The sequence below is a fragment of the Dermochelys coriacea genome, chromosome 2 (genome assembly GCF_009764565.3).
Source record: "Dermochelys coriacea isolate rDerCor1 chromosome 2, rDerCor1.pri.v4, whole genome shotgun sequence".
Taxonomy (NCBI): Eukaryota; Metazoa; Chordata; order Testudines; family Dermochelyidae; genus Dermochelys; species Dermochelys coriacea.
Window position 1 is genome coordinate 137,349,472 of NC_050069.1, and position 576,716 is coordinate 137,926,187.

The 576,716-nt window shown below is 41.8% G+C and overlaps 1 protein-coding gene and 4 long non-coding RNA genes across 8 annotated transcripts; 1 reads left to right on the forward strand and 4 right to left on the reverse strand.

The window, feature by feature from the left end:
- Positions 1-36,195: 36,195 nt before the first annotated feature.
- FBXL7 (F-box and leucine rich repeat protein 7) lies at positions 36,196-376,422 on the reverse strand. 4 transcript variants are annotated; one of them, XM_038393326.2, is made up of 5 exons: positions 375,916-376,422; positions 288,635-288,724; positions 77,799-77,880; positions 50,188-50,799; positions 36,196-39,710 (listed from the first exon to the last, which is right to left on the reverse strand). In XM_038393326.2, exons 2-5 carry the CDS (start codon positions 288,650-288,652, stop codon positions 38,974-38,976), a joined length of 1,449 nt encoding a protein of 482 aa, XP_038249254.1. In that variant the 5' UTR covers positions 288,653-288,724; positions 375,916-376,422; the 3' UTR covers positions 36,196-38,973. The 4 variants fall into 4 exon arrangements, with proteins under 4 accessions (XP_038249254.1, XP_043364387.1, XP_038249253.1 ...); XM_043508452.1 differs by lacking the exon at positions 375,916-376,422 and adding an exon at positions 328,087-328,172; XM_038393325.2 differs by lacking the exon at positions 77,799-77,880 and having other exon boundaries at positions 375,916-376,420.
- On the forward strand, positions 63,630-69,526 carry LOC122458813. The gene is made up of 3 exons (XR_006279091.1): positions 63,630-63,640; positions 66,599-66,605; positions 69,245-69,526. It is a non-coding gene; the product is annotated as an uncharacterized LOC122458813 (long non-coding RNA).
- A 62,480-nt stretch (positions 376,423-438,902) lies between the features above and the next one.
- LOC122458509 lies at positions 438,903-458,821 on the reverse strand. The gene is made up of 3 exons (XR_006278550.1): positions 458,751-458,821; positions 458,186-458,324; positions 438,903-439,287 (listed from the first exon to the last, which is right to left on the reverse strand). It is a non-coding gene; the product is annotated as an uncharacterized LOC122458509 (long non-coding RNA).
- A 54,485-nt stretch (positions 458,822-513,306) lies between these two features.
- LOC122458814 lies at positions 513,307-521,935 on the reverse strand. Its single transcript, XR_006279092.1, has 3 exons — positions 521,923-521,935; positions 517,651-517,654; positions 513,307-513,432 (listed from the first exon to the last, which is right to left on the reverse strand). It is a non-coding gene; the product is annotated as an uncharacterized LOC122458814 (long non-coding RNA).
- Positions 521,936-549,407: 27,472 nt separating this feature from the next.
- LOC119852114 lies at positions 549,408-555,047 on the reverse strand. Its single transcript, XR_005291526.2, has 3 exons — positions 554,987-555,047; positions 552,185-552,274; positions 549,408-550,319 (listed from the first exon to the last, which is right to left on the reverse strand). It is a non-coding gene; the product is annotated as an uncharacterized LOC119852114 (long non-coding RNA).
- Positions 555,048-576,716: the final 21,669 nt, after the last annotated feature.

The following is a 576,716-nucleotide window of genomic DNA, read 5'->3' on the forward strand; positions in this document are numbered from 1 at the left end:
GCTAACACATGTCAAGGGACTGTTCAAGGTGAAGTGGCCTATTAACGCCCTTCCAGTCATAACTCATCTCCAGGCTCATCTTTTGAAAGTGTTGTGCAGGTTTCCTTTGAGGATGAAGACTGATAGGTCAGACACTTTGTGAAAAGTGTTCATTCACAGGAGACAGGGTGTTTTTGTCTTATCATTTTTCCTGAGTGAGTTTATTTGAGAGCATAGTGATTATCTGTTTCACCCACACAGTTATTACTGGATGAGGTACACCACATGATGTGATAGGCATGTGTAGGACCCACAGATCTTGAAAGATGTGTTGTGGAGGGTGCTGATCTTTGCAGAAGTGGAGATATGTCTCTGGGTTTTGCAGCTGTTCTAGCAGGGTCTGGTGATGCTTTGAGTTGGTGTGTCCTTGTCTGTGGGGAGCTTGCTTCTGATGATGAACTTGAAAAGTTTAGGGGTTTGGAGACCAGAAGAGGGGGTTCAGGAAAGATTTCTTTCGGGATGGGGGTCCCTCTTGAGTATGGGTTGTAGTTGTTTGATGATAACCCATATGGGTTTCTAGTGTGTACAAATGCTTCCCCACCCCCACTCCCTTCCTTTCCTCCCTATGACTGGAGGGGTATTAATGGATTATTTCACCTTGAACCCTCCCTTGAAATGTGTTAACTACTTACACAAAAAAATCTGTTCCACCTTTTATTTAGCCATGATATTCTGAGGCCTAATTTTATGCCATCATCAGAAAATTATAAATCAATCAAATATATTGTGAACTATAAAGGGATCTAAAAGAATACAATATCAATCATAATACGCTTATTGTAAATTTATTTCTCATAAGGAGTATCACATTGTCTTGACTTCTTTGGTCTCCTTGGTCCACAATTCTCTCATGCTCCTGTTCTTCTGAGGCTTCAGAAGAGGTGCTTCAATTGGGCCAGTTCCATTGCAGTGGTCTCTTTGTCACCTGGGGCAGGAGAGTGCTTGGACACCTGGTCAGAACTTATGAGCAAAGCTCTCCGTTCCTGATCTGAGGCTTTTTTTTAAAAATGGGATAGTCCCCTTTCCTTACATAATTTTTTAAGGTCTTTTGTCTCAAGATCTTTATATGACTTTGGGCTCGTCTACATTACCCATTGGATCGATGGGCAGCGATCGATCCAGCGGGGGGTCGATTTATCGCATCTAGTCTAGACACGATAAATCGACTGTCGAGCACTCTCCCGTTGACTCCAGTACTCCACAGGAGCGAGAGGCACATGCAGAGTCAATGGGGGATCATCAGCCCTTAACTTACTGCAGTGAAGACACCGTGGTAAGTAGATCTAAGTACGTCAACTTCAGCTACATTATTCACATAGCTGAAGTTGCGTAACTTAGATTGATCCCCTCCCACCCGCCCAGTGTAGACCAGGCCTTTGATTCACAGATTGTGTCTATTCTTTAACCCTTAAAAATGTTTAACAGTATTGGGTTATGATCAGAGGTGAAAGTAAGCTGGTGTGTCCTAGTACGGCGTTCCGGTAAGAGACGGTGCTCCGTACCAGGACCAGCTTTCAGAGAGGGCAATTTAAAGCCCTGGGGTAGCGGTGGTGGGGCTGTGGTGGGAATTTAAAGGGCCCCGGAGATCCAGCCGCTGCTACCCTCCTCCCTCCCAGGGTCCTTTAAATCCCAGCCTGAGCCCTGCTGCCCAAGCCCTGGGGTAGTGGCGGCGGGGCTCTGGTGGGGATTTAAAGGGCCGGGGCGGTAGCGGCGTCTGGAGCCCCAAGCCCTTTAAATCTCTGCCTGAGCCCTGCTGCCCGAGCCCTGGGGTGCGGGGTCGGGGGGGCTCTGGCAGAGATTTAAAGAGCCCCGGAGCTCCAGCCTCCCCTACTGCCCCGGCCCTTTAAATCCCCACCAGAACCCTGCTGCCAAAGCCCTGGGGTAATGGCGGTGGGGCTCTGGCGGGCTTTTAAAGGGCCAGGGCAGTAGCAGCGGCTGAGTCCCGGGGCCCTTTAAATCCCCTATGGAGCCCAGCCACCGCTACCCCAGGGCTTGGGCAGCAGGGCTCAGGCAGGGATTTAAAGGGCTCAGGACACCGGCAGCTGCTACCACAGCAGAGCCCAGACCCCCGGGGTAGCAGTGGCAGCCAGGAGCCCCCAGGGCTCCTCAGTGATTTAAGGGGCCCAGGGCTTCACTGCCACTCCACTAGTGGCAGCTGGAGCCTTGGGCCCTTTAAATTGCCCCTGAACCCCAGGGCTCCCAGCTGCCTCTGCAGCTGGTAGCTCGGGGATGATTTAAAGGGCCCCGGGCTCCCAGCTGCCACTACCGCAGCTGGAGCCCTGGCCCTTTAAATCAAGATTTAAAGGGCCTGGGGATTTAAGGTCACACCTCTTCCAGTTGAGGCCATGCCCCCTTCTCAGGTCTCTGGCGTACTGGTAAATCCTCTAACTTACTTTCATCCCTGGTTATGATCTATAAATCCAATTGGCCTGTGACATGTGAATCCTGCCAAGACTATGCCAATTGCCATGCTGTCTGAAGTGGCTCATGACCGTGAGTGCCAATCTCAGGGTACGTTTCAGAGTGGTAGCTGGCAGAGTGTGAAGAAGCAGGGCAGAGTCCCCCAAACTGGTTGCGTGTTCTATGGTTAGATTTCACTAATGCAGTAACACATGAACTCCTAAAATACCATAACAGTCTTACCATGGAGTTACAGGCAGTCCCCTTTGGCATTCCAGTCTCTCTTGCCGCCCAGGCAAGCTGGACTATGTAATAGCTGATTGCTATACACCAAAGATCACAAAAGATTTAGGTTGCTTCTGTCCCGAGAGACTGGTCACTTACCCCAGGTCAATTGTACCTTAGCTCTCCTACCAAAGACAATGTTTGTAGCCAATCCTGTAATAAACTAATGAAAGATTTATTAACTAGGAAAAGAGTTATTTACAGGTTAAAGCAGGCAACATATATACACAAATGAGTTACAGTCTGTGGTTCCAAAAGATGACAACGTTGTAGTAATCTACCAGCCCTAAAAGATACTCAGTTATTTGTATTTCTTTCTTCCAGAATTCAAGCTGATGGGATGAGCCTTTTTTGCACATAGCCTCTTCATGGGTGTTAAGGGGCAATGAACAAAATCTCTATATTGTGATGTCCCACAATCACCCACTGAGTTGTGATAACCTTCTTGATGACCAGGAGACAATCCCTCCTGACTGGTTCACAGCTCCAGAACAAACTTTTTCTACAGTTACAGAGCAAAAACTGAAATATTTTAGAGTGTGATAAAGATACTATAAGTGAGATTAATGCATACAGCAATTTACAAGTATTTCACATAGACTAAACACTAAACATAGTGTTATAAATTCATTAGCCATACTAACACAGTGGTGAAACAGACTGGTTTCCAGCAATGAATTTGTCAGTGCTTGGCTGAGGCCTAAACCCTGAGCAAGAGCTGGCACCTGGTTTGCCAGTGTCACAATGAGCTCCAGGAATTGGCCCTTCCAGCTATTTTTACCTCTAAAATGTAATCCTGATATACTGTACCACACTTACTTTTCTAGTTTTGGACACTTTTTTAGCTGGGAAATAAAGCATAGTTATGGAAGAATTCACCACTAGCAGGTAATGGAGCCCACCAATCTCACTTCATTTGACACTTATCAAACCAGCTGTGAAACAACATTGTTAGTGACCACCAAATGCATCCGATGAAGTGAGCTGTAGCTCACCAAAGCTTATGCTCTAATAAATTTGTTAGTCTCTAAGGTGCCACAAGTACTCCTTTTCTTTTTGCAAATACAGACTAACACGGCTGCTACTCTGAAACCTAACATTGTTAGTGGTGACAACCAGGCTAAAATGACTGACCAAGTATTATTTTATCAACTACAATTGGTTAATAACATAGTAAAAGCATCCTGATTGGTTAATGACTTCAATTGGGTAATAATTAAATCACACAGTGTTTTAATAACATGTGCTACAAAGAGCTGCAGGAGACACATTAAAGAGCCACTTGCAGCTAACCTCAGTCTGAAGATTATTGCTGTAGGATATACTAAGAAATGGAGCTGCCTGGCAATTGCTGATTTTTCACCTACACAGAATGTTAGTTTGTTTTTTGCATGCAAAATGCTTTATGTTTTGGCCTTAGTAGATCTTGCTGATTAAAGCTCACTAATGTCTATGATACTCACCCTTTTTTATGTTTGCTTTTTGTGTTTCTCACTTGCCCATTTGGTTTCCTTCTGTTTTTTTTTCGCTGTCTAATTTTTTTCTTCTATACCCCTCTTCAGCATCCAGATGAACTCTTTTTTTATGTTTCTATTTCTTTCATGTTTACTTCTGATCTGCCTGAAAGAGAAATACGTACTAGCTGCAAACATACTACATGTCTTTCCACTGGCTCTCAAAATAACTAAGTTGTTGTTGTTTTTAGCTATTTATGAAAGTTATTGTAAAGAGACTGCAAATGAATATAACACAGAGAGAGCAAGAGAAAAACGACACCAAGATAACCACAAAAAGTAGGAGTCTGCCATTCAAAGACAGTCGGTGAATTAAAATATGTTTAGACTATCACACATACAATATCAGAAAATGTATTGTTCAGTGACTGGAATGAGATTAGTGACTATGCATCTTCTAATGTACCCCCTAAGTGATATCTTATCTTCTCTGAATATTCCATTGCATAGAAAAACAAATAAAAAACAAGGCAGTTATCAAGGGAAATGTCCCTTTAAAAATGCAACATCAATTTATAACCACTTCCCTCAAAATGAACAATGGCTCTTGAGGCAACTTATAGAGTGTTTACTGTGTGTTGCACTGCTCAATGTCTCCAAGATATGATGCAACAGAAAAGGGTAGCATGACTTCTAAGTTACCGAAAGGGCACATCACCAGGTTTCTATCCATCCGCAAGCTCCCTCATTTCCAAAATGAGCCAATTAAAGTTAGTTGCTTGTCCACCATCTATCCTGAACTCAGAAAAACCCTCCATTGCAAATCTGGAGTAACTGCGAGTCAGAAGTAAATGGATTTCTTTTCTTCTTCTTTTTCTTGCCACTTTCATGCTTTGGAAAATTACACGTTAATTAGCTTGTGCCATTTTGATTACTCTTGAGTATAATTCTTTAAGGATTGAGTATGAGTTAAGGATATAATCTCCATTAATATTTTATACTATTCTGATGCCTATCATCTAGGAATCTTTCTGCTTTTAAAAACGCCAGTTCAGCCTTACAGCACCCTGTGAGGCAGGTAATTATACACATTTTTTAAATGGGCAAAATGATACAGATCTGGCTTGAATCTTTAGCAGTCTGGAAATTCACAATTAAAACTAAAACTCCACCCACCACTCAGCTGAGCTGTTACGTGACCAACATAACAGAGCAACTCAATAGCAATAGAGAAAATGGATGGGACACTGGACTGGGACTCAGCAGATGGAGGGTTTAGGCCTGGTTCTTCCACTGACTTGGGCAAGTCATATCATTTCACTTCTCTGTGCCTGTTTTCCCTCCCACCCTTTGGCAGCTTGTTCTGTTAAGATTTCATGCTGAGCAGGGCAGGGACTCTCACTAAGGGCAGGTCTACACTACAGGGCTCAGTCGACCTAAGTTACGCAACTCCAGCTACATGAATAATGACGCTGGAGTCGATGTACCTTAAGTCAACCTTTTGCAGTGTCTACAACATGCTGGGTCGACGGGAGAAACTCTCCCATCAACTTACCCTATGCTTCTTGTTCTGTTGGAGTACTGGAGTCAACGGGAGAGTGATCGGCAGTCGATTTAGTGGGTCTTCACTACCACCCGCTAAATCGACTCCCGGTGCATCGATCGCTGTGCATCAATCTCCTGGTAAGTGGAGACAAGCCCTGTGTGTGAACTGTGGGGCTAGCAGTATGGGGCTTCAATGGCAGTTCAGGTCTCAAGGCACTACAGCAAAGCAAATAACCCCCCTCGCAGTAATTTCTGATGAAAATATGACTCTAATATTAAATGTTTGAAACCAGCTAAGCTAGCTTTTCATGATATGCATGGTAAGAAACACGTACTTGCTTTGATTGGAAAAAAAAAGTAGTTTAAATATATAGATTCAATAAACATCCCTCGTGTTCCATCACTACAAATGCAAACACTTCTCTGTATTGCAATATGGATTCCAAACTATGTGCATCTCCCAGCAGACTACTGAATAACTTACACCATATTCAAACTGAACAAATCTCATATGCTTGCAAGAAATATTTATACTAGTTTCTTTAGTTTTGTGAGTATTTTCTGCTGTCTCAATGCCTACCAGTAAAAAAACAAACACCATACAGTGATAAGGGCAGAAATTCACATATGACAACAAGATTACATTAGAATAAAGTTAAAAGGCCAGATTCTGGCCTCTGAAAAGCCTGAGTTGGCTGGTCTGGTATAGCGGGCTATTTTGAGAGGAGGCCTGTAGCCAGTGCACACTGTACTCTTCTGATCTGCAGCTTGTGTAATAGCCCTGAGGAGGCTCCAGTTTGTGCTGTGGAAGTGCAAACGTGGTATACAGTCCCTTTTACCTCCCATTTTTCCACTGGCCCTGCCCCACAGGGAACATGGCTAGACTTGGGGCAAAAAATCTGACTGAGGCTTATTGGCTCCTCTGCTGAGTGTCTCAGAAGGGCGGTTAGTGAACTGACAGCACAAAACCATATGACTGGAGTGCTTTGGCACAATAGGGTGAGTTGTGGATGGAGTTTTTGGCTTGGACTGTGAATTTCCAGACAGTGGAAGATTCAAGCCAAACCCTTAGCTTTAGTTTAATGTGGTTTTATGTTTGAATATATCGCACTGTTGCAGTACAGCTATGGTTACGGTTAATATACATGTTTTTTAAGAAAAGAAAAAAGTAAACTGAGTTATTATGATTCTGAGGGTGGCTTTGGAATGAAATTAGAAATTTTATCCAACTGTTTTTTCCTTAATTGAAAATGAGGATTAAAAAAGAAGAAACACCTCCATGCTATATTGAAAGAGAGGATTTACATTATTTATTTTTGTGCCCCTCAAGTCGCTTTCTGCCTGAGCTGGCATTTGCCGTCTTGAATTTTGATTTTTCCATTTGGTCTTTTGAAATCCCACGAGGATACAAATTACAAAACAATCCCACGTAGGCAAAGTGGTTGGAGAACCACCAAAATAAACAGCCAAATGGTTTCCCAGATGAGTATGAAGAGATTCCCCATGCTGAAGGGCTATCACTAGAGTTCAGTCAAATAGAGCTGACTTGTGTTAGGTCAGGTGTTCACAAACAGGGGTTTTCAGGGGGTCATGAGGTTATTACATGGGGGGTCATGAGCTGTCAACCTCCACCCAAACTCCTCTTTGCCTCTAGTATTTATAATGGTGTTAAATACATAAACAAGTGGTTTTAATTTATAAGGGGAGTGGTCGCACTCAGAGGCTAGCTATGTGAAAGGCATCACCAGTACAAAACTTTGACAACCACTATGTTAGGTGATTACAGATCACAAAACAAAACAATCTTAACATGCTGTCACTATGGAAGGTCAATACAGCCTTCGACCCTTGACGCTAGCACTTCATTTTTTGCAACCATGCTTCTCCTAAGGATTTATGTCTAGAAATAGACCTGTACTTAGCCACCCCTGCAGTTATGGTGAAGATGGACCCTCATTGTGAAAGACAACAGGCATAGCAAAAATAAAAAGTCTGGAATGCTGCTGAAGATGAAGGACTGTATTAAATAGTGAAATTAGGATTTACAGCAATGAAACATGATGGAGAAAATAATAGGGACAAGAAAATTAAATATATTTCCAGTTCTATTAAATGACTCCCCATTATATATTATTTGTATTAATATGAATAATGGAAGTATTAATAACCAATACTAGCAATAATTATACATTTTGAGGAGAGTGGGTTATGGCATGTAGGAAGAGAGGATTTGCACTATTGCAGTTGCAGAAGTTCTCTGCTGCAATGAATGGAAACTATGGATTTGATGATTATTTCTGCAGGGTCACATTAACAGCCTTATGGTGCAGTGCTGTATTTCAATAAACAGATGAGCTGATTTATAAAAGCCCTCTGCTCCTGAGAGTGTGCCTGATTCAAACTGCTTTTGTCTCTGTTTGTAGTTTAACTTGATCTGGGTGTGTTCCGGCTGGAGAAAGAGAGGGAATATTGCCAATCCCAAATATTTACCACACGAGTCAGGCTCCCCAAAATTATGAGATTTTAAAATACACATATTGTGTTTGTCTGTTCCTTCAGTTTTCTGAGACTTTAGGGGACACTTAGATCAGGTTTTCAAGATTTTTTTCCACAAGCATGAGGGCTGGAAAATACTTTTGAAAAATGAAAGCTGAGATCCACACACAATCATTTGGGAGCTGGGGCTTTAAGTAAAACATCAAATATTGTCAGAGTCAGGATAAGATCATGAGAGCTAGCAATACTGCATACTATACCAAACATACCAACAGCCAGCCCGCATTGGCTTAACCTGAATAACAGAGACAGAGACTATAAAAACATACAGAATCAAGGTGTTTAGAACTGCAGACTTTTCCTCTGCTTTGAAAATATGGTTTGTTGATTTAGCATCTGTTCTAGTAGTGCATACGCAGGCAAACTCCCAGTGACGCCAAAGGGAGATTTTCCCCACCGTCTTGTAAGGTTTCCTATTTTTTATGATCTTTCTGTTCAGTATACCATGACTTATGATAAAGAATAGATTTTTTGTTCATATTCATACATGGTAGGTCAGGGAAATATTTTTTCTCTTTTAAATCTTACAGGTACAAAGCTTAACTGCATTGAACCTGCACTTTAAGCAGGGATTTATAGTATCAAAGAGAAATTTGCATAGATGTTTCACTTTTTTTTTGGATGGGCTTTATAAAATACTCCTGGGAAAATTCTGCACCAAAAAATTAAAAATTCTGTGAGCAATATTTTAAAATTCTTTAAAATTCTGTATATTTTATTTGTCAAAATAACACAATATTATCAGGCCAGTTTCAATTATTTTGATACTTTATTTCAAAATACCTTTCAGCAAATATGTCTGCAACAATACAAACAACAAAAAAATCAGGACAAATTTTTGACAAATAGATTCCTGACTAGGCATATTAATACAGAACTTTGAGTAATAATTCATTTAAACTACAATACAGAAACATTTCCCACAACTCTCAGAAGCAGTGGGTGAGTCAGGGGTGTTGGAGGTGCTGAAGGAGAGGGAAGTAATTGCTGGGAAGGAGCCGGTGTGTGAACTTGGAGGATTGTTGGGTGTGGGTGGGAGAAGTATGAAAAAGGGTTTTTTTTGCAGGGGGAGGGATTATTTGGGAATTGAGGAGCCTCCACCATGCAGACCCTGGCTGACCCCAGTCTCTCTCGGTCAGGCACATCTGCCATGTTACTCCTGCACCCAACCATCCCAATATGTCCCTACACACCCACTCAGCCACCCCCTCCCGCCATGTGTCTCTGCACCTCCACTCAGTTACCCCTCCTTTCTGTCCCCATGTCCCTGCATCCCCACTCCCATTCAGCTCCTGTCCCACTCTGTTCCCCCAACTAGCCCTTTTGAATCCATCTGTCACACTCCCCAGCAGCTCCATCCTTTCCACACTGTCCATCTCCCCATATTCTGTGCCTCCTGATCTGGCCTCATGGGCAGGGCACTGTGAGGAATGTAGCCCCTTCTCTTCCCTATCCACAGCTGGGGCTGCTCCTGCCCAGGAGCAGCTGCCCTCTGTTCTGGTTCCACAGCAGCCCCTGGTGGGGGGGAAAAAGGTTTAACTGCAGCACCTCTCCAGCAGAATGCATTTTCTGTGAAGAAAAAAAATTCTGTGCAGCAGATGAATTCTGCACATGCACAGTGGTGCAGAATTCCCCCAGGAGTAATAAAACCACAATACACTTAAAAGCAGAGTTTACTTGAAAGCGGGGGAGGAGGAGGCAAATAATACAGAAATTCACCTGTAGAGATATGAATTCAAATCCCAACTCTAAGCACAAGTGAAGTTGTAGTGGAGCATTCTCATCCAAGTTTTCATGTGTACACACCACAAAACCACAAATTAATAGTGGAAATTACTGTTGGTGAGAAAACCAATAATAAAATAACAGGAGTATTACAGTTCATGGTGGTGGTATTAAACAGGACAATAGTAGCTTCTCGCTGTGACAAACACAACACAGGTTCCACTGATTGGGCCTAGAGGAGGTTCCCATTTGGCTCAACTGGTAAAGCTGTTGCCAACAACCTAGCAGGGCCCAGTTCAACGGCCAGGTGTGCCTGATATAATATTGTCCACAAGCTTCTACTACCTAAGTTGAAAGAGAATCTTGTTTATCTAGCAGTAGTAGTAAGGATTTTATCCTCTGTAGCCCAGCCACAGTGTCTTATGCTTTATACACTGTCCAGTACATTCCACTATCTAGTCCATTTTAACCTTATTGCTCTCAAAGCCAACATTATTGGTCCTAAATTTTAATTATTTTAGTGCCACCTGTCTATTTTTCTGTATTGTAAAGTTCTAAGTAGACTGTTTTCCTGAAAGCTGACAGTCTAAATGACAGAGAGAGATTGACAGAAAAGACCAGACATAATCTAGTGGTGAAGGATAGTTTAGACTTGGGGATGATTTCATCCTCACTTTCGTAACCCAGTTGGTTATGTTTTATAAGATGTGTATGATTGAACCACAAAAGACAATCCCCACGGATACCTAGCTAAATATCAGACTGTATATAGACCACACAAGGGGGAATGGGAACATTCTCAAAAAGATGACTCTCTTTGCCAATAAATGCTTTCTAAGCCAAGGCTGCACCTTTGCCATCTTCAAGCAAATCCATTGATCTGATGTATTCCATGACTGATGTATTCCAGATGGAAACCACATTCAATTTCCAATGTGTACACACTCAATGAATCTCACTGTTCTGTGGTCTGAATTGGTTCTGATTGTGATAAACTGTGACATCCCCCCCCCAGAATTCTCCAGTCATCATTTTCTTTGTAAGGCATAAAAAAAAAGTCAGAATGACAACAACAACGGAAATATCACAGTGACAACAAAATGAGTCAGTGCCAGTTTAGCTAGTCAGTATGCCGTGGTACACAAAGATGGTATGCAAGGAAATGCTCTTTGTGCAGAAAAGGTCTGCAGTATAACTGCTGGAGGGAATAGCTTTGTGTCCTCCATATCAGATTTAGAACAGCTAGAATCATAGCAGTGTTGACTAAAAAAGCTGCATAGAACTCAGGTTGTTTACTTTAAAAGAATGAAAGCCTACATAGAGGGAGCCTTTTTTCAGGAGACCCTAAAAATTGTGGTCCTGTCTACACTTTTTCCCTATTAAGAATCCCATGGCACTGTTAATTAGAACGAGTATTTATGCTAGCTTCCTTAGAGAAAGTCTTCCCACACACCATATAAGTAGCTTGTTTTTGTAGCCTGCCAATATTGTAGCTTGCATGTCAGACTGGATTGCATTTCAGAGATGGGTGAAGTGATAGGTAGTCTGCCTGAAAGCGGTCCTTCATCCCAGAGATGGGTGCATTTCAGTTTTGGGCAAGCTTAAGTGATCCTTCTCTGTATGTACTGTGGTTTAGAAAGGGTTCAATTCTGCTATCCTTGCTGTTGTTGAGATTCATATATACTAAGGTCAGAAGGGACCATTCTGATCATCTAGTCCGACCTCCTGCACAACGCAGGCCACAGAATCTCACCCACCCACTCCTATGAAGTAGGAGTAGTGCTTTCCTCCGAAGTCAGGTCAGTTGAAGTCAGTGAACTACTTGGAGTTCACGTCTCAACATAAATAAGGCAGGCAGAATTGGCCCCAAATACTTTTTTGGGATGAAAAAAGATCTACTGTAAATGTAAGACAGCATTAGGACATAAACATTGTCACAAAGGGAGTAGTGTTTATCTACTTGGACTGATTTTAGTTTGACTGCTAGTTGGATCTAATGGCAAATGTGCTAATCATGACAAAAGCAGAGTAATTAATTTGAACACTGGTAGACATAATGTTGGCATTGCTGACTACAAGCAAAGGAAATCTTCCCCTATTACAACTTACATTTTTCTTCCCCAGAGAGCTTTTATGATAGCTATTAGAGAATTGTTCATTTCAATTACGCCAGGGGAATGGTGCAGTGACATGTAACTGAGAATTTAATTAAGCCGCTAATGATTATGATGTGTGAGGGGAGTCTTTGTTTACTTGCTTGTGTACTCTAAGTTAGAGTTCTGTACAAGCTTCAGGTTTTTCCTTGCTGCGTAGACATTCCCTGTGTGACCTGACATAAGTCACTTAACCTGTCTTTATCAGATCCCGCTCTGTATAAGGGGGATAATAATATTGCCCTTCTTGGGGGGTGTTGTATTTTCATTAGTGTTTTTGAGGCTCTTAAATATGATAGTGATGGTGGCCATATAAATATTGAAATGGAACCATAAAGAATACTCTTTGTTGAATCCTCAACAGCAAAGGGCTTTTTGCTGGGTCATCTACAGGAGGACCCACCTTGGGGATGTGGTGGGAAATCTTTGGCAACAGAAAGTCTCTCTATCCAAGTCAACCCCTCCTCCAGCATTCCTTTGGATCCAAAACTGTGCGGGGGACCTCCCCAAGCTCTGGAGATGCTAGGACCTGGATAGTGCCTCCCCTCCTCCCCCATGCACATCCTGTGACCTTAGGGGATAACCGCAGAGAGGAACCAGCCAGAGACTCCAGGTGGTAGGACCAGGAGCCGCCAGAACAAGAGCCACTAGACATTCCAGACAAAAATGTAGAATGTTCTCAGACCGTCTGTGATTGGCTGTTTGCTCCAACCCTCTTCTCCCACTCAGTCTCTTCAGCTCAGTTTCACTTCATATCTGCCCCTCCTATCTTCTTCTCCTCACCCCTGCTGTCCTTCCCTTTTATTTCTATGTCATGGATCCCCTCTTACCATCCCAGCCCAGCCCCCCAAAAACTGTGTAACAAACATGCCATCTGCCACCATCACATTGTTCCTTCTGCTTGTGTGTTCTATCCCTTTGCCTATGTGGATTATAAACTCTTTGGCACAGGAGCGTCTACTATTCTGTATTTGTGCAATGCCTAGCACAATGGGGCCCCATTCTTGGCTGGCTCTTAGGAACTAGGTAATAAACACAATAATCATCCTATATTTCAAGAACCACACTGATTTCACCTTGCAGGATTTTATTACCTCATGGTTGCAAGTAGAATAAGCCAGAGTGGCTTAGTTTAGTACTCCAAGCAGCAAAGATGAAAATAAATGTAGGAATATATGTTTCCCAATATGTTCTTCCCCATTAAAGTGAGACAAAGCCATGCTGCTGCAATCCACTTACAGATGACAGGTGGTTTCTTTCTCCACAAAACATTGAATAACCAGGGGACAAATACCTCCAATATGCAGTTTTACAGCTGGGGTCTTGTTTTGTCTAGAGCCACTGTAATTCAGGTTTACATTCAGCTGTTTGCCAAGGTTATGAACTCTGATAAACAAAGAGTCTCACGTGAAAATGGTCTCAAACATAGATTTATATGTTTTAAGGCTAGAAGGGACAATTATTATAATCTCATCTGACCTCTTGCAGTTGAGAAAAAGGCTAATATCATTCTGGGGTGTATTAACAGGAGTTTCATACGTAAGACAAGGGAGGTAAATTGTCCTGCTCTACTCAGCACAAGTTAAGCCTCAGCTGGAGGATTGCATCCAGTTCTGGGCACCACACTGAGAAACAAAAATGCCAAAAGGGTTAGAAAACTTGACCTATGAGGAAAGTTAAAAAACTAGCCATGTTTAGTCTTGAGAAAAGAAGACTAGAAGGGGACCTAATAACAGTATTCAAATATGTTAAGGGCTGTCATAAAAGAGGATGGTGATCAGTTGTTCTCCATGTCCACTGAAGATAGAACAAGAAGTAATGGGCTTAACCTGCAGCAAGGGAGATTTAGGTTAGATATTAGGGAAAGTTTTCAAACTGTAAGGGTAGTTAAGCTCTGGAAAAGATTTCCAGAGGAGGTTGTGGAATCCCCATCATTGGAAGTTTTTAAGAACAGGTTGGACAAACTTCTTTCAGGGATGGTCTAGCATGGGTTGCGCATAATGGAGGCTTGGGGAGGCTAAGCCGCCCCAAACCTCCACTAATGCTCCCTGCCATGGCCCAGGGCTGGGCCGTAGCAGGGCTCAGAGCTCCTCCAACTGGCCAGGCCTGGGGTGGGCAGACGTGCAGGCCAGCACTTGGAGCAGCTTAAGCGGGTGGGCTGGGGCTCCTTCAGCCGTGGTGCGGGGCTCAGGGCTCCTCTGGCCCCAGCAGGTGAGAGCAGGGGAGGTGGGGGCAGAGTGGGGGTAGGGACTTAGGCAAAAGGGATGGGGTAGGGGATAGGCCTCAGGCAGAAGGGATGGGACAGGGGGCTAGCCTCCCTGAAAGGAGGGTTCCTGTGCTGCCCATGTGGTCTAGAATTACTGGGTTCTGCCTTAGTGCAGGGGGCTGGATTTGATGACTTCTTGAGCTCTGTTCCAGCCCTGCATTCCTATGATAACACAGGCCACAAACCAGAGCTCTATGAACAGAAGATCTTGAAGAAGAATCTGCTGTCTCTCTCTCTCTTGCTAACATGTACGGGAACTCGGATATCAGTGAAAAAGAAGTTTTGCATTGAGGAGATACTTTTGTCAGAATTGATATGTAAAGAATGAACACACAGACTCTATGCTGGCTGAGGGAATTTTAGAGGCATCGTATGGTGTGGAGGCCTCTATCCATAGGAATGATACACCACAGACTTTAGGTTGACAGCACAAGGGAACCCAGGTGTCTGTAAAACTGATACATTTTCCCTTGTAAAACAGACAGATACACAATCAAAATAAGACAGTTCCTTGATAAATTACAGAAGGTCTCACAAACAGGGTTAAAGAAATTACAGAGTCTCACAAACAAGGGTTGAAGAAAATGATTTCCCCCCTAGATTTTTCCAGCAGGATTAGAAAATGGAATTAAATTGACATCCTAACAGATAATGGCTGCTGTTCATCTGAGCTGATGACATGGGATTGACTCAGCCAAAGTGGAGACACGTAAGAAATACTCATTGGGATAGGTGACGTAGTGAAAATGACAAAGGCTTGAATTCAAAATACACCATGAACACCAGGAGGATAAATTTTCCAGAAAAAGGGAAGGGAGAGAAAAGCACTAAAATACACAAATGAAGGATTATCCCCATTTATAACAAAAGCAGATACATAATTTTCAGATAGAAATATGACTGGTTTTTTTCCATTACTCCTAAAATTACCGTAAGTGAAAGAGACTAGAGAAAACATTATTGAATTTTGTGTATAGTCAGCTCCACTATTTGAATGATGCATGCCCTTCACAGGCCCTGCAGAAGAATGACTGCCAGCGATACCAGCTGCAGAGCTGAAGCCAAACAGGCTGGTGTGCCCATAAGGTGATGAGGAAGCCAGTCTGAGCCTGTTTGATGGTGTTGCTCTCAAGTCTTCACAAAAGACCAATCTACACCTTAAACAGGGATGCAGAACCAATCCTATAACATTCTAATGTAATTTTAAAAATGTTTCAAAATCTCCTATTTCAAGGATGCTCTAGCATAAGTTTTATTAGTTAATTTCCCCAAAACTTCAAATGGGTAGTGTTCCCTTTAAGCAATCCATTGTGTTTTTGCCGATGCGGTTGGAACTTGAAATCACCCCTTGTTCAAGTTCTTTTGTTAAAAAACGGTGAACAGCAGGAAAGCATGTAGGGTGTTTAACAAAACATGTAAAGAGAGCATGTTATGATCTAACAGACAAAAGCTATACACAGGACAACAATGCAAACCCAACGACTTCTAGTAACATTTTTGCTGCAATTAACCTAGGAAGGCTTCATAAAAATGGGTTATTAAGGAGGGGTTTGAAGGAAAGTGTTTATTTGGGAACTGGGAGTATGTGCTCCTTGTGTGTGGCAGCATAAAAAAAGATTCACAGCAGAGAATGAGAGAAGTAGCCAAAGGAAACAGGCCAGGAATGAAAAGGAGTGTAGGAAGAAGTAATGTAATACAGGAATTTAAGCCACAGATGGACATAACCTTAGAACAGACATTTTCATGACAGGAAGGAACCTTAAGCTTTACTTAGAGCTGCAAGATCTTAAAATCAGCTTCTGCAGGGTTACAGCTGTTTCTAAATATATAAGGTAGTTAGGAACCAACTTCCAGTTTTGGAAGAAGAGTTCATATGGTTTATTTTTTCTTGCTGGCTTTTTCAGATGGCATAATTTTAGCAAAGTAGAAATGCACACTTCATTCCGATGATGAGGAACCCTAGACATTTTTTCCTTAATACAAGAAAATGAAATTTCCTGTGTAAGGATTTTCAGACTTTCCCCTTAGATGGAGCTCTTGTTCAACAAAGAAGCCCATTGTGATGTAGATTAAAATCACACTAAAGGGCAACACAGCTCCTGTATAAGAACTTCAGTTTTAAATAGCTTGTTTGTGCAATAATTGCGGCTCCCCAGTTCATGAGATTTATGTTAACCGAGTTGTTCTTGGTACTAGTTCCCACAGGATAGGTATCCGTGTCACAAACCAGGATTTTTAGAGGGCTTGGAACAAGAGAAGACAACACTTCCCAGGCCTAATGGGAGTACAGGGATGCAATGGGGGAGTTGGTAACATATGAAGTTGGGCAAAACTGACAAGGGAAGGTGTACTTAGCCAGTGTGTAGGGTAAAGTCCACACTTAGTTTTAGAGGGTGCTGTACAGTCCTACAGTAGCCTATACCTAATTTCCTATTTATGTTTAATAACAAAAAAATCCTAAGAGTTGACACTTATATAACGCTCGTCATTCATAGCTCTCCAAGTATTTCACAAAGGAGGGCAAATATTTATTTCTCTATCTGAAAAATAGGGATAATTAGTGGCTGTGCAACTAAAGTAAGGCAACTGGCTTTTCAATGCTGAGCAGAGCAATGCCTAAATACCTTTACAAATCTGGGCCTTAGTGCCTATGTCACTTTTGAAAGCGGGGAAGAGCTGAGAAAGAAAACAAAGGAAATTAGCTGTGCTACCAGCTAATCAAACAACATGCACAAACCTCTTAGTACACCAAAAATCCAATCCTGTTTTTAAAAAAGGTACAATTAATTAAAAACAAAAAGGAAAAAAATACATCTGGAACTTAGGCTCTTGCTAGATTTTAAAACAATTACAAAAAATTAAGCACCCAAAAGAGCTAAGGTTTCAGCTTAAAGATTACACGCAAACAAAAGCATCAGGGGTTAGCACAGAGGAGTTCCACAAGCCAAAATAAGAAATAAACCTGACAGCATTTAACTAAATATTCCCTATCCAAATTATTTCTTCTAGCTATGGAAGATACATTTTCATACCTGGTTCAAACCTTACACAGCATTTCTGCTTATACCATTGCTGCTCCATGTCCCTGCAGAGAACAACAGACAAAGGGAAAGTTTCTTTCCCCATTTTAAAAGTTCTACCTTCCCATTGGCTCTTTTGGTCAGGTGCCCACTCCTTTTCTTTACCTGGGGGACTTTTAACCCTGTACAGGTAAAGCAAGCAGAGAACAGCTACCAAGAGGGATTTTACAGCTAACTGGCTGGTTGGGTGTTCATAAAAGGGAGCTATCCCACACTTCATTTATCACAAGTGCCTAGGACAAATTACAAAAATAATAATATAAAAAATAACAGTGCTTATTAAGAAGCACTTCTTAAAAAGCTGGGAAATTCTCTGTGCAGCAAAGACCAGTTCAGACCATCTCTCTTTGAACTAAACTTGGAGAAATCTTTAGCAAGGCTATAAACATACAAGCAGCCATTTTTTAAAAACTGGTCAATCAGTGATCCTGAAGCCAGCAAATTGTTACTTAGCACTACCCAGAGCTGATTAACCCTTCAGTGAGTATCATGTATATGCCACATAATTAAAAAGAATGAAATACAGAATTTCAGAAATATCAGACCACTCTTTGTAATGATCTGGATGAAGCATGAATTATGACTCTTAGGCCTTGTCTATACAGGGTAAGTCAACCTAAGTTAGGCTACTCCAGCTATGTGAATAACATAATTGGAGTCAACGTAACTTAGATCGACTTACTGCAGTGTCTACACCATGCTGCATCGATGGGAGATGCTCTCTGGTCGACTTCCCTTACTCCTCTTGTTCCAGTGGAGGACCAGAGTCAACCGGAGAGTGCTCTGCGGTCAATTTAGCAGGTCATCACTAGACCCGCTAAATTGACCCCTGCTGCATCGATCGCAACAGCATCGATCCCCAGTAAATGTAGATATGGCCTTACTGTAGAAGAGTATGGCAAGACAGAAGTAAATTAATTTAGTGCTGTCATCAGCAGTCAGATTTTTCCCAGTGAGTCAGCCTTTGTCAGAAAAGGATCAATAGATGCGCCAAAGCTCCTAGTGAAAAGGAATTAGAATTCATTTGCTGGCAGCGTTCAGCATTTACTCACATCCAGGAGGACCATTATTTCTATTTTACACGCACACTCAGGGATTTATGATATAAGCCTTCTAATTTAGCTTTTTCAGTAAAAAAGGAAAAGTGTCAAGTGTTTCTGAAGAGTGCAGCTGTTGTGACACCTGTTATGGGGGCAGAGGGGAAGGGAATGTTGATTTTAAAACAAAAGTGCCAGGCAGAAAGTAGGGGGCCATTGCATAGCAGCGAGAAGGGTGGGTTAGAGTGGATGGGCTAGGAAAGCTGAATAAGACAAAGCAAAAATGTGTGGAGGACAAATGGTAACAGGAGAGGAACACCAGATAAACCGTGCTGGAAGAATTGGAAACACGGTGTATTTTGCCATTGTTTTGTAGGAATTATTTGAGGAAGACTAGAACCCCTGGCTATATTTATATACTGCAATACACAGCTGAGGGCCCATTCCCAAAGACGTGTTCATGAGTAATCTAGATTTCATCGTTGGGAACAGAGGTTCCTAAACACTGGTACCTCTGCACTAGGTACTGTAAATATTTAATAGCAAATTGGCCCCAATTCTTAGTTACACCATTCCTGTGCTTGGGACAGGAACATGGTGTCTGTGTGTGTTGAAGTGGAGGAGGGAGAGGCAATGATGGCTTTAAGCCATTGAGCTACCTATATCTGTGCTCCCTAGAGTCTGGGACAGACTGAGGGCTGCTCTAATTCTATGACAGGTTTCAGAGTAGCAGCCGTGTTAGTCTGTATCCGCAAAAAGAAAAGGAGTACTTGTGGCACCTTAGAGACTAACACATTTATTTGAGCATAAGCTTTCATGAGCTACAGCTCACTTCATCGGATGCATTTGGTGGAAAATACCGTGGGGAGATTTATATACACACACAGAGAACATGAAACAATGGGTTTTATCATACACACTGTAAGGAGAGTGATAAAACCCATTGTTTCATGTTTTCTGTGTGTGTATATAAATCTCCCCACTGTATTTTCCACCGAATGCATCCGATGAAGTGAGCTGTAGCTCACGAAAGCTTATGCTCAAATAAATGTGTTAGTCTCTAAGGTGCCACAAGTCCTCCTTTTCTTTTTTCTAATTCTATGCTCTGCCACCCTGAGCCCCTGGAAAACAAAGAACAGCAGAGTGCTCTGGCCCTGCCCCTTCTTTGTTACATATCTCATTCACCCCACTCCTGTCACATCTCTGATCTGGAAGGTTGAGAGCAGGGCTGGAGTAATAAATGGTAAACCAGCTCTTCTTCAGCCAAAAAGGCAAGGATAAAGCTTCCAGAGGAGCCTTAATGTAACTGAGAATTGAGCCCATTAGTTCTCCAATTAACTACCAGGATCTGATTTCAAGATTCTATTTCTTTTTCAATTGTTAATGTTACCACTGAAAGCAGAGCAGGGAACGGTATTCTCTGAACTATTTTAGGTGTTAAGCTATCCTATGTGATTCTTGGACTATGCTTCAGCATCACCTCCCATTCGACCAGGGAGGAAGCACTACAGTCTCAAATGACTTCATTATTCAAATCCTGCAAAGATGTCTCCTTTAGCACAGGCCGGGAAAAAGAGAGCCCAATATGGTTGTCCTGATCAGCTTTTACATGCTAAATATTGTATTCTTTCAAAGAAAGGTTGAAGCCATCATTCATCATCAAAAGCAGGAAAGGGCAAAAGATTAACTATAAAGATTGTTTTTTTTTAATTTAATCTTTAAAAATCTGTCAGTTTCACATCTAGGCCTTCACATGTTGAGTCTGGTTTTTTTTGGTTATTTATTGCTTCTTTTCTTTTTTGCCAGTTAGATACCACAGCGAAAGGCACCATAGAATCTTGAGATATAATATTCATGGCAAAGGAGAGTATGGTTTAAGTTTTTCTAAGGCTCAGGTTATCCTAATGGATCAATACAGGTGTAGGAGTTTGCCCTCTGGATTTCCGTGCAGGATCAGACCCTAAGGTTGCAACAGCACTTCTGTATAAGCCACTGTTTTAAGAGGCTCGTAGCTTTCCATATATGTGATTTTATATTTGTGTATAGCGTTTTTTGAATGATGCCATATAAAATGACAATCAGTAACCAAAGTAGCCCTAAATGGAAGGCAGAATAAATTTAAGCAGGGCTGACATTTTGTCTCTAGCATTGCTTCACTGCACTCCTTAGAATAGGTAAATTCTGCAAGAAATTAAAGAGATTGATTGTAAGCTCATTTGGACAGGAAGCATTTTTAGTGACTGTACAACACTATGTATACTTACAGCCACTCATTAATAATATAAATATTATTTTACTTTTGCATGGGGGTTAACTGCAGCACGGACCCAATCCCACAAAGTGATGAGGGTCCTTGACTCTGACTGAAGCTTCATTGGGAGTTGCAGATGCTCTGTACATTGTAGGATGATGCTTTAAGTCACAAAGCAAGTCTGTGTCCGAGCTAAGAAGCAAACTAAGGAACTTTGACACCAAATCCCCTGTCCTAACCGCTAGATGATATCCCCTTCATTTTAAGTTGATATTGGTGTATGTAGGTGACAAGTGTTCCTTCTACCGACCTAAAATTTATTTAATAAAAAGTTAAATCTTATGGCATGGTCCATCCTATCCTTCTTCCCCTCCCCCAACCAAAACCATAGTCATATCATTTCTTTAAATTAGAACATAATGGGCATGCATCTAGATGCACAGGTGTCGCTTTACATTCAGCCATATAGAGAAGCAGGTCGTTCTTTTTCCAATCTTGGCAAAAGGCCATTCTTAAATCCAAACAATTTTGTTATCTTATGAAAACTGAGGCCCTTGCAAGAATACATTCCTTGCTATGTTTGGGCATTTTTATGGGTCTGGGGCCAATAGAAGGCAAGAGAGTTCAAGAAGGAGAAAGATTCAGGTCTTACAGTTCTGAACATTATGACTGTATTTGGGCAATACATGTCACAATCTTACTACAGGAATCTAGCTTCTGTTGCTTAACAACATGGAGACTTTAGAGAGGTAAGAAGAGTACAAAGGCATCGACATATTAAGATGTAGTTATAGTAATCAGAATGAACACACTGTGGACAGCAATCCTACTGAGACAGGATTTCTGCCCACTTGAGGTGAATATTGGTATAAATTACACAGTGGCAAATTCAGACTGTTCATGGGTAATTGACATCAATGCTACACGCACTCCTGGCTGCATAACAGGCAACGTGCACAGGACTCACTTCTAATGCCATGGGCCAAACTGAAGTCACCTGCTTTTTCCATATTAAGGGAGCCAATTGTTTAGCTACTAGTAAATTCATCATTAAACAACACATTGCCACTCCCACCCAAGGCTGTTAAAGCAATTTACAAGCATTAATTGAAGATCCATTTGAAAATGGATGAAGGGAAGTACAGACAGATTAAGGTGACTATTTCCTCCCTCGCTTCCAGCCCAGGTAGATTAGCTGGGCACAGGAGTTCTCTGCAGGCAAATTCTGGGATTGCCTACACTGTGAAGTGGCAGCAGAGCCCATACGAGGAAGCTATGCCATCCTACAGGCTTATGTAGTTTTCATGACCCAACTCCTCCTCTCTCCCTTTACAAACACGGGGTGGTGGTGGTGGTAGTGGTAAGGAAGACTGGAGGAACCACTGAGCGGCAATTCTTTGGGCCAAACTCTCCACACTGCCCTCCAACTAGGGTTGCCAGGTGTCTGGTTTTCGACCAGAATGTGTGGTTAAAAAGGGACCCTGGCAGCTCCAGTCAGAACAGCTGGTGTGGTTGGCCACATTATCTCCAACTCCAGTGATTGCAACAGCACAAAGAGCCCTCTCCCCCTTCTCCATAGTTGCACTCTGCCTTGGCTGGGGAGAGAGGATCTCTTGAGTGGCAACCCCACACTGCACCTGCAGCAAGAGAAACCTTCTGCACCTATGGAGAAGAGGCTCCATTTGGTGTTAGGAGACTTATTCAGGGCCATATGGGGAACCAATGGCAAAGCCAGGACTAGAAGCTCCAGCATCCAGATCCCAGGCCCAATCTCTAAACACGAGACTGTATCCCTACAACAAATTTAAACCAACACAAAGAATTTAAAGAATTCAGAGCATTGATGAATGTGCTCATGTACTTTTAAGGCATCAATATCTTCATACTAATGCAGGGGTGGGCAAACTACAGCCTGGCCTATCAGGGCTTTGGATCTGGTCTGTGGGATTGCCACCCCCATGGCACCATGTGCCCTGCGCGGCTCCTGGAAGCGGCCGGCACCATGTCCCTGCGGGAGTGCGGGGGGGGGGGGAGAAGCAGAGGGCTCTATGCACTGCCCTCACCTCCAGGCACTGCCCCCGGCAGCTCCCCTTGGCTGGGAATGGGGAACTGTGGCCACTGGGAGCTTTGGGGGAGGTACCTGCAGGCAAGGACAGTGCACGGAGTCCCCAGGGGCCGCAGGGACGTGGTGCCAGCCGCTTCTGGGAGTGGCGTGGGGTGGGACCAGGACAGGTAGAGAGCCTGTCTTAGGCCTGCTGCATGCCGCTGCCATCCTGGAACTACTCCAGGTAAGCGGTGCAGGGCTGGAGCTTGCACCCCAACCCCCTCCTGCACCCTGCAACCCAACCCCCTGCCCTGAGCCCCCTTGTATACCCTGCACCCCTCCTGCACCCCAATTCTCTGCCCTGAGCCCCCAGCTGCACCCGCCACCCCTCCTGCACCCCAACCTCCTGCCCTGAACCCTTTCCTGCATTCTGCACCCCTCCTGCACCCCTGCCCTGAGCTCCTTCCTGCATACTGCACCCCACCACCCCACACCTTGCACTCCCTCCCGCATCCCAACCCCAGCCCCAGCCCTAGCCCCAGCTCTAATCCTTGCCCTAACCCTACATTCTTGGCTCTGCATGCAATTTCCCCACCCAGATGTGGCCCTTGGGCCAAAAAGTTTGCCCACCCCTGTACTAATGCATGTGCCCCATGGGTTCCCCTATTTCACTCATCACCTCCATATTGGTGCACATAACAAAATTAATTCCGCACATGGATGTAAAAAAAAAATAGAGGGAATAGGTGCTATTCCCATTTCTCCCACTGATTTTTTCATAGATACCAAGGTCAGAAGGGACCATTATGATCATCTAGTCCGACCTACTGCACAACGCAGGCCACAGAATCTCACCCACCCACTCCTGCAAAAAACCTCTCACTTATGTCTGAGCTATTAAAGTCCTCAAATCATGGTTTAAAGACTTCAAGGAGCAGAGAATCCTCCAGCAAGTGACCCATGCCCCAGGCTACAGAGGAAGGCGAAAAACCCCCAGGTCTCTTCTAATCTGCCCTGGAGGAAAATTCCTTCCCAACCCCAAATATGGCCATCAGCTGAACCCTGAGCATGAGGGCAAGATTCACCAGCCAGATACTACAGAGAATTCTTTCCTGGATAACTCAGATCCCACCCTATCTAACATCTCATCACAGGCCATTGGGCCTATTTACCATGAATATTTAAAGATCAATTAATTGCCAAAATCATGTTATCCCATCATACCATCTCCTCCATTGTCAAAGGATCAAAGAAATGTAGGGCTGGTAGAGACCTTGAGAGATCATCAAGTCCAGCCCCCTGCTCTGAGGCAGGACCAAGCAAATCTAGACCATTGCTGACAAGTGTTTGTCCAACATGTTCTTAAAAACCTCCAGTGATGGAGATTTCACAACCTCCCTTAGAAGCATATTCCAAAAGTTAGCTATGCTCTTTACCTACCCTTGGAGTGTCTGGTATAGGTGGTGTTCAACTGTAATCCATGGAGCACTTGCTGGTGGTCCTTGGCCAGAGGGTCATTAAGTTATAGTCAGAAAGTTTTTCCTAATATCTAACCTAAATCTCCTTTGCTGCAGATTAAGGCCATTATTTCTTTTCCTACCTGCAATGGATATGGAGAACAACTGATCACTGTCCTCTTTATAATAGCCCTTAACATATTTGAAGACTTATCAGGTCCACCCTCAGTCTTCTGTTCTCAAGACTAAACATGGCCAGGTTTTTTTAACCTTGCCTCATTGGTCAGGTTTTCTATCCTTTTTATCATTTTTTGTTGCTCTCCTCTGGACTCTGTCCAATTTGTCCATGTCTTTCTTAAAGTGTGGTGCCCAGAATTGGATGCAGTTCTCCAGCTGTGATGTTACCATTGCCAAGTAGAACAGGACAATTACCTCCCATGTCAATAAATCCCAGAATATTAGTCTTTTTTTTGCATTTGAATCAAATTGTTAACTCGTATACATTTTGTGATCCGCTAGAACTCCCAGTTCCTTGTCAGCAGTACTACCACCTGGCCAGTTGTTCCCAGTTGTGTAGTTATGCATTTGATTTTTTCTTTCCTAAGTGAAGTACTTTGTCAAACCATGTCTCTCTGCCTGTTTCCCCTCCCGCTCTGACTTGTCTTGTAAGATTGTAAGATCTATGGGCCAAGGAGTGTCTCTTGTGTTTGTACAGCACCGGATTCCACTGGGATTCTGATTACAGTTGGGGTTTCCATGAACTACAGTAACATAAAATAATAATTCTTATTCCTAATGGCATACCACTTTTTTCAACATTGGAAAATTGCCTCTAAAATGACTTTGGATCTTTGGAGTTTGGATCTAACTACAATCTCTAAAAATACAGGATTCTGTTCCACTACTGTGGTGATTTTAGTATCCAAAAAGCTACTGTGGTAGCAGCTCTCTACCTACCTTTGTAGTGTCTGGTGTAAGTGGTGTTCAGTTCAACTGTAGCCCATGGAGCACTTGCTGGTGGTCCTTGGCCAAAGGGTCATATGCTGCTGACTCCTTCTCCTTGCTATTTATTACAGTCATATTAAAGACAGCTAAAATCCTGGTTAGCTTCCTAATAGTACTTTTTCCATGTAAGCAATTGTTAAAAATGCAACAGGGATGTTGATCCTTTGGGAATGTGAGGGGTGTTGACAAAGAGAAACCTTTAAGCTGCAATCCATACTCTGCGAAAGCTTGAGAATTCCTCTTGTATAGTGCATACCTAATGGCACAATTCTGTATCATTTCTTGGATTTTTTTTTTTGGTGAGGTCTAGTGATCAGTTTATGCTCTGAAGAAACTATTAAATACTCAAAAGTCAGGACATGATGTTATGATTGCACACACAACCTTAACTCTGCTATTGTGCTATTGCAGATTTAACAGTACAACTTTGATTTCTCATAAGGCAGTTATTCAAAATGTAGTTATCTATATCACAGGGCTGCAGCTGTCCCCATCCATTGATACTAACTAAAGACTTGATGAGACTAATTACATGCTTAAAGTTAGAAATGTGATTATATATATATTATATATATGTAAAATGGTTGCAGCTGTCTCCTTTCCATTGATACTAACTGAAGCCTTGATGAGACTAATTACATGCTTAAAGTTAAGCATGTGCCTAAGTGCTTTGCTGGATCAGGGCCAGAGTGCTCAATATCTTGTTGGATCAAACTTTAACTACTTACTGTAGTCAGTACTTGGGGGTATCTTAGCTATGACAAGGTCTGCACCTCTCATTCTTATGGTTTGTAAACTCTGCAACGTGTGCTATAACTAATAATGATCATCATGTTTTCAAACTCTTGAGGTCTCCTTGCTCAAGGAAGGATGCTAACAGTGTGAGTAAGCCGGGACTTTGGCATTTTTCAAAGTTTCTCTGTAAAGTGCGCACTTGCCTTCCCCCCGAACAATGAAGGAACATAGTTCCATAGACTCAGATGACAGCAGTATTGTCAAAGGAAGCTCATGTCACTGATTCCCCATATGTCGTCAGTATACCCCACAATCCAGCACATCACTCTGAAAAGTAATAAGCTATACATGCAGAAAGCTCCCTTTAAAGACAATCCAGGACCTTAATTAAACTTCCTCTTGATTTAGTGACTGGCAGATAATAGCTGTAATGGAGATTATGTGCAGGAGGCCTTGGGAAAGCAGTACAGAAGTGTAGCATTAAGCCATAATTACCGGTGAAATATAGAACCTGTTGCCTTCTTGACTTCTTTCCTGTAACATTAGTTGCAGACTTGTAATCGGGGTCCCATTGTATTAGGGCCCTATTGCGTGAGGTACAGACCTCTCCAGGGAAGAGCTGAATACCTTCTGTCATTGAAAAGAATGGCATATGAGGGCATTTGGCCCGGGCCACATTAGACCCTTAGACTGTGAAGCAGTCAGATTTCAGCAGAGATGGCTTCTAAAGAAGAAAATCCTTACTCCTGGGGATCTTCCGTGTCACAGAGTTACAATCCAGGGTTGTTATCTTTTTCAATTTATTTCTATGTCAGGGGATGAATGGCACAGCCAGGGTCAGAACCCAGGAGTCCAGGTTCCTAATCCCCTGCCCTGGTTCACGTTGTAAAATTAGTGTGATAACTAAAGTGCCTTTCTCAAGGTCAGACTGTGCCTCACTTTACCAGATAATTCATTCTAAAATACCCCGGCAATTTAAAAATAAATTAGTCCAATCAGATTTTGAACAGCAAGAGAGGTTTTCAGCCAGAATGGGGAAGGGCAGTAGGTGTGAAGTGTTCTGAGTGTAACCTATGGAGTTGGTGGGTATGTTGTGTAGTTATCTAACAAGAAGCAGGCTAGTGAAGGTGAGAGAGGCAGGCAGAGTTTAGGGGTTCTCCGAGTCAAACACTGAGACCTTGTGTTTCATCCATTGGATTGATGAGATGAGACTGCCCACAGTACATCTCTATTCTGCAAGAGTGCAGCTACTGCAATATAAAATCAGAGGGAGCCAGAAGTAGAGCAAAGTTGAACCTTTGGAGTTTCTTTGATAATCAGGCCCATTTTACAAAAAATGTATTAGTGGCTATAGCTTACATTGAAGCCAATGGGAACTGGAGGGGCTGAGATGTGGGTAGGACATGATTTTCTTGCTACCAGTAGGAATTATCTAATTTTCAAATGAGGAATAACTGAATAGCTAATAACAAATAGCTGAATTTGGCTTGTAATTTTATAAAGGACTTAAACGTTGTACCTAAGTTAAATGGGGAAAGAGCAGGAATACATTCACTCAGGTCAATGCAGGTACTTCTGATTGACATTGGCATACATCTGAGCGGAATTTGGCCCTCTGGACAGGTACAGGAAATCCACTTGCAGTCAATCACTGTAGTCAGGTGATTTGACTGCCTGCCACCTAAATGGTCTTATTGAAGTTGTAGTAAACAGTCATTAATCATATGCAACATCCGTGCCCAAGTAGGCAGAATACCACAGAATCTGTCAGTAGCATGAAAATAACTCTCCAAAGGCTGGAAGGGAAAAAGAAAGGACAATATGGAGAAAAAATCATTAATCTACTGGGACAAGAACCAAAGGAGGTGTTGAAATACAAGTTTCAGGCCTACAATCTGTGGTTAACGAAACATAAGGACAAGATATAACGGCCCCCAGCCAAGGCTCCAGGTGCCCACATGTGGCTAACTGTAAACACAATGAAATAGGTAAAAGCCCTCTATAGGCCTGACATTATTCACAATTGTGAAGGTATTTGCAATTGTGCACATATGCCCTGCTGAAAGGTCTAGGAGAGTTAACTTCTTTCCTTAGTGAACTTCCCCTCATTTTGACCTCTTTTCTACATGTGAGAGGGATCCCTTACCAGTGATCAACTAGTTCTGATTTTCTGGGCAGTGGATTTGATCCATGAGCTATAGATATATATATCGCCTTCCTCTGTAGCATGCAGCACGGGTCACTTGCTGGAGGATTCTCTGCACCTTGAAGTCTAAACCATGATTTGAGGACTTCAATAGCTCAGACATAGGTGAGAGGGTTATGGCAGGTATGGGTGGGTGGGATTCTGTGGCCTGCATTGTGCAGGAGGTCAGACTAGATGATCATAATGGTCCCTTCTGACCTTAATATCTATGAGTCTATGAGAGGATAGAAGCAATGGGCTTAAAGGCAGCAAGGGAGGTTTAGGTTGCACATTAGGAAAAGCCTCCTCTCAGGGTGGTTAAGCACTTGGAACAAATTACCTCAGGAGGTTGTGGAATCTTCATCATTGGAGATTTTTTTAAGAGCAGGTTAGACAAACACCTGTCAGGCTCAGGAATGGTCTAGATAATTAGTCCTGCCATGAGTGCAGGGGACTGGACTAGATGACCTCTCAAGGTACCTTCCAGTTCTATGATTCTATAAGATGCTGTGTCTATATTAGGGCTCTATGGCTGTAAACATTTTGAAGAGGGTAAACCACAAAAAATGTAATTTCAACTCAGAAAAGCTTTGAGTTTTGTATTGTCCTCAGTGGCTTGATATCTACTAATAGGTGACTGAGGCAGGTTTCTGACTTCAGGGACAGGTAGAATGATTCCAGATAAATGCTGGAAGTGCAGCTAGCCATCATACACCCTCCAGGTACATGGGGTACACCATTTCTTACTACTGGGGTTTTCTGCATCACAAATCTGTTGCTGGTATAACAAGGTTCAGTATTATAGTAAAAGGGAATGCTAATGTTCATGCCAATAGTACTCTCCAAGATTTCAGATAAACTTCCCATTCCCACCCTAGATGCAACAACAGGCAGTAGAAAGTTTTCATAGTTTTTCAGTAAAATCTCAATATTTCCTATCATATCTAGTGATGGATGAAATAGGAAAACTTAGATTAGAGTAGCTCGACCACATTCTATATTTTGTTTTCAATTCTGCGATAATCACAAAACCAGTGCGTCTTCAGGAGAGTAATGCAGAGGGGTTATGGTAAGAGGCGTATTGTTACGGCAATACAAACATGGAATGTCACTCTTAATAGGGTAATGCAAAAAAAAACTCATTTAAAAACTGAAAGTTGAAAGGAAACCATTGATAGTACTTGTTAATTTTCCTTCTGGTGTTTCATAAATAAAACAAGATTTGAGATCACATGTTGCCTGCATGTGGGCCTCTCTTATGTGTTGAGAAATCAATTCGAACTACACTACTAAAGCACAGCCTTTCTACTGATTTTCATCATTGCAGAATTGTTTAGTATAAGATGATCTAAAAATAAAAATAAATAAGGAGAAACAAGAAACACTAAAATCATGGTAAAAATAACCAATCTCATCCTTTTATTCATTTTCAGTGAGGTTAGTACTCAAGAAGGAACTGGCGAGAAAACTTCACTGCTAGAGCAGTCACTATCTGAACTGGTACAGCATCGGGGACTGATTATACCAGCTTCAACACACAGGCTCCATGTGTCTGTCCAGCAGGGTAATTTAGTCCCATGCCTATTCAACCGTTAATTTATATGGCAAATCTGAGGGGTAGTTCTATGGGAGGTGCCTTCAGTCCAGTTCTCAGTAGAGCACGCTACACGTAACTGAAAAGAAGCTCTTATCTGCTTGGCAAATGTGCAAATCAGGAGACTAAATTAAACAGCCCCCCCGCCCCCCGTGTGCTCTTACACAATAAATACAACAACAAACAGTGGGACAGCTCAGCCCCCTCACAAATCAACTGCCCCCCAACTTATCCACCACATAATAAACAACTATAATTTCAGAGTAGCATCACCCTGCCTGCCCTCAGCATTCCAGCTCCGCAAATACCTGGGAAAAAAGACTGGCTCTTCAGCCTCTCCAGAGATCTAACTGATCTGGGCTCTGCGAGGCCAAGAGAAGGCATGGTGCAGAGTTGAGGACCCTCACAGAGAACACTCTGCTGGCAGCTTCCTCCTCTTGTCTAGAGTAAAGGAACTATAGCTTGTGCCCCATCACCTACTGCAACGGTGATACAGGGAAAGAGGCAGCCTCAGGGATAGGTACGTACCAATCCATGTAGGGCTTCAAAAGTAAAAACTAACACTCTGAATTGCATGCTGTTTAATGCAGCTGGATAGTCTCATTATCCACATAAATGGCCTAAGATTCTCAGCTGGTGTACATTGGCATTTCTCCGGTGTAGCAATGGAGCTATGCTGATTGACCTAACGGACCAAATCCTCAACCTTTTGCTACATTGAAAATCTACAGCAACTAACAGAGAGATGTGTGTGGGAGGGTGTCTGTGTGTGTGTGTGCGCGTGCACCTGTGTGTGTGCACGCTCACCAGAGGAATTCTGGGCAAGGAGTGTTTAAAGACATGGCTCCTCCCAGCTGATTAAAATATGAATCACCATAAAAGACAGATGCATGTTGTTTAGGTTAATGACAACTGAAAAAATTTGGCCACCTCATTGCTCATCTCCCTTTTCAGGTTCAACTGGGTTAAAGTAAAAAGTTACTTTACAAATAGCCCTTTGTAAAGGTAGAATGATGTGTTTGCCTCAGCACAGAAGTTAACGGTGTACTGTAGATGTACCCAGGATGAGTAACCTCATCAAGATAATCAAAAAGAACTGAAATGTTATCAGACTAATGCTTAAAAAAGTGAGAAAATTAAGTTGAGCAGCATATCTCAAAATGATGCTTGTTTCATTGCACTATGGGAATACACACATCCAGTGAAACAACCCAATCCATAGGAAAGGAAAGTACCATTTAAAATTCTGTAAAAATTCTATTTTTCTTTGTAAATTTTACCACTTACCTTTCACATTAGAGTGCCTATAGATGCTTTCAGCAGCACAGCCTCTGTCTAACTGACTATGGCCCCATCATCCATCTATTTCTATAGAGTGGAGAGGATGGAAGGCATGCACATTGATATGCTCACAGGGTATCAATGCCTGGGGGCACCTGGATGATGGGGAGGGGAGAGGTGGTTTGTGACAACTCATTTTTTTTAAGTAACAAGTTTACAAAACAAAATATTAAGTTATAATAAACTAACAAGACACGAACAGCTTACGATTTGTTCAAGTCAAGACAGATCTGTATTTCTCTATATGTTTCCACACTGCTGAGTGTTGTGTGATTCTGTTTGAAGCTCCTAGGTGCTAACATAATATAAATGTTAATAATCAGAAAACAACTAAATGTACTGTTATTGTAACAACAGTCCTCCAGTGAAGGGTCTCAATTATGCTATAGATGAAAAGGGGGCATAACATCTGAAAACACAGTAAAGGGAAGAAATTAAAAGTCACTAATTAGCTAGCTCTGCTTCTCAACTGGTAATTTATCTAGCCAAAAATTCGATCTTTATCATTTAACTGCAGAAGCAATTGTATTAACAGGTACATACATGAAATAATGAACCTAGAACAAAGAAAAACAGTCAAGCACAGCAATATTTACTTTCCATTAAACATTTGACTTTTTTGGGATGGGATGAGGGGAGTGGAACCAGACTATGCAAGAAAAGCTTGTTAAATATATACATTTCCCTTTGGCACTAGTGCTTTTGCTTGTCTTTCTATTGTTTATGTTTCCCATCACATCTGTTTGTATCAGTTTGAGTCTTCAGTATGTAGTTTCTTTCAGAAACTGAAGGAAAATGAATCATTGCCAACACAGTGCACATAAATACCATATTAGAAATAATGGCTATCATTACTGTTCTTCATTATGAGGAAGGGGGTTATTTTTAATAGCTTTGTTTTTATTTATTTTTTAGAAAAAAAAAACAACTTTCTGGTCTCCAAACCTCTGCTGTGGCTGTTTGGTAACTTGTATTTTTAATGGCTTAATCTGGAGAAACTGTGGCCAACTGGATTGTTACAATCATAATATTTTTAAAATCTGTATTAGCGGAGTCCATTTGGGAAAAAAATTCCAGTAACAGTATAAATCAAAAACGACAAGCATCCAGAGGACAGGGGAAATGACCCAACACTACTGAAGACAAAAAAACATGCAGGAGAAAATTGCTCCAGAGAATACAGCTACTATACCGCAGGGGAGCATGAAAACAAATATCTTTGCTATTTTATAGGGAAAATTTTATTTAATGGCTATAGTGCTATTATTCAGTCAAATAAATATTTTTCTTTAGTTTAAGTTGGAATTCAGATGCGTATTATCTGGCAGTAATTTGAACCTGCCTTTGATTATTCCTTCAAAAATGGCCTCTGATTTTCTTCAGCCAGTCAGAGTCAAAATTGAAGCGGTGTTGATCCTGGCCCCATTGCAAAATGTTTAAGTTGATATTGCTGAAATGAGCTGCAAAAAGAAATATGCTCCTTTATGGGCCTGATTTTACGGTCACGTTTTCCTTGTAGCATCTCATTTACACAAGTGCAAATCAGTAGTAACGTCACTGAAGTCAACAAAGAGAATCAGGCTCCAAAGGTATATTGACTGTTGAAGACAAAGAGAAATAATTCAGAAAAAAACCCCTCTTTTTACTGGCAGTAAATGTATCTATTAAATGCAAGATGGGCCCTTTTCTTCTTAGGAATATAACATTATATTGCTGAGAGTGCCAGGAGGAATACATTTGCCCACCATAATTCCAGAACTTCATATGTTATCCTAGCAACTGTTTAAGGAGATTTTTTACACCTTGGTCATCCCCAATTTAAAACATGGCTTACTTCTGTGGAGACTAATGACTTTTGGTCAGCCTCCTATGATGGCTAGACAGCAGCTTTTGGGGGTTTGGGGATGTGGCGAGCTGTGAGCTGGGCTGGGACCTCTGGCAACGATTGTCAGATTTATGATTGTCAACTGGGTTAATCTGAACAGAGAAGGCAGGAGCTGAACAGACTCATAGTGTCTCTCCCTCCATCATAACTTGGCAGAACTGCTAGGACTAACATAGGCAAGGCATTTGTGGACAGTTGTGTTGCTGCTGACCATTGCTGTAGTTGTTTTGGAGTTACTAATATAGAACACAAAAAAGCCGTGTTAAAAGAACATTCAGGTTCCATAGTCCAGCACCCCAAAGCCAGGAAGTGTCCGAAGTAAGGCTGGCTGTACAACCTGAATTCATCCCCCTTGGGGGTTGCAATTTATTTCAAGAAAGTTTCAGTGTAATTTAAGGCATGTAATTTATATATTCATTTGGATACAGCCCTTAATTTCATGATCACATACCATTTTTCCCCACAGGAATCTCCACCATTCTCCCCTAAGCCAATTGGCTCCCAGTCCCAGTCTCCTTGCCCAACCAGTCCTCCCTCCCCTGGCTCCCAATCCCATTCTCCTTTCCCAGCAAGCCCCAGTTTTCCCCTCCAACTTCCAGTCACAATTTGTCCACCCTACTGTCAGGGTTCCCTCCCCACTCTGAACTCTAGGGTACAGATGTGGGGACCCACATGAAAGACCCCCTAAGCTTATTACTACCAGCTTAGGTTAAAATTTCCTCAAGGGACAAATTCTTTGCCCTTGGAGGGTAACACCAAGTGATTTAACAAAGAATCAGGGAAAAGACCACTTGGAGTTCCTATTCCCCCAAAATGTCCCCCAAGCCCTTACACCCCCTTTCCTGGGGAGGCTTGAGAATAATATCCTAACCAATTGGTTAGAAAGTGATTACAGACCCAAACCCCTGGGTCTTAGGACAATAGAGAAATCAGTCAGGTTCTTAAAAGAAAGATTTTCTTTAAAAAAAAAAAAAGGTAAAAATCACCTCTGTGAAATGAGGATGGAAAATAACTTTACAGGGTAACAAAAGATTCAAAAACACAGAGGATTTCCCTCTGGGCCAAACTTTAAAGTTACAACCCCTCCCCTCCCCAGGAATACACCTTCGTCTCAGCACAGAGAAAATCACAAGCCAAAACAAAAATAAGCTAACGCCTTCCCTTGCCAGTACTTACTAATTCTAATGGAGCTGGATTGCTTGCTTCCTTGATCTGTGTCCGGCAAGTACACACAACAGACAGACCAAAACCTCCCCCCAACCCCAGATTTGAAAATATCTTGTCCCCTTATTGGTCCTTTTGGTCAGGTGCCAGCCAGGTTACCGTAGCTTCTTAACCCTTTACTGGTAAAAGGATTTTGTGCCTTTGGCCAGGACGGATTTTATAGTACTGTATACAGGAAAGTTGTTACCCTTCCCTTGATATTTATGACACTACTCTCTCAGTCCCAGTCTCACCAGACTCCTTGTCCCAATCTACTCCCTTCCCTCCCGTGCTCTGGCTTTTGTCCCCTCTGCATTCAAATCAGATGGTTTCTTCCTCCATGCTGCTTGAGTTCTTGGGGGACAAGGGGGTGCGGTCATTGAGTGCCCAACCCCACTCCAGCACACACAGCAGCTAGGAGCAGCAATTACAGGGGAAGTCCAACTTTGCCCCATAGCCCTGCATAGGAATATGCCCACTCACTCTGTGGGAATGGCACATGTACAGTCTGGTCAACACTAAGAGCTGTGAGAGGGCTGAGCATGCCTAGGGAAGCAAAATATGTTCTTTCCTAGCCTTGTTCTGGGATATGGCTGAATTGTTTAGATTGAAATTTTCCCCCAAAAAATCAGCCTGAGGCAGACATCTAGCATGGAAAATTTCAGCCCAAATAGTTTGGCAAAGCTATAACCACTGAAAATAGGGTCTTATAATGGGAAATATCAGGCAAATTTCATAGGCGGCACTACTAGCTCTACCAATGTTTTTTAATTACACTTTGGTCTGCAGCGTTGACCAACCTGTACTTTTCATAACTGACTGACATGTTCCTTTTCATATGAGTTTTGATATATTGCAAACACGATGTTGGCAAAATTAACTCCTTTTTATTAACTTTTTGATTCTCCAGTATAAAGACAAAATTCAGAATTTTTCAAAAGCCACTGTTGAAAGGTTGAAATCTTGGATCCCGATCCTGCTTCAAGATCCCCACTGGAAGCTGTTTTACATTTTGTAGTAGGCCAAGTGAGTATAACCTGCAAAGACAAAAATGTTGAACTTCATACCAATTCCCCATTCCGACTGAGGGAAATAATTTTGGTTTTACTTAATTCTAGAGATAGGAAAAGTGCATCTAAATGCAGATCATTGGTTTGAACCAGAATATGTGGTTTGTAGGAAGCCGCTGTCTAACATGGGGTTAGCTGAAAAAAGGTTACACACATCCTCAATAAGCATAAGAAGATGGAAGAAACTTTCCTACAGGTAGGTTGTTTCACAACTGACCATTATGGAGTTTCTTGCCCTTTCTTCTGAACCATCTGGTGGCCATTGTCAGAAATGGGAGCTGCCATACTGAATCAGATCAGTGGTCCACCTAGTTAGGTATCTTGTGTTCAACATCTGGATCTGAACTTTATGACTAAAGAATCTTTTATCTTACTTCATTTCAAAATGTATAATCCCCATCAAATCTGAATCTGGAGCAAAGACAGCATGCACACACAAACACACACTCCTCCTCCACACCCAAATTCACTCCCTCGCATATACTGATCAAGTGCTTTTGGTGCACATGTTTGCAGCAGGACCATTACACCTGTGAGGGGGATTAGATAATAAGGCAACAAACAGTATCAACAAATTACACTGAAATTTTCTTGAAATCAACTGTAGCTTCACAATGAAATAGCACTTCAGAGCAGGGCCACTTGAGATTGATTATTTTAAAATGCGAGACTAAGGATGCAAGTCTTCATTCATCTTCCATACACTTCCAGAACAATGGACTTCTCAGAACATCCGTGGCTTTGTAAAGCGTGAAGAATAATAGTTATTATGTATCTGTATTGAGCCTGATCCTTGGTAGAACTGTACAATCAATAGAAAACAGTTACTCATATCATATAACTGCTCTATATTCTTATTCTCTTTATTTTTTAAGATCAAGTGAACATTAAGCTGGGTTTTAAACTAATGAAGGTACCTTCAAGAATTTCTTGTTAATGTAATGATATATTGGCATTTGTTTCAAATACTTTACCAATCACCAGCTACATTTTGAGATCAAGTCAGATCAAGTGAGCGAAGACAAATTATGAACAGATATGCGAGGCCATTACCATGGTTTCTTGTAATATTTTCTGGAGGAAATCCTGAATTATAATTGACAGTGAGCTATTAGTGAAACGTCCACTCACATACTAATGAACTGAAGAAAACTAAACTTTGGGAATATCTTAAGTCTCTCTCCCCATGCTCAGCCAGAAGTTAACTGATTAGCTCAAATGACCATCCATATTTGTCAGTTACCAATATATTGCTTTATTTCTTGGTAGTAAATTAAGGCTTTATAGTGAAATTCACACAGTACAGGCCAATTGAAGACATCAGAACCTTTAAAAACCATGTAGCAGTATTCATTCAATTTAGCATAGTCAGAAAGGTAGTAACTTTTTATAAACACTTAAATGTCACTAATGAGACCTCGAGTGCCAATGGTTCAGCCAAATTCACACCAACCTTGAGAATGGATTCAACAGCTTAACTCTCCCTGGGCACAGTGAAGAGAATAGCTAGCTGGGATAAAATCCACTCTGCAACCTCCTGAGAAATCAGCTTTGTGAAAAAAGGAAGCTAAACTGATGTTAGTTGACATAAAATGGCACCACTCCCTAACATATACCGATTAGTGACAGAGTGGTAATCAGGAGCTATAAGAGCTTTTCCCCACAATTATTTTGGCTCCTACCCCTTGTCTCTTTTGGACAGTGTTATTTAATTCAGAGGGAACTGAAGGATGCTTAATGAGTTCGCCCATGAGACCACAATATCCCACAAGTGAAAAAATACACAAACTGACAAACGGAGAAGCAATATGTACAGGCTAAAGATCTTTTCTCAGCAGTTGGACACATCCTGCCAGCTTTGCCTTTTATACATTGTGTGAGTGTGGTTACAGATTATTTCCTCAGTGATTATGTATGTTCTTAAACACATGGATTTTCACTTCATCTCAGTGACATTGTTAATGTTGTCTGGAGACGATGCAGCTACTGTTCTTTGAAAACCAGACAGAGCATTTTCCTTCCCACATCTCTCTAGCAGAGACATTTACAGTGATTGAGTCTAACATATGCACCAGTTGTCAATCATGTGTAGGGGGCCTGCCTGAAAATATCATCACTTCTAATGAGTCTGGCTTTCAGATCTAAGGACTGGAAGGGACTTGCCAGAAATAAGTGGGAAAGTAGTTGCCAGAAGACTGTGATGGAAGTTACCATGAAATGATCACATGCTCAGGGAAAGAAGGGGACAATGAGCAGGGAGCAGCCTCAACACTGATTGCATTGGCAAGAGAGAGCAGCTATAACAGTAACACCTGTTAGAGTAACAGTCTTCAACCGTATGGGGCAGTACTGATATGCAATTCTTTGCTCAACAACGGCCATTTCTTCAGTTGAGAGGAACGCGCTGTCATGGCTGCACAGAGTCCAATTCTAATATGGATACCATTCCAAATCCCCCTTTCCCAAAGATGTGATCTGATATCAGGGTAATGAATTCCAAGCCTTGAAATCTACTATCCATCCTTTAAATAAGAAGGCCCTAGAAAATGTGTGTGCTTCTGTGTATAAATGCCTAAACATTCCTTTTACTTAAAAGGAGTCTCAGTTACAAAGGCTCCTTTTACCTATAAAGGAATGAAAACAGGCTCTGCGGCAACAACGAGGGTTACTTTGAGACAGCCCAACTATTGGGACTTTCATAGGTTTGCCCTTGGATGACCCACTCTGAGATACTTCACTAATCCCCGGAGTGCTGCTGCAGTATCTTAATTCACAGTAGTAACAAAATAGGATTTCTCAGACCAATTTGCAGCTAAGTAAAATGTTGAATTTTCTCCTTAGTGGCCTGGAAAGGAGTATCTGCTGCTTCCTACATTTCTTAAAAATGTTCCTTCCGCTCAAGTGCTAGTGACACTGCTAAGTGGACCCAAAAGTCCCTAGTACTAGCAAAGGATGCTTCCAAGCAAACAGAAAAGGCCCATGCTGGATTAGTGGGAGTAGTAGGTTAACACATTAGTGATCCACATATAAGCTCTTGAAGAGATATCCCAATATGGGTAGGATTTTCAAATGCCCTTGGTGCTCACTAACTCTGCTCCCATTGACTTTAAGTCAATGGGAGCAGAGCTAGGCCAACATCGAACATATTTGAAAATCCCACCCAATACTGCCCTGGGGATTGCTGGAACATGGTTAAGAGACTGCCAAGAAGATGCTACTTAGACAAGGTGGTGTTGCATCAGCCAGGTTGGAGGAATTTGGGGGGTGGGTGTCGAGAAACATAGTGCCTCTGCAGCTTCATGAACACAGCTGGAGCTCAGATTTAATGCTGCTCAAGTTGCACCTCAAAGGGAGTGATTATGTGCTATTCCCTTTGGAGAGCTAGTTCAGGCTAGGAAAGGGTCAGGGTTACCAGGGGCATAGCACTGCCATGGTGCTGTGGAGTGCTCACTGCTTTTAGGTTAAGGAAGCATCTCCGCAGAGACACAATCAAATAACAAAGTGATAGTTTAAAACAAAAAATATTCTTTTTAAAAAACAAACCTCACCAGCACCATACAAGAAAGCTGACTCCCACGACCATAGAGAGAAGAGCTAGGTACTGTATGTAGGAGTGTGTGTTTATACATCAATGTTTTTAATCAGCAGGTGCAGAGTGTCCTTTCAGAAAAAAGCGGGGTTGGTGTGCTCAATAATACAGCGCTTGCAATGGCGTTTAACAAAACGCAGAGCGTCCACGGAAACCTCACAGTCCTGCACGTTCAGCATCTGCAGGTCAAAGCAGTTCGCAGCTACAATCTGTAGGCCCTGGCCTGTGATGCTCTCACATGACTTCAGGCTCAGGCGCTTCAAGTTGAAGCAGTTCAGGGCCAGAAACTCCAGGCCGGTGTCTGAGACCAGTGGGCACTTGCCAATATCCAGCGATTTGAGTTTTGTGCAATTTTTGGCGAGGTACTCCACGCCGTGGTCCGTGATGCCCTCGCAGCCCCGCGCATTGAGGTAGCGCAGTTTGCTGCAGTACTTGGCAATGTAACGGATGCCCACGTCTGTGATGCGACCGCAGTGTGCGATGCTGAGGTACCGCAGGCGCGACTCCAACTTGGCGATCTCCCGCATGCCGAAGTCGCTGACGAAACGGCAGTCGCTCACGCTCAGCTCCTTGATGGATGTGCAGTAAATCATTAGGTAACGGAGGCCTTCATCGGTGAGGCGGACACAGCGGCGCAGGTACAGATGAGTCAGCTGAGTGCAGTGTGAGGCGATGGTGTGCAGGCCTTCGTCCTCAAGCACAAAACAGTCTGTCATGTCCAGGTAGCGGATAGAGATCTGTTTGCCATGTAACGGGGACAGCTTGATGGAGGCTTCGCGGGTCAAACTAATGCATGTCACTTTGGAACAGCCTACATGGAAAAACACAATGTTAATAAGTTGCAAAGCAGCTCCTCTGGCAGGATGGGGGAGGTTGTTGTGTAACTGCAGAGCTCAACACACGGGTAGTTATGCAGGTATCTCAGTGCTGCCAGGCCCCAGAAAGTACTCTGATGAAAAAGACACTAGTCCAGGTTCTGCCACAGCAGCCTTTCATCTTAAATAACTCCACTGAAGTCAGTAAAGTTACTCCAGTAATCTAAACAACATCAGAACCACTGAAGTGTGGTTTTTCCATGTCCCAAATTAGGTCAGATCATGGCCCTCAATTTCTTTATGAAGGGACAGATTCTGATCTCTGTTACCCCAGCACAAATCCAGTAATGGTTTTGGACAACATGGGGACCACAAGTACATCAGCGCACACTGTTCTCTGGGCTGTGGCAATGTCATTATTGATTTACTTAGGGCATGTCTATGCTGCCCCGCAGTTCAAACTACAAACATGAATACCAGTGTGCACTGAAGTGCTGCACTGTATCGCTCCCCTGTGGATGCTGCAGGTTACATTAATGTAGCCCTTTTCTGACAGGGAGATGTTAACACAAGCTAGGAACCTCTTAGTTTGCGCCACAGTGCAACATGGGGGAGCGAGAGCACAGCACTTTGGTGCAGACGGCTATTTACACCCCCAGAGTCCAAACTGTGGGGCAGTGCAGACATGCCCTCAATTGGTGTTCCAGTGTCAGAAGCCATTTTACTGTCAAGCACCGCAAGAAACAAAAGGGAAACCCCCAGGTCCAGATGGGCTAATGTTTGGGGAACAGAAATGTATGGTCTGCCCTATTGATGCCAATCGGGCTAGTAACCAAGTGACACCTATCTAGCAACTGGATGACAATTGTAGTGTATGTCATGGCATCTTACATTCAAGCAACACAACCAGCCTGACCCTTGAATGTGCAGAAAATCTGGAAAATCACATGCAGCACTCAAATCCTAATCTCTCTCCTCTCCATTGTGATTCCCTTTCAAAGTACGTTATATTAAGCAAAGGACCTTTTATTTTTTATTTTCCATAATAATAATAATAACAATAATAATAATCATAATGCAGAGCACTAACCACCAGGCCAGCCAGCCACAGGACCAAATAGAGAGTTACCAGGAATTCAAACCAGGGACCAGTTTCAGCCCTGCCATGAACAGGTGCATTTCTCCCATTTCCTTCTTCTCGGGGTCATAGGGAACTAAGGAGTGCAGCAGAGGCAGCAGGGTCCTTCCCTGAGAGAGGGATGGGGTAGAGGAAGAAAGCACCAAGTGTCACTCTGAAACCCATTAACTCTGTAGCGACACATCTGGCCTGTTCCATCCTACGGTTTTTAGCCAAGGAAGGCAGGACAATGTAGCACAGGCCCTTTGGGGTGTGACGAAAAGTAAAGCAAGAAAATTAGTGTAGATGCCAGGATGAAACAAGCAGGGAAATTAGAGGTGGCATTAGAGCTGTAGGAACCTGAAAAATTGCATGTTTGATTTATGCACTCATCATACTAGGTTTACTGTAGGCGTTTTGATTTAGACTTTTGCTTTGGTCAAACAGATGCAAAGTTTAGCTGAAATCGCATACTAAGTGCAAGTGGCAAGTACTGCACAGCACCTGGGGAAGCTCTAAGATCTTGAGACAGGGAGAACCATTTTGATTAGTCAACAGTGCACACACACGACGGCTGCAAGGAGAGTTCCAAAGGGAGGCAATGCAACTGGAGTTCAGCCATGTAAACCTTCCTTAGACTAGACAACAGAAGATGGCACAAGGGCCTACTCCTCCAGTTGGGTCTGCACAAGTGGATGCTGGCAACCTGGCAGAGCCCCACTTATGTCAGTGTAGTTTGGCGTGAGCACGAGGGTCTGTCTGTACGGATCTGACTGCAGGACAGTGGTATAAATGTGGACTCTTTATACGAACAGATTAGGATTTATTTTTAATATTAAGATAGTGAGAATGAAGGTCTGCAGATAGAGAGAAGAAGAAGAAAATTCTGCTTGTTGAATATTCGAGAAAGAGGGAAATATGAATGACTAATGCATTTCTGAAATGAAAATGAAAAGTTGAAAGTCTCCCCGCAGGGCTGGATTTACTGTACATGGCCATGTGATCACTGTTTTGACAGGCTCAGCATCTCCTTGTTGTCTAGTTACTTTGGCTACAGCATATGATATTTGATGGGAAGGGTGTTCAGAATGGTTTCACCAGAAGAAAAGAATGCACATTGATGATAGGACTTTTTTTTTTTTTTTTTTTTTAAAGTGAAGTGACATTTTTCTGGGTCTGTAACAATTTTTCTGTCCCAAATAATAAAGATGTAAAAACAAACCCTCATACAGCAAGATTTTTCCATAGAGGAAATGTAACTAATTTCAAATGCAGGAGAAACTTCCAAGTGGAATGAAAGAACCTTGGCCAGCATATGTTGGATAATAGTTTGCAGTCAAGCTCAAACAGCTCCTGGAGTTATCTGAGGCCTGCTAAAGGAGTGGATGTTGAGAGTTACAGAATTTATGTTGTGGAAAACTCTGATAGTTAATAGGGATGCCTGTTTTTGACATTAAAATATTGATATCTTATCAGTGCCAAAGAATAGCCCTTAAGAACAAAGAGACAGCTGAACTAAACATATGGAAGTTAAATTCTTTGAATTAATTAGGTTTTCTTTTGGTCAAAGAGATGCAGGCTTTCATAGTTATATTGATAGACCATTTAACTGTGACCAAAACTGCCACAGTCTCCATTATGTCACACAGCTCACCCACCCAAGCTTTCATGCTTGTTACTACACCATATGTCATGTGTAGGCCCAAGCCTTTTTGTTTCAACTACCCCTAGCATGTAATCACAGAGGAATCTCAATATTTTGGGCTAGATTTTGGCCAAGAGTCCATCAGAGTCCAGCTAGACACATTAGGTTCAGAGAGAGACTGCAGCTGTCGGAGTTGCCAGGAGAACATTCTAACCAGAATTCCTCCAGGGGGTGGGGGGGCTCCCAGGCAGCACACTCTGGTGTGTGTCCTGCACCAGCCTTGAAGAAGGCACATTCTCACATCTCTATGCTCTACTAGTGCCTCCCTCACTCTTGTTCCCTTACAGGTACTTAGGTCCCACAGGGACTCTAGGAGAGAAAAGCATTGAAGCTCCCCATTAGGATCCCACCAATCCCTGTGTGCAGGCTAAAGAGGGATGGGAACCTCTTTGTGCCCTCACCCGCTTGTGCACTTGCACAGAGGCTGATCAGAATTTGACCCCAGCTTTTAAACACTGCTCATGCAGAGCTGCACATTTGCAGAGAGCTTCTCCTATTTAGGCTGCAAGCTCCTTGGAGCAGAGATCCGCTCTTACTCTGCTTGAAAAGATAAAAACATGAGAAAAGGGAGAAAGGTGGTGTGTGGATTATTGATGAGAAGAAGAAGGTAGGAATTGTGGCTTGAATAGGAGTTGTCCACAGAGCTATTGTTTGTAAAGCCCAATCTCCCCCTCCAGTCTCTGGGGTGTCACCTACAAACCCTAAACATGGCTAATCCCCTTCTCTTCCCCTCATCTCCCACATGACCTTTTTGGATCAGGTGCCTCTTCCTGGTAATCCCCCAGAAACTCACAAGGGAGAAGCAGTTTCCTGATGGCCCAGATATTCAGGTAGCGGGCTACCTGTCCCCCAGATGATAGGGGGCAGACCCAGTCCCACTTGAAATGGATGTAAAGAGAAATGGGAAACAGCAACTGGAAGAACTAGGCTGGTTTCTATGGGTGATAAGAGATTTTTAAGGGTGCTTGCATAGTACATGAACCTGAACCTCTGTATGATCCAGATTTGGATCCGACCTGCAAGGCCCCGGCAGCCCTGGAGACACACATTACAGCAGATCTGACATTCTCTCCCGTAGAAGGCAGTGCTGTGCATTCACTAGATCACACACAGTTAAAAACACCTGAGATAATTGCTGGCTCTATCGTGTTGCATTTGGTTTGTTTAGATAGATGCATTTCACCTCCCTTTGCATGTGCCAGCAAGTACAGCATAGTGTGCAAAGCATTTGAACAGTGAAGTTACTCAGTGAGATCATTACACAGCCTAGCATACTGCCAAGCAGCCCTTCAAACACCATAGGCTGACAGCGAAGAGGAGGTAAAAATAATACTCAGCCATCAAGAGGAAGGAGAAATAATGGGATCCTGTTTTCAAAGCACTTTCGCAAGTACCCTATGTAACAAATGCTTTGAAAATTAATTTAGAAGTGGGCTCCTCAGCTCCAAAAACAAAGGCTAGCTGAAGATGCAAAACTTAGGTCTGGATTTTAAGCACCTCCAAAGTTCAAGAGCATTGGTTTAGCCTTCTATAGAGGTTAGGGCTATTCTGAAACGTTTGACATTCAAACGTACGAATGTTATAACTAGTCAGTTTAATATTATAACCCTCCATTTCACACCTGGGTAATTTAAACCAAAGAGGCTAAAGGTTTTGTGTTAAACAACACAATTACATCTTAGCTATTACGCTGACAATTAGTCAGACAGCTCCCTCTCACCTCCCTTTATTAAACCTCTTGCAGTTACCACAAACAGCCTTGTTTACTTACACAATTTCTCCTGTTTGTCTGGATGTTTCATGCAGCAACACAGCAAAGAATAACATCTTAAAAATAGGAAGATGTGACTGGAAGGCCACAAAAATTGGTAGGGGAACTCGGGCTTCTTTGGAAACCCCAGTGTTTGTCAGTTTTCCAAAATGAGTTCCAAGTAGCTCCCTGTTCTGCTCCTGTCTCTAAAGAAGTTGGGCACCTAGCTCCTAAAGGCTCCTTTGTGTCCTTTTAAGGGACCTTCCAGTCAACTGGGATTTGCATCTGGGATTCTCCAAGATTACAGTGGGAGTCACTACTGGAGCCAGGAACTCTAGCATTCTAATCTCTGCTCTCAGTTCACTGGGCCAGGAGACATGAATGGTCTGAGCACAGGACTGCACATCCAATTCATTACATGCTTTTCCTTTGGTCTTTGGACTAATCTTGCACCACTGAATTTAACTGGAATTTTCCTCTTGATTCAGTGATGATAGGATCAGGCCAATGTGTTATGAAGGCTTCACCATGGAGTCTGATGAATGGCATTTAAAAAAAATTATTAAAGAAAAGTTGCAATAAAACATTAATCTACTACGTCGTACATTACTTATTCAGGATCAGGTTAATACTCAAAGAACCTGGCTCAAGATTCTGGCTTGCTGGCTGGGGAGCCCCCCTCTCCTGACTACACTAAACAGGGGGGACTAAATTTCTTAATACCTATCCTCTTTTTGGTGCTTCTCCTCTTGTGCACATACTTGGTATGAAAGCTTTTCCATTACAAGAACAATCCATATTTTACTCTCCCACCATTCCATCGGAGGAGGCAGGAGAGGGTCACATTTTTCCAATAATGTGTAATACAATGTCTAGCTGCTAACAATAAAAAAGAAATTAATTTTACTGGCTCCTTTGCTGGAGCATTAAGTAAGCAGGTCCAGGGATCTGTAGGAAGCTGGCATTTTGTCATAAGAATCTCTTTCATTTCCTCGCAAGTGGTCATAGGGTCACAACCGCCACACGTGCAAGTATGTTTCCCTTTCCCCACATCCCCTCACAGAGTGCCTCTTAGAAGCACAAATATGATTGCTCTCAACTGGAGTCAAATGCCATCTATACAATAATTTATACAAATTTTCTTTAGGAGCTACACAACTTGAAGAAAGTATATCCCCTTTCCGACATAGGGCCCCATTAATCCAGATCAATTAATTTTTGTCCATATCTGTCTCCCATCTTTTCAAATTTGGGGTTTATTCCTATCAATGCATTTTTCAATCAAAATAGTATGCACCTTAAAAATTAAACATTTTGTTCCATCTTGCTCCAGGGTTAACTCCTTAAATGTGGTTACGAGCTATATAAAGTTGCCTCATTTCCAGATTTCACAATAAAATGTTTGACTTGTAAATATTGAAAATACAGGATATTTATATTATCTATCTCTTGGTCTGATTTCAAACCAGGACTCAGGAACAGCTGTCCGAACTGAGCATTCTCAGCTCTTATCTGCAACAAAGAGTAACTTTGAAATTTCCTAGGGATAAATTCCTGATTATTAATGCAAGTAAATAAGGGAGAAGGCCACTGTGACAGAAATGTAGAAAATGTGTCCAAAGTTGCTAAGGTGGTCTGGATGAAAAGGGGATTTTTTATTTCTGATCACCTACATTTCTTTTTAACCCAACAATTACTATGAATAGCTATATTTGAGCTCCAGTCTTATTTGGTTATACCCAGTGTTTGGATGGTCTATTGTTAATCCAATTGATGTAACATTTTAATTGTCACGTGCTGAGTGCTATTTTTATGTCAGAGTGGGAGCATGCCCTGCAGTAACAATCCGTACAAAAATAAATACAGAGAAACTAGTGGTTAACAACATTTATATTTGTATCATGCTTTTTCTCCCAAGGCATTTCAAATACACACATATTTGATCACTGAAGTGCAGACACTTATGGTGCACACCTCTAGAAACTAAGGCACCCTACGTCACTTCCCATAAATTGTAGAGATTTAACTTGATCTCTAATGTCCATACAGAGCAGACAGGGCCTGCTCTTTTAAGGTCAACCCATAAGATTCCCCCTGGCTAAACTGCATGGCATTTGGTTTATCAACCTAATGAATATGAAGGGCTGAGTTCACAATGAAGAGATTTGAATCAGTGGTATAAAAGGGCCTTTTGTGTGGCTCCAGTGACTTCAGTTGAATACAGGACTTTGTAGCCAGAGTTGATGGCTTAGTGGTCTAAGCATCAAGTTCAAAATTCCCATAGTTGCTCATTTACTGTGCTTGCACACACATGCACAATAGCAGATGTCCCATAAGAGCCAATGAAGGGTGTGTTGAAAGGTAGAAAAATGGGAGCATGTGGGCCTGAGAGAGCCCGTCTGGCTTCAGTGTTGCCAACTCTTGTTATTTTATCGTGAGTTCCACAAACTTTTCTTTCTGGAGCAATGTCCGGTTGAGCGTAGGCTCACACAGGCAATTGCTTCGTCACCAATACAGATAAGGTTTGTACTGGATGGAAATCAAGTATAACTGATTATTGATGTAATCTTACCAGGAGCTTTCAAGCAAGTTGATAAACTGTCACCTGTTTGTAATTTGATCTAGTCACCATCAAAAACATATGGAGGCATTTTTTAAAATGCCTGAGTGGTGAGGTTTGTAGGATATTTGCAAAGTTAATGTAAATCTCTTAAACATAAGATTTCCTGACATTTTCATTTTATGGATGTTCCCATGATAGTGTGTGAGTTTTATGATTAAAATAAGCATTTAATAATAGAATGGCCACCTGATATAATCTTCAGAGAGAATGCCAAGATAAAATCAATTTTTAAAAAAAAGTTATTACCCATATTTATCTGTGTACTTGCCTGTAACTATGTCTAGGCATCAGAGAATTAAAAAACTCTGACCTGTGTTGCTATTAAATTATTACAATTCTTCATGTACTTATTTCAGCTGAACTCCTAGAACTTGGTCTGAATTCTACTCTTAGTTGCACCAGTGTAAATTCATGTACATCAGTGATACTACTCCAGTTTTATGCTGATGTAACTAAAGAGAGAGAAGAGACCAAATTCTGCTGTCAATCTTTTCCCCATATCTTGGGCTGATTTAATATCAGCCTCTTCCTGCTCCTTTGGCAATTTCACTTCTTTGGATACAAGAAAATCTTCATCTGTAACTCTGGGCACTTGGAACAGTCCACCTGTTTTTAAATTTTGTATGAAAGTGTCCTCTCGTATTTGCATAGACTCTAGTTTTCCTTTCCTTCTGCTTTCATTTTTAACTGTAATTCTATTTAAATATGCAAGGTATGGTACACAGTATGTAAGAAGATGCTATAAAAATATAGTTGCACTGTATTGTTCAGAAAGAATTTTAAAATCCAGTTTATTTTTCAGTACCTATGGCATTCAGGCCAAATCCTAAAGTCATTCCTCTAGTAAAAGATCCATCAGGTCTGATTCTGAACTCAGACTGATGTGATTTCATTGGCTTTAATTAGTTTATGTGAGTTAAAATCCCACTGAAATCAATGGTCCTAATTCTGCTCTGAATAAAGGTTGATGGCTTTCAGCTTCCACTGAAGTTAGGTGCAGGTGAAGTACTTAGGACCTCATGGGTCCAGTCCCCAGGGCATGGCCTGTGTTTACTTTTGTGGATCACTCAGTTTGGACACTGGGGGAAAAGAGACATTTTTGTTTCTAGATACTTCCATTTCCGGCATTACACACACTAGTCCAGTGCTGAGTGTTAAGGACTTTAGCTTTGCAGATGAATGTTTAAATGAAATACATGTGACTGACACATTTTATATTTCTAGTTCTGTTTTTGTAGGGGATCTTAGCCACATTTTTCACTGGTGGACTTTGTGGAGAGACAGTGTGGGTGCGGTAATATTTTTTATAGGACCAACTTCTGTTGGTGAGAGAGACAAGAATTCCAGCTTGCACAGAGCTCTTCAGGTCTGTGAAAGTTACTCAGAGTATCACAGCTAAATACAAGGTTTGAACAGATTGTTTAGCATAAGTAGTTAAGACATATTTCAAGGGACCAATCAAGGTGAAGTGGCCCATTAACACGCTTCCATTCATAAAGAGGAAGGGGGGGAAAGGGAGAGCTGCTGGGGGGTTGTTAGTGGGTTATAGGTTGCTATAAGTAGCCATAAATCCAGTTTCTCTATTCAGTACATAATTTTTAGCATCTAGCCAAGTTATGAATTTAAGCTCCTGTCGACACAGCTACTACCTCTCATGGGGGTGGATTAACTACACTGACAGGAGAAGCTCTCCCACTGACATAATCGCATCTTCAGTGAAGCGCTGCAGCAGTACAGCTGCACCAGTGCGATGTTTTAAGCGTAGACCTGCCCTCAGACACTTCTAACCACCATACACAAAGTTCCTCTGGCTAGTCGCTAGCGTTATGTGGATTAAAAATATACACGAGCCTTAGCAAAATTGAGCTCCAAATCCAAATTACACAACAGGCTTTCATCTATATAATGGACCGAACCCAAATTTTGGGATCCAGACACCCCAAACGTTGGAATAGCTTTTATCTGGATTTTTATTTTGCAGCTCAGATCTTGAGCCTGCAGATTGCGTGGGGGAGCATTCACCAGCCCTAGACAACTCCTGTGCTGGGGAAATTTTCCCCTGGATTGTTGCTACCCCTGTGTGTCACTGGAGTAGTGACTGAGGATGGGGTGGGGAACAGATTCTTTGTTACCATTTCTTAGTTAGTTTTAATATTTTCCTCTTTATAATTAAAAGTTTTCTCTGTTCCAGCACATTATGAGACTGCAGTTCAGTATCTGCAAAGGATGCATGGCTTTCAGCAAGACCATTGCCAATAGGCTGTGTGGGTCTGATTCTTTGTTGTCCTGAACCTCTTGCAAACTGAGCCCAACACGCTACTATTCTGATCCACTAGCAGCAATGTAAATAACTGCACAATGCGCAGGGCAACAGGGAGTCAAGTCTTGTGCTCGTCCACAAGTCAAAAGAATGCCATCCAAGACACCCTGCTACCCTGGAGACAGATTTCATATGGGAGAAGGGCAGTAACATTTAAATCACCAGTTATAACTCAGAACCCCAGAGTTGCATAAGCAGAACCAGTTAACTTAATTCAGCACTGAACTACACCCAGTGCAGTTGTGGGATCATGCAAAGGGTCTAACTCAGTGCCGAATTTCATCCCAGTGCCTCCACTGAGGCCCATCCTCCAACTCAAGCTCTGATCCATCTATATAATCATTATATAAGGGGGGCAAAATTCCCTATGGTTGACCTCTAATGAGAACCTCCTGCCTTCAGACAGCACATCTGGGGACCATCAACAAGGCACCTCTGCTACTCTAAATCATTGCAACACCACATAGAAGCTAAGAAGGTCCCTAATGTACATTAGTCAAGTCCCAAACAAAATTAGGCAGTGGCTAGATGTCAAAACATATCCCTAGCTGTGGGTCTTGGCCCTTCCAAACTTCACTGTCCTTAACTCAGGGCTATATAGCTTTTGTGTTCCCAGAAAGCCCAGTTGCTGTGCTACCCACCGTTAAAGAGGGTGTAGTGTGCACTCCCCACTCTAGAGGGCCAGCTGTGCTGGCTGTTTCAGAGGGAGGGTTGCAGAAACAACTCCTGCAGTACAAAGACTGCCACTACACCCTATGCACTGACACAATGTGATGAGGAGTATTAACACCTAGATAGGTAAGACAGAAGGGGAAGGAGGAGGGGCTTGTCTTCTCAGTGCAGCTATAGGGGCCAGATTATGCCCTTCCCCTCTGTGCCTTATCTCCCCCTTTTCACTTCTTCACAGGATTGTCCTGTGTCTCAACCCAGATTGTATTATTTAAATACTTTCACTTACCTGACACATCCAGGTGCTCCAGGTTTGGACACAGTGACACTACATCAAAGACTGCTTCATTGGAGATGTTGTAACAGCCTGACACCTCTAGCCTCCTCAGCTCTGGACAGCACTGGGCAATGGTGTAGAGTCCTCTGTCTGTGAGCCGCCTGCAGCCACTAACAATTACCGTCTCCAACATGAGACATACATTTGGCGTGTCCTGACAAAGCCTCCGGGTCAGCACTTTAAGAGCTCTGTCTACGTTGATTGTCTCGCCTGTCAGGCGAATAGTCCTCCAAAGCCGTGGATCCCAGGCTAGGTTATACCAGCGGCGACACACTCGTGCACAACGGCACAACTGGTTGGTAGGCAGGAAAGAGAAAATTTGGATCATGGAGTGGTCTGGGAGACGGTCTATGTTGGCCTGTTCTTTCTGCGGTCTGGACGCCAGCCGGATGAGGGGATGAGTAAGGCGGGTTGGAGGAGGTGAATGGACCATAGCAACTGTCTCTCCAGTGACTGAGGATGAAGAAGTGGAAGATCCTCGGCCATTCTGGAAGCCATGAGAATTCTGCGGACATATTAGCGCTGGGCTGGGTGTGCTGAGTGTCCGCATGCTCAGGTCGGAATCTGAAAGATAACAAAGCACAGAACAGTGTTCATTTATAGCATTCAATTGCAATTACAGTGTTTCTTTTGAAAAATAAATTGACTCTGATTTTTAGGCAGGGTTGTCCCATCTACCAATACCAAGAAATTGTGAGCATGATTAATGGCTTTCTGAGACACACTGTGATTTGCAGGTACAGCCAGGGTCAGTAGTTAGACATCTAAATGCAATACATCAGCAACACTGGATGCCATTTAAATGTAGCCCATGGTGTATGATTCCTCCTGTCCCACACAACAATAAAACTCACATTCTGGTGTTTTGAACTGTAAAAAATAATTGAACACACACACACTTGCCCATCTTTCACTGCTGGCTGGAGCTGTGTGGCACTTGGTAGTTTCAATTCACAGGGATTAATTTCCTTCAGTATTGGTTCATGTAGTTTCACATCTCCTGAGCATTGCTTTACATTTCCATTTGGTTCAAAACTTGAAAATCAGAGCTGGCAAGTTTCACTGTGCTGGGGGCCAGAAACCAGGAATTTTGACTGCAAGTTCTTTTCTTCCTTTATGTTGTTGCATGGAAGGAGAGCACCGTGTCCCAAGTGAAGTGCATTGGGTGACAGCACTGGCCCACCTGCATGCTCTGATAGGGTTGTAGGTGCCCTGCAGGCAAGTAAATGGTACTTGAGAGCATTGATTACATCACTGTTTCACTTCTCTGAGCTCTAAGGATTTCAGTAAGTCTCAGACTCTGCTCCGCCTGCCTGTTATCAACACATCCTGAAGAGAGTCTTCAATTCTTCAAAGGTTTGTTTAAAAAATGTAATTTACTCCCCTCCAGAACTGGCGGCTAGAATTTTCAAGCTTGCATGTGTAAAATTTGGTGCCTAATTTCATGTTTAGGCATCTACATGAAACAGTCAAAAATGCTGATCATCCTGCTTAAGTCAATGGGAGTTTTGACTGCTCAACACCTTTGAAAATCCAGTCACTTAATTAAGTGCCAAAGTATGAATGGGGAGGGGCTAACTTTGGCCTCTGAGTTTGAAAATTTTGTCCTTTCATTTTATGGGTGCCCTTTCTGCTTGCTATGCCCTCTTAAATCATTTGCAATAATGGAAGTTCCAGATGTGCCTCCTGAATAGAGTATATCCCCTACACCTAAACTTGATATTCTTCATCTTCAGATCTGTTCCCCACTGCTGGTGCGGAAGCCTCCACATACACACCTACATCCCCAAGAGTAGTTCAGAATGAGATCACAGGATTGTGTTCTCGCTCAGACATGAGAGCCAGGAGAGCTATTATCATGCTATTGAACCTATAATGAAATTTTCTACTAGACTGGAATTCTTCCGGCAGCTTAGTGGCACATTTTACAGCAGTATTTCAGGTCCACTGTTCATTGCATATCGATGATGAGGAAGAAAAAACAGGTGAGTCCCAGAGCTTTTTGCCAGTAAAAACTTGGAGAACCTTGATGAAGTGAGCTGTAGCTCACGAAAGCTTATGCTCAAATAAATTTATTAGACTCTAAGATGCCACAAGTACTCCTTTTCTTTTCACTCGAGTGTAATCTCTAATGAAGCACTTCACTGGAATCACATACCCTCCACTCTTTACAGTATTCTAGGGAGGGACTTAAAGAATTATCTAAACCCACAGCAACTTTCTAAAACGTCTGCTCTCCAATATTTACTAAGTGCTGGCCTACAGTTTGAGTCACTCTGAGATAGGATTTAATGACAGTGTGACATCCGTAAATACAATTCCAAAAGGGCAATTTAATGCCCACATGGCAATTTTCAACAGTTTCTCTCCAACTAGATAATTGGCTGTTTTATACAGGCATTTTTTTCAATGCACTGTTCTTTACAGCCCTGGAATACATATTTACATTTTGGTGACCTTAGAAAGTCAAAATTTACAAAGCAGCCCTGCACTTTTCCCCTTTGATTACCAATGCTTTTGAGCAAGATGCTTTTTATTATTGCCTTGTTCAGAGCTTAAGGATTGTTTGCTGCCATAAGAAAAATGAAGTTTCTTAATGGTCATAAAAAATCTCAGAGGAAGGCTGGGCCAGCAGCAGAGCTATAAAAGCTGACATGAAGTGGTGGGAGAAGCGGGTGTGCACTTTGGGGGAATTTTCTTTGTCCATTAGGAAGCTCTGTTTTATTTCAAAAGTTTTTGTTTTTTATTTCCTTCCTAATTAATTTATAAGTTGTAGGGAAAATATGTAAATAGAGATTAACCAAATCAAAATCTAGTGTCTGAACACCCACACGTTAGTGAGGATGTGTGATCCCTGAATTTTAGTCAGTTAGACACAGAGGATCCATTTGGGATCTAACCAAAGCATGACATCCCCAAATATGCGATCACTGAAATCTAGCTTCTCTCTCTACATTTACAACGTGCCCCTACTCTGATAAGATGACTTAGCCAAGATGGTCAGGGACACAACATCATACTCCGTGGGTATCCCTAACCCTTCAACTGCCAGAAGCTGGGACTGAATGACAAGGGATGGATTGCTTGAAATTGCCCTGTTCTGTTCACTCCTTCTGAAGCACCTGACACTGGCCACTGTCTAGAAGACTAGTGGCTGGCTAGATGGACCATTGGGTCTGCCCCAGGATGAACACCACCAACGGCCTTGAATTGTTTCTTTCTATGTCCCACAGCAATCTAGTCTCCAAGGAATTGTCATGTTCCCTTCGGCTCCTCTTGCGGCTCTGCGAATACTGCAGGATCAGGTGCTCCGTGCTTGCAATGCTCATAGCAATAGTGCAAGGCTGTGCAGACTCCGGGCTTCTGTCAGAGATGGCATGCGAGTTTACAGGGATTTTGAAAAGAGGTGTGAAATATTATGGGATGCACATGAAGTTATGGGATGGAGAAAACTGAATTAAGGCAGGTTGACCCCCATGTTCTCAATCCCCCCTGTGCGACTCACTTTGGTCCCATGAAACATTGAAAAAACTTCCCAAAACACACTGTGCTGGATGATGACGAGTTGCACAATGGGATACATACCCACAGTGCATTACCCTCTGCACTCTGATACAAGCACTCCTGGTGAGGACACGCACCTCTGACAGAAGAAGAATAGTGTTCACACGCACAAGCGATGTAATAACTCCAGCGGCTGCATGCTGACGTAACTTAGACCAACATAATGTTGTACTGTAGACATGGCTTAAGTTTCAGAGTTTCAACTGCCAGACAAATGAGGATGCTCAATGTTACTTTGAGCTAGCTCAATGTTACTTTAGGTGCAGTTACTGCATGACATCTTTAGTTCTCTTTATGGGGAGTTTCATCCTAGGTGCTTATATATATAATGGGCAAGCCATTAGCTACTTTTTCCATAACAATAACAATACAACCTCTATTTTAAGGGCTTGTCTACATGGGAAAGTTTTACCATTTATACCAGTATAATTAAAATAGATATGCACTACCTCTGATTGAATTCCAGAATAAGAATTGCTTTTTTTTGCTTTAGTTTAAACCCCTTTCCAAGTGACATAAACTAAATTGAAAAAAGCACTCTTATACTGGAATAAAAGTGTCCACATTAGGAGTCACCCTGCTATAACTCTCTGGGTTAAAATTCACACCTTAGGGTTCATCTAAGATAAATTGGTATAAGGCAAGATTTTTTCATTCATAAACTGCTCTAAATATATTAATTGTTGTTTGCACTTTCTTTCACCAACAGCAGTTGGTCCAACAAAAGATCTTATCTCACTCACCTTGTCTCTCTAAATATATTAAGAACTGATCCAGCATTCCTTGCACAACCAGAATCAGATAGTTAATGTCAAATGGCACTGAAAGTAAAGTAATTGCTATAGTTTTTATTAAGCAAATACATTTTTCCTTCTGAGAATGCATTTGTGAAAAGCTGGAACTAATTCTCCCCCCCCCCCAACTTTGTCCCTTGCCACTTGGCAAGCTTGATTTTTATTCCCATATTTTGAACAGAGCTAAAAATACCATGGCTGTTGTTGGTTAAAACACAACAGTAATCTACATAAAAATCTACATGAAAAAACATCTTCAGCAGCTCTAGGAGTGAGTTTGTTAGTTTGTCATTGCTTCAAAGCCACTTAGATAAGATTTGTGTGGCATCTAGCTATCTAGGGCCAATGCTGCATTCCTTGCATACTTAAAGCTCTCACTAACATCAGTAGGAGTTTGGGGTTTGCAGAGAAAGCTGGATCAGGTCCTTAGTGGCTACCATTGTGTTTCTGACTCTTGTTCTTTTGGGAGATGAAGTAGTGGATTAAAAAACAAATCTAAGAATTTGGAATAAGGATTCACCTTTTAAGATTGTAACAGATGAGCACTTCTGGACATAAAATTATGGGAGGGATGCATTTTCAAAGTATCTTCAGTTTGTTCATGTGGATCATACCCAAAACTTTAAGCGAACCTGCAGGCTCATGCAAATTAACATAAGCCGGATGCAGTCCAGAAGGAAGAGGAATGTTTGTGTCTTAGCAATATTGAACGATGGAAAGATGTGATCACATGGTTGTGCAACTGAGATGAATTTTATCCCAGTTGGCTGCAAACAGTATTCTGCAGCAAACATTCAGCTTCCCCAAGAACTGATCCTCCAGCATATTTTCCACTTTTCCTCATCAGAAAATCATACTGTGTGAAATGTAGTGTTTTCTTCCAGGATCAAATCCTGCCTGCTTAAAATACAAAACACTCAGTGAAGTTATGGGGACTGCTGAATAATGTGGCCCTTAAAACTTTAATACTGAGAGAGGAGATTAGTGGAAAGGAGTAAGCTAAACAGTGGAAGATGGAAAGGCTGAAGGAGGCTTAAAGCTAAGGGTCAAGCCACAGTTAAAATTGTTGTGCTCCACCCTAAACACTGTGATATTTAGATGCAAATAATTATTTTAGTTGACTTTGGCTTAGTCTAAATGCCTTCCTTGAAATAGGCCTAGGGTTTAGTAAACATAGGATTAACCTCTAATTCTGGAAAAAAAGAGCCCTCCAGATTTGGGTATGGTAATGCAGATGCCCAGGGCAAGAATCTCTAAATAAAGGTAGAGGAAGGTATGAAAGTGAGTTCCATGTGAGACAAACAGCCCAACTTCTTGTGGTCTGACTGGAGGAAAACTATTTTGGCTTATTTGGTCCAGCTGCTTCCGGTAGCCCACAGGTGACCTGGGTGGTTTTGCAGCGGCGGTGACATACAGAACAGAAATGTTGACCTGTGTAATATCTGTATTTTAATGCGGTAATTGAGTGGATTGGTTTAATCTCCAGACACCATCTTTCCTATTATTCACATAAACGTATGTGCCAGGCCTGTAATGCAGACGATAAAGGGGAATGAGGAACAATACAGGAGAAATAATACCTACAATGGAAAAAATATATACATCCTTATTCTGCAAAGCAGCTCTTCAGGTTTTTATATTATGCTCATCACCATGGTAGCTGAGCACCTGAACCACAACTATAAGAGACTACATCTGAGGCCACTGACCAAGTAAGGTTTTTCCAAGCTTCTAACTAAAGGTATTCACCTCCTGCCTGACACTACTACATACACCTGCAATTTGTGAGGCGTAGCTGTAACTGAAAGCTAAATCGGGGCACATGCTCTATATCAGATCAGATCTATTTATATTGCAGTTTCCTGAGTTTATTTTCCTTTTCAGTTCTGAAAAAGTGATCCATCACACCTGCTCATAGGCTGCAAAGTATTCTTCTTTTAGCTAGCAAACACCATATTTTTCTGGTTGTTGTTTCTTTCCCCCTTCCTTCTGAAATGTGGCAAAATTGCAAAAGCCTTTCAGAATAGAGATTTTTTTCTGATTGCAGAGCAGTCTAGAGACTTTGTACAAGCTATGAGACACCATAATTTTTCCAAATTTTAACTCTTTGTCTCCAGCCTCAAAACCATGTAATACCACCCCTACCCCTTCTAGCCAAAGAATTATATAGGACTGTCTTAAGAGTCTTTAAAGCCACCCTTAATGAGATGAAGGAGTCATGGCTAATGTTAAAAGTTCCTTCTTCACGAGAGAAGCAAGCTACCTCCTAAATTTCCAACACAGGGATTAAGAGATCATAATAAAATTTGACTCTCCAGTAGGGCAGGTCAAGGTATCACTCGAGTCAGACTGGTACACAAGAGCCAAGAGCAAATTGCAGCTTAAGCATTATAATTCAGAGATGTAGCACCCTGAAACTCTAGAAAAGACCCTCCATCTTTAAACCCTCAGCCAGGCCACAGGATCTGGTTTACTAGGCTGAGGGTTTGAAGATGGAGCTCCTTTTCTAGAGTTCTGCTTCTCTCTCAAAAACTGCTCAAAGTGCTGAGAACCTCCTGTGAGGCACCCTCTGGCCATGTCTGCCTTTGGGAGTAGCACCAGTTCAGCACTGGTGGCCAGCAATTGATGTAGCTCATCAAGTGCTAAGTGTAGACAAGGACAAGCTGTGGCTTGGACCAACTGAGTGTGAGCAGAGGAAAGTCTCTGCTAGTTCAGCTGATCCATGTGTGTCATCATATATATTTAGCAGACAGCACTGGTGCAGTGTCATTGATTGCTGACAACAGAATACTGAATTGGGGTTATTACTGCACCTAGAGCAGAACTTTGGGGGTACTCAGCACCTTTCATGATATATTCTGAATCTTGTGGAATCGGGCCCTTAGTCCTCAACTCACCCTCTTCATTATGAAAAGGAGTACTTGTGGCACCTTAGAGATGCTCCAATAAATTTGCCAGTCTCCAAGGCGCCACAAGCACTCCCCCTCTCCCCGCGAACACAGACCAACATGGCTGCCACCCCGAAAACTGTAAGGAGAGTTTCAGAGTAGCAGCCGTGCCAGTCTGCACTCGCAAAAAGAAAAGGAGCACCCGTGGCACCCCAGAGACCAACAAATCTACCAGAGCACAAGCCCTCGTGAGCTACAGCTCACTTCATCGGATGCATATGGTGGAAAAAACAGAGGAGAGATTTATATACACACACACAGAGAACATGAAACAATGGGTTTATCATACACACTGTAAGGAGAGTACTTGTGGCACCCCAGAGACCAACAAATCTACCAGAGCACAAGCCCTCGTGAGCCACAGCTCACTCGATGAAGTGAGCTGTAGCCCACGAAAGACTACAGAAAGACTAAAGACTAAAAGACTAAAGAATACAGACTAACACGGCTGCTACTCTGAAACCTGTGATTATGCAAGGCACTGAATTTAGCCATATAGAGTGGAAATCTGTCAACTTCATGAAAAAACTCGCACAGATACAGACAGACATCATCTTCCTCTCCAAATGCAAACAGATGGACATCATACCGAAAGGACTGAAGGTAAAAAATCCATTACAATCTACATACCACACAGACTATGCTGACAGCTTGTGCCACACACTCTCAAAGAAACTGCGGAACCACCTGATCAACATCCTCTACAGCAAACAGGGAAAGATTAAGAATGAGCTCTCAAAACTGGATACTCTCATAAAGAACCAACCTTCCACACAAACTTCCTCGTTGCTGGACTTTATAAAAACTAGACAAGCCATTTACAAAACACACTTTGCTTCTCTACAAAAGAAAAAGGACATTAAGCTATCTAAACTACTATATGCCACAAGGGGCCACAACAATGGTTCCCATAACCCACCCAGCAATATTGTTAATCTATCCAACTATACTCTTAGCCCAGCAGAAGAATCTGTCCTATCTCGGGGCCTCTCCTTTTGCCCCTCCACCCCCACGAACATAATACAGTTCTGTGGTGACCTAGAATCCTATTTTCGACGTCTCAGACTCAAGGAATATTTCCAACACACCTCTGACCAACATATTAACCCACAGAGACCTTCCTGCCAACACTACAAAAAGAAGGATTCTGGGTGGACTCCTCCTGAAGGTCGAAACAGCAGCCTGGATTTCTACATAGACTGCTTCCGCCGACGTGCACGAGCTGAAATCGTGGAAAAGCAGCATCGCTTACCCCATAACCTCAGCCATGCAGAACACAGTGCCATCCACAGCCTCAGAAACAACTCTGACATCATAATCAAAAAGGCTGACAAAGGAGGTGCTGTCGTCATCATGAATAGGTCGGAGTATGAACAAGAGGCTACTAGGCAGCTCTCCAACACCACTTTCTACAAGCCATTACCCTCTGATCCCACTGAGAGTTACCAAAAGAAACTACAGCATTTGCTCAAGAAACTCCCTGAAAAAGCACAAGAACAAATCCGCACAGACACACCCCTGGAGCCCCGACCTGGGGTATTCTATCTGCTACCCAAGATCCATAAACCTGGAAATCCTGGACGCCCCATCATCTCAGGCATTGGCACCCTGACAGCAGGATTGTCTGGCTATGTAGACTCCCTCCTCAGGCCCTTCGTTACCAGCACTCCCAGCTATCTTCGAGACACCACTGACTTCCTGAGGAAACTACAGTCCATTGGTGATCTTCCTAAAAACACCATCCTAGCCACTATGGATGTAGAAGCCCTCTAAACCAACATTCCACACAAAGATGGACTACAAGCCGTCAGGAACAGTATCCCCGATACTGTCACGGCTAACCTGGTGGCTGAACTTTGTGACTTTGTCCTGACCCATAACTATTTCACATTTGGTGACTATGTATACCTTCAAATCAGCGGCACTGCGATGGGTACCCGCATGGCTCCACAGTATGCCAACATTTTTATGGCTGACTTAGAACAACGCTTCCTCAGCTCTCGTCCCCTAATGCCCCTACTCTACTTGCGCTACATTGATGACATCTTCATCATCTGGACCCATGGAAAAGAAGCTCTTGAGGAATTCCACCATGATTTCAACAATTTCCATCCCACCATCAACCTCAGCCTGGACCAGTCCACACAAGAGATCCACTTCCTGGACACTACGGTGCTAATAAGCGATGGTAACATAAACACCACCCTGTATCGGAAACCTACTGACCGCTATTCCTACCTACATGCCTCTAGCTTTCATCCAGATCATACCACTCGATCCATTGTCTACAGCCAAGCGCTACGATATAACCGCATTTGCTCCAACCCCTCAGACAGAGACAAACACCTACAAGATCTCTATCATGCATTCCTACAACTACAATACCCACCTGCTGAAGTGAAGAAACAGATTGACAGAGCCAGAAGAGTACCCAGAAGTCACCTACTACAGAACAGGCCCAACAAAGAAAACAACAGAACGCCACTAGCCATCACCTTCAGCCCCCAACTAAAACCTCTCCAACGCATCATCAAGGATCTACAACCTATCCTGAAGGACGAGCCTTCACTCTCACTGATCTTGGGAGACAGACCAGTCCTTGCTTACAGACAGCCCCCCAATCTGAAGCAAATACTCACCAGCAACCACACACCACACAACAGAACCACTAACCCAGGAACCTATCCTTGCAACAAAGCCCGTTGCCAACTCTGTCCACATATCTATTCAGGGGATACCATCATAGGGCCTAATCACATCAGCCACACTATCAGAGGCTCGTTCACCTGCGCATCTACCAATGTGATATATGCCATCATGTGCCAGCAATGCCCCTCTGCCATGTACATTGGCCAAACTGGACAGTCTCTACGTAAAAGAATGAATGGACACAAATCAGACGTCAAGAATTATAACATTCAAAAACCAGTTGGAGAACACTTCAATCTCTCTGGTCACTCGATCACAGACCTAAGAGTGGCTATACTTCAACAAAAAAGCTTCAAAAACAGACTCCAACGAGAGACTGCTGAATTGGAATTAATTTGCAAACTGGATACAATTAACTTAGGCTTGAATAGAGACTGGGAATGGATGAGTCATTACACAAAGTAAAACTATTTCCCCATGGTATTTCTCCCTCCCACCCCACCCCCCACTGTTCCTCTGATATTCTTGTTAACTGCTGGAATTAGCCTACCTTGCTTGTCACCATGAAAGGTTTTCCTCCTTTCCCCCCCCTGCTGCTGGTGATGGCTTATCTTAAGTGATCACTCTCCTTACGGGTTTCGGAGTGGCAGCCGTGTTGGTCTGTGTTCGCAGGGGGAGGGGGAGTGCTTGTGGCGCCTTGGAGACTGGCAGATTTGTTGGAGCGTGGGCTTTCGTGGGCTACAGCTCACTTCATCGAGTGAGCTGTGGCTCACGAGGGCTTGTGCTCTGGTAGATTTGTTGGCCTCTTCATTATGTGTATTTGGCAATTACAACATACAAAGAAGCCCACAAAGATGTACATATCAGTGATCCTCCTTTTTAACATAAGGGCTAAAGTATCTCTTGTTAAAGCCCCTCAGGTTGAAGGCATGTGTTGTCCTGACCAATGAACTCAACTACTAGAAATCTGCTTGGTTCAACAAGTTAACTTTTTTTTGTTAAAAGACAGAAATCTCCAATATATCCTAGCTCATTCAGATGTATTTGTCTCTGAATTTCATTTTTTATATACAAACTGCACAATGGTGGGTTCAAAAATGAAAAGAAAGTGAAGGGAACTTAATGCTTTGACAAAGGGCTGTATTGACAACCATGGAGATAGATGTGTTCATTCGTCAACCCACCCCCCAAAAAAGGTGTAGGTGCAAGCAGTCTGAATGCCAGTTTCCTAACATGCCACATTAGACTAACAGTATCCTGTATTTGTGTGGATTTCAGCAGCTCCCCAACCTTCTAGAAGCTATGACATGTAACTTCAAGTTTATTTACTTTATGTTACATCAAATATTAAATGAGTGCAATTAAAAATAACTCATTGTGATGTTAATTTATCAAAACTGTATAGATTTTTCTTCTATTCTTGTCTTAACTGATTTTTGCTATTGCGATGTCATTCAATAAAAATTAATATTAGAAACAAAGGAACGTTTCCACAAACAGGATGCATATCACTTAAAAAAATTGAAAAAACATTGTTATCTAAATATCCTTGAGCATATATCTCAGCCTATTATTTTTCATTTCAATTTTAATCCACACTGGAGCTACAACTGTATCAAACCCCACCACAGATGTTTGCTGGAATATGTAGATGTTGCATATGTCCTGAGGTTTAGTATTACCAACCCATGGAATCATCTTAACAAGTAGATGTAAACAGCTGGCATGCGGCATCAGCCTTTGAAATAAAGACAAGTTTGGGGATCCCAATAAAATAAAAAGCAGAGGGTTTTTTTCCTTACTGAGCCAGAGACAGGGGAAAAGATCCTCCATACAGAATAACTTTACTCACCAATATCCCCAGCCTGCCAGAAATTAGAAGCAAAGTAATTACCCTCTTCGAACAGCATGCATATGACAGCATTTGGAACCACTGCACTATAGTTCTGAGTCTGATTGTAAAAGGTGCTAAGCACCTCTACGGATGACTTTCATTCCGTTCCCATTGACCGCAGTGGGAAATGAAGACTCTTAGTGCTGCTTTACAAGATTAGTCTTCACTGCAAAGTTAACTCAAGTTAAAACTTGAGTGTTGCACCTAACTTGCATCCTGTTCGCACACAGAACTCCTTAACTTCAGTGTGATGGTGCTGGTAATCAAGTTAGCTGACTCATCTGAAGGAATAGGTTAAAACTCAAGTGAGCACAACCGAGCTGTTAACAAAACAACTCTGCAGTGTGGATGCAGGCTAGTGCACTTGAGTGCTGCTACTCCTCAAATGGCTTCACATTATTCCTACCATGTGGCCAAACAAGTTCTCCCACAATCCATAGTATACATTCATAATGCATCTCAGGTTACTACAGTGCAAAGAATTATGGGATTTGCCCTTATACGTCTTACTGCCACACACGAGTGAGTGCAGCTCCAGAGAGGACACAGCAACTCAAGTATTATTTCACAGTGTACACAATTCCAGTTAACTCAGCAGTGAAGGCCTACCCTCAGCAGCTGTTCAGGATTGTACATTTGAAAATGTAGGAGACACAAAAATTAAAGCTTGTGAAAGGTGCCAAGATGACAACCTTCATGATTACTTAACAGAACGGGCCCAACACCACCCACAGTAGTACAAGCTTCCCCAAACAACCCTGGCAAAATGTTTTAGCTGAGTTCTGGACGGGATACTTCCTGGGGTAAAAGGGTGGTTCAAGTCTCTGGTCTTTTGGCTACTGTTTGGGCCTTGGATGCTCTGCTGTGAATGACAATTGTGGCATTTTATTTTATTTGTAGCAACCAGTCTACTAGAAATTTCAGCCTAATCACTATTTTATAGGCTCTCACTGCTATAGTATTTGAGCATTTAACGATCATCAAAATTTTTCATGGAGGCCATTGAACAGTCTTCAGATGGTACTGGCTTTTAGTCAGCATTCACTTGCTCTGGATTTAAACCAGTGACCCGAAGAGGAAAGGCTCTGTAGCCATTAATAATCCAATGAGCCATCCAATCTCTTCTCTTGGGAACCTTGCAGAAAAGAATGCTTTCAGAGTAGCAGCCGTGTTAGTTTGTATCTGCAAAAAGAAAAGGAGGACTTGTGGCACCTTAAAGACTAACAAATTTATTTGAGCATAAGCTTTTGTGAGCTACAGCTCTGTCATAAATATAAAGGGAAGGGTAAACACCTTTAAAATCCCTCCTGGCCAGAGGAAAAACCCTTTCACCTGTAAAGGGCTAAGAAGCTAGGATAACCTCGCTGGCACCTGACCACAATGACCAATTAGGAGACAAGATACTTTCAAAGCTGGGGGGGGGAAACAAAATGTCTGTCTGTCTGTGTGATGCTTTTGCCGGGGACAGAACAGGAATGGAGTCTTAGAACTTAGTAAGTAATCTAGCTAGATATGCGTTAATTATGATTTCTTTTAATGTCTGAGAAAATTAAGCTGTGCTGAATAGAATGGATATTCCTGTCTTTGTGTCTTTTTGTAACTTAAGGTTGTGCCTAGAGGGATTCTCTATGTTTTGAATCTAATTACCCTGTAAGGTATTTACCATCCTGATTTTACAGAGGTGATTCTTTTTACTCTTTCTTTCATTAAAATTCTTCTGGTAAGAAACTGAATGTTTTTTCATTGTTCTTAAGATCCAAGGATTTGGGTCTGTGGTCACCTATGCAAATTGGTGAGGATTTTTATCAAGCCCTCCCCAGGCAGGGGGGTGCAAGGTTTTGGTGAGGATTTTGGGGGGAAAGACGTTTCCAAACAACTCTTTCCCAGTAACCAGCTAAATGTTTGGTGGTGGCAGTGGAAGTCCAAGGCAAAGGGTAAAATAGTTTGTACTTTGGGGAAGTTTTAACCTAAGCTGGTAAAAGTAAGCTTAGGAGGTTTTCATGCAGGTCCCTACATCTGTACCCTAGAGTTCAGAGTGGGGAAGGAACCATGACAAGCTCACTTCATTGGATGCATGGGTGCCACAAGTACTCCTTTTCTTTTTGCAGAAAAGAATACACTGTAGATAAATTTGAGACAATCCAGAGAGGGAGGATAAAGGAATGATAAAAAGATTAGGGTACATGAACCAAGTTGAAAGGCTAAGGAAAAGTACCATGCGCAGCTTGATGGAAAGGTGATTAAAAAGGACTGTGCTAACTCACATTATTGCTTCAAATATTTGTAGATATGAAGTAGGGGAGGGATTATTTACAATGCTTGAAAATGGAGATAACAAGCAGCAACAAGTTTCAAATTAAAAGTTACATTTTAAAATTATCAGCAGTATGAGCAACTTGGCAAAGGCATGATCTATCTAAAGAGGGAATGGGGGCAGGGGATGTTTAGAGCTGTTTAGTAGGCAGCTTGATAAAACAAATGAGGAACCAGTCTAGGAGGAAAATCCTGCTTTATGTTGCTGTTTAGACAAGATGACCCAAGAAGTCTTTTCCATGCTCTATCATCAACAAAAGACTACTATTTTTCTGCCAGCCTAGCTGTTCTGTCAGACAGTACACAAAAGCTTTAATTATTATTTTTTTAAATGCAACTCTTTGTTGAAAAATGTTGGCACATAAAGGTAGGATGTAGGAAAAGCAAGGGGCAGGGATAAACTAATCAAACTATGTACCCAAAGGAACACTGATATCGTGAACCAGATTCTCCCCCAATGGTGCTATGCCAGTGTACACCTGCTCAAGATCTGGTCCATTGTTTCCCCATCTAGTTTGCATAAATATTTATTTTAAGCTAGAAAGTGATACATTGGTTATAGCTTTCCAAGATCAGTAGAGTACCTTTCAGAATGGACTTCTATAACCTCTGTAATCAGATCATATTTCAAAGATGTCTAAATGATTCCCCTCCAGAGTAGACAGAAGGTGAAATTCACTCCAGAGCACAAGGCTCACACAAGGTCACACACACTGAAAGACCCAAGTAAAATGGTACAAGATGACCTCTGCACTTGTGTGAATTTTACCTAATTTGCCTCCCCAACTTTGGCTGGAGTGTGCTGAACACTTTGATAATTCTTGTATAAATAACAATGATAAAACTATGGCTGGGAGATCATTTATCGAATGGTTCTATGTTTGACCAATTCTAAACTGGTTCACAGAAACTTTTGAATGACACATTCTGTTGCATTGTTCTTCGGGCTGTGGGGCCATTTCATTGCTGTGTAGACTTCCAGCCTGGAGCCTGAGCTCTGGGACCCTCACACCTCACAGGGTCCTAGAACCAGACTCTAGCTAGTGCTGGAGCTTTCTGGTTATACAAGAACAGACCATTGCTCCTGACTCTTTGGTGATCACAATCATAGAGCAAGGTCAGCCAAGGAGTACAACAAAGGGGACTTTCTATACAATTCAACAAGGTTCACTATATAAAGCATGGAGAAAATGGGTTTTAAGGAGGGACTTAAAAGTGAAGGAGACAGGGGCCTAGTACAGGAACTCTCACTCTTTCTTCGCGTGGACTCTAGAGGGACACTAGAGGGATGTGGACCCCCTCTACGCTCTCTCTCTCTCTCATTCACAATTGCACAACCCACCTCCCCTCCAACTCAAAATCACATAACATCCCTGTGGCAACTAAAGTGATAGTTTACAGAGAAAAGTAACATAAGAAAATAGTGTATTTTTAGCAGCTTTTAATGTATTTGGAAACAAGGAGGAGAGCCAGTACCACGTGACCATAAAGTAAAAGAGTCATAATTTTAGTTCATCCAATGAGGAGATTAAAAATAGTTTATATTAGGAAATATTTCAGAGACACACAGTGACTTCATATTTTCCAAACTCCTGATTTACAAGTTGAGAGTCCAATCCTGCAGAGTGCTAAGTACTTTGTGAGAGGTACAGAGCAACTTTCACTGCCATTGGCCAATGGAAGTTGAGCACCCTCAGCATCCAGCAGGATCAGAACTTCTGAGTCTATGTTAAGTCTGCAATTTTTACTCTGTTGGTACAGTCTCATTGCTATATTCTAAGAGTCATATTTTGCTAACATTATCGATAATTGCCTGTAAAGTATATCTCATTTTACACTGCTGAATTAGATTCCACAAATGCCAAGTTTGTGTCTATTTATAGCATAGGCCAAGTTCCCAGGAAGCATGTAGCATATACAGTAACATAACACAGAAAAAGCACCAGTAAGTGAACTCCTGTGTTAAGTTTCAGAGTAGCAGCCCTGTCAGTCTGTATCTGCTAAAAGAACAGGAGTACTTGTGGCTCTCCTTAGTCTCTTAGAGACTAACAAATTTATTAAAGCATAAGCTTTCGTGGGCTATAGTCCACTTCATCGAAAGCATAGAATGAAACATACAGTAAGAAGATATATATATATACACATACAGAGAAGGTGGAAGTTACCATACAAACCGTAAGAGGCTAATTAATTAAGATGAGCTATTATGTCAAGGAAAGAAAAGAGGCTCCTAAATCTGGTCCATTATTATTAAAAGTGGTTTCAGTTGCATTTACTCATTCCCTCATCTTTAATTCAGTTTAGATAACATCCAGTTCAAATGCCAGTTGCTGACAATGCTACTCTGAAACCTATCTTTTTGTGTATTAGACACCATTTTGGAAATTATTATTGCAGTCTGGAGGGTACTGGGCAATTTTGGGAGGAGGGTTGATAGAGAAATGTGGAATCTTTCACCATTTAAAATCACATCTAACTTGAAAGTAACACCTTTCACTTGCTTCCTCCTGGCTGTTCCTTAGCCTATGTGAACAGGTATCTGCATCACAATCCACCATCACTAATTGGAACGCCGGTTGACAGTCTCAGCAAAAACCAAGGAAAGAGTAACCAGACCAAAGCATCACCCTTCCACTGTTGGTGAGGAAATGCACCGAAGCTTACATGCTACAGAGAACCTTGCAGCTCCATGGTGTTGAATTTCTTGGGCCTGATTCTAATCTCACACCATGTAATTCAGAGGCTTTCTAATTTTAAGATGATTCAACTCCATGGACTTAGTGAAAGAACAGACTTGGGTCTTTTGTGAATCTTTACCTATTCATCTGCACATTACAGTATGGTAAAATGGAACACTTTAAAATGAATTGGAAGCTGAAAAATGAGGTGTCAAAGAGCTGCCAAAGAAATCTTTGGACTTGTCTACATTACAATACTGGTTTAGAAACACAGTTAAAGTGGTACAACACCTTTGTATGGACACAGTTATACCAGTATTAAGGTTTTCATACCAGTATAGTTTATTCCTGTCCATGCTGGTCTTGCATAGGCTGGTGCAGAATACTAATGGAAGGGCAGACTGGGATAAGTACCTCCACAGAGGCAGATTATTTGAGCTTTATGTTGGTGAAATGGCTTTTGCACTTATTGAATAATATTTTCCCCTTAAGGAAAATGGCTATTTGTGCGTAGTTAGCCTCGGCACCTTTTTGTAGTTGTAGTTAAAATCAACCAGGCTTTAATATTGCATTGCCTCTCTGTTTATTTCTACAGTTGTCTCTATTGCCTCACTACTTTTAAAGAACATAAGCTTGTATTCCCAAATGATCTCATTTTCTACAAGCCAGCTAGACACCATCTGAAAAGCATGTGATAAGAAAATGCTTCAGGAGGCAGGATGGATAAAATTGATAAAAAGACTAAGTTAAATACAGATTTTAATAAACCTATTTAAAATTAATTTTGAAACTGGCAACCTAAACTTACTATAATATACTAAAATCATTTAAATTAAAAACAAAAATTAATATTAAGCAGTACATATTTGCTGCCAAGGTTTAAAGTAAGTCAAACCCCTGAACTGGTGGAACTCACTGGCTAAGGATCTGGCTAAGCAGAGTTTGCAGAAGTACTAAACCCAGCTTTTGAGACCAGTAGCTGCTTTTGCAGGAGCAGAAATTTTTTTTCTTCATTTTAGTTAAGAACATAACATAAGAATGGCCATACTGAGTCAGACTAATGGTCCATCTAGCTCAGTATTCTGTCTTCTGACAGTGGCCAATGCCAGATGCTTGAGAGGGAATGAACAGAACAGGGCAATGATTGAGTGACCTGTCCTCTGTTGTCCACTCCCAGCTTCTGGCAGTTAGAGGCAAGGGACACCCAGAGCATGGGATTGCAACCCTGACCATTGTGGCTAATAGCCATTGATGGACCTATCCTCTATGAACTTATCTAATTCTTTCTTGAACCTCATTATAGTTTTGGTCTTCACACCATAACCTGGTAATGCTCCACAGGTTGACTGAGTGTTGTGTGAAGAAGTACTTCCTTTTGTTTGTTTTAAACCTGCTACCTATTAATTTCATTGGATGATCTTTGGTTCTTGTGTTATGAGTAAATAGCACTTCCTTATTCACTTTCTCCACACCAGTCATGATTTTATAGAGCTCTATCATATTCCCCCTCTTTTCCAAGCTCAAAGTCCCAGTCTTTAATCTCTCCTTATATGGAAGCTATTCCATACCCTTAATAATTTTTGTTGCCCTTTTCTGTACCTTTTCCAGTTCTAATATTTGTTTTTGAGGTGGGGGTGACCAAAACTTCAGTATTCAAAGTGGAGGTGCACCATGGATTTATATAGTGACATTACATTTTCTGTCTAGTTTAGTTCAATGACTAGTTCATTCAAAGTTTAGAAACCAATTAGGAGTTGAAAAAGTAGAAAAGCTTGTTTTCCTCTTCCAATCTATGACTAAAACTAGGTGTGAGAGAATGAGATCTGCTAGTTTTAAAATTCTGAAGGACACGGTGACCAGAAATCATCAGTTCAATTCACTAACTACAGATAATATTTCTTTAATGAATCAGAGAGTTTTAAATGCAAAACATGTTTTGGTAAACTTGGATACATTTTTCTTTATATTTTCAGCACAGTAAGGTAAAGTACTATTTTTGTGCGTTTAATTGGATTTGAATTTCCATCCAAATAGAGCTTGACACAAATCACATGTAAAAAAATGAATAATCTAGTAAATGAGAAATTCATCCATCACCATTTTCTAAAATAAAAAAACATCTATGAATCTGAATAAGTAAGCTAATTAAGTACTAATTAAGCTAGCAAGTACTTAAATAAATGCATATAGAAACTGTCTATCCTTCTGGTTAGCAAAAAGAAGCACCAAATTGGTGTAAAGGCTGTATTTAGTTGCAAATCAACATATTTTAATGGTTACCAACCAAAGAGAAGCAACTTTTCTGTATGAAGATAATTAAAAAGTACAAACGCAAACACAATTAAAATCCATTATTTAAATCAATATTTCCTGGTTGCTGATTTAAATTATTATTCAAATTGGTGATTTAAATCGCTTTGATTTAAATGAATCCACCTTGTTCAGAAGTACCCAGAAAGTGAATTCTGCCTCAGTATACCTGACCTCATATTTAGAACTAGCCCTGCCCAGACATGACCCTTGATACATACTTGAGCAGTTGATACCCATGAGCCTCAGCTGTACTGCTATTATTACTGGACCTAGCATTGATCTAGCTAGAACAAAGCTAGCTCAGGATTATTTAAAGCTTTACATTTTTTAGATTACTTTGGGTTGGTTATATTTAAATCCAGAGGGATGAAGATCCTTGTGTCACCAGCACTGATTTTAGTAACCTGGGTAGCGTGCACACACATTGGGGATGCATGTGTGCCTTCTGTTCATCACCTAAATATCATAAAATCATTGCGAGCACTGGTACCAAGGCAGGCAAATCTAAGCCAGTGCTTCTCAACCAAGGATAAACGTACTTCTGGGGGGTACTCAGAGGTCTTCCAGGGGGTACATCAATTCATCTAGATCAGTGGTTTTCAAACTTTTTTTCTGGAGACCTAACTGAAGAAAATTGTTGATGCCCTTACCCAGTGGAGATGGGAATGAGGGGTTTGGGGTGTAGGAGGGGGCTCAGGGCTGAGGCAGAGGGTTGCGGTGCAGGGGTGAGGGCTGTGGGGTGGGGCTGGGAATGAGGAGTTCAGAGTGTGGAAGGGGGCTCAAGGCTGGGGAAGGGGGTTGGGGTGCAGAAGGGGGTCAGGGCTCTGGGCTGGGGGTGTGGGCTCTGGGGTGGGGCTGGGGATCGGGGCACAGACTTACCTCCAGTGGCTCCCGGTGAGCAGTGCAGCGGGGGTGCTAAGGCAGGCCTCCCACCTGTCCTGGCACCACAGACCGTGCTGTGCCCCAGAAGCGGCCAGCAGGACTAGCTCCTAGGCGGAGGTGTGCAAGCAGCTCCGCGTGGCTCTTTCCTGCAGGCACCGCCACCCCCCAGCTCCTACTGGCTGGTTTCCAGCCAATTGGAATGCATGTGGAGCCCTGTGACCCCCCTGCCTATGAACCGGACCTGCTGCTGACTGCTGCTGGGGTACAGCGCGGTGTCAGAACAGGTAGGGACTACTAGATTTTACTGGCCAGCCATCAGGGTCCCTGGGTGCTGAGCAAGACAACCCAGTGCCTTGCATTCCCCGACCCAGTACTGGGTCGTGACCTGAACTTTGAAAAGCACTAATCTAGATATTTGCCTAGTTTTACAACAGGCTACATGAAAAGCACCAGCGAAGTCAGTACAAACTAAAATGTCATACATACAATGACTGATTTATACTGCTCTATAGACTATACACTGAAATGTAAGTACAATATTTATATTCCAATTATTTATTTTATAATTATATGGTAAAAATGGAAAGTAAGCAACTTTTCAGTAGTAATGTGCTGAGACACTTTTGTATTTTTATGTCTGATTTTGTAAGCAAACAGTTTTTAAATGTTGTCTAATTTGGGGGTACGCAAGACAAATCAGAGGCCTGAAAGTGGGACATCAATCTGGAAAGGCTGAGAGCCACTGATCTAAGCAAGCATGGTTACTATGATTCCGGCACTAGAATACAACAAAGAGGAGGTATAATACAACTATTGATATCCAAGAAAAGCCTTTACTGATATGGCTCCCATTTCCAATTACAAATGAGTGTAGACATTCAAGCCCTAGGTTAACAAACCCAGGGTCTGCTAACTCGAGTTTTACTACTCCTGGAATTACATTGCAGTATAGACATACCCACAGAGAACACATAGTTCTACCAAGGCCAATACCAAGACTTAAAACTGCATCTGGGGCTCGATATCCTGCAGTGTTGACAATGTTGCAATTGACTTCAGTTGCTCAGTGCTCTAAAATCAGGGACTTTGTGCTCAGATACCATGCAGGTTGATGGAATACATATACCGACAGAATACTGTTATTAAAGACAGCCAAAAATGACTCAGCAGCATTGTCAGCTTTTAGAATTTTATGATAAGTCTCATGACATTTCATGTTGTTCCTAAATCCCTGGTGCCTAGAATCACATGAATGCATGAAAATCTCAGCTTTCATTTATAGCAATTCTCCTAGCCCAGAGGGCATGTAGAAAGAACCCAAAATAGGCTTAAAAAATGTCATGTGTCTGGGAGGCAGGAGCAGCATTTAGGGGTGTGTGTGTGTGTGGGGGGGGGTCCCCTGCCACACTCCAGGCTTCATACTGCATGTTAAAACTAAAACTAAAACTTACCTATTTGCCCTATGCTGGTAATTTGATTGTAGTAAACCTATATGAATTATTACTGAATATATAGAAAATAATCACAATAAATGTTCTCTAAATAGCCTGAGTTTTATATTTTATCCTTCAAAAAAATCCAAGAACCTCCAGGGCCCTAAGTGACACCAGATCCCTGCTGAAAGTTGCCACCCCACACTGAAATCTGTAACAGCACCTCTGTTGGGAGATTCTTAGTCATCATTTTTGAACGCTTGGAGTTTATGATAGTGAATTAGCATCTACATCATTTCATAAAAAATTAGGGTAACCACATGTCCCGTTTTTAAAGGGACAGTCCTATATTTAAGCCCTCCTGCAGGTGTCCCGACTTTTTCTTAAAAACAGGCATATTGTCCCATATTATCTGTCCCTCCTCATCAGTACTGGTGGGTCTGGATCCCAGCTTGCTAGCTGCCTGCCCACCAGTGCAGCCCCCTGGTCCCTCAGTGCAGCCCCCGCTGCGTGCCAGATCTCAGCCATCAGGGCCCCGTACCCCCGTCCTGTTTCTGGCCGGCACTGGCTGCATGCTGCGAGCTGTGGTGACTGGTGCCCACCCATCGGCCCTTTACGTGGTCCCCCTCTCACTGTCCTCTTCTTGCTTTGTCCTTCCCCCCCAGCTCCTCCACACCCCTCTAGGCGGGGCATGTCCCGTTCCCAGCACTGTGCAGAGAACCAGCCCCTAGTTGGAGTGCTCAGCTCACTAACAGCCTGGCTTCCTTCCCCCACTGCCTCTGGCTGGGCCAGCGCTCCAGGAAAGCCCAAGATCCTCTGGTCCAGGGCACTGGTCAGGAGGAGCCAACCCCTGCACATGCCAAAGCCCTATGCAGCGTTGGCATGGGGCAGCCTCTCCCCCCCCAGCTAAGCTCTGAAGTGGCAGGGAGGAAGGGATTTCCAGCCTGTTCAGGCCCCGACCCTGCAGGCTCCACAGCAGCCCCCTGGGCAGGGGCTTAGCACCCTCTTCACCTGCCCCCCACACCCTTCCTCCAGGGAGTGCGGGGCTGCTCTGTCCCCTAGGCCCCCCTCCTGAGCCACCTCTCTGGCTGTTTGCTGAGGCACCTGCGGTAGGGTTCCCTGGGCCATGGTGCACAATGCTACCTTATGGCTTCACCGTTTCCGGACTGTGCTCAGTAGCTGGCCGCTCAGTTATGTCGGTGGCCAGCAGAAGCCTATAGGTGTTGGCTGCCTTTCGACACTGTGCAGGCAGGAAGGGAAAAGCTGCTTCTAGCCACAGGGGAGTGGGGAAGGGATAAGCTCTGGAAAGACATGGGCCAGGTCATCCCTTCCCCCTGCCCTCCTCCCCTGTAGCTGGAAGCAGCTCCCATCCTTTCTCTCCTGCATAGCGCCGAAAGGCTGTTCCAGGCCACATTAAGAACATAAGAACGGCCATACTGGGTCAGACCAAAGCTCCATCTAGCCCAATATCCTGTCTTCCAACAGCGACCAATGCAAGGTGCCCCAGACGGAATGCACAGAACAGACAATCATCAAGTGATCCATTCCTTGTTGCTCATTCCAAGCTTCTGGGAAACAGGCTACGGACACCATCCCTGACCATCCTGGCTAATAGCCATTGATGGACCTATCCTCCATGAATTTATCTAGTCCTTTTTTGAATCCTATTATAGTCTTGGCCTTCACAACATCCTTCACAAAGGTTGACTGTGCGTTGTGAGAAGAAATACTTTTTTATTTGTTTTAAACCTGCTGCCTATTAATTTCTTTTGGTGACCTCTAGTTCATGTGTTATGAGGAGTAAATAGCACATCCTTATTTACTTTCTCCACACGAGTCATGATTTTATAGACCTCTATCATAATCATCTCTTCCAAGTTGAAAAGTCCCAATCTTATTAATCTCTCATAGGGAAGCCATTCCATACCCCTAATCATTTTTGTTGTCCTTTTCCAATTCAAATGTATCTTTTTTGAGATAGGGTGACCAGATCTGCATGCAGTATTCAAAATGTGGATGTCCCATGGATTTATATAGCAGCAATATGATATTTTCTGTCTTACTATCTATCCCTTTCTTAATGATTCCCAACATTCTGTTCACTTTTTTGACTGCTGCTGCACATTGAGTGGATGTTTTCAGAGACTTATCCCTAATGACTCCAAGATCTCTTTCTTGAGTGGTAACAGCTAATTTAGGCCCCATCATTTTATATGAATAGTTGGGATTATATTTTCCAATGTGCATTACTTTGCATTTATCAACTTGAATTTCATCTGCCATTTTGTTGCCCAGTCACCCAGTTTTGAGAGATCCTTTTGAAACTCTTCACAGTCTGCCTGGATCTTAACTATCTTTAGTTATTTTGAATCATCTGCAAATTTTGCCACCTCACTGTTTACCCCTTTTTCCAGATCATTTATGAATATGTTGAATAGGACTGGTCCCAGAACAGATCCCTGGGGGACATCACTATTTACCTCTCTCCATTCTGAAAACTGACCATTTATACCTATCTTTTGTTCCCTGTTCATGAGAGGACCTTCCTTCTTATCCCATGGCAGCTTACTTTGTGTAAGAGCCTTTGGGTAGGGACCTTGTCAAAGGCTTTCTGAAAATCTAAGTACAATATATCCACTGGATCCCCTTGGTCCACATGCTTGATGACCCCCTCAAAGAATTCTAGTAGACTGGTGAGGCATGATTTTCCTTTACAAAACCATATTGACTCTTCCCCAACAAATTATGTTCATCTATGTGTCTGACAATTTTGTTCTTTACTATTGTTTCAACCAGTTTGCCAGGTACTGAAGTCAAGTTTCCTGGCCTGTAATTGCTGGGATTACCTCTGGAGGCCTTTTTAAAAATTGGGGTCACATTAGCTATCCTCCAGTCATTTGGTACAGAAGCTGATTTAAATGGTAGGTTACAGACTACAATTAGTAGTTCTGCAATTTCACATTTGAGTTCCTTCAGAACTCTTGGGTGAATACCATCTGGTCCTGATGACTTATTACTGTATAGTTTATCAATTTGTTCCAAAACCTCCTTTAATGACACCTCAATCTGAGACAGTTCCATTCTGGTGAGAACCCTGGCAGAAATCTGGGAAGGGGAGGCATGTGACCCTACGTGCCTCTCTGACATGTGTTGCCTTGGGAAGACACGGTGCCCGGTACCAGACCTAGAGCATGGAGAACGCTGGGCAGGGAAGGTTGATCGGTCACCCCTCGTGTGAGAGAGGTGTACCAGAATGTGTGTATGTCATCTCTCCCTGTGTGAGCCCTAATCCAACTACACAGTATTTCTTTTTAACAGGGGCTCAGTCAACTTGTTAATTTGAACATTTGTACTGCATAGTTCTGCCTGATTTAGGGTTGCCAACTCTCTAATCACACACAACCCAAACACCCTTGCCCCGCCCCTTCCCTGAGGCCCTGCCCCGCCACATTCACTCCATCCCCCCTCCCTCCATTGCTTGCTCACTCTCCCCGACACTCATTCACTTTCACCAGGCTGGGGCAGGAGGTTGGGGTGCGGGAGGAGGTGTGAGGTCTGGGCTTGGGCTGAGAGGTTCGGCGTACGAGAGAGAGCTCTGGGTTGAGCCTGGGGCAGGAGGTTTGGGTGCAAGCTCTGAGAGGAAGGTTGAGGTGCAGGAGCGGGCTTCAAAATGAGGTAAGGGATTGTGGTTCAGGAGGGGTTGTGGGGTACAGGCTCCAGGGAGGTGGCTCAGATGTGGGGCAGGGGACTGGAATGGAGGGGCAGAGCCGGCCCCTGACCGGGAGCCACCCGAGATAAGCAGGGCCAAGGGGCTCTGTGCACTGCGCTGCTCCCGGAAGTGGGCAATACATCCCTGAGGCCCTAGGGGTGTGCAGGGGGCTCCGCGTGCTGCCTGCCCCCTCTCCTCCCCAGCAGCCACAGGGATGTGCTGGACGCTTCCATAAGTGACATGGGGCCAGGGCAGGCACGGAGCCTGCCTTAGCTGTGCTGTGCCACCAGACTTTTAGCAGCCTAAAATCTTCCAGTTTGGCTTCAGTAGCCTCCGGAAGATGGGGCCTGATTCCAGGAGACTCTCAGCAAAACCTAGAGGGTTGGCAACCCTAGATTGATTGCCGTTGAACTCACTTGACCACAAGTAATTTTATGATGTGTCCTGTATTCAGCATAGGGAAATATGGTCACCCTATATAAAATACACAAAGCATTTTAGCAAATCAGCTTTACCCCTTTCACTGTTTCATTGTAAAGTTACCTAAAATGTTTCTGAGCAACAATTTGCCTTTAGCAATACACTGCCTTGTAGAGTTCCCAAAACTCAGTCTGAGTCAGAGGCATTTTTCCTGGGGTCAGGCCATTTTAAGCTCAGTTACTGTGAAGTCCTAAAAACTATCACAGACTAACCCAGCCCACATTTTTTTTTAAACAAGCATTAGACATATTTACAATGAAGAAGCACTTATACAGTTTTCGTTGCAGCACTCCTCAATACTGCTCTGCTCATTGGTGCAATACAAAATTAGGGCAGGTTTCAGAGTAGCAGCCGTGTTAGTCTGTATCCGCAAAAAGAACAGGAGTACTTGTGGCACCTTAGAGACTAACACATTTATTTGAGCATCACATTTCGTGAGCTACAGTTCACTCCACTGGATGCATTCAGTAGAAAATACAGTGGGGAGATTTATAAACACAGAGAACATGAAACAATGGGTGTTACCATACATACTGTAATGAGAGTAATCAGGTAAGGCGAGCTATTACCAGCAGGAGAGGGGGGGGGGGGACCTTTTGTAGCAATAATCAAGGTGGGCCATTTCCAGCAGTTGACAAGAATCTGAGGAACAGTGGGGGTGGGGGGGGGGGAATAAACATGAGGAAATAGTTTTACTTTGTGTAATGACACATTCACTCCCACTCTTTATTCAAGCCTAAATTAATTGTATCCAGTTTGCAAATTAATTCCAATTCAGCACTCTCTCGTTGGAGGCTGTTTTTGAAGTTTTGTTGTTGAAAAATTGCCATTTTTAGGTCTGTAATCTAGTGACCAAAGAGATTGAAGTGTTCTCCGACTGGTTTTTGAATGTTATAATTCTTGACATCTGATTTGTGTCCATTTCTTCTTTTACGTAGAGACTGTCCAGTTTGGCCAATGTACATGGCAGGGGGGCATTGCTGGCACATGATGGCATATATCACATTGGTAGATGTGCAGGTGAACGAGCCTCTGACAGCTTCTGTAGCTGATGTGATTAGGCCCTATGATGGTGTCCCCTGAATAGATATGTGGGCACAGTTGGCAACGGGCTTTGTTGCAAAGATAGGTTCCTGGGTTAGTGGTTCTGTTGTGTGGTGCATGGTTGCTGGTGAGTATTTGCTTCAGGTTGGGGGGCTGTCTGTAAGCAAGGACTGGCCTGTCTCCCAAGATCTGTAAAATTAGGTTTACTATGGTATGGTACATTAATCAGAGATGATACGCTGCTAAATAATAAAACTTCTGATGGATTCCAAAATACTTATACCTTGTTCAACTAAATCCAAGCTACATAAAGAACCACTTCTAGCTGAGCCACAGATCCTCTGACCCACAATCAGGTGAAAGCTCCCTAATTCAGACACCTGGTAACGATGCTCTTTATGCTTCCAAGGGCCTTGCTTGGGGCCTCAGCTGCAGTAATTTGTGTAATGCATACACAACAAGTTCAGCCACTACATGGGCTCTGCTAATTGGTCAATATCACTTTTCTTCTTCAAAAGGCTTTCCAAACATTCACTAATTAATTCTCCCAATACTCTAGTGAAGCAGGTGGCTTAACCTTTATATCACAGATGAAAAAAAACAATGCAGCTTCATGAATTGACCTGTCCTAAACCACAGAGATAGTGTGTCCAGACCACTAAATTACATCTCTTTGGCAACTGGCCATCAGTTAGCAGATACAACACTAATTTATATTAAAAAAAATGACATGAACAAAGTATTGTTATTTATTATACATAATTTTAGGGATGACCCTTAAGTGTGAACAACATGCACAGAAGATCAGACGTTACACATAATAGCAACACCCACATTTGCCCTTCCATAAGCCAGTTTGTACCTTTTGCTTTTTGTCTCTCCGTAACTACGCCTGCCACTATGACTTCCTCTTGAGAAATTCCCAGAGCCAGCTCCTTTGTCTGCTATAAACACAAGGAGCGAAACGTCAGCTAGAATGTAAACTTGGTGGAGGCTCACAAAATACATAACCAAACAATTCAAGGCCTTGTTGTGTCCAGCCCTTTTATTGCACGCAACCATAACCCTGACCAGACCGCCCTATTTATATGGCTTCCCAAGTATATAAACTATTGCTGTTAAATTATGAGTATCCTATGTTTATGAGAGCAATTAGTCTGTTTGTTTAGAAAAGCTATTTGTCTGTCTCCTGTATTTTAAATGCTTCCCCTCCTTCTTTTGCCCAAAGCAAAACAAAATAATGTTTGGATTTTTAATTGAGGGTGGGCTACATCCAAAGTTCACTTAATGCAAGGAAATCTCTATTACATTCAAAATTATTGGGGGATGATAAACTTTCATTAGAACTGGAATGTCCCTTTATGATGAAAGACTATAATAAAGCATGTGTGTTTCAGGCATACATAAGGGTTTTATTTTTAAACCTCTTTATCCAAGTTCATTAAGAGAGGAGATTGTTTTGTTCGGAAACATTGTATTAAAAACCATGCAAAATGAATGACAGAAACCAGAATGCTTTTTATTTGAGGGGTTGGGTTGGTGACGATAGCTGGAAGTAGAGTTGTATGACTGGAAATGTATCCCTTTAAATTGAATTTTGCAGTGGGTTGGAGGAAGGGATGGAATAAAGGGGGCACAAGATTTTTGGTGGGATGGATTAAAACCCATTTTCAAAAGGAGAAATTAGCCTCTCTAATGTTGCTCTACTGTATGTTATTGCTCATGGTGGCAAATGCATCTGAAGGCTATTACTGAGATATGTACCACCCACTCTGCCTGTCTTTTTGGCTAGTCTTCGCAGCCAGGAATAAAAATATGCAAATCCTGTGTAACAGACACAGACTTCCACTACATATTGCAAAAACAAGATCCTAGATACCAGCAGTATTATTTCTACAACTAAGAGCCTCAAGCACTTGTTTGAAGAGTTGTGTGGCTGGCAGCCAACAGGCTATTTACTTCTATGAGTGCAGTTCATTCTCCCTTAGAGGGACTAGCATCCCAAGCCCTCTGCTTTAGGGGACCCCCAGATTAAGTCTTACATCTTCAATTTCATGAAAAAGAAAACTTGCAAGGCAAATTCAGCAGCCGGGAAAGTTAAGAGAATAAAGTTACCCTTCTCAGCACCTTTGCTTTGCTATTCTGTGTGATCTAGTCTCTCCTCTTTCATATGCATGTAGCTCTGGTTAGTGTGGATGAAAGTTCTACATTCTCATCACTATATATGCCCTTGTAGGGGAGACCCATTGCAACACTTACAAGCATATGATCCTGCAGAGGGTCTCAGAAGGGAAAAATTAGGAGTAGTGGAGCGGCCATCTTGGAAAAAGGAAAAGCTAGAGGGGAGTTTTTAAAACCAGAATTGCATAGTTCAATCAATAAATACAAGGAAATACATAGATAGCTGGCATTATGAGAGCTGTGATACAGACAGAGACTCTCTAGTCAGTATTGGGACACAGAATGTAAACACAGCATGACGGATGATTTAAAGGAAAACTGTGCCCGATTTGCTCAGCATGATGAGAACACACTTGGTTAAAGGCACTTCTCATGTGTTACTCCTGGGGCAATTCTGTGCCACTGCATCGTGCATATTTTTTTCTGCCGAAAATAACTTCTGCTGGAAAGTTGCTGCAGTTATGCTTTTTGCCCACCAGAGGCCACGGTGGCGCTAGAATAGAGCAGTCGCTTCCGGGCCCTCCACAACTGTGATAGGCAAGAGAAGAGGCTGCTTTGCAGGTAGGGATATGGAGGGACAGACAGCGTGGGGCACATGGGGCTGCTGGCGGTCAAAGACTGGGATTCATAAGGTCTAGTGGGGTAAGACAGACTGGGGCAGAGGCTGAATGGGAGTGGAGGCGCAGGGCCACATGGGGGAAAGGGATGGCTTTGTGGGGCATGGAGACACATGGGGACGGGGAGGGGTGTAGTGCCACATGGGGATGGGTGGAGGGGGCTGGCTGAGGGGTCCACAAGGACAAATGGGGACAGAGGGAGGGGCACAGGGATACATGGAGATAGGGAGGGGTGCAGAGACACATGGGGGAGTCTGAGTGGAGGAACACATGGGGATGGGGGGGGGGATTCAAGGACACATGGGGGTGCTAGGACACATGAGGATGGGGCAGATGTGCCTGACCGAGAGAGGCTGGGGTCAGCCAGGGTCTGCTGGGGGAAGCTCCCTAACAATTCCTCCCTGCCCCCACAAAACACCTGTTCCATATTTCTCCCACCCACACCCAACAACCCTCCAGGTTCACTCCCAGGCTTCTTCCCTCTCCCTCAGCTCCTCTATTACCCCTGATTCCCCTAAGTGTTTGCACTGCTTCTGAGGGGGCAGAAAATACAGTTGTGCATTGTAGTTTAAATTAATTATTACTCAAAACTCTGAATTTATACGCCTAGTAAAAAATCTATTTGCCAATAAACATATCCTGAAACTTTTTTAATTGTCTGTCTTGTTACAGACATACTTGCTGATAGGCATTTTGAAATAAATTACCAATATTATATTGTTATTTTGACAAATAAAATATGCAGAATTTTAAAATGTGCAAATAATGTGGTTTTTTTGGTGCAGAATTTGTAATTTTTTGGCACAGAATTCCCCGAAGAGTAATGTGTAAACTCTGAAATCTATTTCAGAATTAGGGTGTAGTGAGACATAATAATGTCAGGAAATCCAATGTCTTTGCACAAGAGTCAGTATTCATTTTAGTCTTAATGTGGTGGCAGCCTGTCACCCAGGAGACACTCACTCTGTGGTCTTAAGTGAAGACTATACTTTTTTAGTTTAAAGGAAATCAAGAATGAGTGCTCATTTTTAAGCTGAAAGTATTTGATGTCCTTTGTAAATTAAAACCTATTGCACTTATGTATACGACCATAATTCCTGAGTTTACAGGAGATCGGTAACATCTTGTAAAGGGGATGTTTGTGACACTTGTCATGGGACAGGCACATCACATCGAAACACATAAACTCATTTTCAGAGGTGCTCAGCACCTCAGTCTGAAAATCATACTACCAGTTCCCATTTTGCTTTTTGTTGTTTGTACTTTCAAATCACAGAGCAAAGCTAAACGGGTGCAGCTTTGTTTTAACGGAAAAGAGGCGAGAATAACCCTGAAAAATATGAGATCCCAGCAGTATTAAATACCATTCTGCTTTCCAGAAGCAGTCTATCTATTCCCTGTTCCTCCATTTATTTATGTACCTTTTACCGTCAACAACTGTTTTTATGAAGTAACTTTATGCCAGGCCCTAAACATGGATTTTATAGAAAGTTCTTGCTGTAAAAATAGTTGTTTGGTTTGATTAATGGTCATCTTGAACAGGAAATACTTGCATAATGTGAATACATCTTGAACACAGATCAGGCTCACAGTAGGTCTTTTGTGCTGCTAAAGGCTAACCTGGAACTGTTCCCACTGATATCAGTTTGAATAGTTCTGCTGGACTGCAAAGTGTGGATACTGATACGCAGCTCCGGAGTTTTTAGGCTATGTGGTTTCAGAAGATGATTTATAAAATGCAAACTGTACTAGCTAGCCTGGTGGGGGTAAGAATCCAACAACAAGCTGTACCAACGAGCCTTGTATGCATTCACTAAGGATCCCTTTATACATACAGTGCAGGATGCAGATCTACAGTCTGACTCTAGAGAATTCAGAAAGTAAGAGTCCAAAGTCTGGGAAGTTGAAGAGCATTCAAGGAATTCTTCATAATCTGACAAACAGATTTTACAAAACCCTGGCAGGAAGGCGCTTTAAACAAAAAATCTTTCAAAAATTACCAAAAGAACATTTTTAAAAAACAGATCTGGAGTAGACTCAGGACAAAAAAGAAATCATCAGAAAGAAAGACCCACAAGATAGGGGAGTGTTGCTGTCAAGTAAGGCAACTGGCATCCTTGTTCATTTTCAGCACGGTGTGATTGATATGCAACAAATGCAAAAGGGTCAGGCTCCGTTAGGTGCAAGGGGACGTTAGATCTGTAAATCATTTTAGTGTTTACGTTCTGGTCTCTTGCAGTTTCACAGTTTTACTATTGAAAGCCAGCTGCTTTTCTATTGCTCTTTGTTCTTTGGCCCAATATTGGGAACTGACAATTCCTAGGTGAACAAATAATCTTTGGGGATGGCTACTGCAGCTGACTGGTACAGACAAGTATAGCACTCGATTTATTGAGCACCTGGAAACTGAGACTTTTGCAGATTGTACGGAAATGCTTGAGAAAGCGATAGGCTTTCCTGAACCATGCTGAACTAGTACTGGGGCGGGGGGGGGGGGGAGAGGTATAGATGGGGGGAAGGGACAAGGATAGGCCTTGGGAAGGGCACAGTGGCTTCACTGCAATCCTGCACTTGTGTTAAGGATACACTTTAGGATTCTCTTGCTGCCACCTTGAAGTGTTGCTTTACCATCTTATACTGACCTCAGGAGACCAGCTTCTGTAAGATTTCCACACAGCTCCTATTGGTTCATCCATGGGAATCAGACAGGGCATCACCAGGTGCAAAGGAGTTTATATGCTTCATTAAAAGGCTAATGCACCGTCTCCTACACAGATTTCTTTTTGCTACTGCAATGAGGCTGTTTTCAGAGTAGCTGCACGGCCCAGTTGAGCTTCCTCTTGCTTTGCTCCAGGTGCTACTGTTTGGTAGTGAGAGCAGCCACACAGCTACTTACCCGACCTCTCTATGTAAGACCATTGCCTAGAGCAGGGGTGGCCAACCTGTAGCGCTGGAGCCACATGCGGCTCTTCAGAAGTTAATATGCGCCTCCTTGTATAGGCACCGACTCTGGGGCTGGAGCTACAGGTGCCAACTTTTCAGTGTGCCGGGGGGTGCTCACTGCTCAACCCCTGGCTCTGCCACAGGCCCTGCCCCCACTCCACTCCTTCCTGCCCCCTCCCCTGAGCCTGCCATGCCCTTACTCCTCTCTCCCAGAGCCTCCTGCATGCCACAAAACAGCTGATCAGGAGGTGTGGGGAGGGAGGGGGAGGCACTGATCGGCTACCACTGGACAGGAGGCGCTGGGAGCTGGGGGAGCTGATGGGGGGCTACTGATGTATTACTGTGGCTCTTTGGCAATGAACATTGGTAAATTCTGAATCCTTCTCAGGCTCAGGTTGGCCACCCTTGGCCTAGAGGCTTCTGTGTGCCTAACTGCCCTGGGTGCGTTTAACTGCTTGTTCTGTGCAGTTAACTAACCGGCACAATGGGGCTCTGATCTCAATTGGGCCCTTTAGGCAAAACTAATACAAATAATAAATACCTAGGGAAACTTCTAGTACTTATGCTCTAGGGTGCTCCAGAAAGATCTTATGACCCGATATTGTTTGCAAATAAGTCTAAGACACACTAAATATTTTGCCCAGAAAAAAAATCTTGCCTAAATGCACTTATTTTAATAGGTCTTCCAATACATATGTACTAACATTATCAACTGGCCACACATCTTGCATTCCTGAAAGAAGGTGGGGAATGTAACACTTGCTGTTTTCCTGTGAGTGAGAGTACTTCTTTGGAACTGAGTTCTTTAGAACTTATTACTGATGAAGTCATCTAAGAACAGACTGACGTGTCTAGATTCAAGGGAACACAGTTCAGTCAGCTGTTTTAATCCCAGGAAGGGAGCAGTCTGTTTTTGTGCAGTGTACTTGGCAGTAGGCATTCAGTGAATTGTTCATGCTAACCTTCAAGGCAGTTCTGATTTACCAGTGCAGAAAGGTCACCTTTTCAATTATGTGCAACTTACTCTCAACAAAAACAACAACATTTTAAGAGTGGTATTGAAGATACAAATTACATAAAACTGAAAAAAACCAAGAAAACTCTTTTAGAGTGTTTTCACGGGCACAGTCAGAGGAGGGCAGAGTAAAACTGATTTCTGATGCAAAAACATGGAGGGAAAGGAAGTAATATTTTGAGCTGTAAATGACAGGTTTAAAAAAAAGGTTCCTTTTCATGCATAGTTTATTTCAGTATTTCTGCTGTTTCTCCCAGGGGTCTGATGTGCTCTGGAAAGAATCAGGACATTGGAAAGAGCCCAGAGAAATAAGGCTCACTAAAATGTGGATGATAGCATCTCTATGACTTACTTTACACCTTTTGAAATACAGAGCATAACAATACTGCAGATAAAGACTCACTGATGTACCTCACTGGCCACAACAAGAAAATAATTACTTAAAGTGGTCTTAAATTATATCTCTGTATGTTTCCATTAGAATAAAACATGCCCACAGTCCTGCCTCAAAGAGTTTACAACCCGGAGTACAAGAAATGCATTACCATTGGCTGTATATTCATAGATGTCAAAGCATTTTACAAAAGGTACATGTTACTTCCATTTTACAGACAGGGAAACGGACGCTCAGAAAGTTTATGTGAATTGTCCTAGGACAGGGTCATTCATTGAATCAGAAGCAGAACAAGGAACAAAAATCCCATGTCCTGACTTTCAGAACAGGCCAACAGGAATAACCGGTCTGCAATTCAAAGATCAAACACAAACACACTGGAAGACTCAGATGAAGAGTAAAACATACATTTTGAAGTCAATTGAGACAGCAAGGTGAGATAACCAACAACCCTGAATTAGGTGAAAAAACCTTTCTTGCTATTAGCAGAAAGGTGTTTTGAAGGCTAGTGAAAGACTAGAGGTTACTTGTTGTAACTGACAGGTTTCAGAGTAGCAGCCGTGTTAGTCTGTATTCGCAAAAAGAAAAGGAGTACTTGTGGCACCTTAGAGACTAACAAATTTATTAGAGCATAAGCTTTCGTGAGCTACAGCTCACTTCATCGGATGCATTTGGTGGAAAAAACAGAGGAGAGATTTATATACACATACACAGAGAACATGAAACAATGGGTTTATCATACACACTGTAAGGAGAGTGATCACTTAAGATAAGCCATCACCCACAGCAGGGGGGGGAAAGGAGGAAAACCTTCCATGGTGACAAGCAGGTAGGCTAATTCCAGCAGTTAACAAGAATATCAGAGGAACAGTGGGGGGTGGGGTGGGGGGGAGAAATACCATGGGGAAATAGTTTTACTTTGTGTAATGACTCATCCATTCCCAGTCTCTATTCAAGCCTAAGTTAATTGTATCCAGTTTGCAAATTAATTCCAATTCAGCAGTCTCTCGTTGGAGTCTGTTTTTGAAGCTTTTTTGTTGAAGGATAGCCACTCTTAGGTCTGTGATCGAGTGACCAGAGAGATTGAAGTGTTCTCCAACTGGTTTTTGAATGTTATAATTCTTGACATCTGATTTGTGTCCATTCATTCTTTTACGTAGAGACTGTCCAGTTTGGCCAATGTACATGGCAGAGGGGCATTGCTGGCACATGATGGCATATATCACATTGGTAGATGCGCAGGTGAACGAGCCTCTGATAGTGTGGCTGATGTGATTAGGCCCTATGATGGTATCCCCTGAATAGATATGAATAGGTCGGAGTATGAACAAGAGGCTACTAGGCAGCTCTCCAACACCACTTTCTACAAGCCATTACCCTCTGATCCCACTGAGAGTTACCAAAAGAAACTACAGCATTTGCTCAAGAAATTCCCTGAAAAAGCACAAGAACAAATCCGCACAGACACACCCCTGGAGCCCCGACCTGGGGTATTCTATCTGCTACCCAAGATCCATAAACCTGGAAATCCTGGACGCCCCATCATCTCAGGCATTGGCACCCTGACAGCAGGATTGTCTGGCTATGTAGACTCCCTCCTCAGGCCCTTCGTTACCAGCACTCCCAGCTATCTTCGAGACACCACCGATTTCCTGAGGAAACTACAGTCCATTGGTGATCTTCCTAAAAACACCATCCTAGCCACTATGGATGTAGAAGCCCTCTACACCAACATTCCACACAAAGATGGACTACAAGCCGTCAGGAACAGTATCCCCGATACTGTCACGGCTAACCTGGTGGCAGAACTTTGTGACTTTGTCCTGACCCATAACTATTTCACATTTGGTGACAATGTATACCTTCAAATCAGCGGCACTGCGATGGGTACCCGCATGGCCCCACAGTATGCCAACATTTTTATGGCTGACTTAGAACAACGCTTCCTCAGCTCTCGTCCCCTAATGCCCCTACTCTACTTGCGCTACATTGATGACATCTTCATCATCTGGACCCATGGAAAAGAAGCTCTTGAGGAATTCCACCATGATTTCAACAATTTCCATCCCACCATCAACCTCAGCCTGGACCAGTCCACACAAGAGATCCACTTCCTGGACACTACGGTGCTAATAAGCGATGGTCACATAAACACCACCCTATATCGGAAACCTACTGACCGCTATTCCTACCTACATGCCTCTAGCTTTCATCCAGATCATACCACTCGATCCATTGTCTACAGCCAAGCGCTACGATATAACCGCATTTGCTCCAACCCCTCAGACAGAGACAAACACCTACAAGATCTCTATCATGCATTCCTACAACTACAATACCCACCTGCTGAAGTGAAGAAACAGATTGACAGAGCCAGAAGAGTACCCAGAAGTCACCTACTACAGGACAGGCCCAACAAAGAAAACAACAGAACGCCACTAGCCATCACCTTCAGCCCCCAACTAAAACCTCTCCAACGCATCATCAAGGATCTACAACCTATCCTGAAGGACGAGCCATCGCTCTCTCAGATCTTGGGAGATAGACCAGTCCTTGCTTACAGACAGCCCCCCAATCTGAAGCAAATACTCACCAGCAACCACACACCACACAACAGAACCACTAACCCAGGAACCTATCCTTGCAACAAAGCCCGTTGCCAACTCTGTCCACATATCTATTCAGGGGATACCATCATAGGGCCTAATCACATCAGCCACACTATCAGAGGCTCGTTCACCTGCGCATCTACCAATGTGATATATGCCATCATGTGCCAGCAATGCCCCTCTGCCATGTACATTGGCCAAACTGGACAGTCTCTACGTAAAAGAATGAATGGACACAAATCAGACGTCAAGAATTATAACATTCAAAAACCAGTTGGAGAACACTTCAATCTCTCTGGTCACTCGATCACAGACCTAAGAGTGGCTATCCTTCAACAAAAAAGCTTCAAAAACAGACTCCAACGAGAGACTGCTGAATTGGAATTAATTTGCAAACTGGATACAATTAACTTAGGCTTGAATAGAGACTGGGAATGGATGAGTCATTACACAAAGTAAAACTATTTCCCCATGAAGAAAAGGAGTACTTGTGGCACCTTAGAGACTAACAAATTTATTAGAGCATAAGCTTTCGTGAGCTACAGCTCACTTCATACGAAAGCTTATGCTCTAATAAATTTGTTAGTCTCTAAGGTGCCACAAGTACTCCTTTTCTTTTTACAATTAATATTAACAACCAGGGGGAAGAAATGGAAGCCAAAATAGGGAAAGAACAGGTTAAAGAATATTTAGGTAAGTTAGATATATTCAAATCAGCACGGCCTGATGAAATTCATCTGAGGGTACTTAAGGAACTAGCTGAAGCAATCTTGGAGCCTTTAGTAATTACCTTTGAGAACAAACTCCTGTAGGATAGGAGAGGTCCCAGAAGACAAGAAAAGGGCAAACATGGTATCTATCTTTTAAAAGAAAAAGGGAACAAGCAGGACCCAGGGAATTACAGACCAGTCAGCCTAACTTATATACCTGGAAAGATACTGGAGAAAATTATTAAACAATCAATTTGTGAGCACCTGGAAGACAATAGGATTATAAAGAATAGTCAACATGATTTGTCAAGAACAAATCATGCCAAACCAACTTAATTTCCTTCTTTGATAATGGATATGGGGGAAGCCGTAGATGTGATATACCTTGATTTTTAAGACTTTTGACACAGTTCCATATGACATTCTCATTAGCAAACTAGGGAAAACCAGTCTAGATTAAATTACTATAAATTGGTGAACACATGGTGGAAAGACCGTACTCAAAGGGTAGTTATCAATGGTTTGCTTATAAATTGAGTGAGTGTATCTAGTGGGATCTCAAAGGGGTCATTCCTGTAACCATTACTATTCAATATTTTCATTAATTACTTGGATAATTGAGTAGAGAGTATTCTTATAAAATTTGCAGATGACACCAAGCTTGGACGGGTTACAAGCACTTGGGAGGACTGGTTTAAAATTCAAAATAACCAAGACAAATTGGAGAATTGGTCTGAATTCAACAAGATGAAATTCTATACAGACAAGAGGACAAGGGTTGGGGGGGGTCGGGGGGTTTGGATGGGTCGGGTTCTGAGGGGGGCATTCAGGGGGCGGGAAGTGGGAGGGGTTGGGGGCCAAGCTGTTTGGGGAGGCACAGTCTTCCCTACCTGGCCCTCCATATAGTTTCACACCCTGATGTGGACCTTGGGCCAAAAAGTTTGCCCACCCCTGGTCTAGGTGGTAGTACTGCTGGAAAGGATCTGGGGGATATAGTGGACTACAAATTGAATATGAGTCATCAATGTGATGCAGCTGCAAAAAAGGCTAATATGATTCCAGGGTGTATTAACAAGAGTGTTGTATGTAAGACACAGGAGGCAATAGCCCCATTCTACTCGACACTGTTGAGGCCCCAGCTGGAGTGCTTTGTCCAATTCCGGGCACCACAATTTAGGAAGGACATGGACAAATTGGAAACAGTCCAAAGGAGAGCCACAAAAATGATAAAAGTTTTAGAAAACCTGATCTATGGAGAAAACTGGGCATGTTTAGTGCTGAGAAAAGAAGGACTGAGAGGTGATCTGATAACAGGTTTCCAGTATGTTAAGGGCTGTTATACAGAGGATGGTGATCAATTGTTTTCCATGTCCACTGGAGGTAGGACAAGAAGTAATGAACTTAATCTGCAGCAAAGTAGATTTAGATTATATATTAGAAAAACCTAACTATAAGGGTAGGAAAGCCCCAGAATAGGCTTCCAAGGGAGGTCATGGAATCTCCATCATTGCCAGATTTTAAGAACAAGTTGGAAAACACCTGTCAGGGATGGTTTAGGTTTACTTGGCCCTACCACAGCACAGAGGCCTGAACTTGATGACTTCTCGAGGTCCCTTCCAATCCTACATTTCAATGATTCTATGATTAATTATGCCTCTATTGTCCTTCAGAGGCAAGCTTCTTATTTAGTAGATACTTATTTCTCCTTCCTCAGCCATAATGTTCCTTGCACATTTAACAGCAATTCTACATTCTCACAAGCTATTCTTATATATCAGTTCATTTAGTAATCAACAGGGTTGCACCAGTGGCAGCTATTTACCCTTTCCTCCTCCCTCATCGCGCACATGTAGATACTCTGCCTGCTCATGATCTCTGTACAATGGATTTTCAAAAGTAGCCTTTTATTTGGGGTGTCTCCATTTTTGGGTGCTCATCTTGAGACACCAAGGCCCTGATTTTCAGAGACACTGAGCACTCACAGCGCCGCTGATTTCAAGAGGAGCACTGAAATGCTTAGCAACTCTGAAAAGTCGGACCCAAAGTGTCTCAGATTGGGAAAACAAAAATTAAGGCACCCAAAAACCAAAGGGTGCGTCAGAACATTTTGGTTAATGCCTCTGGCTACCACTGCTGGTGTGGTATTGCCCACAAGTAGCTATAAATTTGAAAAACTACAGGGGCCCAAAGCTTCTGGCAAATTGAGGGCAATTATGGAAGAATTTGGTGTACATTTATAATCACAGTTACCTTATTGCAACATTTTGGATTTAATAGTTCTAAAACAAAAATTAAGTTAGTTATGCCATCTCTCCTTGCTCTGTTTGGCTCCGTTGAATAAACACTAGATTTGCAGCCATACAAAGAAATTTGTCTACCCAATTTGTAACCACAAATGCAATTTGCAGATACAAGTCTGAGTTATGTGTGCACACAAAAACTTTAAAATAGAAAATTTTAGTCACAATTTTTGGATCCCAGGTTAAACATTTGATCCTTAGTGCTAGATATGCTGAACAAACTGGCCAATCTTTAATTTTGTGTTCTTTATTTTTTTAAAGTAATGTTTAGTACAACATAAAATGTTTACCACAAAAGGGAAACAAATGTATTGGCTATCAGGATACAGACTCTGCATTCGTAAGGCCAACCACTAACTGATGAAGGGTTAGGAAGAAATTTTCCTGTGGACATAAACTGTCCATGATGGGGCCTTCCTGCATCTTCCACTTAAATATCTGGTAATGGTCACTATTGAGAAAAAGATTTTGGACTAGATGAACTTGTTGTCTCTTGTGTTGTGACTATTGTTATGTTCTATGAACTATTCCTAAACTCAGTATTTAGAAATTTTAGAGAATTTTCTATTAAAAAAATCTAATTTATTTGCTGAGATTTTTGGTGGGTGTAAAGTGTGGTAGAATTTTTAATAAGGGTAAAATTAGTCTTCTATATAAGAAGTTCAGTTAATTATAACAGATGTTAATGACTGGATGAATATTGTACTCAAGAAGGAAATAAAGGAAGAAGAAAAGTAAGGTAGAAAAGAAAAACAGGCTGATATGAAAGAAACCCACCTATACAATCCCTTTGCAACTGTTGTAATTTTTTGAAATGTGTTGTTTTATTAAGTCTTAATAGCTTCAGTGGAATTAAAAAGGGACTGAATTAAGTGGGGATTACTCATATGCTTAAAAGATAAGCATATCTTTAAATTAATCCCAGCAAAGCACATGCTTATAATCGGATGCTTAAAGCTCAGCATGTGCATTGCTGGATTGGAGCCAGAGAGACGCTTCATGCTACTTACAGTGAATATTTACACGACTATAAGTGAGTCCCATTGTGCTAATGCATTTGAAATGCAGCTCTTCACAACGGGGTTTAAAATCCTTCTTCCATTCACAAGAGATGGGGAAGAAAAATTATTGTTTTCTCCCCCCGGCCCACCCCACAGCTTTCTCCTCAACCCCCCTGTCCTCCCAAGGGTAGAGGAAACTGACTTCCAAGCCTGTAGCATTGGTTCCCCACATATTTTGTGTGCCCTAAGTGACTAATCCCAAGCTTTTGGTCTGAGTTTCAATCAGATTTAGGGAAGATTTCTCAGGCACTCTGGACTATTTCAGAAAGCTTTTTATTTTAATGGTGCTATGGGCAATAGCACTATGAAAATACTATTGAACAGAATTCCAAAAAAGGAAGCCATTCCAGCCAGGTTGCGTAAGGAGCCAGCTATAGATGTCTTGAGCCCTATTAACTGAGCTGATTGACTTCAAGTAGGTTATATATCATCTTTCCATTTAAACTTTTCCAAAATTCATGCCAATTTTCTTTTCATGTGTGGCCTGGGGTCGGCATATGGCAGCAGAGATGAAAATGTTAGCATTTTCAATGTCCCATTGTAGGCAGCTTTGGCATATGGCCATATGCACGTGCAGGAGTAGCACATTAGTTACTGATTAAAGGGACTAAGGTTTGTCACATTAATTAGATTCTGTTCAAAGTGATTTCAGTGTAGTCACAGTGTATAAAATAACAAGATACCACAAGAGTAACATGGCGATCATATAGCTGTTATGAGAATTGTGTGTCACAGTTGCTAAGTTCAAGCTTACCTAACTTATCTGCAGAGTTACATACTTGTATGGGATGAAGGAAAAGGAACAGAGTCTAATACCTATTGCACAGGACAAGGAGTCAGGACAGCTGGATTTTGTTCTCATCTCCACTATGTTTGCTCTGTGACACCGGGTAAGTCACTTCACCTTTGAGTGCCTCAGAATCCCTATGTGCAATATGGAGATAATGTGTGCCTGACAGGGTTGTTGTGAGACTTAATTCATTACTCTTTGTAAAGTGTTTTGAGAGCCTCTGATGGAAGGCATCATACAAGTGTAAAATAGATTATCTAGAGCCACCTGTAGTAATTTTTCCTTAAAAAAGATGTGTACTGAATATAAACACAATAAAAATAATCAATTTCAGGACCAAATTGTGGTCACCCCTTACATAAGTGCACAGAGGGGGAGAAAGTGAGGGTGTAGAGACTCTCTCCCCATGCCCCCTGCACAGGGGCATGCCACTGTTACAGTCCTTATGCATCCTACTAGACACCCCCACCCCAAATGTGATAATGGGCCGAGACCTAACCTAGCTTCCCACTCAGGACTAGCAGAAGGGCACACAGGCAGCCCACCCTTAGGAGATGGAGAAGTGACTGTACTCACTGTGTGTGCCTGAGAGATCAGGGAGGTATTGCCGCTTTCAAAGCACGAGGCCTCCCACAGTACCAATGGGGTGGGGCATCCCCGCTCTGCTTCCAAGGCTGTAGTTAAACTCAGTCTGAAATGTTCAGAGTTAGGCAAGCAGTCTGCTAGCAGTCCTCTTTTAAATAGTTTTCTACCTCCAAGTCAAGCTCCTTATACTGTCGGCCAGGCCCTTCTCAATTCCATGTGATTTACTGTCCACACAGAAGCCCATGATTGTGATTCATCCCCAAAGTCTTTAAGAACTGGAGGCTATTTTCTGTGTCTATATTTACATTGAAAACTTCTCTATTGTTTATATGTCCTCCCACAGCCGCCAGACTGTTTATTAAGGCATCAAATAACGTCCTCGCTATCAGTGATGTCCTCCAGGCTGGTGGTACTCTATGCTTACCACACAGATCAGACTGTGCCCCAAACTGACTGAACTGTCAAATAAGACCATAGTCAGAATGATTTCAGATCCCTTAGGGAGACATCGCTTATCCCAAAGTATGCTCTACACTCCTAAACATCCAGTAAATATTTTGAGAAATGCTGTATTGTGTGGCTGCTTGGTTTCTTTAACCCTTTTAAAAAGGCAATTTGGTGGATTAAATGCAGATTTCACTACATGTGAAAAATGAATATATTGTGCAAGCTTCTTTTTCTGTAGTTGTTAACAAGAGAAAGGATACAGAAGGCAGATAAACTGAGGGACCCAAAATGAGATGGTGGCATTGTGCTAAGCTTTACATGATTCGTAAATCTAGTAGTTATTACTTTGTAAAGTTTATGTAACCCACTGGGATGTGTGCGCACGTGCGCGCGTGTGCATGACAGGTACTCCTCTGTGTCTGATCCACAAAGTTTGTGAGTCCATTACAGTCCCAGCTAGAGAGCATTACTTTCCCCTTCATGCTGTAACAGCCCATGATTTTAGTTATGGAGGTCCCAAGTTCAATCCAAAATGTGCTTGTCAACATGGTAGCCCTCACATTTCAATCTAAATAGACAAAACGCACTAAGTGGGAACAAGGAATCCATGCTTGTCCAGATGGGAAACTGAGGCATAGGAGTGTGAGGGACTTGCTTCAAATTGCACCGAAGTCTGCGGCAGAGCAGACTGGAACTCAGACAGAGGAGAGAGTCTATTACAAACCCCAAAACCCTGGTGTCACACAAGATGATGGCTGCCAGACTACTTTCTTTTCTACATAGGCTATGTGGAAAGAGTGTTTCAGTCTCCAAACCTGTCAGAAGAGCCACAAGAGTGATCCAGTTGATATACTGTACTTGGAGATTCAGAAAGCCTTTGACGGGGTCCCTCACCAATGGCTCTTAAGTAGACTAGTATTCTCACACTGTCTCAAATGGGCCATCTTGATTATCACTACAAAAGTTTTTTTTCTCCTGCTAGAAAAGGAGTACTTGTGGCACCTTAGAGACTAACAAATTTATTTGAGCATAAGCTTACGTGAGCTACAGCTCACTTTATCGGATGCATCCGATGAAGTGAGCTGTAGGTCACGAAAGCTTATGCTCAAATAAATTTGTTAGTCTCTAAGGTGCCACAAGTATTCCTTTTCTTTTTGCGAATACAGACTAACATGGCTGCTACTCTGAAACCTTTCTCCTGCTAGTAATAGCTCATCTTAATTAATTAGCCTCTTAGAGTTGGTATGGCAACTTCCACCTTTTCATGTTCTCTGTATGTATATATATCGTCTTACTATATGTTCCATTCTATGCATCTGATGAAGTGGGCTGTAGCCCATGAAAGCTTATGCTCAAATAAATTTGTTAGTCTCTAAGGTGCCACAAAGTACTCCTGTTCTTTTTATGGAATAGGAGAGAAGGTCCTCTCATGGATCAGTAACTGGTTAAAAGAAAGGAAACAGAGGGTAGTAATAGATGGTCAGTTCTCTCAGTGGAGAAAGGTAAATAGCAGAGTCCCCTGGGGATCTGTACTGGCAACAGTGCTGTTCAATATATTGGTAAATGATTTGGAGAAAGGGGTGAACAGTGAGGTGACAAAGTTTGCAGATACAAAATTATTTGATAGATAAGTCCAACACTGACTGCAAAGAGTTACGAAGAGATCACTAAACTGAGTGACTGGGTGACAAAATGTCAGCTGAAATTCAGTGTTGGCAAGTGGAAAGTAATGCACATTGGAAAGTATAATGCCAACTATGCATACAAAATGATGGGGTCTAAATTAGCTGTTACTACTGAAGAAAGATGTTGGAGTCATTGTTGATAGTTCCCTGAAAACATCCGGTGTGCAGCAGCAGTCAAAAAAGCTAACAAAATATTAGGAACCGTTAGGAAAGAGATAGATAATAAAACTGAAAATATCATAATGCCACTATATAAATCCATGGTATGGCCACTCCTTGAATATGGCATGGAGTTCTTGTCACCTCATCTCAAAAAAGATTATATTATATGTGTAAAAAGAAAAGGAGTACTTGTGGCACCTTAGAGACTAACAAATTTATTAGAGCATAAGCTTTCGTGAGCTACAGCTCACTTCATCGGATGCATCCGATGAAGTGAGCTGTAGCTCACGAAAGCTTATGCTCTAATAAATTTGTTAGTCTCTAAGGTGCCACAAGTACTCCTTTTCTTTTTGCGAATACAGACTAACACGGCTGCTACTCTGAAACCTGTTATTATATGTGTGTGTGTATATATATATAAATAAATATTTATATATATATATATATATATACAAACATAGGAAAAGTTGCAGAGAATGGCAGGAAAAAATGATTAGGGATACGGAACAGCTTCCACAGGAGGAGAGATTAAAAGCACTGAGATTTTTCAGTTTAGGAAAGAGACGACTAAGGGGAGACATGATAGATTAGATCTATAAAATCATGAATGGTATGGAGAAAGTGAATAGGGAAAATGTTATTTACTCCATCACATAATACAAGAACTAGGGGTCATCCGATGAAATTAATAGGCAGCAGAATTAAAAGAAACAAAAAAGAATGTACTTCTTCGCACAATGCACAGTCAACCCGTGGAATTCATTGGCATGGGATGTTATGAAGGCCAAAAGTATAACAGGGTTCAATAAAGAATTAGATAAACTCCTGGAGGACAGGTCCATCAATTGCTATTAGCTAATATGGTCAGGGACGCAACCCCATGCTCTGGGTATTGCTAAACTCTGATCGCTGAAAGTTGGGACTGGGCGATAGATGGATCACTAAATAATTGTCTTGTTCTGTTTATTCCCTCTGAAGCATTGTGTACCAACCATTGTCAGACACAAGATACTGGGCTAGATGGACCATTGGTCTGACCCAGTATGGCCGTCCTTATGTTCATAAGAATGATCAGTAGATTAGAAATCGTGCCTTATAGTGGTGGACTCAAGGAGCTGAATCTATTTAGCTTATCAAAGAGAAGATTAAGGGGAACTTGATCATAATCAATATACCTAGATGGGGAACAGAAGTTTGTTCAGAGGGCTCTTCAGTGTAGCAGACAGAGGTATAACAAGATTCAGTGACTGGAAGCTCACACTAGACAAATTCAGATTAGAAATAAGGCATACATTTTTAACACTGGTTTCAGAGTTGCAGCCGTATTAGTCTGTATCTGCAAAAAGAAAAGGAGTATTGTGGCACCTTAGAGACTAACAAATTTGTTACTCTCTAAGGTGCCACAATACTCCTTTTATTTTTAACACTGAGGGTAATTAACTGTTGGAACAATTTACCAAGTATTGTGATGGAATTTCCATCACTGCAAATATTTAAATCAAGATTGGATGTTTTTCTAGAAGACATACTCTAGTTAAAGCAGGAATTAATTCAGAGAAGCTTATGACCTATGTTAAACAGGAAGTAAGACTAGGATGATCACAATAGTACCTTACAACCTATGTATAAATTCGCAGAAATATTTTAATGAACATCATCTTTGTGGACCTTTTCTTAATTTGGAAAAATTTCGCTGAGTCTGGAAATTGTTACCTTTAGGAGTTAATCTGGTGGATGAATTGGTTTATTGGTGTGACACTGGCAGACCAGCTAACCCTGTATAACACAAAAGAATTTAACAAGAGGCATTGCAATTGTAATCAAGACAATCCACTTATGTAGGATTAACTAATAAATTTGTTAGTCTCTAAGGTGCCACAAGTACTCCTTTTCTTTTCACTTATGTAGGGTTATCAACAAAATGTTAATTAGGCTAGCAACCCCCAACTCATTCACTTTGTATTGATAAGACTCAACCAATAGTTGCTAAGTGTATTTGTCTGTATCTTGTTAGAAGTTTACTAATGTAAACCAATAAGCTTTTAGATGTTAATTCCCTTTCATGTCTTAATTGCCTTATGTTATGTATGTGTCTGTGTTCAGTTAACCTTAAGATGAAAAATGTGAGATTCTGTGGGAAACTAATAATATTATCTACAGGTTTCAGAGTAGCAGCCGTGTTAGTCTGTATTCGCAAAAAGAAAAGGAGTACTTGTGGCACCTTAGAGACTAACAAATTTATTTGAGCATAAGCTTTCGTGAGCTACAGCTCACTTCATCGGATGCATTTGGTGGAAAAAACAGAGGAGAGATTTATATACACACACACAGAGAACATGAAACAATGGGTTTATCATACACACTGTAAGGAGAGTGATCACTTAAGATAAGCCATCACCAGCAGCAGGGGGGGGAAAGGAGGAAAACCTTTCATGGTGACAAGCAAGGTAGGCTAATTCCAGCAGTTAACAAGAATATCAGAGGAACAGTGGGGGGTGGGGTGGGAGGGAGAAAACCCATGGGGAAATAGTTTTACTTTGTGTAATGACTCATCCAGTCCCAGTCTCTATTCAAGCCTAAATTAATTGTATCCAGTTTGCAAATTAATTCCAATTCATCAGTCTCTCGTTGGAGTCTGTTTTTGAAGCTTTTTTGTTGAAGTATAGCCACTCTTAGGTCTCAGAGTAGCAGCCGTGTTAGTCTGTATTCGCAAAAAGAAAAGGAGTACTTGTGGCATCTTAGAGACTAACAAATTTATTAGAGCATAAGCTTTCGTGAGCTACAGCTCACTTCATCGGATGCATATTTTCTTTGTTTTCTTTGTTGGGCCTGTCCTGTATTTCCATCCCACCATCAACCTCAGCCTGGACCAGTCCACACAAGAGATCCACTTCCTGGACACTATGGTGCTAATAAGCGATGGTCACATAAACACCACCCTATATCGGAAACCTACTGACCGCTATTCCTACCTACATGCCTCTAGCTTTCATCCAGATCATACCACTCGATCCATTGTCTACAGCCAAGCGCTACGATATAACCGCATTTGCTCCAACCCCTCAGACAGAGACAAACACCTACAAGATCTCTATCATGCATTCCTACAACTACAATACCCACCTGCTGAAGTGAAGAAACAGATTGACAGAGCCAGACAAGTACCCAGAAGTCACCTACTACAGGACAGGCCCAACAAAGAAAACAACAGAATGCCACTAGCCATCACCTTCAGCCCCCAACTAAAACCTCTCCAACGCATCATCAAGGATCTACAACCTATCCTGAAGGACGAGCCATCACTCTCACAGATCTTGGGAGACAGACCAGTCCTTGCTTACAGACAGCCGCCCAATCTGAAGCAAATACTCACCAGCAACCACACACCACACAACAGAAGCACTAACCCAGGAACCTATCCTTGCAACAAAGCCCGTTGCCAACTCTGTCCACATATCTATTCAGGGGATACCATCATAGGGCCTAATCACATCAGCCACACTATCAGAGGCTCGTTCACCTGCGCATCTACCAATGTGATATATGCCATCATGTGCCAGCAATGCCCCTCTGCCATGTACATTGGCCAAACTGGACAGTCTCTACGTAAAAGAATGAATGGACACAAATCAGACGTCAAGAATTATAACATTCAAAAACCAGTTGGAGAACACTTCAATCTCTCTGGTCACTCGATCACAGACCTAAGAGTGGCTATACTTCAACAAAAAAGCTTCAAAAACAGACTCCAACGAGAGACTGCTGAATTGGAATTAATTTGCAAACTGGATACAATTAACTTAGGCTTGAATAGAGACTGGGAATGGATGAGTCATTACACAAAGTAAAACCATTTCCCCATGAAGAAAAGGAGTACTTGTGGCACCTTAGAGACTAACAAATTTATTAGAGCATAAGCTTTCGTGAGCTACAGCTCACTTCACGAAAGCTTATGCTCTAATAAATTTGTTAGTCTCTAAGGTGCCACAAGTACTCCTTTTCTTTTTGCGAATACAGACTAACACGGCTGCTACTCTGAAACCTATTTCCCCATGGTATTTCTCCCTCCCACCCCACCCCCCATTGTTCCTCTGATATTCTTGTTAACTGCTGGAATTAGCCTACCTTGCTTGTCACCATGAAAGGTTTTCCTCCTTTCCCCCCCTGCTGCTGGTGATGGCTTATCTTAAGTGATCACTCTCCTTACAGTGTGTATGATAAACCCATTGTTTCATGTTCTCTGTGTGTGTGTATATAAATCTCTCCTCTGTTTTTTCCACCAAATGCATCCGATGAAGTGAGCTGTAGCTCACGAAAGCTTATGCTCTAATAAATTTGTTAGTCTCTAAGGTGCCACAAGTACTCCTTTTCTTTTTGCGAATATTATCTACATTATCTTAACTGTCTCTTGTTATAATGGAGGACTGATTAATTGCCTTATGTAAATAAGTGTAACTAGTTTACCTGTATATGCATAGGAAATAGAGGATTACCTTCAAAGCAAAAAGTCCATAAGCTATCTGCATTGCCTATTCTTCCTCAGAAGAAAGCCCTGCTGTGACAATTTCTGTGAGGAGGCTTATCAGAGAGTTACAAAAGTGAAACCTTGGGCCAGATCTGCTTAAAATTTAACAGGAAAGGTCTAAGCCACAGGACAGAGATCTCCAGGTAGTTACTTAGATTATCCTGGAATTCTCAAGGAAAAACTCTAACAGGCCCTGCACCTCAATGGTCTATTGGACTTAAATTAAATTTAACAGAAAAGGTCTAAGCCACAGGACAGAGATCTCCAGGTAGTTACTTAGATTATCCTGGAATTCTCAAGGAAAAACTCTAACAGGCCCTGCACCTCAATGGTCTATTGGACTTAAATTAAATTTAACAGGAAAGGTCTAAGCCACAGGACAGAGATCTCCAGGTAGGTACTTAGATTATCCTGGAATTCTCAAGGAAAAACTCTAACAGGCTCTGCACCTCAATGGTCTATTGAACTATAATCCTTTGAATTGATTCCAGAGAGACTTTTCCAAACCAGCAGATAGAACATCACTGCTCTGATCCTGATCTATGAACACTGAAAATCACTTGTATGTACATGATTCCTTAACCATTAATTACTCTCCTTTTCTTTTCTTAATAAATCTTAGATTTAGTTATTAAGGATTGGCTCTTTGCATGTATTTGGGAGAGATCTGAGATTCATAGTGACCTGAGGTTTCAGAGTAGCAGCCGTGTTAGTCTGTATTTGCAAAAAGAAAAGGAGTACTTGTGGCACCTTAGAGACTAACAAATTTATTTGAGCATAAGCTTTCGTGAGCTACAGCTCACTTCTGATCCTTTGGGATTGGTAGAATTAAGTATGGTGAATAGGGTTTTCAGTAACCCCTCACTAAATTAGACTTGATTGTCTAGATGGGAGCCAAGGGCTGGAATGCCTAAAGGGGACTGTGTTTGGCTTCCTGTTAATCAGTGGGGTGCTACAGAAGCTCTTTTGTTACTGGCTCATTGAATCTAATTATAGAACAAACCAACACTTGGGGGATTATCTGCACTATTTCTTGCAGCCTGCTCTGAATGTGGCATTCTCAGTGTGGCCCATCCAGGCACCCAGTCACAATTGGTTTCTAATTTTAGGAAATATTATTGTGCTGCTATCATCACTGTAACTAGTAAAATCAATGTTTCTGAATTAATATGAAGAATTATAATGAAACATTGGAAACAGTAATTTATGATCTTTTGAGTCAAAAGCCTAATGCAAGATTTAGCACACAAGGAGGGCATCCTCCACAGTACTAAAATAATTTCATTTGCTGAAAATTTCAGGAACAGAAAGCAACTGCCACTTTCTGTGCCTGTAATTTAAAAAAAATTAATAAAAGATTAGAACATTCACATTTTTTCTTGTCTCCTAATCTCCTTAATGACTGACTGTGCAGCCAATGAACAACTACATGCACGTTTACAAGTGTCCCCTTGTTCCCTGATGTGGCTGCCAGGCTGTTCCACGTAGCACTGGCATCATCTCAGAAAGGCTGCTGCTGCATTTATACAGCATCTTAGTATTCATGTACTCAGTGTAATGCACTCACTTTTTCATTTGTGCACACACGTAAATGTCACTTTTTAGTGACTAGCACACCAGGAGGGTCATCCATTTATGAAACCAATATGGGATCTAATAGGGGCCAGTGACCTGGAATAGTATGATTGGTGCACTGCGTTCATGAGTGTTTTAACTGTCACTTGTGTATGTTGACAGCCTCTCCCTGTCCTATTTTCCTGCTTCAAATACTATCCATCCAATACCATCCACAGGGGAGGGGTGACTGCTGGCTGTTATTAGTGTAACGTTGACAGACCGTGGTCATCAGGATCGAACCTGGGACCTTTGAAGCTTAGTGCATGACCCTTTACCGCATGAGCTAAAAGCCAACTGGCTGTTAGCTAAGGCTGTAGAGCAGACTCATTTTATTTCTCTCTCTTTAAGTGGTCTCGGTGCCACTAGATGGGACAGAACACCACACCCAGAAGGTTTGTGGGTTACATTAGCATAAACAGAGGCAAACAGCACAGTGGCAGCAGCAACAGCTGAAGTCTGTTTAAAGTTCATCAATGTAAAAATGACCCTTGACGAATGGAAACACAAGGGAATCTCCCAAAGTCTCAAACCCTCCTGCTACGGCAAACAACTTCTGAAGTGAAGTTGTTTTCACACAGAACCTCACCAGTTTCTCGAGTCTTAATATAGTACACTGGCATGAAGCAAAGAGGTCAGCGACACTCTGGAGAGGACTTTGATTAACTTTGTGACAATGGAAAGTGAAAGAGCAATGGTATCCTGCCTGAGCTCTTTAAATGTCAGTTAAGTTTAATTACTGACTTCCTTTTCCCTGCACTTCTTTAAAATAGAGAATTTACTAATACTATATCCAGGATACCAGACTAACCAAAAGAAAAAAAAATCACGTCTACATACAATAGATAAGAAAACCAGAAAGAGAAAATCAATATTATACTTTGTAAAGCTCTTTGAGGTCTTTGGATGGAAGATGTTATTTCATCACAAACACTTATGATCTAGTAATACCCAGTGACCCCAGTGACTTAACACGCATGTAAGGTAGGAATTTTACTGGTAAGGAAGTTGACAAGATGTTAAGCAATTGTCCAAAGGTGAAAAGAGTGCGTATCACAGGTGGGTATAGAATTCTGACTTCCAGTCATGTACGTTAGACAATTTTTCCATTCATGACATTAGATTCGGGAAGGGGGATCTTTCTCTGAAGACATGCAATGATATAATTTTAGCTATTGAGCACCAAGCTAAGAAATATGTATCCATGAGAACCAACACTGAGAATTATACAAAGTCAGTCTAAGTCTAGGATACACAACAAAGTACACTTAAAACTACCTTCACTAAATGATGACACTCCCCCACAGAAGTAGACTGCATCATAGAATGGGCCATCCAGATACCCTGAGAGAACCTGCTTCAATACAGGGGGAAAACAACTCCCTGTTGACCGCACACCCCTACTCATCACCTACCACCTCACACTGGAACCCATATGTGGTATCATTAAACAATTACAATGCATACTTGATGGGGATCCACATCCAGAATGAAATCTTTCATAAACCACCTCTTTTGGTCTTCAAGCAACCTGCCAAATTCATCATCAGAAGCAAGCTCCCTGGAGACCCGAACACACCAACTCTAAGTGGCACCAGACCCTCCAGAAAAACAGGTGCAAAACCTGCAGACATACCTCCACTGCTATGGATTATCAACATCCCCCAAAACACACCTTTCAAGATCCAAGACTACACATGCCTATCACAACATGTGGTGTACCTCATCCAGTGTATCAAATGCCCCAACACAACTATGTGGGTGAAATGAGACAGTCACTATGCTCTCAAATGAACTCACATTGAAAAATTATAAAAGACAAAAACATCCTGTCACTCGTGGGTGAAGATTTTTTTCAGTCCTCATCTTCAAAGGAAACCTTCAAAAGGTGAGCCTGGGAACTTAAATTCCTAACTCTGCTAGACACTAAAAATCATTGACTTAAAGACATTGGTTTTATGACTCATTACAACAATTTGTAACACACTCTACTGCCTGTTAACCCTTAATTACCCATTTCATATTAAGTGGTCTCCTACAGGACATGTGAACCCCTTACGCTTAACAATCTGACCCAACTTGTTATTTAGCTTAGACATTCCAATTAGCTTCCCCAGATCTGAAGAGCTCTATGGAGCTCAAAATTTTGCCCTTTCCACCAACAGAAGTTGGTCCAATAAAAGATATCACCTCAGCCACCTTGTCTCTAGTATGATGCAGAACAGACTGTGATGCAACTTTCAGAACAAAGCAGCATAAATTTGGAGAATGTGAGGATTTAGTAAGATATTGGCTGGTTATTCGCTACCAATATTGTTTCTTAAAATTACTTATAAAAGTCCAAGACAAAAATGGTTTATTTATGAATCTACAAACCATCTGCAACTGGAAATTACTTCACGGACTGAAAAATCTTATGGATAGTTAAAAACATACATATAGCTGAAGAATATAAAACAAAAAGGAGCGACTATGCAATAACCTGCCAACTTTGTCCTCAGGAAATAGCTGCGGAATGTGTATCCCTGCTGATTATGTGTATAATCGCTCCAAAAGCCATGTTCTATATCAAACAAAGCTGTACAGGACAACCTTGTTTTCTTTTTTCTTTTGCAAATAGCTTCTAATTAAGCACTTTTGGAATGATGCATGTCTGTTTTTACAAAGGAGGAAAAGAAGTCAAGACCTGATTTAGAGAAGTAAGACATATGCACTGCTACATGAAATACGGCCAATACACACATACAATAAGCTTTATTAAAAAACAGACTTTTTTTTTTACCATGGCATCTACTTGTTCCAAAGTCTTTTTGGTATTCTCTACACCTGTAGAGTCAGAAATACTGCAGTACACAGTTTTACTGAATTTACCTACTGTGTCTATCAAATGGGATCCAACTTATTGTATAAACCCAAACTATAAAAATACGGTACACAAACATTTCAACTATTACTGCTCAACAATAAACAGATATTAAGTACAGCTGAGGTGAACACAGACACATTGACATGGAACAAAACAAACCATCAACTGAGCTGAAGGAGGTCCTCTGATTGGGGTGAAGTCGAACTGTTTGAAGCCAAGAGCCAAGAACTGTATTCTAATCCCAGCTATGACACAGACACCCCTTTGTAACCTCAGCCAACTCATTTAGATAAGTCAAGCCAGTATTTCACTGAAATAAAAGGGAGATAACAGTACAGAATTTACCTACCTCAGGAGAAATGGGGGTATTGTGAGGCATAAATTATTCTTTGAAGATTAAACATTACATAATACTAACTACTTAATTTTCCACTGAATGCATCCAATGAAGTGACCTGTAGCTCACGAAAGCTTATGCTCAAATAAATTTGTTAGTCTCTAAGGTGCCACAAGTACTCCTTTTCTTTTTGCGAATACAGACTAACACAGCTGCTACTCTGATACTTAATCACAGTGACCTGAAAGACCTCATTCACTGCAGACATCATTGATTACTATTCAGTGCTTTGAGTAGAGCTGTGCAGAAGACAGAAGTATCATTTCATTAAGGACTTTATCATTTAAAAATGTGGCTCCATTTCAAATCAGAACAAAACCCTCAAATTTAAAATTTATCTGAAGGAAAATTCTGAAAAAAATTCATTTTGAATTTTTTAAAATTTTTTTTTTGATTTAGATTTTTTATTTTATAACTCAATTTCAAAAATTTCAAAACAAAAAGCATTTCAAAACCAGAAATCAAAATGTTCCTTTCCAAAAATGTCAAAATGGGATGTTTCAATGGTATTTGAACTTTTTCCCTTTTTGACTTCAAAATGAAATTTTGGAAAAAACAGGATTCTGTGTAGCAGTGTGGTTTAGCCAGAATTTCATTTTCCATCAGAAAATGGTTCTGTGAAAGTTTTCCCAACCAGCTCTACTTTTGAGCTGCTCGTGATTTGCTCCCTCCCACAAAGCAGAAACCTGATGGCACACAGCGTTGAGTACTGCTGTTCAGTTCTGTATGCCAGGTCACATTTTGAAAGAGGTACTTCTGAATAGATGCAGAAGCTTGAAAACATCTCCTATTGGTATGGATTTCTAGAAAATAACTGATCAAATGTTCATCAATGAAAGCATATCCAAACTTCTTTAAAATCCTTTCACTGTTCTCTGCTGATTGCTATTGGAAAACCAAAAGCTTCAGAAACTAGACAATTAATAGATCTGTTGCTCTGTTCCAAAAGGATGCTGGCCAAATGAAACCAGTTGAAGATTTTCAACTGGATTGTTATTAGGGCTGGCAGTTTAAGGACAGCGGAGAAGGTGTTTAAAAAACAGGTAACATTCTTCCTGCCCTTGGCACTAGAACTGCGCTAAAGCAAGAAAATCAAAATAAAAGCATTCTTCATGTAATTAAAAGCTTCTACTCACAACTGGCCATCCTGCTGCCTAAACAGCAGAGTCTTTTATGCTGATATATATGAGGATGTTCCTGTGACTATCCAGAGCCTGTACTGAACTGCCACAGCTGGAAGCAGCAAAACAATGAAGCTGATTTGCCAAAGGGATGATTTTGATTGATTGTTTTGTTTTGGATGAGTGACATTCTTCTGACAATTACCAATCCCAAGGGAGAGAGGTAAGTAGTGGGGTCCCCCAAGGATCTGTACTGGGCCTTGTGCTGTTCAGCATATTCATAAATGATCTGGAAAAAGGAGTGAATAATGTGTTGGCAAAATTTGCAGACAATACAAAATCACTCAAGTTGGTTAAGTCCAAAGCTGGCTGTGAAGAGTTACAAAAAAGATCTCACAAAACTGGGTGACTGGGCAACAAAATGGCAATATTGCCAAGTACAAAGAAAATAAAATCCCAACTATACATACAAATTGATGGGTTTTAAACTAGCTGTTACCACTCAAGAAAGCTATTAGACTCACTGTGAATAGTTCTCTGAAAACATCCACTCAATGTGTAGTGGCAGTCAAAAAAACGAACAGAATGTTAGGATATCATTATGAAAGGGATAGATACGACAGAAAATATCATACTGCCCCTTTATAAATCCATGGTACGTTCACATCTTTAATACTGTGTGCAGTTCTGCTCTCCCCTCCCAGAAAATATATATTAGAATTGGATAAAGTGACCAATGCCAAATTAAAAATGAAAAAGAAAAGCCACTACCCATGCCACCCAAGGAAAAGTAATTTCTATTTGTAATGGCTCTGCTTTCAAATGTTAACAAACAGTTCTAGCAATACTCATTTTCTGTATTTAAAAAAACCACACGTTTGAACATTGTATTTGTTCTGTTCATGCTTTGATAGCAATATAAAATTAATTGACAAATGAATAGAGGAGCCAAAAAGCCATTAATATTAAGTAGTGGTATTATTTACATGACAGTTTTTTCTAAATACAGAAATTCTAAAATTTGTTAGTCTCTAAGGTGCCACAAGTACTCCTTTTCTTTTGAGAAATTCTATAATTATTCTAATGACTATTTTGCTCACATTTCAAAGCAGATGAATAAAATTGGAGTCCTAATCCTTCTTAAATTTAAGAACAACAAAAGAATTTGTTTTTTATGCCTGTGGAAAAACTGACTCAGAACAGCTTGGGAACATGTGGCAACAATGGCAGAGGCTCTGATGTTTGTGGAAAAAATGAAGCAGTGCCAGGCCAATAGGAGCCATCAAATGTCATATCTTTAGAAATAGTATTATTAATGCCTAGCTCTTCTATAGTGCTTTTTATTGTTAAATCTCAAATCACATTGCAAAGGTGGTCAATATCTCCATTTTACAGATGGGGAAGACTGAGGCACAAAGCAAGGAAATGACTTGCCCAAAATCATGCTGCTGGCTTGGGTCAGAGACAGGAATGTAACCCATGTTTCCTGGGTCCCAGTCCAGTGTTCTACCCACTAGGCCGCACTGCTTCCTATGGTGTGTAATGTTGTAATGTTTTAAGTTACATAATATCTTACATTATATTAGAACTATCTACGAGCTAAGTTCTGCAACCCTCACTTATGCTGAGTAGTACCATTAAAATAAATTGGATTAGTTGTGTAGTAAGGTGGTATACAATATAACTCAAGGAGGCAGAAGTGGGCAATATGAGCTATGTGTAACCTCCAAAAAGATCTGCAGAGTATCTCTAACTGCCAAACAGAGAAGATCTATGCATTCTACTGTAATTTGAGGTATTAACTGCTTGTTATAATGGACCAGTTTCTATACATTCTGCTGATTTCCAAAAGATGCTAAAGCATAGCGGAACACATTGGTGAACAGAAGAGAGAGGAGACCCTAACCATGTATTCTTCTGAGTGGCTCTTTCCTCATCTCCCTTCCCCAATAGCCTATAGAACTATTGTATTCTGAGGATCCTTATGCAGATTATAATTGCAGCCTTGATTCAGAATTAAAAAACCCATAATAGAATGCTTTCTGAGACCTTGCCTCTCTTGTCGACTAAGTGGCTAAAATTGCACACATTAATTTGACAGATGTAACCTGGTTTGCGTGCTCAGATACCACTGACACATGCAAATTTGTTCTTTGGCAAGTCCAAGTTTAGAGGCCATTTTGGAAAATTTGGCCCTAAATAGCCATATTTAATCAGGCAATTACAGCAGCACTGAGACCTCCCATATGTGAAAGCCAGATGTTAAAGTGGCCAGATTTTCACTACCTAAGCAAGATTTAACCAGATCATTGAATAGTAACCTGTCTTCTGAGGAAGTTGAGTATCTCTGTTGCATACCTTTATGTGGCTAAACTTTTTCCTAACAACATTTTTTGTACTTGTGAAATGTTTTAGATCCTATCATTTTGTGCTTAGGAAAAAATGATAATTTATTCTTCCATACAAAAAGCAAAATTGGTATAGTTATAACAACAGTTATAATTAACATTTTTTTAAATTCAAACTGCTCATACCCACAAATCTTCCTATACAAATCAATTGCACAAATTCATCCCTGATGTGAATAGGCACACTTTCTAGGGCTGAGTTTGAGTTTCAATGTTAATCACCCAGCTGCATAAAAATCCAATGCAAAGTTAGAACTTTGACATTAATTATTTTGCCAGCATAAATATATTTCTGGACACCATCAAATGGTTAATTGCTTGGCTGCTGCTGCACTAGACCAAATCCACACACTGTTTATACCTCTCTACATGCCTATAGTTATAAGCTGACATAAAACTAATTACAGAAAAAAGTGTCAAAACACCACAGTAATACAGAAACACATAGAAGATAGGAAGGAAGGCAAAAGGAGCGAGGAAAGACAAGGGATAAACCAACAGCAAGGAGTTAGAGAATGCACTTTGAACTCTTAACATTTAAATCTACCTGTAACCACAATTTTATCAAATTGAAGTACTGATTATGATATACTGCTTCTTTATTAGGAGGCTTTTTTTTTTTACATTTCTTGTTAGAAGCATTTACAGGGCACTGATGCATGATATCCTGTGTTTGGAAATGTGTATTGCTTTTAGATTTAGAAAAATAGTCACCACTTGATTTAAAAAAAATAGATGCTTTATACCAGTTTTGCTAACAAAAATAAACAAGGTTTCAGTTGAAAACACTACACGATTTTTAGTTATCAATTCTGGGAATTTGCATTTCTTAATTTAGCCAGCAGGCGGAGCCCATACTACTCTGTAAATGAAAAAACAAATTACAAAGAACTATTAAGCTACAATTTTTTAAAAAGGGATAGGAGAATTCAAACATGCATTTTTGCATTCATAATGGGATTTTCCAACATAAATTAATCTTAGTTTTCATTAAATGTTTAACTAAAAGTGTGATGCTGGAATGATTAAATAGGTGCAAACAAAAGTCTAGCAGTCTGGTAACAGAGCAATACCCCAAACTCTCCATCAGGTTAGTTCTATAGTAGCCCTATTTGTAGTTTGGCTTTGACTGTGACTCTCCATACAAGAATAAAGCTCTTAGGAAGCAATTAAATCACAGATTAGCTTGAGAGGCTGAATGACAATCAGCCCTATTATTTTTTCCAAAAGTAATGTCAGGACTCTAGTATTTGGCTGGGTTTATCTTCTCTGCTGCCTTTTTTTCCAGCATGCTTGCCTTAAATGTCAATCCCAATTAGGTAAAAATGGCCTTGTTAAAACCATTTTAATCCTTGCGAAACAGAACTGAATTCTGAGGTTAGCTGCTTTAAACTGTGAATTGGAATGCAAGCGAAGCAGATGCAAGTTATTTTCCTGTAATATTTGCCTGCAGAGACTAGACAGAAATGTATATCTTCCGAATTTTCTTGTATTCATTCTTCAGTTACAGATGAGTTCCTACAGTACTGAGAACTACGTAAGAGAATCAGAAAGTAATTTAAAATATTTCATTATTATCTATAGGTAGGGAGAAAAAACTTGAAATATTATGTTTACAATATGTATCTCTATGTCTGCTAAAATATACATATCTATTTGTCAGTGTTTTAAACAAGTATATTTTTATTTTTACTTTCTTTTATTTACATTTCTAACTGTCATTTTTTTGCCATTTTTCATTTTGCAAACAATAATTCTACCCATAATGCCTAAACCAGTCTCAGTTTGGAATGAAGCTAAAGTTAAACATGATTCATGGGAATCAGATGGCTTAGGAAACTGAGTACTTACAACTCTAGGATGCTAGCGTAAAAATAGTTCTGCACATTAATGGAAGTAGGGTTTTTTTTATTTTTATTTTTACTTTCTGCTGGCTATTTGGTGACATATAGGATATGTGTTAGTGGTCTCAGTCCAGAGCCTTCCGGACAAGTACCTTTGTAACATGATTGGCAGCCTAGTTAAAAATCTCATTTTGACCAAGGAGACAATAGTCTACAAAAGAAGCCATTAAGAATTTAGCATTTGCCAACTGTCACTAGATAGTTACCATAGATTTATCTGATTAACTCAACCCTAGAGATCATCTTTCCAAGTCAGAGGACAATGTGGAGAAGCTTAAAACACCACATTGTAATCTGTTCCATGGATAAAGAAAAGCTTTCCATATGCAGCACCTTTCACCTTTACACCAGATCCAGTAACAGTTTCACAGCATTCAGATCTAAATGCAAAATTCACCTCTTCAATAAGCTCCTCCCTTACTAGTGATATTCCCCCATCACCAGTTCATGAAAGAAAGGATGGGGAAAGGGGAAGAAAAGCAGCACCATGACAAGGATGAAGAGAAAAAAAATTAACATGACAGATTAGACCCCTGGGTCAAGTACAATGCTACTTTTAATTGTACTCCTGGACCCAGATAACACAGTGGCCAGTGTCTTAGACATAGTATTTGGTGGGTTGTGCATGTATGATGTAGTCATATCATAGGATAACAATCCTTCCATTCCACAAGAGGATGTTAAATTAGACCTTTTAAAATTAGCAGGTCCTGTGTCAAATTAACTTTATTTTTTTTGGTTGAGATTACACATTTGGTTGATAAAAGTAATAGTGTTGATGCAATACGCTTAGATTTCTGTAAGGCATTTGGCTTGGTACCACATGACATTTTGGTTGAAAAGCTAGAACAATACAAAATTAACAATGAACACCTGAAATAGATTAAAAACTGGCTAAATGATAGCTCTCAAAATCTAACTGTAAACTGGGAATCATTCTATGGCTTGTGTTACACAGGAGATCAGACTTGAAACTAGGTGATCAGAGTAGTTCCTTCTGGCCTTGGAATCTATGAAAGATTGTGGATGCAAATGTGGAGGTACATCAATCATGATAGCAGACTTGGCTCATGAGAGGGAGATGCAACCCAAACTGTGCTTTACAAAAAAAATTAACTAAAATTCCTAGTATTAAAAGTATCTACTAGAAAACACACCTGTCTGAAACATTTTTAACCTACTGTTGTTACAAGTAACACCAAAGATGATTCTACATGAAGACATAGGGATTTCTCTCTCTCTGATCTCAATTTATATTTTGTGCACTTGACAGCATTTTCCATATAGCTAGTCTCACCAATTCTCCTGTATTGTCTGTTAGTTATTGTCCCTGTTCGTGTGGGGCTTTCATATAGCCACAGAGGAGAGAAAAATGTTTAAAAACAGGAAAATATGACTGAAATTTGCAAATTTCACCTCTTCCACATGCAAGGTTGGCTTGCAGCCATCATTTGTTTCTTGACTACTGTCCTACCATACCTGGGACCCCATGTAAGACACTCCAAAGGTCCAGAATCCACAAATGAGCGAGGGAGAGGATTGGGTGGGTGAGGTGTAAGGGACAGAAAGCCTCAGTTTGGCTTCATTACCAGCTTTAGGTTAAATTTTGCCTGGATTCAACATCATGACAAAAATCTAATTTTGTGTGCTTTCCGTCCATAACAATGAACAAATCTAGATTCACTGCAATGATGCTGCCAAAGTTAGGAAGCCTCTGAAAATGTGGTCCAAGTTAGGATTTATAATGAAATTCTAAAATCAAAAGTATTTTTGAAATTATTTTGGCTTTTATTATGAATGTTTTCGATAACTAGTGTTAAAGTGAAGTCTAAAATATAGAGCACTGCAAATCTGTGGATATCCACTTTATATCCATGGACCATGTTTGCAGATCACAGATTGAATACAATCTGGACCTGATTCAACACTACATTATTCCAGTTTCACATCCATGTAAATCCACTGAAAGCAATAGAGTTCCACTGTCTTAATTATGACCAGAATTACACAGTGGTGGTGAAAGACCTTTATTTTTATTTATTTATTTATTTATTTTGCCCTCCAGCTCCCACCACAGCAGTTGGCATTTACACCCTAAGTAATGACCGTTAAAAACAGCACAAGTGATACCACCCCTTTAAAACTTCAACAATCCAGAGTGAAAGAAAAGATAAAGGGGGATGGAAAAGGTAAAATACAGGGGCAAGAGTGGCCAAGCTAAAAAGTTTGCAAATTAAGAGCATTTTTTTAAAGAAGTGGGAAGAGATTAAATGAAAGGTTTCAAAGTGGATTAACTTCAATTTAAGACCCATTGCTTACTACCTCACGGCCACATTGGGTGACCAGATATGCCAATCTTATAAGGACAGTCCCAATATTCGGGGCTTTTACTTATATTGGCACCTATTACCCTCCACCCCATCTTGATTTTTCACACTTGCTATGTGGTCACTCTATGGCCACATGATGGGACTCACCACCTTGGAAGGTATCTGAGGCCCATGGAGGTGGTTTCTGACGTAGGCAGGAGCTGCACCAACAAGGGCTTTAAATAGCAATAGAGCCATCTTAACAACCAATCCTCCACTTCAGAGGCAGCCAATGGAAAGAAGTCTTACTGTGATCACAGCAGTGAGAGCCAGCCTCTACATTTTGAATGTGTTGTACATGATAGAGCAGCGATGGGTAGAGGAAGTTACAGTAATTGAACTTTGACTATGAGGACATGTGTTGATGTTGCAAGTACATGGCATAAAGAAATGGAGAGGAAAGTGAGGAAAGCATGGATTCACCAAGGGCAAGTCATGCCTGACTAACCTAACTGCCTTCTGTGATGAGATAACTGGCTCTGTGGATGAGGGGAAAGCAGTGGACTTGTTATTCCTGGACTTCAGCAAAAGCTTTTGATACAGTCTCCCACAGAAGTCTTGCCAGCAAGTTAAAGAAGTACGGGCTGGATGAATAGACTATAAGTGAATAGAAAGCTGGCTAAATCATTGGGCTCAACGGGTAGTGATCAATGGCTCCATGTCTATTTGGCAGCCGGTATCAAGCAGAGTGCCCCAAGGGTTGGTCCTGGGGCCGGTTTTGTTCAATATCTTCATTAATGATCTGGAGGATGGCGTGGATTGCACCCTCAGCAAGTTTGCAGATGACACTAAACTGGGAGGAGAGATAGATACGCTGGAAGGTAGGGATTGGATACAGAGGGACCTAGACAAGTTAGAGGATTGGGCCAAAAAAAATCTGATGAGGTTCAGCAAGGACAAGTGCAGAGTCCTGCACTTAGGATGGAAGAATCTCATGCACTGCTACAGACTAGGGACCGAGCAGGTAGGCAGCAGTTCTGCAGAAAAGGACCTAGGGGTTACAGTGGTTGAGAAGCTGGATATGAGTCAACGGTGTGCTCTTCTTGCCAAGAAGGCTAACAGCATTTTAGGCTGTACAAGTAGGAGCATTGCCAGCAGATCGAGGGACGTGATCAATCCCCTCTATTTGGCATTGGTGAGGCCTCATCTGGAGTACTGTGTCCAGTTTTGGGCCCCACACTACAAGAAGGATGTGAAAAAATTGGAAAGAGTCCAGCGAAGGGTGACAAAAATGATTAGGGGGCAGGAGCACATGATTTATGAGAGAGGCTGAGGGAACTGGGATTATTTAGTCTGCAGAAGAGGAGAATGAGGGGGGATTTGATAGCTGCTTTCAACTACCTGAAAGGGGGTTTCAAAGAGGATGGATCTAGACTGTTCTCAGTGGTAGCAGATGACAGAACAAGGACTAACGGTCTCAAGTTGCAGTGGGGGAGGTTTAGGTTGGATATTAGGAAAAACTTTTTCATTAGGAGGGTGGTGAAACACTGGAATGCGTTACCTAGGGAGGTGGTTGAGTCTCCTTCCTTAGAAGTTATTAAGGTCAGGCTTGACAAAGCCCTGGCTGGGATGATTTAGTTGGGGATTGGTCCTGTTTTGAGCAGGGGGTTGGACTAGATGACCTCCAGAGGTCCCTTCCAACCCTGATATTCTGTGATTCTAAGTGTGCAGTCTATGCACACTGTGGAACTGAATGACACTTGTGTAACATGTTTAACTTATTTCCATATTTAATACAATACCCTGTCAGGTTCTATCTTTATGTAATACAATCTGTCTTTTGCCCATTGGTTAGAACTCACACACAAAACTAAGGAGGTGTTCAGATATTTTTATGATAGGGGCCATGAAAATACCTCGAAAGATAGGCAGGAAGAAAATCAAAAACCCAGAGTAATACCACCACTGCCAGAAAAAAAACCAAACAAATCACCCTGAGACACATCACCAAGCTAATACTGTTTGCATACCTTAACAGCAGCCACAGTGTTCACAGAGGCTTGTTTTCAACTAGTGCCAGTGATGCACAAGCAAATTAGTTTCTAGTTAATGCAGCCTGCTCTTTATCAAAGCAACTGAGGGGGAAAAACAGCTTCTCACACATAGCCCGTGTCTACAAACAAAACAAGGAGCAGTAGGACTTTGTTTTCACTTACTTTTAATTATTCTGTATATATTAAGAAAGAGTATAATTTAGAACTGCTCTGGTTTCAAATCCATGTGTGTGACAAAAAGAGCGCCTCCCCCCACACTTTTGGAAGTGGAATTTGCCATTACTTTCCAATTTAATATGCATTTTTTTATGTTTTAAACAACTCTCTTCTTCCCAAAATACAAGTAACCTTATCAGTAAACATACTAAACAGACCTGAACCAAAAACCCAATCCAGACATCTGTGAACTCTTGGAGTGGTCACAACTGGCTGTACATTAGAGGTGAATCTGATACACAATGATAATTGAACTTGGAGAAAAGCAAAGGCTCACAGCATCAATCCAGAGTAGAAAAAACAGAATTGAGACTTGGTTGTTTCAGACATATCAAACTCTGAAAATAAATTTGTGCAGCCAGGAGTCCCAGTTAATGAACACTGCTGCATCTGCAAGCTTTCTGTCCCTTTGTGCTACTTGTGTATTTTAGCATCCGAGTCAAGTCCTTTAGATTTGTGTTGTGGCCTACTGTGTTCCATTGATTCATATAACACACATGGCTGTCTGCAGAAGAAAATGATTAAATTAAACAACATATTGTTATTCTTAATTTCTCAAGAGATGCAAACAACTCCCAGCCAAAATGTGACAACATGGATAAATTAGTTGCCTAAGGCGGCAGTTCTCAACCAGTCTCTGAGGCCCCCTGAGGGGGAGCAAGCAGGTTTCAGGGAGTCTGCCAAGCAGGGCTAGCATTAAGACTTATTGGGCCCAGGGTAGAAAGCCAAAGGCCTACCAGCCCAAGCCCTGCCAACTGGGCCTCAAGCTGAAGCCTAAGCAGCTTAGTTTCGCAGGGCCCCATGTGGCATGAGGCCCTGGGTAGTTGCCCTGCTAGCTACCTCCTACTGCCAGCCTGACTTTTACATGCAGAAAAACAGTTGTGGCACATGTGGGCCATGGCGTTTTTATAGCACGTTGGGGGGGGGCCTCAGAAAGAAAAAGGTTGAGGACCCCTGGCCTAAGGAACTTTGCAGGCTTTGAAGTGACAGTGAGTGCACTACTGACTGGAGGAAGGGCTAACCTTCAAAGAGTCAACTCTTCAGTGAGAGCTATTGATGCCCAGTCCCCCACTGCAAGCCCTCAGCACCTTAAAGAGGCAGGCTCAATGGGAACGGGTGTCATTCGCAATCGCTGGGTAACACAGATTTGACTTCACTTCTTACTATGAAGAATGCATGTTCAATCATTACATCATTTTTGTACTGCCTGCCTTATTAACATACAAATTCCAACCTTTCATTACCCAGTGGAGGGGATTTATGAACAAAGAAAGTGCAAGAGCAATTAGATCAGCAATTAGAGCGTTACATCAGAGGCCAAAATATGGCAGCTGGATGCCTGTCATTTTGAGCAGAAAAAACAGAAAAGCCCCTAGAGGTAACTTCTGGGTGCTGTATGTTAACAGGGACTAAAGATCTCTTTGAAAGAGTAAAGCTGGAAGCCTTTGTGAGGCACTCACGATTTCATGGATTTTCATCAGGGAATCAGAGAATTGATTATAATGATTTATAACTGAAGGTTCTGAAGTGGTATTTCTGTCAGCATTTTGGGAAGTCCTGTGTGACTGTGGCATTATCTAACATTTGTGTATGCCTCTTTTTCCCTCCAGTTTAGCCAGCAAGCATACTTTCTTAGAGCACTCTCCAAGTTCTGGCTGCCTGTGTTTCTACCAAAAAACAGACAGGATAGAGACAAGCCAACATATATGATACACAACACATTGGACACAAGCTATCACACAGACAGCAACAACTTTCGTTCCAAAGTAGGGGTGAATTTTAACTCAGAATTTAGAGATGAAAGGCTCTGTAGCTCATTAGCACTCCCCGAGCCATCCGGTTCACGTCTGATTGATTAGCTTTTAAAAAAACAACAACAACCAAAAAAAAAAACCTCCCCAGCAACACTAATCTTAGAATGAAAAAAAAACCAACCCAAAACTTTTTTCACAGGCACAGTGCCCACAAAGCTTCAACCGCAGGCACGCTTTGAAAGAGTGCCCAAGAAAAATAAAAATACTTTGCATCTCCAACAGCTCTGTTGTGTTTCAACCAGCAATTTGTTCTGCAAGAACTGCTATGCAAGGGCAACCACTACAGTTTCAAACTGCTGCCATCATCTAGCTCATTATTTTTATTTAATAAAAGTGGTTTTCTTTAATCTGTTTCCAATACACATTACTGTCCATAAGAATACTGTGAAGTAGTAAGTAACTGATAAAGGAAGTTGGAAATTGCCATACTGGAACAGACAATAGGTCTAGCAAACTCTCTCCGAGACTGGCCACTAAAGGGATCTGACAAATTGTTCAATGCTGCATGGAGGGGAAGTGAGATTCTCTCACGACCCCTGTGAACGGGGATGTGCAATGAATGCAATGATAGTAAGATAGCAATGGAAGGAAATGGTATTTGACCCTCAAATTTGTTATACTTCTAGGGAATGCTCATCCCCAGTACTCCTAGATAAAAGCCCAGATCCAATGCCCCTGACAGTCTTTCCACTGATTTCAGTGAGCTTTGAATCAGGTCCCAGATGGACTACTTTGCTGAATTATAGAACAGCATTACCCTGTAAGATAGGAAACCGAGGTACAAGTCCACTCAATTTAGCTTAATAAATTTTTCACCGTTATTTATATATTTTCCAGACAGTATCATTGTCACTATGTATGACACACAATAAGATAAATAAGGTAGGGGGCCCAGGTTACCAAGTTCCAGAGTCCCAGGACACATCATCGTCGGCTACCCCTCAATACAAGGATGATATCTGCCAGAGGGAAAAGTAATTGATGAGACTTAAGATGGCTGAGGAGTCCAATTTGTGCTTTACAGGTTTCTCCACATATGTAACAAGTGGTTGTTTGGAGAGAGCACAACTGCTGCCCAAGATGCTGTACCCTTTTCCTCCTCTTCTGCCATTTCTCAGCCTCTTGAGCAAGGCGATTCTCTTCAAAACTGGCTCAGGCTTGATGTATGATGTGACGCCATTGCAGTCTATTGCCAGCTAACTCTTCCCAATTTGTGGGGTCAATGCCTCCCGGTGACATTATCTGATTAAAATATGACCATATAGATTATTGTTGCAACCACTGTTTTATATTTGCAGCAAATATTGTACAAAGTGATGCCCTATGGATCCCAAGAAAGGTCGTATCTTGATTGCCAGTATGGCTGAGTACCTGGAATGGATGCCACATATGTGGAAAATGCAGAATTTGTTCGGTCAAATAACAAAACACAATTGTGGGCAGAGGATAATGTTCCCAGTTAATCAGTCTACTTGATGTTTTATCCTTAAATTTGAAATAATAATTGGATCAGTCAAAATAATACCTACACCCAAATTTGTTGAACCAGTACTAATAAAAAGTCAACCAAGCTCTTGTTTTGAGGCTATGCAGTTGCTCCCCAACCCCAACCCATGCCTAGTACTAAATTAAACCTACACCTAAAGTCTTTATTAAAACAAAATACAAATCACCCAGCTCATATCTGAGAAAAATTGAATATAGTAAATAATCAAATGGAACAAGTATAAAACCAGTCAGCTGGTGGGATCAAATAAATACAGTTGGGTAACATCTAATTGTAGCATTCCAGTTTTAAGATATTGTTATGGATACAAGTATGAATAGTTATAGCAATGCTTATAAATATGATGTAAAATATGGTGTATACTAAAGGATTGGCAAGAGGCAGAAAGAAAACAGGCATTGGAATATGCCATCATACTTTGTCATGCAAAATGATGACTACGCCCTTGAAAATATTTTATTCCCAAGACTGTTGAGTTGGGGAACTGCGAAAGCACCTATGTCCTAACTGACTCAGCACTTCAAAATGCAACAGGCAAAATTGCTGACAAAACTTTCTAATGATTTTTAAACACCGATGCTAAGCTTTGAGCAAAAGTTCCTTGAAAACCCAGATAAGAATATGCTGACATTAGGACATGGTATTTCCCATAAGTTTCCTACTCTAATAAGAAAAATAAAGTTTACGTTAATGATTATTTTAAGATGCTTTACGTGTGTTGAACTATGTGCTAAAAGGTGGAAAACTGATCATGCTAAATACAAAGGCTACATTTTATTGGTTTAATGTTAGTAGTTCATGACAGTGAATGGTGAAAGGAGAACTGAGTTGTGCTGATGTAATATTAATTATTTGTAATATAGAATGGAGAATGAAAAACAAGTTATGAAAGTTCAGGTAAATATATAACTGGGTATGTGGAATGACAGATGACACAGAAGGACAAATTAATATATAAAAAACAAGTGACCCATGGCCCAAATTGGAGACCACTGATCCAGAGACTAAGATGAGCATTATGTGCTCACTCTAGATCTCTTCTCAGGTGCCTATCATAGCCTGGGACTTTCCCTCAACATTGGGAAAACTAAGATGCTCCACCATCACAAGTTGCCCCTGTTCTCCCACAAATTGTCATCGGCAGTGAAATTTCCCTTATCTTGGTAGCCACCACTTTGTCAAGCCAGGCCTTAAAAATCTCCATAGGTAACCCATTCCAGTGTTTCACCACACTCCTAATGAAATAGTGTTTCCTAATGTCCAACCTAGATCTCCCCCACTGCAACTTGAGACCATTGCTTCTTGTTGTGTCATCTGCCACCACAGAGAACAGCCTAACTCCATCCTCTTTCAAACCTCCCTTCAGGTAGTTGAAGGCTGCTATCAAATCCCCCCTCACTCTTCTCTTCTGTAGACTAAATAACCCCAGTTCCCTCAGCTGCTCCTCATAAGTCATGTGCCCCACCCCCTAATCATTTTCGTTGTCCTCCACTGGACTCTCTCCAATTTGTCCACATCTCTTCTGTAGTGGGGAGGGGAGCAAAACTGGGTGCAATACTCCAGGTGTGGCCTCACCAGTGCCAAATAGAAGGGAATAATCACTTTCCTAGATCTGCTAGCCATGCTCCTACTAATACAGTCCAATATACCATTGGCCTTCTTGGCAACAAGGGCACACTGCTCACTCATATCCAGCTTCTCGTCCACTGTAATCCCCAGGTCCTTTTCTGCAGAACTGCTGCTTGGCCAGTTGGTCTCCAGCCAGTAGTGATGCATGGGATTCTTCCTTCCTAAGTGAACAACTCTGCACTTGTGCTTATTGAACCTCATCAGATTTCCTTTGGCCCAATCCTCCAATTTGTGTAGGTCACTCTGGACCCTATCCCTACCCTCCATCGTATATACCTCTCCCCCCAGTTTAGTGTCATCTGCGAACTTGCTGAGGATGCAATTAATCCCATCATCCAGATCATTAATAAAGATGTTGAACAAAAATCTATGGAGTAACTCAAAATTGCCCAAAACTTTCACCAACTTTTCCAGAGATGGATGTGAACCTAGGGAAGGCAAGAGAAAATAGGGCTTATAAAAGACTACTTGGAGTGAGAAGGGAATCTGATGAAACTGATCTAGACTCTCTGATATTCAGAATAAGATTTAAGAAGAAAGAAGAAACAATGATTGCAATAAAAGTGATTTAAGTTATAAATAAGAATTTTAACAAAGAACGTCACGGTAAGGACAAATTCTGGCAATGCTCTGTAGGTGGCAGTTACAGCATTACAGACAAAGGAAACAAAATCTGTGGGGGGAAAGGAATTAATTTACAATCCTCCCAGTTCATTTTTATCTTTGAATATAAGAGTGGTTTTCATCCACAAAAAGCTGAGACTGCAATAGTTGGAATAATGGCAGAAAGACAGACATTTGTCTTCAGACCAGTGGGTTAAAGCTAAACGGTTTTAAAAATAGATTCTCTGATTAATTTCAAACACACTAAAGGTAACTGTACTCACAGTTTTCTCTGCAGTCATTAATGTCCTTGACTGAAGGAGAGTCTAGATGTGATCAGGAAAACTGATTCCCAGTCCTCTGCTCTGAGTTCTCTTCCTGAACAACTGAATTACTGTGCGACTTTGAGCAAATGTGATTTGATTTACCCATCATAGTATAATAATCAGTATTTATTTTTACCTAGTCTTTCAGGGAAATTGTGAAGCATAGTTAATATTTGTACATTATGTGGAGACCCTTTCATTTTATAGATGAAAGATTCTATAAGAGTCCTAAGTGTTATTAACGGGATACACTGGAACATAACAGACTAGCAGTTTATCTCTTTGGAAACTGAGTTACTGGCTCATGAAGCTGAGAGACTATCAACATTCCTCCTCTTTTTTTCTGCATCCTCAGCTCATTTAGCATTGGACTCCTCTCTACCCACATCTATATGACTTCATGGACACTGGATTAGAGACTAAGAACATAGAAGAGAGTTCCTGCCTTTAGAGTTTGATATGCTTGTATAATGCCTAGCACATTTGGGACAGTACGGTTATATAATTATTAATCAAGCCTATTATTTATTTAACAACAACCCCAACACCATGAACCACCTCCACTCACCACAATAATAATACAGAGATTTCCAGAACAAGGTAAAAGAAAATGGCAAGTCACTGTAAACGTGGCAACAAAATTTGTAGATTCCTGCTTTAAATTTGAGGTGACCTCAGCAATTTCAGCCAGACCCTTACCTCTAAATTATTTCCTTACTTTTGTGGGTTTATATCAAGTTTGACCCATAAAGTTCAGTAAGTTTGATTAATTTACAGCTTGACCCACTACTCTAATATTTTCATTCCCTCCTTTGCTACCATTAGTTTTTCCTCTTGTTTCTTCTGTTAGAAATGGATCCTTTCCCCAGCAACATCACAGCTACTTGGTGTCCTGTGTCCAGGGGTGCTGGAACAATTTGTATAGTGGAGCTGCTAAGAGCCATTGAACAAACTGTAAACCCTGTAATATCCCCTGGGGACACTGCTATAGCACAGTGAAAGTCCCAGAGTGCAGCTTGGCTTACTCCAGGATTTTCACTGTGCTGTAGATTCACTCTTTGGCTTGCTGCACAATAACATGCAATGTAGACAAGCTCTAATAAGGGTAAGTGAAAAGCACAGGAAAATACCAGTCAGTGGACGAGGAAACAATTGGAACCGTTTTCTCCTGTCTCAAACTAAGTACACATTCCCCTAAAACATAGGGCATTTTGAAGGGAAAGTCTCTCCATTGAAACCCAGGTAGATTTGGCAGTCATAGTAAACGTGTCACACAAAATGCAGGTCTGGCACAAACTGTTTTTTCTTGAGTAAATAAGAGGTTGCCAGTGAGAGTGCATCAGTATGCCATAAATCTTGATGCAGGCTCTTCTCTTTGATCCCATGGAATTACAAACTAATTAAATGTGTGCAGTCTGAAATAGGTTAATGTAATGGCTCTAATTCATCCAGTAAATCTAATTATTCACATAAATCACCTTTAATCCTTGTTTCAACAATAATTTGTAGCCCCTGAATTATTTAGAGCCTGGCATAGGAGATGCAGGTAAACATATCTTAGACAGTTATAATCTATTTTCTTTCCCTAATTGCAGATTAAGGGTCTGATTCAAAGCCCTCTTGTCAATTAAATGGAAGTCAGTGGAAAGACTCAATGAAAGTCTTTCCACTGACTTTAATGGGCTTTGGATAATGCCCATCACCAGTGTCTTGGCCAAATAGGAGAAGCGCTTCAGAAAGAAATAGTCCTAAAATTTCTTGCCCTGAACAATATAAATTGAGGGGGTTTTTTTATTGTAAATGTCATGACAACCACCCGACTGTGTGAGGCTCATTTTACATTGTCATAAATATAAAGGGAAGGGTAACCACCTTTCTGTATACAGAACTATAAAATCCCTCCTGGCCAGAGGCAAAACCCTTTCAGCTGTAAAGGGTTAAGAAGCTAAGATAACCTCACTGGCACCTGACCAAAATGACCAATGAGGAGACAAGATACTTTCAAAGCTGGGGGGGAACAAAGGGTTTGTCTGGCTGTGTGATGCTTTTGCCGGGAACAGATCAGGAATGCTCTTCATAACTCCTTAAATTAGTAAGTAATCTAGCTAGAAATGGGTTAGATTTCCTTTTGTTTAATGGCTGTTAAAATAGCTGTGCTAAATGGAATGTATATTCCTGTTTTTGTATCTTTTTGTAACTTAAGGTTTTGCCTAGAGGGATTCTCTATGTTTTGAATCTGATTACCCTGTAAGGTATTTACCATTCTGATTTTACAGAGGTGATTCTTTTACTTTTTCTTTAATTAAAATTCTTCTTTTAAGAACCTGATTGCTTTTTCATTGTTCTGGATCCAAGGGTTTGGGTCTGTGTTCACCTATGCAAATTGGTGAGGATTTTTATCAAGCCTTCCACAGGAAAAGGAGTGTAGGGCTTGGGGGGATATTTTGCGGGGGAGATGTCTCCAAGTGGGCTCTTTCCCTGTTCTTTGTTTAATACACTTGGTGGTGGCAGCATAGGGTTCAAGGACAAGGCAAAGTTTGTACCCTGAGGAAGTTTTTAACCTAAGCTGGTAAGAATAAGCTTAGGGTGGCTTTCATGCAGGTCCCCACATCTGTACCCTAGAGTTCAGAGTGGGGAAGGAACCTTGACATACATATTCTTCTATAAATTAATTAAACTGGTTGATGTAACATTTACTTTCACCCTTTCCATGGTCAAATCAATTTGCATAAATAAAACAGAACAATTAATTGCAAACACTGCCAAATTACATATAAATGCAATAATGTTACAAAATAATTTAGTGAGTAACTATTTTTTCCAAATATGAAATTTAAAATAAAGAGAATATTAATACAGGAGCCTTGGTCTTATTGTTCTAGACTGGAAGACAGAATCCTCCTCAATCTAATGTTCTTAACAGAGGTCCAGATTCAGTCCTCATGCTGAGTAGAACTCTGCTTTGTGAGATGCCCCACTAACATAACTGTGGTGTCTTTCAGAGTAAAATACTATACAATTCAAGTAAGTGTGACAGTTTGCCCTCGTTTAGTTATAAGAACATAAGAACAGCCATACTGGGTCAGACCAAAGCTCCATTTAGCCCAGTATCTGGTCTTCCAGCAGTGGCCAATGCCAGGTACCCCAGAGGGAAAGAACAGAACAGATAATCATCAAGTGATCCATCCCGCTGTTGCCAATTCCCAGCTTCTGGCAAATAGAGGCTAGGGACACCATCCATGTCCATCCTGGCTAATAGCCATTGATGGACCGATTATCCTCCATGAACTTATCTAGTTTTTTTTTTTAACCCTGTTATAGTCTTGGCCATCATAACATCCTCTGGTAACGAGTTCCACAGGTTGACTGTATATTGTGTGAAGAAATACTTCCTTTTGTTTGTTTTAAACCTGCTACCTATTAATTTCATTTGATGACTTTATAAGGAGTAAACAACACTTCCTTATTTACTTTCTCCACACCAGTCATGATTTTATAGACCTCTATCTTATCTCCCCTTAGTCATCTCTTTTCCAAGCTGAAAAGTCCCAGCCTTATTAACCTCCCGTCGTATGGAAGCCATTCCGTACTCCTAATAATTTTTGTTGCCCTTCTCTGAACTATTTCCAATTCCAATATACCTTTTTTGAGATGCATGCAGTATTCAAGATGTGGGCATACCATGGACTTGTACAGAAGCAATGTGATATTTTTATTATCTAGCCCCTTCTTAATGATTTCCAGCATTCTGTTTGCTTTTTTTGACTGCCGCTGCACATTGAGTGGATGTTGTCAGAGAACTATCCGCAATGACTCCAAGATCTCTTTCTTGTGTGGTAACACCTAATTTACACCTCATCATGTATATATATGTATAGCTGCGATTATGTTTTCCAATGTGCATTACTTTGCATTTATCCACATTGAATTTCATCTGCCATTTGTTGCCCAGTCACCCAGTTTTGTGAAAAGAAAAGGAGTACTTGTGGCACCTAAGAGACTAACAAATTTATTTGAGCATAAGCTTTCGTGAGCTACAGCTCACTTCATCAGATGCTATAGCTCACAAAGGCTTATGCTCAAATAAATTTGTTAGTCTCTAAGGTGCCACAAGTACTCCTTTTCTTTTTGCGAATACAGACTAACACTGCTGCTACTCTGAAACCAGTTTTGTGAGATCCCTTTGTAGCTCTTCGCAGTATGCTTGGGACTTAACTATCTTGAGTAGTTTTGAATCATCTGCAAATTTTGCCGCCTCACTGTTTACCCCTTTTCCCAGATCATTTATGAATATGTTGAATAGAATTGGTCTCAGTACAGACCCCTGGGAGACACCACTATTTACCTCTCTCCATTCTGAAAACAGGGCCCCCATTCTAGTCATAAAGAGCCCCATGGTACCACCCTACCTATTGTTATTTGTAAAATTATCTTACATGTAGTCCCATTAATTTCAAGAGGATCATTCAATGACCTCTTCAACATGACCAAGGATAACAGAATATGCCCAAATGTGACTATTAAAGATGCCAACATTTGGACAAAAAGGACTGGCTGACAAAGAACCTGATCCTGGTCTCACAATGGCGAAACTCCATTTAAAGAAATGAAGTTAATCTTGATTTATGCGTACATGAGATCATAATTAAGCCCAAATATCTGACACATTCATGATCAGCAGGTACAGTAATATTGGTTTATTTTATCATTTTTTTAATTTCCCTTGCATTGCAAAATGTACTTGAAATATTTATTAAAATAAAAGCTGCTGCCAATCAAGCTCATAATACATCTTTGAAAAAATGTCTTCAAATATCTCTCTAAACAACGGCTTGGCATTTACAATGATCTTGAATTCCAACTTCAAGTAGCCTCCTGTAAAACTGTACTGTGTTACAGCCAGGCCCGCTGAAAAAAATTCAGGGCCAGGGCCATCCCTGCGGGGGGGATGGGGGCGGAGGCCAGGGCCCAGGACGGAAGTGATGAATACGTCACTTCTGGGACCGCCTGCGCTGGCCAATCACGCTGGCCTGCGAGGCCCCCACAAAGCGCCGGGCCCAGAGCAGTCTCACATGCCTAGGAACCCTGCAGCCCGCCCAGACGATTGACAAGGTCCTGGGGTTCCTGGCCGCCGCCACCACTACTATGGCAGCAGCTGGGGGCCCCTGGGCCCTTTTAAATCACCCAAGCCCCTGGGCAATTTCCCCCTTTGCCCCCCCCCCCCACTGTCGGCAGGCCTGCTTACAGCAACCATTTCATCTAGTATGCACTGGATACTCTTTGCTTAAAGAATCATTTACACCAAGAGCTATGCAAAACTATCAAAGTGGTAAGCTTGGGTCAGGTTCATCCAAAGCTTTGAGAAAGTGTGCCAGGGCTTCAATATCGGAGAAGGATTTATGGTTTCAGAAGAAAACCATGGCACCCTATGACAGGTTTCTGCCTGCAGCAGATCTTAATGGGTATATTAAAAACAGTCTTATCATTGAGGTTTATAATGGAAATGTCAACAATTCCTAATTCTAGATATACCCAGAGGGTGCCCATGTCTATTTGAAAACATCTCTAGCTTCCACTGTAGAGTTGATGCTAGCCATTACAAAAAGCATTTATTCAGTTGAATTTTGTAACTCAGACAGACACATGCAGTGATTTACCTGCATAGACCTAGACCATATTTTGGGGATATAACAATTTCCATAAAACAAACCACATCACCATTACATTATAGTCCACAGTAAAACAAATACAACCCCAGATTTGCATCTTCATTTGCATCTTTCATGACTGAGAAACATAAACCTGACAGTATTTTATCATTCCAGGTTTCAAAAAATTAGCAACCCTTACTCTTTTCACTCTGACTATGTTTACACAGTGTACCTGATTGCCATGGCTTTATTCCTAGTTTAGTAGAATATTTTGCCTATCTTGGCAGTCATGTCTCACAGAGGGCAGATGTAGACGTCGAGATTCAGCACAGAATCCGCTGTGCCAGCCTTGCCTTTGGCAGACTGTCTTCCCAGGTGTTCAACAATCACAACATCAGAACACACACTAGACTTTTAGTTCATAAAGCGGTGGTAATCCCAACTCTCCTCTAAGGCTGTGAGACTTGGGTGACCTATAGAAAACACCTGAAAAACCTGGAACATCAGCACCAGCACTTGCTTCGGAAGATCTTCAATATAAAGTGGGAGGATTGCCGCATTAATGGCAGTCGTCGTCACAGAGGCCAAAATCTTCATCTGATTATCCAGCACCAGCTGAGGTGAAGCAGACACTGTATCCGCATGCCTGATGTACGCTTACCAAAACAACTGCTGTATGCTCTACTCACCAAAGGAGAAAGGAAATGGGGAGCCCAAAAGAAACACTTTAAAGACATCCTCAAAATACACAGCAAGAGATGTGACATTGACACCACACCACTAGGAGTCAGTAGCCCAGGATAGGGATAACTGGTGAAGGCTTGTCAGGGAAGGAACATCCACTCACTTTTGAAGAAAATTGCCTACTCTGTTTGCAGAAAAACAAGAAAGGACAGACGACTGTCACACAGCAATTGTGGCCCAACTTTGACTTCCAAAACCACCTGCAACATCTACCAATGAGCCTGTGGCTCAAGGATTGAACTCCTCAGTCAAAGGACCCATAAAAAATAAAACCTGTGAAAGTGATCATCCTCGGCCTTGAGAAATTGCTGCCGCTGCTGATTCCACTGTAAGTGAGAGAATAATTAGACCCATTAACTCTGGTTTAATTTATTAGTGAGACGGTATTGCATTCTTCACATTACTAGTGCTTTACCCTTTAGGTTGGATACTCACCTAAATAACATGCATCACCCCAAACAATACAGTTTGTCATAAAATCATTGATCTCCACGTGATGAACACTGAATCCCATAGGCAATTTTCTTAGGGAAAAATCCTCATTTAATACTGAGAAAACTGCCAATGCTCTTCAAACACAATTGTGTCCCACAGTGTGCAACAACTCAAAACTGGGGCACAGTACAACTGCATCTGGCCCTCAAGTTTCTTTATCAAGGTAGTAAGCCTGTTGCAGGGAAGGAGGAATTAGGATATAGTGGCTAGAATGGCAACAAGTGGTCAGGTGAAGTGGTACAAGTTACAAGCAGTCACCCATTCCTGGTTTCAAGTACACCCCCAATTCCCCAGATATCAAAACCATCTGTACTTCTGCCCATTGCCAATATGACAAGTGCTTCTATTTTACAAGGGTTTTGATTTTCTATTTCAAAACTTTGGTCACCCTATCAGAGTGCTACTAGTGCCCAGGATCATATTATTTTTTCAAAGGGTGGAAAAGCAGCTTTATTCTGTAAACACTAACATACACCCACATTATGTGATGCAAATTTGATTTTGAGAACAGAATAGGTTCCTCTCCTCTCACACTGGTTTAAACTGGGGTAATTCCAATTAACATAATACTATCACATTTGTGCAAATCCAGTTTGAGTGAGTGGAGAATCAGGGCCTGAATTTTTAGTGGCAAAGAAAAGAAGCTGAAACCATAATCTTGTCTCATTACATTTAATTGTGATCTTTTATGTGAACCACTCACTTATCCAACTCCTCAGTATTTTTTTTTTAAGGAAGAAAAACTCCCAAAGAGGTTCTGTAAAACATCTGCAATAAAAAAGTCCTTTGTTGCATTATTGTTCAAATTGAACCTCTTATTAATTACTCATTTAACAACAACAACCTGACAGTCATTCTATTCCCTCACTTTTGTTAACAACAATGAAAAATAGAGTGATCATGTATTACTTTCCACTTGTCTTTCTGCCATCTATGACAACTTTTTGAAACTGTGATATTGCATCCATTTTCTTATGCTGGTATAGTGACTTTAACAAAGTTATTCCTGATTTATCTCAGAGCAAATTAAATCAGAATCAGGACCATGGTCTTCAAAACTCGCTGGTGCAATATTCATGAGACTCACAAATATCCATCATCAAGGTAAGCACTATTAAACTCGTCTCCCACCCTCTATTGGTGGGTGGGCAGACTATTCACACCCCACACTCAATTCTCTTTGAAATCAAAGTAAAGCTTAAGTGAAATAATTATTCTAGTACCACCTGTATATGGGGCATAACATTTTTAGTGTTCTACGCATACACCCAGTTCATCCCCACTTCAAGTGGTGACACTCCAGTGGAACACTAATGATTTGAAGTATGTTACTCCAAATAACTACTGCGGAAGGGCTACAGAAGGTATCAATAAAATTGTCCCAATTTATGATTACAGTTAACTGCTCACCACATCCACAAACACTGTTTTTGTTTTACTTCAAAATCTATTACTGTGCAAATTCCAAGAAGCAGAGTTCCACCAACCCATTTTCAGCTCACCACTGTTCATGAACACAATACTTTACTATAATGTATAATAAGGCTAATATCCCATTGAGAAAATCCCATTATTTACAATATTTACATGTTTAATCACTCCAAGAATTGACCCCTGCAGCCTGGAAAGAGGATCAAAAATAAAACTTGCATATTTATCTGGAGAAAACACACAAAAGCCTTTCCAGTTTAGAAATAAATTAATTTTCTAATGCAGTCTTCCATGCAGCTATCCTGCTGAATATATCTGGATACGTCAAAAAAAAGGCAATTAACTTTGATTATCACCTGCAAGTGGATAATTCTATAGAAATATGCCACTGCTATGCACAAAGCAAGCATTACGTTTAGAATGTGTGCCATTAGTCAATACTCCTTTTGAATTAAGAAGAAATAGGTCAAAGGCCCGTATCACATTGCTCTGAGCAAATGGAAGGCACGTGATCTGTTGGTGCTCTGCTTTAAGATTTAAACAGCAGGAATATACAATGCACATGGCATCCCTGTAGAGCATAAACTCTAAACTATTAGCAAACAGTGAGGTGGTGACTTGTTCAAGCTGTGAAATGGCTACCAAAAGTATTTAGAACTCCTTACCAGGTTCTGGATCATGCCAACAGTTAACTGGAACATCACATTCTGATATCTGGTGCGATGTTGACAGAAATTAGCTTCCTGTATGTTGTGACATATTTTGCTCATTAACTTCACTGCATCTATTAATGTGAACAGTAATTCTGTTCAGTACAACAGAATTACTGTGCGAAGCATCACCACACTGTATTGCACGATAACAAAGAAGTTAGCTAGTGTTCCCATTGTGGTGTCATGAACTCTTCTTTCTACGCTAGTCACTGTAAAGAATGCCAGAGGGGTGGTCTCCCTGATTTTCATTTTGAGGGATTCTTTAACAGCTCTTTGCTTCCCGTCATAATGGGAATACTCTTGATTACACAATATACTCTGCTGTCACTTCCCAAACAGAAAGTAGAAAACTGGAAGAGTGAGGTATTCTTTATTCCCAGTGATTGTAGAGAAAAACCCAAACTCTCAGCACTGCAAGCCCACAACTTCCTGCTTAAGACAACATGTTCCACCCATCTTCAATGGACTGTTATTGATTGATAGCAGCAGCTTTGTTATCTACTTCAATGGTGCATTTAAAAGTTTTACAGCAGTTTGCTACTCCTTGCCAAACTTTAGCTGCTTAGTGTGCCATTTTCTGAGATCTCAATGCAAACAGCTAGGGTAGAAGAAAGATTTTTGTTTTGCTTGCAGAAGCCAAGTTGTCTAGATCATTGCAAATCTTCCTGGTGGTCTGAATTATAAACAAAGCTTCTTCATTCAACTCCTTTTTTGCTATTACAGCTCTGAACAATCAGTGGAAACTAAAATCCTCCTCCATCTCATTCTTTAAAGGAATTCCTCATCCTTGGAGTTAGGGGATGCATACTGTAGTGTCTAATTTTCTCACCCTAAAATTTTGACCACAATTTTCAAAAGTGACTAGGGACTTTGGATATCTAACCTGACACACTTTATCAGACTCTGATTCTCAGAAAGTGCTGACCACTCACCCTTGGAAACCAGGCCCATTTCGGTATGTCAAGTTAGTCACATAAAAAACCTCTAGCCACTTTTGAAAACCTTGGACTTTGCGCATGTGATGCACCATCCCGGACAGAAAGATCCCTGTCTCTGTCAACCACATACAGCTACCATTGAGAGACTAAACTTTTGTGCTCCCTGGTGTTTTCTCCTTGTTCCCTGCCATTTGCTCCTCAGTTAGCTTGTTACTAATGGCAAGGTAGAGAAAAATATTTATTGTAATAGGACCTACCTGGCTTAGGTGCTCAACATTTCCCTCCATGTTCACAAAGAGGCTGGGGAACAAAAAGAGTACTCCGGAATCTCCTTATTCAAGCCACTAAGATACAAAGTGTAAGTTAATATAGTGTGAGACTGTGTGAAGCTACACAAAGTTTTGCCTTCATGCTTTCTGAGGGGGCGCTCCAGGTGGATCTTCTGCGAAATCATGGTTTCTGAAAAAGCCACTTACAAAACAGGATAGCAGGACAGAGGAGCACCCACAGGGATGTTTCTTGACTTCTGTGAAATCTGACAGGTTTCAGAGTACCAGCCGTGTTAGTCTGTATTCGCAAAAAGAAAAGGAGTACTTGTGGCACCTTAGAGACTAACAAATTTATTAGAGCATAAGCTTTCGTGAGCTACAGCTCACTTCATCCGATGAAGTGAGCTGTAGCTCACGAAAGCTTATGCTCTAATAAATTTGTTAGTCTCTAAGGTGCCACAAGTACTCCTTTTCTTTTTGCGAAATCTGAGTGAATCATGTTCTCTGTGAATATAAATCTCCCCACTGTATTTTCCACTGAATGCATCCAATGAAGTGAGCTGTAGCTCACAAAAGCTGACGCTCAAATAAATTTGCAAAAAGAAAAGGAGTACTTGTGGCACCTTAAAGACTAACAAATTTATTAGAGCATAAGCTTTCGTGAGCTACAGCTCACTTCATCGGATGCATTTGGTGGAAAAAACAGAGGAGAGATTTATATACACACACACAGAGAACATGAAACAATGGGTTTATCATACACACTGTAAGGAGAGTGATCACTTAAGATAAGCCATCACCAACAGCAGGGGGGGAAGGAGGAAAACCTTTCATGGTGACAAGCAGGTAGGCTAATTCCAGCAGTTAACAAGAATATCAGAGGAACAGTGGGGGGTGGGGTGGGAGGGAGAAATACCATGGGGAAATAGTTTTACTTTGTGTAATGACTCATCCATTCCCAGTCTCTATTCAAGCCTAAGTTAATTGTATCCAGTTTGCAAATTAATTCCAATTCAGCAGTCTCTCGTTGGAGTCTGTTTTTGAAGCTTTTTTGTTGAAGTATAGCCACTCTTAGGTCTGTGATCGAGTGACCAGAGAGATTGAAGTGTTCTTCAACTGGTTTTTGAATGTTATAATTCTTGACGTCTGATTTGTGTCCATTCATTCTTTTACGTAGAGACTGTCCAGTTTGGCCAATGTACATGGCAGAGGGGCATTGCTGGCACATGATGGCATATATCACATTGGTAGATGCACAGGTGAACGAGCCTCTGATGGTGTGGCTGATGTGATTAGGCCCTATGATGGTATCCCCTGAATAGATATGTGGACAGAGTTGGCAACGGGCTTTGTTGCAAGGATAGGTTCCTGGGTTAGTGGTTCTGTTGTGTGGTGTGTGGTTGCTGGTGAGTATTTGCTTCAGATTGGGGGGCTGTCTGTAAGCAAGGACTGGTCTGTCTCCCAAGATCTGAGAGAGCGATGGCTCGTCCTTCAGGATAGGTTGTAGATCCTTGATGATGCGTTGGAGGGGTTTTAGTTGGGGGCTGAAGGTGATGGCTAGTGGCGTTCTGTTGTTTTCTTTGTTGGGCCTGTCCTGTAGTAGGTGACTTCTGGGTACTCTTCTGGCTCTGTCAATCTGTTTCTTCTATAACCGCATTTGCTCCAACCCCTCAGACAGAGACAAACACCTACAAGATCTCTATCATGCATTCCTACAACTACAGTACCCACCTGCTGAAGTGAAGAAACAGATTGACAGAGCCAGAAGAGTACCCAGAAGTCACCTACTACAGGACAGGCCCAACAAAGAAAACAACAGAACGCCACTAGCCATCACCTTCAGCCCCCAACCAAAACCCCTCCAACGCATCATCAAGGATCTACAACCTATCCTGAAGGACGAGCCATCGCTCTCTCAGATCTTGGGAGACAGACCAGTCCTTGCTTACAGACAGCCCCCCAATCTGAAGCAAATACTCACCAGCAACCACACACCACACAACAGAACCACTAACCCAGGAACCTATCCTTGCAACAAAGCCCGTTGCCAACTCTGTCCACATATCTATTCAGGGGATACCATCATAGGGCCTAATCACATCAGCCACACTATCAAAGGCTCGTTCACCTGCGCATCTACCAATGTGATATATGCCATCATGTGCCAGCAATGCCCCTCTGCCATGTACATTGGCCAAACTGGACAGTCTCTACGTAAAAGAATGAATGGACACAAATCAGACGTCAAGAATTATAACATTCAAAAACCAGTTGGAGAACACTTCAATCTCTCTGGTCACTCGATCACAGACCTAAGAGTGGCTATACTTCAACAAAAAAGCTTCAAAAACAGACTCCAACGAGAGACTGCTGAATTGGAATTAATTTGCAAACTGGATACAATTAACTTAGGCTTGAATAGAGACTGGGAATGGATGAGTCATTACACAAAGTAAAACTGTTTCCCCATGGTATTTCTCCCTCCCACCCCACCCCCCACTGTTCCTCTGATATTCTTGTTAACTGCTGGAATTAGCCTACCTGCTTGTCACCATGAAAGGTTTTCCTCCTTCCCCCCCCTGCTGTTGGTGATGGCTTATCTTAAGTGATCACTCTCCTTACAGTGTGTATGATAAACCCATTGTTTCATGTTCTCTGTGTGTGTGTATATAAATCTCTCCTCTGTTTTTTCCACCAAATGCATCCGATGAAGTGAGCTGTAGCTCACGAAAGCTTATGCTCTAATAAATTTGTTAGTCTTTAAGGTGCCACAAGTACTCCTTTTCTTTTTGCGAATACAGACTAACACGGCTGCTACTCTGAATCAAATAAATTTGTTAGTCTCTAAGGTGCTACAAGTATTTCTTTTCTTTTTGAGGGACCTGTGGTTTAAGAAAAAGACTGCTTCTCCCACAGAAGGCAGAAGGGGAAGGGTAGAGAGGACAGGGGTAAAGATTCAGAAAATGAGAAAGTAAACCCTTGAGGAATCTGGAAAGTATTGATGAAACCAAAATTTCCCTTCTAGTGAGCATTCCAGTACAGAGCAAAAAGTGGTCCTTGGTGTTTCTTGCCCCATTAGACATGCTCAGCATCTCATGTAGTAGGGTCACCAATCTCTGACTGGGGCCTCTGGGCAGCAGCACTATCACTGTAAGTCACCACAAAAAAAGTAACAAGGGCTGCTTATCAGCTGGGTGGATACATTTCAGCAATCTAATTTTGTGTTCAAAATACTGTTTGCATTCTCAGATCTACTATCCCAGTTCTGAATAGCAGCTAACTTAATGAAGATGGAGGCCAAAAAAAAAATAAATCATCTGTTAGTCATTTAATTATGATGAGTATTCATGCAATTTAGAGCATAAGGTCTCTGGCAGATGTAAAAGAAGCTAAGTAAATAGACCCTACCAAGACTGCCTCTCTCTGTTTACCCTTGATATTGATTGAGCCTTAGTGGATTATGCTCTAGTTTTAAAAGGATTTAAGATACAGCGCTTGAGACATTTGCAATGAAGTGGCTTGTTACCTCTTTTCTGAACCCCTCTAAGAATATTTAATTGTTATGGTGTTTAAAAAATAACAAGCTGGTCCCAAATCAGGAAGAACTTTTTCACTTCAAGGGTCTTGATTTGCAACATTTTTTGCTATAGATGAACAACAACTGTTGTGTGGAAAAAGAATGCTGCATAGCTAGTAAAACAGATCAGCAAAATTCCCAATCCTTTCAAATCAAAGTACTATAATGAATTCTCAAAGGAAAGAAAACGAGGTAGAATTTACAACCTAGCCCCAAATATTTCAGCTGTACATGTCCACTCCAAGATCAGGCAGGATGAATCAAAATCTGAGTTGTGATGTTAGTGATCACAACTCACTCTCTTACACTTGTCAAATTTTTCTTGCAAGCAAATCAAGATTTAGGTCATTTACACCATCAACACAGTTACCTAGAAAAAACTCAATACGTGGACAAAATTCTTCAACGCCTGAGAACATCATGCTGGACTGTGTCTCTTAGTTATTTGCCAGAAAGAATATTCAGCTTTTTAAAGCTCTTGCTACCAGACTGGTTCAGGAGCAGTTTCATTCTAGTGATACGTATTAACAGTAAATCAGGACTTATAAATTGAAATTCCAGTTTCTACTGATGATGGGATTTAATAGAGAAAACCTCCTCCTGTTAAAATAGATCAGTGAATGGTTTTAATTCTTCTTCTTTAAAAGGCTCAGTTCCACTTTTGCCATCTGTCAAGAAAGTCTTCCTTAACTTTCTAAGCGCCCACAAGTCTCACTGAAAACACCAGGCTCTGTGGCTGCTCAACAGCTTTGATAATCCAGGCCAGTTAACTTTATCTGTTTTAGGGTTTTAAAATGCCACCAATCACCATAGTATCTGCTATTGCCATCACTCAAATTCCCTATACTTCAGAGTCTCTGGCTCCCTTACCTTTTCAGGTTGAAATCTCTTCCTGGGGCATTTGTATGGTTTTGATTGTTTTCTTGGTCACACAGGTTTTATGATGAGGGTTTGGATATCTGAGGATTTCACTTTATCACCCATAAATTATAAACATTTTATGTCTTCCTTAATTCCATCTGCCATACTGAAGGGGTAGTAAGAAAGCAAAACTGCACCTGATCGCACATAAACTTGCTCTGGATCTGACTATAGATGTTTGATATTGGGAAAGGAGATGCATGGGGAAAAAAGACAATATTTTGAATCCACCCTTACTTTCTCTTCTCACTGGTAGGTGAGAGGTGACATGCATTAGCCTGTCCATCACCTTAGATATATTGGTTGTCATACCTCCAAACCCAATTAAATTCCCCATTTTTTCCCATTATTTGCCAGCAGTTGTTTCAAAAATGCCTTTGGTCAACACACTCATTTACTACACATTTGACTAACACAGCAATCAAGCTTTCAGAAAAATTGAAAAATGAAATAATTTTTTCAAAAAATGAGGAGGACGTGCAGTTTATCCTGTGGTAGTGAAAATCTAGGATTTCCAGTCTGTTTCCTTCTGATCAAATATTTAATTGTTCCTTCCATTATCTGAATGAATAAATTGCCTTGATATTTTTAATAGAAACTTATGCTAATGAAATATCATGTTAGTCAATGGACAGACAAAAACTTCTACTTGCCACTCTCACCTCCTGCATTTCTAATTAAAGAGAGATTAATGCAACAGTCTCCTGCTTTGCTAAAAACTCACATGTAGTGTGTAACTGTTAAATGGAAGTTGTTAACCACTTTAATAAAAACACCAATGCCTGATGGTCTGATCCTGTGAGAGCCTGAATGCCTCCTGAAAACCCTTAACTTCCTATGGCTTCAGTAGCAGTTAATTGAACTAAGCATCTTCCAGGATTGGGGCCCTTAAAGAGCTTAGCAAGTTTGCATGTATAATATGTTAGTAAAGAACTTTGTTTCCATGGAGGGAGCAGAGCTATTCTCCATCTGAGTCCTGCTTAGTGCTGTTAATTAATGTTTTCTTCTCTCTAAGGGGCATCTCATCATTTAGTTCTATTCATTCACACACTGAGATAAGTAGCTGCAATAATGTTATCAGATGCCAATTAGGACAGGGTGGCTATTGAGCAAGTTTCTCCAACAACAACAACCCGGAAGAAGAAGGACAAGTTTAGCACCAAAGTGTCAAAAGGATGTTGTAACTAAAAATAAAAGCTCTCTCTATATATAAGTAATTATATATTTTATGTTAGTATCAACAATTTACGTTTCTAGCGATGTTGAAGATGAAATGGTTGTGAAAGGCAGCAGACTACTGTACTGTGTATATATTCACAGATGGCTTTTTTGATGATGTTTTTTCCATCAGAAATTGCCAATTCATAAGAAGTTTTCTCAGGTATAGGATAGAATCTGGTCAGAGTGAAAGAGAGCGCTCAGTGGTTAGAGCACTCACCTGGGATGAGGGTGAACCAGGTTTAAATCCAAGAATTGCCTGATTTACTGGACTGCTAGCTATCCTTGGGTTGTTTCTTTCTGAAAAATTTCCATAGGTCTGTTTTGTCCCACTGTGAAATGGGAAAAATTCTGAAATCTCAGAAGTTTAATTTTTTTTTTTCAGGACAGGAAAACTATTTCCTGCCCAGCTCTACTCTCAGTAGAGAAAATACACATGGGCCCAGCCACAAAGAATTTATCATCTGATGTCAACAGAACGCCACTAGGCATCACCTTCAGCCCCCAACTAAAACCTCTCCAGCACATCATCAAGGATCTACAACCTATCTTGAAGGACTATCCCTCACTCTCACAGATCTTGGGAGACAGGCCAGTCCTCATTTACAGACAGCCCGCCAACCTGAAGCAAATACTCACCAGCAACCACATACCACACAACAAAAACACTAACCCAGGAACCTATCCTTGCAACAAAGCCCGTTGCCAACTCTGCCCACATATCTATTCAGGGGACACCATCATAGGGCCTAATCACATCAGCCACACCATCAGAGGCTCGTTCACTTGCACATCTACCAATGTGATATATGCCATCATGTGCCAGCAATGTCCCTCTGCCATGTACATTGGCCAAACCAGACAGTCTTTATACAAAAGAATAAATAGACACAAATCAGACGACAAGAATTATAACATTCAAAAACCAGTTGGAGAACACTTCAACCTCTCTGGTCACTCAATTACAGAACTAAAAGTTGCAATTCTTCAACAAAAAACCTTCAAAAACAGACTCCAACGAGAAACTGCAGAACTGGAATTAAATTTGCAAACTGGACACCATTAAATTAGGCTTGAATAAAGACTGGGAGTAGATGGGTCATTACACAAAGTAAAAACTATTTCCCCATGCTAATTTTTTCCCCTACTGTTATTCACACTTTCTTGTCAACTGTTTGAAATGGGCCATCCTGATTATCACTGCAAAAGTTTTTTTTTCCTCCTGCAGATAATAGCCCACCTTAATTGATTGGTCTCATTAGAGTTGGTATGGCAACACCCATTTTTTCATGTTCTCTGTGTATATATATCTTCCTACTGTATTTTCCACTGCATGCATCCGATGAAGTGGGTGTTAGCCCATGAAAGCTTATGCCCAAATAAATTTGTTAGTCTCTAAGATGCCACAAGTACTCCTTGTTCTTTTTACACAATGAAGGGAGGCAACAAAACAATAGGATGGATATGGGGAAGAATGACTGTGATTGCAGCAGTGAGATTATATGGCTACTTAACAACAGGATCTGCTGCTGTATTATATGGACACAGGTACACTTGCTTACTTGCCGTTTGAACAAAAAACCTTCCAGTAACATATGGAACAGCGTGACCCACATTGCTGTGGTCTTTGATCATGACAACTACATGAAATGACAACAGTGACTTTAATTCAACCATAGCTTCTCCATAAAATAAGTAAGATGACTGAGGTGCTCAAAGGGCTGAAAATGGGATGCAGATCTTTTAACAACTGGCAAACTAGAGAAAACTCAGCTGATGTGAAAAGTGTCTAAATCACTAGCAGCTGATATTTGTTTGGTGATGAATGAAAAGTGAGTTGGGGGATCTCAGTCCAGTTTTCTACAGATGTCACTGCATCACAAAATCTGAAATTAAGCATGTCACTCATTGCATTCTCTGCAGAAAGAGATGGATGAATCATTGGAAGTGGAGGAGTGAACTAACCATGCACATTTGGGGCTCGTCTTTACAGAAAATGATAAATTTGCTGAGAACTTTGGGAGCGATAAAATTCTTTAGACAGCAAGTAACTTGTTAGTTCAGTTTTGTCTCTAGAAAGCATATTATTATTTTGTTTTATATGTAACCATTTGTTTCCAAGATTCTGACTTGCTATCTCTCGAATCTCTGTTCTTTGATAATAAATTTATTCTTGTTTTCACTATAAATATAGGTAAGTGCTGTGGTGTTAAGCAAAGTGGTGGTCCTAAATTTAATCTTACATGCTGGTGTGTTCTGTTCCTTTGAGAACAGCAGGCCTGGTAATTCTCTCAGTGTTCAGTGGATAAAAGGCTGGACACTAAAGGGAATGCTTCAAGAACTATGGAATTGATATGTGCCTATTGCTACCTGTACAGAAAGAGCAAGGCCTGGAAGGTAGTGCTTTTGTTTCCAGAGGCTAGTGGTTTCAGGGAGCTGCTCCACAGCAGGCACAAGACTTCCTCATGCTAAGAGCACATAGTGATGAGATACCTCACAACCCTGGGTAGTGTCACACTATCTGAAGTTCTGAGCTTTGACCTACTTTGCTCCCATTGAAGTCAATATAGGTTCTGCCATTGACTTTAATGGGAGCAGAATTAGGTCAATGTTGAACAGGGTTTGAACATCCCACACTTCATCCGGATGCAAATTTACATAAACTTGATGCTGATACCAATGAGGAGTGCAATCAAAAACAAATTATATACATTGTGAAGCTAATGTTTCTTTTTCAGATGAAGTGAAGGTTGATTTTTAGCATTTTTATGAGCACTAAGATGAAGACAAAGATGTAGCTTATTCAAGGGCTGGGCTATGACTAAACCAGTGCCAGACAAGCTGGTGTGTGCAGCTACAGTGAACTGTCGAGGGACTAGATGAATAGAAGTTTAATGCAGTGCAATTTGCCTGGGGAGCCAAGACTAGCCAGATTTTTTTTTAAATATGACCACTTTCCATGATCTTAAACATGTGGTTACTCAGCACCAGAACACTTTTCTCAGTTCTTTCAGGTTGCATACTTCTATTTAGAGTTTTATTTTTCTTCCCCTCTCTTCTAGAATACAAAGGTTTCAATGCATACTGTTCCAAAGAACTAATCAAATAGAGTTTAGATGTGTCTCTTGTTCATAGAGGTAACCCTCTCCCTTGCTATGACGAGCTTGTAATTATGCTTGCTATGGTGAACTTGTAATCATTCCGGAACTTCTTGGTTTTTTTCCACTTCACCAGTGTACATGTACCCAGCACTACTTAGAGCTGTGTGAAACTTGGTGGCATTTCTCTGAGTATATTTCCCACCCCCCAGCAAATCATTTTACATTTCTGATCTGAATTAAACTACAAAGTAAAATACAGCTGAAAATTCCTCAGCCTGGTTTAAGAGTCAAAATGAGATGAAAACCATGGAGTTTCATTTAGTTTCCATCTTTACCATGTATCACCCAAGTGAACTCTAAAGTTGGCCTAGGCTCACCTGAATGTTGACCCTGGCTGAAGAAGTTTGGTGAATGTTCTGAGACCTTAAGCAGAGTTTAGAACTTCCTAAGGGGCCAGCCTCTGATACCCCTTAATCATGTGCAATAATGCTTTATTCCACATAAATTATTCCACTGAAGTCAATAGAATACCTATAGAGTCGGGTGCTACCTGAGATGAGTCAGAGGGCACCAGAATCTGGTCCTTTATTTGGGTCTTCAGATACAGTTAGAACTGCAAAATCTTTTCTTCATTTCATATCAAACTCAGTATTGTCTCAGGAAAATAAAACAGGAGGATTTCAGTTGTGAAACATGGGATTTTTCATTGCATTTGATTTGACCCTGAAGACTCCTACTACTTCAGAAATAACAAAGGTGCAGTCCTGTTACTGTGCTATAGAGCTGCTGCTGCTACTATTACAATGTCACTAATTTCAGAGTAGCAGCCGTGTTAGTCTGTATTCGCAAAAAGAAAAGGAGTACTTGTGGCACCTTAGAGACTAACAAATTTATTAGAGCATAAGCTTTCGTGAGCTACAGCTCACGTCATCGGATGCATTTGGTGGAAAAAAAAGTTTTTTTTCCACCAAATGCATCCGATGAAGTGAGCTGTAGCTCACGAAAGCTTATGCTCTAATAAATTTGTTAGCCTCTAAGGTGCCACAAGTACTCCTTTTCTTTTTGCGAATGTCACTAATGGCTCTTAAAATATTTTATTCTAAAGGGGCAGAGATGCTGAGAAATATTTAAAGTTAACACATCTGGCAAAAAACAAAAGTAACAGCAGTACTTCATTAAGACTTGAACCCTGCAGAGACTCCAGGATCTGTCAACAGTTGAACCAAGTTCAGGGGATTTTTTTCCCCCCCATAGAAACGGGAGAGCATGTGATACGGGAAAGAGAAGCCTAAGATGAACTGTTTCTTTTCTAAACTGTCCTTATGCAAAAAAATGAGATAGTTTGAAGGGAGAAGTGTGTGTGAAGTTTGGCTAGTCAACTGCTGTGTGTGCTGCAGCACAGATGTTTTGGTTATCTGCCATCACAAATAGCAAAATCCTTCCAGCAATATATAGAACAGTGGTCTCAGTAATGTTGCTACAGCTCATGATAGCTATGCCATGTGATAGCAGTTGTTTTTAATTGAGCCACTGCTTTTTCATATATTCTCTCTGGGACAATAGATTATTTTTATTATTTTTTTAAATAGGTAAATAAACAGAAGAGGAATGGATAGCTCAAGCCATTAGTATTGAACTATTCAGCCTTTAACCTCTAGGTCATCTATCAAAATTCAACTCATGTCAATAGTGATCAAAATAGTCACTACTTTCCAATCTGTGGTGACGTAGTGAAACATAGTATGTGTCTGTACACGTCCCAGCAGAGGCATACAATGCCACCATCAGGGTTGGATATTTTAATTTGAATGGTTAAGGAGTCAATGGACATAGACCAGTGAGTCTCAAACTTTATTAGTTCAAGTATGTGATGGCTTCTGGAGGTGCCCAAGTTGGTGAGGCACCTTGCTATCACCTGCCCTTAGCAAGAGGAAGCCTTGTCTGTGTCTGCCATGGGTCTGCTCCTCCACAAGAACTGCCCTCTAGGCCACCTAGGCCCTGTCGTCACGCTGCAGGTTAGCAATAGGCACACCCCATCCATGATTCCTCCAAGAGTCTCCCTGGAGTGTCCAATTTCTGGTTCACTGGACCCTGAGAGTATTCACCAATCCACAGCTTCCAAAAAAGCATTACACCCCAGTTTACCAGATCACCTCTCCATTTAACTCTCACCACTTGATTTTACTGTAAACAAATCTAAGCATAAGTTTATTTAACAAAGCATAGAGACTCAAGTAGAAGCAAGCAGAAATATTGGAAACAAATGGTTACATATAAAATAAAATCACAATATGTAATCTAAAGCCTAGACTTAATTAACAAGATACTCTCACTCTCATGTCTATAAAGTATTGCTCACCCAAAATCCCATCAGTGCTTTACAGCCAGGCAGGCTGAGACCCTTCGTTTATGAGACATGCAAGCTGTTACACCAAATACTTCACTTAGGAGGCACTTTATCTCTTAGCACTCCAAGATATACCAGATCAATCCTTTGTCTTTATTCATAAATAGGACACCCCACTGTTTGTTTCCTCCTATAGATTTCCTTTCTAGTAGATTTTGCAATTTCTTACTTTGCACTTGGCTCAATATGCAAAGAGGCCCATAAGACACAATACACAAATGGCCAGACAAGGTGATAGGTGTCAGTTATCTCGCAAATGTTCCTTTCAGGCAGAAGGTATGTCATCTTTTGGTGACCTGCCTTAACTCAAAGACCTTAAGAACATAATTTTTAATATAGATACGTAACTCTGTAAATATTATCTGTACATACATTTGCAATGATCATGATGGGCTACTGGCTCTCAATAGAGACCTTACATGTCACCCTTCAGTGAACTATTATGCAGATATCCGATCCAGGGGATGGGAAGGTTACTCACTTTGTGCAGTAACTGAGGTTCTTCAAGATGCGTGTCGCTGTGGGTGCTCCACTTCAGGTGATTCTGAGCCCCTGTGCCTCTAATCGAAGAATTTCAACAGCATATGTGCTCTCTCCATCTCGTGCCTGTAGCGGCACTTAACTAGTGCTATGCGACCAACCCTCCCCTCAGTTCCTTCTGTACTGCAAAGGAGCTTACTAGAACTCCGAAGGAGAGGGGAGGGAGGGAAGGAGGTAGTGGAGCACCCACAGGGACGCATATCTTGAAGAACCTCAGTTACTGCACAAAGTGAGTAACCTTTTCTTCTGTGGGTGCTCCACTTCAGGTGACTGTAAAGCAGTTCCCCTCAGTGGAAAGGAGGGGCTTCAGAGTTGGGTCTGTGATTGATAAGACCGTGAGTCCTAATAAAGTATCGGAAGTTGAGTCCTGCTCAATTGTGGAATGGTGAATGAATTTATGAGCTGATGCCCAAGTGACTGCTTTACATATGTCCATAATAGGTACATTATTAAGGAAGGCTACTGATGTGGAGAGTGACCTGGTAGGATGTGTTCTAACCCATGACAGTTGTAGTTCATGTTGACGGCAGCAAAGATAAATGCACTCTGAAATCCATTTGGAGAGTTTCTGCTCAGATATAGCTTCTCCTTTAGATATCTCCAAATTTGAAAGAAACAGCTTTAATGCCTTCCTGAATGGTTTAGTCCATTTAAAATAAATAACTAGTGCCCTTCTGACTCCAGAATATAGAATGACACCTTTTGCCTGTTCCTATGAGATTTAGGGAAGAATGCGGGAAGATGGAAGGGTTGGTTTAGGTGGAATGAAGAGGGCACTTAGGTAGAAACTTAGGATGTGATCTTAGAGTGACCTTGTTCTTGAAGAAGATTGTGTATGGGGAGTATGCCCCAAGCTCTCCTACACATCTTGCGGACATGATGGCAACAAGGAAGGATACTTTCATTGAAAGGTGTAATAGAGAATGTGTAGCCAAGGGTTTGAGTGGAGGTCCAGTAAGGGAACAAAGTCTTGGGACACTGAGTTCGGGATAGATGTTCTGGATACAGTTTTATAACTGGGTGGGCAAAGACTGACCTATCTACTTCATGGTGAAAGGTTGTGATCACTGCAATGTGTCCTCTGAGGGAGCTCAGTGAAAGATCTTATGTTTTTAGTTGAAGTATACAGTCCAGGACTAGTGATAGAATAGAAGTGGTGGCTCTGATTTGTTTGTTCTGGCACCATCTGTGGAATCTATTCCATTTCTAGAAATAGGTCAAAACTGTGTGATTATCCATCTGTTGTTTAGCAAGATATCCTTCATCTCTTCTGAACAAGTCATCTCTTCATCTTTGTATCATGTAGGAGCCATGCTCTCAGGTAGAGTATCTCCAGATTTGGGTACAAGATCTGGCCTGTATCTTGTGACAGGAGGTGTGGAAGAAGTGGTAGGATGTGTGCTAGATATGCCAACATCTGTTGTAGGTATGGAAACAAATTTTGCCAGGGCTATGTGGGAGCTATCAGGATGACCCTGGATTCAGAGGGTGCTGGAACAATTTTTATAGCAGAGGATGCTGAGGCACATTGAACCAAACTGTAAACCCTGTATATAATGGAAACCACTTCAAGTCAGGGGGTGCTGCAGCACCCCCTGCACCCCTAGTTCCAGCACCTATGCCTTGATTGGTCAGTCTCGATCTTTTGTACGACCCTGGACAACAACAAGGTAGGAGGGAAAGCATAAAGAAGAGGTGTGTCCCATCTCGATGAGGAAGGCGCTGCCTCTGAATTTCTGTCCCAAGCCTGCTCTGCAGCAAAATCTTGGACATTTGCTATTCTGATGCATGGAAAATAGATGTATTGGGTTTATTTGACATTTGTGATTGTGGCAGAATTTTCTGCTTAATATGTCCGGTGTGGTGTTCTGAGATCCTGGTAGATAGGCGACTGATACGGTGATGTTTTGTTGGATGCACCAGTTCCACAATCTTGAGGCCCCGATGCAAAGGGAGTGTGACTTCGCTCCCGTTTGTTTGGAATATGCAGCTGATGTTGTCCGTCAGGATCTGTATGGATTTGTTTTTGATCACAGACAGGAAGTGTGCACATGTTGTGCAAATTGCTCGCAGTTCCAGAATGTTTATGTGCAGTGTTGATTCAGAAGGAGGCCACCTGCTCTGTATTGTTAGGTTGTTTAAATTGGTACCCCAGCTCACTAGGGAAGTGTCCATTGTGATTGTCATTGTGTGGGGAATCTATACAAAGGGGACCCCTACATACAAATTGTGTGAATGGGTCCACCACTGTAGTGAGTCCTTGACCTTTTGTGGCACGTTGAGAGGCTTACTAGACTGTTTGTGTGGGATGTACACTGTCATGAACCACACTTGCAGGCACTGCATGCATAATCGGGCATGTTTTACAATGTAGGTGGTTGCCCCCACACAGTCTAATAGTCGGAAGCAAGTCCTGACAGGACTGTTTGTGGACTTTTCACTGTACTATTGATCAGGTTACTTAGGGCAGAGAATCTATGTAGCGGTAGTGGGGCTTTTTGCCTCCAATAAGTTTAGGTGAATCCCAATGAATTCTAGTTCTTGCACTGGGGTCACCATTGACTTTTGAATGTTTATTTGGAGGCCGAGTTTTGTAAAGAGTATCATTGTCTTGTGTGGTTTCGACAGCTTCTTCCCGAGAGGAGGTCTTGAGTAGACTGTCATCTAAATATGGATATAGCATGACCCCTGGTTTGCATATGTGGGCTGCTGCCACTGCTGGAACTTCAGAAATAACTTTGGGAGCCATGGAGACACCGAAGGGCAGTACCATGTATTGGTAATGATCTTGTCCCAAAACAAAATGGGAGAAACTGCCTCTGTGATGGACGTATGGCAACGTGAAAGTATGCATCTTCCAAGTCAAGAGCTGAAAACCAGTCTCCTTGTTCCAGTGCTGGAATTACTGTTGCTAAAGTGACCATCCTGAACCGTTGTGTTTTCATGAATTTGTTTAGGTTTCTCAGACTGAGAATGGGCCTCCAACCCCCAGTCTTTTTCTGGATTACAAAACAATGGAAATAAAACCACTTCCCTCTGTGTTGTACCAGTACCGGTTCTACTGCTCTCATTTGCAGGAGATGTTCTTCCTGTCTCAGAAGGTGCTCGTGAGAGGAGTCCCTGAAGAGGGATGGGGCGGGAGGGTGGTTGGAGGAATGGAGGTGAACTGGATAGAATAATCGGTGTAGATAATTTCCAGTATCCATTTTTCCAAAAGTAAAAATTCACCAGGCTGGGTAGAATGGTGTTAAATGATCTGTAAATGGATAGTTCATAGAAAGTGGTTTCAGCAACTGGAATTGGGAGAGGTCTGTTGAGCCCTCAACCAAACCTTCAAATTTGATGTTCTGATGCTGGTTGTTGCAATGTGGGAGGTTGAGATGGTGTTGTCCTGCATCTTGTGAGTCTTAGTCTCTGCCTCTGGGTATCATACTGCCTCTGTGGCGGTGTGTATAGCATCGGTCTTGAGCATTGCACTGAGTAATATCTGCCTTGTTTTCATTTTTGTGCAGATGTGTAGATGCCTAAAGAGCGAAAGGTCACTCTAGAGTCCTTCAATGTATGGAGGAACTCGTCAGTCTTACCTGCTATCAATTTTGGACATTCAAAAGGGGAGATCCTCTACAGTGGATTGCACCTCCCTTGAGAATCCAGAGAGGTGGAGCCAAGAGGCCCATTGCATCATTACGGAGGTTGCAATGGATATTGCTGCCATGTCTGCAGAGTCTAAGGATGCCTGAAGAGTCGTTCGTGCCAGGAGGTGACCTTCAGAGATGACTGACTTAAATTGCTCCTTCTTGTCTTCCAGGATAAAGTCAATAAATTGAGACAGTTTGGAGTAATTGGTTTGGTTGTATTTTGCCATCACGGCGTCATAGTTGGCAATTCTGAACTGTAATGTCGCTGACGAAAGGCCCTTGCGACCAAAGAGATTCAATCTTTTCCACTCTATCATATGGGGTGGTCATTGAATAGTGTTGCCTCCCCCATTCGTTGATCACCTCTACCACCAATGAGTTTGGCTGGGGGTGTGAAAATAAAAATTCTAGTCCCTTCGATGGGACATAATACTTTTTATCTGCCCATTTACAGGTATGGGGAATTGTAGTGGGGGTCTGCCAGAAGTTCTTGGCAGGCTCCAGGAGTGCTTCATTTATGGGAAGAGCAATTCTGGATGAAGCTGATGCGTGCAGTATGTCCAACAACTGGTGTTGGGACTCAACCTCTTCCAGGGGGATTTGGTGCATATTTGCAATTCATTTAAACAGCTCCTGAAATTGCTTAAAATCATCTCCTCTTGTAGGCAGTGGAGTCATGATGGTCTTACCTTGAGGAAGAAGAGGTGTTAGTTGCAGGGATGGCCTCCTGATCTAGAGCTTCCTCTGTTTCTTCAAAAGTCTCTTTAGGAGGCTCATGGGGTTCTGCCTCCGACATTGATGGGAAGCATCTCTGTCTTTCCCTGGAGGTACTGGGGGGCTTGGAATAATGTTGTCTATATACTGACCATAGGTCCCAATATGGCCATTGTAGCAGGAATGGCATTGGTATCCATCCATCCATGGATGTTCATACCACCCCTGGGTGCCAGCTCTGGAACGGTGTCCTGGCTGTTCCTGTAGCTCTGATTTGATGCTCCCCTGTATGAGCAAAGAGTGTTTTGATAAAAATCTCACTGTCCTCATCGTCTTTCTCCTTGCTAGAAAAAGGAGGGACAGATCTGTTTGTCGGTGTGTGAAGTGGTGCCATGCTATATCGGTGACTCTGGTGCCACAGCAACTGTTAAGTCTTTATGCCAGAGGAACTGTTGCATTCCAAGTAGTCTTGGTACCAATGGTGGCATCTGTAGTCGTTGCTGTACTGGGAATTGTTGTGGTACTGGGAGGTGTTGCAGTGCCAGGAGAATTAGTGCCGAGGATATCTGTTCTGAAGGAGGTAAAGAAGACTTCAATATTGATGTCTGCACTATGCGCCAGAGGGCAACAAGATGGTACCATCAGCTGAGGCGCTGCAGAGGTGCTTGGTATCGAATGTTTTGCTGCTGCAGTCAGTGCCATGGTAGCAGGGGAAGTCTTGTCTCTGCCGTCCTTCTGAGAGCCTGCTTAGGGTCTTTGGCTTTAGTGGTACCAGAAGATCCTGCTGACTCATACGTACCCAGCTGTCGTGCAGTCGGTACCAATGCTGTGGAACGAGTTAGAGAACGCTTCTTTTTTGAGGCTATCTTCTTCAACCCTTTTTTAAGTGACAAGCCCCTCCCATGCAGAGTCAGTGAAGGAGGTCTGTCCGATGAGCAGAAGGAGTTTGTGGTCCCGGGTCTAAGGCCGAGCAGAGAGTTTTCTCCATAAGCATAAGTTCGATTTTAAGGTCCCTCACTTTCCTGGTGTGGGCCTTAAGGTGGTGGCAATGGGAGCATTTCTGGGTATGTGCATTTCCCCCAAGCAGAAGACACACTGGGAATGTCCATCTGAAACTGGAACTGCCTCTTGGCAGGAGAGGCAACATTTAAAACCCGGAGCCTTGGGCATTCTCAGGTGAAGTTATTCCCAAAAGGGATGAATGAAACATAAGGTAAAATAACATATGTTTTTTTCTAATGGGGAGAAAGAAAAAGGATAATACAAGTTCTAATTAACTATTCTGTCTATGATTATACAGTTAATTCTAAATCTAGATCTGAGGTAAGTCATGTAGATGCACTGACAGAGCTCCAACTTGGACCAAGAGTGGTTGAAAAGGAACTGAGGGGCGGTTGGTCGTACAGCACTAGTTAACCACCACTACAGACGTGAGACAGGGAGAGCACATGTGTGGCCCAACTGGGTACTGCTGTTTAAATTCTCCACCTAGAGGTGCAGGGGTGCACAATCACCTGAAGTGGAGCACCCACAGGGACATCACTTGAAGAAGAACCCTGTAAAACCCTATGCACCCAAGTGCCCTCTCCCAGTTGGCTCCAGGGGGTCGTTGGGTCCACAATACTTACTTAAAGACATTTTCTGAAGAGAACTGATGGAACATCAAATGTATATACCACCAGTGATAAATGTACCACAGTTGGGGAACCATTGACAGTAGATGAACTACCCAACCCTACACACCATCTCTCAAGTTCATAAATGAAACCATATAAGAAGAGTTGGGGCAGTTGGGAAGGTACGAGCCACCATAAGGGACATTCAAATATTGCGGTGCTAAGAACTACATCTATTGAAATCAGCTGGTGAGCAGAAAGTTGGTATATGTCCCGGGTTGTTCCACAGATAAAGAGACAAAGATTTCAGTCAGGTCATCACATCCCAAACAATATTGAATTCAGGTTATATACAGAAGGTTAACACATGGCTACTCTTATGATTAAAATCTGAGAACCAGTTAATTCCTGTTTAATAAATTTTCACATATACTCTGCATGGTTCAGATGGTAGACACATACAGAATCAGTTTCGGAAAGATGAAAAACTAGAAATGACTAGAAGACCTGGGACTGGTGATAGTCTCCTCAAGAAAAATTTTCGTGCAGTGCCATGCACAGGTGAAAAATGGCAAAGAGTTTTCCATTAAAGAGCATTCTGGATTCTACAATGAAGCATGATCGGGAGATGGAGAGCCTGCAAAATATCCTACCGCTGTGAGCTAAAGCATGTTTAGACCCTAACAGAACTAGAGCAGAACAAAAAGAGTGAACAGCCTGCCAGTAGCAATATAGCAAGTGGTCAGTATCAATATGCAGTGGTTCTCTCACACACTGCCCAAAGTGCCTCCTGAAAGCCAGCATGAAAGGAAACCCAGGGGCAGCATTACTGCACCCGTACAGATGAGGTTAATTAGGCCACATTCAGGCTTCAATTATGCTGGAAAAAAAGCCTGGTAAGGCTCAAATTGGATCCTACTGAATTTTGAATGGCACCTTTGAGAAGAAGGATACTTACAAAAGAGGTGCTTTGTACTCTAAATACTTCATTGATTTGTCAACTTTAAACAAAATTCTGCAAAAGCAAAATACAACTCCTGTTTAAAAAAACCAACACTGAAATTAGTTGTGGGTATAACTTTGCTTTACAAGTTTTGTCACGAATTGGCACTAATTCTTTCTAATCAAATATTGTATAGCAGTACTAACCTACCTACCAACCTTTCACATACATTACTGGAAAACGTGTATCTTGGAGAGACACGTTTAGGTCCACTCTTCATGCTTCCAATGACAGCATAAAGCAACTAGCTTTTACTAATATGTAAACAGCAGAAGAACAGTGGAATGTTCTGAAAGGTTATTCCAAAAATCCTCTCCTGGTTTTTATCATTGCCACACATCAACATCCCGGCTTCCAAAAGTGGAGCTTGGCTGAGAGAAATTGCACATTGATTTGCTCCAGCTATAAGCCAGCACAAGCAGTTGATTTCAATTACCTGATTTTTCAAATGTCACTTTACTGTGGATGGTAGTATTCTGTTGAAAATGCTTTCAAAATTATCCTTGCCTGCTAGAACTTGCACCAAACAAGGGAAGAGAAATTAAGATGGCAATTACAGTGTTATCTTCAAATTAATTAATTAATTATGAAGAGATACCAATAGCAATTCACCAATAATTTTAAGTTAGTTTCCCAGCATTAACAAGTTCACCCTTATATCACTGAATGTGAATCTTCTTGCTGTTTTACAGGTAACTCTTGCCAGGCCCCTACCACTCTGTTTAAATTCTTTTAATCATGAAACATTGGGAGCATGTCTAGAATATTAAACAACTGCCAAAGAGAGCAGAGTACCAACACCACCTGCACACAATAGATGTAGATTATTAAATACATTATGCGGAGATGCAAAAAGACTTGACTCAATCTTTAACATAGTAAAATGGAGAATAAACCTAACAGAGCAACTGTTTGCAGGTAATAAATACACAGTCAGAAGTTAGAACTCAAGCCTAACCCTCTTCCCACCTACACACAAATTGCACAAACCCAGGATCCCAGGACCCCACGGGGAAGGAGGGTCCAAGCCTGTATCAAGCTGGGCCCGAGGGTTGATGCCCTATTTCTTTGCAGCAAAGATGCAGCCCCATTGGAGTTGTGCTCTCGGAGTCTGCCAAAAGTTTCCCACAATTCAATGAGCTGACTTTCTTTGTCCTCTGGACAGCCACATTTTCCCACATTGCACCATGACCAAAGGGCTAGAACTGTCACATTTTGGGAGGACTCTATGAAGTCTTTGATATGGGTGGTTGGACTCAGGCCCGCATAATGCAGTGTAGACACTGGAGCCCCAGTGTAGACACTGGTCCCCAAGTTGGGACCCAGAGTTCAACAATTCCTAAACTGGGGTTAAAAATGAGTGTAGATACATAATCTCTAGGTTAACAAACCCAGGGTCTGCTAATTTGAGTTCTACTAACCCTGGGCTTGCACTGCAGTATAGAGTTACTCTGGGCTTGCTGTGGCTCCTGTCACTGCTGCTGTTATTGGAGTGCAGTCTAGGCTTGAAGATCCTTCATAAAATTTCAGCAAAAGCTGTACTACTACTGCTGTTCCAGCACAATTTCAGGAGAGCTTTCATTTTCTCTTTTTTATACCTCCATAGAAGCAGGGATTAATAACCTACGTCAGCACCACTGCGGAGCTGGTGCCTTTCCAAATCTGCTCTCAAACAGTTCACTCACTATAAGGAGTCCAAACTCACCCCCTTTGTTGAGTTCAGTTACAGTAACACAGAAATGTACAATGATCTAATGTAAATTTCAGCTCCAACCTTCTCCCCAAGGCTTGGCTGCTCCTAGTTTCCTTCTTCTGGGTAGCTCAGCGTGGGCCCAAATCAGAGATTCTCAACTTTTTTCTTTCTGAGACCTCTCCAACATGCTATAAAGATTCCACGGCCCAGCTGTGTCACAACTGTTTTTCTGCATATAAAAGCCAGGGCTAGCATTAGGGAATAGCAAGCAGGGCAATCGCCTGGGGCCCATGCCACAGGGGGCCCTGTGAAGCTAAGTTGCTCAGGCTTTGGCTTCAGCCCCAGATGGCAGGACTTGGAGTCCTGGGCTTCAGCCCCAAGCAGTGAGGCTTTGGCTTTCTGCCCTGGGCCCCAGCAAGTCTCATGCCGGCCCTGTTTGGCGGACCCCCTGAAGCCTGCTTGTGGCCCCCCAGTGGGCCCCGGACCCTGGTTGAGAACCACTGCCCTAGATCCTCTCTCTTGAAAACCAAACCCACCTCCATTTGTACAGTATTGTATTATGTCCAGTTTAGGAAATGAGTCACCTGTTTCATTGTGTCAACATAATCCATTTAATATTCCTCCAGCAAGATCAATGCCTGTTAGAAGGGTGGAGTTTCAGCCTGTTAAATAATCATTCCTCTGAATATTCTGATATTGGACACTATTTAAGAGAGGATAGTAGATTAGGACCATTGCTGGTCTGATCTGGTGAAAAAATTGTATGCATTTCTAACATATATAAGGTTGTCCAGATACTACTACAAAGCTGGATGATATCAAAATGTGTAATGATAATTTCTGGGGAATTTTCACAGAGACTTTAGCCTTGGCATGATTTTGCAGGTACAAATTAATGTGGACAAATTAAATTTATACATGCAAATACTATTTGTGCACAATTTGCAAGTACAAACACTGGGCCAACAAATGGGTAGTAAAATATGCCATACTAGCTTGAAGCCCATACTGTTGTGTTTAAAAAAAAAGTGTAAAAAAGAGGAAAATGTTTGAGAACTTAAAACTTGGATGGTAACAAACTGTGGATTCCAGTGATGATTGAACTTGGTGATATTCTGAACAAAAAAAAAACAAAAAAACCTCATCACTTCACTGTCTAAAACATTCTAGGCTTCAGAGTGATAATCTTGGACTCTTTCTATGGGCTAAGCCCCTGATTATGGGACAAGCCCCTGATTGTAGAATAACCATAGCATCTCTTGGGTCCCAGAAAGTGTTAAGCAATCCAAAATGAAGTTAGGATTCCAGAGCTCTGGGGGTAGAGCCAAGCAGCAACTTTCCCTGCTTTCAGGGAATCAGAGAATTTCCAAGAGGAAATCCACGCACAAGTAATGTTGGTTAAACCCTTTGTGAGGGGACAGGATTGGGTGCAGCCAACCTAAGTGGAGAAATATTCATGACAGTACAGCTCCTGAGAGACCCATTTTTGGGACTTCAAATTAGATTTGGGATTGGAGCCACTTGTGCTATCACAATCATCTTCAGGGCTAGATTTCTGCCACTAGGCCTTATGTCCTGGTTTACTGCAGCAGAAGCTGATGCATCCCAGAGATGAATATGGATCAAGGTATTTATTGTGTTTTTGGGCACACTAGTAAGCACTCTCTTATTGAGATATACTCTTAAAGATGTCTATTGTACCCCTTGATCCACTGATCTTAATACTTTTGTGTGTGCATATCAAGGGCAGGATAGGGTTTTTTCCTTTTAAAAACAGCACTGTAGCACAGCCAAATGGTTTCAGATTTCCAGTGCCAATGCTGACGTCACTGGTTCAGAAAGATTTATCCACCTTGCTTGATTTTGCAATCACATTTTTAAATGTCTTTGCTAGCAATCACTGGGACTGTATGCTGAAGAGAAAATACAAAACAGAAAAGCTTTCCCCAGAGATTAATCCCTCTGTTAGTTCTTGCCTGTTGCTAAGCCAAATCTCTATCTATAGAGGAAAGACCTTTGTGATTTTTTTCCTGCATTATTATGATGTTGAAAACAATAGACGTTTTGTTCTGGGGCAGGAGTACAGGAGCCGAACCTCAGCACACAATGGTGTGATCATCACTCAGGCCTGCATCCCAACCTTGTAGAAATGCTTCAGCCACAAAGCCAAGTGACTGACTTCTGAAAAGATAAAGGACAGTCCCAGGGAAACAATAACAAGATTGTCACTTTGTACAATGCAGAAGGCCACTTCTGTATTCCCACAAATGCTTGCCAATTTTTCCTTTCCCCGTTCATGCTCTCCTCTCTATTAAATAGGTGATATTAGTTTTGACCTCTGCATGTTTAAGCGATTTATTATTCTGAATATAAATACTCTTGGGAGGGATGAAAATACAGGCCTTGTAGAGCTCTGACAGGGCCCAGAAGAAACATCTGCTGCTTTTTTTTTTGATAAATATTATAATAATTGTGCTAACTTCATGCCTCTGCATGTGTAACAATAAAGGGAGCCTGATTACATGAGATGAGCCACACTTGAGAAATGCCAAGAACCAGATGATGCTCGGCACCTCAGAAATAATGCTCAAAGTCTCACAGGTTCAAGCCCTTAGTCATGATTTCTCCCAGTCACTGTGGATGATGCTTAAATACGGGCGGCGGGGAAGGGGCAGAATCTAATAGAACTGTAAAAACATGGAGAAAGCATCATTCTAGGAAGGAATCTAATTTCTAAGATCCAGTGGTTGACATGTTATAATATATTTAGAGCTTTAATGGTGTAGATTAGAAGAATCCTGGACTAGTGACTGTGGTTCAGAACCTCAACCTGTATAAATTATTTAGCTCCACTGAATCCAATGGAGCCACACTGATTTACACCAGATGAGGATGTAGCCCAATGTCTTTATCTTTGTTCCATATAGAACTGAAGACACTGCTGGTCTTCCTTTGTTAGAAGTTAATTGCTTCACCCAAGTTTTACTAGCATAAAATCTGCAAATTTACACCAGTGTAGTGCATCTACTTTGGGTGTTTCCTACGTGCAAAAATCCTTAATGTAGATAAGCCCTTAAGACCTGAATCTCCAGCGACCTGCACCTTGTATTGTCATTAACATTTGTTTAAATCAGAACATTAACATTTTTACACCCACTTTGCACAAGTGTAAGCCAATGGTGAATCAGGCTCCACTCATATTAGATATATTTGAACTGGTATAACTACATTGATGTACTCAGATAAATTACCAAATTTAGCTGCACTGCTGTATAGTCTGCTTTGCACTGGTGCGACACACATACGTTTGTGGATTGCATGTGTATAACTCAACTACACCGATATAGTTATAGAGGTGCAAGTTTTAACAGGTAAGCCTTTACTCACCCTGGATTTGTTAGTCCTTGTTTTAGTAAAGTTTCCAGGTTGCTCTGTGCACAGACACAAATTATGCCTAGCATAAAATGATCAAGTTTTAAGCCATCTCATACATTCAGTGCAGCAAAGCAAGATTAAATAGAAATCTCACGGTATTCAATATTGGCTACTTCCTGAGACTATGGGCTTGTATATTTCTGTAAAATAGAATTCACTAAAATCAAAAACGCTGGAATAACCCTACTCTCAACTAGTGATATTGGACCATTATTGTAGAAACTACTGCAAAACTTCATGTAATGTCATTATCCTTGGTATAAAGAAAAACTTGAGAGCAGATAGGATCCTAATAAATACCTTCCAGAAATGGCACCCTTGGTACCCAAGTAGTTAGTAAAAAGGTAGAAATAGTTCTGGAATAAACCGTTGGATTAACGTTTCTTTAACAAACATCAGCCTGAATGAATTACTACCAGTCTTGCAAATTAAGCTTTATATTTTTTAACTTATATGGGACACACAAAAACAGACCTAAATACAGTGTATAAATACAACAACAGGCGCTTCTGGTAGGTTAATAAAACAGATCAGGTGTTTTGTGTGCTGTGTTCTAACCTTTAAATCATTTACTGTCAGCTGTCCTAGAACCATAAACATGGAAGTTACAGATGAACTATTCTTATCGTATCTTTAAGTCCATCCCGCTACAAATACAGCATTTCCTACAGTATATTTTCAAGTACTTTGTCCATACTAGTTTTAAGGGACACTATTATTGAGGTTTCCACACTCTACATTGGAAGAGATCAGTGTTATGAAATAATTTCTGGTATCCAGCCAAAGTTTCCATTTGGTTCAGTTTTGTAAGGTCTTATTCTCCATTTTCACTCACACTCATGTAGATCCAAATGAATTTTATTTGAATCAATGGTTATACTGATATTAAAGTGGTGTAAATATAAGAAAAAAGGAAGTTCATAATTCCTAATAGCAAAGTAGAATCTTGTTAAATTAAGACATCCTAATGGACTGTCTACCATTCAAAGAGAATAAAGGGGGAAAAGGACCAGAGACACTATGCTAAAAAATATTAACAACATTATTCAAATCATCTCCCTTCCCCTTTAATGTTTATTTTGAATTATTTCAAGGCTGTAGTTGAGATATTCAAACACAATTAACATCCGGCTAATCACCATCTCACCCTTTGACACAGGGCAACATGTTGAATTTTCACGAGTTCTGTGGCAGTCACTGTCATTCATTATTATGCTAAACTGATGCCCTGGGAAATTGAAAGGGGAGAGAAAGACCTGTATAGGAGAAGAAACTGCTAATTGTCAAGAAAAAAGTATTATTTGCAGACCCCTATATTTTCTACAAATTAACTGGATGCATGGGAATGATTATTTTAGGAAAATGGCCTAGTGAGATTGGCAAGGAGCAATCATGGAATGAATCATGAATTTGTGAAAGTTTTTACAGCTATTTAGTCATTGTAAGTCATGGCTCCCAAACAGCTGAAGGCAAGTAGATGACTTCACTGCATAAGAAAAAGGAGCCTAGTATCACCCCTCCCCTGTGCTGGAGATAGTGCTTTCTGTATCTTGCTGGTATGAACACTAACAACATCCAGAGAAATGTAAACAAAAAAGACAAGAATTTACACATGCACACACACAGAGCCCCATCAAAACCTAACAACTGTCCACTGTAAGCCTGATTATCCACTGCATTGCTCCGTGTGTAGTCATGCATACTTGTGCAAAGACCAAAATAATTGTAATGGTAACATTCTGCTCTCATTCTGCAGTGCCTGTTACTTGATGCACTACAGCAAGACAGGTCACAGGTCTTAAAGACCTGATGTTTTAAGACAACAGAGGACAGGAAACAAGTGTAGAATCAAGTATTTGCTGGAATTACTTCTCTCTCTTTCAAATGGAAAATGTATACAGTAATTGTGACTGGTTGGAAAGAGAAAAAAAGGAGCACTATTTTAGAGGTTGGTAGGAACCACAGGCCTGACTGTCCTCAATCTTGCATCTTGTGTGTGTACCTCTGCGCAAAGTGCATGCAAAATGGGTATAAAAATCATGGTAGGATGGTACAATTTTACACTGATTTTGAACCAATGTAAATGACTGCATGCAAGGTAGAGGGCCAGGGAAGATGAGGCCCCAGGCTCAGACACTCTCTAGGCTCAGGCACCCTCACAACACAATGAGCAGAGCTGGGCCCAATAAACCCTCGATTGGTCAGAAGAGCCGACAGCTCACTATGTAAGCCCTGTAGCAACAACAGCATAGTGGCTGCTCAATGCATTCCACACCTGCATCTGCATAGACCTGTTTTGTGCTGCCTGTCCAGCCCTTGCTCCAACCCTTGCCTGCTCTATTCCAGACCTAGTCCCTGCCTACCTCTGAACTCCTAATGCTTGACTCCAGGCTCTGACCCATTGGCTTGGCTCCTGACTACGACTCCAGTTCTGCCTTCTGATTCTGCTCTGACCACAAGGCCAAAACCCTGCTCTGACCAGTAGATTGTACCACCTACACCTTGGTGTGTGATAGTGTGAGCAGCCCACAAGAAGATATGTAAGGACTTCACCCCATGACATGGAGCTCCTTTGTGGAATGGCCCCAGCAGGAGCCCAACACACCTACTCTGATGTTGATTAGTCCTGCGGGAACTGCAGGCTCAACCTGCACTCTAAAAGACGAGAATGCAGTCATCGAGCCACCGGTACAAGACCAGACAGCATGTTCTGTCCCCACAACTCTTGCATCCACTTGTGACTGCTGGCAATTACTGCCGATCACAGCCTTTGGAGAAAAAGTGCAGACGACGGCCTGTTTAGACAGTCTGGCTTGCTGGGGAAATCAAAGTGAAGGAAGAATTGTGCAGCTTGAAAAATAAATAAATAAATAAATAAATAAAACCCAGGTCTTTTCCCAAGAGAAGTGATGGCTGAGGAGCCAGGAGCCTAAAATGGGCAGTGCAGGTGCCCTGAATTGTGAAAGGTACATCTCCAGATATACCGTAGTCCTGATCCACATTAATGTGAAATGTAAAAATAGTAATAGCAAACTAGGGGCCTGATTTCAATCTCTTGTAAATAGAGAATAACTACAAACATTGGTAACTCCTGAATGAGATCAGAATAAGTCCTGTATAAGGGGATGAAAAGAAAACTAATGTAGAAGTACCAAAAAGAATAAAATGATGGAAGAGAAACATATATACATCTTTAGTATAAATGTGATAAGGTTAATATTTGAAAAAGCAATACAGTTCAGAAATTCTTATGGAGTAAAATAGTTTCACCTAAGAAACATGAAATCCAGAGATAATATTTGCAAAGAAATTTCATCTTCACAAACGAAAATTGTGGTAACTAACCAAATATAAGAAACTATAGGGTAGGGTGACCAGACGTCCCGATAAAATCGGGACTGTCCCGATATTTAGTTGTTTGTCCTGCACCCTTTGGGCTCACAACATTTAGCTCCTGTCCCTATTCTCTCATCTATCTTCAATATCATACCTGATGTTGTGTAGGACATATTCAACCTTTTCCTTATTGTTTGTCTGTGGTCAAACCACGGACACTTGTTTGACTGTACAGTTATCCTAAAGGTAAGTCAGTGTGTATATATAATGCTAAAAACTGATACTGAATTGATACTGTTTAGGGTTTGATTCTACTACCTCCACTCACAGTTGAATTACTCATAGAAGCAGTCCCACTGAAGTTAGATAACTATTCATGTAGGATAAGATTTTCAAAAGTAGCCTGCATTTGTTTGTCTCACTAAAGTTAATGGGAGTTTTACTGTTTACTTCAATATGAGCAGAGTTAGGTCGACATTAGATGCTTTTGAAAATCCCACAAATAAGTGTTTCAGAATCAAGCCCTAAAGGGTATACAGGACACAAGGGAATATGTTTTTATTAAACTTTGGGCTCACAACATTTAGCTCCTGTCCCTATTCTCTCATCTATCTTCAATACCATACCTGATGTTGTGAAATAACTTTTAACTGTATCTGTAAAATTAATTAATGTAACATTACAGAAAGTAGGTTTTTTTTTGTTTAAATATATTGCGGTTTTTAAAAAATCGTGAATTTCTTAATGATTCTATGATTGACACCCACTATGAAGCTATGTGGAGAAGCAATTCATGTACATAGTAAAATTATACACAATCGAAATATATTTGTGGCTACCAAAATTTCATGTGGGAAGTTTGTTCAACATCACTGCCACTGTATAATCTGAGTAATTTAATGCAGTTCACTTTCCTCTATGAAAAACAGCAACAATATTCCTGTAATAAACCCAGTGAAGCCCCAGTTAATCAGAGCGCCAAGAAAGGAAAATGGGAATTTGGAAGACTAATATTGGCACAGTATGTAGGTAGAAATTGGAAAAGAGGAAGCAGACTGTTCAAGCAAAGTAACATATAGACAGTAAAGAAAGATCTACAATCACAAAGAAAAACACACTGATCAAGCATATACAATAAATCAAGAACACCTGCATTTTTAAAAAGTGTTTCATGTTGACTTTTATGAATAAAAAATTCTTGATGGCATATTTGGCTTAAATTGTTTCCATCACAATTGATGCTGGGTTTTGTGAACTCTAGCATCCTGTGGCAGCAGAAATAATTGCTCAGTTCCTGTTTCTCCACAGGTGCAGTGTCAATGCCTACATTTTATTTTTCCTGTCAGTTTACTTTGCAAGTAAAGAATGACAGCAAAAAAAGCCAGATACTGAATTGTTTACCACTGTACAATCACCTCATCAGTACCAGGATAACTTTTGGGTGTTTTCTCCTCTCAGTGATGCCACTCTTTTCAACTAGCAATTCAACAATTTATTTTCTTTTCCCTGTTACCTTCTAACTGAAATGAAGATGAGTACCTAACATTCCTAAGTCATGATAACAGCCAATACTTTCCTGAAACAGAACTGCTTAGTACAATTCAGAGTAGCTCTAAACATGATAAAAGTATTATCTACCTTATTTTCTCTACATCATTTTCCTCTATAATTGTTTTAACGATATGAAATATTGTTTTATCAGCAAAAAATTAATTATTATTAATACTTCTTATAGCACTTTTCATCCATAGATCTCAAAGCGATTCATGAAAGATATCGGTATCATCCCCATTTTACTGATGGGGAAACTGAGACACAGAAGTGAAGTGACTCACCCGAGGTCATTCAGCAGGCCAGTGGCAGAGCCAGGAAGAGAACCCAGGTCTCCTGAATTGTAGTCTAGGGCTCTATAGGCTATGCATTTGGTAGCTACTTATCTTAAGTGAAGCAACTTTTGCCATAGCTGCATGAAAGAAAGGGGAGACATTGATTTTTGAAACACTAGTGTTGGAGGTGGCTGTGAAAAGTCATATTACATCTTTCAATTGTCTTCCTGCATTCTCTAAAAGTCAATACAGAACTATATTCCTGAATCTCTGTCAAAACATACAGTGTTAGCACATCCATTATAATTCTGTTATCTGTTGAAGGGAAACTAAAGCAATATGCCTCTTTAATAAAAATCATCCAATATAATGCAACTGTTGACAGTGATCTATTTGATGTTGACATCCAATAAACCATCACATTAGTCACTTTGCTCAAGCATTGAATCAACAAAATCAACAACAATGGAGGGAAAAATTATTAAAGGTCTAGAAAACATGATCTATGAGGAAAGACTGAAATCCACCCCCCAAGGTTTAGTTTAGTTTAGTCTGGAGAAAAGAAGACTGTGGGGGGACAGGGGGAAGAGAGGGACATAATAACAGTCTTTCAGTACATAAAAGGTTGTTATAAACAGGAGGGTGATAAACCATTGAGGACAGGACAAGAATTAATGGGCTTAAATTACACCGAGAGATTGAGGTTAGTGTCACCGCAGGCAGCGCCTCGTGCTGGCCGTCCTGGGGATTTGCTCCAGTCAGGCGTTGCACCCTCCTCTGGCAGTGTCTCTCCTGTCATCCTCTTGCCCTGCAGACCCCTCACACTCCAGAAACCACAGTCTCCTCTCCATGACATGGCCCTCCAGTCGGGTCACCAGACGTGTTCCCCCATTCCAGAGTATCAAAAACCCTCTTGAAAAATGGGTTCTGGCAGTCTGCCTGCTCACTGCCTCTCCGGTGCCCCTTCGTCAGCAGCTAGTAGGGGGACCCGGGTCCACCCTCTACTCTGGGTCCTGGCTCAGGGGTCCTCTCACTGGCAGCCAAGGTTTAACCTTCTCCATACCTTGTTGCTTTTCCTGTGAGCCTTGCCTATCTCTCTGGCTCTCCCTCTCCTGTGGGCTTGCCAAGCTACACTCCCAACTGCATCCTCTCAAGGATTAACCATGGACTACTCCCTTTACACACCTCCCTTCAGGGAATGTCTACAGACTAGCTCCCCTGCAGCCCCCTTCTGCTCAGTGCCTGGGCTTCATACAGCTCTCTCCCCTTCCTACCCAGCTGAGCCTCATTTAATCAACCCCAGGTGTCCTGAGGAGTTAACTGGCCTACCCTTTCAAGCCTTCTGTGGGATGGACATGCCATCACAGTTAGACATTAGGAAAAACTTCTTAACTCTGAGGGTAGTTCAGCACTGGAACAAATTACCTAGGGAGGTTGTGGAATCTCGGTTATTGGAGATTTTTCAGAACAGGTTAGACAAACAGCTAAACTGTCAAGGATAGTAGATAATACTTAGTCCTGCCACAATGCAGGGGACTGCATTAGATGACCTATCAATGTCCCTTCCAGTACTATATTTCTATGTTTCTATAGTTGGATCAGCTGGATAAGGGGCCAACATACACACACATATAACATATGGTATTCCCAGATGACACTGCATCAATCCTGCTTGAATAGCAGATTTTTGGATGAACTGAGTGAATCTGCTCCATGTTTCTTATAACTCCTATTAAATGGACTGGAAGATTTTTGGTTCCACATTCCACTGTGAATTTCTCAAGCATTATCAGTCTATGCGGAAGATGTGTGCGAATCGCCAGGATTGAGTTCTACTTTTTCTACAGAAAAAAGTTAACTACAACTTTATAGTATAAACTGCCTCTCAAAATACTATATACATTAAACCCAAATCAATAGCATTCCAAAATATTTGCTTTCTTGAGTTTGATGAATTGAGTAAGTCACAGAGTGTGTATCTCCAGGTTAGATGCAAAACATGCTGCTATTGCTGGTAGGGGTACATTTTCTGACAGGAGTTTCCTATGGAACATCCATTCAAATTAACAGAATTTCAAGACTTACTCTACATTGCTTTTACATAGTGCAGTGGTTCTCTACTGATGGTGCACAGAACACTTCCAGGTAGCCCACAATGCTGCTTCTGTGCCAGTTGCGAAACATCTGTCAGTCTTCAAATAGCAATACGTCCTGCTTGTTGTACAATTGGGTGGGTGTTTGCTCACAAGAGACTCTCTCAGAACATGGTCCACAATACAAAAAGCACTGAGAAGCCCAGACACAAGTGCCTTTCATTGAAGGATTTCAGTGTTTTATACAAATATTAGCTAAGTGTCATAGTCCTGTAAGAGGTAGGTACCAGTAAGTTCTATTATACCCATCTGACTGGTGGGGAAACATTCTCCTTCACTAACTGCTAGACTATTCTGCTTCTCTACCAGCCACACAGGACAAATTATATTTTCCCATTTTATTGCACGCTGTTCAGGGGTGCTCTGGTTAGCTAATTCAACTTCAGAGTTAAGGAAATGATTAAGACAATTAGGATAAGCACTCCTCTATATTATTATGTCTCACCTCTTTTATTATACCCTTCTCTTCTCTTACTAGTAAGCAAGCATAAGTGCTTTCTGAGTAACAGTAAACACAACTTTTTCAGAACAGACTGCTAAGCCACCACATCATCTTGAAAACGTAGAAGTAGGACATGAGGGTGGAGTGTACGTAGGGAGGTCATTGCACTCATGCAGGGTTTAGCCATAATTTAGCCACCACACTAAGTGCTCTTGTAATGTGAAGAAGGGCAACTGCCACTGAATGGGCATGTATTAGGGTGGGAAGGAGACATAGCCATGACCACACCTTCCAGTGCTAGCTAGTGCCAAGAGGCCGTACAAGCTACACCTATTCTACATACACATTCACTGCTTCAGTAAAATACACTCTTACCAGCACTTTTACAGTTATTATGAGTGTTCCTGCACTATGCAAACCAAATGGAGCCGGCTACTTGGGTAGAGAGTGCCTGCTGACCATTCCCACATGTTTCAGGATCCTTGAGCCATAATGGAGCCCACTTTATATTTGTTAAGGAAAAAGACAAAAAACTTTGTGAAACAGCTGAAGTTCTTACACACAACATATGATACTCAAAATAAAAAAAACAAGGAAATGAACCAGCCACCTAGCTGTACATACTCTGCTCCTCCATCCACAAAGAGACACCCTACCACTACCAGATGGGAAAACTGTGCCTTAGTTTCCCCAGCTGCAAAATGGGGATAATGATACTGACTTCCTTTGTAAAGTGCCTGGATATCTGCTGATGAAAAGCACTATGTAAGAAGTAGGCCAGTGATACTCAGACTGAGGCTTCAGAGCAGCAAGTGGCTCTTTAATATTTCTCCTGTGGCTCTCTGCAGCACATGATATTAAAACACAGTGTGATTTAATTATTAACCAATCTAAGTTATTAATCAATCAGGATGCTTTTGCTATGTTATTAACCAATTAAGTTATTAACCAATAAAAACTAAATATTTCCCAGTATGCAGTTTAAATATAAATATATAGCCCTGTAATAAATGAAATAATGAATTCACACTGCTGTCACTCTTTTGGGTAATGTTGATCACTAATTTAGCTCCTCAATCACTGAACTAGGTATTCATCACCACCATCACCACCACAAGTAGTAGACACCACATATCACACGCCCAGGTAGAGACACCAGACTTCCAGTACCCCTTTTGGCAAAGTATCCTCTCCAAATACACCAAACTCTTTCATTAATAATATTGGGAGGTGGCAGTGGGGTGAAACGGGTGCCAGAAGGGAAGGCTGAAGATTAATCTGGAGGGTATTTAGTAAAAGGAAGGACATAAAGGGTTGTATCTGTGGGTGCGAGGTGGGGTAAGTTAAGCTTGCAGTGTGTGGGAGTTGTGGTAATGGAAAGCAGTGTGTCTCTCTACAATACATATTCTCTACTCTTCCACATAGAAAATAATGGAATAGTGTGGTATTTTTGGAGAGGATGCTTCATCGAAGGGCTTGCAGGAACCTGGCAGAGCTGAGGCTGTGGTGGGTGATATATTGTGTCTACTAGTTTTGGGGATACATGTTAGATATGTTGATATTTAAGCATTGATCATAGAATCATAGATGATTAGAGTTGGAAGACACCTCAGGGGTTCCCAAACTTGGTTTGCGGCTTGTTCAGGGTAAGCTCCTGGCGGGCCGCGAGATGCTTTGTTTACCTGAGTGTCTGCAGGTACAGCTCGCAGCTCCCAGTGGCCGCGGTTTGCTGTTCCCGGCCAATGGGAGCTACGAGCAGCCATACCTGCAGACGCTCAGGTAAACAAAGCATCTCGCGGCCCGCCAGGAGCTTACCCTGAACAAGCCGCAAACCAAGTTTGGGAACCCCTGATCTAGTCCAACCCCCTGCGCAAAGCAGGACCAACCCCAACTAAATCATCCCTGCCAGAGCTTTCTCAAGCTGAGCCTTAAAAACCTCTAAGGATGGAGATGCCGCCACCTTCCTAGATAACCCATTCCAGTGCTTCACCGGTCTCCTAGTGAAATAGTTTTTCCTAATATCCAACCCAGACCTCCCCCACTGCAACTTGAGACCACCGCTCTTTGTTCTGTCATCTGCCACCACTGAGAACAGCCTAGCTCCATCCTCTTTGGAACCCCTCTTCAGGTAGTTGAAGGCTGCCATCAAATCCCCCCCTCACTATTGTTTTCTGCAAACTAATGTTGATGTTCAGATATACAGTCAAATCCATCTAACTGCCAGTTCTCTCTTCATTCCCAGCATCCCCTCCACCAATCTCTAGTTTAGGTGGGTGGTAGTCCTGGATTCAGGCAAAGTGGGTTCTCTCTGGAGAATAGTGGAATAATCTTGGGCAAATCACTTGACCTCTCTGTGCATCTCTGTCCCTCATCTCTACATTGGAGACCATTTACAACGCACACCTTTGCAAAGATTTTTGAAACCCATGGATAAAAAGGGCTAGATAGACATAATTATTATTCCATTCGCAAGTCAAGGAACTATGGTCTAGATGAAGTTACTATAAGGTGGGTGCACAACTAGTTGAAAGACCATATTCTCAGAGTAGTTATCAATGGTTCATTGTCAAATTGGGTGGATGTATCTACTGGAGTCCCACAGGGGTCAGTCCTAAGTCCAGTACTTTGTAATATTTTCATAAATGGCTTGAATGATGGAGTGGAGAGTATGCTTATAAAATTTGCAGATGACACCAGGCTATGATCAATTGCCATAACCTTATAAAAACACGAGAGAAGCAAAGCAAAAATAATTCCTGCATTCTGAGAATATCACATATGGTGAGCACCAGACAGAAGTATCTTTGTAGAATGCATTACAGATGGAGCTCTTACCAGATTGGTGAAAGATGTGTGCTCAGATACTAACATGCAGGCCAGCAGTAGCAAGAGCTGGCAAGAGACATCAATAGGCAACACTTCTTGTATTTCTGAAAGCCTAAAACTTTTTTTCTTTTTCTTTCGGAGTTTTGGCAGATGTCTTCATCTCTTCAGATTGTGCTTCTAATGGGGTATGTCCATGGAAACAATGACCTTAAAATACAATCTCTCTCCACTGAAGAGCTATAAAATAGAAGCTGTATCATGGGAAAAAAACAAGAGTGGAGGAGTTAAAATATTGGAAAAAATCCTTCCACTAATAATGGGAAACTGAAAAACCTGAGTTTGACACAAAGGGACAAAGGGGCAAATCATGGCCTGACTGACAATGAGAAAGGGCAGAGGGATAACCCAGAACGTATAGTCTGGCTTGTTGAACTTTCCTGGTTCTGAGCACAGGATTAGATTTTTATCAGTAAATGTCAATTCCATCATATGCACATAAACCGACAAAAATTTCCATCAATAATCAAAATTTTACAGATATGCAAAGCAAAAAAAAATGCTGCTTGAGAACTTAGGATATTTAATTTGTATATTTTGAGATGTAATTTTTAACAATTTGTGTTTTAATGGTTATAAAGCTTTAATTTTTTGAATCTCCAGGTTTACTGTCATTGCATAATTATTGTCTGAGCCCCTTGCAGTCTGAAAAATTAAATTTAAATAGATAAAAATTCTTAAAAAGAAAGGGATGTTATCCATTGAAATTATAAAAAAATCAAAATCCAATTCTACCAATCTTACATACCCTTATCTCCAAGATCACATTATCTAGATCCTAGGAGATATGATACATGGTGGACTGGTCAATGCATTGATGGACCCTTTCTCCATGAGTGCTGCCAACACTTTGTGCGAGTCTGTCTCAAAGGAATTGTTTTCTGCACTGTCTCCATGCCTCGGAAGTGTGCTAACTTATAAAAACAAGAGTGGACAAGAGCCAGTGCTGCACTACCACCTGTTATTTAACAGAGATTGATAGAGATTAACTATGATGTTAATGGACTTGCTGACCATTACATGACTGGCTTTAGTCACTCATGAGCTAAGTTTTCTTCCTCTACTGTATGTAAAAAAATAAATATTGAACAAAGAGTTAAAGGTAGCAGGACCTAACGCTGTTTTACTTGGCCAGGTCAAACAGGCACATTCTGCATGAAGCTGGGACAGGAAAAAATGGTCTAAATGTGCCACGAAATCATGCATGGCGCAGCATGTAGCTGACCATTAACCACATAAAGATGGATGATGCAACAACATCATCTTCCGTAACCTCAGTGCTTGAACCTATTGCAAATCAATTAAATTTGCTATCTAGAAATGAACAGGTGATACACAACGTCATCAGGAATGAAAGTATTAAATGTTTAATTAAATTTATTAAATTACAATGTTCTCTCACCATATGGCCCACAATGGGAGGGTCACACAAAGAAGTTATTTTAGAAGTATAAGCCAAGGTTTTATTAAAAAATAAAAGCCTAATCTTAAGTGCCCTTCATATGGACTCAGGAGCTTACGTGGGCTGATTTTCAGTGAGAGCTCAGCTGCCAGGTGTGCAGCATTCTTAAAAATCAAGGCATTTATTTTGTTACCCAACTGGATTTACATTCCCAACTTTAGACTTTCGTGTTTTTAAATCTGGCCAGAGACAGCATGACAGAGGGGTACCTGACTTCTTTGGATCTTCACATCCCTCCTTTCTTTCAGAAAATATAAGAAATATCTTAATATTTGTCTGACAGCTTTCTCTCACAACCTTGGAAATGCCTAACATACCCCAAAAGATCTAAGATGGAGGTTTGAAGGAAGTATATTTATTTTTGTAACTAAGTTTATTGCCTCCCTTACCAAAATCTTATGGCTTGTTTTCCAGCAGTGCTTTTCTTTGCATGTTTTATATTGGAAACTCATGGAATTTTGGCATTGTAAACACTTGTGAACTAATGCTGTCTACCAAGTTCTGCTCTCTGCTACCAGCAAGCAAGAGCACAATCTTCAGTGGGGTCACACAGGTGCAACTAAGAGCAGAATTTGTCTCTATAATCTTTCAACTGCTCAGTACTTTAAAGGGCATTATTTCTGGGTGTACCTCTTTAATTTGTGAGGGATGTGATATGGTTATTTGACTTAATGCTCATCCTACTTAGCTGGGATAAACAGGAGAATGTTTGATTCACACATCCAGAACTAAAGAGATCCTCTGCTTTATATTCCAGACAAGCCAAGGAGTTTTTGTCTTGCAATGTAAACTTGAAGGTTTTATGCTGTCCTAAGGATGAGAGGGGAGCTAATAAGGGATTTTGGTAGAAAAGTCTGACAGAAAGGAATTTTTGTATGAGAATCTTGTTATATAGCTATGTTCTGGGCCAGAGGCTCTCAGCCCTTCCAGACTACTGTAGCCCTTTCAGGTGTCTTGCATACCCCCAAGTTATACCTCACTTAAAAACTATTTGCTTATAAAATCAGACATAAAAATACAAAAAAAGCATCACAACACACTATTACTAAAAAATTGCTTACTTTCTCATTTTTTACCATATAATTATAAAATAAATTGATTGGGATATAAATATTGTATTTACATGTCAGTGCATCGTACATAGAGCAGTATAAAAAAATCCATTGTCTGTATGACATTTTAGTTTGTATTGACTTCGCTGGTGCTTTTTATGTAGCTTGTTGTAAAAGTAGGCAAATATTTAGATGAGCTGATGTACCCCCTGGAAGACCTCTGTGTATCCCCAGGGGTACGCATATCCCTGGTTGAGAACCACTACTCTGGGATATCCAGTGGACCAGTCTACAGCAGTTCTAAATAGCACTTTTTTAGAAAAAATATTTAAATGCATACTCTGACCCCACTGTGGACCGGGTATAAGCCCTCAAATGAAAAAGGAGTTAAGAAAATGCTGAAGTGAGGAAAATTAACTGAGGTCAACAAAGAAGAGTTACAATTATTAACCACTCAGATTGCATTTGCCAGTGATTGCCTCTGAGGTCAATACTAGTTTATTTTCAACTTGTAACTTCATCTCTTTGCCTTCTCAGCAATTCTGTTTCAGAAGTTTGGGGCCACGCTGGAGGATTAATAGAAAATTAACAGATTCAGGGCCAAATTCTCTTATAATTTATATTATTATAGCCCCAACTCTTCACCACAATTGCATCACTGTATCTGGCAGCAGAACTGGGTTACCAATGTGTATACAACAATTTATTTATGGTGAACAAATTATTTATGAATTGGATAAATAATTCAAGAGGCATTGGAGCAAGGGGACAGTATCCTAAGTCTCCCACATCCCAGGTACAGAGTCACTCATGCTTGTGCTCTCTCACTTTCTCTGGCCCAAATGACTTGATGAAGCAACAGCTTCATTAGGAGAGACTGAAGGAACCCCACATCAAAATATGCGATAGCACAGTGATTAGAATGCTCACATTGGAGATAGCAGATCCCAGTTCAAATCTTTTCTCTCCCACAGGTGGAGGTGGAGGCGGGCCTTGAACTGGGGATCCCCTACATCCAAGGTGAGTACCCTAACCACTAGGCTAAAAGTTATGAAGGAACTCCTCCTCTCCCCCTGCTCCTTACGTGTCTCTTGCTAATATGGAATAGGTGCCTGATTCCAGCAAAAGGATGACAGGTTGTGGATTCCAAGCAGACATAGGTGCGACCCTGCAACCTGGACTTAGGAACACATATCTATGAGTGTGGTGGGGCTTAGCACACATCCCTCTTGTCAGGATCTCCCATTGGCTAATTTAGGCATTTCCCCACCTAGCATACTGGCTTTTGTGAATTTCAGCTTAAGGTGCTTAACCTCTCCCTATTCATTGTCAAGGAGCCTACACACCTAACTTGTGCTTTCTGAATCGCAGCAATTTTCTAGGAACCTAAAAGATAGGTGCTGTAACACTCAGCATCACAAGGCCTAACTCCTTTTGTGCATCCAGGCCTTAGAGACTTCATGCAAGTGGCAAAAGTTAGAGCAGGACAGGGAGTGTACAGACTGTCTCACTGGATCAGGAAGCCATAACTTGCTCCCTTGCTGTACTCCCTCACAGCATTCCTAGCACTCAGTGGAGCTTGGTGGGGAAGACTGAGACATCTTTTAACATAATGCTAGTTTGATAAATGCTCAAAGCAATATTTTTCTGTGAAGCACAACAGATATTCCTCGCAGTCTTACAACAATAGTACTAGAGCACTAGTTCTTAATCCAAGGGAATACAGTAGTGGGCTCTTGAGAGCTAGAAGTTCACATGGAACTTGCTCCAGCATGTTGTTTCCATCCAGGCTTTGCAATACTGGAAACAACGAAGAGCAGTCAGCTTATCTGCCGCCATTAGCAGGTCACTGATGTATTGAGAAAGGGAGGAAAGAAAACAGCTGCTCTTTGGGAACAAAAGAAAGAAACCAGGATGCTGGGCTGCCTGTACAGGAAGAGATGATGAAGGCCAAGAACCAGGGAATCATGCATAGATGAGTCAGAACAGGGGACCAGGAAACAGGGAAGGATCAAACCAGATTTGGGTCGGGGGAGAAAGAGAGAAGAAATGAACAAGAGGAGACTAATTATTTTACCTGAGGAAGCAGAAAAAACATTTTGTATTAAACATTAAATATATTGGTATTAAATATATATTAAAAATACCAACATGCGTAATGTAAGCAATTGTAAATGGATCATGACTGACAAAAAAGATAAAGGGGAGATGTACATGAGAATCTCTCTATTTAAAAGGTGGGTTCTCTACTGTGAAAGTATTTAAAAACTATCAGTACTGTAGAATTATCTGTGCACCATTTCTCCAGTGATATCAGCACAGTGATAAAGACGTGGTTACAGTGGGAATACCCTTCTAGATCTAAAGAAAGGAGAAGCTGTGAGTTGGCTGCACTCTTTTTAAATAGCATGATTGCGATAATAAGTATTGATACAAGACTGTATTTTGGCCCCAACATCTTCTTCGGACAAACAGGTCATGCTATGTCCTAGTTTCTGAATATATATTAGGCAAAAAGTTTACCTAAAGCACACCCCATTGATTTTTCATTTTGTTCAGTGATTGCAACCACTAGTGTGTGTGTGTGCGCGTGTGTATTAGTTTTTGATATGACCTTATTGTATACTGACATCATATATTGATGTTAGTGTTAATATTAAGTTGGACAAGGTGTGCAGTGATGAATAGAGAAAAATAAAACAGTCTTCAGTGAATCAGTAACATTCTTAGTTTAACAAATCACTTCCAAATGTGTCATCTGGTTCTAATATATTTGGTGGTTGGGGATGGTGGTGTTTTTGTTGTACATCGTTTCCACAGTTAAAATGCAATGCTTGAAGCCAGCAGTGAGAACAACATAAGCAGCAAAACTAGCCCCACTGTCTGCCACGTTAAAGTTTCTTGGATGGTTCTCTTAGACTGGGGATATGGTTCAGATTGCTGTCTGCCAGACATACATGCACTGAGAGGTTGCTGTAAGTTTTTTGACTGCTCATGATTCCCATCTACAGCAGGCTGTCAAATAAGGCTGTCCCTTATAGTATTCTACAATGCTATAGCAAAACTACTGTAAACTGTTGTGTTATTCCATTTTAGTTACATAGAGGCAACATGTAACCATGCAACAAAAATGAGCCTCCTGTCCAAGCCATAGGAGATGTGTGATGCTTGCCTTTTTTGGAAGTAGATCTTTCTATACTGTGCAACAGGAAAAGTGACTTACAGTGTGAGACGAATTAGCTCTCTATGCACAATGAATGTCATTCACAGAGAACGTGTTCCTCTTTTCAAGGACACAGTACAATGATCATTCAAAAGCCACCCAAATTAATATGCCTCCTCTTTGTGGAGCAGATTCTAAAAAAATGCTAATTCAGCATAATAAACATGCAGCAATTCTTATCTACACAGTAAATGTGCACACGTCCTATTAAAAGGCAGATTAGGGATTCCAACTTGGTACCTTTGGGTCAGTAATAAGGCCATCTAATATACTTTTAGATAAAGGGCCTGCTTCCCTAGAACATCTAATAGAGGGTACTGTTCCAAATAAAGTCATCCCTCATGCTGCAGAAAAGCATAGTGGTTTTAGGTACATACTAAGAAATCAATGCTGCATAAGAATACATAAGATTAGTGCATAGAAAAATCTTCCTGCATGTAAAGAAAAACCTTCTGATTCAGACAACAAGAATATTTCAAATTAGCTTTGATATACTACTGCAGTTGGTATGCAGAGCTTTGTTTGGGTGAATTTTAATTGTTTTAAGTAAAATACATTTGTTAAGTAAAAAAAGGAGTAACATCCTAGCTTTGATAACTTGATATATGGACTTTTGAAGTCTTATGTTTTTCAGATCAATTTCCAATGTGAGAGCACAAGTCCACACACATGCCCTTTAAAATATCTATGACATAACTGCCTCAACCCTTCAGCCTGCCTCCTTACTTCTGAAGATGCTCGTTAACTCAGTCTCTCTTGATGAACTTCTAACTGAACACAGGATGGCTTGGAGGTAGGAAAACGAAGAGGGAACAGGAAGAGATTTTTAACACATTTCAGAAGGAGCCCCATTTGTTCAGCTATGAATTCAGCAGCACTTGAGAGAGATTCCTTATAAACTACAGGTACTGATCATACTTTCAAAGTTAGGAGACTATTTTTATTCATTCAAAAGGTAATGTTACGTAATAGAGGAGAGTTCATCTTGTCCTACAGTACTATGTATGACTTTTACCTTCTGGACATGCCTTCTCCTAATCTTGTGTCATCTTCAGCATTTTTACTCGCTGTTTAGTCTGTTTCCTTAAAACGGCCCCTGGGACACTTTATTGAGAGAGAGACTTTAAATCTAAGAGTTTCTTTCAGCACTACAAGTCATTTGTTGAGAAGAAAAGGACCAAATGGGGGAGAAGACCACCCCATCTCTTAATCACAATTCATTTTTGGCATCTTTTCAACTAACCCCCTCTTTTAGCCAGATTCTACCTTCCTTCCAAAACCCAGAAAAATTAATAGCAAAGAGTTGGGGAAGGGGGGTTGTTAATGAATAAACTTCCTGGCTCTGATCTACATGAAGAAAAGCACTTGGAATTTCAACAAAGTTATCTAGCAATGAGTGTCCCACAGCTTTCTTCAAAAACATCAGATATGCAGTTTGTATGCTATCGGCTGTAAAAGAGTAGATTGATTCCTTATTTTTTATCATCAACTTACAAGCTTGCCTCCAAATGGGTGAGGACTTAATTGTACAAGGTCTTGTGAGAACTGACATAGATAAATGAAGTAGTGGAAATTCCTACTGCTTAGCACACCAAGAAACAGAAGTAACTAGTTATATGGGTCTCCCCTCTACCTTGGACAGCAGGCCAAATTCATGCCTAGATACAACTTCACTGAAGTCAGTGGAGTCACACCAGGGATAAATTTGTTTCACTGTTTATAACAGGAAAGCTTTGTACAAGTGTTCTGTGCATTTCTTGCTATGATTTCTTAAGTAGAAAAGCAGCCATTTAACCCAATTCCATGTACACACAATACAAGCAATGCTTGCTGCCACTGTGCCGGATGGCTGCGGTGTCCCTGCTATTTTCTGTCTTCATCCTGGACATAAAGCAGTAATATTTTTGGCACACAGACTGCTACAAACAATTATTTTTAAAAGGAGAGAGGAGGAAATTACCTATTCAGAAGATTAATGCTACAGATTACTCAGCAACACACTGAAGCAGAGGAAAGGAAATTGAAGAAGCAGGTTCTTTCCAACATCAACGTAATATGTTACCTCTCATAACATCTCATTCCCCTCATTTGCACTTCTACTGCACCTATCCAAGACAATGAACAATGCAGGCTAGTTTTGGGTCATAACTCTCTGGAGGAAGGATACGTGATCCACACTCTCACCTTCTCTACTCTTCTCCTGTTTGCAACATGCTTGCAGCTGTGTGCTTTCCAGAGTCACCTTGAAAAAACAAGGCAGTGTTCCTATACATCATGTCCCTGGCTGGTTTTGCACATCTCACATCCTTTTTTTGCTTCAGAAGGGGTAGAAGAAAAAGGCAAGAGAAGAAGTCAATCACTCTGGACCCAGTCCTGGCAGGAGCTCAGTGCCTCCTGGCTAGGTGCTGACAGTTCTCAAATCCCACTGACTTTAGTGGAAGTGGAGGCCACTCAGCATGTCACAGGACTGCTTCACAATGTTCTTGTATAGGAAATGGAATTCAACCTCCCTGTCCAATATATTACAAGCTCTTTAAGGCCACCACTACACTACAAAATTAAGTCGACATAACTAGGGTAACCATATTTCCCTATGCTAAATACGGGACACCTGGTAAAGTTACTTGTATTCAAGAAAGTTCAACGGTAATCAATCAGAATGATGCAGTACAAACGTTCAATTAACATCAAGTTGACTGAGCCCCTGTTAAAAAGAAATACTGCATAGTTGGAGTCTTTTTATTTACCTTCTTATTTTTAAGGTTTTAGGGTTCACATAGCGAGAGGTGACATCCCTCCCCCATACACCTCTCTCATACAGGGAGGGTAACCAACCGACCCTTCCCTCTCTTCCCCTCCCAGCACTCTCCACCCTCCATGCCTGGCTGGGCCCCTGGGATGGACCCTGGTACCTGGCATTGCATCTTCCCAAGGCAACACGTGGGGGTGGGATGCAGATCCACATGCCCCCTCCCTAGATTTCTGCCAGGTTTCACACCAGAATGTGGCCAGCAGCAGTCTGTCGGCACTGTGTGGGAAGGAAGGGATGGGAGCAGACATGCGAAACCCATGGAAAAAACATAGAAATTGGGCTTCTTTTTGGCTTCATTGGCTTGTGAGTTACTTGTTGGCTAGTTTTTGGCTTGTGGCTTGTAGCTTGTTTGACTTGTTGCAGCTTGTTTCTTCTTCTTTTTTTTATCAGCTCCCGGAAAGCAGGGTCAAGGGGGGGAGAGAGAGAGAATCAGGAGTACACAGCAGGCCTACCACAGTCCCAGACTGCACACCGGGGGTGGTGTGGGGAAATCTAGTCACATAGAGTGTTGGGGTTCTTAGGGATTGGCTTGTTTTGACCTTGTTTTGAAATGGGATTAGCTTGATTTTTGGCTTATTGTGAAAGTCAGAGTGCTTATTTACCACATGAAAGTTGGCAACTGTGGACAGGAACTGTTTCCAGACACAGGGTGGCAGGGCGGGGGGGGGGAGAAGAAGATGGATGACCTGGCCCATGTCTTTGTAGACCTCATCTCTTTCCCCTGCCAGCCTGCTCCTCTGTGGCTGGAAGCAGCTTGTGCCTTCCTGCCTGCACAGTGTTGAAAGGCAGCTAACACCTCCAGGCTGCTGCTGGCCACTGACATAACCCAGCCACCTCCTGTGCTCTGGCTACAGAATGGGCAGGAAGGGGGTAAGCTCTAAGAATGCATTGCGAACCTGACTGCAGGAGCTTCAGCGAACCTGGCCAGAGAGGTGGTAGCCCCACGCTCCTGGGGGGCAGAACTGAGAGTGGCACAGGAGGGTGCTAAGGCCCTGCCCAGGGGGCTACTGTGGAGTATGCAGGGTCAGGGCACAAACATGCTGTGAGACATGCAGGAAATAGATTCCCTGCCCCTGCTACTCCACAGCTTAGCTGAGGGGTGGACAGCTAAGTGTGACAGCGCTGTGTGGGCTTTGGCACATGCAGGGCTTGGCTACTCCTGGCCAGCACCCCAAGCTGGAGGGTCTTGGGCTTTCCCAGGACACCAGCCCAGCCAGAGGCAGTGGGGGAAGGAAGGAGCCTGCCTACCAGGCTGTTGGTTAGCTGAGTGCTCCAACCAGGGGCTGGTTCTTCATACAGCGCTGGGAGTGGGATGCACCCCACCAGGGAGGATACGGAGGAACAGCAGGGCTGGGGGTTGCGGGGGAGGCTGAAGGGACAAAGCAGGGAGAGAACAGTGAGAAGGGGAGCATGTAAAGGGCCGAGGGGTGGGCAGCAGAGGAGACACGTAACCGGCTGGCACCTGCCCGCACTCACCAGCCACTGCATTGAGTCTGGAAACAGGAAGGGGGGAAGGGCCTTGCTGGCTGAGGGCCGGCACGCAGTGGGGACTGCACTGACAGACCAGCAGGGGTAACGTCTAGCCCCGCACACTGCAGCTTTGTCCCACCCCCAGTCTTGCACACCCACCCCCATGGTCAGCTACTGGAAACGCCCCCCCTCCCGCGCCCCACTCACTGTTGGTGGACAGGTGGCTGGTGAGCAGGGATCCAGCCAGCAGCAGGACCGGCCAGTACTGGGGGGGGGGGGGAGAGGAAGAGAGAGAAGAGACAGAAAATATGGGACAATTTGCCTGTTTTTAAGAAAAAGTCTGGACACCTGCAGGTGGTCTTAAAAATGGGACTTCTGCTCAACCTAGACATGTTGGTATCTAGCGCTACAGTAATTACATAGCTTTTGCATGTCTGCACGTTGCGGCTTGTGTCAGTGGTGCGTGTCCTCACCAGGAGCGCATGTATCGATTGTTCTGTCTGTGTGGGATGGCTCCTGAAAGCCAGTAACACTCGACATAAGCCATGCAGTGTCTACATCGACTCTGCGTCAATCTAACTACATTAACCTTGACTATACGTTGCTTGAGGAGGTGGAGTTATTAAGCTGGTTGAGTGGGCTAGTTATGTCTGTGCAAGTGAAATTTAAGTGTAGTCGCTTCCATAGTTAGGTTGATGTAAGCTGTCTTGCATTGACTTAATTCTAGTGTAGACCAGACCTCACTAGCATCACATAATCCAGGGAAGTGAGAAGTTATTTGACACACATTTCACAAATAATGACTAGGATACAGAAATAGTATAATTGCATGCATGTTGGTGTCCCTAGTGACAGATAATCTTCTCTGAAAATTATTTGACCCAGTCCTGGATCAATTAAATAGTTAAGATTCAGTGGTCTCACAAAATATGAAGGCCATTTTATACCGCCAGGAAGTACGGCATGCCCCTGTCTAAATGTTACAAGCCATATGTTTCTAGCACTGGTATAATGTGAAATATGAAACCTTAAAATTGCAACATTATGATTTATTGAAAACCTATTGGAGATTATGTATTTTAGAAACTTCTAAACATTAATGATTGTGATGCGATGGGGACCACCCAGATCAGTATGGGATTCTGTCACCACCTGCCTTTTAACGTTGGGTGCCTTAAGGATATGCTACTATAGCTCAGAACCCTGACACCAGTAGCTAGATTACAATTGTAAAGGTCTCACCCTGGATCACACCCACTTAGTTACTCCTTGCAGAGTGAAGGAGTACTTGTAGCACCTTAGAGACTAACAAATTTATTAGAGCATAAGCTTTCGTGAGCTACAGCTCACTTCATCGGATGCATCCGATGAAGTGAGCTGTAGCTCACGAAAGCTTATGCTCTAATAAATTTGTTAGTCTCTAAGGTGCCACAAGTACTCCTTTTCTTTTTGCGAATACAGACTAACATGGCTGCTTCTCTGAATCCTTGCAGAGTGACACCAATAGCACTTCTGGTTCTGAATCCTCCCCACTCCAAACCATCCCCCAAAGTTCTTAACTACCAAACACTGGGACTTTTCTCCTCTGATTGGTCAACCTTGAAGGTGTTAAACCTACCTCCCACTCACTGGTGGTGGGGGTAGGGAAAGACACTCCAGTTTGCACACTAGAGACGTGCTTGGAGTAAAAATAAACAAGATTTATTTAATAGAAAAATCAGATTCAAAAGTGAAATAGTAAGGAAAAGCAAACACATAAGTGACACACAAAACAAACAAACAATGACAACCTCAGGCTTTACACTTCTATATTAGCTCAGTTTCCTTTTCTAATACAAGTTACCTATTATCTCTGAATAGTTTCCCAGCATGCCTTCTGTCCCAGAGACGATCCAGTGTTTCAAAGACAGCCCTGTCCTTAGATGCTGCGCCCCTCTGTTTCTGAATAGCCTTCACTTCAAACCTCTTCCCTTTTAACAGGGTTTGCAGTTTGTTTGTTTCTCTACCCTGCCCACCTCAGACTATGGCAATTCCCAGTTACACAGAATGGTGGTGAGTAGGGGGACTCCCTCCCTCCTTCCTTAAGGCTTGTTTACGCTAACATTTTTGTCAGTCAGTGGAGTGAAAAACAATCTGCTGACCGACATAGGTTTCACCAACAAAAGCGTCACGGTGGACAGCACTCTGTTGGTGGGCGAGCAGAGCATCTCTCACCAACATAGCAACCGCTGCTTGTTGGGCCCCATTTAATTGTGCCAACGAGACAGCTCTCTCCCGCTAGCACAGAGCAGCTACACAGAAGACCTTCCAGTGGCGCAGCTGCAGCAGTACATCTGTACTGCAGTAAGGTCCGTAGTGTAGACTAAGGCCTTGTCTACACTGCCATTTACAGCGCTGAAACTTGCATCGCTCAGGGAGGTGTTTTTTCACACCCCTGAGCAAAGAAAGTTTCAGCGCTGTAACGTAGCAGTGTAGAGAGTGCAGGTAGCTAGTCCCCTCATGGAGGTTTTATTACAACACTGGCAGAGCTTTACAGTCGCGGCAGCACTTTAACAGTGGCTGTGAAGACATACCCATAACCCAGGTCTTGGAAAACTAAGGCTTTCTTTTCTGTTTCAGTGTCTTTCTATTAGCTTTAATAGTCCATGATTGTCTTTTCTTGGGTTGAATAATACTAGGTGCTTGGTGTTAATTGTGTGTAAACAATTAGCCTGTGAGCTGCCCCTCCCTATGCGATTGCTTCACTCCCTGTTGTGAGGGGATGATGTAGTTGCACCACAATTAAAATGTTCTACACATATACATGCAGAACCATAACCTGTATACACATCTCCTATTGACCATCAAGTTCAGAACATTATAAGCTTTCATAAAAGCTCTTACTTGACATATGTTTATACACAACAACATTATCATCATACACAAGCAGTTGAGTCAATTGCTTCTTAAACAGGGTTTAGAGCCCCTGTTCTCCGTGTGCAGTGTCTGGACCCTGATTGTAACACTGATAATTTTCCTTGCTTTCCAGGTACAATTATGAGTCATGGCAGTAAGGCAAACTGGCATTAAAGGCAGTGTGATATGAAAAATAGTAACCAAAAAAACCAATCCAAAGTTTTCTAAAAAGAGATTTTGATACTAGAGATCTGATTAGTTAATGCATGCATTGAATCGCACATTTTACCATAGATTCTATATATTTCATATACATGCTGTTAATTGAATGGTTCAGTTTATTATTTTGGCTGATACTGTTACAAAGTACCTTACATTAGGGTAATAACAGAAAAAACTGCAGCTAATTTTATATGAAACTCTGTGCTTATGTTAGTGTGAAAAAAGAAATCTCACCCTGACAGTTAGTCCCATACACACCACAAAACACTGCCTGGATGTTCCAATGAACAAATTAAATAGGCACAAGGCAGCGTATGCAGATCCTGTCTTGTTAATATCATGTGTGAACACACACCCCATCATAAAGTCAGAGGACAGTTGTCTCTAAACAGAGGCTACAGAGCTCTATATTACTCACCATGTTACTTCACAGCAAACACACACCCTAGTCATTTTGATAGTTGAATCAGCAAATTAATCTACCAAAGGTTTATTTTCAGTTTTTTTATACTTCCCTTTGGACATTAATGACCTTTGTCCTCCATAACTGTATATGGGATCAGCTACCCAAGTTTGATAGTCTCAGAGCAGCATGTTAAAAATCTGAAGCATTCATTCAAAAAAAAAAAAAAAAAAAAAAAAGTCATATGAAACCATTAGGTGTTTACATAGTCAGAAACTTAGTACATTTTGTGCTTTTAATTATTTCCACTCCACATCCTGGTTTCTTTAATTCCAGCTAACTTCATAGTTTTTAAGATGTATGTACACTTTTCCCAACTCTATACCTCCTGTTGAACCAAAATGGCAAACTGATATCTTGTTAATAGAGAAATCAGAGAGAGAAAAAAGCTACCAGAGAAGATAAAGAAAAATAAAACTTTGCAAAATGCAGAGTTAGGATAGACCTATTACTATACGTCATTTTAAAGCTGTTTGGGTCTCAGTTTCTAATCACTACATTGCTTTCCATGTAAATGTAAGGTCCTCATCCCTTATACTGGACAATCCTCTTTTTGGTTGGTTTGTCCCGTCTGGTAGTTGGACAAAACCAGATGTGGTTTTGCCCGGTATCAGATGGGAGATGTTATTTCAAACAGTGTATTGCTCTGCCTCCAACAGTGTGACCTTGTACACACACTGTGTGCGAGAGACTGGCAGGAGCAGGGCCATGCACTTTTGAAAATGGCATCCCCCCATGCAGCGTGACCTTGTAGGCAGGGGCAGGCCCACGACTGTCCCTAGAAGAAAGGTTTTAAAAACAGTTTAACCCTTATTGTTTATATTTATCAATACTTTTGAATAATTGTTTGTTATTGTAAGTATTTTTATTATTGGTGACGATATCTATATAATATGAGAAATGGAAGCTGCCCCTTTAAGAATATGGTGGGGGCACAGTGAGCGAGCTACAGGGTGGGCTGTGCTGTGCTGGGACCTGCAAGATGAGGCTGGCCTGCAGCTGGGTAAGGAAGACTGTCTGAAAGAAGCTCCTAAAACAAAGGGTTTGAATTTCCAGAACAAACCATGATCTCTTTGAAAAGCTGAGTCTCATGATTAAGGGTGTACATAAATGTGACTAAGGCTATGGCTTCACTGCAAAAAAGGTAGGTGGGTGTGGGGGGGTTGTTTTTGTTTTTACATTGGGATAACTAATACTATGCACCCCCACCCAGGGCTGACATCCTAGTTTACCTTGCACTAAGAACTACAGCACCTAGTCTCAAACAGGATTATACAGCAGGATAGCTAACAGGCATTCATTACCCCCAGATAAAAAACAAAAACAAACGGGGGGGGATGGGGGGCAGGGGGTGAGAAAGTGAAGACAAAGCCTAATGGATCCAGAGAGGTTAGCGTGGCAACATTTCCACTCCCAAGAATTATGAAAGTGTGAATAGAGCTCTCCTTGCTAATAGCTAAGGGAGACTGTAGATATTCCGGCTCCAGCTGCAGCCCAGACTCTGGGACCCTCCCTCCCTTGCAGGGTCCTAGAGCCTAGGCTCCGGCTCAAGCCCAAATGTCTGTACTGCAATTAAACAGACCCTTAGCCTGAGCCCCATGAGCCTGAGTCAGCTGGCCCAGGCCAAACACGGGTGCCTAACTGCTGTGTAGACATACCCAAAGACTCCTAGACTGAGCTTGTGGGCTCCAGCACCTTATTTCTCACCTTGCCTCTCAATAGCAAGTCCAACTAAAAACTGTCTTAGAGAGACTTTCCCTTTGGGAGCAATGCTATGCACAGAGCATTTGCAGTGAACAGAGCAGCCCTTTTAAAGCAAGGTAGTATTTATTAGTCACCTGTAATACAGCATAAGAGTCCTTAGGTTAGCAGGCAAAGCCCAGTTTAAGGCAGAGTCCATACTGGAAGAAGCAATGGCTTCATCAGGCCATGCTTCTCTCTGGGATCCATCTTCTCTCTCTGTCTCTCTCTCTCTCTGTCGGAGTCTCGCCTCACCTGAACAGTCTGTTCTCACCTGTCCTGTCTCCAGCTCCAACCATATTGTATTCACATGTTCAGCCTTGCCTTGGCTTCCCAGTTGTTAAGTGTTAATGGCCCAGACCGTGGCACTTCCCTGGTCAACTTAGGATCTTCCACTGATTTATGTAGGTTCTATTCAACTCTTGATTGGTGCCTCCATAACAAGTCAGACTACCTGACATTCTTCCAGCCCTTAATCATTCCCCTTTACACTCAATGTTTGTGTTCAAAGAGCAGAGAGAAACTGAGGTGTACATCTGGACCATAAAAATATTACCAAAATTCCTACATTCATCGTACCCTTCTCCATTTCCCTCATGCAGTCCCACTTCTTCCTCCATCCTCAGTAGATCCCTGACCTCACTGCCTGACAATGTAACACAGGTGTTGAGAAACATCTGTTTTTTTGCCCAGAAAACTACTACTCTGGTCTGATTCTCCAGGAAAGCTTGTACAGTGAAGCTGACTTAAACCACCACCTAAAGAGCCAACAAAAATCTGTTGCCTCATGTTTAATTAAACGTCAAAACAAGTACTTGAAACACTGTGGATACTTGTAAATGGTTGCATATTAGAGATGGTCCATAGCGAAGGTTGTGCTGTAGATTTGTTTTCTTTGTTTCTAAGATACTGAAACATGCTGTGTTTGGCTGGCTCTCTGTGTCTCATCATACATGGGGGGATGGAGTGCAAAAAGGCATGTTGAAACACACGTTTCTTATCCTACTCACTCTAATTTCACGCTTCATTTTGGTAAACTTCAAGGAAATTTGACAACAGTACAGCTGATACCATGTATAAGGCAGGTCTGACAAGGCTTAACTTATTCTTTTAGTTTATTATAGGCAATGCAGAAAGTGACTTCATATCTCTCCTTTGCCCTGATGCCTGCAAATAACTTGACAAATGTTTCGGCAACTAGTGTGCTGTGACCACTACTATCATTAAGACCAGTATTGTCTCATTGTTTCCTGTGCTTTCCAGTCTGTCTGTATCCACATGGTTCTTGTCTTACACTTAGACTGTAAACACTTTGGGAGCAGTTCCATCTTTTTGTTCTGTGTTTGTACAGTGCCTAGTACAATGCAGTTCTTGCCCTTGATTGGGGCTCCTGACAGTATTGTATTGCAATACAAATATTATTAGCATTGTTTATAGTTAAGGCTAAAACTTTCCATCTTGAAGGAATTTGCATATTTAACAGAATGAGCTACAAAACTAGAAATAGCAAATTTTATCTTTAGAAAGAAGCCATCTGAATCAATGTAATGAAGAATTTTAGACACATGTAGATAAAGTTAATGAAAAGGATCTAAATGTGAACAGGGGGTTTCCAGAGAGCCAAAATTCTTTGAATATACAAACTCAAATCTATGCAGAGACCTAGTGTCCCGTCAAAACCCAGATAAAACAAAACATTTCATTAATCCTCTTGGAGATACTTAAATGGGAAAGAGCCATAGTGGTAAAAAGTTTAACATTAAATCTAAAATCGTACAATAAAAAGGTCATTTTGGCAGACATAACATTGAAGAACATAGCTATTTGGGACAACAGTTCTTGCCAGTTAAATTAGACACAACATAACAAGTAAGGGCAATAGAGCAAAACGCAGGGCAGGGAGAAGTAGGGAAGAGATACAATAATAAGATCATGCTGTTACTCATTATATACACATCTTGTAGTCTCAAATTGGCAGAAATTGCATACGATTAGCTGATAACATAAAAGTTCACCATTGGGGATAAAATCTCATGCGATTTTCATTACATTGAATTTTAACCAAAGTATTACTCCAGAGTCAACTTCAAACCCTAACCTAAACTTAATCTGGATTGACATCCAAGTAACTCCTGTTAAATCATTGCCTACCTCTATTACAATAACCTGTATGACTTTCCTTTGCTGTATTGATTGCAAACCTTTTTGGCCTCTGAGTGTTGCTATCTTATCATTATATATAAATACAAAACTTCAAGGGAAACTGAAGAGATGGGTCTAGTTGCATAGCAACAACACTAGGGCTATAGGGAATTACTCTGAGAAAGTCTTCTCTCCTTTTTCTGTAGTAAGCTACTTCCAGAGAGAATTTTGGCTCTCTGGAAACTCACTGTTTACTTTTAGATGTTTTTCACCATACAGCCTCAAAGTGACTTTACTGAAATCCCAGAACATTCAGCTGATGAAAAGAGATGGAGAAATGTATTTCTTCATCACAAGCAAGTAATGGTCCCAATTCTGAGACATGCTCCCAGCAGATCCACAGTTCCTTCAACATATCAGTTCCCGTTTCAATGAACAGAAAAGCTAAAGTGGGTGGTCCTTCAGAGATAGTCAGAGCTATCTGGAGAAACTTTGATGAAACCAGAGAGTCCATTGGAATAGGTGGTTCGGTTGAAATTTAAGACCTTCAAGTCAAGTTTATCTGAATTTCATTTTGAAAGAAAACCAGAAAGAAGTGCCAACAATGTACAAACATCCAACACTACTGAAATGAAACATTTCAATCTTCAGTTTTGAAATGACTTTTCCATTTTGTATTATAATATATATAGTTTTAAAAGTTGAAAATCAAAAACAAGGATCCAAAGCAAAAATTTGAGTTTTCCTTGGGGAAAATTTTTTTTTTGTTTTCATTCCCATTCATAACACAGGCAAATTTCAAAATCTCAAAATTCTTTGTGAAACTGAACTTACCATCTGCCACACAGCTTTGCTAATCAAGTTATCTAGTCTTATTATGGAATCATATTCCTCAAGAGATGTACTCCTTCTATCCTGAACGGTCTTAAGATATATATATAGTCTGTCACTGGAACTAAATAAAATAGGTAATTGTCAATCATCCTCCAAATCTAATTAGTCTAGCTAGCTTTTGGCATATGTTAAAAAAAATTCTCACATCATGCCAGGTCCATGTCAAAAATTAAGAAAATATTTAAGAATCCTATATTAAATCAAAATGAACTCAGTATAGCAATATGATATTTGGAATGAAACCCAGACTGAATGATTACCAGAACTGCAGTTTCCCACCTGAAGAAACTTGGTTATCACATGCTAAATCACAGCTGAACACAGAATATAAAAAAGAACAGGAGTACTTTTGGCACCTTAGAGATTAACAAATTTATTAGAGCATAAGCTTTTGTGGGCTATAGCCCACTTCATCGGATGCATACAATGGAACATATAGTAAGAAGATATATATACACACACACACACACACACACACACAAGGTGGAAGTTGCCATACAAACTGTCAGAGGCTAATTAAGATGAGCCATCATCAGCAGGAGAAAAAAGCTTCTGTAGTGATAATCAAGATGGCCCATTTAGACAGCTGAGAAGAAGGTATGAGGATACTTAACATAGGGAAATAGATTCAATATGTGTAATGACCCAGCCACTCCCAGTCTCTAATCAAACCCAAGTTAATGGTATCTAGTTTGCATAGTAATTCAAACTCAGCAGTTTCTCCTTGGAGTCTGTTTTTGAAGCGTTTCTGTTGCAAAATTGCCACCCTTAAATCTTTTACTGAGTGGCCAGAGAGGTTGAAGTGTTCTCCTACCAGTTTTTGAATATTATGCTTCCTGATGTCAGATTTGTGTCCATTTATTCTTTTGTGTAGAGACTGTCCGGTTTGGCCAATGTACATGGCAGAGGGGCATTGCTGGCACATGATGGCATATATCACATTGGTAGATGCGCAGGTGAACGAGCCTCTGATAGTGTGGCTGATGTGATTAGGCCCTATGATGGTGTCCCTCAAATAAATATGTGGACAGAGTTGGCATCAGGCTTTGTTGCAAGGATAGGTTCCCAGGTTAGTGTTTTTGGTGTGTGGTTGCTGGAGAGTATTTGCTTCAGGTTGGGAGGCTGTCTGTAAGCAAGGAGTGGTCTGTCTCCCAAGATCTGTGAGAGTGAGGGATCATTTTTCAGGATAGGTTGTAAAACTCTGATGATGCGCTGGAGAGGTTTTAGTTGGGGGCTGAAGGTGACAGAGACAAACACCTATGAGATCTCTATCAAGTATTCTTAAAACTACAATACCCACCCACTGAAGTGAAAAAACAGATTGACAGAGCCAGAAGAGTACCCAGTAATCACCTACTATAGGACAGGCACAACAAAGGAAATAACAGAAGGCTGTCATCTTCAGCTCCCAACTAAAACTTCTCCAGCGCATCATCAAGGACCCATCCAGCTGCCGCAAGGACCCAACAGGCTAGGAGTTGGAGCTCTGGACTGGGAAGCGCCCCAATCCATGACTGATATCAAACAAGATGACTGCTGTTGATACAGTTGAGTTACTGACAATGATGGAGTGATTTCTGGGTGAATTCCTCCCGCACCAAAGGCAGTAGAAGGGGACTTCAACTCAGGACAAGGAGGGCAGAGTTTAGAACCAATAGCTGGAAGGGATCCCCTACTGGACACTAAAGCGGTCTTCATAGGACATTCTGGCTCCCATGACACCTGTCTCATTTGCAAAGCAAGTTGGTAATGCTCTGTGGAACCCAGATTGGTTTAGTTTCGAGGTCTGGTGCTGCTCTCTCTGAAGTCAATGGCACTTTTACCACAGGATCAATCCCACGGTTTGTTTGGCTAGTTATGGGTTTATTGTTTCAACTATTGGTGAAACTCTGCTCTGATTTACACTGTGTTCAGCCCGATAGTACTGAATGCAGCTACTGTATGTAAGTATGACAGAATGTACCCTTGTATTCACACCCAACACACTACTGTAATCATCTTTGCACAAAGTACACCTTGTAAGGTATTATTTGAAAACTTGCATCGCTGTCACACCTATTTTATCAGGATGATACTGATCAGCAAAGTGTATGTAAAGTTATAAGATTCCACTCTATGGTGGCAACAACACATGTTCCAATCCGAAGTTGACAAACAGGTCAGTCTTAAACAAAGGAATGTGTGCTGCTTAATTTGCATTTAAGCAGTAAACAATCATCAAGCATGAAAGGAAACAAAGATGCTTAAATAGGTGAAAAAAAAAAGCAGCAGGGAACATCCTTCCCCGTAGTCTCTTTGTCTCTTGGGAGCCAGTTGGAAAATGTTTTTCAAGAGGGGGACAAACTATAAAAAAAGGTGCCTTGGAACAAATATTCCAAGGCACCACGCCTCTCTCTGCCTGTTGATTCTCAGCACCTGAAGCAACAGAAGCTTCACTGGATTCTGAGAGAAAGTATCCTGACTTAGAGGGTTTAGTCAGTAAGACCACTGAAAGCACACGGTGAGAAACTTTGCTTGAATCTGATGTAGTTTGTTAAGTACTACACTTGTCCACACTTACAGAGTTTTTGCACTGTAAGTTCCACTGGTGATAGGGAACCGGTGAAAGGAAAGCGCTGGTTTGTGTACTCAGTCAATTCCTCAGGCGTCAGGGAGTGTTTACACTACCAGCACTTCCATCGCAGAGGAGAGCAGTGCTGTAGGGCAGCTATCCCACAGTGCAGCTCTCTTGATAGTTCTTGGAAGGGGGGGGATGAACGGAAGGCATTCTGGGTCCCTTCTCAGTGCCCCGTGCTGCCCTGCTTCATGTCTCAGGAGCCCCATTACTTCCTGGTTTCTTTGTGGCAACTTTTTTTTAAAACCTCCTGCTGTCTCGCTGCTTTCCCCACCACATCTATAAACAAAGGGAAAGGGAGCTTCAAACTTCCTGGGGATTACAGGGGGAGGGGCAGATGGAGATCTGTGCATCAGAGCAGCAGAGATGCTGGCCAGAGTGGTCGCTTTTGGAACTATGGGATATCCTCCGGAGGCCAAAGGGTGTTTATGCTGCTAGAACAGGTCTTCATTTTCACATCAGCGCAAAAAGAACAGCGGTAAGAGCTATATGCCTCTCGTGAAGGTGGTTTTCTTTTTGCGGTGAAACTTCTGTAACAAGTGTATACGCTCCCGCAGTTTTAGCACAAAAAAGGGACTTTTTGCGCTTGGTAAACGTAGATATACCCTAAGATGCCAATAGCATTTTAATTTCTTTTTCTTGAAACCATTTCTGACTTTTATGCCACACTACTTGTGCTCACTTAAAATCTCTTTTTAGTTAATAATCTTGTTTTATTGATTTATCTAATCCAGTGTGTTTAAATTGAAGTGCCTGGGAAACTTCATTTGGAGTGGCAAGTTGTGTGCCTATTATTTCTATTTGAGTAATAATGGACTTTCTATAAACTTGTATTATCCAGGAGAGAGCTGGGCAGTACATGACATACATATCTGCAGGAAAATCTAAGAGTAGAGGGTGCGTTGGGGTCGCCCTGCAATATAACCAAGGCTGGTAAGAGCCAAGGTGTGGCTGGCTGGCTTCAGCACACACACAGACACAGAGCTGGGAGTGACTTGCAGACTGGAAAGTGTTTGTGAGCAGTCCATGCTGGAGGCTACTGCAGCAAAGTATTGTAAAAGGCACCCCATGTTACAGGGCAGGGGTGACACAGCTCTTCAGTCTGGATTGTACTCTAGGAGGTCACAGTAAATCAAGACAAAATTTCATCATCCTTCACATAGAGAAGCTCCCAATGCAGCAAGCCACTTTAAGCTTGTTAGACTCAGGGGTTCGCCCAGTAATGAAATTCTGCTCTCTGGAATTTACATATCAGTTTTCTCCATTCTGTGCTCCTGAGCCCATATGAACTGCAGAGATATGGGGCAGTGAGAAACTGGTTGACTAACTTCTCCAAGGTGTGGAACTCCAAGCTTTGTTACTAAGTCAGTCACCGGACATGACAAGTTTTATTGGCCTGTGACTGCCACCAGCCAAATTTGTTCAGTTGGGGTATTTAAGAGTTGAAGAGAGAAGTAGGGATCATGTGGATATGTCTGCAGTTGTGACATCTAATGCTTAGGAAACCACACAAGAGCCCTGGTTGTCAAATGGTTTAGGTTGCAACACGCTTGACACAAAACCACAAAAGAATGGAAATGAAAAGTTAAGCCATCCAACAATATGCACCTTCCATTCCTCTATCCCCAGAGGCATGCAACTTTCCACTACTACAACCATACAAGACCGACCTACATGTCACAACTGTAACTCCTCCTCCCCAACCCCCAGAAATGCTAAATTTCCAGCACCATCTTTACTACACTAATCCCTCCAAAATTCACAGCTAATTGTGTTGTGAAGAGGGTAACTTGTGTCATGAAAAGAGCATGCAAAAGGCAAGATTGTGAGGTAGTCTGTTTTTTTGGGAGGGGATCAATTGTTAAAGGAGGTTCTGGAAAGTGGGCATTCTTGATGGGGCATAGTTAAGGTTGTGGTGAGTGATCTGTGGTGTGTGTCGATGAAAAAGTACTTGCCTGAGGGTGCAGGATTTGATGGTATGTAATGGTAAAGTGGATTACAACTGTTCATTTCTTTTTCATGATTTTTGTAAGGTGTGCTATGTGTAGCAACATTGACTGTTTATTAATGTACAAGAAACCTTGCAAACATATATGTATGCACTGAATAATGGCCCCATATTCAGAGATACCAAGCACCCCTAGCTCTCACTGAAGCTACCTCTAATATTTGAGTGCTATAAATGGCTTAAATTTCAACACTGTCTTTAACCGCTCTATCTCAGTTTCCCCATTTTTATAATGGGAGGAATGAGGTTTACTTAATGTTGTGAAGAACTTTGAGATCTACAAAGGAAAAGTGCAAAATATTTTCAAAAGAATAAGTGTGTCCTGGCCAACTTTTAAAATCAGTAAAAACCTACATCTGCATAGGTAATTGCTGCACCCTTTGTAGCTTTCGTTTACTATAGTTTTCTTCACATCTGTCCTGCAACAATGTGTTTGTATTGCTGTATACATTTAACAGTTGCCATGCTTTATCCCAGAGGGGTCTTCAATCCAGCACAGGACAAAAAGTAATTTCAGGACTCTAAACATATAGCCCGGTCAAGCGAACCTGAAACAGGAACTCAAGTTTTCTCTCAGTTTTGCCTGATACGGACTTATTTTATGGCCTTGCATAAATGCATTATCCTCTGTCTCTTCTCTATTACACCATTTTTAATAGGGATAATATCACCTCCTCCCTCATGGAGTTTTTGTATGCATTAATCAGTTAGTATTTGTACAGAGCTTTCTAAGTGATGCATATTACCACAAATATAGTTTGTAAATGGCTTTGGGACCCTTTGGGATAAAAACTACTACTATAAATAAATATATAATTCTTAATCTGGGTATTGCAGAACAACAGACTCATCACTGAAGGTATCACTATTTGCCAAATTTTAGACATCAGTACTTATGTAAGAACATAAGAACGGCTATACTGGGTCAGACCAATGGTCCATCTTGCCCAGTATCCTGTCTTGCGACAGTGTCCAATGCCAGATGCTTCAAAGGGAATGCCTGGCACTGAAGTTAAGTTTACCGGCCTGTAACTGCCAGTTCTGGAGACTTTTTTGAAAATTGGTGTCACAGTAGCTATGCTCCAGTAACCAAAGTGATTTTAAAAGATAATGTATTCCGAGTGACTCCTATAACACAAAATTAAATATTTTAAGGAATCAGGATTTCTGGAGCAAATGTCACTTTTTTTTTTTTTTTTTTTTTTTTTAATGTTGGCGGGGTTGGCAATACTGTTTCACACCATCTGAGGTGCACAGAACAACATCTAGCTACAGTTAAATATTTCCTATGCATTATACTTTGAGTTAAGATCTAACGGTTATACAAGACATGATAGGATGTCTGTTTTCAGAGCTACCAACCCCATTCAGAATGTATTACTTATGGCCTGATTTCACCCACATGCGGCGACTAAAAATAAAAACCACAGACAAAAAAACCCAGCCTTCAATCATTTGTAGATCAACCCACTATATCTGTGTGTAATAGAAATAGACATTTAAATGCCTGATTTATGGCTGCAAGAAATATTTGTATCTGTACATTTCAGAGGAGGATCTCAGCATTTTATTTGTGGCTCCAATTTTGTTTCAACAAGTCATTATTGTGTAATTAACCAAAAAGAAAATTAGATAAAAAGTTGGCTCAGTGTACATATATGCCTCAGTCTTCAATTTGTTGTCCTCATTTTAATCTCTCTAATACATCTGCAGAATGTTTAGTAATCTGAGAATTTTGAGTCACTTACTCAACTCTGAGCTCCTTATGGTATTTCTTGCTCTCCTGTAACAATTTATCATTGCATACCAGTGAACCTTCAGCTCTTCTACTTGTTTTGTTATATAATGTTAGCTGATACACAGGGAATTATCTTTATTGCTAAATAAGAACCAAATGTTGCTGATATCAGCAATGTATACAGGACTTGATATTTGCCATTGGTCCATAGTGAATGTATATATAAAACAGACTTTTAAAAAATGTCTCAAATATAGGCATGTTTCTCATAATCTTCAGACCTCCCTTGGAGTGATATTCCCTTGTGGCTTGTGCATGTCACAGTACAGACAGGAGTCTGAGCATACCACAGGAAATATAATGAAAAGGTGTTTTCTTGTATCAATGTCACAAAATTCAATAGGCAACAAGTATTATACATAGTGTCATCATCACGTTTTAGATGCAAAGATTCCCAACAAGTATGCATGGTCCATGTTTCCAGCATATTTTTTGTTCCCACTACTATTTGGCTTGACCTTTAGTTCAAAGCCACCCTGTATTAGACAGCATATTTTTGCTGGTCCCTTGGGCGGTCATTTAAAACAGGTTATGCTGCACTGTATTAGGTCAGTTTTTCCTGTAGAAATTATGCAGATAGACTCCATGTCAACACCAGAGCATTTTTATGCTGTTTTACAGAAAAGGGTAGTATTAAACCACTTTGACAAAACTCCCCACAAAAATATGAAATGAATAAGGGAGAAAAGCTTGGGAGCAACTCCATATTACACTTATACATAAACTTACCAGAAAGAGAAATAAAGGGGCCTGGTGTACAGTGGAGGACCGGGGGGGGGGGGGGAGAGACCGTCTTTCCTTGACTTCAGTTTTCAATGAGTTGCACATTTCCAGACGGCTGTTCTATTTCAAACAAGCAGACTGGGTCTCACTAAGGAAAATAAGGATTTTCTAGTAACATATTCTTGGCTTGATAGGAGCCAGTAATCAGCCATCCAAAGTCCATCATAGGACCCCAGTTCCAACTACTGTCTAGAAAACACCCTATTAGAGAGCAAAATTCCTATAGTTTAGGGCTAGAAACATTCCACATTTTGAGGAAATGTTGTGCCAGGGAAATAAAACAGACTCCTCTCTTGTGATGAAAGTCTCTCTGTCTCATTTATTTCATAAAATACACCTGATTGTGAAAATCTGGAACCGGAAGCAGAAAAAAAAACTGACAATGTCGTTTTCTGCTGTTGTTACAATGTGCTCCGAGACCAAGTACAACTCTTACCCCTATGAAGAGAGTCACAAGATCTTTACGAACCATACAAAGCAGAAGGCACCTGCACAAAGTCAACTTCAGACTGTTCCATGTACTTATCTTGAAAGACTAAGGGGCGGAATCACCCCTACCAGCTGGGCAGAATTACAGTTTTTGTGGTGGCTACTATTCCATCCCCTCCCCAATTCAAAGTGACATGCAACAGCGTCTATTCACTATATTAGCTAATCCGTAAAACTGCTGTAGGCTCATTTGTTTCCATAACAAAATAGTTGTTTGTATCAGAGCTCATTCATGTATCGATTTGGAATTATGAAAGACAGGATTAGGACCTAGTAAGCTTTAGCCACTGCTTGACTATGCATTTATTCGGCAATCAAATTTCTTCCCTGTCTAAGGTGTTCTTAAAAATTAAAAATCTAAAAAATTGAGAATCTGATTTTAACACAGGTAAAACATTGAAGTGCAATTTTATTCTGAAAATTTGCTATGTAAAACTGGTCCCTTCTTATTCAGATAAGCTCTGTTACACTTTCAACACTGTAATGACAAAAGGACAGGAGTAAAAAGGCAGTAAAACCAAACACAACAAAAGATGAATTATATACCAACCTGTTCAGCACCATCAAAAGTTATTTACTAAATTCCAATCAGCTACACCTATAGACCCACATGGAAGGACAGGCAAAGTTGTCATTGGGGCATTAGTAAAACACTGTGGTACTGCACGTGTGTAACCGGAGAATAAGTTTAGCCAGCAAAACCTTTATTATTGGCAATGTGGGTGAAGTAAAGAACCCAGCTTGATTTTCAGATCCCCAAATTATTTATAGGACTGGCAATTGGAAAAAATTTGCTTGGAAAACACTGAGGGCAAGATTTTCAGAGGCACCAATAGTAGTTAGCCACATAATTCCCATTGAAAAACAGTTCAATGGGAACTGGGTGTCTAACTGGTATTTATGCCTTTGAAAATCTCCACTTCAGACAAACACAAAGCCCCACGATGTTGCTATTCACAAACACTCTGCAGAGCAGAAACACAACTTAAATGCTGTGTGTAAAAGAGACTAGTATGTTTAACTCACAGCAAGCCATGGCGCACTGAAAAATACTGAGCTCTAAAGGGTCAAGCATCAGAAAAGCCATAGTGGATGCAGAGCAGGAAAAAGTGCTGAAGCTGTGAGCCACCACCAGATACAACAGCAGCTATTAGTCACCATCACGACATGTGACAGTGCTTCACAGAAGCTAACTGCCATTTGGGTTCCCAAGCCAGGTGGATGTGTGTCACCTGAAACTGTCCCATTCATGGAAGAGAGGTTGATTTTCTCCACACCATCAAAATGGATGTTAAAAATGTTTGACAAATATGTATTCATAAGACAAGAGAACAGCAGCTGGCTATTGACTGGGTTAGAACATACACAGTTGACATTTAAGAAAATGAAGTGTTTTGGAGATGAAAAACAAACATCCGTAGAAGTAATGGAAGGAGTATGTTGTTACGTTTACCAGAACCTGCTTTCAAATATTGAATTATAAATCTGCAATTTCAAAAGACTAAAATAAAAGCATATCATGGACAAAAGATTCACCAAAGAGGATTAAAATTACTAAATTAAGCCATCTGCTCATTTTTTTCATTATCTATGGTAGAGTGCTGGAAAAAGATAGCACGTCATGGTTGACAAAAGTTATTTGACATCAGGATTATTTCCAGCAACAAGCATTATAAAGCACATGCTATTGTAACAGAAAAAGCCTTCTGCCAATTATAAATTGAAATACTGTCCCCCGTCCTGCTCTCCCTCACTTCTTTAAATACACTTAACAGCTCTGTCAGGGAAAACAATGCCTGAATTTAACTGATGGCAAAACATTAACTGTGACAGTGCAATTCCATGTCTGTGAAACTCTTCATTCCCCGTAATTTGACTAAAGAGACATTCTCAAGTTTATTATCTCACTAGGTTCTGTAGCCATTGATTTTGTCTCACAGCCCATAACACAGTCCTGTATCAATGAAAACTGTTCACATATTTTTATTGCTAAAGCGTGTTTGGTGTCCCCACGAGTACTCCAACCCTTCGTTGGCTCTTCTACTGCACCTAGTTCTGGAAATGCTGGAACTGACTTACTTTGTATAGAATACTCTGCACCATCCTTAATCTCATTTGCTGCCATGGATACGGAAGTCCTAGCCCTACTGCCTTCGCTACAGTTATTAATTCCCTATGCAGCTCAAAGACAGGTATTTATATGGCCTCCATTATCATAGTGTCAAAGCAGAACCCAATCTTTAATATATTAAAGCTCTCAACATACAGTGAGGTGCAGAAGTATTACCACCCCCATTTTACAGATTAACTGGAGCACAGGGAGAATGGGCGATGTGCCCAAGGTACTGTGGAAGAGCAGAGGACCAAACCAAAATTTCCACCATATAACTTCTTTTTGGCAGAACAAGGTTTCAGATTATCCACAGTTCAGCTCTTCAGTGAATGACAGAACTGAGGATCCTGCTCAGCAAGTTAGACTCCTCTCCCTCTTTCTTACAACACCTAGGGTTTGTCCATACTACCCGCCGGATCGGCGGACAATGACTGATCCAGGGGGCTCAACCGCTGAGCGCTCTCCCGTCGACTCCGGTACTCCACCAGAACAAGAAGTGCAAGTGGAGTCGAGGGAGAGTGTCAGCTGTCAACTTACTGCAGTGAAGACACCGCAGTAAGTAGATCGAAGTATGTCGACTTCAGCTATGCTATTCACGTAGCTGAAGTTGCATGTCTTAGATGTTCCCGTGCGGTAGCATAGACAAGCCCTAGCAACTAAAGAGGAAGTACTTAAGTTCCCCAAAGCCATATCAGGCCAAAAAGCTGAACTCAGGAGTGAAGCTGCCCCCTTCATTACAATTTGCTTCCCTTTCTCCTTGACCAAGTTTCAGCTATTTGGACAAAGGGGAATTACAGGCGCTTGTAAAAAAGCTGAGAACTCCATGCTTGCACATTACATTTAAACAAGAATTTTCAAAGCCGTCCAACTGTAATCAAATCCGAGCCTTAAAGCACTACATCTAGGATGTTTCATTGTTGTAAAGCAAGTAGTTCAGGTGTTTCATTTAGCCTATATATCAAATATGAGTTACAAATCTTGCATTCATAAAAATATTTTACTATATTAAATCAACCGAGGCCAGAATTTTCAAGTGGGTGCTTGAAGTTGCACATAAACTTGAGTGCCTAACTTTTGGCACTGAATTTCAAAGCAATTTTCTATGTCAAAGTTAAAAAGTGACCGGCCTAATCTTACTGAGAAGGGACAAAATCTTCCTCTATGACCCTGAACAGCAGCCATCCACAAATCAGCTGAGAGCAGAGCCATCCTCCATTTTCACACCACCAGAAATGTTAGCCTTGTTCCCCTTCTGCACAGACCCTGAGGCCATCACAATGGGCCAGGCAGTATGGGAAGATGCACGCTCCTATTTGAAGAACAAGAGAGCAGTATGTTCCCATGGGTACATCAGAAAAAAATGTGGTGGAGTCACCCACAATTCTTTTAGAGACCCTGTTAGATCATTGCCTATGTAGGCATTCCTCCAAATTCAGCATGGCTCATCTACTCACTTGAAATGCAAGGGCAGTCCTAAGTAGAGCTGAGCAAATAACTTATTTTTTTGGTATGGGGGCTGAGCCCCCCCCCCCCAAAATCTAGAAAAAAAATTAGTTCAATTTGAACCAAAAAATTGAATTTTTTTCCCTCTAAAAATCATCAACACATGAAACATTTGGATCAAGACACACAAAATGAAATCAGGGCCATCAATGAATCACAGTTAACTCGCACAATTAACTCAAAAAAATTAATCGTGATCCATCGCAGTTCTAATCAGACTGTTAAAACAATGGATTACCAATTGAAATTTATTAAATATTTTGGATGTTTTTCTACATTTTCAAATATATTGATTTCAGTTACAACACAGAATGCAAAGTGGACAGTGCTCACTTTATATTATTTTTATTACAAATATTTGCACTGTAAAAATGGTAAAAGAAATAGTATTTCAATTCACCTCAAACAAGTACCATAGTGCAATCTCTTTATCGTGAAAGCACAACTTACAAATGTAGATTTTTTTTGTTACGTAACTGCACTCAAAAACAAAACAATGTAAAACTTTAGAGCCTACAAGTCGGCTCAGTCCTACTTCTTGTGCAGCCAATTGCTCAGACAAACAAGTTTGTTTGTTTATGTTTGCAGGAGATAATGCTGCCCGCTTCTTATTTCCAATGTCACCTGAAAATGAGAACAGACATTCGCATGGCACCTTTGTAGCTGGCATTGCAAGGTATTTATGTGCCAGATATGTTAAACATTCGTGTACCCCTTCATGCTCTGGCCACCATTCCAGAGGACATGCTTCCATGCTGATGACACTCATTAAAAAAAAATGCATTAATTAAATTTGTGACTGAACTCCTTGGGGGAGAATTGTAGGTCTCCTGCTCTGTGTTTTACCTGCATTCTGCTATAAATTTCATCTTTTAGCAGTCTCAAATGATGACCCAGCATGTTGTTCGTTTTAAGAACACTTTCACTGCAGATTTGACAAAAAAAGCAAAGAAGTTACCAAGGTGAGATTTCTAAAAATAGCTATAGCACTCGAACCAAGATTTAAGAATCTGAAGTGCCTTCCAAAATCTGAGAGGGACAGGGTGTGGAGCATGCTTTCAGAAGTCTTAAAAGAGCAACACTCCGATGCAGAACCTGAACCACCAAAAAAGAAAATCAACCTTCTGCTGCTGACATCTGACTCAGACGATGAAAATGAACATGCATTGGTCTGCATGGCTTTTGATTGTTATAGAACAGAACCCATCATCAGCATGGACGCATGTCTTCTGGAATGGTGGTTGAAGAATGAAGGGACATATGAATCTTTAGTGCATCTGGCACGAAAATACCTTGCAACACTGGCTACAACAGTGCCATGTGAACACCTGTTCTCACTTTCAGGTGACATTGTAAACAAGAAGCAGGCAGCATTATCTCCTGAAAATGTAAACAAAGTTGTTTGTCTGAGCGATTGGCTGAACAAGAAATAGGACTGGGTGGACTTGTAGGCTCTAAAGTTTTACATTGTTTTATTTTTGAATGCAGTTATTTTCGTACATAATTCTACATTTGTAAGTTTTAGGAGGAGGCAAGCAGGGTGGTCACCCTAGATGCCAACTTCTGGAGAAAGGGAGGGTGCCAGATCACTAAGCTGCTCAGCTGTTTTTCCTCAGCTGCTTTGCAGGTGACACCGACAATGTTATCTGCCCTGATTGGCAAAATGCATAGGGCCAGCTCTCCATATCTGTTCAATTTGTTCTATTGCACAGCTTTACATTCATGCACAAATATGTTTGGTCAGTGTTTAAACACCAAAATTCCTCTTTCTTACATACACTGTTGATTCAATGCAACCTAGCACGAACAAAACAAATCTCCTGGAAACTGCTAGAGGTAGTGTTTTCAAGTGAGCCCTGCATGCCAGCATAAATGCTGCAGCGTGCATGCCGTTCACCCTAGTGAGTGGACGTAGTGATGATGATGAACTGAAGAGTAATGGCCATTGAAGAATTGCCTGTTCAGGAAGGTCTTTAAGGTCATTTAAAATGATTTTTTAAAGTTTTACTCTGTCTTAGTGCTCAATAACCACTTCATTAACACATGCTTTCTTGATGGGAATAGACATTGGGCCTGATTCTCCACTTCCTTGGGACCCAGCATACTCTTAAACCTGTACAACATGGGCAAAAGATGCTGCCCAATTAGTGCCACTGTTTTACGTCCACTTTGCACAGGTGTGAATGATTCCAACAAGGTGGAAGGCAGTAAAGAATCAGACCAATTATATTTGAGTTGTCAATAGACAAGCATTTCTTTGGGAATATTATGAATTAACAAAACTCTCAAATGAGAAGTTTTATACAGTTTTGGGATTGCCCTCTCACAATAAAGCCACTGATGATAATTTATATATTTCATTGTTCAATAAAAGATTTTGGTTCACCACTGAGCTAAAAAGTCATATTTTTATCATTTATCTCAACATTTGCTTCCACAGGGTTCTTAACAAATATACCCATTAGATTGTTAATGCAGATTACTGCTTCATGCTTGGTTCCTCGGTAGTGAATATTTCCTCTCAATTCATGTTGCAGCCCATCAGATTGCTGATACAGATCTCTGCTTTATCAGAGGTCAGTAGGTTTTTTGGACCCTAAATTTCAGGTCCTTTGTTTCAAACTTTGTTTTTAACTTTTACTGTGTGAAATTCATTGCCAAAACTGAGAAATTTCAAAGGTTAGATATTTCTGACAGATCCTTCAGCACCACTGCAATGACACATGAATGACCACTTGCCACTCTGACTGGCATAAGCAGAGTAACTCCCCAGTTTAGAGTCACCAAGAGAGAGTAAAATTTGTTCAAACTATTTATATTTTGGTGGCCAGCCAAAGTTATTGTCCCTCAGACTATAAGAATTATAGAGAAAGGTAAATAAATCTTCATTATAACCTCAACAGAAGTAAATATCTGCTTCTTTTCTTTCATGCATGTATTCTTAGTGCAAGACTACAAGACTCCTGAAGCCAAAGGATTATGGCTAGCTAGCCACTGTGCTTCTTTTGCTAGAAAACAAATTTTCTTAAGCAAGCTGAGATACATTGACAGAACGTTTAAAACACTGTCATTCTTCAAGAACATTAAGCAATAGAAGCAAATTGAATTTCATAATGTGGGACTTTGCATCATTGTTTCAAAAATAATCTCATTCCAGTTGTGTGTACTGGCAAGGGATCTACAAGAAACACATTCCTAAAGGTAAACCATCTGGTATCAGGGTTCAGCTTACCTCATTTCATAATATATCAAGACACAATGCACAATAACAGAGTAAACTGAATTAGTGCAATATCTTGTAAGTTCTTGTAGTAAAGGTAAAGAGAGACATTAACTATGTTCACCAGGGCACTCATCAAAATCACTTGTAAGAACATAAGAATGGCCATACTGGGTCAGACTAAAGGTTCATCAAGCCCAGTATCCCATCTTCCGACGGTGGCCAATGCCAGGTGCCCCAGAGGGAATGAACAGAATAGGTAATCAAGTGATTCATCCCATCGCCCGTTCCCAGCTTCTGGCAAACAGAGGCTAGGGACACCATCCCTGGCTAATAGCCATTGATGGACCTATCCTCCATGAACTTATCTAGTTCTTTATTGAACCCTGTTATAGTCTTGGTTCACAACATACTTCACAACATACTCTGACAAGGAGTTTCACAGGTTGACTGTGTGTTGTGTGAAAAAAAATACTTGCCTTTATTTCTTTTAAAACTGCTGCCTATTAATTTCATTTGGTGACCCCTGGTTCTTGTGCTACGAGGAGTAAACAACACTTCATTTACTTTCTCCACACCAGTCTTGATTTTATAGACCTCTATCATATCCCCTCTTAGTCATCTCTTTTCCAAGCTGAAAAGTCCCAGTCTTATTAATTGCTCTTCATATGGAAGTGCTGTATTGTAGTGCTGCTTGCATTGTTTCAAATGTTTAAAAGGAATCCCCATAACAACTTTGGCTGTCGTAATTTAGCTAATACCAACCTTAGTACTGCCAACCTTATGAGAGCAAAAATCAGGAATCTGATCTCAAAAAGCATGAGACCGATTTTAAAATCTCATGATTTGTGGGGCCAAACCATGCTTTTTAGCCTGTCCTTTGACTTTATCTCCCCTCTACTCTTCTGGCTGTGTGTGACAGAGAATTTCATGCCTCTTCCTGGCTGCTCAAATGGAGACTCCATTTACCCTTTCATAGGATAGGAAATGACTGGCAGTTCCCCTATTACTACTATTATTACTTGACTCCTTCCCTCTCACCCCCCTCACTGCCTGCTGGAACTTCTGCACTGTGCAGATCTCAAGTAGAGGAGAAGTCTCAAAGCAGCAGGAGGGAGGGAAAAGTGTTGCTGCTGGCATCAAGGCCCCGGACTGAGCAGCAGCATTCCTCCATTTCGCCCTCCATCCCAGGACCCTTTCACTGCTTTAGGACCATACAGGCAGGACTGTCCTTTGCCCTAAGGACGCTAGCTCACAGATCTGCCTAGCCTTGACAATCATGGAATTGGAGGAGCACCTCGCATCATCATGATAGCTCTTCCTACAGGCACCAAAATCCTGTGATTCACAGTTTGAGAGAGTTGGCAACATGGCCTTCCCACTCCCACTCCATAAATATCCACTGCACCGCTCTCAGTCTCCTTGTCCCCACATCCCCCTTCACCTCATTTCCCTGCAGCCCTACATCTGTCTCCTGCTCCCCAAGTGCCTCACTCCCCCTCTCTTCCCATCCACCTTTCACAGTCTCTCTGCTGTTCCCCACAGTCTGCGTCGTCTCCAGCCCCATGATCCATGGAATAACAGCCATTTTGCCTGTGGGCGTGGTTTCAGATCACACTGAAAACAGGGAGAAGAAATGGAAGCCAACTTTATTAAGGATAGCTTCACTTCCCCGCTCAGAGAGACTACAGGAAAATGGCAGCCATCTTTCTGGCTTCATCCCCATTGACTGTCATAGGAGATGGTGACTATTTTGTAGAATAAAAAATTCTGGAGTGGGAGCCTTTCATGATGTTTTAACAAGACAGGTAAAAGGCACCTCAAAATTGCTAGTTGCAATAAAATCTAAAGAGTTGGCAATACTGCAGATACAAATGTATTAGAAGAGTGAATTCTAGCAGTGTAATAGTAAAGTTGCAGTACAATACTCAGTGTGAAAATGTATTTCAGTTACTTAACATAAGGTTGTTTATAGCTCACGTTGCTGAAGGAACAAAACTGGGGCACTAGGTTACAGCTTGTTAGGAAAAGCACAGCTGAAAAAGAGCTCCCAAATTTCTTTAAACAAAGTATGTGATTTAAAGTAATCTGTGCTCCTGCTCCAACTTCACTTTAAGAGGAAGAACGAAGAGCTCATTAGGAAGGCAGTTTACAAAGCTACAATGTGCATTAAGCACCTGCTCTTGCACCCAGTGAATTTGTCATTGACTTCAATGAGCGCAGGATTGGGCTGTATGCGTCTGGACCCAACAACATTAGGCCTTTTGTATTAATTTAAATACGTACAAGAAGCCCAAAAGTGTCCTCTGCAAGCAGAAGGAGGAAACTGGAGACAGGCCAATCAAGATTACAGATGTTAACTGGATCTCAAAGAAGAGTGAGACCTATACAACTACTCTGTATTTTTCTTCATCACAGAGCATGTCCAGCCCAGCCCAGCCCAGCCCAGCCCAAAGCTCCGTACTCACTTTAGAATGTTTGTTTTTTTCCCCACCAACTTCAGAATTTACAGTTTGGGATAATTTAACACAGATTCCCTTCTTTTACATCAGTCACGCTCTTTTGTACTGATGGCACTGACTCAGAAAGCCTCTGAACAATATTTGTTTCCTAGAGCCCCCAAGAACAAAGCTATTTTCATGCCAATACCTAGAATGCTGAACAGTGTCGTTTTGACATTGCAAGGTGTATTTTTTTGGAGATTTGTTGTACTACATGGATGATTTTCTCCCCCCTCCCCCCAAAATTATGGTCTTTACATCTTTACTGAGCACAAAGGCTCAGCCTACTAGTCTACAAGGTTTTAAAATTTTTTTTAAACCAAATGCAAATTTCAGCAGAGTAATAATTCTTACCCGAGAGGATATTACTGCCTTTTAGTGTATCAGAGTGTTTGGCTCCAGAAAAAACTATCTGCACAGGCATCATGTCCTCCTGATAATGGTTGAACACCATTAAACACTGTATTCTTGTGGTGGAGAATAAATACGAAGGAAAGGTGATAACTCGGGAAATGGATAAGGAAAGTTACTTGTCAAATTATGGTAGCACCATGGCCCAATCCCCATTATACCAGGCACTGTAAAAAAAACGAGTAGATTGTACTTGCTCCAAATAACTCATTACTAGGGCCCTACCAAATTCACAGCCATGAAAAATGTGTCATGGACCGTGAAATCTGGTCTTTTGTGAACTTTTACCCTATACTATACAGATTAGTCAGGGGAGACCAACGTTTCTCAAATTGGGGGTCCTGACCCAAAAGGGAGTTGCAGGGGGGTTGCAAGGTTATTTTAAGGGGGTGTTGCCACCCTTACTTCTGTGCTGCCTTCAGAGCTGCGAAGCTGTAGAGCGGTGCTTGTTAGCTAGGCGCCCAGCTCTGAAGGGAGTGCCCGGCCAGGAGCAGTGCAGAAGTAAGGGTGGCAATACCATACCATGCCACCCTTATTTCTTCACTACTGCCTTCTGACCTGGGTGGCTGGAGAGTGGCAGCTGCTGACTAAGGATCCTGCTCTACAGGCAGCAGCACAGAAGTAAGGGTGGCAATACCACACCATGCCCTCCTTACTTCTGCGCTGCTGCTGATGGCGGCTCTGCCTTCAGAACTGAGCGGCCTGATTTCGGTTCTTGTGTGTTAAGGCTCAGAATTGCAAGATATTTAGTGTTAAAACACACTTTCTGAAAGGTTGCAATGTGTCTAATTTTTGTTTGCATGCTGTGAATCTGAAATTTTGGCCAATTTTGCAGTTGAGGCTGAAACCAGGTTTCCATGCAAAGCCATGTATCCTTTCTCTTGCAGTTTTTCACAAGTAAGATTTTCCTCCAACATTACTTGCAATTAACATGGGGAGAAAAAGTCAATTTCTAGTTATAAAAAAGTTAGAAGTGCCCTCATTTGAAATTTCTCAGAGTGTCTTGAGATTTTATAGGCTGCTCTCAATGAGGAATAGCAACTGTTCTGAAACTTTATATTCACACAGGTGTCAGTGTCCATAAGACTCATATAGCAGAGTTTAGGGGAAAACGTGACTTCTATGGTGTTAACAATCTTTGGCCCCAGTCCTGCAAAGGTTCACAGATGTACTGAACTTTACACAAGTACTCCCACTGAAGTCACTAGTACTACACAGGTGATTCTATTTACATTTTTGCAGGTTTGAGGACCTCAGTCATAGCAACTGTCAGCAAAGCTACCATTTGCAGATTTACTTATCACTCCATAGCAATGATCAAATTTCACTAAATAACTTCAGTTTCTATCTTGAAGAAAAGCATCTTAAAAATAAGCCATTCACAACAGCATGCAACATCACTCTCTATTAAAACTCCTGCCATGAATGGAGCATCTCAAATAAATTATAAAAAAAACTATGAAAAAGCTGCATCAAATCTGAAAGTCCTAATTTTGCAAATATCCCAGGAGTCCATGTACAAATTGGGGGCCAGATTCTGATCCTATTGAAATCCATGACAAAACTCCCATTGATTTCAATAAGAATGGGATCTGGCCCTGAGTAAATGGCTTTAGGAAACAGCCCAAACAGTCTACTGTTCCGTTGAATCCCTTTTGTCCCTTATATAGGAAACTTAAGAGAAAAATAGTCTATTGTCCAATGTAAGAGCTGCTCAGAATTTTATATTTCCTGGCATGGAAACTTCCTATTTCGTTACACCCATGAATCTGAGTCTAATCGCAATGTGGAGCATAACTGGAGCCCAATAATTAGTGTGATTGTGTAATTATTATAACCGGTTCCCTATCCAAAACAAACCCAGCCCAAAAGGAACCAGAGGGAAACAGAAGGTGGTTGTTATTATTTCAGGAATTGGAGCACTTACAGAGTACTGGCCAGGCTAAATGGGATAATGATGGGTAAATATTTTTCTAGTAAAATTCAAGCAATAATTGCAGAGTTTATTATTATGTCGACAATTTAGAGAAAGCCAGCACATATAGACTCATAGACTTTAAGGTCAGAAGTGACCATTATGATCGTCTAGTCTGACGTCCTGCACAACACAGGCCACAGAATCTCATCCACCCACTCCTGTAACAACCCCCTAACCTATGTCTGAGCTACTGAAGTCCTCAAATCGCGGTTTAAAGACTTCAAGGTGCAGAGAATCCTCCAGCAAGTGACCCGTGCCCCACACTGCAGAGGAAGGCGAAAAACTCCCAGGGACTCTTCCAATCTGCCCTGGAGGAAAATTACTTCCCGACCCCAAATATGGCAATGAGCTAAACCCTGAGCATGTGGGCAAGACTCACCAGCCAGACACTCAGGAAAGAATTCTCTGTAGTAATTCAGATCCCACCCTATCACAGGCCATTGGGCATATTTACCGCTAATAGTCAAAGATCAATTAATTGCCAAAATCATGTTATCCTATCATACCATCCCCTCCAAAAACTTATCAAGCTTAGTCTTGAAGCCAGATGTGTCTTTTGCCTCTACTGCTCCCCTTGGAAGGCTGTTCCAGAACTTCATTCCTCTGATGGTTAGAAAACAATCTAATTTCAAGTTTAAACTTCCTGATGGCCAGTTTATAACCATTTGTTCTTGTGTCCACATTGGTACTGATCTTAAATAATTCCTCTTCCCCCCTCAGCCCCCCCGGTATTAATCCCTCTGATACATTTAGAGAGAGCAATCATATCTCCCCTCAACCTTCTTTTGGTTCGGCTAAACAAGCCAAGCTCTTTGAGTCTCATTTCATAAGATAGGTTTTCCATTCTTCAGATAATCCTAGTAGCCCTTCTCTGTACCTGTTCCAGTTTGAATTCATCCTTCTTAAACATGGGAGACTAGAACTGCACACAATATTCCAGATGAGGTCTCACCAGTGGCTTGTATAACGATACTAACACCTCCTTATCTCTACTGGAAATACCTCGCCTGATGCATCCCAAGACTGCATTAGCTTTTTTCATGGCCATATCATATTAGCAGCTCATAGTCATCCTGTGATCAACCAATACTCTGAGGTCCTTCTCCTCCTCTGTTACTTCCAAGTGATGTGTCCCAGTTTATAACAAAAATCCTTGTTATTAAACCCTAAATGCATGACCTTACACTTCTCACTATTAAATTTCATCCTATTACTCCAGTTTACAAGGTCATCCAGATCCTCCTGTATGATATCCCTGTCCTTCTCTAAATTGGCAATGCCTCCCAGCTTTGTATCATCTGCAAACTTTATTAGCACACTCCCACTTTTTGTGCCGAGGTCAGTAATAAGAAGATGAAATAAGATTAGTCCCAAAACTGATCCCTGAGGAACTCCACTAGTAACCTCCTTCCAGCCCGACAGTTCCCCTTTCAGTACGACCAGTAGTAGTCTCCCCTTTAACCAGTTCCTTATCCACCTTTCGATGTTCATATTGATCCCCATCTTTTGAAAGGTAGCTAATAATTCCCCATGTGGAACTATATCAAATGCCTTACTGAAATCTAGGTAAATTAGATCCACTGTGTTTCCTTTGTCTAAAAAATCTGTTACCTTCTCAAAGAAGGAGATCAGGTTGGTTTGGCACGATCTACCTTTTGTAAAACCATGATGCATTTTGTCCCAATTACCATTGACCTCAATGTCCTTAACTATTTTCTCCATCAAAAAATTTTCCAAGACCTTGCATACAACAGATGTCAAACTAATAGACCTGTAGTTACCTGGATCACTTTTTCCCCCTTTCTTAAAAATAGGAACTACGTTAGCAATTCTCCAGTCATATGGTACAATCCCTGAGTTTACAGATTCATTAAAAATTCTTGCTAATGGGCTTGCAATTTCATGTGCCAATTCCTTTAATATTCTTGGATGAAGATTATCTGGGCTCCCCAATTTAGTCCCATTAAGATGTTTGAGTTTGGCTTCTACCTCAGATGTGGAATATCTACCTCCATATCCTCATTCCCATTTGTCATGCTACCATTATCCCTAAGCTCCTCATTAGCTTCATTAAAGACTGAGGCAAAGTATTTATTTAGATAGTGGGCCACGCCTAGTCTATCCTTAACCTTCACTACTTCTTTCTTTGTTTTCTTCTTATTTATATGGCTATAGAACTTATTACTGTTGGTTTTAATTCCCTTTGCAAGGTCCAACTCTACATGGCTTTTGGCACATATGTAGATAACAGTAAAATCTGCAAGTTGGTGACACTTTTTCCGCTCTCTGTATCTGGATGGATTTTGTTCTTGTAAAAGCTCCTGAGTTTTCAACCATAGATATTAAAATTCTCTATTTAAATCAAAATATAAAATTCATAATGGAAAGCGTTAGCAACCTAAAAATATACAAGTTGCTGCCACTCCCATTTATAGATCTAAATAAGTATCTATCGACAGGAGCAGCAGTGGCACAAGCTTCCCCAAACATTGGCCCACTCACCTGCATAAATCCTAAACTGGAAGAACATCTCTAAGGCTAAAGAAGTAGCTCACTTTCCAGAAATATTCAATCTAGGGCCTTTCTGCCAAAGTTGCTGACAAAGCATGGTGCTAGTTTCTGCAAACTTACTGGTGCTTCTTGCAATAGACACCTGTCCACTGAGACCAACATGTTTCACACTAACCACCAAAACATTAAGTAGCAACTACTTTTGATCACTAGCAGCCTGGGCTGGATTTGAATGGTTGATTTAGAGGTGCTCAAAGAAAATCAGTAATTATTGCTATTCATTCATATTAAATTTTAAAACAAAACACACACACACTGGTTTACTCAAAGTTCCAAAAACCTACTTCCTTTATTCTTTAACACACATGGGTTCAAGAGAGAATTATATGCAGGATGTCATCAAGAAGTGAATCGCCAGGACCTCCTCAAACCAAGATGTCGCCACCTACCTGAGCAGCTCCCTTTAAGGTGAATTTCGAAGAGACGTGGGAGACTTTGCTTCTCTCTGGACTCATGCCCACAATGCTACATAACAACTGGAGAAGCGTATCAGCTGCCGATGGATGTGTTGCAAGGAACGCTAGGAGCTGGGAGTGCTGGTGCCACAGGTGAAGAACACTGAGCATACAATCATCACTCAGAGGGCCAGAACCATGCCAGAGAGGACCCTGAAGGATGCCATCCACTGCCAGTATGTGGAAAACTTGAAACGGATGCCAGACCAGGGCAAGGCATTCGAGGTGATGTTCAAGTGAGACACCAGCAATCACTTCCTCCCTGGGGATAGCTTCACCTGATTTGCCAACTGGAGGTTCATTCACAGGGCCCAGCTTAACTGCGTCCCACTGAATGGAGCTGTCCACCACAGGAATCAGGACAAGCGATGCAGGAAGTGCAGCTACGCCAACAAGACACTACCCCACATTCTGTGTACTGCACGCCCCATTCGAGAACCTGGCAGCTGTGACACAATGCCATCTAAGATTGCCTGGTTAGAGCCATCCCACCACCCGTGGGGAAGGTTGCCGTGAACTCCACCATACCCGGAACTGACAGCCAAGCGTGGCTGCACATCGTCATCACCATCAAGGACCAGAAGAAGATCATGACGGTTGGTGTCACAGTGCTCTTCGAGAACAGGACCATGGCCTTTCGTGATGCCTGAGCTCAAAAGGTGGAGAAATACGTCCCTCTGGCCGACACCTTGAGAGCTAAGGGTTACCAGGTTCAGACACACACACTTATCGTAGAACCCAGGGTGCATGGGACCCCAGTAATGAACAAGTGTTGAGAGAATGCGGAATCTGTCAACGCTACACTTGGCTGATGCTACAACTCGGACGCCATCAGGTGGTCGAGACATCTACATAGAACACATCACTGGACACTGGCAATACCAAGAGGGATGAGCTGAAGTGCCGATGAGAAGCACAGTGAGGAAAGAAACAAATATTTTCCTCATGGATTCTATTTTCCAAATGGAGAACCAGCTTAATTCTCAATTACTGAGAGACAATCTTCACTCATTGCTATATTTGCTTTCCACAACCAACTCTCTGTGTAACTTCTCATGAGTGAGGTACCCAAATACTTGGATGCGAATATCTAAACTGTATTCTTAAATTTATTCACCTAAATGTGGGTTATTGCTGATTATGCTCTATATGTATCTTATGACTTTATCCACAAATACAAAGTTTGTTTTTAATCTAAGCACTATACCCAGATGTACAGACATTCTTTTAACTTTTATACTATAAAAAATGTTAAAATTATTTTCTCTACCTCTCCTCCTTTTGGCTTGCAAATTGTCCTAAATGCAGTAATGTCTTGTTTTATTTTATTTTGGGAGTCTTTTTTTGTTTTGAAGTGTTGTTATTGGTTCCAAAACACTTCAAGGTGTGTTTTATTCTGAAGAGTTATAAAAGGTAAATCCATATTTAGAGTCTCTCAATTTCCACATCAAATACATTCAGTTGACAAACATACTTTTTTCTAACTGACAGACCTGCAAACTCTGCCTGGGATCTGAGAATCAAGTTGCATTCTTTATCACACATGACCAGTAACAAAAATTTCTGCAGGTCTGATTATGCTGAGCAACATCTCTGCCGCCCATTGAAGGCACTGGGTTTGCAAAGGTATAATGATTAGAACTTTTTAACCAGTTCTGAGAACAATACAAAGAAGGAACAGAACCAGACCACTCCCTCAGCTGTGCTGGCTCTAGAAAAATAAAAGTAGTAATATCAAACTACTTTAAATCAATCAAAGAAAGCAGATCTGCTGAATAAAGATGCCTTTTTACATAATCATTTTCACAGTACAGCCATACTTTAATCCCAGCCTTTAGATAATGTATTCTGAAGCTTTACATTCATGCTTTATTTTAAGCAAGGCCATGACTAACCTCCTATCGCAAAGTACTTTGTTCTTTTAAAAATTTAAAGTATCATGACAGTATAACAGTTTCTCATATCCTCTGAAAAGATCTTTTAAAAAAGACTGATTTAGCACTGCAGCCACTCACCCCAAACCTCTTACCCTGACCAACATCCTGGAGAAGTTATTATTCATCATCAGGGAGGCACAGGAGATAATGATCCATCACTGCACCGACTACACATACACGTCTGATAACTACAGTAACAACACTAGAGCTCTCAAAAACTGAAAAGCGTCTGGCTCTGAGGAAGAAAGGAAATGAGAAAAGAAACTGGTCAAAAATTGTTCTGTGACCTTTGTGTGAAAAAATGCAGTCACCTCAAAAATGCAGTTACTCATTGAGTGGTATCTATGGTCCTTTTATCCAGGACCTACTAAATTTTTTTCCAAATAACTCAAATACCTCTTGAGGTTTTCAGAGGGAAATAAACAGATCATCCAATGGCTTAATTGACCAGCTGGATGATTCACATGCATGTAGGATGCAATAGTGAATTCTTACTATTTTTTGATTTTTGATTCTGGATCCCTTTTATCTAGTAATGATCAAAAAATAAAGAAAATGGAATTGTTCCTGTCAGAGAAGGATCATAGTGTCACAATTTAGGGTTAAATTTTACTCCTCCCCTTCAACCGCTAGTTCTTTGAAGGTACGCTTAAGGTTTTCAGATCCCAGCTGTCACTACTCTCAGGCACGGACCTACGTCTCTCCTGCTCCAAACCAGGAGTTTAGGCTTATAGTCTCTCTGCATCTCACTATGGTTTCCCCAACAGGTCTAAGAGGGTCCAGTACCTGTGGTTAAGCTCTCTCCAGGGGCTATAATGGTGCGCCCTAGTTACCAACCAGCCTTCTGCACAAAGCAAACTGCATTTATTCTAAGGGTAAAAGCATTAAAGGGAAACAAAAAAACCAATAAGAGAACATAATCACAAGTAGGCAAAAATCTTTCCAACCCTTCTGCAACTCTGTTCGACAGAAGGTCCTATCCATTTCCTGGATCAGAAAGAAGTCCTTAGTCAGTGTTAACCCAGTTTTTTACCCAAAAGTCCTTTATTTGTTTGATGGTCTCTGGAAATCCACTTTGAACAATGTGTGAGTCCCCAGGGCGTGGTACCTCTCTGGATGTGTGATTTGCCTTAATCGCCTCTAACTGTTTTTTGATTTCTGGAGAAACTGTGGTGACCCTCTCCCCTGGAGTTGCATGCAATCCTTAGCCTACAGTGAAACATAACTTAATTCAATATGGTTCCCAACTGCCACAGGTATGTCATGCAATGTAGATGAAGGTACCATGAACAAACCCCATAGCATTTTATAAGGAAAGGAATGATGGGGTGGAGTCCCATCAAAAGACCCCCTTATCTCCAATGTTTCAAAACATCACATTCAGAGACGCACAGTTCCTTAGAAGCAACCTCCTGAAGACTACCTCAGCAGCAATGACCGAGCATATCACATCAGTCAGGAAATACTGGGGTTAGTCAATCCTGGTATAACAGGTTAATGGTGGATTGTCTTCTAGTGCAGCAATCAAATTCTGAATGTGGATCAATTTCCAAAGTCCAGGCAACTCATATAAACCAAACCAAGTCTCTGAGTGTAAACTTGAACTTTCTTTGTGCAAAAGCCACATGAAGAGACTCAGTGCAGCTCAATATTAGCATTAACACTGAAATGCCATTTTCACTCACTGTTTGTTACTTGATAATGAAATAATTCATCCCTTAGTGCAATTAACATTTATAGAACCAAGTGTGATCTTAAAACAAAAGTCACTCTTTCAATATTTGCAAAACAGAACTGGTATTTATTTTAGAAGTGACAGGTTTTTCTTCTTCACAGGAAAAGCCTACTATTTTCACAGCTGAAGGCAATAATTTCAAACTGGCAAACATTTCCAAATGAGAAACTTTTGATCATCACTAAGCATCTTTGCTGTTTTTGTTTGTTTTCATTATAAACAGTCCTCTGAAAAGAAGGTCAGATACACACATATGTGGTATCTGTGTACATGATGGTGGGTAGTCAAAGTATTTAAGCACTTACAGAGGGCATCATTATCAATTTCACATATGCCACTCTGCAATGATTGTAGTATTGTGCTCTCCTCTTCCTAATACAGGAAGACAGAAATGTTACTACAAGTACTGTACTTGAGGTAGCAACATGAACATTGTAATGGTACCTACTGTATGGCAACAACCAGGTTGGAAAGAAGAGAACCTTATTGTAATATGAAAGTACCTAAAAGAGGATCACAAACATTTAAGTAAAGATCAGTGAGAACCCCAAAAATAATTAGGATAGCATGTGCACCCTTCTGGAAGTTATAAGTAGTTGTATAAAATAGTTTAGATTCTATTTACAGGCTTTTCTCTTCTCAGCACTATTCAGTGTTTTAAACCCTTTGTTCTTTGAGTTACTAGCAAAATCGAATTTAGCTGAGGTTTGACTATGATCACCCTTTAGTTTCTTACGGTTATCTGAATGAATTGATGGTTAACTGAATTAATGAATATAAAAAGGAGTTGAGATATTTGAAGAATGATTCCATTCAGTTAATCTATGTAAAGATCATCATCTCATTTTGACCAAAAGACATTTAAGTCCAACTATACTTGGACACCAGTGGATTTCTACCTGTGAGGTAAGGGGAAGTTCTATTTTACTTAAGGGGTACTGAGACACCAAGAAGCTAAGTGACTTCCCCAGCATCAAGTGGTAAAGTCTGTGGCAGAGCAGGGAATTGAATGTTGGTCCACAGAGTCCCAAGCTAGCACTCTAACCACTGGATTGGACCATACTTCCTCTTCCGGTAGGAATGATTTACCATGATTGCAAAAATGTTTGCTTGATGAATGAAAATACAGTTGACCTTATTTTTCTTCACCTTCAGCCTGATTCTGAAGTTGTAACACAGGCAAAGTTTCCATTAATGTCAGTGGGATATAAGAAAGTTATTTCTTCCTTTTTCTGACAGTTATGGGATGTACAATGTGTAACACTATATACCTAAAGGATACTGATAGGGAGAATTGTGATGTACCAAAAGTAGACAATGTAAATAATTTGATCAAATCCCCGCCACCAGATCTCAGTCTAAATGAAATAATTATAATACTATCACCCACAGAAAGGATTATCAAAAAGGCATTGGTTATACAAAGTAAAGCTTAACACACAAAATCAGAATTTCTATCCCAGGGGAAATTCCAATATTTGAATCTTTGTTTTTGTCTCAAGTTGGGATAAGAAGTTGAAATATTGAACTTTCACAGAACCTGAAGTTCTGGAGGAAAAAAAAAAACCCCACACCTTTGGATTTAGCAATACCAAAATATTTTGTTTCAAAGCAATTCAACATTAAACTGCATCTCCTCATGGTGCAGCATTGCCTCATGGTAGCAGCAGTTCAGGTACCTCATGCCCCCATTCTCCTCTGCTGGGCTGCCAGGTGAGACTACATCTCATAATGCAACTGCAACAACACAACTCAAATGATGCACTGCACCCAGGTCAGAGTGCAGAATGTTGCATCATGGCATTTGTAGTCTGGCCAGACAGACTGGTTCATATGAGAGAATAGGAGCATGAGGCACGTAGGCTACAACTCCCATGAAGCACCAGAGACGCACAAAATCTAATATTGAACTGACCCTAAACTGAACATTTAGGGACATCTCAACAAATTGAAATATTTTGTTGATTTTTACCAATATAAAATGAAAAAAAATTCAGGAAAATTGAAATTTTCCAACAGAAAAAGTCTTGATATTGCAGAAATTGTGTTCTCCATCCAAAAAGTCACTGATGAAAAATTCTTACCACGGTGAAATACAAAGATTATCCTTTACTGATAGTACAGAAGTATGTTTGAGGTGTCAAAGTCAGAGTACTACTTTAGCATTTGATTGTAGCAGCACTTACTCAAAGTTCTATTTAATTAAATTGACTACATTTGTAAGTGCTACTCAATATAAGTACAGGGTATAGAATTAGGGCCTTAATGTGCACCATTCGTACAAACGTTCAGTCAGCACACAAAACATAGCTAATCAAGTCATCATTTCATGCAGCCAGCTATCAGAGAAGACCCAACACAGTTCATGATTGGACTATATTGGAAAGAAAAACACACGTCTCATGGGACATGTAGGCAGGGAGCAATTTGAAATACAATACCAACATAGACTGCTGTACTGTGTGCACTAACAGAGGATTTCAGCCTTATGCTGCAAAACCATGCTAAGGGTATTTTATTTTTTGCATATTGTTATACAAAGCTGTATTACTGCAAATGATGAATTATACTCCTTTACGCAGTCAGCAGTGCACAGTCCAAAGTACTTTAAAGGCAGGCCTCTCTGGTAAAACATGAATATATTATCTTCTAGCTCAAGCCCATCAGGCCAGTGTGATTTAATGCCGCTCATTATGTAGAAAGGAAACAGCTTTAGCAAGAACAGAAATGCAGAATGCTCCAAAGCATACCTAGCATTACACTATGTAAATGAATACAAGGAAATAAATTGCAGATAGCTTATTGAAATAACTCCACCAATAATCCATTGTGCTCATCTCCTTGAACTCTCAAGAAATAGTTATTCATTTGGTTACATTGTTGACACCATGTTGGTTTTTTTCAGATCTTCATTACTGGGGGAACAGGGCCCTCTTCCTTCACTTACATCACTCAGTTGAGAAAAATATAGTCTTTATCTGCTCTGAGACCAAAAGCTTGTCTATACTGTTTTTGAATTATATACATATACAGGTTTAGTTAAATTGGTGCAACCCCTTAGCATTCCCAAAGTTATACCCGTAAAAAGGAATGCCTATGGTATAGTTATTTACTGAAGTTGATCCCTTCCCCTAGATGGTAGTCTTGCTCTTGTTCTCTCTTTCCCCCTCCCCACCTCCCACCACCCCCATCATTCCCTTGATGTTTCTCTCAAGTTAGGCTGATAAATGGCAGAAAGCAGATGTATACTGACTTGCTGTTCGGCTTTAACTGTGGAGTCCAGATACCAACGATCCTGTGCCATGAAAGCCTAGGTTCCCCCACTCCAGTGTGCAGTGAAGAGGAGAGCAAGTTCTTCCTCATTTCCCTGAAGAGCCCTCTGGATGCAGGGCAGAATGGCACATAAGCACACCTTAAAATTAGAAAGCCCGAAGTGCAATAGTGATCTATGCACTTTATTTCTCCAGGGAGCCATCCTTTAGACAAGCTTCCACAAGCTAGCCAGCAGGTCAGTAGCCAGAAGATTTATCCTACTTGCCATCAGTAGAGGGTTTCTGGCTACTGTTCTGGGCAGGGAGAGATGTCTCCCACTTCATCTCTGGAAGCTCTCTTGTTCAGCTTCCAAGCCCTCCAAGAGAGGCCCCATCCTCCCCAATCTCCTCTTCCCAAGCTCTGTAGAAGGACGGCTCCCTTCCCCATCTCCTACATCACTTACCTAATACTACATTCTACAGCACTTGCCCTCTCTGATTTTTAATTTGTAAACTAAGTAGGAGAGTGGATATGCTGATGGGTGCTTTAGCCACCCATTTCATGGCACAACAGAGTTCTATTTACCAGCACAAGAGCATCTCTTAGGAGTCAAGAGTACAGATACACTGCACCTTGCCCAGAGATATGCCTGTAGTCAGAGTATTATTCCAGAATATTTGCAGTTAGCAGTATTGACCAAAGTGAAAAAAAAAATAATGGGGCATTTCCAGCTTTTATCCCTAACCTGAAGTCCAGCCCAGTATGTCTTATGCACTTTTTAACAGCCAGTCGAAGGCTGTTAAGAACAAAGTGAGTAATTTTTCAAGATTCTTCAGAAAGGGCCAAGTTCTTTGTAGTAATCTAACCCTTATTTGGGCACTAGCATCAATGGGAGTTTTGCCTTGGTAAGGATTGATTTTAAGGGATTCTGAGGCCTTAAGAGCAGTACCCATTTTAGTTAAGACACTGACGTTGACAGGCAAAAAATGTAATGACCCTAGTTTTCTCTGTACTGTACCAAAGCCAAAATAAGCAATTCTGCAGATGTGGACAGGATCCCAAACGTTCTTACAAAAGGAGAGGTTCAGCTTTAAGTTCAGCTGTGCAAAACTGTGATGAAAATTGACAAACCTCGGCACAAAATATCTTTGCCTAGCTTTTTGCACAACAATAGATAATAAACTTACTTAAATGTAGTCCTTGAAGTACGCAAACAAATAGAATTTTGTCATAATGCAAGGTTTACTTGACAAGGATCCCTCCCCCTTAACTAGCCAGGAGGAAGAGGGAGTGGAAGTGCTTTTAGCAATGGAGGAAGTACTGCTGTCCCTCTATTTAACTCCCAAGCAACACAACACAATGAATTAGCATTCACAATGCCCTCACTGCACTGCAGTAATTTACACCCTACCACAAGCATGTGATATCACTCATGAAGTATTTTAAGTAGTTTAATATGTTGCATTGTGAAATAGAATGCAGCATCCTAGAGAAACTCATTCCACATTGTTGTGCATTTCAACTATAGCCATGAGATGACGGCAACTAAAGAAATAAATGATATAGTTAACAGTGAGAAGGAGCCCACTAGGTGGAGTTTTATAAAACATCATGACCGTGTTATGCTATTTTCCTCTGGAGGCGATGATTCCCATTGTCCGGTTAGAATTGTTGCAGTAGAAGCTTTTAATAAAACAATGCCACTTAATAAAATCATAATATTTTGTCCCGGAGAGTAAAGATACTTTATTAGTGGATAATTTCATGACCAAACAACAAAATTTTAAGAAAACATGGCTGTAATACTACTAATCATGTCTCATAGCTCAAACACACTGCTGTATATTTCAGGAAGCCAATTCTGCTCTGACATGATTTCCATCTTGCGAGGTTCTTTATTTAGTAAAAGGAGAAGGGAACTTATCTTCCTCTAACGCATCACTGTAGAAGCAAGGTATTAAATTTGCTAAGCCAATGGTTTAATCCAGTCTGGCAAATCCCATGTCTACATGGATTAGTTCTGAACTGGAAATTGGAGACAGTTACAATTGGTGAGTCAGTGCCAATGAGTCTGACACAAAATATCTGTGATGGCATAGGTGATTCGAGTTGTTGACAGGTAAAATTTGAATGCTAATGTTAGTTGAGAGATGAGTGTTGTTTATAAAGTCACATTCCCACTAACTCACATTTATCAGAAGTGACAAAGTACTGAACATCTTCAGTAGGGCATGCAGGAGCAGCATTAAAGGAACATTTACTCTCCAGAAACCTGATCAAGCTTAAGATTGACGAGTATGGGGGATTTGTTAATTATTGGTACAGCACAGATTTTTCCATTTATGCCTTTGTTAGAGTGAAATAGAATTCATGTCAAAACAAATACCTTCATGTGAGCACAAATGCAATATTAGCACTCGTAAGGTAACAATGTGGTAATTTTGAACATTCCTTGAAATGCTACTTTTTATATTATCACTCCACTCAAGTCAGTATTTGTTTTTCTACCATTATGACACGCCCCATGTCAATCTTCTCTAGTAAAATGACACAAATGATGGTGTCTATAAGGCCTCATTTTCCACTACAGTCAAGAAAGTGACTACCCCCTCCCACTATAACCTACAGCTTATGAGCCGTTCATGTAGAACATGCAATATAGTACAGCAGGAACAAGATTCAGCTCTAGTGTAAACAAATGAGTGCAATTTAATTTAGCATAAATGAAGGCTAGGGAAAATGCATCTGCTTAGAGCAGGACTGAATCTACGCTGCCCTCTATGAGTGTTACCATACACACTCTCGTTATAGTGTGTATGGTAACACCCATTGTTTCATGTTCTCTAGGTATATAAATCTCCCCACTGAATTTTCCACTGAATGCATCCGATGAAGTGAGCTGTAGCTCACGAAAGCTTATGCTCAAATAAATGTGTTAGTCTCTAAGGTGCCACAAGTACTCCTTTTCTTTTTGTGAATACAGACTAACACGGCTGCTACTCTGAAACCTGTCATCAATATAAAGTTACATTACCATAAGCCCTTTTGTTACAGACTGACAGTTTTCATCATATACAGAGGATCAAGTAGTAATATCTTGGTGCATGTATACACTGCACAGACAGTCCATGTTGCTGGCAACAAGTCTTTCAGGATCCATGTATGCAAAGAAAAGAAAGTAGGATAGCACATAGCAAGCACTGATACCAAGCTTTGAACTGCACAGTTCCTCTGATTTCTTTATAAACAAAGTGACGAACGCAAAAGATACCAAGATTGAGATTTTACCACAACTGACAGTTAAGTCTCCCGCCCCCCAAAGTCTTTTATGCACTTGTCAGAACTCGTGAACATGGGGAGCCCATGTTTTACAGCCCTCCACTCCTACCTTGAAGCTCATGAATTGATCACACAATGATCCCACTCATACATAATTCCATAGGGAACATTATAAATGCCTCTCCATCAGCTAGAGCAGTGGTTCTCAAACTATGGGGTGGGCTTCCCAAGAGAGGTGCAGGAATGTGTTGTGGGAGGCATGAGCTGTGTGCTTTAGAGCGCTGGCTGTCAGCCCTGGGTGACAGGGGCTCATACAGAAGGGCCATGCACACCTAGGAGTTGGGGATAAAGGGATAATCAGAGCCCTGCCACCCCAGGGCTGACAGCCAGAGCCCCACCACTCAGGTTCGGGCTTTCCTCCCCGCCCCCCCCCACCAATCCCTCACCAGGAGGTTGTCCCGGTTCAAGCTCTACCCCCCACCCAATCCCTCACCTGGAGGCAGTGGGGCTCCAGCTGTCAGCCTCAGGGTGGAAGCAGAAGCACAGAAGTGAGGGTGGCAATGGGCCAAAGTCTGCTGTGAAAATTTATATTGACAAACATGACTTTTCACATTGCCACCCTTACTTCTGTGCTACTACTGGTGTGCTGCTGCCTTCAGAGCTGGGCACCTGGCCAGCAGCCACTGCTCTCCGCTCTGCCTTCGGAGCCGGGTGATGGTACATGTACTTTTTTGGGGGTGTAAATGTCTGCAGACACAAAGAAGGGGCTCCATCAAACAAGTCTGAGAACCACTGAGATAGAGGGAGGGAAGCAGTCACTGTTCAGTAACAGAAAGTGCTTCTTCTCCCACACGGATCTAAGTGTTCTGCCAGCCTGGGGAAGGATAGATCAAAACAAGGGAATAATATTAGGTCTGATGTAATGCCAATGTAACGCCAGGTGGGCTAGGCAGTCCTTTTCCTTGTTAATTTAGCTTGTAATGGAAGGAATGTATGTCATCTTTTTGGAATTCTGCTGACAGAATTACAGTTGGTAGCCTCTTCCCGATAGATTTTCATGTAGACTAAAGAAATCATGGTGCGTTGGTTTGTTTATTTATGAGCAGGAGAGAAGAGAGAAAGCACTGTCAGACTAACTCTCTCCTTAAGCCACTTAATTCACACACTTTATTCATTATATCTCCACAATTTGTGATAAAAAGTAGATGCATCCACTTTTTCTTTACCCACTCCACACTTTCGAAGGCTTTATGATTACTCAACATATGTGCCAACGCTGAGCCTCAGGTCACTGGGAGCCCAACACATACACCCACGACAAGTTCTTCAGTGCACAAGCCACATGATCTTTTCAACATATTGATCCATTACTGCTTTGGGTTCCTGTTTCCAAGGATCACTTCCACGGATGGATGACTAGCCAGTTGTATGGAACACCAACCAGTCTCACAACCAGCAAAGGGATCCAATGGTGGAGCAAGGTAAGAAGCTGCAACTTGCAGACTTGAGAGAACTGTTACATTTCACCTTGGTCCTGCTTCTAAACAGCACAAAGAGGAATATCACTGTACTTGGAGTTTAAACTTTACATAGTTAAGCTTTTCTCCTTGGGAAGCAATACCATTCTTTAACGAGGACGTTTTTCCCACTTATCAAATAAGATCCTGCATACATCAGCTTCATTTTGATTTCTAGGAATTAACTAGCCTGCAGCCACTCCTTGTGCAGGATTTCTTGTGTCATAGGATTATACTGTACAAGTTAACTGATCTCACTGTGTTAATCTCTTTGGGGAATGGGTCCTCTTCAATTTGATTCCCTATGCTGCATCTGCAGTTTAACTACTGACCCTGACACACACACACACACACACACACACACACACACACCCCGGGTGGGGGAGGGGGGAAAGAGTGTCACACATGTTACAATGTGACCACACCCACAAATCTTTGGTACAGTATCAATAAAATGCAAAGTGCATATGGGAAAAACAGTATATAGTTTGCCTGGGATATCAGAAAGAAACATTGTTTTTCATGGTAGCACCATATCAGTTATAGAATTATGAAAAAAAAAATCACAGAATTCCTCTGGTGCAAAAGGCTATAATTACCCTCAGTAGCCAAAGAGTTATACACACATTAGTGACTTAAAAGAACATTGCTTATTGACCTTGTTATCGAAATATACTAAAGGGAGATTTTAAACCACTCATCTTTGATCAAATGGATGGCAAATACCCTTGAAATCAAATTAGTGTAGTGCATAAAACCATATTCAGGACCTCTGAATTTTGATTTCTATTAATTTGTTTATTTTACACTCCAAAATGTCAGAAATAGCAAAGTACTACTGTTTTTGGCTCTTCTGTCCTGAAATGAACAAACTGATTTTTTTGAAAAAAAATTTTTTTTTTAAACACAAGATTGCTCCCAGAAAGAGTGACTATTTAAGACTGTATAAAGTTATAAATCCTTGAAACTAAGGGTTTATAAATGAAACATTGGCATAAGCATAACTAAGGGGGCAAAAACAAAGTATTTAAATGCAAGTCACCGGCAGCATTTATTAGTTTTCAGTTACACATGTTTAAAAGTGTACTGTAATTCTGGATTAATAGATGGAGTATTAGATTAGATAGCCACTTTTTACATTATCACACCTCTCAGTCAGTATGTGTTTTTCTGCCATTCTGACATGCCCATCCATATCAATCTTCTTTGGAAAAATGGCACAAATAATGAAGTCTATACGGGCCTCATTTTCTACTACAGTCAAGAAAGACGATTTAAAGAGAATCCAGAATGATACATTTGAAAAACCCATGTCCTTATAGGTACATTAATTGCTTTTCAGTGGTCTCCTTATCCCTGCCCCCCCCCCACTGATAACCGCAGGCTAATTCCCGATTTAGGCATAAAGAACATGACATGATTGACAGTACTAATGGAGCTTTACTTTTTCTGCTGCTGAGGGGATTTATTTTGCCTTAAACTGATTCAAATATTTCAAAAACAAACTTTGATCATGTTAGGGAAATGCCAAACAGTTTCAGAAAAACCAGGAAGTCAAATCTAAATAATGTAACATCAAAAATTTGGTTTGGGTTTCATCCACACACAGGGGTATAAGACTACCCAAATTGAGTTCCTTCTATTTACATCTTTGGACCAGGGGAGGTGCCCTTATTAGGCAACATTTGGCCTAAAATTCCAAGATGTAATATTGGGTGCCCAGTCTGAGACAGCTTAAAAAGACCAGATTTTCAGAGAAATACTGAGCACCCACAATCCATAAACTGAGCCATTTTACAATGTTAAGTTGGAGATATAAAAACTGAGGCACCAAACTGAGGAATTTCTGAAAACTGAGGTCATTTATGTCTGAATATTCCAAAGAGAAAAGCTCATATTCAGGTTTCCCATATTCTAGTAATGGAGGGAGCTGGATGCTTGACAAAGTACTGTGCAGTCATCTTATGGAGTATAGAGATGGAGGGAAAGTTGGCTTCCACCCCTCCACCATTAGTCAAGCCTACTGGTTAATGAAGTGAGTGGCATGGGGGTTTAAAGCCACTCAACACACCCCTCCTGAGCAGAGAAAAATTGTAACATTTAAAAAAAAAAAAGGAATGAGAGAATATTTAGGTATAGAACAAGACTTCCTCAAGGTGTACAAGTATGCTTCAGATGCTTTCTTTTAGTTCCTCAGCTTTATCTAGACATTGTGCAATTCCGAACAAGAGCCTGAAGAGGTAAATTAGATACAAGGATTTAGTACAGAAGACATGCCTGTTTCATGATGAACAGGCAGGAGGTAAAAATTTTAAATGGTCAGAAAGATCAGAAAAATCCCATTTTTTTTTAAAGAGGATATTAATTCACCAAGTTTAAATGATTTCTTTAACTATCTACTGCATGTAATAAGTTTCCAGGGTTCCATAAAGCAAGGATCCACAATCCTTGGAGAGCAGGCTGTTGCTGATACTTAAATTCTCTTGTTAAATTTCTCTATTTAATAGCTAATCACATTTTTATAACAGGCATGAAGCGCTCTACAAGACCCTCGCTGAGCTGTTCCTCTAAATCAAAACCTTATTCCGTCGTTCTACTTGCTGGCAGTGGAGTAGGGTTACTTTTACCATTTATGGTTGTAAAACCCATCCAGCAATTTTTTTTTCCAGTTACAGTCTTTTCTTTCACCTACTCTTCCCTTCTCTGCCTTGCTCTAAGAAATAGATATTCCAGGCTCAGGCAAATGATGCCAGAATGCAGTGCTCTGATCTTTAAACCTTTCCTGTTCTTCCAGGGATCCCTTATAGCCTTATTAATACACCCAGCAGCAGGACAACTGATGGATTAACACAGTACGAGCTCTAGAGCAGTGGTTCTCAACCTTTTCAGGCTCTGGATCCATCTGTAAGCTTTGACGGTCTGTTGCAACCCAGAGACCCCCAGCACTGCCCTAGGCCTGATGCATCTGCCAATCCCCAGCTCCACGGCTGAGGTGAATGAGGGTGGGGGACTCAGAGCTAAGATGCTCCAGACAGATCTGAACAGCTGGGGAATGTCCCTAGTGGGAAGGGATGGTGAGCCAAAACACACCCCCAAAGCACACAAGTCCCCCCCCAGCGGCAAAGAGCATAGGGTGGGGAAATTTGGGGGCCTGGAGATGAAGTGGGGAGATCAAGGGATCAGGGAGCATGGTGAGGAAAGAGTTGGAGGTTTGGGGGCGGGGCTGGACAAGGATATGGAGGCAGAGAGGGGTGTGGATGGGGAAGAGAGCCTCCAGCTCCCGAAAGAGAGAGCCTCCACACATGCACACCTGGGAGGCAGAGGGTAAAGCAGTTGGGGGCAGAAGAGTCAGAGATGCAGTGGGGGAAGGGGCTGGACGGTGTGTATAGAAGATGGGGTTTTGCCCAGCTGCAGGGCAAAGGGATACACATTGGGAGGCTGGTACTTATAGAACGTGACACCAACAACTCCCTCCCGACTCCTGTCCCGTGGGACTGGCTGAACTCAGCTCCCCATTCTGGGCATCAGTGCTGCTCAGGTTTGGCCACACTGATGGAGGGGGCCAGCTAAGGCAAATTTTGAGAGCGTGAAGAAACTAGGGGCCTGGGGTTCAGCGCACCACCCATCCAAATCTGGCCTGGCTGACCTCCCATGATGGAGGAATGACTGGACCAAACCTGACTGGTGCTGTAGGATGTTGCAATGCCCAGAGCTGAGCCCAGCCAATCCTGCTACCCATTCTGGCAACCCAATTTTGAGTCATAACCCACAGGTTGAGAAACCTCTCTCTAGAATCCCACTTTGATTCTCAGCTGATTTATTAGGAGACACACAAGGTATGAACTAATAGCAATAGACTGCACAGTCTTAAGGGCAGAGCATGTCACTTACTGTGTTCTCTACGTATAGCACCTCATACAACAGGGCTCAGATCTCAGTTGGGGGCCCTAAGGCATTCTGCAATATAAATAATAAACATCCAGTGTACTGGATGGGTGAACAGGGAGAAAAACTATAAAAACCAAATGCATCCGATGAAGTGAGCTGTAGCTCATGAAAGCTTATGCTCAAATAAATGTTAGTCTCTAAGGTTCCACAAGTACACCTTTTCTTTTTATAAAAACTATAAACAGTTAAATCTACACTAGTATCGGACCTCCTCTGAAGAGAGAATACATTTTGGAATCAAAGAGTAAAGCTGTGAAAAACCCTTAAAATATGCTGTCCAATTCCAGGCACACTTTTATTAGACAGTATATTAGTAGAACTGGTTAGCTTCTGTTAGAATGGACTAAAACTTCACATATCTGGCTCATCGCTATTTTCTGTGCATGCTGCACATCCTTCCATAGGACTAGGAGATTGGTAGGACTGATACCCATCTACCTGTGCCTGCCCTCACATAATGCCAACATGATGTTAAGAGGATTCTTTGCTCAAAACTTGGGGAAGGGGAAAACTCCTTACCAGCCCCATATTCAACAATCTGATGAACCCCATGAAACATGTTACCAGACAGTGGTCACCATTTAGAGATGCAATCAAAGCAGTGGTAGGCAGACTTAACAGCTGGAAGGAAGTTTTGGGACAATGCAGGGAAGAGTGGGGTGAAAAGGAGGAGACCACCTCTCTTCCTCTAATCCCAACATCCATCCTATCATAGATATTTATATAGCCCCTATGACTGTAGTACTTGAGTGCCTCACAATCACGAATGTATCTATCTTCACCTCTGAGTTAGGAAAGCACTACGAGATTTATTGACAAAAAGCACTAGGTATTATTATTATTATTATTACCACCACCTCTGGCTTTTTTGTTTTTGTTTTTTTACAGATGGGCAAACTAATGGACTCACACCGGTAGTCTGTCGCAAAGCAGGGAACTGAGCCCAGGCTTCCCAAGTTCTAACCACTGGACCATCTTTCCTTTCAGGATGCCTCATGTCTGTTCTCCCCCACTCCTTCAAAAGTATCCCCACAGACTCCATCTTAGTCCCTGCACTGTCCCAGCATCTTCTCCCCCCATGTCCCATGCTGACACCAACCTCTCCATAGGGAAGAGCTACTAGCCTGTGTTGGACAGACAAAAAGATGGGAGATGAGATGATGCAGAGGCCGTGAAGGGACCAACATGCAACCAGAGCATTCTGTGGCCAAGGTAACCATTGCTAAAGAGCCAGAGACAGTGGAAAGGGAGAGCTGGACTGTGGTAAGTGGGGAATCCAATAATTTTTTTAAAAAAAGTTTAAATTGAAATTAAATTTAAAATACCAAGGAAGTTAAATACTCAAAAACTTCATTGTCAGAATTAAGTCTGCCCAGTGATGCTTTCTGGCCTTCCAGAATGTGGAGAGTGGCTCAACTTAAAAACTTCTGAAAACCAGGAATTGAAGAGTTAAGATACATGCTACCCTTCACAATGCAACCTTAGTTCTGCCCTCTTAGACCAATGCCCCAGCATGCCAAACATCACACATACTAGCACTCTGCCGTCAGAGACACCACAGAACCTGTTAGGAACACAACGCATGGGTTTTGCAGGATGACGTCTACCACCTTCTGTTTGTTAAAGCAAAGCTCAGGTTTAAGCTAGGTGTGGCAAACAGGAGCTACCTGTGCCTGGCCTATGCTCAGACACTGAGCCTACCTCACACAAGCCGCCCCGGACTTGCAAAATGTTACCAACCCTTCACCCTTGCACGGACGATTTCTTCTGAGACAAGGCCTTCACTTAACCCTCTATAACCCTGGAGATCAGTCATGTATGCTAGACTGCTGACAATCCCCATGGCAAGACACCCTTGTGCACCACTACAGACACAACCTATAAAACACTTCACTGAAATGAGGCATACTGATCCTTTGAAGTACATGTGCACATTTTGTCATATCATGGTAACAGCTCCGACAAGCAGCTCCCACTAATTCCTCTGCTCAATACAGCTACAGTTAACACAGTAAAGGCAGTTGGAGTACATGCAAATAAATGCTGGAATTCAAATCTGTAGAGCACAAAAGAAAGAATGGCACATTCTCTTAGAATTTCTTCGTATTTATTTATTATGCCACCTCCTTTTTACTAAAAACTGTTCCTAGTGGCAATTGCTAGCTCCAGAGGGCAGAGTTAATGTTGCATTGTGGGGGTGACAGGTACCTTAACTTTGTATTTCCTGGTTTTCCAAGGTTTAAGTTTAGCCACCCTCTTTGTTTTGTGATAGTAGAGGGTTCTTTAATTTAGCAGTCTTCTCCGCAGACAGCTACTTCTAGACTGTGATATATCTAATCTTTGTGAAATTAAACAAAAATTGAGATTCTTTAGATTCAGTGTAAGGCACATTTTCCAGACCTCAGATTATTCTTGTAGTTCTTTCCTAAGCCCTGTCCAATGTATCAACATCCTTTCTAGGATGTGAACACTAGAACTCAGAAAATGAAATTCCTGTCCCACAGGCATTCCCAACCCTTCAAAACTTTTTTTCATTCAGACTCAAAATGAAAAAGTCAAATTTCAAATTTTCTTGAACAGAAATTCAAAAAATAAAGTTATTCAGAAACATTAAAATGTTTCAATTGATATCAAAATAATAATTTAAATTTTAACATTATTGTATCATTCCTATTATAATGTAAAAAGGGAAAAGGAAACAAGAAAGTAAAAATAATTCAACACTATCATTGAAAATTTCATCTAATTTGACATGTTCTCATGAAACATTTAAATTTAGACAAAAATTGCTCTGTCAAAAAATTTTCAGCCTGCTCTCAACTGGACACAATATTCCAGTAGTCTTCCTTACGCAATATACAGTATTAATGCCACTTCCCCCACTTGTATTTTTCCACTCCCATATAATCCCATATATAAACAAACATGACAGATTTGCCACTGAACATCTCCTGCTAACTATCTTGTACACAAATCACTACAATTGCTGTGCCCTCTTGCCAAGGAAAGAGACTAGGATGTTATCCATTAAATCATGGACTGAGGGGGTCCTGTTGCCTAAAAAAAGTACTTCTCATTTTCCAATGCAAGACTGAAACATTGCAATCCATCTATTCACATTTAACATAATTAGTTACAGATAAATGTCTTCAAGAGCTGTGAAAGGAGGGAGTGGGGGAGAAGAACCTTGGCATAACCCCTACTCCCAACAGGGAACAAGCAAAAAGGCAGGCTGCTTGTTCACCAAAGTCATGGGCCAGCTTATGATGTCAGTGACACCAGTGTAAATCTAGAGTAACTCTACTGAAGTCAATGGAGTTACCCTGCATTTACACAAGCACACCTGGGAACAAAATCTGGCTCATTAAGTTGCTTCAAGTATTCTTGGCCAACATATGTCTTATTACAGTAGCTGAAAGATTTGAAGAAAGTTCTACTTGGATACTGTTCTTCTGAGTAAAAAGCAAAAGATCAGATTCAAATCCTAATGTCGACAAGCCCAGGGTCAACAATATATTCTTCTGCTATGTAATGAGTTGTCAGATCTCAGCTATATTGCTGTCCCATTTTCTCCTGGGAGAAAGGAGAAATTGGTTAATCAGGTTGCTTCCAAAACAGCCTTCAGAAGTAGATACATCTGCTAGGCTCATCGGTCACTATTTGGCCTGAGTAGAGCAGACAGATAAGAGCCAACTACAGTTGATTCTTTCTTCCCTCATCCACCAAAGTCAAAACAAATTGGATCTTTCAGGCATGGTTTACCGTGAAAACAACTGAAATGGAAGTAGAAAAAAAAAACAAGGAAGTGAGGATCAGTTCAGCTGCTACCCAATATAGGAACACTTTCAAAAACTGCCAAGTTTTTTGAGCATCCAAGTTTCTACATCTACATTTTTAGTCACAGAATGTACACTTGTCAGGGACCTAACTCCAGCTATGAATCCACAAATTTTCATTTATAAATCAGCTTTTACATAATTGAAATATGATAGACATGGAAACTCAAGTGGCCAAAATCTAGGGTGTAGAACCACAGATACCAAAAAAATCAGATGTGGAAAAAGGATCCTGAAATTTTAGAACTAGATCAAAGCCCTTCTGAAAATTTGACTATTATGTTTCCTTTGAATGGATCATGTCCACCTTATTTTCAGATTGGGAAACAAGGCACAGAGAGATTAAATTATTTGTAGAAGGTCATTGAGGAAGTTGGTAGGAAATGGAACCCAGCTCCATGAGCCTCAGCCTAACAACAATCACAAAATCTTTCTTCTATTCCCATGAGAAAGGGATCAAGGATTAGGAAGGATCTTGTATATGTCTGTATCTTCTTCCTCTTTGTCCCCTTCAATTGGGATTGGTGGCTCTTGTTAGTCTCCAAGCATTCTTGTCAAGTGTGTCTTTCAAGCCAACACCAACCTTCATATCCTCCTTCAGCACCTTGAACCACCTTTTTTCTAGGTCTTCCTCATGATCTTAGTTCCGTGACTACTAGCTCTTGTTCTCTCTGACCAACATATCCCACCACTTGTCACTTCAAATGACCCAGCCATCTCAGTCAATACTCCCTCAGCTGTTCTTTGATAGGGGGCTACCTGAAACAAGGCTACATAATGAAACTGAATGAGCCAATCTGCTTTCTGACCCAGTGCCTTACCCAGCATTCCTGGAGCACTCTTATTTCAGCAGAGTGAAGTGCTAATTATTCGCTCTTCCTCACTGGCCAGCAATCTGACACACACATCATAGTTGGCCTAATCATGATCTTTTACACTTTCCTCTTCTGTTTACTTGGCATATTCTTATTGCAGAGGATTTTGGTCAAAACCCTCCCTTTACACCAAGCACTCTTCATGCAGCTCCTAATATCCATATCCCCATTCCCATCATGGCTCAACACTGAACTGAAGTATTTATATCGTTGCACAGACTAACTCTATACATTAGAGTTTCACTGGCTTTTCATTGTCCCTCTCAACGAAACATCACATGAATTCTGTCTTTTGTCAGCTTATATGCAAGCCATGTTCTTTAATGCAGAAGTCTATAGCTATAGGCCACTTTCCAATTCATATTTATCATCTTCACAGCACAACAGGATGTCATCAGCAAAAAGCAAGCTCCATGGAGCCTCTCACTTGGAGCCTCTCATGGAGCTGTAAACAGGGGAATTTGAGTGGGAGTTCTGTTGGAGGAGAAGGTAGTTGTACTTGGTTTTGTATTTTTAGTGTGTGTGTGTGTGTGTGTACAGGGGCTTTGTGCTGGGAGAGCAGCTGAGCCCTGCTTAGGGTGTGGGGCTTCTGACTAGAGGTCCTATAAAAGGTAGCCAGCCAGTCAGGCAGTGGCACAGACAGCTGCAGCGGTGCAGGAGCTAGCAAACAGAGCTCTAAACAGGGGAGTTTGAGTGGGAGTTTGAAAGGGGAGTTTGTATTGTGGTGCTTGTTTAGGGTTTGCTTTTGCTGGGGGGGGTGGTCTTTTTGGTGTGACTTGTGTTTCCCAGATTAACAGGACTTAGGTGGAAAGGCAGATGACAGATACGGAGGCAGCTGTGGAAGTGACTCCTGTAGTGAAAGACACTTTGAGGATGACTGGATGTGGAAGCTGTGGTATGTACATGATCCTGGGAGGGGGGACCTGGTAAGAGTCTTTTCTGCATGAAATGCCGTCTGATAGAGCTGATGGAGGAAAAGATCCGAGGTTTGGAGATGCAGGTGGAAAGTCTCGTTGAGTTTAGGAAGGGGTTTGAGCAGATGATAGAGCAAAGATATGAGGTATCTGAAGGGAAAAGCTCAGACTCACGGATGGAAGCAGGGCTGGGGAATTTTGAGGGTAGACTGGGTGAGGAAAGTGGTCAGTGGAAGCATGTGACTAAAAGAACCAGGCAGAGAAAAAGACGGGCTAGTGAAGGAGAAATAGAGCTTAGGAACAGGTTTGCAGAGTTGGAAAATGAAGAAGGGGCTCAGCAGGTACTTGTTGAAGGTGGAAGGGTAAGGAAGAAGAGAAGAGAGGCTAGTCCTATAGGAAAAGGGGAAGAGTCAAGGGAGACTACACCAAATATGAGCCCCAGGAGGATACAGGATGGGTTGAAGAGGATTATAAGGGAAAATAGGAACGGAAAGAACTTGCAGCCAGAGGGAACAGGGGAGAGACTGGAGAATAGCACTGTCACCAGGAAAAGGCAGGTCTATGTGATAGGGGACTCTTTATTGAGAAGAATAGACAGGCCTGTAACTAGAGCTGATCCAGAGAATAGAAGGGTGTGCTGTCTTCCGGGTGCTAAGATATGGGATGTAGACCTGAGGTTGAAAAGGATCCTAAAGGGAGCGGGAAAGAATCCCCTAATTATCCTTCAGGTGGGAACAAATGATACGCCTAGATTCTCGCTGGAAATTATTAAGGGAGACTATGCTAGGCTGGGGAAGACGCTTAAGGAAATTGAGGCTCAGGTGATGTTTAGCGGGATCCTTCCTGTTCCTAGAGAAGGGCAACAAAGGTCTGACAAGATTATGACTGTCAACAGATGGCTTAGGCAGTGGTGCTATAAGGAGGGCTTTGGGATGTATGGCCACTGGGAGGCATTCACGGACAGAGGACAGTTCTCTCGGGATGGACTTCATCTGAGTAGGGAAGGAAATAGACTTCTAGGATCAAGGCTGGCACAACTGATAAAGAGAGCTTTAAACTAGGAATTTGGGGGAGATGGTTGAGAGATGTCCAGGTAATCTCCACGCCAGATATTAGCATTGAGAGGGAAGAAGATGAAGTAAGAAAGGATACAGCCGTGGGTAGGAGAATGTATATAAGGAGCGAGGGCGGTGTGCATACTAGTCTAATAGGTTATACTGCCTGTAGAATGACTGTGCCTAATAGGGTACAAAATGTGAGTGAGGCCAAACAGCAAAAATTAAGATGTTTGTACGCCAATGCGAGGAGCCTAGGTAACAAAATGGAGGAACTAGAGCTACTGGTGCAGGAAGTGAAACCAGATATTATAGGAATAACAGAAACATGGTGGAATAGTAGTCATGACTGGACTACAGGTATTGAAGGGTATGTGCTGTTTAGGAAAGACAGAAACAAAGGTAAAGGTGGTGGAGTAGCATTGTATATCAATGATGAGGTAGAATGTAAAGAAATAAGAAGCGATGCAATGGATAAGACAGAGTCCGTCTGGGCAAAAATTACATTGGGGAAGATAACTAGTAAAGCCTCTCCTACGATAGTGCTTGGGGTGTGCCATAGACCTCCGGGATCTAATTTGGATATGGATAGAGCCTTTTCAATGTTTTTAATAAAGTAAATACTAATGGGAACTGCGTGATTATGGGAGACTAACTTCCCAGATATGGACTGGAGGACCAGTGCTAGTAATAATAATAGGGCTCAGATTTTCCTAGATGCGATAGCTGATGGATTCCTTCATCAAGTAGTTGCTGAACCGACTACAGGGGAAGCCATTTTAGATTTAATTTTGGTGAGTAAGGAGGACCTCATAGAAGAAATGCTTGTAGGGGACAATCTTGGCTCAAGTGATCATGAGCTAATTCAGTTCAAACTAAATGGAAGGATTAACAAAAATAAATCTGCAACTAGAGTTTTTGATTTCAAAAGGGCTGACTTTCAAAAATTAAGGAAATTAGTTAGGGAAGTGGATTGGACTGAAGAACTTATGGATCTAAAGGTAGAGGAGGCCTGGGATTACTTTAAATCAAAGCTGCAGAAGCTATCGGAAGCCTGTATCCCAAGAAAGGGGAAAAAATTCATAGGAAGGAGTTGTAGACCAAGCTGGATGAGCAAGCATCTTAGAGAGGTGATTAAGAAGAAGCAGAAAGCATACAGGGAGTGGAAGATGGGAGAGATCAGCAAGGAAAGCTACCTAATAGAGGTCAGAACATGTAGGGATAAAGTGAGACAGGCTAAAAGTCGAGTAGAGTTGGACCTTGCAAAGGGAATTAAAACCAATAGTAAAAGGTTCTATAGCCATATAAATAAGAAGAAAACTAAGAAAGAAGAAGTGGGGCCGCTAAACACTGAGGATGGAGTGGAGGTTAAAGATAATCTAGGCATGGCCCAATATCTAAACAAATACTTTGCCTCAGTCTTTAATAAGGCTAAAGAGGATCTTGGGGATAATGGTAGCATGACAAATGGGAATGAGGATATGGAGGTAGATATTCCACATCTGAGGTAGAAGCGAAACTCCAACAGCTTAATGGGACTAAATCGGGGGACCCAGATAATCTTCATCCAAGAATATTAAAGGAATTGGCACCTGAAATTGCAAGCCCATTAGTAAGAATTTTTAATGAATCTGTAAACTCAGGAGTAGCACTGAATGATTGGAGAATTGCTAATATAGTTCCTATTTTTAAGAAAGGAAAAAAAAGTGATCCGGGTAACTACAGGTCAGTTTGTTTGACATCTGTAGTATGCAAGGTTCTGGAAAAAATTTTGAAGGAGAAATTAGTTAAGGACATTGAAGTCAATGGTAAATGGGACAAAATACAACATGGTTTTACAAAAGGTAGATCGTGCCAAACCAACCTAATCTCCTTTTTTGGAAAAGTAACAGATTTTTTAGATAAAGGAAATGCAGTGGATCTAATTTACCTAGATTTCAGTAAGGCATTTGATACCATGCCACATGGGGAATTAGTCAAATTGGAGAAGATGGGGATCAATATGAACATCAAAAGGTGGATAAGGAATTTGTTAAAGGGGAGACTGCAACGGGTCCTACTGAAAGGCGAACTGTCAGGTTGGAGGGAGGTTACCAGTGGAGTTCCTCAGGGATCGGTTTTGGGACCAATCTTATTTAATCTTTTTATTACTGACCTTGGCACAAAAAGTGGGAGTGTGCTAATAAAGTTTGCAGATGATACAAAGCTGGGAGGTATTATCAATTCAGAGAAGGATCGGGATATTATACAGGAGGATCTGGATGACCTTGTAAACTGGAGTAATAGTAATAGGATGAAATTTAATAGTGAGAAGTGTAAGGTTATGCATTTAGGGATTCATAACAAGAATTTTAGTTATAAATTGGGGACACATCAATTAGAAGTAACGGAAGAGGAGAAGGACCTTGGAGTGTTGGTTGATCATAGGATGACTATGAGCTGCCAATGTGATATGGCTGTGAAAAAAGCTAATGCGGTTTTGGGATGCATCAGGAGAGGCATTTCCAGTAGGGATAAGGAGGTTTTAGTACCGTTATACAAGGCAGTGGTGAGACCTCACCTACAATACTGTGTGCAGTTCTGGTCTCCCATGTCTAAAAAGGATGAATTCAAACTGGAGCAGGTTCAGAGAAGGGCTACTAGGATGATCCGAGGAATGGAAAACTTGTCTTATGAAAGGAGACTTAAGGAGCTTGGCTTGTTTAGCCTAACTAAAAGAAGGTTGAGGGGAGATATGATTGCTCTCTATAAATATATCAGAGGGATAAATACAGGAGAGGGAGAGGAATTATTTCAGCTCAGCACCAGTGTGGACACAAGAACAAATGGGTATAAACTGGCCACCAGGAAGTTTAGACTTGAAATCAGACGAAGGTTTCTAACCCTCAGAGGAGTGAAGTTTTGGAACAGCCTTCCAAGGGAAGCAGTGGGGGAAAAAGATCTATCCGGTTTTAAGATTCTACTCGGTAAGTTTATGGAGGAGATGGTATGATGGGATAATGGGATTTTGGTAAGTAACTGATCTTTAAATATTCAGAGTAAATAGGACTAATCCCCTGAGATGGGATATTAGATGGATGGGATCTGAGTTACTACAGAAAATTCTTTCCTGGGTATCTGGCTGGTGAATCTTGCCCATATGCTCAGGGTTTAGCTGATCGCCATATTTGGGGTCGGGAAGGAATTTTCCTCCAGCGCAGATTGGAGAGGCCCTGGAGGTTTTTTGCCTTCCTCTGTAGCATGGGTGACTTGAGGGAGGCTTCTCTGCTCCTTGAAGTCTTTAAACCATGATTTAAGGACTTCAATAGCTCAGACATAGGTGAGATTTTTTGTAGGAGTGAGTGGGTGAGGTTCTGTGGCCTGCGCTGTGCAGGAGGTCGGACTAGATGATCAGAATGGTCCCTTCTGACCTTAGTATCTATCAATCTATGAATCACTTAGTTTCTTGTGTCAGGGTGTCTATTACAATCACAAATAGCAATGGGCTTATGGCTGTTTCTTGATGGAGTGCTACTCTCACAGTGAATGATTCACTGTAGCTGCAGCTGCTTTTCACTACAGCTGTGCCACTCTCATATACGTGCATTAATGTCTGAACATGTGTCTCTGGCAAAATGCACAACAAGTACAACCATAACAATTTTCGAAGAACTCTGTCATAAACCTTCTCTAGATCCACAAACACTAAAGTGCAAATCCTTGCATTTCCCCCTGTACTTCAGGCTGGAAACATTGCATCCACTGTTGACCTTCTTGATATAAACTGGCACTGGTTACAGGATGCTCCAGCTCCTCCTGAAGTCTCTTCTCAATAATTCCTTCCAGCGATTTCTTCATGACTCATTAAGTTGACAGGCTGATACTTGCTATATTCTTGCACATCTTTACATTTGAAAATGGGGACCAATGTTATCTTCCTCCTCATAGGGCATTGTTTCCAGTACAGAGACTAAACTGAAAAAGTTCACCACCACCATTCCATCATGGACTAATTTCTTTAAATGCCTGAATTGGTATCCTGTCTGGTCCCACTACCCTCCCCTATTTCATCATCTTGAGTGATGCCTGAGTCTCCCCCATGGTGGTAGGCCTTCTGAGGTTGTTGCTTGCACATGCTTCCCTCAATGGTTTCTTTGCATTCCCTTTCATTAAGCAGTTTCTCATAAAAACAATGCCATCTCCTAATGATTTCACCGTCTTCCACCAGTACTCTTGTTTACATCTTTGAAACACTGCAGAGCTCCCAAGTCCTCTGGGCTGCTTTGCCTAATCCTGACTAAAGTACTGGTTTAGAGGGGCAGTGAAGGCAGCTAAAATAAAATATATAATAAATGGAAGAAAGGGGAAGTTGATAGTAAAGAATATAAATCAGAAGCTGGGAATTATGGAAAATGGATAAGGGAAGCAAAGGGACACATGGAAGAATCTATGCCAAGTGACTTAAAGACAATAAGGAATCCTGAGCATGGTATTGGTCTATTAACAAACAGACATTGAAGAATCATCATTAACGCAGAAAAAGCCAAAGTGTTCAGTAAATATTTCTGTTCTTTATTTGGGAAAAAGATGTAGTCATATCATACGATAACATTCTTTCCATTCCTCTAGTTAAACAGCAGCTACCAAAGTTAGAAATTTTTAAAATCACCAGTTCCAGATAACTTGCATCCAAGAGTTTTTAAATAGCTGGCTGAGGAGCTCATTAGACTATTAATGTTGATTTTCAATAAGTCGTGGAGTACTGGAGAAATTCTTGAAGACTAAAAGAAGGTAATGTTATTCCAATATTTAAAAACAGGATGATCCACGGAGTTACAGGTCTCTAAGTCTGACATCAATCCCTGGCAAGGTAATAGAGCAGCAGATATGGGAACTCATGTAATAAAGAATTAAAGGAGGGTATTGTAATTAATGCCAACCAACATGGATTTATGGAAAACAGAGTGTCAAATTAACTTGGTATAATTTTTTTTATGAGATTACAAGTTTGGTTGATAAAAGTAACAGCATTGATGTAATAGACTTCTCTAAGGCGTTTGACTAGGTACCACGTGACACTGATTAAAAAACTAGAACGATATAAAATTAACGTGGCATACATTAAATGGATTAAAAACTTTCTAATAGATAGGTCTCACAATGTAATTGTAAATGGGGAATCAAACAGATACATTTCTAGTGGGGTTGGCTCTTGGTCCTCCACTATTTAACATTTTCAATAATGACCTGGAAGAACACAAAATCCTTACTAATAAATTTTGTAGATAAAAATTGGGAAGTGATAAAGAGTACAGGTCATTGATTCAGAGCAATCTGGATTTCTCGGTAAGCTAGCATGGGCAAACAACATGCATTTTACTATGGCTAAATGTAATGCATACATCTAGGCACAAAGAACATAGACTGCATTTACATGATAGGGAACTCTAACCTGGGAAGCAGAGACTCTAAAGTATTTGTGGGTCATGGCGGATAGTGAGCTCAGCATGAGCTCCCAGTGCGACTCTATAGCCCCAATGGCTAATGGGATCCTTGGATGCATAAACAAGGGGTTATTTTGCCTCTATATTTGGCAGTGGTGTGACTGCTGATGGAATACTGCATCCAGTTCTGGTGTCCACAATTCAAGAAGGTAAAATGGAGTGGGTTCAGAGAAAAGTCACAAGAATGATTAAAGGATTAGAAAACTGCATTACTCTAACAGACTCAAGGAGCTGAATCTATTTAGTTTAAAAAAGAAAAGGCTAACTATTACAGTCTAAGTATCTACATGGCAAACAAACATATAATAATGTGTTCTTCAACCTAGCAGAGAAAGGTATAACAATCCAATGGCTGGACATTGAAGACAGACAAATTCAGACTGGAAGTAAGGTGTATATTTTTTTTAACAGTGAGGGCAACTAATCATTGGAGCAATTTAACAAGGGCTGTGGATAAGCCTAACTCAGATCCTAACTTTTGCTTACAGAATCTGGCTCTTATAATTCCTTCAGTTCCTGCCTGGCGACTACTTCTATTACTGATGCTTTGCTTGAATGAGTGTCTCCTAGTTGAGTGTCTCACAATTGTTAAATCATGAGTTTAGTAAAGGAAAGGGAATGGGGGTGGATGTGAAGTCAAATATTATCCAGGAGAGAGTAGAGCAACCAAATACTGGGGGCGGGGGGAAGGGGGGATAAACTTTGTCCAGATGAGGTGAATGTTTGGCTTGTCACAAGTTGCCTTGAATACATTTGGCAACTAGGTGGAGTGACTAATGGTCAGAGGGTGTTCTTCCCACCCCCTTTCCTCTGACTACCCAATAGTCTCGCATTCTAGCCTCCCACACCCCCACCACACAGCTACCTTCTACTCTGTAAAGAGGATGTCAGCTGCAGCTGAAAGTATTGGTCTGTTGGACCCAAGCAGAGTGCTTCCACATAAACCTGTTGCTTCAAATCCTGTAACGTGCCAGATGATAGACTGGGGTTTAGCAGGTTCAAGATTCCATTACACTCTAGAGCATTCAACAGCTGAATGGGGAGAATCAGCACAGTGGACCCCAAAGTTAGTCTTCTCACATGTCTGCTAGACAGACATGTTTTGGCCAAATCTTACTGAAATGAGAAGAAAACACTGGTTTCAAAACAACATGCGAAGACATCCTACATTCCTTCAAAAAATCAGACTGACTTATCAATCTACTGTGTCTACAGTGCTAGGAACACACTAGTGCCATTTTTTATTTTTTCTGCTGAGCCTTCATAGCGCTGGAAGAAGCACCCAATAGATAGATTTAGCAAGCCAATCTAGGAAATCCAGATTCTGAGACATACTGCTATATTTTTGGACACTTTTCTCACCATGTACAGCAACTGTGTTTATAATTATTCCTGAGTTATGTACTAGAAAATAATTTCAGTATGGATGAACTAGGGATGAATAGGAGATCTCATCAACCTGCTACTTTTACAAGTGTTCAAATGTTTTGGTCTGCTAGAAAAACCAAATTGTGGATAACTAAGATGCAAACACTGACTAACAGAGCATATCTGGCTGCTTTTTTATTTTGTAGCCAATGCTTTTTAATTAAGCTTCTATTAAATGAATATTTTATCATGGAGAGAAGCGAAATGCATAGGAGAGAGTAGTAAGAGGCTCCCATCTTTAAGGCAACACACTTCTAAAAATCTTCAGTTGGGCCTCAACCTGGCCTCCATTTATACAAGCACAGCTATTCATGCCTTCCCCTTCAGTTCTACAGCAATCAAACTTAAATGCTTAGACCTCAACAGGACAAATAGGTTTTGTGTATGACAATTCTATACACTCTCATTATTATTAGTGCTGGAAGAGTCTATGTGCAAAGTTGTAGACACAAAAAATGGAGTCTGGAGTCTGAAATATCAAACAGAAAATATAAATTCAGTTCAAAAGATTAATCTAACCATATTCCCATAAATGATTTTCTCCATGCTGTGACGTATTACTAAAATCTTATACCTGGATTTAACACACAAAGCATAAATAAAGAACCTAACATACAGCCCTAAAATATACACTATATACATTTGTGGAATGCAAAAGCTTAGTGCAAAGAAAGCATCTCCCATGTGGTTTTGAAAAATCAAATCCTGAATTTAAACTAACTGCATAGTACTTTGGACCCAATTTGCCAAGGTGCTGTGTGCCCTCAATTCTCACATTTAAGCGAGTTGCCACACAGGATTATGCCATACATCTTGGTGCACAAGAACTTCATTTAAAGTTTTAAATGTTTTTTTTAATATGACAAATTACAAAATCATCAGTTCATCTTTGGCTACTGCATACTCAACTATGTAATTTTTTTAATGTATTTTAGTGTTATTCAATGGCCTTCATTAAGTTACACATTTTCTGGTCTGGTGCAATCTTTCTCTCCTTCCGAAATGCTAGTTAAATCTCACCTGAGTGTCCTAGGACATGAAATACATCCATTAAAAAGGGCACATGTACAGTCCAAAGGGTGTATGCTGTTTGTCATGAAGATACATATTTGAAAACAGAAATGCCCTTAAAAGCACAAGGCCTATAGTGTCAGAGGGTTCAGCACTGCAGGAGTTAAGCAGTTCCACTGAAGTTTGTTTTGGCAGAAATTCAACTCTTTGGTCTACCCCAGCCTTGCTTTCACACACAAGACTTGGAACAATTCCATTTATCAAATCAGCCTCTAAAAGAAAAAGGAGAAAGAAAGGAGTAATGCAATTCAATACTGTTAACAATTCTCTCACTATAGTTCCATGTATGTGGTACAGAAATGAAAGGTAGAAGGAAAAAAGTTTGAAGTCTGGAGTCTCCAAAGGCTGGTTTCAAACCTTGCTGTTTCTGAACTGATAAAACTGCATTTGATAACTCTGTGCATTCAAATAAATTCTCAGATTAATCCTAAAACAAAAATGCTTCAGGATAATTTTTAGGTCAGGCTAGGAAAATGAAAACATCCACTTTCTGCATACTCCATGTGTGTCTTGCAGGGTTTTTTTTATTACTATTTGGAACAATCAAAAGATAGTTGACAGTAACTTTACTTTGCCTGAATGTCTGATAAGACTGATGCATTTCCAGTAGAAATTTTCATAGCCAGTGGATGCTCTGTATTCATTAGTTAGGATGTAGAATAATTTTATATATCCTGATATATGTAGAAACATATGGCTATTGAGTATTTCTATTTTGAATATTTTCCAAAGAAACAATGTTATTTTGACATTAATTCAAAGATAAATATTCCTATATGCATGTTTGATAAATCCTCTGGAATTAACAAGCAAACATAAGACACCCTGGTGCACCAACACATATAAAAGGGAAACACACTTTCCATACAAAGAAAACTTTTCATTTAAGTGGGGAAGAGATGTTTTGTAACCCTTCATGTGCTATAGAAAGACAGAAAACGGTGCCAAGATGATGATGCTAGGGATGAGCTAACCTAACAATTCTCTAAAGGTTCTGAAAGCTATGAGTCTACTGTTTTCCAAATACGACAGAAAACCCAAATGTTTAATTCTGGATTATTGAGATCCTAACATAGAATTTAGCTCTGAGTGTATTCCGTTGTAATCTGGTTTAACAACCAACATTTCATCTAGCACTGCCCCCCTCATTAAAGCCCCATTTCAGGAAAGCACTTAAGTGCATGCATGACACTAAGCATGTGCTAAAGTTCCACTAAGTTCAATATGATTCAAACACATTCAAGTGCTTTCTTGAATACGGATGTTTTTCTGAGTCAGGGCCTAAAATATTAAAGCTTTTGATTTAATCAAATGATTATGAAAATATAAGCCTCACATTCTGGGCCTAATTTTCAATGGGGCCTCAACCTTGCCTCCATTCAAGCAGGTTCAGCTTTGTGCACTAACACCTGCTTGTGCACTTTGGCAGCATTAACACCTGCACATCAAGTGCTGGGTATTTGTATGCAATATACAAATGAGATATTTCTTCTTCTAGGAAATGTGATCAGTCATTGACATTGTTTTGCACTTTCTTTAAACCTGAAACTGAAGTAATATTTTCCAAGTTAAGGGTTTTCACATTTCATAGTTTAAAAACCATACACAACCACTTGCTTTCTTGAGGGAGGTCAAATACAATGGGCAATACAACCAGACTTGTAGAGAGACTGCAGGGGAAGGGCGTGTAAAAACCCAAGCGTGATGACATGAAGGTCATGCTGGTGTGCCCCCTTTTGGTCAGGAGTAGTGTCGCAGGCGAGTCCTGCCTTACTTCCCAGGGTTATGAAAAAGTACAGACAGACCCCTTTTTAATCAGAGAGCACCCCCTTCAAGGATCTCATTTATTAACAACAGCCATCAGCACAAGTAGAAACTCAATTAGATAGACCCACATACATTCATCACCTTGGGCTTTGTCCAACTAGGAGTCTCTGGCTCGTTCTTTCAGGAGACTTTTTCTCTGCCTGAAGACAGTCTGTGGTCCAAGAAACGCTTTCCAGTTCCTCCTCAGGGTTACCCCTTTTTCATCCTTCCTTACGCAGGAATCTCTTGCTCTCCTCTTTGAAACTGGGTTATATTAGTTAGCTCCACACTTTCTCCTTAACCAGGAATCTCCCTGGCTCTTCTCCCTAGAGCTGAGTTATGTCAGTCGGATTTTCTAGTCCTTCCTAAGTAGGAGCCCACAACCTCTCTGGAGCTGAGTTGGGGATTAGCCAGCTGTTGGGCCTTTAGCAGCTTCTCCCCCAATCTGGCCCCCTTTTCCTTAATTGGCCTTCAGGCTTCTCAACTGGCCAGTCTCTCCCAATGGTTATCTCCCGGTGCCTGCTCTACTGTGAGAGGATGAAGCCTTTATGTGGGTCACCTTCACGCAGTTCATCCCCAGTTGGCTAGGTGAGAAGGGAGCCTTGCCCTGCCCTCTCTGCAAGGCTGTTGGCCCCCCGCCCTTAAACATTAAAAGGATTTCCTCCCAAACACTTCTTACTCCCAGGATCGCTTTCTCTCTTCCGGTGTCTCCCAGATCCTTGTATATATAGCCAGACCATTTCAACCTCCTAAAGGGCTATGCCACATGATGGGCTGAGCTGACCATTAGGCCCCACCTTGTAAGGGACAGACTACCATGCCACACAAAGCCAACAGAATGATTTAATATATTGGGAGGAACTTCCACAAAGCACTTTCAGATATGGGCAATACTGTGACACAGGTAGGTCCGAGCGCTGGAAGGAATATCCTATATACCTACAGTCTGGTGGTATTGCCACATATGACTCTATTCAGTTCAAGTCCATATGAATTATGGATAAACACATTCAAAAGTGCCAAGTTAGTCAAACAATCCAATGTGTTCTTCATCAAGTAACTAGGATGCAGCTGTAGGAATATTTCAGATTCAAGTCCCCAGAATATATTGGTAAGCTGACTATCAGAAGATCTCTGCTAGGTTGATTCCATACAAGATGGCAAAGACCAAGACAGCATGAAATGAGGGGCTAGGAAACCAAAGGACAAAGAACAGGGAAAAGGAAAAATGGAAGCAGTAGAGATCAGAGCAACACTCTACCTTTGACTTCTCACTCCCAATGTTCCTATTAATGGCAATTAATGTTTACAGTAACAATTACAGTTTGTAAGATCTTTGGGAAAGAAGCTATCATTCACATATTCATATAGCACCTAGTATAGTGGTGCCCAACCAGGTGGCAGCTTTTAGGTACTACTCAAAAATTAATGTATCATAATTCTAATATACTTTGTACTGTCTTTCTAGCTAGATTCCAAGTTCCTGAGACAGATCCTGATCTTGGAGAGTTGTATATGGCACGTAACACTGTCAAGTAAGGGTCCACATTCATGAAGGCTAAGTTTCCGCAGAACAACAAAATCAGACCTAGTTAATCTGCCACAGAGCAATAAATTGGGAGCCTCCTATTACAGAAAGGAAAGGAGTACTTGTGGCACCTTAGAAACTAACAAATTTATTTGAGCATAAGCTTTCGTGAGCTACAGCTCACTTCATCGGATGCAGCTTACAAAAGCTTATGTTCAAATACATTTGTTAGTTTCTAAGGTGCCACAAGTACTCCTTTTCTTTTTGCGAATACAGACTAACACGGCTGCTATTCTAAAACCTCCTATTACAGAGGCATCTTTCTCATTTCTACTGCCACATGATAAATTTCAGTATCCCGGCAGCTAAAATGAGACTTGCACAGAAACAAATGGTAATGGTGGTCACACTAACGAGAGCAACCTGACAGATCACCTCTCTTCTAGTGTTCTGCTATAGCACCTGAGATCAGAGGTGCTTGAGTTAGTATATTCTCTTGATATAAACATCAGCATGCAACTGGCGGGGCATCCTTTGTGAGCAGCCCACAACTCTGGAATCTGCTCCTCTTATTGGTCTGACAGTACCTACATTTGTTCATCTTCCAGTGTCACCTGTTTGCCAGGAAAACTCAGGTGACGTTCAGTTGCAACTTCTGCTTTCTACATGCGCTTACAGTTCAGAGAGGCACTTCAAAAAAAAAAAAAAGTTACATTAGAACCTCAGAGTTACGAACACCAGAGTTAGGAACTGACCAGTGAAACACACCCCTTATTTGGAACTGGAAGTACACAGTCAGGCAGTAGCAGAAGTTAAAAAAAAAAAAAAAAAAAGCACACAATATAGTGCTGTGTTAAACTACAAAAATAAGAAAGGGAAAGCAGCATTTTTCTTCTGGATAGTAAAGTTTCAAAACTGTAGTAAGTCAATGTTCAGTTGTAAAAGTTTTGTTCAGAGTTACAAACATGTCATAGTTATGAACAACCTCCATTCCCGAGGTGTTCATAACTCTGAGGTTCTACTGTAGATAGATGTTAGAAGTTTAACCCCCTTCAAAAAGAGTTGTTAAAACTAAACCATGACATATCCAAATCATTTATAATAATCTATCAACAAGGAGCATTGTAAGTCTCCAAACCTGGAGCCTTGTTAGTTTCAAAATAAAACAATAAAAAGCAAATAAACAATCAGAAGTCTTTGTTTCATTCTTACTATCAAAGAGGTTTGGTGGAAAAATAATCAAGGTTTCTACTTCATGCAATCAAAACTTTGTTTGTGGAAACAGATTAGCAGGCAGTTAGTTTTTGACTGCCACTGCCCATTGTGCATTGTCAGGAGAATTATGCACAGTGGGGTATCCACAATCCATTTCAGGTGGGCATCAAAATCCATTCAGGAATTTACAGAGCCTGCAGCTATCAGAGGTGGGAAGTGTTGCTCTGGATCAAGTGATAGGCAATATTGTCTGCCAAGTACATAATGCCCTCCATTTTACACCTCAAATATGAAAGAGGAGGAAAATAGGGAAGTTCAGTGTATTTTCCTCCCTATTTCCAATGGCTCACTCTATACATACCATAGGTATCATGACGGCTGGGATTGTGCAAGTAGTTCAGGTGTTTTGCTGAAACCTTGTACACTAGTGAGCAGTCAGCCTAGGTTCTTGAATGTTTGCGATCCTAGATTGATGCACTTCGCACTTCCCTGGCTACAAAATTCTCCTCTCCAGGCAACCCATCACCATACAAACCAACTGTAGTTTAGTAAAACCCTTCCCTGAGAGGCCCCCTAGTTACCATTTCTGTCTTCAATGGAACAGAGATCACTCCTTTCATCTCATGTCTTCAGGAGAAGGAGGGCCGCAACAGGTAGAACCATTAGGATTTTAGGTAAATCAGACAGAGACCTCCCCTGGCCCTCATGTACACCCAACTGGAAAGTCTCTCTCACCTACCAGACCTCTCAAGCTAACTGTGGAGGAAGATAGGAACCAGGCACTAAGCCAAGAGTTCAAAACTTTTTGCTGGCACGACCCTATTTTAATGGGGGCTTTCCTGCCGGGCCCCCAGACAGCGAGGAGAATGCGATTTTGAAGAGCAGAATAGCATCCTCTGCTCAGCATGAGCTTGCTTGTACATACAGTGCATGTGAGGTCATGCTGTGCAAAGGATGCCATTTTGGAGAGCAAAATGGCACCCTCCAAGCAACAAGACCTCGCGCATGCCATGTGTGTGAGGTCACACTACGAGGAGAAAAACGTCATCCTCTGCATAGTAGGAATTTCTGTGACCCTTCTCTGCTGAAGGTGCAACCAACCGTTTGGGAACTGCTTCACTAAGCCTTCTGGAGGCCATCCCAGAAGACAGCGTTTAGTAGAGGGATGTGGGGAGAGGCAGAGAAAAAGGAAGTTCTCCCAGGGTCTGGGAGCAAGAATCATCACCAAAAATTCCAAAAGCAGCAGAAGGGGTGGGCCCAAATGTCAATCCTTGTGGAAAGGACAATTCATTCAACTGTGGGGCCTCAATACTGGTGCACCTCACTCCTCCTTATTCTCCGTTTGTGGCACATAACAGTCTAGTCTCCTGTGAGTTGTAATATTTTGGTCTCATTTTGGTGGTTGGGTTTAATGTGCAGGTGCTGGGAGGTGTAAGAGACCTGCGATACACAGGTGGTCAGACTAGATGATCTCATGGTCCTTCTGACCTTAAAAACTCTGACTATATATACACTTGCAGGCAGCCCTGGTCAAACTACTGCTAACACTTGTACCCCATACCACACCCAGTGTCCACTTACGCCATACTGGACACGGGAGCATGTTGTGTATATGCTTACTGCCCGCATCCACACTGCCCCTTTCCAGTGCACCTTCTTAGTACTACCATTTCATAGAATATCAGGGTTGGAAGGGACTTCAGGAGGTCATCTAGCCCAATCCCCGACTCAAAGCAGGACCAACCCCAACTAAATCATCACAATCAGGACTTTGTCAACCTGGGCCTTAGAAACCGCTAAGGATGGAGATTTCACCACCTCCCTAGTTAACCCATTTCAGTGCTTCACCACCCTCCTAGTGAAATAGTTTTTCCTAATATCCAACCTAGACCTTCCCCACTGCAACTTGAAACATTTGCTTCTTGTTCTATCATCTGCCACCACTGAGAACAGTCTAGATCCATCCTCTTTGGAACCCCCCTTCAGGTAACTGAAGGCAGCTATCAAATCCCCCCTCAATCTTTTTTTCTGCAGACTAAATAACCACAGTTTCCTCAGCCTCTTCTCATAAATCATGTGCCCCAGCTTCCTAATAATTTTTGTTGTCTTCTCCTGGACTCTCTCCAAGTTGCCCACATGCTTTCTGTAGTGCCCCCCCCCCAAAAAAAACTGGACGCAATATCCAGATGTGGCCTCAACATTGCCCAATAGAGGGGAATAATCACTTCCCTCGATCTTCTGGCAATGCTCCTACTAATGCAGCCCAATATGCCATTAGCCTTCTTGGCAACAAGGGCACACTGTTGATTCATATCCAGCTTCTCGTCCAGTGTAAACCCCAGGTTTTTTTCTGCAGAACTGCCGCTTAGCCTGTCAGTCCCCAGCCTGTAGCAGTGCATAGGATTCTTCTGTCTTAAGAGCAGGACTTGCACTTCTCCTTGTTGAACTTCATCAGATTTCTTTTGGCTCAATCCTTCAATTTGTCTAGGTCACTCTGGACCCTATCCCTACCCTCCAGCATATCTACCTCTCCCCTCAGCTAAATGTCATCTGTGAACTTGCCGTCCCATCATCCAGCTCATTAATGAAGATGTTGAATAAAATCGGCCCCAGGACAGACCCCTGGGGCACTCCACTTGATACCAGCTGCCAACTAGACATCGAGCCATTGATCACTACCCACTGAGCCTGATGATCTAGCCAGCTTTCTTTCCACCTTATCGTCCACTCATCCAATTCATACTTCTTTAACTTGCTGGCAAGAATATTGTGGGAGACCATATCAAAAGCTTTGCTAAAGTCAAGATAGATCACATCCACCGCTTTCCCCATATCACTTAGCCTATTATCTCATCCTAGAAGGCAATCAGGTTGGTCAGGCATGACTTGCCCTTGGTGAATTCATGTTGACTGTTCCTGATCACTTTCCTCTCCAAGTGCTTCAAAATGGATTCCTTGAGGACCTGCTCCATGATTCTTCCAGGGACTGAGGGGAGGCTGACCAGTCTGTAATTCTCTGGATTATCCTTCTTCCCTTTTTTAAAGATGGGCACTATATTTGCCTTTTTCCAATCATCTGGGACCTCCCCTGATCACAAGTTTTCAAAGATAATGGCCAATGGCTCTGCAATCACATCAGCCAACTCCCTCTGCACCCTTGGATTCATTAGATCCAGCCGCATGGACGTGTGTATGTCCAGCTTTTCTAAATAGTCCTTAATCTGTTCTTTCACCCCTGAAAGCTGCTCGCCTCCTCCCCATCCTGTGCTGCCCAGTGCAGCAGTTTGGGATCTGACCTTGTCTATGAAGACTGAGGCAAAAAACCAAAAAAAAAACAACAACAAACCATTGAGTAGTTCAGCTTTTTCCACATCTGTCACTAGGTTGCCTCCCCCATTCAGTAAGGATCCCACACTTTCCCTGACCACCTACTTGTTGCTAACGTATCTGTAGAAACCCTTCTTGTTACCCTTCACATCCCTTGCTACCTGCAACTCCAATTGTGCTTTGGCCTTCCTGATTACACCCGTGCATGCTTGAGCAATATTTTAATACTCCTCCCTAGTCATCTGTTCAAGTTTCCACTTCTTGTAAGCTTTCTTTTTGTGTTTAAGCTCATTGAAGATTTCTCGGTTAAGCCAAGCTTGTCGCCTGCCATATTTGCTATTCTTTCTGCTCATCGGGATGGTTTGTTCCTGCACCCTCAATAAGGCTTCTTTAAAATACAGCCAGGTCTCCTGGACTTCTTTCCCCTTCATATTAACTCCCAGGGGATCCTGCCAATCAGTTCCCTGAGAGAGTCAAAGTCTGTTTTTCTGAAGTCCAGGGTCTGTATTCTGCTGCTCACCTTTCTTCCTTTTGTCGGGATCCTGAACTTGATCATCTCATGGTCACTGCTGTCCACTTCTTCTACTTCTACCAATTTTTCCCTTTTTGTAAACAGCAGGTCAAGAGGATCACAGCTCCTACTTGGTTCCTCCAGCACTTGCACCAGGAAGTTGTCCCCAGCACTCTTCAAAAACTTTCTGGATTGTCTGTGCAGTGCCATATTGCTCTCCCAGCAGATGTCAGGGTGATTGAAGTCCCCCACGAGAACCAGGGCCTGTGATCTGTTAGTTATCCGAAGAAAGCCTCATCTACCTCACCCTAGTGGTCCAGTGGTCTACAGCAAACACTCACCATGACACCACCCTTGTTGCTCTCGCCTCTAAACTTAAACCAAAGACTCTCAACAGGCTTTTCTTCAGGTTCATACTAGAGCAGTTTGATTGCTCAGAACTCTCTTATATACAGTGCAACTCTTCCACCTTTCCTCCCCTCCTCCCCCCACCTGTCCTTCCTGATATCTCAGAGTTCAGAGGAGACACTCTAGGAATTGCTTTGGTGCATGTTGCTGTTACCGTACACCGCCTTCACACATTTGGCGATAGAAGTTAATTCTCATCTCCCCCTTCTGCCAAACTGCATGAAGGACAGGGAGCAAGTCCATAATGATGTGGTTTTGCTCCTGCTTCTAGGACACATGTTCATGCAGTGCAGTACTGGATACTGGATGGAATGAGTCCAGAAATATTTTGGAAGCTGAAGACAGCAGACCAGGAGGGTGAATGAAAATCTACTGGGATCCCATGGAAAAGATGTGTTGAATGCCAGGATTGCAATGGTATGTCCATGGATGGACCAGCATTTCTGGTCCCAGAGAACTAGCATGGAGTGTAAGGACCACTTTGTGTTAGAAACCTGGGATGACGAGGAGCAGATGCTTAACTTCTGAATGAGGAAGCAGACCTTCATGGAGTTATGTCAATGCCAACCCTCCAGCAACACACCACTCAATTTCAGAAATCAAATACCCATACAAAAGTGGGTGACTATTGCCCTTTGATAGCTGGAAACACCTGACAACTACCAGTCAGTTGCCACCCATTTCAGGGTTGAGAAGTCAATTGTTGGGGTGGTAGTTGTACAGGTTTGCCACACCGTCAATACTATGATCTGCCCACAGGTGGTTGCCAAGTCCCTGGAATTACAGCCAGATTTCAGACTATGGGTTTTCTGAATTGTGCAAGAACCATCCATAGACCACACATTTCAATCCTTACCCACCAAAAAGGACCAGTGATACATGAATCAAAAAGGTTCATTTTCCAAAGTGTAGTGGACCGCTGGGGTCAGTTCATGAGCACCAACTTTGAACACCCAGGAAAAATTCATGATGCCAGAGCATTCGGGAGATAAGAATTGGACTTGAGAAGGGAATAAGACTTGATTCCCCAATACATGGTTCCGTACAATGTTTCTGTGCCAACAGTTAAGTTATTTTGGGGGATCTGCACATCTACTTCTACCCTGGCTCATGAAACCATACCCCTGACATTGCTGCACCAAGAAAAAGGGATTTCAAATACAGACTGAGTAGCTGCAGAATGGTGGAGGAGCGTGTCTTTGGACAGCTGAAAGCTTGTTGGAGATGCCTGTAGACATGTCTGGATACCAATGGGGCTAACGTGGTTCACAGATTCATAGTGTGCCATGCCTTGCACAACATATGCAAGGGAATATTTCAGGAGTAAGTGGTCACAGGACAGATGTGTTTCGCAAACCCTGTACAGGCAGCCAGATCCCACCCATGTGCACATTGCTCCTGGTTCGTGGTGGGAAAAGAGAATTTGCGATGCTATTTGCTCAAACATCATGGAACAGCAGGGAACCAGAAGGTTACTTGCACTGTGCCGATGGACACTAAGTGATACTGAGGTGCTGCTGGAAATGCTCATTAGAGAATTACCACACAGTGGTGATGTGACATAATGTGGAGGGTTTCGATCCTGGCAGCCAAAGTTAACGTACCAACTGACAGCAAACAATTATGTAAAGCCACCCCACAAGTTTAACACTTTTTGCTGTGGTTTTGTGCAGGGGAAGGTGTATATATTTAATGCCAGCACTGAGCAATGTTTTTGTTATATGTTAACAGGTCTGTTTAAGGGTGATTTATGCAGAGCACTTTATCATTATTAAAGTACTTGAAAAATAATAGTTTTGGGAGAAGCTTCACACTTTCCTTTTCCACAATGTTTTCTGACACCCCTGCTCACAGCATGTAGACTGTTATGCATGAGTATTCCCAAGGTTGCAAGCAGTGAATGTTTGTTGGGATGAGGATGAGAGATTGTTAAAGCATAGCTTAGTGTCAGATAGCTATATGGTTAATTTTTTAGTTTTGTTTCCTTTCTCTGTGTTGTCACTTGCATTAAATTACAAAGATATAAATACATTCACAGTTACATTTCTTCTGTTCTACATGCCGGTGCTGGAGACAGCAATAGTTATTTCAAAGTTTAGTTCCTTGTCATAACTCCTCCCCTCCCCTTTTTTTATGATTAGGGAATTCATGGCTGTGCCTGGGAAGGGACAGAGGGGAGAGAAGGAACAGAGAATTCATTGCATTTCTATGGCACCAGAGTTACAGAAATCACAGTCACGGTGACATGTTCTGAATCCCGCTCCCATTCAAAATGTGGGAAATATTTTGTTGACCATACTCAGAAAGCAAGGTGCGCAGTTTAAGTGAACAGTAACCTTTATTTAAAGAGAACCATGGAACATAGAATAAAATATTTTTTTTAATGGGAACTGGAAACTAATGGGAAAAAAGGGTCAAATTCCCTGAGAAATGTATGTCTCTAGACCAGTCTCCTTACCGTTCTCCCCAGTGCCCTGCAAAAGCAGGGGGGAGGAGGGGAACTGCTGCAGAATATTGTGCATGGGGACAAACAGGGAAGCCTCCTGCAGGGAGTTTGGGGGCTAAACACAAGCTGGACTGCATGGACTGGTTCAGGCTCATTGATCCCCACCTGCATGCTCTGGAGGGGATTCCCCTCAGAGGGCTTTCAAGTGCCAGTAGAGGATTTTGTGCTAGGCATCCAGCTTGCTCCTCCCTGTCACGGCGGTGGGGTGGCTTCATCATCTCAGCAGCAGCCATGGCAGCAGCTGGAGTATTAGTATAGCCACGGGAAGGTGGCAGGCAGGCCCTGAAAGCATCCAGCCACCAAAGGCAACTGTGCTGCTGAAGGTCACAATATTGATACTTTTTAGCATCTCTGAATGCAACTGTTGCAACCTTTTTCCTTCTCAGACAGCTTTTGCAGCCCACAATAAAAGAGCTGAGGGTAATAAATGGTAAGAGACCTGCAGTACAGCACTTAAAATGCTGTAATGTTTACAGTGCATGAAGAGGCCAGTTAGGGTGGGGTTCAGATCCTTTCAGGGGCAACGTCACTAGTGACACCTATTTGTTTTTTAAAGGCTGGTGGCCACTATTTGGAGAACACAGCAGCTTTGAAGAGAGGTATCTTTCCAGTCCTGGGGAGGAGATCTGCCCAACGATGCCAAAGACATATTTATGCTAATGGTCAGCCCTCTACATATTGCTGAGTGGAGGCATTTGGTGAGCTACAAAAGGTGGGTCAACTACATTTGCCCTCCCATTAAGAACCAGCTTGAATTTCTGCTACACCAAAAATGTGCTGAATTATGCTTACAGGACTGGGAGGCAATTAGAAAGGAAACTGACTGTATTGAAAGCTACCAGATAGAGTTCCCATGGAAGAGGAACAGCGAACAACAAAGAACATCCACCCACCCCATAATCCAACCTGCACCACCAGGAAGTCCACCCCTGTATCAAGCAAACAGCACTGAAAGGGACAAGGAAATGATCACCTTGCAAGTGCATTTTCTTCCCATAATTTTGGATTAACTCCACAAGTCAGCCACCTCTCTACTGCTAAGGGACACAGCATTGTGTTTATGTACCACCAGAGCAGATCCTTCACCCACCCTTGCTTCTCCCAGTTTCTGCACCGTAGCTCAGCACAGGGAGAGACCAGACACTAGGGCCTGGAATTGGTAAACCAATGTTTGAAGCATCTCGGGGTGAAAGGACCGCTCTGACGTTCCTCAGACAACCAAAAAGTGTTCTTTCCCTGGGCAAGCCTGCAGCCAAGCTAGCAACCACCCCCAACACCTTCAGCATAGCTCCCATTCCTAAGGGGAATGGAAGATGAGTGGTGGGAGGGGAAGGTGTTTTCCAGTCTTTGAACAACCACAAATATCAAAATTGTTCTTGCCCCGCCCCACCCCCAGGGCTTTTTCCAAACCTATCCCCCTCCCTTCCCTTCTCTCCAGTCCACATGGCCCAAGGACTTCTGCTGCCCAAGTTCTGGCTGAGAAATGTACAGGCTTAGGGGCACAGTGACTGCTCGTTAATCTTTGTTATAGCTTCCGCTACATGCATTACAGTGGTTCATGGGGTTTCAATAAAAATCACTGATTTACAGCTGTGTGTTGCTCAGGGACCATTTATCACCAGAGAAAGGGGGGAATATTTTCAGGGAGGAGGCGTGGGGGTCCATTTAAATAATTTGCCAGCCTTGGGTGGTAAGCAACTTGGGGTCCTCCTTAATGGGATCTGCTGGATAGAGGAGCAGAATCACATGTTCTTCTTCCCCGGCATCTCCCTCGGCAGACCCCTGGACCTCCTCACCCTGCCCTTCATCAGCATTCTGTCATATGATGAGGCCAACAGGGTTGAGCGGGATTTGTTGAGAGTCACTTCAAGTGCTGTACCGGCAGCCCTGGAGAGCACCTAGTCCAGTTCATCATACCAGGGGCATGCGCAAAGTCCCCTGGCAGAGAGACTGAGTCCTTCACCCTCTATTAGAAGAGCCTCAGGTGCCTATTTCCTCCAGCCTCCATGAAATGCCCTGATACAGGTATACGTTCCTGCTGCTCCAGGAGAAGTCAGAGGATGATGTACCCTGACCACACACTGATGACAATCTGGGTGTGTTCCAGAGACCAGGTGGCACCTCCTGTAATATGAGCCATGATTGCCTGGGCTGATCAACAACAGAGTTCACCAATAAACTGTTCAGAAGTGTTCAGTGCCCATCTGCTGGCAATGGGGTGGCATAGGGTGTATGCATCAAGGACATTCACACATTTAGATCAGGGTCAGGAAGTAAAGGGCTCAATGTATAGTGTGAATAGCCCTGGAGTACTACCGATACTCATGACATGATACACATCCCTTGCTTGTGTCTACACTGCACTATACAATGGTCACAGGGCCATGACACAGCGGAGGCACCCCCCCCCCAAATCCCTCCTGCATGCTAGTTTATTTGTTGTGTGCTATCCTTCAGGGCTTCAGATATGGACAATAGCGGGGTTATGGAACAACAGTGCACATGGAACCCATAGACAGCTGCAAGTGTAGACATAGCCTATTACATACACATTTGAGCCTGTAGACTTTTGTTCAACACCAATTAAGATTGTTTGATTGCATCAAACAAGATTTAATTTAAAAAGGAATATTTAATTCGTTATGAATATGAAGTGCCAAGCATGACCCAGCATTCCAGAGTTAACCAGACTTCTGCAAAGCAACTTATAATTTAGCTCTTTTCCTAGTTAAGATCCCATCTAAGGGTCTAAACACCAAGCGGCTCCTTCCCAGATCAGCACTGCAAAAGAAGAAATTTATGAATACCAACGGATTTTGACTCCTGCAAAACCATAGGTCTTCTTCATCCCCAACTTGTACACTCTGAGCACTGCAGCCATATTTTATGCATCCTTGGAGAGGATTAATTTAATTTTGATTTCCTCTCTGTGTTTGCTTTGGAGGTTTTCACATATATTGCTGAAGCTGACTAGAACTTGGCAGCGAGCAGACTGTAATATGAGGTATATCACTTCAGCCTCACTCAGCCAACTTGGCCAGCACTTCAAGGAAAACAATGAGCAGGCAGTGAGGACAGCTTCATTTCATATTCAGGAGGCAGAAGACTGTGGTCTAGAAACAGAGGTGATAGGACATTCCATTTCCAGCCATTGGATTTTAGAGGGACTGGCTTTGATATATTCCAGCTGCCAAATAAAGAAGACATTACAAGACCTGGCAGATAGTGTTTCTGTCAGGGAAAGAAGGAAGGGGCACATAAAAGTTGTTTAAAATCAATAAAATCTGCTCATCCAATGGGGCTAGTTTAATTATTAACAGTTAGTATCTTCCAAAACTGGAAGATGCTGAAAGCAGAGCTGTGCCAAGAGATGTACCATTGTCACAATTCAAAAAGCATATCAAGCAAGTGGATTTTGTTTGGGGTGAGGTCAGAGTGGGAATGGACACATATGAGCCTCATGTTAGACTACAAGAATTAAAGTTTTTCCACATACAGTTTTGAAGTGTGAATACCACTTTTAGTTTTAAATTACAGGTTACTGGATAAAATGTGAACTGCTTTGCCACCCAATACTCTTTTTGCAGTTAATAAATGCTACAAGTTATTAAAATAAACAAAAACAATCTGAATCTTAATTCATCCATTGCATTTTGAAAAGAAAAGTGATGGAGCACCACAGCAGTTGAAATATTGAACCAGTAATTGAACTATGCACAACGACAAGCAACTTCTACAGCATTCATTTGGAACTTTGCTGCTAGTTTATGTAATTTTTCATAACTGAAGTGTACTTGATTCATCTCTTAATTCAAATGCTGGGTAAGTGTGTGTTTCTTGGCAATCGCAGTCAGCACATTAACACACTTAACTGTGGCTTCTTTGAGTATTAAGAACATTCCTTAATCCCACAATGGAGTAACTATATGGACAGACGGATTTCTTACATAGCCAGTTACAGCACATTGGCCATAAACATATGACCATTAGTAGAGCCCTGCGCAAATACAAAATGTATATCTGCCGACATAAAGTGGATATCCATGGAGCTGCAGGGCTCTAGCAACAAAAAAGAGAGAGACCAGCAGAGCTATGGCCAGCAAGTGTCCAAGAACCGCAGCAGCAAGCTGGGCTGCCACTCACAGGAGGCAGCGCCCAGCCCGGGCAGCCTCTTGGGTATGGCTATGCTGCCCCCAGCCCTGCCCCCAGGCACCAGGCTCACCAGAAGCTGTCCCTAGTCCCAACCACTCCTGAAGAGCTGCTCGGGATGGGTGCTGGGAGAGGCTATCCAATATACTGCTGAGGTTCTTGGCCGGCGCTGGTCATGGCCTTGCTGGTCTCACTCGTTGTTACTAGAGCCCTGCGGCTCTGTGCACATCTACTTTACACCGGCAGATACCCGCATCCATGGATATAAATTTTGTATCCACACAGGGCTCCAATCATTAGAACTTTCAGCCCTTATATAATAGGGCCTGGGACTACATTCAGAAAAAAATATCAGGTACAAAAATTGCATCAAGGATAGTTTGACAAGGAAGTGTTTTGGTGAGATGAATAAAATATGTTGTAATACTATTAAACTATTGCTTTATAATTTACTGTCTTTCACAGATTCTCTAATCCCCAACTCTGGTAATCATTTATTGTTGACAGTGTTGAACTTGTGGTCCAAAAAAGGGGATTAAGTAGGATTTCAATCCAAGTTAGTCACTGAGGGTTGGATGCACAAAAGAAGTCACAGTGCCTACTCTTGAGCTATCAAGGCTGGGTCTTAGCCAGCCAGACCAAGTAGTCAGAAACAGAGTCCACAGTCACAAGACTAGAGTCAGGACCATCAGGATAACAGGAAACAAACTGGAGATCAGAACTACGAATCAGTTGCCAGGAGTCCACTAGGTCAGGATGCCAGGAAGTCAAGCCATGGGAGCAAGAAGCACAAGGCACACAATCCAGAACAGGTGGAGCCTGTTGATATGAACATCAAAAGGTGGATAAGGAATTGGTTAAAGGGGAGACTGCAACGGGTCCTACTGAAAGGCAAACTGTCAGGTTGGAGGGAGGTTACCAGTGGAGTTCCTCAAGGATCAGTTTTGGGACCAATCTTATTTAATCTTTTTATTACTGACCTTGGCACAAAAAGTGGGAGTGTGCTAATAAAGTTTGCAGATGATACAAAGCTGGGAGGTATTGCCAATTCGGAGAAGAATCGGGATATTATACAGGAGGATCTGGATGACCTTGTAAACTGAAGTAATAGTAATAGGATGAAATTTAATAGTGAGAAGTGTAAGGTTATGCATTTAGGGATTAACAACAAGAATTTTAGTTATAAGCTGGGGATGCATCAATTAGAAGTAACGGAAGAGGAGAAGGACCTTGGAGTATTGGTTGATCATAGGATGACTATGAGCTGCCAATGTGATATGGCTGTGAAAAAAGCTAACGCGGTTTTGGGATGCATCAGGAGAGGCATTTCCAGTAGGGATAAGGAGGTTTTAGTACCATTATACAAGGCAGTGGTGAGACCTCACCTACAATACTGTGTGCAGTTCTGGTCTCCCATGTTTAAAAAGGATGAATTCAAGCTGGAGCAGGTACAGAGAAGGGCTACTAGGATGATCCGAGGAATGGAAAACTTGTCTTATGAAAGGAGACTTAAGGAGCTTGGCTTGTTTAGCCTAATTAAAAGAAGGTTGAGGGGAGATATGATTGCTCTCTATAAATATATCAGAGGGATAAATACAGGAGAGGGAGAGGAATTATTTCAGCTCAGCACCAATGTGGACACAAGAACAAATGGGTATAAACTGGCCACCAGGAAGTTTAGACTTGAAATCAGACGAAGGTTTTTAACCATCAGAGGAGTGAAGTTTTGGAATAGCCTTCCAAGGGAAGCAGTGGGGGAAAAAGATCTATCTGGTTTTAAGATTCTACTTGATAAGTTTATGGAGATGGTGTGATGGGATAATGGGATTTTGGTAAATAATTGATCTTTAAATATTCAGGGTAAATAGGCCAAATCCCCTGAGATGGGATATTAGATGGATGGGATCTGAGTTACCCAGGAAAGAATTTTCTGTAGTATCTGGCTGGTGAATCTTGCCCATGTGCTCAGGGTTTAGCTGATTGCCATATTTGGGGTTGGGAAGGAATTTTCCTCCAGGGCCTCTCCAATCTGCCCTGGAGGTTTTTCGCCTTCCTCTGTAGCATGGGGCATGGTTGACTTGAGGGAGGCTTCTCTGCTCCTTGAAGTCTTTGAACCATGATTTAAGGACTTCAATAGCTCAGACATGGGTGAGGTTTTTCATAGGAGTGGGTGGGTGAGATTCTGTGGCCTGCGCTGTGCAGGAGGTCGGACTAGATGATCAGAATGGTCCCTTCTGACCTTAGTATTTATGAATCTATGAGCCCAGTAGTTCAGACAGCTTCCTGTTTTTGCCCCTAGCTTAAGTAGGGCAAGCAGGACAGTCAGCTGCTTTGCAACTCTGTCAATAGGACTGCAGGAGCAGAGCCTCAAACTGGGGCTGTACGTCATGTGTCCCAGCTACGCAGATGTCAGCAAGCTGCCAGATGGAGGGTTAGAGCATAGCTTTTTTTATAAACCTTGAAGTCCCAGATTCAAGACCCATGGGTCCTGACATCACCCTTTCCTTGAGGAGTGCCCTCTGAGTGACATGCGTCCAAGTTTCTCAGAGTGGCTCCTATGGAAGAACCAGGGCAGAAGCATGAACCTTTTTCTCTGGCTCCCAAATGTGTTCCTCTGGGATCATAACCTTCACAATTGATCACATACCATATTTTGCCCCATTTCATTTTAGCATCGAGACTTCACATACAATATATTCTTATTGATCCTGTACCTGTACCAGTGGGGGTAGTGATTGGACTCTATGGGAAAATGTGTTCTCAATGTATGGTTTCAGGAGTGAGATGTGGAACACAGGTTGGACTAGTTTCTGGGAAGGTCTGTCCATGAGGAGGTGTTCTATTGAAAGCCACATCTTTTGTCCTATCAAGTAGGTGGGTCCCTGTTGTCTATGTTTATCTGCATGCCTTTCGTAGCCCTCCTTTGCTTTTTCAAGGTGTCCCTTCACCTCCTTTTGGATGTGATGGATGTGTTCTAGTCCAAGGAAGATGGGTTGGAGGGAGGATGTGGGTAGTTGTAGTTGAAATTGGGGTGGTACCCATAGTTGATAAAGAAGGGCCTGTGGATGCATGTTCTGCATTGTCTGAGAACTCAGCATATGGTAATAGCGAAGACCAGTCATCCTGGTGATGGTTAATGTAGCATCAAAAGTATTGTTCAAGGATCTGGTTGATTCTTTCTGTTTGGCTGTTTGAATATGGATTGTAGGCAGAGGACTAGTATACATGGACTTCTACTAAAGGTAGCTCCACATGCCAGAAGCAGGCAGTAAAATGTGGTCCCCGGTCAGAGGTGATATGATCTGGGAGGCCATGAAGACTGATTATTTTGTTTATCTACAGCCAGGCTGTTTCCTCTGCAGAGGGTAAATGTATGCAGGGAATCAAGTGATCCATTTTAGAAGTGTGATCTAGTGCAGTCAGGATGGTGGTGAAACCAGTGGATTCTGGTAGTTCCACCATGAAGGTCAAGGAAATGACTTCCTGGGGCCAAGATGGGGTGTCCAGAGGTTGGAGGAGACTGCAGGGTTTCTGATGAGAGATCTTGGCGCAGATACACCTGCCAAGAAGCTATAAAAGGTGTTTATCGTGGAGCAAATTCAGGGCCACCAGAAGAAATGGATGTTAATAGTTGGGTTTTATGTCACCCTAGGCGTTCTATCATGGTGGAGTCATGGCACAGTTGGAGAGCCTCCAGCCTCACAGATCTGGGTGGAGGGGAGGGCACTTACATGCCTTCACAAACATGATCCCCTCCAGGGTGCCGTGCAGTTCTTGGTTGACAACGACCAGCGCATCAGTTGGAATTCCGGAGACAGAGGCAGAATGGAGGAGTGCAAGCAGGTCCTGGTGGCAAGTTACGTTAAGCAAGTTATGGGATTTGAGACTGTGGGCTGGTTTCAAACTGGAGCCTTGGGGTCAGGGCCATATCTTCGGGACAAGGCATTGGCTGTGCTGTTCTTGATTCCAGGGAGGTAGGTCAGGGTAAAGCTGACCTGGGAGAAGAATAGGGCCCAACAGTTCAGAGTCTTGGCCTTGGATGGGTATTTCAGGTTCTTGTGGTCCATAAAGATTTGGATCAGACAACAGGCCCCTTCTAAGTAGTGTCACCATTCTTCACAGGCAGTCTTAGTTGCCAGGAGCAGCTTGTCTAGGATCTCAGTTTCGCTCAGTAGGTGGGACCTTCCTTAAGTAGAATTCAATGGGATGCAGTATTCGCTCGGGTCCATGCCTTTGGGAGAAAATGGCCCCAATTGCCATACTAGAGGTGTCAGCTTCCACAACGAAAGCTTGTGTCATGTCAGGACATATCAATACTGGAGCAGTGGTGAAGGGAATTGTTCAAATGCATGCTGAGCCCCAGGTGACCAGTGGAACTTGGAGCTTTTTTCAGGATAGGGAAGAAAGGAGCTCAGCTTTTTGAAAAATTCAAAATGAACCTCTGGTAGAAGTTCATAAAGCCTAAAAAATGCTGTAGGTCGTACACATTTTGGGAGGCTACCCACTCATGGAAAGACTGGACTTACATGGATCCATCTTGATGCCTTCTGGGGACAAGATGAAACCCAGTAACTCTGCTGAGGTCTGATCAAATACACACTTCTCTAGTTTAGTATACAGACCGTGATGTCAGTTTCTCCAGGACTGTGCAGTGTGAGTGGTGGGTTGTTCCAGATCATCCAAGAGTATCAACAGATCTAAGTAAACAAACTGGTCCAATAGCTCTCGTAGTACATCATTAATGAAATGCTGGAAAGTTGCTGGTGCACTAGTCAGTCCAAATGGCATAACTAAATATTTGAAGTGGTCACTGCAGATCCAAAAGGCGATCTTCCATTCGTCACCTTCTCAGATATGGATGAGATTGTAAGCTCCCATGAGATCCAGTTTTGCATATATGCAGGCAGTTCCCCTGCAGTCCAAAAACTTGAGGATGTGAGGTAGGCAGGTAATGGTTCTGGTTTCAAGTCAAGTCAGTGTTGATGCTTTAATATTAGATTGAAACATTATACGTGTCATATGATGAAACTTTCATTGCTCTCTTTGGGAAGTTATTCAACTACCTGATAGATGTGTCATGGAACATTCTGCCAAAACATCAGAAATATTTCTAGTTTTAATCCCCCTCTGTGGCACTCAGTGTTTCTCCCCAATTGCCTGGCATTTACACCTTCCAATATTTGTGGACTATACTACTTCACCCATATTTAGAGAGGTGATCTATCTTTGCTCAGAAGTCAGTCTCCCCTTTCCCCTGATAATTTGTTACTCTTCTCTGGATTCTCACATTTGTCAGTCACTATGTATCGCACTACTATCATCACACTGCTCAGCAACATATTGCCTCTGCATAGGCAGCCCAAAACGGCATTGGTCTTTTTTTGCTGTCATATTGTATTACAATTCCACATTTAACTTCCAGATCACTATCACCACTAAGTCTTTTTTGCTCCACTGCTTTCTCTCCCCAGTGAGCCTCTCAAAATGATTTTTCTTAACTTAAAAAGACTTTAAATTGGAAAAATGTATTTGACAACCATCATTTTTAATCTGTAATAGAGCCAAATTAATTCCTGGCAGAACTAATCAAATACTCTATTGAACTCAATGAGTGTCATTTTGCAGTAACAAGACTTTACTCCAGTACAAAACTTGTATAATGGGAATTTCAAAAACTTCTCAGGATTGGTTTAAATCTGTTCCCATTTTAATTCCCACCCTTAAAATTAGCTTATCAAGTTCAAAAATTAATTAACATCTAAATTCTCTTAAAGCCTAAGAATGCATTTCATCCAGGCCAGTGTTTTATTTATATTCAAACAGCAATAAGAGCCGGCGGGGGCTCATCACTTGAGAATCAGATCATTTATTTAGGTGCTTAAATATGGATTTAGAAATCTATATTTACATTTCTTTTTTTTGGGAAGTCTTGGCTAACAGGGTCTCTTACTCGACATCTACTTTACTTTGGTCTCCGTATCTCTGCCTAAATACTATCCTAAATGAGACCCTAGGCTACAGGCATGCATTGTGCACTGTACTTAGAGCACAGCTACCAAAGCGGCTTTCTCCCTGCACAAATTTGCATTGCTCGGTGCCTTCAGACACTTTTCAATGTCTAGTACCACAAGAGAACATGGCATACTAGCACAGGCAAAAAACATGTTGTGCTAGCATAGGACTCAACACACTTGGACCAGCTGAATCCAGGAAACTGTATGCAAACAATTAAGTCAGCCTCTCAATAAGAAAAGCACAGGGGTACAGCCATACTATTTTTTTTTTTCAGTTTGATGGTTTAAAAAGCCTGGGGGTTGGGGGGAGGGAAAGACTGGAGACTTTTGGGTTGACATGAAAATGTTTTGGCTTTCTGGAAAGTTAAAAAAAATTTAAGGTGAAACACTACATTTTGTTTTATATAAAACATAACATTCCATTCTGAGGGTTATTTTTTAACTTTTAAATAGTTTAATAAGTTTAAATAAAATTCAAATCCACATGAAATTTGTTCCAAACATGTCAAACAAAGTGGTGAGTTCTTTATTATTCAGTTTTTGCAAACAAAATAATTCTACAGATTTGACAGTTAGCTAACATGTTTTAATCAACCCAAATCTGCATTTTTTGTTGGGTGGTGGGGGAGGGGAGTTTTACCCAGTTCAATGCAGAATTTTGATAAAGAAGAGCCAGATAACTGGTTTGGTCCTGAGCTGAGCAATCAAAAATTAACACTGCAAAGCATGGCTATGGTGAAATGGAGTAGCTAGATAGGTAGTGTATTTTGGAGGCACAGTGAACCACGTTCATGTTGGCTAATGGATCATCACTAAAATGCCTGCAACTAAAAATCATAAAACACTTACTATATTTTGCTTTATTTACAAAGTGTTACCAAGACCAGTGTTTCCCAACCGGTGTGCTGTCAGGACCATACAGGCGTGCCAAGGAATTTTTTGAAAAACTACCCGAGAACAAAAACACCTTCCCCTGTATTTTAATCAGTGTCAGAGCTGGATTGCATTATGTACTTCTGCTCTCCAGGACGAGGCCCCTTTCAAATATTATGCATGTGTCACTTTCCATTATGAAGCAAAGATAAGAGGGATAAAAAGTAAACAAAGATGATATTCCCCAATGAATGCAATGTGCTGCAATGAGCCTTTGATGATGATGCACATAAGAGACAAAATTTAATCTTAAATTTTATATTTGACTTGGGGTAAAAGCTAGAACAAAGCCAGACCCGGAACAGCATTATTATTAATTACACTGCATTTATAAACAGTAGAGAAAGTTGCACACACTTGGGAAGACCATTTTGGGAATGAAAAAGAAAATTAATTAATTGCTTGACATTCCAAAATAATATTCTCAAGTGCATATCACTTCCTCCAGTGAGCATGCTTTTGTCCAGAGTTCTTATATTTAGCTTTAATGTTAGTTTCCACTGTTGAAAACGTTAATTACAGTACAAAAGGCAGATCTAACATTAGCCACCATGGTTGTTTTGATTTTAACCCTATTAGCCTCATTCTGGATTGGCTCATGAATATTCATGAGAAAATTAGGAGAGGCCTATGATAGATGCAACATTATGCGACACTCATCTGAACTTGACTTTACGGGAGTCGCATGGTGGTCAGTGTGTTTTTCAAATTTTACAAATCTCAGAAGTTACAGCACGGAATTGAGAATTTATGACCCAAAAATGGACAAATATTTGAAGAAAAAAAGATTGACAGTTCCACCTCTACTTGCAGCGATAAAGCTGAACATAAAACTAAGAAAGTGAACATGGTAAACCAACACTTCTGTGAGAGCTATCAATATGGCTTTTCATCTAGACGGGAACCATCTTGCTCTCTTTCACAATGTCTCATGCACGGGGAGGAAAATCACAAACCAGGCCATGGTGCCAAGTAAGTTAAAATGACACCTTTACAAGCCAACATTCATCCCTTGCCAGGAAGGACAATTTTTTTTTTTAAGCATTTGAGGAATCAGAACGAAAAGCAAGTGTGATTGACAATAGACTGTGCAACTGTTTCTGACAATGCACTGGAAGCAAGCTACATAGTCACTGAGCTTGTAGCAAAGGAAAAAAAGCCACATACAATTGCACAAATATTAATTTTACCAACATGCAAAGAAATTGTGAGTGTTATGGTAGGTACACGTGCAGTCAAGGAACCTTCTTAAGTGTTAGATGGAGTAATAAAGATATTGAACTTTATAAAATTGCAGCCCTTAAAAATCCAATCTTTTCTCCTCGATGCATAAGGAAAATGGCAGCAGAACACCAGAGTTTACTTTTGTACACTGGCTTTCCTGTGGAGAAGTTCCCTCATGCTTGTATGAGCTGAGAGAGATCAAAATGTTCCTAACTTCAGAGAATCAATGTACACAGACTTCATTGCTGATGTGGCATGGTGTGTAAAGCTTGCCTACCTGGCTTATTTATTCTGCCACCTCAATGAGCTGAACAAGAAAATGCAAGGTAGAATTTCCACCAAATGCATCCGATGAAGTGAGCTGTAGCTCACGAAAGCCTATGCTCTAATAAATTTGTTAGTCTCTAAGGTGCCACAAGTACTCCTTTTCTTTTTGCAAGGTAGAAATGAGAGTCTTCTCTCCAGCCCAAAGAAACTGCATGAGTTTAGGTCTAACTTAGCCCTCAGGGATGAAAAAGTAGCAAAAGGGACAACAGAAATGTTCCCCTTGGCAAATGCAGCAGATCCTGTCGACAGTATTTTGGTCAATGTCATTTCTGAGCATCTGGAAAGTCTGGAAGAAAAAAATCAGTTAATATAGTAGATTTTGACTGGGTCCAAGATCCTTGAAGTTCCTCTGCAATGCGAAGTGCTAAGAATATTACAACAACAGCTCAAGATCAGCTTACTGAATTAAGGAAAATAAAGTTTGATTATGTCCTGCTAAGACTTCTTCTGGCTGAAGGTGGGAGACTAATATCCTGTAATCTCTGACCATGCTATCTCCATTCTATTGCCCTTTTCAAGCCTGACTTACATCAAGAACAAAGTAAGAGCATCCGAGGTCGGAGCAAGAGCTTGGATCTTTTACTTGGAGTTTGGCATGAGATGTTACTCACTTCCAAAGGTAATGCCATAAATGATACATAATATAGTTAGTTGATGTTTCTTGTACAACTTTTGTATTTGTTGTCCATCATATAATAAAAATTTATTTTTTATTTAACAATTTGTTGATGTGAACGTGCAACTGAAATACTTGTCACAGTCTGTACAATAAAGTCTATCATCATTAACCTTATTGTACAGACTGAATGGCAAGGGTAGTAAACAGCTTAAACCAAGGTGATAAAAAGGCAAATTCATTTGGAGACTATCCGGTGACATTCCTCAAAATTAAAAATATCGAAGTGCGCCACAGCAGAGAAAAGGTTGGGAACTACTGACTAAGACAACAAAACCTTCCGACTCCCACATACACAGAAATAATATACAACGTTGCAAGTTTTGGAGTCTGTTTCAATACACTTCAGAGCAAAAGCTGCAACAGTTTTTGCACCGAATGTATCCTCTTATACAAGGTTTAAGAAATATTGTACATACAGATGGGAAGCTTACATTTAAAAGCTCTTCGCTCATGCAAACCAAACTAAAAGCAAGAAAAAAAAAGTGGTATACAAATAAAGTAGGCATAAGAAAGGAAAATAGTTGAGTTATGATATAGATGATCAAAATTAGTGATACCTTATTGTATTTTACACCATTAGTGAATTTGGCCCTTAATCGATTGAAAGTCATGCCATGTTTGGTTTAAAAGGTAGTTTTCCGTAGATTTGCAGCAAGGTTGAATATTTGACATAACCCTGGATGCCATTATAATTTGATGATTCCTTACTTTGACAGATTTCAACACTTGTGTTTTGTAAAACAATCTTGGTAGACAAATAAAAATTCCCCTCTTTAAAAATATTAGTCCTTTCTTGACCAATTATTTCAACCCAGCAAGAACTTCTTGGAAAAATGGGTACTGTATTTACTCAAAGAGCAAAGGTCATCAACTCAGTTCTGTGCTGTCCCAGAGGAACTAGGTGGGTCTGCAAAGCAGTGGCTCAAATGCTGAGAACTTGAATTTAATTAACTTTCTTTGGGTACCCAAGAGATTTTTATTCTAAAGTTGACTCTTTCTGAACGATAGGAGGAAAATAATAATATCCCTGCATAAATTGCAGGGCTCTTGGATTATCTGAAGTTCATATCTGTTGCAGATTTGTGACTAGGGGAATGGATTATAGTAAGGCTCAGTCCACAAAGAAAAAAAGGAATCATGTTTTGTGACAGAAATGTTTCCCTTGCTTATTTGAACTATCATCATGATCCCAAGGTAAATCATGAAATTCCATACATTGTTAGTACCTCTATCTTCTGGGATGAAGAGTAATTCATCATATATTCTATATATACACACTATACTCTATTACCAATCTGCTTCCTAATGTAATGTGATACATCAGTTTTCCCAGCAGCAACCAATTTCCAGAAAAAGTTCACAGGATTATTTGCTTTTCATAATTCACTTATTTCCTACAATTTATCCTTTGCTCTTGGGAAATCCTCCCCCTCCCTGAAACGTTTAACCACTTCTTTGCCTGATGAAAGCACACCAACAGTAATCCCAACATGTGCTTACTTTAAGCACAATACATAAGCACAACACATTGTAAGAATTTACAAGTGTGGTCACCCAAGATTTCAAGTCATACAGTGTAAGAGAATGTTCAGTTTGTTTAGATTCTTTTTCCTTTATATAATTGTGCTACCTGTAACTGGCTGAGTTTAAATTTCTTATATTAAAAAAACCAATCCAATCTGTCCATTACTTTTCCTCCTGAAGTGTGGTACACCTGGCTATGCATATTTAATACTGGGTTACTCTACACTTTATGGCCCATAAATGTTAATTTAAGTGTTAAATTAAATTAAGTAGTAAGATGTGATAGTTCATGTATTGTTATGCATCTGTTCTGATTTATCAAATTTCTTACACACACAGGAAGTGAAACTTCTCTCTTACACTGATGTAAAGAATGAGTAATTCCAATGCCATTTGCTCCTATTGTGCATGAGTACACACACAACATGATAACCCGTCTCAGCAGTATAGGAGACACCTTCACCCAAACTATAACTCCTCTCCCTGCAAACACAAAGCCCCAACTCATCTGTCTAGAAGGCATTGGGAGGATTAATACATTCATGTGTTTACAATGCTTTGATATCCTTAGACAGAAAGCGATCTTGAAGTGCAAAGAGTATTAGCCCCATAGTTTAGAGACTTTTTTGTAATATGTATGACATGCAGAACCTGCACTTTATTGCAATTTTACAGTATTTCAAAGAGTTACTTGCCTTTATGTTACAAGTAGATGCTAAGATTAGGATGTTAGACTACCATTTTTCTCAGCATATTAATTTTTAGTCTGCATAAGGGTGTTAGAACGGAGCCTTTTATTAAGTAATGTCACAGAAGTCAAGGGTCTACTTATGTGCTTCAATGTAGGTATCTTGCTGAATCAGGGCCTGGGTAAGGTAACGGCCCAGTATGATTAAGGGTGGTAGTGTTAGACTGGAAATGACATCTCCAATTCTGAGCCCTGAGTTATACTGCATTATAACCACAATTCAGATCTCGTATCCAATCATATCCATTAACTTCTGCCAACTTTTTAATTCCAAATGGACCTATGTAGCAGGAAATATTTCCCCATTGCTGAGAGTTTCTTACACCATTGCTTGTCCTATTTTCTCACCATAACCAATATTTTTTTTTGAAAGGTTGACATCACCCAATAAGCCTCAGGGAGGCAGAATAAAAGTGGGGGATTAGTGTTGACTAGGTAGGGAGACAGAGTAAGCAACAGCTATTTGGGTTAGATTGTCAGATGGGTTTCAACCCAGCCTCTACATGCTGACCCACAAACATCTGCAGACACACTTAAGCATGAACACCTCTATGCAGTTGACAGAGAATAGCCTGTGAAATAATTTAAACATGCAAAGTCCAATGCCTGTGTAAATGTTAGTACTCAAGAAGTGTGCACGCAGGTGTTCGCACATGTATAATCAGTCACCATTTCTTGGAAATCTGGTCCCATATGCTGAGAAGTAACAGTTTTATTGGAGACAAAGTATTTAAAGAGGGATCTATTAGCAGATTCACCCAAATTATCCCTTATTTTTCAGAGAGTCATAGGGTCTTGGACTTCCACAACTAGGGAGAGCAGACGTCCCAATTTTATAGGGACAGTCCCGATTTTGGGGGCTCTCTCTTAGACACCTATTACCCCCCATCCCTATCCCGATTTTTTACACTTGTCACCCTATCCACAACCACCAGAAATAGCTGGTAAGGATCACAATTGAATATCCAAAGAGTCTTAAGGGTATTCTCTGCTCATTCTAACCCATATTAGAAGGAGTATCTGTTTATTCTTCTAAAGAGAAATTAGTCCCAAGAGAAGCATATTTGTCAAAATGACATCACACTGTCAATCACAGTACAGTGGATGATATATTCCTACCAAAGATATACAGAGCAGAGTAAGAGCATGCTAATTTGAATCTCCTGCTACATCTAGGCAAGTGCAATTCTTACTCAGTAAGGGATTCAAATGCTGAATGCCAACAGTGCTTTAAGAATATTAGTACGCAACGGGAAAGAAAGAAGTTTAGTGCAACTGAATCTCAGACAAGAGTGTAGAAATCAATATAAGAAGTTCTGAGTCTGCTGGAATTGAAGAGAAAAATCACACTAGACTGCAGTCTTGCACACTGCTTTGGATTACAAATGATAACTAAAAATCTTGTTTGGCAGAAGGGTCACAACCCTGGAACAAGATGAGTTCAGGAAGCAGAGTTCAAGCTAACAAGCTCTCTCAGCCCACAATCAAGAACACTAAGTAAACATTAGCCTCCCAAGCTAGAGCCCTCTAAAGACAGTCCAATTATATTTCTGTCTTTTCAACCACATTTGTTTCTATTCTTGAAAGCCAACTATGCTAGCAGTTCCTCCTCATGCCAAGAAAACAAACTACTCCTCTATGGAGTAAAGCTTGACAGAGCTGCTGAGGTTTCAGGCACCACACAATTCCCATTAGTTAAATGGGAGCTATATGGCTAAAAAAATGCAATACTTCCAAAATGCGCACGTCTCAAATGCAAAAATCCCGACACTGAAGCAGAATTACAGTTGAGAATATGCAGTCCTTTGAGGCAAGTTTCAAATTCTCCAGCTGGGAGCAGGACTCTGTTGCTATTATTGATGTCCCTACTAAATCTAGACTTGACAGAATTCTTTAAAAAAAAAAATAATAATTTCAGCAGATAATATTAATGTGTAAGCATTTTTTCATTTTTCTATTTAAAATTCCCCAGCTGCTGGAAATTATGGAGTGGTCAGGCAATGGGGGGGAGGAAGGGGTAAGAATTATTTAATGACAGCATATGTTGAGAGTAAAAAGTTAAAGCTTTAAAACAGTTAAAACACACACAAAAACCCTGTCAATATCCCATGTCAAAATATACAAAGTAAATATCCTTAAATCAAACTCTAGTTAGTTCTTATGCAGTATTTTTCTTACTTTGCCTATCTGTAAATTTTGATGATTAAAATCAAAGGAAACGTGTGTGCGCACGCGCGTATGTGTTAAAATCAACGTTCACCAACAATTACCAATAAACATCTAATCCTACCAAGCCTAACTATATCTTACTAAAATTCAAGTCTCATTTATAGAACCCCCCATCCTTTACATGACTAACAGGGACTTAATTTCTTGTCAGTAACAAGCAGAAGTAACTTTTTGTTAAGATCTTTAGGAGAAAAATTTGCCTGAGAAATGGAAGCCTAAGTGTTAAGGATCCCAGACTAGAATTTCACTCTCCATCCATCCAAATCAAATCAAGTGAATAAGCTGCTTGTCACCCCAGTCCAATAGAACCTACAGCTGAAAAACCTTGCTGACCATAGGTTAGATTAGATAATGGATTTGGTATGGTGTGATCTAGAGATATTATCAGCATGGCTGCACTGTGTAATTCAAGACTTTGCCACTTATGAGTTATGCAAGTCATCCTAAACGAGTGCAAATAAAACCTTCAAACCTCATCACAATCATATATTCTCTATCAGGTATTTTTACAGACATTTTTTGGAGTTACTTTGTTAGTTTTAATAGAATTTAAATGTGCAAATTTTCCTTCAAGCATATTTGATTGCTCAAAAGTTGACAGTCTCAACACATCCTTTAATACATTCTGCAACACTGTCTTGAGTAGCTCACAACTGAGTGTGCCAATTTCAGGTCAGATGGTCAGAAAACAGGGAAGATACCCCCAAACTACCGGCATATTCTATAATTAGAATTCACCAAGCCAGTAACAAAATGTGTACCCCTAGATTAGTCTCACCTTGGAGTCAAAACAGTCCCCTTAGGCTCTCCAGCACATCTTGCTGCCCAGACAAACTAGACTTTTTGATATTGGACACTATACCAAAAATCACATCACATTAGGTTACTCCCAACTCCAAATGGTCAGTCACTTACCCCAGTTTAAATTTGTACCTCCAGATACCACCAAAGACCATGCTGAAGCGAGTTTCTCTAGTAAACTAACTAAAGGTTTATTAGCTAACTGGGTTACAGACAACAAAATGAAATTCAAAGATAATGTAAGGTGCTACACTTGGGGAAGAAAAACCAAATGCACTGATACAAATAGGGGAAAACTGGATTGGCAGCAGCACTGCTGAGAAGGATCTTGGGGTTGTGGTAGACCACTACCTCAACATGAGTCAGCAATGCGATGCTGCAAAAAACAATCCCGCAAATACAACTTTAGATTTAATTAATGGAGGCATAGCATGCAGGTCATAGGAGGTGATAATACTGCTCTACTCAATGCTGGTTAGGCCTCAGCTCGAGTACTGTGTCCAGTTTTGGTCACAAATGTATAGAAAGGATATAGAGAAACTGGAAAGAATCCAGAGGCAAGCGACGAAGATGATCAAAGGGATGGAATGCAAGCCATGTGAGCAAAGGCTGAAGAAACTGGGTATGTTTAGTTTGGAAAAGATGATTTCAGGGAGAATATGATAGTGGTCTTCAAATACTTAAAAGGCTTCCATAAAAAAGATGGAGAAAAGTTGTTCTCTTTTTGCCATAGAGGCAGGACAAGAGACAATGGGTTCAAACTACAGCATAGCAGATTTAGATTAAATCTCAGGAAAAACTTCCTAACCATAAGAACAATAGGAAAATGGATCAGACTGCCTTGGGAGATTGTGAAAGTGTCTTCACTGGTGGTTTTCAAAATGAGGCTGGATAGCCATCTATCTTGGATGGTTGAGACACAACAAATCCTGCATCTTGGCAAGTGGCTAGACTAGATGGTCCTTGCATTCCCTTATAACTCTATGATTCTAAGAAAAAAGGGATGAGCATTACTGAGAGGTTAAAGCAGGTAAAATACATGAACAGGCGAGTCCAAGATTGTAAGACAAAATGTTAACAGAGTTGTAGTAATCTGCGAGATTTCCAAACGTTCCTCAGGGTTACTTGGTGTAATTCTGGGGATCTCTGTCCACTTGTTCAGTATTTCACCCTGTTAGAATCCAAAACAGTTCAGAGATGCAGGATCATTCCCTTAAACCAGTATTTATAGATCCTGCTCGCAGAAGATAATCTGAACCCATATGGCTCTTTCCGACAAATAAACAGTACAGACAGTCTGTGAATTTCCATTATTGTTTAAGGGCCCTTGCTTTGAAATTAGCTTCTTCATTTACATCCCCCATCATCTGCATTTAATGGGTTATTTAATTACAAGGATATACATAATTCAATTGCCTGCCATTACATTATAATAGGGTTAGATAAGTGAAAATAATACAAGTAATACTTCATTAGTTTTCATGCAGTTTACACATCAAGTACATTCTTATCTTACTACTAACACACACTTCTGATCTAGGATTAAGTGATGTGATAGTGCTCAACACGTTACAGATAAGTTAAGACAATATTATTCAAATTTCCTTTGATCTAAATTAACACGAGTAAATTTAACTTTTTTTATATTCATACACAAGTGAATTAGCCTATTGTTCTGATCTGAGGTGGTCTGTCAGCATCACAGCTGGTGGCTCTGGTTAGCACCACTGACTGGGCCATTAAAAGAACCGTTTGTGTGGGGCTGGCAGGTTCCCTACCTGCATCTGCATGGCTCCCTGAAAGCGGCCGGTATGTCCCTCCAGCTCCTAGGGGTAGGGGCAGATACCGGGGCTCCGTGCACTGCCCCCACCCTGAGCGCCAGCTCCACAGCTCCCATTGGCCAGGAACTGCAACCACCTGCCCCAGCCCTGAGCCCCCTCCCGCACCCAAACTCCTGCCTGGAGCCCACATCCCACACCCCAACCCCCTCCCACACCCATCCAAACTCCCTCCCAGACCCCAAACCCATGTCCTAGCCCTGAGCCTCCTCCCACACCCAAACTCCCTCCTGGAGCCCCCACCCCAACCCTGAGTCGCCCCTGCACTCCAAACCCCTTGTCCTCATCCTGGAGCCCCCTCCTACATGCTAAACCCCTCATCCCTGGCCCCACCCCAGGGCCCACACCCCAACCCCCTGAAAATGAGCGAGTGAGTGAGGGTAGAGGAGAGCAAGCAACGGAGGAAGGAGGGATGCAATGAACAGGGTGGGGCCTCAAAGAAGGGGCATGGCAGTGGAAGGGCCTTGGGGCAGGGGTGGGACAGCAGGCAGGGCAAGGGTGTTCAACTTTCTGCTATTAGAAAGTTGACAACTCTAGTCACAGCATCATCGTGTACAAAGATTTTTCATACCCTGTTACAAGGAAATGTCATTTCTGCACAATTCTGGGCTTTTTAAGCTGTCATCTTGCTTAAATGTGTCTCTTTCAGACAAGGCCATTGCAAATATAAAATAAAAGTGCCGATATGACAATTCTCAGAATCTGTGAATATCAAAGCCAGGCTAGTACTAGCAAGGGCTTAAACAACTTAATGCAAATTTGTAGTGACCTCATTAATGCACAGATATATTATTCTTAAGAATTGTCTGCCCCGTGTGGGAAAGGCTAGTTTTTGCCCAGGCCTGCGTAAGTGTATGAAGAATACAGTTGGAGAGCACAGGGAGCCTTTTCCCTTTTGAGTATTGTCACCATGCCAGCACAGTTAAAATCTTTACACTTCCCTGTACACAAGTGCTCTCAAAAGCAGGTGGGACTGGGAGGCATGCAAGCCTAGGATCTTACACTAGGCACAGCTCATATGTTGAGGGAAGGTGCACACATTACGAACTGCAGTAGCCATGCAACTCCCCCAAGGAGGCTCTGGCCCTGAATCTGAACTCCAGCAAATGGTCCCCAATCCAGCCAAGTACTTAAGTTCATGCTTAAGATCGGGCATAAGTACTTGCCTGAATAAGGATGGATTTAAGCACATGCTTAACTTGCACTGAAATCAATGGAGTCGCATCAGAGTTGAATTTTAAACAGTTGATGCCTTATGTGGACACTTGCTAATTCTTTTCCAGAAAACTGATGAGATTTTTCATTCATTCATGTAAGGGAATAAAAATTCCCCCGTAAAAGAAGTTCACATGTTTTCCTGCATTCATGATGGAATTCCAGCTGTAACCTCACAGAATATACCTATGTATATTAAATCTAACATTCTGGTGTACTCTATCCACATGCACCACAAAATGAAAATGGGAAGATCAGTAGAAAGTTGTCTGCCATTGTAGTTTCCATATTCATTCAGTTTGCAGAGTCAGTGTGGGTTATTGGATTGAGCAAGAGATCAATACAGTAGTAGGAATCTGGGAGTTCCAGTCCCAGTTCTTAGAACAACTCAAACTGACTTGTCCTGACTAGAGACCAACTTCTCTACAGCTTCTGTATCTGAGTCAGAGCTAAGGGAGGAAAGACTATGCAAAGTCACTGTGGCCAATGCCACACCACAAGGGTGCAAGTCCCAATCCATACACAGAACGAGGGGCAAGAAGCAGTTCTTCTCAGCTGCCTTTTAGGTATACTTCTTTTCTATGCTGTTTTCTACAAGGCTGCAATTGTGCACTGCCCCACTACCTCAAAGAGACAATTACAAAGGATCATTGGGAAACTGGATCAAAAAACACTCAACCTTGCTTGTCTTAGCCTTTCATTCTTGTTCCTCAATTTATTTAAGGCCCAAATGAGAAAAAGAAAAAAATGCTTTCGGGTAATTTTGCCATAGATAACCTGAAGTATTGCACCAGGAAACTCTGATCTGCCCACCTGCTTTTATGAAGGCAGAAACAAATTGGCAGGATATTTAGTGGAGGAGCCTAGCTGCTGCAAATGACTGACAGGTCCGAGTCCATCCCAAGCAAAATGAAAACCCACAGACCTCACTTCACTGGAGAATGTTTGAATCCAACTTAACCACAAAAAACTTACTGCAAATTCTTATTACTCACATTTTAAAGTTATCTGTGAAAAGAAAATCTAGCTGCATTCTGAAGGCACTCTGCACAAAGAAAAAAAAACCACACCATTAAGTCTGGGCAGCTTGGCCTTCCTAGCTCAACGCTTCAACAGGCTTGGACAGTTACCTGTTTTTCTCATCAGAAAGTTTCCCCCCCATATTTCAGAGATTAAAGTTTTGAGACTACTTAGAGGTTTGGGAGCCTCTAAATATCCCTCAATCCATCAGGTATTATGTTCAATTGCAAAAGGAGCCTTAAGAAATTAGCATGAAAAAGAATCAAAACAGATAGTTGCTAAATGTGCAATAGACACCAAAGCCACAAGGACAGTGATTAAATGTTAAGCTGCGAGTCTGAGATTAAAGGAAAATGTGAGCTGCCACTCACAAGAGTACATTTATGTTTATGAGGCCAGTAAGTCCAGTCTACTTAAACCTACTAAATTCACTAGTCATCTACAAATTCATCATCAGAGAATTCTGACAACATACAAGCCTCTGGAGGGAAGTGTTTAGAGAAGTAATACCATTTCTACAATGCTGGCAGACAGCTGGGAAATCCAAATTCTAATGGGTTAAGAGAAGATTTTGGCAAAACGAAAAGAATACAATAAGGCAATAAATCCAAAGCAAATGTTTCTAAAGTTAGTTGCTAGCTTTATTAAAACTAGGCAGAATTGTTGACAATACAAGGTTCCCCACCCCTCGACCCCTTTTATACAAGGATTAGTAGAGAGATTGACATAAGAATGTCCCTAGTGGATCAGACCAAAAGTCCATCTAGCCCAGTATCCCGTCTTCCAACAGTGGCCAGTGCCAGGTGCCCCAGAGGGAATGAACAGAACAGATAATCAAGTGATCCATCCCCTCTCCCTCATTCCCAGGTTCTGGCAAACAGAGGCTGGGGACACCATTCCTGGCTAATAACCACTGATGGACCTATCCTTCAAGAATTTATCTAGTTCTTTTTTGAACCCTGTTATGCTCTTGGCCTTCACAATATCCTCTGGCAAGGAGTTCCACAGGTTGACCGTGCATTGTGTGGAAAAAAATACTTCCTTTTATTTGTTTTAAACCTGCTGCCAATTAATTTCATTTGGTCATCCCTAGTTCTTGTGTTATGAGAAGTAGTAAACATCACTTCCTTATCTACTTTCTCTATACCAGCCATGATTTTATAGATCTCAATCATATCTCCCCTTAGCCATCTCTTTTCCAAGCTGAAAAGTCCCAGTCTTATTAATCTCTCCTCATATGGAAGCCGTGCCATACCCCTAATAATTTTTGTTGCCCTTTTCTGAACCTTTTCCAATTCCAATATACCTTTTTTGAAATGGGGAGACCACATCTGCACAAGGTATTCAAGATGTGGGCGTACATTGGATTTATATAGAGGTAATGTGATATTTTCTGTCCTATTATCTATCCCTTTCTTAATTATTCTCAGCATTCTGTTCACTTTTTTGACTGCCACCACACACAGTGGATATTTTCAGAGAATTATCTACGATGACTCCAAGATTCCTTTCTTGAGCGATAACAGCTAATTTAGACTCCATCATTTTGTATGTATAGTTGGGATTATGCTTTCCAATGTGCATTACTTTACATTTATCAACATGAAATTTCATCTGCCATTTTGTTGCCCAGTCACCCAGTTTTGAGAGATCCTTTTGAAGCTCTTTGCACTCTGCCTGGGTCTTAACTATCTTGAGTAATTTTGTATCATCTGCAAATTTTCCCCCTCACTGTTTACCCCTTTTTCCAGACCTTGTCAAAGGCTTTCTGAAAATCTAAGTACACTATATCCACTGGATCCCCTTGGTCCACATACTTGTTGACCCCCTCAAAGAATTCTAATAGACTGGTGAGGCTGATTTCCCTTTACTAAAACCATGTTGACCCTTCTTCAACAAATTATATTCATCTATATGTCTGACAATATTGTTCTTTATTATAGTTTGCCTGGTACTGAAGTCAGGCTTACAGGGCTGTAATTGCCAGGATCACCTCTGGAGCCCTTTTTAAAAATTGGCACCACATTAGCTATCTTCCAGTCATCTGGTACAGAAGCTGATTTAAACGATAGGTTACAGACTATAGTTAGTCATTCTGAAATTTCACATTTGAGATACAAAAATAAGAGAACAGAGCAGAGTCGAGATGATGCATTATAAATTAACATTAACTGTGTGCTCAAAGAAAGATTGTCAAATTAAAAATCATGAGCCTGATTCACCACTACGTTATTCCAAGTTGTTTGCATTGATTTCAGTGACATTACCCCAGCACAAATCGGAGCCACTCAGTGACGATGAGTCCTGGCTATGTATCTTGTGAAATGGATAAACACGATGTACAGTATGTTTCGTGCCTCAGTCTTTAACGCACTGGCTTGAGTCATATTGCATTAGAACAGAATAATTGTGCATGCAAGAAGGTGATTTTCCCCAATCTGGTGGACTCGGAAATCTCTGAATCACCAGAGAGCTTAGAGAGCTTTTCCTTGACCTCCACTTTGCCAAAAGAAGAGCCATGAGTGGGCAGTACTCTAAGGGTACGTCTAACCTGCCAAAAAAAAAATCCTGCAGCAATGATTCTTAGAGCTCGGGTCTACAGACTCAGGCTCATGCTATGGCACTAAAAATAGCCAAGCAGATGTTCCCACTTTGCTGGGTTTCAGAGCCTGAGCTTCAGCCCCTGAAATCCAGCAATGGCCAAGCAGCAACAGAAAGGAGCAAAATCCAGGCCAGGCCCCATTATGCTAGGCACTGTACAAAAGTATACTCAGTTACTCACATACCTGTTTGTTAGTGACTTACAGCAGAAAACTACATTTGGGACCTAGTTATCAATACTATTTCTAAAATCAGACCCCTCTCTCTAAAATAATTCAGACCTCTTCCCTTACAAGATTTAAGTGTGGTCTCTGCTACAAAATATCAGACCTAGCTTTTAACTAAAACCAGCTTTCTAAAAGGCTGTTTTCTCCCCCAAGCAAGTTATTCTGCTTTTAAGTATAGCATAAATGCATTTTCTCTGATAAGTCTCACATTTCAACTTGTTTGATCTGCAACTTTACAATTTTATGTACCTTTCCAATTTGTCCTTAGTACTATTTGGGTAAGAGAGTTTTAAACATTTGGCTATAGAATTTCATTCCAAATTAGCTAGAATAATGTAAGGTTTCAATTTGCAGCTTGAGTCTTGCCAATGTCCCAACCACCTTTTGTCTTGTATTTGAACTCTGACTCTGAGGTATTGATTGCAGTGGTATTGTTATAATTAGCAAAGCAGCTTTTTAGGACTACAGCCTATTAGACAAATGCATAGTACAATGAGGTTAAACACAAAAATACCTAAATCCAAGACTATGGACTTTTCTTAAGGTTTGAAGGATTAGATTTTTTTTTCTAATCAGTAAATGCCAATTTCACTTCACGTACACAAACCAACAAAAAGAATATTTCTGATAATAATCGAAGTTTAGCAAGATCAAAAAAAATGCTGCCCGAGAACTAAATGTGATTTAAGGAAATTTACCTTTTATATTTTGACATGGGATGTTGGTAACTTGTGATTTCACGGTTATAAAGCTTTAACTTTTTTACTTTCAACGTCTGTTATTGACTAGTCATCTGACCCCTCCATAATTTCCTAAAACTGAACATTTAAATTAAAAAATTAAAAGTATTCAAAAACAAAACAGGCATTATCCACCTAAGTGACTAAAAATCATATTCTGCCAAACCTAACTACTTTGTATTTCTACACGCTGCTTGAACCAATTACACTTGCGTATGCATTCAGATATGATGGTTACAAGAAGTTTAAATAAATAGTGAATGCTGTTTATTGTGCCCAAGTGTTTATAGTTTTGGATTTATTGACTGTCATGCCTTCCACCCCACACCCTGATTTTTGGCTTCAATGATGCGTTACTGAATGTACCAAAAAGTAACATTACAGTCATCTAGAGTTCTGCTGTTTGCAAAGACTCATGAAACTACAGGAAACTAAATGGTTTTGACAGGTTTCAGAGTAGCAGCCGTGTTAGTCTGTATTCGCAAAAAGAAAAGGAGTACTTGTGGCACCTTAGAGACTAAAATTTATTAGAGCATAAGCTTTCGTGAGCTACAGCTCACTTCATCAGATGCATTTGGTGGAAAAAACAGAGGAGAGATTTACACACACACACACACACACACACACACACACACAGAACATGAAACAATGGGTTTATCATACACACTGTAAGGAGAGTGATCACTTAAGATAAGCCATCACCAGCAGCAGGGGGGGGAGAGGAGGAAAACCTTTCATGGTGACAAGCAAGGTAGGCTAATTCCAGCAGTTAACAAGAATATCAGAGGAACAGTGGGGGGTGGGGTGGGAGGGAGAAATACCATGGGGAAATATAGTTTTACTTTGTGTAATGACTCATCCATTCCCAGTCTCTATTCAAGCCTAAGTTAATTGTATCCAGTTTGCAAATTAATTCCAATTCAGCAGTCTCTCGTTGGAGTCTGTTTTTGAAGCTTTTTTGTTGAAGTATAGCCACTCTTAGGTCTGTGATCGAGTGACCAGAGAGATTGAAGTGTTCTCCAACTGCTTTTTGAATGTTATAATTCTTGACGTCTGATTTGTGTCCATTCATTCTTTTACGTAGAGACTGTCCAGTTTGGCCAATGTACATGGCAGAGGGGCATTGCTGGCACATGATGGCATATATCACATTGGTAGATGCGCAGGTGAACGAGCCTCTGATAGTGTGGCTGATGTGATTAGGCCCTATGATGGTATCCCCTGAATAGATATGTGGACAGAGTTGGCAATGAGCTTTGTTGCAAGGATAGGTTCCTGGATTAGTGGTTCTGTTGTGTGGTTGCTGATGAGTATTTGCTTCAGATTGGGGGGCTGTCTGAAAGCAAGGACTGGTCTGTCTCCCAAGATCTGTGAGAGTGATAGGTCGTCCTTCAGGATAGGTTGTAGATCCTTGATGCGTTGGAGAGGTTTTAGTTGGGGGCTGAAGGTGATGGCTAGTGGCGTTCTGTTTTCTTGTTTGGGCCTGTCCTGTAGTCGGTGACTTCTGGGTACTCTTCTGGCTCTGTCAATCTGTTTCTTCACTTCAGCAGGTGGGTATTGTAGTTGTAAGAATGCATGATAGAGATCTTGTAGGTGTTTCTCTGTCTGAGGGGTTGGAGCAAATGCGGTTATATCGTAGCGCTTGGCTGTAGACAATGGATCGAGTGGTATGATCTGGATGAAAGCTAGAGGCATGTAGGTAGGAATAGCGGTCAGTAGGTTTCCGATATAGGGTGGTGTTTATGTGACCATCGCTTATTAGCACCGTAGTGTCCAGGAAGTGGATCTCTTTTGTGTGGACTGGTCCAGGCTGAGCTTGATGGTGGGATGGAAATTGTTGAAATCATGGTTGAATTCCTCAAGAGCTTCTTTTCCATGGGTCCAGATGATGAAGATGTCATCAATGTAGCGCAAGTAGAGTAGGGGCATTAGGGGACGAGAGCTGAGGAAGCGTTGTTCTAAGTCAGCCATAAAAATGTTGGCATACTGAGACTGGGAATGGATGAGTCATTACACAAAGTAAAATTATTTCCCCATGGTATTTCTCCCTCCCACCCCACCCCCCACTGTTCCTCTGATATTCTTGTTAACTGCTGGAATTAGCCTACCTTGCTTGTCACCATGAAAGGTTTTCCTCCTTTCCCCCCCTGCTGTGGGTGATGGCTTATCTTAAGTGATCACTCTCCTTACAGTGTGTATGATAAACCCATTGTTTCATGTTCTCTGTGTGTGTGTATATAAATCTCTCCTCTGTTTTTTCCACCAAATGCATCCGATGAAGTGAGCTGTAGCTCACGAAAGCTTATGCTCTAATAAATTTGTTAGTCTCTAAGGTGCCACAAGTACTCCTTTTCTTTAAATGGTTTTGAGTTTCACAACCAATTCAAAACAGCCGTCACTTCACTCACAGCCGACTGAATATAGGCCTAATTTCAAACGAACAGGGGTAGATTTAGGATTTCATATCAAAACCAAATAATTTGTTGAATGCAATAAGACCCACTTAGAGAACAGATATGCATGGACCCAAGATGATGAGCAGCACTCCCTGCTAAACGCTGTTGATGCAAGAAGAGAAGGAGAGAGATGGGATGAGGGATTCACCAGTACAGGAGCCAGGGATCACACATATATTCATGTAACATCCAGAATGTGTGGTATCTGGATATTCAGCATTCATATTAGAATCAGCTTCTAACATTGCACAAAAAGTAATGTAAAAAAATAAGAGTCGGGTTTATTAGAAAATACCTCAGCCAGTATCAGATTAAGAAGCAGCTCATAAAGTGCCCCTCACCTTTAGCCATACTTACAGCAAATTCTCTTGGCTAGGTGTTTACATCCTTTCTTTCAGCTTTGAACCTTGCTACACTGATCCATTTCTCAGTCATCTCAGGAATAGATCGATGCTGTGGTTTTCAACTGTGGTCCACAGACCCCTGGGGATACACAGACTATGTCTAAGATTTCCAAATGTGTCTGCATTGCCATTCAAAAATTTGTAGGGGTCCGCAATTGAAAAAGTTTGAAAACCACTGGATTAGTGTAAAAACCACTTATAAGGGGATACAATGCTAGACTTTTCAAAAGCTTCAGCTAGTGCAGAACATGAGCTGCCTATGTTACACTTGTGATCAGTGATGCATTTGAGGACCATTATGTCTTTAAACACTTCAACTGCCTTGAGTACACTATCAGAGACCATGTGTGACATTTCACTCCATATGTTTATGGAAATATGCTCATGAATGTAAACATAATGTAACTGGAATATGCTTTATGCAAAAGGTCTCTTCTAAGGTATCATTACAAAGCTTATAATCTACTGAGTGTTTTCATCCTATTTGTATGAATGTATCATTCTTGTATCTGAAGCTAGAAATATGAAGTATTACTCTGAAGTCCTATTGTAACTATGCAAAGTGTGGGCCATTAATGGTGGCTTGGAATCTTGATAGCTCCCATTAACTAGGGCAATTGGTTGTAAATGGCTCTGTTTACTTGTAAACCTTCCTTTATAGTGGATGCCAGCCAGTGGGTAATGAAGTCTCACAGGACATGTGAACATGTCACATGATACTGGAATCCATCTTAAACTTAGTGTTTTTCCATTTAGAAGGAAGGGTGCGAACCCAGAGAGAGAAATGATTCCCTCCTTGTGTCAAAGATATAAAAGGGGGTGGAACAGAACAAAGGGGCTGCCAGACATGAGGAATCCCCTAGTTACCACCTAAGCTGGAACTAACAAGAACTGTACAGGGAAAAGGATCGGGCCCAGACTAAGGAATCTAGTCTGTGAAAGAAGATTACTGGAACATCTCTGAGGGTGAGATTTACCTGTATTCAGTTTCTTAAATGTATTAGGCTTAGACTTGCATGTTTTGTTTTAGTTTGCTTGGTAACTTACATTGTTCTGTCTGTTATTACTTGACACCACTTAAATCCTACTTTTTATACTTAATAAAATTAATTTTGTTTATTAGTAAACCCAGAGTAAGTGATTAATACCTGGGGAAGCAAACAGCTGTGCATCTCTATCAGTGTTATAGAGGGTGGACAATTTATGAATTTACCCTGTGTAAGCTTTATACAGAGTAAACTGGATTTATCTGGGGTTTGGATCCCATTGGGAACTCCGTGTCTGGGATGGAGATAAGTGACCTGCTGAGCAGGCTTAGGTTAAAATCTGCAGCTTTGGGGGCTTGGACCAGACCTGGGTCTGTATTGCAGCAGACTAGCATGTCTGGCTCAACAAGTCAGGGTTCTGGAGTCCCAAGCTAGCCGTGGAAAACAGGCTCAGAGGTAACTTTAGCATGTCAGGTGACAGTCCCAAGGGGATCTCTGTGACCAAACCCATAACAGGTCTCTCTTTCTCTCTGTGAGAAAACAGCAAAGGAGATAAGTGGAGGCTCCTGAGCCAGCCTTTCTGTGTTAACAAGCAGCGCTTTGATAGAAGGACATTTTCAGCGTTGGGTCCTTTACTCTAACTTATTTCCCACCTTGGTTTGAGAGAGCCAAGTCAGTTTACCTTCAAGGCATCCTCCCTCCAACCCTCTCCCTCCTCCTGTCTCTTGAAAAGGCTATGTATTAGGGAGCATACAAGTAGCTTAAACAGGGATAAGCAGTTTTAATGCTGACATAAAATGACATCCCAGGTGAAGAGAGCCCATATTCTAAATGTATTTTGTATGCTTTTGTAGTGCTCCAATATGCATGCACCTGTAGGGTGAAATGAAATGCATGCTGAAGTGATCCAAATAAAATTTTTCTATGCTCAACTCAAATAATAAAAACAATGAGGAGTCTGGTGACACCTTAAAGACTAACAGATTTATCTGGCCATAAGCTTCTGTGGGTAAAAAACCCCACTTCTTCAGATGCATGGAGTGAAAATTACAGATACAGGCATATATGTATATAGGCAAATGAAGAGAAGGGAGTAACCTTACAAGCGGAGAACCAATATTGAAGGCCAATTTACTCAGGGTGGATGTGGTCCCTCCCAATAATTGTTGAGAAGGTATCGATACCAAGAGGGAAAATTGCTTTTGTAGTGAGCCAGCCACTCCTAGTCCCTATTCAAGCCCAAATTGATGGTGTTAAGTTTGCAAATGAATTTAGTTCTGCAGTTTCTCTTTAAAGTTTGTTTTTGAAGGTGTTTTTTTTTTTTTGGTTGAAGAATGGCTACTTTTAATCTGTTATTGAGTGTCCAGGGAGACTGAAGTGTTCTCCTACTGACTTTTGTATGTTACCATTCCTGATGTCTGATTTGTGTCCATTTATCCTTTTATGTACCCTGACTAAACTCGCCTTCAATTGGCCTACCCCTCTGAAACTCAAACAATGTCACCTACCACATTCCTATATAAAGCAGTGATAAAGACTTTGTTTTAGATCTCATTTTTTTCTGGGAAGCAAAGTTGGTTATATACAGAAAGTCAAATAGCCCATATTTCATAAGGTACTCAGGACAAACATTTCATCTTTCTTACTGCTAGAAAGCATTGTGAGATTGTTTCATGAAGATGTACAAGGATGGAAACCTATTGCTTTAACAGATTTCATCTATACTTGTTAACTTAAGTTGTCTCTATGGTTCATAAAAATTATCTGAAAGTTGGCTGCTTATGCCATTAGTCATTGGAACCTTCTAAAACATATACCACAGAACATTTTAGATACAGCAAGGGAAAGGTACATGAAGTGTATTAGATTTCTAACTGAAAAATAAACAGTTATGCATTAATGAGTTTAATAATACAAAAAGTACAAAAAAGCTTCATCGTTTGAATTGTAGGGTTACTTTTTAAAAAGGACCTCACCTGAAAATATATAGAGAGACTGTAAAAAGAAAAGGAGTACTTGTGGCACCGTAGAGACTAACAAATTTATTTGAGCATAAGCTTTCGTGAGCTACAGCTCACTTCATCGGATGCATGCAGTGGAAAATACAGTGGGGAGATTTATATACATAGAGAACATGAAACAATGTGTGTTACCATACATACTGTAATGAGTGATCAGGTAAGGTGACCTATTACCAGCAGGAGAGAAAAAAAAAAAAACCTTTTGTAGTGATAATCAAGGTGGGCCATTTCCAGCAGTTGACAAGAACATGTGAGGAACAGTGGGGGGGGGGGCAGTAAACATGGGGAAATAGTTTTACTTTGTGTAATGACCCATCGACTCCCAGTCTTTATTCAAGCCTAATTTAATGGTGTCCAGTTTGCAAATTAATTCCAATTCAGCAGTCTCTCATTGGAGTCTGTTTTTGAAGTTTTTTTGTTGCAATATTGCCACATTTAGGTCTGTAATCAAGTGACCAGAGAGATTGAAGTGTTCTCCAACTGCTTTTTGAATGTTATAATTCTTGACGTCTGATTTGTGTCCATTCATTCTTTTACGTAGAGACTGTCCAGTTTGGCCAATGTACATGGCAGAGGGGCATTGCTGGCACATGACGGCATATATCACATTGGTAGATGTGCAGGTGAACTAGCCTCCGATAGTGTGGCTGATGTAATTAGGTCCTATGATGGTGTCCCCTGAATGGATATGTGGGCACAGCTGGCAACAGGCTTTGTTGCAAGGATAGGTTCCTGGGTTCGTATTTTTGTTGTGTGGTTGCTGGTGAGTATTTGCTTCAGGTTGGGGGGCTGGTCTGTAAGCAAGGACTGGTCTGTTTTCCAAGATCTGTGAGAGTGAGGGAACGTCCTTCAGAATAGATTGTAGATCCTTGATGCGCTGGAGAGGTTTTGGGGGCCCCAACTAAAACTAAAAAGGCTTGAATAAAGACTGGGAGTGGATGTGTCATTACACAAAGTAAAACTATTTCCCCATGTTTATCTCCCCCCCCCCCCCCGCACCGTTCCTCACACGTTCTTGTCAACTGCTGGAAATGGCCCACCTTGATTATCACTACAAAAGGTTTTTTCTCTCCTGCTAATAATAGCTCATCTTACCTGATCACTCTCGTTACAGTGTATGGTAACACCCATTGTTTCATGTTCTCTGTGTATATAAAATCCCACTACTGTATATTCACTGCATGCATCCGATGAAGTGAGCTGTAGCTCACGAAAGCTTATGCTCAAATAAACGTGTTAGTCTCTAAAGTGCCACAAGTACTCCTTTTCTTTTTGTGGATACAGACTAACACGGCTGCTACTCTGAAACCTGTCATATACACTGTAGTATCTTATCACATCACAAGCAATGATTTGAAGCACAGAACAAAAAAGTTGGAGGGAAGTCACTTTCTTGGGAAAGCTACAAGCTTTGCTGAAATTAGTTCACACAACTATCCTCTCCCCGACTATTTTCAAGGACTTTTATTACCATTTGGTTAAAAAAGGGCTTGAATTGGATAGATAACTTTAGTACCTCAAGCATTTCCATAAACAAAAGACAAGCTACACAAAGTACATACTTGTATGCCTTTCCATATCCAAACAAACACTCATCATTTCTAACATTGGCTATCAACATTAAGAACAAAAACTAAGGGTATATCTACATTGCTGTTAGACACCCATGGCTGGCCCGTGCCAGCTAATGCGACTCAGGCGAAGGGGCTGTTTAACTGCAGTGTAGACGTTCAGGCTTGGATTGTAACCTGGGCTCTGGGACTCTGCGAGGTGGGAGGTTCCCAGAGCCTAGGCTCCAGCCTGAGTGTCTATACCACAGTTCAACAGCCCCTTAGCCAGAGGTCCTTAGCCTGAGTCAGCTGGCATGAGCCAGCCACAGGTGTCTAATTATAGCGTAGGTATACCCTACCAGTCTTGCTGACAGATAGCTTTAGGAATGCATAAAACTCACAACCAAGTAGGGCTCTCCTAATATTTCATATATCGTAGGACTTGATTGTCAATTACTATATTTCTTAGTCTGAAAAGGGGGGAATGCCCATTCTACAGCCCTCATTTCTGCTGCAAATTCTGTGGGGCTAGGAACCTACATGTTAGGACAGGGCAACAGCAAATTCCAGAGCAAGATTAATCACAGTCAATGTCGACTTTTACACATGTGTCTTCTGGTCTATGTAACTCTCTGTGATAGTAGGAAAAGGGATAGCTGGGGGTAAGGACTTTGATAGCAACACTACTGGGTGAATCTCAGCCAGATGCCTAAAACTTTCCATCAAAATGAAGAAGTCATCTGATATTGTGCCTGGTATAACACCCTTATGACAATATTATAAAGGATATCACCTTTATAAAGGCCTTATAAAGCTCCTCTTTAAAAGTTATATTTCACATCACAGACAGAGATATGCTTCCTAGAAGTGCAATCCAGTTTAGCCAACTAAAGGGCAGATGATGAACCCAGAAGCTGTACACTGCCAAAGACAAGGTAGCTGTAAGTATTGGTCAGATCGTGACTACCGGAACCATAGCCCTCTAGCACTGCATGCACAATACAGATGTCATTTTCAAACAACTGCCACTTATTTGGTGTGACAAGTATGAATGGATGCTACAGAAGCAATTAGATTTTCACACTGAAACACTGCGAAATTCAATCAGAGCACACGTGAAACAGCATTGCAGGTAGAACACTAGAAAATCCTCTCTGCTCTTTTCATGTCCTCTTTTGTATGCACAAATTCTCTGTAACAGAATGAACATTTTCAGCTACTGCACTGAAGGTAATTTGTGGAGAATACCATGGATATGGATTCTTAAGAAAAATGCAGGCTGGAATTCAGAAATTACCTCAAAAGAAAAATCTCCCCTTCTACCAAGTTGCTTGTATAAAATCAGCTACAGTAAAACCAAAAGAAACTGAATATTGCAAAAATAATTATAATTAGAAGTCAACCTCAACTGGTCCTTCTAAGACAAATTAAAAAAAAAAAATCACACTGCTATAGCATGACGTTTGGTTCCTGGGCCAGGACACAGATGCAATGCATTTCAGTAGTTAACCCTTCCCTGAAAATATTTTTCTTTGTAGTCATGGACTTCAAAATTGGCTTTACTGGCCTGGAAAAAATAAGCCATTGATGTGTTTGCTGGAACTTTCATAAATAAGAATGGTTGAAGGACTAAACACTGTCAGTAACACTGCTGCTTCCACATTACCAGGTAACTATCACAAAATATACACAGATCAAACAGCATTCATCTCCCATTGGAAACTGAGTCAAGTTATAACTGATCCAGGCTGAAAAAACAAAAAGCAAAACTATTTTCTACAGAGTGCCCAAGAGCTACACTACAGCTGGATGCCAGGAACAAGCAGTGCAAGAATATTACAATACTCGTATTAAGAGCCAAATTTTAAATAATACGATTGTTCAGCCAAGAGTGGTCTCTAGTAAACCGACAGCCTGGGGAGTTTTAGAGCATTTAAACAATCCATGACAAAAAGTTTCATCCTTTGGTTCCCAAAATAGAACCAGGGGTAGGGATACATAACATGTTCTTGGATTTCTTTAACTTTAATTGGTTAATGGTGAACAAATTTCAGCCAGCCTCTGGTATTGGGACAGAGGGAAGGAAATGCAATATGTGCAGAGTCAGAGGATGGTGGCTTACCAACAAGAGCAACTGTGCTACATAAGCTGTGTGTATTCATGGCCTACAGTTATTCTGTTTCTGGATTAACAAAAAAAAAAAAAGTGTTTAGGAGAGAGAGGGCCCAGGTATTTTTTCCCCACCTTAGACTCCTTATACAAGGGGTGGATTAAGTATAAGCTCTGAAAAGGAAACAGGAAAGAGCTAGGGTCATGCCTCCCTGCCCTTTGATTCAGCAAGTAAAGCTGCTCAGCTATGGAGACTACAGTATGCTGTACTCCTTTGAGTGATGGAGCATCAGCAGCAGCAATCTTCCCAACGTACCTGGGAGCTTGACATGCATTTTGTCTCACTGAGTCACGAAATCTCTCATAGCTCCTACAGGTATGGTGAAGCTGTGCCACCATCCTCCACCACATGGATGTGGTTTAAAAGCCACAATTTAATTAGAGTTTTTCCAGATCTTGAATGCAGTATATGACCTTAAGCCTCACTGTCAGCACCCATTCACAACAATGACAATTCCATTGTTGCACCTTAGAGACTAACAAATTTATTTGAGCATAAGCTTTCGTGAGCTACAGCTCACTTCATCGGAGGCATTTGGTGGAAAATACAGAGGGGAGATTTATATACACACACAGAACATGAAACAAGGGGTTTTATCATACGCACTATAAGGAGAGTGATCACTTAAGATGAGCCATCACCAGCAGCGCGGAGGGGAGGGAGGAAAACCTTTCATGGTGACAAGCAAGGTAAGCTATTTCCAGCAGTTAACAAGAACATCTGAGGAACAGTGGGGGATGGGGTGGGGGGAGAAATAACATGGGGAAATAGTTTTACTTTGTGTAATGACTCATCCATTCCCCAGTCTCTATTCAAGCCTAAGTTAATTGTATCTAGTTTGCACATTAATTCCAATTCAGCAGTCTCTCGTTGGAGTCTGTTTTTGAAGCCTGGACACTACGGTGCTAATAAGCGATGGTCACATAACCACCACCCTATATCGGAAATCTACTGACCGCTATTCCTACCTACATGCCTCTAGCTTTCATCCAGATCATACCACACGATCCATTGTCTACAGCCAAGCTCTATGATATAACCGCATTTGCTCCAACCCCTCAGACAGAGAAACACCTACAAGATCTCTATCATGCGTTCCTACAACTACAATACCCACCTGCTGAAGTGAAGAAACAGATTGACAGAGCCAGAAGAGTACCCAGAAGTCACCTAGTACAGGACAGGCCCAACAAAGAAAAGAACAGAACGCCACTAGCCATCACCTTCAGCCCCCAACTAAAACCTCTCCAACGCATCATCAAGGATCTACAACCCAGCCTGAAGGATGACCCATCACTCTCACAGATCTTGGGAGACAGGCCAGTCCTTGCTTACAGACAGCCCTCCAAAACTGAAGCATATACTCAACAGAACCACTAACCCAGGAACCTATCCTTGCAACAAAGCCCGTTGCCAACTCTGTCCACCTATCTATTCTGGGGACACCATCATAGGGCCTAATCACATCAGCCACGCTATCAGAGGCTCGTTCACCTACGCATCTATCAATGTGATATGCCACCATGTGCCAGCAATGCCTCTCTGCCATGTACGTTGGTCAAACTGGACAGTCTCTACATAAAAATAAATGGACACAAGTCAGATGTCGAGAATTACAACATTCAAAAACCAACTGGAGAACACTTCAATCTCTCTGGTCACTCGATTATAGACCTGAGGGTGGCTATCCTTCAAAAAAAACTTCAAAAACAGACTTCAACGAGAGTTTGCTGAATTGGAATTAATTTGCAAACTGGATACAATTAACTTAGGCTTGAATAGAGACTGGGGAATGGATGAGTCATTACACAAAGTAAAACTATTTCCCCATGGTATTTCTCCCCCCACTGTTCCTCAGATGTTCTCGTTAACTGCTGCAAATAGCCTACCTTGCTTGTCACCATGAAAGGTTTTCCTCCCTCCCCCGCCCCACTGCTGGTGATGGCTCATCTTAAGTGATCACTCTCCTTACAGTGTGCATGATAAAACCCATTGTTTCATGTTCTGTGGGTGTATATAAATCTCCCCTCTGTATTTTCCACCAAATGCATCTGATGAAGTGAGCTGTAGCTCACGAAAGCTTATGCTCTAATAAATCTGTTAGTCTCTAAGGTGCCACAAGTACTCCTTTTCTTTTTGCGAATACAGACTAACATGGCTGCTACTCTGAACAAACTTACACTGTTGTAAGCCATAAGTCATTCCATCCAGGGTTTGAGGAGATCTCATGAAGGTGAAAAAAAGAGACTTCATTTTTAAACTGCTATCCATTTGCTATCCACATGCTGTGGTGGAATTACTATTATAGAACTAAATATCTGTACAGAGAACAGGTTTCAATGTTAAAGTAGTACATGGGAAATAGACAGTATTTCCATTTTGTGGAACTGTCCATTTGATTTGATGGCAAGATGACATGCTCTGAGGCTATTCCTTGATGTTGCCTTGCCATTGCCCTGAACTGCCTGTAGTCATTTGCATCACTGCAGGGCGGAAGTATAGTGTTCACATTGCTCTGGTGTGAAATACTACATAAGTTGTAGGGCAACAGTGAATCAGGCCCACAGATTTTCTTCCTAGCTGTTTCATGGATATTCAGTGCTGTAACTTCAGCAACAGCTTTGTACCAAAAGCCTCAAAGGAAAAGAGGGAAAAAGAGAGCACACAGCACAACTGGAAAGAATTAGGGTCAGTTTGCAAGGCTGGAATTCAGTTTGGGAGGCAGGATAAGAATAGAAGACCTGCAACTTCACATACTTAAGTTCCTGATTTCCTAACTCTACGGAGCATATAATTTAGCCGCCACTAGAGATGCAATAGTATTTTTAAAAAGCAGTCATCCACTTATCTAGTATGGCATGTTGCATACCGTTCAAGGTCAAGTAGAACAATTCCGCTGGCATCCTTTCATAACCTCCTCTCCATACACACATGCACATAGTCCTTTCATAGGACTATTTATGGTACTGTGAACTGTGCCTATAGTAAGAGCAAAGGATAGAATTAGAAGTTCCCAGCTCTGCCATAGACTTACTGCGTGAGCTGGCAAATCACTTGAAGCTCAAATACTATGGCGATGGGGGCCATGTAAAGTATAAAATACAGTCTTCGTTGTGGGTAAGGACTACTACACTGATCCTATGGAAGACTGAAGCACAGAGTATTCTAAAGATGAATTGACTAGCAACAGTAAAATGCTTTGTAAACAACAATAAAAAGGCACAACAACTACTACTGTTTGTACAGTGCTTGACAATGGGGCTCCATTCTTGGCTGGTCCCTAGGGACTATTGTACTAAGTATTAATAATGAAATAATTGAAAGCATTCTCACAATCTAGAACCTTTAGGTTCCGTTCAACCCATAGGAAGGATGCATCTTGAGTCTCAACGGGGTCTGTGCTATTCAGTTGAATTTACCCTACAAAGCAGAAATGAGTTTTAAATGGTCCTGAGACCCGAAACGGCAATTTCAGTGTTTTGAGGTGTACAGGATGAGTCCTTTAGCAGGGCACAACACTGGTATTTTGTGGGCTGACAGTCACGAGGGAACAAGGTATACAGGGAGATGAAAACAGCACAAGTGCACGCACACGCACACGCGCACACACACACAAAATAAGCAGAGGTGTCAGCGTGCATGGCCTATCAGGAAACACCTACGATCAGAGATAGGTTTACACAGTTTGAAGTAGTTTAAATAAGAAAACAAGATATAGAAAAAGCCTATGAGACTCCATTACCCTGGACTCCTTCCAGACCTTCATGACGATTCAGGAAAATTCGTTTGTCCACTATTTTAGTTCTGCTGGGCCACAGTTTAACTCCCCTCGCTGGTATGCGCTTGATTAATACAATCACGTTGAAAACTTCAGGGCCAGCATAGTAATCCACCAGCTATTTAAGGACTACACTGTGTGTAAAGCTGATACACTTCAATGAGAAAATTTACATCATACATTAGCTACACACAATTTTAAAAGTTATTTTGAAATTATATGATGTTCCCCTGGTTATCCTTAAAGGCATTTTGATTACTAAACACTTCAGTGTTTGCAGCTTTGATTAGTTATTTCTTTATTTCCCTGGATGTAGACAAGACCTTCATTTTTGCATCAAGGCATTTTTCTTGACAAAGTTTATCTAAGGTGAAACCACAACCTTAAAAGCTACTACCCACCATGAGAGGTAAACTCTATTGTTACTAGAAATAGACCTAAAGCAGGATTTGGATCCTGACTGAAATTTCCCCACATTTCCTAATGTTTACACCCAGCTCTTGTTTTGGGACCATCTCCGGTAATTTCTATTTTGGGGTCTAATCACTCTAAGGTAAAAACTTAATTGATTTTACTTCACTCTCATCATTTGGGTATAGTAAAACCTCAGAGTTATGAGCACAAGTTTCAAACTGACCAGTCAATCACACACCTCATTTGGAACCGGAAGTACACAGGCAGCAGAAGAGACCATACATGCATACATGGCAAATACAGTACTGTACAGTGTGAATGTCAACTATTAAAAAAAGGGGGGAAGTTTAAAAAAGATTTGACAAGCTAAGGAAACTGTTTCTGTGCTTGTTTCGTTTAAATTAAGATGGCTAAAGGCAGCATTTTTCTTCTGCATAGTAAAGTTTCAAAGCTGTATTAAGTGAACGTTCAGTTGTAAACTTTTGAAAGAACCACCATAACCTTTTGTTCAGAGTTACGAACATCCTCCATTCCTGAGGTGTTCGTAACTGAGGTTCTACAGTACTTAGAGTTTAAAGGTAAATAGCTGTAACCAGACAGCATTGTTTTATTGAATCCACACTTTTGTTTGTTTGCTTGCTTTTTTAAACCATTAAGGTGCATCAGAAACGAAGGCAGGTAGAGAGTAATGACTGCTTGCAGCTTAAACTTTTCCTGCCATAACAAATTAAAAAATTAGAATAATCTATTCACTAATTAACCAGATTACATACCATTAAATTGACATCTTCATGTCTGAGTCACCAGCTAAACATACTGTCCAAAGATCAGATACTTTTTAGCCTGCATCATTAATTGTGGCAGATGGGTTTGGTGGTTCTAATCAGCTTCCAAGAGCATTATTGTAAGGTCTAGAGCCAATATTCTTGCTTCTTAACAAAATATGAAGCCAGCACCGCTTTTCCTTGAATGCTCACCAGTTATGAGATGTATTTTATTAACTTCTCATTCCCAGCAGGAAATGATTGGTGGTTCCCCATACTATAGTTCCCTGAAATACATTCATAAACCAGGGATTTCTATAAGGTGTTCATACAGACATAAATCCTTCCCTCTCCCACTAAGACACCAAAAAAGGCCATATCTTGAAGTTGACACATACCTTAATCACTCCAGGTGAAATACATCCGTCTGGCCAAATCACGATCAACTCTCTCTGTCTATAACTGTATTTATTTTTAAATCCTTGGCACAAACTTCCAAGCACATCATTAAATATTTATCACATGGCATTCATAGTAGAGCAATAAAGTTAACTTAGAACTCCACCCACTGTGTTTTCATGAAGTATTTTCCTTGGAAATAAGCTTGAAGTCTGATCACATCTATCTTAATACACAGCCATCTCCCGTAATAAAATGTCTTGAACAAATTCCTTTCAGCAACTCCCTTATACTTATGTTTTGCAGAACTGACTTAAACCCTTGCATAATTAAAACTAAAATCGTACAAATGAAGATGTCTGAAAGACGAGTTTCATTTTAAATTTACAATGCTCCCAAGGAACCGTGCGGTAGATTTCGGGACAGGGAGTTAATCTTCTGAAAACAGCCAACATTACACATGGGGCGGGATAACCTAAATAATGAACACCAGGCACTTACCTTCACTAGTAGCTGCATTCTTTTGGGCTTTGGTCGGTGTGTGATCTGTACTTGAACTCACGTCGGATGAGATGCTTGAGCTGCCTTTGCCTGCAAAAAAGCATTGGAGAGAAACAGGGTGAACATTAACAGCAGAGGAGAAGAATCCTCAATATCAGACTTTGGGACAATGCCAAGTTCAGTGGCTGATGTTCAGTTTGTACTGGGAAGGGGCAAGAGGTAAATGCATTATAGTCTACAGAATAAGCATCCTTTTAATTAGGGTTGCAAGTCTCACCTGCTTTGGGGAGGCTCCCATTGCAGATTTTCATAGCTCCATAATAAATTTAAAATTTTAATTAGTAATTAGTAGTTGCAAGAGAAGAACTGTACTTTCACCAAACATTACTAATGCAAAAGGTAGCCCAAGTAAAGGAAAATAGGTATTGACCCTGCTTGATTAACATGTGGATTGAATCAAAATTTCTAACAGACTGGTCTATATCAGACTATAATCACTAAAAGCACAATAACCAGGGAGGGAGACTGCATGGTGTTGAAGTTAAGGCCTTGCACTAAAACTCAGAAGATCTGGGTTCCATGCCCAGCTCTGTCACCAACTTTCAATGCAACATTGGGCACATGCCTTTATTATATTCACATTTCACCAATTGGGAAGTTGCTTAATTGCATAGCTGATTGACTAAACTTATGGTTTAGTATGAAAAATGTTCAAGAGACCCAATAACCAAACGTAACCAAAATTTATTGTCTAAAGACAAAAAACAGTACAATACAAAAGGAAATACACATACTCTTTTCTCCAGGAAGTAATTCTCATCTCTCAGCATATTTTCCTTACACAGAAGGTACACCCTCCCAAGACCACTGGTATTTGCAGGATGGTTCCTTACAAGTTAGAAATCATTTCGTACATCACATAAGATCCAACCCCACAGTTTGTACCAGCACTTTAACGTGTGGTTCTGTATACTAGCCTTCCAGGTCCTGTTCTGTGAAGCTATCTTTGCAGAATATTAATGTATTTTTCCTTTGATCTGTTTATTATCCACTTAGGCCAAATGGTGAGTTGTCCTGTTCCAAGATATTGTGGGATATAGCAGTGAACAAGAGCGAACAGCATTGTGGGGAAAAATACAATTTAGCTGGCATAACTGCTCAACATTCATACATACAATATCCATACTGTGCGCTTAATACATATTTAATGTAGTGAAGTAATGCCTATGGCAAACATTGTCTGTTCCCTGTTTGCCAGATTCTTACCTATCTTACAGGGGTATGAGAGAATAAAATGCATTAATTGTGAGGTGTGTAGATACTATGGTTACGTGAAGCCATATAAACACCTAGACAGACAACTTAACTTTGGAAACATTGTTGGCAGCCTCAACAATCAATTCACATGGACACTGAACGATCTTCAGCCGAGGCATGGTCCCTCCAGAGCAGGATTAAGGCACTTTGCCAGCATCCCAGGCTTGATCTGTTCTGAAGATGCATATGTTCACCCTCCTCCATGACCACTAAAACCACAGCTGTTAAATATTTCTTTAGTGTTGAACAACATACAAGGTAAAGAGTGCAGGTGACAGTTTATTGTTACTGGCTTAACATTTACCAAACAGCAATATCATCTGTTAACCAATGGTCTCTACATCAGAGGGTAAAGCTATGGTATCTCCGATAGCACTCTGAGAAAACTATTGCCAAAGACTGACATTTTGATGGCAACTATTGTACCTGGCAGCCTTATGATTACAGCAATCAATGGACTGTAAACCAACAGAAAATTTCCCAAACACCTACAAATAAAAGGGTTACGTTGGCAGACAAACTGCTCAAAATAGTTACTGTATTTCCTTTTCACATGGCTCAGAGTAATTAAAAAAAATTCAAGTCAATGGGTCACATCTAAACAGGAAAATGAATCTGTTTCTATTACCTCTCACCTTATCACATTGCTTGAAGTGACAACATTCTGGAACTAATTTATTGTTGCTTTCTCCTGTTTTTTTACTAGAAGCCAGGATAATGCAATGCTAATTGGCATAAGCTTTGTTCATATCTCTTGCCACATTCCACTACATCAGTGTTTTCAACCTGTGGTCCGTGGACCCTGGAGATCTGAAAACTATGTCTAAGACTTCCAAAGGGGTCCATACCTTCATTTGAAATTTTTTAGGGGTCCTCATATGGGGGAAAAAAGTTGAAAGTCACTGCACTACACCAACACTCTTGGGTCCATCAGCACAGTTATGGTGTATTCTGATACAAAGTAAAAACAAAGAAAGCAGCTATGGTGGGGAGGAAAAATTAACATAGAATAAAACTCGAGAGCTAGAACATAAAAGATTGAGTGCTGTTTCGGGTTGACACCTTTCTAATTCCTGATAACGACAATCATGAGGCCCCACCCCCACTCCGCCTCTTCCCCCAGCCCTGACCCCCTCACCGCCGTTGCTTGCTGGATCATCTCCAGGAGTCTGCCTGCAGGTAGGAGGCGGCCCCAGCTGAGCAGGGGCTGGTGTAGGTTAACGATCCTGTCCCCCTCTCCACCCCGTAGTAACCGTGGTTTTGGTTCAGGTGCCATTTAGGGTTGCCAGGTCCCCTTTTTGACCAGACTTTCCAGTTGAAAACTGGGCACTTGGCAACCCTAAATGGCACCCAGACACAGAAGCCAAAAACCAGCTGGGGTGTCAATCCTAGTGTTCTTACCTTGTTTTTTGTCTGAGGACCCAAAAGTAGGAGAAAGATGTAATGGGAAAAAATCTAGGCTTGTAAGAGGAGATAAGATTAGAGAGTGAAGGAAGATAAGAGGGGAGGGTTTTTAAATGGACAGTGTGGAACAAGGCGGTTACTTAAAAGAACAAACCAAATTTAAAAGCAAAGTTGACACACAAAGAAAAGCAGAACTGAATCTCCACTGAGTTAGCACTATGGGGCCGGATTCAGTTTAGGCTAGCATATCCTTACCCAGACGATATCTACATTATAGCAAAGACTTTTCCTGCAAGCACAGACTGGTACTCACACTTGTTAAGTATTGCCAAGGAACAAGCTATGACTTTTCTACAGCCACAACTGTGAGTAACAAAGATCAACCAATCAGCAATGCATTTGATAGTTCTAAGGAAATGAAGGCATACAATACAGTTACATTTAAGAAGTGTCCTATAGCCCAAGTATATTACAATTACCTTCAGCAGAAGAATGTTAAGCAAAGCCGTTTAAAGTTATGGTGGTTTTTTTTTTAATAAAGTTACATTATATGCAGAAAACTAGCTGACACTATGTTTCTGTCACTTGAGTAAACCTATAATCATAGGAATGTTAGCAAGAGACTTTTCTGATCTGTTATTTCAATCAAGCATTCCTTAGGGTTCTGCATTAAAGTATGCCTGGTTTTCATAACATTTGGCTGTAAGGAGGTCTGCTCTTTTAAACGTGCCACAGCAAAATGAGAATTTAACGTTTTTTTAATGGGAAATGACTGTTGAATATGCAAACCTAAGGGCCTTCTCAAACCAGGTACTGCCACTTATGCCTTAGATCACTCCCAGAGAAGCAGTCTCCTCCATAAAATTGCTCAAGTTGATACGTTCCCTGATATGCGAGATGAGTATGGAGTGGGGGTATATTAAGGGGCCAGGAAGATTAAAAAGAAACACCTGAGCTAACTGGGGGGAGGTAACCAAAAGTTTTCATCAGAGCCCATATTCTCATCAGCAAGTGTGGTCGTCTTTAAACTTAAAAGAATATTAACCAAAAGTAACTTGGCTAGCACATTGCTTCAATTGCTCTGATGCAGGGACAAGGAGAGAATGGAGGTGTATGAAACGCACAGTCCTTTACAAGACCTCCCAAGTTAATAGGCCTCCCAGCTTTGGTGTCAGGGTTTGTGGTGGGAGAAATCAAGTTATGCATAGAGTACAGAAGGCATAGGGTTGCCAAGTTTTGTTTTGGGGGTGAGGGTTATATTTTATTTTTAAACACAAGCTTCAGGAAGAGACTAAGGTTTTGGGATATTTCACTAGCAAGGACAAAACTCACCTCTGAAAGGAGAGCAGCATTTCCATAGAATATTGTCACATTCTGCTGCAACACAGAAACTGCAAGACTAAACTGATTAAGAGGCTAGAATGGCAAGGTGTGATTAACACTACAATAATCCTTGGAACTATTTCTTCCAATGTGGTGAATTCTTTCACGGGGAAAGGAAATCAGTAACACAAACCATGGACAAGCCACACTTGCCAGCTGCATGTGTGCAACATAAACAGACATTTGCATTGTTGGAGCACAAGGTCTTGTAGTGGGAGCAAAAAAAACTGAGTTTTTCCATTAGTTGTCAATAGTAGTAAGTCCCCCTACAGGCAAGCCACTAGAGCAGAACAACTGAGCAGTTAATAGCAATGTATTACTTAGGATAGGTTTCAGAGTAGCAGCCGTGTTAGTCTGCATCCGCAAAAAGAAAAGGAGGCCTTGTGGCACCTTAGAGACTAACAAATTTATTTGAGCATAAGCTTTCATGAGCTACAGCATCCGATGAAGTGAGCTGTAGCTCACGAAAGCTTATGCTCAAATACATTTGTTAGTCACTAAGGTGCACAAGTCCTTTTCTTTTTTCTTAGGATAGTACATTTCCGTAATTCTCTTGAAATTTCAGTCTATATTATCCACTTTAAATGCACTTTTAACGTTAACAGTAAATTACATGCACTATTGGAATTTAACAAAATATTTTAACAGCTTAAAAATGAGAGAAAAAGAACAATTATACAGAATGATTGTAGCCAGACACCAATTTTGCCACATTATTGTTCTGTTAATATTTTATAATTTCCCACAGAAGCACACAGTTTCAACAGAAAAGATGGTGCCTCAACTCCAGAACAGCCAATAGTCTAGTGCTAACAGAACTCACCAGGGCTGTAGGAGACCTGGTTCAAGTCGTTGCTCCAGAGCAGGTATTTGAACCCAGGTCTCCCTCATCCCAAGTGAGTTCCATAATCCTGGGATTTGGGGTAGAAGGCAACCACCGCTGCCTCTTCCACTTTGCGAATGGCAGCAGAGCCTCCTTTTGAGTTTAGAGCTGCACCAAAAATGTTTTGGTCCAAACTGTTCAATGAATGACTACATTAAGTTACAAATCATTTTGCAGCAACTGAAATTGCAGTTTTCAGCAAATACACGATTAATCCGAAAAAGTTTGCCCTTCTCCCCTCACCCCAATAATTTTGCCATTCAGTGTCTTGTAGGTAGTGCTAGCTTGAGTTTTTGCTTCTCTAAGCAAAGAAAAATTCTGTCCCTCCCAAATAAACAGCCAATAAACATTTTGCTGCTCCAAATATTTTGGTGCCTTAGGCAGCTGCCTCACTCTGCCTCTGAGAAAACTGGCCCTGCTTATAAGCCTGGACTCGTAATGAGCAGCAGCAGCCACCACATGCCAACAATCATAAATTGCATCTATTAATTTAAAAACCAGAAACAAAACCAACCCAAACAAAAAAAAAAAAAGACAGTAAAAGTCCTGCAGTCCGGAATAAATTTCAAAAGCAGCATTGGGAGGAGTCTATAACCGCAGAAAATTTCAATGAAACAGACAGCAAGCAAAAGCAGATTCTTACATGATACCCCTATCCCTCTCTCAAAAATACACATTGCATTAAGAGGAACCTTTTGATATTTCAACATAAATATCCCACTCCCAGATTGTTACAGACCCTTACACAGGTTTACAGGGGAGAAGCACACCATGAGTGCAGCCTGCACAAGAGCATGACAAGTTGAGGAAATCTATCCAGTAACAGGAGACAACTAATTCCACACTTCTTGGTTGGAGAAAGATGTGCTATCATCATCCACCAAGGGAAAATATTGAAGGTCTACCTTTGTACTATGTTTAACAAAAATACAGGATACTTTAAACAAAAAAAGGAGTTGAGTTAAACAGGAAAATGACTGGATATCTGACTCATTTTGGAATGACAAGTGATCAGCGGTTTGATGTTTTCAAGCCAATAAAAATAGGCTTTATGATTACTATGGGACAAATTAGAACCTATTTTACAAAGCTGTGCAGGAAAATATGGGGACAGGTGTATGTTATGTGCACCACAGGTAGAAGTGAAGGGAAACAGCAGCCTCCGCAGGAGTACTCCTCCCCCTCCCATGCAAGTGGGCAAAGAGGAGATTGAACTTTAGGCAAATAGTTTCAGACACCGTCCCCACCCCCCCAAAAAATGCACTTTCCACTGAAAAACAGTCAAAAAAAATTGCCAAGTTCTACTAGTAATTAGAGTCCAGATCATAGGACTCTAGACTCACTGGAAAAGATGTGATTTATAACACTGCAAACGAGGAACTGTTATCTATATCTTTACTATAGATTTGAATTTTTCTCGTCTGATCTACCTAATAGATATGAACCATGATGCTTACCTGTAAATACCACTCTTTCCCTTTCTCCTAGATCAACATGCATTCATTGATCTTTCCCCAAATACAGCTTAATTTTTCCTCTTAACACTTCAAAATATGGTTTTTAAAGCATGTACATAGATCTGATACAAATGTCTTTTCTACCTGTAATTGCTAAAGATACTGATCAGTGTAATGTGTCTGTCTTTAAAACCTCTCTGATATCTTCTTGCACTGAGCGCTGCCCTACATAGGTGCTTTACTTTTAGAAGTGTTATTTTTATAAGTTTCTTTACAGTAACTGACAACCCACTGTAGTAGCTGGGCTTGAAGGAATATCTGGCTTCTATTTCTACAGAAGATGTACTTTGAATAAATGAATAAGTACAGTAAAACTCGTTTTGGACAACACACCATTGACTAATATCAAAACAAAACAAAAACCACTTTGGAGTATATAATCTCCTTGGCATGAACGCAGATTTGGCTGGGTTACATTCCCTAACTATTGCTTAGTAGACTTTTACTTAATAAATGAGGTGCCCTATAATCCTTTTCTTGAACTATCTGACCTATCTTGAACATACCTGAATTAAAGAATAATATTTACATATTCATCCTACAATTCTACCATATAAAAAAATCCACAGAAGTTCAGTTTGAGTAATATTTCAAGAGAGCTTTAATTTGTTCCTTTCTAACATACACGTCCCTTCTGTATCCTTTATAAATAAGGAAACTTTAAATTTATCCCACTTTCAATGTTTATTGATTGAACCCACATCCTCATAATATTTATTGATTACCATAAATTCTTCCCAAATTTGGCTGCGCGGAAGATTCTATTTGTTTATGATATTGGCACAATTCACAACAGACACAAACAAATGCTTTAGTTAGACCCTAAAGGAGTATACTCATTGTACCTAAACAACTTAGCCCTAGTCTACACTAGGAGTTGAGGTCGAATTTAGCAGCGTTAAATCGATTTAACCCTGCGCCCGTCCACACAACAAAGCCCTTTTTTTCCCCCGACTTAAAGGGCTCTTAAAAATCTATTTCCTTACTCCACCCGACAAGGGGATTTGCGCTGAAATCCACCTTGCTGAGTTGAATTTGGGGTACTGTGGACACAATTAGACAGTATTGGCCTCCGTGAGCTATCCCAGAGTGCTCCATTGTGACCGCTCTGGACAGCACTCTCAACTCAGATACACTGGCCAGGTAGACAGGAAAAGGCCTGTGAACTTTTGAATTTCAATTTCCTGTTTGGCCAGCGTGGCAAGCTGCAGGTGACCATGCAGAGCTCAAAATCAGCAGAGGTGACCATGATGGACTCCCAGAATCGCAAAAGAGCTCCAGCATAGACCGAATGGGAGGTACGGGATCTGATTGCTGTATGGGGAGAAGAATCTGTGCTATCAGAACTAAGTTCCAGTTTTTGAAATGCCAAAACACTTGTCAAAATCTCCCAGGGCATGAAGGACAGAGGCCATAATAGGGACCCGAAGCAGTGCTGCGTGAAACTTAAGGAGCTGAGGCAAGCCTACCAGAAAACCAGAGAGGTAAACGGCCGCTCCGGTTTGGCGCCCAAAACATGCCGCTTCTATGATGAGCTGCATGGCATTTTAAGGGGTTCAGCCACCACTACCCCAGCTGTGTTGTTTGATTCCTTCAATGGAGATGGAGGCAACAAGGAAGCAGGTTTTGGGGACGAGGAAGATGATGAGGAGGAGGCTGCAGATAGCTCCCAGCAAGAAAGTGAAGAAACTGGTTTTCCCAACAGCCAGGAACTGTTTCTCACCCTGGACCTCGAGCCAATACCCCCCGAACCCACCCAAGGCTGCCTCCTGGACTCACCAGGGGCAGAAGGGACCTCTGGTGAGTGTACCTTTTAAAATACTATACATGGTTTAAAAGCAAGCATGTTTAATGATTAATTTGCCCTGGCATTCACGGCTCTCCTGGATGTACTCCCAAAGCCTTTGCAAAAGGTTCCTGGGGAGGGCAGCCTTATTCCATCCACCACGGTAGCACACTTTACCACTCCAGGCCAGTAGCACGTACTCTGGAATCGTAGAACAAAGCATTGCAGTGCATGTTTGCTGGCGTTCAAAAAACATCCGTTCTTTATCTCTGTGTTATCCTAAGGAGAGTGATATCATTCATGGTCACCTGGTTGAAATAGGGTGCTTTTCTTAAGGGAACATTCAGAGGTGCCCACTCCTGCTGGGCTGTTTGCCTTGGCTGAACAGAAACGTTCCCTGCTGTTACCCACGGGGAGGGACTAGCCACACGCTGGGGAGGCAAAATGCGACCTTGTAACGAAAGCACATGTGCTATGTATGTAATGTTAACAGCAAGGTTTACCGTGAAAGAGTGTACCCATTGTTCTATAAAATGTGTCATTTTAAATACCACTGTCCCTTTTTTTCCTCCACCAGCTGCATGTGTTTCAAGGATCACAGGATTTTCTCCTTCCCAGAAGCTAGTGAAGATTAGAAGGCGAAAAAACCGCACTCATGATGAAATGTTCTCTGAGCTCATGCTGCCCTCCCACATTGACAGAGCACAGACGAATGCATGGAGGCAGACAATGTCAGAGTGCAGGAAAGCACAAAATGACCGGCAGAAGAGGTGGCAAGCTGAAGAGAGGGCTGAAGCTGAAAGGTGGCGGCAGTGTGATGAGAGGAGGCAGAATTTGATGCTGAGGCTGCTGGAGGATCAAATTAATACGCTCCAGTGTATGCTTGAGCTGCAGGAAAGGCAGCAGGAGCACAGACCACTGCTATAGCCCCTGTGTAACCAACCGCCCTCCTCCCCAGGTTCCATAGCCTCCTCACCCAGATGCCCAAGAATGCGATGTGGGGGCCTCCGGCCACCCAGCCACTCCACCCCAGAGGATTGCCCAAGTAACAGAAGGCTGGCATTCAATAAGTTTTAAGCTTTTAAAGTGCTCTGTGGCCTTGTCCTTCCCTCCTCAACCACCCCTCCTTGGCTACCTTGGTAATTATCCCCCTATGTGTGTGATGAATTAATAAAGAATGCATGAATGTGAAGCAACAATGTCTTCATTGCCTCTGCAAGCGGTGATGGAAGGGAGGTGGGGAGGGTGGTTAGCTTAAAGGGAAGTAGGGTGAACCAAGGGGCGGAGGGTTTCAGCAAGGAGAAACAAACAGAACTTTCACACTGTAGCCTGGCCAGTCATGAAACTGGTTTTCAAAGCTTCTCTGATGCGCACCGCACCCTCCTGTGCTCTTCTAACCACCCTGGTGTCTGGCTGTGCGTAACCAGCAGCCAGGCGATTTGACTCAACCTCCCACCCCACCATAAACATCTCCCCCTTACTCTCACAGAGATTGTGGAGCGCACAGCAAGCAGTAACAACAGTGGGAATATTGATTTCACTGAGGTCTAACCAAGTCAGTAAACTGCGCCAGTGCACTTTTAACCATCCAAATGCACATTCTACCACCATTCTGCACTTGCTCAGCCTGTAGTTGAACAGCTCCTGACTACTCTCCAGGCTGCCTGTGTATGGCTTCATGAGCCACGGCATTAAGGGGTAGGCTGGGTCCCCAAGGATAACTATAGACATTTCAACATCCCCAACGGTTATTTTCTGGTCTGGGAAGAAAGTCCCTTCCTGCAGCTTTTGAAACAGACCAAAGTTCCGAACTTGTAAGCATCATGTACCTTTCCTGGCCATCCCACGCTGATGTTGGTGAAACGTCCCTTGTGATCCACCAGTGCTTGCAGCACTATTGAAAAGTACCCCTTGCGGTTTATGTACTCGCTGGCTTGATGCTCTGGTGCCAAGATAGGGATATGGGTTCCGTCTATGGCCCCACCAGTCGGGGAAGCCCATTGCAGCAAAGCCATCCACTATGACCTGCACATTACCCAGGGTCACTACCCTTGATATCAGCAGATCTTTGATTGCGTTGGCTACTTGCATCACAACAGCCCCCACAGTAGATTTGCCCACTCCAAATTGATTCCCGACTGACCGGTAGCTGTCGGGCGTTGCAAGCTTCCACCGGGCTATTGCCACTCGCTTCTCAACTGTGAGGGCTGCTCTCATCTTGGTATTATTGTACCTCAGGGCAGGGGAAAGCAAGTCACAAAGTTCCATGAAAGTGCCCTTATGCATGCGAAAGTTTCGCAGCCACTGGGAATTGTCCCAGACTTGCAACACTAAGCCATCCCACCAGTCTGTGCTTGTTTCCCGAGCCCAGAATCGGCCTTCCACCGCATGAACCTGACCCATTAGCACCATGATGCCCACATTGCCAGGGCACGTGCTTTGAGAGAAGTCTGTCCTCATCACTCTCGTCACCGCGCTGACGTCGCCTACTTGCCCGGTTTCGCTTTGCCAGGTTCTGGTGCTGCATATACTGCTGAATAATGCATGTGGTGTTTAAATGTGTTCCTAATTGACAAAGTGATCTGAGTGGGCTCCATGCTTACCATGTCTGCACAGAAAAAAGGCGCGGAACGATTGAATGCTGTTGCCCCGACGGAGGGAGGGGCGACTGACGACATGGCTTACAGGGTTGGCTTACAGGGAATTAAAATCAACAAAGGGGGTGGCTTTGCGAGAAACTGAATGGCCCCCTCAAGAATAGAACTTAAAACCTCAAAGAAAAACTCAAAACTGGGTTTAGTAGGCCATTGGTTTCATGGAGGGAGGGAGGAGAAAATGAATACAAAACAAATCTGGTCTATTTCTTGTTTTGAGCCACTTCATCTATCTTTATACATCTTGCTGGCAGCAGACTGTGCAGTACGACCGCTAGCCATCGTCATCTCCTGGGTGCTCGGCAGAAGACGGTGCAGTATGACTACTGGCCATCGTCTTCTGCTGGCTGCTGATTAAAAGACAGACACTGCCGGTAGGACTCAACTGCCATGAGACGAAACTTAAAAGGGAAATGACCATGTTTGCCCAGGCACCCCTGACCTAATCGAGGTCGGATGAAAGAGCACCCTGGACTATGTCGACGACTGCTACCAGTCGTACTGCACTGTCTACTGCCAAAAGACAATAAACTGCTGCTATGTAGCAATGCAGTACCGCGTCTGCCAGCACCCAGGAGACATACGGTGACTGTTAGCTGAGTGGGCTCCATGCTTGCTGTGGTATGGCATCTGCACAAGTAACAAGAAAAAAAGGCGCAAAACAATTGTCTGCCCTTGCTTTCACGGAAGGAGGGAGGGAAGGGGGGCCTGACGGCATGTACCCAGAACCACTCGCGACAATGTTTTAGCCCCACCAGGCATTGGGATTTCTACCCAGAATTCAGATGGGCGGTGGAGACTGCAGGAACTGTGGGATAGCTACCCACAGTGCAACGCTCCGGAAGTTGACAGTTGCCTTGGTACTGTGGACACACTCCGCCGACTACATGCACTTAAAGCATTTGTGTGGGGACAAAACGCTGTATAAAAACGCTTTCTACAAAACCGAGTTCTATAAATTCGACCCAATTTCATTGTGTAGACATACCCAAAGACTAAGCCCTGGTCTACAGTGGGCGGGGGGTGGGGGGGAGGATCTAAATTACCAACTTCAGCTACGTGAATAATATAGCTAGCTGAAATCGATATACTTAGATCAACTTACCATGGTGTTTTCACAGCAGTGAGTCAACTGCTGCCGCTCCCCCGTCGACTCTGCTGCACCTCTCGCAGCGCTGGAGTACAGGAGTGCACTCAGGGGTAGATTTATTGCATCTAGACTAAACGCAATAAATCAATCCCAGCTGGACAGATCGCTGCCCACCAATCCGGCAGATAGTAAGACATACCCTAAATGGTTTCAGTTCAGAAGGCATTATAGCATACTTACATTTTAAAAAATCGAAAGAAACCAAGATGTACAAAAAGTTAGTGGACCACCTTAGAAGGCCATAAATTAGACTATACTATTTCAGTAGCAATAAGAACCTGAAGTTTAGGGAACTAAACCAAATGTTTATACCCATCCTTTATGTAATTACTTGAATGAATTTCCTTATTTAGTACCTTTCTGTGACCAAAATAAGGTTAACTTCATGAAAAAAAAAAAAAAACTCGTACAGATACAGACAGATATCTTCCTTTCCAAATGCAAACAAATGGACATCATACCAAAATGACTAAAGGTAAAAAAATCCATTACAATCTACATACCACACAGACTATGTTGACAGCTTGTGCCACACACTCTCAAAAGGCATGCATCCGATGAAGTGAGCTGTAGCTCACGAAAGCTTATGCTCAAATAAATTTGTTAGTCTCTACGGTGCCACAAGTACTCCTTTTCTTTGTGCTTGTGAAATCACTTGTTCATTACACAGAATGAGAAAGCAGAAATCATGACCTGGGGGTTACACTCTCAGGTCTGGATTATTTCATCTAAAAACCCAGCCTTAGTATGACTAAGATCCAGTTTCTCACACTAGTCCTCGTACTAATAAATAGGCCTCTTATTATAGCAAAGCCAGAAATCCCAATTATTTGTGTTCTCCTACTTACCCTTAAACTATAAGTATTATACAACATTGTGGCACTACACTTACAGCAAGTGAAATTTATACATGAGACAGGATCATAAATCAAACACTCCTAACCCTAAGAAGAAAACAAACAGGTGAAATACAAAGGAGAAGGAAATCAGAACACACACACACACACACACACACACACACACAAAAAGACTTGAGAACAAGGTATATATACATATATATATTAGTAAATTTACTACTAAGTATTTCTGAAGAGTGCCCAAAACTTCAACCCAAGAAGGAATGCTAATTAAATAATTTGTTAGTATATTAGGATGGGTCCAGCTATAAGTGATCAAATTAATCTAATTGGAGATGAATTCCTTAATGATTTGTTTCAGAGACAACACTACATCAGATTTGCATTTATGAAGTTTCATTTGCTGACCCTTTTGAGTATTTGGCACCAGACAGCAAGTTTTCCTACACAAAGTTTTCAAGATTTGGTCAATCATCTTTGTAGATTGAAAGCTGAAGTTCTTACTCACTCATGACTACCACTTTGAGGGCTTCTGGATTTGGCCTTAAAATGGTATTAAGATACATGTTACAGGAAATTACAACACTGATCTATAACTTCATCCCTCTCCTTGTTCTGGCTTTTTTTCTCCCCCCTCCCCCCCAGTCACTGCTTTTTATATCACTTTGGGCTTTGAATTTTTTACATTTGTTGTATATATGAGAGGTCACAAGTGACATTGTGAATTTGTACTGTGACTCATACTAAGAATACAATACATAGATGCTGCAGTGTATACACTGGAGGTTCTAATAATATAATGCATGGGCTACTTGTGCCCTGGTGAGAGCGAGATGGTCACATGATGCTGGCTCATTACCATCTGGTAAATCAGTTAATACAACTACAAGTACATTAAATACTTTCCTAGTATTACTTTCCCATATAAGAAATTACTGTAGTTGCTACAACGATATTGTGAAATCAAGAATGAGAAGGGAGATGGTCACAAATCACGAATACTGAGAGGTTTCCACAATATAAATAGGTATTATATTATGCTCCACATGGCAAAAGTGCCCTACTATTTGATTTAAATAAAGTATTAATTATGAGAAGCATAGTAAGAACTGCTGTTGAAGTCTAGAGGTAGTTGATTGGTGCTCATTTTCCCTTTTCACTGATCATGCTTTGGCACTTTCTGCCTCAATTCAGTAATTTTCAAAAGCCCAGTTGCTTACACCATCATACCCAACATCAGCTTCGAGAGTTCATACTGAGCTCATGTGGCAGCATTTAGATGAACAGGATTTATGTGGAATAAGTGAGATCTGAATTGCATTGAGCCTTGCCTTGAACAGTTGGTTCCTTTGATAATTAGACACATTGTCCACTCTCTCATGGAAAAAAAACAATAAAAAAAACAGGATAAACAATAAGCACAGTGACAAAAAACTAGGGCCAATTTTTAAGATGTTCCAAATCTAAGATCTTTGGATGGGGTCTCTGCTAATATGCCATTTATTCCTTTTTTTTTTTGCTATGTTTATTTGTAAAACTTCCAATAGAATTCTTGAAATTTTAACTGCTACGTATTTAACTCCTTCGCCCTAGGGACCAATTAGCAAAGTGGAGTGATGAGCGGTGGAAATAATTGAGCAATGTAACCTTGTATGCAACAGACAAATGTGTCAAAAAAAAAATGTTGAAATCAAAGATAATAGGTGCAGAACACAACAGGAAAAGAAAGAATGGAATTCATAATATCAGAATAGAGTGTACAAACCGGGTAGAGTGAGAAAAAACATGAGTGTTTCATCACCAAGAAAAGAACAGAATGTATAGAGGAGGAAAAAGCAGATCCCATTACAGGAGAAGAGCAGAACCATAAAAGCAAAGAAAAGTCAAAAGATCAAGACAAAATAGGATATGAAAAGGTAAATTAACACTGGGAAAAGTGAAGCAATGGTACAAAGAGAAAATGAGATTAAAACCAGAGTAGCAGAAACTGCTACAATCATACTTCAAGTAAAAGACAGTAGGAACAGATACTCATGAATGATAAAGGTTTCATCCTGATATGCAAGAGAAATAAACACAACCCTAAGGTCATAAGTACCACAAGGATTTCTCTCTTGTAGATGGATGCCTGAAAGGTCATAGGAGAGCATTCCTTTTTCCTCCATAGTTCACTTCCCTTGACTGCTTCCTGTAACTGTAATTCTGTTTTGCGACTGCCTTCTCAGTATCTGCCCCTTAGGAGATGCTGCATCACATTTACAAACCTGGGCTGCTCTTTGTAAGTGGATGGGCCTTCTTAAAAAAAAAAAAAAAAAAAAAAAAAAAAAAAACACATTTAAAAAAAACTGTGGCTCTGAGTCAAGGGATACATATAAAACACCACACAAACCTGCTTGATAGGTTTAATATCCCCAAAACCTTGCCTTTGATAAAGTCAGTCAACAGGGTAGAAAGCCTCAGATGCAGAAACAGATGCAGAAACAGCTTATCAATACTGAAATGAAAAACAAAGCCTTAGCCTATGTCTATGCTTAACATGCTACAGAGCTGTAGTGCTTCAATGCAGACAATTACTACAGCAACAGGAGGGGTTCTCCCGGCACTGTGGGTAATTCACCTCCCTGAGAGGCAGCAGCTAGGCCAATAGAAGACTTCTTCCATCAACCTAGTGTTGTCGATGCCAGCGGTTAGGTCAGTTTAAGTAGGTCTCTCAGGGATGTGAATTTTTCAGACCCCTAACCGACATAGGTATGCCAATATAACTTGGCCATATAGACCAGCCTTTATTCTCTTTGTAAAAGCACAGAGAGGAGCAAACACTAATGGAAACTGCGTGATCATGGGAGACTTTAACTTCCCAGATATAGACTGGAGGACCAGTGCTAGTAATAATAATAGGGCTCAGATTTTCCTAGATGCGATAGCTGATAGATGCCTTCATCAAGTAGTTGCTGAACCGACTAGAGGGGATGCCATTTTAGATTTAATTTTGTTGAGTAGCGAGGACCTCATAGAAGAAATGGTTGTAGGGGACAATCTTGGCTCAAGTGATCATGAGCTAATTCAGTTCAAACTAAATGGAAGGATTAACAAAAATAAATCTGCAACTAGGGTTTTTGATTTCAAAAGGGCTGACTTTCAAAAATTAAGGAAATTAGTTAGGGAAGTGGATTGGACTGAAGAACTTATGGATCTAAAGGTAGAGGAGGCCTGGGATTACTTTAAATCAAAACTGCAGAAGCTATCGGAAGCCTGTATCCCAAGAAAGGGGAAAAAATTCATAGGAAGGAGTTGTAGACCAAGCTGGATGAGCAAGCATCTTAGAGAGATGATTATGAAGAAGCAGAAAGCATACAGGGAGTGGAAGATGGGAGTGATCAGCAAGGAAAGCTACCTAATTGAGGTCAGAACATGTAGGGATAAAGTGAGACAGGCTAAAAGTCGAGTAGAGTTGGACCTTGCAAAGGGAATTAAAACCAATAGTAAAAGGTTCTATAGCCATATAAATAAGAAGAAAACTAAGAAGGAAGAAGTGGGGCCGCTTAACACTGAGGATGGAGCGGAGGTTAAAGATAATCTAGGCATGGCCCAATATCTAAACAAATAAATACTTTGCCTCAGTCTTTAATAAGGCTAAAGAGGATCTTGGGGATAATGGTAGCATGACAAATGGGAAGGAGGATATAGAGGTAGATATTACCATATCAGAGGTAGAAGCAAAACTGAAACAGCTTAATGGGACTAAATCGGGGGGCCCAGATAATCTTCATCCAAGAATATTAAAGGAATTGGCACCTGAAATTGCAAGCCCATTAGCAAGAATTTTTAATGAATCTGTAAACTCAGGAGTAGTACCGAATGATTGGAGAATTGCTAATATAGTTCCTATTTTTAAGAAAGGAAAAAAAAGTGATCCGGGTAACTACAGGCCAGTTAGTTTTACATCTGTAGTATGCAAGGTCCTGGAAAAAATTTTGAAGGAGAAATTAGTTAAGGACATTGAAGTCAATGGTAAATGGGACAAAATACAACATGGTTTTACAAAAGGTAGATCGTGCCAAACCAACCTAATCTCCTTTTTTGGAAAAGTAACAGATTTTTTAGATAAAGGAAATGCAGTGGATCTAATTTACCTAGATTTCACTAAAGCGTTTGATACCGTGCCACATGGGGAATTATTAGTTAAATTGGAGAAGATGGGGATCAATATGAACATCAGAAGGTGGATAAGGAATTGGTTAAAGGGGAGACTGCAACGGGTCCTACTGAAAGGCGAACTGTCAGGTTGGAGGGAGGTTACCAGTGGAGTTCCTCAGGGATCGGTTTTGGGACCAATCTTATTTAATCTTTTTGTTACTGACCTTGGCACAAAAAGTGGGAGTGTGCTAATAAAGTTTGCAGATGATACAAAGCTGGGAGGTATTGCCAATTCAGAGAAGGATCGGGATATTATACAGGAGGATCTGGATGACCTTGTAAACTGGAGTAATAGTAATAGGATGAAATTTAATAGTGAGAAGTGTAAGGTTATGCATTTAGGGATTAATAACAAGAATTTTAAGTTATAAGCTGGGGATGCATCAATTAGAAGTAACGGAAGAGGAAAAGGACCTTGGAGTATTGGTTGATCATAGGATGACTATGAGCTGCCAATGTGATATGGCTGTGAAAAAAGCTAATGCGGTTTTGGGATGCATCAGGAGAGTCATTTCCAGTAGGGATAAGGAGGTTTTAGTACCGTTATACAAGGCAGTGGTGAGACCTCACCTAGAATACTGTGTGCAGTTCTGGTCTCCCATGTTTAAAAAGGATGAATTCAAACTGGAGCAGGTACAGAGAAGGGCTACTAGGATGATCCGAGGAATGGAAAACTTGCCTTATGAAAGGAGACTTAAGGAGCTTGGCTTGTTTAGCCTAACTAAAAGAAGGTTGAGGGGAGATATGATTGCTCTCTATAAATATATCAGAGGGATAAATACAGGAGAGGGAGAGGAATTATTTCAGCTCAGCACCAATGTGGACACAAGAACAAATGGGTATAAACTGGCCACCAGGAAGTTTAGACTTGAAATCAGACGAAGGTTTTTAACCATCAGAGGAGTGAAGTTTTGGAATAACCTTCCAAGGGAAGCAGTGGGGGCAAAAGATCTATCTGGTTTTAAGATTCTACTCGCTAAGTTTATGGAGGAGATGGTATGATGGGATAATGGGATTTTGGTAAGTAATTGATCTTTAAATATTCAGGGTAAATAGGCCAAATCCCCTGAGATGGGATATTAGATGGATGGGATCTGATTTACTATAGAAAACTCTTTCCTGGGTATCTGGCTGGTGAATCTTGCCCATGTGCTCAGGGTTTGGCTGATTGCCATGTTTGGGGTCGGGAGGGAGTTTTCCTCCAGGGCAGATTGGCGAGGCCCTGGAGGTTTTTTTGCCTTCCTCTGTAGCATGGGGCATGGTTGACTGGAGGGAGGCTTCTCTGCTCCCTCGAAGTTTTGAACCATGATTTGAGGACTTCAATAGCTCAGACATGGGTGAGGTTTTTCATAGGAGTGGTGGGTGAGATTCTGTGGCCTGCGCTGTGCAGGAGGTCGGACTAGATGATCAGAGTGGTCCCTTCTGACCTTAGTATCTATGAATCTATGAAACACATAGAAATGAAGCCACTGGGAGTGGCTAAAGACAACCTGGAACCGTGTGGCAGAGGCAGTGCGTCCATAAAAGGAACAAGTGCAGCACTCCAGAAGAGGCAATGAACTCAAAGGATGATAAGCAGGGGAAAGAAAGCCTAGGTCTCCTCCATTATGAGGCGGGGGAGGAGTGGGGAGGGGGGAAGAAAAGATCTACTCAGTGCATATTTTTGCATTTCATAATGACTAAGGCCCCAAAATTATGACTTATTACTATTTAAAAACTGCCCAGGCATCAAGGACAGCTTTTAGGACAGCTATGGCCTAATTTGTCTTATGCAAGCTGGAACAAGATGCACAAACACAGGAAAATTCCAGCCCCAGTTGTGAGAATTCAAAAGTTACACCTCATTCCCTGATTAAATGGTGGGAGAGATCAGTTTTTATATTGATTGGACGTTTCAAATCTTTGGAAGTGTGGGTCACCATCACATCAGTTCATGCCAGCACCACCACAAACAGGAACCAAACTGGACCATCCAACAGAAATGGGATAAAATGGCCTGTCTCCTTCAGTGCATCACTTCCTGAAAGCCAAAGACATGTGCAAAGGAGAAGACTGAGATATTGGGCCAGCTACCTGGGACTCCTCCTAGTAATATCAAGAACCTATCTCAGACAGGCACCTTTAACGGTCCTCTTCTATTTTCCAGCCATTTGGGTTGTCCACCAGCACACCAGGAGGAGACTATAATCATGTCTGTCTTTCACTCCTCCTGTGTTTGCAGTATCAAATCCTGCTGGGAACAGTAACTGAGCTGAAAGCTCAGGTGAACGAGCCTCTGATAGTGTGGCTGATGTGATTAGGCCCTATGATGGTATCCCCTGAATAGATATGTGGACAGAGTTGGCAACGGGCTTTGTTGCAAGGATAGGTTCCTGGGTTAGTGGTTCTGTTGTGTGGTGTGTGGCTGACAGCTGAGCAAAGATCTGGTGATTACACAGACAGACCTGCTCTTGGGTAATGACCCAAATCAATCAGTTGATTTCTTCCTGGAACCTGGTACTCTGTGAAAAAGCATACATGATTGTGTATGTGCTTTAAAGATAGTCAGAGTAGGTGTCTCCTTGTCATGTAATGAGTTCCAATGCAGATTGTCATGAAGTAGCTTTGAAACTGAACAAAGTTACTGTTGTAGACTGTGAAACGCTGTACATGGGTCTACCATAGTTAATGGTTTCATACTGCCTTCCAAGTTCTAGCTATGTACAGACAAAAAGTGAGACCAAGTGGGCAAGCCTCTTGAATTGCACTCAGTCTATACAGTTTATCATAAATACAGGAGTTAATGTTTTAGAGATTTAGGAGCATTAATCAGATCCCAGGGCTAATATAGTTCATGGGAAAATAAGTTAAAGGGTTAACTACTATAGATTCATTAGCAAGACGACCTTGGTGAATTGGTGTGTAAGTAATAGACTGAGTTGTCTGGTGTTCTAGCTTTGGATTGTTTTTGCTGTTGTGTTAGTACATCGCCAGAACTGATAACCAACTGGCACAAAGAAGGCCCTACGATGAGGGACTTAAAAAAAAACCAAAAAACACTAAACAAAGTCATCTTCCCAGAATAATGGTGGCTAAGTATAAGTGTCATTTTCTATTGTGGTTGTCTTATTTGATTCTTAAGACCATGATGGACTGAACAATTTTCTAGTTCCTTAGCAAAATCTTTGTCCAATACTTTTTTGCCTCATTATATCCTATGCTCTTAGTTGCTATTAAGGATAGTTAATAAATCTATTAAATTAAATTCAGATGTAGTTCTTTTCTCTAGCTAGGCAATGAAAATCCAAAAAACCCTAAGAAAAAGGGTTTTCATTGCCTAGCTAGAGAAAAGGGTAGTCAGTTAAACAGGTTTGCTTTATACCAGGGGTCTCAAACTCAGTTTACCTTAGGGCCAGTGCCAGTCCTCAAATCCTCCCAGTGGGCCAATAATGTCACTCATGCTGCCCAGAACCTGCCCCCCACCTGCCTAAGGCTCTGGCAGGGAGTTGGGGTGGGGGAGAAGATCTGGGGTAGGGGATTGGGGTGCAGGTTCTGGGAGGGAGTTTGGGGGCAGGGGGGTATGTGAGAAGGGGGTTGGGGGTGCAGGCTCTGGGAGGGGATCGGGGGGCCTCCGTGCACTGCTGCCCCCAGGCACTGTCTCCAGAGCTTCCCATTGGCCGCAGGGGCACTTGGGGTGGGGGGCAGCATGCGGCGGCACAGCCCTGACCCACCCCGCAGCTACAGGGAGGGGCTGGCAGACCTGTGGAGTGAGCAGGAAGAAGCCACTCAACTCCGCTGTGCTGCTGCTGGTGGGCGGGACCCAGGCCATTGTAAATCGCCTGGGGGGACACACCAGGGTGGGGGAGTATCCAGGGGTGGCCGGTGGGGACAAGGGAGAGACCCGGCCCCAAAATTTCTGGAGCCTCGCGGGCCACACTAGGGAGGTTCTCAGGCCACAGATGGCCTGCAGGCCGGGAGTTTGAGAACCCTGCTTTATACCTTTTAGAAGGTCCGTGGATATTCATGTAAAACTGTTTTTCATACGCATCAATATAGAATTAATTTTACTTGATACTACAAGTAGCAAGTCTTTCACTATCCATTGTGTGTATAAAACAGACTGTAAAAATCACCATAGAAAGACACAATATATTCCCAAATGGCCGAAGCAATTTTTTCCAGGGCTGTTAAGTTTCTTGAAATGGATTGTTATTCTCGAACAACAGCCTAATTAGGCAAAAAGAACAAGAGTACTTGTGGCACCTTAGAGACTAAAATTTATTTGAGCATAAGCTTTCATGGGCTACAGCCCACTTCATCGGATGCATGCAGTGGAAAATACAGTGGGAAGATTTTATATACACAGAACGTGAAACAATGGGTGTTACCATACACACTGTAAGGAGAGTGATCACTTAAGGTGAGCTATTACCAGCGGGGGAGGGTGGGGGGAACTTTTGTCATTTACAACACACACTTTGCTTCTCTACAAAACAAAAAGGACACTAAACTTTCTAAACTACTACATGCCACAAGGAGCCACCCAGCAATATTGTTAATCTATCCAGCTATACTCTAAGCCCAGGAGAAGAATCTGTCCTATCTTGGGGCCTCTCTTCTACCCCTCCACCCCCACAAACATGATACAGTTCTGTGGTGACCCTGAATCTTATTTCTAACACACCTCTGAACAGCATACTAGCCCACAGAGACCTTCCTACCAACACTACAAAAAAAAGGATTCCGGGTGGACTCCTCCTGAAGGTCAAAACAACAGACTGGACTTCTACATAGGAGTGCTTCCGCCGACGTGTATGGGCTCAAATTGTGGAAAAGCAGCATCACTTGCCCCATAACCTCAGCCGTGCAGAACACAATACCATCCACAGCCTCAAACAACTCTGACATCATAATCAAAAAGGCTGACAAAGGAGGAGCTGTTGTCATCATGTGTAGGTCGGAATATGAACAAGTTGCTAGGCAGCTCTCCAACACCACATTCTATAAACCATTACCCTCTGATCCCACTGAGGATTTTTATGGCTGACTTAGAACAACGCTTCCTCAGCTTTTGTCCACTAATGCCCCTACTCTACTTGCACTACATTGATAACATCATCATCTCGACCCATGGAAAAGAAGCTCTTGAGGAATTCCACCATGATTTCAACAGTTTCCATCCCACCATCAACCAGTCCACACTAGAGATCCACTTCCTGGACACTGCTAATAAGCGATAGTCACATAATCACCACCCTATACCAGAAACCTACAGACCGCTATACTTACCTACATGCCTCCAACTTTCATCCAGATCATACCACACGATCCATTGTCTACAGCCAAGCTCTACGATACAACCGCATTTGCTCCAACCCCTCAGACAGAGACAAACACCTACAAGGTCTCTATCAAGCATTCTTACAACTACGATACCCACCTGCTGAAGTGAAGAAACAGATTGACAGAGCCAGAAGAGTACCCAGAAGTCACCTACTACAGGACAGGCCCAACAAAGAAAGTAACAGAACGCCACTAGGCGTCACCTTCAGCCCCCAACTAAAACCTCTCCAGCACATCATCAAGGATCTACAACCCATCCTGAAGGATGACCCATCACACTCACAGGATCTTGGGAGAGAGGCCAGTCCTTGCTTACAGACAGCCCCCCAACCTGAAGCAAATACTCACCAGCAACCACACACCACACAACAAAAACACTAACCAAGGAACCTATCCTTGCAACAAAACCCCTTGCCAACTCTGTCCACATATCTGTTCAGGGGATACTATCATAGGGCCTAATCACATCAGCCACACTATCAGAGGCCCGTTCACCTGAACATCTACCAATGGTGACATATGCCATCATGTGCCAGCGATGCCCCTCTGCCATGTACATTGGCCAAACTGGAAAGTGTCTATGCAAAAGAATAAATGGACACAAATCAGACATCAAGAATTATAACATTCAAAAACCAGTCAGAGAACACTTTGATCTCTCTAGTCACTCAATTACAGAGCTAAAAGTCACAATATTCAACAAAAAAACTTCAAAAACAGACTAACGAGAGACTGCTGAATTGGAATTAATTTGAAAACTGAACACCATTAAATTAGGCTTAAATAAAGACTGGGAGCGGATGTGTCATTACACAAAGTAAAACTATTTCCCCATGTTTATTTCTCCTCCCGCCCTCTCCATCGTTCCTCATACATTTTTGTCAACTGCTGGAAATGGCCCATCTTGATTATCACTACAGAAGGCTTTTTTCTCTCCTGTTGGTAATAGCTCACCTTAACTGAACACTCTCGTTATAGTGTGTATGGTAACGCCCATTGTTTCATGTTCTCTCTGTATATAAAATCTTCCTACTATATTTTCCACTGCATGCATCCGATGAAGTGGGTTGAAGCCCACGAAAGCTTATGCTCAAATAAATTTGATAGTCTCTACGGTGCCACAAGTACTCCTGTTCTTTTTGCGGATACAGACTAACACAGCTGCTACTCTGAAGCTTAAATAGGAATTTAGCAATAGCAACTGATATTTGTGAGATATCTGAACAACAAAGTTATACTAGGATGATGGTTGCACGACTGGACCTACAGTTTTAATACACACTTGATGTTACGTGACATTTGGCTTTAGGGAACTTTAGAATTTAGTGAACATGTATATCCAACGAGGAGAGCCATTAAATTGTTGCTGGCATTACTAACATTAGCCGATGCACTAGTGAGTAAAGTATCAGCAATGTTAGAGTTGGCTGATACTAGGATGCAATAGCAAGAAGCACGAGTTGATTCGTCTCCTAAATACAAGACTCCGTTCTCTGCAAACCCATCAAATAATATATTAAACTCCAAAACCAAATGGGTGACAACAATAAATATACAATATACCTTTATTCACAGAGACCAGTCTGATGGCCAGGATGACTACGAGTTCCTCTTCCATGTACCTATTCCAGAATAAGCTTTTGAGATCATTGCTATTTGGTTGTTTCAGAAACAAATTAATCCTCAACTGCTGTCACTTATTTCTATTAAATCTGCACTGGAAAATCCTCTCAACATTGATCCCAATTTAATATTTCCATTTAAGATTTTACAGATTAAACGAACAGTTCACCAATATTCAGCTAAGTGGGAACAGAACAGCAACTCTCTATACTTACCTAATGCTTATTTTACAATATACTGCTCTCAGATTAAGGAAAGTAAAACTTAAAACCTTACCAAACTTTATCATTAACTATCCAGCTTTAGAGGACAAAGAGAAGTAAGCAGTTGGAACCTAAGACAAGTTATCACTACAAGTTTTATAAATTAAAGTTCTTCTAGAGTTTTGTTTTATTTTCAAGGAAACAGAAGAGTTCAGTAGTTACTTACAAATTCTAATGGCTTCTCTATTACCAAAGGACCACATGATGTAGTCAGAGGTACATACTCTAAATTAAGTTACAACCCTTGTACATGCTAATAGCATAGCATCAATTTTGAAGCACAAATCCCGGGTTTCTGTTCCGATTAAAATAATACAATGGCCCAATATGATTCACCACTAACTTTATTAAGACCATAAAATGTTTCCATTAAATATAAGACTGTTTAAATTTTGAAATGCCAATAAAAAAAAACTCATGAAAGATACCTACTTTGTAGTAGTTTTTACAGATGTGAATGTAAGAATGAAATATAAACATCTCCCAGCAAGAAAAATCCATACCCCAAATCAGAGTTTTTACCCCAATAAGGGAAAACATCCAGAGACTCCATGAAATCTACTAGGGACTTTACTAATGCTATCAACTTTATAAGGAAGGCATTCAGATATTATTGTGATGGATGGTACTATACAAGCTTAAGAGACAAGAGCTTTTAAAAATTTTACTCAGTAGTCACATAAATCCCATTTTCTTAGGTGACAGAAGCCTAAGTTTCATTGATTCATTTGATTGATTCATTCAATCTGACTTTAGCTCTTAAACATCAAAGTGCCTGAGTCACTTAAGAAAAAAAGGGATTTTGTAACTTGAAAATTTTATTAAGTTTTCTTTTATTCAGTATTAAGTATTACAACAATACAGTTGCATGTTCTAAGAGGAAATAAGTCACATGGAAGATAAAGTAAGTTCCAACACTACAAAAAGATACCGTATCATTAGGATAGTCTTTGAATTCCATAGACTGGATTGCACATAAGATAAACACAGAGAGTAACTGAGCAATGTTCAAATATTTTTTCAGTGTACTGACCTCAGCTTTGTCCCTTCTGTACAGTAAATTTAAGTGCAAAACTATAAAACATGGGTGGCTTAGGTTGAACCTGGCATAACAGTCAGTCTGTCAAAAAGCCCAGAACTATAAGAGCTTGAAGGCTAAATAATCTTAGAAGAAACAACACATGCTAAACAGCTGTGAGAGGTGATTTCTCTTGTATCAAAGCAGCATTTTGTTTCAATGAGTGGCACCTTTTAGTCACATTAGTTTTCCTGCTAGATTTCACTTTTTTTCTTTGTTGCATCACTAGCAATTATGTCACAGAGAGGAGGCCTGATGTAAACTCTCTGCCCTAGTCACGTTTGAGTATTCTAGCACAAAGAAATGATATCCAAGACACAGCTGTAGTCTAAGATCCAAATACTGTCCTTGACCCAGGCATGGAAATCTCAAACATCTCAGTCCATTGTTACAGATCGAGGGATGTATGTGGCTGTTGAAGTACAAACATTGGATTACTCTAAAAGCAAAGAGCTTCTGAATTAGATATGCTCCTACTAAAGCTGATATGACTGAATATCCATAGATTATGTAACAACCTTCCAAATCTGAAAAATTCTAGACATTGCACTACTGAGTAGTTTATAAAAGATGTTTTTTAAAGTTTCATTAATTCTAGTATCAATAGAAATATTAATGGATGTTGAAAGTTTAATTAAAAGAAAAGACCACCACCACACCACACATTGCTTGAAAGAGTAGCGGATGAAAACTAACATGTGAAACTGATCAGTCTGAGGTTGGTGCCCAATGTAAAACAAAACTGCATCCATGATGAAAAGCTGCATTTAAAAAAAAAAATATCACTTTCTACTCTGTTAAAAGCTTCATGAGGATTTAATTTAGATTTAGTGTGACAGTCATGTTAAATGAATACACATTTGAGGAAATATTTGATGAAAGATACTACTGTGGTAGGGCTCAAACCTGCAAGGTACTGGGTATCCTCAATGCTGAATCACAACTAGTGTTCAGGGCTCTTCACACATTTCAGGAACAAGCACCAACTCAGGAGGGTATTAAGCATATGCTTAACTTTTGAGCATGTGAGTAGTTCCAGTGAAGTCAATGGGATTACTCATGTGGTTAAAAAGTATCTTCCTGAACTGGGTTCTGAATGAGCAATTCTCATTTAATATATCTAGGGTATCTAACATTAAACAATTGTTGCAGCTAAGATATTACATACACTCCATATACTGCATCCTGTGCATGGTGAGGCAAGGATTCTGAAATAGTACTGTTTTTCCCCACATGTTCATATACTATTTAATGCACAAGTACAAGGGGGGGGACTGTTTGGCAAATTCTTCAAGGAGGCAGTGGGGTTAAGAGTTGGATCTACCATATTAGACATCTTAGTTCTATTCTCAGCTTGGGTAACCCGAGTAGGGTAGGAGACCCCTTGCTCAGTAAGGCTTGTGGAGGGCACAAAATTAACAACACTGGTCCATAGAAGAAGAGAAACCTGAATTTCATTCCTGGGTCGCAACCCAGTACCTCTTCCCCTAACCCAATGGGTATTTTGACAGGGAAAGCAGCGGCTGCTGCTGGCACTATTTTACCTGTGTCCTAACTAGAGGTGCTCCGTGTGTGCACAGGGGATGGAAGGGGGTGGGTGGGAAGAAGGGCACACAGCAGAATATGGACCCTGGACTTCAGAAAAGCAGACTGACTCCCTCAGGGAACTGATGGGCAGGATTCCCTGGGAGAACAACAACATGAGGGGGAAAGGAGTCCAGGATTGCTGGCTGCATTTTAAAAGAATCCTTACTGAGGTTACAGGAACAAACCATCCTGATGTGTAGAAAGAATAGTAAATATGGCAGGCGACCAGCTAGGCTTAACAGTGAAATCCTTGCTGATCTTAAACACAAAAAAGAAGCTTACAAGAAGTGGAAGATTGGACAAATGACCAGGGAGGAGTATAAAAATATTGCTCAGGCATGCAGGAGTGAAATCAGGAAGGCCAAATCACACTTGGAGTTGCAGCTAGCAAGGGATGTTAAGAGTAACAAGAAGGGTTTCTTCAGATATGTTAGCAACAAGAAGTCAGTCAAGGGAAGTGTGGGCCCTTTACTGAATGGAGGCAGGCAACCTAGTGACAGAGGATGTAGAAAAAGCTCATGTACTCAATGCTTTTTTTGCCTGTGTCTTCACAAACAAGGTCAGCTCCCAGACTACTGCACTGGGCAGCACAGCATGGGGAGGAGGTGACCAGCCCCCTGTGGAGAAAGAAGTGATTCGGGACTACTTAGAAAAGCTGGACGAGCACAAGTCCATGGGGCCAGATGTGCTGCATCCAAAAGTGCTGAAGGAGTTGGCGGATGTGATTGCAGAGCCATAGACCATTGTCTTTGAAAACTCATGGCGATCGGGGGAGGTCCAGGATGACTGGAAATAGGCTAATGTAGTGCCCATCTTTAAAGAAGGGAAGGAGGAGGATCCGGGGTACTACAGGCCAGTCAGCCTCACCTCAGTCCCTGGAAAAATCCCTGGAGCAGGTCCTCAAGGAATCAATTCTGAAGCACTTAGAGGAAAGTGATCAGGAACAGTCAGCATGGATTCACCAAGGGCAAGTCATGCCTGACTAACCTAATTGCCTTCTATGATGAGATAACTGGCTCTGTGGATGAGCAGAAAGCAGTGGCTGCTCCAGGCCAATGGAGGCTGCGGAAAGTGGCACAGGTCGAGGGATGTACTGGCCGCTCTTCCCGCAGCCCCCATTGGCCTGGAGTCACGAACCGCAGCCAGTGGGAGCTGCGATTGGCCGAACCTGCGGATGCGGTCGGTAAACAAACCGGCCCGGCGCACCAGGGGCTTTCCCTGAACAAGTGGTGGGCCACAGTTGAGAACCACTGTAGTAAGTGCTATGCAACCTTAATATAGGTTTTGCAGCTGCTTCCAGTACTGAGATAGATATCTGTGTATTAGTTAGCATGCATGCCAGTATAGCTGGAAAAAAAAAATTGTATATCTCACACACACACCCTAAACATGAATCCATTTTAGGTTCCCACAAATACGCATCTCCAACATAATTGCTAGACCTTAGTAACTATCCTCTTAATATTCAATTGCATTTCTCCCCAATCAAACATCATATTACAACTCAAAGCTCCATTTGTTATCACATAGGCTATCACGTATCAAAGAATAAGTTGTAAAGTCAATTACATTGTTTCCCAACAGACAGTGAGGAAGTATCAAATGCGTACCAGTTTCAGGATCTGCAGTGAAAGGCAGCAATGCACAGTTTATAACTGAATGCTATAAGTACACCACACCCTTCTAGAACAAATAGGTTGTATTCTCTGTGGACCATGAGCTTGGAGATGAGCACCATAGGACTCTCCAAGCGTTAGGCGCTACAATTACCTAGAGCATGAATTCCTAGGAATTTGAGTGTTTGTGGGAAGTAAGTATTTTAAAAATAGTGCTAGCAGAATAGAAAAGGCCGCAGATACACTAGCCACAGTGACTTGAAAAGCTACCATATAAAGATCAGACTCAACTCAGCCCCCATGGAGGAATTTAATGAATGCTCCTGGACTGTTTCCTGTGTGTTCCTCATGCCTAGTTCCCCAAGTACCTCTTTTAGTCCATCTTCCTCTGAAATGCATAAATTAAGTATTGGCTCATAGGTCCCAAAATCCCGACGACAGTCCCACTGTCTGATTTCAGTGGTGACCCATCTCCTTTTAAGCTACAGCAGCAATACTGGATACAACATGAAAAATCATGAATTAGGGACACCCAAAAGTCATGAGATTTGCTTAAAAGCTGTGAGGTTTTAATACTTTTGCATGGTTTTATTTGCCCTCTGGTTTGAATATTTCAGGCGCATTTGCCTCATGTTTTCAGATTTCTCTCTGCAACCATGCAGCCTCCTTAAAACGGAAGCTGCTGGAATAGAGAGATTGCATAAGAATCTTTGCTTTCATTTTAAAAAAAAAAAATCTGGCCACTGGAATATTCTACTTCACTAATGCATGGATGTGCTCACATACTACAGACTTTACTGTTTGAGAGATTTAGAGGAAGCAAAATATTCATAACAGACAATGTAAACAAATGTTACTGTCCTAGTTTTATATCTGTTTTCTAATCCACCCCATGAAACCAGTTAACTTCTGTAAAAAACAACATGCTGAATTAGTATAAAATGCCTGAGGCAGAACAAAACTGAGACACTTTTTGGCTTTATACCCGTAGCTGAGGATGTTACTTCACCACTGAAAATTTCCACTAATGATAGTTTAAATCTACTTTTCCACATCTCTTCTGTAATTTCAGATTCTTGTCCTTTTATATAAAAAAAACGAACATCAGTTATTCAGGTCACAGTGCCAAACACTGAAATTAGAACAGACTACACTTGCCCAGTTCCATAAGGAAGACTGCAGTGGGTGCAAGAAGATTGTGATGACATGTGCCAGTATAGACTCTGCTACCGCATAAGAATTTATTACACTGAAATGCAACAGGAATTCATTACTGTGTTGAACTCCCATTAATATAATGAAAAATATAGCTCAGATCAACAGTTAACCGACTAGGTACAAAATATACTTTCCATGACAAAAATGTTTGTTGGTTACAGTTATGGGCCCCAATCCTTTAAAGACGCATGTATGAGCTTCATTTTACACGTTAGTAGTCCCATTGACAGGGTCCGTGCCCTGGTTGCTATACCATCCAAAAAAAAAAAAAAAATTGCAAACAAGGGAAACCACAAGGTAAGGTTATGTAAATCGTTTTCTCATCACCTGATCACCCACTTCAAAAAAAAAAATCACTAAAACTGCAGTATTCTCAGTGATCACCTCCACCCAGTTTATCTGAACTCTGCCCAGACTATCCCGGTTTTGCATTTTAGAGTTGGATACAAAATGCCCATTTTCGCCAAAGGTAGTCATCCCTTTGATTTCAATGGGGGCTGGGTGGGGAAAAGCCTTTGTAAGTTTATTATAAATCTGCACATGGAATATATTTTTAAATATACATGCAGCATAGTGTTTGATGGTTCATATCATGAATAGGTCCTCTTATAATGCGAAGGACAATTTGTGATGATCAAACTATACAATTTACTCCTACAGATCATACAATATTATCTCCAATGAAGTGTCTAATTAGGAGTTCATGACTTACTTAGTAGAAAATTGTAATTTGCATTTTCTTAGATTCTACAGTTATGACTCCTAAGCGATTAGATAGTTTTTAACTATTAGGGAATATGATTTTGCCAATAGCATGTGGAAGGCTAAACTTTATAAAGCCTGTATGAATAGGTGTTTATGCATGGTTCTGACAGAAAGCTATGTAATGAGTGTATAAGATTCATTCACAGTTTGCAATTATTGTGAGCATTTAGATATGAATTGTTTGGATGACAGTTACTGAGAGTGTTGCTGTTTAACCGTTATCTTTTTTTGACTCAAGTTTAGCAAACTTCTTTTCTTTTGGAGTTTCCATTAGTTTTTCTGGTAAATCTGATGTATAATGAGATTAGGCTTCCACCCACAGCTTTATGCAAACTGTTCTCTGCACTAGCAGCTAAAGGTTGACTGCCACTTAAAAGTTTTACCTGCAGTTCAGGGCATGCAAAGATTTTCCCCTGAGCAAACTGGGGACTAGATCCAGCAAAACAATCAGTCCAGCTCTCTCCCAATTGGAAAGTCTGCAAACTCTGACTACTCAGCTAGTCAGACTGCACAGTTTACTCCTTGGCTCACAAACAGCCCTAGCTCCCAGCTCCAGCTCCCAAACCACCTTTCCCATGGCTCTCAGCTAAAGTCCCCAGCAGGTGAGCCCTGTTCCGTTGCATCCTAGTACTTCTACCAAGTGCCAAACAAGCTTGCATACCAGAACTTGACCACCCCTTTCCATAGCTGGTTCAGCTCTTCTTGGCTGCTACAGATAACCCTTTGTATAGTGGCCCAGATCTGCAAGGGAACTTCGGAGAAGGATTCCCTCATAACCTTTAGCTTAGTGGTTATGTATTCATCTGGGGGATGTGGGAGGCTCTGGTTTAATTCCCCCTTCTGCTTGACAAAAAGGATTTGATCAGGTGTTTTGATACCTAGGATTGTAAGGCACCTCCCTACCACCAGCCTTGATTGTGCCTGCTGTGGGTCCATCAACCCCACCAGCCACTGGCAACAAATAAGCACTCCATTCTAGATCTCCCAGACCCCATTGTCACTTTACAGGTTAACAATAGGAACACAGAATGCTCAGAGGGCTCAAGCATTGGGCTCCTGTAGCGTCCACCCCAATCCACTGGAGACTCACTAATCACTGATTCGCTGCTTCCAAAGAAACAGTACACCCCCATTTACCAGTTCCACCTCAAGTCACCTCGCGACTTAACACACAGCACTTAGATATGTTTATAGTGAAATCAAGAACAAAAACCATAGAGATTTAAATAGTAGCAAGTAGAAATATTGGAAACAAATAAGTAGCTGCATATAAAACCAAATTATTACATGAATTCTAAAGCATGGATTTAATGAGATACTAGTATAATGTAGAAGATTGCTCACCCAAAACCCTTGCAGGGTTTTACAGACAAAAAAAAAAAATGTATGCTGTCAGCTTGCCCTGCACATAAAGGATTCAGTGTTTCCTACCCCACCTCCCCTGGAAAAATATACTAGTCCTATCCTTTGCCTTTATTCAGAAAGAAGGCCCACCTCTCCACTGTTTCATCTTGTAGATTTCCTCTTCTAGATTGTGTAATCTCTTATCTTGTCTCTGGCTCAGTATGCAAAGAGGCAGAGAATACACAATATACACAGGGCCAGACAGGCAGATAGGTGTCTTGCATCTTGCCTGAAAGGAATGTTTGAGGTACATCACCTCCTGGTTACCTGCCTTAATTACCAGTACTTAAGAACATAATTTTTAGTATGGCTAAAGAACTCCTTAAATATTACCCATATCTATATTTCTTAATGATTATGACATCCAGCAGGCTACTGACTGTCAGATTTCACACACTACCCTTTGGTGAACTATTATGCACATCTCTGAGTCAGCGTCTCTTTAAAACCTTATGTACCCCCTGGGCCCTCTGTCAGTTGCCACCAAAGGGTTCCTGGATTACACAGGGGTCCTTCACATGTCAGGTGACTGCCATTTAGGTGGCAATGTCCTTTTGTGGATTCAGGCCAGTATTCCCCATGACCAACCTCGCTCTGCTGCCCCAGTTCCTGGACTGTTCCAAAATGGACTCAAGTGCTTAGAATTTTAAATATTAATTGCTCAGTCATGAAAAGTTTAATTAGATAATTAAAACTCAGGAGGAAGAGTGCTATTTTGAAGTTTTTTTTAACTTAAGCTTTATAGCTTGCATACCATTACTACAGCACTAAGCAGTTGGCAAGTATTTTTCTTGTAGTCAGTTAGTTTGGAAAGAAAGCCTACTGTATACCTGAAGATGTGAAAGTGTGTGAAATTTGAGTTCTGGAACATTTGAAGGATCTTAGCATTGTCCAGCATAATTGCAGCCTGCAGTGGCACTACCAAAATGACACTCAGTAGGATAAGTGAATTATGAGAAGACAAAAAAATTCTTCTCTTCCCCTACCTACTTAAAGCATTTGCTAGAGCCATAATAGCAAAGAACAGAAAATTGATCATATCAATGAGATGCTGGGCAAGCCAGACCTCCTTAATATTTAGATGAGACTTGTATCCAAGTTTGGGGAAAGAAGCCTGTCCACATAGACACGTGTTCATGTAACTGAACTTATTTGTGCATTTAAGTCAGGCAATAGTCAGATATTTAAACATGGATCCTTTTATGGTAACTGCATGCAAGATATAGGGGTGTTCAATTACACAGAGGTTGAGGGGTTGATCTTTGACTTTTTTAAAAAAGAACTGGTTTCTCAGAACAAAAGGGTCCACATCTGGTATTATGCCTCTGCCTACATTGTGGCTTTACAGAAGAGTGGAAAAACTTGATTCGCTCAATTAATTGTTCAATGACATTCCATGAGAAAAATTCCTTCCTGATCCCTGCAAGTGATCAACTTGACATGAAATATTACTATTAGCAGCTTTCTTAGGTTTTACCCTAATGTTAACTGCCACTGCTGTTTAGAATTAATAGAAGCTTTTGCACTTAATGATATTGACCAACTAATCCCTACAGTATCCTGTGACAGTAATTACCACAAATATATAGCCCATACAAAATGTGAGTTCAGTCTTTGAAATAGCAGACAGTATTTTACTGGGCTACAAAGTCCTCAGCTGAGCATTCTCTATAGGTTCTTGAATAGAATTCACCACTTTAGTCAGTACCCGAGCACCTTTTTGCCTTTGCGACAAATAACTAATGTCAACAAAAATACATTTAGGATGACAATTTTTAGTATTTCTTTTGCTGCATTTAAGAGTAATCATAGTCTAAGGTGCTTTGCAATCAAGAAGGAAAATACAGATGGCTACGTATTAACATCTGCTGCTAGCTAACCAATAGAGTTAATATTCCAACTTAAAGATTTAGACTTCAGTGAAGAGCTTTAGGTGGTAGCAGTTACAGTTTCCTATCCTCCCTTTCTGTCTGTATCATGCCTAAACTAGTTAACCTACAGTTTAGGTGTTTTACACCTTAAGAGACAAATTATGTGCTTTTTAGAGCGTGCAGCCACATTGACATCAAAATAGACAGGCATAATAGAGTTTGGAACACCCAGATTTTGAAAGAGAGAACATGGAACCAGTTGTTACAGGCATAAAGATGTTTTGACAGGGATCGGAGAAGTAGGTTTTGGCAGCTGGGGACAGGAAAGAGTTAACACTTCCCCCCTTCTTCAGCCATGCAACATCCCCTCCCTCTTCTCCATCATTCTTGGGATTTTACTCTGTGTGGAAGGCTGGTTTGTGGATATGTATACAGGGGGGCTGACAGAAGCCTCATGGAACCTGCAGGGATTACAAGAACTGGGATAAAACATGGATTTTTGTAAATCTAAATGGAACAGACTTCCCGTAACTGAAGATGTGACACTTGGGCCCAAGTCCTACATTTAAAGAATCTCTTTATGTGAATACATTTTTCAAACAGTCTTTTCAACGTTGTCTGAGACTTCCATCCCAAGTGCTGAACCATACATTTGTGGCTTCAGAGTGAGAACATAAAGCAGGAACTTTGCACAGTACAGAATTGCTCTTGTAAAGCCATATGACCTTTATTATCTTTCTGCAATGACAATGAAGTCAAAGGTATCAAAAGGATTAATGAAGTCAGACCACCTGAAAAGCAAATTTGAACCTGAGCACTGGCTGAAGGGAAAATAAAAAAAGAGAACAAATATAAGAAATACAGTAACTTCTCACTCACCACAAAACGTCTGGCAATGTTAGCTCAGCTATACAGTAAGGGTAGTTACAATTCCCAAACTGATTTGTTTCTTTGCATATATTTTTGTCCCATGATGTATCCAACATCTGTTCTAATTCTATCAAATATATTTTATGTTCATTGGCACTAATGTTAAGATACATGTCATATTTATTACAATTGGCGTAATTACATTCTTCCTACCTAAAATTCCCTCTGTAGTTTCAATTGTATAAGTTATTCTTCCCCTCCTATCTTAAGTTTTTACATAGTATTACTGTGCACTCTGTTAAACAGCTGCCGCAGTTCACTGCTGCAGTGGCTGGTTGTGAACAGTGTGTGATGCAACTCATGTGCTATATTCACAAAATAGAGCCTGCCCTATGCTGAACTAAGGAACCTATGAGAATTGTCTCCAACCAGTAGGACAGTACTCCCGCGCAGCATTCTAAGACAGAGCTAATTTAGGAGTTTAACAGTCATATTCCATTTGCAATACGATCATGGCCTAAGTGGAGTCACTTGGTGCATATGGTGCATCAGCAACAAGCACTAACTGGGGTGCACTTTGCTCCTGTTTAGCAAAGCAGACGCGCGTTCCAAAAAACATCCCAACAGTGCTACCCTACTCTGCCTCACAAGATGACTTTTTGCACAAAAAAAGCATCTCACAGTCTCTCTCATCCCTCTTCCTTACAGAGGGCTGGTCAGAATTTCTCAAAGCATTCGAAAAATTCTGGAAAGAGATGCTATATACAAATATGCTTTAGTCTATTTTGGAGCAGAGAAGACCCTAAATATTCAAAAAAGTGTCATTCCCCTCCTACAACCATATCCAACCCAGATAGAGTATATGTGGCCAACCACTCCCCTAGATTGCATCAGGTTGAGCCAAATAAGTAGGCTACCCAATTGTCATCATTATTACTTTGATTCTTGAGCCTTCCTCCACATAGCTGTATTCACAGAGCATGTAGTATTAATGGCAGATGCTAAGAAGGGCTATCACTGAGGTATAAGCTAGCCTTCCAGCTCAGCGTAAGCATCACTGACTACATTCTTACACACTCTGTATGACAACACAAATCAAGTTTCTAACAAGGCAATCAAGGCAGCTGGCTTTAACCACCAAGACATAATATTATTGTCCTTGCAGCACACTGGAATAAGTCCAGAAGTAGAATGTAAAAGCTCAATCTTTGCTTCCAAGCACAACTTCTGAAGTAGCCATAAAGTATATGCTAACAATAAAGATAGCCTCTGAATGCCTCTTAACACCATACTATTCACAAACATTCAATGTGAAATAAAATTCCTCATATTCTTGTACAGTAATCTATCCTAAAATTTCCAACTGTGTTTTGTTTTTTAAAACCCTCAAGCACTTTCCCTCTGTGCTCTGACAGAAATTTGTTACATTAAAAGATCATCACTAGCAATTAACAACTTTCCTTCCCTACCCACAGTCTCCTCTACACCAATATATAGAGTGACCATACACCCTGCTTTGGCCGGGACAGTCCCTTTTTTAAGCCCTGTCCTGGCAGTCCCCCTCCCCTCCAAAAAGGAGGCATTTGTCCCATTTCCTCTTTCTTGACTTGATCAGTTGGGCAAGACCAAACAGGACAAGTGTCCGCTTTTTTTTTTTTTTTTTTTTTTTTTTTAAAACACACACACAAAAGTGGGGTTCAGCACAGAGGAAAAAATACTGTTTTGGGGGAGGGGGAGCAGAGATGCCAGCCCTCTTGCATGGGCAGGGGAGGCAGAACTGTGAGGGAGGCAGGATTCCAGCAGGGGGCGCACAGGGTTCCAGTGATGGGCAACAGCATCGCACAGGGGTGCTCAGGTGAGCAGCTCCGGGTGTCTCGTTTTCTCTTTGGGAAATATGGTCACCCTACTAATATAGGAACACTGGGAGAAGTCTTGAGATCTGTCTATGTTGGAAAGTGGGTGGAAATTCATAAAATATTACAGGTCACTGGGAACAAAACAAAACAAAAACAAAAACGTGTCAATAGAAATAGGTACAAGAGGAAGACAGAAAGGCTGGGTCACTCCCAACAAAAGGTCTGATATGGTCCAGGGTAAACATGAGAATGGAACTAGAAATTCAGGGACCAAATTTGGTGAGTCAGAAATTAGGCCTAATTGGTGGGCAAAACAATGAGTGAATGGGCTATTCCACCATCACTCCCGCCTCGGGTCCTTAAAAAGAGAGAGAGATCTTAGAGGATAAAAATGGCACCTATGGCATGGGCTTCTGAGAGACTCCCTAGAGAAAGTACTCTGTTTTGCCCCAGACACTTTGTCCTTCATTGGTAAGCCTCAAATCAAGACATCCAGAGCAGCCCACTGATGATAGCGAACCATAACCACTGGACCAGTGAGGACCACAGGATACATGAGCTCCTGCTTTGCCTTTCATTGCCCTGTGTGTGCCTTTCCATTCCCTCCCTTCCATCTTCCTCCTATCCTCTGTTGGCTTTTCACCTAGCCTGAAACCAGCTGCACTGCACAGCTTCAGTATGATGGAAGGAGATGTCCCACCCAGCTCTGCCCATCCTGAGAAGATCCAGTGAAGGAGAGGGACCTGACCCGACCAGGAGTTGTCATCCTAGACTGGCAAAGCAAGCCAGGGTCTGGAGCAACAACGATCCTGGCCGACCTGCCAGCTCAGAGCATCCATATGTAACTGACCAGCTACCTTGAATCCTAAGAGCAAAAGCCACATTTCCCTTACCTTATGCTATCCTCTCAGTCTTCTCCCTGTTTGTGTCAGTTTCATTAAAAATAGGAAGAGTAGCCGCCCTTCACAGTGATCAACTTGAAATGGAACAGGATTAACCCTTTCTTCTGCATGACAAAGGATTACTTGACAAAATAAGAGACTAACACTTATCTTCTCTAAAAAAGAGACAGATACATTTTGATTGTTTTGCATTAAAAAAATCAAATTTCAGAATAAAAAACAAAAATTTTGGTCTTATTTTTCCAATGTCTCTGCCATCAGACTGAGCAGGCCAAGATCTGTACTCAAAACTTCAAAAACAGTGTTGTACAGTGACAGGGTCATGTTAACACCTTTGATTCTCTTTACTCATGTATTCCATTGAAATGAACACAATATTTCTCTATACCTTTCAATTTCATCTGCAAGTAGAAGGACCACATATCTGCATGGCAAGCAAGTATTTATTATCTCCATTTTCCAGGTGGGATAAAGTGGTAATTCTTCAACAACAGAACTCCAACGAGAAACTGTAGAACTGGAAATTAATTTGCAAACTGGACACCATCAAATTAGGCCTGAACGAAGACTGGGAGTGGATGGGGCACTACAAAAACTAAATGTCCCCCTGCTGTTACTTACACCTTCTTGTCAACTATTTGAAACTGGCCACCCTGATTACCACTACAAAAATGAGTTTTCTTCCTGTTGATAATAGTCCACTTCCACTTTAATTGAATTGTCCCATTAGAACTGACCATCCACTTGGTAAGGCAACTCCCATCTTTTCATGAACTGTGTGTGTGTGTGTGTGTGTGTGTGTGTGTGTGTGTGTGTGTGTGTGTGTGTATTACACACACACACACACACACACACACACACACCCCTGCCTACTGTATTTTCCAGTCCATGCATCTGATGAAGTGGGTTTTAGCCCACTAAAGCTTATGCCCAAATAAATTGGTTAGTCTCTAAGGTGCCACAAGTACTCCTCGTTTTTTCAAAAGAATCAGAGTCACAGGTGTAAGAGAACTACTCCAGTGTTCATTTATAATGTCCTCTTAAAACAGATTTTCCTTAGGAGAAATTACACTTAGGAGTCCAGGACAAACATTGCTAACCACTCACTGATAATTTTTCTAAAGTATGTTTTGACTAAGTGCTGTTATAAAGTTACAAGCAGAAAAAGGTTAATTGACTATCAATAACAAAATGTATTCCTCTAAAAATATTTAGCACTGTAAAATGCCATCTGCATTAGGGACAAAAAATTACCACCAGAGTGTCCAATTCCCATCAAGTAGAAAATGTGTTCACTTTCATTGGAACTTTTGCTGCTTTGTCTTCTTATCCATTGGAATTATATGACATTTAAGAGAAAAAGGGTATAGCAGCTAAGCCACATGAGGGGTTTTTTTTTTGTTTTTAACACAACCCTGAACGCCTTCAGTGGATTTCAACAGAAGTCTTTACATTAGGCTGTTTTACTGTTCAACTACCAATTCATTAGATAGGAAGCAAAAGTGTTTGGATAAGAGTGATTACATGGAACAAGTTATCTTGAGAGAGAGAGCGCGTGCGCACACACTGAAAAATTGACTGCATGTCTGCTAAAACAGACCTCAGATGTCTTCAAAGCCACAGGACATATTAACTGAGCTAATTTTAAAAAAAAAAAAGTACCAAAATATGGTTTCCGCGTACAGTCATTCATATTTTTCCTCTGGGTATTCTTTACTTTCAGTATAAGAACTCTTGAGCCAACAGTATTTTTTCCTAGATGGGACAAATTAAGTGCAACCACTGCAGCACCAGAAAGAATCAAATATGGTGAAAGTGATAGGGTCATCAGTAAGTCTGGACTGATCACTCCTGATACTTCTGTGAAGGAGGTGAACTTAGTCCTTTGGACTCCCTTGGGGAGGGGATCTACAGCATTTCAAAACACACCTCAATTTTCTCTTTACTGGAAGTTCCTTGTTCTTTCCATGAAATCTGCATCTCCACCCTCAACATTCCCGGATAGCCAAAGAATCCTAGAGAAAAAAATGCAATATAGAAAACAGTGATTCCAAATCCCTATTGATTAGAAGCCTAATATGGAGGAGAAAAACAATCATTTAGACAAAAAAAGAAAAGTTGATAAAAATACTGTAACAAGTGCATTCAAATAGCAATATAAGCATGTAGAATATGTAGGATGTATGCATTAAGTGTTTAGTTATAAAGCTTGACCTCTAAGCAATAATAAAACTAAAAAAAAATTAAATGGAAAAATGGCCCCAAGCAGAATGACTTGGTTTGCAACCAAAAATGCAAGTTGTTACATGTCTTCCACAAAATTCTCTCCCACTCACATGAACAACTTTTGTATATTCTCTACATACAGTGCAGAGGAGATCTGTAATGCAGATCAGAGATTTTTGAGTTAAATCAAATGCTACGAACTAAAATTGTCAGTTTGTTCCAACCCTACTGACCTGTAGGAGTTATGTGGACGTACTAAAAAGTGGAAGACTGTTGTTTCTCAAGATAGACACAGTTGGTACATTTGAAACATTTCCTTCATCTTAAGATATTTGTTGTAGTTATAATTTCCTATCTTAAAGAGAGGAATTTCTCTCGGACTAGTTGAATCTATTATAAATGGAAAAATGTCATATGACCAGTGTCCAGTTTTATGATTTTTTTTAAAAAACTGTATTTCAAATTTTAGAGCTGTACTAGGTACCCACCAAACTGCCAGGCACAACCTCCCCATGTGACTGATGGAAGACTAATGTCCAAACAGGGACTCGCATATGCCATTTGTATCTACATGCATTTTCTTAGATCCCAACCCTCTACACATATTACTGAGGGTAATGCTCCCTACTCTGAGAATACCCATTTGCTTCAGTGGCAATAAGTGTTTGCATGCTCAGACCCTAATGCTGCTCAGCACCCAGAAAATTATTGGTCTCTGAGGAGTACAAACTAGGTTTATCTTATTGTCTTGTAAGACCACAGTTTGAGGTGATGGAAACAATGCCCTTTGAAAGTTAATTTGTCCTTCTTGAAAGAAAAATATTAGATCTATACAATTAAACATTTTTAAAGAATTCCTGCAAATAAAAATCAAAAGAAACTAGCTATAGATTTGTGTTTGATATAATTTTCTACTTTAATAAAAGGTTGTTTGGACTTTAACAGTTCATTTTTCATGAAGTTTCAATAAAACTGATGAAGCCACTGAAACAGACTATTACAATAAAAAAATCGTGTGATCTTGTGCGGGGGGGGGGGGGGAAAGAGCGTTGTCACGTGGAGAGAGCTCGTCACACTTCTCCGGGTTGATTAAACAGTCATTCCCTACCCATTATCTTCTTTGTAGGGGCATTTGAGCGGGGAAGAGGTACAACAGATTATCCATTTGAGCTTTGCGCATTCTCAGTATTGAGAGACATAACACTACGTTTACCCAAATTATTAGTACTAGACTCCTACCCTCAGCAACAGGTACTAAAAGGCAGTGGTTTGTAATGTGCTCTATGGAGCAGAGCAGGAGATTGAAAGCAAGGACTCCTAGGCCAGGCCACTGACATTCTGATGAGTCAAATCATCTTGACCACAAAATGAACAAATTCCGGTGCCTGAATTAACAGCCCAAATCCATATTTAAGAACCTAAATAAATACCCCAAATTATAGAGGTGCTGAGCATGTACAACCCTCACCAGAGTTGATGGGAGTTAGAGATGCTCAGCCAATTGCCTTAACCTCCAGGACACACATTTTCAACATGACCTTTAATTGTGAGTACCTAAAGCATGGAGACACCCAAAATTAGAGGAAACCTTACGTATTTGGCCACTTGTTTAATCTGGAAAGTGTTTAACTAGAGTTATATTAAGTACCTCACAGGGATTTTGTTAGACTAAATTCATCAGTTTTTTTAAAAGCACTTTAAGATGCTCAAATGAAGATTAATAGGAATTAAGAACTTTTGAAAGTCTTCCCTCCCCCCCTTGCTATATGGTATTTTACAAAGTGGTATTTTAAATTGTCCCAGTGCCAAGATCATTATACATTACATAGTACATTCAATAGTAAACCAATAGAGCTTAATCATTTATTACTCAAATTCCAGAGATTTTAGATTTTTATACATGTACAGTAGAACCTCAGAGTTACGAACATCTCAGGAATGGAGTTTGTTCATAACTCTGAACAAAACGTTATGGTTGTTCTTTCAAAAGTTTACAACTGAACATTGACTTAACACAGCTTTGAAACTTTATTTTGCAGAAGAAAAATGCTACCTTCTCTTTTTTCTGTAGGTTACGTTTAACACAGTACTGTACTTTGCCTTTTTTGGGGGGGGGGTCCTCTGGTGCTGCCTGATTGCGTACTTCTGGTTCAAAATGAGGTGCATGATTGAATGATCAGTTCGTAACTCTGGTGTTCATAATTGAGGTTCTACAAGGACAAAATGGTCTACAAAAAGTTCTCAATGGGGTTCATCAGCTCTAGTGATACACAAACTGCAGAAGTACTGCCACAGAGTCAAGTGAGTGGGAATATTCTCAACACATGCAAAAACTCCCTTTTGAGGTAATATTTGTTATGAGTTTAAACTCTAGAGCACCAGGATACTCCTAAATTCCCTTTAATTTACTATGACGCAAAAATCTGCTGAGATTAAGTATAGCTCTACACAATGGACCAGATTTTTCACCTGAGGTAAATCATGATATCAACATTTAAGTAAATTGAGCTATGCCAGTTTAAGATGTGGCCCATTTTCTTTTAAAGAAGCCTCATGTATTTCTAATTGTAGGGTTTGACTGTCTAATGCACTGCAGCTTGTAGTCTTGCAAACTGTATACATTACATAGCTATACACACAGTTTCAGTAAAAAGAGGATATGGCAGCACACAGCAGGAGCACCATCGCTACATCTAGGCCAGTGGTTCTCAAACTTATTTGATTCTGCCCCCTTTTTTGGGTCCAGTAGTAGTTTACGTTCCCCCCCCCCACACACAGTTAGGCATTGATTCAAAACAGACCCAATAATCCATTATAATAAGAGCAAAAGCAAAACTGGGATGATGCTTACAACTGAATGTGCACACCGCATCCTAGCAAATGCATTAACATATAGATGACAACGACTTTGTATATTGCTATACAAGCTTAACAGAAATCCGCCAAAATGCACAGTGCCATCTAGAGTCAAACGCACAGTGCATCTGGGGGAATATGTCTGGAGGAATCAGCTTTGCTAGTTCTTCATTGGTCTGGGTAAAATGTGAGCAGTAATTTTTTTCCTCTAAAGCTTCTCAGGCTACATTGCTCACCCCCACAAGGGGGCCCTCCCCCAGTTTGAGAACCTCTGAGCTAGGTCTGGAGAGAATGGTCGCTTATCTGAAAGCAGTTGCAAGAGAGAGACAGTTCTTCCAAGCTCCTGGTTTATAGCAGCACTTCAATTTTATTTTGATAAAACTTTAAAATGTCATTGTTTAAATAGTGAAACATCTGTTTTATGCAGGGAGACTGAAATCCCAAACCAGTACTTGAAACATTAGAACCTTACAAAAGGTCGACTTTGTCCCTTAAATCAAGTACTTTTTTAATCCCAGCTATTGAAACAAAGCCCTTAACTAGTGTAGAAGAAACAAAGATAAATGTCACAGCAGCAATACAGGGGAATGTTGGTAGCTGTGCGTTTCCTTAAAGCACGTCTCTTACTAAGGTAATTTTAAATCTCTTTTTCCCTCCAGTGCCCCAAACTGTTTGCCAGAGAATTTTAGCAAAGACGACTCCTCACATACACTTCACAACCTTGCTCCTCATCCACTACAGCTTTATTGACACGAGCCCAAAAGCTCCTATTCAGCTAGTGATGAATTAGGAGCCGAAGTAGTAACATGAAAGATGCTCAAGCCAGCAGAGCTGCTGCTGAAGCTGAATTCACAATAGGAATGAACAAACTGGTACCCATAAATCCCTCAGTACTGCCCTTACCCTCCCCAAACATTCACTCATTTACAGAATGGAACCATAATCAAACCTTTAAAGTTCTGGAATGCTTGCTTATCTATTTTTTCATCTCCAGTTGCTGCTCAGACCAGAACTGGAAGATAATAATGAGATATACATCCAGCCCAGATTGGAACGAGTGGTGCTAGAAATCTTGAGACAGCTCTACTTGTGCTGAAGCCTGTTTTTGTAGACTCAGCTGTTTTAGATAAACTTTCCAGATTTAAATATCTGGAGTCTTGACATTTTAAGGTCCATTCATCCCTAACTAAAAGTTAGGTAACTGCATTCACACTCCTGTTCGGACTGTGAATTTGTTGCGGGGGGTCACATTGGAGGCTGGATAGGTGCCAGTATCTGAAGAAATAAAAGGAGAGAAGGAGCCTCATACAGCACTTCCAAGCACTGGGACGAATTTTAAAAAGGCATCAGGATTAAAACCATGCCAGGGCCTACATTTCTGAGAGCTTTGGTCGGTCAGTACCCCTTACAGCTTTCACCTACAACAACCCATAGCCACCCTGAAAGATGGACTTGGGACTATATTGACCAGCAACTTTGTTCATTTTCTCCACCAGTTTCTGAAATTTACCCAGTCACCCAGGCCCAGATTTTTAAAGATATTTAGGCATTGCAGCACTCGTCATTGCAATGCCTGATGAGGAGCCTAAGTCTCATTTCAAGTATATTTGGCACTTAAAAGCCTAAAGCATATTAGGATTTAGGCAAATTTAGTGCCTAAATCACTTCTAAAAGATTTATGCTTCTAAATCATCTGGGCCCCCATTGACAAGCATCCAAACCCTCTTGCCAGATAAGACCCTCTCACATCCCCTTACCGACAAGTACATCCAACCCACCCAGCTTTCTAACTCTCCCCTGCTGCCTCCATGTGGGTTACTGATGTCTGCCTGAAGTCATGAACTTCTTACACCAGCAGTTCTCAAACTTTAGCATCCCGAGGACCCCTATTTTGATTTAAAATTTGTCAGGCCCCTCCAAACCCCCTGCTCAGCCCTCGACCCTGCCCCCACTCCACTCCTTCCCCCAAAGCCACACCCCACCCCACCTCTTTCCTGCCTCTTACCCCCTTCCCTGAGTGTGCCCCATCCACGCTTCTCCCCCTCCCTCCCATCACCCCCCTGCACACTAGGGAACAGCTGTTCCCCAGCATGCAGGAGGTGCTGGGAGGGTGGAGAAGGAGTTGATCAGCGGGGCCTGCAGATCCCCTGGAGGTCTGCAGACTCCAGTTTGGGGAACGCAGACTTACCCAAGCCTGCCCCAAAATGCTAGTGCTAGTTCTGTTCTCTTCCTCTCACATCTCAGCATGACAGAAGGGGATTAGATCTTAGATTCAAAAGTAAATGTCCAAATAGCCCTCCACCAAAAAGTCATATCATACATTTATTAAAGAAAGACTGTTTACATTTAAACAAAATTTGTAACACCTAGACATATCTGCCTAACTAAACCATCTACTGAGATATTTTCTTCTCCACCCTCTTCCTGGTGTGTGTTTCTAGCCTTTCAATTGCATCTTTTAAAATGGCAGCTCATTGGGGGCAGGGACATGCCCAGCACACTTGTGTAAAGATATATTATAGTATCCACAATGTAAAGAGATGTGGGTTAGAAATAAAAATCAAAAGTCATTTTAATGAAGAGCTGCCACCTCTGGAGAGGAGAGAAGCATTTAGGCAGACAGACTGTGGAAAACAAATGGGAAAGGAAACCAGAACAAAACCCTACTCTTACAAAATAAGCCATGTTGTCTTGGATTTCCATACAAGAGAGAGATAAGAGCTTGGTTTTCAGTCTGGTCTGAAAGCCACACAACCTTCGAGGCAGGAAAATATGGAGTTAGTGAAGAACTGTGTTGACAATGCCAGGATTCAAATCTTGTGTTTCATGGGCGCCCAGGTGAAAACTTGTGCTAAACACACTGATGGCTTCTCTAAGAGAGCCTGGGGTATAAATCTACAGCACACTGCATGCCATGCACCAACTGTCCACGTGGCCCCTGCACTGAAAATTCCCTAGTGCACTTTGACACTTGAGTGGGGTAATGTGCATTGTGGAACTGGCACACTAGTGAACTGTAGATTTACACCTCATCTTGCTGCATACTGAATGAACACAAACAAGCCCTAAAATACTCCCTCTGAACATTACCCTAGGATTGCCTTACATGGCTGTATTTCAGAATTATGAGAAAGGACACCAAGCTACTGCTACATGACATTTCTTCAGAGAAGAAATATGGTCCTATATTGTTCATCGTATATTTGTTTTGTTGTTTTCCGGGCAGCCTATATTACTATGGAAAGTGCTGTCTAAAGTGCATTTGTTAGCATTTGATAGAGGTTGTCTATCAGAATTATCTATTTGGATAGCATTTCCTTGCCAATCTGTGCACTCTCTTTAACCTGAGTCCAATAGCACATTCTTGCTACAAGCACTTGCACTGCCTAGAAATACTGCTTTTGGTATTGCACAACAGCCTGTGTTTATCAAGCTAGCTAAGTGTGTCATGTGTTCTCTAACGGATGGTCCACAGGGGATAAGAACCTATTACTACTAGCAGCTAATAGAGATTTACTTGAGCTAAATTAGTAAAGGCCAGTGCTTTGGATGCTCAGAAACCTGGATTCCATTTCTGAAGATATGGGAAGAGGATTCTTACTGCAAAATATGGACATGAACGCCTCTAGGTCTCAGAGAAGCTACCCCTGACAGGAGAACATGCAACAGTGGCTGCACATGCCACAGCTGTAGCACATTTTTGATGAAAAGACCAGGGTTGAGATAAGCCTTGTATTATGAACAGGAGCTCTGTATAGAAAGAGGTAACAATCTTCCTATTCCTCTGTGTAGATGGAGCCTGTGACTGCCTTGTCCTGGGCTGCTTTGTTTCTGCCTCAAGAACCCAAAGACTGCCTCTAGAGTGTACAGAAAGTGTGGCATCTCTACACTTCCTGGAAGACTTTATAGCTCAACTGTGACCTCTCATGGATGATCCACATCAAAGCATGAGAGATGACGACTATTCCTACCATCATCACGTAGCATTCATCAGTACTGGAGAGGCCAGTACCTGCTATACTGAGATTACCCTTCTCTGATGACCCAGGGTGGTGGGGAAGTCATATTTGGATTTACTGAAATTCTGTATACTAGAAACTGAAGTTTAAGACTACACTGAAGACGGATATTCTGTATCCTGCTCCCAGGGGCTACCCCGAACATTTGTCAGTGTTCCCTTGAGATGACTACCAAATACTACCCTTAGTGAAAAGTAGCATCTGATTAATCCCCCACTATACTAAAAAGAATACTTGGAGGAATCAAGTCTAGCCAGATTTAGGTAACTGGGAACGTGGTGACTGATGGCATTACGCCTCAGACTTTGAGGTATTATCAAGCTTCGAAGTTCAGTTCTCATTTTGTAGGATTCAGCTAATTGTCAAAAGAAATATATTTGCTTCTCTTCCACCTTTACCAAGAAGAAAATACAGACCTAGGGATTTCATTACTCTTAACTGGAAGAGATCCACACCAAAAAAAAATCCAACCAGTTATTGGAGTGTCTTTGGTCTTTTTAAGGACATTTCTATACCACCAAAAGTGCTATGTACATGCAGTTATACCAACCAAAAAGTGCTTTTGTCACAATAACGTACTTTGTTCGAGGAACAGGTAGAAACTGAGGCAACACCACTTCTTTTGCCAGTTAAATATCTGTGCCTAAGCTGGGAGGATTTGCCATTAATTTATAGCTATACTAATAAGCCTTTTCTAATGTAGACTAGGCCTTGGATGCAGTTTCTCTGAAATCCATCAGTAAACTATTAACCAGTGCTATTTTTACCCTTTATCATCAGTTTGAAATCATTTCTCTTTTCACTGAAAGAGGCTTCCTGATAAATAAGCCTATCTTCTGTATGCAAATGGTGTGAAAGTTGGTGCTTGCAGACAGAATGACTCAGTGAGTGAGAGCCATCATATGAGAGGCATCACAATCAAGTCTGGTCCAGGGCTTGGAGTTATAGCAGTCCCATGGGGAATAAGTCAAGGATTTGGGTAAGTTATTTCAGGGTAAGATTAACTCAAATGACATTTGGGGATCTTTGCCTGCGGGTAGATGGATGTGTTGTAAACACCTGTGTGATGCTGGTAGACCAGGTGCCAGCTCATGCCAAGTCTGTAGGCATCAGCTAAGCACTGACAAATTAGCTGGAAACCAGACCAGTTCACCTGTATGTGTTACTATTGTTTGAGATAGGATGTTAGATTTGTAAAAAATTGTTTAGTGTTTAAACTCTTTAAAATGCTTGTAAATTGCTGCATGCATTAATCTTACTTGGAACTTCTGTATTCTATGCTACAAGATAATATGAAAGTTTTGCTTTATAATTGTAAAAATGCCTTCTGTGAACTTGTGAACCTAAGCAGGAAGAGTGGTTCCCCTGCCAAGCTAGAAGGGCTATCAAGACTAAATGGGCCACTGTAGGACAAAAACTACCCCATCCACCCCTGAAGAAGTTACATGCAGGAGCTTTCATCCCATCAGTTTGAACTCTTGAGGAAAGGTATATAAAGATTTTCACAAGAGGAAATGGTTCTCTTTGCTGTTTGAACAAGGGCTGCAACTAAGAAACAAAAGCAAAGATCCCCAGGTTCAACCTGGGTTAGCCCTGAAAGACATTCAATGAACACATTATTACATTTTTGTCACATTTGGCACCACAGACTGTAGCTTATTTGTGTTTCTATGTTGCCTGCTTTAAGCTGTAGATAACTCATTTCTTTTTCCTAGTTAATGAATTCTTAGTTTACTATAGGATTGGCCGCCAGCGTCATCTTGGGTGAGAGATCCAAGGTTCAAATGGATCTGGGTAAGTGATTGGTCTCTTGGGACCGAGAACAACCTGAATATGGTGTGATTTTTGGTGCAAATGAGCATTTACCATGAAGCCTACCTTGCCTCAGAGACAAGGTAGACTGGAGGGCCCAAGGGGGTTGCAACTCCATGTTAAGACTTAACAAATGTGATCACTGTATTGGATTGGTGAAATCTAATTACAGAATATACCACCAATTTTGGGGTGTCTTATCTGCTTTTTGACAGTCTGCCCAGAGGTTGGCACTCTCAGACATGAACCACTCCAGACAGCATGACAACCTGAATCAGTGTAGTCCTGTATCTTGAAACCCTGCTAGATTATAACCCAAGCTGCATGAGAGGCTGGGAGAGAATGCCTTTATGTTTAGGACTAATGGTTGCTACACACTGATGGAGGTTCAGTGAATTCCCTCATCTACAGTGAAGAGCCCAGGATTACATGCAGGTGGGTTAAGAGGTATTTGCACACACTGCTTTGCAAAGGCTGAGGCAGTGTAAAAACTGCCCTGAACAGCAAGCAGAAATGGATCTCTCCTTCCAGCTTTCCTGTGTCACTACCACTCAGGGGCTGAAAGATCAGGCATCAGGAAGGTTATGAACCATCTAAGATGGTCACTTGTTAGATATTAAGTAGCTTTGAATAGGTTCTCTCACAGCTTAAAGGCCTTTGTGATTAAAACATGAACCTGGACCCTAGTTTTCATTCGCTATTCTCCTACTGTTAAAAAAAAAAAAAAAAAAAAGATGGTCATCCAATCAAGGAGCGGAAAGGATACCATGAGATTTTGGTGACCAATCACACCAAGAAAAGTGAGCCCAGTCCACAATATTTGGCAAATACTTGTACCTTCAAGTATCTGAAGCCACAACAATAGAGGTCTGTTTAAAGCCAGGCTTCATATTTGATCCTGTGCAAATTCACCTTGCAAATTCACCTCTTTCCTTTTTACCTCTTCTGCAAGGGAAGAGTCAGTTCCTAGAAGCCCTTTCAGAATTTACCTCTCCATGCATTGCTAATGGAGCAACACCCCAGGCTTTCACCAGGTCATGGCTGCTCCCAGAGGGCTACCCTATGGTAGATTTTAGCACAATCCACTTCCAATGCACAGCTTCCTAGCTATATTACTTAATTACTGTTAATTATAGCTCACACTAAGAGCACTCTCCTACATTCAGATTTACAAACACTGATGGAAAGACACTGACAGTGTGTGTACACTACACTCAGTGTCAAGAGGTAAATGAGCATGTGAACAAGAAGATATTCCTTTGAACAAAATAATCAGGGGAAGAAACAGCCATTGTGACACACAGACTCCCTTCCCTGTTGAACACACCATCTCCAAGAAAAGAAATTAATGCAGGAAGCCTAATGGCTGTATAATTAAGCCAGAAATAACTCTATTCTCTTTTCACACTGTAGTTTTCGGTCTATTATAGGTTTCTGCCTTGGAGGAAAAATATTCAGATGCCCATCTGTAAAAAAAGGGAGAAAAGCCATTCCACAACATAGACCCTCTGAGTCAAGTACATGTACTGGGTTAGCAAAGAAGTATGTTAATGAAGCCCAAGGAGGCGAGTACCATTTGAGGTTATGGTGTCAACCATAATCAAGATGTTCCATGCTGAACAAATCAGATCACATGTGTTACTGACAAAAGAGCAAGCCCCATTTGGAGATAAAGGTGGTATTTCTGTTACCAAGGAGTCAGAAGTATTTTGAATATTAATTTTAAAAAAATTACAAACAAAAAGCAACTTCTACCCTGTGTATGGCCAAAAGCCCAGAGTCACATTTTTTTACATTTTTTTTTGCCTGCTACTGTTCCATCCGAGCCTTAAACTGTTGCAAGGAAGTGCTCAGGCCACATGGACTCAAATGACCTGCCAAGGTTGCAATCCCTACAGCAGAATCATTAAGTTACTTCACAACAACACTACAGGGCTCACAACTAGTTTACATGGAGTGGGATCCCTCTTCATTTGTATTTGTTCATTTCAGTTTACAACATGCCGCCTATCCTTACTGTCCATGACTGAGGCTTCTCAGCACTACAGTAATAAATACTGATTCGTTTTGCAAAAAACGTTCATTGACTTTCAACACTACAACATTCTCCATGACACAAAAGATGAGACCCTACTCACTTTACCCTACCTCTAAAAAGTGAGTGGAAAAATATACTTTGCAACATGCAGTGGAGATCAACCTAGGTTCAATCTCTCCCAGACTGAGGCTCCAAATTCCACAAACATTTGCACTCACCCAACTTTACAAAGCGGTCCCTTTGACTTCAGTGGGGCTGTTCACAGGGCATACAGTTGAACACCTGCATAAAGCCTTTTCAGAATCAGAGCAAAGAGTGGAGATGAATTTTAATGTCAAAAGTTCGAGACTAAAAAGGTCCATACTATCCCGAGATGAACAGATCTCCAGAAAACCAGTTAATGTCAATTGCTTGTTACACTGGAAGAAATGAAGTCTTTATAAAAATGACAAGACCCAGACCATGAAGGGTTTATTACACTAGTCTGAGTAGATATGTGAAACACTTTTCCAAAACTCTAAACATAGAGAGAGTATGTCACTGGAACTTTCAAAAAGATTCATAAACCTTTTTATCGAGGCCAAGCCAAGAATTGACCAAACCTGGACAGAGTTATTGTTTTGCATTTAAGTGTGATTTAGTTAAAAATGACAGGTAAGTAACCTCAACTGGCGGTTTCTCAAGTTGTGTGGTCCCTATCTGTGTTCCACTCATGGGTACATGTGTGCTTCATGCACCTGAGACAGGAGATTTGTAGCAAGTAGCGTCCATTGGTCCGCACATCTGCAGTTGCTCTCCTCATGTTCCAACCCAAGGACATAAAGTAGTGTGGACCGATGCCTCTTCAGTTCCTTCTCGGACTGTGGATCAGATAAGATCCAAAGCAGAGGGGAAGGATGGGAGTTCAGTTTGACGTCTTCCTTTGCAAACTCCAATGGAGCCAGCTGGAAGAGGAGGGTGGTGCAATTATTGCATGGATTTGGTTTGCCTGTTATACAGATCCCATGGGGCCCAGTAAGGCCAGTAGAAAGGAAAGATCAACCAGCTAGGGAAATGGGGAGGGGGCAAGGTCTAGGGTACCAGCAGTCCCCTGGGTGGTCATAACCAGGAGGGGGAGGATGGCTCCAAGATCTCCTGTGGATTCTGTCCAGGCTTCTTTTGCTTGGGGGAGGGTGGGGGTGGCTTCTCTGGGTCAATGAATTCATCCTGTGAAAAGGTAAGCTCCTGTTCTACAGGTGGAGATCTGGAGGAAGAATGCTCCAATCTGTGGATGCACTAGGGGAGGATCTTTGTTCAAAGTGGTTTCTGGCACTGAAAATGTCTCTACGGACTGGGCCCAATAAGAGGGGATTGTGGATAAGGCAGAGCAAAAATATCCTCTTAAGGTACAAAGATTGCAGTATTTTCTGGAGTTCGGAGTCCCTGAGGTTGGGACAGACAGATCCAGGGCATTCATTGATCTGGTACTCAAAGGATCCCAGTTGAAGTGTGCTGGGACAGAGCTGGTACTATTGGATCCTTCTTCCTTTGTGCCTTTCACCTTGGAGAGAAGATCCGTGCAGACCTAATTCCTTAGGACCCATGTGTGAGGACTCATCTGATAAACTGAGATGAGGAGGGATCCTTTTTTCTTAAGAGGCAGACCTGGATGGGGATCTATCCTTAAGCCTATGGCCATGCCCCCTACCCTTGAGAGGGTTTCCAGGGCTTAGCTGTTTTGGCCACTATTCTGCAGCTCATGCTCAGAGGGGTGCTGCTTGCAGTTTGAGGCTGTTGTACATTGGGATCTCACTTGTGTGGATCCAACTGGGGGCTCATGGCCTTCTACATGAGGTGATTCCACAGATGGAGGTCTCATTCCTCAGGAGTTGGAGGAGGGAAAGAGCAGCAGATGCTGCACTTGGTGGCTATGTGAGCCTCTCCAAGACAGTAAAGGCAGCTCTGGTATTCACTGCTGATGGAGAAGGAGCGGGGGCAGGAGAAACAGTTTTTAAACCCTGGGACTCTATATGGAGAGAAGCAAAGCAGGGAGAACTAATTAAACTAGCTATAAACCACACTAAAACACTTAAGTTTAGACTTACTTTTAACTATTTACTATTTGTATTTAGATACTGAAAGTAGAGGAAGATCATAAACAGACACTGAGAATTCGAAAGCAAGCCACACAGTGGTAAGAAGGAACTGGAGAGGCATCAGTCTGCCCCACCTTTTATGCACTCAGTTCAGTGCACGAGAAGAGCAGCTGCATATGCCTGGACCAATGGAGACTAACATCCAGTCTCTGCACATGGAGCGCATGCATATATCCACGTGTGAAATACAAGAACTAGTACTCTTAAAAAAAAAAAAAAAAAAAAAAAAAAGAGCCATCAGTTTATTTTGGATTTGTTCAATCCCAAAAGTCAATATACAGATTTTTGGGTTGAAAATTCACCCAAAATAAAGTTTTGTATGAACTGCCATGAACAACACTTAACTTTACACTAATATGCACCTTTTCAGCAGGAAAATTCACTATAAAATTTTAGAACATATGACAGAATTAAGATTAGTCACCATAAACAAATCAAGGTGATTGCTTCTCATAGATGGAAAGGCAAAATGCTCTCCAGAAACTTGTTACAGGCAGTTCTGATAATTAGTCAAAAACCCCAATATTACAAGCTAGAAACAGTCTGTCCCTAAACAGAGGACTGCAACATTAAGAGTTTGTAGATTTATTCTCACATATCTTGACAGTATCCTCATAGGCCGTGTGTGTGTGTATGTGTGTGTCTTCACCTATGGATTATTTCCCCTCTTACTTTCTGCTGACAAAAATCATGTAAATTAGATTTGTTCAAGGTATTTCCATTCTCATGCATGCTTACCATAAGGTTTGTACAACAGAAAACGAATGATCATCATGATCCATCTTTGCCATTTATATCCCGCTTTGATTTAGAGAACCGTAGCTAGTCTTATGGGTTCCTCTGTCACCGTCTTTTTTCATATATCGCCTAGAAATAGTCAATAAATCTTTGGGTTTGGTCCCAAAAGACATTTTATAAGTAGTTTAAAGAATGATTTGTGATGCTCTCTCCGCCATTCAGTTTTACTCAAAATGAATGATAGTAGATGCTATTGACAACAGATGTATTTAAAATGAAGCCAGGGAGGCTTTTCAATTGCAGTAACAAGCATGGAGCAGACAGAGGATATGGGGAACTGGGAAGATCCAATACAGCATGTGAGGATCCAGAAGCAGCAAATGTCTGCTGAGATGCAATTCCCATTCAACTCTCAGAGAAACGCTAGAGACCAATTTTGTCCCTCAGAGTCTTGAGCTCCAATTCCCAAAGAATTAGTCTGATATTCTTATGGAAGTTATGTAATGGATCCCTTGCCTCTCCTCCCTTAGGTATCACTCTATCTGGAGGGCATTCCACCCAAGAATCCCTGCTGGAAGCACTCCAGTGTAGCTTTCCTGCCTGGTTTGACTCTCACTGCTCCAAGTATTTTTCCAGTGGTTATTAGATTTTAACACTGTAAAAGCAGTGCTAGGTGCCCACAACGAAGTTGAGAGGCTGCACCTAAATTTTCTTATGACCTTCTGAGAATGCTCATCTGTTGCTGTTGCATAAAAGTCATCCATCCATATATTGATATTATATATCAGACAGATGAGATACAGTACATTAAACTCTGGAACCTGTCTAAACACATTAGTATTTGGCAAACTAGGTACAATAAATCTAACAGAAGAAGTAGCCCCTCTCAAAACCTTCCCCCCCATATGTTCTTTATTAAATAGTTTCTTTTAACCTTAACTTTAGTCTCACCACCCTTAGTTTTGTTTTCTTAAAGGAGAGGATATCTGGTAAAAAACACTCTTTATTTCAGTCTTATACCGTGATCTCTCTGTGTATCTATTGAAACAAGTTTCACTCTCTTTCACACAAGGGAACTCAAGTTTTGTTAAATACAGAAGTTTGCTTTGTTCATTTTTAGCATATTGGACATATTGAAAAAGCAGAAAGTGAATATTAAATATGCTTCATGTACTAGGGGCTTGATGCAAGACAATTCACAAAATGTCTTATGGGCCAGATCCTCAAGTTCTGTTGAGCTATTCTTGATGCAGGACCATATGAAGGAGACAAGGGTAATATTAGACCACCTTGGCATTCCCCCATTCCCAGGGGCAGTTGGAGGCCTATTCAGCTTTCTGAAGTAGGCTGGCCAGCACTGAGGCTGCTTTATCCTACATCAGCTGCAATGGCCTCTTAGGAGCTACTCTTTCAGTCGAGGGTCACCTGGATGCAGTGTGCTTCAGCACTCTTCCCTTCCCCTTCCCTCCCCCCAACTAGTACACTATGCCACACAGAGGATTCCCCTTCACAAGAAGACTGCCCATAGCAGATTAAACCTGGTTTTTCATCTTTTCACCACCAGAACTGCACACGAGGAATAATCTGGCACAAATTGTGTGAGAGAGAGAGAGAGAGTATTTCAGAACATACACACACACACACACACACACACACACCCTCCTAGATCCACACAGGTATTGTAAGAAAACTGCCAATATAAGTGCGAAAGATTAGGGACATCTCTTTCCATTTTTATTGATTTGGAAAGAAAGTCAATGCATTACTCATTTGAGGTATGTAGCAAAAATAAGTTGAGGTTAGTATGCTAGTATGAATGTATCTACTACATCCTACTTTCAGTAAGGACACTGCTGAGATTGGCAACTCTAAAATTTAGCGTACAATAAAGAAGTTTTACTTTTATGTATTACTGCCCACGGAAAATGTGCCAGCCTGAAAGGCCTGGAGAAAGAAGTCATTGTTTGTAGGTTCAAATTTATCCACACCTCCAAGCTAGCACTAGCTCTCTCACCTTTGAGAGAATATTTCTAGGAGTGAGATGGTAATACCCATGCCCATAAATTCTTTAGCCTCTCCGCTTAGACTATGAAACCATTAAATCAACTAATTATCTTGAACTGTGGTTTCCATGATATGGACACTGGTCCACTAGAAACTGGAATAAGACTAAATAAGACTCATACACAACAGCAAACCACCATATAGTAATGATTTTCTAGCACAACTGATCTGGGATAGATTAGTGAACAAGTAACCCCAAGGAAAAAATGTGCGTAAGCCCATTTCCAACCTTCTGATTCATTCAATTCTCACCCCGAGCTCCAACTATTTTTCTTATTAAATATATCTTGATTTGTTTGGCTGCCCAGATTAGAGCCTGGGATTTTAAAACCAATGCATCCCTTAAAATTAGAGGATGTAATACAGAAATTTTTACAACAGAAAAGTAATCAAAGTCAAGGAGGAAGGATTGGGATTACACTCTAGGCCACTTAACCTTGGAAGCTAATTAACTGGAAAAACACTTGGCAGGATATTTGAAAATTCACATCATAAGGAAAAGTTTTAAATATACTTGGATTCCAGATCTTCATGAAGTTTAGGAACTTTTCTTCCATTAAGAATTTCTTTATACAGGAAGAACTAATGGGATAGAAGCAAGTTTGAAATTCTGCCTCTTATGAATGCGCCACGCTTCTTATGTTGAAATGCCTGCATACCGCCAACATTGCATGCTCTAAATGACTAACATCTGCGGCAGCAGCATGTATAAATTAACTTTACAGAACATCCATCAAGGGGGAAAAAAGTCTTCCAGGAGACCTATGTTCTTCAACCATTCCAATTTATTATAAACCTCTTGCAAAGATAATTACCAATAGGGCTCACAGTGTAACAGTGTCACAGAGAACAGTTGCACTTCAGCTGCCAGACAGCTCAGTGTCAAACCAAAGAGCTAAACTCAAGAATTATCCAATTAAGGTAAAAATCACTATATCCAATAAACAATCTGGCTCCCTTTAAGGGCCATTTATTCTTCTTTATGGGTTGGAAGACAATTTAAGCTCAATTAATAGATCTTGTTTTAAGAGTATATGCTGGAACTTTGGTTCCAGAGGCTTTTAACCTCAGGCTTCACACTTGCAGGTAGTTCCCATCTTCCAAATGAAAGATGGGAACTTAACTCAGCTAGCACTAGAAAGTTAAATACCTGTCATTTGCTGTTAGAACTGGGACTGTCACATTTTTCTTCATCAGAAGAATGTATAATTGAAATATATTGGGGGAACTTGTTAATATTAACCAAGCAGTTCTGCCAGCCATCTGTAAGACATTTAAGCATTGTTTTAAACCAAAAGGATGGAGTATGATTTTGTACATTCACCACTGGAAACTTATTTCTTGTCTTGTAGAATTCACAAGATTGAGGTGTGTTTGGGGGAAATGGGACAGATACACCCTTTTCACTGCAATCCACTATGGGTATCTTAATAACCTGCACCTCTTTATGCCCACAATAAGCACTCACTTCAACTGTTACACTGCTTTAGAATCTCCTACATGAAGACTTTTTCTTCAGCTAACATGGCAGCAGACTTCTGTCAGTGTGTAGCTACAAAGGCCAGAAATGGTAGGGAAGAACCACCCTCACCATCAGATAAACACAGCGCAACTGCAACTTGTAAATGAAAGATCAAAACTAGGTCAATCTGAAGTGTGAGACCTATATAGCCAACTGAGGTCCAGGAATCTTCCGCTTAGATGCCCTCAATCTGACAGCCAGAGTACAAATCTCCAGGCCCCATTCTATGGTCTATGAACTAGCTGGCACAGACAGAATGCATTTCCAAACAAACAGAGAGGAAGTTGTATTACGGCCCCACTACTTGCTACTCAGTCCATGTAGGGATTTCACTAGAGGCTGCAGAGCCTCAAGCCAGCGGATGCAGGGAGGTTACTACACCTGAGCAGAAGTCACTGGAGCGATGAAGGGGGGAAAAACAGATGGCTACTTTCCCCCCTTTTCTCAAGAGAGTTCTGAGTTAATAAGCAAGGATTTTAGAAGGCTTCAGGGGAACAGGTGAGGTTATATACTAGGATCTTTTCAGAATGGTGCATGCTGAAAAAGTGCTATGACTAGTAGGAGACCATACCATAGATTAGATTAAAACAAATACAAAGACTGTCCCTGCTCCAAAGATTTGAACATATGTGGTGATAGTGGATCTTGCAATGCTAAAAAGAATGGCATGTGCTTTAGCATAAACACAACACACAAAATAGTTTGAGGGACAACAATTTGGAGGAAAACCCAGCCTACATCTAAAGTTTTGTATGGGTCTTTTCAAATAAATGTGCCTTAGCTTATTTTAACTTATTTATTGTAAAGTTATGGGGTCCTGAAAGCACACAGGTTTTGCACCTGATCTACTATAGGATTCCCAATGATGCGCCAGTCACCTAGATACAGAAAGATTACAATATATTGCATTCCAGTATATAAACTGCTCTTGCCAAATACATTGTCAGTGTTTTGAGGTATTTTATCACTGAAGAAAGCTCCATAGTGGAATACTTTGATTCATGTAAAGGAACTTCCTGAACTTCTGCAAACTGACACATGAAAGACACATCCTGCATACCCCACTCACTGGGGTACCCACTGGTGAAGTGCCAGCATCTTCTGCCTTTGGTAGAGGATAATTCAGCTGCCAGGATTCCCACAATAAAACCTCAATTTAAAATCGAGACTCATGTGATCTTGACAGTTTACACTGTTAAAACAGATTTTTAGCCACTGCTTTAGGTCTATACATAAACTAGCTTCTAAAGGTTGAAAAGCAATAATCTGCTCAGGATTTCCCTCATCATCCAACATATATGCACTTTTAAAATGATGGGAAAGTTAGCAATATGTAATTTTGTTGCAGAACAACCTAATTTAACCTATAAAATTTGGCTAAGTACTCCAGCAGTATCCACCTACTGTAAGTTAGTCTTACATCCTGAAGTGATAATGGCAATTATTGTATTTAACCCTTTTAATATCCACACTGCAGTACACTCACAGGAGGAAGTAAATTTGATATCTCAGGTACTATGAGGTGATAAGCGCTTTAACGGTGAGCTGTACAGTTTTCCAATATGCACACATAAGGTATGCACTGAAAGCAGCAATGGTATGCTTCAGTTGTTAAGAACAAAAATTCTGCATATTCACAACTGTGCAACTCCTTTCAAATCATATATACCATGGGTGTAACAGTATAAACTTTGGCCTAATGTTTTTCTTCCAAAATTATCCTGAATCCCTCTCAGAGCCCAAAGGATGCCCCCATTTGTCTGCTATTCAATCCTGCCCCATCAGCAGCAGTCTAGATGACTAAGAGTGGAAACAACTCAATTAGCAAGATGACTCACTGAAGCATACAAGTCTGTCCTCCAGCTTCTCCCTGGAAGCTGAATATGCAGCTACCCAAGAGCTACCAGTCTTTACTCGCCACATTCCAAAAATTATGGCTCAGTTCTTGAATAAAGTGAAGACACTGGTCTTTTTTGTTGGCTCACTTAAATAAAAAAAGTGATGGGGATAGAGATGCATACTTGAAAAGCTCTTGTGTCTGGCTATGCTCATTCTGGTTTAGATTCTATCCACCTGAAAGCAAACAAACTAGTCTGACTGAGATCTTTGTTCCTCTCTCTGGGACTGAATTAAGAAACCTTACACTTCAGTTTAAAAAAAAAAAAAAGACCTTCTCCTCACAAGGCTCTTTAAAGTGAGGTCTGGCAAAGAGGGAAGCAGGAAATCCAACATTTATCACCAACATTTTTCTTGTGTTCAGGTTTTGTAGGAAGTGAAGTGGTTCAACTCCACTTGAGTAAATGACCCACCAAGTGCAGAAGCTCAAGGATTCAGTTTTGCCTCAAATGTGAGTCATTTCTAGTTTGGCACTTATCGAGGGAAATGGGGGGGCCGGGGGAGGGGAGGAAGTCATATGGTATGTTACCTTGGAAATCTACAAAGTAAATGAAACACACTGGTTTTCTCTGCTCCTTCATAGCCCCACCATCATCAATTTCACATCAAATAGCAATACAGGACTGCAATAAAATTATGTATCTGGGGAAGACACTTCAGCTTCTCTTCTGCATTGATGCTTATTCTTTCTGCTCACTTCCACTCCCAATATTAATCTGCAGGTAAGCTAGTGCCATTTACAGCTCTGGGGCAGGGGAGAAATCTGATTTGTACATGTGTGATAAGAGACTCTGTTTAGTGGAAAATTTGGAAATGATGATAAAAGTATCTCAGTACTACTATTTTCTAGCAAGCCAAATGGGTGCTTAGGACAAGGGGAGTGTGGCTACACAGATCTGATGGTGCTGCATAAAGAGTTCACGTATGGCTGTGCTACTCTGAGCAACAATGCCATGAGAGAATTTTACCAAACATGCAAAGCCAGTGCCAATAAGGCTACCCCCAAACTGTGAAGTAATAAGGGTAATCCCAAAGGAGTGTTACCTGTGCTAGATAGGGTTGCCATCCATCCGGGTTTTACCCAGACACTGCAGTTTTTGGCTTCCGTGTCTGGGTGCCATTTAGGGTTGCTAGGTGCCCTGTTTTTGACCAGAAAGTCTGGTCGAAAAGGGGATCTGGCAACCCTAAATGGCTCCCAAACCAAAAGTTTGGTTACTACAGGTTGGGAGGAGCTGCCGGCTCATTAACCATCATCCAGGGCCATTTCCTACCTACAGACAGGCAGGCTCCTTGAGATGATCCAGTGAACAATGGGGGAGGGGGGAGGAGAGAGAGAAAGAGGAGTGAGGCCTCAAGAAAAGAGGCCTAGTAGGGGGCGGAGGCACAAGGGTCCAGTTATCAGAAATTAAAAACGTGGCAATCCTAGCCTGGATTAGCTGTCTGATAAGCCAGCTCCTGCACTTGGGGAAAAGATGCAATTTAAATTAGCCAACCCTTATAAAAGAGGGCTGTAAGAAGGGAATCTGCAATAACTGGAGGTACCTGTGGTGGTGCTCCCAATGAACTGCCCCTGAAGCTACTGCTGAGATAAACTGCTCCAGAAAACCAAACAGAGAAGAGAGGAGACTGTCTGGGAAGCCCTTGAGGGCTGGAGACTGAGCCAGGAAAGCTTGTTATGGGAATTGCTGCTGCGAGAGACCGGTCTGGGGAAGGGACTGCTGTGCTTGCACAGACTCTGAAGTAAAAATCTGCAAGTGGTGGAAATTGTGTTGGTTAAGACGACTCAATTTAAAAAAAAAAACCCCAACCTATCCCAGCTGAAGATAGTTTCCCCAGATTCCTTGAGAAATCACAGACATGGCTTCACCCAGGAAGTGAACTGACCAGCAGAATAAATCTTGGTCAGGCAGGAGGAGGGCACCATAAAATAGGCCCAATTTATTACACAGACTATATCATACTCTGTATGTGAATGAAAAAAAAAGTCTAATTTTGAAAGAGTTTAAGCCATTTAAAAGTGTTATTGGTATTCTTCCCCCCCCCCCCCCCCAAGACATTACACCAGTGGTTTCCAAACTTGTTCCGCCGCTTGTGCGGAGAAAGTCCCTGGTGGGCCAGGCTAGTTTGTGTCTGCAGGTTCAGCCGATCACGGCTCCCTGTGGCCACAGTTTGCTGCTCCAGGCCAATGGGAGCTGCTGGAAGCAGTGCAGGCCAAGGGACGTACTGCGGACGCGGTAAGTAAATAAACTGTTCCAGCCCGCCAGGGGCTTTCCCTGCACAAGCGGTGGAACAGGTTGGGAACCATTGCATTACATATATACGCTTAAGCACTGTGGGTGAAATTCTGGTTGCTCCGACTTCAACAGGGCAGGCTAGGATTTCAATATTGTGAGTTGGACTTTAAGGACTTCTCCATATCACTGGAAAGTTGTACCTAAATTGAGCACTCAAGAACGGGTCAGGACACTGGCAGGTAGTTGAGTCCAAGAATAATTTGTGGTAAAATGTTGACAGACATTTACATTTGTGATTGCCCATTTATCCTGAGGGACAGCAACAAACGTACAAATGACAACGAACTTTTGTTTTTTGCGCAATAGGAAAAGCTTAAAAAAATCTATTATAAAATAACTCCTATTTGCACTCCTAGTAGGAGCTCCAGCTTTGCAGAAAGCTTACTGTGTCTTTGCAAAGCACTGTGGAATTTAGTACATCTTTCCTTGTTTACCATCTTTAGATTGAAAGCATTTTGCAGAAGAACCTCAGAGCTATGAACATCTCTTGGGAAGGGTAGGGTGTTCACAACTCTGAGCAAAACATTATGGTTGTTCTTTCAAAAGTTTACAACTGAACACTGACAATACAGCTCTGAAACTTTACTATGTGGAAGAAAAATGCTGCTTTCCCTTTATTTTTATACTAGTTTACATTTAACAGTACTATGCTGTATTTGCTTGTTTTTATTTTATTTTGGTTTCTCCTGCTGCCTGATTTGGAACTGGAAGTATGCAAAGAAGTGTGTGGTTGACTGGTCAGTTCGTAACTCTGGTGTTCGTAACTCTGAGGTTCTACTGTATAGTTTAGATCACTGGAAAGTAATCCAGAGTCCTTTCTAAATTCAGTAGTTAACGTGCTAAATAGAAACTGTCAGAATAATATGGATGTGGGATTTAACTCTTTTTGAATCAATCAAATAAAAAAAATGGGGAAACAGCAAATCCTTACCTTTCTAGAAGGATATGGATTTTGGTCATGTATTTTTAACCAGGATTTGATGAGCTCATGGCTATATCCGCGTGAGACTAGAGGACAGGATTTCCTTCCAAGTTTAAAATACTGAAATGATTTTTCACCTGTGTTCATTTATTTTCTACTACAAATTATACCCTGTTCACGATTAGTTACTTTTTATTGTAATTTTCTAGGATGGTACAATGTAGTCCTGTGCCAATGTTACATTATGAAGTAAGCTAAATTCACTAGAGTTTAGGAAGCTTGTTTTTAATTGTCGAAAAATATTAAAAACAAGTTTAACAGCTGGCAGTTTGCCAGAAATAAGTAGAAACTGAAGTTCTTGCTCCTAAACTCTCAGTGCATCTATTTTGTCCAGTCACCTCTCCTATTGACTGCAAGTCTTTGGGTGATTAAGTTACAGCACACAGAGAGCAAAACATATGCTTTTAGTCTTCAATGGCTTTTACTTAAGGGAAAAAAACAAAAAAAAACGCAAGAATGAACAAAAGTAAAGCCTCCATATGCAAGAGCATACATGGAGGATGGAGCCAGAAAAAAAAAATAGCTTTCATGTCTGCAGAGACATTTCTTAGAAATGTTTAGGTACAATATGTACACACACATACAAACAAAAAGGAGAAACTAAGGTTTCAAAGGATAGGCAGGTTTTTTTTATACACAAAAAGAACTCAAACATCTGTATCAAGCTTCATAGGTTTCATGGGATACAAAACTGTTTTTACAAAAGTGCTGAAATTATATAAGGCCCCAGTAAGGGTAAGCCCTAGTCACTTCAGAACGAAGTGACATCATTACCATACCTCAGGTTTTTGACTTTCAACCATGCACCAAGGTAAGGCATAGTTGGGAAGTGTGCTAGTGATGTTTTACTGTCTATATCTGCCTAAACTGTCCAACGACATGTGAAGAGACACTGAATGAGAGTTGTTTAGTGGGAACAGGAAGAAGTTCATATAATGGCCACTGTAGCAATCTATACAATCCCATGACATACTGCATACAAATGTCCAGAGACTTATTTACTACTACTGAAATTCATAGGAAAGCAGCGACTTCTGATTCCCTGAGAGCCTAGCACCACTATGAATTGTAACTGAGCAACATTTTAAATGCAAGCTCCCCGTTTTTAGGCATTTATACCCATCCCTCTAAATTCCAAGAGTTGGAAATTCCAAAAAGACATGATCTTCAATAGAACAATAATTTCCACAAATTTAATTACATTTCACATTTCAGAACCTAGTACTGATCTTCATCAACTTGATAAAAAAGTAATGACATTTTAACACTGATAAAAAAGCTCCCTCAAATATAGTTTAATATACTAGACAAAATTTATGAAAATTAGAGCTGAAGACGATCTATCTCCTTATCATTCAGCATGCCTGTCTATTTTATACTTTGATTATAAGCAATTTGGGCCAGAGACTGTCTCAAGTTTGATCATTACAAAGCACAAGAGGCTCCTGGTCTATGACTGGCATTCCTAAACAATATAAATAAATAAGTGTCTACATGCACGCTTTCTTAGTTTCATTCCTTCAACTCATACAGAAGTCATACGATCATGAGTAGTTCTGCAATCCCTAGTATTTACACTCTTAAAACATTTGTATACTCATATATCCTTTGAGTCATTTAGTGAAGTTTTAACACACATACACACAATCAAATTAATCCCTTCTGCTCATCTACAGACTCCCTCTAAGCTGTCATCTTTAGATACTGTGCTAGTTAGATTCTTTCAGTGTTCCATATGAAGTCCCATCAAAGCCATATAGACGCCATGCTTTGTCATAAGATACCTACCTCTTCAAGCGCAGCCCAAAACGTCATCTCCTGTTTTTTAATACATGGTTTTGCATTGTGATGGAGCAGTACCTTGCTATCTTTTACTCAGAATTTTCATTCTGTATAACTGCTTTCAGGACAGGTGGGGGAAGGGAGGTATTAAGCCCATACAAAGCATTTCAACTCTCTCCAGAGATGAGAGCTTGCATTTTTTCTAGTTAATCACTGATGTTCTGCCCATGTTTCCAGCCTTTCTACCCCCTTTACATTAGTTCTGTTTGCACTGATGTTCAGAACTCCTCCTTACATAGGATGATCAGCTGTCATCAACATGCTGTTTAATTCCTCTTCCAGATCACTGAGAGATTTAAAATGGGATTAACATGGCAGTTCATTACAACACATTCCCTCCAGCTTGATACATTGATGCTACCTCTATTATGGTCCTTATGTAGTTTGCAATCCAAGAAATATACATTTGGACAGATCATGGTGTAACAATATCATTATTACCCGAGTATCTACACCCCAGTCCAGAATAGTTAGAAGGCAAAGCACTCTAGCCATTCTTTCTCTAGCACAACCTTATGAAGGGAGGACTGCAAATTCAGCCCTATATTGCCCAGGTTCTGGGAGTATTGAGGGGAGTGTGCACAGCCTCTTGATGAGGCCAGACCACTGTGATAGGGGACATAGCTAGGGCCAAAAAAGGGACCCAAGAAATTTATTATGGGGACTACACTCAACTGTAAGCAGCTAAATGCAAGCTCCAATTTTCAGGGCAAACTCACTTCTACTGCATCAGAGAAATAAATTTATGGAGCAAAGCAATAAAACATTGTCTCCTTCTGACAAAATAAACCCATTTAATCATTTGGCAGTGGTCTAATAAACCTTGAACTTCAGAGCCCAGAGATGTGCTCATAAATATACAATTCTTCAAAAAAAACAAAAGTCTCCCAGTGTGAATCACTTGTCCATGAACCCAAGAGAGAGACTTCACATGATTTAACACATTAATGAGACAAATTTATGTAGCTGTAGACAGGAATTTCCTGATTCAAACACAAGCACAAGAGAACTTCCTGTTTCCTCTTTCTTTCCTCCAAGAAAGATTTTTAGGAGGATTTACTAGTACTCCAAGCCATTAATTCCCTGGAATATATAGCTCAGGTTAGGTATAGGATTACCATTTACTGTACTGCAGCAAGGATGTAATGTCTGTGTTAATCTAAACATGACTCTACTCTGCAATTCAGAAGTGCCACTGTACTATATGTTTCAGTATGCAGGTTGCTACACCAATAATGCATGTCCAGACCCTGATCCAGAAGACACATGTACTAGGACAAAACTGGGACCAGAGTGAAAACCATGGCAGACAATGGTCTGATGTGACGGATGAGACTGCCGAGACTCATCAAGCCCTCGGATCGCTACCCCTTCCTGCTTCTCCACGTGGGCACCAATGATACTGCCAAGAATGACCTTGAGCGGATCACTGCGGACTACGTGGCTCTGGGAAGAAGGATAAAGGAGTTGGAGGCGCAAGTGGTGTTCTCGTCCATCCTCCCCGTGGAAGGAAAAGGCCTGGGTAGGGACCGTCGAATCGTGGAGGTCAACGAATGGCTACGCAGGTGGTGTCGGAGAGAAGGCTTTGGATTCTTTGACCATGGGATGGTGTTCCATGAAGGAGGAGTGCTGGGCAGAGACGGGCTCCATCTTACGAAGAGAGGGAAGAACATCTTTGCCAGCAGGCTGGCTAACCTAGTGAGGAGGGCTTTAAACTAGGTTCACCGGGGGAAGGAGACCAAAGCCCTGAGGTAAATGGGAAAGCGGGATACCGGGAGGAAGCACAGGCAGGAATGTCTGAGAGGGGAGGGCTCCTGCCTCATACTGGGAATGAGGGGCGATCAACAGGTTATCTCAAGTGCTTATATACAAATGCACAAAGCCTTGGAAACAAGCAGGGAGAACTGGAGGTCCTGGTGATGTCAAGGAATTATGACGTGATTGGAATAACAGAGACTTGGTGGGATAACTCACATGACTGGAGTACAGTCATGGATGGTTATAAACTGTTCAGGAAGGACAGGCAGGGCAGAAAAGGTGGGGGAGTAGCACTGTATGTAAGGGAGCAGTATGACTGCTCAGAGCTCCGGTACGAAACTGTGGAAAAACCTGAGTGTCTCTGGATTAAGTTTAGAAGTGTGTGCAACAAGAGTGATGTCATGGTGGGAGTCTGCTATAGACCACCGGACCAGGGGGATGAGGCTTTCTTCCGGCAACTCACGGAAGCTACTAGATCGCATGCCCTGATTCTCATGGGTGACTTTAATTTTCCTGATTTCTGCTGGGAGAGCAATACAGAGGTGCATAGACAATCCAGGAAGTTTTTGGAAAGCGTAGGGGACAATTTCCTGGTGCAAGTGCTAGGGGAGCCAACTAGGGGGAGCGCTTTTCTTGACCTGCTGCTCACAAACCGGGTAGAACTAGTGGGGGAAGCAAAAGTGAATGGGAATCTGGGAGGCAGTGACCATGAGTTGGTTGAGTTCAGGATCCTGACACAGGGAAGAAAGGTAAGCAGCAGGATACGGACCCTGGACTTCAGGAAAGCAGACTTTGACTCCCTCAGGGAACAGATGGCCAGGATCCCCTGGGGGACTAACATGAAAGGGAAGGGAGTCCAGGAGAGCTGGCTGTATTTCAAGGAATCCCTGTTGAGGTTACAGGGACAAACCATCCCGATGAGTCGAAAGAATAGTAAATATGGCAGGCGACCAGCTTGGCTTAATGGTGAAATCCTAGCGGATCTTAAACATAAAAAAGAAGCTTACAAGAAGTGGAAGGTTGGACGTATGACCAGGGAAGAGTATAAAAATATTGCTCGGGCATGTAGGAAAGATATCAGGAGGGCCAAATCGCACCTGGAGCTGCAGCTAGCAAGAGATGTCAAGAGTAACAAGAAGGGTTTCTTCAGGTATGTTGGCAACAAGAAGAAAGCCAAGGAAAGTGTGGGCCCCTTACTGAATGAGGGAGGCAAGCTAGTGACAGAGGATGTGGAAAAAGCTAATGTACTCAATGCTTTTTTTGCCTCTGTTTTCACTAACAAGGTCAGCTCCCAGACTGCTGTGCTGGGCAACACAAAACGGGGAAGAGATGGCCAGCCCTCTGTAGAGATAGAGGTGGTTAGGGACTATTTAGAAAAGCTGGACGTGCACAAGTCCATGGGGCCGGACGAATTGCATCCGAGAGTGCTGAAGGAATTGGCGGCTGTGATTGCAGAGCCCTTGGCCATTATCTTTGAAAACTCGTGGCGAACGGGGGAAGTCCCGGATGACTGGAAAAAGGCTAATGTAGTGCCCATCTTTAAAAAAGGGAAGAAGGAGGATCCTGGGAACTACAGGCCGGTCAGCCTCACCTCAGTACCTGGAAAAATCATGGAGCAGGTCCTCAAAGAATCAATCCTGAAGCACTTAGAGGAGAGGAAAGTGATCAGGAACAGTCAGCATGGATTCACCAAGGGAAGGTCATGCCTGACTAATCTAATCGCCTTTTATGATGAGATTACTGGTTCTGTGGATGAAGGGAAAGCAGTGGATGTATTGTTTCTTGACTTTAGCAAAGCTTTTGACACGGTCTCCCACAGCATTCTTGTCAGCAAGTTAAGGAAGTATGGGCTGGATGAATGCACTATAAGGTGGGTAGAAAGCTGGCTAGATTGTCGGGCTCAACGGGTAGTGATCAATGGCTCCATGTCTAGTTGGCAGCCGGTGTCAAGTGGAGTGCCCCAGGGGTCGGTCCTGGGGCCCGTTTTGTTCAATATCTTCATAAATGATCTGGAGGATGGTGTGGATTGCACTCTCAGCAAATTTGCGGATGATACTAAACTGGGAGGAGTGGTAGATACGCTGGAGGGGAGGGATAGGATACAGAAGGACCTAGACAAATTGGAAGATTGGGCCAAAAGAAATCTAATGAGGTTCAATAAGGATAAATGCAGGGTCCTGCACTTAGGATGGAAGAATCCAATGCACCGCTACAGACTAGGGACCGAATGGCTCGGCAGCAGTTCTGCGGAAAAGGACCTAGGGGTGACAGTGGACGAGAAGCTGGATATGAGTCAGCAGTGTGCCCTTGTTGCCAAGAAGGCCAATGGCATTTTGGGATGTATAAGTAGGGGCATAGCGAGCAGATTGAGGGACGTGATCGTTCCCCTCTATTCGACACTGGTGAGGCCTCATCTGGAGTACTGTGTCCAGTTTTGGGCCCCACACTACAGGAAGGATGTGGATAAATTGGAAAGAGTACAACGAAGGGCAACGAAAATGATTAGGGGTCTAGAGCACATGACTTATGAGGAGAGGCTGAGGGAGCTGGGATTGTTTAGTCTGCAGAAGAGAAGAATGAGGGGGGATTTGATAGCTGCTTTCAACTACCTGAAAGGGGGTTTCAAAGAGGATGGCTCCAGACTGTTCTCAATGGTAGCAGATGACAGAACGAGGAGTAATGGTCTCAAGTTGCAATGGGGGAGGTTTAGATTGGATATTAGGAAAAACTTTTTCACTAAGAGGGTGGTGAAACGCTGGAATGCGTTACCTAGGGAGGTGGTAGAATCTCCTTCCTTAGAGGTTTTTAAGGTCAGGCTTGACAAAGCCCTGGCTGGGATGATTTAACTGGGACTTGGTCCTGCTTTGAGCAGGGGGTTGGACTAGATGACCTTCTGGGGTCCCTTCCAACCCTGATATTCTATGATTCTATGATTCTAATGCAATATTCAGTATACAATTTGTAAATTAATGGACTTCTGTGCATCTAACTATAGGATCAGAACCTAAGGCCTGGGTCTACATTACAAGTTTATGTTGGATTTAGTAGCGTTAAATCCAAATTAACCTGCACCCGTCCACACAACGAAGCCATTTTTTCGACAAAGGGCTCTTAAAACCGATTTCTGTACTCCTCCTCAATGAGGGGATTAGCGCTGAAATAGTCATCACTGTTTCGAATTAGGGTTAGTGTGGACGCAATTCGAAGGTATTGGCCTCTGGGAGCTATCCCACAGTGCACCATTGTGACCACTCTGGACAGCACTCTGAACTGGGATGCACTGGCCATGTGTACAGGAAAAGCCCCGGAAACTTTTGAATCTCATTTCCTGTTTGGCCAGGCAAGCTCATCAGCACAGGTAACCATGCAGTCCCAGAATCGAAAAAGAGCTCCAGCATGGAGCTAACAGGAGGTACTGGATCTGATCGCTGTATGGAAAGAGGAATCTGTGCTATCAGAACTACGTTCCAAAAGACAAAACATTTCAAAAAAAATCCTCAGAGGCCACGAGGGACAGAAGCTACATCAGGGACGCAACACAATGCCACATGAAAAGTTAAGGAGCTCAGACAAGCGTATCAGAAAACCAGAGAATCAAACAGATGCTCCAGGACAGAGCCCCAGACATGCCACTTCTACAGTGAGCTGCATGCAATTCTCGGGGGGGGGGGGTCCGCCACCACTACCCCACCCCTGTCCGTGGATTCCAATGATGGGGTACCCTCCGCCATGCCTGATGATTTTGCAGATAGGGAAGAGGAGGAGGAGGAGCAGCAGCTTGGGGAGAGCACACTGCTCTCCCTGACAGCCAGGATCTTTTTATCACCCTGACTGAAATACCCTCCCAACCCAGCGAAGCCAGAGAAAGGACCTCTGGAGAGTGTACCTTTTTAAATATAAAACATGTTATAAAAGCAAGTGTTTTTTAAATGATTAAATAGCCCTGAGGACTTGGGGTGCATTCATGGCCAGTACTGCTACTAGAAAAGTCTGTTAATGTGTCTGGGGATGGAGCGGAAATCCTCCTGGGACATCTCCATGAAGCTCTCCTGGAGGTACTCTAAAAGCCTTTGCAGAAGGTTTCTGGGGAGAGCAGCCTTATTCCATCCTCCATGGTAGGACACTTTACCATGCCATGCTAGTAGCTAGTAATCTGGTATCATTGCAAGACGAACCCTGGCAGTGTATGGTCCCGGTGTTTGCTGGTATTCAAGCAACATCCGTTCTCTCTCTCTTTCTGTGCATGTGTTATCCTCAGGAGAATGATATCGTTCATGGTAACCTGGTTGAAATAGTGGAAATTAATTAAGGGGACATTCAGAAGTGGCTGTTCCTACTGGGCTCTTTGCTTGTGGCTGAAAAGAAATCTTCCCCGCAGTTAGCCACGCGGGGGGGTGTGGGGGGGAGCGCACGCATTGGCGCAGAGCTGTTTGCATTTGGCTAGTGGGGATCTCCCCTGATACCAGCCAGGTGGTGGCGGGAGGAGTAAAGCGATCATCCCAGAGAATTGGATGGGGGGAGGGAGTTAGTTTGGTTTCTGCTGCTGCACGTTGAACAGGAAAACCACAGCACTAAATGGCCAACTCAACGGGCTTTACTTGGTATGGGAAAGGAGGGCGCTGCTGCTATGAAGGTTGAAGAAGCCGAAAGACTATGGCTTACCATGGCCACCTGCAAGCCGAATTCTGTTGACCGGCACCGTGTGTGTGATCTCGAACGCCAAAGCCACAGGCACTCAATACAAGATGCAAAATATGATGTTGTACCAAAATCACACGTGCTATGTAATGTGAAGTATTGTTCACCGCGAAAGAGTATAGCCATTGTTCTGTAAAAATGTATCTTTTTAAATACTTTACTCCCTTTTTTTCCCCTCCAGCTGCTGCAAATGTTTCAAGCCTCCCTCCTCCGTCCCAAAGGCTCTCAGATAAGGCAGCGGAAAAAGACACATGCACGATGAAACGTTCTGAGCTCATGCAGTCATCAGGCACTGACAGAGCTCAGCAAAATGTGTGAGGGGACAATAGCAGAGTACAGGACAGAGCCCGATGAACGTGAGGAGAGATGACAACAGGAAGATCAGGAGGCGGCATGAGGCACGCTCGGGCTACTGCAGGATCAAACAGACGTGCTCCAGCATCTGATGGAAGTTCATGAACGGCAGCAGGATCACAGACTGCCGCTGCAGCCCCTGTTTAACCGCCCTCCCTCCTCCACATGTTCCATAGCCTCCGCACCCAGATGCCCAAGAATGCGGGGGCAGGAGGCTCCGGGCACCCAACCACTCTACTTCAGTGGACAGCCCAAGCAACAGAAGGCTGTCATTCAAGAATTTTTAAAGTGACCTTTTCCTTCCCTTCTCCCATAACTCACAAGGTAGCCCGGGTGGGGTATCTCCCTATTTTTATAATCAATTAATGAAGAATACATGTTTTTTAAACGATAGTGACTTTGTTTCCTTTGCAAGCAAGCTGTGATCTAAGGAGGAGGAGGGCAGATAGCTTACAGGGAATTTAGAGGCAACCAAGGGAGCGGGTTTTCATCAAGAACAAACAGAAGCGTCACACAGTACCCTGGCCAATCATGAAACTGGTTTTCAAAGCTTCTCTGATGCACAGCACTTCCTGCTGTGCTCTTCTAACCACCCTGGTGTCTGGCTGCGCATATTCAGCGGCCAGGAGATTTGCATCAACCTCCCACCCTGCCATAAACGTCTCCCCCTTACTCTCACAGAAATTGTGGAGCACACAGCAATAACAATGGGAATATTAGTTTTGCTGAGGTCTGAGTCAGTACACTGCACCAGCAACCTTTAAACGTCCAAATACACACACTACCATCATTCTGCACTTGCTCAGCCTATAACTGAACAGCTCCTTACTACTGTCCAGGGTGCCTGTGTACAGCTTCATGAGCCAGGGCATTAAGGGGTAGGCTGGGTCCCCAAGGACAACTATAGGCATTTCAACATCCCTAACAGTCATTTTCTGTTCTGGGAAGTAAATCCCTTCCTGCAGCCGTTTAAAAAGACCAGAGTTCCTGAAGACGTGAGCGTCATGAACCTTTCCCGGCCATCCCACACTGATGTTGGTGAAACGTCCCTTGTGTTCCACCAGTGCTTGCAGAACCATTGAAAAAAGTATCCCTTGCGGTTTACGTACTGGCTGCCCTGGTGGTCCGGTCCCAAGATAGGGATATGCGTTCCGTCTATAGCCCCACCACAGTTAGGGAATCCCATTGCAACAAAGCCATCTAGTATGACTTGCACATTTCCCAGAGTCACTACCTTTGATAGAAGCAGCTCAATGATTCCGTTGGCTACTTGCATCACAGCAACCCCCACAGTATATTTGCCCACTCCCAGTTGATTACCTGCTGACCGGTAGCTGTCTGGCATTGCAAGCTTCCACAGGGCTATTGCCACTCACTTGAACTGTGAGGACTGCTCTCATCTTGGTATTCTTGCGCTTCAGGGCATGGGAAAGCAAGTCAAAGTTCCAAGGAAGTTCCCTTACGCATGCGAAAGTTTGAGCCCTGGGAATCATCCCAGGCCTGCAACACTATGCAGTCCCACCACTCTGTGCTTGTTTCCCAGGCCCAGAATCGGCGTTCCACGGCATGAGCCTGCCCCATTAACACCATGATCTCCAAATTGCGGGGGAACGCGGTTTTAGAGAGAAGTGTGTTCATGTCCTCATCACTGTGTCTGTCACCTCCTCGCCTGGTTTTTCAGGTGCTGGTTCTGCATAAACTGCACGATAATGCACGAGGTGCCTACAATGGTCATAACTGCTGCAATGAGCTGAACGGGCTCCATGCTTTCTGTGCCATGGCATCTGCTCCTGCTTGGGCAATCCAGGGAAAAGGGCGCAAAACGATTGTTTGCTGTTGCTCTAACGGAGGGAGGGGTGACCAACAACATGGCTTACAGGGTTGGCTTACAGGGAATTAAAATCAACAAGGGGTGGCTTTGCAAGGCACAGAATGGCCCCCTCAAGGATAGAACTCAAAACTGGGTTTGGCAGGCCATTGATTTCACGGAGGAAGGGAGGAGAAAATGAACACAAACACAAATCTGGTCTATTTCTTGTTTTGAGCCACTTCATTTATCTTTATACATCTTGCTGGCAGCAGACCGTGCAGTACGACCGCTAGCCATCGTCATCTCCTGGGTGCTCGGCAGGAGACGGTGCAGTATGACTGCTGGCCATCATAGTCTCCTGGCTGCTCGTTAAAAGACGATGCAGTAGGACTGCTGGCAGGACTGAATCACCATGAGACAAAACTTAAAAGGGTAATGACCTGGCTGAGTCACTCCTATGTTTGCCCAGGCGTCCCGACCTCACTGAGGTTGGTTAAAAGAGCACCCTGGACTATGTCAACAACGGCTACCAGTCATACTGCACTGTCTGCTGCCAAAAGGCAATAAGCTGCTACTGTGTAGCAACGCAGTACCGTGTCTGCCAGCACCCAGGAGACATACGGTGATGGTTAGATGAGCAGCCTCCATGCTTACCGTGGTATGGCGTCTGCATCGGTAATCCAGGAAAAAAGGCGCAAAACGATTATCTGCCATTACTTTCATGGAGGGAGGGAGGGAAGGGGGCCTGATGATGTGTACCCAGAACCACCCGCGACAATGTTTTAGCCCCATAAGGCATTAGGATTTCTACCCAGAATTCAAATAGGCGGTGGAGACTGCGGGAACTGTGGGATAGCTACCCACAGTGCAACGCTCCAGAAGTCGATGGTTGCCTCGGTACTGTGGACGCACTCCACTGACTACTTGCACTTAGAGCATTTGTGGGGACACACAAGTGACTGTATAAAAATGCTTTCTACAAAAACGACTTCTATAAATTTGACTTAATTTCTTAGGGTAGACAAGGACTAAGACTGCATTGTTAGTCAAGGATTTCATTGATCATAAAGAGTCATAACTTTAAATAAACATTCCCAATCATCAGTGCCTCTGTGCCAATTATGCATCCTAAACATATAGCATACATGGATATAATCTATAGGGGAAGAAAATATTTGTCCTAGAACCCTAGAAAGGGTGAAGTGGTCATGAGCAGCCTCCCTTCTTTAAGGTTAAATAAATGGAAAAAGCCAAAAACTTTGTAAAATGGGGTCATACTATGGAACAGATTGAAAACATCTTCCTCCTAGAACTTCTACCCCACTGCTAGGGCACCTCAGCTTGTCACCATCACCATAACTAACATTTGGGGACTGGGAGAACCAGTTCAGATTTAAAGAAACTGACCCAGACCTTCTCCAAAGCTCTGTCCAACTCGTACCTTTTACTTAAGGTATCCAACCAAGCACAGGTAGAACAAGTTCTGTCCTTTATGTAACTGGCAGCAGAATCTGGACCAGAGCTAAAAGCAAGGGAGCTTGAGGAAAATGGTTTCTGTGAGAATGGGACTGGGTGTTTTTTTCCCCCCCCCTTCTTGTCAAAAGATCAGGAGGGAAGACTATGGCAGCTACAGAGGATGGAAGAGAAGATCTGAGGTTTGGAGATGCAGCTAGAAACTATGGTTGAGTTTCAAAGGGGATTTGAGCAGATGAGGGGAAAGGCTGAGGAGAAATCTCAAGATTTCAGACACATGCTGGACCAGAAAACTGTGAGGGTAGCATGCTGGATGAAGAAAGTAGTATGTGACTCTGAGAACAAGGCAAAGGAAAAGACTGGCTAATGAAGGAGAAATACAGCTGAGGAACAGATTTGCTGAGTTGGAAAATGTAGGGGTGTGGCAGGCAACAAGAGGAGGTAGAAGGGCAAGAAAAACAAAAAGGAGTGGGGTGACGGGTGCCTCCCCACCTCCCCCATCTCGTGTGCCACCTGATGTACAGGGGTCCCACTGAGCACACCTGTTCCACCAGCTTGAGCTCCCTCACCCTGTCCTGCTGAGCCAGGCCCTCAAGCCTCCTCCAGCACACACACAGGTAGGGCCACACCCAGTTGCAAAAAAAAGGAGACAGACACAGACACAGGTCAGCTCTGTGTGGGAAGCTCTGGGATTGCCCAGCATTCAAGTGCACACCCGCTCTGGAGTGTAAACCTGAAATTGTTCATCTTGTGCTGCACAGAAAACTGTATAGCGTAAGCTCATGAAATTCACTCCCTCCCTCAACGTGGAGGAAGATATGCACAGCCTTTTGCTCCCACCAGTTATGAATTGTGCAAACTGGGTTTTAGAAAAAAAAAAACAAGTTTATTAACTACAAAGGCTAGATTAAGTGATAAGGGAAAGCCAACAGATCAAGGTAGATTACTGAACAAATAAAGCAAACATACAAACTAAGCTTAATACACTAAAGAAACTGGCTACAAGTAATAATTTCTCATCCTAAATGTTGTTTTAGGCAGGTTGCAGAGATTCTTGAAGACAAACTTCTTTTGCTTGCAGCTTAGAATTCCAGATATTCTCTTCATAGGACAGACACCTTCACACCTGGGTCAAGCTCTTCCCCAGTTCAGTCTTCGGTGTTTTTAGCAATCTTTTTCAGTGGGGATTCAGTGAAGAACTGATCCTGATTAACTCACCCCCAAACATTAAATAGGATTTATATATATTGGGGGAATCCCTTTGTTTCCCAGTTTCATCTCCACTTTGTGGAAAAAATACTAGCAGGCCAAGATGGGGTCCAGTACCACATGACATGATCCCATGACCCCGCAGTGTCAAAGCAGCATCCCAGGAAACTTCTCAGGAAGGTTGGCGATCAGGACTTTGAAGTCCTGTTGTTCTCCCTAATGGTTTATTGACTAACAAGCCAGACTGCACCTGGGAAACACCCACCAGACAAAATACAATCAAACACTTTTGCAATTGATATATAGTCAATATTCCTAACTTCAGATACAGACATGATACATGCATACAAATAGAATAATCACATTCCATAAATCATAACCTTTCCAACGATCTCTCACATGACGCTTCTTGCATAAAATCTTAGTTATGCCATATTCATATCATAACATTATCTCTATGAAGAATATGGGGTGTAACGTCACAAGTGACTAGTCATATAAGAAACAATGGAATAGCCAGAGTTGGGAACCCCAGGAGAACAGAGGATCATTCACAGAAAACAGCAAGTGAACAGAAGAGAAGAGTACTTGCAGCCAGAAACAAGGCCAGAGAATTGTATCAACACCAGGAAGAGGCAGGTTTACATGACTGAAGACTCCCTACTGAGAACAGGCAAGCCTGTCATCAGAGCTGATCCAGAGAACAGAATGGTGTGCTGAAAGTGAGCTAAAATATAGGATGTGGATCTGAAGCTGAAGAAGTTCCTAATGGGAGCAGGAAAGAATTCACTGACTGTACTTCACATGGGAACAAAAGATATAGCTAGATTCTCTTGATAGGACACATCAAGGAAATTTATGCCAGGCTGAGGAAGATGCTTAAAGAAATGGAGACTCAAGTGATCTTCAATGGGATTCTGCCTGTCCCTATTAGAGGAGAATGAAGGTGAGTCATGATTATGATGATTAACAGATGGCTCAGGCAACGGTGCGATGAGAGGAGAGCTTTGGGATGTTTGACCACTGGATAGCATTCACAGACAGGACTGTTCTCTTCCTGAGTAGAGAGGGAAATAGATTTCTGAGATGGAGGCTAGCACAGCTGATTAAAGAGCTTTAAACTAGGAATACAGAGGTCCACTGGGAGATGCTCATGTAATCTCCAGGCCTGATTCTGATTTTGACTGAGAGGAAAATCAAGTAAAATAGGATGCAGCAATGAAGAAAAGAACTTGGAGTAGTAGAATGGACAACAAGAGGAAAGAGTGCCAATACCATGGACCGTAACAGTCAGGCAGCCAATACCAACAATAAAATGACTGTAGCTAATCAGGTGAGGAACCTGGATGAAACCACGCAGAAACAACTAAGATGGCTGTATAGCAATGCGAGGAGTGTGGGTTAAAAAATGGAGGAACTAGAACTACTGGTGCAGACAGTGAAACCAGATATTATAGGGATAACAGAAACATGGTGGAATAGTAGTCATGACTGGAATACAGGTATTGAAGACTATGTGTTGATCAGGAAAGACAGAAAGAAAGGTAAAGGTGGTGGACTAGCATTGTACATTAATGATGAGGCAGACTATAAAGAAATTAGAATTGATGGAATGGATCCAATTTGGATATGGGTAGAGACCTCTAATCTTTTTAAATAAAAGAAACACTACTAGGAATTGTGTGATCATGGGAGACTAATTTCCCAAACACAGATTGGAGGACAAATGCTACTAATAATGGTAGGGCCCTGCAATCCATTTCCCTCCTGAAGGGGGACCATCTTCACAGGTCAGCTTTATTCAGAGTGGAATCAGGCATATAGATCAATTTTTCTGGGCGATGCACTTTGTGTAATTAACTTAAAGGTCATTTCTAGAGAAGTAGCACACTGCCCACTGGATCTCATGCCATGACCTTAAAGCCACCTTTGGGCACACAGCCCTCCTTGTGTTAGTTTGTGCTCCCAGCCATCTGCACCAGCGATTCTAAAACTGGACAGATAGAGCTGGCCAAGAATTTTTCTTTCAAGTATTTATTGATGGAAACCATGGTTTCAATAAAATCAGTTTTTCAGGGTTAGCTTGTTTTGTTGAAAGTTTTCAATTTTCTATTGGGAAAACAGACGTTTTGATTAGGGTCAGCCATATTAACATACATTGAATAAATGGGTGAAAGGTGTTAACATAACCCAGTCACTGTCCAACATTAAGCAGCTGGAATAGAGGTCTGGGTTCTTGTATAGAGAGACCTCAGCCTGCTTAGTATTACAGCAAACATACCCTTAAGCATCCCTTTTATTAAGGATTCAGAAAAGAAAGAAAGAGTTAAAGCATTTGAAATGTAAAGTATTAAATAGGGCTTTCATTTAGCAACGTCCCTTGGTCCCTTTTTCCTTCTTAAAAAAAACCCCTCTATCTAAAGGGAAAACTCCCTTCTTTGACTCTCTTAGATAATAACTGTCCACGTGGGGAAAGAGAAGTTAGTTGACGTGAACTGAAACTGTTGGTATTTCTGTTGTTAGAGTCCCCATTTTAATCGCATGTGGTGTTTGAGATACAGAAGTGGCAATGTCATCAGGAAGAAGAGGAGTACTTGTGGCACCTTAGAGACTAAAATTTATTTGAGCATAAGCTTTCGTGAGCTACAGCTCACTTCATCGGATGCATTTGGTGGAAAATACAGAGGGGACAGCTGTAGCTCACGAAAGCTTATGCTCAAATAAATGTGTTAGTCTCTAAGGTGCCACAAGTATTCCTTTTCTTTTTGCGAATACAGACTAACACGGCTGCTACTCTGAAAAATGTCATCAGGGTGTCTCTCTGTCCCAGCCTGATCAGGACATCTCTCAAGATCAGGATGAAGGAGGCCTGGGGTCCCAAGAGTCGGGGGAGGCCAGAGGAACAGCCATGAAGCACGCACCAGTAACCAATTTTTCTCCCAAAGTCTCTCTCTTCAAGGATCCAAAAAGAGTGGTGGGTGGAATAGTCGGTCCTCTCATTTTGTCCACTAATTAGGCGTTGTTTCTCCCACACCACTTTTGGTTCACTGATTTCTGGTCCTACACTATTCTTGTTCACTAGGCATGGTCATAACATAGCCTTTGAGTAATATCAGTAGGTCTTTTTGTTTGTACTATTTCAGTGTGGCTCCTTTTCATACCTTTTCCCCCCCATCAACATTTGTTATAGGTTATTATGACATCTTATGAACTTTCACATACTTTTCACAGTTGAGCTCAATCAGGGTAAATTTGAAGGCCCAATTATCACAACAATACAACCCAAATAGATTCCCAAACTGAAGAGATTCTAACTAAAACAAAAAAAAAAAAAATATTCCCTTCAAATCAGTTAGTCTATTTGCCTGAGCTCATGTCCCCATTTTTCCTCTGAATCAGGCTCCCTGGTCATACTACACCTCCTATAGCACATCATAGAAGCTGAGAGGGGAGAATTTATTGGGTCAAGGAGCCCAGCCCACAGAGATAGTATGAAGCTACAACTTGCATGAGGCGCTGCAGAATTTCAATGTCAAAATGAAATATTTTGATCCCATAACATCAAAGCATTTTTTTTAAATAAAAGACAAAGGAATTTTGTTTTGTCTCAATACAGGATGAAAACAATTGTTGAAATACAACTTCCTACAGGAATGAAGTTTCAGTTTTCAACAAGATGTGATCACAGATGTACTCATTTACATGTAAATACCCAGAATGCTCTTCCAACTTAGGCATTTCAAAGCAGAGCAATAATTAGTTTAATTTCAGAACAAAATTTAGGGCTTACTCAGTTTCACCCCCCACATGTTCAGGTTTCTCACTTTGAAAGTGAGACATGACTTAACAGGACCCTAACTCTGGAAATGAGGGCAGATTTTGAATACTCCACTAACAGGCTCTGTGACAGGTTACCCTCACTCCAGGATGTCATCTGATGTACTGGGATACTACTGAACCTGTCTGTTCCACCAGCCTGGGCTCCCTTAGACTGTCCTGCTGAGCCAGGCCCTAAAGCCTCCTCCTGAACATACACACACAGGGAGGGACACACCCAGCTTCAGAAAAACCAGACACTGAAATCAGCACTGCATGGGAACGCTTCAGCTAGGGAATTGCTCAGCACTCAAGTACACCCCCCCCCCCGGAGTGTAAACCCAAAACTGAATCATTGTGCGCTGCACAGAGAACTATACAGTGTAAGCTCATGAAATTAACCCCCTCCCTCAATGTGGAGGAAGATGTGCACAGCTTTCCCTCCCCCTCCCAGTTATGAATTCCACAAAGTGGTTTTAGAGAAAACAAAAATAAGTTTATTAACACCACCACTTCATACAATCACTTGATCATGGAAGTTTGAAATTAGAAGAGACTGGCATTTTATTATAGACTTGAAAGTCATTTGCTGCCTTAAATTTTGTATATATTCCCTAAACAGTCTATTGTCATTGCCCACACTCAGTGAAATGCAAGATATACAAGTAGCGCTACTATAACAAGTCAAATTGGACTTTGGAATGTTTAATCATTTTCAGAGGTAGGGTGAATCCTGCAGAAAAATATTGTGTAAGAATCAGAAAATTTAAAATGAAAACACTTCAACTGTGTATGCAAGTTTACTTGCCAGGAAAATGCATGTGACCAACTTTATTTTCACGAATGCTCCTAGAGCACAAGTTTTAAACTTTTATGCCGGAGTGAATTTACTTTCTGCAAAGATGTGAGGTGTCTAAAAAGTTTCATAGATACTAAGGTCAGAAGGGACCATTCTGATCATCTAGTCAGACCTCCTGCACAACGCAGGCCACAGAATCTCACCCACCCACTCCTACAAAAAACCTCACCTATGTATGAGATATTGAAGTCCTCAAATCGTGGTTTAAAGACTTCAAGGAACAGAGAAGCCTCCCTCAAGTGACCCATGCTACAGAGAAGGCGAAAAACCTCCAGGGCCTCTCCAATCTGCCCTGGAGGAAAATTCCTTCCCGACCCCAAATATGGCAATCAGCTAAACCCTGAGCATATGGGCAAGATTCACCAGCCAGATACTACAGAAAATGCTTTCCTGGGTAACTCAGATCCCATCCATCTAATATCCCATCTCAGGGGATTTGGCCTATTTACCCTGAATATTTAAAGATCAATTAATTACCAAAATCACATTATCCCATCATATCATCTCCTCCATAAACTTATCCAGTAGAATCTTAAAGCCAGATAGATCTTTTGCCCCCACTGCTTCCCTTGGAAGGCTATTCCAAAACTTCACTCCTCTGATGGTTAAAAACCTTCATCTGATTTCAAGTCTAAACTTCCTGGTGGCCAGTTTATACCCATTTATCTTGTGTCCACATTGGTGCTGAGCTGAAATAATTCCTCTCCCTCTCCTGTATTTATCCCTCTGATATATTTATAGAGAGCAATCATATCTCCCCTCAACCTTCTTTTAGTTAGGCTAAACAAGACAAGCTCCTTAAGTCTCCTTTCATAAGGCAAGTTTTCTATTCCTCGGATCATCCTAGTAGCCCTTCTCTGTACCTGCTCCAGTTTGAATTCATCCTTTTTAAACATGGGAGACCAGAACTGCACACAGTATTTTAGGTGAGGTCTCACCAGTGCCTTGTATAATGGTACTAAAACCTCCTTATCCCTACTGGATATGCCTCTCCTGTTGCATCCCAAAACCGCATTAGCTTTTTTCACAGCCATATCACATTGGCAGCTCATAGTCATCCTATGATCAACCAATACTCCAAGGTCCTTCTCCTCTTCCGTTACTTCTAATTGATGCGTCCCCAGCTTATAACTAAAATTCTTGTTATTAATCCCTAAATGCATAACCTTACACTTCTCACTATTAAATTTCATCCTATTACTATTACTCCAGTTTACAAGGTCATCCAGATCCTCCTGTATAATTTCCCGATCCCTCTCTGAATTGGCAATACCTCCCAGCTTTGTATCATCTGCAAACTTTATTAGCACACTCCCATTTTTTGTGCCAAGGTCAGTAATAAAAAGATTAAATAAGATTGGTCCCAAAACCGATCCCTGATGAACTCCACTGGTAACCTCCCTCCAACCTGACAGTTCGCCTTTCAGTAGGACCCATTGCAGTCTCCCCTTTAACAAATTCCTTATCCACCTTTTGATGTTGATATTGATCCCCATCTTCTCCAATTTAACTAATAATTCCCCATGTGGCATGGTATCAAACGCCTTACTGAAATCTAGGTAAATAGATCCACTGCATTTCTTTTATCTAAAAAAATCTGTTACTATTTCAAAAAAGGAGATCAGGTTGGTTTGGCATGATCTACCTTTTGTAAAACCATGTTGTATTTTGTCCCATTTACCACTGACTTCAACGTCCTTAACTAATTTCTCCTTCAAAATTTTTTCCAGGACCTTGCATACTACAGATGTCAAACTAACTGGCCTGTAGTTATCCCCATTCAGATCCTGATTCTGAAAACTCTCATGTTTACGCTCAACTCTAAGCATGCAAGCAGACCCACCAACTTCAGCATGGCAACTTACATCCTTCAAACATGAACCGTTAGTAACTAAGCATCTGAGTCTCACTCCGGAAACACAAAGTACTCTGATTTAGGGTGACCAGTCAAACTCAAGCAACAGCTCAAATTCTGGATTTAAATTTTTCAAAAAGCAAGTCATAGGAAAGAGGTTCTGAATACTGAACATGTTTGAGAAGAGTCTCAAATAAAGATTCAATCTGTGTTAAAGGCAGCGTCCATTGGGGAAAGCACAAATAGTCTCACAAGAGAGATGTCTTTGCCCTAGCCCCAGTTCCTTCTAACCACAGAGTCCTGATGTTAGATAAGATTTCACAGTGGGAGAGGGGTGGTAAGTAGTGTGAATGCAGAGGCAATTCTTGAACAACAGTTACTGTTAAGTAACTTTTCAAAGGTCTGTGTACCCTCACTTGAGAGGGATCAACAAGCAGTGCTCCACCAAGATAATTGGACAAGGAGTTTAGCTTAATACAGGCAGTAGGACAGCTCTCTGAAACGGACCACAGGAGCACAATGCTAAATGCAAGGGGTACTGACTGGTGAAAACATGCACCAAACTCAAAGTACTCCTTTGCAAATGTACACTAAGAGAACCAAGGCATCATATGTTGCTCTTGGAAATTGCCCAGCAAGTACACGACTCCCATTGCTTCCTTCTGTTCTCCAAGCACAGAGACCCCAGTGGGGTTCAGGGCGTCCCACAGGGAATAATTAATGGGACACGGTATGACAGTTAGCTGGATGAGTAAAACTATCCTGTCAAAAGCTTACGCTGTCCCAGCAGAAGGGCCAACAAGGTATCTCACTGTGCCCCTTACTCTCTTCTGTGTTGTCCATTTCACCTATGGAGCTGGTCAGAGGGAGGTATCCTTCAGCTAATACAGGATACATCTTAAAAAGAAAAGGAGTACTTGTGGTACCTTAGAGACTAACAAATTTATTTGAGCATAAGCTTTTGTGAGCTACAGCTCACTTCATCGGATGCATCTTACCACTCTTGGATACAGGAGGGGAATGAGAATGAAGAGGGAGACAGCCAGCCTTGGCCAGCTTGAGAAGGCCAGAGCCGATGGGTAGGACCAGCTTCTCCAGGGTTTGCATTTTATTATGTTCAATAGAGGTCTCTGCTGCCATACATTACAGTTGCAAACTGTAGTGTATTTCCCTTTCTCCCCAGTAGTTCCTGAAACTGTCTGTGTTAGTCATGAAGGGAAACCAATGAAGCACCAATGTGATCCTCTGCTAAGGTGCCATCTTATGTTCCTACAAAGGAAATTTTTAAGATTCCTCTGAATGAATCTCATCCCATTTCTCAGATATACGCAGATTCTCCCACAAATCTTAAAGTCCTGGGCTACAGCTGTTATCACTGCTGGAAAGGAAGGTTGCCTTGGAACTGGGTGAGGAGGTGTCTGCAAGAGAATCAGAGTCAGCGTCAAGATCAGGGAGAGAGATAGTCTCACAGCCTCCAGCAAGGGTTTCATAGAGTCCTGTATGTAGTGCTACTTCAGAAGCTTGAGAGGGCCCTGCACGATATCCTTCTATGATGTCTGGATCTGAAGGGATGAAAGGTGACTGGGGTTTTGAGGTCAAGTTGGGGAACCCTCCAGGTTCATCTCCTAAGGGGTTGAAGGCAGTTCCGGATTGAGACTGGAAGAGTCAGTAGAAGCACAGAATTAAGCAGCATAGAAGCATGTGCTTGGGGTGATTAGTAGCCTCATTTGTGCCCCACACACACACCAGCATGGAGAAAAGTGAAGGCATTACTGAGATCTTAAATAGCGAGGAGCTCACGTCAGTGCAGAGATGTCTCCCTCTGTAAGGGTATAGAAGAGACCACAGTGGTGCCATTGGATAGTAACTGGGGCCCTCATTGAGCTAGGACTATAAAGGAACAGAGATGGTGCTTCCACTTTCCTTTTGCTTACATCCCTCCTGTGATGACACGTTTCCTATCTGTTACCTGTGTGGACTTGTAGAACGGAGACAGAGGCATTGGCACTGGCATCAGAGGATAGATCCTCAGTTGGTGGCTGGGGTAACTATGTCAAATGAGGAGTAGAGACAGAGCTGGGTGCTTCAGTGTTGTTAAGGCTATTGAGGGCCGAATAGGCAGTTGCCAGTTTGGTGCTGCTTTTGATTTACCAGAACCAGTAGCACGAGGTAAGAGATTCTGGCCCAGCATAAAGCCAAGGAAATTCTAGTCTTGGGTCTATGATAAAAAGTGGAGCGGAGACTGGAACAGAAAAATATCTTAAGTCCCATGACAAAGAACCTCGTAATTGAGGCTGGTCTCAGTCCACTCAGTAAGTGCATCAGAGTATCAGGCTGTATGTGTTGAGAAGACAGATGAGCTTGGATCCTCAACCATCCCTCCCTTCTAGTGCAGGGAATGAAGTCGTGGCCAACTGCACACTTGGGTTACCAAGTGTATCTGCTGCCAAAATAGAAGGCACTGGGTATGGGCATCAGTCTCCAATATGATCTGGTATCATCTTGAGATTCTTAAGGAACTCAGGGGCTCAGCAAAATCCCCAGGAGGGGCTGAAGGTTCCTGAGACAAAGGCAGACCACGTATGATAAGCTACCTATACTACTCTACACAACCTACCTACAAGGGAAAAAAACTACAATAAAAGGGAAGAACAAAGGAAATTAGGACAATGTCATACAAGATCTCTCATCCACCCTTCCCCCTCCAATATGGATATCTGCATCCTCCCCCCCCCCAAAGTCATTAAATCCCTGTACCCCCTCGCTGTAACTGCATCAACCCCATAATCCCCCTGCATGTTGTTAAAGGAGTTCATTCACCAAAAAACTGCACAGAATGGGGGGGGGGGGGGAAGAGAAGGAGGTGACCATCCCAGTGCCGGGTCCCCCACCCCATTCACCAAAGACAGAACTGCAATTAGGGCTCTAAGAATTTGTGAGAAGATTGAGAGATGGAGAGATCATTCTTCCCCCCCCAACATAGTATCCCTTTGCAACCAAGGTTTTAAGCTGACAAACCAGAACTAAACACATTACATCCAAAATTGGAATGGGTTTGTGCGAGTGGTGAGTTTAGACGCAGGGATTAGAATGCTAATTCTTCCCCTACAAAACACTCCAAGATGCAGATTTCAAGACACATGCTTGGCCCGTTTCTAGAATAAGTTCTGATAGTAAGAACTGGTGTGAACACTCGTACCAGACTAAATCAGATCTCTGGCTGGTAAAATTTCTGACTTCATAGGCTCTTTTGAAGGGGGAGCTCATTTGGCAGTAAATGAAAGGAATTTCAGTGTCTGTATAAAAAATGGTGTTTTTCCTATCTGTCCACTATCTTCATGCATATTTTGGATGTGAGTGACGTGTATTCTTTGGCACTTGCCTACTGGAGTCTCAGAGAATGTAACAGATCATAGGCCTTTCTACAAACAGACCCAGTGATCTTGTATTGTCCTGGGTACCATGAGGGTAAATTGTACAGATGATCATTAAATGTTTAAGAATAAAAATAAAAATGGAGCACCTCTTTTGTATTCAGAACAACAACAACAAAAAAAAACTTTCAAACCTTCCTATTGGTTCCCTATTACCAGCTGACCTTTCCAGCAGTCTCCTACAATGCTTCAGTGCAGACCAAATTCATTGCTGGTGCAAACCACTGAAACCAATAGGTTTCTATAAGGATGAATTAGATCCTGTGTATCTAAAACCAAACACAGTAAAATTTCACTGAAGTGAAATTGCAGAGGTAGCATTTATGGATAACAGCTGGAGAACATTAACTCTGTCTCTTTCTCTTTCTCCCTGGGGTTGAAAAATGTTGCTGTTCAGACAGGAAGCAGTCATATACCACACTGCATACTACAAGATTTATAGGATACAAGAACAAGTTGCAAAGCCTTAGAAATAATGCAGTGGGGAAGGGGCTGATGCAGAACCTATCACAGCAGAATAATTTTAATCGTCTCATATTTTAAGCCTCACTGATGTAGTTTACATAGAACAGAAACTGGTCCAATGCCTGAACATGAAAACTGGAAAGGACTTAACCATTTTAAATGGCTATATATCACTCCTCATTATTTACTCTTCTGCTCATCTAGGGCCTGATCCAGGGAAGTGCTAAGTGCACTTAACTCCTACTTAGGTCAATGGGCATTAAGATGCTCAGCACCTACCTGAAGGTGCTCACAACACATTGTTAAAAACTAGGACCGAGATCACGTAAACAAATTGGAAAGGCTAACCAGGTGTTTGATTTCACTCAGCAGCAGGCAGACAGAATGACCCTTGGAATAAGTTACTGACATGACTAAAAATACAAACTCTATTGGTGGTTACAGGCTGATAAAGCAATAGAGGGAGCACAAGTTACAGCAACAAAAGCTATGGTAAGTAACAAGCACACCCAACTCCTTCAGCTATCCATGTGTATATGCTTCTTCAGCGACTAGCAACTCAGACCCCACCTTGCAGCTCTCTGTGCAAAAAATGCTGTTATTTTAAAATGCAGCTTTTATAATGGCAGACTATGTTGGAGTTAGCACCCTTACAAATAGGGTATTCCAGCAGAATTCAGTTAACTTGCTGCAGTTGTGCTCACTCTTAAAAGGGGGAAAACCAATTTCTTTTACTGCAAAAAAAGAAAAAAAGTGCTTTTGCTCTTTTACCAGCTCTCGCAAGACGGAGAAACCTCACAAGCGGCTTCTTTCAGAAGCTTTCCATTTGCCAAAAGTCTTGGAAATATAAGTGTTCCCTGCCAATAACTTCGATGACATGAAGGTAACAGACTAATTATCATTGCTTAGCCAACGCAGTCTGCAGAGAGACCAGACACGTACAAGGAGCTGTCAGGGAGAGAGACGGGTCAGTTGACACATCAGGAAAACTTTGCTGTAGACACTTCAAAGCCATGTAGCAGCAGCTCAGTGAGGCGGAGCCACCCAGGTGGGAAAGGGTTACTGCATGAAACGCGCATACAGGCAGCACTCAAGAGCTATGAGAGAGTAACCAGATTTGCAGAGTGACCAATTGGTGTCGGTACAGGAGTGGGCATAAAATGTAGCTGAGGCTAAAAGGAAGCGCAGTGAGGGTGGAGGAGGGGAAAGGGGGGGCGGGGGGTGTTTTAGACCTGGGGTTTCTAGCTCCCATCTCAGGTCCGGCTGCTTTACACGAATGGAGAGGAAACGTTTATTTGAACATCTCTGCTCTTACCCATGCAACCCCTGTGGTGGCCGGAAAGCTCCCCCCGCCCCCTTTCCGCCCTCCCCCAATGCAAACAAGCTTCAGAAGTTGGGCTGCGAAGGGAAGCGAGCCAACCCCATCCCGCCACTGGCCAGCCCCCTCCGCCGCTCTCCCTACTGCCTGGGAAGGGAACTTTTCCCACTCTCGGGCGGGGGACACACACAAAGCCGACTGCGCCGCCGGCCGGACGTGCCCGAGGCGGGAAGGCGAGGGGGAGCGGCGCCCGGCGAGTAGCTGGGCTGGGCTGGGCTCACTCACCCTCACTGCCGTACTGTTTGCCATTGTTCGCGCCCATCCTGCAGGCTTCATGCTCTCCTGCTGCCCGCACACACCATGGCGCCCCGGCACAGAAAGGAGGCGACTGGGGCGGGGGCCCCGCTGGTCCGGAGGTCCGGCTTTCACATGCTACAGGCACTCGGGTCCTTCAGGGGGAGCCAGCCCCGCCCCACGCAGCCACCCCCCCCAAAAAAGGGGGGTGGAAAAGCCCCCTACGCCGCGGCGGGCAGCGGCTCCCCTTATAATCCACACACGGGTCAGCGGCAAATCCCAGCGCGCCGCCGCCGCCGCCGCCGCCAGCCGCGACCGATGCGCTGCTCCTCGGGGCCCGCCGGCGCGGCCGGGCTTCCCCTTCCCCGCCGCCGCCGCTTGTTACTCAGCCCCGCGCTCGCCGCCCGCTCCGGCGCCGCAGACTTTTGTTAGCGCCAAGCGCCTCCTCCCCGCCCCGCCCCGCCTCAGTCGCTCCTGGGGCCGAGAGGGCTGCGCAGGGGAGGGCCCGGCGGGGGGGCTGCGGCCTTTTAAAGACCCAGCGCGCGCTCCCCCCACGCCCCGGTGGAGCGGAGAGGCGCCTCTTGAAGCAGCTTGTGAGGTTTCTCCGTCTTGCGAGGCAGGCTGGCGGTGCGCGGGCCAAGGAGGAGAGTCGGGAGACGGATTTCTTATGACATCCCCCTGATTGTAGCCCCGGCCCCACTGGCTGATGTGTTTGGGGGAACCCGCTGTTTCTTCCCCACCCATCTGCTCCCTGCCAGGGCATGTGTTTTCCGCTGCTTTGCCCTGGCGTTAGAGACGGTATGATGAGCTGCGCTCTTTTGTCCCACACGGGTGTGGGCTCGCCAGGAGTTTCACAAATTGGGCCTGATCTTCGTGGGAGGGGCATGGAAGCTCTGGCTGTAGATCAGGGGTCACTAGGGTCCGTCTTTATTTTGTCTTTCTCATGCCACCTGACCCAGCTGTTGGTTAAATGACCATTCGCCCCTGATATTAAAGACATTACTCCTGATGGGAATTCTGCACCAAAATACTAACAAGTCTGTGCACCATGTTTTAAAATTCTGCATATTGTATTTGTCAAACCAACAACATAATTATTTCAGTCATTTATTTCAAAATACCTTTCAGCAAGTGTATCTGTCACAATACAGGTTTCAGAGTAGCAGCCGTGTTAGTCTGTATTCGCAAAAAGAAAAGGAGGACTTGTGGCACCTTAGAGACTAACAAATTTATTAGAGCATAAGCTTTCGCATCGGATGAAGTGAGCTGTAGCTCACGAAAGCTTATGCTCTAATAAATTTGTTAGTCTCTAAGGTGCCACAAGTACTCCTTTTCTTTCTGTAAGAATACAGACAACAAAAAAGAATCAGGAAACATTTATTGGACAATAGATTCCTGACTAGGCATATTAATACAGAACTTTGAGTAATAATTCATTTAAACTGCAATACAGAAACGTATTTCCTGCACTCCTCAGAAGCAGTGCAAAGGCTTGGTCAAGTCATGAGTAACATAGGAGCTGAGGGGGAGGGAAGTAACTGCTGGGAAGGAGCCTGGGCATGAACCTGGAGGGTTGTTGGGTGTGGGTGGGAGAAATTTAGAACACAGTTTTTTCGGGGGGAAGAGGGATTGTTAGGGACTTGAGGAGCCTCCCCCATGCAGACCCTGGCTTTCCCTTAACCTGGCTCTTTGAGTCAAGCACATCTTTCCCTGTCCCCATGTGTCCCTGCACCTTCATTCAGCCACCCCTCCCCCATCCGGCCCTGCACCCTCACTCAGCCACCCTACTTCCTCCATCCCCATGTGGCCCTGCACCCCTTCCCTGCACCCTTACTCAGCCATCCCTTCTCCCCCCATCCCCATATGTCCCTGTACCCCCACTTCCATTCAGCCTCCACTTAGGGTTGCCAGGCATTTGGAACACCCGGTCAAAAAGGGACCCTGGTAACTCCAGTCAGCACTACTGACCGGGCTGCTAAAAGTCCAGTCAGTGGCGCAGCGGGGCTCAGGCAGGCTCCCGGCAAGTCTGGCTCCAAGGTGCAAGGGCTGCCACGGGGGCTCCACGCACTGCTCCCACCCCGAGCTGCGGGGGCAGCACCTGCAGGCAGTGCACAGAGCCCCCTGGCCAAACCTCTGCCTAGGAGCCGGACATGCCAAACGCTTCCTGGGAGCTGCCTGAGATAAGCGCTTCCTAGCTGGAGCCCCCAATCTGAACCTCCTCCAACACCCTTACTCCCTTCCAGAGCCTACACCCACACCCAAATTCCCTGCCCCAGCCCTGATCCCCCTCCCACACCCTAACTCTCTTCCAGAACCTATACCCCACACGCCTTCCCACACCCCAATACTTTGCCCCAGCCCTAAGCCTCTCTTGCACCCCAAACCCTTCATCCCCGGCTCCTCCCCAAAACCCACACCTCCAGATGGAGCCTGTACCCCCTCCTGCATCCCACTCCCCTGCCCCAGCCCTGAGCCCCCCTCCCGCACTCTGAAGTCCTTGGCCCCAGCCCATAGCCCCCTCCTGCACCCCAAACCCCTCAGCCCCAGCCCAGAGCCCGCACCCCCAACTGAAGCCAGCACCCCAAGCCCCTGCCCCAGCCCAGAGTCCCCTCCCACACCTTGAAGTCCTCATTTCTGGCCCACACTGGAGTCTGCACCCCCAGCCAGAGCCCTCACCTCCTCCTGCATCCCAACTCCTGTCCCAGTCCAGTGAAAGCGAGTGAGGGTGGGGGAGAGTGAGCAAAGGAGGGAGGGGAGATGGATTGGGCAGGGCCTCGGGGCAGGGCAAGGGTGTTCGGTTTTGTGCAATTAGAAAGTTGGCAACCCAACCCTCATTCCAGTCTGTCCCCCACCACTAGCCCTTCTGAACCCCTGTCTGTGACCCGCCACCCAGCCCCATGTGCCCCAAGCTATCTGCCCCCCCGGCCCCACAGGCAGGGCACTGTGAGGAACACAGCCTCTTCTCTTCGGTATCTGCAGCTTGCTGCTCCTGAATGGGAGTGGCTGCCCTCTATTCTGGTGCCACAGGAGCCTCTACTGGTTTGAAAGTTGTAACTGCAGCACCTCTCCAGCAAACTATTTTTCTGCTGAGAAAATAAATTCTGCATGGGGACATGAATTCTGTGCATACGCAGTGACACAGAATTCCTCAAGGAGTAACACATGCAGCATATATTATTTCAAGCTTCGTTGGCCACTGGGTATTGTGTCCCACACTTAGGGTTTCTGTGATGCCTAATTAGAAAAGTCATAAATTTGCCATGGCACTTTAGAGATATGCACTCAACACACATGTAGAAATTCAATACCTTCTGAGTTTAGGGAAATATTTGTCTTAAAAATTGACAGTTTTTGTGAACAGTTCTACATCACAACTGTTTGCAGAGCAGAGTCCACAAGTAGGTTCAAAAAGCCATTTGCAGTACATAAAGACTCTGATCCATTGTGCCCCTTTTGGCCCAAGGAGTTAGCCAGTAAATGGGTCCTTCGAGGACTGTTTCTGTTAGGAGAAAATGAGGAGTCAAGTCAGGTATGTCTTTGTAAATAAACAGGATTGCAATACAGAATGTAAGGAGTCCTGTTCACCTGAACACAATAAAAACAAACAGCAGGAGGCAGTCTTCACAATTCCAAGCCTGTAATTTCAGTCAGTATCTACCCAAAAAGAAGCTTCTTTGGTTTACACATGCTATCAGTGCTTCTCTGGTTTTCTGGCTGCTTCCTCCGTGCTTTCAGTTTGCTTGCTCCTCTGACACACAAACTCATAAATGCAGTTGTCCCTGTGTTCCTAGGGAAACCACCTGTTAGTCTCTTCAACTCAGTTCTTTTCTTAGGCTTTTCATGTATCCAGTGCTTTACTCGGTAGTTTCTATTGTTTCATCAATCTTATTGCATGAAGGAGCTTCATTGCTTCCCCCCCCCCCATCCCCACCTCCACTCTTTACTCAGAATAAAGGGCAGCTAGCATGCTCATTAGCTTCACCAAGGTCTGTGATTGTCCATAGATTAGAGACACTTGCTGGCAGCTACCAGTACCCTCCAACATAACACTACATATTCTTATGTGTCCGTTGACAAAGAGATCCATGTACTGTCCACATTGTGGAAGCACCAAACACAGCTCCATACTTAAAATTGTGTTGAACTGAGAAATCCTGCTGTAAATACAGTCTGTTAGGTATAGAAAAAGGCATTACTCTCCCAAGAACATCAACACTTACTCTTTAAGTAATGGTTGTGTCTACAGGTTACTGGTAATAAACTGGTTCCAGAAAATTAAATCTTGGTCTAAACTAATACATATTCTTAATTTCTATCCTTAAGCAGATCTTTTTAAGAAAAAAAGATAGCCAGTTTGTGTGTTCACATATATAGGGGCTATGTAGTGGGCATAGCTGATATTGTCATGGGAAACAATGGCACTGGTGACTGACAGGCTGTCTGAGATGGAATTAGTTAAACAGTAATCCCAATGAAGCATGTCATTAAGGCTTTTTTTTTTTCTGACTGCTTTTATAAATGCTTGGGGCCTGATCCCAGATGGTGCTGAATGCCCTCATCTCCCCCGGGAATCAGTGGAATTGCAGGCAAACAGCACCTCACAGCATGAGTTAATTGCTCAAGTGCTTAAGTCTTTGCAAGATCAGGTCTAAAGGATGCACACAACTTCTTTTCTCCAGGATCAGAAGATGAGGCTCTGACATCCAGATGAACTCCCTTTCACAAACAATATTTTTAATATAGTATAAACACCATGAAAATAAGGTAAAATGCTTCATTTGGGTATCATGAAACTCAATAACACCTTTCTAACTCTTCTATATTTCCCTTCCTGTTGTAATCAGTGGACGGAGTAGAGATGGCCACTGTTTGCCTCCCTTGCAAGAATGGAAAAAGAGGAGGTGTCACCAATTCAAGACAGATGATCCTTTCTATTTACTGTTCTTTCTCCACCTTCGAAGGGAGACCATGCAAGTTTAGTAGGCTTCCATCCCGTCCTGAGGGACGAGACCTAACCTGCAGAATACTAGTGACTCCTCAAGTAGGAGAGGGGGAAGATGGATCTAAACCAGAGGTGAGCAAACTACGGCCTGCAGGCCACATCCGGCCCGTGGAACCGCCCTGTCCGGCCCTTGAGCTCCTGGTTGGGAAGGATAGCCACCGGCCCCTCTCCTGCTGTCTACCCTCCCCCACAGCCTCAGCTCACCGTGCCACCAGCGCTCTGGGCGGCGAGGCTGTGAGCTCCTGCCGGGCAGTGCAGCAGTGAGAGCCGCCAGTGGCCGGCCGATGTTCTAGACTGCACTGCGGCGTGGCTGGCTCCGGCCGGGCAGCGCGGCTGCCAGTACTGGTGCTCTGAACAGCATGGTAAGGGGGCAGGGAGCAGGGGGATATTGGATAAGGGACAGAGGGTCCCGGGGGGGGCAGTCAGGGGACAGGGAGCAGAGGGCGGTTGGATAGATGTGGGAGACCTGGCGGGCCTGTCAGGGGGCAGGGGTGTGGATGGGGTCGGGTCAATCAGGGGACATGGAGCACGGGGGGTTGGGTTGGATAGGGGGTAGGGTCCTGAAGGGGCGGTTGGGGCAGGGGGTCCTGGGAGGGGGCAGTCAGGGGACAAAGAGCAGGGGGCGGTTGGATAGGCGTGGGAGTCCCGGGGGGGCTGTCAGGGGTGTGGATACGGGTCGGGGCAGTCAAGCCTGGCCACTATGGATGTAGAAGCCCTCTACACCAACATTCCACACAAAGATGGACTACAACCCATCAGGAACAGTATCCCCGATAATGTCATGGCAAACCTGGTGGCTGAACTTTGTGACTTTGTCCTCATCCATAACTATTTCACATTTGGGGACAATGTGTACTTTCAAATCAGCAGCACTGCAATGGGTACCCGCATGGCCCCACAGTATGCCAACATATTTATGCCTGACTTAGAACAACACTTCCTCAGCTCTCGTCCCCTAGTGCCCCTCCTCTATTTACGCTACATTTATGACATCTTCATCATATGGACCCACGGGAAGGAGGCCCTTGAAGAATTCCACCTGGATTTCAACAATTTCCACCCCACCATCAACCTCAGCCTGGACCAGTCCACACAAGAGATCCGCTTCCTGGACACTACAGTGCAAATACATGATGGTCACAAACACCACCCTATACCAGAAATCTACTGACACTATATTTACCTATATGCCTCCAGCTTCCATCCAGGACACATCACACGATCCATTGTCTACAGCCAAGCCCTAAGATACAACCACATTTGTTCCAAGCCCTCAGACAGAGACAAACACCTACAAGATCTCTATCAAGCATTCTTAAAATTACAATACCCACCTGGGGAAGTGAGGAAACAGATTGACAGAGCGAGATGGGTATCCAGAAGTCACCTACTACAGGAGAGGCCCAACAAAGAAAATAACAGAACTCCACTGGCCATCACGTACAGCCCCTAGCTAAAAACTCTCCAGCACATCATCAATGATCTACAACCTATCCTGGAAAATGATCCCCCACTCTCACAAGCCTTGGGAGGCAGGCCAATCCTCGCTTACAGACAGCCCCCCAACCTGAAGCAAATACTCACCAGCAACTACACACCACACCACATAAACACTAACCCTGTAAGAAACCCCAATGCCTTGTCTGTCCCCATATCTACTCTAGCAACATCATCATAGAACCCACCACACCATCAGAGGCCCATTCACCTGCACATCTACTACTGTGTTATATGCCATCATGTGCCAGCAATGCCTCTCTGCCATGTACACTGGCCAAACGGGACAGTCTCTACGTAAAAGGATAAATGGACAGAAATCAGACATCAGGAATGGTAACATACAAAAGCCAGTAGGAGAACACTTCAGTCTCCCTGGACACTCAATAACAGATTTAAAAGTAGCCATTCTTCAACAAAAAAAAACTTCAGAAACAGACTTCATTTCACTTGCAAACTTAACATCATCGTTTGGGCTTGAATAGGGACTGGGAGAGGCTGGCTCACTACAAAAGCAATTTTTCCTCTTTTAGTATTGACACCTCCTCATCAATTATTGGGAGTAGACCGCATCCACCCTGGCTAAATTGGCCTTCATCATTGGTTCTCCACTTGTTAGGTAACTTCCTTCTCTTCATGTGCCAATAGATGTTTATGCCTGTATCTGTAATTTTCACTCCATGCATCTGAACAAGTGGATTTTTACCCACAAAAGCTTATGCCCAAATAAATCTGTTAGTCTTTAACATGCTACCAGACTTCTCGTTGTTTTTGTGGATACAGACTAACACAGCTACCTTCTGATTCAGGGACTTTATGATCCCATTCTTCTCTATGGGCCTGGCTCCCCAGCTGGACTACATCTTCCATGATGCAACAGGGTCTCCCCCTCTTCAAGAGGATGCTCGGTACCTCTCCAAAAGGAGGGAGACCCTGTTGGATCAAGGAAGATGTAGTACAACTGGGGAGCCAGGCTCATAGAGGAAAATGGGATCATGAAGCCCCTGAACTACAACTTCAATGAGGCACTGTAGCTGCATTTCCAAGACAAAATATTTTTATTTGGGGATTTTTGCCATTTGTTTCCCCAAAGTAGACAAAGTTTTCCATTTTTGAAGTTTTCCATGGGGGAGGGGACATTTTCCAACTGACTCTAGATTTAACTTCAGTTTGAAAGCCACACATCTCCCATCCATTCCAATGTTGAGCTCCACATTGTGTCCTAACTTACATCAATTTACCAGGATTATTACTTTCTGTTGGGCAGGCATATTTGCTTTTTCACATTTAAGGGGGGGGGGGACTTACAACTCACTCTTTGTAATTAAATAGTGATCAATGCACAGCCATCCTGTGGAATTCTTTGCCAGAGGATGTTGTTAAGGCCAAGAATATAACAGGGTTCAAAAAAGAACTAGATAAATTCATGGATGATAGGTCCATCAATGGTTATTAGCCAGGATGGGCAGGGATGGTGTTCTTAGCCTCTGTTTGCCAGAAGCTGGGAATGAGTGACAGGGAAAGGTTCACTTGATGATTACCTGTTCTGATCATTCCCTCTGGGTCACCTGGCATTGGCCAGTGTCAGAAGACAGGATACTGGGCTAGATGGAACTTTGGTCTGACCCAATATGGCTGTTCTTATGAAGCTTCTATTATTCTATATTATTCCTTTAACATTGTACAAGCCAAGTAATATTTTTCTAATTACTTCTACTTTTAGACTCTAATCAGGATGTTTAAACTTTCAAAAGGCTGCACATATTTCATAATCAGACACTAAAATCATCATCATGTTGACTGCTGTTGGGCATACTAAATTGGAAAAGAATCCAGAAGAGAGTCTGACTAATACGTTACTGGCCACTTAAATAAAGCAATCAAAAACATGTTTTTCAAATATAAAATTACTCAAATTCAAACATTATCTTGAGACTGTAAGTAATAATCTATTTTGATTTCAAAAGTTACAGAATCACAGTAGCATTATGACAAAAGTCATGGCCCCAGTCCCAAAGACTTAGTGTAACTTGAGCCATGTGAGTAGTCCCATTAAAATTAACATGACTCCTCACATGAGTAAATTCATGCATGTGCGTAAATCTCTTCAAGATCTAGGCCTAGATCAGCTCATATTATAACCCATTGTTTTGGGTGGAACCTGTTCTGCTCTGCTGTGGAATATTGCACACCACAGCATCTGCGTCAGGCTGTGTTGTCTGGTTTAGAAGTTCCTGTGCAAAGTTCAGGGGTGAAAGTGAGCCAGTACGGGCTGGTACGACATATCAGTAAGAACCCATACTGGCCCATAAGCAGCCCACCTTAAAGTACTGCCTCGGCAGCACTTTAACGTCCCTGCTCCTGTTGTCTCGCCCATCGGCAGCCCTGCTGGTAGGGTCCGTACCGGCAGGGCCGCCGCCGAGGATGGGGGCGGGGGACAGAAGGGGCAGCAATGTTAAAGTGCTGCCACAGCAGCACTTTGAGGATCCTTAAAGCACTGCCGCGGCAGTGCTTTAATGTTGTTGCCCCTGTTGCCAGCCCCACAGCCACCGACTCCAGCCCCACCCCTTCCACCTGAGGCCCCACCCCTTCCGGGGTCCGGAGCTGTCCCTGCCCCTGGCCCCAAACCAGAAATCTTCGGAGTTACTTTCACTCTTGGCAAAGTCTATGTGCTCCCTTGTTTTAGTGGTCACTAGGTCCCTGATAGGAGAAACAGTAAACCAGAGTACCCACAATGGTAGAGCTCTGGGGAAGGCTTGCTGAAGTTATTGGGGACATACAAGGGGTCGGGGAATAGCGCTAGTCTTGGCACCTGGGGAAGCTGGACCCACATACCAAAAAAAGAGCAGTAGACAGGGGGAGGGATAGCTCAGTGGTTTGAGCATTGGCCTGCTAAGACCAGGGTTGTGAGTTCAATCCTTGAGGGGGCCATTTAGGGATCTGGGGCAAAAATTGGGGATTGATCCTCCTTTGAGCAGGGGGTTGGACCACCTCCTGAGATCCCTTCCAACCCTGATATTCTATGAAGACAGCTGTCTTGAAACCGCCCACCCCAAATATGCTCAAGAGCATGTGAGATCCAAAGTTTGGATCCAATACAGCAGCCTGGTACCAGATCACAAGAGGAAGCTCAACCAGCTCTGTATAACACAGTTCCCTTTGACCACCTGTGGAAAATTTGGTTTAAGTGACATGCCCAGCATCACACAAGTACTCTGTGGCAGAGATACAAATAGTATCTAGTTCTCTAAGGCAATCAGCTGCCTTAACCCTGAAACCATCCTTTCTTTCTGCAGTCCCCTTCCTAATTCACTACACACCTTCCAACTTCTGCAACATATGAGCAGGGGTCCTACAGACAACCACCTCCTTTAATACACACAACCCTGATTCATCCCCAGAGGAGGTCCAGCCTGTAAACTGAATGAGGCAGGGGTCCCAGGGAAAGAGTAGCATGTGAATGCTGATGTAGTATTATGTGTAACTATTACACCCCCTTCTTTCTGTACCTCAGCTTAATTGTTTGCTGAAGCACAGGTCAGAGCTCTGTCTTTTAAGTATTTTTAGGAAAGCATTACACAGAATTAAACCTCAGTGTTATTGGTCGTAAAACCCTGAACATAGCTGTTAATAGCAATACCCAGACAGCTTCAGATAGATAGTACCATACAGTTGCATAGTAAACATTTTCAACAAACAAAATCATTGTAAATAATATTTGGAATACCCGATGAACTGTTAAACACTATCCAATAGTAAGTCAACTGATCTTTACACAAACTTCCCCAAAGTTTATTGGTGTTACATACCTTTAAATCCAATGTTTTGCCATAACATTTACACTTCTATACTTCAATACATTCCCCTCTCATCATTTTTCAGAGATGATTTCAGAGTCTCTGTAGTGTGGCCATAATATATTGCGTGTGACACCTGGGTTCTTTAAAGCTTGAGAAGCAGAGCAGCATCCTCAGTTCTTTTCTATCCCTTCAGAGGCCTGTTAGTAAATGAAAGTCTGGGAATCATTCCAGCTAGCAGGATTCCAGCCTTTGGGTTAATAGTTGGGGACCCCTTCCCCAAGAGTGTTGAGTTTAAAGACCCAGTTCCCTCATTAAAAGGCCAGTCTTTATATTTAAATAATCACATTAGATTCATTTTCTCTGTTTTGAAGAGGCCCTCTGTACATTTTCCAACCTAAGCCAGATTAGTCTGAAACTCCTAAATCGGCATTTAAGTCACAAATGAAAGGGACTGCTCCTTCTCTCTGTAGAAAGAGCACGGAAAGAGAAAAAGAAAATAGTTACATACATGTGGTTCACAAATTCTGTAGCAAGCACACACATATAGTGCAAATAGAACATTTGGATGCATACTTGGGTGTAGCTGTTTATGCTTCGTGTATATCAAGAAAAGGGAGAGTTCACACACTCAACCAGAATCTGTTGCTCAAGAATAGTAGATTTCTTATATTGAGGGAATGTGGGAGGGCTTACCCAATCTGGCATCTGGAATATCCACTGCCTCAGTTTCCCGTCAGCTGTCCTCTACAGGCTTATAGGTTGTGGTGGTGCTCTTATGTAGGAGTCTCCTATGTGTTGTGGCACTCAGGTGATGTAGCCCTTCAGCAAACTCAGATTTCATCCCTTCCTGAATGAAGAGTCCAAAGGAAACAAAACCAGCCTTCTACTCCACACTCTTGTCACAGCACAGCATTTCCTCTGAGGATGCATCCTCTTCAACAGTCTTTAGCTCTTCTGTATAGCTCAATTTTCAGCTCTCATGGGCCCCTACTAATCTCTTTTTATTGTTGTTAACAGGGGCAGTGCACCATCTCATAGAGTAGCATTCTACTACAGGTTGTGACCCTGCAACCCTTACAACTTGGGTATCTAGCTTGCAGCGCAAATTGCCCAGCCTTCTTTTGCCAGGGTCATTTCCTACATATCCACCGTAGGCCTCCTCATTGGCCCTTTCATAGATATTCTCACTCTTTAGCTAAGCATCCACTACCAAGTGAACTCTCCCTTATCACAAACCACTGAACATAGGCTGCCTTTATATCCCCCAGCTGGCCTGGTTCTGAGTCACATGGTCCACCAACACAGGATCCTGCTGGTCACAGGTGAAGCTGAGCTAGGAGCACCAGAAGCTCCCTAGAATTGGGGGGTGCCCAAACTGAGGCCCCACCCCCTCACCCTGCCTCTTCCCTCCCAATGCCCCGCCCTCCTGTTGTTTCTTCCCCCTGAGGCTCTGCCCCCGCTTGCTCCTCTCTGCCCCTTCCCCTCCATCACTCATCCTTGAGGCAGGTAAAAAGTGACAGGGCCATGGCCCCTTGGCCCTTCCCCCCCATTCTGGCGATTCCTCAGCTAAGCCCAGACTCTCTTAAAGAACCAGTTTATGCTCTATTACAGGAAATGATATGCATTCTCTAACAGACAAAACAAGTGCAGATTACATTTCTTTGTAATTAACTTTCCAATTAAACTAACGTCATTTCCACTCTAGTCCTTTTAAATAAAAGCCAGAATTTAGGGAATAAGAAGACAGACATGGTCATCCTGGATAATTGAATAAAGAGTCAGGAATAAATATATTGTTCATAGTAAAGTATAACTGAGGTACAATGCCCTCATATTAAATAAAAAGGTCAACAGTTAGCTAAATTCAAAACATCAGACTTTAATCCATTGCAACAAGCTAAGGTGCAGATGTCAAGAACCCAACAGAGGTAATTGCTGGTAGTTGTCCTCATGCAAAGAAGGGTCATCCCCCATGTAAGTGTGCATTTCCAGATGTACCTCTTCATACGTGGCAACAAAAATTCACTTCTCCTTCTTGTCTGCATAATACATCATTCCCATTTGCTTTGTATACTTTATGCAGATCCTTAAAGGTACTTTGGCACTTAATTTCAATGGGAGTTAGGTGTTTAAATAGCTTTGAGGATCTGGGCCCAGGTCCTTTAGGCTATATGTCAGCATCATTACCTCTAATTTAGGAGCTTGTTCAAGCTGTGGCAAGAATTCCAACAAAGTGGATGCAGTGCACAGTGTAGACCTAGGAATTAGGTTCAGCAGAAAGCTCCCTTTCTCTGGTTTTCATCTCCCACTAGTAGCTTGACTTGTCTCATGTGTTGATGACTCATTCTGAAATTTACCAAAAGGGCATGGTCCACATGGGGAATTATGTAAATCCAACACAATTACTATACATGTAAATTCCAGAAATTTACATGACCCATCATATAACTGACTAATTCCTGGTTCAATTAAAATCAGTCACTTGCTTCTGGAAAACAAAATACCATAGCTTCATTTCTAACATTTATACATATTATTCTTATTTTTCCCGGTACATATGAAATCACTTCCATATGCCCTCCATATTTAACAGATCTAACATAGAGTCTTTATTGTCACTTTAAATTACCTGGCAGTTAAGATAAATGCGATATTTGTAATTTTGTTTGTTTGGGGCTGGCTGGCCGAGAGAGAGAGGCTGGAGTTTATGTTGGAAAATAAGGGAGAGGCAGCATGGGATGAGGAATGGCTTTAGATTAGGAAAATATTTGTATCTGAAGAAAAGGGAGCAGACGGGGATCCAGAAGAGATAAGGAAAAGGATCATCATCTTATAATTGCCATATCACTAGCTGAAAATGTAAAGATGGGAGATGTTAATTCCTTGAAAACAGAGAAATGGACTAAGCAAAGTATCGGAAATATATTAAGAGCTAAAAGAGTGTAGGGCAGAGATTTATTGTACAACTAAGGAACCGGCTGAGAAACATCTTAAAACTATATGCAAGAGGGATAATGTATGGGGTTTCACTAAGCATGACTGAGGATGAAATTAAAAGGGGTATAGGTAAGGACCACATGCTGTTTGTTAAGTGACTGATGAGCAGGAGAGGTGGAGAACACCAACCTTCCACAGCCAGATTAAATTTCAAAGATGCAATGCTACCTGATAGGGTTAAAACAGAATATCGACTTTTCTACTTTAAGCCATATATCCCAGCCCCTTTGAGATGTTATATATGTCCATACAAGGTTTGGGCATGTGGTGGCTGTCTGCAAAGGGAAAACAAGTTGTGGTAAATGTGGAGCAGAACACTTGCATGAGAACTGCATGGAAGAAATGGAATTAAACAGAACACAGCAATTGCCAGGAAAAGCACAGTGCAGCATACAAAGGATGCATGGTGGCAGAACGAGCTAGAGACATACAGAAAATTAAAACCATCCATAAAATACCCTATGCAGAAATTACCAAAAGATATTCACAGTGGAAAGTGGAGAATGCCAGTGAAGGAAAACAGCTACTGCTACAACAAAATGCAGTTCAAAAGTCAAGAAAGATAATATAAGGGGAATAGAAGAAGATGGACTGCTTGTAGGCAAAGATAAATTTGTAGCATTTATGATGTAAGTGATTAATTGCACTTTACAGACAGGGAAGAAGACAAAGAATAAAAATAATAACAAAAGTGGAAGAAAAGTATTTACATATAGGCAATATCTCGATAGACTGCATTTAAGTAATTTGAAATGAAGGTAATAATATATTTAAACAACATGGTTCTAACATTTTTTTGCTGGAAAACACATAGTTGAACACCACATGGTTGGGAATTAAAGAAAACTGTTTTTGAAATTCAAAACAAACCTGACATTGTATGTGTACAAGAAACATGGATGGTAAAAATCTTGTTTAGACTTCTAGGATATGATGTTTTTACACATGACAGAAAAATAACAAGACGAAGGGTCTGTATATTGATAAAGGAAGGTCTTAGTTATATCAAAATAGAAGTAGAGAACTTATGTTTTGAGTTTGCTATGCAGAATAACATCTTTTTATGACTCTATAATGTCCATAACCCATGTGTGATGCTGAGCCAGCAAGCGGTAAGCAACCAGCAGGCTGAGTGACCCAAAATCAACCTTTAAGAACATATTAGAAAAGTATTGAAATGGTAAACAGCCATTCCTTGTAGATAATCAGCAAAGCCATGTTAAATAGACTACAGTTCTTGAAATATAAGCCTGTATTGTTAGAGAAGCAGAAGTAGATACTAATTGTATTTGTCTGTATTTACCTATATCTTGTTAGACATTTAACAATGTGAGCTAATTAGATTCTAGATGCTAAACTCCTGTTCCTGTCTGTAATGTTTCATTACTATGTTTTATTGATTCAGAGATCAAGAAGTGATATTAACATTTAGATGGAACTGGTGGTGTAATAATATTATTGTCTTAATATCTCTTTGAAATTTGTGACTCTACATTGTAAAACTACCTGTGAACCACGTGAATGGTTAATTGCCTTATGTTAATAAATGCAACTAGTTACTGGTGTGTGCCTAGGAAACAGAGATTTACTTCAAATCAATAATGTACATTACCTATTCTTCACGGAATGCCTGCTGTGATCATTTGTTGACAAGAGGCTAATCAGTTGAGCTTCAGCTATAAAGGGAATTTAGGGCGTGATTCTGTTTTATCTCAGATCTGCTTAAACTTTCACCGGGAAAGTCTAAATCCACACAACTGAGGTTTCCAGTTCTACTCTGGATTAGCCCTGCAATTTCTCATGGAAGAATTTGAGCACATTCTGCATGTGGACTGCCTATTGGGCTATAACTGATTGAACTGATTCTGGAAAGACTTTTACAAATCAGCAGCTTCACCATCTTTGCTATGAAACTGACCTAAGAACTTTACTCTCATCTATATGTATGATGATCCTTTAACCACGGTAAGTCTCTTTCTTTCCTTTTTTAATAGATCTTATATTTAGTTAATAAGAATTGGCTATAAGCATGTATTTGGGTGATATTTGAAATATTCATTGCCCTGGTGGGTAATGTGTCCAATTCCTTGGGATTGGTAGAACTTTATATATGGTGAATAAGGTTTTAAATAACCCTCTCTATGTAGACTTGGCTGCCTCAGTGGGAGCCAAAGGCTGGATTGCTTAAAGGGAACTGTATTTTAGCTTATTGGTAATCACAGAATCACAGAATATCAGGGTTGGAAGAGACCTCAAGAGGTCATCTAGTCCAACCCCCTGCTCAAAGCAGGACCAATCCCCAACTAAATCATCCCAGCCAGGGCTTTATCAAGCCTGATCTTAAAAACCTCTAAGGAAGGAGATTCCACCAGCTCCCTAAGTAACCCATTCCAGTGCTTCACCACCCTCCTAGTGAAAAAGATTTTCCTAATATCCAACTTAAACCTCCCCCACTGCAACTTGAGACCATTACTCCTTATTCTGTCATCTGCTACCACTAAGAACAGTCTAGATCCATCCTCTTTGGAACCCCCTTTCAGATAGTTGAAAGCAGCTATCAAATCCCCCTCATTCTTCTCTTCCGCAGACTAAACAATCCCAGTTCCCTCAGCCTCTCCTCTTAAGTCATCAATAAGGTATTATAGAAGCTGTTTTGTTACTGGCTTGGTGAATCTAATTCTATTATAAACCACCAGTTCTAGGGATTGTCCGCCATATTATTTGCAGTTTGCTCTCATTGAGCATTCTCAGTATGGCCCCCTCCCACCAACCATGGTCACACCATGTAAAAAAATTAGACAATCTAGAATTGGTGAGTTAGTTAGGGGTGTCAAAGGCCCAAACATTATTTGCAGAGACCTTAATTGTCATAATTAATTATGGAGAAGTAGAAAAACTAATTATTCTAGCAAATGCCTGGGACAGTTGATTGACATGAACAATGTGGTATTGCTAAATACTGGAGCACCTACTTGGTTTAATTCAGTGGATGGAACCTTTTCAAATTTAGATGTGGGAATTGCAACAAGCAATATACCAAGTAAATGCAGCTAGTAAATCTATAAAGAAGATGAAATGGGAAGTGATCAAATTATATATGAAAGCCAAGGTAAAGTTGAAAACACTAAAGGAATTTCAGGGAAGGGGTTGGAATGGGGGCAGGGAAGGGGTGGGAAGAGGTGGGGCAGGGGCGGGGACTCATGGAAGGGGTGGAGTGGGGATGGGGGCAAGGCAGCGGGGGTGGTTAGTGGTACGGCCCTCAGGTCAATGTACTAGTCCTCATGTGGCCCTCGTGGTCATTTGAGTTTGAGACCCCTGACTTAGATAATGGCATAGAAAGTAAACATATAAAGTTTGTGGCCAATGCCACAAGCTGGGAGGGGTTGCAAGTGCTTTGGGGGATAGGATTAAAATTCAAAATGATCTGGACAAATGGAGAAATGGTCTGAAGTAAACAGAATGAAATGCAATAAGAACAAATGCAAAGTACTACACTTAGGAAGGAACAATCAGTTGTACACACACAAAATGGGAAATGACTGCCTAGGAAAGAGTACCACGGTAATGGATCTGGAGGTCATAATGGATCACAAGCTAAATATGAGTCAACAGTGTAACACTGTTGCAAAAACAAAAAGCAAACATCATTATGGGATGTATTAGTAGGAGTTTTGTAAGCAAGACACAAGAAGTAATTCTGCTGTACTCCATGCTGATTAGGCCTCAACTGGAGTACAGTTGTGTACAGTTCTGGACACCACATTTCAAGAAAGATATGGACAAATTGGAGAAAGTCCAGAGAAGAACAACAAAAAGATCAAATGTCTAGAAACCATGACCTATGAGGGAAGATTGAAAAAATTGGGATTGGTTAGTCTGAAGAAGAGAGGACTGAGAGAGGATATATCAGTTTTCAAGTACATAAAAGGTTGTTACAAGGAGGAGAGAGAAAATTATTCTCCTTAAATTCTGAGGATAGGACAAGAAGCAATAGGATTAAATTGCAGCAAGAGTGGTTTAGGTTGGACCTTAAGAAAAACTTCCTGTCAGGTTAGTTAAGCACTGCAATAAATTGCCTAGGGAGGTTGTGGAATCTCCATCAGGTTAGACAAGCACCTGTCAGGAATGGTCTAGGTCCTGCCATGAGTGCTGCACTTGACTAGGTGACCTCACAAGGTTCCTTCCAGTTTTATGATTCTATGTTACAACAAGATGTCAGCACCATCCCTACCCCAATGCCCATCTAGCTATAAAGCAAGCAAAAGTGGTTGCAATGGCCCTGGACCTGTAATTTACAGATAAAGGAATAAAAGTTATCCATTTCTTCACCTTTTTAACTTATTCCATGGCAGTAAGTTTCCATTTTCCCACTATAATAGCTTCCCCTGATATCTTCTCTTTGTGGGCCTTTTGAAGAACTTAGATGGCACTGTTCAAACAGCTTTTACTGTGTAAAATAAGTGTTCATGTTTTGATTTATTGTTTCTAAACTTATTCCCAAAGGGCTCTATACCTGAGGATAAGGCTTGAAATAGCCAGACTTCCTGCATCCACAGCTTTGACTCCCAGCAGAGTTCATTATGAACTCATTAAACTGAGCTCCATACTGCTTTCTTTGAGTGGACATTCCAGATGAGGCTTTACTGTCATGTCCTGATACTACACTTGCTAAAGAACATGCTATGGTGTTTTGGGCAAATTTTCCTTTTCCCATGATACTATACAATGTATTGGCTGGCACCCTCCACCAGAGATATGACTGTATTTCCACAGGGCTTCAAGTACTCTGTGTACAAAACATAGTTAATGAATGCTTTAGGGCAGGGATTCCGAAACATGTCACTATATAGAGCCTTTTTTAATGTAGGCTGTTTACCACCTCTCTTCCTGTTCCCAATCACTTATCTTTATGGCAGCTGAAGCAACTGTTGACATTGAAAAGTGCTATTAATGAAGAGTTGTATGAAGACAAACAAAAATACAACTTAGTAGCTGGAAGGAGCCAGTATCATGTGACCAGCCAGCCCTCCAAAGCTCACCACCAAGTGCTCCGGGCTCCACAGTTTAAAAACCATTTCCAGATGAAAACCATCTGGTTACCAAATGCATTATACTATAGTTCTTCTCAAGAACCCATATTTAGCTGCAATAGCCAGAAATCCCCTTTTCGACCTTAATTTGGCAAGAATACTGTTCCCTCTACTCTGATACTGACCTAGAAACAAGAGCACACCCCTTGTAACTCCACACCATACACTGCGTGCTGCTTCTATAAAGTCCATTTTGCGGCTTTGCCCTCACTCTCCTTTCTAATGCACTAAATAGACCACGTGCCTCCCTCAGGCCATGTCTGCACTATGGATGCTACAGCAGCATAACTACAGCACTGTAACCTCCGAGCATAGATGCAGACTACAGTGATGGAAGGGTTATTCCATCACTGTTGGCCATCTCTCCGAGTGACACGGAAGCATTCTTTTATTGACCTAGCTGCATCTACACCAGGGGTTAGGTTGGCATAGCAATGGCATTCTGGGCTGTGGAGTGCTGTAGCTATGTCAACCTAAATTTTAACTGTAGACCAGGCATCAGTGACTGCTTCTCATTCTATACTCCACCCCAGCAGATATATTCAACTTGGAAACTTAAATTGATGGCCAGAACTAAACTTGGGGGGTGGAGGCAGGGCAGTCTCAAGCAATGGCCTTACACTGGGGAGCAGAACCGGCTCTAGGCACCAGCAAACCAAGCACGTGCTTGGAGCAGCACATGTCCAGGGGTGGCACTCCGGCCACCGCCCCCCCCCTTTTTTTTTTGGCTCGGGCGGCATTCCGGCTCTTGAAGCTTGGGACAGCAAAAAATCTAGAGCCGGCCCTGCTGGGGAGCACATCAATGCCAGAGAATAAGCTGAGCTAAAATGTGATCAACTGTAGGAACACTGCAAGACTTGTCTCTTTCTTTAAACTTTCTCCCAACAATTAAGCTGAAGAGTACTAAGGCTGTTTGTTCTTGGAAGAATGTCACCTTGATTATATCCCTTTAAGTAGCTTCATTATTGAGGGGGAAGGACTTAGAGGCTTGTGTCTCCTTATTGAGGAGCTTGAGGAGCTTCTAAATTCATATCGTGGTTCCTGTGTGCTCTGGTGGTGGAGACCTTGGAATGGTACATAAAAATGAATGAATAATTAATGGATAATGCAGTACCACTCTTGGAAGTTTTCTTCACATCCCTACTACACTAGCAGTCAGCACTAGCCTTTATTATACTTCAAAACAATAAAGCTCTTCCAAGGATAAAAAATAATAGCTCCACATGCAATCCATAGAAGTCATATTACACAGATTTTGATACTAAGCCAATATTCTCCCGAAAGTGTCCATTTAAAAGGCTTAATTTGTCAACAATTTCACACACCATTTGCCCAGAGTTCTCACATGCAGTACTTCACTGTGCACTTTCCCCCCCAAGTAAACTGTATGCAGTTTTGTGCTTCATTAATCATCTTTTCATCACTGTAAGTTCAATGCTGCTTTCTCTGTAGGAGACCAAGAGGATACACAACCAGAAAGAAGACAAAGTCATGGGAAAAGGAGAATATACATGTTCTCCTAGAAAACGAATGCATCCTGCTCCTCCTAGTCACAATCACTGCTTTATACAGCAATTTCTAGAACTCCACTTGTAGCAAGGTCTGAAAATTCAGCTATAGAATCAAAGTGGGTCTTTCTGAGGTGGAAAAGGTCAGAACACAGGTTACATCAGTATGAAACCAACTTCTTACTTTTGGTATTGCTGAGAGATAATAATAGGAAAAAAGCCTCCAGATGAAGATGATTCTTTTTAAAAACTATTTATTGAAATTCTTGCTGCAAAAGGCTTGGCTTAATAACTAATTTTAAAAGCCATTACTGTTGATTGTCAGCATTTTTCTGCTAACTATGATGCCTGACAAATGAGCTGATGGAAAGTAATTAGTAAGGCGGAGAGTGAAACTTACTGCATGTAATTGATACTGTTTGTAAAATTGAGACTCAGGATTCTCCTGCTTGAAGGAGAAAAGACAGATGTTTCTGCTTCTTCAACAAGGAACCAGAAAGAACAAGTGAGTGAAAAATGGTACATCATTCCATAAATAAGCAATGAAATTTGAACTACAATATTTTAATCCTTTTTTTTTCTTCCTTCCATTCCCTCACACTTTTGTTAAGCCTGATGTTGAAAAATTGAAGTTGGGGTGGGAAATCCTCCAGTGTAATTGCTGAGGCAATAATGTTGCTAAATCCAAGGTTTATTGTTTACTATATGTCCTGTCCATTACCTCACCTGAGGGCACAACATTAGCAGTAAAGTTTGCTTCTCAAATAGTTAAGGAATTCAGAAGTGGTTAGATGAAAGTTACTCCATATACAGTTGGAAGGCTGGAACGGTGTGAATTAATACAGTATCTTATACGTACTTAGGTACATAAAACCTACTTTCTAAAGTGGGAGGCAAGTAAAATAGTAAGATTATCTGGGTGGAGCTTTATACTAAAGGCAAAATCCTACTCTTGAGAGAAAGGCATGCTGGTACGGTGGGACCCAGGGGTAGCATCCAAGTGGAGGGTCTCCTAACCATAGCCTACACAGGAAAGCTATGATGGTTAAGGCTCCGATTTTGACACGGAGGTTGCAGAAGTCACGGAGTGCCGAGCAGGGCCCCCTGAACCTGCCCAGTTGCCGCAGGCGTTGTGGGGACCCCGCAGCTCCCAATGGATATTTTTAGTAAAAGTCAGAGACAGGTCCTGGGCTTCCGTGAATATTTCTTTATTGCCCGTGACCTATTGGTGACTTTTACTAAAAATATCAGTGACAAAATCTTAACCTTAATGATGGTATCTACTTTTATGGCCCCTTTTGCCACAGTAAGGAAGTGCCCAACGAACATTTATGAATTTATTCTCACAGTTCCCTTGTGAGGGGGGAAATAACTCTAGTTCACAGCTGGGAACACTGAGGGAAAGAGATCATGCTACTTATCTAAGGGCAAAGAGACTCTGGCAGAGAAAGGAAGTGAACTCAAGTCTGCTTAAGGCCAGCCCCAGTGCCTTGCTCACAAGACCATTCAGGACTTTCCTCTGGGAAAGCAGGAAATAATGGAGCCAAAAGTGAGCAGGGGCACAACCTGGCCAGTGTACGCTGCTAACAGGCAAATGTTTTCAGGGGAAATGCTAAACATGTCCCCTTAAGGCCAAGCATTGTTATGAAGTGCATTAGTTGCATTCTTAGATTGCCGGTATCCTGTACCAATATAGCTGATAAATGTTTTTCTGATGAACACATCAAAAGTTTGTATCTTGCTTCATGTGGCAGTAGATACTCCTTAATGCATTTTTTTGGTGCCACAATAGCTGCAGCGTTCTCTATGCTTACCTATTTCCTAATACAAACATGATACTTTGAATGTGGATCATACAAGAAAATGAGTCTAAAACATTTACTGAGAGAATTGTCGGTTTGCTTTGGGAGTGCAAAGAACTTAGTTGAGTATGCTTCAAAATTTTACTATAAAGAGATTAAGTGCAAAATTAAAGATACGTAATTAAAAGCATTGCCTCAAAAATTTAAATTACAACAGTTTTTCTAACTAGCTCCATAACACATATTCACTGTTTAGAAAGAAAAGGAGTACTTGTGGCACCTTAGAGACTAACAAATATACTAGAGCATAAGCTTTCGTGAGCTACAGCTCACTTCATCGGATGCATTGTAGCTCACGAAAGCTTATGCTCTAATAAATTTGTTAGTCTCTAAGGTGCCACAAGTACTCCTTTTCTTTTTGCGAATACAGACTAACACGGCTGCTACTCTGAAAACTGTTTAGTAGGACTCTAGCTGCTGAAAGGAACAAGCTATAGAGTTCTGTCTCAGCTCATCTGGCTTCTGGCTACTGGGAGCTTGTCCTACTCAAAGTCTACAGAAAAAGAGGATAGATCCTTTTTCTTATTTACACGGATATATTCTTGTAAGTTAATATTCCAATTAAATTACTTTTGCTGCTCTGACATCTGCTTCTAGAAAACAGCAGAGCTGTTTGTAGCTGGCAGAAAAGCCCATCTGGCAAGAGAAAACAAGAAAAATGTATTGGAATATTCAAATAGGAATATTTTAAATTTGCATATTTTGCTTACTTTTATTGATTCAGCCTCTATTTCTGCAGTAGTAGGATCAATAGCATACTAAATAAAATAACCCCTTGCAAAAGCCAACTAAAGAATTTAAAAATATGCATCTTGAAACACTTTAAATGTGGTTTTTAGTACGAATGTGACTGTAAAAATTCCGGGGAGAGCATTTAATTCTGTCAGCCATAATATATTGAATTTACAGGGTCAAAGATATTTTTCTCACTGTCACCACACAAAAGGCAGCATAGTCTGCAAATCCAGCTCCTAAATCACTACCAGTTACAGAAGATTCTGCCATCAGAATTTAGATGCATGTTCATTTCAGTAAGCCTTGAAGAATTCACTGAAAACCTAATGCCGCTTGAGGCTGTATTGACTTCTCAGCAGCACCTCTCTGTGCTGTGGAATCTCTCCTTGGGGTGTTCCCAGGACAACAGGGGGTGAGTGAGTTCCTGGCAGCATGGTTTCATTAGTGCTGTACTGTCAGGGAGGTGGAGTGGGCACTGGAGCCAGCAGAGATGCACTAGACCTCTGTACAGATGGCCCTGGCTGTTAGTGGAGATGCCTGATATTCATACTCTGGGAGGTCAGACACCCTGCCCATCTTGTGACAGCTGGCACAAAGCCTGTAGAGTATTCATTTCTCAACGTGTCAGGGTGTCTTTGATTTACAAACACTTAATAGACATCTCAAACTTGAATTTCAGATGGTGCATTTTTTGTTTTTTCTTTACTGTGAAAACATAATGAAACCCTGCAAAGCTCTTGGAGTCGAAACATTTCTTCATATTAATATTGCAATAGAAATGCTAAGTAGGGAATCGGTGCCCATTGTACTAGATACTGCATGCACGCACATACACAATGAAAAACCAACACACTGCCTGCCCTCTAGAGCTTGCAATCCAAGTGGAGCTACCTACTGTTATCTTTGGTAACACCAAGAGGTCTCATCTTTAAGAAATATGATATCCCTATTTAAAGTTATATTAATATCATGCACACAAAACTAAACAAGTTAGCTGATATGAAGAAAGTACAGAAAAAGAGGCCAGAAACACATTAGTTTGTAAGAGTAGAGAAGTCAGTCACTTAAAATACCCCAATAAGGAGCTTCAGAACACCATACCTTTGGCTTCCACATCCAGCCATTTTTTTAAAAAAAGAGTGGTAATAGGTTTCCTGAGAAAGTATTTTTGTTCCATGATTATACCCATTGTCCAACACACTTTCATTCTATTTTCCAAGTTATCATAGCATGCTAACGAGAGACTGTAATGAGCAAAAGAAGGAAAGGAAAACCAAAACTAACCCAAATAAGTGTCTGGAAAAACACTACAATAAACAAAGTTGGTCTATTCTTAGCTTATCCTTAAATGTTATAGGAAACATTATTTCTGTTAACCAAAGCATAACACTGAGCTATTATAGGTGTTAATAAAGATAGGTAATCTCCATAAGAATAAGAGACAAAATAAGGAAAAAGAAGTTAAATACTCACCAATTAGTGAAGAAAAAAGATGCAGTTATCAGCTCTCAGTTACAAAATGGTTACTCTAGGTCAGGATTGCAACAGCTGTTCTCTAGAACTGTTCTCTCCAATTCTAAAGGGCCAGGTACCAGAAGGCATGGTGGGGACAAGTTTTTAAAAAGGGCATCTCTGTGCCATGGAAAGTTAATACAAACTAAGACGTCACAGACAAAAGTGTGCGTTTTTTTTATTTTTTCAACTCTCATACTGTTAATAAGATGATAGATAGTAAAAAGTCTATAATAGATCTTAAAAGTAAATCCATGTTTCAATATTACAGAGTAAAAAAATTCCATGGTGTCTCCAAATATATTAATACAAAAATGTTTATTGTGAGTTTCATATGTACACAAGAAGGCAAAATTCTTAAAGGCTGAATTTTGTCAACTTGCACTATGTCAAATCTTACTCTGAGAGTATTACTACTGCAATCAATGGTACAAGCTGGGACATACAGTACTACCCAACAGGTATGTAATGATACAGGATGAGACTAGACTCTTTAACCACATTAAGTCTCCCTAGGGGGTTTCCAGTTCTAGATAACCTCTCCAAAACTGCTGTATAACTGCATGAATGTCCTGTCTTGAGTGACAGGCAGTTATATAAGATATGTCTACACTTACGACAGCATGTATGGTACAGGCACTGCATGCACAGCTACCATGTGTATAAACAGCAGGATAGAATGTGAGGCACTGTTTAAATAAATAGACGAGAGTAGAGTGCCCTACATGCCTGCACCCCCAGGATACATACTCTTCACTTCACACTCCAAGTGTCCAAGTAGTACCTCCCATGCCTACACTACTATTTTTAGCAGTATAGTAGGCCACTGCCTGAGCCTTTCCCCACCACAGTGAATGGCTCTGCAGTGGGAAAAGGCTCTGGCAGCAGGAGGCAGTGGGCAAAGCTTCCAGCAATGGGGAGCAGCCAGAGACCACCTCTTCTGCCTCCCCCACCCCCCAACAGAGTCTTTCACAGCTGTATGTAGCTACACACCGCAATGAGTGTGGATGCAGCCTGCCTTTTACTGCTTCGTATAGCTACACATACCCTACACAATGCCACAAGTGTAGACAAGGTCTTAGAGAACCTCAGGAGGGAGAGAGAGAGAGCGAGCGAGCTGATTCATACAGCAGAGAGAAAGGATTACAGTGCAACAGTGTGTGGAAAGAGAAGTTGCAGTAAGGTCCCGACCACAAGAAAGATCCATAAGTAAGGAAACAGGGAGGGCAGACTGTGGTGGGGCTGGAATACTGTAGTTCAGCCAACACAAGTAAGTGTAATGGGCCACTTATAGAAATCAAAGGATTTATTGGGAGGCTGCAAGTAACAGGCAGGACTCAAAGCTTCCTCCCCCCAAACAGACACATCATAACCTCCAAATAATAAGTACTCATATAAAGTCACAGCACCACCTGTTGGTGAAGGTGTTGTCTGCATTGATCGTTACACATCCAATACTGGTTGGGGTGGGAGAGAGAGCAAAGGGAATTGATTACATTGGAGCAAGAGATCTGGCTCTCCCCAACGTGGGGAGAAAGAAAATTACCATTGAAATTGAGGGGCAAAATTATCCAGGCTGGGACTGAGGGCAGTCCGTAAGTCATATAATACATTAGAGCAGGGGTCTCAAATACGCGGCCAGGGTTATTTTCTGTGGCCCGCCAGCTCTCTGCGGCACCCCAGCATTTACCTAGAGTGGCTCCAGCCCGGCGCGTACCGGGGCAGGGCAGGCTCCCTCCCTGTCCCCTTGTCGCTCTGGGAAGCGGCCGGGACCTGGGGGAGGGGGGCCACAGGGGTCTGTGTGTTGCCCTGGCTGCTCCTCCAGGTACCTCCCACTGAAGCTCCCATTGGCCAGAAACAGGGAACATGTAATTTCAGGGAAGGGGTTGGAATGGGGGCAGGGAAGGGGTGGGAAGAGGCAGGGCAGGGGCAGGGCCTCACAAAAGGGGTGGAGTGGGGGTGGGGCTGGGTCAGCAGGGTGGGGGGGTTGGTCAATGGTGCGACCCTTGGGCGAATGTACTAGTCGTCATGTGGCCCTCGTGGTCATTTGAGTTTGAGACTCCTGGTGTAGATACTACCAACACCAACGGAAGGGATTCTTTCCTCAACATAAGTAATCCACTTCCCCAACAGGCAGAGCTAGGTTGACCTCTCCTGTCTACACCAAGGGTTAGGTGGGCTTACCTATAAGTGGATTTTTCACACCCCTGAGCAACATAGTTGAGCCAATTTAATTTTCTAGTGTAGACCAGACCTAATAGTCATATACCAGGGCAGAAGAGTGTTAGTTCACATTCTACCTGCTGACAATGCAGTGCAGTACGAGGAGGTGCTGTTTCGAGGAGATCTCATTCAGAGGAGATGTTAAACAGACCTTCTGCCTGTCTGAAGTGTTCTGTCCAACATTTTGGTTATGTAATTCAAAGCTGTCAGTACAGCCTTTATAATCAGCAACTGCTCTAACTACCAGTATCCATCTCAGTGCTTTGTATAAGTGTTTGGAGTTGCTCTGACTGTATCAAGCACTTTTCAGAGCCAAAGTCAAATAATTGCTTTCTCACTATAAATATATATAAAAGCAAAGTTAAAACTCAGGGGTCCCTAAGTTAAATTTCTCGTTCAAAATATTCTGTTGAATTCTGAAATTTGCATTTCTAGTTCTAATAGCACAGAATGAAAAATAACCACAGAAACCATCAGGAAGTTTTCCCTGTAGAGAAAATTAGATACATATAGCTATTGATTGATCTGATCGAACTAAACCAATAATGGCAGTATCAGGATTCTACTCCAGGAAGGCAGCCAAAAGTACTAGAATAAGCTCATTTCAGGGCTTGTCTTCACTACTGGGGTAAATCAACCTAAGTTACGCTACTCCAGCTGTATGAATAATGTAGCTGGAGTTGATGTAGTTTAGGTCGACTTACCCTGGTGTCTCACTGCGCTGTGTCAACGGGAGACGCTCTCCAGTCAACTTCCCTTACTCTTCTCTCGGAGCTGGAGTACCGGAGTCAACTGTTGATTTAGCAGATCTTCATTAGACCCACAAAATTGACACCTGCTGCATCGATTGCAGCAGCATTGATATCCCCGGTAGTGAAGACAACCCCTCAGTAAGGTGCTGCTGCTATGGGATGTAATTGATGTTATGGACCCAAAAGATTATCATAGATAGCAATGCATACCAGAATGCAAGGCAGCAGAAAGAGAGGAAGACTAAAGATAATTGAATAGACATTGTGAAGAATGACATACAACAAAAAGTTTTAAAGATGAACAAAGCCGTTGAATTGGTACAAGATTGAAGTTTTTCCACTGCTTTCTTTCAACTCCATCATCGCTGTTAAGCTGATGGACAGGAATCAAAGAGACAATAAAAATTGATGTAAACCAGCCCAAACCTTATTTTGCAATGGGAAAGGCTCTTTAATACCACTATGCAAAACGTTAATTACAGTGATTAGGAGTTCATTACAATGAACTGTATAAGTTACAGTACAAAGTAGTCTACTTTGTACTGTAACTTATACAGTTCACTGTAATGAACACCTAATCACTGTAATTAACACTTAATTTGACACTAACTTCTTAATGAAAAACTTACATCTTGGAAGCTATATCTCCACCAAAGAGACAAGACTCACATCTTTCTTAGGCCCCATTCATTAGAATAACATTTCCCTGAAAAACTGCTGCAAAGGGAACAAGAACTACTCCAGCAGCAGACGAGAAATTGAAGAAGGGGTTAAGTTTAGTTTTAAAGTGGCAAGACTAGCCACTTTGTTATGGTCTGGTCATTTGAGCAATGCTTATTGAAAACTGCTGTGAAGGGAATAAAGCACCACTCTAGAAGCAGTGAAAGGGTTAAATTTTAGTGATCATAAATGCTTCCCACTTTACCCTGTAGCTGAGGCTGCTTGTGCATAGCTTAGTAAAGCTGAATTAAGAGCAAACAATACTGTGTACGTAACATGTTCAGCTATGAGTATGTAAAGAATGTATGTGAAAAAGTTGCATATTTTTGTTTGCTTTTAATTAGGGATGGATTCCTGATCTTCATTATCCCAAGCAGAAAATCAAGTCCAGTCCCTGGAACTGAGCAGTCTTCCCTTTGTGGGCCTCTTCTAGGTTTATGTAAGGCTTTAAACAATGCAAAAAAAAAAAAAGAGTAGTTGAGCTGTGTTTGGTGTTCTTAGAAGGAATTGTGAAAAAGATTCTGTGTTTTTGTACAGTTATTTCTGGGTATCTTGCAAAAGAAAACACAGCTGGAAAAAGCACCAGCAAAGTGACATGATGTGTTCAAAGCATACATTGCTAATCAATTTCATGTCCCATCTATTAGTAATCAACTCAGTATAAACATCCCGCATATCAGCCGTGCTTGTTGGTCTTGGGAGCTGCTGCATCATTTCCTCTCAAATCGTGGGTCCTTGTTACCATATGCTATATGTGTTAATTGGTCTTGGCCCATTCGAGACAATGAAAATGACAAATGAGGTGCTGAACAGATAACATGACCATGAATTCTGATGGTGACCCTGCCCTCCTATTTGAGGTGATTACATTTTGTGTGCTGTATTTCCATATGTAACAAACATTCTAAACAAAATTTACTTTATAATTTATTGACTAGCCTCTTAGAAACACTGCTAGTACATCAGAGAGAATGCATTCTGCCAACACCTCAGGGTAAATAGCACAGTTGGTGACTCTGGAAATACATATTATGTAAATAATTATCTTCAGCGAAGAGAAAATGTTGCCAAGCCAGTTCTCTATTGGAGAAAATATTCCTATGCATCCCATAACAGGCCAGTTTTCTTACATTTACCATATACTTCAAATCAGAATGATACTTATTTTATATCAAGGGAACAAATGAAGCATGAATAAAGCTTTGCCTGCACTGCAGAGTTTTGCTGGCAAAAGGCAGCTTTTGGCCTCAAAACAGTGGTGGTGTACACACTGCAATGCCACTTTTGGTGACAAAACTCTTCAGTTTTGGTGACAAAATAAAACCACCTCGACGAGAGACATAGGGCTTTTTGTGCAAAAGTTTTGTCGACAAAGTGCCAGTGTAGACACAGTGCTTGATTTTATCGCTTTAATTGGCCTCCCAGAAGGTGTCCCACAATGTCCATCCTGACTGCTCTGGTCAGCAGTTCCAATTCTGCTGCCTTGCAGCCAGGTAAACAACTATCCGCCCTCCTGCTTTAAAGCCCCGGGAATTTTTGAAATTCTACTTCTCGTTTGCTTAGCATGGAGAGCTCACATCACATCTTCCCAGCTGACAATGGTGACTCCATGTAGCAGACACTGTCCCATGTGGACCACTGCGAAACTGATGGATCTGTTTAGTATTTGGGGAGGCTGTGCAGTCCCAGCTGTGCTCCAGCCATAGGAAGTTCAGTACGTAGAGGCAAATTTCTCAAGGCTTGTGTGAAAAGGGCTATGATTGAGACATGGTGCAGTGCAGAGCACAGATCAAGGAACTGAGGCAGGCGTACCAGAAGGCGAGTGAGGCAAACAGTCACTCTGGTGCTGCACCGAAGACCTGCCATTTCTATAAGGAGTTGGATGCTATCCTTGGCAGTGACCCCACCTCCACCGCCAAGAGCACCATGCATACTTCAGAGGGGCTGGAGCTGGTGGAAAGTGTATCTAACTTAGAGGACAAAGTCATTGATGAAGAGGTTTAGTTAGACAATGATGTGGAGCCCATGGCGGGGTCACCTGGAGGAGCATCCAGTCAGAAGCCATTCTCCACTCCGGAGATGTCTAGCCAGTCTCAGCAGTCGCACTCCAGTGAGCAAGAAGCAGGAGAGGGGACCCCTAGTAAATGGTTTTGCTTTGTGTAGTGTGGAGGTGGGTTGAGGTAGAAAAATGTGCAAGGCTGGCTGTGTTTCTGTATGCTGGACACTTCCCTGTGCAGCTAAGCAGTATGGTGGAACAGGGTGTTGATCCACACTGATATTTCACGGGAATCCTCCATAGAAATCTCTAGGAAATTTTCCTGGAGGTACTCAGCAATCCTCTGCCGGATGTTCCTTGGCAGAGCTGCTTTGTTCCTTCCCCCATTGAAGGAAACTTTCCTGCCCCATTCTGCAATCACTTGCACAGGGACCAAAGTGTCACACAAGCGAGCAGCATAGGGACCGGGTCAGAAGCCGCAAGCATGCAGTTGATGCACCCTTGCTTCCTTGCTTACTCTCAGGAGTGAGATAGCTGCTAAAATGACCCTCACCTATGGAAAAGAGTAGGAAAATTTAAAATATTGTTCCTAGTCAACTGCACTGCTACCCTTTCATATTGCTTTTCTCCCCATGTACAATGTCTCCCGCCCCCGGATAAACCCACCATGTGTGGGGTGATTGCCAACATGTGTGCTTGTCAAGGGTCAGTGAGAAAGTGATTGGTATGTTACTAGAGGTTTATTTAACTATACTGTTTCAATGCTGTGTGTGTATTGTGTGTACTTAATCATGCTTCTGTGTATTGTTCCTTGTGCTTTTGCAGATGTGGCCTTCAGAGGCACCTCCTGCACACCAGCAGAGCACCTCTGCCAGATAAGAAAGAGCCCAAGACAGAGCAAGGAGGACATGTTCCAGGAGCTGCTGCAATAGTCAGATGCAGAAGAGGGAACACACGGAGTGGAGGGAAATTGAAAAGCAGGACAGAAAAGAAAATGAGGTCTTGGTTAAGGATGCTTCTGAGAGGATGATTAAAGTTATGGAGGAACAAACTGAGATGCTGAAGTCCCTCATAGTGCTCCAGACTGAGAAGATGCGTGCCCACCCTCCCCTTCAGCACATTCAGAACTCTTTCCCAGGCCCTCCCCAAACTCCACCCTGCATTCCTTTCTGCTTTCTGGGACTTCTTGCTTTCCTGTTGACTCCACTCCCATGGACACCTTTTCAAATGATTGCTGGACTTACGCACAGCTCTGAAAGTCAGCCCTCCCCTGATACCATTTCTCCCACCAAGCGTGTGTGTGGTGTTGTTTTCTGTACAATTATATTGAATGATAAGAAAAGGAGTACCTGTGGCACCTTAGAGACTAACAAATTTATTAGAGCATAAGCTTTCGTGAGCTACAGCTCACTTCATCGGATGCATCTCACCTCATCTCATCGGCTGTAGCTCACGAAAGCTTATGCTCTAATAAATTTGTTAGTCTCTAAGGTGCCACAAGTACTCCTTTTCTTTTTGCGAATACAGACTAACACGGCTGCTACTCTGAAACCTGTGATTATTGAATGATAAGTAATCTTTATTTGTTTCCTGCAAATTATGATAGCATATGGCAACACCACATGTACAAGCAGTTTAATCATTTCCTTATATGGAAACCTAGGCCATAAAAATAAAATATGCTTCCTAGCAAAACACGATTTCATTAAGCATTGCAGTCCCAAGCATAGTAGTATACATTACTGGTTCTCATTTTCAAAGTGTTGCCTCAAAGCCTCCCTGATTCGAATTGCCTCCTGTTCTACCCCTCTGATAGGCCTCATATCTGGATGCTCAAAATCAGCTGCCTGGCGGTCTGTCTCAGCAATCCACCCCTGAGCAAACTTTTCACTCTTCACTTCACAAATATTGTATAACGTTCAGCACGCGGCTCTGACCATAAAGGCATCGCCATCGTGCCTTTAATCTGCCAAACGCATATTCCATGGTCACCCTGCACCTACTCAGCCTATTGTTGAACTGCTCCTTACTGCTGTCCAGGTTTCCAGTGTAAGACTTAATCAGCCATGGCTATAAGGGGTACGCTGGGTCATAAGAACGGCCATCTTGGGTCAGACCAAAGGTCCATCAAGTCCAGTATCCTGTTTTCCAACACTGGCCAATGCCAGGTGACCCAGAGGGAATGATCAGAACAGGTAATCATCAAGTGACCCATCCCCTGTCACCCATTCCCAGCTTCTGGGAAACAGAGGCTAGGCACACCATCCCTGCCCATCCTGGCTAATAGCCATTGATGGACACCTATCCTCCATGAATTTATCTCATTATTTTTTTAACCCTGTTATAGTCTTGGCCTTCACAATATCCTCTGGCAAAGAGTTCCACAGGTTGACTGTGTGTTGTGTGAAAAAATACTTCTTTTTGTTTGTTTTAAACCTGCTACCTATTTCATTTGGTGACCTGTAGTTCTTGTGTTATGAGAAGGATTAAATAACACTTCCTTATTTACTTTCTCCATACCAGACATGATTTTATAGACTTCTATCATATCGCTCCTTAGTCATCTCTTTTCCAAGCTGAAAAGAGGTAGGGGAAGTAGTAGTGGGTGGGAACCTGGGCAGCAGTGACCATGAGATGGTCGAGTACAGGATCCTCACAAAAGGAAGAAAGGAATGCAGCAGAATTCGGACCCTGGACTTCAGAAAAGCAGACTTTGACTCCTTCAGGGAATTGATGGGCAGGATCCCTTGGGAGACTAATATGAGGGGGAAAGGAGTCCAGGAGAGATGGCTGTATTTTAAAGAAGCCTTATTGATGGCACAGGAACAAACCATCCCAATGGGCAGAAAGAATAGCAAATATAGCAGGCGACAAGCTTGGATTAACAGAGAAATCTTTGGTGAGTTTAAACACAAAAAGGAAGCTTATAAGAAGTGGAAACTTGGATAGATGGCTAAGGAGGAGTATAAAACTATTGCTAAAGCATGCAGGGGTGTAATTAGGAAGGCTAAAGCACAATTGGAGTTGCAGCTAGCAAGGGATGTGAATGATAACAAGAAGGATTTCTACATGTATGTTAGCAACAAGAAGGAGCTAGCAAACAGAGCTCTAACATGGGAGTTTGAGTGGGAGTTCTGTTGGAGGAGAAGGTAGTTGTACTTGGTTTTGTATTTTTAGTATTTGTGTGTGTGTGTGTGTAAGGGTTTTGTGCTGGGAGAGCAGCTGAGCCTGATTAGGGGGTGGGGCTTTGTGCTGAGAGAGCAGCTGAGCCCTGCTTAGGGGGTGGGGCTTCTGACTAGGGTCCCTATAAAGGTAGCCAGCCAGTCAGGCAGTGGCACAGGAACTAGCAAACAGAGCTCTAAACAAGGGAGTTTGGCTTGTGGTGCTTGTTTGGGGTTTGCTTTTGCTGGGGGTGGTCTTTTTGGTGTGGCTTGTGTTTCCCAGATTAACAGGATTTAGGTGGGAAGGAGATGACAGATACAGAGGCAGCTGTGGGAGTGACTCCTGTAGTGGAAGACACATTGAGGATGACTGGATGTGGAAGCTGTGGTATGTACATGATCCTGGAGGGGGGAACCGGTAAGAGTTTTTTCTGCATGAAATGTCGTCTGATAGAGCTGATGGAGGAAAAGATCCGAGGTTTGGAGATGCAGATGGAAAGTCTGGTTGAGTTTAGGAAGGGGTTTGAGCAGATGATGGAGCAAAGATATGAGGTATCTGAAGGGAAAAGCTCAGACTCACAGATGGAAGCAGGGCTGGGGAATTTTGAGGAGAGACTGGATGAGGAAAGTGGTCAGTGGAAACATGTGACTAAAAGAACCAGGCAGAGAAAAAGATGGGCTAGTGAAGGAGAAATAGAGCTTAGGAACAGGTTTGCAGAGTTGTAAAATGAAGAAGGGGCTCAGCAGGTACTTGTTGAAGGTGGAAGGGTAAGGAAGAAGAGAAGAGAGGCTAGTCCTATAGAAAAAGGGGAAGAGTCAAGGGAGACTACACCAAATATGAGCCCCAGGAGGATACAGGATGGGTTGAAGAAGATTGTAAGGGAAAATAGGAATGGAAAGAACTTGCAGCCAGAGGGAACAGGGGAGAGACTGGAGAATAGCACTGTCACCAGGAAAAGGCAGGTCTATGTGATCGGGGACTCTTTATTGAGAAGAATAGACAGGCCTGTAACTAGAGCTGATTCAGAGAATAGAAGGGAGTGCTGTCTTCCGGGTGCTAAGATACAGGATGTAGACCTGAGATTGAAAAGGATCTGAAAGGGAGTGGGAAAGAATCCCCTAATTATACTTCATGTGGGAACAAATGATACGGCTAGATTCTTGCTGGAAAGTATTAAGGGTATTATGCTAGGCTGGGGAAGACGCTTAAGGAAATTGAGGCTCAGGTGATCTTTAGCGGGATCCTTCCTGTTCCTAGAGAAGGGCAACAAAGGTCTGACAAGATTATGACTGTCAACAGATGGCTTAGGCAGTGGTGCTATAAGGAGGGCTTTGGGATGTATGGCCACTGGGAGGCATTCACGGACAGAGGTCAGTTCTCTTGGGATGGACTTCATCTGAGTAGGGAAGGAAATAGACTTCTAGGATCAAGGCTGGCACAACTGATAAAGAGAGCTTTAAACTAGGAATTGGGGGGAGATGGATGGGAGATGTCCAGGTAATCTCCACGCCAGATTTTAGCATTGAGAGGGAAGAAGACGAAGTAAGAAAGGATACAGCCGTGGGTAGGAGAATGTATATAAGGAGCGAGGGCGGTGTGGATACTAGTCTAATAGGTTATACTGGCTGTAGAATGACTCTGCCTAATAGGGTACAAAATGTGAGCGAGTCCAAACAGCAAAAATTAAGATGTTTGTACACCAATGCGAGGAGTCTAGATAAGAAAATGGAGGAACTAGAGCTACTGGTGCAGGAAGTGAAACCAGATATTATAGGGACAACAGAAACATGGTGGAATAGTAGTCATGACTGGACTACAGGTATTGAAGGGTATTTGCTCTTTAGAAAAGACAGAAACAAAGGTAAAGGGGGTGGAGTAGCATTGTATATCAATGATGAGGTAGAATGTAAAGAAATAAGAAGTGATGCAATGGATAAGACAGTCCGTCTAGGCAAAAATTACATTGGGGAAGAAAACTAGTAAAGCCTCTCCTACGATAGTGCTTGGGGTGTGCTATAGATCTCTGGGATCTAATCTGGATATGGACAGAGCCAGTTTGTAATGTCTTTAATAAAGTAAATACTAATGGAAACTGCATGATCATGGGAGACTTTAACTTCCCAGATATAGACTGGAGGACCAGTGCTAGTAATAATAATAGGGCTCAGATTTTCCTAGATGCGATAGCTGATGGATTCCTTCATCAAGTAGTTGCTGAACCGACTACAGGGGATGTCATTTTAGATTTAATTTAGGTGAGTAGCGAGGACCTCATAGAAGAAATGGTTGTAGGGGATAATCTTGGCTCAAGTGATCATGAGCTAATTCAGTTCAAAGTAAATGGAAGGATTAACAAAAATAAATCTGCAACTAGGGTTTTTGATTTCAAAAGGGCTGACTTTCAAAAATTAAGGAAATTAGTTAGGGAAGTGGATTGGACTGAAGAACTTATGGATCTAAAGGTAGAAGAGGCCTGGGATTACTTTAAATCAAAACTGCAGAAGCTATCGGAAGCCTGTATCCCAAGAAAGGGGAAAAAATTCATAGGAAGGAGTTGTAGACCAAGCTGGATGAGCAAGCATCTTAGAGAGGTGATTAAGAAGAACCAGAAAGCATACAGGGAGTGGAAGATGGGAGGGATCAGCAAGGAAAGCTACCTAATAGAGGTCAGAACATGTAGGGATAAAGTGAGACAGGCTAAAAGTCGAGTAGAGTTGGACCTTGCAAAGGGAATTAAAAGCAATAGTAAAAGGTTCTATAGCCATAAAAATAAGAAGAAAACTAAGAAGGAAGAAGTGGGGCCGCTTAACACTGAGGATTGAGTGGAGGTTAAAGATAATCTAGGCATGGCCCAATATCTAAACAAATACTTTGCCTCAGTCTTTAATAAGGCTAAAGAGGATCTTGGGGATAATGGTAGCATGACAAATAGGAAGGAGGATATAGAGGTAGATATTACCATATCAGAGGTAGAAGCAAAACTGAAACAGCTTAATGGGACTAAATCGGGGGGCCCAGATAATCTTCATCCAAGAATATTAAAGGAATTGGCACCTGAAATTGCAAGCCCATTAGCAAGAATTTTCAATGAATCTGTAAACTCAGGAATAGTACCGAATGATTGGAGAATTGCTAATATAATTCCTATTTTTAAGAAAGGGAAAAAAAAGTGATCCGGGTAACTACAGGCCAGTTAGTTTGACATCTGTAGTATGCAAGGTCCTAGAAAAAATTTTGAAGGAGAAATTAGTTAAGGACATTGAAGTCAATGGTAAATGGGACAAAATACAACATGGTTTTACAAAAGGTAGATCGTGCCAAACCAACCTAATCTCCTTTTTCAAAAAAGTAACAGATTTTTTAGATAAAGGAAATGCAGTGGATCTAATTTACCTAGATTTCAGTAAGGCATTTGATACCGTGCCACATGGGGAATTATTAGTTAAATTGGAGAAGATGGGGATCAATATGAACATCAAAAGGTGGATAAGGAATTGGTTAAAGGGGAGACTGCAACGGGTCCTACTGAAAGGCGAACTGTCAGGTTGGAGGGAGGTTACCAGTGGAGTTCCTCAGGGATCGGTTTTGGGACCAATCTTATTTAATCTTTTTATTACTGACCTTGGCACAAAAAGTGGGAGTGTGCTAATAAAGTTTGAAGATGATACAAAGCTGGGAGGTATTGCCAATTCGGAGAAGAATCGGGATATTATACAGGAGGATCTGGATGACCTTGTAAACTGGAGTAATAGTAATAAGATGAAATTTAATAGTGAGAAGTGTAAGGTTATGCATTTAGGGATTAATAACAAGAATTTTAGTTATAAGCTGGGGATGCATCAATTAGAAGTAACGGAAGAGGAAAAGGACCTTGGAGTATTGGTTGATCATAGGATGACTATGAGCTGCCAATGTGATATGGCTGTGAAAAAAGCTAATGCGGTTTTGGGATGCATCAGGAGAGGCATTTCCAGTAGGGATAAGGAGGTTTTAGTACTGTTATACAAGGCACTGGTGAGACCTCACCTAGAATACTGTGTGCAGTTCTGGTCTCCCATGTCTAAAAAGGATGAATTCAAACTGGAGCAGGTACAGAGAAGGGCTACTGGGATGATCCGAGGAATGGAAAACTTGTCTTATGAAAGGAGACTTAAGGAGCTTGGCTTGTTTAGCCTAACTAAAAGAAGGTTGAGGGGAGATATGATTGCTCTCTATAAATATATCAGAGGGATAAATACAGGAGAGGGAGAGGAATTATTTCAGCTCAGCACCAATGTGGACACAAGAACAAATGGGTATAAACTGGCCACCAGGAAGTTTAGACTTGAAATCAGACGAAGGTTTTTAACCATCAGAGGAGTGAAGTTTTGGAATAACCTTCCAAGGGAAGCAGTGGGGGCAAAAGATCTATCTGGTTTTAAGATTCTACTCGCTAAGTTTATGGACGAGATGGTATGATGGGATAATGGGATTTTGTTAAGTAATTGATCTTTAAATATTCAGGGTAAATAGGCCAAATCCCCTGAGATGGGATATTAGATGGATGGGATCTGAGTTACCCAGGAAAGCATTTTCTGTAGTATCTGGCTGGTGAATCTTGCCCATATGCTCAGGGTTTAGCTGATTGCCATATTTGGGGTCGGGAAGGAATTTTCCTCCAGGGCAGATTGGAGAGGCCCTGGAGGTTTTTTGCCTTCCTCTGTAGCATGGGGCATGGTTGACTTGAGGGAGGCTTCTCTGCTCCTTGAGGTCTTTGAACCATGATTTAAGGACTTCAATAGCTCAGACATGGGTGAGGTTTTTCATAGGAGTGGGTGGGTGAGATTCTGTGGCCTGCGCTGTGCAGGAGGTCGGACTAGATGATCAGAATGGTCCCTTCTGACCTTAGTATCTATGAATCTATAAGGTCAGGGAAAGTGTGGGACCTTACTGATTGGGGGAGGCAACCTAGTGACAGATGTGGTAAAAGCTGAAGTACTCAATGCTTTTTTTGTTTCGGTCTTCACAGACAAGGTCAGTTCCCAGACTATTGCACTGGGCAGCACAGGATGGGGAGGAGGTGAGCAGCCCTCAGTGGTGAAAGAACAGGTTGACTATTTAGAAAAGCCGGACATGCACAAGTCCATGGGGCCAAATGCAATGCATCCAAGGGTGCAGAGGGAGTTGGCTGATGTGATTGCAGAGCCTTGGCCATTATCTTTGAAAACTCGTGGCGACTGGGGGAGGTCCCGGACGATTGGAAAAAGGCAAATATAGTGCCCATCTTTTAAAGAGGGAAGAAGGAGAATCTGGAGAACTACAGACTGGTCAGCCCCACCTCAGTTCCTGGAAAAATCATGGAGCAGGTCCTCAAGGAATCGATTTTGAAGCACTTGGAGGAGAGGAAGGTGATCAGGAACAGTCAACATGGATTCATCAAGGGCAAGTCATGCCTGACCAACCTGATTGCCTTCTATGAGGAGATAACTGGCTCTGTGGATATGGGGAAAGTGGGGATGTGATGTATCTTGACTTTAGCAAAGCTTTTGATACGGTCTCCCACAGTATTCATGCCAGCAAGTTAAAGAAGTATGGATTGGATGAATGGACTATAAGGTGGATAGAAAGCTGGCTAGATCATCAGGCTCAATGGGTAGTGATCAATGTCTCGATGTGTAGTATCCAGCGGAGTGCCCCAAGGGTCGATTTTGTTCAACATCTTAATTAATGATCTGGATGATGGAATGGATTGCACCCTCAGCAAGTTCATGGATAACACTAAGCTGTAGGGAGAGGAAGATGCTCTGGAAGGTAGGGATAGGATTCAGAGTGACCTAGACAAATTCGAGGATTGGGCCAAAAGATATCTGATAAGGTTCAACAAAGACAAGTGCAGAGTCCTGCACTTAGGACGGAAGAATCCCATGCACTGCTACAGGCTTGGAACCGACTGGCTAAGCAGCAGTTCTGCAGAAAAGGACCTGGGGATTACGGTGGACGAGAAGCTGGATGTGAATCAACAATGTGCCCTTGTTGCCAAGAAGGCTAATGACATATTGGGCTGCATTAGTAGGAGCATTGCCAGCAGATCAAAGGAAGTGATTATTCTCCTCTATTCGGCACTGGTGAGGCCACACCTGGAGTGTTGCATCCAATTTTGGGGCCCCCCACTACAGAAAGGATGTGGACAAATTGGAGAGAGTCCAGCAGAGAGCAACAGAAATGATTAGGGGACTGGAGCACATGACTTATGAGCAGAGGCTGAGGGAACTGGGCTTATTTAGTTTGCAGAAGAGAAGAGTGAGGGGGGATTTGATAGCAGCTTTCAACTACCTGAAGGGGGGTTCCAAAGAGGATGGAGCTAGACTGTTCTCAGTGGTGGTAGATGACAGAACAAGAAGCAATGGTCTCAAGTTGCAGTGGTGGAGGTCTAGGTTGGATATTAGGAAAAACTATTTCACTAGGAGGGTGGTGAAGCACTAAAATGGTTTAGCTAGGGAGGTGGTGGAATCTCCATCCGTAGAGGTTTTTAAGGCCCGGCTTGACAAAACCCTGGTGGGATGATTTAGCTGGGGTTGGTCCTGCTTTGAGCAGGGGGTTGGACTAGATGACCTCCTGAGGTCTCTTCCAACCGTAATGTTCTGTGATTCTATGAAAAGTCACTTTCTTATTAATTGCTCCTCATATGGAAGCCATTCCATACTCCTAATCACTTTTGTTGCTCTTTCCTGAACCTTTTCCAATTCCAGTATATCTTTTTTGAGATGGGGTGACCACATCTACATGCAGTATTCAAGATGTGTGCATACCATGAATTTATATAGAGGGAATATGATATTTTCTGTTTTATCTATCCCTTTCTTAATGATTTCCAACATTCTGTCGCTTTTTTGACTGCCGCTGCACATTGAATGGATGTTTTCAGAGAACTATCCGCAATGACTCCAACATCTTTTTCTTGAGTGGTAACAGCTAATTTAGACCTCATCATTTTATATGTACAGTTGGGATTATGTTTTCCAGTGAGCATTACTTTGCATTTATCCACATTGAATTTCATCTGCCATTTTGTTGCCCAGTCACCCTGTTTTGTGAGATCCTCTGTAGCTCTTTGTAGTATGCTTGGGACTTAACTTCCAGGATCATTGTGGGCATTTCATCATCCCCCACTGTAATCTTCTGGTCTGGAAAGAAAATCTCTGCTTGCAGCTTTCTGTACAGGCCAGTGTTCCTGAAGATACAAGCGTCATGAACCTTTCTAGACCACCCCACATTGATGTCAGTGAAATGCCTGCAGTGATCCGCAATTGCCTGAAACACCATGGAGAAGTATGCTTTCCTATTGATATACTCCATTGCAAGGTGGTCTGGTGTCAAAATTGGAATATGTGTGCCCATTTCTGAAAAGGCATCCACTATTTCACACACATTTCACGAAGCCATGGGTCCTTCGTAGCAGGATGCAATTAATGGCCCCACACACTTGCTTTATCGCAGCCCCAATGGTCGACTTCCGAACTCCAAACTGATTCGCAGTCTAGAGTCACCAGCTTCCACACTGAGATCCCACCATTCAGTGCTAGTTTCCTGAGCCCAAAAATGACAGTCCACAATATTCAGCTGCTCCGTGAATGACAAAAGTAATCTGTTATTCCTATCCAGGTCAGACAGCATGTCAGGCAACTGTGAATCCTGTTGAGTTAGGAACTTCACTGTTAACTGCACTGCCATTTGTGATGTGTTACTGACAACTAGCAGAGCACTGGAAAGCAGTGCAGGATCCATCCTTTCAAACAGATGGTGGAGCGAACAGCAAACAAGGGTCATTGAAAAATGCCATGAACCAAAGACAGAAATACATGGAATGCTGTGACGGAAAGCAATGCATCATGGGATGTTGAGCCCAGACCCATGATGCGCTGCGATCCACTCCACCTTCCCACAAGATCTAGGGGCAGAAGGTTGCCAGCTGAACTGTGGGATAGCGAACCACTCTTCTCACTGTCAATGCTAGTGCCCCAAGTGTGGACGTGCTATGCTGACAGAGGGAGTGCAGTGTGAACCTTCAACAATGATTTTCTTTTAGTGCTTTTTGATCATCGACAAAACTCTGCAGTGTAGACAAGGCCTAAAAGTAAGTTGTTCTCACAATGTTTATGCCTCCTCAGCAGGAGGCTCTGTCTGACCACAAAATGGGAGCTTTATTTGCATTAGGGAAGGTGACTGCTTTCTAGTCAAAGGTGTAGGTTGACATTTTAAAAGTTGCCTAGAGGATTTAGAGGCATAATTCCCATTGAAATTAATTAGCTCTATATTTGCCGATAGCCCACTCCTCTGATCATTCAGTGGGGCTGGACTGCAGGATCTGGACCAGGTTTGTTTTTTTGCTTTTTTAAAAGTGGTATAATTTGTTGGCAAATCAAACATTACAACACTGTCACAGTGCATGAGAATCTGAAAGTCAAGCTGGATTAAAAATGACTTAATGGAAATGAAACTGACTCCTTTTTTGTTAGCCAAACTGAGGGAAATATAAGAAGTCAAGTAGTACAAATGTAGATTTTTTTTCAATTTAACAGTATTTATTTAATTATCCTACTAGGAAGATAGGGTAAAACTGTCAATACTACAAATTCCTGTTCAGGGTTCTTAAATTTTTAATACCTTGAATGTAATTGAAATGTATACTGTACAAACTTAAATCAAGTTTCAGAGTAGCAGCCGTGTTAGTCTGTATTCGCAAAAAAAAAGGAGTACTTGTGGCACCTAAGAGACTAACAAATTTATTTGAGCATAAGCTTTTGTGAGCAAATGGACACAAATGAGACATCAAGAATTATAACATTCAAAAACCAGTTGGAGAATACTTCAATCTCTTTGGTCACTTGATTACAGACCTAAGAGGCAATTCTTCAACAAAAAAACCTTCAAAAACAGACTCCAAGGAGAGACTGCTGAATTGGAATTAATTTGCAAACTGGATACAATTAACTTAGGCTTGAATAAAGACTGGGAGTGAATGGGTCATTACACAAAGTAAAACTATTTGCCCATGTTTATTCCCCCCTCCCCCCCCGGAACGGTTCCTCAGATGTTCTCGTCAACTGCTGGAAATGGCCCACCTTGATTATCACTACAAAAGGTGTTACCCCCCCCCGCCCCCGCTCTTCTGCTGGTAATAGCTCACCTTACCTGTTATAGAGTGTATGGTAACACCCATTGTTTCATGTTCTCTGTGTATATAAATCTCCCCACTGTATTTTCCACTGAATGCATCCGATGAAGTGAGCTGTTGCTCACGAAAGCTTATGCTTAAACCTAAATCAAGTCTTTAGAACTAACAAAACACTTAATCCTCACAAGATGGGAATTAACATGCTAATACACTGTTTCACACTTGAAGAGACCATGGTGGGGGAATGGGAAGGGAAGAGATACATACTGCAGACAGGGAGTGCCCTGTGTATTGTGAAGTTTTCATGGCATCAGTATTCAGACTGAGTGTCACTAATAAACTGTAAAATACTTAGATCTTGGACAGAGAATCTTCTCAAAAAGAAAAGGAGTACTTGTGGCACCTTAGACTAACAAATTTATTGGAGCATAAGCTTTCGTGAGCTACAGCTCACTTCATCGGATGCATTTGGTGGAAAAAACAGAGGAGAGATTTATATATATATACACACACACACACACACAGAGAACATGAAACAATGGGTTTATCATACACACTGTAAGGAGAGTGATCACTTAAGATAAGCCATCACCAACAGCAGGGGGGGGAAAGGAGGAAAACCTTTCATGGTGACAAGCAGGTAGGCTAATTCCAGCAGTTAACAAGAATATCAGAGGAACAGTGGGGGGTGGGGTGGGAGGGAGAAATACCATGGGGAAATAACAGGTTTCAGAGTAGCAGCCGTGTTAGTTTTACTTTGTGTAATGACTCATCCATTCCCAGTCTCTATTCAAGCCTAAGTTAATTGTATCCAGTTTGCAAATTAATTCCAATTCAGCAGTCTCTCGTTGGAGTCTGTTTTTGAAGCTTTTTTGTTGAAGGATAGCCACTCTTAGGTCTGTGATCGAGTGACCAGAGAGATTGAAGTGTTCTCCAACTGGTTTTTGAATGTTATAATTCTTGACGTCTGATTTGTGTCCATTCATTCTTTTACGTAGAGACTGTCCAGTTTGGCCAATGTACATGGCAGAGGGGCATTGCTGGCACATGATGGCATATATCACATTGGTAGATGCGCAGGTGAACGAGCCTCTGATAGTGTGGCTGATGTGATTAGGCCCTATGATGGTATCCCCCGAATAGATATGTGGACAGAGTTGGCAACGGGCTTTGTTGCAAGGATAGGTTCCTGGGTTAGTGGTTCTGTTGTGTGGTGTGTGGTTGCTGGTGAGTATTTGCTTCAGATTGGGGGGCTGTCTGTGAGCAAGGACTGGCCTGTCTCCCAAGATCTGTGAGAGTGATGGCTCGTCCTTCAGGATAGGTTGTAGATCTTTGATGATGCGTTGGAGAGGTTTTAGTTGGGGGCTGAAGGTGATGGCTAGTGGCGTTTTGTTGTTTTCTTTGTTGGGCCTGTCCTGTAGTAGGTGACTTCTGGGTACTCTTCTGGCTCTGTCAATCTGTTTCTTCACTTCAGCAGGTGGGTATTGTAGTTGTAGGAATGCATGATAGAGATCTTGTAGGTGTTTGTCTCTGTCTGAGGGGTTGGAGCAAATGCGGTTATATCGTAGCGCTTGGCTGTAGACAATGGATCGAGTGGTATGATCTGGATGAAAGCTAGAGGCATGTAGGTAGGAATAGCGGTCAGTAGGTTTCCGATATAGGGTGGTGTTTATGTGACCATCGCTTATTAGCACCGTAGTGTCCAGGAAGTGGATCTCTTGTGTGGACTGGTCCAGGCTGAGGTTGATGGTGGGATGGAAATTGTTGAAATCATGGTGGAATTCCTCAAGAGCTTCTTTTCCATGGGTCCAGATGATGAAGATGTCATCAATGTAGCGCAAGTAGAGTAGGGGCATTAGGGGACGAGAGCTGAGGAAGCGTTGTTCTAAGTCAGCCATAAAAATGTTGGCATACTGTGAGGCCATGCGGGTACCCATCGCAGTGCCGCTGATTTGAAGGTATACATTGTCACCAAATGTGAAATAGTTATGGGTCAGGACAAAGTCACAAAGTTCTGCCACCAGGTTAGCCGTGACAGTATCGGGGATACTGTTCCTGACGGCTTGTAGTCCATCTTTGTGTGGAATGTTGGTGTAGAGGGCTTCTACATCCATAGTGGCTAGGATGGTGTTTTTAGGAAGATCACCAATGGACTGTAGTTTCCTCAGGAAATCGGTGGTGTCTCGAAGATAGCTGGGAGTGCTGGTAACGAAGGGCCTGAGGAGGGAGTCTACATAGCCAGACAATCCTGCTGTCAGGGTGCCAATGCCTGAGATGATGGGGCATCCAGGATTTCCAGGTTTATGGATCTTGGGTAGCAGATAGAATACCCCAGGTCGGGGCTCCAGGGGTGTGTCTGTGCGGATTTGTTCTTGTGCTTTTTCAGGGAGTTTCTTGAGCAAATGCTGTAGTTTCTTTTGGTAACTCTCAGTGGGATCAGAGGGTAATGGCTTGTAGAAAGTGGTGTTGGAGAGCTGCCTAGTAGCCTCTTGTTCATACTCCGACCTATTCATGATGACGACAGCACCTCCTTTGTCAGCCTTTTTGATTATGATGTCAGAGTTGTTTCTGAGGCTGTGGATGGCACTGTGTTCTGCATGGCTGAGGTTATGGGGTAAGCGATGCTGCTTTTCCACAATTTCAGCTCGTGCACGTCGGCGGAAGCAGTCTATGTAGAAATCCAGGCTGCTGTTTCGACCTTCAGGAGGAGTCCACCCAGAATCCTTCTTTTTGTAGTGTTGGCAGGAAGGTCTCTGTGGGTTAATATGTTGGTCAGAGGTGTGTTGGAAATATTCCTTGAGTCTATTCGGGGGATACCATCATAGGGCCTAATCGCATCAGCCACACTATCAGAGGCTCGTTCACCTGCGCATCTACCAATGTGATATATGCCATCATGTGCCAGCAATGCCCCTCTGCCATGTACATTGGCCAAACTGGACAGTCTCTACGTAAAAGAATGAATGGACACAAATCAGACGTCAAGAATTATAACATTCAAAAACCAGTTGGAGAACACTTCAATCTCTCTGGTCACTCGATCACAGATCTTAGAGTGGCTATCCTTCAACAAAAAAGCTTCAAAAACAGACTCCAACGAGAGACTGCTGAATTGGAATTAATTTGCAAACTGGATACAATTAACTTAGGCTTGAATAGAGACTGGGAATGGATGAGTCATTACACAAAGTAAAACTATTTCCCCATGGTATTTCTCCCTCCCACCCCACCCCCCACTGTTCCTCTGATATTCTTGTTAACTGCTGGAATTAGCCTACCTGCTTGTCACCATGGAAGGTTTTCCTCCTTTCCCCCCCTGCTGTGGGTGATGGCTTATCTTAAGTGATCACTCTCCTTACAGTGTGTATGATAAACCCATTGTTTCATGTTCTCTCTGTGTGTGTATATAAATCTCTCCTCTGTTTTTTCCACCAAATGCATCCGATGAAGTGAGCTGTAGCTCACGAAAGCTTATGCTCTAATAAATTTGTTAGTCTCTAAGGTGCCACAAGTACTCCTTTTCTTTTTGCGAATACAGACTAACACGGCTGCTACTCTGAAACCAGAGAATCTTCTCTGACCCAGGATTATGTGTATGAGGTAGTTTACCGCTGTGCTGGTGTCTCACAGTTTTAACAGATTTTTATGTTAATATAAAAAGCATATTCCTTAAAGTTACTATCTTTATCACTGATGATTTTTTACTTCAGCAACCTCTTTGTCTTCACAGGAGTCCTAAATGCATTTTCTGTACCAACCACACTGCAGACAATCAGTCGTGTTTTACCTTCAAATACAAAATGCAGTTTTCAGTGAGTGTTGCCTAGTTGTAGCTAAAGGCAAAATTTGGCCCAACTTTTCTGACTTAACAAATAAAAACATAATTGAAGCAACTGAGAATATGCTAATGAAATCTGTTAGAAGGGAAGAGGAAAATAAACTATTCTGTAATTCATATAAGATGGACTGTAATTCCTTCTTCAAACATTGTCAATCATCCAAACAGAATGAATTAATCTATGAGATCTTCTGTAGTTTACCCACTAAATACAGAGAATGTCTGACTTAACTGGTTGCTGGACTGTGGTATGGCCAGAGTCTGAGCAACTGGAAAGAGAATTTAGAGGAGGCTCAGCATAAGCAACAACAGAAACAACTTCTTTGGAGCTTTTAGTTTATTTACAGTATTTGTGTTCAATCAAAATAGCACAAACCAGCAAAGGCTCATGGGCACATTCCCTTCCTATCTCTTAGTAGTCTGTAAAATTCCAACCCCCCTGAAACCAAACTAAGGGTATGTCTGCACTATAAGTGCTGGTGCAGCTGCACTGCTGTAGCATAGACCCTTGGTACAGTGACGAAAAGGGGTCTAGGTGGTAGCTAGGTTGACGGAAGAATTCTTCTGCCCACCCATCAGTGTCTACACTGGAGCTTAGATCAGCTTTGCTATGTCACACAGAGTGTGAAACAACAAGCCAATTTTGGGGGCAAATCCTCAGCTGCTGTAAATGATCATACTGGTATTGAGATCAGAGGAGCTATGACAATTCATACCAGGGAAGGATCTGTCCCTTATGTTTTCAGAGGTCACAGTCACAGGTTTTGGTCACTAAAGGTCCCAATCCCGCCAAGATCTAAGCAGGTACTTAACTTTATGCACTCGGTGTAGTCCTACTGCCTTCAGTGTGGGTTCTTCTATACAGTGCATAAATTAAAGCATGTGTGTAAATCTTTGCAGGGTCAGCACTAAATATCTGTCTCTACCCTTTGTGAGAGTAGCCCCCTTTTAAGGTTCTGAGCTTAATGTGGCCCACCAGCTAAGCCAGTTCAAGTATTAGAGCAGAGCAGTGGTTCTTAAACTGTGGGTTGGGACCCCAAAGTGCGTCATGAGCCTTTTTTAATGGGGTTGCCAGGGCTGGCATTAGACTTGCTAGGGCAGCGATTCTCAACCTGCAGCCCAATTAGCACACAACTGTGGCCCAGATGTGCGCTAAAAAAAATTCAAAATTTGGTCTGGCAGGGGTGACTGAGGGGGGGAGAGAGAGTAAGGCAGCCTGCAGGAGCACTGCTGCCAGCAGGGGGCTAGTAAGTGCCACGGGGCGGGAGAGAGTGGGTCTTTGGGTAGATTTGAGGGGGGAAGCTCTGGGCAGTGAGGTGGTAGGAGGGTGCTGGGATTTAGAGTTTTGGGAGTGCTGTAGCACCCCAGGGTTTAGGTGGGGCTGAGCTCCAGGGGTTGGGTCCAGCTGCCCAGCCCCGTGTGGGGGATATCAAGGTCCGGCCATGGGCTTCCCGGCCCTGGGCGGTGGGGGTCCTGGGGTCCAGCCATGCAGGGCAGAGGGACTGTCCCAGGGTCCGGCTGCCCAGCCCCACACCGCACAGGGATGTGTGTCCTGCAGTCTGGCCACCCGGGCTCACAGCACGTGGCGGGCAGAGGGTGTTCCATGGTGGTGTCCCATGGTCCAACCGCCCAGCCCTGCGTGGGAGTCCGGCATCTGTCCCCACTGCAGGGTCTAGGGTCCAGCTGCCCGGTCCCATATGGGGTTCCAGGTCCCGGTTGCCGGGCCCAGCGCTCTGTTTCTGGCCCTGCTCTGGGCAGGGGCACTAGGCAGAAGGGACTGTGGAGGGGTTTGGGGGGGTGTGTGCAGTGGTTCTCAGCCTGCGGCCCATGTAACACATTGTGGGCTGCATATGCAGCCCAGAATGGTAAACAGGTTGAGAACTACTGTGCTCATAGGCACCGGAAATAGGGGATGGGGGTGGTGTTGAAGGCCCCCCCCCCAGTTTTATGTGGGGTCCCAGCTGCGCATGCGTGGTCCCAATTGCCGGCCCCACTCCCAGTCACGCACACACATGGAGTCCCGCGTCACGGCTGCTAGCCCTGTGCCCAGGAGTCCTGGCTGCCAGTACTGCGCCTGGCTGTGCAGTCAGGGTCCCAACTTTTGGCCCCACTCCTGGCCCCACATGCAGGGACCTCTGCTACTGGCCCCATGCCTGTCCCTAGCTGTGGCCCCAGCTTCAGCCCCCTTATCCCTGTCCCCTGCTCCTGGAGACATGGCCCTGCTCCCGGCCTCAGCAGCGGTGGGGGTGGAGGGGGGCAGGAGATAAAAAGGTTGGGGACAGTTTTGCTGGCTTTCAGCACCCCCACTATAAAAAGCATTCCAGTGCCACTGACCCTGCTAGGGCCTGGGCCTGAGGGCTTCAGCCTTGCACAGCGGGGCTCAGGTTACAGGCCCCCTGCCTGGGGCTGAAGCCCTTGAGGTTTGCCCCCCCCCCCCCGGGCAGTGGGGCTTGGGCTGGCTTGAGCTTTGGTCCTCCCTCCTGGGGTTGTGTAGTAATTTTTGTTGTCATAAGGGAGCTGCGGTGCAATGAAGTTTGAGAACCCCTGGAGTAGAAAATTAGAAAGGTGAAGCCAAACGCTTCAGTGTTTATAATGAAGAAGAATCCTTACTTAAAACATAAGTGAAACAATGTAACAAGTTGTGGGGGGGAGGTGGCTGTGTTTTGTTTTGTTTTGTTTTGTCCTAAATGTTTACATATTAGGCAAGGAAAAAATTTGCTTTAACTGATTACCTCTAAGTGCTCATAACCAATATGTTGAGCAAAATGATCAATAATTATTAGGAAAAAATAAGAAGCCAGTGAGAACACAACTGAAATGGATCACATAATACAAAGATGCTGTGTACTGAAATTGCAGTATTCCTATCAGACCCTTTTGGTGGAAAAATAACTTTGTGCTCTAAGCTACCCAAAGGAAATGTGAAATGACTGCTTAATGTTTATGTCCACAGAAGCAGTTTCAAATACAGGACAAAACTAGCAGATTCTTCAAGAGAAAATACAAGTCAAGAAACTGACTAGAACAATCACTGCTAACTTGCAGGAAATACACAGAACATTATGTTAACGAATTCTGCAGTGGGAACAAAACCTCTGTAGAATCCAGAAACAATTTGCTTTGTACAGTTGTGGTCTTTATTACATAATCAGTCCAACAATGAAAAGAGAATTACAGCTCAAGATTTACTGTGTTCAAAAATGTTACCCTTCATTGGACAAAAGCCCCCTTCAAAGCGTCTTTGCCAGATGAAATGTGTTACTCTTGTACATGAGAGCTTATCACCTTTGTTTGCTTTTTGCAGGTTCTTTTACATTTTAATTTGCCTTGGAGCACTAGATCTTTAGATGTGAAGAAAATTTTAAATATGTTCTCATTGGTGTTTCTGTTGCATACAAAATATGGAAATACAAGAAAGTACTGACAGCTGAGCATCCTCATTTTAACTCTTAAAAACCAATATTTTGCAGACTGACAAGCAGTGAATGATCAGGAGAATTTACCTAGCATCTTTAATTCAAAATATCCCACAGAGATATGGTGAATTAGGAAGTTAGAGAATGGTTAGGCTCAAAACACAAAGTAAATAATGGACAGGGATGCCTATGGCCTGGCGATGAAACCAGTTTAAAAAGCTACCCTCAGATTTGCTACACCCATAAGCCTGGTCTACACAAGGACATTTCTGCTAAACTTTCCCACCATGGCTAGCACTTGTGCATACTTCTAACTATGCTTACAGGCAAGTAAGTTGAAAATCAAACTTTTCTGTCCTTCCATAGCTGCTGCTTAGGATTTCAGATTCAGAACAGGACAGATGAGAACTAGGTCTTCCATAATAATTCATCACGGGTCTGTGACCACATTACCCAAAGAACTTTCTACAGGCAAGGAAATCTCTCTACTGTGCCAGTGTAACTGAGATCTGGGCCTGGTCCCTAGAATGTTCCTGGAAGAGGAAGCTCCTGCCTATCACAGACTTTCAGGAGACAAAAGATAAGGGTAAAATATGAGGAAAAAAGAGGTAGGATAATCTTTCAAATGCAGAGTTGTCTCTCCAAATGGTGGATGTTGGACTGGGCTAACCCTCAGGATGTACAGCACCCTAATGAAATACCGCCATGATTTTGGGTTGTCCAACCACTGCTGTCTTAAAAGGGACCTGATTTTTAGATGGCCAGCGCTCAGGAGCTTCTGAACATTATGCTACTTTCAGATGTCTTAAGTTTGGCACCCAGAATCACTTACAATTAAATCACAAAAAAGAAAAGGAGTACTCGTGGAACCTTAGAGATTAACAAATTTATTTGAGCATAAGCTTTCGTGAGCTACAGCTCACTTTATCGGATGCATTCGGTGGAAAATACAGTGGGGAGATTTATATACACACACAGAGAACATGAAACAATGGGTTTTATCATACACACTGTAAGGAGAGTGATCACTTAAGATCAGCTATTACCAGCAGGAAGGAGAGGGGGAAAGAAGGAAAACTTTTTGTGGTGATAATCAAGATGGGCCATTTACAACAAGTAACAAAAACGTCTGAGGAACAGTGGGGGGTGGGGTGGGGGGAGAAATAACATGGGGAAATAGTTTTACTTTATGTAATGACCCACCCACTCCCAGTCTCTATTCAAGCCTAAGTTAATTGTATCCAGTTTGCAAATTAATTCCAATTCAGCAGTCTCTCGTTGGAGTCTGTTTTTGAAGTTTTTTGTTGAAGGATAGCCACTCTCAGGTCTGTAATCGTGTGACCGGAGAGATTGAAGTGTTCTCCAACTGGTTTTTGAATGTTATAATTCTTGATGTCTGATTTGTGTCCATTTATTCTTTTATATTGAGACTGTCCAGTTTGACCAATGTACATGGCAGGGGGCATTGCTGGCACATGATGGCATATATCACATTGGTAGATGCGCAGGTGAACGAGCCTCTGATAGTGTGGCTTATGTGATTAGGCCCTATGATGGTGTCCCCAGAATAGATATGTGGACAGAGTTGGCAACGGGCTTTGTTGCAAGGATAGGTTCCTGGGTTAGTGGTTCTGTTGTGTGGTGTGTGGTTGCTGGTGAGTATTTGCTTCAGTTTTGGGGGCTGTCTGTAAGCAAGGACTGGCCAGTCTCCCAAGATCTGTGAGAGTTATGGGTCGTCCTTCAGGATAGGTTGTAGATCCTTGATGATGCGTTGGAGAGGTTTTAGTTGGGGGCTGAAGGTGATGGCTAGTGGAGTTCTGTTATTTTCTTTGTTGGGCCTGTCCTGTAGTAGGTGACTTCTGGGTACTCTTCTGGCTCTGTCAATCTGTTTCTTCACTTCAGCAGGTGGGTATTGTAGTTGTAAGAATGCATGATAGAGATCTTGTAGGTGTTTGTCTCTGTCTGAGGGGTTGGAGCAAATGCGGTTATATCGTAGCGCTTGGCTGTAGACAATGGATCGAGTGGTATGATCTGGATGAAAGCTAGAGGCATGTAGGTAGGAATAGCGGTCAGTAGGTTTCCGATATAGGGTGGTGTTTATGTGACCATCGCTTATTAGCACCGTAGTGTCCAGGAAGTGGACCTCTTGTGTGGACTGGTCCAGGCTGAGGTTGATGGTGGGATGGAAATTGTTGAAATCATGGTGGAATTCCTCAAGGGCTTCTTTTCCATGGGTCCAGATGATGAAGATGTCATCAATGTAGCGCAAGTAGAGTAGGGGCATTAGGGGACAAGAGCTGAGGAAGCGTTGTTCTAAGTCAGCCATAAAAATGTTGGCATACTGTGGGGCCATGTGGGTACCCATTGCAGTGCCGCTGATTTGAAGGTATACATTGTCCCCAAATGTGAAATAGTTATGGGTGAGGACAAAGTCACAAAGTTCAGCCACCAGGTTAGCCGTGACATTATCGGGGATACTGTTCCTGATGGCTTGTAGTCCATCTTTATGTGGAATGTTGGTGTAGAGGGCTTCTACATCCACAGTGGCTAGGATGGTATTTTTAGGAAGATCATCGATGGATTGTAGTTTCCTCAGGAAGTCAGTGGTGTCTCGAGGATAGCTGGGAGTGCTGGTAGCGTAAGGCCTGAGGAGGGAGTCTACATAGCCAGATAATCCTGCTGTCAGGGTGCCAATGCCTGAGATGATGGAGCATCCAGGATTTCCAGGTTTATGGATCTTGGGTAGCAGATAGAATACCCCAGGTCGGGGTTCCAGGGGTATGTCTCTGCAGATTTGTTCTTGTGCTTTTTCAGGGAGTTTCTTGAGCAAATGCTGTAGTTTCTTTTGGTAACTCTCAGTGGGATCTGAGGGTAATGGCTTGTAGAAAGTGGTGTTGGAGAGCTGCCTAGTAGCCTCTTGTTCATATTCCGACCTGTTCATGATGATGACAGCACCTCCTTTGTCAGCCTTTTTGATTATGATGTCAGAGTTTTTCTGAGGCTGTGGATGGCATTGTGTCCACATATCTATTCAGGGGATACTCTGTCCACATATCTATTCAGGGGACACCATCATAGGGCCTAATCACATAAGCCACAATATCAGAGGCTTGTTCACCTGCACATCTACCAATGTGATATATGCCATCATGTGCCAGCAATGCCCCTCTGCCATGTACATTGGTCAAACTGGACAGTCTCTATGTAAAAGAATAAATGGACACAAATCAGACATCAAGAATTATAACATTCAAAAACCAGTCGGAGAACACTTCAATCTCTCCGGTCACACGATTACAGACCTGAGAGTGGCTATCCTTCAACAAAAAAACTTCAAAAACAGACTCCAACGAGAGACTGCTGAATTGGAATTAATTTGCAAATTGGATACAATTAACTTAGGCTTGAATAGAGACTGGGCGGGGATGGGTCATTACATAAAGTAAAACTATTTCCCCATGTTATTTCTCCCCCCCCACCCCCCACTGTTCCTCAGACGTTCTTGTTAACGCTGGAAATGGCCCACCTTGATTATTACCACGAAAGGTTTTCCTCCTTTCCCCCCTCCTTCCTGCTGGTAATAGCTCAACTTAAGCGATCAATCTCCTTACAGTGTGTATGATAAAACCCATTGTTTCATGTTCTCTGTGTGTGTATATAAATCTCCCCACTCTATTTTCCACCGAATACATCCGATGAAGTGAGCTGTAGCTCACAAAAGCTTATGCTCAAATAAATTTTTTAGTTTCTAAGGTGCCACAAGTACTACTTTTCTTTTTTGCGAATACAGACTAAGATGGCTGCTACTCTGAATCCTGTAATTAAATCACAGCATGTTTTATGTTAAAGCCCATGTAACATTATAAAAACCTGGGGCAAAGAATGATGTATGTGATGGCAAGCACTCTCTAAAACAAAACAAATTGTTCCAAATGCACAAAACTCAGGAAAAATCAATTGATGTTACTTGTGATTAGTTTAAACCAACCCTCACTCCCAATTTAATGATGTTCTAAGAGGCTCCCACTCCAAAGTCGTGCCAAAGCAACTTGGAGTTGGAGAGGAGGTATATCTAAAGAGGCAGGCCTATATAAAGAAGCATAGTTCTTTCTATCACCATCCTTCCACCTTGAGTAACAAATAGATATATAACTAATAAGAATAATTACCTTCATTTCTCCTCTCCTTCCCAGCAGAAGTATCCTATTGAAGTCAAAGGCTTTACATTGTAATGTTGATATAGTACAATCTTCTGGAAAGCCCACACAGAGTTGAATTAATAGTTGGAATAAGTCCATTCTGCATTTGAACTAGGAGAAATTAAGCCGATACCTCTTAGTTCGGATAAAATATCTTTTAAGCCGGGCAAAGCCAATCCCTCTTAGAAGTTTCTCCCCCCAACTCCCAAAAGACATTACTAGATAGCTCAAGGAAGCTCACTCAGGGGACTCCCAAGAGAAAGTGGGACCTAGGGAAAAAATGCAGTTCAATTAAAAGAATTTGCTCAGTTTTGATACCAAGATTAGTCCTAGATAAGAGAGGCAGGAAATCAAAACTGGTGCTGTGTCAGCATGTTAGCCAGCCAAATAAGAAAAGCTTAAAATGTGTGTTCAAATGCATTTGAGAAACTGAAAATAAGATTGGAGGGGACACTGTTTGACTATCTGTATTCTGGTCTTTTGTGGGGGGGAATCACATATTTTTCCTAAAACTGAGGAAGATCCCATTGCTGAAATGGGTTTCTATTTCTATAAGCTGCAGGAAGGAAGATAGGGCACAGAACTGCTGTCTTCACTCAGGCAAAACTCCCATTGACATCAATAGTTTTGCCTGAGTAAAAACTGCAGAATTAATCTCAGAGTCTGTAAGGGCACGCATAACTCAGAGGGCCCACCAAGCAAACAGAAGTAGAGTAAATTTATAGCAAGACAAACTACTTGGATTGTCAATCTATGTGGATTTGAAATGAACAAAATGGCAAACTATACATATGCCGAGAACATCCAGTTCCTCCAAGCGTAATTGCTTGAGGTTTTGAGACATCCCATAATATGAATATGCTTGAAGAAACCTTTCAGTAATCAGAATCCACATGTTTATCTTTTTATTTCTTGGTTTACTTTTTTGTAATAGTACACTAAAACCAGAACAATATTTCTAGACTCAATCTAGACTAATTGAAAATGCTAGGCATGTGAGCTGCCCTTTGGCCAAACCAAAGTCCTCTTGCCAAAATAAAAATCTACACTGATTTTCAGAGGAGATATAACAGATATTCACCAAAAATAAGTTGTTACAAACTGCTTAATAAAACCCAAGAAGAAAGTGAATAAATAGACGCTCAAAGTGGGAAGCAAGTTTTTATAGAGTGCTCAGTGATTTAATACCAGGGTTTCTTAGGGAGTCAATTGATGTTGAGCATCTTATGTTACAGTATATCTGCCCAATGCTTGAAAGAAAGGTAGAATACACAGTTATAAATGTTCCCAGAGCATAAAGATTGCAGAGTGACAAATCCAGAGCTCTAAAGTCTTCCCACTAGATTTCATGAGTACAAGAGTCTACTAACGTTCCATCTGCAGTTTCAATGGAATTGAATGTAAATCAACTGGCTCCAAATGAGGTCCCAAAGGTACTATGCAATCAATTTTTAGGCATTTATTAAACTTCTAAGTATCCAACAGCATTTATCCTACAGAGAGACCAAACTTCTAAATATGAAACAGCTAAAAGGGAGAAGATACTGACTTGGAGAGCAAAGCATCTTGAAGATCTGGCAAAGTCTTTCACGACCCCGGCAATGACTTTTGGGTTGGTTGTTCAAACCCTTCAAGAAACAGAACAGTCATAGAGGCCTGTTTGCTCCATCCACTTGATTTTTTTTCTCCTATTCACTGAACAAAGCCACAGCTTTTCAGAATTTAAATAGACTGATTTGTTTGGGTGATACAAATACCCCCAGCTCTTGGTAAGGTCTGAGTCTAAATGTTTTCCAGAGATACAATCACAATTACAAGCACTTTGGGTGAAATCCTGGCCCAACTGGAGTAAATGGCATAAATCCCATTGACTCTAATGGGACCAATATCTCAACCATCATTTAAAGGCCCGTAAAAAGTCATTTGTGATTAAGAATAGACAAGTGGCTCATTACCTATCACCAGGAGCTGCAAAGTGCCATTTAAAGTGGGAGGGAGGCCATAGATTTGCTCCATACATTATGTTCATCATTTTTTCACAGAGGATAGGTTCAAGTTGATGTTAAAATTGGTACACCTGGACTGATTATGGTATTAGATGGTCAATTGTGAAGAATTACTTCTTTGAAATTGTACACTGTACTACTTCTTACTGAATTATTCTAATTTGTATTTACCCCAAAATATTGGTCAATTTAATAAAAATAAAATGATCCATGTTTATTTTTACCATTTCTAGGCTAAACCATCTACAATAGCACTACCCAAAAGAAACATTACAAAAGGGCAGCGGTAAATAACATCCCTACTGATGTTTTAATACACTATGACCACAATCATTTGACGTGGTAAATTCAAATAATATCTTAGAGAGATAACACACTACAAGCATTTAACATGGTTACTTTGGAACAGAATGAAACTGAAAACACTCACCAAGAGAGCAGGTTCAAGGGAAGAGGTAGAGTCCCAGTGGGGCAGGCAGGGAGGCTGCTCTTCACCTACTCGAACTCCGATGCTGTGAGGTGGCAGTGACAATCCTCCGGCCCTGCAGCCATCCCTTTCTGGCCACAATGGCTGAGCAGGACCTGGCTTCTGCCCAGACTTGCTTCTTTGGGGTGCCACCACTTCAATCTGGCCCATGAGGGGCTTGGGAAGGTTCCTGTTCCAGCAGTTTAGAAAGTACCATTACTATCGGCTGGGCAGCAAGTCTGGCCCAGCCAATAGTAATGGAAGCAGCAGGGAAGAGCACAGAGCTGCAGCTTCTGACAGCTGGGATGAGTGGCATGTCCACTGCTGTGCAAAGCGCTGAGTGAGCAAGGTGCTGGGGCCCCCTACATGTGTAGTTTTCCATGTACTTATTTAAAAAGAGGTTGGGTCCTGGGCTGGATGGCTCCCATGGCGCTGCAGTCTATGTCTGTCACCAATGGCAGAAGCCAGGAGATCACCAAACAGCTGGGAATGGTGCAACTCTGTTTGGTCGTAGTTCAGGAGTCTGTTAGCATTTTTAATATGAACCCCATTGTCCGTGGTTTATAACTCCGCTGGAACCAGTCTATCTGGGCTAACATAAGTACGTGCCCCAGGAACAAATGTGAATTTCCTGGATTTTGTCTGGTTTGGACACACAAGTTTAACTTGAATTCGACCTAGCATTTTAATTTTATTTCCCTTAATTTTCCCAGGCAGTGGGATATTAGTACTGTTGTGTTCTTGGTCTGCTTTCTATCTCTCTCTCTCTCGTAATTGAGTTTATTATTTCATATCAGTAGAACTCTGCTAGTATCTGGGACTTGCACTTTTCTGTTAAGAGCCAAAAAGGTTGCTGATAGTCACAGGAAAGAAAAGAGCATTGAATGGTTTCATGTCCATGTCTGTACTAGATCACCTTGTTCTGCTTCTGAATACAGAAATGTCATAGCCAGCATTCTTCTTGGAATTTGTTTCACTCAGATTGTTTTTAAGAGTTTTTCTTTTTGGATTGTTCTGCATTTCTTCAAGGGAAAAGAGCCAAGTTTGTGGTAATGTGAATGATAATTTTATCAGTTGACTTAGTTGTGTGAGAGCCAGCAAGCGTTGGCTGTTTTCAAATAGCTGCCTGAGGCTAGAAGCTTATTGTCCTTGGAGGATATGTGCCTTATGATTGCAAAGCTGATGCACAGCCTTGAGCCTTATCGGTCTCCTTGACTGCTACTAGGAAACAAAGTACAGAGAAGCCATCTTCAGCTGGCTGCACTCCCTTCTATCTGACATGGACCTAGTCACACTGTGAGTGTGAGTCCTCCAGGCTCTATTACAGCAATGTGCTATACATTGAAATAATGGCCATAAGAAAACTCCAATTAGTTCAGCAAGATGAGGTCTGCCTTTAATAGGACAGACCAATAAGAGCACATCATTTCTAACTCTTGTTTCCTGTGAAGCACTGTCTCAATGTAGAGATCAGGACTCTAGCGTAGAAAACACTGAATAGAGTAATTCCTGACTTGGAGGGTCTCTCTTTCCACCTCTACAACTGTGATAGTCAAGCAGTAGAGGATAAGAAGTACATAGGCTAGCAGAGTAGAGGGCAGGAACTGAAGGCAGGGATTATTCTACAGCAGGCCTTGACTACATAATGCCACCCCACTGGACATCAGAATGAGTTCAGTCCTCAGCACTTATATAGCAGAAATGATTTCCTTATGAACAGTAACCACATTAGAGTGGCCTGGCAGAACTCTCATAGATTTAATAAAAATAATGAAGAAAAGCAATACTATAAAAAATTCCTACCTTCATACATTCAGAGAGGTAGAGAACAAGTCCTTCTGAGTGTCACAAAATTCTGTATGAGCTAGATCTGGGCAAAGAATTGAGAGGAAAAAAATATTTGCACAACTCTCTGGTAACATCTCTAGCATATTTAGATTCAGACATTTTTGTCTTGCTTTTCATTTATTCGCAAATGTTTGAGAAAAAACAAAGTTTGGTTTGTGTGAATGTTTGTTGAAAGTGATTTCAGGATTGCAGCTAAAACTTGTTTAGAAAAAGCAAACTGGTTTCAGCTGGAAATGGAAGCAGCATTGCAGCCATCTGGGAAATTAATATTTGGGCTCTGTGAACATAGGAGACAAGCTAGGCAAAAGGGGGAGAACTGAGAGGAGAATGGAAAAAAGATGAATGGCAAGGGAGGTGGAGAAAGAGGGCATTTGGGAAGGAAGATTGGGGATGCATATCTGAATTAAAGAGGACAGAGGAGTGGACAAAAAGTGCTGGGAGGGCCAACTCGTCATGTGTGTGGGTTCGCTTCAGAGATCGCAGGGAATAGTACTTTTGCAACTTCCAACTTCTGAGAGAGAGAGGTGAACTCAGTATAGCCAGGACATCTCGGCACTGTGGCCTCACCAAAGGGTCTAGCTCCAGGCCTTGATGAAAGCTGTTGCTTCTCCTCAGCAGCAAGTATAATGTCTAGGCAGAAGGAATCAGTGCCCACCCCAGGAGAAGTGGCAATAGTGGAATACTGTATGTGGGCTGAGACACTGAACAGTGTTTCTCCAAACACTCCTGTGCAGAAGATTTGAACTGAGGCAATTGATTGAGGATGATCCACAAATACTGGTGACTGCATTCTGTCCAACTGGGTCCAAGCATGCTCATGTGACTGTTAAATGGTTGGTGGCTGGCAGTGACTGTGCTGAATGGTGGCAGTCCTGGCAATTCTTCAACAAAAAAACTTCAAAACCAGTCTCCAACAAGAGACTGTTGAATTGGAATTAATTTGCAAACTGGATACAATTAACTTAGGCTTGAATAAAGACTGGGAGTGGATGGGTCATTACACAAAGAAAAACTATTCCCCCCCACACACTGTTCCTCAGACGTTCTTGTCAACTGCTGGAAATGGCCCACCTTGATTATCACTACAAAAGGTTTCCCCCCCGCCCCCTGCTCTTCTGCTGGTAATACGCTCACCTTACCTGATCACTCTCGTTACAGTGTGTATGGTAACACCCATTGTTTCATGTTCTCTGTGTATGTAAATCTCCCCACTGTATTTTCCACTGAATGCATCTGATGAAGTGAGTTGTAGCTCATGAAAGCTTATGCTCAAATAAATTTGTTAGTCTCTAAGGTGCCACAAGTACTCCTGTTCTTTTTGCAGATACAGACTAGCATGGCTGCTACTCTGAAACCAGTCCTCACTGAGAGGTTTGAAGACTCCAACAAGCATTTAAAAGGTGTTACCTTTGCAGCGTCTGGTTGAAGTATAAATAACAGTTCCCCAAAATACAGAGTGCATAGTCTGTAATGCCCCACACCTCCAGATTAATAGCAGCTTTAAGAACATACAATAGGAAGCAAGGCCAAGCAGGCTAAAGACAGTAAAAGATTCCAGTGCCTGTAGTTAGAGGAAAGACTGGACAAAGATTTTACATTGGATTCTAATAAGGCTTAGGCTCCGCTGCATGCCCAAGGGGAACTGGTTCCAGAGAAGTATTTGCCTCAAGGAGCCCCGCTCCTAGCACTTGTGAACTTCTCCCTTGGGACATGCAGCTGACGCATTCATCTGAATATAGATGTTGGTTCCATGGCAAGGTATGGAGAAAGAGATAAAAGGCACCTGGCTTTGTAGATAGAAGGTTCTACTATTCAAAATCTCAGATGAGTGTTCTGAAGTCTGAATTTAACTGAGGAAAAGTTCAGTGTATGTTTTTTACAAACCCTTATAGCTGCAAGGACAAAATCCTTCCAAAATTGATACCATACATGCAGATTAAAAACAGGCTCTGAGCCAAATCCTCCTCCTCAGTTTCATTGGTGCAACCTCACTAACTTCCATAAAATTGTACTGGGGAGGTGGAGAAGAGAATTTGTCCCTGTGAGTGCTACACTGAAAGGGGCTCACTCTCTCTTGCATTTGGTGACCTAGCTACTAAATGTTGTAAGACCTGGATCAGTTTACTGCTCTGACAATTATTAGTGTGTATATAGGGCACCCTTAGTTAGTTTTCCCATTACTATGAGTTAAATGGTAATATCATGAATATCTTCACAGTCTAATAATAGGGAATACCTGCACATACCTTACATCATGGCAATAAAGTAAGTTACATTTTTTTTGTAAAATTTGGCTAACTGTGTAGAAATATGGATATCTACAGTGCTTTAGATAAAGATATAGAGTGAGAAGAATTATCCATGGGATAAAGTCCGGAACTGTGGGATAAATTGTATTTCTTGTGCACATCTGACCACCTCACCTGTACTCTGCCCACTAATCCATCTCCAATGGTAACTATTCTAACATTCCATGTCTTCCAGCAAACAGCTACCAATTTTTATGTCAACCTGTGCCAAAAGTGTTTCCACACTTCTCCAAAACGTGAAACATCCTATTAAAGTTACATTGGCCTGAGGCCTAGTATGGGCCATACTCAAAGCTGGACCATTCAGAGATTAAGGTCTGTCTCACAATTTCGAGAAGTTATCTTCTTACCACTGACCTAAAGCTACTTATATCTTTGATATGCACATATTTGCACATAAATGCACATATTTTTTTCAGCCAAGATTCCCAGCTTCCCAATGAAAGACATAGCAGTTGTTTGTAGCCTCCAAAGGTCCGGAGACACTGCAGCTTCCAAAATGACATTTTTATGTATAGAAAAGTCATTTTGGGGGCCTTCTCCAAGGCCTGAGAAGTTGGACTCATGGTATGGGACACCTGGTTTTACAGGATGGGGTATACAAAGAGAGTCCCAATAACATGTTTTATAAATTCCTAAAACATTTATAAGATAGTTGCTCCTGTAATATATGCAGCATATTAGGCACAAAGGGTATTACAACAACCTTAAGGTTGCAAAGTCAAGCACACAGAAGTTTGGAAGTGCCACAGTTAAGATTGCCTGTGCAACCTGAATTTGGCCACCTTGTGCATATTCATAATGCTACAGTCTTTAATGACATGATCACATCCCACTTTTCCAGAGGAAATAAGCTTGAGCATGCTCTGTGAGACTCTTGGAGATTTCTAAAATCTAAGAAATCTCTGAGCACATGCCAACTGCAATTTTTTCAAAGGCTTATAACTTGGCCAACTTTGGACAGATTTTCACAGGGACAGGAAAAGGCATGTCCCTGACAGATACCGTCCCTGCCAAATTTCAAGCCCGTGCTCTAAAGCCTGGGGGCACTAGGCTTTTCAAAGAAAATGTCACCAGACTTTAAAAAAAAAAAAATTGCAAAATCTATTTTCCCCAGCCTCATTCTTGGAAACAACTGAATTGTTTTGACTGAAATTTTCCAAAACATATCAGCCTGAGGCAGACATCTGGCATAGAAAATTTCTGGCCAAACAGCTAAATTGGCAGCGTTATAAATAACTGAAAGCCAGGTTTTATAATGTGAAGTGGTGGGCAATGTTAGTAAAAGGCAACACTACCAACCCCATCTGTAATACAAATTCGTGCTGTTGTGGTGTGGTGTAAAAGATGCATCAACACATCTTTGGAATGATCTGCAGAACTTATGCATAGCACTGACACTCACGAGTAGTACACATTTTGCATTTTAAGCAGTTATACATTTCTACAGGCACTACAAAGCAACAAGCAGGGCTTCTAAATCAGCTGATGCTGGAACCCCCAATTTCCACTGGGGGAAATTTCAGGTATGTGAATACTCCACTGAGCTCAATGGGACTGTCCACATGCAGGAGTGGGACCTTAATGTAAGTGCAGGTCTACAGGAGTAAAATAACAGAAAATAGAAAATATTTAAGCTATAAATCAGCCAGAGAGGTCTCTGCTTATTTTCTATAACTATTAAATCAAATATAATACATTTATTTAAGCAAGTTTCACCTTGAAAAACATATAGTATTGCTAAGTAAGCTTTTGAAAAGACACATTACCACTGGCACAGAGACAAAAAGTGCATAAATGCAAATACTGTAAATCTACCATAACATATGCAAACCAGTTTGTTTATAATGACATCAGCCATGGACTACTGCTGTAAAAAGCTCAGAAACATTTAGTGTTTTGTTAGATTCTTATGTAGCCAAATGAATTTCCCCCTATGGCTCCATATTGGTTTTTGAATAAAACTATTCACATTGCTGTCTTCTTGTCATAACATAATATATGTCAAGTCTGTAAAGTCTATTTGTAGCCATAGAATGTGTGTCAAATTAGGTTACCGATACCATGCAAACATTTCCGTTAAGATACTGATGATTTCACATAGGCACATTGTGACCAAGATTTTCAAAAACAGGTGCTTAAAGTCCCCAGTCCATATTTAGGCACCTGGATAAGTGTTCTCATTGCCAAGGGATGTCCAGCTCCCCAAGATTGCCTTCCACTGTTATTGTACAGAAGCCTCTGCACCAGTCAACTGCACCCCAGCAGAACGCCATTCAGTGGCATGGTGAGTGCCTTCAGAGTGCCCACTACCTCCTAGAAAGGGCTAACAATCTTGCAGACTCAGACCTATAATTTCTTATTATTCATCTGTATTACTGTGGTAGTTAAAGGGCTAGGCAATGTACACACCTATTAGTAAGAAACAGTCCCTGCCCTGAGGTACTTACAGTTTATATAAACAAGACAGACAAAGAGAGAGAAGGGAAATAAAGGCACAGAATGAGGAAATGACTTGCCCGAGACAACATGGCTGACAAATGGCAGAGCCAGACGCAGAATCCTGGTCTCCTGCCACCCAAGTCCAGTGCCCTATGCATTAAACTCCACAGATGCTAAATTGCTGAAATGCTGCAGATTCTCTCAGCATTAAAGGTGATGTATACATCTAAATTATTTATTTAGGCCAAATATTTCTAATTTGGAAACTGAAAATAAGATAGTAACTAATGATGGTATAAAAGGTCAAACATAAATTAAAGACTGACTAATTTTCCTTTAAGTCACTTTATTCTATAAAAAGTGATATATATTACAGTCATCAAGCAAATTAAAAACAAATCTGACTGGTGGGTGTGGGATAAAAGAGAATTAAAATGCCATTGCAGTCAGGTTTTCCAGAGTCTGGTGATAAAAACCATACCTCCCTCCCACCTTTCATCCACAAGGGACAAGTAGTACAATGATTAACAATGACCATACTGGGTCAGACCAATAGTCCATCTAGCCCAGTATCCTGTCTTCCAACAGTGGCCAATGCCAGGTGCTTCAGAGGGAATGAACAGATGCTTGTACAGCGCAGTTCTGTGTATGATTAGAGAAAGACTGCAAATTTTGTGGATCCCCTGAAAAATCAACCTATGGGACTCCTCATTACAAGAAAAATCGGAAGGTTTCCTCAGGCAGGAGGGATTTTGGCCCTTCTGTTTGTGAAGGAGCGGAGAAAGTGTCCGCAGCCTGGAGGAAGACAGCCAAGTAAAGGAGCTTGTACCTTTGGAGCACAAAGGATTTGACAGAGGAGTCAATCAGTTTTAGCTGAGTGAAATTTTTTTACTTTAAACTTTTTCAGCAATAAATGCAGGATTTGGCAACATGGAAAAATTGGTTTTGCTGAAATGTTTCTTATGAAATAAGAACAAGTCAAATTTTTAAAAATTGACCTTTCAGTTAGAAATTATTTTTGATTAGAAATTTTCTTTATTTTTATTTTTAAAAACTTAAAAATGTAAAATATACTCAAAGTGTAAAGGAAACATTTTATTTCAGGTTGAAGGGAACATTTTCTTTGGCCCAAAATAATTTTTTTGTCCTTTTGATTCACCAAAAGCATTGAACATTTTCATTTTTGGTTTGACCTGAAATTTTTTTTTCAACTTTTCAAAATTGCCAAGTGATCCAAAAAGTCAGTTATTCACTCAGCTCTAGTCAGTTTGTCTGCTTGTGAAAGAGGAGAGCTAGTTCAGCTTCAACTTGTTACCCAACTTGTATTCAATTAAGCTGCATGACTCTTCCCATAACCACCAGCTGAAGAACTGCATCAAGTTTTAGAGCCACTGTCTCAGGGAACCATCCTGCACACACCACCTGGCATAGCACTGGCCTTTTCAGTGAGCAGCCCCATTAATTTCTTTAGAACTACATGCATTGGCAGGAATGGACTTTTGGATAGTTCAGGCAGTTGAATGACATGATAAGCAAAATATTCCTGTCAGTATTTTATTTATATAGCTGGCTTTCAAAGAATGGCTAATGACTTTTTAATTGAAATCAATACAGTGAAGACATGCCAGCTAGACACTGTACAGGGGCTTACAATTCCATCATACACCAAGACAGGTTTCAGAGTAGCAGCTGTGTTAGTCTGTATTCACAAAAAGAAAAGGAGTACTTGTGGCACCTTAGAGACTAACACATTTATTTGAGCATAAGCTTTCGTGAGCTACAGCTCACTTCATCGGAGGCATTCGGTGGAAAATACAGTGGGGAGATTTATATACACACACAGAGAACATGAAACTATGGGTTTTAACATACACACTGTAAGGAGAGTGATAAAACCCATTGTTTCATGTTCTCTGTGTGTGTATATAAATCTCCCCACTGTATTTTCCACCAAATGCATCCGATGAAGTGAGCTGTAGCTCACGAAAGCTTATGCTCAAATAAATGGGTTAGTCTCTAAGGTGCCACAAGTACTCCTTTTCATCATGCACCAAAAAATCCTTACTGCTTTAAAATGCAGGACATTAAAACAATTACCTTGATATTTAAACTGTAATAAAACTGATTGATCTTAACATCTAATTAAGGCAGTGGTTTACAGCCTTTTCTATATCAGACCCCCTATTACAATAGAAAATACTTCCAGGATCCCTTCGTCACCTAACCATTAAAAAAGGGAAGGGTGGTCAGTACACCATGAGATCTGTTGGCTCACCCACACCACCTGGTTGAGAACCCATGGATTAAGGAATCTGTCTATTTATTAGAACATCCCAAAGAGTTAAAGTGAGAGATACATATATGTCCAAGTTCTTTTTTTTTTTAACTCCATGCACTCTGTGCTAAATCCTAATCCCACATTCATGCATTCAACTCCTCTGTTTGTGTCTCAGGGCAGAATTCAGTTATTCTTTGACAGTAGACAAGTCACAAGGGGCTCATTCCAGTCAGGTGCCTACCACCCCCAACCCCCATTTGGATTCAGTGGGAGTTGAAAGCAAGTAACAGCTTGGAGAACAGAGCCTACAATGATCACAACCAGAAATGTGTACTCTGTTCCAAAAAGTGCAGGACCCCTGGTTATCTGAAACTTTTCTGAACAAAACTAGCTCTCTAATATGGCACAATAACTGCAGAATCAGGATTGACTATTAATGCTATGTAGAACAGCATTTCTCCAAGTGATTTTTTGTTAGTGCGTGTAGCAAACTAAAATTCAATGTTTATCAACTAAGGGTCATGCATCGCCCCTCGCTGCAAATTATGTTGGCTTTTTGGTAACATTTTTGGACTGTGCATGATGAGTGTAAAGTAATAACTTATGCAATCGTTTCTTTTTAGAACAAGAACCATGTAGGTAGAATGTTTTAATATCTGGATTATTTATGGTACATAGTTTCTGCTTTAATACATTTTTGTGGGCTAACTTTCTCAACACAGCCAGAGGCAATAGACAAGCATATGGTTTGTAATATTTTTTTCTCTTAACACTTTGCACTTGTATCTTTGTTGAAAGTAGGCATTTCTTCTTACTCTACCCACTGAAATCATCAGGCTTTTAGCCATTGTCTTCCATGGAAGCAGAAACAGATCTGTAGTTGATGAGGTTGAGATAAAAATGTCACCTCTGAACATACAACTGTAATCAGGAAAAGAATCCTTGTACCTATGCAGGGTCCACATTGGCACAGGGGTCTGCCCAGATCCAGTTGCAGGATCGGTACCTAATGGCCTGAATTTGCAGGCTTTCCACACTGAATTCAGTGGTAGTCCCATATGTGGAATGCTTGCAGGGTCAGGCCCTTAAACTGCAAAAGGTACCCCTAATCCAGGATTTGGAGAGGTGGAATAAGGCAGGAGATCCCCAAGATCCAAACCCCACATTCAGAGAAGACCTACATATAGCAGCAAGTCAGAGGCAGAGTGCAGATAGTTTTGCAGTGTGCACTTATTTGCTGTTAGGTGGCTGGCTGAGTTGCCTCTTTTGGGAGGAAGACAAAGGAGACAACAAATTAGGGGGAGGGTGTGTGTGTGGGTGTGTGTGTGTGTGCACAGGTGTATGAAAGTGAGAGACAGAGGGCTTGTCTACACTACAAAATTAAGTTGACGTTATCAAATTTGACCTTGAGCCTCAGAACTAATTAAGTTGATTGTGTGTGGCCGCACATGCTCATTGTCTCAATGGAGTGTGTCCTCACTAGCAGTTCCTGCATCAATGCACAAAGCAGTGCATCGTGGGTAGCTACCTCAAAGTGCAACTTGCTGCAGTGTGTTTTGGGAAGTTTGTGCCTCATGGGACCAAAACATTATCACAGGGGAGAATGGGAACACTACGTCAGCATCCCATGATGCACTCTCTTCTCTCCCTCATATCAACAGCAAACACCTCAGTGGTTTTTGTGCCTTAAAACTGCTGCATGTATGCCATAATCCCAGAAGCATAGAGCCTGCTCAGTTGTGCACTCTTGCTGTGAGCATCTCAAACACCTCGCACCTTCTCCTGCAGTATTTCCAGAGCTGAAGTAGGGTCGCCACGCGGAACATAGCGATGTCCTGCAAGCAGCCCTCCTGCAAGCCACTGAAATAAACAATTCACAGTTGCTTCTGGCAGTTACAGAGCAGCTGCACTCTGTTAAGAGCCATTTATGGTCCCATTCAACAAGCACTGACTGGTGGGACTGCATCGTTTTGCAGGTATGGGAGGACAAGCAATGGCTGCAGAACTTTCGAATGCAGAAGGCCACCTTCCAGGAACTTTGTGCAGAGCTTTCCCCTGCCCTGCAGTTCAGCAACACAAACATGGCTACCACTCTGAAATAAAAATGAGAGCTGCTCTGACAGTGGAGAAGCGAGTGGCAATTGCTATTTGGAAGCTTGCAACATCAGATAGTTAAAAGTCAGTGGGGAATTAATTTGGAGTAGGCAAATCAACCATGGAAACTGCTGTGCAGGGCCATTAATTGACTTCTACTTTGAAGGATAGTGAGTCTGGGAAACGTGCAGGACATAGTGGATGGTTTTGCTGTGGTGGGGCGATAGATGGCACGTATATCCTCATCTTGGCACCAGACCATCTTGCCAAAGAGTACATAAACTGAAAGGGATACTTTTCAATGGTGTTGCAAGTGCTGGTGGATCCCAGGTCCTTATGCTGCTATTCTTTATACCTCAATGATGCCAGCAGAATTAATTCAGGAGTTATGTAGGAAAGTGTCCTACCATGGTGGAAGAAATAAGACAGCCCTGCCTACAAACCTTCTGCAAAGGATTTCACAGTACCTCCATGAAAGTTTCCTAGAGATATCCATGGAAGATTCCCGGGCTATCCCAGTCCACATAAACAGTCTTTTTCAGGGGCCACCCTTTGCGTAGCTGGAGTGGCCTCTTGTAAGCAGAGAACCACAGCATCTCGTTTTTTCTTCACAGTAAACATGCAATACCACCGAATGTGTGTGCCTGCTAAAGTTTAACTGGGCTTTGATTGTAACTTTATACAGAGGTGCTTTGGGTTGTGACTTTATACAGAGGTGCCTTCCCTGGCATCACGGTCGGCCACCATGATGTTCTGCAACCCACAGGGCTCCAGGATTAAAAAATATTTCCTGGCTCTCAGAGAGAATGGATCCACCACTTACTTGTATCCCATTCTCCTCCTCATCCACCATATCATCCTCCCAGTTGCCCCTAGACTCACACACCTGTAAAGTGTCCATGTTGCTGGTGGGGTACTGGTAGGGTCACCCCCAAGAATCGCATGCAACTCGTTGTAGAACCAGCATGTGTGGGGTTCAGCAACAGAACGATTGTTCACCTCCCTTGCCTTCTGGTACGCTAGGCGAAGTTCTTTTATCAGACAGCTGCAGCAGCACAGGAGCTAGCAAACAGAGCTGTAAACAGGGGAGTTTGAGTGGGAGTTCTGTTGGAAGAGAAGGTAGTTGTACTTGGTTTTGTATTTTTAGTATTTGTGTGTGTGTGTGTAGAGGCTTGTAAGGGCCTTGTGCTGGGAGAGAAGCTGAGCCCTGCTTAGGGTGTGGGGCTTCTGACTAGGGGTCCTATAAAAGGTAGCCAGCCAGTCAGGCAGCGGCACAGATAGCTGCAGTGGCGCAGGAGCTAGCAAACAGAGCTCTAAACAGGGGAGTTTGAGTGGGAGGTTGTATTGTGGTGCTTGTTTGGGGTTTGCTTTTGCTGGGGGGGGCCTTTTTGGTGTGGCTTGTGTTTCCCAGATTAACAGGACTTAGGTGGGAAGGCGATGACAGATACGGAGGCAGCTGTGGGAGTGACTCCTGTAGTGGAAGACACATTGAGGATGACTGGATGTGGAAGCTGTAGTATGTACATGATCCTGGAGGGGGGAACCGGTAAGAGTTTTTTCTGCATGAAATGTCGTCTGATAGAGCTGATGGAGGAAAAGATCTGAGGTTTGGAGATGCAGGTGGAAAGTCTGGTTGAGTTTAGGAAGGGGTTTGAGCAGATGATGGAGCAAAGATATGAGGTATCTGAAGGGAAAAGCTCAGACTCACAGATGGAAGCAGGGCTGGGGAATTTTGAGGGGAGACTGGGTGAGGAAAGTGGTCAGTAGAAGCACGTGACTAAAAGAACCAGGCAGAGAAAAAGACGGGCTAGTGAAGGAGAAATAGAGCTTAGGAATAGGTTTGCAGAGTTGTAAAATGAAGAAGGGGCTCAGCAGGTACTTGTTGAAGGTGGACGGGTAAGGAAGAAGAGAAGAGAGGCTAGTCCTATAGAAAAAGGGGAAGAGTCAAGGGAGACTACACCAAATATGAGCCTCAGGAGGATACAGGATGGGTTGAAGAGGATTATAAGGGAAAATAGGAATGGAAAGAACTTGCAGCCAGAGGGAACAGGGGAGAGACTGGAGAATAGCACTGTCACCAGGAAAAGGCAGGTCTATGTGATCGGGGACTCTTTATTGAGAAGAATAGACAGGCCTGTAACTAGAGCTGATCCAGAGAATAGAAGGGTGTGCTGTCTTCCGGGTGCTAAGATACAGGATGTAGACCTGAGGTTGAAAAGGATCCTAAAGGGAGCAGGAAAGAATCCCCTAATTATCCTTCATGTGGGAACAAATGATACGGCTAGATTCTCGCTGGAAATTATTAAGGGAGACTATGCTAGGCTGGGGAAGACGCTTAAGGAAATTGAGGCTCAGGTGATCTTTAGCGGGATCCTTCCTGTTCCTAGAGAAGGGCAACAAAGGTGTGACAAGATTATGACTGTCAACAGATGGCTTAGGCAGTGGTGCTATAAGGAGGGCTTTGGGATGTATGGCCACTGGGAGGCATTCACGGACAGAGGACAGTTCTCTCGGGATGGACTTCATCTGAGTAGGGAAGGAAATAGACTTCTAGGATCAAGGCTGGCACAACTGATAAAGAGAGCTTTAAACTAGGAATTTGGGGGAGATGGTTGAGAGATGTCCAGGTAATCTCCACGCCAGATATTAGCATTGAGAGGGAAGAAGATGAAGTAAGAAAGGATACAGCCATGGGTAGGAGAATTTATATAAGGAGCGAGGGCGGTGTGGATACTAGTCTAATAGGTTATACTGGTTGTAGAATGACTGTGCCTAATAGGGTACAAAATGTGAGTGAGGTCAAACAGCAAAAATTAAGATGTTTGTACACCAATGCGAGGAGCCTAGGTAACAAAATGGAGGAACTAGAGCTACTGGTGCAGGAAGTGAAACCCGATATTATAGGGATAACAGAAACATGGTGGAATAGTAGTCATGACTGGACTACAGGTATTGAAGGGTATGTGCTGTTTAGGAAAGACAGAAACAAAGGCAAAGGTGGTGGAGTAGCATTGTATATCAATGATGAGGTAGAATGTAAAGAAATAAGAAGCGATGCAATGGATAAGACAGAGTCCGTCTGGGCAAAAATTACATTGGGGAAGATAACTAGTAGATCCTCTCCTACGATAGTGCTTGGGGTGTGCTATAGACTTCCGGGATCTAATTTGGATATGGATAGAGCCCTTTTTAATGTTTTTAATAAAGTAAATACTAATGGAAACTGCGTGATCCTGGGAGACTTTAACTTCCCAGATATAGACTGGAGGACCAGTGCTAGTAATAATAATAGGGCTCAGATTTTCCTAGATGCGATAGCTGATGGATTCCTTCATCAAGTAGTTGCTGAACCGACTACAGGGGATGCCATTTTAGATTTAATTTTGGTGAGTAGCGAGGACCTCATAGAAGAAATGGTTGTAGGGGATAATCTTGGCTCAAGTGATCATGAGCTAATTCAGTTCAAAGTAAATGGAAGGATTAACAAAAATAAATCTGCAACTGGAGTTTTTGATTTCAAAAGGGCTGACTTTCAAAAATTAAGGAAATTAGTTAAGGAAGTGGATTGGACTGAAGAATTTATGGATCTAAAGGTAGAGGAGGCCTGGGATTACTTTAAATCAAAGCTGCAGAAGCTATCGGAAGCCTGTATCCCAAGAAAGGGGAAAAAATTCATAGGAAGGAGTTGTAGACCAAGCTGGATGAGCAAGCATCTTAGAGAGGTGATTAAGAAGAACCAGAAAGCATACAGGGAGTGAAAGATGGGAGGGATCAGCAAGGAAAGCTACCTAATTGAGGTCAGAACATGTAGGGATAAAGTGAGACAGGCTAAAAGTCGAGTAGAGTTGGACCTTGCAAAGGGAATTAAAATCAATAGTAAAAGGTTCTATAGCCATATAAATAAGAAGAAAACTAAGAAAGAAGAAGTGGGGCCGCTAAACACTGAGGATGGAGTGGAGGTTAAAGATAATCTAGGCATGGGCCAAAATCTAAACAAATACTTTGCCTCAGTCTTTAATAAGGCTAAAGAGGATCTTGGGGATAATAGTAGCATGACAAATGGGAATGAGGATATGGAGGCAGATATTACCATATCTGAGGTAGAAGCGAAACTCCAACATCTTAATGGGACTAAATCGGGGGGCCCAGATAATCTTCATCCAAGAATATTAAAGGAATTAGCACCTGAAATTGCAAGCCCATTAGTAAGAATTTTTAATGAATTTGTAAACTCAGGAGTAGTGCCAAATGATTGGAGAATTGTTAATATAGTTCCTATTTTTAAGTAAGGAAAAAGAAGTGATCCGGGTAACTACAGGCCAGTTAGTTTGACATCTTCAGTATGTAAGGTTCTGGAAAAAATTTTGAAGGAGAAATTAGTTAAGGACATTGAAGTCAATAGTAAATGGGACAAAATACAACATGGTGTTACAAAAGGTAGATTGTGCCAAACCAACCTAATCTCCTTTTTTGGAAAAGTAACAGATTTTTTAGATAAAGGAAATGCAGTGGATCTAATCTACCTAGATTTCAGTAAGGCATTTGATACCGTGCCACATGGGGAATTATTAGTTAAATTGGAGAAGATAGGGATCAATATGAACATCAAAAGGTGGATAAGGAATTGGTTAAAGGGGAGACTGCAACGGTCCTACTGAAAAGCGAACTGTCAGGTTGGAAGGAGGTTACCAGTGGAGTTCCTCAGGGATCGGTTTTGGGACCAATCTTATTTCATCTTTTTATTACTGACCTTGGCACAAAAAGTGGGAGTGTGCTAATAAAGTTTGCAGATGATACAAAGCTGGGAGGTATTGCCAATTCAGAGAAGGATCGGGATATTATACAGGAGGATCTGGATGACCTTGTAAACTGGAGTAATAGTAATAGGATGAAATTTAATAGTGAGAAGTGTAAGGTTATGCATTTAGGGATTAATAACAAGAATTTTAGTTATAAGCTGGGGATGCATCAATTAGAAGTAACGGAAGAGGAGAAGGACCTTGGAGTATTGGTTGATCATAGGATGACTATGAGCTGCCAATGTGATATGGCTGTGGAAAAAAGCTAATACGGTTTTGGGATGCATCAGGAGAGGCATTTCCAGTAGGGATAAGGAGGTTTTAGTACTGTTATACAAGGCAGTGGTGAGACCTCACTTAGAATACTGTGTGCAGTTCTGGTCTCCCATGTTTAAAAAGGATGAATTCAAACTGGAGCAGTACAGAGAAGGGCTACTAGGATGATCCGAGGAATAGAAAACTTGTCTTATGAAAGGAGACTTAAGGAGCTTGGCTTGTTTAGCCTAACTAAAAGAAGGTTGAGGGGAGATATGATTGCTCCCTATAAATATATCAGAGGGATAAATACAGGAGAGGGAGAGGAATTATTTCAGCTCAGCACCAATGTGGACACAAGAACAAATGAATATAAACTGGCCACCAGGAAGTTTAGACTTGAAATCAGACGAAGGTTTTTAACCATCAGAAGAGTGACGTTTTGGAATAGCCTTCCAAGGGAAGTAGTGAGGGCAAAATATCTGTCTGGTTTTAAGATTCTACTTGATAAGTTTATGGAGGAGATGGTATGATGGGATAATGGGATTTTGTTAAGTAATTGATCTTTAAATATTCAGGGTAAATAGGCCAAATCCCCTGAGATGGGATATTAGATGGATGGGATCTGAGTTACCCAGGAAAGCATTTTCTGTAGTATCTGGCTGGTGAATCTTGCCCATATGCTCAGGGTTTAGCTGATTGCCATATTTGGGGTCGGGAAGGAATATTCCTCCAGGGCAGATTGGAGAGGCCCTGGAGGTTTTTCGCCTTCCTCTGTAGCATGGGGCACGGGTCACTTGAGGGAGGCTTCTCTGCTCCTTGAAGTCTTTAAACCACGATTTGAGGACTTCAATAGCTCAGACATAGGTGAGGTTTTTCGTAGGAGTGGGTGGGTGAGAGTCTGTGGCCTGCGCTGTGCAGGAGGTTGGACTAGATGATCAGAATGGTCCCTTCTGACCTTAGTATCTATGAATCTATTTTCACACAGCACTGCTGTGTGTCCCTTCTGTAGCCCTTCTCCCCCATTCCACGAGCGATCTTTGTATAGATGTCAGCATTTCTTCTGCTGGATCTGAGCTCTGCCTGCACAGACTCTTCTCCCCACACAGTGATGAGATCCACCACCTCCTGTGCAGACCAGGCTGGAGTGCAATTGGGGCATGTAGTCTCCACGATCAGCTGTGCTCAAGGTGGCATGCTCCCAATGCTGATCAAACAGGAAATAGGAAATCAAAAATTCCTGCGGCTTTAGCAGGGGAGGGGCTGTTTCCTGTGTACCTGGCTGCAGTGCAGCAGAGTTGAGAATGATCTCCAGAGTGGTCACAGATGAACATTGTGGGACACCACCTGGAGGCCAATTAAGTTGAATTACATGATGCTGCATCTGCACTACCTTCCAGTCGACTCATAAAAATCGACTTTAGAGGCGACTTAGGTTGGTGTAAAGGACCTAGTAGTGTAGACACATACATTAACAGGTCGACTTAAGGTGGCTTCCTTCAACCTAACTTTGTAGTATAGACCAGGCCAGAGAGAGGGTTAGGTACATCAGAGACTTCAAACTCAAGAGCCCCTTATGAACAAAGGGAGTCACTGTACCATTGATGTTAAAATTATTCTTTCATTATATTTTTAAACACAAGTGAAAAGAATCGGCTACAACATAGTAATTTTCATTAAACTTTTTTAACAATAAAAATTTACTGGACAATGTATACTCTAATTTTGCAAAAAACAAGCTTTAATAAAACAAAGCTAATACAAATATTTCCATAATTTCTAATAATTCCAGCGATTACAGTTTTTTAAACAAGCAATCAATCCCCTGGATAGCTTGCAAACCCAATATTGCAGTACTGTCAACCTGAAAGTCAAACTCACTATAAACAAGAGAAGCTGCCCTCATTGATTTTCATTATCTATGCTGAAATTCAAAAACTAAACCAACAGCGTAGTGGGAAGGATTTCTACATTTCTTGCAGTCTTAATAATTTAGGCAAAGAAATCTAAATATTTTGAACATACTTTCTGCACCTGACTTTCAGCAGAGCTGACCACTCACAACTCAAACTGAGTTCAATGGGATTAGTGGATATGGAGCATCTCTGAAAAACAGGCCCTCTGATTATTTACATTGACAGTATCCAATTTCAGAAAACCTCCAGTTATTATACAACATCATAAAATTGACTGGCTGTCATTGTGCAATGAGGTGTGCTAGGCTCTGACTGATTTCCCCCTCCCCCCACTATTAAGGTGGCACTTCAGAGGCTCCATAGGTGAGGTTGTATCTCAACTGGCATTTACATAGGAGTTTAGTCCTGCTTTCACATGTTCACAATCAAATTTATTTGCAAATTTAATACAGTCACTCTTCATAAGCATTCAGCTACATTTTCCTATCTTTTCTGGCTGAAAAGTTTCATAAACATTCTTGAAGGAAACATTTAAAATGGAACCCTTTTTAAGATTTCCTCTGTATGTTTCACACTTCTCTTGCTAAAGAGCTAACAGTCTCTGGAAACTCCAAAGTAACTTTCCACATACTGACATGTTCAGAACAGCTCAGGAAAAACAGAGTTTTGATATTTGAATGTTGAACACCAATGTATTTTAATTGTTCTCTAGTAGTTCTGACTATCTGTGCCCACACATTCCCTTTCACCCCTTGCTCCCAGGGAGTGGACAGTCATGTGGGTGGAAGCATGATGGTAGAGCAGCCGTGGCAAGGCAAAGGAGGAGGAGCCACTGTAGCAACTAAGAATGGAAACATGGTGATAGTCCAGCCATGCCTTTTCCCCCTGATCATGCTGTTAATATTATTGGAGATTTTACTGGAAATGGGGACTGGAGGCTACTAGTCCTCAGTACAGATCAGTGAGACAACCCTACCAGTAAAATAGGTGACACTGAATGGAAATATTAGAGCTTCCTATCTGAGTCAGAGAAGCATTGCAGGCACTGATGCTTAAGCACAGAAATACTTGCGTCCTCCAGAGCTGCTGCCTCAGTTCCCTTCATCCGAGCCCCATTGTTGGGTTATATAGTGGACTGCACTTGCAAGATCAGCCCTACAGGTGGCAAACACATCCTTGACATCCCATACCCATATCCCTCTTTAACAACCCTCATATGATCTGTAGGTCCCTGTAGTATCCCTTGGGGTGGATGAATAATTATAATTGCTTTCTAGGTTGACCTGTATTTTAAAAAAATGAAACCATTTCACAGTAGTGCCATCTACTCCAGCTAAGGATGGTGACTTTGTCAACACCACCTATCAAAGGCAACTGTCAGATGCTCTTTGTTCATAGCTTGGGGAGACATCAACCCACATCTTTAGTGCAGCTTGTTTATCATACTTCAACCAACAAGGATCAAGGAAATCTGAAGGCAACAAATAATTCCATGGTTGCTTTGCACTTCCTACTTGATAGTCTTATCCAAAACGGAGGTATTCAATAGCAGTCTGTAGTTGCTGAGGTCATCAGCAGCAAGAGTTCATTTCTTGAGAAGAGGCCACCCCACAGCCTTCTTGACAACACCTAGATATCTCTGAGACAAGGAGGCACTGACCATCTTTAGCAACAATAGTCCCACTGTCTCACTACTGGCCTTTACCAGCTAGGAAGTTCATAGGTCCAAAACACAGGTAGCAATCTGACATGCTACCAACACTTCTAGAACTTTACTGAGATGGCAGTGGCCAAATTCAGAAGACTTCACATTTCTCACCTGAAGACAATGCCCTGCATCCATACTGACAGCAAGCTCTGGCTAAACCTGAGTGACTTTACCTCTGAAAGAACCAGCAAATTCCTTTTATATGGAGTCTCATTAATTAAGATTATTGCCTACAGTGTATTCTTCAGTGCTTTGTCCAAGTTTAAAATGCCCCAAACAAATGAGATTTTTATTATTTCTCTTGGGAAAACTACTCTCCAACCAGATACAGTAGATCTTATCATTAAATAATTTCTCTTGTGTCTCCTTTTTTCCTCTCAAGTTCTTTATATTATTTTTAGCTATCCCGGATTCACTCTAAATAAGACCTCTTTTTTCATTGATGTTTACATTTTCCAAGTTCTTAGAGTAGGATATTCTATTGATATAGTAGGATATTCTATTTATGGAGACCAAGGTGACAGGTACTGTAGAAATGTCTTGGAATTAATAATTGTAGAGGGTTTACTTATCCATCATTCTAAGTTTTCATTCAATGGCCTTTCTAAATAACTCTTCATTGCAGTTTCTGGGTCCAAACTGACAGGTTTCAGAGTAGCAGCTGTGTTAGTCTGTATTCACAAAAAGAAAAGGAGTACTTGTGGCACCTTAGAGACTAACAAATTTATTTGAGCATAAGCTTTCGTGAGCTACAGCTCACAAAATGCCCGATGAAGTGAGCTGTAGCTCACAAAAGCTTATGCTCAAATAAATTTGTTAGTCTCTAAGGTGCCACAAGTACTCCTTTTCTTTTTGGGTCCAAACTGAAACTCCAAATCCGAATTACTCATTAATTCGGCAACCAGAGAAAGCAGTCTGGATTTGGATTTCTAGTTCTGGATCAATAGCTTTAGTGTTGGTTCCTGATCACAGCAAAAACCAAAACAAATAGAGCCTATTTCCTAGATCCAATTCTGATACAGCCTAAGAAGCTGGCAGTCACAAACAAGCATGTTATGAGATCCTGGCAGCCTCCAGTCCAACCCCCAACCCTCCCTGGACTACTTTGTATGGGACCCAGACCAAATGTCATAGAAAATTCTGTCACTATCAGATCAAACCTACCAAATTTTGAGACCCACAGGATTTTTTGCGGGGAGGGTGGAGGGTGGAAAGAGTTATGTCTAAATTAGGTTTATAAAGGAAACTAAATCAGTTGCAATCTTAAGTATACATGGCTGTAAAATGTAACATTTACACTCAGACTAAATCAGGAACTTGAGAAAGGACCAATGCGACTTTGATGGAGAAGGCTCCACTATTGCTACAGCCTAAGAGGACCAGAGTAGGGAAGGGGGAGGGGGAAGGAGGAGAGAATGCTATATGTTTACTCAGTATATGGAAACAGCAGTGGTTGCACTGTTCAGAAAGTAAGACAACAATCCTTCCCCAGTGCCACTTCAAAATAAAATTACTGTCTATTTCCTTTTCTGCCTTACTGGTTTATACATATGTAATCTAAGAACTGTCAGAACTCATTGCAAGTAATGAGATCCTGACAGACTAGAAGGTTTCCTTGTGTCCCTCTCTCAGGGTACAGCTGCCAATCAATGGAATTCCAAACCCCACAGCCTTTTTTCGTTAGTAATCCTGGAGGTGCTACACAAATCTCAGCCAATATGTTTTGGATAAATTTTAATCATCCTTGCTGCTGACTCAGTACTTCTTTCTCCATTTACGCTGTTTTTCCCCCCATCTGCACGTACAGCCCTGACATATGGGCTGAATTATACCTTCCTTTGAATACATGATTTAAATCACCTCTTCTGCCCAGCAGCTTGACACAGCTCAGCTACCAAAGAGAACCACCTGCTGGTTCTAAGGAGATTACAGACTTAAAATGCCAGGGTATACCAGAACAATGATGACTGCTGCTCGCAGGGCCATGCACTGTTGATCACAGGACTGTTGATCAACAGAGTTAGCAGGTACCTCAGTGAGACAAAAGACAGGAGGTAAAACGTGGTGGAAAACTGCTTTTTAAGGGTCCCTTGAAACATCCAGTTAATTGTTTTATAATGAAAGACTCCTCTTTGAGCGCTAACTACTATTTATATGTACACTCCTTACTGTACCCCAACAAATGCAAGGTGCCTCATATTACAAATAAATAGCACAGGGTCTCCATCTTGAAAACGTACAATCTAAGGTATTTAGGAGCACAAGTGCCTTTGATTTTTCACTGAGGCTTGTGCTCTTAAATCCTTTGGATGCCCCTAAGTCTCCCATCCTGCAAAAGGATGTATGCTGGCAGATGCCTGTACCCATATGGAGCCCTATTGACTTCCCTGGGACTCTGGGTGGACATAAGGGTCCTCCTGCTTGGATAAGGCTGCAGAACTGGGGAACAACAGAGGGACATCAAAACTGTGGGATGAGGGAGAGAAGACAAGGTTATGTGGAGCCAGAAATAAGACGATGTGTCTTCTAATCAAATGAGTGCGCATAGCAAGACTGACATTTGTGTGTGGGGCATGCGTGTGTGTGTGCAAAAACAAACAACATATCTTCGAAATGAAAATATTTCTGGTTTAAATATTTTATAGGATTTCCCCCCTTTATTATTGAGAAGCACTGGGACAAAGGGGTCACACTTTGTAATATTAACCAACAGAAAAATAAAGGGGAGGACGGTTGGACTCAGTGGGCTTATTGTGAAAGAAAAGAACACATTACAGGTAAAATTATGGTCTCTATGCTGCTACCATTATGCACCCAACTAATCCTTACCCTTGCAAAGTAATCCCCTGGCCTTCAGTAGACTTCTTACAAGAGTAAGGTTAGCAGGACTGGGGCCCTTAATACAGTAGATAAGTCAAAAAACCCAAACAGCCTGAAGCAGATAGAGTTATTCATTCTAACATTCTGTGAACTGCCCAAGGAGGCCACGACTGCAGCCTAGGGCATTCATCAGCAGTGCTGTTAAGCATTTGTGACCGTGACCTTCCTTTAATAGCAGATATGATACAGTATGTGCTAAATACTACTAACTGGGAATAAGTGAGAACACAGAAAGTAACATCTCTGACCAGTATATTTTATAAATAATCAAAAAAGCCATTAAATAGAAATCCACATAAAATATTACAGCATGTGCTCTTTTTGGTGTTCTCAGTTATAAAAAACAAAACAAAAACATACAGAAACTTTATGGAACTTTATTAACTTCAGTTGCTTTACATGAGGGATGGATTTCATCCCTGGATGGATTTCATCCCTGCATAACTCCAACAAAAGGAAAGATATTAGTTCAAGATCCATCTTTAACCTGTCCAGTTGTGCCCAAACCCTTAGCAGGAAAGGTGAGACCAGAACTGTCACATGCCTGAAACAGAAATGCACAAGAGGAGTGGCAGCAGATCAAGGTCTGGTGGCTTTTGACCCAAGGGCTGCACTGAATGGAGTGCATTGCACTGTAGCTGGAGTCTCCAAAGGGAATTCTGGCTGACTCACCTATAATTCATATTGGAGATTCCTAGGAGCCTCCTGCAGCAGGAGGTCCCTGCCACCCTTTTAAAGGGAACAGCATGAACTCCCCTTGCCTGTTGGCCAGGCCCCAGAGTCAGTGCAGAGGGCTCTGCACTCTCTTTAACAGCCTTTCGGCTAGGTACTATGGGCCAGAGCCAACCTGTGGGCTGTATGTTTGACTCCCCGGCTCTAGGCAAAGGAGGCTGGACAGCACAAAGCCCATCAGCATTGATCTGATAGCCAGGTAGGGGTTCACTGTAGAGTAGTGTGAGGCACTTTCTTATCTATCAGAGTCTGAGTGTGCTGCCTTCACAACACTCCTAGGCCTTGTGGGCAGAGGGAAAAAAGAATGGAATTTAGGGCCCAAGCTTAGATCTTTATGGCAGCATAATGCTCCCAGCTAGCCCACAAAACTGGCTTTCACCAGTCATGGAACTTTGCACAGACTGTTCCAAATATGGCATTCTTCCACTGTTGGAGGACGCAGACAAACTGTCCTCTGTACATTTTTGCTCCACACATTTAAGTCAGAATGAAGTCCTGCTGTTGCAACCACAAAGGACCATCGATGAACCTCAGGAAGTCTGCAGGGAGCAGGCAGTGGGCGAGCAGCTCTAACTTGGATCTCTTTCATAGGAGGTAAGCTGGTCTGTTGAGGGCAGATGGGGAATCCCAAATCATAGAAGACTAATGAAAAAGACTTATTAGATGTCTATCAGCCTCCAAGTGCAAAGTTGTTCCCTCCAGTGTATTTTCCAGTTTTTTGTCCAGACTACTTTTTAACATCCCAGACAACTAGGTTTTCATCACTTCTCCTGAACCATCAAATGGTCTAAAAGTCAGAAGTCTTTTATGATTTTCAGCATTAATATTTATCTTCCTAATTTAATCCATCTTGTACCATTCTAAATAAATTTTGTCAATTGTTAATGTTCACACAGCCTTTATATACTTGTAGACATTTATATCCTCTCTTAGTTGCTACATAGCCAAGTTTTACATAAAGTAAATTTTAATTTTTCCTCATAACCCTAACATTTTTGTTTCTATGCACGCCACTGTTCTTTTTCTACTCTTCCCCTGGCCATTCTCCCCACCCATGCCCCTCTAGGTAGGAAGAAAATATTATTCTAGTGTTCTTATTAACAAGATCATTTTAGTTCTAAGCAATAGCTGCATGATTCAATCAAACTGAGTTAGAGTAACTTGTGCCATGGAGTATAAAATGCTGTTTAATGGAGCAAAGGAAATTTATTCTTTGTGCTTATAAACAATTGGTAGCAAAGTAACTGTGATCTGTTTATTAGGTTTATCAACATGTAATTTATACCCTTACAAAATGTAATACATGATGAACATAAATAATGTATTGTACATAAGGCAAGATTATACTAAATTAATGGACCAGAACAATTTAGTACAAGAAAAGAAAGTACAGTATATGCCAAATAGAGGTCATAGCACAATGGGAAGTTCTGTTTCAAAAGTGATGTCATGATCTAGCACTGTGCCAGGATTACACACCACAGGTTTGTACTCCTGTGTCATATTAAGCAGGCCCTTTTGCAATATCATTTACATAGTAGTCAGTACATGTCACAGTAATTTGATATTCTGTAATTAGGGGGAGCTAGTCAGACTTTCAGGTTGGCCCTCTGGCATCCACCTCAGAGACTCTGGACCTACATTGCTTATTGAAAGAAATTTGACTCAGTATCATCTTTCAAACTTTATTAAAATATTTAACCAAACAAAATAAAATAAAATAAAGGAAACATATCACCAAAGTGAAGCTAATATTAAACCAAAATAAGAATAAAGCAATACAATTGTCAAATCAACATCAAATCACCAGGTTAGACTCAACGTTGAATTGGAGTTATATCATCGAGTGAACTGAAAATCAAATTAATAATAAAAATAACCAATCTTTATAAATTCTAAAGAGGATCCTAATGAGGTGGCTGTCTATCTGGATATACACTAGAACCTCAAAGATACGAACACCAGAGTTATGGACTTACTGGTCAACTGGACATCATGTGGAACTGGAAGTAAGCAGAGACCAAAAAACCCCCCAACAAACCCCAGCAAATACTGTACTGTCTCAGGGCTTTAGCCCTGGAGTTGGGGCAGCAACTGCAGGGAGGGAAGTCAGTACTCCAGGCAGGGGATTCAGGGCTTTTGACCTGGGGGAGCACTGGGGATCAAGGTTTTGATTCAGGGGAGCACTGGAATTCAGGGCTTCAGCCCCACAACTCTATTTCTTGTCTTCAGCCTGGCAGGGGGTGCTGGGGCTTGGGGCTTTAACTAAGGGGAGAGCACCAGTTTCAGCCCCAGCACTCCTCCCATAGCTAAAGCCCCGAGCCCTGGCATGAACCCCCCTATCCCAGCTGAAACTGGGAGTGGAGCTGCAGGGAGCCTCAAGCCCTTGCACCCTCCCCCCATGGGGCAGAAGCTGGGAACAAAGCTATGAGGCTGAACCCCCAAGCCTTGGCACCCCCTGCTGAAATTAGGAACAGAGCCATAAGGCTGAAGCCCTGAGGCCCAGGTCTAAAACATTGAGCCCCAGTGCTCCAGCGGGGCAGAAGCCCCCCCCAACCCAGAGCTCTGTTCCCCACCCCTGACCCAGCGGCTGCAGCCCCAATCCCCCCAACTGCTGAAGTACACAACATCTTCTTCAGAGTTACAGAACATTTCAGAGTTACAAACAACCTCCATTCCCAAGATGTGTGTAACTCGGAGGTTCTACTGTAGATCCAAATTCAAAAATTGTACGAAAAATCAGTTAAATCTATAACTTAGAACTGGTAAATATCTTAACACTGAAACCAAATTGTGTAAATGTCTGAACCATAGCCTCAGAGCCAATTATAAAGCCTCATCCTTAGATTTCAATTACTGTGGGGGTGATTAACCCTTTCTTCCTATACCCTCAACAGAAATCTTATAATTCAGACTAACAGAACACCATAGATAAGCAGAAGTTTGACAATTCTTGTGTACCAAAATTATAGGTGACAATTTCAAGCTTCTCAGGACTTTTAAACATTGAGAACAGAACACACGCTAACGAGTAACTTTATAAGACAATATTTAGGTCTATTTACCTGGGGAATTTTCTTTGAGGTGCCTTCTTTGTATGGACTGTATGGGTGATCTCTCTCGCATACACATGGGTGTACACAGTCATATTTTCACTTTCATACCTTACAAATGAAAGCTTAAGTAGGCTTAGAAGTCTTCTAGCTAATATAAACAAAATACAAAAATAGAGAAGAAAAATACAAAATTCAAGATAACAGATGACTCTTCAGTTCTTACAGTCTTCTGAATTCTCCTGGAGTAGGAAGGAACAGCACCTGCTGTCAAGGAACCAGATGGTGATATTTGGCTGGCACAGTGCTTCTCGTTAGTGGGCCTGCTTTGGGTGCAGGGGGAGACTGGTCAAAAGCTGGAGTGGACTATTTGTTGATGTTGTCACATACTGTTCTCCCCCCCTCCCCCCAAGGTGATCAATGTTGGAAGCTCTGGACAGTCCCTCAGGTAGTTTATTGACCTGAAGGGCAGGCTTCTTGGCCTTACCCTGGATTCTTATGGTTTATGAACTTCACTTACTCCATGTTGCAGTGCCTCCCTCCAAAGCCTTTGGAAAAGATCAGGTACAAGGCCTACCTTGGAGCCATATGATTCAGTCCAATCAAGTTCAAATTAGGTCATCTTCTAGTGTCAGTTTTGAGAAAAATTCCGCATAAGCTGGCAATTAAAAAAAATATTCAGTGTCTTATATACCGCAGAGATGAAGTCTGTGACACCTTCCCTCAGATATCAAAAATCTTTTAAGAAAGCTGTCATGGTCTTATTTGGATGAAAGATGTTGAGATGTCACCAATTCACAGAACATTTGACACAAAAATATGCTATAAAAATAGATTATTGGTAGTGGAAAGCGCCCTAGCGGTCACTCAACATTCATCATCAACAAAATTAAAAATAAGTTTAAACAACTTATGATTAGCATCATCATTCTTTGTGCAAACAGGACAATTTACATTCATCTTGCTAATTTGGAAATGAGCTTTAAGAGCTTGTTTACACATCCATACAGTTTGGAACTATAGAGGTGTGAACTGCAGTGAGCACTAATGGCTGCACTCTAACTACCCTATCCGGGATGCTGCAGGCATGAACTAAAAGGTCCCTAGTTTGCATTAATGTAGACCTCTTTAAACGGGACCATGTTAACATGAACTAGGGACCTTTCAGTTCATGCCCACAGTGTCCACATGGGGGAGTTACAGGGCAGTACACTGGTATACACTACAATTCACACCCCTGTAGTCTGAACTGCAAGGCTGTGTAGACATAGCTTAAATTAAAAATGCTTATCTTCTCGAATCTTTATTTTGGTAATCAACGTTACTTTAAAGCCTATCAAAATGAAACCAACTAAAGAAACAAAATTAAGTTTATATAAGACCTGTAGTCTCTCATACACTATGTCTATCAAAGTATGTATTGTAAATACTTCTAGTTTGTAAAACAGTAAATAAGTAGTAAAAACCATCTCATACCATCAGTTTTTCAGCAGAACACCTTATTCATCTCAATGGGGAGTTCTGCTTAAAAGTTGGTACCCAAGCTGAGTCCAAAGTATTAAATAAAGCAATACATATATGAGTGTGTAATAACAAAAGAAATGTACCCATATCTCATCTCTTTCTGCCTTAAAAATATTGTACAGATACCTCTAATGCACACTGAAGAGCATCAGCAGATGTACAGAGGTATCTATAGAATATTTGTGGGCTAGAGATACCTTTTTCAATGCATATCTCGGGACGGGGGGGGGTACAAAGGGACGACTCGCAGGTAAGCCCAGGAGAAGGGCTGGAAGTGAGATGAAGATGAGGGAAGAGAAGATGAACTCTCAGGAAGGAAGGGCTGAGTCCAGTGAAACTGGGACAGAAGGCTCTTGTGTATATTTTGAACTTTGATACCCCAGACAGGGTGGACTTTTTGTGAAATAAAATATATTAGCCAGAGGGATCAGTCAGCTCTGCAACTGAACAATGCTGAAGGCTGAGAGAATCACTGACGAACCCAATAAAAACTAAGGCAAGGTGACTGCAGTGCCATGCCATGCCATAAGGGGGCATATTCTGGAGCTGCACACTGCTACACTTCCATCAGTGCTCTGGATCAGTTTTTAAAAATAAAACATAAACTGCTATATACTAGATACATGTGTTTAGTTCACTAATAACAGAGTTAAACTGCTGCTTCTCTCTTACTATTCTGAAATAAAGGAAAATAGGAAAAGAACAATATTTTCAATTTACTTATTAACATTTTAAAACATTACCTTTTTGATTTAAACTATTCAGATATGCTCAGAGAGTTGTCATTCAAATAGGTCAAGCCAAGCGCAATACCAAATAAGGCATATCCTATTATAGCCTTAATTACAAACTATAAACACTAATTACTCAGTAGATGCTGAAATTTTGATGGCCTGAGTCACTGGAACAGTGGATGCTTCCCTGGAGAGGCCTAGCTGTTTAGCCATGTGGTACCTGACCTACTTTTCAGAATTTTCGTCTTGGAAGCAGACAGCCATTTAAAGTCCCATATAACCATTCAAAGTCCGTTCTTAATTAACCCTTGTAAACAAAAACCTCTTTAAGGCTGTCTGTAAATCCCAGCACCCTTTCTGCCTAGTTCAAGATTTGAATAATGGCCTAGACAATAGTTTAAAACTCAACAGCACCATCTATTGACACTCCACCATTACACAATGTAGCATACATTCAAAGGGCACTAAGAGAACCATAACTAAGGAGGATATTTAATTAATAGATTCTAAGGCCAGAAGGGACCACTCTGATCATCTAGTCTGACCTCCTGAATAACACAGGCCATAGGACTTCCACGAATTAATTCCTATTTGAACTAGAACATTTCAAACATTTAATGTTGATTTTAAAATTGCCAGGGATAGAGCATCCACCACAGCACTTGGTAAATTGTTCCAATAGTTGGTATATATAAAGTGGATTGCAAGTACAAAATTTTACTGCAGTGCTGTGGACAGTATATTATCAGACAAGGGAGGTAAACAATTTTCACAGAATAGGATTATTAAGTAAAGTTCCTAATGTCTGATTTTTTAGAAACGGATCTGTATAGGAAAGCACAGTACATATACAGGTTTTAAGGGTTAACAATGAAACAATTCATTAATCCTATAAATGAGATATTTTACATGGGTTGAGAATGTTGTGCTAGTATACAAATAATTTAATATGTAGTGATATAAAACAATAGCTTGTTGAGATATACAATCAGTTAAAACTAATGTCTTAGAATGATACTTAGTGTATAGGAAACTACAATTTCATACTAGACATGGAGGAAAATTAGAATAACCCTGAATTTTTTTGAACCAGCATGTTTGGAATCTGTATTCTGGTAATGCATAGTATTGAAACATAAGAGAACAGATTACCAATAAAGTATTCAGTTCTATACATATGAAGCTGATAAATATTGTGCAATTTTATTTCTCAGTTGCCTTTTACAATGCAATTTTCCTGTGACCGGAGTATAATCAGCAACAATGGTGAGCAGAATTACCTTAACAGCACTTTTATTTTATTTCAGATATATTATTTTCAGTCACCCAGCTTAATCTACATGGACACCTTCTTTGAATCAGTGCTGAGATATGTACAGGTCTCTCTGGCTGGCCAGCAGTTTGCTTTAAGTTGTGTCTGAGGTGGACTGAGATCCTAACTAACTAACTACACAGTCTACTGTGTAGAAAGTAGTTATTACATCCTGTCCCTTTCTCTCCCTTTTAAATTTCATTTTGTGCAATGGGATATGGAGATGGATTACGGAAAAAAACAAGTCTCAAAAAAGTTCTGAAATGAGATAAAACTAGAATCATATCTTTGTTGCGTTTCACTGAACAAGATCCGTTCTGCTCTTTCTACATTTGTGAGAGAGCTGATACTATGCTATGTTGATGGGAGAACAATCCAAGACCATTACATTATTCAGTGACTGTAATAGTTAGGAACAGACTTAAGTTGTAAAATTTAGATCCAGACCTAGACTGTAAACATTTCTCATAATGTTCTTGGATGTTTGAGTTGAGGATTTTGCTGGACTTTACTAGATATGGGGGCTAGCAATAATACATAAATTTAGATCCAGATTTCAATCCTGCCCACCACCCTAACCTCTTCCACCCAAAAGTTCTAGAGTGTTTGGATCAGTCCAGCAGTAGTGATAAAATAGCTAAATATCGCCACAATGACATACAGGATTCTACAGTGTTACATTGATATACAGTGTTGTTGTAGCTGTGTTGGTCCGAAGATATTAGAGAGACAAGGTGGGTGAGGTAATATCTTTTATAGCAGTGGTTCTCAACCAGGGGTACGCATACCCCTGAGGGTATGCAGAGATCTTCCAGGGGGCACATCAGTGTTTCTCAGCTGTGGATTGCAAATCCCAGAGGGGTCACAGGACAGATGGGGGGAGGGGGTTGCAAGGGGAGGGCCAGTGTTAGGGGTTGGCAAGCAGGGCAATTGCCGGGGGCCCCACACCACAGGGAGCCCTGCAAAGTTAAGTTGCATGCTTTATATCCCAATAGTATCTATGTGGGTGAATGCAGACAATCACTATGCTCTCGAATGAACTCACACAGGAAAATGATAAAAAACAAAAACACCCTATTACTTGGGGGTGAACATTTTTCACAAAGCGATCACTCTATATCTGACCTATCAGTCCTCATCCTCAAAGAAAACCTGCATAAGATTTTCAAAAGATGAGCCTGGGAGCTTAAATTCATAACTTTACTAGACGCTTCTCCCATTGTCATAGTTAAATCCACCTCCCCGAGAGGCGTAGTTATGGAGACGGAAGAAGCCCTCCCACTGACATAATGCTATCTACTCTGGGGATTAGGTCAGTATAACTACATCACTCAGAGGCGTGGATTTTTCACAGTCCTGAGCAACATAGTTATACTGATAAAGGTCTGTACGCATTACACATTTATGTCAACCTGACTTACATCAGCATACAGCTGCTGCAGTTATTACATCATTTGCGCATGTGCACACTTGACTCCTTGTGTCAGTGGTGCACATCCTCACCAGGAGCGCTTGTATCCATGAAGAGTGCACTGCACTGTGGGTAGGTATCCCACTGTGCAACTCGTCACCATCCAGTATAAGGTATTTTGGGAAGCTTGTGTCGCATGTGGCCAAAACAAATCACATAAGGATAACTGGGAGTATGGGTTTAACTTCCCATAAATCAGTGTTTTCCATCACATAATTTTATCTGCATCTCACAATTTTCACACCTGCTTTTCAAAATCCCCATGAACCCACACATCCCTCCTTGCTGTCCTGCACAGCTATGCACTATTGTCACAAGAGTTGCAAGCACTGGGCGTGTGATCTTGCAGTATTTATAGAGCCACAAGAAGAACTGCAGAGAACATGAGGATTTGTTGGAGGTTACACTGCTGTGGGACATACAAAGAAACATTTCAAGGTTGTTGATGACATTTATGGAGCAGCTGGAGATAGTGCAGTGTCGGTTCCGGGCCTGAGAAACTAGCACTGACTGGTGGGATTGCATCATCATGCAGGTTTGGGATGATAAGCTGTGGCTGCAGAACTTTCAGATGCACAAGGCCACATTTCTGGATTTGTGTGCTGAACTCCCCACAAGCCTCCAGCACAGGGACACCAGAATGAGAGTTGCACCAACAATGGAGAAGTGAGTGGCTATCAGCTGTGGAAACTTGCAACACCCGATTGCTACTGATCAATTGGGAATCAATTTGTAGTTGGGAAATCCACTGTGGGGGCTGTTGTAGTGCAAGTGTGCAGGGCCATTCATCATCTCCTGCTATGCAGGACTGTGACTCCAGGCAATGTGCAGGACATAGTGGATGGTTTTGCCTCAACAGGGTTCCCGAACTGCAGTGGGGTGATAGATGGCACCCACATCCCTATTGTGGCTCCAGACCACCTTGCCACAGAGTACATCAACAAAAAGGACTACTTTTCTATGGTTATGCAAGTGATGGTGGATCACCAGGCATGCTTTACTGACATCAGTGTGGGCTGGTCAGGGAAGGTGCATGACACATGCATCTTTAAGAACACAGGACTGTTCAGAAAACTGCAAGCAGGGACTTTCATTCCTGACTTGCAGATTACCACTGGGAATGTTGAAATGCCAATAGTAATCGTGGGAGACCCCACCTAGCCCTTGCTCCCATGGCTCATGAAGCCATCCACCATCCACTTCAGCAGCACCACGGAGCACTTCAACTACAGGCTCAGCAGGTGCACAATGATAGCTGAATGTGCCTTTGGTTGTCTGAAGGGTTGTGGGTGTTGTTTACTTATGAGATTGGACCTCAGTGAGAAAAATATCCCAATGGTTATAGCTGCCTGCTGTGTCCTGAATAATATCTGTGAAACAAAAAAGGGAAAGTGTCTGCTGGGTTGGAGGGCAAGAGGTGGAGTGGCTGTCTGCTGAATTTGAACAGCCAGATAATAGAGTTATTAGAAGAGCTCAACGTGGAGCTATATGGCTCAGGGAGGCTTTGAAAGACTGTTTTAATAGTGAACCAGAGTAGTGTGTATTGCTGTAGTGTGTATTGCTGTAGTGTGCGCTAGCTGGCCTTGCTCTTTTGTAGCCCAGTATGAATCTTGCAGTGTACATCGGAATACAAAATTTTATCCATGCACCTATTAATATTGTTTGCAAACGATGTTATGGGTTGTGTGACACAGTGCGCTAACAAATAAATTTGTTAGTCTCTAAGGTGCCACAAGTACTCCTTTTCTTTTTGCAAATACAGACTAACACGGCTGCTACTCGGAAACAGTGCAGTTACAGTTAATTGGTCACTGGGAGACCTGCTCCGCCTCAGCCAACATATGTTATAAACAAATAAAGATGAACTTTGGTCCAAAAATTGTATTTTATTCTGAAACATTAACTAGGCAATTAAAATTTAAAACAATAAAAGTTAATAAATTAAGGGAACAGAATTTATGAAAGGAAAAAGAACAGTTATTTCCATTTCAGATACCACCCACAGCTTTCTCAGGTCAGTGTATGTGAAGCTGTGATTGTCTTTAATGTCCTCCAGGGAGAGTGCACCAACCTCTGATGCTACACCCAATAATTAGTGGGGGGCACTGAGCTCCTCTGGCCCTGGGTCCACAGCAGGAGCATAGAACATGTGCCTCCAAAAGCTGTCAAATTTTTATTCCTGCACACCATGGTGATTTTAGCTGATCTCTCTCCTGAGGGCAACAGGCAGAGAGAACACAGTGGCTGCTGGTATCCTGTTGCCAACCAGAGCCATATGCTGCTAGCCTGTGTACTGCAATGATGCTTGCTGAAGTAATTGGTGAGTGGCGTGGAAAAGCATTCTACCACAGTGGAAGAAATAAGGCAGCCCCACCCAGAAACTTTTGGCAGAGGATTGTAGATGACCCTCAGGAAAGTTTCACTGAGATCTCTACGGAGGAGTCCGAGGACATCCCTGGTGCACATAATCTGCTCCATGTACACCCACTGCCTAACTCTAGAGGGGAATGAAAAGCAGATAGCAACTCTACCTCTCTTGGCTGTTCCACTTATTACTTTTAGCACAAGTAAAAAAGAGTAAAATCAACAGACATGTCTTGCTACTTTGGGGGTGCCATCCTTGAAATTTCAGAGCAAACTGCAGCCTTACCAAAGCTTTCCTCCCTGGCATCAAACTCGCCTGTGCTTGACTATCAGGACTGGCTGGACTGCAGTGGAGCCAAACACAGGTCCTGACTCACTGTGCAGCTGGATGCCCCGGTCACCTGTCCCCCATCCTCCTCCTCCTCCTCGCTGTTCATGGCAGGGACCTGTGACTCTGGCTCCTCAGAAGTATCCACAGTGCTGATTTTTTTTTGTGGGATTGGGGGGAACCCTCCACCAGAGATGGCATGCATCGCTTTGTAAAAGTGGCAGGTCTGTAGCTCGGCATCCGCTCCATTGTTGGCCTCCTTGGCTTTCATGCAGCACTGCTGCATGTCCCTCTTGTAGCCCTTCTCCTGCATCCCCTGAGCAATTTGCTGATAGATGTCCACATTTCTACAGCTGGATGGGAGCTGTGCCTGCACAGCCTCTTCACCCCACAGGCCCAGGAGATCCAAAACCTTCTGTCTTCTCCAGGCAGGACTTCGTCTGCAGTGTCTAGCCAGCATGGTGAGCTGTGCAGTAACACTCAATAGTGGAGAGCTGCTAGGTATGTTCGCCAAGCCAGACAACCTGGAAAAGGATTTGAAATTTCAAAAATCTGCAGGGCTTTAAAGGGGAGGGGTGACTTCTGACTCCTATCTCTACTTGACCCCTGGGCAGGAGAGTTCACAATGGTGACCAGAGCAGTCAGCATGGGGCACTGTGGGACAGCTCCTGGAGGTCAGTAATGGTCAATGTGAATAACACAGTGTCTACACTCTCACTGTGTCAACCTAACTACATTGACCATGACTCAGCACCCTTCAGGGAGGTGGGTGTTGTTAAGTTGGTGTAGCTGGCATGACTAGTGAATGTGAATGCAAAAGGTGCACTGCACTGCCATGCAGGACAATGTGATGATTCATAGATTCTAAGGCCAAAAGGGACCATTGTGATCATCTAGTCTGGCCTCCTGCATAACAGGATGCAGAACTGCCCTAAAATAATTCCTAGAGCATTCCCTGTTAGCAAAACAAAATCCAATCTTTATTTAAACATTGTCAGTGATGGAAAATCCATCTCAACCCTTGTTAAATTTTTCAAATGGTTAATTGCTATCACGTTCAAAATTTACTTCTTATTTCCAGTATAAATTGGTCTAGCTTCAACTTCTGGCCAGGGGATTGTTAGACCTTTCTCTGTTAGACTGAACAGCCCATTATTAAATATTTTTTCCCCATGTAGATACTTATAGGCTGTAATCTCCTTAACCTTCTCTGTTAAGATAAATATATTGAGCTCCTTCAATCTGTCACTATAATGAATGTTTTCTAATCTTTTCATCATTTTCGAGGCTCTTCTCTGAACCTGTCCAATTTATCAACATCTGCCTTGAATTGTGGACATCAGAACTGGACACAGTATTCCAACAGCATTCGCACCAGTATCAAATAAAGAGATAAAATAATCTCTCTACTCCGCCTCTCAGTTCCCCTTTTTATGCATCCCAGGATTTCATTAACTCTTTTAGGTTTCAGAGTAGCAGTCATGTTAGTCTGTATCCACAAAAAGAAAAGGAGTACTTGTGGCACCTTAGAGACTAACAAATTTATTTGAGCATAAGCTTTCATGAGCTACAGCTCACACAGTGAGCTCATGTTCAACTGATTTTCCACCACGACCCCTAATCTTTTTCAGTGTCACTGCTTCCCAGGATAGGAGTCCCCTATCCTGTGATTATGGCCTACAGTCTTTCTTCCTAGATGTATACAGTTATATTTAGCCGCATTAAAATTGCATATTGTTTGCTTGCATCCAGTTTGCCAAGCGATCCAGATAGCTCTGAATCAGTGACCTGCCCTCTTCATTATTTATCACTCCCCCAATTTTTATGTCATCTGCAAACTTCAGTGATGATTTTGTGTTTTCTTCCAGGTCATTGATAAAAATACTAAATAACAATAAAAATGTGGGACCCCACTATAAACACACACACCTATTTGATGATTTCTCATTTACAGTTACATTTTGAGACCTAACAGTTTGGCAGTTTTTAATCTATTTAATCTATCTATCTATGTCTTACACTGCAATGTAAGCCCAGGGTTAGTGGGACCCAAGTTAGCTGACCCTTGTTAGGGAACCCTGGGCATGAACATCTACATTGTTAACCCTATCTGAGGGGCTTTTCTAACCTATGCTCAAACCAAGGGCTCTGGCATCCACACTGCAGTGCACAGACCTAACTCAATGTTACCATATCCCAGAGTCCCTAGTGCCTCCCCCCACAATATGGCCACTCTAGGCCTAGGACCACGGTGGGAAAACTTTGCTGTCCACCCTGCACATTGCCAGGAAGCAGCTCGATTTGCAAAAGGCTTGAGCAGTTCACTCTCCATTGCAAATCCAGGAGTGTGCTTGTGGATTGGTAATTGGAGGAGAATGGGTTAACATTGACTTGAGCTGCTGCTGTTTGCTTCCATTTTCACTAGAGTGGATTGCAGATTGCTGGGATAGAGACAGCTAAGGAAGCTGTCCCATGGAACTGTGGGATACATCTGACTATCTCCCAGGACCAGCGTCAAGAGGAGCTGTGTCTACACCTCAGAGCAATAGGGCTCAAACCCTGGGTCCTGGTTTCACTTGAGTTTGGATCCTCCAGCCCTGCAAGGTCCTGGTACCTTGGGTCCAAGCCCTGGTTAGTACAATTGCAGTGTAGACACGAGGGGGTTAGGCTTGAGCCCAGGCTCAAGCACAGCTTTATATTGTAGTGTAGACATACCCTTAATGTGCACTGTGTTAACTTTTATCATTCTAGTTTTTTAATCAAAATATCATGCATTACCAAGTCAAACACCTAACAGAAGTCTAAGTATATTACATCAGAACTATTATCTTGAACAACCAAACTTGTAATCTCAAACAAAAAGATATCAAGTTAGCTTGGCCTGATTTATTTTCCAAAAACGCATGTTGATTTACATTAATTACAATATCCTCCATTAATTCTTTATTAATTGAGTTCTGTATCAACCGCGCCATTATCTTGTCTGGGATTGATGTCAGACTGACAAGCTTATAACTGTGAGGTTAATCCTATTTCCCCTTTCAAATAATTGACTCAACATCTGCTTTTTTCTAATCTTCTGAAACTTGCTCCAAGACTTACAGAAAAATCAACATGAATGGCATGGTGAGCTCCTCTACCAGCTCTGTTAACATTCTGGGATGCAAGTTATTTGGACCTGCTGATTTTAAAATGTCTGACTTCAGTAGCTTCTATTTAACATTCTCCAGAGATACTAGTGGAATGGAAAGAGTGTTATCACCATATGATGAGACTATCATTTGCTTTTTCCCCAGGACAGAAATATTTATTGAACTCTTCTGAATTATGATAATTATACCGTTTCCATCTAGTAATAGACCAATAGGAACAAAAAGATTCCTGACAATGCTAATGTATTTAAAAAACTCCTTATTGTTTTTAACTTTGCTTGCCTTAGATTTCTCCTTGTGTCCACTGGCTTCCCTCATCCATTTTCTTCAATTCCTAACTTCTGATTCATATTCATTACTATCAGCTTTGCCTTTCTCCCATATATATTTACAGCTGCCTTCACTGCCCTTCTAAACCAAGTAGGTTTTTAAATCAGTACAGCCTTCTTCCTCCATTGTGGGATTCTGTCTTTTTGGGCATCCAATAAGATGTTCTTAAACGATTCCTGACTATCATTCACATTTTTTCTGAATGAATTCTTCATCCCAGCTAATTTGGCTCATAATTTTCATCTTTGCAAAATTGGCCCTATTAAATCATCAGTTGTGTGTACACACACACACACACACACACACACACACACACAAAAGTAGTCTGGATTTTAGATTGCTTGTACATCATAAAAGTGATCAAGTCATAATCACTTGTACCTAAGCTACCATTACTTTTTAGTTTGGTGAGCAGTTCCTCTTTAGCTGTTAGGAGCAGGACAAATAAGGGATTCTCCTGTGCTGGCCGCAACATTTTTTGAGGTAGCAAATTATCATCTACAATGTTTAGAAATTCCAAGGATGTTTTAGTATTGGCGGCATGAGACCTCCAGCATGCAACTCAAGTTGAAGACCTTGTGATCACACAGCTTCCCCTCCCCCCCCCATGCATTACAGTTCAGCTCATAAGGAGGCAGTCGTTCTGTTTCCTAGTGTGATCTGGTAGTCCATAGCAGTCAAAATTAATAATGCAGTAGAGTTATGCTGCAGTGGCTAATAATCAAGCAGTATGCTGCAGTGATACATGCAGCAAAGAGTCCTGTGTCATCTTATAGACTAACAGATGTATTGGAGCATAAGCTTTCGTGGGTGAATACCCACTTCATCAGAGGCATGGATGTCGAAGTGGTTATTCACCCACGAAAGCTTATGCTCTAATACATCTGTTAGTCTATAAGGTGCCACAGGACTCTTTGCCACTTTTACAGATCCAGACTAACATGGCTACCCCTCTGATACTTGATACATGGCAGTTATACCATACAGTTTGAGAGACTTCAGATTTAATATGTGTCATCCATTATGTGTTACTGTATTGTCTGAAACAATTAGTCTGAAACTGATAAATGAAATGAGAATTTATGAATGTTTTAAAACAAGAAATTAAAGAAGGCTAAGTTTCTTTGAATCCAGTTAAAAAATTTCATAACTGTCTCAAACTTCATTTCTTAATATCTACACTTGTGTAAACCAACAAATCAAGTTTATGGCAGGCAAAACACCTTAAAAGTAAAGAATCAAATGTGACAAGTTGTCAGAGATTAAATTGTGCCATTAAAAGGTCATAAGTGGACAGAGCACAAATTTCCATGCAGAAACATACAATAGGAAGAAACACAAGGACTGCTGTATAAGAACAGACTCAATGGTTCATCTTTTCTTATATGCTGTTCAGAGGGAGGTATAAAACACCTAGAAAAACTGAAGTCTGTTCATTCTTCTCTGCAGGCACATGTATATGCTCTTAATGCTTATGGTGGTCATGTATTCATCTAGAGAAAACGATCCCTCACTGTTTCATGGTTTTTTGTTTACATTAAGAATTCTTTGAGCTCTGTAAAAACATTTGACCAAGTATCTAACAGCTGTTTACAAATATTTAGCATTTGTGTGGTGACTGTTATATAGAAACTTATATGTATTAAATGAAAACTGAAATTCTCCTGCATTCTCCCAATTCCAGCAGCTGGAGCTTGAAAAATACACCAAAATTGTGAGACACACGATGAAATCATGAAAGTTGGCAACGGTGTTATTCATTAATCATAATTGTATGTTGTTACTACAGGGCAGAGTAAAGGTTATTCTGGGTAACTTAACTGTGTATTTCTATACTTTAAATATGTATGATTGTTTTTCAGATAATTATTCCAAAATGTGGAAATTCAGTTAAGGATAAACTTAAAAGCGATCATATCATTCCTGAAACATTTTTGCCATTAAATTGCTGATGTGCATTCTCAACTACAACTCCAGTTGAATGTAGGCTTATTGGGAATAATCATAATGAGACAATCATTAAAAATTAAGTTAATTACAACCTAATTTCTTCAAATATAATCTAAGCACATGATGTCAATTAAAATTAAGCTGTCATAGAATTCATCCTATGCACAAAGAGTAAGTGCATAGGGAAGTTGCACTATATTTTCCCTATACATCAGAGATTGGATTCCTGCTGAACATGCAAAATGGAATTCAACCTTAACTATGAAATCACAACTGGTGCCTCCATATTAACCTTCCTTAATCATAATTCTTGCTGTTTGTCCAGCAATCAGTGAATGGACCTACATGACTGACATTGCCCCATTTTCCTTGTTGTTGTGGGATGTGCACACCCCATCCCCCTTTGGGGCAGGTCAGGGTTGTGATACCACTGTGATTATGGTCAAACTATCCTTAGGCTGAAAGCAGCATAACCCAGTGGCCAAAGTCTGTATGGCTGCCCTGGGAATCAGGGCTGTGCAGCTTAATAGCTACAGTCAATCCAACTGCCATTGGGGTCAGGGCGGTGCGGCCCAATGGCCAGAGTCAGTATGACCATCTTGGAATTCAGGGCGGTGTAGCTTAATAGCCAGAGTTAATACAACTGTCCTTGGATCAGGCAATGCAGCCCAATGGCCAGTCAGTATGGCTGCCTTGGGTATCAAGGCTGTGTGGGACCACTGACCAGAGGCAATATGGCTGCCCCAGGGATCAGGGCTGTGTGGCCTACTGGCCAGAGGCAATATGGCTGCTCCAGGGATCAGGGCTGTGTGGTCTAATGGCAAGAGTAAGGGGCTGCCACCCTGGCAGGGGAGAGGGGGAAGTGATGGCCAGGGTAGGGGGACCCAAGCCCTCCCTGCTCCACTGGTTCCTGGCCCAGGACCCTGTCAGCAGCAAGTATGGTCACCACCCAGTCAGCGGGGATCCTACCCCAACTCAGGTGGGAGATACTACTCACACTGCCTCCCTGGGCCACTTCCTACCGTGCCTCCTGAAGCTGGGGTCCATACGTTGTTGGGACCTCTGAGCCCCTCAGTGTAGGTAGCTCCTTGGGATTCCACCTCCAGTTGGCTGGCTGTAAGCAACAATTCTTTGGTCTAGTCCTTGGGATCTCTGGTTCCTGCAGTGAAGTGCTGAAGTGGCTCCTGGGCAGAAGCCTCCACCAAGCAATTTCCCTCCTCGGTGGTCAGCCGAGAATGAGCTGGCTGCTCCCTTTTATACTGATGCAGCAGTTGAAGCATGCCCAGCATGGTCCGAGGGGTGGGGACATCTGCCACCCATAGTGTGGATGTATTTTATTTTTATTCAACTTTTATTGACTAGTGCAGGATATGCACACCCTGTCACACTGGCCTATGTTTTTTTCTAATTATAGTATTGCAAGCGTTCTAGAACTATAATTCTGCAAGTAGACCCTGTAACTATGCTCTGCATCTAAGCTTAGTGCTGTGGTCTTTAAAGCCAGTGAAATTTTTGACAGATTCAATGGGAGCATGATTTGGCCCTTGGATTTGATCCTGCTCCCACTGAAATCAATGGCAAAACTTCCACTGACTTCAGTAGAGCAAGATCAAGCCCTTAATGAAGTGTTTTATTTAGCATGTATAGATTCAGGAGAGCTACACTACTCTTACAGCAGCATTAAGTTTTTTGATTGCCTCCTCCTTTAGTGGAATTAGGAACACATCCATCCCACTGACTACTCTCTTGGTCCAAAAATATCTAAAGCAAAAGAGAAATCTCACAGCTCATGATGTCATCCTGAAAAACAGATTCTGAAGTTAAAATGAGTCTGCCACATATCTTTAAGGAAGTTAAGGACAGATTCCTTCTACTCAGAATACATTTTCAGTGTAAATGTCAAAACTCTATTTCTGCACAATGATCTCATACTATGCAATATCATGAGGGGAATAAGAAGAGTGTAGAAAATAGTCAGAAGTGTTCAGTGACGAGGTCAAACTACATGCTCTGAGTGGCTGCTTTTATGGCAAAACTCCCTAGTTCAGAGGTCAATTCAAATTTATTTTATATTTCCACAGTTCTAATTAAACCATACATGATTTGAGAAGATATGGACATGTAGCATTATTTCCTGGGGGTTGATATTCTTTTCTCTGCTCTCTAATGCAGATGAGATTCACATTATCCCCCCAAGACCTGGGGAAATACATTCAATGCCTGTTCTATCATGTTTCCATAGACAGAAAACAAAAAGACATTTTGTTCCACAGATGAAATGTTTTGAATTATAAGCATCAAGACAAAGTGGTCCCAAATGAAATGAAAATATTTGAGCCCTACAGAAGACAATATTTCCAGAATGATTTTTTTTCTTTGGCTGCCTAAGCAGAGAAAAAGCCCTATTCATTTTCCCAAAATTGATTTTTTTAAAATACAATGAATTGGAAAGGTTTGCCAATAATTACTTTCCTCCCATATCAAGACAACACACATTTTATACCATGCATGGTTTGACTTTATTTTTTAGCATCTGTAGAAAAGACAATTAATGTTGCCTTTTTAGTCCAAATTCTACAACATGGGCTCTATTTTTACAGGTGTAATATTCTGGGGGGCAGGGTGCACTATTACTTGAGCACACAATAATAGCTCTTAAAGCACATTTACATGAAAACCCCACTTGCAGATGCAAATTGAGAAAATATGTTTTGCCTGTGTATCTCTTACCTTTGGCCCAGTGCAGGATATTGCGCAAAATGATTGCAGGCTTACACTAGTGTATTCATGAGTACTTGGATGTAAAACTGGTGTAAGATCAAAATCAGGCTATGTAGATATAAAATTTTGCACATACAAATGGAATACATGTTGAAGACCTAATTTAAAAATAGCCTTAAGAGCTACAGTGTCAAAAATTTTCAGATTTTGTTTGTGTACAGCTGCTTTTTATCAGCAAAGCATACATTAGCTAGCACAAACTGGGTAACTATGAGATTAAATATGCAATTTACACATGCAACTAAGTTTTCCATAACAACACCATGCCCACAATGACAGACAGGGTCATTAGAAACACTTAAGGCCATGTCTACACTTACTGGGAGTTGACTCTGCTGAAATCGATGCAGGGGGGTTGATTTAGCAGGTCTAGTGAAGACCTGCTAAATCAACTGCAGAGCACTTTCTGGTTGACTCCAGTACTCCACCAGAATGAGAAGAGTAAGGTAAGTCGATGGAAGAGCGTCTTCCATCAACGCAGCACAGTGTAGACACCGCAGTAAGTCAACCAAACTATGCTGACTGCAGCTACATTATTCATGTAGCTGGAGTAATGTAACTTAGGTCGACTTACCCCAGTAGTGTAGACAAGCCCTAAGATAGATAAATATCAAGTAGGTGAACACAGATTAGATGCCCATTAGAAGTTTGGCTCTAAAACTGTGAATACCAGATATCTTGAGAAATCACCTCATGTATGCTGGTTAATTTTGAAGTCAGTTTTCCATTCCTGCAGAATTCTGCCAAGTTCTAGCTCTGCAATTAAAATGAAAAGAAAAAAAAAAGAGAGAGATAAAAAGACTCATTGTTCCTGTTAAATTTCCTTTTTGGGGCTCTTTCACTTTACAAATTAAAAACAAAAATATTGTTGTTCTTTGTAAAATACTCTCGATCAGAAGACAGGTCTGTGGCCCTGATTCAGAAAGGTACTTTAACCTAACTAAGCATCTGAGAAGTCCTATTGAGTTATGACTCACATGTTTAATATTAGGCAGGTGCTCAGGTATTTTGCTAAACTGGGACCTGTGTGTGCATTTCTCTTTTTAAATTTTTAAACAGTCAGTTCTGCAGGAAGTTTGCCCAAATCATGGAATCATTTTGAAGAGATTTCTTGGCATCCCTTGCATAAAAATCTGTTTTGGGATGAACCCCAATAACTACAGTTATTTCTTTTTCCCTCTTGCTTTCCTTTCTTCCAGAGCATCATTCAGTACAGTAAAAAAATACAGGATGCATTACCTGCCTCATGCGTGGACAATGTAAAAAAGTAACAGAAGTCACAGATAAAGTCTTGTGTAAGGGCATTATGTTTTTACTTTTCCCCTCATTTTACTGTAATGGATGGATGACTACATTGTTTCTGAGGTGGATGAATCTTTGTGGGCATCACATAAATGAAGTGGATTTTCATGGGGGGTTTGAAAAAGGAGAGAGCGCATAGATGCCTAATGAAGTGAAAGAGCAGGGGAGGGAGGAAGTCCAGGCATGAGGAACAGCATGAAAGAATACAAAACAAAGTGTGAGCAAGGGGGACAAGGTGAGAGTAGAGGCAAGATTCATTAGCAAGATAAAGGAGGTAAGAGGAGAGATATAAATAGGATTTATGAGAAGTATGAATGAAATGGAGGAATGGAAGAAATGAACTGGGGAGGCCTAACCCCCATGAAAACAACAGTTCACTCATTCAGCAGAGTCAAAATGTCAACATACGTGGCTGTGGAAAGTATATGTGAATTTTCAAAGTGAATCCACCTGTAAAGCTTGCCCATCATTGGCATGGCCACCTGAAGTGAGATTCTGACAGTCCTTAACAGAAACCTGGAACAGTCACATGTGCGTGTTGGATGCCAACTTTCATATATTAAGAGGCATCTGTTGGAATAACATAGTGCCACTATGAGTAGGAACAGGGACAGTTTTGAACAACCATTGGTGCCAGCAAAAGTTAGGTTAGGTTCTAAAGGACAGGCCTACTACTAAAAAGAAAAGGATTACTTGTGGCACCTTAGAGACTAAGTCTCTAAATTAGTCTCTAAGGTGCCACAGTACTCCTTTTCTTTTTGCGAATACAGACTAACACGGCTGCTACTCTGAGACCTACTACTGTAGTTCTTATGATCAATCCTATTCGTCTTCTTCTTTCGTATGGCTTGGGTAGGTAGCAACAACTACACATTTATATCTAAGTTTGACAGCCAGCACACTGCCGCAGCAGTCAGCTGGTGAATGTCCCGCAGGATCCCAGCAAAAGAACAAAGGGGACACTCAGATATAATGTGCTCTATCGTTTGTGCCTGGTAACCACAGTCGCATAGAGGTGTTTCCCTCATTTTCCATTTAAAGAGGTTTTGTCCACATCTCCCATGAGATGTCCTGATGAGATTCAATCTGCACCAGTTTTTCCGACATAAATCAAAACCCAGTGGTTCCTCAACCGGATACACGACGAGCTGTTTGTTTTAAGTGGCCATGTGACTCTCCATTGAGCCTCAGCCTCAAAGTTGGGTGTCAGGATCTTGATACGGTTCCATAGAGGGTTGCAGGATTTTAATCTCATCTTTGGCGGGTTCTGCAGGTCATGGTGCAGTGGGATCCTCATATTTGCATTGATGTTTGTGCAGCTCTTCTAATCTATGGAGGCTGGATGTATGATAGGACTGGAAGCCAGTCAACTGGAGTAGATTTGAGCATCCCCAACACTATGTGCATAGCATTATTGAGTTGAGTGTCAAGGAGTTTAGTGTGACTGCTAGTGCACACTGGTGCACAATATTCAGCTGCAGAATATACCAAGGCAATTTTTGCAGCTTGTAATGTCTGTGGGCTGGAGCCCTATGATGTTCTGGCCTTTTTCTGATAAGCGCGACATGAGACCTAACCTTATCATGGGTGTTCTTAAGGTGTTGTCGAAAGGGCAAACTTCAGTCCAGTGTAATGCCAAGATACTTTGGATTAGCTTTGTGGCTGATGCTCTCACTGCAGAACTGCACATCGAGTTTGGTATTAGCCATTTTATTGTTCAGGTGGAAAGCAGTTACCATAGTTTTTTTTTGGATTAGGCCTAAGTTTCCAGCATTGGAAATAATCAGCCATTGTGCTAAGATCTCGGGTTAGGGTGCAGCTGATAGTATGGAGGCTTGTATGCTGAACAGCTAAGGCAATATCATCCGCATACATGAATTTCCTTGACTCCATTGCTGGTATATCAGCGGTATATAGATTAAAAAGTATTAGGGCCAGGACAGAGCCTTGAGGGATGCCTGAGTTAAGAGTTCTTAGTCTACTGATCTGGCCATTAAGGTGTACCTTAAAGCAGTGGCCCCCAGTCATTGCCGTCAAGAGGCAGATTGTTCACCAGCAGTGAATGATGCGGGAGACCTTGAGGAGCAGGCCCTGTCTCCAGACAGTGTCCTACGCTGAAGACAGATCAACAAGGGCGATTCCTCTCTTCAACTTACATTGGAATCCTGCCTCAGTGTGGCTGGTAAGTGAATCTACTTGGTCACAGCAGTTCCTCTTCAGGCAAAATCCTGCCTGCTCCACTGGGAGGATGACTTCAATAATATCAGATAGACAGTGGAGCAGCACCCATTCCATGAGCTTGCTGGTGGTTGAGAGGAGAGAGATAGGATGGTAGCTGGCTGCATCCTCTGGAAGTTTCCCAGACTTCAGTAGGGTAACCTCTGTTACCTGTTGCCAGCTTGTTGGCACTTCTCCGGTTCTATGCAGGGCAGTAAAAAGCGACACCAGCCATTCCCATCCCCATCTCCCCAGATTCTTGAGAAACTCTGAAGGAATGCCATCAACCCCTGCAGCTTTCCAGCTTTGGGTTTCCAACAGTGCAACATTGATCTCCTTGACGGAATATGGGGAAGAGAATGGAGATTCCTCCAGACATTGTTGAAGATTTCTGCGGAATTCCCACTGGACTTCCTGGCGTGTAATCTTGTCTGTTGAAAGAAAACGAGAGGCAACAGCATTTGTTGTCACCTTTGCTAAGCGTTGCATTACTGGCTGGGATCCTCCAAGTTGCCGCAAAAGAGCCCATGCCTTACAGCTTGAATGGGTGAAATCAAGGCTTTCAGTGGTCTCTTTCCACCTTTCCAGGCATGCCAAATACGAGGACTCAAGCAGCACAGTGGCTTTATGTGGGTTCTGCTCTTTTGACATTCCCTCAGGAGACACTCAGATTCTTTTGTCCAGCAGGGAGTGAAAGCCTTGCGGTGACCACATGGGATGTACTTCTTTGCGGTCGATTTTAAGATGTTTGTAAAACAACCGAAGTTTCTAGGTATTGGTTCGAGCGCTGGGAGCCAATGTTTGGTTTCTGAAGTGTAGGTGGGCCAGTCAACCCTGCAGAAATTCCAACGCGGCTTTGGCACAGACTGCAGAAGAGGCACTTCCAGGCCAATCTGGAGGATGATTGGGCGATGCTGGCTATGCAGCAAGTGGCTCAGGATGGTTCTTGTTATGGCCAGTGGGACACCTGCACTATTATGGTCACAAAACACAGGTCAGGGTTGTAATCCGTTGTCCACCTCACAGACCGAAAAGATCCAGATTGCTTCAGATCATAGAGCAGATGGAGGTCTTCAAGGGAGTCCCATTCTGTGTCCATATTCTGTGTCCTATTTGTCCATAAAATTCCTCGATTGCCTTCTGTGGTTACTTTCTTTATTACATAGTCCATGACCAGTGCAAACAATAGTGGGGACATAATACACTGTTGCCTTACTCCAGTTGTCACTGTAAACCAGTGAGTTCTCATTAGAAATGAGAAATCAGACACTAGACACAATGAAGTTTCATCACCCATGTAAAATGGAAGCATTAACATCAGCACATATTCCCCCACTCCCACCCCACAATTAGGAGTAGAGGGTGTATGCATATTTGAATAATATGTGCATTGACTGAATGCAAGCATTCTAAAATCACAACTCAAGCTCTGAAGTCATGATTGGCTTTAAAATATTATATTATTTTAAAATAATAAATTTGGGGGTTCTTATTTGCATGCTGGTATCTGAGCATTTAGGATGCATTTATTTCACATTTTCAGGACTTACTCTGCAACTATTAAGACCAGAAATTTACTTCTTCTTTAAAAAGGAAAGCTGAAATTCTCACTAGACCTCTAGATCCCAGGAGCTGGAGTTTAAAAAACCAAACCCACAACTACTGAAAGCTTGTGATAAAATCATGAGTTGTCAGCACTGCCTACTTGAATAAGAACAGAGGTTAAAGAAATACAAGATTGGGGGTTGTTGTTTATCATTGCTGAACTAATACTGTAGCTTTCTCTGCAACATACAACATTAGCTCTTATGTAGGCCAGCCACTTAATTTTCTAGACAAGATGTCCACCTCACAAGAACACCTAATATAACAAAGCACCAGTAGATGCTTATGAGAAAATAGTTTCTGAGTTCATTGCTAACAATACCTGTATCCTCATACTTGGCAACTGAAATTACTTTACCTCAGTAATACATTCACATGCCAGACATTGGTAACAATTAGGAAAAGGAAAGAATAAAACCATTGGATCTAGATTTTCTACAGAAGACCCGACGCCAATAGGTATACAGTTTATAGTGCAGGGCAAGAGGCATAAACGAATTCTTCAAAGATCTGATATAAAGCTTTTGTACCCATGTTTATAAAAATCAGTGACTGAACAGCATAGCATTTCCAGCAGAGTTAAATTTAAAAGGGGGGGGGAATGTGTCCGAAGGTGTGGCAAGCTGCATGTCCACCTGAGTTAATGAATCAGCTGATTAAGAAAATTGTAGTATAAAGTCCCTGGTCCCATCTGTAGCACTGATTGTCCCATAAGAATCACCATTGCATTGGATTTGAAGACATTCAGTCCAAAGGTGTTTGTGGTAGCCTCTCTGTTCCCTGTGGGTGAGTCAACAGATAAATGTATATCTATAAAAAAAGCTATGAGCAAATCAAAATTGACCACATTTACTAGACCAGTGTTCTTAGATTTCCTCCACTGCTAATTAACAGTTCCTATAAGGCTTACCTTTGAAGAGACCATTTGTTTTCCCTCAGTTTCATTTTAGTTTTAACCCCACTCTGACTCCCGAATTCAAGAGGCAGTGATGTGGTGCCCTTCCTCATTAGTCAACATTCAAATTACAGAAACAAGTGAAAGAGAATTCTCTACTAGAGGGAGCTGGTGTACAGAAGAATAGAACATTGTTTCATCATGCTACATATCGCTACAGGGTTAACCTCACAAGAATGAGGCTTGGTATGGACGATGCTTCACTGCCCATTAGAATGTGCAAAGTGGAAGGCAGTGGGCAATACCTGTTACAGACAAGGTCTTTATCTAGTAAGCTGGTATGGACTTGGTCAAGTGGACTGTGCATCACTGATCTACATGAGGCATATTCCACAGGGAGACAAAGTGGTTTAGTATGCTGCAGTTGGCAGGACATACCACAAAGTGAACCAACAATAAGGATGCGTAATTGAGAAAGCCATGTTCTCTAGGCATGATTTTGCTCCCGACTACACTGGGATAATTCCATTAATGCCAGTGGGGTTACCTCTGGTTTATACCAGTGTAACTGCAAGCACAACTAGGTCCTCTGAATTGGGACTAGGCTGTGCTAGTGTTGAACTAAGGCTCTGGAGTCCCTCAGGCTGGCAAATGAAAAGAGAATTTTTCCCTTAATAAGGCCTTTCCTTTAGGAAGTGACCTGCTTAACTCTTAAGCCAGCACATATATTGACCTCAAGACTACTCCAAGCAATAGTCTGACTTTTTTTGTGTGTGTGAAGTGATTGACAGGTTTTAAACAGGGCAACATCCTAATACCCCTCCTCCAAACCATAGTGTACTAGCCTTGCAAAGTATTCACACATACAGGTCAAATGTCATTAAGCAAGAAGTGCCCTAATTTGAAGAATAAGGCAGCAGAAAGGATTAAAGCACTTGTCTTTATCAGAGATTTTAATTTAACTTAACTCACAGGTGCAAAACAGGCAGTCATATACGGCTAGTAACTCATGTTTCATTAGCTTTATTGGCGCCCTTCCCTCAAAAAGATGTAAGGGTTTAATGTTATCTCTACAGAGAGAGATGCAAGTGGTTTTACAGCAGCCCAGTCCACAATCAGGAGTTTGGGGGAACCTGTACAGTTTAATGTTTTCCATTGTTTAGCCCTGGGATTCTATGGTTTCTTCTGCCCTTGTCTCTAATGATTTTCACTATTATTTTCATCTTCTCAATGAAGTTATGCAACAGAAGATTAAAGGGATGTACAGGTGAAGCAATTCAGCCCTCACACATGGAAAAAATAAACTTATTTTAGTTTATTCCTTTTTCTCTTTCATTTATTTTTAGTAAATAGATACAGGTTGGTTGTAACAACTGCTCCAAAATCAATGGGTGAACATACTTGCTTGTGTCTACATTGTTAAACTCATGAACTAGGTATATCACCACCTTCATAAACTATACCATTCCTTATCTGCTGTAAGTGCAATAGCCCCAGTCATCCCCTCTGTGGGAATATCCCACCTATCGAACTGGAAACTGCCCAAGTGTCTCCTTAGTGTATCGGTTTCTGATACATTCTTCCTTTTGAAGTAGGAGGTTTGCTCCCCATGAAAGAAGCTGGGGATTCAAGCTCACAAGGCACACTGATGCTGTAAGAGCTAACAGAGGCGAAGACATTCTGGGGAGGCCTATGCTTCTGCACTAGCTGTGGGTGCAGGTCTTCCTATTATAGCTTCCTTGCCAACCAATGCTCCTGGAATGGGGAAAGGTTTGCATGCCTGAGGAGAAGGGTACAAAAGTTAATAGTGAATGAATCACAGCTCCAAAAAATAGAAAACACTTCTGCAAATAGGGAATGTTTCTGACCTAAGAAAAGAATCTGAAAAAATTCTAAGGCAGCCTCACAATGTTCTCTGGCATATACCAAACATGAACAGGATGAAATGAGAAAGATAAGCAGATTTCTGAAGAGAGAAAACTTGCTTAGAATTCTGCCTTGTGGGAGTCTGGATTTGGATAATTTAAATTACAGCAGATGACATGAAAGCAGGAGAGGTCTTCAAAATATATTAGCACCATTTTGTTGATTCATAATGCCACGGCATGACTTCATATGAAACCCCCTCTCATCAGAAAACAAAAAGGTAGATTCTACAGGACAACTCTACCAAAAGTCCCAAACCCTGCATTTCATGGGGGATTACTTGACAAGTCTGCACTTGGGTCAATGGGGTGGGATTTAAGCCCACAGTCTAAAAGGAAATAATGTAAATATTCACAGTTGAAAAGCAGCCACTGCGTATATGTAGCTATTTTCTCCCTAACATTTTCAGCCTGCATATCTGGATTAATGTCATAAGAATTTCAAATTATAACTTGGTAGCTCTGACTATTTTACTGTGTCAAGAAGCTGTAGGTCTATCAGATTAAAATTCAATTTTTTATGATGTTTAAGTATGACTGCACATGGTGGATCATAAAGGCTCTATACAAGTCTGCTTTTTAAAAAATGTGCATTTTAAACATTGTGCAAGTACTGTAGCTATGATCACATACATTATACATGATTTTAAAATGGGCATCACATGATAAGTTACTTACACATTACAAGACAACGGTGAATTATTTGACACCATATGGATACTATTTACGAACCATACTCACACTGAATAGCATATGTGGTAGGTAAGGTATATGCTGCTTGCTGCAGACCCAGACTCTCAGTCAGTCTGTGTCACCAATTTGCTGACGACAACTTCCTCCTCTCTTTCTGCAGGGCAGATCTTTTCATTGATCAAGGTCTTGGCAAAACCATGGTTGAGACTCTTCAGAGCTATTAACCTGGCTATTCTGTTTGAGTATTTGCTGGAATGCTTCTTATCTAGTCCATAGTCTAGTCTGCTGCTTGGCTCCTTTAATGACTCCATTTGATCTAACACCATAGCAAGTAACCCATCATAAACAACACAGAGAGGTATAAAATACTTTTAAATGTTTTTAATCCAGAAACTCTGCAACATTAAAAACCTCCCTCAAAACACCATCCTTGCCACCATGGATTCTGGATTTCCCACAAAAGCTTATGCTCTAATAAATTTGTTAGTCTCTAAGGTGCCACAAGTACTCCTTTTCTTTTTGCGAATACAGACTAACACGGCTGCTACTCTGAAACCTATCACCATGATGGTATTACTGCCTGCCTCCAATATCTACAAGAAAATGACCAATGCCCAGAAATCCACACCAAAGTCATCCATTTCATCCTCACCCATAACTTTATATTTAACAACAAACATTTTGTCCAAATAATGAGAACAGCCATGGGTGTTCGGGTAGCTCCCCGATATGCCAGCCTCTTCGTAGGCCACCTCAAGGAAGAATTTCTGGGAAAATGTACCATGAAACCAGTGACATACCTGAGATAAATCAATGACATTTTCATCCTCTGGACAGATTACTTGAACTCCCTCATAGATTTCCACCACAACTTCAACCACCACCACCACCTGTCCATCAAACTCTCTCTGGAACACTCCCACACCAGCATCAACTTCTTGGACACCAAGATCAGCTTCAATAATGGAACCTTACAGACAACTATATACAAGAAACCCCACACCTACCTTCATAGATCCAGTAGCCACTCCAGACACAAGAAGAATGCTGTTATCTACAGCCAGGCATTCAAATACCACAGAATATGCATACAATTATAACTGCCTTCATCAAACAGGGACACTCCATCACAGAAGCAGATTGCATCATGGAATGGGCCACCCAAACACCCCAAGAAAACCTGCCTCAATAAAAAGAAGCACAGACTGCATGCCCATACTTGTCACCTACCACCCCACACTAGTACCAATATGGGTATCAAACAATTACAACCTATACTCAATGGGGACTACACCCTCAAAGAAGATTTCCCAACTTCCTCCTCTTTTAGCCTTCAAAGCAGCCACCAACCTCACCAAGCCCAGCAGCAGCACCAAGCTCTGCACAAACTAGTACACACCAGCTCAAAGCAGCACCAGACTCTGCCAAAACAACAGATGCACAACTTGTAGATGGATCTCCACTGCTACTATGATCAACATCCTCCACATCACACCTTTCAAGATCCATGGGTCCTACACATGCCTATCACAACATGCGGTGTGTCTCATCTAGTGCAGAAAATGCCCCAACAACAACTATGAGGGTGAAATCATACAGTAACTATGCTCTCAAAATGAGCTCACACAGCAAAATGATAAAAGGCAAAAACACCCTATCATCCATGTACAAACACTTTGCACTAAATGATCACTCCATATCTGACCGCTCATTCTTCATCTTCAAAGGAAACCCTCACATCACCTTCAAAAGACAAGGCTGAGAACTTAAATTCATAAATCTAAGTTTTTAGTCCAGCAAAGTTAACTAGCATCTCTGCTTTATGGTCCATTACAACAACTTGTAACGCACCTTGCTGCCTTGTAATCTTCATTGTCCTACCACTGTAGATGTGTTATTGCATGCTTCATTTTAAGTGGTCTCCTACAACATATGTGAACCCTTCTCCTTAACAATTGGTCTCCACTTGTATTTAGCTTGACCACTCTGGTATCCTTCTCCAGACCTGGAAAAAAAAAGTTCTATGATGCTTGAAAATGTGTCCCTTTCACCAAAAGAAATTGGCTCAATAAAAAGATATTACCTCACTCACCTTGTCTCTCTCCTATCCGGGGTCCAACATAACTACAACGACACTGCAAATAAAAAAACAACAGGTATTTCTCAGTTCTCCACATAACTAGCTGTGCCTTGTTGCATCTTTCTGTCTTCAAGCTGACTCTCCCTTTCTTATTGCTGAGGGGACTGGATAGCCTCATGCTATGTTATAACCCTCTAAGCAGAGTTATAGACAGGAATGACTTTGGCTTCAACATGATGGTAGACATTTAGTACACTTTAAAGAGATCAGGAATAGTTTAGAACAAGTTATAAAACTCCACCCTGTACATTTCAAAGCCTGGTAGGGGTTTGCAGAACTTCCCACTACCTTTACATCTGTCTTCTGATTTTGAGGGCCCCAGGTTCTAAAGAAGAATCTCATTTTAAGAGAGTAAATTTCAAACTGTGGTGAACGTAGCTCTGAAATTATGATTGCCTTATAGTTTTTGTTTTTTAAGATATGGGGATTTATTTTATTTTATTTTTTGGAAACATCATAATTTTAATATGCCTTTTCAGATTTTTTTTCAAACTTTCCAGAAATAGTCTAGGATGTGACAAGATATCACAGGGTTTGCATTCTTTTGGGGAAGTGTGTATGTCAGGGGGATACTGAAAATCTGTCTTTGAATGGGAAGCTACCAACCAGTGCTCCATAATGTCACTTTATAGGGGGGAAAACCTCAAGTCTTTTTCATGTATTTTATCCAAAAAACAGGCTTGCATTTTAAAATTGTCTTTATGTACCTATGGATATCTAGAGTAATCTTACAGTCAAGCAGATCCTGATATCATGTTTTGGTGAACATGAGAAATTTCTGTCCTGAGAGATAAATATTGATTAAACTAAAGTCAAGGATGGTATTTATCTAAGGGAACAATAATTCCATTATTTACTAAAACATGAAGTCAGTATACACTCTGTATTTTTACATACACTCTGAATGTTTTCTTTAGAAATAATCTATACATCCTCTTATTTAAGAAACTCATGGCCATAAACAAGCTGGACCGGATAAAATCTTACTGGATGTTTTTAGAAAATAAATGTCCTTGCCTATAACTTTAACAAGACTTCTGGCTTATGAGAAATTTCAAAAATCTAATTACCTTAGTTTGCCAATTAACATGAATGCTATGTATTTGCTTTTTGCATTTCTCTCAGCTTAGCCAGTGAAAGTAAGCGAGTCAGTTCCACTTTGATTCACGCTCATTTTATATCCAGTTCACCAGCAGTGTGCTGCTAGGCAGGACAGCCATTTTTGGATGGCAGACACTAGAGAGAACAGATTTTATTCAAACAAAAAATAATTTTCATTGAAATATAAACAGTCATTGAAACATTTCTACTCAACTGAGGTTCGGATAACCTATTTTGGGGGCAAAATCAACATGACAGCCACCATTTTCAGAGCAAAATGCTTTTTAACTCTCACCCTTGAACTTGCTTTCCCATTATAACAAATTTTTTATAAATAAAATAAAATCATAATAAATAAACTAAGTCCAGTCCCTGCTATCTGACAGTGCGTGCAAATGAAAGTGAGAGAATATTAGTGTACAATTTATAATTTTGTGAAGCCCTAAGATACCAATGTGATGAGATAGATTAAGGGATACTAATGCTTGAAAAGAGAACTGTAGTTAGAGGTCCAGGAAAAAAATATCAACTTATCAATCACTTCCAAAGAGGCAGTTAGAAACAGATATTTGCATTTTATCTAATTGACTGGCTCATGAGAAGTGAATAAGAGCTTCCCCCTCCCCAGCTTCAGCCAATCAAGATTCAGATATTTACAACATAGTTGCCAACTTTCACACGGTAAATAAGCACCCTGACATTCACAATAAGCCAAAAATCAGGCTAATCCCATTTCAAAACAAGGCCAGAACAAACCAATCCCTAATAACTCCAACACTCTATGTGACTAAATTCCCCATGGCGGCAGTCTGGGACTGTAGTGGGCCCTCTGTCCACCCCTGATTTTCTCCCTCCCTTGCCCCTGCTTGCCCCACCCTGCCCCTGCTTGCCGGGAACTGATCAAAAAAAAAAAAAGAAGAAGCAACAAGCAACAAGCGATAAACCAACCAAGCAACAAGCTACAAGCCAAAAACTAGCCAACAAGCAACTCACAAGCCAATTAAGCCAAAAACAAGCCCAATTTCTGCATTTTTTTCATGGGTTTGGCATGTGTGATTTATACATGTGTCCTGATTGGATAACTTTGCTGCTATTCAGTATTACGGAGTTCTGAGGAGGCAAAGAGTGACAATCCCCAAACAGGGTTTTATTGGGTTTATATAGCAATAGTGAATGGTAGTTTGCTTTAAATAATCCCGCTGAAAAAATATTAAAACAAGGACCTGTTTGTGCAAGCTGCCCCACACAGGCAGGTTCATTGATTGCAGTGGGGTTCCACATGGGCAACAGGTCAGCTTGCACAGAGTAGCCTATAGGATGGGACCTGAAATTGGTTTTACTCACTTCATTTTCCTCAAAGGCACCATTAAAAAGGACTTGCCCAGTCAGCAGCTTTCAAATGCTGGTAAGATGCATTCACTCCCTGCCCCTCGACATGCACACACACACACACACACACACACACACACACACACACACAGAAAACATACAGATGGATCAGCACAAGGTTTCAAGCACATGCCAAGAATTAAGATTTTGGGTGCGTTTTGTCTTAAATTAAGTTGACTTTAGTATAATTAAAAAGAAGAGCTGCCACTTCCCTCCAGTAAAAAGATCACAAGAGACATGCACATTAGCTATGCTTTTTTGCTAATTAGTGGTTTGAGGCAGCTGTACATGAAAAGTCCCCCACTGGGCCGGTGGAATTTATGTAACAGCCTTATTATTTGGTATTAGTGTTAAGTGACCATTTTTCCTAGCCCCTGCACTGCTAAATGGGCAGCATCCTTTGGGCTCCTTGGTCTTGCCTATTATTACCAATAGTAAAGAAGAAAACAGACGTTTTAACTTCACATAATGTAACAAAAAACTATTCAGGCTGGAAGTGTGCTGGGACCCTTTTGGAGTGTGTCACAGTGTCTTACACAGTGTTAAACCACATGTGCAGTGTTTCAGCCAACAGTAAGCCTCTGCTAGAAGGGAACTCTATAAAGTCATTTATCCCACCTGTCCAGCCCTTCAGGGACTCCTTGGAGGAGGGGCAGAACAAGACTGGACTCCAAGAATTCTGCTAGTGCCCACACAAGATACTTAAGCACTTGAATAATTTTACCTCCACAAGGCGTAGTACCGACTTCAGTGAAATGAGGTGAATGAAGTTACTCGGGTGTTTGCAGGATTCTGCTGTTATTGTTTATCTCTGTAAAAGAGCTGATTATTAGAAGTATTTAAATGACTATAAAAGAGATGGTTGGTTTGGGAGTCATTTGCTAACTGAAGTATAAAGACCAGCATATTTATTCAGTGCAATACACATGCAGGGTAATGCAAGAGAAATACACTTAGAAGACCAAAATTTTGACCTCACTCACAACTTGCATGACCTCACTGGTATGTCTTTTGGCTCTGTGTTTGTACAGTGCCTAGCACCATGATGTCCTGGTCCAGGATTGGGGATCGTAGGTGCTATGGTGCTGCAAATGATTAAGAAGAAGAAGACGACGATAATGATGATGATCTGGGTTGCCCACAGAGTAAGTAAGGGTAGAATATCACATAAAATTGATATAAACAAAGTTGTACTCAAATCTAATATACCAACAAAATTAAGAGGTAAGATTGAAATCCCACATTGGGCCTATGTGCTACAGGGTATATGGTAGGTAAGGTCAGTGCTGGATACTGCACTTAGCAAGGGCTTAGGCATGGATTGGCTTCTTGAGCCCTAGTTCTTCAAAGAATTCATTTTGGACTTACCTGAAAGAAATTTTTTTGGAAAAAAACTGAAAAGTTGCATTCTGGATCAAATGAAATGTTTTATTTGACCTGAAACAAAAAAAGTTTAGTTTGTGAGTTTTTCATTTTTTTAAAAAAAGAACATTGAAGTAAAATTGGAAACAGTAATTTGAAATCCAGAAATCAAGATGTTCATTCTGAAAGTGTGAAAACAAAACATTTTAATTTTCTGATTTTTTGCGGAGTAGGGAGAGGGTTCCTTTAAACAATCCAGTGAATCAGACACGAATTTGAAAAATATGTTTTGTTCAACCCAAGTCCACATTTTTGGCAGGGGAAAAAAAAGGTTTAGTCTGAAAGGTTTAGCTTTACTTTTGGCAAAGAAATCCTACCTTGTTCTGAAGAAGCTGCTTCTCTGTTACTGTATATATTACTGTCCATAGGTGCCTGAAGGGAAACTGTTGCAGGTGCCAAAACTGTTGAACCGGCTACATATCATGGTTGTAACCCAGAGTTCCAGTCAGAGTGGTTGGATTAGTGTCCCACCTCAAGGAGAAATGAAGGTATGGGCCCGCCACTTGAAGGGGGTGCAAATGGGTGACTGGAACAGCCTCAGAAGGGGCAGCTTACCCAAGGACTGAGACAGTGACAAAAGGACACTTTAAGGCTGCAATTGGTTGACTTTCCAGACTTAGAAGGCGAGCCCCAAAAGAGGCATGTTGAGATATAAGTTCCAGTAACAACATAACCCTCTACTGGGAAAAGGCAGTAGAGAAGGAAGCTTTCCTATCTATATATCTTAGTTACTTATATGACTCCCACTTATATAGCTCAGCACCCTAACAATCGTTTTAACGTATTTATCCTTACAACACTCAGGTGATGTAGGGAAGTCCTATTGTGCCCACTTTACAGATGGGGCACTGAGGAATAGAAAGGCTCAGTAACTTGTAAGGTCACACAGAAAGTGTGTTCTGGGGCAATAAATTGAACCTGGGCCTTCCAAGTCTTAAGATAGTACTGGGTTGACCTTCCTCACACCCATCCTGTTCCTGGAAAGGGACTTCTTCCATGTGTTAATTCTATCAATGTATCTCATTTAGATCAAGGGTAGCACAAAATGGACATCAAGTGTAGGGTAAAGGGTGTTTAATAATAGTTGCAAATGCAAGGAGTTAACTGGTACAAAACTAACTGATAATCTGCATAAAATGTAGAAGGTTATATATTTGATAGAAGGTGATTGATGTAGGTAATTCCCATTAATGCTAAACAATATGCATATAAATCTCTAAGTCAAGACAGAGCTAGAATAGCTCCCTTGGGTTATACTAGATGTTATGTTTGCCCTCCTTTTCTTACTGCTGAGGAGTTGATATATGCTCACAATGAATTAGAGGAAGACAGAAGTGAACAATGAACCAGCAAAAGGAAATGAGAAAGATGACAATAGGGGAGGGGCAAGTATTAGTTTTGCTTGTGTAAAAGCTGATACTTTGGGCCAAATGTCAAAAGTGACCTCAGATATTTTGCCCTCAAATATTTTGCACTAACACTCGTTTATGGATTTAAACTCCATATTTTTACCAACAGATAAATTAACTGCTCAATTGGCTGCTCAAACTGCCATTAGTACGTACACAGTTTGATTTGCACATGCACATGAGTACAATAGTATAGGAAAGTTTTCACTGTTTCCCAACCACTGCCCTATTATACACATTCACTCTCCCAAGTTCTCCGATATCATCAAACCCCTATGACTTGCTGCCATAGTCTGAAAATTAGCCCTGCTCTTGTCATTTTCTGTGCCAGTCATTGGTATTATGTTGGCAAGAACAAGTTCTTTATAAATGTTAGCAACAACATTTGAAAACAGGTTAACAGAAGCACTCTCTCTCTCTCTCTCTCTCACACACACACACACACACACGCTATTTGAAAAAGGCACAAGAAAAGTGTTTCTGTGCAGAAAACACTTAATTTGGCCAATAACCTCTAAATGTTGGGGATGCTCAAACTCCAACACCAGATGAGGATTTTACAAAGAGCCCCCATTTTGTTTTTTTAATGAACTTCCCCAAATTCCCAAATCTGAACCTCCCTGGACTTGAGGTGCTTGGAATCGTAATTTTGCAGTTTGAGGCCAGCTTCATTTTCATTGAGTTTCAAGCTGTGTTGTTTCCTGCCTAGAAGCAACGTGTCTTGTCAGAAGTTTTGATGACACTGTCTAATATAGCACAATGTTTAAGAATAAAGTAAAGATTATGACATTGTTAAATTTTAGACTGACCCTGCCAACTTAAAGCCTATAATGATACAGTTGCAAAACTATCAAGTTTACTTACTGAGCAGAGTCTCCAAGTAGACCTACACTTCAGCTGGGAGCAAGCCACCTAGCCTGGGTGGACAGACTGTGCTAGCAAGGCTAAAAGAGCGGTGTGGATGTTGTGGCTCTGGCGGAGACTCAGGCTAGTCACCAGAGCTCAAACCCAGGTGATTGGGTGGGCTTGAGAGCCTGAGCTGCAACATCCACACTGCTACTTTTAGCGCGCTAGCTCAAGCCCCACTAATGCAAGTCTGTCTGCCCACGCTGGGAGGCTCGCTCTCAGCTGCTGTGTAGACATCCCCTTTAACACATATACTACAAACAATCACATACATGAATGAATTTTCCCAGAGTGGGTGGCAGGACCAGTTCAAGCCATGGAATAGTAGGCAGATATTAGCTGCCACTTTTTTGTGAGGACGTGATGAAACTGTTTGCTTCTGTGTCAACTTCAGTACAGTCTGAGAACTGAATTAAGCCACTTAGTATTGCTGCTCCCCTTCTCCATAGTAGGACCCAAACCTGTGAGTCTCCCCTATGCAGAACTCCCTTGATGTCCATAGGATTTCTGTGCATGGAGGATTTGCAGACTGGCGCCTATAATATAGGTGTAATGTGATATCCCTGGGTCTGTGATAATTAGCAGGACTAAACCCAAGACCGCTAGGTCTAAAAACATACGTCTCTACTGCCTGAATTAGAAGACCCAGCTATCAGTGACCAGTTCAGACTTGTAAACTTCTATGTAATCCCACTGTGGGGGACAGAGAGCCACACTGTAAGCCTGTCTTCTGTAGCCTTATACCCATAGAACAAATGGTTCAACAAAGCGGGATAGGGTTATATCATACTATGGTGGATTCTTCTGTAAGTGTCTAAAATACCAAGACTAGAGTGCATCTGTTAAAACTAAGGGCTTTAGCTCCAAAAACAGGCAGGTAATTACTCAAAGAGGAATGTTTTAATTCAATTATAAAAAAAATTTGTTAAAGATCTATTTAAAACTTAGATTTAGCATCTGAGTGGAGCACTTTCAAGCCGACCATTGACTCAAAATCTCTGATATCTAAATAAAATCTGCTCCTAATGCAAAGGCAGCTAGTAAAATATAATGGTCAGCCGACACACAATGTAGTAAAATAAAGCAATGAACATAGGCAAGTGCACTCTGCACAGGAGCAATGTATATATTTTTAATGAATAAAGTGCTCAGTTTGCCAGTGTCACAGGTGTCTGTCGTGGGACCAGCTTTGACAACTGTTTAAGATTCAGACCCCAGAGACATACAGCAGCAATTATAAAACCTGTCCATATTTTATTTTGACAAGAAACAATTTGCAGCTGAATTCTGTTGAGTCTAATGGATGAAAAAAGTGTCCAGCTGTTTCTAAGGCTGGGAGATGCTGTACAAGATCTGACAGCAGCTGCCCGCTGCCAAATTGTTTCAGAAGTTTTCTAATTAAATCCAGTTTGGGGGATTTTTATGCTCTGCATCATATGACCTCCATCTAACTCCGCTACTCCCCCTGTATAGTAGTGTAAATTGCAGTACCATTGTTAAAGCTGTATCAGCATTTCTGTTATACTATATAAACCAGAATTTCTGTTGTACTATATGCCTAAAACTACCTAAAATAAATAATAAATAATCTGTTGCCAGCAGATGGCTACAATCCCTTCCTGAAATATCTTGGTTTGACATTATACTGAAGCCTCACATACCACCAAGCACCAGAAAAATATTTACAACCCAATATCAAGATGTGGAAATCTCATCCAGCAACTGGCAGGAATGATCTCGGGGGCTGATGCAAAAAACTCTACGAACCTTTTCACTGGCCCTTGTCTACTCTACCATAGACCAGTGCTCACTGGTCTGGACACATAGCTACCACACATCACATATCAACTCTTACCACCACCATGCAGATTGTTACCGGCACATTAAAATCAATGCCACAGCCGGGGCTTCCAATACTGGAAAACATCCATCAACATCAAACATTTATTACAACATGAGAATCCTTTGGGAGTCGTATCATATTCAAGGGAATAAGGATCTTCCAATACATGAAGATCTAAACATCATACCGAGATTCTAACTCAAATCCAGAAAGCCTGTTTGATTTGCAGTGCAAAAGCTCAAACTCAGGGTTTTCCCTCCAAACATCAAGGGTGAGCAATATGGAAGGGTGTCAGAGTCCTGAATAAACTCATCAGGGACTCAACCACAGAAGCCAGTGGCTTTTCACTCCCACAAAAAAATAATAATAATGAACTGCATCTGCACATCTCTTATCTAAATGGCGACTGAGCCACAACCCTATATGTAACTGTGCAAAACAGATTTCAAACACCTCTTTAACCAATGTACCAAATGATCACATTCTGGTGGTATCTGCCATTCGCTCCACTTCACCTGAAGCAATCAATGGGATTGCCAGCCTAAACTCGGACATCTAAACACTGGTGTTTTAAAAGATAAGCCATACAAAAGAAGTATCAGAGTAGCAGCCGTGTTAGTCTGTATTCGCAAAAAGAAAAGGAGTACTTGTGGCACCTTAGAGACTAACAAATAAATTTGTTAGTCGCTAAGGTGCCACAAGTACTCCTTTTCTTTTTACAAAAGAAGTAGTTTACCTACAATCAGGGAGCCTTAAAATTCCACCGGACCTAAAGGGAATTTCCAATCCTGCAAGGAGAATTGAATAAAAACAATTGAATAAAACAGTGTTCCTGTTAAAAAGATGCTCCCTTCCTGGAGGCCAGATGAAATTTTAAAGCTCCCAAACCTTACGTCAGCAATGATCTTATCTAATTCAATACTATTCCCTTGAGTTATTCATTCCTGGGTATTTTGAACTGGGGGGGGGGTGAGGGAAGAAGGGCTGGAAATAAAAACAGACATTAGCCCAAATAAAAAACAATGACTCTGAACGCCCCTGAACTGTGTGTGTGCATGCATGCAGAGTGGGAGGGGGGCGGTTGAAGGAGCAGACTTCAGAATCTGAACTCTGATCCAGATTTTGTTTGCTGGTACCTACCTCTGAAAGTGAATCTCAACACTCCTGAGCTTTAGAGGGGAGTAGTTTGAAATCAGCACACACAGTTTTGTGGTTGGGGACCATCTGTAATTATTCTATGTATTACCAGGTGTTTTGAGACCCTCTGATTAAGGTGCTACAAGGCCCATGTAGAAAGGAACTAGAATAAGGGTGCTGCAGTAGCAGTTAATTAGTTACTAAAATTTATAATACACACAAAGTGGTAGGTGCTTTACGCCCACAGAGGCAGTGCCTAACTTTTGTTAGCTTCAAGCCAGATATAACATTGTTTAGTCAAGTATTCTGGTGTGGAAGATGTACCTGGAACATTTTCTAGGAGCACCAATGTGTTTGTGATTTTGCCACATGACTGGATCACACACAGATTTTCCCAGAAGGCACTGTCTCAGCTGAGCTTGGCAGAAGATGTGGAAGTGAGCAACATTTCCCTGTCCCATGCTTCTCCTGATGTTTTGTGCCTCTTCTTATGAGAATACAGATTAATTCTTAGGATATTAGCTAATTTTCTGTGCATTTCGGTAGAATTTACTTATTCCCTGGTTTTCTGGAGCTATTTGGGAGTAGAGCTAGGTACATTTTTTTCAGACAAATAGTTTATTTTCTGAAAAACGCAGTTTTGGACAAATTATTCATGAATTTGGCAAGTAATTTCAGACAAAAACAAATATTTAAAAAAAATTGAAATGTTTCATTTTGATTTCAAATGATGTTTTGGTTTCAAAATTTAGCTAGATTTATTTTAAAAGAAACAAACAAAAGAAGGTAAATACTCCCAAAACCAAAAGTTTTGCTTGAAACAAAAACTTTTCATATTGGCAAGAAAAATGAAAAGAATTCTGTTATGGGGTGACACAAAATTTTCTTTTCCTGATTTTTCAGTTAGGCCACCAAACAAAAATATCAATTATTCGCTCAGCTCTACTTTGTAGAGCTGTGCTAGAGAGGCTTCTGAATCCTGGGAGCAGCAAAATCACCAACTGCCCCAACTTTTACCTCCTGAGAACCACCCTGCTCAGCACTCCCAGTATGAATTTTGTCCCTTTGCTGTCAAATCCTGACATATTCCTCAGGCTGGGAATCTAGTGAGGTGACTGAAAATGTTAGAGCAGTCTGAAAGGAGGGCTGCATGCTGACTTTTGCCAACAGGAAGGGGGGAGAAGTTACTGAAGAAATAACATTAAAATTTAAACAGATTCAGCATGGAAATTCACTGGTTTTGAAGGAGGTGTATCTGACTCCTGTACCCTCAGGTTGTATGTGACCCCAACCAAAACATGGAGAAGTCTGGGTATTGTTGAGCAACGTGCAGGGAGGGGACAGCATGTGAGTTAACTGTCACTCCCTTTCTACCATTTTCCATGTGTTTGTCCCTTTTTGTGCTCCTTTGCCCCCCCCTCTGGCCTGCACAATTTTAGCAGAGCACTGCTGTCATTAAGAGCAGAGTCAGCCACCTTCTGACTGGCTATAATGGTATTACTCTGTCTGCATATGCAATGCTACTGTTGGTGTAACCATGGTGAACAAGTTCAGAAGAGCAGTCACGTAAGATCTGCAAAAAAATATTACAGAGTACAGCTTACTGCAGTGATAAAGTATTAAGTGCAAATGATGCACTTTTACTTCCTAGGGTATGTCTACACTACAAACTTCAGTTGACTTAATTGAAGTCAACATTCAGCCGCCGCGGTAATTAAGTTGATGGGGCATGTCCACACCACGCTCATTGTGTCAGTGGAGTGCATCCTCACTAGCAGCGCTTGCATTGATACAGAGAGCAGTGCACTGTGGGTAGCTATCAAACAGTGCAACTAGCTGCAGGGATTTTTGGGAAGGGCTTGCAAAGCTTCATGGGACCAAAACATTGTTCAGAGTGGAATGGGAACATGGCTTTGACCTCCCATGATGCAGTTTCCTCCCTCTCCCCCTACTTAGCTATCAATGGCAAACAACTCATGCTTTTTCATGCCTTTTTTCGAAAGCCTGGCATACCCACTCATATGCCATAATCCGAGAAGCATGGACCCCACTCAGCTGTGCACTTTTGTTGTGAGCATTACAAACACCTTGCACCTTTTCCTGAAGTATTTCCAGAGCCGAGACAGGAGCTGTCACGTGTAACATTGTGATGTCATTCAAGCAGTCCTGCTGCAAACCATAGAACGAAACAATTCCTGGTTGCTGCTGGCAGTCACACAGCAGCTGAACACAGTGGAGCAGCATTTCCAGTCCCAGGAAACAAGCACTGACTGGTGGGATCACATCGTTATGCAGCTATGGGATGGTGAGTAGCGGCTGCAGAACTTTCATATGAAGAAGGCCACTTTCCAGGAACTTTGTGCAGAGCTTTACCCAGCCCTGATGTGCAGCAACATTAAAATGAGACCTGCTCTGACAATGGAGAAGCAAGTGGTGAATGCTCTGTGGAAGCTTGCAAAGCCAGACTGCTACCAGACAGCGGGGAATCCATTTGGAGTTAGTAAATCCACCGTGGATTTCACCCCCCTCCATGGAAGAGCTGAGAAAGCTCCAAAAATTAAGCACCCAAAATAGCTTTCTTGGGGATTCAGCTTAAAGGTTACAAGCAAAACAAAATGATCTGGGGGTAGCACAGAGGAGATCTACAAGCCAAAATAAAGAAATAAACCTGATCACATCTATTTAAACATTCCCTGTCCAATAATTTCTTCTAGGTATGGAAGACGAATTTTCATACCTGGTTTAAGCCTTACACAGCATTTCTGCTTATAGCATTGCTGCTCCAGCTCTTCTTTTCCAGAAAACAACAAACAACGGGGAAGTTTTTTTCCCCCTTTTTAAAAAGTTCTAGCCTTCCCATTGGCTCTTTTGGTCAGGTGCCCGTTCCTTTTCCTTTATTTGGGGAACTTTGTTAACCCTTTACAGGTAAAGGGAGCAGAGAACAGCCACCAAGAAGGACTTTATAGCTAACTGGCTAACTGGGTGTTCATAAAAGGGAGCTCCCCTGCTTTCATTTATTACAGCTAGTAATAAGTATTTTGATAGCTGCAGATGGAAAAGGTACTATACTAATGCAAAGTACATTACAAAGGTAGATACGCATTACTTGTCTTGGGCTACAGATGGGGTAGCTCAGCTAAAGAGAGAAACTAAGGTCTTGCACAAGGTTCATGTAGCAGGTGAATTTCAGAACCAGGATTAAGACCCAGGTCTCCTGACTGGTAGACCCATCCTCTTTCTGCTAGACCATATCGTCCCACAGACATATTGTCTGCCAATAGCCTGAAGATTACTGGATTCTGAAAGAGAAGAATCTTGAGAGGAGTGGAAGAATGGGAAATAAGGTTACTTTATTAGGAACACATATGCACACACCCCATTAATTATGCTATTAATCACAACTAAGGCTCTAGCCCATGGTATTTAAGATTAAAATGCCTTACTGACCTTTATTTATCTGCATTATCCATGATCAGTTTTGTCTCCACAGATTGAGTTCCCCCAGCCTTTTACTGTTTGAGACCATAACCATTCTGTACTGAATCTCTCCAAAAGCAGTGTGACTACTCCTTTAGCAAGATCCTTTCAGAGATGGTAATTTTGTAGCCTGCATCTCTCTAGTCTGTGTGGCATTCACAGCTGTTAGCCAAGAAATTCAGGCTTGCCAAATGGGCTCTTTGCCAGGAACTACTCATCACACAGTCAGGATGGGACTTTAACAGAACCTGAGCCAAAAGAACAAGCAGCTGGAAATATATTTGACCCTCACTCCAGTGTGTTGCTGTTAGATTTTTCTATGCTACTTGGCCAGATTTGGTGAGGAGCTATCTCCAGCAGAGCTTAGGGACTCTCTCCCCAGCACATCCACTGGCCAGAGTTTCAAAACAGCTCCAGTCCACTTAGTCCCCAGACAGAAATAAGCCCCCAACTTAAACCTCTCCAGTGCATCATCAAGGATCTACAACCTACCCTGAAGAACGACCCATAACTCTCACAGATCTTGGGAGAGAGGCCAGTCCTTGCTTACAGACATCCCCCCAACCTGAAGCAAATACTCACCAGCAACCACACAACAAAAACACTAACCCAGGAACCTATCCTTGCAACAAAGCCTGCTGCCAACTGTGTCCACATATCTCTTCAGGGGATACCATCATAGGGCCTAATCACATCAGCTACACTATCAGAGACTTGTTCACCTGCACATCTACCAATGTGACGTATGCCATTATGTGCCAGCAATGCCCCTCTGCCATGTCCATTGGCCAAACCGGACAGTGTCTATGCAAAAGAATAAATGGACACAAATCAGAAGTCAAGAATTATAACATTCAAAAACCAGTTGGAGAACACTTCAATCTCTCTGGTCACTCGATTACAGACCTAAAAGTCGCAATATTACAACAAAAAAACTTCAAAACCAGACTCCAATGAGAGACTGCTGAATTGGAATTAATTTGAAACTGAACACTATTAAATTAGGCTTGAATAAAGACTGGGAGTGGATGTGTCATTACACAAAGTAAAACTATTTCCCCATGTTTATTTCCCCCTACCCTTGCTGGTAATAGCTCACCTTATCTGATCACTCTCATTACAGTGTGTATGGTAACACTCATTGTTTCATGTTCTCTGTGTATATAAAATCTCCCCACTGTATTTTCCACTGCATGCATCCGATGAAGTGGGCTGTAGCTCACAAAAGCTTATGCTCAAATAAATGTGTTAGTCTCTAAGATGCCACAAGTACTTCTGTTCTTTTTGCAGATACAGACTAACATGGCTGCTACTCTGAAACCTATCATCCATGTGCAGTTCACTACAGTAGCAATATGAGTCAAATGTTGAAAAAAATGTTACTAGGGATCTCTAAACTAGGGATTCTCCCACATCCATTGTGGGTATGTGTACACAGCAATTAGAGGTGTGATAGCAGCATGCAGAGACGTACCCAAGCTAGTTTTGATCTAACTAGCTTGAACAACAACACAGTGGTTTTCAAACTTTTTAGGTTGCATTCTCCTTTCCAAATAATGTAATCTGCCGCATACCCCCATCTGAGATCGGGGTCATAGTATACCTATGAAAACAGAAAAAGCATGTAAGGGATAACATGATGCAACACAATTCACAAGCCCTGGAGTGTGTTATCCTGGGTACAATTATTATCATAACAAACAATTCTATTATAGACACACTTTTGCTTTGGATAAAAATAGCCCTCAAACAAGTTTCTAGTTGTTTTAAATATTAAATTGGAGGTTTTCAACATCATTTTATTGTAATTAATTAAAATGAATTAAATCTCTGCTGATCTCAATCACCTGTGGGTTGCAGGACCAGGCATAAAGAAACAAAGTAGTCATGTATTCATATGGGGAAGGAAAGAAAAAATCAGGAAGAGTACCAAAAAGAATCAGTTCAGCTTTCAAGGACATATTACCCTTTACATCTAATTTTTCTGAAAAGAATTGGGATAATAATTTAGATTGCAATAGCAATTAAAAACACTCATACAAAAAGCTATAGGCACCCTATTAATTAGTTTACTTGCAGGTAAATGCTAACCACCCAACAGCAATAAATTATATGCAAATAAATTTATTCGGCCTGCAGCCAATAAATCAAAGCAGCCTCTCTAACTTCCTCCTCAGGAACATACTCTCAACCTTCCCCCCAAAACCTGCTAAATAAACAACTTTTGCAGCATGCCCACAAGGTCCGGTCTATTCTGGACCAAGGGGTTGTAACTGCTGAATTGGGCTGCTTAAAATACATTACCATTGTGTAGTAGTGGTGTATTCTTCTCTGGATGTGTGCATAACTCCCTGTGTGAGTATACACTAGGGAAGAAACTGTGTGTCAAAGTTTAGTATTCCCTTCTGCTCCTATTCTTTATTTTAGAGTCCATTTACGTTTTACTGTCTTATTTAGATTTATGATAGTAAATTCTGCATTTATATCATCATAAAAATTAAGCTTATTGTTACTCTAAACCTAACCCTAAATCTAAGCCAACAAAAATAGAACAAAAAGCTTTTGAAAAGAGGAGCCCTAGTCTCATATTAACCAAATACATAAAAAATTTAGTACAATCTGAAATGGAAGGAGGTTTCGTTGATCAAGAGAAACTGTTATATAAAGAAAACATGTGATTCGTGGTCAAATTTGTGTCATGTAACCTTTCTTAGTTTCCAAACCTGCAGATTCCTCTTTAGGTCAAGTGTGATGCAAGGACACTAACTACCTTGCACAATAATTATCTTGACCTCCCTTCCTTTTCTGTCTGTGGAAAATAAATTATCACGGTTAGCTACCACAAAGTCAAGTGCTCACGCCGTGGGAAAGTAATCTGTTCTGTGGTTAGCTATGGGGCTTGGAAAGGGAAAGTAAATGCCTTTAGATAATGTAAGCACTAGAGTGAATAGCAACTTCAGTTCAAAGATAATAAACCACTTAGAACACATATGCCTACAACACATATGTACTACAATACAGAGTGTATATATATTGGGTTCAGCCAATATTTTCTCTCTTTTCACTAGTTGGTAAGGTGGTACCATTCTGAGTAGTTGTTCCCTACATTTATATTGGGGGAAAACCACTCAAACTAGTAATATCTTTCCTACTAGAAATAAGGTAAAATAAAACTTTTAGGTGAACAGAGTAAGGACAACTCTTACTAAAATCCAACAAGCTACAATAGCCTGTAGAGCCCACCATGCTACTTGGACCAAGTATTATCAAAAGCTACTGGGGAAAGAAGGTTTGAAAGTGGAGTAAAAAGTTTAAACATTCAGAAAAGAAAGAAAAAAATATATAAGGGAAGAGGGAATTTTGAAAAAGTGTGGAGCGGATTAAAAAATTTAATTAAGGTAAAGCTAAATTGTTGAAAAAGCAGATAAAGTTTAAAAAAAAGTGAAGGCCAGGATGTGGGGAGGCTACTGAGTGTGAATCTAGAACATTTGATCATGAAATTAACCTAGCAGGTGGAAGAGGGTATACCAAGTCACTTTCTTTTCACTGCCTAGAGGTGCTTTCTCCAAATGAGAGTTATTCGTAGGACAGTGCTGAGAACCTTGCACTGCACATACTGTTCCTGTTCTGTTAATAATAAACCAAAGTTCAGATGAGAGAGCTGTCAATCCAGCACCTTCCACAAACTCTGAATTCACTCATATCTTTTGTTAAGATGACTGTATACAAACATTCACACTGAGTTAGACAACTATTTACTGAAGCATCATGAAGTAGTTAAAATTTCCCCCTCTATTACGCCAGGTACACCACACGCATGCACACCTACCCTAGGACATTTTCTGTCTCTGCTACAATGTGTGTCTTGACACTGTGGCAGCCCCAGCTGCAAGCAGTAATGACAATGAGGGATGCATTATACTGCTGGTATCTGTTACCCTAGAAAATTACGGTGCATCAATTTGCCTCACTTCATAATTTCTCGAATGTTTAACATAGTTTTGTTTCCCTTGTGAGTTGTTGGAGGCAAGAGAGATGGGTGCATTTTCTCAGACTTTGATAGGAGAAGAGAACCATCTGCTGCTATCTGTTTTATTAAGCAAGCGTTTGGTTAGCACTTCACCAGAAAATACTGTTTTTTTCCCAAAAGCCTGGCACATTCTAATATTTCTGTTGTGGTCTACAATTCAGTAATACCTTTGCTCCTTTACCATGCAAAGCCAGGTCTACCTCTCAAAACATGAGGTGGTTAAGAACTAGTGTTTGTGAATCAAACTTGGACATTAACCTCTAACACTAGTTAACATTTTTGCTATGCAGGGAAGACCACTTCAGCACTCCTCTTGGCATTGCTTAGTTTGCGTTTTTGGGATAGAAAATGAACTTTTTCTAATCAGAAACATACTGCAGCAACTGTGGTTCTAAGTGCTTGATTTTCTTAAGCAGTCTACTTAGTGACAAAGCAATCACCTCTCAGTTACTCATCTGCCATGGGGCTCAATGGAGATCAGATGTGCAAATCATTTCATGTTCCAGAAAAGGATATGCAGCAGGGCCTGAAAGGGAAGAGAATTCACTCCTCTGGTAAGCAGGGTTCTCAGTGGATTAAGAGCTATTCTTTCTCTTAAAGGATGAATGGGTACCTAAATCCCAATGATTCAATAAAATATTTATATAGTTTTAGTACAGCAGAGCAGACATGGGCCAATTCTGGGATTTTTAATGTTTGCCTTCTACAGAAACTTGCATGAACTCTGAAAAATTCCTCTTTTACAAGCTCTTTTGTTACATATGGGTGTTTGTTAAATTTGTGATGGTATTGTCTGGCAAATATCTGTAATTAAAATATCTTCTTTTTGATATATGAAGAGAGTCATCCCATTGCCTCTTATTCTGAACAAAACAACTTGCACCTCCAAGAAATCTGAGCCAATAGATACAGCTTTCATATTGGAGCAAGAGTCAGAAATGGGAAGCAGAGTATAGTTTTGCATATTGAGGAATGATGAAAATGTGAGAAAGCTGAGGTGAAGTCCAAGACTATAACAGGGTTCCAAAAAGAACTAGATAAGTTCATGGAGGATAGGTCCATCAATGGCTATTAGCCAGGATGGGCAGGGATGGTGTGCCTAGCCTCTGTTTGCCAGGAGCTGGGAATGAGTGACAAGGGATGGATCACTTGATGATTACCTGTTCTGTTCAGTCCGTCTGGGGCACCTGGCATTGGCCACTGCTGGAAGACAGGATACTGGGCTAGATGGATCTTTGGTCTGACCCAGTATGGCCATTCTTATGTGGTAAGAGACCCATTTTATCTCTCACTATTCCACATGGAAATATTAGAGTGCAGGGTCATCTAACTGCAGTGGGGTGATGGGTTTTTGTATTTTAAATATTCTGCATTAGTTAGTTATTTTTATTTCATGCCATTTTTTTGTCAGAGAAATTCACATATGATGAAACCCCCCAAATTTATTCATTTCCTGAAGAGGGATCACCAGAGCTCAGATGATTCACTGTGAGCAATTTTGGTCATTCAGATTCACACTCACATCGTCCCCTCTGCTTTCATTCTTGGAGGAGATAAATATGTTATTTTGGTAGGTTCATTATTGACTCCAGAAATCTGTCAATGAAGCCAACTGGAAGTTGTCTGCAGTTCATGCCTTCAATTTTTTGGAAATCCCTCCACATAAGCATTGCATCTTGTGGGCATTACAATTTATGAGTGTGTATATGGCTGGGATGGAGAGTAGCCAGGGTAAAACTGCTCTTTTCTAAGCATATTGTGCTGCCCTTTCAAGGGTTTCCTCCAACACATGTGTTTTGTACCATCTGATGAGAAACAGATCTCCTGTAAGTCTGATGCCTCTCATGCAGTTTTCCCTGCTAGCAGAAGTCAATGCCTGTCTGGATGTTTTTTATAAGATATTCTGTAGTTTAAACAAGAATTAATTCAGAGAAATTCTATGGCCTGCGTTATGCAGGAGGTCACACTAGATGATCGCAGAGGTCCCTTCTGGCCTTAGAATCCATGAATCTAGGTTATTAGATAAGGGACTTAAAAAGTTATGTTTTAGTGGGGTTGTCCGTTAAATTATTCCTCATAAGTTATTATTTGTGTTCAGGCTCACAATCCCTACTACAATGAGGTTATGGTTTAAGGGGCAATCTCACCTTCCAGTGTAACTGCACGCCTGCATGAACCACATTGACTTCTATGATGTACAGTGACTTGCAGGACTGTGGCCCAGCTTAGGAGTTTACAACAATCATAGAACCATAGAAGATCAGGGCTGGAAGGGACCTCAGGAGGTCATCTAGTCCAACCCCCTACTCAAAACAGGATCAACCCCAACTAAATCATCCCAGCCAGGGCTTTCTCAAGCCGAGCCTTAAAAACCTCTACGGATGGAGATTCCACCACCTCCCTAGGTAATCCATTCCAGTGCTTCACCGCCCTCCTAGTGAAATAGCTTTTCCTAATACCCAACCTAGACTTCCCCCACTGCAATTTAAGACCATTGCTTCTTGTTCTGTCATCTGCCACCACTGAGATCAGCCTAGCTCCATCCTCTTTCAAACCTCCCTTCAGGTAGTTGAAGGCTGCTATCAAATCCCCCCTCACTCTTCTCTTCTGCAGACTAAATAAGCCCAGTTCCCTCAGCCTCTCCTCGTAAGTCATGTGCCCCAGCCCCCCAATCATTGTCGTTGCCCTCCGCTGGACTCTTTCCAATTTGTCCACATCCCTTCTGTAGTGTGGGGCCCAAAACTGGATGCAATACTCCAGATGTGGCCTCACCAGTGCTGAATAGAGGAGAATCATCACTTCCCTCGATCTGCTGGCAATGCTCCTACAAATGCAGCCCGATATGCCATTAGTCCTCTTGGCAACAAGGGCACACAGTTGACTCATATCCAGCTTCTCGCCCACTGTAATCCCCAGGTCCTTTTCTGCAAAACTGCCACTTAGCCAGTCGGTCCCCAGCCTGTAGCAGTGCATGAGATTTTTCCGTTCTAAGTGCAGGTCTCTGAACTTGTCGTTGTTGAATCGCATCAGATATCTTTCAGCCCAATCCTCCAATTTGTCTAGGTCACTCTGGACCCTATCCCTACCCTCCAGCATATCTACCTCTTCCCCCAGCTTAGTGTCATCCGCAAACTTGCTGAGGGTGCAATCCATCCCAGCATTCAGATCATTAATGAAGATGTTGAACAAAACCAGCTCCAGGACAGACTCTGGGGGCACTCTGCTTGATACCAGTTGTCAGCTAGACATCAAGCCATTGATCATTACCATTGAGCCTGATGATCTAGCCAACTTTCTATCCACCTTATAGTCCATTCATCCAATCCATACTTTTTTAACTTGCTGGCAAGAATATTGTGGGAGACGGTAAGAAAAGCTTTGCTAAAGTCAAGGTATATCACGTCTATCACTTTCCCCATATCCACAGAGCCGGTTATCTCATCATAGAAGGCAATCAGGTTGGTCAGGCATGAGTTACCCTTTGTGAATCCATGTTGACTGTTCCTGATCAACTTCCTCTCCTCCAAGTGCTTCAAAATGGTTTCTTTGAGGACCTGCTCCATGAGGTGAGGCTGACTGGTCTGTAGTTCCCCAGATTCTCCTTATTCTCTTTAAAGATGGGCACTATATTTGCCTTTTTCCAATTTTCCAATTTCCAACTTATCCCTGACATGCTCCTTATCATGCCTTCCCTTTCCTCTACATGTTCAAATGCATCTTCTGAGCTGTAAGATAGAGTTTTTCATGTGATGATGTCATTTCAGTGATTGCCTTCCCCACAATGATGGTTTTTCTCCACAATCCTTAGATTTTCTTGCTTCTGTCATTTGGATCTAGTGACAGCAACTGCTACTCCTCAACATACACTAATGATATAGGTCTTCCTTTCAGACTGATTGAAAAAATATATAGTTTTGTATGGTTGCAACTACAAGATCTGCCAATGTTATATCCAGAATAGAAGCCACAACCAACAATCAAGCATCGTCCAGTGGCCAGCCATGGAGATTCCACCTCTCCAATGAGATATAAAACCTCATTGTAGAGGCCTGTACCTCTTGTAGCTATTAAGAGGTCACATAAGATGTTAATGGCTCTTAATGGTTAAGGTGTTAAACCTGATGTCCTGGATAAATTCTGGTTTGGTATTTACATTATTCCTACCTAAATTTACTCTGTAGTTTCAGTAGGAGCAGTTATTTTGCACTTCCTGTTCTAAAAGGTGGTTTACACTTTTTGCTGTGGGCTGTTAAACAGCTGCTACATTCAACCCAGAAATGGCTTCACATTCAATAGTAGGTGAAGTGAGAGTTTACAAATTAGTAGGTAAAATGCTAGGGGATTCCTGTCACTGAAAATGGCTATACAAAGGAAAGTTATGGCCCAATCCAAGCACCCTTGAAGTCAACAGAAGGCTCTAAAAATCACTCTAGATCCAGCACCATGCAGGTTCTGTGAGAATGAAAAATAGTGACTTTGTTATGCAAAATTATTTAAGCCATTTTCAGCCTGTCATTGTCTTTCCTCTGATGTCTGTTTTAGATGTTACAGGGCCTATTTCTTGCTTTTTCTAGCATCACCATTAACGGGAATTTTATCTAAGGTACATCTCTGGCCCCCATTTCTGTAGTCTGCGCACCTAACAATCTTGAAATGTATTTATCTCACAACAGCCCTGTGAGGTAGGGAAGAGCTATTATCCCCTTTTTACAGAGATGGAACTGAGGCAGTCAACATACACAACTCCTGGCAGCTTATTTAAAGGATACTGCTCATGGCCTGAAATCCTACCACACTGGCTTGGGCCACCAACTTGCACTTAATTTGAAGACAAGACTTCAGGGGCTTTCATAGAAGCTTTTCAAGACCCACTTTCCTTTTTTAATGAAAGCAATTCAGCTTGAGACACAGCAGTTCCTTTCTCCCCTGAATTAGAGAAAGGATGGTCCAATGGCTAAAAGCATTAGACAGGGAGGCATCATACAGACAACGGGAGCCTGACATGGCCTTTAGAAAAACCAAACATAATACAAATGGTCACAACAAATGTAATCAAGGATGGAATCCCAGCCTATACTCACTCGACCACCATTTCTTATTTTCTTGAAGCAAAATGAGATGTTACTTTACATTCATGCTGCCATTCTTAGATGTTATACAGTGTCTGAAGAGAAACTTTCATCTGCATTTCCTAGTTGCAGGAGCTCTAAAAAGTGAGACCCTTAAGAAGCTAATGGCCTGATTTTCAGAGGTGGAGAGCAATTGCACTATCCATTAAAGTGCTCAAGTGATTTAGCAACATGAGTCCCAGAGAGTCAATGGAATGTATGCTCCTAAATCCTACTTACTCACGGGGTAGCCATATATGTGGAAGATCCTATGCAGATGGGTGGCACCAATGTAAATTGTGACTTCCAAGAGTACAGCTTCCAACAGTGACTTCCAACAGTACTTCAAAACAGGGTTACGCTGCAGCAGTGCATGTCACAGTTTATACCAGTACAGAGCATCTGCACTCAGCTTTTGCATCAGCATAGATACATCAATGGCTAAAATCCTAATGTCCACAGCCTTTTTCAAGTGCGCAGAGCCTCACCAACCATAGATGTAGGAAAAGTTGTTCTTGTCGATATTGGCATTAAAAAGGATCATAAATCTATTCTGACTTGCTGACTAGAATTGTAAGATGCTGCTGCTCCATGATTTCCAGTCATTCAGAGGGTCTACTCTGCCTTGGCAAAGCAGACTTTAGAGGGGAGAAAGGGAAGCCGCAGCAGAATTCAGGAAGACCTCACTGTTTCAGGATCTTTTGTTTTTCAGTTAATTTTTTTTACAGCAAGCTGCCTGCCAAAGCCTGAAAGATTAGTCAAAGTTGACTTTCATGGCAATGGTCTGTGTGACCTCCCTCTGAACACAGGAAGCAGAACTATCAGTTCAGATTTACCTCAAACTAAAAGTGAATAGGATTATTGCCTGCTATTAATAATGTAAAGAAATTAACTTCTAATTGAAATGAGGTGGAAGTCTGGATTGGCTGAATAGAACACCCTTGCCCCTGGAAATTGGCCTTTAATGGGCAATTTCCTCTAATGCAAACATATTCTGGTGTTTATTGTGTAGGATTTTTGTTTTTTTATGTTCACAGGTTTCACACACAGAAGGTGAGGTTGCATCTTGTGTTGTGATGTAAAGACCATCAACTTATTCTCTGAAAGGCAAATATGGCTTGTCAGTCAAGCTGTGTCAATACTTTAGTTAGGCAACAACCAAGGAAATTTTTGGCCTTGGGAAAGCATGAGGCTCTTTGTAGTGAGGTGGTGTGGTTCTCTGCTGCCCCGGAGAGAGACAAGCCCCTCTGGACATCAGAGTGGGCAGAGGCAGGGAGCTCTGAGCCCGCCCCCCAGAGGGTCAGGTGCTGCCCCGGAAGTATAAAGGCCCAACCTCAGGGCTCACTGGAAAAGCAGCCACCGGGGAGGCCAGATGTCTCTGGTCCAGCTTGTGAGTGGGAAAGCCCAGCGGCCTGCGGAAAACCTGTGGACTGGACTGGACTAGACTGGCCTGCACCAGCTACCCAGAGGAGTTGTCGAGCCTGCTCCTGGCCAGCTACCCGGAGGAGTTGCCGAGTCTATACCTGGCCAGCTATCCCGAGGAACCCATGGTGCTGGATGTCCCTGAAGACACCACCCTAACCCAGGTACCTCAAGAAGGGGAGTCTGGAAGTAGCCCGGGGTCAGCCGGCCCTAGTCTGGCTGCAGCTCTGCCAGAACCCATGTCAGTATGTTGCGGCCAGGATCCCCACTGACTCAGCAGTGGATCTGCTGCTGTTGGGGCCCCAGGCTGGGATGCAGTGGAGTGGGAGGGCCTGTGTTCCCGCTGCCACCCAACTCGCGGGTGGCAGTCTCCCCCTCTCCCAGGCCCTTCGGAACCTAGGGCCTGGGCCTATGATTATTATATACTGTTGCTGCTCAGCCCCTGCCCGAAGGCCTGAGTGCCTGACTCACCATTCTCCTGCCCTGACCCAGGGCCTGGGCTCACTGGGTTCATTTGTACCTTCACTAAGGCCATAGAGGAAGACTCCCATGGCCGGACTAATTCCCCACAAGAGCTATTCCCAAAGGGAGTGAGGCGGTGTGGTTCCCTGCCACCCCAGAAAGAGACGAGCCCCAGCTGAGCCTTTCTACATTCTGACGGCTCCTTCTGCTCCTATGCCAGTTGTGAGTCAAAGGGCCTTTGAAGTGAAAGAGTAGCATCTCTTCAATTTTTAAATATTCTATACTCTGGCTAACGCCACACTTTTGCCTTCTACATCCATATGATGACTGGACTCAAAGGCCCTAATTCTGCAATTGGCCCTGTGTGCAGGGCTGGATTAATGCAGGGACTTTAGTGGCTGCAGTCTAGGGTCCCAGGATAAGGGGGGGCCCAGCACAGCAGGGCTCAGGCAGGCTGCCTGCATGCTGTGGGGAACCACGCCACTCCCAGAAGTAGATGACTGCTGACACGTCTTTGTGGCCCCTGGCGGGGAGTGGCATGGGGCCACAGCACGCAGGCAGCCTGCCTGAGCCCTGCTGCACTGCTGGCCGGGAGCCACCTGTGCTAAGCGCCTCCCAGCCAGAGCTGTCGGGGCCATGAACTACCAAAGCCTAGAGGTGCTGGGGCTCAGCCCTGGCACAAATTAACCCTTGCCTGCACAGCTCTCTACTTGACCAAGCCGTGCCTTTCCACCTACACTGCTATGTTTATCTATCTCCCCTCAGCTGGAGCCTTTCCCTGCTGCAGGAAAAGACTTTGGCAGTGGGGAAAGCCTCAGGCAGAGGGAGATAGGGAGGGAGAGGCTGAGCCTTTCCTTACAGCCTTCCACTTGCCAGAACCTTTCACTGACCTGTAGCTACACACTGCACTGTGGACATAACCTGCTTTTCCCTGTGGCATGGTAGTTACCTGTACATGACAAGCTGCCACCAGTGATGTGCACTGTAGACATAGCCACAGGACGGTCCTTCTGTACCTTCTTGGACAGGCCTTAGGTCAGCCTGTCTTTGCTTGAAATTCTGTCCCTCTGAACACAGGTGTTTTGGGGCCTCTAATCTTCAGAAGGTCACATGACCACAGCCTGGAAGCAATGCCTGCTGAGGGAATAGGGTCAAGCTATGAAAAGAAGAGCTGCTGTAGGCTCAGAACTTTGAGGACCAAGGCGTCTTTGTGGTGGGTCAGGGATGAAGCTGGGAAAGGAACCTGGGAGATGGACTGCTGTAGTGCTAAAAAAGAGATAAAATGCACCTTGGTGTCAATATAGTACTTTTTGTGGGGGCAAAGCATGTGGGTTAGACAGAACTCGTTGGAATGCACTTCCATTGCTCTGTCGCTTTAAGGCATGGGCTCTGTTAACAGGTCAGCAGTCCACAGCTGTGCTGAGCAGGGTGTGGCTGCAGAAGAAGTTTGGGCTTGGAAGGATTGTATCAGGGGGTTGTGTGAACTGTTTGTTTGATTCAATAAAATGCCGATAGCTAAGCTCATATCGGGGTCAGGAGCCAGGTTACAGCAATTTAAGCAATTTAGGAGGAAATCCAAGGACAAACCAGTGTCTAGGATCTAGTGCAAGCAGAGGCAGACAGCTTCCCATCATGGCTTCCTGGTTTAAGTACTAGTACCAGCCAATCAGTGGGCTGTAAGGAGCTGCCACTCAGGTCCTACTGGGGGTACTTTCTGCCAAGTCCAGCCTGAGAGGGTTCTTCCATAGGAGCCCAGTCAAAGCCTCCAGTAGCAGTGTGGCGAGGTCAGCAGTACAGAACCTCCCAGATTCCAGTTCTTACTGCTGGCTCTTCCAGAGGCACAGATATTTTCAACACAATCCAAGCAAGCATGTGGATTTTAGTGTAATTAGAAAAATATCAGCTGTAAACTGGGTAAGCTCATTTCAGCATTATAGTGCAGTTACTGCCTCACTATCTTTCACAGCCTTGCTCCCTAATCCTTCACTGCATACTCTTACAAAAGCTCCCATTTCCCCCAGGATGAAATGAGTCTTCCCTGGATTTGCGCTTGCTACCCCAAATCTGCTAAAACTTCTTCTTAGAAGAGAACTCCCTCCCTCCCTCATAGCATCTAAACCAGCAGCTTCCTACCTAATACTCTCTGAGGCATTAGGTAGGAAGCAGGGAAGGAAAGGGCTGTTGATTTTTCTGTAAGAAAAAAAATGTGGCAAAGCTACAGCTGCAGAGTAGTCATTTCCATCTCATCCATTGGTTACTTGACCAGATGTTGCTTCTCAGAGAAGTGATGGTGTTTCTTCCTATTTCCAGGACATGAGGTTTCACTTTGGATTGACTTGAAACAAAGAAGGGACTCATTCCCACTCAAGTGGTTCAGCATGGCAGTTAGAGAGTTGCTTCCCTTCCTCCAGCACATGGCTAGTTGAACACATTTATGGAATGACGCAAGCCTTGGTATGCTCACTTACACATACTGCACATTCATTTAGTGATCATTGTGAATAGACTACGAAACATTTATTTCAGAGCCTGCATCAATGCAAATATTTTTGGCCCAGGGGAAACCTTTCCTTTAGAAACATTTCCCTCTCAACCCCTCACAGCTGACACAAGATAATGAGCTAGAGTATTTAAGAAGCAGAGGTTAGGACACTGCATAGCCTATTGTCTTCACCAGATGTGCATATGCATAGCTCCTAGACACATGAAGAGGAGTCACTGGCCTGATATTTAGAGCTGCTCTTCACTTCTGAAATTCAGGCCACATGTGTGACAGATACATAAATATCCCTCTCTTCTGTTTGGGGTTGTTTTTTGGGGTTTGGGGGTTTTTTTGAGGGGAGATGGATACAAACTCTGTTCCTTTGCTTTTTTTATTTTTATTTTTTATTTTTTTTTTTTTTTGCTCTAGACATAGTCACACACAAATCAGACACACCTCCATGGTATGTGTCCTCCATCTAAAGTAAAGATGGAAACAAAGTGGGTATTTTTAACTTCTTGTACTTCCCAAGTTCAACCAGCAGGAAGATGGTAGGTGGATGTGCTATGGCTATAGATATTACACACAAACAACTAAGTTAAAAGAATATTAAGATTGCAAAGTCAAGCACTCACATAATTGTATGCCAGAATTAAGGTTGCCTGTGAAATCTTAATTGGGACTCTTGTCGGTATTCATTATGATATAGTCTTTAATGACAAAAAGAAAAGGAGGACTTGTGGCACCTTAGTCTAACAAATTTATTTGAGCATAAGCTTTCGTGAGCTACAGCTCACGTCATCAGATGCATTCTTCAATGACAGAATCACAAACTATGTTTTCTACAGGACTCCTGCCTCATATAGTGCACTGAGTGGACCATACTCGCCTTATGACCAGATATTCAATATTTTATATTTTCCTCATTGTTCAATATGTAGCCCCAGGTTTTATGTACTGCATACTATCAAAACTGTGCTCTGAAGACAGCATTATTGATTTCCTCAGGGGTTTTCCTAAGTCATTCATCCCTACAGTATCTGAGTGCTTCACAAATAATAATTTAGTCTCACTGCTATGACGCCAGGGAGCGTTACTTCCATTTTACATATGGGGAACTGAAGCACCAAGATTAAGGTTAAAAGTATCTATTTATTTGGGTGCCAAAGCAGAGATGCCTAGGACCTAATTTTTCAGAGTATTTAGTATTATATACACCACTTGGTATGTTCAAAGCCCAGTGCCCACTGAGTTCAGTTCCAGCTGCAAGTGCTCAGCAGTTCTGAAAAATCAGGCCCAAGAATCTGAAGTCAGGGAGCCAGAAAATGAGTACTACCCAATTAGTGACCACCTCTAAAAAGATTGCTTTAAGTGATTTGCCCAGCATCACAGGAACTCTGTGGCAGAAAGAAAGCAGAAATTCAAATATGAAAGAAAGCAGTTATTAAAAAGAAATTAAAATGAAGTAAAAGTCTTAAATGAATCACACTAAACCACAGTGTATGGATAGAAATTCCATGCTTGAACAATAAAAACATAGCAGTAGAAATATACTACTGACCACCTAACCAGGATAGTGATGGTATTGTAAAAGTCTCAGGGAGATTAGAGAGGTTACAAAGGCAGAAACCCCAATAGTAAGAGGGGATTTCAATTATCCTCATGTTGACTGGATATACCTCAACTCAGGAATGGCTGCAGAGATGAAATTTCTAAACACCATAAATGGCCTCTTGTTGGAGCAACGTCCTGGAACTCACAAGGGGAGCACATGATCTTGTTCAGGAGGTGAATATAGCTGAACCACTCAGTAATACATAAAATCATATTTAATATCCTTGTAAAGAAGAAAATGCCAAAGAAATCTACCATAGCATTTCACTTCAAAAAGGAGAACTACACAAATATGAGGAAATTAAAAGGAACAGCTGTAAGGGTGAAATGCCTGCAAATTGCATGGAGACTATTTAAAAACACCATAATAGGGGCTCAAACTAAATGTATACCTCAAATAAAAACAGTAAAAGGACCAAAAAATCATAGTTAATAATAGATTAAAAAAAAGAGGCGGTTGGAGCAAAAAGGAATCATTTAGAAATTGGAAGTCAAATCTGACTGAGGAAAAATTGAAAAAGAGAGCATAAACTCTGGCATGTCAAATGTAAAAGTATAAGGCAGGTCAAGGAAGAATTTGAAGAGCAACTAGCTAAGGACACAAAAACTAAGTGCATCAGAAACAGGAAGCCAGCCAAACAATCAGTGGGGCCACTGGATGATTGAGGTGATAAAGGAGCACACAAGGAAGACAAGACTGTTGTGGAGAAGATAAATTAATTCTTTGCATCAGTCTTCACTGTAGATGATATGGGGAAGAGCCCCACACCTGAGCTAGTCTTTTTAGGTGACAAATTGAGGAACTGTCCCAGATTGAGGGGTCAGTAGAGGAGATTTTGGACCAATAATCCCCACAAGAACCAACCCCCCCCCAAAAAAACCCCATAAATAAAAATAAGTCACTGGGACCAGATGTTGTTTACCCAGGAGTTCTGAAGGAACTCAAATATGAAATTTCAGAACTATTAACTGTGGTATATAACCTATTGCTTAAATCAGCCTCTGTACCAGATGACTGGAGGATAACTAATGTAATGCCTATGTTTCAAAATGGCTCTAGAAGTGTTCCTGACTATTATAGGCTGTAAGCCTAATTTCAGTATCAGGCAAATTGGTTGAAACTATAGTAAAGAGAAATTTTTAAACTTCTTGCTCTAAAGCATGGGGGCACTAGAACTTTTCAAAAGTGACATCACCAAAATTCTTTAACATAGGGACAAAGTAACATTTTCCTCTAGCTTCATTCTCTGAAAATGACTGACAAGTTTTGGCTGAAATTCTCAACCCAACCCACCAATCAAACCATTCAGCCTGAGGCAGATACCTAGCATGGAAAGTTTCAGTCCAAAACAAAGTTATAAGCAAATTAAAATAGTCTCACAATGAGAAACCTTAACAACACTATGAGCACCTGCAACCCCTTGACATACTGCATCAGTGAATCACATTGCATTCTTCTTCACCGCTGTCAAACACACCAGTCACAGTTCTACTTTCCATTGAAATCAATGAAACATCTACATAAAATGGCAATGCTGGTGGTTGTTGGTTGGGGTGAAGCAGTTAAGTGACAATTAAATCTCACTTCTGAAGTAGCAATTTGGCCTCTCAGGGCCTGATTCTCCTTGACACTAAGGTTTCTTTAGAGTGAAGACACTGCTGTAAACATTAATCAGCCCCTTAAGACATCTCAGGAGATGCACCAAGGCTGGGCAGTTTACGATAGTGAACACCTGGTGCTCTAGCCAATAATGATGATATTGTAAAGGCTTTGAAGGGATCTTCTCATGCTGTCTAAAAGGAAGAAACAACAAGACTGTAGAGGTTAGCTGTGTGAAAGGAAGTAAGAGCTGTGGATATTGTGAATGAAGTCATTATGAAGCTTTATTACTTCTGGTGGACAAACAAACACACACTGCTATATGGGACTCAGTGTTGTTACAGAATAGAACGTTATTTCCATTCTGCTCTTAGCCCATCTATAACCGCTATCCTTAATAAATCTTTCCAACAGAATACCAAAACCAAACAGAAGCAGATCATTGTATGCTTGGCTACTTCACTTACAATGGTTATACAGAAGTGCACATGGAAACATTCCTATGACAGTGCTGAGTTCCATGCCAGGCCATATTGTGAATGCTGGAGGGCTGCTGCACGTGGCCAGTTGGTCACACTTGACACGAGTAGGTCTCCTGCTTTTTGCCCTAAGCTTGAAGATATATTTGACATACTAGTTTTGGTTTGTTCTTCTGTAGTTGGTTTTTAGTTTGCTTATGCAAGTGTCTATTCTTTTGTGAGCTCTGCCTATAGTCAAAACACCACTGGGATTGCTGTAATTCTGAATGTTAGCATTAAAGACCCATTTATGAACATAATTTAGCCCAACTTTGCCATTCCAGATTTACATGTGGGTGCAACATAGGTTCCTCTATTGAAAATGTGTATTTCAATGTCCATTGTTTTCCAGAGGGTGGGTATTGTATATTGGTAGGCCATTGTATTGTAAAGACAGGCGATAGCAGACTCCATTTAGGAAGTCTGTGATGGACTGAACAATTATTCTGGACCAGAAATGGGCCCCAAACCAGCATCCCAGATCTCAAATTCCTGCTATGAGCTTTTATAAAAGTTTAGAGCTTGGGCCAATCTCTTTCCTGAGTTTTACTATGTATACTCATTGCTTTAATAAGCTTCACCACTGAATGAACTAGATGATTTTTAGCACACTTAACCCCTACATTAAATAGATACAACAGCATTTTAGATGATGAAAGACATTGATTTATCTTCATCTTGCAGATACATGATTTAACTATTCTTAGGAGTGCTTAGGTAAAATATAATTACTCAAAATAGTTATTTGGTCAAGACACCAGAGTTAACACTAATTCTTACAAAATGTACTATAAGATCTAGAAAAATCACACATGGTCAGGAACTCAGTTATACATTTTGCCCAGTACATAGCAACCGTCAGTATTCAAATACTCTTTAACGCCATGCTAGTATTTTAGTTCACGGGGAAGTTCCCCCTAGTGAATGACCATCTCACACTGGGTACACGCTTTTTTGGAAATCTCCCATCCATGTAGTGAATACACTCAAACACAGGAGCAGCCCATCCATATAGGCGAACTAGGCGGTCGCCTAGGGTGCCAAGTTAAATGGGGCGCCAAATTCAAGGAAAAAAATCAATGAAGAAAAAAATGAAAAAGATGAAGAAAAAAAATACAAATAAAATAACAAAGATGTCATTATTTCAATTCCCATGCGTGTATGGAGGGGTTATGAATTATAATCCATTTCTTTACATTTGAGAAATTATGTCATCTTTTATTTACTGCAAAATAAATAATATTTTAGCAATTTTTTTTCCAATTTGCAACATAGGCTCAAGATGGCCCACTCCACAATTTTGATAAGCAATGACTCAGCCACAATGAAACGAATCCGCCAGCGGCAAGAGCTGCAATGCTAATGACACCCTAACTCGAATATACATCAAGGTCGCATAGCCGGAAATTCATGTAGAGCGGGGAGTCGGCATTGACTTAAGAAAATTCAAAAGACATTGATGCTACAGATTTGTGTAGTGAGCTTCAGACTTTTTCAAGACAACTTAAACATTCCACTACTGAAGAAGTACTAAAGTTTGTTTGTTTGAAAATAAACTCTCAAACAGTTTTCCAAACATTTTTATAGCTCTATGAGTGTTGTTGTTGTTGTTTTTTTTTGTTTAACTTTGCCAGTTTCCATAGCTAGTGGGGAACATAGCTTCTCAAAGTTAAAATTTGATAAAAACATACAACAATGGTGCAAGAGAGACTTTTTGGACTTGCCACAATGTCAATAGAGCATGAATATCTGGAAAACTGGATCTAAGAGAACTAGTGACTGAATTTTCAAAACTTAAAAGCAAGAAAAGTCATGTTTAAGAGCACAGAGGCTTTTTTTTTTATTTGGAGTGTTTTGTAAATACAGGTTAAAGTTCATTGAAGAGTTTTCTTATTTCTTTCTATTTTGGATGTGGTGGTAATGGCAGTTAAAGCAGGATAGCATAATGGATTATTTGGATTTGTAGTAATAATATTTTTAATGCATTTTTATTTGAAATTGGACTGAAATATCATCCAGCTGTCATGTACAAAACTATTCTGAAAATTTTGTCTCTATTTTTATCTCATCTCAGAAACATTGGTTGGATAGATGGACAGATGCACAAACTGAATAATTAAGTCTCTGATTAAAAAAATGCTTAAATATTAAAAGGAAAAAAGGGGTAAAATGTTTCCCAGTTTACCAAAAACCTCAGCCTAGATCTGCCCTTGGCATTTGGGGGCACTAATTACATGGTTCGCCTAGGGCACCAGTTGCTGGCAGCTAGTCTAGGGCCACCCCTGCCCAAACCTGCTTAGTTTGCAAGCGTGACAGGACTACAAAATGGGTAGTGTTACAGGGATGGCTTTCAAAAACAAAAATGACTTTCAGATTGCCTGTCAAAATGATCTACACAAATACCATTAGAGAAGATGATTTAACTAAACTTTGACTAAAGAGTGAAAAGCAAACTCAGATCCTTTATCCAGATACCTGTGACATGAGAGCTAGGGTCTGGACTGACTTCCCAGCTCTTAACCAGTTCCAAAAAGAAGGCTCATCAGAGACTCAATCCCCTGAGCTCTAGTCTCACCTGCCTGATCTGCTCTTTAGGATGGAAAAATGCAGATTTTTCTCCCAGTGAAATTCTTCACAAATGCTTCATTATGTTGCGGTCGTTTTTTTTGGTTTCCATCTAGAGCGGCTGCCATGGGACCTCTTTTAAAGCATGTGTCAGTTTAACATTTTGTAACATGTGGGACCCTTTCTTTATTACTGCAAGCAAAATATTTGCATACTGAATAGAGCAGTAGCTCTGCTGTTTGAAGTTGTTTTGAGTGGTGTTGAGTAACTTGGCTACAAATAAGATTGTGCTATGGCATTAATTAAATATTTGCTTACAGCCTGGGTGTGTGTTTGGCATTTGGAAGGTGTTTATAACCTTGTACAATCACCACTAATTATTGCTAAAATATGTTCTGGGTATTGTGAAAACAATCACACTTCCTTTACTAGGCAGCCATATGAATGTTTCTTATGTACATTTTATATATACACACACGTGTATATAACACACACCAGTTACTAATGCACAGATTTTGGCGCCTGGACAACACAGAACTATTACAAAAGGACACACTCAAATTAAATAAAACACTTAGATTTGGCTAAAATCTCCTATGTTATGGCAAGAAGAGTTTTAGGATCACCTGCATGCTGATGGCTGTGGGCAGCAGAGGACTATCAGGACAGGTGTTGCTTACCTTCTTGAGACAGCACCCAGTGAGAGCTTTATCTGCAGCTGCAGAGTGTTTCTGAGCACACAGTGCCCTCTGCATATCAACTGTGCCTACTCACCTTCAGATTTCATCATGAGAGGGTGGTCTGTTAAAGTGTTCATTTTCTTGTCTGAGAAGAGGCCTTCAAAGAAATGCATAGCACAGGGGGGTTCTGGCCATCCCTTGGCCATCTTGGTTTGTTTAGGGACCTCTGAAACCACAGTTATTGGAATGGGGTGGAAATGAAGGAAGGATGAGAACACCACTACTTCCCCATCCAGGAGTGTTTGTTCCCCCCCTGGATCTTTAGTTCCTACTTAGTTCAAAGAACTGTTCCTCTTGCTTTTCATTTGGTGTAGCACTCCACAATTCCAGCCTTCCTGAGTAGGAAGTAAGCAGTTTTACTTATTTTCCCTATTTTAAGGGTTACCAGGGTAATGGAGTGGTGGATGGTCGTAGTGTAAGGGCTACCATCTTGGCTGTCACAGAGGATTGAACTAGGGACCTCCAGAGATTTAAAAACAAGAGTTATCTACAACTTCAGCTAGAGAAGCTAGTCAACTCAAAGCTGTAAACAGACTCATCAGGTAGAAAAGGGGACACAACACACCTTGACCAATGGGTTACAACTGTAGCTCAGCTAACATTCAGAAAAGAGACTATTGTCTCTCTATGATATGGGGGTGGGGGGGAAATCAGGCAATAAAATCAGATTTTCCTAACAAATTAGAAAACAAGTAACTTATTTTCTTGTGGTAGATAGAGGAAAAAGGTCTTCACTGTTTCTTATTCCTATTCACATCTGTTTTCATGGCTCTTCTAGGAGAAGGATCCATGTGGGACTGCTGTCTCAGTCTGTGTGGAGTATGTGTTTCATTAGTAGAATCCTAGGCATGAAGAGTAATGTGGGAAGGGGTCTGCACTTTCCGTGGCAAGCCTTTAGTGACAGCAATGCTGGAGGAACACTTCAAACAATTAATGTATGGGCCAGGAGACAAACTTATTTCCCCCACTGGAATAAAGAGTCAGATCACATGGAGCCATTTTAGAATACTTAATTAAATATCAGATATTTTAACTGGTTCTTTGTTACGAGTTACTGCATTGTGCTCAAAATTCACCAGAACAAAGCATTTTCCATATTAGACTTTCAAAGTGTAATAGGAAGAATATACTCTGAGCTTGTTAGTGGTGTTTGGATAATAGTGCTCAATTTAACATTTTCACCTAGAACTTCCACTTGCTACCGAGTGGTCATCTTTTCATCTCCTAGACTTTTTCTTCCTGGATACTACCAATGACTACTGCAGCTTAACTTTCAGTCTCTTTTTGGCTGCCATTCAGCTTTCTATTCTTGTTACTAGACTATCTTCCTTAGTGTTCCAGTCCTCATCTCCACTTCCATTGAACTCATGGCTGACCTACATCTCTTTCTGCCCTTTGTCAATCTGCTCCTACCACATGCTCCCAACCTTCTTGCTCTCCTCCAGATGCCTCTTTGTGTGTCAAGCTGTCATGCAGTGGCTCAAGAGCATGAGTACCAAACTCAAGGCAGACTGTTAAGAAGCAAGGCACAACCCCCTCACGGCCCCCTGCTGTCCACACACAAGGTAGGCGAGGTAAAACTATAACTTGCAGCCAGAAAAAGTATGATGATATTAACCTGCTTAGACATGGTTAAAACATCAGCAGGCAGTAGATTCCTATGCCCACAATATCTCCTTTAAAATCCTCAAATTTGAGGTAGACCTCAGCCAATGGTACAGTTACAGGGAAGTTGGTAAAAGCTAATATATTTTAAACTAGGAAAAGTGTCATCCTATCTTACCAAATTCTCCTTGACCAAATGATTTGGAACATTGTGAGGACTGGAGGGAGACAATCAATACTATTTACCTTAGCATTTTTAATAAATTCCTCACTACCCTCCCAAGGTTCAGTCCTAATATTTTCTTCTATGATTTTCTCTTGCTCTATCGCTGCCTCTGGAGTAATGGTAATGGCATTCACTGTGGCAGGAGGGATGTGGCTCCTGGGGTCACCTTATATTTTGGACAATTTATCATGGCAGGTCTCCAGGACATATAAAACCAGACTGCCTTCCTTTATGGTAGGGGGCTTTAAACACTGATTTAAAAACCCCAAGGGAAGCTAAAGTTGGGGTTAGGTTTATTTTCAATCTCCCGTGGGGATTTCTCTTTCCCAGGGATTTGTGCCCCACATGAGACCTTGATTCAACAATACCAGCAATTTCTGCAGCCTCTAAAATGGGAAGGTTTTTTGTCACAGTTGACTGCCTTTACCTCATCTGCAATTATCCATAGCAATTGCTCCTGGTCTTCCATAATCACCTTCAGCCCCCACTCCCATTCTCTCATAAAATTACACATTTTATGCTCATATTTAACACGGCTGACATTGCTAGATTCTGAAGTTTCTACAATTCAGTGGATAGGTCTCTGGGATCTTGGCATCCTCCTCCTTCACGTCATTAAAAACTTGCTCGGCTTTCCTAGTTAATCTGGTTAAGAGGATAGGCATCTGTTTATCTGCTGAGATATCATGCATCCCACATAGTCTCTCTTGTCCACCCTTGAAATCCTCTATACAATCAGTTTCTTTATAAACAGAGCAGACCTTCTCCCAATCCCTTGTGTTGTCTGTGGGTGTACTCCCTGGCTGGGGAAGCCCCTTTTATTGTTCTAGAACATTACAGCTCAGGTTATGAGCTTCCTTCTGTGTGCCCTCTCCTCAGCTTCTTCATTATCTCTGACTGCTGCTATTTGCCATGGATCTTTGGTGGGCTCTCTTCTTAGTTGCCTCAGCTGCTTCAGTCTCCCTCATCCACAATTCCACCACCAGTCTCTGGTGCTCACATTCTTTCTGGACTCTCAGGTGCTGCAATCAGGGCAGATCCACTACGGTGTCCTCCTCTGCAGTGCCGGGGGCAGCAGAGGCCTTAAAATCCACCACCTCTTTTTGCCCTGGAAGCTGGTTTAAAAAACAACACACTTATGACCAACATTCTCAGTTCCTGGACTGAGACTTTTAAATTGGAGAGGGGACTTGCCTAACATAACTATTCAAGTTCTTTTCTCACAAGGCCATCATTTGACTGTGGTTCAATCATTATGAATATTCTTTAGCCTTTAAAATGCTCAATATCAAGCTTAAACTTTTAACAGGGTTGGGGTTATGATCTATATGCTTAATTGATCTGTTGCATGTGAATTCTGACAAGACCACACCAGTATCGAGCTGTCAAGCAGTGGCTCCAGGGCATGAGTACCAACCTCAGGGCAGATTAAGAAGCAGGGCACAAACCACAGATTGGTTACAAGTTCTATACTTAGGTTTCACCAAGCAAGTATAAACTCCTCAGGCACTATAACTGTCTTAACATGGAGTGGCAAACAGTCCTCTTGAGTAGTCTGATTGGACTTGCCAACTAAGCAAGGTTACCTGTTAGTTAGATGGTCTCTTACACCAAGTATCTCAGTAATATTCAGGTTCCTCCTAGTCCCACAGGGATGCTCAATTACACTTTAGATCTCACACAAAAGACAACGCTTGTAGCTAAGCCTATAATAAACTATGTAAAGATTATATAGGAAAAGGAAACAAGAGTTATTTGCAAGGTTAAAGAATATTACACACAAATAGGTTCCAATGTTATGTTTCAAAAAGTAATAGAGTTTGCTATTATAGAAGCTTCTATACATCCTTTTGGGCTAACTAGGCTAAGCACTGCAGATCTTTTGCTGATGCCTAGTAATCCTTGCCCCCAAGCATCCAAGTAACATAAAGATACAGTTCCTCGCCATGGGATTTTATACTCTTCCCCACTTCTGCTTTGAGCTGCAATTTTGACTAATGGGAGGCATTCACTTCAAGACTCATCTTTATGAGCTACCAGGGAGGTGGGGAGAGGAGAACAAACAAAGTATTTTGTCCTCTTTGATGTTCCACTCTAGTCTCGAGTCAATTGGCCTTCCTTGTCAGGCAGGACATACTAGTTTCCAATGGAAGATGTTATTTCAAACTCATTGTCTCTCTCCTGTCTACTGACTTACAGTTACAAAGGCTCACAAGACCATGCTCAAATATTACCCTACAATATGGGATACAGACATTATAACTGAGATTTAATGCATGTGACAATTCACAAGCATTTAATAAAGTCTAAACACGTTCTTATCATTCTAATACCTATTTTAAGAAAACATGCAGGTGTCCCAGACTGATTTCAGCTATGTATTTGACAGTGTTCAATTGAGATTTGGGGCCCTTGGTATGAGTTGGCTCCTGGTCTGCCAGCATCACAATTTGTTCTTAGGACATCTGGAAAATTCAGGCCTGCCCTACAATTTTTGGTTTCTAGAACAGAGATTCCTATTGCTACAGTTTTGACTTATGTCAAAAAACTTCTAATTCTGACACTTTTGGTGCTCATCATTTTGTTGCTCCTTATGCAGTGTTCTGTCAAAACAAAAAATGCTTGCCTGCTCTACTACTTCCTTCTCTTCTTTCTGAACCACTACATGGGGAGCCCATGGAAATGTGATTGGATGGGTGAAGAACAAATATACTGCTAAAGCAGAAGTCTAGTGATTTTTAGAATGACAGATATTTTCTTCAGGGTGGCATAAAATTGGGGCAAGCCATAAAATTAAGTTATTTACATTATGGCTTTTCTGAAGACATCATTTTGCAGGGTTCTCACTATCTAGCCTCTATTTCAGTCACCTGTTGGGTCATTCTGTGTGATCAAAAGGACTTTAGTTTTATGTCTCACCCAGAAGTTAGTATCCCCAGTAGTATGCCTATCAACATGTTGGGTATTACATTTAGTGCAGACTCAGAGGGAAGATCTTCACTACCACATCCTGCAGCAGGTAAACTAACATTGACAGGGGATGGAGAAACTATAAAAGGTTTTATCCAAGTATTGCCCCCATCTATCCCTGCTTATTTAATCAGCTATAATAAGGGTTTGTGATCACAGTCTGGGTAAATAGGATCATCCATTTCCATAGTAGTTCCTAGACTAGAAAACACCAGATCAGGGCATTCTGGACTGACTGGAGCAGCTGTTAAGGAACTGGAAACCATTTGCAAGAAAACTGTGGAGAAAGACTAAAGAAATCCTCTAATGTAGCAAAGGTGGGCGCAACTGGTGTAGCAGACCAGACTGCTAAGAGATGAGTGGGTGGCCAGTGCTAGTATGGGCTAGGAGAACATTTAAGGTAATACAGTATGAGACACATTGCTTAAATAATCAGTTACACATTTCTCATTGTTATTGAATTACAGGTTGCTTAGCTGTAATACTTTCTACTGATTAAAAAAGAGATTTTAAAGATTACAGAATGTAAAATGAGGACAATTTTGATAATTACAAAATTTAAATGAATGCATTTAATATTTTTCAGGAGGATGATGGATAGTCTAGGAGGTAGGGCACTGGACTTAGACTCAGGAGAGTTGGAGTTAATTCCTGGCTCAGCCACAGACTTCCTGTTTGACCAGGAAAGTCACTCAGAGTACATCTACACAGGATTAAAAAACCCATGGCACAACTGTGGCTAAAAATCACTGGGTAGCTGTTCAGGCTGAAGCCTAAGCTCTGGGGATTCCCCACCATTGCAAGGTCCCAGAGCTTGGGTTCCAGCTTGTGCCCAAATGTCTACACAGTGATTTTTCAGCCCTGGAGCCCAAGCCAGAATTACCTAACCCAGGCCAGTCATAGGGTTTTTTATCCTTGTGTACACATACCTTTACCCTCCCCACTCAATTCTCCATGTGTAAAATGAGAATAGCAATTTCCTACTTCATGTGACTGTCTATCCCCTGTATTCACCCCTTGCACACTATTCTAATATACTTTGTTCAAGTATGTCTTGTGAGGTATCATAGGAAAACTCATAAATCGCTGGTCAATACTGTCCTGATTAAATGTGCTGCAACATTGCATGTAAAGTTAAAAGATTCCACCATATGGTGTTATGGAGACATATTCAAAGTCTGGGGAGTGGCCAGACCAGTTCTTCAGAGACAAAGGGCAAGCTGATGCCTCAGCCCTAGACAAAGTCAAACGAGCCATCACCTGAGAAATGCTGATTCATTGGCAGGAAAGGGGACATTCGGGTGGAAAAAAAATCTACATCTTAAGAAGAAACATCTTGGGGTTCCTGTCCACGCAGACTTTTCCTACTGAACCTCAGCTGGAGATGCTTCTCAAAGAAGGGATAGAACTATAAGCAGGGAGGGCAGATGCCCCCAAATGATCCCTCCCGTTCTCTCTGCCCACTGCATCCACAACATCTGAAAAACAAAGGAAGCAGCACTAGACTGTGGGGAGGGATCCTGACTGAAAGATGTTCAGTCGGTAGGACTGCTGAAACATGTGGCGAGAAAGGCTTTGCTTTGAATTCACTCTAGTTTAAGTTAAGCATCAGTTGAGTTTTATTTTTATTTTTCTTGTAACCAATTCTGACTTTTATGCCTCATTACTTATATTCACTTAAAATCTATCCTTTTGTAGTTAATAAACTTGTTTTATCTAAACCACTGCATTTGGATTGAAGTGTTTGGGGAAACTCCATTTGGGATAATAGGATTTGTGCATATCATTTTCTATTAATAAAATGACCAACTTTATATGAGCTTATATTGTCTAGGAGAGAGCTGGGCAGTACAAGACATACATTTCTGGGGAAGCCTGGGACTGGGAGTTTGGTGGTGTTGCTCTGTAGTGTAATTCAAGAGTGGCTGGCTACAGCACTCATACAACATAACTGGAAGTAACTTACATGCTGGAGGCTGTGTGAGAGCAGACTAGAAGTGGTATTTCTCACAGCAAAGCAGTGTAAAAGGCACCCTAAGTTAGAGAGCTAAGGGGACACAGCTCTCTAACTTAGCGTGCCTTTTACACTGCTTTGCTGGGTACGTCACACTTGACATGTGAATTGCAAGGCAAAATCCATCAATAATTATGAGATGCTTGGACGCTGTAGTGATGCAGGCCATAAGAGTACACAAACAGATGGAGGGATAACTGCTAAATTAAGCAGAATCTGCAAGCTCCCACTGCAACATAGCCTTTCTCTTTCCCTTTCCCAAACACATCACATGGCTTAAAACCAAAACCTGCCGCTAAGTAATTTTCTTTACAGCATTAAGGCTCTTCATTGCTATTTGCCTATCTTTTTCTAAAAATCTTTCCAGCAATGCATGTAAAAAAACCCCAAAACATATTTCCGTTCATTCCTCTCAGAAACACGGGTTATCCAAAGAGCAAAAATGCTCAATAAAAACCTTTCCTTCTGGCTTCCAATGAAATCAAATGATTCATAGCTGATCAGGGAAAAGAGGGGCAAGTAACACTACTTTCAATAGTAATTACATTGTGTTTAATGGGATTTCACATTCTCCCTGTCTAAGCATTTTTATTTCCTTTTCAATATTGTTTGTTTCAATCATGGCAATTTCTCAATGTATTTCAGTTCCTGGGAACTTTGCTGTTCTTACCCCTATTAATATCACACGTTGCCAAAGAAATTAGTAGGACATGGTAGATAAAAGCATTCAAGGATTCGAGTTTTCCAGCTCCATTAGTTACAAATGGCAGCGGGGGCAAGGGATAGTGGTGGATCTTTTACAAATTACAGTGGAAGATACACAAGCAAGGTAATATTGACTGTGCAAAGAGGTCTTCTGAAGACACCTTTAGGCCTTTTTTATTTATTTATGAGGTTTCCTGCTTGGAGTTTGTGTGGTGTGTGTTTTTTTTTGTTTTGTTTTGTTTTTTGTCAAAAGTAGTTAGCCTAAGCTTTAGCCTTGTACAACTTCAAGGGAATATTGTCTGATTGTCAGTTACAAAGTTTGGCAGTCCAGCGGTGGGTTACTTAGTGAATCTCTTTACCTAACAATCCTGCTCAGATTCCAAAGGATATAACAAAAATTATACCTTAAGTACAAGAGTGTTATGATGATTAAACACGCACAAGGCATTGTGGGAATTACTTATTTGATTTTTTTATTTGACTTATTACTTAATTATTTGAACAAACCCTAACGCAAGCTGAGGCACATAGACCAATGCTTTCAAACCTGCATTTCTAAATCAATTACAGTAGGAACTGTGGGTTATCAGTACCTCTGAAAATCAGGCCACTTTTATTTAATTATGTAGATATGGATTTAGAGGCTTAATCTTAGTCAACTACATTTGAGCATTTTATCTTCAGGGATTTGCCCAAGGTAACACTCATCATTAGTTGAGCCCAGCGTAGAAGCCTGAATTCCTCACTCCTGTTCCCTTATTCTAAAAGGAAGACAAACACTCACTTTTATTTCTCCAAGCATTAGCAGTGTTCCAGGCCCAGCAATTTGCAAGAGTCAGTCACAACAGGCCATTTGAGAGAAATGCAAAAGGGTCTTTCTCCCAGAGATTAAGTATGCTGTTTCTGCAATACTCCCAGTTCATACCATCTGGGGATCCATGTTAGCAGTCCACAAAAGCTATTACTATTATACCAAAGTATGTTAACTCAACATTATGGCTGATGAGAGGAACAGTAGGAAATCTAGAGAGAAGATTTCCACAGCAGCCTTATCCTCTTCAAAAATGTCATGCAATTTTAATTGTGCACAGTTAAAATTGAAGAAAAGGATACAAACAGTTTGTCATTTTCCCCACTTTGGAGTGATAACACAGTAAAAGACCTTTTATTGCAATATCTATATGTCAGGAGTCATAGTAAATGTTGCTGTTGCCCCAACTGAATTTTAAATAGCCTGTTTTCTGTGCTTATAGCCTCATCCTTTGTGTTGCAGTGTAGTGGGCCAGCAACCTTCAGTGTGTCACTTCATGGCCTTGGGTCACATTACAGGCAGCCTGCCTCAGTTTCCCTCTTGAAAAGTTCAAAGAAAACTTCACACAGGCTATTTCTTGGTCAAAGATACCCCTCCTTGAGGACTGGGTTTAAAATCCGTACAAAATCCACAGAAGTTTTCTTATCCTCCTCCCAGGTCTTCCTGATTGGAGCCTTTGCAGTCCCTTCCCCCTACTTGGTAAAGGTCTCCCCCAGGCCTCCCTTCCTAGGGCACCTCCCCTGAACGAATGGCCTCAGGATTTTCCCTGCAGGAGCCTGTCCTCACTTACTGCAGACTCTACTGAACTTCCCCCTTCAGTTCAGCTACCTGCTGCCCTTTATAGTGAATTACCTGATTCCACCCAGGTGTGCCTCATTTGATAATCAAGGCTGAGCCACCCCTAACAGTAATAAGCTTCAAATATAAACTTCCTTTATGTTTATCTTTTAAAAAGATAATCAAGAGAAACATTCCAAACCCAGATAAATAACAAGGTGGGCAAAGCTGTGCAACTAGAAATGAAGGAAGACGCTCAGTAGCAAATGAGGGAAGGGCTGCTGTAGGATGCACATTAAAAGCAAAACAAAGAGAGAGACACTCCTTTTCTTTTCTGTGGCATTCTCCTATAGGTGTTCTGATAAAGTTCACCCTTTATTACTTTGTGATCACAAGCTTTAGCACATGGTGGTATGGCTGGTTAATGATTGTTTTTTCATCCACTGACTTTATCAAAGCCCAGAGCAATAAGATAAAAGGATCAGAAACAAATTAAGAATTCCCCACAAGACAAGACCCCCTATTAAGCCAACAGGTGAGACAAATACATGAAGTCTTTCTGCTGTCATAGGACCTTGATCTAGGATCCCACAGGCCAAACAGCATTGAGCTGTATTTAGATTGGAGACTGTGGGCGGGTGTGCCAATACAACAGTGCCCCATTTGGCCTGATGGAGTGTTGTACAATAGCTCACTCCATCTGATGGGGCAGGCAGGCAGGCAGCTCCTCTTGCACTAGTCTCTAAGGTAGCCCCATTCTGGCATATGGAGGGTGTTAGCCTTAGTCCTGCTGGCATGTGCAGGTTCCCCCCTTATAGTTGTTGGGGTCAGCTCCTCCCAGTGCTCAAGGGGTTGCAAACACTGAGTCCTTAAGGCTCCCAGGAGTCAGTAGGGAAGGGAAGGGAAGCCCAGCCCAGCCCATCCTCCACTGGGTTCCAGCTCAGGGTCCTTAAACTAGGCAGGCAGAATGAAGCCTCAGCCATTCCTCCTTCTGTGCCCTAAGCTCCTTCCTACCTCCCTTGTTTCTGCAGGCTTCTCTAGCCTGTAGGTCCAGTCATCCCTCCCCAGACAGCTTCTGAGCAGCTTGCTGGCAGGAATGTCTATCTCCAGCCTGTTCACTCCTCTGGCAGCCACCCCACTAGCCTGCTTCCCAGCTCTTTTATTTTCCCAGCTGCTGTGAGACTGGCAATCAGTGTTGGCTGGCAGTTCTTGCCTTAACCCCTTGGGTGCCAGGCCAACCTTGGGTATATACACCCTATGACAGAAACCCAAGTACTGCATGCAGAAAGTAGCATTAGTGATCCACGAGAATGCTTCCCTTGGCATTACAACTGAACGAATGCCATAACTGGGTATGCAGGAGCCTTTACCACTGGAGGTGCCTTCTTAGAGATGGTATGCAAAACACTGTCATTAAATTTTCAGCGATACTTTTCACAAACGGAGAGATGCTAAGTATCCAGGCCAAAGTGTAATTTGGCCAATTGCACTCCTTCTATCTAAGTTACCCATTGTAAATACAGATGGGTAAGAGATTTCTTTCTGTTACAAGCCCTTGAGTGGTGTTGCTGTGTGTTATTCAACACCCGTTGTGTTCCACCCCATAGTTGTGGGTGAAGTGTACCCTAGTAAAAAAAAATGTTCCTTACAATCCATTTGGAAAATGCTCAGGGATTTCTCTGGATAAGAGAGAGCATCCTGAATAGATATGTCATTATCAAAATGTGAACAAAATTGAAAAGGAACAGTGGCCCAGGAGGAATCTGACTGAGCCTTGAAATTGCATCCGAGATGTTTATGTGGGAATATAAGGCATTAACCATAGGGTTGGGCCTTTTGATGCATTTGTTTTAGTGTATTAATCCTGCATAGATCAGATGTAGATAGGAACAATGATCATACAGGGTTAATTTCACAAGCTTCCAGAGAGCTAAAATACCACCTTTATTGCCCTCTTTCCTTGATTTCATTCTGTGGTTCAGATTATGAATTTTTACATTTCAAGGCAAAACCCGTCCAGCTTTCATTTTGTCATTTAAGTTTGCAAAGTCTTTTTCTGCCTGATATATCACACAGATGGTTGAATATTCCTAAACCATAAGAATTTTTATTAAATAGTAGTGCAGAGGCAGCTATTGTTAGATTAGCCCATACCAACGCACAGTGGAACTCAGTAGCCACCTTGACCTTGATGAGGGCATATTCCAACTCTGTCTGTTCATCTCTTTCATTTTTGAAGATGTGTTTATAATCAGTCTGAAAGCAGCAGGAAATAGACCAGTTATTCACCCATCAATCTCATCACAGACTTGGAGTTTAAAGAAACAACCTGTAGAAAAAACGTGAGCGTGAAAAGGGTGATGCTAGGAGCTTGGCTTACAAAATGAAAAACAAACCCAAGGTAATTTCCCTGAATAGGGCAAAACTAGACACCTCTGCGAGGCTTAACTACATGGTGCATGCTCACAAGCAGCATGGAATAACAGCACCCTTTGTATAATTACTTCTTGTCCCTGCCCCATTTCATCAACCCATGTGGTTAAGCAAAATCCACTGCAGGAATGCTTTACAAGAGATCATTCCAGAGCATAAAGAAGAAAGGTAACGTTGAGAAAGAGTGAAAAGTCTGCTTAAAAACAAAAGAAAAAGAGTTATAGAGCCACTAGAACACAGCACACAACGTACTGATGAACTGATAATATTACGTGGTATATGCAATGTTCATTATTGATCAGCATAGCATTTGCTGTACTTTAAATATAAATTTTGTTTGCAGATGTCATCAGTTATTAATATTTCTGCCTGCTTTACAGAAATCTTCAGGGGAGAGTTTAGTAGTAACCTCTTCAATGGGTCACTGAGGCCTAGACTATACTATTTCATGCACAGAGAGGAGGGTGGCATAATTGGACTGAAACATGGAGTATTCACAGCAATTAATTTTGCATAGCAATTAATGGGCTTATGTTTGCCTTATCCCAAACTCCAAAGTTGCTAAACCAGTTAAACAATCATCAGGATCAAATAAAGTGCATGTTGAAGATGCCCAGAAATAGGGAATGAGATTGTATCTCATTTAAGTGCCATGGAATTTTGATTGGCTGCAGGGTCTTGTCCTGCCATCTAGGGATGCTGACAAAGAATGAATATTTACTTAGGATTGTCAACTGGTACAAAAAAACTTTAGAGAAACCAAGAGCCACATTGGCATGCAGCAGGCTCAAGCAAGAGATCGCAGTAGCACCTGAAGAAAGAGGCCTTGGTAATGATCTTTCACAGCATTGACACTTACTCAAGCTAATCACTATTGTTTAGTATTAATAAACTTACTTACACAATATTTAATTCTTGATTGATTTTTGTTATACTTTGATAGTTAATTTATAAGCCCAGTTTCATGTTGCTCAGAACTCATGTTCAAGCTTCCTGCATCCTACCTCTGTATCTTACACAGCACAGCAATACCAGTTCCACTGCAGCAAGGGATTTTCATGTCCATGGACTGGGGACAGCATTTGTAGAGCCATGCACGGATACAAAATTTGTATCCACATCCAATCCATGATCTGCAAACATGGTCCATGGATATCTGCAGATTTGCAGGGCCCTAATCATTTGCTCCTGTAACAATAATATTCTGTAGCTGGGTATTGATCCTTTGGCAGAGTTGGGTGACCAAAAATTATGTGATAGAAGCCCTTTGGCAGTGCTTTCTAGTATATGTGGGAGCTTGTTCAGACAGAGAGGAGACTACAGTCAGGGAAAGAAGCTGGAAGCGTATCAGCCAAGTGAAAGTTTGGTGTAGGATTCCTGCAGGGGGAAAGAGAAGCAGCCCCAGCTTGTTAAGCCCATAGGAAAGAGGTGATTTTTAGAAGGAACCGAAGAGCCTCCAGACAAAGTCTGGAAGATTTTTATTTCAGTTAACATTATCTGTTATGTTTTGTTAACAAACCAAATCCCAAGAAGGGAATGTTATTTAAACCCTGTGAGTCTATGTGCATTTATTGAAAAGACCAAGAATGGAGAACTGAGTTTATTTAGTCCTGTGGTAGTAATATGGACATTTCAGAAGGGTTCTTATTTCTTTATGTGAGCATCAGCTGGTTTCTCAGGCCAGCACTTAAAAAAATAGATTTAATCAAACAATGGCTTAAAATCTTTTTCTGTCCAAACAATGAGCACGCTAGGACTCCTGCTGCACAGCCTGTCTGATCAGTAACACAATCTCCTCCTAGTCCTTTGGCCTTTTTTCAGCTATGTGTATTGTTCCCTGAGGTTTAGTGTATTTCCAGTTAGAATCATGTAGAGAAGATGCATGAGGCTTCATAGAATCATAGAATATCAGGGTTGGAAGGGACCCCAGAAGGTCATCTAGTCCAACCCCCTGCTCAAAGCAGGACCAAGTCCCAGTTAAATCATCCCAGCCAGGGCTTTGTCAAGCCTGACCTTAAAAACCTCTAAGGAAGGAGATTCTACCACCTCCCTAGGTAACGCATTCCAGTGTTTCACCACCCTCTTAGTGAAAAAGTTTTTCCTAATATCCAATCTAAACCTCCCCCATTGCAACTTGAGACCATTACTCCTCGTTCTGTCATCTGCTACCATTGAGAACAGTCTAGAGCCATCCTCTTTGAAACCCCCTTTCAGGTAGTTGAAAGCAGCTATCAAATCCCCCCTCATTCTTCTCTTCTGCAGACTAAACAATCCCAGCTCCCTCAGCCTCTCCTCATAAGTCATGTGCTCTAGACCCCTAATCATTTTCGTTGCCCTTCGTTGTACTCTTTCCAATTTATCCACATCCTTCCTGTAGTGTGGGGCCCAAAACTGGACACAGTACTCCAGATGAGGCCTCACCAGTGTCGAATAGAGGGGAACGATCACGTCCCTCGATCTGCTCGCTATGCCCCTACTTATACATCCCAAAATGCCATTGGCCTTCTTGGCAACAAGGGCACACTGCTGACTCATATCCAGCTTCTCGTCCACTGTCACCCCTAGGTCCTTTTCTGCAGAACTGCTGCCGAGCCATTCGGTCCCTAGTCTGTAGCGGTGCATTGGATTCTTCCATCCTAAGTGCAGGACCCTGCACTTATCCTTATTGAACCTCATTAGATTTCTTTTGGCCCAATCCTCCAATTTGTCTAGGTCCTTCTGTAGGAGTCTTCATAGGAGTCTACGCGGCTGATCCTAACCCTGAGGAGAAGAAGATCATCTTTAAAGGGCTGATCCGAAGCTTGTTAGAATAAATGGAATGACTCCCCTAGACTTCAGTGGGTTTTGGATCAAGCTTTAAGAAAGAATTGTTGCCACAAAATGTGCTTGTGAGTGAATAGTTAAAGAGGGACATTGTGACAGATTGCCCCTCTTAGGACGTCACCTGCTGTGCTGAGATATTGCTGAGCCTGCCTGTTATGCCAGTCTGGACACCCTTTTTACCTGTCTTAAGCCTCCTCCAGCACACACAGGCAGGGCCACACCTAATGCAGAATGACACAGACACTGAGATCAGTTCTGGGAAGGCTCAGCTTAAGGTACTTGCCCCAGCACTCAGGTATCCACCTCCCTTGGAGTGCAGACCTAAAGATATATTATGAAATCCACCTCCACCCTTAATGTGGAGGAAGGTATGCACAGCCTCTTACCCTGTCGTCTGGTGGGTGTCTTCCCAATACATACCCAGTTGTAATTGTTACATAGTCCATATTCCTAACTTTAGTTACAGAAATGATACTTGCATACAAATTGGATAATCACATTAAGTAAATCATAACCTTTCCAATGATTCCTTACAAGACCCATCTTGCATAAAGAATTTCTCAGCTATGTCATATCCATGTTATAAGCATATGTCCATAAAGCATATGGAGTGTAACATCACAGACACCACCTATGAAGCCTGAAATGAAAACTTTTAGAAACTAAAGGGCTCTCTTTATTTAGAAGCCATGACACTGCTCAACATTGGAACAGAAGCAGTGTTACAAAGGGCTTTTAAATACTTTTTAATGTTAATACTAGGGCTTAAATTCTCAAAAGTATTTCCCTGAGCCTCCCACGCCCTTCTCCCTCCCCCCCCCCAGATGCTATGAAAACTGCAGGGCTTGTTGAACCCAGAGGGGTTGAAAATATTTACCGGAACTCGGCTCCAGACAACTCTGGCTGAATTTAAGCCCTGATATTAGTATTAGGCAGTAAAGTTTCACAGTCCCTGATGTAAATTCTCTGCTAATGCAATTTCACTGATTTCAGAGAATTTAATCCCTTTAATTTTAATTTTTGAAATATTAGATCAAGTAGTAATTACTTGCATTAGACTTTATTGTACAAATCTTAAAATAGTAACAAATTATATTTGGAATGCAAAAAACTGTGGTAGACCTTGGCAGGATGTTTATAGTACTTATCTGGTACACTGAAGCTCAATTTGGCTTTCCCAATTTCAGCTGAGTCTCAAAGAAAGTAAATGGGAAGGGACTACACAACATCCATTTTTTTGTTTCTGCCCCTTTCACATTTCATGCCACATCCTTCCCAGAGTTCCTGGAAGAGATTCAGGTACTATAAGTTCTTCATAATAAAGTAACTGATTTGGATATTTAGGCTAGCAATCAAGGATGAAGTAACAGAACAATAGACTGGCCTGGGAAATCCAGATTATTTTATTAGGGGGAAAATATTCTTTGTGACCATGAGAAGGAAAACCAAGAGAGTACTTTGAAGATCCTTCTTTCCCCCATCATCCCAAAAGTGACTTGTATACATAACAGAGTGAAGCCAATTTTTGACCTAATATTCACACAAGAAGTAGCCAATATGGGTGTTATGGACTTAAATTCAACAGTTATTTGCTAGCTAACAAGTCAAATTCTTTCCCGATTTATACCCAACAGAGTGCCAAAGAAAGATTTATGATATTTATGGATGGTACATGTGCTAGCACATTGGTGGGCCTCTGGAGTGCTGAGATCATGACAGCCAGAGTGATTAAACACAAACACAGGATCTCTAAGGCAGTAAATATTAACGTCTAGATTCTCCTGTACTGTACAGTTGCTTTGTACTGCACCATCAGTATTCTGGCCTTTCAACTGCCAAATGGGCGAATACCTACCTGAGAGATTTGATTAAATTCATAGTTGTAAAGTGCCAGGAGAACCTCAAACTGTAAATGCCATAGATGTGCCAAGAATATTTAGTATATAGAGGACCTATTAAAATAGGTAACTCTAAATTATTTTACAACTACAGTACATTATGCCAGCAGGCTTATCTGGGAAGCAAGTCTATTGGGCACAACCTGAGCTGGTGTAAATCAGCATAGCTTAAGAGAAGTCAAACAAGCAATGCGGATTTACACCAACTAAGACGGTGGCCTACATTTCTTTCTCAGCTAATACAATCCAGATGTCCTTTTTGCTGTGATACCTGTTACTGCATCACATTCACATAGTACCATTGCAGTACTAAAGTTGAATCCCTCAAAGATGCTTTATGTACTTTTTGGATAACAATTCTCTCCACAACCCATTTTTCTGTTCCCAGTTTCACACTGCTCTCTTCCTTCCTTTCCTTCTCTCTCCCAGTCATACACATCAATTTTTGAGCTTCTCACGTTACTTTTCAAAAATAGATCTGGGCCAAAAGAGGAAAATAAAAGCAATCCCACTATGTCAAAGAGGATATCCATTTCCAAGGTTTTATTGGTGCTCTGATAGAAGAAGCTATGACTGCATCAGAAGACTAATTGAACTGAGTCAAAATAAAATTTGTCTCATGCAGGCAGTGGCCCAAGTTCAAAATGGCATTAAGCTGAGCTATTCATTAGAATAATATAATTTGAGAATACTATGCAGAATAATAATATAATAGTCACAATAAAAATCAAATGCAGCATTGGACTATACCTATGACAACTCTTCAGCCAAGGCCTGAGAAGTCCAAATACATTGCTGAAATTAAGCATATGACACCAGGTTGGCAGCTTGAAAAAAAGATGACATTATTCCGATAATAGTAGCATCCTTTTTCAAAATGAGTGAACATGGAGAATCAAAGTTTCAAGCTACATCTGGCAGGACTTTAATCCTTCCACTGTATTCAGATGTTAATAAAATTAGTCTATTTTATTCTATTGTATCTATCCAAGGTCTCCAGTTTCTTTTGAAAAGTCTTAGTAAGATTCAGATGCTGCTAATGAACTCTGTCAGTAATGTAGTTTGCTCAAGTAAGTCCCTTCATGAATCTTAGGGATCTTTTGTCATTTTCATTGCCTTGCAAAGCATAAAATTGCACATAAAAAGAAATTACACACAAATTTGTTTGTATAAAGCAGTGATACCCAAGAATCTACTGGGGAGTTTTCATGCTATTCCTATAGTTCATTCACTAATTGCTGTACATTTCCCCAGAATTTTTGTAATTTTACAAAGTTCAGTGATGTATGGTTAAGTCAGAATTTTCTGTATTTTATCTTCTCTCTCTTCCAGGGCTTCCTAATATATTTATTTCGTAAGAATCCAGTACATATAGTGTACCAACAATTAACATACTTCTAATTTGTTTATTATACATTAACACAATATAAAGCTGTAAGACTGCTCACATTCTTGCAGTGGAATGAACATTGACTGGAATACCATTTGCTACCTCTCTGAGCTTCATACGTTGTGTTTTGGGCAATCAGATCCACATAGCTATGCATCTGGTGGATCTTCCCCCACTTACCCCCTAAGTCTAATCATCCACCACGGTGTGTGGGGTGGGGGGCACACTTCGTGGTAGCTTTCCCTATGACCTTTCTTACTCAGCCCTTTTTAAATGGTGAGGAAGGCCTTGCACCAGGCATCCACACCAGGGTGTTTCCACCCTAAATACTAGGCTAGTGTGATAGAAAGTTCATTCATATTGCTTATTGTGCTGGCCCGAAGGATCATCATTGTAATAAAGTACAGTCTAGAGGTCTACATGTGGAATAAAGTATATAATTTACAAAATCCATGTATATTTCGAGCAGGTACTTAAAGCCAACAAGACCTTGTGACAATCCGAAGTTGACAATTATACTCTTGAACACCATTGCATAATTTTGGAGTCCATTGAGTTATACGCTAGCTGGATAACAGGTTTTCAAACGCTGGTCATACCACTGGCAGCATGTACACTTGTTAAAACCAATGGTGTGGACACAGAGATTGCAGTACATTCAGAATTTTTTAGTGAATTGACTCCAGTAATCTTTGCTGTACAAAGTTGATGGTTTCCGTGAAAAAGATATCATCCTCCAGAGCTTCCTTCTCCCGCCCCAACTCCTGCTCTAACATTAAAAACTTCATTGACTGACTCAGATTTTCAGGTACAGTAACTCCTCGCTTAACGTTGCAGTTACGTTCCTGAAAAATGCTACTTTAAGCGAAATGATGTTAAGCGAATCCAATTTCCCCATAAGAAATTAATGTAAATAGTGGGGGTTAAGTTCCAGGAAATATATATACACCCACACATATACATAGTATAAGTTTTAAATAAACAGTTTAATCCTGTACACAGCAACGATGATTGTGAAGCTTGGTTGAGGTGGTGGAGTCAGAGGGTGGGATATTTCCCAGGGGATGCCTTAATGCTAAATGATGAACTAACCTCAAGAGTTAATACATTGTTGTTAATGTGGCCTCACACTCTACAAGGCAGCACAAATGGAGGGAGGGGAGACAGCATGGCAGAGAGTGACAGAGACACACATCATGTGTGTGAGAGAGAGATGTGCATTGCCGCTTTAAGTACGCTGACCCCACTCTAAGTACACTCCTTTTTAAGTAGATCAGCAAGTTGAGACAGCAGCTGCTGCCAGCAAGCTCCCTCCATCCTGAGCCTTGTCATGTCCCCCCTCTGATCTGTGGAAATAGGGTACAGGAGTGGGGGGCAGGAGCGAGGGGAGGGGGACACCCTGACATTCGTCCTCCTCCCGCCCACCCCCCACACAGCAAGCAGGAAGCTCTGGAGAGCAACTTCAAGGCAGAGGACAGGAGCAGTACATGGCAGTGGGGGGAGGGACAGCTGAACTGCCGGGCAATTGATAGCCTGCTGGGCGGCTGCCACACAGGGAACTGAGGGGAGCTGATAGGGGGGCTGCCCATCCACCCTGGTTCCAAGCCCCCACCAGCTGGCTCCAATGGGCTGCTCTTCCTGCATTGGACAAAGCAGGCAACTGCCAAATGATGTTATAAGGGAGCATTGCACAATGTTCCCTAACTGATCAGCAAATAACGAAACAATGTTAACCGGAATGACGTTAATTAAGGAGTTACTGTAATCAGTTAACCTTTACTGCTATACTAATCTCTCAATCAGAAAAAATAAGAAGGCTTCGTAATAGACAGCTAATAGAGAATAAAGCTGAGCAAATAATTGGGGTTTTTTAGTTCAATTTTCATTTTGTTTAACCCAAAATGATTCCCCCCCGCATTTTATATTTGGATGCATTTTTTACCCCTTTGTTTTTTTTAAACTAGATGTAGCTAAATTTTAAAACAAAATGTAAAGTCAAACAAAGTCCAAACATTTGCTTTGGAAAATATCGAAAGAAAATATTTTGATCTTTCTAAAAATAAATTCAGACAAAACTATTCATCAAAATTGACCTGAATTCATAAATTGCTTTGGTCAACCCCAAACTCCTTTTTTCACCAAATAAATTATTTGTCCAAAAAAATCTGCCCAGTTTCAGTGCAGACATCCTGCTGTTAATATACCTCTCATCCAATGAGCTTGAAATACTCTACAAAAGTGAGTTGTCCCCTCTTTTCATTTATGCCTGGCTAGGAGGCTGCAACCTTCTCTTTCAGCTACGGACCATGCTAGTGTGATTCATATTCTTGACGCCTTGAGATTAGACTACTGCAATGCACTCTGTTGAAAATCACTGAAGAATCTGAGATGGTGCAAAACACAGTGACCTACTTAAAAAAAACCCCTAAACCCAGTACATCTCACGACGCACACTTTACACTAGTGCTCTGCCTTTTATTTTTCAAGTGACATTTAAGTTGATGGATTTGACTCACTTCAAGGGATTTTCAGAGGGACCAGAAAATGTCTGGTTCCCCCTGAAGTACAATGTGAGACGGAAAAACTTCTGGTAGCTGTGGCTCTCTGAGGTATCCATTAGAATTATAAGGCTTCGCTTACCAGAGTGCATTTGCTACAGCCCTGTCATAGGTTTAGCAGACTTCTTAATTCCATGTACTTTTGCCCTACTTCTTTCCATTTTATACTGACTTGCCCTGCACACTGCCCTGTTATCAGCCCTCCACACGCCACCTCCCTTCCCTTGGCTTCTAGCTGTATTAATTAAAGTTTAATTTTACTCAAGAGAGATCATTCCATATTTAGCAACCATTTTCAATAATTTACAGTCTCACTTTACACAGGGAAGTAATCTCTTTTTAAAAAAATCAACATTACAGACCTTAGAGACCACCAAATAATATTTTGCTTTAAAAGTTATTAGAAAACCAGGTGTTCACACCATCAGCACTTCTTGTATATTTGTATTTTACTTCAGGAAACCATTTACTGAATAACTGTTCTATGAAAGTGCACAGGATTGTATGATGACTTTAAAAAATAGACATCAAGAAATTAAAAAAAAAAATCAAAGAAATCTGCATTTTACAAGACAAGGAGCGTGCTGTTCTTTCCATTCATTTCTTCCACCTCTCCTTCCAGCCCCCTTTACCACATAATGTCAGGCTGAACAACAGACACCATTTTTTCAAATCAGTCATGCTACTGATTCATTGCATTTTGCAATTGTCACGTCCAACAGTCTCAGTAAAGTGCATGTGTGATCAGTAACTGTTCTGGGGAACAAAGGATCGTACAAAGTGGTAAGGGACTACTGAGCACAGTTGCCAACTTTCACGTGGTAAAGTTTCACAATAAGCCAAAAATCAAGCTAATCCCATTTCAAAACAAGGCCAGAACAAGCCAATCCCTCAGAACCCCAACACTCTTTGTGACTCGATACCCCCGGTGTGCAGTCTGGGACTGGGGTGGGCCCACTGTGCACCCCTGACTCTCTCCCCCGATTGGCCCTGCTTGCCAGGAGCTAATAAAAAAAAAAAAAAGCAAAAAGCTGCAACAAGCTACAAGCCAAACAAACTACTAGCCAAAGACGAGCCAACAAGCAACTCACAAGCCAATTAAGCCAAAACCAAGTCCAATTTCTGCATTTTTTTTCATGGGTTTGGCATGTCTGCTACTGAGAGAGGCAGTAGCAAGGAAGGGTGAATAAATGCAATAAATCTGTGCCGTTATGACAATAGTCTTAATTTCCTGGCTCTGGTCAGATGACATGGGTCAGGATTACAGAAGGTTTTACTATTCCACATGACAAGTGGTTGATATCTACTGACTCCAGAGGCTACTATTAAATCTTTTTAAAAGAAATATGCAAATAACAACAGCCACCAGTTCTCATACAGAGTTTTTCATCAGTAGATCCCATAAAACGTATCAACTGAACACACACACAAAAACTAATATGGCCAGTTAATAGAATATGCAAATAGATTCATAGATACTAAGGTCAGAAGGGATCATTCTGACCATCTAGTCTGACCTCCTGCACAGTGCAGGCCATAGAATCTCACCCACCCACTCCTACAAAAAACCTCACCTATGTCTGAGCTATTGAAGTCCTCAAATCATGGTTTAAAGATTTCAAGGAGCAGAGAATCCTCCCTCAAGTGACCCGTGCCCCATGCTACAGAGAAAGGCGAAAAACCTCCAGGGCCTCTTCCAATCTGCCCTGGAGGAAAATTCCTTCCCAACTCCAAATATGGCGATCAGCTAAACCCTGAGCATATGGGCAAGATTCACCAGCCAGATACTACAGAAAATTCTTTCCTGGATAACTCAGATCCCACCCTATCTAACATCCCATCACAGGCCATTGGGCCTATTTACCATGAATATTTAAAGATCAATTAATTACTAAAATCACATTATCCCATCATACCATCTCCTCCATGGAGGAAAATTATTGATTTTCGAGTTTAATTTTAAAGCCAGATAGATCTTTTGCCCCCACTGCTTCCCTTGGAAGGCTATTCCAAAACTTCACTCCTCTGATGGTTAGAAACCTTCGTCTAATTTCATGTCAAGGTCTAGGGGTAAGACACTCTGAAACCCCAATTCACAAGCATATCATCCTGCCTTTTATTAGACAGCTGTAACATCTCTGAAGTTCAATGGCTTTTTGTACATATAGCCACTCACTATTAAAGCGGTCCTGTTTTGGCCACCGAGGTTGCTGGGAGCCTGTATTTGCTGCTGTCATAAATATAAAGGGGAGGGTAACCACCTTTCTATATATAGTGCTACAAAATTCCCTCTGGCCAGAGGCAAACTCTTTCACCTGTAAAGGGTTAAGAAGCTAAGGTAACCCCGCTGGCACCTGACCCAAAATGGCCAATGAGGGGACAAGATTCTTTCAAATCTGGAGGCGGGGGAACAAAGGATTTGATCTGTCTATGTGATGCTTTTGCCGGGAACAGATCAGGAATGCAGCCTTACAACTCCTGTAAACTTAGTAAGTAATCCCCAGGAAAGGGGATGTGTAGGGCTTGGGGGGATATTTTGGGGGAAGATGTCTCCAAGTGGTCTCTTTTCCTGTTCTTTGTTTAAAACGCTTGGTGATAGCAGCATACGGTTCAAGGACAAGGCAAAGTTTGTACCTTGGGGAAGTTTTTAACCTAAGCTGGTAAGAATAAGCTTAGAGGGTTTTTCATGCAGGTCCCCACATCTGTACCCTAGAGTTCAGAGTGAGGAAGGAACCCTGACATGGTGGGATCATTTTGAACCAGAAGCACAGCAGGATTTTAAAAGGTTTTGTAAAAGGTGATTGCAGCCGTTGATTCTGTCTCTCTGCCTGGGGGACAGAGCAGCAGGCATAACAAAAAATTTTCTATAGGCTAAGAACAGCTATCAGAGACAAAAGTTATCAGGTTACAGCACTGCAAAATTTTACAAGCCAGGTTTTTTTTTTTTTGTTTTCTTTCTAACTTTCGGGTGTAAAGTTAGTTAAAAACAGAGAGGTTAGGATGACAGGATACAATGTTCAACAGAAGCTGGAATTAGCCAGATTTGAGGCTGAGGAAAGACAAAAGGAACATGAAAGATGGGTAGAACTCAGACAGATAGAGATGGATGCACAAGTAGCCAAAGAAAAAGAAAGGGAGGCTGCCCACAGGAGATGGGACAAATGGAGGCAAAGGCTAAAGAAATGGAGGAGAAGGATAAAGAGAGGAAGCATGCACTGGAGATGGAGAAGGCCAAGGCTCAGCAGAATACACCGAATAACCCTAACAATCCTTCCCCACCAATCCACAAATGGGAGCGACTATGAGTATGATGAATCCAGTGATATTACTGAATATTTTCTCACCTTTGAGAGACTGTGCACACTCCATCAAATTCCTGAAGCTCACAAGATGACCACATTGGTCACAAAATTGACTGGAAGAGCACTGCACATATTCAATAAGATGCCTATTGAGGAGGCTTCTGATTATAATAAATTAAAGGATTTGGTTTTAAAAAAATTTCAAGTTACACCTGAAACTTACAAAGTAAAATTTAGAGCCCTTAAGAGAGGACCTGGACTAAGTAATGTGGCTTATATAAACCAGATGAAGGATCTGTTAGATAAATGGGTCAAAGGAAGGGGTGTAACTAACTTTGAAGGAATGTGTGATTTGATGACTCAGGAGCAATTCCTGAATATGTCCAAGGAGGATATAAAACAGTGTTTATGGGATAAGAAAATGGACTCAGCAGAAAGTCTTGCTCCTGATGCTGATCCATACAATCAGTCCCAGACCGCCAGTATTCCAACCCCAACACCAAAGGGCCCCACCGAACCTGCACTGGCAGCAGCAGATAACCCTATTCAAGAGGCTCAGCCAGAGCCTGAACCCAAACATAGTGCACCAGCGGAGAGCAGTTCACAGTCCCTCGAAACAGCTCCATCACCTGCATCGCTTCCAGAGGCACAAAGCCCAGGTCCACAATCCAATGAGGAACTAATGTCTTCAGCATCAGGGGAACAGTTCCAGACTGAACAGGAAGCAGATGAAAGCCTCCAGAGAGCTTGGACGGTGGCATGGAGCAAACCACCGCCTTTCAGCTCTTTTAATCGATCCAGGTTTGTTGTAGAAAGAGGACTTTTACACAAGGAAACTCTTTCTGGTGGACACTAGGAAGACTGGCATCCTCAGAGACAGTTGGTAGTTCCAACTAAGTACTGGGTAAAGCTATTAAGCTTAGCCCATGATCATCCTAGTGGCCATGCTGGGGTGAACAGAACCAAAGACCATTTGGGTAAGTTGTTCCTCTGGGAGGGAATGGGCAAGGATGTTTCTACCCATGTCCGGTCTTGTGAGGTGTGCCAAAGAGAGGGAAAACCCCAAGAACAGGTCAAAGCCCATCTCCAGCCACTCCCCATCATTCAGGTTCCATTTCAGAGAGTAGCTGTGGATATTCTGGGTCCTTTTCTGAAAAAGACACCCAGAGAAAAGCAGTACATACTGACTTTCATGGATTTTGCCACCTGATGGCTGGAAGCAGTAGCTCTAAGCAACACCAGGGCTAAAAGTGTGTGCCAGGCACTAACAGACATTTTTGCCATGGTAGGTTGGCCCTCCGACATCCTTACAGATGCAGGAACTAATTTCCTGGCAGGAACTATGGAAAGCCTTTGGGAAGCTCATGGGGTGAATCGCTTGGTTGCACCCCTTACCATCATCAAACAAAGGGCCTGGTTGAGAAGTTTAATGGAACTTTGGGGGCCATGATATGTAAATTCATAAATGAGCACTCCAATAATTGGGACCTAGTATTACAGCAGTTGCTCTTTGCCTACAGAGCTGTACCCCATCCCAGTTTAGGGTTTTCACCATTTGAACTTGTATATGGCCACGAGGTTAAGGGGCCATTACAGTTGGTGAAACAGAAATGGGAGGGATTTACACCTTCTCCAGGAACAAACATTCTGGACTTTGTAACCAACCTACAAAACACCCTCTGAATCTCTTTAGCCCTTGCTAAAGAAAACCTACAGGATGCTCAAAAAGAGCAAAAAGCCTGGTATGATAAACATGCCAGAGAGTGTTCCTTCAAAGTAGGGGACCAGATCATGGTCTTAAAGGCACACCAGGCCCATAAAATGGAAGCGTCGTGGGAAGGGCCATTCATGGTCCAAGAGCGCCTGGGAGCTGTTAATTATTTCATAATTATTTCATCCCCACCTCAAACCAAAAGCCTAAGGTGTACCATATTAATTCTCTAAAATCCTTTTATTCCAGAGAATTAAAGGTTTGTCAGTTTACAGCCCAGGGAGGAGATGACGCTGAGTGGCCTGAAGGTGTCTACTGAGAAGGGAAAAGTGCTGGTGGTGGGGAAGAGGTGAACCTCTCCATGACCCTTGGGTGTATGCAGCGACAGCAGATCAAGGAGCTGTGCACTAGCTATGTGCTGACATTCTCAGCCACCCCAGGACTGACTGAACGGGCATACCACTCCATTGACACAGGTAATGCTCACCCAATTAGAGCCCAACCTTACCTGGTATCTCCTCAAGCTAAAACTGCTATAGAACGGGAGATCCCGGATATGCTATAGATGGGTGTAATCCACCCCTCTGGTAGTGCTTGGGCATCTCCAGTGGTTCTAGTTCCTAAACCAGATGGGGAGATACATTTTTGTGTGGGCTACTGTAAGCTAAATGCTGTAACTTGCTCAGACAACTATCCAATGCCACACACAGATGAACTATTGGAGAAACTGGGATGGGTCCAGTTCATCTCTACCTTGGACTTAACCAAGGGGTACTGGCAGGTACCGCTAGATGAATCCGCCAAAGAAAGGTCAGCCTTCATCACACATGTTGGGCTGTATGAATTTAATGTGCTCCCTTTTAGGCTGCGGAATGCACCCGCCACCTTCCAAAGACTTGTAGATGATCTCCTAGTGGGATTGGGAGAATATGCAGTTGCCTACCTTGACGACGTGGCCATATTTTCGGATTCCTGGGCAGAACACCTGGAACATCTACAAAAAGTCTTCGAGCACATAAGGGAGGCAGGTCTAACTGTTAAGGCTAAGAAGTGTCAAATAGACCTAAACAGAGTGACTTATCTTGGACACCAGGTGGGTCAAGGAACTATCAACCCCTACAGGCCAAAGTGGATGCTGTCCAAAAGTGGCCTATCCCAAAGTCAAAGAAACAGGTCCAATCCTTCTTAGGCTTGGCTGGATATTGCAGGTGATTTGTACCACAATACAGCCAAATCGCCTCCCCACTGATAGACCTAACCAAAAAGAAACAGCCAAATGCAGTTCAGTAGACTGAAGAGTGTCAGAAGGCCTTTGACCAGTTTAAAGCGACACTCATGTCTGACCCTGTGCTAAGGGCCCCAGACTTTGACAAACCGTTCCTAGTAACCACAGATGCATCCGAGCATGGTGTGGGAGCAGTCTTAATGAAGGAAGGACCGAATCAAGAATTCCCATCCTGTTGTGTTTTTCAGCAAGAAACTGTCTGAGAGGGAAAACCACGTCAATCAGTGAAAAGGAATGTTATGCCATTGTCTACACTCTGGAAAAGCTACGCCCATACATTTGGGGACGACGTTTCCACCTGCAAACCGACTATGCTGCGCTACAGTGGCTTCATACCACCACGGGAAATAATAAAAAATTTATTCGGTGGAGTTTAGCTCTCCAAGATTTTGATTTCGATATACAACACATCTCAGGAGCTTCTAACAAAGTGGCTGATGCACTCTCCCGTGAAAGTTTCCCAGAATCAATTGGTTAAAATCATCCTTGAGATGTGGAAAATATTGTTAGTCTTTATACAGTTAGTAGTATATTTAGAGGTGCATTTGTCTTATTAACTCTGTTTTCTCCTAGAGCTCCAGGAAGAAATCACAGCCAGTGTTTCACCATATCTATGATTTGGGGGTCATGTAATAAATATAAAGGGAAGGGTAACCACGTTTCTGTATACAGTGCTATAAAATCCCTCCTGGCCAGAGGCAAAGCCCTTTCACCTGTAAAGGGTTAAGAAGCTAAGGAAACCCCGCTGGCACGTGACCCAAAATGGCCAATGAGGGGACAAGATTCTTTCAAATCTGGAGGCGGGGAAACAAAGGGTTTGGTCTGTCTGTGTGATGCTTTTGCAGGGAACAGATCAGGAATGCAGCCTTACAACTCCTGTAAAGTTAATAAGTAATCTATAAGTAATCTAGCTAGAAAATGCGTTAGATTTTCTTTTGTTTAACGGCTGGGTAAAATAAACTGTGCTGGATGGAATTTATATTCCTGTTTTTGTGTCTTTTGTAACTTAAGGTTTTGCCTAGAGGGAATCTCTATGTTTTGAATCTGATTACCCTGTAAGGTATTTACCATCCTGATTTTACAGAGGTGATTCTTTTACCTTTTCTTTAATTAAAATTCTTCTTTTAAGAACCTGATTGATTTTTCATTCTTCTTAAGATCCAAGGGTTTGGGTCTGTGCTCACCCGTACAAATTGGTGAGAATTCTTATCAAGCCTTCCCCAGGAAAGGGGGTGTAGGACTTGGGGGGATATTTTGGGGGAAGACGTCTCCAAGTGGTCTCTTTTCCTGTTCTTTGTTTAAAATGCTCGGTGGTGGCAGCATAGGGTTCAAGGACAAGGGAAAGTTTGTACCTTGGGGATGTTTTTAACCTAAGCTGGTAAGAATAAGCTTAGGGGGTCTTTCATGCAGGTCCCCACATCTGTACCCTAGAGATCAGAGTGGGGAAGGAACCTTGACAGCTGCTCAGGGTGTTTTTCCACTCTCTGTGACCAGGGTGGCATTCAGTACCTTTCATCACAGGAACATTCTCAGTAGTACTCTGGATGTCGTAAAGAAACACACTACCAGTGTCCTTGTTCGTTTTGTTTAGCTGTACACACAGGCGGACACACAGGAATGCTGATAAGGGACTGCTTTCATTTCCTGTCTCCCCATCCCCTGACATGGGTCAGGGATACAAGAGTTAATATAACCCTGTCTAGAGCTGGGTGAGGTTTTTCAAATGTCAAAGCTTCAATGAATTTTCAAATTCTGGTTCAAAAAAGAAAGGAGGGGGAATGGGCAGAAGAGAAAATGTTTTTGTAATTTTTTCCTGAGCCCTCTCCCCCAAGTCTGCTCCAGCCACATGAGAGGGTTTAATATCCCACTGGTACCACAGCCTCCTGTTGCAGTAAGTGATTACTGTGGCAAAATGCAATCCATGTGCTCTCAAGAGGTTGTGGTGAAGTTTTGGTTTTTTAATTCCCTTTCTTTAAAAGAAAGGAATGTCATGAGGTTATAAAAGTTAAAACGTTAGACATGTGGCACCCCCGACAGGATACAGAAAGAAAACTTACAATGCCCTCCCCCCACACACACATTTCACCTTGTTGCTGCAGCTGACTGGGGTCAGTACAATTTTTTCCATCTGCACTGCTGTTGAACACAAGCAGAGTGTCCTTCAAGCTCTTCACTGGGGAAGCTGTGAATTGCTGAAAGCTGGAGATGTGGGTTAAGTCAAGGCATTTTTAACCCTTTCTGCACTGGTGCCAGACATGACAATTAAAAACCCCCCACAGCCTTCCTGACACAAAGTTTGTTTTCTGTGCCCCAGTTTTCCCTTGCCAAAGCATTCATGGAGTCCTCCTTCCAGTTTCCAAGAGCTAAAGGCCAGCTGAAAATCCAGAGCAACCTACAACCACACTTCAAAACAACCCAAGCCTAATTAAATCCAGCAGCTGCTCATATGTTTAATATGGGACTTTCCCCACAATTTATTTTTTTTGTTATTATTTACCAGATAAATGTAATATGTTGGTATCTTACTGCTATGCATGCAGTACTTGATCAAAAACCTTAACAGAGAATATATATCCATTCTCTACTATTACCTAACCACATGAGTTAAAATTATTCCCTCCATCCATAAAGGCTCAGGGAATGAAATAGGTGGATCCTTGAGTAGACACCTTGATGGAGTGAGTGCTACCTCTGCAGCATCCTTCTCTACGTCTCCTGTGGGCTCCACAGAGATCCTTCAGATCTGCAACTGAGGGCATGGCTAAGGAATAAGCCCTTTCCATGAACTGTTACCCAACTGATGCCATGGGGATTCATAGATTTTTAAAATCAGAAGGGATTATTAGATCATCCAGCCTGACCTCCTCTGTAACACAGGCCAGAGAATTTCATCCAATTACTCCTGTACTGAGTCCATTAACTTGTGTTAGATTAAATTCCTCATGGACAGTAATACTCACATGGCAGTATTTGTGTTAGTAGTGACGTCGCTTCCCCAGGGGACCCCCATCCTGAAAGTTGGAACAAGTTGATGAGCCCTGGAAGAGTGGATCCTACAGAGTTGCAATGCTTTGGAATCAGAAACAGGCAGGTAAGAATGGATGCAAAAGAAGCCAGTCCTCTGTGTAGACGGCAGGTTCTCCATGTCCAACCTCACTTCCTCCTTGCCCCGGTTCTTTCTCCCAGTCTCTTTGCCCAGTCAGTCCCAGTTCTCCCCTAGCACTCTGGCTCACCCACAGACTCCTCCTGTCAGGAGCTCCTCATCAGATCAGTCTTCCCTCTTCCCCCTCCCCGCCCCGATCCAATTGGTTCTTTGTCTCTACCCAGCCCCCGCTCCATTACTAGTCTGTCTCACCTCCACCACAACTCCAACCCTCAGTCCGTTTTCCTCTTCCCACCCACTGCCAGCCTCCTATTTTCCTCCATCTCCCCCACCATTACCTCCCCCGCCCCAACTCACAGGTCTTTTGTCCCTTCTGCCTTCAAATCAGGCAGCTTCTTCCCCCATGTAGCCAGGGCCCAGTAGGGGATCGTTGAAATTACTTCCTTGCTCTCAATTCCAGTGCTTGGAACTGGCATGCCCCTCAGCAGCCCAGATCCATAACTAGAGCTGTCAATTTTGGTTGGATGTATTCCTGGAGGCTTCATCACATGACAATCTTTAATTAGAGCTTAATCTTTATTTCCTGGAGACACCAGGACAATTCTGGAGGGTTGGCAACCCTACCACAACTGCAGGGAAAGTTCTGCTTTGTCCCAGGCTGAGGCAAATGCAGCGCACACAGAAACTTTGGGTCACTTCACTGCTAAAAATTGAAGGAATCTGAGCATATACAATCTGCATTTTTTCAAAGGCATATAACTCAGCCAGATCTGAGCACATCCCTGACACAAAGGCCACAGCCTTGCCCAATTTCAATTCCTTGCTGCAAAGCATGGGAGTACTAGAGCTTTTCAAAGAAAAGGTAACCCACATTTTTTAAGCCTGGGCAAAACATCTTATTTTTCCCCTAATCTTCAGAAATGGATGACCCCTTTTGGCAGAAATTTTCCAAAATTTTCAGAATAAGGCAGATACCTGGCATGGAAAATTTTAGCCCAAATGATTAAAGTTTGTCTAAATTATAAGCAACTGAAAAAAGGGTCTTATAATGGAAGTGTTGGGCAACCTTAATAATAGGTGTCACTTCCAGCCCCACCTATAATCAGTTGTAGTTCTGGGAATCCTGACCACTTTTCCTGGAACTTTTAAGTTCTCTGATTTAGATAGAGGGTTATGTTCTCTGGGCAGCAATCTATAATGCTCAAAGAATTGAGGGAGAATTAGTAAACATTCTTTTTAATGCCTTGTTTATGTCTGGTAGAAAATTAAGAACTTCTCGATTAATAGTTCTTGAACCATATGTACAATGGAGCCCTAAGGTAAAATCCTGGCCCTAACAAAGTCAATGGAAGTTTCCTCATTTACTTAAATGGAACCAGGATTTCACTCCTAAATCATATTAAATATCCTATTATCTGTACTATCCTGAGTAAACCTATGAGTGATTCCATAGTATGTGGATTAGATCCTTTTAAAATCAAAAACTTTGAGAAAATAGAATACTGGAAATGACAAAAAAAATCCTCAAGTTGTCAGGATGTGCTTGCTTGTTTTTTGTTTTGTTTTTCTTTTTGTTGTGGGAACACTCAGGCTGAGCTTTTCAAAGCTGCCAAAAGTATTTGAAAGCCTAAATTCCTGGCAATAAAGGTGTCCAAACGCATTAGAGGGTTGTGAAAACTTCAGTCTATATTTATTCACTCAACAATTCATTTAGACAATACAATTACAGAACACAACAATGTTAGTCACAAACATAGACAGTGTTGTTCGATGATTCTAGGCACTTTAGTCCATAGGAATTATGATCGAAAAGTTATTCTTGATTACAGCTGGTTGGAATTGAAGCTAGACAAGTTAAAACTGGAAATAAGGCATACATATTTTAATAGTGAGTGTAATTAACTAGTAGAGAAGATTACTAAAGCATGTGACAGATTATCCATTGCTTAAAATCTTTAAATCAAGATTGGATGGGCTTTCTAAAGGTTTGTGCTTTCAGCTAAAGCAAAGGTCACTGGGCTTGATCTAGGAATTACAGTGCGAGTTGCAGGAATTACAGTGTGAGATGCCATGTCCACTCCTGTGCGGGAGGTCAGACTTATCATAATGATCCCCTCTCACACTGAATGAATATTCCTGGACAATCTCTGGAAGTATTTTGTAGATTTTAAATAATAAGCTCAGTTGGCTTTGCTTGTTTTCTCCGTGTGTGTTTACTTTCCACAAATCTTCTAGCAACTAAGATTACAATCAATGTTCACATAAAGAGCCGATTTTAGAGGGCAAAACTACAGGAAGTGAATTTGTAATGCCTGAACACAAGTATTTGTGCTGGAAACCCGATTCTAACAGTTATGATATTCCAATAAGGGAACACGGACCATATGATCATGTGTGCAATCAAAATTAACAAAACACAGATCAAATCTTTAAATATGAAATGGCCAGTAAACTGCTTGCAAACAATGTATAGATGAACATAAATTATTCTGTAAATAGTTATAAATTCAAGCCATTTATAAAGAATTCACAAAAAGATTTGTCAACAAACAGAATCATCTTCAAAGTCCAGGAATGGTCCAAATACCTGCATGAAATGTATAATGGGATTAGTCTTCTGAACCATTTTATGGCATTTAATGGAAAATTATATCTCTATTCCAGAATGCTGTAATATGCTTGAAAAAGGCTTTTAAATGGTTAACTGTCTCCACTGACTTCTATAGGTTTCTAAAGTAATTTCTAGAGACTCCCTTATTGGCTTTATTCCTATTTTGTTCTGCCCTATCATGGATAATTTTTCAATAAGGAATTAATAAGGACTTCTGTTCAAGGCATGTTCAGCAAATATTATCAACAGAGCCTTTATGGAAACCTCTGAGATTGCTCTAAATAGGTTAGAGTACCTGCACCTGTGCAACCCCACCTGCAAACAGGGGGTGCAGATGTAAAGCCCAAGTTGCTACTATTTGAAGCAGCTTTGCTGCTTAATCCCACCCATTTTTATCATTTTCAGCCAATGGGCAATTTGTGGAAACAATCTGGAGCTGTGACCACTTTGCTTCTTAAAAAGCAATGAGGGGTTTCAGTAATGGGAGAGTCTGTATAGTGGTGAGAATAGGAGATTGTGACCCAAGGACTTCTTGACGCCAACTGGCAGGCAGTACAGGGGTGCATAAGTGTTAAAGGGATTCCCCGGTGTAGAATTCACCTTCTAGTTCACCAAAGAAGTGTCATGTAAGGTTTCTACTGAAAGCCTGCATCACACCAGTCATCATAATCTTAGTGAAGTGTATCTGTGGATAGCATGTAAGGAGATATGTATAAATATTGGATATTATATTCTCAAGGCCTAGCAGTAAAAGGCAGGTAGCGCGCCTTGAGACAGACTTCACCAGACACTTATCTTGTGTACTAATCAGTACAGAGAAGAAAGATTCTTATAGTTACAGGAAGAGAGGAAGAAAAGAAGACCACAATTCAGAGACAACATGGGGTGTCTGTCAAATTCATGTACATTGAATAATATGTCAATAAAGGGCAAGAGATCTATTTTATACCATCTGCAAGATGTGTGGGTGAAAAATAACTTCTAACCCATAGATTTAGAGAAGTTAACCTAATTACTTATTAATTCACTAAGCCATTAGAAATCTGAGTGTATTAGTGGAAAAGTGAGAGCATTTCTCCCAAAAGCTCTTTCCTGGAGGCCTTTTGGAGCCATGTTGTATATGTCCCATTCAAATAAACAGAGATCTGGATCTCATCTGAATGAAGATTCAATCTCTCTCTCTCACACACAAAGATGTTGTGAATAAATATTATGACAGACTGGACACATGATATTGGTTGCAGCATGGACCATGCTCAAAGATTAGCTCTTTGTCCAAGCAGCCAGACTGCTGGCTACTTGCCACCTCTCCTCTTCTGAACTCAAAGAAAAAAAACCACATTTTAAAAAAACATACTTGGAGGAGAGACTACAGCATTATGAACAAATTCCAACACTTTTAAGTAAGCAAACAGTCACAGTGTTGTTTAAGAAAGCTAAAACATGACAATAATTTTTTAGGTCTCAGTTCTGGATACAGATAACAGATAGTCCCAGGTAACACATTACTTCTGAGAATCCTCTGCCTCCACTCCTAAGCCATAGCATGTCCAACCCTTTGGTAAGATTTACTCCTTTACTTGACTGGCCTCTTAGGCCTGGCAAGCTCAGCTCTGAAACATGCTCCTCTTACTGTGGGGTTGTGCCCAGCACAGGTTCAACTTTGGGGCAGGGGAGGAGAGGGAAGGAGCAGTAAAAGTTCCCAAGATTCCCTACAGTGCTAAAGGAAGCTCAGCTGTAACATCATCTGTCTAACCTATGGTCTGTAGATGAGAGCAGGAAGAAAGAAGTAGGTAAAAGCTTACAGAAACTGATATAATAAAAGGAATTACCTCACCCACCTTTTCTCTCTAGTGACCCCTTTCTAAAGTTTGTTCTTCTAGAAATATTCCTTTTACTCTGCACTTCCTGTGCTTCCATTATGGTCCAATCTGTAAAAGAGAGAGCCTGCTTTTAAAGTAGACTTTTTCCTGGGAAAAAGGAAGAAGAACAATCCCCGCAGTTTCTGCTGATCCACCATGTGGGTCGGGGAACAGCCCAGAGACCTTCCCCTCTGGTGGAACCCACAGTCCAGGTCAACTCCTCCTGCTCTGATCAGGAGTTGGGAGGTTTGGGTTCCAGCCTTAAAGATTTCTTTAACAGTTAAGTTTAGCAAATCCCATTCATTAGGCTTTAGTTTATTCCTCAAGAGAAATAACTTCAGAAATGGGCCATTTGATTTTTAAAAAGCCTGCCAGACAAAAACCGAAGGTGCTTGTTCAGCCAATTATACAAATAAAATTCAGTTGAGAAATTCAGATCTGTATCTGGGTTCAAATTTCATCATCAACCAAGTTTGGAGTTCTTTGGATCTGGTGACTGTCTGGGCCCATCTCTAACCATTCAATCTCTCCGGGTAATCTTCACTTCAGATTTAATTCAAGTTGCCTACACTTGAGTTACTCTTCTCAAGTGAGAGCAATCACATTGAGGAATAACATTTGAGTTGCTATGTCCACTGGCACTGAGCTCACTTATATGTGGGTCTAAGTCTCCTAGGGGCATATCCCCTGATTCTTAGCACTGAGGTAAGCTGAGCTGCTCTGTGAACTCTTTCCCAAAAAACTGTGGGAGAACTTTTTGGGCATTTGCAGGGCATAACTGTGAGAAGGCATTGGAAGACTAGCAGCACTCAAGCTAGCCTGTGTCCATGTGGCAGAGTGGTTGTGTAAGCAGTTGAGTGAGTTGTGCTCATTTGAGTTTCCACTTCTCCCTCCCCTCTGGCCAGCCAACCCAAGTTAAAAGCACCATCACATCACTATGTGGCGTAATTTTGACTTGCAGGTTGGCAACCCATCAGTCATATGGAGAGAATGGATATATATATTATATATAGGCATATAATGCCTCTCTCAACTCATTGAAAATGGGGGGGACGAGAGGGATAGTTCCATTCCAGGTACTATGTCAGCTTAACCCTCAGGCCATACCACTATGACAACGTATACCTCTGAATCATTTATTGACCCATCCCCTTGACCCAAGCACTCTGGCACTGCCTGACACCCCTGAAATACTGGGTGTAGTAGAGATGTTCCCTAGACTCCTGTCATCCATACATGCCTTGTTGATGAAAAAGCACTCTTGGAGTCTTGAAGATATTATTAAAACTGGGATAAAGAGCTTAATGTTAAGGATGTCAACAGTGGTTTCTGAATGTGCATGTTACCTCTGTGCTGCGTGTTACAGAAGATGATTTTAAGTGTATAACTTTGGGTTTTTTCTTTTGTATCGTAATTTTTACTTCTCAATACAAAACATTAATAAGAAATCTTAACAAAAGAAGCACCACTATTACACCACTCAAGTTAAGGGCTTCTGTATGTGGATGGGACTTGAGTTAGGGGCAACACTGGAGTTATGACTTGAGTTAACTTTATGGTGAGAACAAGCACTCTGTGTTTCACAATCACGGGCTGCTGGTTTCTCTTGGTTTCCTCAGATCTCTTTTCTCTGTCAATAGTTTATATTTTAAAGACAATCGGGGACAGGGTGTTCCCTCCCTGCTGCTGGTCAAGATGGGGTCCAAAGCACAAGTACCTCGCCACTAAGCCAAATAAATTTCTTTGTTTAGGAAAAGTAGATGGCAAGGCATGCTCCAGTACTTCCTCCATTAATTTTTTTTCTCCAACTAGCATCAGGGAGATGGGATTAGGGTGTAATCTCTAATACTTCTCGTATCGGCCCTGGCCACCTATCTCACTTTTCTTTCCTTCTCTTTAACCAGCTGTGCTCCTATCTTCCCTCCAGATTGTGGTTCCAACATTCACTCACTCCTACTTGAAAACTGACCTCACTCAGTGAAAGTGTAGAGCTTCTGTTTTGACTCCTCTGGCTTGAGAAACTGTCACTATTCAAAGTGGCCTATGTGATTGAGCACTGGACTGGGAGTTATGAGACCTGATGTCTGCTACTGGCTCTGCCACTGGTCTGCTGGGTGACCTCCAGCAAGTCATTTCACTTCTGTGCCCCAGTTTTCCCATCTGTAAAGTGGTGATAATGATACTTAACTCCTTTATAAAGCAGTTTCATGTCTATGAATGAAAAGCCCTAGAAGAGCCAGGAATCTTTACTATTTAATAAAAGTAAACAGGTAATTATTAATAGTAAAGTTTTGGTGTAGTACTTTCACAGGTTGCACATAAGATAGCAGTAAATTGCATAGTCCACAAAGAAACACAAAACAAGGTGTGACAAAGTTCCTCCTCTGCTTTGGTGGGTCCTGCGCTTATTGGCGGATTTGCTCGCCTCAGAGATTCACGGCAGCCCTCAGTTTGCCCACTTTTGCTAGTGGCTCAAACTTGCCCTCACTCAGCTAACCTCATCACTGGCCAGCATGGGAAAAAGGAAGAAGAACAATCCCCGCAGTTTCTGCTGATCCACCATGTGGGTCAGGGAACAGCCCAGAGACCTTCCCCTCTGGTGGAACCCACAGTCCAGGTCAACTCCTCCTGTCTCTGATCAGGAATTGGGAGGTTTGGGTTCCAGCCCAGGGCCCTGTGGACTGCAGCTCTCTAGAGTGTCTCCTGGATCAGCTGTATAACAGCTACAACTCCCTGGACTACTTCCCAATAGCCTCCTCCCAACACCTTCTTTATCCTCACCACAGGATCTTCCTCCTGGTGGTCTGATAATGCTTGTACTCAGTCCTCCAGCAGTATGCCTTCTCACTCTCAACAACTAGTGCTTCTTTCTCCCAGCTCCTTGCACACATGCCACAAACTGAAGTGAGGTCCTTTTTAAACTTAGGTGCCCTGATTAGCCAGCCTGCCCTAATTGATTCTAGTAGCTTCTTAATTGGTTCCAGGTGTCCTAATTAGCCTGCCTGCCTGAATTTGTTCCAGCAAGTTCCTTTTTATTCTGGAATTTCCCTGTTATCTTACCCAGGGAAAATGGACCTGCTTAATCTGGGACTAATATATCTGCCTTCTAACACTGTCCTGTAGCCATCTGGCCTGACCCTGTCACAAAGGATACAACAGATTATGCAGGTAAGGAATTTGAAAAACTAATATTTAGTGCTTACCTTTGAGTTGTATTGATGACCAGTGGCACAAATAACTACATATTTCTTGACAATAACAGTTACCACATCAGGGTTATGAAGTGGAAAATTATGTACCTGCTTTGTATTCATGCATTGGTTGGATGCACTAGTACAAGTAGAGCTTTCTGATCAGTTCGTACAGCATAGAGAGTGCAGAAAGTACTGCATCAACAGAGTTATATGCCTGCAATATACTTGCAGAGCTTACACTCAAGTTGCTTTGTATGCATAATATTCAATGAGTTGCTTACCATGTTTGTAATACAAAACATACAAGATCTTTCTGAAATAAATGGATGGAAAAAGTTAGATCCATTTTTCCCTCATGGTTATAAGATCATCTTATGAGTTCTGAAATATGTACATTTACAACCTATGCCTTTATTCCAAAAGAGAAGGGTCCCTCTCAAGTTGTGTAAAGCTGGTCTCCACAGTTAGTCATGTGGCTAACAGGGTGGGGTTGAAATCTTTAAACAAACATGGACCTAGGAAGGATTTTATCTGGACTGATAAAAATCCCACTAATTAAATTTGAGCCAGCACAGATGGGGGACCGGCACTGGGAAAGTTTTTCAAACTGTTAGAAGAGAAAATGTTAATTACACTCCCAACCATAAGATGAGATCATTTGTTTAAAGTGAAACATTTAATGCTGTGGTTCTTTGTAAGTTATACAGCTTTGTTCACATATGTGAGATGATATTTGGTTTTCAAGTAGAGCCATGTAAGAACTCTCCTGTATTAAAGAACAATAACTCTACTGTCTAAAAACAAGGTGAAAGTTAAAATAGTGTGCACACTTGACCCATGTATTTCAAGCATGAATGTGTTACCTTTTGTACAGCTGATCTTGTAACTATCTGGTCAAGAAACTAGTGGAAGCCCCCACCACATCTTTCTTGCGAGGCACAGTAAGCTGATCTCCCCAAAGTAGGTGGTCTGACCTCTCTATTGATGTCCTCGACAATAGCACACCGAACAGAGTTTAGCTCAATGAGATGACTATTAGAGAATATTGAATTATTAGGCCTAGACTAGAAATATGAGGAAAACCTTCCCCCCTAGAGATGATGATATTTTCATTCTTTAGTACTATAGACAAAAGCCTGAGGTCCTTACTGAATTCTCATTCCTTTTTACCCAGGCAAACTCCCATTGTACTCAGGTTTGAAATCAATTTTTTCACTGTAATGGAAGCTCTCTTTTAGGGAGGTGCGAGGATGGATAAACAGCCAGAAATAATGGCAGGGTTTGACTCTGTTTGCAGAGTGTTGGGGTGTTCTCTCTCTCACTGACTGTGTGCTTTGTTGCATGGCCTACAGTTTGCTGTGCTATTTTGAAGTTAGCAGTGCTTTCCCAGGCATTGGATATGATTTCTCTGTGTATTTGACATACTGTTAAATGGTATAAGTTTTGTGGTCCATTATACTCTTGATATAGTATGTGTCTGACTGATCTCAGAGAACCTAGGACTGAGAGTCACCTTGTTAACCCCCTACCTCCAGTGAGAGAGACTTGCTTGTGCTTAACTGGGTGTCAGTTCCCTGACTCCACCAGACCATTGGCCACCTAAGCTATCTCCTCTGGGCTACGCCAGCCCTTATTTTACCTTGCAGGATAACAATAGGTGCACCCCAATCCCGAAACTCATTTTTAAAGTATTCCCTAGTAGGGTCCAGCCCCTTCTCCACTGAACATTCACAGTAATATCAGATCTGCAGTACCCAAGGGAACAGTGCACACACCCAGCTCTTTAGCTCAGACAGCAAAATCTAATATGTTTAGGCCTAGAGGTTCTGCAGTCAGTCCCTACAGATGAACCAGCCAGTGACATCATTATATGAATTAACTGGGTCTTGACTCTCTTGCAGCAAGAGATGCCAGGTGGAACAGATGGTTTAGCATAATAAGTTAGCACATATTGTAAGGGACCATTCAAGGTAGAGTGGCCAGTTGTCAGTTATTGCTGTGATGCTGGGAGATCCTTTCCCAGACCTGGAGAAGAACTCTGAGTGGCTCAAAGCTTGTCTGTCTCGCCAAGAAGTTGGTCCAAAAAAGATATTACCTCCCGCACCTTATCTCTCTAATATTCTGGAACTCGCATGGCTACAACTACACTACATACAGCAGCGTAGGGTGACCAGATGTCCCAATGTTATTGGGATAGTCCCGATTTTTGAGTCTTTTTCTTATGTAGGGTCCTATTACCTCCCACCCCCTGTCCAGATTTTTCACAGTTGCTGTCTGGCCACCCTCTAGCAGCGCTGGAACAATGTGTACAGTGGGGGGCTGAGAGCCATTGAACCAAACTGTAAACCCTGTATATGATGGAATCCACTTCAAGCCAGGGGGTGCTGCAGCACCTCCCGCATTCCTAGTTCCAGCACCTATGACTACATAAAGGGATCAATAAACAATTAAAGGGGGAAAAAAGAGAGAGGAAAGACTGAAATAAAGGTAAATAGGCCGTTACAAGTATATCATACATTTGGTTTTGACTGTTAATAATTTACACACACATAGGTCATTTCATCCCAAAACATTTCCAAGCACTTTAAAGACTCTACAGTATTTAGTGATTTCACCATCTTCACCTCTGGATTAGGATATGAAAACTATTTTGCACCAGCATTTACGTAAGGAAATGAAGACTACCTTATTAAAATCTAAATGGTCAGAAAAATTTAGGCAGGCAGAATTCAAATATTCATGCTGTACTATGCCAGACACAGGCAACCACCACTTTTCTTGCAAGTCATTCCATAAAAATCTTTGAGGTCAAGATTCTGACCCTGATTTTTACATCTGATCCCAAAGACTTAACTAGCAAAGACCTACACCATAAAAAGAGGACTTCGGATTTAAACAAATCAGTTTTTTACCTTTTACCAGCTACAATATTCCTTATATAATCCATAGTCACTACTTAGTATTAGGAATACAGGAATTAATATACAGGACTACATGGATCAAGCCAGTACAGCAATTCCTATCTCCACTAGTTCATAGTTCACGTATGCCCTGAAGCCTGACGGTTTATACTCCTATTTAGGGAACTTTTTAATCCCCTCTCATTAATCATATAAGTTTCTAATGTTTTAAAAATCCTATAAAGCTATTGGCCTCAATTATATTTTGAACAAATGAATTCCACAGGTTAAATTACTATCCAGAAAAGATCCCACCAATAAATGCCCTGAAGTTTTTCTGTAATGATAATATATATAATTGCTTAGGCGCTATAGCCCAATTTTCTATTTTCTCTACTAGTTAGGGCTAGGTGAATTTCCACTTCAGAATATTGGAGGTGCACACTCTAAATTAAGCATAAAAATCAACAAAAATTCAGCATGTTGCCTAGGAAATCCATTATACAGTCTGAGCGACTGTATAGTGAATCATTCATTTATTCCAAGTAGTTGATTGATTGATCAAATTCCATTCCATATAACACTGATAAAACAAGAAAAATGTCAGTTGCTTTGAATAGATTCATAGATTCATAGATACTAAGGTCAGAAGGGACCATTCTGATCATCTAGTCCGACCTCCTGCACAGCGCAGGCCACAGAATCTCACCCACCCACTCCTATGAAAAACCTCACCCATGTCTGAGCTATTGAAGTCCTTAAATCATGGTTCAAAGACTTCAAGGAGCAGAGAAGCCTCCCTCAAGTCAACCATGCCCCATGCTACAGAGGAAGGCGAAAAACCTCCAGGGCCTCTTCAATCTGCCCTGGAGGAAAATTCCTTCCCGACCCCAAATATGGCAATCAGCTAAACCCTGAGCATATGGGCAAGATTTACCAGCCAGATACCCAGGAAAGAATTTTCTATAGTAACTCAGATCCCATCCATCTAATATCCCATCTCAGGGGATTTGGCCTATTTACCCTGAATATTTAAAGATCAATTACTTACCAAAATCCCATTATCCCATCATACCATCTCCTCCATAAACTTATCGAGTAGAATCTTAAAGCCAGATAGATCTTTTGCCCCCACTGCTTCCCTTGGAAGGCTATTCCAAAACTTCACTCCTCTGATGGTTAAAAACCTTCGTCTGATTTCAAGTCTAAACTTCCTGGTGGCCAGTTTATACCCATTTGTTCTTGTGTCCACATTGGTGCTGAGCTGAAATAATTCCTCTCCCTCTCCTGTATTTATCCCTCTGATATATTTATAGAGAGCAATCATATCTCCCCTCAACCTTCTTTTAGTTAGGCTAAACAAGCCAAGCTCCTTAAGTCTCCTTTCATAAGACAAGTTTTCCATTCCTCGGATCATCCTAGGAGCCCTTCTCTGTACATGCTCCAGTTTGAATTCATCCTTTTTAAACATGGGAGACCAGAACTGCACACAGTATTCTAGGTGAGGTCTCACCACTGCCTTGTATAACGGTACTAAAACCTCCTTATCCCTACTGGAAATGCCTCTCCTGATGCATCCCAAAACCGCATTAGCTTTTTTCACAGCCATATCACATTGGCAGCTCATAGTCATCCTATGATCAACCAATACTCCAAGGTCCTTCTCCTCTTCCGTTATTTCTAATTGATGCGTCCCCAACTTATAGCTAAAATTCTTGTTATTAATCCCTAAATGCATAACCTTACACTTCTCACTATTAAATTTCATCCTATTACTATTACTCCAGTTTACAAGGTCATCCAGATCCTCCTGTATAATATCCCGATCCTTCTCCGAATTGGCAATACCTCCCAGCTTTGTATCATCTGCAAACTTTATTAGCACACTCCCACTTTTTGTGCCAAGGTCAGTAATAAAAAGATTAAATAAGATTGGTCCCAAAACCGATCCCTGAGGAACTCCACTGGTAACCTCCCTCCAACCTGACAGTTCGCCTTTCAGTAGGACCCGTTGCAGTCTCCCCTTTAACCAATTCCTTATCCACCTTTTGATGTTGATATTGATCCCCATCTTCTCCAATTTAACTAATAATTCCCCATGTGGCACGGTATCAAATGCCTTACTGAAATCTAGGTAAATTAGATCCACTGCATTTCCTTTATCTAAAAAATCTATTACTTTTTCAAAAAAGGAGATTAGGTTGGTTTGGCACGATCTACCTTTTGTAAAACCATGTTGTATTTTGTCCCATTTACCATTGACTTCAATGTCCTTAACTAACTTCTCCTTCAAAATTTTTTCCAGGACCTTGCATACTACAGATGTCAAACTAACTGGCCTGTAGTTACCCGGATCACTTTTTTTTTCCCTTTCTTAAAAATAGGAACTATATTAGCAATTCTCCAATCATTCGGTACTATTCCTGAGTTTACAGATGCATTAAAAATTCTTGCTAATGGGCTTGCAATTTCAGGTGCCAATTCCTTTAATATTCTTGGATGAAGATTATCTGGGCCCCCGGATTTAGTCCCATTAAGCTGTTTCAGTTTCGCTTCTACCTCTGATATGGTAATATCTACCTCTATATCCTCCTTCCCATTTGTCATGCTACCATTATCCCCAAGATCCCAAGAATAGAACAATTAGCCCACGTTCAATCAGCTGTAGTGACTCTGCTGGGAACAAAATGTGGTCCAAATAGACTGTTAATGGAAGCCTCCTAATAGATTAGGTTTGCAGTTAAAATTTTATTAGTGTTTTAAGTGTTGCATGGCTTGTTTGCACATTTTTAACTGATTTAAATAATATGCACATTCTTATGTACCTTAAAAAGCCTCCATTTACACATGCACAAGGGGACTTTTTACACAAATTGGATAATTTGAGTCTAACTTGCATGCACATTTCTTCAATTTGCTTACAGCTGCACCATGTGCATATGCATAATTTGTGGGTGAAACCACTGCACTTGGTTGCAAAACTGAAAAGTATGAAAAATAGTTCTTCCACAAAGTTCTGGGAATACACACAAATTAAAATTCCATTTTTGCCATGATTTAATAAAGTTATCTGATACATTTTCAGTCAGTTTTTCCAGGAAGTAGTGTAATTCTCCTACATTTTTAGATTTTGCCTGCACTCTTCCTACAAACCCCATTAAAACTCACTAATTATGATGCCAAGCAACCAGCTGCAGCACTAACAATACTGATGCTAACACATCGTATTTAAAAAACAGCCACCCTATAAAGATGAACTCCCCAGTAGCAAAAGGGCCCATACAAGGCTCCATTCACCACATAGTCTCCACAGATGCAAAACTGCTCTGGAATTCACTATGATTGATTATATATATATATATATATATATATATATATATATATAAACAAATTCTGCAGAAATAGTGGATAGGAAAAAAAGTTACAAATACTCTCAGTTCTGATCACCTGCTGGGGTCAAGAATCTCCTCTGTGTTTTGGTATTGCAGCTAGCCAGGTGTATTATGGCTCATTTCCACTTTCGTTTAAAGCATCAGCTATTGTCTATTGCTTGAGACATTACGTTGGTTAGGATAGATCTTAAAAACTGTTCTAATACAGCAAATTCTAAATAACTCATGTAGCACTTGATTGCCAAGTGCAGACAGATGCTATAATTTTTTTTGAATTTGTGAACTGCATGGCAATGATTATGAGAGTATAAATTGATGGCTATTTAAACTGTCCTGCCAAACAATGAACAATCATAATATCTGTTTGTTTTTAATGTATGTAAGTGATGCGCAAGTTGGCTTTCTGATAGAAGAGAAATGCATGGTTTGATTTAGTCCCATCTAACAGATTCTAATTTGGAGAGTGTATTTGTAGGAGTATTTTTCTCTTCCAATTGTTATTTAAACACATGTGCATGCAAACCCCCACCCTTTTATGGCAATAACTAACAGCTCAGGTTTAATACAACATTTTTTTTAATAAATGGAAAAAATTACTCACTAATAGCTGGAAATATGGAAAAATTTATGGGAAAGACCAAATCAAACCTCTGAATCATATGGACCAAACAAATGGAGAACTAGAAGTGCTGACAAAGGTCACAGAAGAAAAAAAAACAAATAAAAGTCATATGAAGAGCATTAAGAAAAGATGGGGAAAGCAGCATGCTACTGAGGATGAAATTGAATACACTAAGTGAATAAGGTCCCGTCCCCTGCCAAAAAAAAGTCCATACAGTATTAAACCAGTGCCTATGTTACTCCATAGACCATTTTATACACTAGCTATTGGCTAACCTCTAGTGCTGAGAAGATACCCCATGAACAATACACAGACTAGATAAAACTTAAAAGGAAGACACCTTAATGGCTGACCATAAACTATACCTCTATGAAGCCTGTTCCTGGAAAAGTTCTAGTTACAGTCACACCAGACTAGTAATGCATCATGGATCCTTTCATTTCTATGTTCCTATTTCAAATCTTAGCCTGGTCACTAGTGACTACAGGTCATCATTACCTACAAGTCTACAAGATGGGATATTACGAATTAATGACCTCAGTCCACTTCCTAGAAGACAAGCGGAGGTTTTGTGGTATGGACACAAGCGGCATTAATTAGTACTCTTACTGGCAAGCTAAGAGTACATGCAGGGAATTTATGAGAATAGCATCTGAACTACTTTCAGAGCCTTCCACAGGGCAATATCATAAGTTACTAATACTCCACAAAAGACATCATGAGAGGAATGAAAGCCCTTGCTAGGGCATGAACCGAAAACCTTCAAACAAGTTGTTATATGATCCTGTCAACACAGAGCGCTGAAGTTTTAGATTTGGGTTGTAAAGCATGAAGGGGAAAGAGACTGAAAGCAATCTCAGCAGCTTTAACAAAAATAGTAAAATAAAGTTCTGTAGGAGCTAAAACAACACATTACAGAGATTCCCACTGCAAATTCATAAACTAATTTTATTTAATGGGAACAAATAACATAAGGCCAGATTGTGCCCTCCTATTGCATGAGCAGCGGGTGAGAATCCAGTACATCCTGGCACCAGGAGCACAGAAAGCAGAGCTGCTGGCTGAGCTCTGTGGCATGTCTCCCATGAAAGCTCCTCCGTGGAGACTCTTCAGGGTGTAGGATCTACTTGCTTAGAAAGGGGTGGCACAGGTCACATAAAGCTCAGTATAGTCCCCTCTAGCCTGGTGATTCTTTAATGGATAAGTGAATGTTGCCCCAATCAGCACCAACTTTTCTACCTTCTGGTGTCCAGCAGGTCAGAGAAACCTCCGCAGGGACCTTGGAGAGTCCACTTGTTGGGCTGGGGGTTCTTCTACAAGATCCCCACTGCACCCTCTTAAAGAAAGAATGTGTAAGAAACGCTCTAGGCAGAATCTTGAAAAGGTAAGGTACTTAAGTAACTAAATGTGGATTTGGATGCCCAACTTCACAACTCCATGCCTGACAATTAGAACAGGAGTGCTTGTGGCACCTTAGAGACTAACAAATTTATTACAGCATAAGCTTTCGGGGGCTACAGCCCACTTCATCGGATGTATAGAATGGAACATATAGTAAGAAGACAGATGGATAAATATAATACACAGAGAAGGTGGAAGTTGCCATACAAACTGTAAGAGGCTAATTAATTAAGATGAGCAGTTATGAGCAGGAGAAAAAAACTTTTGTAGTGATAATCAAGATGGCCCATTTAGACAGTTGACAAGAATGTGCGAGGATACTTAACATAGGGAAATAGATTCAATATGTGTAATGACCCAGCCACTTCCAGTCTCTATTCAAACCCAAATTAATGGTATCTTGTTTGCATAAATAATTCAAGCTCAGCACTTTCTCATTGGAGTCTGTTTTTGAAGCTTTTCTGTTGCAAAATTGCTACCCTTAAATCTTTTACTGAGTGGCCAGAGAGGTTGAAGTGTTCTCCTACCGGTTTTTGAATGTTATGATTCCTGATGTTAGATTTGTGTCCATTTATTCTTTTGTGTAGAGACCGTCCGGTTTGGCCAATGTACATGGCAGAGGGGCATTGCTGGCACATGATGACATATATCACATTGGTAGATGTGCAGGTGAATGAGCCCCTGATGGGGTGGCTAATGTGATTAGGCCTTATGATGGTGTCCTCTGAACAGATATTTGGACACAGTTGGCAACGGGCTTTGTTGCAAGGATAGGTTTCTGGGTTAGTGTTTTTATAGGAGCGGGACTTGCAATGCAGCATCGGCCCCCCTCCTCTACCCCAAGCTCCTTGCAGGGTGCGTGTCCTTGCAACAAAGCCCGATGCCAACTCTGTCCACATATTTATTCAAATGACATCATAGGACCTAATCACATTAGCCACACCATCAGGGGCTCGTTCACCTGCACATCCATCAATGTGATATATGCCATCATGTGCCAGCAATGCCTCTCTGCCATGTACATTGGCCAAACTGTACAGTCTCTACCCAAAAGAATAAATGGACACACATCTGACATCAGGAATCATAACATTCAAAAACTGTTAGGAGAACACTTCATCCTCTCTGGCCACTCAGTAAAAGATTTAAGGGTGGCAATTTTGCAACAGAAAAGCTTCAAAAACAGACTCCAAGGAGAAACTGCTGAGCTTGAATTAATATGCAAACTAGATACCATTAATCTGAGTTTGAATAGAGACTGTGAGTGGCTGGGTTATTACACATATTTAATCTATTTCCCTATGTTACATATCCTAGTACCTTCTTGTCAACTGTCTAAATGGGCCATCTTGATTTATCTCTACAGAAGTTTTTTTTCCTCCTGCTGATAATAGCTTAACTAATTAGCCTCTCACAGTTTGTATGGTAACTTCCAACGTGTGTGTGTGTGTGTGTCTTACTATATATTCCATTCCATGCATCCGATGAAGTGGGCTGTAGCCCATGAAAGCTTATGCTCTAATAAATTTGTTAGTCTCTAAGGTGCCACAAGTACTCCTGTTCTTTTTGCAGATACAGACTAACACGGCTGCTACACTGAAACATGCCTGACAATTGTGGACTATATAAATAACTATGTCCCCACATGCTCAGAATGCAAACAGCAGGATGCTGGCTGTCGCTATGTAGGTGCACTAAGTCGGGAGATCTCCTGGCTCCCTGTTTTGCCTTTCATAAATGTAACCTAAAATCATTATGGCAAAACCAAGGTGACCAAGAGACACAAGCACACGATGAAAAGTATAATCTGGCCATGGTGTCTAAAATCCTGATGTGTTCCTTTGAAAAATATCGGCCTCTCAAAAGTATTTATTTAAAAGCAAGGTAACTCTTCAATATGCTGCTTTCCCATGTAGTCATTAAATATAAAGCTTATCCTTTGCACAGCAGCAGTAGTCTTGAATTGGTTGCCCCCCAAAAAACGCTACCACGTTTTGTTAACAAGATTTGGAGGTATGCATCTACAGTATAAAACATAAACTAGGAATTGTGGCCAGAACTCCTTGGCAGCAAAACTGCTGAGACTATTAATTATAACTTTTTGTTTTTATTGGAGGAAGTTACTAAAAGTAAAAATATATGGTGCGCTTTGATATTAGGGGGACTGTGAGGAATGAAGCCAACTTCAATTCAGCCGAGTCTAAAATTGTGCTTCGGAAGAAAAAGAAAAACCCCTTCATCTTAGATGATGTGAGCATGATTAATTTCAGGAGAAGATTGCTCATTGAGAAAATGAACTAGTTCTACAGTGTTAGTCTATCTACAGCTAAAAAAACCCCAGAAAGGTTAATATTGGTTTAAATCAGTTCTCCTTTCATGTTGTAGTTCGTTGCAAGGTTAAATCACTTCTACAATTTAGGGAAAAAAAGTTGAGCACCAAACTCACCATTTCAACTCCCTCATACTGCATACTCCTCCCCCAAGAAATATTTTTTTCAGAAAGCAATAGTTGCCATCTGCATACAGTGTATATCTTAAATATTTTCTCTAATAGATCAAACCTCCTATGTTAATGAACTATCCCTATCAAGTTACAAGAGAGAGAAATAATGCAATTCTCTGTCCTCTGAGGATACACAGCATTGTCACAATCTGAAGTTGTCGTCTTCTACAAGTGGACATGTACTACTTTACAAAATGGGCTACTGGATTTATGTGAAGTCGCCACAAGGAGAAAGAAAAATGGGATTTTGGTTGGCTGAGAGTTTTAGGAAGTAAAAAGAAAACCATAGGAACAAAAAACCCATATTGACAACCATCCGAATAGCTCTCTGCTACCATCTCATGAAACAATTTTGCTTTATAGGGTATAGTTTCTGCATCTCTCTCTTTTCTCCCCCATTTATCTTTTTAGGCAATTTCTTAATCTTGGCCATCATTAAAGCTTGTTTAAAAAATGACATTATTATTATTAAGATTTTGTCCTTTTTCCTAACTAATTGTCAACATTTTAACTTTTGTAATATTTCTTCACCAGCAATATAGCTAGCAGAAAACATGGCATCAATTTTTGCAAAAATATTCCTGACTCTTTTAAATCAAAATTTTGAATTTTAGAGTTTTGCTGAGGTTGCAAATTTAATTTTTTTTAAATAAGCTCTCTCCATCACTGTGTTTAGGCTCTATATGCAATATTAAGAATAGAATCAATATGGACACTTTTTTTTTTTAAAACTGATCAAATGGAAATTTATCTGTTTTCTTGAAGCTTTTCGTATTCACAGATTAAACATTAGGTACTTAGGGAACTAGCTAAAGTAACCTTGAACTGGTAGCAATTATCTTCAAGAACTCATGGAGGGACAAGTGAAATCCCAGAGAACTAAAAGAGGGAAAACACACAATATATCTTTAAAAAGAGGAACAAAGAGGACCCAGTGAATTCTAGTCACCCTAACTTGGATACCTGGGAAGATAATGGAACAAATTATTAAACAATCAGTTTGTAAACACCAAGAGAAAAATAGCATTATAAGGAATAGCCAAGAATAAGTCATGCCAAACCAACCTAATTTCCTTCTTTGACAAGGTTACTGGCCTAATGGATAGGGGAGAAGCAGTAGAAGTAATGTGTCTTGATTTTTAATATGGCTTTTGACATAGTCCTATGACAGTCTCATAAGCTAACTAGGTAAATGCAGTCTAGATTAAATTACTGTCAGGTGGGTGCACAACTGGTTGAAAGACCATACTCAATAGTCATCAATGGCTCAAAGTCAAACTGGGAGGGCCTATTGGTGGGCAGGGGGAAGTTCTGGGTCCAGTATTATTTAATATTTTAATTAATGACATGGAAAATGGAGTGAAGAGTATACTTATAAAATTTGCAAATGACATCAAGCTGGGAGGGGTTGTAAGCACTTTGGAGGACGGGGTTAGAATTCAAAATTGTCTGGACTGATAAATTGGAGAATTGGTCTGAATTCAACAAGATGAAATTCAATACAGACAAGAGCAAAGTACTTCACTTAGGAAGGTGAAAACAAATGCACAACCACAAAATAGGGAATAACTGGCTAGATGATAGTACTGCTGTAAAGAATCTAGGGTTATAGTTGCTCACAAATTGAATGAGACTCAACAATGTGATGCATTTGCAAAAAAGGCTAATATTCTGGGGTGTATTAACAGGAGTGTTTTATGTAAAACACATGAAGTAATTGCCCTACTTCACTCAGCACTAGTGAGAGCTCAGCTAGAGGACTAGGTCCATTTCTGGATACCACATTTCAGGAAAGATAGAGACAAATTGGCAAGAGTCCAGAGAAGAGCAACAAAAATGCTAAGGTTAGAATTGCCTGACCAGGTGTAAAACAAACAAGCAAACAAACAATCCAAACTTACTAGGCACGTTTAGTCTTGAAAAAAGAAGACTGATGGGGGGAACCTGGGAATAGTCTTCAAGTATGTTAAGGGCTGTTATGAACAGGATGGCGATCAATTGTTCTTCATGTCTACTGAAGGTAGGATAAAAAATAGAGGGTTTAATCTGCAGCAAGGGAGATTAGGTTAGATATTAGGGAAAAGATTTTAACTATAAGGGTACTTAAGATCTGGAATATGCTGCCAAGGGAAGTTGTAGAATCTCCATCATTGGAGACCGTTAAGAAGAGGTTGGACACACACTTGTCAGGGATGGTCTAGGTTTACTTGGTCCTGCTCAGAACAGTGGACTGGACTCGACTTCACTTTTTGAGGTCCCTTCCAGCCCTACATTTCTAGGATTACAGAATCATAGAATTGTAGGACTGGAAGGGACCTTGAGAGGTCATCTAGTCTAGTCCCCTGTACTCATGGCAGGACTAAGTATTATTTAGACCATCTCTGAAAATGTGTTTATCTAACCTGCTCTTAAAAACCTCCAATGATGGGGATTCCACAACCTCCCCAGGCAATTTATTCCAGTGCTTTACTACCCTGACAGTTAGGAAGTTTTTCCTAATGTCCAACCTAAACTGTCCTTGCTGCAATTTAAGCCCATTGCTTCTTGTCCTATCCTCAGAGGTTAAGGAGAACAATTTTTCTCCTTGTAATAATCTTTCATGGGCTTGAAAACTGTTATGTCCCCTCCCCCTCAGTCATTTCTTCTCCAGACTAAACAAATCCTTTTTTTTTTTTTTTTTTTTTTTTTTCAATCTTCCCTCATAGGTCATGTTTTCTAGACCTTTAATCATTTTTGTTGCTCTTCTCTGGACTTTCTCCAATTTGTCCACATCTTTTCTGAAATATGGTGCCCAGAACTGGACAAAATACTCCAGTTGAGGCCCATGGGTGGTGGTGGAGCCCCACTTCGGGGAGCTAGGCCCTGGTTCCACCCCTTTCACCTGCCCCCCCGACCAGAGCCCTGAGACCACCACCCCCCCACAGCCTGAGCCCCCCTGCCCCCTAAGCTCCCATCCTTTCCCACTGCCCAAGCCTCCCTGACCCCCCTCTGCAGCCCAAATCCCAAGGCCTTCTGGCCCCTCCCCCCCCCGGCCAGAGGAGTTCCGGGCCAGCCAAAGCCCTGAGCCCCCCTTCTCAACATGCTCAGAGGGGCCACAAGCTGACCAGAGCCCCCGCAGCCACACCTCCCCTCTGCAGCCCCCAAGCCAACCCGTGAAAATTCAAAAGCTCTTCTCGTCTTCTCTCGGAAGAAGAAGAATGTGAGCTTTTATTATGCCCCATGCAGGTTCCAGGGCAGCTGAGGAGACAGTATGTGCTACTCAGCTTCCTGGGTTCATCCGAAATTTCCCTGGAGTCCTAGGAGATTACTAATGAATCCAGGAAACTGAATAGCACATACTGCCTCCTCAGCCGCCCTGGAACTTGCATGGGGCATAATAAAAAGCAAAAATTTCCCCCACTAAACCCACAACCAGGGTCCTGCGGCAGCATCTGCACTAGGGGTGGCAGAGCCCCCCCCCATGACCTATTATACCCATGTTGAGGCCTAATCTGAGTGGAGTAAAGAGGAAGAATTACTTCTCATGTCTTGCTTACAACACTCCTGCTAATACATCCCAGAATGATGTTTGCTTTTTTTTCCAACAGTGTTGCACTGTTGACTAATATTTAGCTTGTGGTCCACGATGACCCTCAGATCCCTTTCTTGCGTTACTCCTTCCTAGGCAGTCATTACCCATTTTGTATGCATGCAACTGATTGTTCCTTCCTAAGTGGAGTACTTTGCATTTGTCCATATTGAATTTCACCTTATTTACTTTAGACCATTTCTCCAGTTTGTCCCGATCATTTTGAATTTTAATCCTATCCTCCAAAGCACTTGCAATCCCTTCCAGCTTCGTATCATCTCCAAATTTTTTAAGTGTACTTTCTATGCCATTATCTAAATCATTGATGAAGATATTGAACAGAACCGGACCCAGAGCTGATCCCGAGGGGACACCACTTGTTATACCCTTCCAGCTTGACTGTGAACCACTGATAAGTACTCTCTGCGAACAGTTTGCCAACCAGTTATGCACCCACCTTATAGTAGCTCTATCTAGGTTGTATTTCCCTAGTTTGTTTATGAGTAGGTCATACAAAAAAATATCAAAAGCCTTATTAAAGTCAAGATATATAAGGCCAGAAGGATTTGTTTTGATCATTTTGTCTGACCTCCTGCTTAACACGGGCCTTAGGACTTACCAGAATTAATTCCTGCAATGCTTTAGTTCAATCTTTTAGAAAAACATCCAATATTGATTTAAAAATTTCCAGTAATGGAGAATTCACCACAACACTTAGTAAGTTGTTTAATTGTTAATTACTCTCACCATTAAAAATTTGCACCTTATATTAAATCTGAATTTGTCTGGCTTCAACTTCCAAACTCTGGGTCTTGTTATACTTTTGGCTGATCAAAGAGAAATTTAATGGGTGACAATCACGATCTAGACAGCATATTTTCCCATTCTTTTATCATTTTCATGGCACTTTTCTGAACCCTTTTCCAGATTTTCAATATCTTTCTTCAACTGCAGTCATCAGAACTGGACACAGTATTCCACTAGGAGTCAAACCAGCGCCAAATACCAAAGTAATATAACCACTCTACTTGCTGCTTATACTTCCCCTGGTCACAACCTTGCATTGGGAGCTCATGTTTAATTGATTATCCACCATGATCCTTTTTAAAACCACTGCTTCCCAGGATTGAGTTCCCCATCCTGTAAGTATGGGCTGCGTGCTTTGTTCCTAGATATATAACTTTACATTTGACCATATTGAAATGCATATTGTTTGCTTGCACCCAGCTTACCAATCAATCCACATTGCTCTGTATCAGTGACCTGTCTTCTTCCTTATTTACCATTCCTCTTATCTTTATGTCATCTGCACACTTTATCAGTAATGATTTTATGTCTTCTTTCAGGTCACTGATAACAATGTTAATTAGGTAGGGCCAAGAACTGCAGGACCCCACTAAAAATATACCCACTTGATAAAAACTTACAATTACACAATGAGACAGTTTATAATTCATTTCATGTGTGCCATATTGAATGTGAATCAGTCTCACGTCCTAATCAAACTGTCATGCAATACCAAGTCAAATGTCTTACAGTAGTCAATTAGATCAACACAATTACCTTTATCAACCAGACTTGTTACCTCAGCAAAAAATAGCATGTTAGTTTGACAAAAATCTGTTTTCCATAAACCCATGCTGATTGGTATTAGTTACTTTACCCTCCTTTAGCAATCAAGTCCTGTTTCAGCAGCTCCATTACTTTTCCCCGAGATTGAGTTCAGACCAACAGGCCTATAATTATCTGGGTCATCCCATTTACCCTTTTAAATTGTTGACTCAATATTAGCTTTCTTGCAGTCCTCTGGAACTTCTCCAATGTACCAAGACTTTTTGAAAATCCGCATTTACGGTTCAGAGAGCTCCACTGCCAGCGATTTTAAAACTCTTGGATGCAAGTTATCTGGACCTGCTGATTTTAAAATGTGTAACTTTAGTAGCTGCTGTTTAACATCCTCCTGAGTTACTGTTGGACTGGAAAGTATATCATATGATATGACTACACCTGGCTTTTTCCCAAACACAGAACACATTTTTATTGGACACTTTTGCTTGATATGCATTATTATTGACAATTTTATATTTCCATCTAGCAATGGACCTATACTATTGTTAGGATTCCTTTCATTTCTAATATACTTTAAAAACTAATCTTTTACCATGTCCTTAACTCCATTTGCCTTAGATTTTTCATTGTGTGCTTTTGCTTCCCATATCTTTTATTACGATTCCTAGCTTCTAATGTATATTCCTTGTTATCAACTTCTCCTCTTTTCCATTTTTTTTAAATAGCTCATTCACTTTACCTCTAAACTAGGTTGGTTTTTTAACCAGTCTAACCTTCTCTCTCAATTGTGGCTTAGTGGGCATCTAATAAAATACTCTTAAACACTTCCCAATTGTAACTCAAATTTTTCTGTTTAAATTCTCTCCCCCCCAAGAAGTCATCCTTCTACCATTAAAACTGAGGGAAGTATTGCTCAAAGAGACGGGTTTTAGATGGTTTCCTATAAACAGCAAGGCTCACATATCGCCTGATCTGTGATGGTACAGAGATCTGTAGCCAACGGGTGTCACTGGCATCCATGGGATCTTTGTTTCCTCTTCCATTTCTTATACTGAGTAAAAAGCAAGATTAAAAACAAGAATTTACTGTAATTAGTCAAAACCTCTACAGCCCCCAATATAGCTTAGAATGTACGGCAGGCCAGATTCCGGTCCCATAAAAGTGAAAGTCATTATTTCAAGGGAACCAAGATTTAGCCCTAGATGCACCAATAGCATGGCTGAGAGTCTGACATATTAGAAAAATATGCTTTTGCAATAGGTACGATGCATAAGTAGAAAGATTGTGCTTTGAGTGGTTCCATTTAAAAAAAAAAAATTCTTTGCACTGACCATGCAGGCTCCTTGAGGATTGCCCCCTCCCAGAGGACTGAACATACACCTACTCCTCCTCATGGGAGATGCAGCAAGGAACAACCATTTAGATATTTGGACTCTTGGGGTTTTTAAAAAGATTTTTTTTTCTTTCCTCCCTGCCTGCAGACTGAGGCTGATTGCTTTGCTGTGGGCAAATTTACAAGTTGTGGCAGTTTGGCAGACATATATGTGTCAGTTGTTGAATTTCATTTTTGTTTTGTGAATGCCATTCATGATAACCTTTTTTTTATGGTTTAGAGCCTCCATTTTGTAGCAGAGACTTGACCCCTAGTGGACAGGCTGTCTGAGAAACTGCAAAAAAGCAATGAAGAGCCGTCAACACTGAACAACTCTCCTGCTTGAACAATGGAGTTTCTGCCAGTAGAGCCTTTGCATTTGGTTGGACTATGTGCAAAGAAACCTCTCGGGGGGGGACAGGGTGACCAGACAGCAAGTGTGAAAAATCAGGACGGGGGTGGGGGGGTAATAGGAGCTCATATAAAAATATTGGGACTGTCCCTGTAAAATCAGGACATCTGATCACCCTACAGGGCGAGGATTCCAATCCTCTTCCCCCCAGTCACATGGCTGGGAGACCTGCAGTTTTCCACCTGACCGAAGAGGGACAGAGTCTGTCAAAGTGTGCATCTGTCAGCAAGAAAGCCATTTCATCACTAAAAGGGAAGACTCAGCAGGAGGGGATTGCCTTCTTTCAGGATGTTGACCAAACCCAGGGACTCACAAAGAGGAAAGAGATTAGAATAAGAGGTATGCATTCAGAAATGTATTCTTTAAAAACAGAGTTACAAATCTAAAAGCAACAAATTGTGTGTGTGTGTGTGTGTGTGTGTGTGTGTGTGTGTGTGTGTGTGTGTAAGAAGTTATTTTGCTAAACCTGGTTTTCCTTGGCTTACATTCGTCTTGTCCCTGACGACTTGAAGAGCATAATTAGAAAACCAGACCTTTCAGAGACTAATGAACTCTGGTGGTGGGGGCTTGTCTAAGGAACTGGGGGTTTAGGAGGGCTGAGGCATGGGTTCTAGGGTCTAGACAGCTGACTGCTGGTCCCACAGCTGGCCCCACTGCCCAAGGAGGGTGTCAGGTATGGGGTGTGCACTGAACAACCCAGAGCCAGGAACAGTGACCAGTCAACTACCCAGAGGCTTAGAAGCACATGAGGTTCAGCAGTTGGGTCCTACCACAGACAGTTCTCAGTTCAGAGAGAAGGACTGGACCAGGTTGTAACACAAATTCTTTGCTTCTCTAAATGTATCTGTTTTGGTTTGTCAGTTTTTGGAATGCAATCTCTTTGGGAGGGGGACCATCTTCTAGTCCAACCAGGGGTGTGTATACCCTGGGGGTATGCAGAGGTCTTCCAGGGGGTACATCAACTCATCTAGATATTTGCCTACTTTTACAACAGGCTACGTAAAAAGCACTAGTGAAATCAGTACAAGCTAAATTTCATACAATGACTAGTTTTATACTGCTCTATATACTATACACTGAAATGTAAGTACAATATTTATATTCAAATTGATTTATTTTGTAATTATATGGTAAAAATGATGATAAAGTAAGCATTATTCAGTAATAGTATGCTGTGACACTTCTGTATTTTAATGTCTGATTTTGTAAGCAAGTAGTTTTTAAGTGAGGTGAAACTTGGGGTACACAAGACAAATCAGACTCTTGAAAGGGGTACAGTAATCTGGAATGGTTGAGAGCTACTTTTTGAGTGTGGTTGTTAACCCAACGAGGCCCACCTCTAGGCTGGGTCCACCAGTTGCTACTGGAATGTCAGTAAGGATATACTCCATTTAGGTATAGAAGAAATGTGATTTTAGGAGCAGCTTCACAGATGAGGGATCATGATTATTTGTTGCAAAAAGGAGGTGGGGGAGAGTTCCAATCATGTTGACTAACATAAAAAGGTAGAGAAAAAGAGTGAGTGTTCACTGTTCAGCATAGGAGGAGTGGAACCAGTGGGAGGGGACTAGTTCAACCCCTGGCCATAGATATTTCAGAGCCACAAAAAGTGGTTTGTACAGAGGGTCAGGCACACAGGTGCTTCTTTTGCAAGCATCTATTGTGACACTTCTCAAGGATACCTAGGGTTGAGAGGCACCTTGCTACCACCTGCTGTTAGCATAAGGAAGCTTTAGCTGTGTCTGCCAGGGATCAGTTCTTTAACTCCACTGACCATGGACAACACAAGCACTCCCCTTTAGGCCTATTCAGGCCCCACTGTCTCTCTCCAGGTTAGCAATAAGCACACTCCAATCCCCGAGCATCTCCTGCAGTGTCCCTGTTCCACTGGACACTTGCAGTATTTACAGCTCCACTGCTTCCAAAGCAACAATACACCTTCGCTTACCAGTTTCACCTCAGATCACCTCTCTGCTTAACACATAGTACTTTTTGATATTTTTATATTGAAATCAAGTCCAAGTTTATGTAACAAAACAGAGTTTCAAGTAATAGCAGCAAGTATTGGAAACAAATGGTTACATATAAAACAAAACATTACACGCATTCTAGAACCTAAACTTAATTAACTAGATACTCATGTCTTGTAGAGTTTGGCTTACCCAAAGTCCTTGTGGTACTTTTCAGTCAGACTTGGCTGTGATCCTCTTTTTCATGAGCCAGACATGCGGCCAGCTTGTGACCTAGGTGAAGGACCCTGTCTGTTTCCTTATACCCCCAGATGTACCTACAATCCTTGTCTTTAGTCATAAACAGATACCCCCTGCTGTTTACAAAATTGACAAGAAATTCACAGAATGAAACAATCTCTTATTTTTGCCTCTGGCTCACTATGCACAAAGGCCTACATTTGTGAGGTATACACTGTGCAATACATACATTTCCGGACAGGGAGATAAGCATTTGTTCCTCTTGCCTGAAAGGAATATATCTGAGGTATGTTACCTTCTGGTGACCTGCTTTAACTCCAAGGCCTTAAAGACAATTTTCAGTATAGATATCTAACTCCTTAAATATTATCCATACATATATTGTGCAGTGATTATGATGACTAGTGGGCTCACCTGCCACCCTTTGTACATATCTGATCCAAGGGATCCCTGTAAAACCCTTGCACTTCTGTGCCCTCTGCCAGTTGGCACCAAGATGCCTTGGATCACATATGTAAGATACTAAGAGTGAAAAACGTCAGAGAAACCAAAGACTATTTGAACTTATGGGTTTTACTCCTCACACTTCTCTTGCCAAAGATGTCACTGAATCCTGACAGCATGTTCTGTGTGTGACCTTAGACATGAAGAATGAGCTGTGGCTGAATTCAATCTGTGTGTTCTCCAAGTCAAATACTAACATACACACTTCATTTGGCTTTGGGACATCCAAAGGTTACACACCACTCAAGAAAAACTCTAAGTTAAATTACACAAGTGTTCATCCTTTCAGAGAAGAATAGATCAAGAAATTGTCATAGAGAGTCCAAAATCCATTTGGCCAAAGCAACCTTCCACACAGGTGTTTCTCTTGACTTCAAGTTTTTTTGCCACTGTAGCTTTAAAAAGATTCCCAGACAAAGAAGCCATACAGTAGAACTGATCTAATTGAGGATTTATGTAGTAATGAGACCACACTTGCTGGGGCATTATAGGGCATTTGATAGTAACTTTCCCTCCTTAAAATCTTTGGGTTTGGCTCTGATTGGATTCACATGATTGGTCCAGAGTAAACAGTCCCACTCCAAGACCTCTAATAGTTTACACTGAAAAACATCTTCAGTTTGGAGCTTGTCCAAAAACAACTGCATAGTCAGTAAGTTTTATTTCTTTTATTCCCTGTTGGAATGTAGTGAGCTTGCATTAGATATTGGTATGGTGACATCATCATGAAATTTGCCTCAATGCAATCAAGAACCCAGAGCTTGGGTCTAAAAGAGATTAAAATGGAGCTTACAAATTGTGAATGCCCTACTATATGGTCAAAATTTGTATGAGGAACATTCTGAAATACAGTACTGGGTACCA

Bases quoted from the DNA above. Each gene is read 5' to 3' on its own strand.
- FBXL7 (XM_038393325.2), bottom strand. From the start codon at position 375,952: ATGGGCGCGAACAATGGCAAACAGTACGGCAGTGAGG. The intron at 288,725-375,915 runs GTGAGTGAGCCC...GCTTTTTTGCAG, and splicing joins CAAACAGTACGGCAGTGAGG to GCAAAGGCAGCTCAAGCATC. The intron at 50,800-288,634 runs GTAAGTGCCTGG...GTTATCTTTCAG, and splicing joins GAATGCAGCTACTAGTGAAG to ATTCCGACCTGAGCATGCGG.